This window comes from Microcaecilia unicolor, chromosome 8, assembly GCF_901765095.1.
Source record: "Microcaecilia unicolor chromosome 8, aMicUni1.1, whole genome shotgun sequence".
Taxonomy (NCBI): domain Eukaryota; kingdom Metazoa; phylum Chordata; class Amphibia; order Gymnophiona; family Siphonopidae; genus Microcaecilia; species Microcaecilia unicolor.
The window spans coordinates 70,237,185-70,753,779 of NC_044038.1; the positions used below are offsets into that span (position 1 = coordinate 70,237,185).

A 516,595-nucleotide genomic window follows, 5' to 3' on the forward strand; every position below is an offset into this window, starting at 1 on the left:
ATTTTAGATACACAAAAGGATTATTCTGTTTTTAGGCATGTTTCAGGGACAAGTGGTTTTATAAGTCAAAATAAAAATAAATATTTTGTTTCATGCAGATCTCTTTTGTATAAACATAACTAAATGGGCTATAAGCTCCTAATGCAGTCCATTGGTTTTCTTATATTGTACTCTTGTGATGACTTATACTGTGCCAAAACTGAAAACTCTTATCTCTTCTATCTGGTCAATAATAAAAGAAGCTCATTGTGAACACTATCAATCCTAAAATGTTGTTTTCTAGCTGTACATGAGGAATTGTGATATTGAATAAATAAGTGTATGTTTGTGTCCCTAGTCATGCATCCAAAGGTTATATAATCCTTTCAAGATAGCTAGTTAATCGTTTAACTTACTAGTGGAACATAACCACAGAGGCATGGTATGGTCGCATTTTCAGTGTGGTAATACTAGAGCCCAGGTAAGGAACAGGTTATTTTGATTTAGTCTTCACTGGACCAAACTTGCGTTCCATGTGTCATCAGCAACCAGCTGGATAGGCAGTGTCTAGTTGCGTTTTGAAAATATAAGTGCCATAAACTTATTTAAAAGTGAAGATAAATGTCAAAAATTATTTCAAGAATGAAGATAAAAGTTAAAGATATAAGTTGAAGATACAAGTCATGTTCAGCTAAATATGCTTGTCTTTCTTATGGAATTATCTTTCTCTGTGTAAGAAGGAATGAGACTGATCTTTTACTATTGATATCTGTCTAAATAAATTATGAAGAAAAAAAGGAGAAACTGTGTGTTCTAAGGTGAAATGGACAATGTTGGCACATTTAGACTACCTCTGGACAGAACTTCTGTATGAAGGAAGCCCCTACCTCATTATTCAATACATATCTGTGAAATAGTAGTAATAAAAAAAAAAAGCAAGTGCATTTTTATAATATACCACTTCATTACACAAAACAAAAAGGAGCAAGTTCCCATATGCCATCTTTTTCTTTTGATATAGGCACAGGAAAAATAAAGATGTTAACTGCTCCCAGTTTCAAACTATTTAATGTTTTTTTTAATTGTACTTATAAATAGTAAGTGTGATTGTTAAATACCAGATTCTCATAACATGATGTCTGTTTTGGTGGCCCTATACTAGGTGAAACCATCTCTGCACAAATACAGGGAGTCCCTATACCCAGCCCCTCCAAATGACACAATGATTTAAAATGTAGAACAAATTAGTACTCTAACCAATTAAACCAATGCTTCCTCTGTGTACATCTGTATGCTGCACAAGTCAGCATATTTGAAAATATAACTGAGATTAAATAAAAATGCTACCAACAATAAAGAATGACAATGAGGATGCAGCAGCTCATAGGTTTGCTTGCTTTGTTTTGAGTGTACTAGATGACGGGGAAGAGGAAACATAGACTAACCTAAGTGGCTTCAACTTTTTGATGTCATCCTGTCTCCTGTTTTCTTGAACCTCCTTGGAAGTAGATACTGCCAAGAAAGTTTAAATAAGACAGAAGCCAGCATGACCTCAAACATACCTGCCAAGTCTCCCGCATTCAGCAGGAGACTCCCGCTTTGGCGGGTCATCTCCTGCACTCCCGCCAAAGCGGGAAAGTCTCCCGCTCAATTCTGCTGCCACCACTTCTGTTGAGCAGCGGCAGGAACAAGCGCCATGCTGAGCCGGAGCCACTGCCACCGCTTCTTTCCACAGCTGGCCTAAGAACAAAAGAAGCGCGGGGCCGCAGCAGCCTTCAGGCATGCACTGTCGGCTCTGCTGTCCTCTGCCCCCACTGACGTCAATTTCCCTTTCCGGGGACAGAAGACCGGCAGAGCCGACAGCACATGCTTGACGGCTGCTGTGGCCCACACTTGTTTTTGTTCTTGTGTCAGCGCTGCGAGGGAGAGAGAAACATGGCTGGAAAGCATAGGGGAGTGAGGACACAGGAGGAGAGAGAGAGAGAGTGGAAAAGAGCAGGGGAGAGCCAGGGACATGAAAAAGAGCAGGGGAGAGCCAGAGAGATGGGGGATAGAAAGAGGGGGCATGGAAAAGAGCAGGGGAGAGCCAGAGAGATAGGGAGAGAAAGAGGGGACATGGAAAAGAGCAGGGGAGAGCCAGAGAGAGATGGGGGAGAGAAAGAGGGGACATGGAAAAGAGCACGGGAGAGCCAGAGAGAAGATGCTGGATGGAAAAGGGGTACACAAAGAGAGATGTGAATGGAAAGATTGGGAAAGAAAGAGGGGACATGGGCAGGAGAGAGAGAGAAGTTGCTGGGGAGAAACTGGGGAAGACCAAGCTGTCAGATTGAAAAATGTTGGATGAAAGGAAGGAGAAAGAGGGAAAATGCTGGAAGGAGGGGGTAGAAAGAGACGGAAGACGCTGGATGGAAGGGTAGGGAGGGAAAGAGGAAAGACACTGGAAGGATGGGGAGAGATAGGACATGCTGAATGGAAAAGGGTCGAGAGAACTGTCTAGAAGGAAGGGGAGATGGAGACAATGGACGGAAGGATTGGGAGAGGGTAATGGGTGGAAGGATGAAGAGAGAAAGAGGGATGACTGGATGGAAGGGTAGGAGAGAAAGAGGGGTAAGGTGCTGGATGGAAGGTTAGGGAGAGAGAGGAGAAGCTGGATGGAAGGATGCAGAGAGAGAGGGGGAGACACTGGAAGGATGGGGAGAGAAAGAAGGGAGATGCTGGATGGAAAGGGGGAGAGGATAGAGTTAGTGAAAGACTGGAGAATAAGAAGAAGGGGCATGGGGAGAACAAAAGTGAGGAAAAGATGAAAAGCCATAGGTAGATGAAGTAAAAAGAGTGAAAGCCATAGGTAGATTAAGTAAAAAGGGGGAAATTAAAGAATTGATAGTAAGAGTGGAGTGGAGGAGTGGCCTAGTGGTTAGGGTGGTGGACTTTGGTCCTGAGGAACTGAGTTTGATTCCCAGTACAGGCAGCTCCTTGTGACTCTGGGCAAGTCACTTAACCCTCCATTGCCCGCCACATTGAGCCTGCCATGAGTGGGAAAGTGCGGGGTACAAATGTAACAAAAATAAGAATGAATTAAATGTGGACAGAGAGCAAGGCAGAAAAATAAATTGAAGAAAACAAAGAAAAAGGAGAGGAATTGACAAATGGACAGGAAACCCTGGCAAGAGAGTTAAGAGAAGACAAAGGAATGCAGAATCAAGAGACTGGGACCAACACAATTAGAAAAAGTAAATGGCCAGACAACAAAGGTACAGAAAATAATTTTATTTTTAATTTAGGATAAAGCAATGTGGTAGCTGTGTTAAGGAAGGATAATAAATGCAAATAAAACACAAAATAGAAAATAAGGTGATACCTTCACTGATTTTTAAAACACTTTTGATTAGCCTTCAGAGACCAGCACTTCCTTCCTCAGGTCATACCATAACAGCATTATACTGTCTGACCTTACCTGAGGCAGGAGGTTTTGGCCTCTGAAAGCTAATTGAAAAGGATATTAGGCTATTAAATAAAATATTTTCTGAAATGGCTGTGGGATTGAGGTATGTCAGGGGGCAGAGCCATGTAGAGTGAGTGGGTGGAGTCAAGGCAGAATGGGGCTGGGGGCGTGTACTATAATCTCCCTCTCAAAAATTGGGACCCCTTGGCAGCTCTGGTCAAAAGGGTGAAACTGACCCCCCACTATGTGCAGCCACCATATTGGTCAGAACAAAACAATCAGCTGCTGTATCCATCAAGGAGGTTAGATAAAACAGGGACTGGGTGATATTAAAAGTTGAAGCCACTTATGTTAATCTCTGTTTCCCCTTTCCCATAATGAGGGAAGAGTAACCTTCATGCAGAAGTCCAGAGTCAAATGTGCCAGTTCTGTTATATATTTTTATTTCTACTTAAAGTCTGTTTGGATATAAATGCAAGCAGCACACTATTAGCTGCCAAGTTCATACAAAGTTAATTGTTTTCAATGGAAAATAAATCTGTTGGCTGCCTGCTATGTGATTATTCCACCACTGTTTCATTATTGCTACCAAGTATTACATATTTGGGGCATTTGCTTAAAACTTTGATGGTTTGAATTCATTTATCCAGACCTTACATGCACATGGTATTGCTTTTTAAACCCAAAGGCGAAACCTAAGGGTGGTTGAATAATTAGGTATACACTGTGTTCTTTCTGACCAATCCACCGATCCACGAATGCATGTTAGGAGGGACTTTAAGTAGAAATAAATATATACAACAGAACTGGCACATTTAGACTGACTCTGGACTTCTGCATGAAGGTAGTGCTTTCCTCATTATTCAATAACTCTCTTTTAAATAGTAGTAATAAAAAAAAATCAAGTGCATTTTTATAATATACCACTGCATTCCACAAAACAAAAGGAGCAAGTTCCCACATCTTTCTATTTTTATCCAGGCACAGAAAAAAAAGATTTTAAATATTCCCAGGTTTCAACCTAATTAAGGTTTAAAACAACTTAGGAATAGCCTATATAATGCCTCTATTTTCAAACGAAACATGATGCTGAATGAGAACGGTGACTGAGAGACTGTGAGCCGGGAGCTATAATGTACATTGATGATCAACGGTGAACAGCAATACAGCACTAATAAACATGCACTTTGTTTTTTTAGGTCCTCAGTGCATACACCCCTTGAAAAAGCCACAAGGAGTGAAATAGGCACCTGTCGGGGTAAGATCAGCACCTGGACAGACCGGAGGAAACGCGCGAGCATTCTCACAGATAAGTGCAGAGTGCAGACAGCCATTGTTTAGTACAGACGGCCATTATTGACGGTTAAGACGGCTATTGTTTGGGCGCAAAAAGTATGGCCACCCGAGCCGTGAATAATTAAGTTCAAAGTGAAGACGGCTATTGTTGAGTGTGGATGCCCATTGTAAGGGCGCGTAAAGCATTACTGCAATAACCTTGCATAATGACAAATACCGTTGACATTTTTTGGATCTATATGGGAGTAAACGAAAGTGGCATAGCAATTCCAGAGGATATAAAGCATATATATAAGTTGTGGAACAATTGAAAAAAGAAAAAATAAGTAATAATTGAAATAAGAAAAATTAATATAAAACAGATAAAAAAAAAAGTGGAAGGAGGGGGTCAGTCGATGATTACAACTGTCACAGAGGAAGGATACACCTGTGATTGGTGATATACATTGTCCTGGTGACCATATGAGAGTGTCCCTGAAGTAAATAAGAATATCTACGCATCCGATACTCTCACGATCACTTCTACTGGTGTATGTGTTTGTAGTTATTGGAAGTCACAGTAGAGTATTGCCACTATCTATTAACAGTATTTTTAGGATAAGCAGCATAAAATGTATTGTACTGTTTTGGGATCTTGCCAGGTACTTGTAACCTTGATTGGCCACTGTTGGAAACAGGTTGTTGGGCTTGATGGATCTTTGATCTGTCCCAGTATGGCAATACTTATGTACTTATGCCTTTCGCCATACTAGAAGGCTGATGCTCAAAGCTGGGCGCTAAAGCCCACGATGCAAAAGCCCATAGTGCAACAGCATAGAAAAATAGCTACGTGATGCTCAAGAGAAATCTTATACAACTGTTATGTGCGGTTAATTGGCGCTAACGATCCGAAAGCAAGGGGAGGATTGTGCCTAGCCCATGCGCAGAAAGGTCTTACAGTAAGCATGGCTCTTACGTGCATGCCTAGACAAACCTGGAAGTGCAAGCAGCCATCAGCACTGTTTGTCTGCACTTCAAATATGAGTCTTTCAAAAATTGTTTGCACTTTTTGAAAGGCTTATATTTAAGTGCGGAAAAACGGGCACCAATGCATGCTTTCACTTTTGGTTTTAGTCAGGCTTGTGCACACGCTGGGTTCTCATTAGCAATGCTCAAACTTGTATGGGCTTCCTACAGGCATGAATACTTGCCACAGATGCCAACACAGTCAGAGTGGACAATGCTGTGTTTTTTAAATGAAATTTATATATTACAGTATACGCTTGTACAGAAAAATGCTAAACATACAAACCATTATAAATGAAATTACATATGAATAAACAAATACCTCAATAGCATCTAGGAAAAAGGCCAGGAAAAAATAAATCAGCAATAAAGCAAACAGCAAAAAAGCACTGTATTTCAGGAGCATTTAGATTTACAACAGACACAAATCTTAAACAAGATCTACTACTACTACTACTATTAAACATTTCTATAGCGCTACTAGACTTACGCAGCGCTGTACAAATTAACACGAAAAGACAGTCCCTGCTCAACAGAGCTTTGTTGTAGGATTGTTGTAGGAGGTGGAAGGCCTCCAAATATTTAATATAGAGGTGGAAGGCCTCCAAATATTTAATATACAGAATTAATTTTCTCATATTGGACAGAGAGGAATGAAGGCTTCTCTCCTTCCAAATCATGAGAAACAGAGCTTGCTGGAATAGCAATTACACTTTACCTCCCCCCTCTTGCCAAGCCAGGAGAATTGTAAATCTGAATTGCCCCCAATCTCACCCATTAAGTGTGACCGGTCTCAGGGAAATTCAGGTGACAGAAGTCTTTTCCCATGCCCCTTTTAGAATATGGGGAAATACTAAGATAAAAGATCATCGGTTCTGAGAAATATATCCTTGTGTGAGAAAAGCTGTAAAGATGGACAAACAGACCAAATGTTTTCCTCAAAACAGATGCTATGTATTTCTTTATTGACGGGAGATCCTGACTGACTGTGGGATACTAATTGAGGAGGTGAGGGAAGCCCTCCCCTCTCTCTTGCTCTTTTGTACTGTAAGGGAAAGAAAGTTCTATATATTATGTCTTTGCCAGATAAGAAGTTGGTCAGTGTCTAGTGCACTCTGCCCCATGCCAGGGGATGGAGAGCCTGACCTGACCATTTCCATTGTCCTTTCATGTTTTTTCTCCTCTTTTCTATACTAGACTATACTTGAATATTTTCTTATTTTTTTATCCTAATCTCTGGATAATTAAATAAACCTGTGTTAACCCCAGGAAGCGCTTCCTTGGTCTCCTTTTGTCTTTGTTGCAGTCTAAATAGTGCTGCCAGTTGTCTGGTTCTTTTAAGGTGTCGGTCGAGGGGATTGCATTTGTGTGAGTAGTGCCCAGCCGTGATTAGAGACTCTGGAGGCGGCACGAAAAGCACAAACAGCTTACAATCTAAATTGGACAGACGAACAGACAGCTAGGGGTAGGGAAATTGCAGTGGTAGGGGTGATAAGTGAGGGTGTTGAGTAAGAGAGTCATGGTTAGGAGTCGAAAGCAGTAGCAAAGAGGTGGGCTTTAAGCCTAGACTTGAAGACAGCCAGAGACTGAGCCTGACGTACCGGCTCAGGGAGTCTATTCCAGGAATAGGGAGCAGTGAGATAGAAGGAACGGAGCCGGGAGTTAGCAGTGGGGGAGAAGGAGGACGACAGGAGACATTTACCCAGCGAACGGAGTTCACGGGGAGGAGTGTAGGGAGAGATGAGAGTGGAAAGGTACTGAGGAGCTGCGGAGTGGATGCACTTGTAGGTCAAAAGGAGAAGTTTGAACCATATGCGGAAGCGGATAGGGAGCCAGTGAAGCGACTTGAGGAGAGGGCTAACGTGAGTATAGCGACTCTGGCGGAATATAAGACGCGCAGCAGAGTTTTGGACAGATTGAAGAGGAGATAAATGAAATTACATATGAATAAACAAATACCTCAATAGCATCTAGGAAAAAGGCCAGGAAAAAAATAAATCAGCAATAAAGCAAACAGCAAAAAAGCACTGTATTTCAGGAGCATTTAGATTTACAACAGACATAAATCTTAAACAAGATCTACACTCAAAATTCCCTCTTACTATTAATAAAGGTGACTGGAGGTTTGAAAAATATATTTCAGAGAACCATATGCGACTATTCATTTCCATGGAAATGGACAATAGTTTTGACAGAAGTTTAAAGGATGTTCAGACTTACTTATATACAAAATCTCCTACCAAGTTACAGATTCTCATGGTACATCTGTCACCACTACAGTAAGGAGACAGATCAAGGACATGCTGGCTCTCTAGCTACTGCCACTCACCATTCAGCTCTACCGGCTTGTAGGAAGCTTTTGTACTTAGCCTCAGTTTGCTGTAGCTGATGTAACCGACACAGCATAGGCGGTCGGTGGTCCAATTGTTTGGGGAGGCTAAAGGGGGCGGGGTTAGGGGTGGGGCCAGGGGTGGAACTTACTTCCATAATTGTCTGACAACGCACAGAAAAAAAAATAAGTAAAAATAAAAGTCACAATTAATACTTTTTATTAAATTTAGATATTAGATATGTATCATATGTCAAAGAATAAAGTGGTTGCTCAAAGCATATACTAACCACAATCGCTCAACTGCAAAACACTATGCACAACTTTGTGCAAAAACACACTCAGAACCTTACTGTACCATAAATATTACACTGGGCAGACCCCAATACACCAATATACCACCTATACGGAAAATGCAGACCGTCAACAATATGATACAAGGGATTATAATATCATAATTCTCATGTAGAGCCATAAAACACCCTTTTAGGGTGGATAGTGTTCACAATGAGCTCCTTTTATTAACGACCATATGTAGATCCTTCAAGAGGTAGTGTGTCATGATTTAGGCTCGACACCCTTTCTGATGTTTTGGTGCCACCTCAGTAAGGCCAACACACAATCGCTCCACTGCAAAACACTATACACAAACTTGTGCAAAAACACACTCATAACCTTACCAAGCCATAACAGCACTAATTCCATGGACAGGACGAGCTACAACCTTATGCGTGGAAAGGCAGCACTATAATTACATCGGACTCTAAAACACCAGTACACAACCTAGTGAAACAAAAAAAAAAACCAAGAAGGGCTGCAAATACTACACACTAGCAGAATATTGCATCTTGATCACACATGAAAAGCACATGACACAACAGATATGAAGGCAAAATACTGAACTGGAAAGTTACCTCAAGAAGTCAGACTCGGCATGCAGCAATACTAGAAAAATTGAAACTTACATGCAAAATATCACAGATTCACATTTCCAAAAGCTGACATATTCCAATTAATAAATTCTGAATAAAATACTTTTTTCTACCTTTGTTGTCTGAGCATTTAGTTATTCTATTCGCTTTGGTCCCAATGTCTTCTGCTTTATGCAGTGTTTTCTTTCCATTTGATATTTTTTTCTCTCACCATGTCCACTATCCTCTTGTGTCCTTATGCGTCCTGTCTACCACCTGTAGCCCTGTCCCTATCCTTCCTCCAGTTTCAGCATCTGCCCTTAAAATGTTCCAATCCAGCCCTTAAATTCAGCAGTTTCCCATCTATGTCTTTGTCTTGCCTTGGCCTGCATTTCCCTCTCTTTTTCCCTATCCCCTGCTGTGATCAGTATTGCCCCTCTATGTCACTAACCCACCCCACTCCCCCCGTCCAGTGGTGCCCCTTTGTGTTCTTATCCCTTTCCCTCCATATCTCACATCTCTTGTTTCCCTGTCACTCTCCTCTCTCCTCCCTTCTTCCCTCACCCTGGGGCCAGGATGTCTCCCTCTTTCATCCCCCTTCCCCACAGTTCAGTATGTCTCCCTCCTAGGTCTCCAGGGTCTTTTCCCCCCTCTCTTTACCTAGTCAATCAGTCTTTCCCTTGCCCCCCACCCTCCAAGCTGATCCAGCATCTATGTATCCCTCTCAGCCTCTCCCTCTCCCTCCAGCACCTCTTCCTGTCTGTCTCTCCCTCTTCCCTCCCATTCCAGCAGAGCAGCACTTAGTTCTCCCTCCCTTTATCTCCCCCCCCCCCGAGGTTCCAGAGTCTCTCCCTCCATCGTACTCCCCGTGGTCCGATGGTGCTTGCTAAGCTGCCTCAATCGCAGCTGGCAGGGGCACTGCAGCATTGAAAGATGCTGCCTGGGTGCCTCGATCTTCCCTGTGATGTGTTCTGCCTTCTCTGATGCAATTTCCTGTTCCGCGTGGGCAGGACACGTCACAAGGAAGATTGAGGCACCCAGGCAGCTCCTTTCAATCGCTTCGGTGCCTCTGCCAGCAGCGATTGAGGTAGGTTAGCAAGCACTGTCGGACCGCAGAGAGCTGGAGGGAGAAAAGTTAGCAGCAGGCAGCCCAGGACAGTAGATGTCATTCTTGCCATTGGGGAGGCGGGACGGGGCGGCTATGACAGCGTACTCGCGGAGCTGCTGCTGCTTGCTGGTTCTCTCTCGGACTCTGACGCACACACTTCACGCTAGAGGGGGTGGGACTAAGGCCGGTGGGCGGCGGCAGAGAGAGGAGGAGCCTTTCAGCCTTGCAAAGTGCATGAGTGCAAGGCTCCACAGATGAACTGCACACTGCTTTTCCTTGGGCAGGAACGATGATGCAGGTAAGAGTAGCACTCACTCGCCCTCCCTCCCAAACTACGTCCTTGTGGGGAGGCTTAGCTCCCCAAGCCTCTTATACAGGGCGCCTATGCGACACAGGCTACATGTAGCCAGCTGGAATGAACAGAGCGCCTGCCTGCCTGAGAGGACATTGTATTTTAAGTTTGTAAATTCCTGTCTTGGTTCTTTTTTGTTCAGAATGCCTCATTCCTTTAAACAAAGTCAGGAATGAGTCAGACTCTGGCATCTCCACCTACCTTTTTTGTTCTGTGTATTTCAGAGCATTGTGGTGGTTTGCACTAAGAAAACCGGTTCCCAGGAGTTGCTGGCTTCAGATGTCTCAAGAAAACAATGCTATTATCTTAACATCTTTCACTGTGCACAGCAGCATCAACAGCAGTGTGGCTTGTACCTACTCATTCTGTATCATCAATTCCTGCCTGTTCAAGCTGAAAAGCGTACCAAGATTGAGGAAGGCTTTTTGCTGTCTACTATTCCTCTGCGCTGCGCTTTTCATCCTGATTGCTGGTAACATCTTATTTCAGCAATTCTATAATCTTAACATCTTTCACTGTTCATGGCAGCATCTCCGGAAGTGTGACTTGGCTGCACCCACTCTGTGTTATCACTTCCTGCCTGTTTAAGCTGAAAAGCGCACCAAGAATAAGGCATGCTGCATAAGGCGCACCGCCAAAGGGGCACATCAAAAGGGTGTGTACTGCCCCTTTGGAGGTAACTTGTTAGATGGTGACTTTTTTTCAGGAACTGGATCCCTTATTGGAAAATATGGGTTGAAAGATAATCTTTCCTGGTAAAAGAAGCCTCACTATCCAACTCTAGAAACTGCTTCCAAATGCATATTTGTGTGCAATTTTTAAGTTTGATTTTGTTTTTGGAATATGTTGCAGTAATGTTATGTAGGACTTTATTAACCAGATATTTTATTGTGGGCACTTCACTGAAGTCTGCAGGCTGGTAAGTTCCTTTTATTTTAAGTTTTTATTGTGATGAGATAATTTTGTGAGTTTATCATGGCCGCAAAGCTGAGATGGTTGGCATACTTTCTGTTTATCTTACTTGAGAAACAGCAATATCTGTTACGATCTTGGCTGCCAGATACTGACCATTTTATACTTCACTTAATCGTCCAAAAATACATCATGTATCTCACAGTCATAGTGCTTTACTCGACTGTGAGTTGGTTATGCCAAATTTAATTGAAGTAATATCATCATGATTTAACAAAGAAGAATCAATTTGACAGACTTTGTAAAACTTGAAATGTGGCTCTCTTGCATACCAGTTGATCAGAGTAGGGCATATACAAGAGGGTATTTCAACTTTTATGCCTATATTGGTTTATTATATTAACACCAGATCTGTAATAAACAAAGCAAGCACAATTGAGGATTGGATAGTGGAAGAACAACCAGGCCTGGTGGTCTTTTCAGAAACCTGGCTACAACTTTCTGATGATCCTGCAAAAAGCACATAAGATGATTCACCAATCCAGGGAAATGAGGAAGGCAGGGAGCATAGCATTAATCTATAGTCATTCCTCGATATTCAGAGGAAGCTGACTTTTATGTCATCTTCATTAGAGATGCCATTCTGTACTATTCAGGATGACTCTTTAGAAGATTCACTGTGCTGTATCCTATTTTATTATCTGCCAGGAAAATTACTCATGAGAACTTTATGGATTTTATTTCAACATGTAATATGGAATATGCCAATGCTATCTTACTAGGAGCCTTGAATCTATATGTAAGAACAAAGTACTGATTCTAAGGTCAAGACAGTAAATTCCTTTCTGAGCTCATTAAATATGATATTACAGTTGATCTCTTTGCATATAAAAGGAAAGAGGACTTGATATACCGCCTTTCTGAGGTTTTTGCAACTACATTCAAAGCGGTTTACAAAGTATATTCAGGTACTTATTTTGTATCAGGGGCACTGGAGGGTTAAGTGACTTGCCCAGAGTCACAAGGAGCTGCAGGGGGAATTGAACTCAGTTCCCCAGGATCAAAGTCCACTGCACTAACCACTAGGCTACTCCTCCACTTGACAATTTTTTGGTGTCAGGACATGTCATTTGGTCTGATCATTATAGACTATGAGGCTCATTTTCAAAAGAGAAAAACATCCAAAAAGTGTCATAAAGCACCATTTGGACGGATTTCTTCTCAAAATGTCTAAATTGATATTTTCGAAACCCGTTTTGCAGACGTTTATGTATTTCATCTTCAGTGCATCCATATCACAAGAGGGCAAGTTGGTGGCATTTCAAAAGCGGGATTAGGGCGGGTTTAGGGTCTAACTCTTGGACATTTTACAGCCATAATGGAACATAATGAAAATGTCTAGGGCAAAAACTTCAATGTTTTGGTCTAGACCTGTTTTTATAATGAATAAGACACAAAAAGGTTCCCTAAATGACCAGATGACCACTGGAGGGAATCAGGGATGACCCCCACTTACTCCCCCAGTGGTCACTGACCACTCCCCCCCCCCATAAATGTGAATAAAAATAGTATTCACCAGCCTCTATGACAGCCTCAGATTCTATAGGCAAATCCATTAGGGCAGCATGCAGGTCCCTGGAGTAGTGTAGTGGTGGGTGCAGTGCACTGTAGACAGGTGGACCCAGGCCCATACATCCCCCCTACATATTAGCCCTCCAAAACTCACCAGAAACCCGCTGTATCACATATAAGTGGATTCTTGGTGGATTTTGGAGGGCTCAGCCAGTGGCGTACCTAGGGTAGTTGACACCCGGGGCCGGTCATTTTTTAACCCCCCCCCCCCCCCCAAATCCAGTACTAGGCATGCCGAGAATACAAAACACTCAGGACCTATAGAGCAATTCTACCATACCATAAGCAGTCATTTCTACGAGTCACACAAAGAAAAGGAAAGCATCTTAAACACTACAGTGAGCACTAGAACATCAATTCACCTATTGTAAAACGAAACCAGACAGAATAGTACAGATCGTAGATCCTGCACAGTCAATGCCAACTGAAAGCCATGTCTTTTTCACAAACACAGATACACCCTAATCCACTATAGAATAAGTAATCATAAACTTTCTATTTAGACAAAAATTAAACTGAACCCCCAATGCCAGACTCTGCATACAATGCAACACCACAGAAACAGAAACTGTCCCCTAGTACTGTGCAAAATATAAAGACAGCAGATGTAAATTTGAAAAAAACTAACAAGTACGAATCACCACTTTACAAATTAACAAATAGAAATAAAACAAATATAGAAAGTAAAATAATACCATTTTATTGGACTAATACATTTAGCTTTTAGAGGCCAAAACCTCCGTCCTCGGGTCAGTACAGTATAGTACTGTTACAGTATCCTATCCTGACCTGAGGAAGGGGGTTTTGTTCTCCGAAAGTTAGTCAAAATGTATTAAAATTAGTCCAATAAAAAGATTACCTTATTTACATGTTCTATTATAAACATTTAACACATCTACAATACTTTATCCTAAAGCAAAAAAAATAAAAAAAATATATTTTATTTACAGTTTGTTGTCTCTGGTTTCTGCTTTCCTCATCTTCTTTTCACCGTCTTCCTTCCATCCAGCAAATGTCTTCACTCTCTCTCTCTCTCTCTGCCATCCAGTGTCTGCCCTCTCTGCCGTCCCTTCCATCCACTGCCTGCCCTTTCTCTCTGCCCCTTCAATCCACCATTTGCCCTCCCTCTCCCATCCATCCAGGGTCTGCCCTCCCTCTCGCTCCCCCTTCCACCTAGGATCTGTCCCCTCTCTCTCTCTGCCCCTTTTTTCAGCCCCCAGTTCCAGCCCCCTTCTCCCCTCTGAACACCCCCACCCCAGTCCCCTTCTCCCCTCCCCTTCTCCTGTCTGAGACCCCCACCACAGCCCCCTTCTCTCCTCTGAACACCCCCACCCCAGTCCCCTTCTCCCCTCTGAGATCACCACCCCAGTCCCCTTCTCCCCTCTCCCACCCCAGTCCCCTTCTCCCCTCCCCTGTCTGAGATCCCCACCCGTCCCCTTCTCCCCTCCCCTTTTCCCCTCTGAACACTCCCACCCCAGTCCCCTTCTCCCCTCTGAGATCCCCACCCCAGTCCCCTTCTCCCCTCCCCTGTCTGAGATCCCCACCCCAGTCCCCCCTCTGAACACCCCCACCCCAGTCCCCTTCTCCCCTCCCCTTCCCCCATCTGAGACCCCCACCCCAGTCCCCTTCTCCCCTCTGAACACCCCCACCCCAGTCCCCTTCTCCCCTCCCCTTCCCTTCTCCCCTCTGAGATTCCCACCCCAGTCCCCTTCTCCCCTCCCCTGTCTGATATCCCCACCCCAGTCCCCTTCTCCCCTCCCCTTTTCCCCTCTGAACACCCCCACCCCAGTCCCCTTCTCCCCTCTGAGATCCCCACCCCAGTCCCCTTCTCCCCTCCCCCTTTCCCCTCTGAACACCCCCACCCCAGTCCCCTTCTCCCCTCCCCTTCTCCCCTCTGAGATCCCCACCCCAGTCCCCTTCTCCCCTCCCCTGTCTGAGACCCCCACCCCAGTCCCCTTCTCCCCTCTGAACACCCCCACCCGAGTCCCTTTCGCCCCTCTCCTTCCCCACCTCAGTCCCGTTAAAACCGGCGAAGCAGCGTCGCAGGCAGCGCCTTGTGCCCTGCTTGTAAAAAAAAAAAAATCAAATCTCCTTCCTTCTCCTCGTCTTGATGTCGACTCGGGCCTTCCAATGAAAAAAAAAATGCACAGAGCACAAAACCTTGTTAGAAATGGTGTTTTTGAAATAAAAGAGACATTTTGTGGCTTTGAAAATGGTCATGTTTTCTATTCAGGTTTGGGACGTTTAGCACAAAACGTCCAAAGTCCGACTTAGACATCATATCGAAAAAGCCCCTCCACATTTTATAAGTCATTAAGAGGTAAAATTGATAATACTTTCTGGAGTAGGGTAGATCATAGTTTAGAACAGCAAGTTGATTTATTACTACTAAACTGGAATGATTTCAGCAGAAAAATCTTAGATGAAATAGCGCTACTGATTATGAAAAAGTGACCTGACAAAATGAGGTAAAATTGGTTTAATGAAGAGCTTTTGAAAATTAAGATTTTGTAGGAAACGAAAGAAAATGGACAAAGGTTTAGACAGAGGAAAACAGATTGTAATGGAAGGTAACAGTAAACAATTATAAATCTAAGGATAAGCAGGCTAAGTTATCCTACTTTGAGGGGCATAATTGAACGAAAACGCCTATCTCCATGGGCGTTTATCTCCAAGAACGGGTCCGTGAAGGGGCGGACCGAACCGTATTTTGGGAAAAAATAGACGCCCATGTTTTATTCAACAATGTGTGAGCTGGGCGTTTCTGTTTTTCAGCGATAATGGAAAATGAAAGCGCCCAGCTCAAAAACGAATACATCCAAGGCATTTGTTCTTGGGAGGGGCCAGGATTCGTAGTGCACTGGTCCCCCTCACATGCCAGGACACCAACCGGGCACCCTAGGGGGCACTTTTACAAAAAAAAAAAAAAAAGGTAAAAGAGCTCCCAGGTGCATAGCACCCTTCCCTTGTGTGTTGAGCCCCCCAAATCCCCCTCAAAACCCACTGCCCACAAGTCTACACCATTACTATAGCCCTAAGGGGTGAAGGGGGGCACCTACATGTGGGTACAGTGGGTTTGGGGGGGTTGGACGACTAATAAGCATTAAGCAGCACAATTGTAACAGGTAGGGGGGATGGGCCTGGGTCCACCTGCCTGAAGTCCACTGCACCCCCTAACAACTCCTCCAGTGACCTGCATACTGCTGTCAGGGAGCTGGGTATGACATTTGAGGGTGAAAATAAAAAGTTGAGAAACTTCATTTTTTGTGGTGGGAAGGGATTAGTGACCACTGGTGGAGTCAGGGGAGGTCATCCACGATTCCCTCCAGTGGTCATCTGGTCATTTAGGGCACTTTTTGGGGCCTTATTCGTGAAAAAACAGGGTCCAGGAAAAGTGTCCTAAATTCTAGCTAAAAACACATACTTTTTTCCCATTATCGGTGAAATGCGCCCATCTCTGTTCGGCAGATAACCACGCCCCAGTTCCGCCTTCACCACACCTCTGACACGCCCCCATCAACTTTGTCCGCATCCGCGACGGATTGCAGTTGAAAACGTCCAAAAATCGGCTTTCGATTATACCGCTTTATTTGTTTTTGTGAGATAAACGTCCATTTTTTAATCTACACTTCCCCAGCTGTAAAGGATTAAAATACAAACTAACACATGCGACAAGCTTTTCCTACATGAGCACGCAACTGTGGAATGCACTACCAACTAACGTGAAAACAATCAAAGAAATAACTAACTTTCGCAAATCTCTGAAAACCTATCTCTTCAACAAGGCCTACCACGAGAACCCATAGCTTAATTATAACACTTCACCAATCCACCCTTACTCTGAAATTCATATTTCTACAACTGTTTGCGTAGATCTTTCCTGTTATCCTTGATCTTTTTGTAACACCAATTGTATCTTTTACCCTGGAATGGCGATGCCATAACAGGACTTTGTAAGCCACATTGAGCCTGCAAATAGGTAGGAAAATGTGGGATACAAGTGCAATAAATAATAATAATAATAATAATCTCCCGATTTAGGTCGGAACTTGGGCGTTGTTCTCATTCGATTATAAGCAGGTTTATATCTTTGATTAGGAAGTAAGGTTTTGATGTAAAAAATTATCATATTGAATAACTTAACCAACTCATGAAAGTTATTATCCACTGATAGCTCTTCCCCTTCGGCTGAGGATCACGGCCTATTCTTTAAGGGTAAAACTGAAAAAAATTAGCCAAGCCCTTATTCCTTGTCCATTTGATTTAACAGATTTTGGTGATCTCTTCTGAAAATAATGAAGGCATGGAGGGGCATTTTCGAACGGGGATGCCTATCTCTAAGGGCGCCCATCTCTGAAGATGTCCCTGTGAAGGGGCGGAGCATTCTGAATTATCGAAACAAGATGGGCGTCCATCTTTCGTTTTGATGATACGGTCGGGGACGCCCAAATCTTAACATTTAGGTCGACCTAAGAGATGGTTGACCTAAATGTTGAGATGGTCGACCTTAGAGATGGACGACCTCGGTTTTCGATTATAATGGAAACCAAGGATGCCCATCTCAAAAATGATCAAATGCAAGCCCTTTGGTCGTGGGAGGAGCCAGCATTCATAGTGCACTGGACCCACTGACATGCCAGGATACCAACCAGGCATCCTAGGGGGCACAGCAGTGGACTTCACAAATTGCTTCCAGGTGCATAGCTCCCTTACCTTGTGTGCTGAGCCCCCCAACCCCCCCAACCCCCCCCCCAAAAACAAAAACCCACTCCCCACAACTGTACACCACTACCATAGCCCTAAGGGGTGAAGGGGGGCACCTACATGTGGGTACAGTGAGTTTTGGGTGGGTTTTGGAGGGCTAACATTTACCACCACAAGTGTAACAGCTAGGGGGGGATGGGCCTGGGTCCGCCTGCCTGAAGTGCGCTGCGCCCACTAAAAACTGCTCCAGGGACCTACATACTGCTGTGATGGAGCTGGGTATGACATTTGAAGCTGGCATAGAGGCTGAAAAAATGTTTTAAAAATGTTTTTAGGGTGGGAGGGGGTTGGTGACCACTGGGGGAGTAAGGGGAGGTCATCCCTAATTCCCTCCGGTGGTCAACTGATCAGTTCGGGCACCTTTTCAAGGCTTGGTCATGAAAAAAATTGGACCAAGTAAAGTCGGCCAAATGCTCGTCAGGGATGCCCTTCTTTTTTCCATTATCGGCCGAGGACGCCCATCTCTTAATCACGCCCCCGTCCTGCCTTCGGTACACTGCCGACACGCCCACGTGAACTTTGGTTGTCCCCGCGATGGAAAGCAGTTGAGGACGCCCAAAATTGGCTTTCGATTATGCCAATTTGGGCAACCATGAGAGAAGGACTCCTATCTCCCAATTTGTGTTGGAAGATGGGCGTCCTTTTCTTTCGATTATGCCGCTGATAGTGTCAGAATCTGGACCTCTTTTACCCCTCCTTCCCAAAATGTAGTTACCATATATTTGAAAAAATAATTCTTTTCTTGACTGTTCCTTGGACAACTGCCCAATATATCTAATAAGAAATGCCTCAAGAAGTTTTATTAAACAGCTAACCCACTGTCTGGTAGACATGCTTAACGTTGGTTCTTTTCCTTGCAGTATTGATCATATTATACTAATACCTATCAGTAAGAATTTCTCTTTAAAGACCAATGTTGTAAGTAACTATCAGTGCTTTTTTTGTGCCGGTGCAGCGTACCAGCACCTTTTTTGTGAGGTCCGGCTCACCTGCCCGCTCCCTTCCGTTCGTGCACCTGTGCTCCCTGCTTTGAAATCTTTTGTTTACCTGAAGTCGCGGCGAACCGGCAGTGAAAGCAGCAGGCAGGCTCACCTCCTCTTCGCTTCCCTTCCCTCTCAGCGCGTCCTGCCTTCCTCTGATATAATTTCCTTTCCGCGAGGGTGGGATGTGAAGAGGGGGCGAGCCTGCTTGCCTGCCTGCTGTCTTCACTGCCGGTTCGCTGCGACTTCGGGTAAACAGAAGATTGCAAGGCAGGGAGCACAGGTGCACGAACAGAAAGTTGGGGAGCTGAGGGCGGGCAGGTGGAGCTGGGGTTTGAATGATCTCAGGGGCAGGTGGAGGCTGGGGCGAGTCAGTGGACATGGAAGGGAGGGGGAAGATAGGGGGCAAAAGAGAATCGCTGGACATGGATGGGAGAGGAGGACGGGGAGAGAGGAGAATAGCTGGACATGGATATGAGGGAGGGCAGGGGAGAGAGGAGAATCGCTGGACATGGATTTGAGGGGGAGGCAGGGAAGAGAGAATTGCTGGACATGGATAGGAGGGGAGGGCATGGGAGTGAGGAGAATCACTGGACATGGATGGGAGGGGAGGGCACGGGAGAGAGGAGAATCGCTGGACATGGATTTGAGGGGGCGGCAGGGAAGAGAGAATTGCTGGACATGGATAGGATGGGAGGGCATGGGAGAGAGGAGAATCACTGGACATGGATGGGAGGGGAGGGCAGGGGAGAGAGGAAAATCACTGGACATGGATGGGAGGGGAGGGCAGGAGAGAGAGGAGAATCGCTGGACATGGATAGGAGGGTGGAGGAGAGAGGAGACATGCTGGACATGGATGGGAAGGGAGGGCAGGGAAGAGAGAATTGCTGGACATGGATGGGAGGGGAGGGCAGGGAAGAGAGGAGAATCACTGGACATGGATGGGAGGGGAGGTCAGCGAAGAGAGATTTGCTGGACATGGATGGAAGGGGAGGGCAGAGGAGAGAGGAGAATTATTGGACATGGATGAGAGGGGAGGGAAGGGGAGAGAGGAGAATCGCTGGACATGGATCACAGGGGAGGACAGGGGATAGAGGAGAATCGCTGGACATGGGAGGGGAGGGCAGGGAGAGAGGAGACATGCTGGACATGGATGGAGGGGAGGGGAGAGAGAATTATTGCTTTATATGGATACAGGGGAAGGAAGAGAGAGGAGAAATGCTGGACATGGATGGAGGGAAGGAGAGAGGAGAAGTGCTGGACATGGATGGAGGGGAGGAAAGAAAAAAGAAGAAGATGCACATGGATGGAGATGAGGGGAAGGGAAGATAGGAGAAAAACTACACATGGATGGAGAAAACAGGCAAAAGCTGGATCCACGTTATACCTCCTCCAGTCAATTCCATGGAGGAGGACCCAGCTTTTACTTATGGATGTAGGTCAAGAAATGAAGAAGAAAGGAGGAAAGTAAAGAAATAAATGGAAAGGAAGCCCTGGAAATGGTGTTAAGAGAACAGATAGAGAGCAGCAGAATCAGAAACTGGGACCAATAAGGATAGAAAAACAAAGTCACCAGACAACAAAGGTAGAAAAAATAATTTTATTTTCATTTTAGTGTTTGGAATATGTCCAATTTGAGAATTTACATCTACTGTCTTATTTTGCGCTGGGTATACTGGAGCTGTAACAGCTTACAGAAATTATTTATAATTTATAAAAATCACGTTATTTTTTTCTCCTATACTAGTATAATATTTTCAATGATGTCTGTTTATATGCGCCATGGCTGGTATAAGGGGTGTGGCTAATGTGGATGTGGCTATCATAAGGGTGGAGCCATATGTGGTGACCCCACCCATAATGAGTACCAGCACCTTTTTTTCTACAAAAAAAGCACTGGTAACTATAGACTGGTGGCATGCATATCTCTATTAACTAAAGTGATGGAAGGAATATTTAGAACCTTATAATATTCTATATAATAAAATGCACCCCCAACATTCTGAAGCCGAGAAAGTGAAGCCTTCAAGCCTTGAAGCATTCCTGCAACGTTCCCAAACTACGTGTCTTCAATTGAGGAGATGGAGCCTTACAGAGCGCACGAATGCTTCAAGGCTTGAAGGCTTCACTTTCGCACACTCAGACTCACACACACACACTCTGTCTCTCACATACACTCTCTTTCTCTCTGACACAAACACACATACACACTTTGTCTGTCTCTCTCTCTCTCTTTCTCACTCATTCTCTCTCACATACACACTCCATCTCTCACCCACACACTCTCTCTCTCAAACATTCACACTCCGAGGAAAGGGGGGCATGGAACATGCTGGGGAGGAGGGGGAGGGGGGATGGAACTCGGAGGGAAGGGGGGACCAAGAACTCGGAGGGGAGGAGAGGGAGGGAGGGAAGGAGGGGGTCATGGAACTCGGAGCCCCACACACACACTCTCACTCTGTCTCTTACACACTCTATCTCTCTCTCTCTCTCTCACACACACTCTATATCTCTCTCTCTCACACTCACACTCACTCTCACACACACATACACTCTGTCTCTCACACACACTCTCTCTCTCTCTGACACAAACACACACACACTCTGTCTCTCTCTCACTCACTCGCACACACACTCCATCTCTCACACACACTTTCTCTCTCACACAAACATACACACTCCGAGGAAAACCTTGCTAGCGCCCGTTTCATTTGTGTCAGAATCGGGCCTGTTTTACTAGTCCTACATAAATCTCAATCCAGTTTTAGATGTGGTTATAGCATGGAAACAGTTCTGGGGACCTTGCTATCGGAGTCTAGAGGAGAGATTAGTCATGGTAAAAAGGGTTCTTTTAATGCAATTTGATATGTCGAGTGCATTTGATTTGGTGGATCATGAAATCCTGTTGAACTTTATTAAGTCATTATGGTATACTTGATTTAGGAAGAGTGGTTCCAGGGTTTCCCGATGATTCATTCTTATCGGGTTCAAAATTAAGAAAGTTTGTTCTTTTTCCTGGGTCCTCACTTGTGCAGTTCCCCAAGGTTCCCCAATATCACCAATCCTGTTTAATATTCTTCTAGCCCCCTTTTATTTATGCAGGTGATATTATTTTTATTTATTTGGATTTTGCTCACACCTTTTTCAGTTGTAGTTCAAGGTGAGTTACATTCAGGCACACTGGGTATTTCTCTGTCACTGGAGGGTTTGTAGGGGGTGAGGTTGCACTAGTTGAACTTGAAGGACTTTTTATACTTGGACTTTGCATATACTTTTGTGTTTGAACCAAAGAATCAGAGTTTCTCTAATGAGCCTAAACTAAAACTTTACAGCTTGAACTTGTTAATAGTAAAACCTATTTGTTAACCAGCAGCTAGATAACAATTTGTAGTAGTCAGCAATTCAGGTTTGTAAGGGAGACAGCTAGCTCTGTCAGCGCAGTCTCGTGATCAATACACAGAGGCTGTATTATGTGGATGTGCTGAAACAATATAATAAGTTACATTTTCTTACAAAGTAACGTTTTCTGTGAAACTGACATATTCTTTCTCTGTGAGAACTACAGAACTACTAAACTGTACTGCGCATGTGCCTGTACTGCGCATGTGCTTGTGTGATGTATGGTATGTGTTATGCGCATGATCACTAATGATGTATAAGAATGAGTGTCAGGTGACACTCGGGGCGCAGTATCCTGAGTCTGAACTTAGTACTGTGTCAGCTAGCTAATAAAAGTTGCATTGCTTTGGAAGTCAGCATCTCAGCCTCCTGATTTACTTGCTGAACAGTCCGGTTACATTTGGCGAGCCAGCCAGGAGGCGGGGCCAAGGACGAGGATATTTCCTCCCCTCCCTGATAGTGGCACGGCTGAGCCGAGACTGACGGTTCTCTCCAGCTGACCGGAGAGTGCGCACCGCTGAGTTCAGCATCTGGCCGCTGTGAGAGAGCTGCGCAGGGCTGGGTAGCCTGCACAAGGGGTGCACGATCCTAGCAGGACAACTTTTTGGGTCTCCGGAGACTTTTGAATCCTGCAGTAGAATCAGGCGAGTATACTCGGGGTAGCAGCTGACCGACCCGGTAAAGGGTCGAAGAGGGGCTTGATCACCCCCTTTGCCAGTGCCGAGTAGGGACTAGGTCCCGAAACCCACTAGGCTCTGGGCGGAAATGGGAGGACGGGTTTCCTGTAAGTGTGAAAGCAGAGTGATTGGCCCTGCGGTTTCAAGCCGTGCGACCGTGTCTTGGCCAGGGCGAGTGTTGAACCTTTTGTGTGTGGTGGAGTGGGACCCCTTACCCCTCTGCTATCCTTTACCCTCCTTCTGTCTATCTACTATCCTTTGGCACCGTCGGATAGGATGGGCGGGGGTGGGTCTACACCTTTGGATTTAATGACTGAGCACTTTAGCGAAGTGTTCGACCAGAAACAATGTTCCAGGGCAGGGATGATACAGCGCTGTCAGTTTATGTGGCCTGGGTTAGGTCGGTCTGTCGACTGGCTGCCAGAGGGCACCTTTGCCTATGAAAAAGTTGCCGCTGTTCAGAACATTGTTATAGTTGATGGTAACCCCGGCTGTCCGGAGGATATCCCGTACATAGAGGGGTGGGCGGATGTGGTTCGGAACCCGCCAATATGGGCCCAAAGGAAGGTGGAGAAGGCACCCTTAATGGTGGTGGCCCAGAGAAGAAGCCAGAGGCCCAAGTTGAAATCCAGATCCCAGCCCCTACCTACGGTAGTTAGGGGGTTGCTGATGGTCGCTGTGATGTTAGGCCCACCAGTTCAAAGAAGGTAGTCCCCGTCTTAGAGAAACCAGAGGAGGAGGATCCCATGCCCAGTCCGGCACCACCTCCTTATAGCCCAATCTATCCGGACCTTACTGAATTAAGAAAGGGGGGAGGGGACACTGGGCCTAAATCCCAGGAAGTGAATTCAGACAGCCCACCTTCACCAGATCAGACAGAGTTCCCAGTAGACCAAAAGCCCTCTAGGAAAAGTCAGAGAGTTCTCAAGGAACCCACCCGCTACCCTGCCACGAGTCCAGTTATAGTTTCATTGGACTGCCGAACCGCGGCCGACTTGTATCCCATCAGAGAGGCCATAGTACAATTACCAAATCCCGAGGATCCAGACCATCTGATTGAGTCAGTTGTCTATAATCATGTTCCTTTCTCGAGTTTGGACCTCCTGAATTGGAAAAATCATGGGCCTACATATGAACAGAAACCTGAGCAGCTTATCGAATTAGTGGAGGGCATAATATTTAGCCACAATCCGACCTGGTCTGACTTGAGGCAACTGAGTTCCCATATGTTAACTACTGAAGAACGCCGACAGTTACAACAGAATATGGAAGAGGCAGTTCGGCAGGCACATCCGAATGAACCAGATTTGGCCAATCGTGTCGCTGCCCTGGTGCCCACTACCCAGCCTGAATGGAATCACCGAACTCCAGCAGGCTGAGAGTCCTTACGTCAATATCAGCAGGCCTATTTGGCAGCCTTGAAGAAGGGAAAGCGGAAAATTACCAATATGGGAAAGATTCATGACATAATACAAAAGAAGCATGAAAGCCCAGCCAACCGTTCGATGATAGTAATGAGTTTTGTTACCCAAGCAGCCCCAGACATTAGAAAGAAGTTGCAGAAGACCGAGGGGTTTGAGGGCATGAATATAAGTCAATTGAAGGTGATGGCCAATCGTGTTTTTGGATATCGAGACCAGGAGGAGAAAAGTGAGGCCCGAAGAGAAGCAAGCAGACAGATGCGTGAGAATGCTACTTTGTTAGCTGCTGCACTGGAAGAACACCGGGGACAAAGTAGAGGAGCGGCCGCACCGGAAGAATGCAGGGGACAGTACAGGGGCAGGGGTCGGAGATTTCCCCTAGGTAGGAACCAGTGTGCATACTGCAGGCAAGAAGGCCATTGGAAAGCGGAGTGTGGAGAAAGAGGGCGAGGCCGGGGACGCTCGGAGCAGCAGGAGTGGCAGATGGCAGTGGATGCTGTTCAGGCCCATACAGCATGAAGACACCGGGAGGGGAGAGTCCTCACTGACCCTCTGGTGGAAATTCGAGTGGGGACGCAACAAATGAGAGCCCTGTTAGACACAGGGGCCCAAAGATCTGTCATCACTACAGCAATAGCCCCCGAGACCAAGAAAACCATATCGATAGTGGGGACTTCAGGGAAATCCCTTACTGCGCCTCTGTTGAAGGAACGTCAAGTCCAGATTGGAGGGAAAACAGTCTCTTACCAGTTCATACATATACCTGGGTGTCCCGTTCCTCTTATTGGACGGGACCTGCTATGTAAATTGCAGGCCACTCTGAAATTTAAACCCACCAGGGAAGTTGAGGCCACTTTTGAAGAGCAGCCAGTATCCCTTATTTGTCCCATCCAGGAAGAGTGGCGATTACATGCTCCTCTGGTTGTTACCGCCGCTGCCAGTCAATACACAGAAGATACTGCATTTGCACAGCAGAGGAGGACTCTTATGGCGGGAGTACCTGGGGTCTGGGCAGAATTGAATCCCGGAGGACTGGCTGTAAACGCCACCCCTATCTGGATCGAATTAAAACCCAGTGCTCAAATTGTTAACCAGGGCCAATACAGTATACCTTATGCTGCTCGACATAGTATGCAATCGCATTTGCAGAAACTCCTCCAACAGGGAGTCTTGAAACCTACCAGATCAGCCTGGAATACCCCATTAGTGCCAGTCAAGAAGCTGGGGACCCCTGAGTACCGACCAGTTCAGGACCTGAGGAAAGTCAATAACCAAGTTGTGGAAATAGTTGCCCTTGTACCTAACCCTTACTCCATTCTAGCCCAAGTGCCAGCCCAAACCAGGTGGTACAGTGTAATAGACTTAAAGGATGCTTTCTTCGGGGGTCACGTGATGCTGTAAGCAACGGTGGACGTGGGTCTCATCGTCAGCTCCGGAGCTCACCCTTAAAATCACCTTTGCAGTGGCTTATAGTCCTTCAAAAGTCAACATAAACAGCGATAAAGGAGCAGGAGTGCATGGACAAATTTTTAGTTCAAGCAGGGATGTCAACAACTGCAAAAACCTCTAAAAGAAAAGAAGATAAACTTCGAGGAGCGGAAAACAAAATGGCGCCGACGTCGCCGTCTGCTTTACTGCCGCAGAAGCCTACAGATGCATTAGTGGTGGAACTTACGGAGTCAGTAGTACATGCGCTAGACTCTCGTTTCACCCAACTAGCGGAACAAATTGCTGGAATTACGGCAATTACCTCAGAGTTATCTCGCCGTACAGGTGAATTGGAAACGCGAGTCTCGGAGGTAGAAGACGTCCAGAACAACTATGCGGAAAGTATAGCAAACCTGGAAAAAGCAACCAGAGAATATCAAGAAAAACTGGACGAGCTAGAAAACCGGGCTAGAAGAGAGAACCTGAGATTTGTAGGGTTTCCTGAAACATTGGCTGACAAGGATATAAAAACCACGCTGGAAACATGGCTGCAAGCGAGATTTCCTGAAGCTAATGAAGGACATGGAATTCACCTGGACAGAGCACATAGAACAGGCCAGAAACAAACGAGGAGTACTAGGCCAAGAGTGATTATCGCTAAATTTCATCGATACTCCCAGAAAGCTACAATACTTAGTTTGTACAAAAGCAACAAAGAAGAGGCGAAATTCGAAGGAGGCGCCATTAAAATATTTCAAGATTATTCAGCTACAATGGCGGCGCGACGCCGAGCATTTACGCCAGCCTGCTCTAAACTAGTGGAAAAGAAACAAAGATTTACGCTTCAATATCCTGCGATTTTGAGGATACAAACGAGCAACGGGTGGAAAGCCTTTGAAACAGCAGAAGCTGCCATGAGCTGGATAAACTCAACAGAAGAAGGAACATGATTCTCTACTCAATATTTGAAAGGGACCTGACGCATAAAGGGAATTACAAAGAATAGAAGATCAGATTCTGAACTGTGCCAGTAGTAATGGACAAAAGTTTATTTTTCAGATAAGTATAATTAAAATGTTAATTGTTACAAGATCTGTTAAAGTTCAAAGGAATATAAGAATATTTAAATATATACTTTGGGGGAAGGGGTGAAGCTCCGGGAGCATCAAGCGGACCCGTGTGTAAGACAACAAACACGCTAGAAAAGGGACAACAAGAAGGAAGGGATAATAAGATAGGGGGGGGGGAGATTAAAAAAAAAGGGGGAGGGAAGGGAGGGACAATTTAAGCCAAGGTTCCTAAAGTACCATATAAGGTATCGATCCGCACATGAAGTGGAAATCAGGTTGGAAGGTGAAAGGTCCAGGCTGGGGGACCCGGAGCCTTGGAAATGGTTAAGAGTATATCTGCACACACTTATTTATAAAGGTAATGGCTAAGCCAGCAAATGTACGCTTAGTGTCCTGGAACGTGTCGGGGATAACCTCTCCAATAAAACGATCTAAGATCTTGACCCACCTAAAGAAACACAAGGCAACAATAGCATGTTTACAAGAAACCAAACTCTCTGATTCTGAACACCAAAAATTGAAGCAACAATGGGTGGGAGATTGTTATTACTCGTCTGCGGGGGGTCGCAAAGGGGGTGTGGCCATACTTATAAAAAGAGGCATCCCCGGCATGTCCAGGCTGGTAGAAAAAGACACAGATGGAAGATACATATTGATCCACTTAAATTATTTGGGGTATGACTATTATATCTGTGGAATATATGGACCAAATACAAGAGATCCGAAATTCTTACATACCTTGGTGCAACTAGGACTCAAATATGACAATGCACCATGGATACTAATGGGTGACTTTAATCAAGTCTTAGATCCTAGCATGGATCGATCAGTGGCGATGACCTGGGGAGCGATGAGAAAGGGCAAGGGAATGGACTATTTGTGCAAGATGTTAGAAATAGTGGATCCCTGGCGTCTCTTACACCCGACACAGCGAGACTACACACATCTCTCTAAAGTACACAAGACTTGGTCACGGATAGATTACATCTTGATAAGCAATACCTTATTTCCCATGGTGCTTGAAGCGGAGGTGGGCCCGATGGCAATATCAGACCACACGTTAATTTGGGTGGAACTAGCAATGGGACCTCCAGTGGAACAATATAGGCGCTGGAGATTTCCAGCCTATTTACTAAACAATCCTGATTTTCGAACATTCTTAGAGAAGAAATGGGAAACATATACAGAGACGAATAAACAACACCAAGATACACCGGGATTATTTTGGGAAGCATCGAAGGCAGTTATCCGGGGGGATATCATCAGCTATGTGGCGGGTAGAAACAAAAGAATAGCACAAGGAATCATACAATTAGAACGCCAATATCTGCGCTCCAAAAGAAATCACCAAAATAATCCAACTGAAACACATTATGAACAAATGATGGCAGATCTGGCGGGACTAAACACGTTAATTCACGAGAAGACACAAAAATTATTGATACATAGACGATTCCATTATTATAAATTTGGGAATCGAAGTGGAAAGCTATTAGCAAGACTAACAAAGGTATGGACGGGACAGACCTTCATTCACACGTTAAAAACTATAGATGGTACCAGGAAGCATAAACCAACAGAGATATTGCAATTGTTCCAAGACTATTTCTCGGGAATGTATAAAGCGGAGTCGGAGGTGGAGGGTTCAGTGATCCAAGACTATCTGGAAGACTCAGGGATGCCACAGTTGTCACTAGAGATGAGAGCCCAGCTAAATGCCCCACTAAGTTTACAGGAAGTAAAAAAAGTAATTACAACCCTCTCAGGGGGAACAAGCCCAGGGATTGATGGGTTCTCAACAGAATATTATAAAATGTTGGCTCATAGAATAATGATACCATTAACAAAATATTTTGAGGAGGCCATAGAGCAGGGAAACCTATTCCCAAAAACGAATGATGCGCTTATAACTCTAATTCCGAAACCAGGGAAGTCACCAGAAGATCTAGAAGCATACAGGCCAATATCTTTACTAAACGTAGATTTGAAAATATTAGCTAAAATACTGGCGGATCGGTTAGCACAACATCTCCCACAACTTGTGGATGACCATCAAGTGGGCTTTGTAAGGGGAAGACACCCAGGCCTCAATGTTCGCAGGGCGCTATTGGCGTTGGCGCATGGTAAGATTTCGAAAGAGCCATTGTTGCTGGTAAGCTTGGATGCAGCTAAGGCATTTGACAAAGTGCGATGGGGCTATTTATTTGAAGTTTTGAAATATATGGGCATGGATGGCTGGTATTTTAGAGCAGTGTCTACCCTCTATGCTGAGCCAACAGCACATATATTAGCGAATGGTATGGCATCCCCGGCATTCCCAATACGGAGGGGCACGAGGCAGGGATGCCCCCTGTCGCCTCTGCTCTTCTTGTTGTATATTGAACCCTTTTTGAGAACAGTGGGAAGGAATGCCGAGATTGCGGGAGTGGCAATACCGGAATTGCCAACTAAAATATTAGCCTTTGCTGATGACATATTACTTACATTGACGGACCCACAAAATTCTTTACCTAATCTATTAGAAGCAGTGGAGGAATTTAGTTATATCTCTGGGTTTGAATTAAACACACAAAAATCGGTGGCACTACCGACCAAAAAAGAAATAAAAACACGATGGGTAGGGATATTCCCATTACAATGGAGAATGGAAAAAATCAAATATTTGGGAATCTATCTATCCCCACACTTAGAATACATACATAAAATCAACTTAGAACCTTTGTGGGAGATGACAAGAACAACCTTAATGATGTGGCAAAAACTTACCCTTTCACTCTTTGGTAGAATTGCAATATACAATATGATTATAGTGCCGAGATGGACGTATATAGTGCAAGTGTTATCGTTATTTATGACCCGTAAAGAAGAACTAGACCTATATAAACTGTTAAAGCAATTTTTATGGAATGGGAAACGAGCTCGAGTCAGTATGCAACAAACATATTTGACGAGAGCAAAAGGAGGATTGGGAGCACTCAATATTAAATGGATCTCAGTAGCGGGGTGCATGAGGCATATTGCAGATTGGTTTAGAGGAACGTCACATTTCACATACCCAGAAGCAGAGTGTAAGATGCTTCAGGAGGTACATTTTAGTTTTTGGTTGCACGCAGGACCAAGTAAGGTGACAACACCAACATATCTTAAACCATTGTTTCTTCCACTTCAGAAAGCATGGGTATGGTTAAGTAAACTCCTTGGTCTTAATGGGAAAGTTACGCCCTTCCTACCGATTGGAGGGAATCTAGATTTCCCAGTGGGGAGCTCTTCTTTAACATTTTGTAAATGGAGGGCAGCAGGCATTTTCTTTCTGTTTCAAGTTTTGCGGAGGGATGGAACATTAAAGTCCCAAGAGGAATTACAGGGCGGCCAGGGGATGGAGATAAGAGATTTCTTGGCATATGAGCAATTAAAACATTATATTCGGTCCCTCCCAGGGTCATCGTTACAAACTACAGTGCGAGAACAAATAACAGAGGTTTATGACTTGGAGGCCCAGAAATCAGTACCATTAAAGTATTATCACTTACAGATACGAGAGGCTATGTCTATGACACATTACACAAAATTAACACAGAAGTGGGAACAAGAACTGGGTTGCACCATAGGGAGCACTACAATACAGACCTGTTTGCAGTTATGTTATAAGCAGTTTGGATCTATTGAAATCAGAGAAATGCAATACAAATTCTTGATGAGACTTTATATATCGCCACACAGAGCATTTAAAGCAACTTTGAGGCCACAAGATGATTGTCCAAAATGTGAGAGGCAGGGAGCACATATGGGACATATGTTCTGGCATTGTCCGCCAGTATTGAGATTCTGGTCTCAGATATGTCTACATGTATCAAAGATGTGGGGGATTAATTGGAAGAGCCATCCAAGGTTGTTATTTGAACAATTTACAAACCAAGGGTCCAGTAAGGTTGGCCTCCGACACTTCCAGAGACGATCAGTGATGATGGGTAAAAAGACAATACTTAAATTGTGGTTGCAGAAAGAAACACCATCCACTCAACATTGGAGAGCAAATATGATCTCGCTTAGTGCAATGGAAAGAAAGGAAGCATTAGATCTGGCATCACAAAGAGGTGAACAGTATCTTCAATGTTGGATGCCCTTTCTAAACACACTAACTCCACGGGCACGTAGTAGAGTACTTAATGGATAATAATTGTTGAATTGAAGTTGAACATGGGAGGGAAGGGGGGAAAGAAGGGAAGGGAAGGGGAAATAAAATGTGATAAAATGTATGATGATGACTGGAAAACGAAGAGTTAATGTATTAAGATTGGTGGACTTATATATTTCAATGTAATCTGCATCATGTTGGATGTTATTATGACTTGTTCAATTTTTCTTATCGGTCATCAATAAATATATATATAAAAAAAAAAAAAAAAGGATGCTTTCTTCTCCATACCTCTTGCTGAGGAGAGTCAGCAGTTCTTTGCATTCACATGGGAGGACCTACAGACCGGAACTAAACAACAATTTACCTGGACCCGATTACCGCAAGGTTTCAAGAATTCGCCCACTCTTTTCGGGGAACAACTCGCCCATGATTTGAAAACATATCAGACTGAGTATGGGCCTGTTGTCCAATATGTGGACGATCTGCTGATAGCCAGGGATTCATACACTGATTGTGCAGTGGCAACCTTTAATCTTCTGAAAACTCTGGAAGCGCAAGGATACCGAGCTAGTCGGAAAAAGTGCAACTGTGTGAAATTGAGGTTGAGTACTTGGGATTTCGCCTCTGGGAAGGTACCCGGAGGCTCGGTACGCCCCGTACTCAAGCTATTTGTAACCAGCCCATACCAACAAACAAGAAGGAACTGCGGGCATTGTTGGGAGCAGCAGTTTACTGCCGAATATGGATCCTCAATTTCGCTGTTTTGACCCAAGACCTGTATGCCAAACTGAAAGGACCTGAACCCGAGGCCCAACCCTTCCAGTGGGAAAAACACGAATTGAAGGCTCTAGCAGATTTGAAGAAGGCCCTTGTATCCCCCCCAGCACTTGGACTCCCAGATGTAACGAAGCCTTTCCACCTGTTTGTAGATGAGAAGAAAGGCCTGGCACTTGGAGTACTAACGCAAACAGTCAATACTTGGCAACGACCAGTAGCATACCTTTCTAAAGGCATGGACAATGTAGCAAAAGGTTGGCCGGGATGTCTACGGAGCATAGCTGCTGCTTGTTTGCTGATCAGAGAAGCCCATAAGCTCACCTTTGGCCAAACGCTACTCGTAACCGCCCCACATACCATCCGGGGCCTATTAGAAAGCCATGGACCCCGTTGGATGACTAACTCCCGGTTAGTCAAGTATCAGGCCCTATTGTGTGAGAACCCAGAGGTGCAGATTCAAGATACCACCAACTTAAACCCTGCCACTCTCTTACCAGCTCCCGAACCCAGGCTATACGATTGTGAAGAAGTGATGGGCACTGTCCATTCCAGCAGACCTGACCTTAAAGACCAGCCGTGGCAAGGGGGAATTACACTATTTACAGACGGGAGTAGTCAGGTGACAGCAGGGGTTCGACGAGCAGGATATGCTGTTGTGTCAGAGGGCCATGTAATAGAGGCAATGGCCTTACCACCCGGAACCTCTGCTCAGAAGGCTGAATTGATTGCCCTAACCAGAGCCCTTCAGTGGGCAGAAGGAAAGGTGGTTAACATTTAAACTGACTCCAAATATGCTTTCTTAACCCTTCAGGTACACGGGGCATTGTATAAGGAAAGGGGGTTCCTAACTGCAGAAGGAAAGGGACTTGCATATGCTACCGAAATCTGTCGGTTGCTTGAAGCGGTATGGAGGCCAAAGAAAGTGGCGGTGATGCACTGTATAGCCCATACCAGCAGAATGGACCCCATTGCCAGGGGCAACCAGCGAGCAGATGATGCAGCAAAAAAGGCGAGCCAACTTCCTTATTCTTCTGATTCTGGGATGCTACTCCTAATCCATTTACCAACCAAGACACCAACTTATGCTTCATCAGAGGAAGAATGGGCTCGACAGGAGGCACTAGAACTGCGTAATGGATGGTGGGTGCTGCCAGATGGCCGAATATGAATACCTGAGACGTTGGCTTGGACTGTGGTCAAGGGAGCCCATGACCAGACCCACTTCGGCCGAGACGCCCTAGGTCGATTACTTGGAAAAACCTACTATATCAACAACCTGTTTCATTGGACCAAGAACGCTTCTAGTCAATGTGTTACTTGTGCCCGGAATAACCCACGGACGGGGCCGGGCCCAGTTCCTGGTAACATCTTACAGGGCACCAGTCCTTTCCAAGTCTGCCAAATTGATTTCACGCACATGCCCCCAGCCAAGGGATATAGAGCTATCCTTGTAGCAGTATGTACGTATACTGGATGGATTGAGGCCATACCTACATGGACTGAAATGGCTAAAGAAGTCACCTCTTTACTTCTCCATCATCTTCTTCCAAGGTATGGGTTCCCCAAGCAGATCAACTTTGATAATGGTCCTGCCTTTACTAGCGAAGTAACTCAACAACTCAGCACGAGATTAGGCCTCGATTGGAAGTTGCATTGCGCGTGGAGACCGCAGAGTAGTGGGGCGGTAGAGAGGGCAAATAGATCCCTGAAGAATCAGTTAGCCAAGCTCTGTCAGAAGGCTAAAGCCAAGTGGCCTGATCTTTTGCCACTAGCCTTGTTACATCTCTGGTGTCTGCCCAGAACCACCGGTCTCACTCCTTATGAAATGATGTATGCTAGACCTCCGCCCATACCCTCATGTCCCATATCATTGAAAGTCCAAGGTGAGGGTACCCTTATGCGGCAAATGAAAGGGTTACGGGAGGTAGTGCAGGAAATTCAGCAGTACACTGAGAGTGTAAGTCCACTAGTTTTGACCACCCCTGTACATCAGTTTCAGGTAGGGGATGAAGTATGGGTAAAGGAATGGGATGATGCTGATTGTTTAAAACCCAAGTGGAGGGGGCCTTCCCTCGTCATTCTAACCACCCCCACTGCTGTTAAAATTGCAGGAACTCCTGTCTGGATACATTGGACCAGAGTGAAACCTGCTGCTGCATCGTCACCACAGGGAAAGTGGACTGCCCATTCGAACCCGACTCACCCTCTGCGGCTGACTCTAAAAAGGAGTCGATAGTTGTGCTCCACACATATGTCCAGAAATACAGCAGGCACCGTATAGGGCTGATTCTAGAATAAGGAGAGTAACCCTGTAAATCATATTTCCCTCCATCTCTTCCCTGTCATCAGATGATAGTCACCCAATACCTAATATGGGGGGGTCTTCCTCTATAGCTACCCCTGTCCTTCAGTAGTCCACACCCAGACATGTCAGAGTTGTACATCCCCAGTTCGGAGTGGACCACATACAGGGGGTATTATGTTTGTCGCCCATACTTCCATTCACAAAGACTGTTGGTTCGCCCCCCCTACTTCCTGCATAGAGGACAACAAGAAATAATGGATGGGTGATCTTAAGCCCCACGCATATAGGTTTGGTTCAGTGTGTTCAGGGGCGTGTCATACCTGTCCTAAAGGCAGAAAGAGGATTTGTGCCACTTATGCTGGACAGTGGAGACTGTCTGACGGGGGAGGTTAACAGGACATGGTACAGGAATTATTAGTGAAGAAAGCAATTGCGCGGGTAACCCGACCTGTCCTGCCCCTTGCTAAGGGAACCAATAGTAGTACTACTTTATATGACTCTGTCGTCCACCTCACTTCTGATTTTGATGATGTTTTTAAGCAAGGGAAAAATTTGTTTATTGATCTGACTTCCCGAATAGGCCAGGCACTTAATGTTACCAACTGTTGGATTTGTGGGGGAGCCCTGATGGGAGAATCCTGGCCCTGGCGAGGTTCCCCAATGACTCCGGAACAATTAGCGGCCTGGAATTGGACTAGACGCCCTTCATATGCACAGCGAACAGGACAATGGACTCTTAGCTCCTTGATGATAGGCCATGAATGTATTTCCCGATATCCTGATGACAATTTCACTAGCCCTGTGGGAGACACTCCATGTATATCCCTCCTTACTGTTAATGGTTCCCAGGTACAATACTGGCCGGCAGCTGTCACATGGTACCCCAGTTCTGTAGCCAACAAATCATGTTCACCTTATAACTTTACAAGTACTATACAACTCTTTAATTGTTCTGGACCTAACCCCTTTCAAGGAGTATCTCAGTTGAGAGGACGCTGGAATAACCCAGGTCTCCGGGGTGCTCGACATTGGCAAGCACCCGATGGGTTATTCTGGATATGTGGGTACAATGCGTATGCCCGATTGCCAGGTACCTGGTCAGGCTCTTGCACTATTGGGTTAATCTATCCAGGTTTCTTCTTATTGCCTCACTCTGCAGCTGCAGATTTAGGTACACCATTGTATGATGATTTGAGTCATCACTCCCGTAGATCTTTCCCCATAGGAGGGGAGCAGAAGTGGGGATCTGATGAGTGGCCTCCAGAGCGGATCATAGAGACGTATGGACCCGCAACGTGGGCCCAGGATGGGTCCTGGGGGTATCGCACCCCTATTTATATGTTGAACCGTATCATACGTTTACAGCAGTAGTAGAAGTCATTACCAAGCATACAGCTGAAGCTCTTGAACTCATTGCTAAGCAACAAACCCAAATGCAAACTGCAATATATCAGAATCGTCTGGCATTAGATTACCTTCTTGCGGAAGAAGGTGGGGTTTGTGGGAAATGGAATACTTCCAATTGTTGCTTGAAAATTGATGATACTGGAGCTGCAGTAATGAATATAGCTCAGGGGCGTAGCTACGGGTGGGCCTGGCTGGGCCCAGGCCCACCCAATTTCAGCCCAGGCCCGCCCAGCGCCAGCCCCAGCACCCATCGCCGGCCACTGCTGCTTTTCCTGTTGAGCAGCAGGGCCGGCGCTACAAAAAGAAGAAGCGCTAACGGCGCTAAGGATGAAAAATGTTTAAAAAAAAAAAAGCGCGGCACCGGCAGGCACTGTCTAGGCAGCCTTGAGGCATTGGCTGCTGGCTCGCAGGATCCTCCCGTCTCCTATGTCACTGCAGTGACGTAGGAGACGGGAGGAGCCTGCGAGCCAGCAGCCAATGCCTCAAGGCTGCCTAGACAGTGCCTGCCGGTGCGGCGCTTTTTTTTTTTTTTAAACATTTTTCATCCTTAGCGCCGTTAGCGCTTCTTCTTTTTGTAGCGCCGGCCCTGCTGCTCGACAGGAAAAGCAGTAGTGGCCGGCGATGGGAGCTGGGGCTGGCTGGTGCTGGCATGCAGGGTGGGCCTCGTCAAAGAAAAGAGGGAAAACATGGAAGAATGGGGAGAAAAAGAGGGAAAACAGATGGAAGGATGGGGAGAAAAAGAGGGAAAACAGATAGAAGGATGGCAGAGAATGAGGGAAAACATGGAAGGATGGGGAGAAAGAGGGAAAACATGGAAGGATGGGGAGAAAAGAGGGAAAACAGATGGAAGGATGGCAGAGAATGAGGGAAAACATGGAAGGATGGGGAGAAAGAGGGAAAACATGGAAGGATGGGGAGAAAAGAGGGAAAACGGAAGGATGGCAGAGAAAGAGGGAAAACATGGAAGGATGGCAGAGAAAGAGGGGAAACATGGAAGGATGGGGAGAAAGAGGGAAAATAGATGGAAGGATGGGGAGAAAAGATAGAAAACAGATGGAAGGATGACAGAGAAAGAGGGAAAACAGATGGAAGGATGGGGAGAGAAAGAGGGAAAACTGATGGATGGGGAGAGAGACTGGATGGAAGGATGGGGAGAGACTGGAAGGATGCAGAGAGAAAGGGGAGATACTGGAAGGATGTGGAGAGAGAAGGGACACTGAACAGAAAAGGGTAGAGATACAGAGACACTGGTTAGAAAGAGGGAGAGAGAGACATTAGATGGAAGGATCAGGAGAAAGGGTAGATGGATGGAAGGATGGGAAGAGAAAGAGGGAAGACGCTGGATGGAAGGGTAGGGAGAAAGAGGTGACACTGGACGGAAGGATGCAGAAAGAAAGAGGGGAGACTACTGGAAGGATGGGGCGAGAGAGGGGAGACTGGAAGGATGGGGAGAGAAAGAAGAGAGCTGCTGGATGGAAAAGGAGAGTAGTGAAAGACTGGAGAATAAGAGGAAGGGGCATGGGGAGAACAAGGGAGAGAAAAAGATGAAAAGCCATAAGTAGATGAAGGAAATTAAAGAATGGATAGTAAGAATGAATTAAATCAGGACAGAGAGAGAGAGAGAGGCAGAAAAATATTGAAGAAAGCAAAGAAAAAGGAGAGAAAAATGAGAAATGGCCAGGAAACCGTGGCAGAAGAGTTAAGTGAAAACGAAGGAAAGCAGAATCTAGAGACTGGGAGCGACACAATGAGAAAAAGTAAATGGCCATACAAGAAAGGTAAAGAAAATAATTTTATTTTTAATTTAGGATAAAGTAATATGGTACCTGTGTTAATGAAGTTTCAGAGACCAATACTTCCTTCCTTAGGTCAGGCGAGGATACCGTAACAGCATTATACTGACCTGAGGCAGGAGGTTTTGGCCTCTGAAAGCTCACTGAAAAGGGTGTTAGGCTATTAAATACATTTTCTGAAATCTGATGCACTGAAAAGCAGCACTTTACCCTGTGTGACAAATGCATCTGATTAGCGTGACTAAATTTTGCTGGGGGAGGGGGGTAGAGAGAAAATTTTGTGCCCACCCACTTTGGGTTCAGGCCCATCCAAAATTGGCAGTCTGGCTACGCCACTGATATAGCTACTGACATTCGAAAGCTTGCACGTGTTCCCGTCCAACGATGGACATCTATGCTGGGTGATAGTTGGTGGGACTCCATGTTTGGGGGTACTTGGTGGAAGAAATTAATATTTTTCGGGGTATGTCTGTTTGGGGGACTCGTCTTTTTACCTTGTTTAATACCCTGCTTTTTGTTCTTTGCCCGCCGAGCAATGGAGCGTATTGCTGACCAAAGAGCAGCACTACAAATTATGTCCTTACAGATGTATACTCCCTTACCTTCAGCAGATTTCGATCCTGAATCATATGTGGATGACCCATAAATTAAGTTTCAAGTACTAACTTCTCTGTCTCATTACAGGTGCCTCATATAACCATCCTGGGACCAAGCAGAGCACCTCTTGTCTTCATTGTATCTACTGACTCTGGGCCAACTACACCTTTCCTGGCAAAGACCGGCTACAAAGAGGGGACAGTCCAATAGGGGCCCTTTCGTCTCAACCCCAGTGAAGACCTCAATGGCCAAGGGAGGAGTTTTAGGGCCACACATTCTTGAACTTAACCCTCACTCGCAACTATCTGTCCTTTGGGACATTCGGACCTCTGGACTTCAATCCTTTACCTTTCTCCACACTAACCATCTTGGACTTGGGTGTGATACTTTTCACTTGTACAATTGATAAAGTATCAAAGGGGGGATTGTAGGGGGTGAGGTTGCACTAGTTGAACTTGAAGGACTTTTTATACTTGGACTTTGCATATACTTTTGTGTTTGAACCAAAGAATCAGAGTTTCTCTTATGAGCCTAAACTAAAACTTTACAGCTTGAACTTGTTAATAATAAAACCTATTTGTTAACCAGCAGCTAGATAACAATTTGTAAATTCAGGTTTGTAAGGGAGACAGCTAGCTCTGTCAGCGCAGTCTCGTGATCAATACACAGAGGCTGTATTATGTGGATGTGCTGAAACAATATAATAAGTTACATTTTCTTGCAAAGTAACATTTTCTGTGAAACTGACGTATTCTTTCTCTGTGAGAACTACAGAACTACTAAACTGTACTGCGCATTTGCCTGTACTGCGCATGTGCTTGTGTGATGTATGGTATGTGTTATGCGCATGATCACTAATGATGTATAAGAATGAGTGTCAGGTGACACTCGGGGCGCAGTATCCTGAGTCTGAAGTTCTGAACTTAGTACTGTGTCAGCTAGCTAATAAAAGTTGCATTGCTTTGGAAGTCAGTGTCTCGGCCTCCTGATTTACTTGCTGAACAGTCCGGTTACAGGTTCACAATCTAAGTTTGTACCTGAGGCAATGGAGGGTTAAGTGACTTGCCCAAGTTCACAAGGAACAGCAGTGGGATTTGAACCGGCCACCTCTGTGCTCTAACCACTAGGCCACTCCTCCACTCCATAATATAGGTATCGCGTTTATGGGAGATTTTCAAAGATCAATACCTGATATCAAACGTGGATTAGACATTTTAGAGTCTTGGGCATCAGTGCTCAAATTAAATAAAGCCAAGACTACATTTATAGTTTTTAGTAACATGTTTAATCTCATTCCAGAAAAACATCGCACAGTTAATAGTATCAACTATACTTTGGATCCCCAACTCAAGATAATGGGGGTAATTTTTAATAACTTTCTTACTTTCGATCACCAATACTCAAAGCGTTTAGATTGATTTGGAAACTTAGGAGGGTTAGGTCCAATTCTGATCTGGAATCTTTTCAGATAATCACCCAATCAATGATCTTAGCTCATATTGATTATTGCAATATAATTTGTGTAGTTTGCAAACAAGCCACTTAGAGGCTACAAACACTGTTCTTCTGTGGCTTTCCTCACATCCGGGTAAATCCATATCTTATGTCCATAAAATAAAGTGGTGTTGATTACAGAAATAAAGTTTCATAACAGTATTTAGGTCTTTCTTGTTCAAAAACAAATGAGGCAACCAAAGTAAGTCTCTGTGATGATTCAGATATAGATTCCGCTAAGATGTCTGACATGTTATTCAAATCCACCTTTTGATCCTGGTTACCCACAGAAACTACCTGGCCCTGAGCGTTTTGTGCAGGGATATTAATTAAAAAAAAAATACCTTGTTTAAAACAAAAAACTTTTATAGACTTCTGTTCAGTCTATGTTGAGTACCACTCCTCAGTTTTACTTCGAACTTCTTTCATTTATTTTATCTGTAGAAAGGAAACTTTTATCTTCCCTTCATATTACACACAACTCTCCTCCTGTCCTGTGATCTGAGCTGGATCTGTATTTACATCTATCCCTCCTCCTGGACAACAAAAGAAAAAGCCTATAGCAACCTGCCTACAACTGGACCATCCGAGGATATCAGAACCAGAAACTAGAAAGTACATAACTACAATTTCTGAGTTGAAATTTGTATTTTAACCATTTTGAATACTCTGATTCTGTTAAAACTAAAGTTCACCATCAATCCCCTCTGCATAGACAGGCCGATGCTCAAAACTCCAGCGCTGTTCCGAACAGTGGCGTAAAAATACCACCAGAACAGCGCCAAATAACAACTCTCTAATGCTCAATGCTAATAAGGTGCAAATATAGGTGTGCTCATAACATTGAGCATTAGGAGTTTAGCGGGAGGATTGTTGGGTGTTATTAAGAAGGGTATGGAGTCCAGGTGTGCGGATGTTATAATGCCGTTGTATCGCTCCATGGTGCGACCGCACCTGGAGTATTGTGTTCAGTACTGGTCTCCATATCTCAAAAAAGATATAGTAGAATTGGAAAAGGTACAGCGAAGGGCGACGAAAATGATAGTGGGGATGGGACGACTTTCCTATGAAGAGAGGCTGAGAAGGCTAGGGCTTTTCAGCTTGGAGAAGAGACGGCTGAGGGGAGATATGATAGAAGTGTATAAAATAATGAGTGGAATGGATCGGGTGGATGTGAAGCGACTGTTCACGCTATCCAAAAATACTAGGACTAGAGGGCATGAGTTGAAGCTACAGTGTGGTAAATTTAAAACGAATCGGAGAAAATTTTTCTTCACCCAACGTGTAATTAGACTCTGGAATTCATTGCCGGAGAACGTGGTACGGGCGGTTAGCTTGACGGAGTTTAAAAAGGGGTTAGATAGATTCCTAAAGGACAAGTCCATAGACCGCTATTAAATGGACTGGAAAAATTCCTCATTTTTAGGTATAACTTGTCTGGAATGTTTTTACGTTTGGGGAGCGTGCCAGGTGCCCTTGACCTGGATTGGCCACTGTCGGTGACAGGATGCTGGGCTAGATGGACCTTTGGTCTTTCCCAGTATGGCACTACTTATGTACTTATGTACTTATGTTGGTGCATTTGCAGAGGAGTTCCATGGTAAGCTCTGCTCCTTTGCAATTGTGCCTGGCAAATCCCAGATGTCAAGCACACATTGGTGTCTGTTTTCTATTACCTTAATATAGGCATTTGTAATTAATTTTTTTTTTTTTTTTTTTTTGCTTTAACGCTAATATTTAAATGCAGGATTCTATTTGGGTCTGCTGTGACTTGCACATATTAATTTCTCATGACCAACACTTAAGGGCTTGCAGGGTTTTCTTCTGCTTCCAAAAGCAACCAAAACTGGCAGATTTTGAAGAAAGAATCATGAGAAATCCTCTCTTCCATCTGCTCGGAACTGGTGTTATTTTTTTGCAGCAGTAAAGCAGTTTTGTTTTGGGCCTCTAGCGCCATTTGCTTTTGAGCATCTGGGTCTAAGGGCCAGATGCAGTAAACTTAACAAGCCAGCAACGTGGTTTTTAAACTGGTTCTAGCCAGTTTAGCGCGCAAGTAGTAAACTGGGACATGCACAAAAGGGTTCTCCGAGCCATTTTCCTTTCACAGTAGCAGCTGACGAAAACGGAATGCAAATGAGCTAATTTTTATTATAATGTGAATGCGATGCGATGCACTACCATTTCCGACCCCATGCACAAAAGCAGTCCCTACCTTTACTGTGGGAAATCTACCGTGGACACCAGGAAGTTCGGATCCAATCAGTTCACAGCTCTAAAGTGATGTCATCAGGGAAGTCGAGTTGGGACAGCAGTCAGCCAATGAGAGTCCATCTTCAGGGAGATGGGTGTTCTAGGATGTTAGCCAGCCAATAGAAGGAAGCAACAGGAACAGCTGGGGGTGGAATCAAGCCATGATGCAGCAGCAGAGCGAGGTTTTTCTCACTTTTTCCCAGCAGCTAGAGGCAGGGAGCTGCAATAAAGGTATGCCCATCAAAAAAAAAAGCGCTTTTGTGTCTGCCAACAAAAAATAAAGGGTAAATCTACTGCTATCATAGAAGCAGCTTGTCTGTGTGTATGAGAGCCGTCTGTAGCATGCACAGAGCAGCCACGCATAGCGATTGACTGTTCTGCGCATGCTCAGCTCACCGACTTGCTTCCCCCATATCGCATGCAAATGAGCTGGGTCGCAAAAGCAACGAGCAGCTCATTTGCATGCGATTTTCTTAGTGAATCCCTCTGTGTTTCTAAATCGGTAAATTTTTACCGATTTGGAAACGCAGATGGATCCTTAATGGGACCTTTGTGCATTTGGCTCTGAGTCTCCAAAGAAATTCACACAGAAATGCAAAGTACAGCCCTTTGTTTCTCTCTTACTTGAAGCCTTTGATCTCCCAGGCCTGGTCTGAATTTACAACTTTAAAAGGTCTGTTGACTTAAAGCCTTTAATCCTACAACTAATAAGATTGCTGATCAACAGAGGCCTCGATGCTCAGAAGCAAATGCAGGCACTAGAAGCCATTTGCACCGGAATAGCACCCACATTTGCTAGCAAGGTGCATAGAAGGGCGGCAAAAATGATAAAGGGGATGGGATGACTTCCCTATGAGCAAAGGCTAAAGCGGCTAGGGATCTTCAGCTTGAAGAAAAGACGGCTGAGGGGAGATATGACAGAGGCCTATAAAATAATGAGTGGAGTGGAGTGGAAAGGGTATACGTGAAATGTCTGTTTACTCTTTCCAAAAGTACGATGAAGCTACAAAGTAGTAAATGATTGGAGCTGGCATTAGGGTGTCTGGGGTAAGTATATTAAATATTATCTGTTTTTTCCCCATCCTTTTCTTTGCAATTTGAATGATAACATTTTAGAATTTAAGCGTTTGATTACTCTTGGAACTCACCATTTGAATGGCATTTTTGAGGATCAAATGATATCCTCCCATTGTAAAGTGTATATTTTCTATTGGGAGCAGACATTGTAATTTTTTGTTGCGTTGAGTCATTTTATGGAAACTGTGGAAAACAATTGTTAGAGGAGGTTATACCTTCCAAACCCACACCTCTTCCTCTCCCCCCTCCTTTGGCATCTTCCTTCCCTCCTCCCCCTCTGGTATTCTGGGCATGCATAACTCTTGAGCACATGTGCCCCACTGAACTCTCTAATGCTCAATGCCGTGAGCGCACCTATATTTGCATCTCATTAGCATTAAGCATTAGGGAGTTGTTCTGGGGTGCTGTTTTGGTGCTATTTCTCTGGCACTGTACTGAACAGTGACAGAGTTTTGAGCATCAGGGCCAGAGTCTTTTAGGACTCTAGTGCCACCCAGTGAAATTGCCTAAGGAGCTTTTGACACAAAGAATGTGTTGGCCTAGTAAACTAAGAAACCTCGGGGATCCCAGTGGTGTGTGAGAGAGGAAACCATGATCCCCACCAACCAAAGTTTAAGTGGTAAAACACCTACATAACAGTACTTAAAAGATCACCTCACTGCCATACCAAAGCTACCCCCAGCACCCCAGACCACCCTTTGGAACTATAGGACTAGTGAATGCCGGTTCAGCTGCTAAGAAATCCTCAATGATCCATGATCTCATCTACGAACAGCATCTTGACATTTTAGGAATAAGTGAAACCTGGCTAGATGAAAATGGGGGTTTACCACTGGCTGAACTATGTCCAATAGGTTTCAACATCCAACATCAACCAAGACCAGGAAGACGGGGTAGAGGGGTTGCAGTCCTGATTCAGGATGCAATCAAACTGCACAGAATTGCCATTCCCCAACTAAATGAATCAGAATCTCTTTTAGTCCTGCTAGAAGAGAAGAAACCAATCTGGCTGTTCATGGTATACCAAGCACCGCATAACAACACATCATCTGTGCAAGAACTCCTTGATCTGATTACACACGTGACCCTGAATCTACACATTGAAACCCAAGATACCATCACCACAACTGTCTTCCTGGACACAATGACAGCACTAGGATTCACTCAGGTGATCAATTTTCCAACCCATGAAAAGGGGTCACATATTAGACTTGGTATTCTACAAAGGGGTTGACATCCAAGCATTCCAAGATAGCAGCATTGAAATAACACCCCTATCATGGACAGACAATTTTCTAATTAAGTTCTCTCTAAGTGACCACCTGAAACAAATGGTACCTCCCAGAGTTTGGAAGGAGATCAGAGACGAGAAAAAGCTGACTGCCGCCAATTTCCTACAGGCCTTGGACTGTCCACTTGTGGATAAAAAGACAGCTGCATGAAGACGCCGGGGGAGCGGACGCTCACCTCGACAGGTTCCGCATCTTATGATGCAGACCGCAGCGTTGAAGGAGTGTCTTTGAGCCCTCCCTCAATCACAGCTCCTCTGCGACCTGGAAGCAGGCTTACAACAAACGGGGATGCCCAGAACGGGTCTGCTCTCGTTTGCAGAGAGAGGAGGTCCTGCCTGCCCTTTAGTCCCGGGGAGAATATCAGCAGAGGAAATGCAGATGGTTCAGCTTTCCTCTTCTCCCATTCAGGGCTCTGCATCCAGGAGGAACGAAGGTTCGATAAGACCAGCTGTGGTGATGATGGAATCGATCTGGGATGCAATCCAAGGTTTGAACTTAACTCTTTCTACACTATCTAGCTCCCTTAAGGAAGAGATTGCAGAACTTAAGCAGTTGAATTAGAATCTGACAATGTTCATGACCAAGGGAAAAAAAACTGAGGAATTAGAAAGGGAAGTTGTACAATTGCAAAGTGTTGCCTCTACGCTTATAAAAGACAGAGATATTCAAACTCGTAAGATGGAATATCTGGAAAACCAAGGACGGAGAAACAATTTGAGACTTCTGAATTTTTCAAAATCACCTTTAATACTTGCATTAGATATGCTTAAGAAGTACTTTGGGGAAATATTACGGATTCCAGCTGAGGGCTATCCACCCTTAGTTAGGACCCAATGAGGGGCATAATCGAACGTGAACACCCATCTCAATGGGTGTCTATCTCCAAGAACGGGTACGTGAAGGGGCGGGACAAACCGTATTTTCAAAAAAATGGGCGTCCATCTTTTTTCTGATAATACGGTTTGTACCAGCCAAATGCATCGGATTTGTGCGGATTTGAGCTGGGTGGTTTTGTTTTTCAGCGATAATGGAAATCAAAGGCACCCAGCTCAAAAACGATCAAATCCAAGGCATTGGGTTGTGGGAGGGGCCAGGATTCGTAGTGCACTGGTCCCCCTCACATGTCAGGACACCAACCGGGCACCCTAGGGGGCACTTGTAACAATTAAAAAACAAAGCAAACTACCTCTGAAGTCCATAGCTCCCTTTCCTTGGGTGCTGAGCCCCCCAAATCCCCCCAAAACCCACTCCCCAACACTCTACACCATTACCATAGCACTTATGGCTGAAGGGGGGCACCTAGATGTGGGTACAGTGGGTTTTGGGGGCGGTTTGGAGCGCTCCCATTTACCACCACAAGTGTAACAGGTAGGGGGGTGGGCCTGGGTCCAGCTGCCTGAAGTCCACTGCACCCACTAACAACTGCTCCAGGGACCTGCATACTGCTGTGATGGAGCTGGGTATGACATTTGAAGCTGGCATACAGGCTGTAAAAAAAAGTTTTTAAAGTTGTTTTTTTTTTGGGGTGGGAGGGGGTTAGTGACCACTGGGGGAGTCAGGGGTGGTCATCCCTGATTCCCTCCGGTGGTCATCTGGTCATTTAGGGCACTTTTTTGGGACTTATTCGTGAAAAAAAAGGGTCCATAAAAAGTGACCCAAATTCCTGCTAAAAACGCCTTTCTTTTTTCGATTATCGGCCGAGGACGCTCATCTCTCCTCGGCCGATAAACACGCTCAGTCCCGCCTTCACCACGCCTCCGACATGCCCACATCAACTTTGGCCGTTTCCATGACAGATTGCAGTTGAAGACGCCCAAAATCGGCTTTCGATTATACCGATTTGGACACCCACGGGAGAAAGATGCCCATCTCCCGATTTGGGTCGAAATAGCTGGAATATATATCAGGGACTTCAAGATCTTCAAATGAACAACCACAGGTGGATATGAATTTAACTGATTTTCTGAAAAGTTCTTAAGATGTCGTAACGGAAAGAACTACTCTCTTAGTCACTTTTGCCTTAGAGCCGGACAGAAACAGTATTTTGTGTTCTTATTTTCATCATATTAAAGTGAGCTATTTTTGGGGTCTAAAATTCGAATTTTTCCTGACCTAGCAAGGGATACACAAAAAAGAAGGTGAGAATTCTTGGAATATAAACCAAGAGTTCTCAACTTAGGTGGTTTGTTTGAGTTAAAATTTCCTTGCAGGTGTCTTGTGTCTCTTGAAATGATTAATTATGTTTTCTTTAATCCCCCAAAATTGCTAGAATTTATTACCTCTAAAGAAAGGGCAAAGGTTCCCATGGAAGCATCAACTAGTTAACTACACTGTATAATCGGCTGTGAGTTTTAGTCAGCTCCCAACCGCTCAAATGATTAAAAAAAAAATTTTCTTGTATTGTAAGATTTTTTATTTTCCTAGTACTTGGACCATATATTGTGGACTAAATTAAGGGGAAAATTTCCAGAATAATTTTGTATCAGTTTCCTGTAAGTATTTTCTTATATTTCCAACATTTATGTCATAATATAAATGTAAAAATTAATAAAAGAGATTAAAAGTAAAAAAAAAAAACAACAACTACAGTGTCAGAACAGGTTGATATCTGGAATACACACTTAGCTAATAAGACCTTAGAGCAGTGGTTCCCAAACTTGGTCCTGGAGGCAACCCAGTCAGTCAGGTTTTCAGGATATCCACAATGAATATTCATGAGAGAGATTTGCATGCATTGAAGGCATGAAGATTCATTGTGGATATCCTGAAAACCTGACTGGCTGAGGTGCCTCCAGGACCAGGTTTGGGAACCTCTACCTAAGAGAAAACGGCACCACTAAAAAAGGTTTACGCCCCACTCACAAATACTTACCTTGGTTTTCTTCAGAACTTCAGACTCTTAAGCACGAAGGACAGAAACTGGAAAAAAGATGGCATAAATCTCATCTGGATGGAGACAGGCTAAACTGTAGGAAACATATGACACAGTATTGCCAAGCCTTAAGAGCCATCAAAAACCCCCCAATATTTTTCTCAGTGCATTGATCAGGCTGCCAGTTCAACCAAGCACCTGTTCAACATAGTGAACAGCCTACTGCAACCCCCACAACACAACCATCCTGCCCAGTCAAAGCTGAACCGCAATGATTTTGCTGCATACTTGGCCAACAAAATTAAAAGTCTCTGCCAGGCTTTACAGGCAGGCCCACCCAGTCTCCAGTCAGCTAATCAGGAGAGCACAAACTTGACCATTCCTGACACAGATGTGTGGGACTCTTTTAAACCAATAACAGAGGAGGGCCTTGACAAAATCCTAAGAGACCTTCGACCAACTATCTGCTTCCTTGACCCCTTCCCATCAAAAATAGTGCAGCAGGCAAGTAGGGGTCTCATAGAATGTACTACAAAAATCATGAACTCCTCTCTTTCTAATGGGTAACTATTAACAGCATTAAAAAGGGTAGTGGTGTGTCCTTTGCTAAAGAAGAACAACCTTGACCAGGACAAAGTTACTGACCAGTATCTAATATCCCATTTCTAGGAAAACTTATAGAACAAACCATCTGGCTAGAAGAGAGAAACTGGCTAGATCCAAGCCAATCTGGATTCAGACCTGCTTATGGAATAGAAACGGTCCTCGTATCCCTACTAGTAGATCTTCACAGAAACAGAGACAGGGGATTTGCCTCGGTGTTAGTTCTGCTAGCGTTCTCAGCAGCTTTTGACACTGTGCATCATGATATCATGCTAGCATGACTAGCAGAAACAGGTATCAATGGAGCAGTACTTGCTTGGTTCAGATCCTATCTATCAGACAGGCAACAGTCCATACTGTTTGGCAGTACCTCATCGCCACCATGGGCATTGACCTGTGGGGTACCACAAGGATTGATACTGTCACCTATTCTGTTCAACATCTACCTCAAGCCACTAGCCGAGCTGATTCGATCGATGGACATTCAGTTCTATATCTATGCGGATGATATGCAACTACTCATACCCATTGAACCTGACTTATCCACATCCCTGAATAACTGACTACCTGTTTAACATCAATTCAAGAATGGGCTAATAACAACAAACTCTGCCTAAATCCAAGTAAAACCGAGCTTCTATGAGTCCCTAATACAAATGGACACATACCTGACATCAAAATCTCTTGTAGGAAATATGAACTCCCCCTCAAATCACAAGTCAGGAACCTTGGAATACAGTTGATCCCCCAAATCCAAGCATCCTTCAAGAGCTGCTTCTACCATCTCCGACAACTACGCTGCCTCTCTCCTTACATTGAGAAGGCAAATCTTGTCTCAGTTGTACATGCCACGATAACATCAAGACTGGATTACTGTAATGCACTCTACAATGGTCTGACTACAAAGGGTCTGCACCAGCTCTAATTGATTCAGAATTCAGTTGTAAGCGATGTAACCACATCACACTATTTTTGCAAAACCTTCACTGGCTACCAGTACAATAACTGTCTACATTTAAAACTGTCTGATCTTCAAGGCCTTTGAAGAAAACAACCCAGAATACTTGAAGAGCAGGATCATCTCTACACACTTCCAAGGTCACTAAGGCCTTCCCAAGGAGTATCCCTAACCATACCCTCGCCAAAGGACATCACATGATGTGATACCCACCAGCAAGCCTTCTCCGGAGTAGCCCCCACACTTTGGAATGCACTCCCTGAAAGACTTTGCTTAACACAAAAGACTATCTCTATTTCAGGAAGCAGGTGAAAGCTCAGCTCTTCAACCAGGCCTTTAATGGAAGAAGTAACTAACTTGCTAGTCACACACACAAGGAACGACACTGGCTGCACATACTATAGCCAGACACGTTTATCCACTCCTACCCTAGCTAACATTCAATCACCTTTCTGACCTCATGTGCAGCTTTCTTAAATTAATCCCCCTATCTTCTTACTCTTGGTACTCTATCTTACCTATCTATATTTCCATCTTTGCTTATACCCTATGCTGCCTATTAAAATGTTCTATTATGTATTGTGTTGACACTGGAAGTAATATACTATGCCATACATTATATTGTTATTTGAATATTTTTGCTGCTGTAATTGTCTGTTGTTTATGTTTGACTTATTCTTGCTGTACACCACCTTGACTGAATTCCTTCAAAAAGACAAGAAATAAATCCTATACATAAATAATAAATAAAGGAAAGAAAACCTACCCTCTTTTCTCTGTTCATAATAGGAAGGTATTGGGGAGCTCTGTTGAGATACAGATTTGAAAATTTTATAGTGATATCCTGCAGTAGAAACCATAGAGTTAAAAATGTGACTTATTTTTTTCTGTGCTTCTGTCTCTGTTTTTCTCTCCCTCTCCTGCTGATGCAATACCGTGTCTGTGTTTTATTTCTCTGCTTTAATAGCAAGACCCTTTCAAGCTAGCCTTGCCGTCTCCAAGATCATAGGTCACCCTGGACGCCTGTCACTGACTGACTGACTGACAGAAACAGAGAGAACACTGTTTCCATGGTAACCAAATACCCCAGACATTTCATTATTACAAAATGATTGTTTCTTCTTTATCGATGGGGTTTACAGGCCAAGCAAGTGAGCAATGATGGAGAAAGACTTAGAAACCCCAGTCTTGAAAATCTGTCCTTTCCCCCTGCCTTTCTCTTTGTGTGAGCCCCTTTACCAAAACCATCACCTTTCTAGAGATTAAATTCTCCACTCTTTAATTACATAGCTAGATTTTAATTTTAGGGTGGAGAATGGTCCCTGAATTTTTGTTATGCAACGGTAACATGTCTTGATTGTTTTGCTCTCGCTCTCTCGCACTCGAAAAATATCACACCATCCATCAGAAGCAACAATTGGTTTTATAGATATAAAATAATTAGCAGTTTAGTGCTCTGTGTGATAGATGAGATGTGTCTGATGGCCCTGAGAGATGATGGTGTTAATTGATACATCTTTGATGACCATGTGGTTATGGGATGGATGCCAGTGACACATGATAAATCTCTGAAAACTGGGGCCCCATAGCTATGGCAAGGATGACAACTATATGTGACACATTTCTTACTATATGTGAAATATCTGTCTTTAAGGGCCTGTAGTCCGGTACCCAGGACTGGCTTCATTATTAGGCAGACTAGGCAGTTGCCTAGGATAGTGGTTCTCAACTCAATCCTCTGGAGACAATTAGCCAGCCAGATTTTCAGGCTATCCACAATGAATATGCATAAAACAGATTTGCATACCAAGCAGACAGTGTGTGTGTATCTATCTCATGCATATTCAATGTGGACATCCTGAAATCCTGACAGGCTGGGTGTGCCCAAAGTACTGGATCGAGAAGCACTGGCCTAGGATAACAACTAGGGACAGAAAAAACAGCTGCAATCAAATGAAAACTATAGGTCCTGACAGCAACACAAATTCAAAGAATTATCAGCACTGCTTTTGCCCAAGAAGGTGAGGCAATTTTCAAAAAGCTCATTTACTCAGATAAACAGTTCCTCTAAATTGCTCTCATTGTATGGAGGCGCTGGAGGCAAAAACACATAGTAAAAAATTTTTTAGGTATATTAAAAGCAAGAAGCTGGCAAAAGAATCGGTTGGACCGCTAGATGACTGAGGGGTAAAAGGGGCACTCAGGGAAGACAAAGCCATAGCGGAGAGATTAAATTAATTCTTTGCTTCGGTGTTCACCAAGGAAGATTTGGGAGAGATACTGGTACCAGAAATGGCATTCAAAGCTAATGAATCAGAGAAACAATGAAATCTCTATAAACCTGGAGGATGTAATGGCACAATTGGACAAATTGAAGAATAGCAAATCTCCTGGACCAGATGGTATTCATCCCAGAGTATTGATAGAATTGAAAAGAACTTGTGGAACTATTGTTAGTAATATGTAATTTAAAATCAAGCATGGTACAGGAAGATAGGAGGGTGGCCAATGTAACGCCGACTTTTTAAAAAGGTTCCCCGAGGATTATGAAAAATTACAAGAGGACCTTACGAGACTGGGAGACTGTGCATCTAAATGGCAGATGACATTTAATGTGAGCAAGTGCAAAGTGATACATGTGAGAAAGAGGAACCTGAATTATAGCTATGTAATGCAAGGTTCCACATTAGCAATCACCGACTAGGAAAGAGATCTAGGCATCATCATTGATGATACGTTGAAACAGTGGTGTAGGAAGGGGGGGCGGTCTGCCCCGGGTGCACGCCGCTGGGGGGGTGTCGGCTCCGCGCTGGTGCACTGCCCTCTCTACCCCGGAACAGGTTACTTCCTGTTCCGGGACAGAGAGAGCAGTGAACCAGCACGGAGCCGACACACCCCAGCAACGTGCAGTCGGGGCGGATCGGCCCTCCCGCCCGTCCCTCGCCGCAGGTATGCGCTCGGGGGGGGGGGAGGTATGCGCTCCAGGGGGGGGTGCGCCGTGCTGCACCCGGGGGGGTGCGCAGCGGCGACCCGCCCCGGGTGTCAGCTCCCCTCGCTACGGCTCTGCGTTGAAACCCTCTGCTCAGTGTGCGGCGGCGGCTAAGCAAGCAAATAGAAACATAGAAACATGATGGCAGATAAAGGCCATATGACCCATCCAGTCTGCCCATCCTCTATAACCCCCAATTCTTCCTGTTCCTAAGTGATCCCACATGCTTATCCCAAGCCTTTTTAAATTCTGGAACAGTCCTCGACTCCACCACCTCCACCGGGAGGCCATTCCACGCCTCCACCACCCTTTCTGTGAAATAATACTTCCTTAGGTTACTCCTAAGCCTATTCCCTCTTAACTTTGTTGTATGCCCCCTCATTCCAGAGCTCTCCTTCATTTGAAAAAGACTCTCTTCCTGTATATAAATGCCCTTGAGATATTTAAAAGTTTCTATCATGTCTCCTCTCTCCCTCTTCTCTTCCAGCGTATACATGTTGAGGTTCATAAGCCTGTCCCTATAATTTTTGCATTCAAGACCGCTTACTAATTTCATAGCCGCCCTCTGGACCGACTCCATCCTGTTTATATCTTTCCGTTGGTGCGGTCTCCAGAACTGCATGCAGTACTCCAAATGGGGCCTCGCCAGAGACTTATACAATGGCACTATCACCTCCTTTTTCCTGCTGGTCATGCCTCTCTTTATGCACACAAGCATCCTTCTGGCTTTGTCCGTCGCTTTTTCTACCTGTTTGAAAGCTTTAAGGTCGTCAGACACAATCATCCCTAAGTCCCGCTTTTCCTTCACACACTGAAGCACTACACCCCCTATACTGTACCGCAGTGGCGTAGCTAGGGTAGTTGACACCCGGGGCTGGTCATTTTTTAACACCCCCCTCCAAAATCCAGTACTAGGCATACCGAGAATACAAAACACTCAGGATCTGTAGAGCAATTTTACCATACCATAAGCAGTAATTTCTACGAGTCACATAAGGAAAAGGAAAGCATCTTAAACACTACAGTGAGCACTAGAACATCAATTCGCCTATTGTAAAACGTAACCAGACAGAATAGTACAGATCGTCGATCCTGCACAGTCAATGCCAACTGAAAGCGGTGTCTTTTCACAAACACAGATAAACCCTAAACCACTATAGAATAAGTAATCAAACTTTCTATTTAGACAAAAATTAAACTGAACCCCCAAGAGGCCAGACTGAGCATACAATGCAACACCACAGAAACAGAAAATAAAATACCACCATTTTATTGGACTAATACAGTTAGCTTTCAGAGACCAAAACCTCCTTCCTCAGATCAGATCAGTACAGTATAGTGATTTTACAATATCCTATCCTGGCCTGAGGAAGGGGGTTTTGTTCTCCGAAAGTTAATCAAAATATATTAAAATTAGTCCAATAAAGATTACCTTATTTCCATGTTCTATTTATTAACACAGCTACAATACTACTTTATCCTAAAGCAAAAAAATAAAAATATATATTTTACTTGCAGTTTGTTGTCTCTGGTTTCTGCTTTCCTCATCTTCTTTTCACTGTCTTCCTTCCATCCAGCATCTGCCTTCTCTCTCTCTCCCTGCCATCCAGTGTCTGCCCTCTCTCTCCTGTCCCCTCCATCCAAAGTCTGCCCTCTCTCCCTGCCCCTTCCATCTAGGATCTGCCCTCTCTTCATGTGCATCTCCTTCCTTTGTCTTTCCTTCCCTCCATCCTTATCCAACATTTCTCCTCTCTTCTCTCTTCCATCCATGTGCATTTCCTTCCTGACTTTCCTCCCCTCCATCCATGTCCAACAACTCTCCATTCTCCCCTGCCGTCTCCTCCATCCACCCATATCATTCAAATTTCCTCTCTCCCCTGCCCCCATTCATTCATCCATGTCCAGCAATTCTCCTTTCCTCTGCCCCTCCATCCATCCATCCATATCCAGCAAATTTCCTCTCTCCTCTGCCCCCTCCATCCATCCACAAGCAATTCTCCTCTCGCCCCTGCCCTCCCCTCCTCTCCAGTGATCTCTTCTCTCCCCATGCCCTCCCCTCCATGTCCAGCGATTCTCCCTGCCCTCCCTCAGCTCCCCCACAGCCCTCCTCTCCGTTCCTTCCTGCCCTCCCCTCCATCCATCCACCCACATCCAGCAATTCTCCTCCCCTGCCCTCCCCTCCAGCGATCTCTTCTCTCCCCCATGCCCTCCCCTCCAGTGACCTCTTCTCTCCCCCATGCCCTCCCCTTCTCTCCCCCATGTCCAGCAATCTGTTCTCTCCCCCTACTCTCCCCTCCTATCCATGTCCAGCATTCGCCTCTCTCCCCTGCCCTCTCCGTTCCTTCCTTCCCGCCCATGGCAGCCCTCCTCCTCCTCCTCTCTGCCCCCCCCGTATCATAACCTTTTACTTCCCGTGGTGGCAGCGGCGTCAGTTCCGTTACGAAGAAGGCACTGCAGGTTCCCCTCCGGCTTCAGCTTCTCCCTTCGCTCTTCACACAGTGAGTGTCCCGCCTTCGCGGAAACAGGAAATGAGTCATCGCGAAGGCAGGACACTCACTGTGTGAAGAGCGAAGGGAGAAGCTGAAGCCAGAGGGGAGCCTGCAGTCTTCTTCGTAAGTAACTGACGTCGCTGCCACTACGGGAAGTAAAAGGTTATGATACGGAGGGGGGGGGGGGGCGGAGAGGAGGAGGAGGGCTGCCGAGGGCGGGAGGGAAGGAGGAGGAGGGTTCTACGAGGCGCCCATGGGGGGGGGGCGGATTTTGGGTGCGGGGGGGGGGGGTGCCTGGAAGCAGCGGGAGCGGCGGAGCACCCCCCCCTTGTGCTGACACCCGGGGCGGACCGCCCCCTCCGCCCCCCCTTGCTACGCCACTGCTGTACCGTTCCCTCAGATTTTTGTGACCCAAGTGCATGACCTTGCATTTTTTGGGATTAAACCTTAGTTGCCAAATATCGGTCCATTCCTCTAGCTTCGCTAGGTCCTTCCTCATGTCATTCACACCCTCCAGGGTGTCCACCCTGTTGCAGAGTTTAGTATCATCCGCAAAGAGACAAACCTTACCAGACAGCCCTTCCGCAATATCGCTCACAAAGACGTTAAAAAGAGCCGGCCCTAGGACCGATCCCTGCGGTACTCCACTGACGATCTCCTTTTTTTCAGAGCAAGCTTCATTTACCACCACCCTCTGTCTCCTACCATTCAACCAATTTTTTACCCAACCAGCTACTCTAGGTCCCGCACCGAGGGAACTCAATTTATTTATCAGTCACCTGTGCGGAACCGTGTCAAAAGCTTTGCTGAAATCCAAGTATACCACATCAAGCGCCCCTCCCACATCCAACTGTTTGGTCACCCAGTCGAAGAAGACAGTCAGATTTGTCTGACACGACCTGCCACTAGTGAAGCCATGCTGCCTCGGTTCTCGCATTCCATGTAGTTTAAGAAATGTCACAATCCTCCTTTTCAGAAGCGTTTCCATTAGCTTACTCACCACCGAGGTCAGACTTACAGGTCTGTAATTCCCAACCTCTTTCTTACTTCTGCTCTTGTGCAAAGGAACCACATCTGCCCTTCTCCAGTCCACCGGAACCACTTCAGTTTCTAAGGAAGTATTGAAGAGGTCCGTCAGCGGAGCCAACAGAACTTCTCTGAGTTCCTTAAGCTCCCTCGAGTGTATCCCATCAGGCCCCATCACTCTGTCTACTTTTAGTTTGGCAAGCTCCTCACGAACACAGTCCTCCGTAAACGGTCTTGGTCTACCATACATCCATCCCCTTTAGCCTTTGTTTTCTGCAGCCCTACCCCCGGTCTTTCATTTGTGAACACAGAGCTAAAATAATCGTTAAGCAGTTCAGCTTTGTCTTTATCATCTTCCACATTTTTATTTTATTTTTATTTATTGCATTTGTATCCCACATTTTCCCACCTATTTGCAGTCTCAATGTGGCTTACATAGTATTGTTAACATCTTCCACATATTTCTCTCCCTTAGCTTTGAGCCTCACAATGTTATTATGGCACTTCCTCTTGTCACTTACATATCTGAAAAAGGTCTTGTCCCCCAATTTTACCATATTAGCTATCTTTTCCTCCATTTGCCGCTTCACTTTCCTGATAGCTTTTCCAGCTTCGCTTCGCTTATTTAGGTATTCTCTCCTGTCTTCATCTTTCTGAGTCGTCTTATAATATACAAAGGCTAGTCTCCCTTCCCTTATCTTTTCAGCTACTACATTTGAGTACCAGAGAGGCCGTCTTTTCCTCTTACTTTTATGTAATTTTCTAGCATAAAGGTTAGTCACCTTTAATCTAGCTCCTTTCAGACTTGTCCATTGCTGTTCTACATCCTTCAGCTGTTCCCATCCCGCTAACTGTTCCTTGAGAAATTTCCCCATCTTGGCAAAGTTAGTTCCTTTGAAATCCAGGACTTTCAATCTCGAGTGAGCCCTCTCTTCTGTTTTAATAGTGAACCATACCATACGATGATCACTAGATGCCAAATGATCCGCCACCTTGACGTCAGAAACATACTCTCCATTCATAAGCACCAGGTCCAGAACAGCTTCATCCCACGTCGGTTCCGATACCCACTGCCAGAACAATTCTTCCTGTAGGGAATCTAAGATCTCTTTGCTTCTAGACGACCCCGCAGCCGGGACACCCCAATCAACATCCGGCATATTGAAGTCACCTATCAATAGTACTTCCCCTTTCCTAACTATCTTGCGGACGTCTTCCATTAAGTCTCTGACCATTTCCTCCGACTGTGAGGGAGGTCTGTATATCAATCCAAGATAGATACATTTTCCTTTCCCTCTTTCCAGTTTAATCCACAGCGCTTCTTCCCTACTCCCCATGTCCTGCAGTTCTGTCACTTGGATATCATTCTTAGCATATAATGCCACACCTCCACCCTTTTTTCCTACTCTGTCCTTCCTGAATAGATTATAACCAGGTATAGCAACATCCCAGTCATGGTTTTCCATAAACCACGTCTCCGTGACCGCCACTAAATCCAAGTCCGCTTCCATCATTGTAGCCTCAAGTTCTAGAAGTTTGTTTCCCATACTACGGGCATTGGTATACAAGGCTCTCCAGATTTTACTCTTTTTATTCCCTTCTATAGAGGCATTAGATGTGCTACCTTCCTTGGGGTTAATTATGGCTTCGTGGCCTTTTATACCCATGCCCATCAATTTTAGTTTAACGCTCTCTTTAGTACTTTAGCCAGCCTGTTGCTGAAGATACTCCTTCCCTTCCTTGACAGATGGACACCATCACTGCTCAGTGCCTCTTGGAAAATCATCCCATGGTCTATGACACCAAAGTCCTCTCGTCGGCACCAACTACGCAGCCACGCATTTATCTCCAAGATGCGAGCTTCTCTCATTCGACCTTTACCTTCAACAGGGAGGATCGATGAGAACACCGCCTGCACACCTAGATGCTTCACCCTCTGACCCAAAGCCTCGAAGTCTCGTATGATACGTTCAGTAGGATACGCTGTATCATTTATGCCAACATGGATGAGTAGCATAGGAGCGTGGTCCATAGGCTTGATGAGTCTAGGCAATCTTTCCACAATATCGCAAGCTTGGCACCCAGCAGACAGCACACCTCTCTGGACAACATATCTGGCTGGTAGATGGGCGCTTTGGTACCCATGAGAAGTGAATCTCCAACCACCACTACCTTTCGCTTTCTTTGGGCCAATTGTCCGACAGTGATGGCATTTTTGATCATTGTTTCCTCCTGTTTTTTTTAGATATTTCTAGCTCTTCTACCTCCAGGGCTGTGAACCGATTCTTTAGCTGAATAGAAGGTGGAGTTGGAGGATTGATCTTGTGGGACTTGGTGACCTTCTTCCAGTTGTGCTCTGTCTACCCAAGATCTTCTCTCCCTTTGCTGGAAGTCCTCAATGTTTTGACCTGCAACTCTGGGTCAAATTTCTGGTTGTCCCAGATGTTTCTTAGTCTTACCACTTCTTCTCTTAGTTCTTGTACTTCTTTCACATGGGACTCAATGTATATACATTTATCACATGAAACCAGAATCTTGTCTTGGTCCAAGGGTTTGGTCTTGACAGTGGTAGAAGCTGTACTGAAAACAGTAGCTTTAGGGGTTCTTTCTTTACCATAGTTCCAAATGTAGGGGCTGCTGTACTTGTGATAATGAAATATGCCTGTCACACAACTACCTGTTATTTCTCCTACTCCTGTTCTATGGGATATAGGGGGTAAGTAGTTAATGTGTAGTTTTAGGGTAAGAACTGAGAATCTTAACAGGTTCTAAGATTTACTATGTGGGTGGAATTCAATGTATGTATCTGACTATTTGAAATTCAGTGATTGAGCTTTTTCCTTCAGGGCATTTTTACTGGTTGGTTGTAGACCTAATTCAATAGATTAATCTTGTAAAGCAAGACCTAGCATAAATCTGATCCTGATCTATGGGTATAGCTGATTAACAATGATTTTTTTATTATACTGCCAAAACGGTACTGCCAACAGTGAGAGAAGCTTGATGAACAAGTTTAAGGAAGAGAAGGTAGATTGGTATCCTATGTGAAATATAATGAAAATAGCAACTAATGGATATGTTAACAGAGGTCCTTTTTATCTAGAGCAGGAAGCCCTTGATGCTGAGTAGAAGGCTGGTGATATACTGTGATAATGATTGGTTTACTTTTCAGAAGCAGTTGTAATTTGGGTGGAGTTAATTAGTGATAAGTAGTGTATTTAGGAAAGCTATAGGAAAGCTAATGTTAGGTATTATTAGGAAAGGAATGGAAAACAAAAATGAGGACTTTATAATTCCTTTGTATTGCTCCATGGTGCGACCGCACCTCAAATATTGTGTGCAATTCTGGTTGCTGCATCTCAAAAAAAGATATAGTGGAATTAGAAAAAGTCCAGAGAAGGGCAACAAAAACGATAAAAGGGATGGGACGACTTCCCTATGAGGAAAGACTAAAGCGGCTAGGGCTCTTCAGCTTAGAGAAGAGACGGCTGAGAGGACATATGATAGAGGTCTATAAAATAATGAGTGGAATGGAATGGGTAGACGTGAATCGTTTGTTTACTCTTTCCAGAAATACTAGGACTAGGGGGAACGCAATGAAGCTACAAGGTAGTAAATTTAAAATGAATCGGAGAAAATATTTCTTCACTCAACATGTAATTAAACTCTGGAATTCGTTGCCAGAGCATGTAGTAAAAGCTTAGTGGGGTTTAAAAAAGGTATGGATGGCTTCCTAAAGGAAAAGTCCATAGACCATTATTAAAATGGACTTGAGGAAAATCCACTGCTTATTTTAGGATAAGCAGCATAAATGTATTGCTCTGTTTTGGGATCTTGCCGGATACTTGTGACCTGGATTGGCCACTGTTGGAAACAGGATGCTGGGCTTGATGGACCTTCGGTCTGTCCCAGTATGGCAATTCTTATGTACTTATGTGTATGTAATAGATAAGCTGTGTGTGTGTGCTTAATGTTTAAAGGTATGCATGTTCAAATGGATGTGGAATTTGCAGATTATGCATGGATGTGGAATGCTGAGCTTGGCCTGGCCATCTGTGCTGAACAGTTACAGAACTGAGTCTTGAGCAGTTGGGCCACTGACATGAACCACTGGAAGACCAGTTATAAATTTCTCTTCCGGATGTACATTGCGCCTGGCGGGCATTCTGTGCAAGGTTTGTACCTAGGGGATCCTGTCCCAAATGTCCATGCTCACGGGCTACCTTGACTCATATGATTTGGACCTGTCCACGGATCAGCCATTTTTGTGCATATAGAATATATGTGGAAGGTGTGCTGGCATTATAATGCTTATAGTTCATTTTGGATTTTTGATGTCTCATCCTATTCCCAGGTGTTGAAGTATTTTTTGAAGCGTGCAATTCTACTGAGCCTCAAGCAGATATTGACCAATTGGCTTGCCTTGGATTGTCTTGTTTTGTTGCACTGGCGCTCAGGTATGATTCAGCTGCTGCTTACGGAGCGGATGGACATTGAAGACTGGGCATTGCTTCCTGGTTGCCTTTTAACCATGATTTGGGAACCCTTTTGGACCATGCTTCCCCACAGTGTGTTTTTTCTAGCACAAAAGGTGCTGGTACTCAAATGCCAGGCCACACTTCAGGGTTGGGGTGACCACTAAGGAACCCACCCCACAATAGTCAGGCCTCCTGCAACCAGTCACAGAATCTATGACAAGGCAGAATTTGTGTGTATGGCCTGAGCTCTTTCATTAAAACATGGGGACCATGGGTCAATTTTAGCAGACAATGAAAAAGGTGCCGGTACTCAGTACCCCCAAGTACCCCCTCAAAAAAAGCCCTGCTTTCCCATGTGGCCCGTAGTCGAGTACTGAATGGTTAATCTTAATGGCACCCTGTAGAACTGGCTGGAACAGATGGGGGGGGGGGGGGGGGGGTTGGGGTGGATGATGGGGGGACAAGGTGGGGTTGTTGTACCTGTCCTATTGTGCTTTTCCTTGCATTTCAATGTTTTTCTGTTTTCTGTATAATTCATAAATAAAGTTTTTAAACAAAGAAAAGTATTCATTTTCACAGTTTTTTTCTTGGAAGGTTGATATTGGAGTAATCATGATTGTTGACTTAAATTATCAAAATTTCAGGGGGTGAGAAGGTCTGAAACATAATTGACTTGGGGAAGAGAGTGGGCAAGGCTGAAGGTTTGCCTAAGGCATTTAATACCCTTGAACCAGCCCTGCCCATACCTATGGGATGAATAACAATAATATTATAGATGATACATATCATAAGTACATAAGTATTGCCATACTGGGACAGATCAAAGGTCCATCAAGCCCAGCATCCTGTTTCCAACAGTGGCCAATCCAGGTCACAAATACCTAGCAAGATCCCAAAAAAGTACAAAACATTTTATGCCGCTTATTCCAGAAATAGTGAGTTTTCCCCAAGTCCAATTTAATAACGGTCTATGGACTTTTCTTTTAGGAAGCCGTCCAAACCTTTTTAAAACTCTGCTAAGCTAACCGCCTTTACCAAATTCTCTGGCAACGAATTCCAGAGTTTAATTACACGTTCAGTGAAGAAACATTTTCTCTGATTCATTTTAAATTTACTACTTTGTAGCTTCAATGCATGCCCCCTTGTCCTAGAATTTTTGGAAAGCGTAAACAGACACTTCACGTCTACCCATTCCACTTCACTCATTATTTTATAGACCTCTATCATATCTCCCATCAGCCATCTTTTCTTCAAGCTGAAAAGCCCTAGCCGCTTTAGCCTTTCCTCATAGGGAAGTCATCCCATCCCCTTTATCATTGTTGTCGCCCTTCTCTGCACCTTTTCTAATTCCACTATATCTTTTTCGAAATGCGACGACCAGAATTGCACACAATATTTGAGGTGCAGTCGCACCATGGAGCAATACAAAGGCATTTTAATGGCCTCATTTTTGCTTTCCATTCCTTTCCTAATAATACCTAACATTCTATTTGCTTTCTTAGCTGCAGCAGCACACTGAGCAGAAGGTTTTAACTGAGAGTCTGGCCTTGTTGCTATGAAACAGATGATAGTGATATGTTACATATTACTCAGGATCCCATTGCTATAGTAGGAATGACAGTGTAGTATGCTCTTCCTCCCTAGTATTCAAATCAACAGCAATGAAGACAGCCCAGCAGATGGCGACAGAAAGCACGCATTCCCAGTTTCTCTTTGCTCCTTCTCCCTTTTCTGGTGTTTCCTGCTTACATAGGAAGTGCACATCCGTGTGAAAAGAACAACTAAGAGGCAAGAAGAACAATAAGATTTGACTAAATTATCTGAGGAAGAATGAAAAATAACACTACCACATTTGCATTTCATTTAGGGCCCCTTTTACTAAACTGTGCTAATGATTCCCGGTGCGGCAATTGTGACAAAGCCCATTTCAAATTGAATGGGCTTCATCGCATATGCCAAGCTGGGAATCGCTAGTGCAGTTTAGTAAAAGGAGCTCTTTCTCTGGCACTCATGATTCGCTTAGTCAGCAAGCCAGTACAAGATGGGTTAATCTTCACCAAGTAATACAGCTCAAAAGCCTTAAAAATGTAAACATTATAAAAAATGTTCCTAAAGATTTCACTTCAGAAGGAAGGCTATGATAAAAATAAGGACATTTAGCTAAAAGGAGCAGTTTTGAGGACTAAAAGTCTACAAGAGGCGTATGGATAGTATAAAAATAGCAACTTGGAAGACTAAGGGCCTCTTTTACCAAACCGCACTAGCGATTCCCGCACAGCAATGCCGACGAAACCCAATCAAAGTGAATAGGCTTTCTTGGCATTGCTGCATCGGGAATCGCTAGCACGGTTTAGTAAAAGGGGACCTAAATAACATCTTTAACTTTTGGAAGGAATACAGGTCTAAAGTATGTGCTCCCATTTTTCTCATAGCCAAAGAAATCATCCCTTTTGTGTTAGATAAAAACTTAAAGACCATACTACTACTACTTATCATTTCTATAGTGCTATTAGATGTATGCAGTGCTGTACACTAAACATACACGAGACAGTCCTTGCTTGACAGCAGGGGCAGACTGACCATTCGGGCAACCGGGCAGTGCTCGAGGGCCTAGAGGCTCTGCCCGGATGCCCGCTGCACACTCCAGTAGGCATGTTGCTGGTGATCTAGTGGCCTCTGCGGGGGGAAATATCTTCTTTCCTGACTGTTGTGCTGCTGCTATTCCCCCTGTCGGCACCATCGTACTTTAAAAATGGCGGCCGAGACTCCCTGCGGAAGTCTCGCAAGACTGTCGAGACTTCAAGACTACTGCGGGAAGTCTCAAATGCCATTTTGAAAACACGGTGGTGCCGGCAGCGGGAGAATAGCGGCAGTGCAGCAGGCAGGAAAGAAGATATTTCCCCCCGCAGCGGCCCTGCAGCGGTAGGGGGTGTGTCAGGCAGTGGCTGAGCGGGGGGCCTAGACCACTCTCAGTCCACCCCTGCTTGACAGAGGTTACAATCTAATCGAGACAAACAGGACAAATAAGCGATTAGAGAATTCATTATGGTGGGAATGATTAAAACAGACATGGGTATTGAACAAGTGAATAGCAGTTAGGAGTTAAAAGCTGTGTCATTTCTATGGCGCTACTAGATGTATGCAGTGCTGTATATTAAACACGTATGAGACAGTGCCTGCTGGGGCTGCGCTTTATTGTAAATTATCTGTTACTTGTGGTATCAAACTACTTCTATATGGATTAGAGAAAGGGTGAAGAAAAAATAGAAAACAATTTAATATGATATTTATAACTTCAATAATAAACGGATTCTGTTTAAGGATGTACTACCACTAGCTATATGTAGGAGTAGCATTTGTTGAGTTATTTTTCATCTCTCATAGAGACCTTCTGTTATGAACAGCACAGTTAATGCACATTTCAATGCAGTGCCAAGCTTTAAGATGCAGAATGGTTCAGTGCTCGAAAGCCTGTTAGTGTGTCAGTGAGGTTAGTGTTTGTAATAGGCAGGTAGTGTGTGCTAATGCTGACTGCGATGTCAGATAGCAAAAGGGACCAAAGGGTTGACTATGCTGACTCATCTCCGTGTATTCCTTGGTTTGTCTGCTGATACTCAACCACTGCAAGACAGATAGATGGACATGATCTCTCCATTATGTGTCCTTCCTTCACATTGAACAAATGTCTCAAAAGGTCAAAAGCACCACGGGCCTTTAAAATGGAACAAAGTTCTTTAATGAATGAGCCTTGACCCGACACGGGCCGTGTTTCGGTGACTAGCACCTGCGTCAGGGGTCCCCACGTCTCATGTAGTAAAAGCTACAAAGCACCAAGGCACTTTCACTTTCTGTATCAAAATGATCCATTTTGATACAGAAAGTGAAAGTGCCTTGGTGCTTTGTAGCTTTTACTACATGAGACGTGGGGACCCCTGACGCAGGTGCTAGTCACCGAAACACGGCCCGTGTCGGGTCAAGGCTCATTCATTAAAGAACTTTGTTCCATTTTAAAGGCCCGTGGTGCTGTTTTTTTGTTTGGACTTTAGTTTGTACTTTGTTCCCTCTCTTTTGTTATATATCAAAAGGTCAAAAGAACACAAAACAGCCAGCATGGCTAAATATGACGTGAAGAAGGCCAAAAGGCATTCCTGTATTGCTCTAAAATGTACATCACTACAGACTGCTCAGAAAATAAATTACTGCAGATTCTTTTGGATTCATATTGGGTAAATGAGACTTTTTATTAGAGATAGATTCACTTCAAAGTGGAGAGTGTATAAGTCATTATTGTCTGAGATGCACAATGATTAAGACATATACACAATAGTTAAGTTATATACACAATGATTAAGCTATATAACTGAAGAGAACTGAAAAGAAATAATAATACCTATCTATAGTTGAAAAGAAACAATCATTACATCTCTGGTCCCTACATCCAAGCAAAGCAAGGAGTCTCTTGACCAGGAAAAGCAATAATTATTACATCACTGATCATGAATTACCACATTCAGGCTCTTGTCATCAACTGGGAAGCCCTGAAATTCAGTGAAAACCTGAAGTCTCGTGATCAGAAGCGATCTTTCTATGCGATACGTCTATCCATAGATGAGCTTCTGGCTTTACTGTTCAAAGATCCCCTATTAGTTTTTTTCAGAGCCATGGAAAATTACAAAGATGTGCAAGAGAATGTAGTCACATGCTCTTGGTTTCAAGTAAACAAGCCACTGGCCAGATGGCTTATCTCTTGACCCTTAAACATGCTCCATTTCCCTTTTGCACCAAATAAATCAGAGACATGACTTCATCTTATTTTGCAAGAAAAAATTAGTTTCGGTCAGAAAACAGGAACTTTAAAGTAGACTGTCGGTTAGAGCAAAGTTGAGTTCCATTACATTCGGACAGACTTCTATGGTTTATTTCCCAGAACCACTAAAGAAAGATTTGTGATAAAGTATATAATATTACATTCATTGATAATTTAATCATGAATTGATAATGAGTGTGACTGTTGGGCAGACTGGATGGACAGTTCAGGTCTTTATCTGCCGTTGTGATGAAACAGTGGGCTTCTAAGCCTGTGAACTGAATTATTTCCTGATGTGAATTTCTCCTAGTTGGCAAGGAGATGGTGATTGTTTCGTGTTTTAAAGCTGTTGCAGGGTGAAGAGCCTGAGCTTTTAGTTTTGCTTACCTTTTCCAGTTTAAGCTTGTGGAAAGACAATTTGCAGTACCATCGGACAGATACTTTCAAAGTTGGTGCTCAAAGTTGGTGCTCTGGGCTTTGATTGGCCCTGGAGTTCAAATCTAGCCAGGAAGTACTGGATTTTCCCCAATCTCAGCCAGGGAGTGGAGAGAGAAAGATCTCTCTACTGAGAACCTGTGAGCAGTTATATTTTATAACCTGTGAGCAGCTACATTTCCTGAACTCCCCAGGTACTACTCAGGTAGTAAACAAATGTTTAGATAGTTTTATAATTGATTCATATTCAGTTACCTGTTATTGTTTGCTGATTTCATCTTTTTCTGTTCACTGTTCAAGTTCTGTGATAATAAACCTGTAGTTTATTAGCTCACTGTCCTGGACTAAGAATCCTGGTGGTTTGTGTTTTGGGTCTGTGAATGCTTTCTGGGAAATGTGGGATCCCTGGGAGTGTGATCCCAGTGTCCTAGAAATCACCAGGGAATACCTTGTGGGTGTGAGACTCACCAGAGGCAAGGGGAACCTAGTGCATGGGGTGGAGGGTTGGCTAGTATAGAACATGTGCCCAGCTGCAGGTGGGCCTAAGCAGTGCTGGGGATAGACCCTCTAGGTGGCCGCAGGGTTAACCCCAAGTGGGTGCTAGGCATTTCATGACAGCCGTCATTTACTAGGTTACTATCTTCCCCATGTTGTTTAGCTGATCTCCTCAATACTGTTCCTGCTAGCACCCTCTGAGTGTAAATTTACCTGGTAAGCTGGTTCTGTTCATAAAAAGGTATGGTCTCAGTTGCCTTGGAGTTGAACTTCTGGAGTGGGATCATGATGCTACTGATCCCCCTCCTGTTCAGTCAATGCAGCCTGTGGGCCCACCGATTTTGATGGGGTGGATATGTTGCTACCATATCCCTCCTGCGCGGTGTAAGCCCTGTGTGTTCTGAGGAAGAAGTGGCATTTGTTGAGATATTTTTCATCTCTCATAGAGACCTTCTGTTGCTAGAAGCCTAAAAAATATGATGGGAGAGTTAGAATGTATAGCACAAAATGAAGAGGTAGATATAATAGGAATCTCTGAGACCTGGTGGAAGGAGGACAATCAGTGGGATACTACTGTGTTATCAGAGTACAAGTTATATCGCAATGATAGAGTGGATTGAACTGGAGGGGGGTGTTGTGCTATATGTTAAAGATAGAATTGAGTCAAACAAAATACACTTTCTGCAGCGTGGAATCCTTATAGATAGAAATTCCATGTATGAGAAAGAAAGGCATAGCGGACCTGGCTTCTAAAAGGGGAGATGTCTTTTGTAAGACATGGTCTCCATTTTGGGACACTCTCACTCCAGTGGCTAGAAGTAGAATCCTTAACTGTTAGAAGTTGGAGGGGGTGAGGGGTTGATTTTGGGGGGGGGGGGGGGGGGGGGGGGAGTTAAGGTAGGCAATAAAAGGAAGAAAATGTTAGAAACATCTTGATGTATCAAGTTTTTTGTGGATTGTAACATGTCAGTGTTCTGAGAAGTTAATAAACAAGATTAATAAAAAAAAAAGAAATTCCATGTGTGAAAGGAAAGAGTATATTGGTAGGGCTATACTACCATCTGCCAGGATAGAACGAACAGACAGATGAAGATATGTTAACAGAAATTAGGAAAACTGGCAAATTGGGCATCAGTATAATAATGGGTGATTTTCAAGTACCACCTTAAAAGCGTAGCAGTGGCGACATGAACTTACCAAAATGGGGAGAAAAAAAGACCTTGGTAAAAAAGAAACTGACAGTTTTTAGGCAAAGCTGTATTTAAGTCAGTTCACTATAATCATTGGTCAAAAAAACTCCATAAAAATTGTTCAACACAAAACAAAAAGCATGTCACCAAACATTTCACCTTGCATTAGTTGCTACAGCTGGGAGCTCTGGAGCCTGTCCCTCATCAAGAAGAGGGTGCCCTCCGCTCCCACCCACCCCCCTCACTCTCTCCTCAATCACTGGCTGACTACTTCCGCGACAAGGTGCAGAAGATCAACCTCGAATTCACCACCAAACCATCTCCTCCTCTTCACCCTATAACCCACTCCCTCAACCAACCAACCCAGGCCTCCTTCTCCTCTTTTCCTGATATCACCAAAGAGGAAACCGCCCATCTTCTTTCCTCCTCGAAATGCACCACCTGTTCCTCAGACCCCATCCCCACCAACTTACTTAACACCATCTCTCCTACTGTCACCCCCCCCCCCCATCTGTCATATCCTCAACCTCTCTCTCTCCACTGCAACTGTCCCTGACACCTTCAAGCATGCTGTAGTCACACCACTCCTCAAAAAACCATCACTTGACCCTACCTGTCCCTCCAACTACAGCCCCATTTCCCTCCTACCCTTCCTCTCCAAGATACTTGAACGCGCCGTTCACAGCTGTTGCCTTGATTTTCTCTCCTCTCATGCCATCCTCGATCTGCTTCAATCCGGCTTTCGCCCCCTACACTCGACAGAAACGGCACTATCTAAAGTCTGCAATGACCTGTTCCTTGCCAAATCCGAAGGTCACTATTCCATCCTCATCCTCCTCGACCTAACCGCCGCTTTTGACACTGTCAATCACAATTTACTTCTTGCCACACTGTCCTCACTTGGGTTCCAGGGCTCTGTCCTCTCCTGGTTCTCCTCTTATCTCTCCCACCGTACCTTCAGAGTACATTCTCATGGCTCTTCCTCCACCCCCATCCCGCTCTCTGTTGGAGTTCCTCAGGGATCTGTCCTTGGACCCCTTCTTTTTTCAATCTACACCTCTTACCTGGGCTCCCTGATCTCATCTCATGGCTTCCAATATCATCTTTATGCCGATGACACCCAGCTTTATCTCTCCACACCAGACATCACTGCGGAAACCCAGGCCAAAGTATCGGCCTGCTTATCCGACATTGCTGCCTGGATGTCCAACCGCCACCTAAAACTGAACATGGCCAAGCCCGAGCTTATTGTCTTCCCACCCAAACCCACTTCTCCTCTCCCTCCACTCTCTATCTCAGTTGATAACACCCTCATCGCCCCCATCTCATCTGCCCGCAACCTCGGAGTCATCTTCAACTCCTCCCTCTCCTTCTCTGCGCATATCCAGCAGATAGCCAAGACCTGTCGTTTCTTCCTCTATAACATTAGCAAAATTTGCCCTTTCCTCTCTGAACACACCACCTGAACTCTCATCCACTCTCTCATTACCTCTCGCCTTGACTACTGCAACCTACTCCTCACTGGCCTCCCACTTTGCCATCTATCCCCCCTTCAGTCCGTTCAGAACTCTGCTGCACGTCTTATCTTCCACCTAGACCGATATACTCATATCACCCCTCTCCTCAAATCACTTCACTGGCTTCCGATCAGGTACCGCATACAGTTCAAGCTTCTCCTACTTACCTACAAATGCACTCGATCTGCAGCCCCCCCTTACCTCTCTACCCTCATCTCCCCTTACGTTCCTACCCGTAACCTCCGCTCTCAAGACAAATCCCTCCTTTCAGTACCCTTCTCCACCACCGCCAACTCCAGGCCCGCCCTTTCTGCCTCACCTCACCCCATGCTTGGAATAATCTCCCTGAGCCCATACGCCAGGCCCTCTCCCTGCCAATCTTCAAATCCTTACTCAAAGCCCACCTCTTCAATGTCGCCTTCGGCACCTAACCACTATACCTCTATTCAAGAAATTTAGACTGCACCAACTTGACATTTCGTCCTTTAGATTATTTTCTTTTCCATGTTTTATTTTGTTTGATTTCTATTGATAACCTTTAAGAGTGGACTAACACGGCTACCACACCTCTGTCCTTTAGATTGTAAGCTCCTTTGAGCAGGGACTGTCCTTTTTGTTAAATTGTACAGCGCTGCGTAACCCTAGTAGCGCTTTAGAAATGTTAAGTAGTAGTAGTAGTAGTAGTACTCCATCTATTTCATGGTCCCCAAGAAGAGTGGCTCTGAAAGGCCCATCCTTGATCTTCAGGGGGCAGTGCCTCCCTGTGAGCCCCACATTTCTGAATGGAAACCCTACAATCATTGATTGCATCAGTTCAGACAGGTGAATTTTTTTACCTCCCTGGATCTCTTGAAGGCTTATCTACACATTGCCAGCCTTGGGGCTAAATGATTGGCTGATCAGAGCTGACTCAGTGGCGGACTCAAGGGCAGTGATCCAGCTCCTCAGACAACTGGGATGGGTAGTTAATTATGCCAAAAGTCAGTCGTTCTCCACTCAAAAGCTGGAGTTCCACAGAGTATGCTTCGACACCAGACAGAGAGCTGTGTTCCTTCCTGAGGAATACTTCCACAAGCTGCGGACCCAGAAGCTAGTGCTGTGTGCGTAGGTGGCTCTGTAGCCCTTGTACTACTTGCAATTTCTCAGCTCCATGGCAACAACTCTAGAAGTAATGCCATGGGTGAGAGCTTACATGCACCCACTTCAGAGGGCACTGCTCTCCCATTGGAACCCTTGGTCCTAGGTGTTTGATGTACATCTTCTCATCTCAGAGGCTCTGTAAAGAAAAATAGTATGGTGGGACAATTTGCACCATCTGTTCAAAGGGGGGTGTAGGGGGATCTCCAGTTGTTCTGTCTGTTTGCCTGTCCTATTTAGATTGTGAGCTCTTTGAGCAGGGACTGTCTTTTCATGTATGGTGTACAGCGCTGCGTATGCCTTGTAGTGCTATAGAAGTGATAAGTATTAGTAGTAGACATGGATGGGATGGAAGGACAGTCATAGGCGCCCTGTATAAGAGGCTTGGGGAGGCTTAACCATGACCTTCCCCTGGCTGCTGCCCCCCCAAATGCAGGGCTGTCTGGCGCAGCAGCGCTGCAGCCAGGCAGCTCTCGGATAGTCCCTCCGCTCCTTGCCGCCCTCAGCTCCCCGATCGACAACAGTCCTCTCCGTTACTCCCCCACTTGCGCATTTTTAACCCTTTTACTTTCAAGCACAGCGACGGCAGTGAAGAGGACAACACAGCGGGCTCGCCTCCAGCTTCTCCCTTCCCTCACACAGTGTCCCACCTTCTGCGATGATGCATTTCCTGTTTCCGTGAGGGCGGGACACTGTGTGAGAGAAGGGAGAAGCTGTGTTGTCTTCTTCACTGCCGTCACTGCACCTGAAAGTAAAAGGGTTAAACATGTGGGGGGGGGGGGGGAAGGAACAGAGAGGAGGGCTGTCATGGAGCTAAGGGAGGGCATGGAGAATTGCTGGACATGGATGGGAGGGCAGGGGTAGAGAAGAAATGGCTGGAATTGGAGAGGAGGGCAGGGGGAGAGAAGAGCGCTGGACAGGAGAGGAGGGGAGGGCAGGGCAGGGCAGGGGAGAGAGGAGAATTGCTGGACATGGATGGATGGAGGGGGCAGGGGAGAGAGCAAATTTGCTGGATATGCATGAATGGAGGAGAGGGCAGAGGAGAATGGAGAGTTCCTGGAAATAAATGGAAGGCAGGGGAGAGAGGAGAATTGCTGAACACGGATGGATGAATGGGAACAGGGGAGAGAGGAAATTTGCTGGATATGGGTGGATGGAGGAGAGGGCAGGGGAGAATGGAGAGTTCCTGGAAATAAATGGAAGGCAGGGGAGAGAGGAGAATTGCTGAACACGGATGGATGAATGGAGGGGGCAGGGGAGAGAGGAAATTTGCTGGATACGGGTGGATGGAGGCTTGCTGGACATGGATAGATGGAGAGGTGGGAAGTCAGGAAGGAGATGCACATGGATGGAGGGGAGGGAAGAGAGGAGAAATGCTGGACATGGATTGAGTCTACGTACTCTTTATCTTTAAAAAAAATACTATAAATAAAAATCACACAAAAAAAGAAAGATTAAAACAAACAAACAAAAAAACATAGATAAAACAATCCATATCTCATACCCCTGGAGCATATTACTCATTATACACCCTTCCCAATTATTACTTATGACAGAACATTTCTCCTAACTGTTCCCTTAAAAACATAATCGCCATCATAGGCGCTGACTTAGTGGGTGCTGTGGGTGCTCGAGCACGCCCAATATTTCACCCACCGGAAGTTCGTTCCCTCCCTCCCTCCTCCCTTTGAGTTCCAGGCCCCCTCCATCCAAATTTTAAAAGTCATCTTACCTCGTCGGGGACGGGGTTACAGCGGCAGCAGCGGTGAAAAGCGTGCAGGCTCGGCGCTTAGTTTAGTCTTCCCTTCTCTCTCTCTCTCAGCTCTGGTCCTGCCCTCATTTCCTGTTTCCACAAGGGCGGGACCAGAGCTGAGAGAGAGAGAAGGGAAGACTGAACTAAGTGCCAAGTCTGCACGCTTTTCACCGCTGCTGCCGCCGTAACCCTGTTCCCGACGAGGTAAGATGACTTTTAAAATTCGGAGGGAGGGGGCCTGGAACTTGGAGGGAGGAAGGGAGGAGGGGGGCCCTGGAACTCGGAGGGGGGAGGGGGACCCTGGAACTCGGAGGGAGGGGGGCCTTCGATCTCAGAGGGAGAGAGGCCTGGAACTCAGAGGGAGGGAGGCCTAGAACTCAGAGGGAGGTGGAGGGGGGATGAGGGAGGGGGGACAGGGGAGAGGGAATGCACCACCTGTAAAAAAAAAAAAAAAAAAAATTCAGCACCCCCAATCATTTTGAAAAGTTGGCTCCTATGATCGCCATTACATGATCACCTTGCTAGCGCCCGTTTCATTTGTGTGAGAAACGGGCCTTTTTTACTAGTCTATTGATAAACAATAGACACAAGGCTCAGATGTTATTTAAAAAATAGAAAGCTTGGCATCAGGTAGAATAGTGGAAAAGTGACATCCCAGGAAAGCAATAGGGTATCCTTGGGGGCACTGCAGTGGACTTTATAAAATGCTCCCAGGTACACATCTCACCTTTGCTCCCTTGTCTGCTGAGCCCCCAAAACCCACTACCCCCCAACTGTACACCACTACCATAGCCCTTACAGGTGAAGGGAGCACCAATATGTAGGTACGGTGGGTTTCTGGTGGGTTTGGAGGGCTCATAGTTTCCGCCACAAGTGTAGCAAGTAGGGGGAGGTAGAAGCTTGGGTCCACCTGTCTGCAGTGCACTACACCACTACTCCAGGGACCTGCATGCTAGTCTAATGGACCTGAGTATAACATCTGAGGCTGGCAAGTAATATTTTTAATCACATTTCTTTGGGGTGGGAGGGGGATAGTGACCACTGGGAGAGTAAGGGGAGGTGATCCTCGATTCCCTCCAGTGGTCATCTGGTCATTTGGGGCACCTCTTGTGTGATGTAGAGGAGTAGCCTAGTGGTTGGTGCAGCAGACCTTGCTCCTGGGGAAGTGGGCTCAATTCCCACTGCAGCTACTTTTTTTTTTTTTTTTTTTTTAATAAAAACAGGTCTAGCTCAAAACGTCTAAGTTTTAGTCCTGGACATTTTTGTTTTGTTCCATTATGGCTGAAAAATGTCTGAGTTTTAGGAATATAAGTACATAAGTACATAAGCACTGCCACACTGGGAAAAGACCAAAGGTCCATCAAGCCCAGCACTCTGTCTCCGACAGCGGCCAATCCAAGCCCCAAGAACCTGGCAAAAACCCAAAATTTAATAACGATCAATGGACTTTTCCTTCAGGAATCTGTCCAGACCCCCTTTAAACTCAGCAAGGCCCAAGTCCCACCTTGAACACGCCCCTGACACACCCCCTTGAGATTTGGAAGTACTTCAGATGGACTTCAGAAAAAACGTCTAAAAAGAGGTTTTGAAAATACTGATGTGGACGTTTTTGTGAGATAATCGTCCACATGCAGACTTATGTCACTTTTTGGACTTTTTTCTCTTTTGAAAATGAGCCTGATAGTAGCATATGGAACTTTGTAAGTCTAAGTGCTTTAAAAATGAGCCCCAAAGTCTGCCAAAAAACAAGGACTCCTTGGCAAAATCAGAACATGTGCTCCAGAGTGTGACAAGGCTACTGCCAGGGTGGCTAGGATGAAGCATTTAGACCCTGAAATACAAGTACCAGAAGCCATTGCAAGGAGGGAGGCAAAGAGTAATCTGGAAACAAGGGAATGGATTCCCAGCTCCAGCAGAGGGAGCCAGGGGGATAGCCAGGCTGAGCCTATAATTTCGTCCCCCACTAGGGGGAGGTGGAGGGAAGAAGCTCAGTTCCCCTGGATACGCAATCAATATACCATGTGGCCCAGCTGGAATAGAGAGGGGCCCATGGAGAGGAAAGAAGATGATTGGATGGATTATATGAAAGGAAGGGTAGATCAGAGGGGAGAGGAATCCTAGGAAGGGGGAGAAGCCTCTATGGAGTGGGAGAGTTCCAAGGCAGGGATGGCCAGCGCCTGAGCGTTTGGAAGGGTGTTGGAGGTGATAGAAACCTGCTTTATTGAAAGCCTGCTTTATTTACCTGCTTTACTGGAAACCTATATGGTTGGAACCTGTTTGTTTGGGGATATCCTATGCACTGAAGTGTGTGACAGCTGTTATTGGCTTGATAATAAAAATCGTTTGACCTACCCACTGGCTGCAATTGTGGTGAGATCTGGAAAACGGCTGGTGGACAGCTTCACCTTGCTGGGAAGCAGTGGACCCTTTTCACAAGAGACACTCCAGGGTGCACACATTTGGGGCAAGCATCCAGTGCTGTGATACCCGCCCGGAAGGCCCGGCGGGGGGAAATGTGCAAGCACATAATAGTGTTGCTCCCATAATTACACAGCGGACATGATTTTGTGGATACCCAGCAAACAGTTTCGCACATAGGTCTCATCAAGCTCAACTGCCAAATCTGTATTACACAAAACGGTGAGATGGGCATAGTCAATGTCTGGAGTAGTATCCAGAAGAAAGTGATAATGATAAGAGAAGGACTGTCTGTTGTGTTGCCAAGCAACACACATCAGATAGGGTTTCCTGTACATTCTTACAGAGCTGCTCCCAAGGCAAAGTGCAAACATAGTGCTTGAGTTAAAGATAAGCAAATTGGTCCTGAGCCATCAAGTGATACTGGGCTTGCAAGTCTGCAAAAGGACAAAGATGGCTTTCATGTGTGAGGACATGAAACAAGAAGTGGAGTGGATGTCATTAGATTGCCAGTCCTAAAATGATTTAGTCACTACTTGGAGGAAAGTCAGGCTCACTGGTCTATAATTTCCTGGATCAGCTCTGGAACCTTTTAAAAAAATTGGTGTTACATTGGCCACCCTCCAATCTTCCGGTACCATGCTTGATTTTAAAGATAAATGACATATTACTAACAATGGTTCCACAAGTAAATTTTTTAGTTCTATCAGTACTCTGGGATGAATACCATCCGGTCCAGATGATTTGCTACTCTTCAATTTATCAAATTGCGCCATTAAATCCTCCAGGTTTAATGAGATTTCACTCAGTTTCTCTGACTCATCAGCTTTGAGTACCATTGCTGACACCGGTATCTCTCCCAAATTTTCCTTGGTGAAGACTGAAGTAAAGAATTCATTTACTACTACTACTACTACTACTATTTAGCATTTCTATAGCGCTACAAGGCATACGCAGCGCTGCACAAACACAGAAGAAAGACAGTCCCTGCTCAAAGAGCTTACAATCTAATAGACAAAAAATAAATAAAGTAAACAAATCAAATCAATTAATGTGAACGGGAAGGAAGAGAGGAGGGTAGGTGGAGGCGAGTGGTTACAAGTGGTTACTAGTCAAAAGCAATGTTAAAGAGGTGGGCTTTCAGTCTAGATTTAAAGGTGGCCAAGGATGGGGCAAGACATAGGGGCTCAGGAAGTTTATTCCAGGCGTAGGGTGCAGCGAGACAGAAGGCGCGAAGTCTGGAGTTGGCAGTAGTGGAGAAGGGAACAGATAAGAAGGATTTATCCATGGAGCGGAGTGCACGGGAAGGGGTGTAGGGAAGGACGAGTGTGGAGAGATACTGGGGAGCAGCAGAGTGAATACATTTATAGGTTAGTAGAAGAAGTTTGAACAGGATGCGAAAACGGATAGGGAGCCAGTGAAGGGTCTTGAGGAGAGGGGTAGTATGAGTAAAGCGACCCTGGCGGAAGATGAGACGGGCAGCAGAGTTTTGAACCGACTGGAGAGGGGAGAGGTGACTAAGTGGGAGGCCAGCAAGAAGCAGATTGCAGTAGTCTAAACGAGAGGTGACAAGGGTGTGGATGAGGGTTTTGGTAGAGTGCTCGGAAAGAAAGGGGCGGATTTTACGGATGTTGTAAAGAAAGAAACGACAGGTCTTGGCGGGCTGCTGGATATGAGCAGAGAAGGAGAGAGAAGAGTCAAAGATGACCCCAAGGTTTCGAGCTGAGGAGACAGGGAGAATGAGAGAGCCATCAACAGAAATAGAAAACGGGGGGAGCGGGGAGGTGGGTTTGGGGGGGAAAATGAGAAGCTCGGTTTTGGTCATATTTAATTTTAGGTGGCGTTGAGACATCCAGACAGCAATGTCAGACAAGCACGCTGAAACTTTGGTTTGGATGCAAGGTGAGATATCAGGGGTAGAAAGGTAGATTTGGGAGTCATCAGCATAGAGATGGTAGGAAAAGCCATGGGATGAGATTAATGAACCAAGGGAAGAAGTGTAGATAGAAAAGAGGAGGGGACCAAGAACAGAACCCTGAGGTACGCCGACAGGCAGAGGGATAGAAGTAGAAGAGGATCCACCAGAGTGAACACTAAAGGTGCGGAGGGAGAGGTAGGAAGAGAACCAGGAAAGGACAGAGCCCTGGAATCCAAGTGAGGACAGGGTATCGAGAAGTATGCTTTGATCGACAGTGTCAAAAGCAGCGGAAAGATCAAGAAGAATGAGGATGGAATATTGACCTCTGGATTTAGCCAGTAATAGGTCATTGGAGACTTTAGTAAGCGCAGTTTCGGTTGAGTGGAGAGGGCGAAAACCAGATTGTAATGGGTCAAGAATAGCATGGCTTTGTCTTCCCTGAGTGCCCCTTTTACCCCTCGGTCATCTAGTGGTTCAACAATTCTTTTGCTGGCTTCTTGCTTTTAATATACCTTTAAAAAAATTTACTTTATGTTTCTGCCTCCAACGCAATCTTTTTTTTCAAAGCTTTTTTTCCTTTCTTATCAGCGCTTTGCATTTGACTTGCCATTCCTTATGCTGTTTCTTATTATTTTCAGTCAGGTCCTTCTTACATTTTCTGAAAGATTTGCTTTTAGATCTAATAGCTTCCTTCACCTCACTTTTTAACCATGCCAACTGTCGTTTGGTCTTCCTGCCTCCTTTTTTAATACACGGAATATTTTTGAACAAAATCCATGCCTGATGTAAATTTTTGACCTTTGTAGCTGCTCCTCTAATTTTTTTTTCCACCATTCTTCTCATTTTATCATAGTCTTCTTTTTGAAAAGTTAAATGCTAACATATTGGATTTCCTGTGTGTACTTACTCCAAAGCCGATATCAAATCTGATCATTTTATGATCACTTATCAAGCGGCCACATCCCCTACTACTAATTTCTAAAGCGCTACTAGACATATGCAGTGCTGTACACTTGAACATGAAGAGGCAGTCCCTGCTCGACAGAGCTTACAATCTAATTAGGAATCTAATTAGGACAAACATCCATTACCTCCTGCATCCATGCACTCCACTAAGGACTAGGTCTAGAATTTTTCCTCCTGTTGTTGGCTCCTGTACCAGCTGCTTCATAAAGCAGTCCTTGATTTCATCAAGGAATTTTACCTTCCTAGCATGCCCTGATGTTACATTTACCCAGTCAATATTGGGGTAATTGAAATCACCCATTATTATTGTGTTGCCCAGTTAGTTAGCTTGCCTAATTTCTGATAAGATTTCTACATCCTGGCCAGGCGGACTGTAGTACACTCCTATCACTATCCTTTTCCCCTTTACATATAGAATTTCAATCCATAGGGATTCCAAGATGTATTTTGTTTCCTGCAGAATTTTCAATCTATATGATTCAAGGCCCTCCTTAACATACAGTGCTACCCCTCCACCAATTTGATTCACCCTATCACTGTGATATAATTTGTACTCTGGTATGACTGTGTCCCCCTGGTTATCCTCCTTCCACCAGGTCTCAGAAATGCCTAATACATCTAATTTTTCATTTAGTGCAATATATTCTAACTCTCCCATCTTATTTCTTAGGCTTCTGGCATTCACATATAGACATTTCAAACTATGTTTGTTGTTCCTATTTACATCTTGCTCAGCAGCTGACAGTTAATTTGCAATCTTTTGTCTTTTTTTTATTTAAAGACACTTGCGGGCTCATTTTCAAAAGGGAAAAATGTCTAAAAAGTGGCATAAAGCAGCGTTTGGACTTTTTTCTCACAAAAACGTCCAAATCAGTATTTTCGAAACCTATTTTTAGACGTTTTTCTATGAAGTCTTTCAGAAGTATGTCCAAATCTCAAGGGGGCATTTAAGGGCGTGTTCAGGGCAGGACTTCGGCATTCCTAAGATTTAGACGTTTTCCAGCCATAATGGAACAAAACAAAAACGTCCAGGACTAAAACTAAGACGTTTTGAGCTAGACCTGTTTTTATAATGAGTAAGGCACAAAAAGGTTCCCTAACTAAGCAGATGACCACTGGAGGGAATCAAGGGTGACCTCCCCTTATTCCCCCAGTGGACACTAACCCCCTTCCACCCCCAAAAAATGTGATGAAAAACATTACTTGCCAGCCTCTATGCCAACCTCAGATGTTATACTCAGGTCCATTAGAATAGCATGCAGGTCTCTGGAGTAGTTTAGTAGTGGTGCAGTGCAGGGCAGACAGTGGACCCCAGGCTCCTACCTCCCCGTACCTGTTAAGCTTGTGGAGGAAACTGTGAGCTCTACAAAACTCACCAGAAACCCACTGTACTCACATATAGGTGCCCTGTTCACCTGTAAAGGCTATGGTAGGCTATGGTTTTGGGGGCTCAGCAGACAAGGTAAGGAAGCAATGGTGAGATGTCTACCTGGGAGCTTTTTATGAAGTCCACTGCAGTGCCCCCTAGGGTGGCCTACTGCTGTCTTGGGATGTCAGGGGGACCAGTCTACTAAAAATGCTGGCTCCTACATCCAAACAGCTTGATTTTGTGTGTTTTGCACTTTGGCGTTATTTTTTTCGAAAATGGACCAACCCCCCCCCCCCCACCAAAAAAAACACGTCCAAATCACAAAACAGTTTGACAAAAAAACAAAAGATAAACGTTTTTCTTTTTCAAACATGACCTTCTTTCCTATTTAGATTTTGGACATTTTTTGCAAAACGTCCAAAGTCAGACTTTGACATCATATCAAAAATGTCCCTCTTGGTCAACTATGGTCTCTATTGCAACCTTTCTATTGGGATACCCTATCTTCCCTGTTTTGGTGATATCTTTGAAAGATACCTTGTTCAGAACCATGCGTTTTTCAAAAACTGTCGGCCTTCCCCCGGGTTCTAGTTTAAAAGCTGCTCTATCCTTTTTAAATGCTGATGCCAGCAGCCCAGTCCCACCCTAGTTAAGGTGGAGCTCATTTTATTTTTTTTTGTTACATTTGTACCCCGCGCTTTCCCACTCATGGCAGGCTCAATGCGGCAGGCAGTGGATGGTTAAGTGACTTGCCCAGAGTCACAAGGAGCTGCCTGTGCCGGGAATTGAACTCAGTTCCTCAGTTCCCCAGGACCAAAGTCCACCACCCTAACCACTAGGCCACTCCTCCACTCCAAGAGACAGGCAGATCATTTCGGAAAGAGAGAGAGATATTTAAAAAAGACAGTAAAATAAAATTTGGGTTTCCCCTTCCCCAGAATGTTAACCAGTTCCTTACAAATCTAAGACCCTCCTCCCTGCACCATTGCCTCTGCCATGCATTGAGACTCGAGCTCTGCCTGTCTCTTGGGCCCTGCGCATGGAATGGGAAGCACTTCAGAAAATGGTACCCTAGAGGTTCTGGATTTGAGCTTTCCACCTAAGAGCCTAAATTTGGCTTCCAGAATCTCCCACATTTTCCTGTCATTGGTACCCACATGTACCAAGACAGCCGGCTCCTCCCCAGTACTATCTAAAATCATATCTAGGTGACGCGTGAGGTCCGCCACCTTTGCTAGATGGGGGAACGAGATGGAAAGCTGTAGATAAATACAGTTTAAAAGAGGAAGGCTGAGGACTGAATGGCGAGGGGGAGGGGTTGAAATATGGGAGGATACAGAAGCAGATACATAATAGAAGAAAGCTGAAAGTGAAAACAGTTTGGGATATAGGAGAGATACAGTGAAGACAGGAGTACAGAAATGTCAAATGGACGGGAGATTCTGGGAAAAGAGTTAAGACAGAGGAAAGCAGAGAATGAGAAACAGAAAATAAAATTAGAAAAACATAGACAGCAAAGGTAGAAAAATATTTTAAAATTTAATGATTGGAATGTCAATTTTTGGAATATACATCTGCTATCATTTATATTTTGTACAATACAGGTCAGGGTTGAAATGCATTGCAGTCTCTGTTTCTCTGGTGTTGCATGCAGAATTTGGCTTCTTGGGTTTCAGTAATTTTTTTTGTCTATATTATAACCAGGTACCTCTCTTGTGCAGCCAAGGATAGAACAATCTCCTCCAGCCACAGGCTCCCGGCACAATGAAGAAATAGATGTCCACCAGTAACTTCAATCTTAAGGACTTTTATTCCATGCAGGTTTCTAGTACACAGTTCCAACAGCATCATAGTACATACCAGGATTCAATACAGGCTTACAGGCTCCAGTCTGGGCTCTTTATCCAGTGCACAATGAACAGTAATTCAGTTCCTAAGACAAACAGTTCTTTCAGTTCATCACCACAGTTCAGTCACCAAGCAGCAGTTTCTACCTTCTATCCTCTTTACCTTCAGGAGAGTTCAATATTTTAGGGACTCCTTCTACCCAAGGGTTTTCCCCTGCATCAGCTTCACAGTGAATTCAATACTTTTGGGACTTCCTCTCACCCAAGGAATCTCAGCCTGCTTCAGTACTTTAGGGACCTCCCTGCCCAAGGATTCTCAGCCTGTAACTGCCAGTACTTTAGGGACCTCCTTGCCCAAGGGTTTTCAGCCTGCAACTGCTTCTCTCCGTTCTTGCTGCTCTCCCTGAACTGAACTGCCAAGACTCCTTCCCACCTGCCTAATCAATCCCTGGCTTCTGCCTTCACAACCAATCATTCTCCACTCATTAGCTTCTCTACACACCCATACCAGCTGAGTTGAGCATGAGCCTAATGAGGAGCTCCTGCACACAGGGTTTCCTAGCTTTCTTTCCCCCTAGTGGCAGCCAATCTACACCTCCTGTTAGCTTACACCCATGTCCTCCCTTAGTGCAGCTAGGAGTCCAGTCTGGGTTTTCCATCTCACCCCCTGGCTCCTTGCCTGCAATGCCTTCTGGGACTTGTAGTTCAGACTGAAGCTGCCTTAACCCAACTATCCTGGATGTGACTTTATCACAATATATTTATTCTGTTCTTGGTGAGGGTTTATCTATGTTCATGACCCAAGGTCCGATATTGTTACTGTGGTGTCTCTATTGCTGCCCTTTTCTGGATAGGCTTCTTCTTATGTGAGTTCTGGTTTTCAGTGATTTTAATAGGGGTTTTGTATTAGTTCATAATATATTGAGATGAACCCAAATGGGCATTTTTTTTATTTGTATTGTGAATTCTATGGGGAAAATTACCTGTCCTGCTCAGCTTCTTTGGCTGGGTTAGGGGTGCAGCTGTGGCTACCGAGTATGTGTTTTACAATAAACACCTGATGATCCACTGTGCAGGGTTAGGAATAAGTATGTTTGTACACTAGAATCTTTCTCTTATCTTACTTCTCTCACCATTCCATATTCTCTGGCTCATACTTTGCCCTCTCTCAATTACCATTGTTTAGTTTTGCCTGGTCCTTGGCTGGCTAAAACATGAGAAAGCTAGGAAGAGTGCCTTTTACTTTCTCACCCCAATGCTATGGAATAGTCTCCCTGCTATTTGATCTGAACTATCCCTTCCCAAGTTTACAACAGCTATTAAGACTTGGCTCTTTTGGCAAGCCTTTGGTGATTAGTCAGGTACCACTATGTCCTTTCATCATTTTCTTTTAGCTCGCCCTTCTCTCTTTCTCACCCTCCCCTAAAACCAATGTTACTTGCTACTAGTTGATGGTTGTGCTTTCCTATCCACACATTATAAGTAGTAGTAGTAGCTCTTTTCCAACTTTTTCTCTTAGTCTGTAAATTGTTTAGATCTGTGTTCAGTTGTAGCGGTACAGCAAATGTAAAAAATAAATCAGGAGAGTTTTCAGTTTGTTGTTATATAGCCTGGAAATGTAAGTTGATTCTTTTTTCTTGAGGCAGTAGCCCGAGCGAGAGGAATCTTAATTTTGGGTCCCTTGAAAGAGGGAGGGGGCGGCAACCTTTTCTTCAGACAATGTTTGAGCTACCCTGAAGTGGAGGAGGGGGCACAGTGCTGAAGGTTCATCTCGGGGGCCAGACTCCTGAGTAAACCTAAGTCCCATACCCTCTAATGGTAAAAGTAGAATGTCATTGTAAGTAATATTTCTGTTGCTTGAGCAGTAAAATATAAGACTTGCTGTACTGGGTCAGAGCTAGGTCCACCTAGCCCAGTATCTTGTTTCTAATAGTGGCCAGCCAAGGTCACAAATACCTGGTAGAGTCTGAAAAAGCCATGTTAAGTCAATGTTACTTAACCTCAGGGATAAGCCGTGGCTTTTCCCCTTAATAATAGTCTTCCATTCAGTGTTTATCAGTGGCGTACCAAGGGGGGGGGGCGGTGGGGGCGGTCCGCCCTGGGTGTCAGCGGGTGGGGGGTGCTCCGCGAGAGCCGACAGCTTTTTTTTTTTTTTTAATCCATGCAGTGATCGCCGATGCAGGCAGCGCCTCGCGTCTGCCCTGCATGAACTGAAAAGAGGAAATCGCTTTGCTGACGTCAGGCCTTCCCTCGCTTGTTGTCCCGCCCTCTTTTGAGGTAACTTCCTATTTCCTCGAGGGCGGGACAACAAGCGAGGGAAGGCCCGACGTCAGCAAAGCGATTTCCTCTTTTCAGTTCATGCAGGGCAGATGCGAGGCGCTGCCTGCATCGCTGCACGGATTAAAAAAAAAAAAAAAAGCAGGGTGGTGGCTTTAGGGTGAAGAGGGCTCAGGCCTCTCGATGGAGGGGGGGTCAGATGGGAGAGGGGGGGCTCAGAGGGGAGAAGGGGATTGGTGAGGGTGCTCAGGGGAAGAAGGGGATTGGGGAGGGTGGGGGTGCTCATAGGGGAGAAGGGGATTGGGGAGGGTGGGGGAGCTCAGAGGGGAGAAGGGGATTGGTGAGGGTGCTCAGGGGAAGAAGGGGATTGGGGAGGGTGGGGGTGCTCATAGGGGAGAAGGGGATTGGGGAGGGTGGGGCAGCTCAGAGGGGAGAAGGGGATTGGGGAGGGTGGTCATAGGGGAGAAGGGGATTGGGGAGGGTGGGGGTGCTCATAGGGGAGAAGGGGATTGGGGAGCTCAGAGGGGAGAAGGGGATTGGGGAGGGTGAGGGTGCTCAGAGGGAAGAAGGGGATTGGGGAGGGTGGGGTGGTCATAGGGGAGAAGGGGATTGGGGAGGGGAGTGCTCAGATGGGAGAAGGGGTCTGGGGGTCTGACAAGGGGGCAGGTGGGAGAATGGGTCTGGGGCTGAAAAGGGGGGATGCAAGGCATGTGGTGGATGAAGGGGGCTGGAACTGGGGGCTGAAAAGGAGGGTATTTGGGATAAGGGGGCTAGTACTGGAACTGGGGGCTGAAACGGGGCAGGGGCTGAAACTGGGGGCTTTAAAGGGGACAGGGAGAACTGGCTGGGGCTGAAGCTCAGGACTGATGGGAGAAAAGGGCTGGGGACTGGTGGGATAGTGGGGCTGAAAAGGGGGGCAGGTGGGAGATGTGGGCTGGGGCTGGAACTAGGGGCAGGTGGAATAAGGGGGCTGAAAAGAGGAGACAGACCCTGGATGGAAGTGGGGAGCATGAGGGAGGGCAGACCTTGGATGGATGGGAGAGGGAGGGCAGACGGATTGAAGGGGCAGAGAGAAAGGGCAGATGGTGGGTGGAAGGGGGAGAGAGAAAGAGGGCAGACTGGGGTACATGGTGGATGGAAGGGGCAGAGGGCAGATGTGGATGGAAGGAAGAGAGAGAGAGATGGCAGACTGGGGCAGATGGTGGATGGAAGGGGCAGAAATAGAGGGCAGATGTGGATGGAAGGAAGAGAGAGGGCAGACAGTGGATGGAAGGGGCAGAGAGAGAGGGAAGACACTGGATGGAAGGGACATTAGAGAGGGCAGACACTGGATGGCAGAGAGTGAGCGAAGACATGCTGGATGGAAGGAAGACAGTGAAAAGAAGATGAGGAAAGCAGAAACCAGAGACAACAAACTGTAAATATATATTTTAATTATTTTGCTTTAGGATATAGTATTGTAGCTGTGTTAATAAATGTTTATCTTTCAATGATTTTTATTAAGGACGTAACCAATACAAATGTGAATTGAACAGACATTTTCAGAGAAAGAGTATAAAACCACAGTACAATGAGTTCTTCCACATTGTTCCCCCAAACATTATTATCAACTTTTCATTTTATATCCCACCTCCCCTCATACTGGAGTCTGTTTTATTCAGATAAGTTATCATATCTAACATCTGCAGCATATCTCAAACAAAGGTACTTAAACATCAATGAACTATCCAGCCTCTGTGTAGAAAGCAGTACTTTATAAATTTCTCTCCTACGTTACCAAACCTCTATTAACTAACCTAATTGCTACTAAAACGGTATTAATAAATGTTTATAAGTAGAACATGTAAATAAGGTCATCTTTTTATTGGACTAATTTTAATACATTTTGACTTAACTTTCAGAGAACAAAACCCCCTTCCTCAGGTCAGGATAGGATAATGTAACAGCACTATACTGTATTGACCTGAGGAAGGAGATTTTGGCCTCTGAAAGCTAAATGTGTTAGTCCAATAAAATGATATTATTTGTTTTATTTCTATTTGTTAATTTGTAAAGTGGTGATTGGTATTTGTTAGTTTTTTCAAATTTACATCTGCTGTCTTTATATTTTGCACAGTACTAGGGGACGTTTTCTGTTTCTGTGGTGTTGTATTGTATGCAGAGTCTGTGATCTTGGGGGTTCAGTTTAATTTTTGTCTAAATAGAAAGTTTAAATATTACTACTTATTCTATAGTGGATTAGGGTATATCTGTGTTTGTGAAAAAGACATGGCTTTCAGTTGGCATTGACTGTGCAGGATCGACGATCTGTATTATTCTGTCTGGTTTCGTTTTACAATAGGTGAATTGATGTTCTAGTGCTCACTGTAGTGTTTAAGATGCTTTCCTTTTCCTTGTGTGACTCATAGAAATTACTGCTTATGGTATGGTAGAATCGCTCTATAGGTCCTGATGTTTTGTATTCTCGGTATGCCTAGTACTGGATTTGGGGGGGGGGGTGTTAAAAAATGACCGGCCCCGGGTGTCAACTATCCTAGGTACGCCACTGGTGTTTATACTGGAGTCCATGGTCCCCTCTGCTAACTACCTAGTCTCAGGGAAGGGCTATAATATATGGGAATTCCTTCTCTGATATATTTCTACTTACCATAAGAAATATACCATTTGAACCTATGGGACAAATAGGGTTTCTGCCTCCTTACACCCACCCCAAACTACAGTGGACAGAGGAAACAGAGAAGACAGAGAAAGCAGAGAGGACAGAGACTATGTTCCTTCGAAGGGGAAAGTCTTTATTACTTACCAAACTAGGTAATAACAAAGCAATCAGTAACAAATAACAATTTGTTATGAGAGGGAGGGAGACCACTGTGGTATCGAGTCACTCAGTTGGTCATCTCAGCCTCTGTCTAAATACCACACAGCAGCCACTTATATACTCTTGCACAATGGAAATTCCCTCACAAATCATATAATTTTGCAATTTCAGCTAATTACTGTCTTACTTTATTGTTTACATAAAATGGAAAACACTATCTGCATGTTATGGAAATGTTTATGAAAAACAGAAGTCCAAGGTTTCTTTCAGAGAAGATTGCAGTCGCCACTTTGCTACAGGAATCTTTCCAAAACCAAGGTCTTATCTCTATTTTGTCTAGCCATCTCAAAAACATCTTCGCTTCCAAACAGTAAATACATTCTCAGCGTCCTTATCTGAGTCAGTCAACTCTGTCAGGGGAAGGGAAGAGCGCTCCTTGCTAGTTCAGCATGACCTTGTATTCACAGCTTTCAACAGAAAGTACAGAGAGCACAGAAAGATGCAGCTTTCAGGCATTTTAAGTTTGAGCCAGTTCATGGGTCATAACTGACTTGTCAGTAGTCAGAAAAGTGCAAATCAATTCATCAGTCATCTTTATTGGCAGACTCAAAAGTTAAAAAAGGGAGAGAGAGTTATTTTAAAAAACGACAGCAAAATAAAATTATACGGTGAGGTCAAAAACAAGAACAGCTCAATAGCCCATCTTACAGTATTAATTGGAAAGATGTAGTATATTTTTTCATCGCAACCTCATAGCTTAGTCCAACCATTCTAAGCACAAAACTCATAGCTCTATGCCGGTAACCTGTCTTTGTTTCTACCTCTCGTCAACGAAAGAGCTCGAGCACCTCCCCAAGTAATCTTTGGCTAAGATCCAACCCACCCAGTCACGCAGCCCGGGCCCCGGCCCTGGCCCTCCGTAGTGAGGACAGGGTACAACGTGAGTAGTCACCCCACCCTTAATGCGCAGGTGCCCTAACATTAGGTGATGTAGCTGAGGACGGCGCGCACGCGTAGTAGCGAAGTTACTGTCTGTAGCCTGGCCCTGGGCCACTGTGACGTGTCAGTGGCGAGAGGAGGTGCGCGAGCGCGGTGTGACAGTCGATGAGCGTATGCGCAGTTGCGCACCAGCGTAGAAGCTACCAGAAGCTCGAGAGAGTCGGACGGTAGCTGTGGTTGCGGGTGAAAGCGGCCGTTAATAGCAACCCTTACCTTAGCAGTTTTAAGGTTTATTAGCGACAGAAGCAGTGTGGTATGTTTTCTTTTGTTGTTTTGAACCAGTGTTTCGCAGAAGTGGGAATTCCCGACGGGTGGGGCGACTGCGCGACGGTTATGTGGTATTACTACTAACTCAGAATTTAGAGGAGTGGGCAGAAGTATTGTGGACGTTAGGGTGGCTTTGATGTACCGTTAGAGCCGACTGGAATTTTCTGCTCGTGAGAACTGGCATTGAGAGAACGAAAGCGTTGAGCTTTTGCGGTAACTTCGTTAACGTAGTCCCTCAAATATTAGCAATCATCTTCATATGTCGAAATTTAAGTAATAAGCGTAAAACGTCAAAATGTTTTGGAAAACCAGATTAATAGGATTCTAAGAGTTCATGTCATAAAGGAAGGCTGAGCTAGTTCTAGTGTTAAGCACCTCCCTCAATTCGCTTCCATTTTGTTTGTCTTGTCTTCTGCTTTTCTTGGGAGAAGGTAAAGTGAAACTAGCTATGATTCTATATAACGTGGCGTTCAGTTCTCAACAGGTGGGGCAGGCATTTGGGGACCATTCTCATAATAATATGAAGTAAATAACGGGCACACCGAGTTCCACAAATGGCGTTAGCAAGATTAGTACTAAAAGACTGGGCATGGAATCTGCTGCCATAAACCTAGGTAGATATTAGATGCCGATTTAAAAGCAGTTGTAAAGGTGGGATAACTGTGGTTGTACAGGTATCGCTCGTTGACAGTATCCAGGAAATAGTTGGGGTTTAATTATAATGAAGCAGTTGTTAAGCAGTGTGTCATAACTAGTGGAACAGGAATCGTCAGATTCTTCATAATCGGGTTCAGAAGAAGATGTTTTTCCGTGGCAGCTGATCATTACATGTATCGCAATTCAGCTGGTTCATGAATGGTCAGATTGTGAATGGTGTGATGAAATGGTTGAAGCACTTTTTCTTCCTTGAACTGGTAGTGTGATTTTAGTTGTGATGGTCAGTAAGTTGTAATAGTAGTATGTTATGGAAAGAGTAGTCACGGATTGACATAATTTATAGCTGTTAAGTGTTACTTTTTCCCGTGCCATGTTATCTATATGAAACTGGAACTGTTGGGTATGGCGCTTAAATTCACACATTTTCAGAGTCAATATTTGACAGTGGTATTGCTTATTCTAGAGAAAAAGCAAAGTATTGTGAAGTCCTTGTATTAATCTAGAAACATGAACTGTACTGCCTTTTCTTGTAAAAGTCCCTGGCCTAACCCACTTCTCTGGTCTGAGGGAACTAACAGTTTGTTGTATTTAACTGGCTAGTCTGAATCTTTCATATTTATGGACTGATTCACATGGCACTGGTAAATATGAGTGCTGCTGGAAAAATGACTGGGTCCCAAACAGTGACCAGTGCACAAAGGGATTGCGTGCAAATGAAATGCATGGATCCTCTTTCATGTATCTGATTGCTATTTGTGACTGGAAGCTGTTAAATGCATTTTGACACTGCTGTCAAATGCATTTTGACAGCTTGCACCAAATTCCCTGGTGGTCCAGTGGACTAACCCCCCCCCCCCCCCCCAAGATCTAAAAAATTCCCTGGTGGTCAGTGGACCTGGACTCCCAAGCATAAAAACCCTGGTCTGGTGGACCTGACCCAGTATATGGTGCTTAGCCCTGTCCAGGGCATCCCAGAATGCACGAGACGGAGGTGGGTGCTGCCATTTTGTTCCGGGCAGGCCCAGAGGTGGGAGGGAGGAAGTGTTGCTTCTGCCTCCAACTTTTTAAGGAACAGGGAGGGCAGGTCACTGGGCCACCAGGTAGATCTTTGCTTGGGGGGAGGTTGGATCCACTGGACCACCACGGTGACTTGGGGGGGGGGGGCAGGAGGGGATTTGTGGTGGGAGGTGTCTGGGGTCCACTGGACTAACAGAGGATCTTTAAAAGATTCAGTCCCCCCTCCCCTGGGAAGGGAGCAATGGGGAGCACAAGCAGGCAGTCTTTGAAGCTGCCTGTTTGTGTTTCCCTCCTCTCTGACAGCAAGGCAGATCAAAAGGAGAACAGGAGAGGAGTGGTAGCCTATTAGAGCAGCAGGCTGAGAACCAAGGAAGCCTGGTTCAAATTTTATTATGGATCCTTGTGCTCTTGGGCAAGACACTTAACCCTTCATTGACCCAGGTACAAGTTTGGACTATAAACTTTCCAGAGGCAGGAAAATACCTACTTGTACCCTAATCTAACTTAGCTCACGCCTTTTCTGTTGTAGCTCCAGACAAATCCAAAATCCATTATTCTCTTACTCTCCAGAGATTACAAATTAGGTTATAACAGGCTACAGATTTGAAACAACTAGGGGCTCGATACAAAGCTTACCGTACTGTTAATGTTTGCTTTAGACTAGTTGCTTTTCCAGTGTTGGCGCCTTTAGCAAAGTTGCTCCTGGATGACTTCATGCAGCTGTTGTGATAGGCCTTGGTAGAACTGAATCCCAAGCTCTGCCCCAGGAATATTGTTTGTGCCTTTCCTTTTTTTTGTTCCCAGGGCCTTGTATTATGCTTTTGTTTTCCCTTATTATTTTTGCCCATCTGTCCAGGTGTGTGGGTGCTTTTAACTTGGCCTTGTATAAGAGTGATGGCATAGGTACTGATTTGGAAACAGTTTATTTTTTTAAATAGTGCTGAGTGTTCTTGTACACTTTAATGCTAGTATTTAAAGGGCACAGTTGAGTTGCTTTATTAATGTGTGTGTTGTGAGGGGAAGAATGTGTAAAGGATCTTTCTGTTAAAGTTGGATTGTTTCTTTGTGTATGTCTTAAGATGATGATAGTTTAAATCGTGCAGATTCTTTTCAGCCCGGGAGAGATGGTGGTATTGGATTTGTGTTAATGTTTATAAAACCACAGTATTTGACTAAGGGGGTTGTTTACTAAAGCTTAGCTCAAGAGCTATCTGCAGCAGGGCCCATTTTATGCCTATGGGTCCTGCTGCAGATAACTCTTGAGCTAAGCTTTAGTAAACAACCCCCTAAATGTGTGCAGTATATCTACAGACAGAAGGAAAATAACTTATATTTTTTGTGTACACATTTAAATGGGTTTCTCAGAAACCAGAAATAATCACCAGTGGAGTCAGTTGTGATTAATGGACGTTAAGGAGATTGGTTTGCTTTTATAGATCATTAAGTATTCCATTCACAGCATAGTAAATCTTTTTACACATTTTACCTTTGAAATACAGGGCCCAGAGCACTGAAGATTTTCCACACAGACCTTAATACATTTCTTGATTAGCTTTCGAAGGTTGCCCTTCTTCGTCAGATCGGAAATAAGCAAATGTGCTAGCTGACAGTGTATATAAGTGAAAACATTCAAGCATTACTATGACAGTCTGACAGGGTGGGAGGATGGGGGTGGGTCGAAAGCTAATCAAGAAATGTATTAAGTTATGTCCAGTAAAAAAGGTATCATCTTATTTTCTTTTCCATGTTTTATTTTGTTTGATTTCTATTGATAACCTTAAGAGTGGACTAACACGACTACCACACTCCTCCACACAGACCTTGAATTCACTGTTAATGTTTTCGCTAGTTTTTGTGCTGCTTACTGATGAAGTAAATATTTAAAAAAAATCTTAATGTCCTGTTATATTTCTAGTTGCCTGTCATGTAGAGGTTTCTTTTATTGTATTTGTATACATTTCATATGTTTTTTTTCTCGCAACATCCAAGTTTTTCTTTATAGTTAGGTTATATAAAGAACTCCTCCTCATGGCACTTCTCAAAAATGCATGTCTAATTGACTTAAAGATTTTGTCAGAGGTGGCTGTAACCCAAGGTATATGAGGGAGATAAATGGAACAGAATATACTAGATGAGGGCAACTAGATATAATTTATTGTTAGGGCAAATACTTTTAATTTATCCTTAGGAAAAAAAAGAATACTCATGAAACGGTAATCCTTTGGGGTTGAACCACATGCCTTTTTATGCTTAGTCCTGGTTCTTTGTTTTTCAGAAACTGAGCAGTGACTGACTTGAAAGGTGTGTGAATCATCACTGCAGTCTTGGCACACAAACCACTGACTGACTGTGCTCTTGGCAGCTCTGTTTAGTCTTTTTACCTCTTTGAATTCCGTAACCATGGCTGGAGTGCGAAGGCCACTGCTGATTCAGTCTTGGGAGGAAGATGAGTGCCTAGAATATTATGGGATGTTCTCTCTTCACCAGATGTTTGATGTGATTGGTTCTCAGTTAACTGAGAATGATATTGAGGTACTGTCCTTTCTGTTAGACGAGACTTGCCCATGGATGCACCCTTTAGACCCTTCTCTCTGGGAGATTGTAGAAGACAATGAGCACATCAATGAAGACAGGTCTTCTAGAGAAAGTAGAGCGCAGCATGGACAGCTACTTGCCAGATGGCATAGACGGAATCGCTGGAGGGGCCAAGGACAGAGTGCTTGTGAGGATCAGAGTTTAGACACAAACAATGTCCACAGACCTAAAAATGGGTTGGAGCTGCTGTTTGAGCTTGAAAGGCGAGGCAGATGTGATGAAACCAATTTCCGACGTCTCCTGCAGTTACTTCGAGTCCTTTCCAGGCATGACCTGCTTCCATATGTGTCGCAGAAGAGGCCAAGAACAGGTATTGTGAGCAGACACAAACAGGTCTGTTTCTCTTTTTATTTGAGCCTCTTGTGAAGGTATTCATAGTGCTGCTGTGGCTAATGGCATAGATTTTACTTTGTAAGGATTAAATTGTAAGTGAGCCTTATGAAATGCCGTGCCCTTTATACTGAAGCTAGTGAATTGTGATCTGGTGCCTATGATACTTGTTGGCTAGGTTTAATTTAAAAAGTATTTGTTCTGATAAACATGAACAAACTAGCCCACAGTACGTGTTTATGACTGACGGTTAATTCAAAACATAGTAGATGACGACAGTTAAAGACCTGTATGGTCCATCCAGTCTGCCCAACAAGATAAATTCATATGTGCTACTTTATATGTATACCTGACCTTGATTTATCCTTTTCATTTTCGGGGCATAAACCCTAGAAGTCTGCCCAGGATTTGCCCCGCCTCCCAACCACCGGTGCTGTCACCCAATCTCTGCTAAACTTCTGAGGATCCATTCCTTCTGAACAGGATTCCTTTATGTTTATCCCACGCATTTTTGAATTCCATTACAGTTTTCATCTCCTCCCGCGGGAGGGCATTTCAAGTATCCACCACTCTCTGTGAAAAAATACTTCCTGACATTTTTCTTGAGTCTGCCCCCCATAAACCTCATTTGATGTCCTCTAGTTCTACCGCTTTCCTATCTCCAGAAAAGATTTGTTTGCGGATTAATACCTTTCAAATATTTGAATGTCTGTATCATCACCCCAGTTTCTCCTTTCTTTCAGGGTATACATGTTCAGGTCAGCAAGTCTCTCTTTATATGTCTTGTAACGCACATTCCATACCATTTTTGTAGCTTTTCTTTGCACTGCCTCAATTCTTTTTACATCCTTAGCAAGATATGGCCTCCAAAACAACACAATATTCCAAGTGGGGCCTCACCAACGACTTGTACAGGGGCATCAACACCTCCTTTCTCTGCTGGCCACATCTCTGTCTATACAGCCTAGCATCCTTCTGGCCGCCTAACACATACATCTCCCGTGGATTTCTACTCCCTAAGTGCATCACTTTGCATTGAATTTTAATTGCCAAACATTAGACCATTCTTCTAGCTTCTGCAGATCCTTTTTCATGCTTTTTATTTTTATTTTTGTTACATTTGTACCCCGCGCTTTCCCACTCATGGCAGGCTCAATGCGGCTTACATATTGTATTCAGGTACTTATTTGTACCTTGGGCAATGGAGGGTTAAGTGACTTGCCCAGAGTCACAAGGAGCTGCCTGTGCCTGTAGTGGGAATTGAACTCAGTTCCTCAGTTCCCCAGGACCAAAGTCCACCACCCTAACCACTAGGCCACTCCTCCACTCCCTCCGGAGTGTCCACTCTGCAGGGCCAGTCTTAGCAAGTGCGGGGCCCTATGCAGACCAATTTGGTGGGGCCCTATCCTAGCCCCGCCCCACCCATTGATAAGATTATTCAATTTTTAGAAAATTTTTTATTTATGAAATTTCAAATAAAGACAAATGAAGCTAAACTTGTACAGAAAAACTGATTGAAATAATAAGCACAATGCTATCATGAAACCCCCCCTCCCAAGAAATTATTCAGTTCAAGTCCACAATTAGTAGTTCCAATTCTCATAACCCCGGGGGGGGGGGGGGGGTCAGAGGTGCGGACACACAATCTCTCCACTGCAAAACACTATACACAAACTTGTGCAAAAACACAGTCAGAACCTTACCAAACCATAACAGCACTAATTCCAAGGACAGGACGAGCTACAACCTTATGCATGGAAAGGCAGAACTATAATTACACCAGGCTCTAAAACACCAATACACTACCTTGTGAAAAAAAAAAGGGCTGCAAATACTACACACTAGCAGGATACTGTACCTTGATCACACATGAAAAACATATGACACAACAAATATGAAGGCAAAATACTGAATGGAAAGTTACCTCAAGAAGTCAGACTCAGCATGCAGCAATACTAGAAAAATTGAAACATGCAAAATATCACAGATGCACATTTCTAAAAGCTGACATATTCCAATTAATAAATTCTGAATAAAATACTTTTTTTCTACCTTTGTTGTCTGATCATTTAGTTTTTCTATTCGCTTTGGTCCCAGTGTCTTCTGTTTTATGCAGTGTCTTCTTTCCATTTGATATTTTTTCTCTCACCATGTCCACCATCCTCCTGTGTCCTTATGTGTTCTGTCTACCATCTGTAGCCCCCTGTCCCTATCCTTTCTCCAGTTTCAGCATCTGCCTTCAAAGTGTTCCGATCCAGCCCTTAAATTCAACAATTTTCCCTCCATCCACATCCAGCATTTCTCCTCTCTCCCCTCCACTCCGTTTCCAGCAATTTCTCCTCTCTCTGGGCCCTGCCATCCCATCCAAGTCCATCCTTGGCCCTCTCTGCCCTTCCCTCCTCCATCCACATCCAGCAATTCTCCTCTCTCCTCTCCCCTCCATTTCCAGCAATTTCTCTCCCTAGGCCCTGCCATCCCATCAAGTCCTTCCTTGGCCCTCTCTGCCCTTCCCTCCTCCATCCACATCCAGTAATTCTCCCCTCTCCCTTCCCCTCCATTTCCAGCACTTTCTCCTCTCCATGGGCCCTGTCATCCCATCCAAGTCCATCCTTGGCCCTCTCTGCCCTTCCCTTCTCCATCCACATCCAGCAATTCTCCTCTCCCCCCTCCCCTCCATTTCCAGCAATTTCTCCTCTCCCTGGGCCCTGCCATCCCATCCAAGTCCATCCTTGGCCCTCTCTGCCCTTCCCTCCTCCATCCACATTCAGTAATTCTCCCCTCTCCCTTCCCCTCCATTTCCAGCAATTTCTCCTCTCCCTGGGCCCTGCCCTCCCATCTGTTCCTCTCTCCCCTGCCCCCCTCCATTCACCCATGTATCCAGCAATTCCCCTCTCTCCCTGAGCCCTGCCATCCCATCCATGTCCCTCTTTCCCCTGCCCGCCCTCTTCTCTCCCCCATGATTGATCCCTTTCCTTTTTTTTCTTTTAAATTTACCTCCAGTCCGGCAGCGTCAGTGAAAGCGCTCCCAGTAAAAGCGCTTCTCTTCGCTCAGTGACCCGCCTTCTTCTGACGTCATGACGTCAGAAGAAGGCGGGACACAGCGAAGAGAAGCGCTTTTACTGGGAGCGCTTTCACTGACGCTGCCGGACTGGAGGTAAATTTAAAAGAAAAAAAAGGAAAGGGATCGATCGTGGGGGAGAGAAGAGGGCGGGCAGTTGGGATGAGCGGCGGCGATCCCCGGGCGGGCGGAACTAGGTCAAGGCTGACTGAGGCGCGGGGCCCTATGTGGTCGCCTCGGCCTAAGACCGGCCCTGCCACTCTGTTACAAATCTTGGTGGTATCCGCAAAGAGGCAAACTTTTCGCCTTCTAACCCTTTGGCAATGTCGCTCACAAATATATTGAACAGAATTGGCCCTAGCACCGATCCCTGAGGCATTCCGCTACTCACCTTTCCGTCATCCGAGCGAATTCCATTAACCATCACCCTCTGGCGTCTGTCCGTCAACCAGTTCCTAATCCAGTTCACCATGTCGGGTCCTATCTTCAGCCTGTCAAGTTTATTCAAGAGCCTCCTGTGAGGAACCGTGTCAAAGGCTTTGCTGAAATCTAAGTAGATTACATCTATCGTATGTCCTTGATTCAATTCCCTGGTCACCCAGTCAAAGAATTCAATGAGATTCGTTTGGCACGATTTACCTTTGGTAAAACCATGTTGCCTCGGGTCTTGCAACTTATTGCATTCCAGGAAATTCACTATCCTTTCCTTCAGCATCGCTTCCATTACTTTTCTAGTAACTGAAGTGAGGCATACCGGCCTCCCTACTACAAATTAATTTACTGACCTATTGGTGCTGTGTCTGGTTGATGTCATTGACAAAAGGCCCAGCATCGTACACACACCTCTGTGCATCATAAAAAGCTGACATTTGGGTATTTGCTAGTGGCCTGCTGTGAGGAAAAGTGTAGGTTAGATTTATTTTTCTTAGGCTGTCCAATGTGTTTAGATTATGAGCATAGCTGCAAAAACATAAAAAAATACCAGCTAGATTTTTTTTTCTGACAAAATAGATGGTGCAGTTTTTTTTGTGTTGGAGAATAAACACCTTTTTTGGGACAAGTTCAGAAGGGGTCCGCCTCCCTGGAACGATGGGGGGAGGGAGGTTATACTTGGTCTCTAGTGCGGGCAAAAGCAACTAGCCTGGCCCACCTTTTTTTTTTTTTTGTCCACCCTAGCTCTGTAGGCTGATTTCCTTGTAAAGAATTAAAAAAAAAGTGTTTAGCTCATGAACAAACAGGGCTGTTCAGATCGTATAACTGGTTATGGAGTTACGTTTTTATTTTTAGAATTCATACTCGTATGATTTTAAATGAGGCTCTTGGTCCTTTTCAGAAGTTACTTATGATTACTGGCTATAAAAATGTTTTGGAATAGAACTTAATATGGGCTTTTTTCTCATTGAGTCTTTGTTCTTCTTTTGGTTTAGTTTCTCCAGAGAGATACACGTATGGTCCTTCCGTGATGTATTCTGAAAAGCAGATGGACAACTGCCTTGCTTCCTCAGCAGCAGACACCAGGGAACAGACCTGGGAAACAGGTAATGTAAATTTCCTCAGCAACCCTCGAGATGGGTCAAGATGCTTGGGTTATTCACCAGCAGAGGGAGACAGAATACCTGAATTTGACTATAGTTTCTCCGAGGACAAGCAGGCTGCTTGTTCTCACAATTGGGTCGACGTCTGTGGCGGCCCAGGAATCGGCATAAATTTTGCAAGCAAAATAAAAGTCTTTCTGGAGAGTTCCCTCGCGTGAGCAACGTGAGCCGCGCATGCACGAATGCCTTCCTGCCTGCGCGAGTGTGCCTCTCTAGTTTCTTTTTCTCCGCGGTGAGGTACGGTTCGTTTTTCGCTTCACTCCTCTCTTAGGCCCAGGAAAAAGTTCTGTGAGACTCATTTTGTTTGTTTGTTTTTTTTCTTTCAAATATTAAAAAAAAAAAAAAAGAAAGATTTAGTTCCCGTACTTCTTTTACAGTTTTTCCCTGTTAAAGTTTCCTTTCTTTTTCAACGCGGCTGGCCTTTTGGCCACGCAGTCAGGTTTTCCCCCTTTTTTTGTGCTTTTGTTTTTTGGCACAATCGCGTTTTTTTGATTTAGCCGAGGCCGTGTTTTCTTCCATGTCATCAGACACCCAGCGGCTTCAAACATTGTACTTGGTGCAGCCGGACCATCTCAGGTACCAATACCCACGTTTGGTGTATCCAGTGCATTGGGCCCGACCATAGCTCAGCTGCTTGTAGTCTGTGTCTTCGTATGAAGAAACGGACCCAAGCATCTCGAGAAGCCCAACGGGAAAAGCTTTTTGGGGCTCAGTCTGGACCTTCGACATCGGTACCGAGGTCGGCGGCGTCACATCGACAGGAGCATCGACGTCGGGGAGCAAGGTAATGGCTGCTGAGAGACCAACTTGCGCTGGGAGCAGTGAGACGTCGAGTGGATCTCCACCTGTCTCGAGGCCTCCTGTTATGCAAGCCCCCCCCCGGGACTGACCGTCAGACCTGGCCCCGAGGAGACATGAGGATTCCACGTCTTCCTTTTCGGTACTGAGGCTAAGAAGCACCGTCATCGTTCTCCTTTGACGCACGGTACTGGGAGCTCCGGGGCGTCAAGAGAGTTGGAACCCGAGAAGCGTCGGCGCCTAGAGGACCGCTCCACTTCAGTGCAGGAGGTGCCGATGCGTCTGTCTCTTGGCAGTTCTGTACCTACTCCCGAGCCTCCACGGATTCTGACACCGCCTGCTCCACTGGCCCCACAGCCTTCTCCAGTGGTGGCTCTTGACGAGTGTATCCGGGCCTTGTTTCCAGAACTTCTGGAAGGCTTACTGAGTCAATCAGCTTCGGTGTCGGGGGTGCTTGCGCCCTCTGTGTCGTCTGCTGTAGCGGTGCCTGGTCCTTCACCTGTGGTGAGGTCTCCGACTGCGGTGCCGCCTGGGCATCAGTGTCTGCTGCCACCCAGGTCGACTCCCCTTCAACGTCGGTGGAGGGAGTTTCGCGCAGTCGGATAGGGTGTCGACCTCGACAACGCCACAGAGGATATCATTCGTCGGCGTCGAGACAGGTCCAGTGGAGAGTACCTTAACACAGGTAGTGTCTGACACTGAGCAGGGAGTGCTCGTGGTAATCAGAGGAAGATCCCAGGTACTTCTCTTCCGATGAGTCTTTTGGGATTCCCTCTGACCCTTCTCCGCTGTAAAGAAGGCTATCTCCACCGGAAAGACTGGCTTTTTCCTCTTTTGTCTGGGAAATGGCTACAGCTATTCCTTTCCCTGTAGAGATTAAGGATGAGCCCAGGTCTGACATGCTGGAAGTCCTGGATTATTCTTCTCCACCTAAAGAGGCTGTGACAGTCCCTCTCCATAAGGTACTGAAGGAAGACCTTATGAGAAACTGGTCCGCCCCTGTTTGGCCCCGTGGTTCCCAAGAAAGCTGAGTCCCAATACTGAATCCATGGTGAACCTGGATTGATGAGGTCCCAGTTACCCCACAATTCCATGGTGGTGGATTCCGCTCTCAAGAGAGCTAGGAGTACTAGAGACCATGCTTCGGCGCCCTCCCCCCCCCCCCCCCCCCCCGGCAGAGAAACTAGGACTGTTGACTTTTGAGAGAAAGACGTATCTGGCTGCTATGCTCGCTGCCAAGATCCAGTCATACCAGCTCTTCACGAGCGTACACTTGCGGGACTCGATATGTCAACTGTCCTGCTTGGTTGATGCACTCCCTGCGGAATTGGCTGAGCCTTTTCGCCAGGTGGTCAGGCAGCAGAAGGCGTGTTGCAAGTTCCTGGCCAGGGGTACTTTTGACGTGACATCTAGGATCGCTGCTCAGGGTATAGTGATACGCAGACTCTCATGGCTGCGTGTTTCTGACCTGGATTATTTGGTCCAATGGTGGATGTTCCTTGCCGGGGGGACAACCTTTTTGGAGAGAAAGTAGAGGATCTCGTTAATCAGATTAAGAAGCATAATGATGCTATGGATTCTCTTTTCCACCGGGCGCCTTCTGCTACAGCCTCCTCATCTAGGAGGTTTTTTGGAGGGACGAGAAGTGCTCCCTATTCCTACTCTAGACGTAGGTACACTCCTGCTTCTCGGCAGCCTACCCAGGCTCAGTCCCAGCGCACTTATTCTCGTCAACAGCATGCGCCTAAGGCCCCTGCGGCTCCCCAGCAAAAGCAAGGGATGGGCTTTTGACTGGTTCCAGTTCAGCATAGCCACAGTAAAAGTGTCCGTTCCGGACAACTTACCGGTTGGGGGGAGGTTAATATTTTTTCACCAAAGGTGGCCTCTTACAACCTCCGATCTGTGGGTTCTTCAAATAGTCCGGTTAGGATACACTCTCAATCTGGACTCCAAGCCTCCAAATTGTCCACCAGGAGTTCATTCTTACAGCTCCCAGCACAAGCAGGTACTTGCAGAGGAACTCTCAGCCCTTCTAAAGGCCAGTGCGGTGAAACCCGTTCCACTAGGGGAAGAAGGGCTGGGATTCTATTCAAGGTACTTCCTTGTGCAAAAGAAAACAGGGGGGATGCGTCCCATCCTAGACCTAAGGGCCCTGAACAAATTCTTAGTCCGAGAAAAATTCAGGATGGTTTCCCTTGGCACCCTTCTTCCCATGATTCAGGAAAACGATTGGCTATGCTCTCTGGACTTAAAGGATGCCTATACTCCCATCTCACAGGAAGTATCTTTGATTTCGGTTGGGAACTCGGCACTTTCAATACTGTGTACTGCCCTTTGGCCTTGAGTCTGTGCCCAGGGTTTTCACAAACTGGGAGTGCATGTATTCCCTTATCTCGACGATTGACTGGTGAAGAGCACCTCGGAGGCAGGCGCTGTGCAGTCCATGCGGATGACTATTCAAGTGCTAGAGCTACTGGGGTTCGTGATCAATTATCCCAAGTCCCATCTTGTCCCGGTTCAAAAATTGGAGTTCATTGGAGCTCTGTTGGACACACGGACGTCTCAAGCTTATCTTCCCCAGGCAAGGGCAGACAATCTCTTGGCCCTCATGTCCATGGCTCGAGCGTCTCAACAGATCACAGCTCGGCAGATATTGAGACTCTTAGGACACATGGAGGCATATTTTCAAAGCACTTAGCCTTCCAAAGTTCCATAGAAACATATGGAACTTTGGAAGGCTAAGTGCTTTGAAAATATGCCTCATGGCCTCCACAGTTCATATAACTTCCATAGCACGCCTGCGTATGAGATCAGCTCAATGGACCCTAGCTTCCCAGTGGTGCCAGGCCACAGGGGATCTAGAGGATGTGATCCATCTCTCCGACTTTTGCAGTTCACTTCAGTGGTAGACCATTCGATCCAATTTGACCTTGGGACGTCCTTTCCAAATTCTTCAACCACAAAAAGTGTTGACGACAGACGCATCCCTCCTAGGGTGGGGAGCTCATGTAGATGGGCTTCACACTCAAGGAGCTTGGTATTTTCCAGAAAAGGGTCTTCAGATCAACCTCCTGGAATTACGAGCGATCTGGAACGCTCTCAAGGCTTTCAGAGATCGGCTGTCCAACCAAATCATTCTGATTCAGACAGAGAATCAAGCAGGGGGGTACTGGATCTCGCCCTCTGTGTCAGGAAACCGTCCAGATGTGGCTTTGGGCTCGCCGTCACGGCATGTTTCTCCAAGCCACGTATCTGGCAGGCGTAAACAGTCTGGCCGACAGGTTGAGCAGGATCATGCAACCTCATGAGTGGTCGCTAAACATGGGCGTTGTCCACCAGATCTTCCGAGTGTGGGGCACCCCCTCGGTGGATCTTTTTGCCACTTAGATCAATCACAAAGTCCCTCAATTCTGTTCCAGACTTCAGGCCCATGACAAACTAGCGTCCGATGCCTTTCTCCTTCATTGGGGGACAGGTCTCCTGTATGCGTATCCTCTCATACCTCTAGTAGGGAAGACTTTGCTGAAACTCAAGACCACAGAACAATGATCCTGGTTGCTCCCTTCTGGCCTCGTCAGATCTGGTTCCCTCTTCTGGAGTTGTCCTCCGAAGAACCGTGGAGATTGGAGTGTTTTCTGACCCTCATCACCCAGAACGAGGGGTTGCTTCTACATCCCAACCTCCAGTATCTGGCTGTCATGGCCTGGATGTTGAGAGCTTAGAAATGGCTTCTTTAGGTCTTTCAGAGGGTGTCTCCCGAGTCTTGCTTGCTTCCAGGAAAGATTCCACGAAAAGTTATTCTTTTAAATGGAGGAGGTTTGCCGTCTGGTGTGACAGCAAGGCCCTAGATCCTTTTTCTTGTCCTACATAGACCCTGCTTGAATACCTTCTACACTTATCAGAGTCTGGTCTGAAGATCAACTCTGTAAGGGTTCACCTTAGTGTAATTAGTGCTTATCCTCAACGTGTAGCGGGTAAGCCTATCTCTGGACAGCCTTTAGTTGTTCGCTTCATGGGATGTTTGCTTTTGTCAAAGCCCCCTGTCAAACCTCCACCAGTGTGATGGGATCAATGTCGTTCTCACCCAGCTGATGAAAGCTCCTTTTGAGCCACTGAATTCCTGCCTTCTGAAGTACTTGACCTGGAAGGTATTTTCTTGGTGGCTGTTCAGCTCGTAGAGTCAGTGAGCTCCAAGCCCTGGTAGTGCATGCACCTTATATCGAGTTTCATCACAACAGAGTAGTCGTCCGCACTCACCCTAAGTTCCTGCCGTAGGTGGTGTCTGAGTTCTATCTGAACCAGTCAATTGTCTTGCCAACATTCTTTCCCCGTCCTCATACCACCCCCCCACCCCCGGCGAAAGCAGATTACATAACTTGGACTGCAAGAGAGCATTGGCCTTTTACGTGGAACGGACAAAGCCCTTCAGACAGTCCGCCCAGTTGTTTGTTTCTTTCGACCCCAACATGAGGGGAGTCGCCATCGGAAAACGCACAATTTCTAATTGGCTAGCAGACTGCATTTCCTTCATTTCCTTCACTTATGCCCAAGCTTGGCTGACTGTACAGAGTCATGTCACTGCACTTAATTTTAGAGCCATGGCTGCGTCAGTGGCCCACTTAAAAGTTGTCCTCCATTGAAGAGATTTGCAAGACTGCAACGTGGTCATCAGTCCACACATTCACATCTCACTACTGCCTTCAGCAAGATACCCAACGCGACAGTCGGTTTGGGCAGGCGGTGCTGCAGAATCTGTTTGGGGTTTAGAATCCAACTCCACCCCCCTAGACCCATTTTGATTCTGTTCCAGGCTGCACTCTCTTAGTTGATTTTGGTTTCAGGTCAATCTATGTTACGTCCTCCCCTTTGGAGTTGTTGTTGTTCTTGTGTTTATACTTTTTGATTAAACTTGAGAGGCGGGCGGGAAGACGTTCGCACATGCGCGGTTTGCATTGGGCACGCGAGGGAACTCTCCAGAAAGACTGTGTTTTATTTTGCTTGCAAAATTTTTGCCGATTCCTGGGCCGCCGCGGACCTCAACCCAATTTTGAGAACAATCAGCCTGCTGCCCTCGGAGAATACTTGCTACAGGTAAGTATCTTTGCTATATTTGTCCTGTGCAAATCCCAACCAGCCAGTATTTCTCAGTCTCCAGCAGAGGGTAGACGTGCAGCCTGACCAGTCTGGTAGACCCAGGGGGGTCATTTGGTTCCTTGGTTTCTTCCTACTCCTTTGTGGGGTTCTTGGGATTAATAAACCCAGTTTGCGTTCCCTGTATCTGTGTGCAGGTGTTCTTCTGGGGGTGTGGTTCTAGTGGAGCCCCATTTTCCCCCTTGGGGTGTTAACACCTGGGTGGCCGGGTACCTCCCCCTCCTCTGCCCTCCATTTGGAGTGGTCAGTACTGTGCCTTGGCTGCTATGTGTGCACAGGAGCCTTGAAAGCCCTTGAACAGCCTGCAGCAACTTAAAAAAAAAACCAACACAAAAGAAATTTCCATGCTGGATTTGGCTGTGTGGGGGACAGAGGAGCTGTTTGAAAAGCTGCAGGTACCAGTCTGAGGGTCTGTACTCTGCCTTCCCACCTGTTCCTCTCCAGTCTGTTTGGGGCTCCGTGGTGATATCTGCTGCACGGTTATTGCGCTGCTGCTCGTGATTGAAGCAAGGAGTAGAGGTGCACAGTGCCAGAGCCGAAATATTCGCTGGTGGTGGCACAGGAGTTGTTCCGCTTGTCGGGTCTGCGTCTGTGGAGCAGGCGGGCTTTTCGGTGGAGTTCCCTCTTTTGGTGTAAACTGCCACCATCTTGGATTCCTCCTGCACTTCAGATCCGCCACAGCTTGTTCCTGAGGCTCTCCCTCCCAGCCGTGTTCCCACTGATGAGCACTTTGGGGCGATGAGGTTTCCCCCAGAGTTTGGTCATTGTTTCAAGCCTGGAAAGCTGGTGGCTCAGTTCTTGAGGATACCTCCTGGATGGGGGGAGTTGCCCGGTGGTGGCTGGACTGAGGTTGTTGAGGGGGCCTCCCTTCATTTTTCAAATGAGGTTTCAGTGACTTGGAGGTTGAAGATCCAGTGGAGCAGGAAAGGGAAGCCCTAATGCCTGGAGAGGATCCTTCTACTTTTAAATTTGAGCCCGCTGAGGCCCCTGCTGGTGAGGCCAAGCAGGTGGATCCTCTGGTGAAGGGGATCAGGTGTCTGTTTTGGTCTTTTCCTATGAATAATGATCTTCTTGACATGATTCTGGCGGAGTGGAATTCTCTGGGTGCACCTTCTAAGGTCTCTGTGGCCATTGCTGGTCTATATCCGATTCCTCTGGTGGATAGGGAATCACTGGCCTCATACTGTGGGCTCAGTGGTGACGTCGGTGACTAAGAAGACTTCCATATTGGATGGTGGCGCAGCCCTTAGGGATTCCCAGGATTGGAATATGAAACTCTATAAGTGTTGTTTTGGTTTGTCAGCACTGGCCTTACAGGCGTTCATATGTGGGGGTCTGGTGGATCAAGCGTGCTTTCACTGGGCGAAAAAAAGTGTTGGACAGGGCAGTTCTGGTGCAGTAGTGACCAGGCTGGAGATGGGCTCCTTATTCTTGGCCAGTGCCCTTTATGATCTGTTGTGTGCTTCAGCTAAGAGTGTGTCCCTGGTAGTGGCTACTCGTCGAGGCCTTTTGCTTTGGGGATGGGCCGCAGATGAAGCTTCCAAGTCTAAGTAGCGCTTCCTTCCCTTTCGAGGCTCCATGCTCATTGATGGAGTTGGATGTTGCTCGGAGAAGCTACGGTTTTTTGGCTTCTGGACAAGGGGGTATGGTCATTTTGGGGAGGCTCACAGTTAACAGCCTGGCAGATCTGGGGGAGCCTCCAGGGATTGTTTTTCCAGTGGATGCAGCCCTTTCGGAGCAAATGTCATGGAGGTCGAGACTCCGATTTGGGAGCCCCCAGACCGATGCGTAATTCTCAGTGAAGGTGTGGGGGTCCATCCTCTGGTGCAAGTGGGTGCTCGGTTGTGGGAGTTTTACCAGAGGTGGTCCCAGATTATGTCGGACCAGTGAGTCTTCGATCTGGTGTTAGACGGGTGCGATTCAGGGCACATGTCGTCTCGTATGTCTAGGGGTGGTGGTGGTGCCAGTTCCCAAGGGAGAACAAAAGATGGCCTGTTCATTTCGTGGTTCCCAAGAAGGACTCTTATTGACCCATTTTGGACCTCAAATGGGTCAGTGGGGCTCTCACGGCTTGTTCCTTTTGCATGGAAACGTTGCGATCTGTTGTCGTCGTGGTTCAGCGTGGCAAGTTCCTTATATCTCTAGATCTTAGAGGTGTATCTGCACATTCCTATTCGTGCATCTCACCAGTGGTTCTTTCGGTTTGCTGCCTTAGGGAAGCATTTTCAGTTTTGTACGCTTCCATTCAGGCTCGCAACGGCCCCTCGGATGTTTTCCAAGCTGATGGTGGTAGTGGCAGCAGCCCTACAAAAACAGGACATCTTGGTTCATCCTTATGTGGACGATTAGTTGGTTCAGGCAAAGTTCCATCTGGAGAGCAACTGGTCTGGTGGTGAGCTTTTCTGGAGTCTCTGGGATGGGTAATGAACTCATCCAGAAGTCATCTTCAGCCTTCTCAATCCCTAGAATAGTTGGGAGTTCACGCTTGCGGGGCATGTATTTTTGCCAAAGGCTTGACTTCGAGCTTCAGGGTGCTCTTGTTGGAATGAGCTCGGCCCAATACTATCTTCAGGTCCTGCGTTTGATGGCGGCGACATTGGAAGTGGTGCCTTGGGCCAGGGCTCACGTGAGGTTGCTGCAGCACTCGCTTCTGTCCTATTGGTCTCCTTAGTGGTAGGATTTGAATGTGCGGCCTCCTCTTCAGGGGGGCGCCATGGAGCAGTGGTGGCTTTGCATTGCTCATCTACAGAAGGGCACACCTCTAGATTCTCAAGAGTGGATAGTTGTCAACACGGACACCAGGCTGGGGGGCCCATTGTCTCAGGCAGGTGGCTCAGGACCATTGGTCAATGGAGTCTTGCAGGCCGATCAGTCAGCTAGAGACTTGGTCAATAAGGTTGGTGCTGGAGTGCTTCAAACTTGTTGGCAGAGTCATACAGGTTCTCTCAGACAGTGTGATGGCCGTGGCCTATGTCAATCGTCAGGGCGGCACGAAGAGTCGTGCGGTGGTGGAGGAGACAGTTGCTGATGAGCTGGACAGAGTAACTTCTACAGGATCTCTTTCTGGTACACATGGCCAGTGTGGATACATGCGGGCAGATCTTTTCAGCAGGCACATGTTTGATCCCAGCAAGTGGTCACTTCACTGGTTTGTGTTTGAGCGCGTTGTGCAGAAGGGGGGAAATGCCTCACGTGGACATTGTGGCAGTGTCTGGCAGTGCTCAGGTGCCTCGCTTTTTCAGTCGTTGGAAAGATCCTTGTTCAGAAGGGATTGATGCCTTGGTTCTTCCATGGCTTATTTGCGTTCTTCTGTACATGTTTCCGCCTTGGCCCTTAGTGGGTTGGGTCATCCAATGGCTAGAGCAGTGATTCTGGTCTCTCTAGATTGGCTGTGCTATGCTTGGTACAGAGACTTGATCCGTCTGATTGTGCAGGATCCCCTACCACTTCAAGGGACGGTCGACTTGTTGCATCAGGGTCCAATATTGATCCCCTATCCAACTCCGCCCTTGAGAGGGCTTGACTGAGGAAGGGCTGTTTCTCCAAGATAATTTCTATACTTGTGCAGTTACGTAAGCGGTAGACTTCCTTGACGTATGTTAATGTGGAGTGTTTTTGAGAACTGATGCCAGGATAAGTCTTATCGGCCTCTGCATGCTTCTGTTATGGAGACTTTGGAATTTCTGCAAGATGTTCTGGGCAGGGCTTGGTCTTGTCTTCCTTGAAGGTGCATGTGGCTGCCGTGGCCTGTTTTTTTGGGGAAAGCTCAAGGGAAATGGTGTCTTCCCTGGATGTAATCTGTTTTCTTCGCAGTGTGAAGCTCCTTCGGCCTCCCTTTGTGTACCTCATTTTAAATGGTTCTCCTTTTAAGTGCTGGAATCGAGCACCTGCAAAGATCTTACTTTAAAGGCAGTGTTTTTGGTGGAAAGAAGGATTTCAGAGTTGTAGGCTTTGTCCTGTAGGCAACCATTCCTTAGTGTCCCTCCGGACTGGCCCAGAGCTTGACTGATGGATTGTGCACGCCTTCCAGCAGGTGGAGACGAGAATTCTGACTCATCCAAGATAGCCAATAACAGCCCTTGCTAGGCTGAGAAGAATCCAGTATTCTCAGTTTCCAGCAGGTGGAAGGCGGAGAGTCCTATCAGTCTCGCTTTTCTTTCTCATTTATTTCTCTGACTTAAAAAAATAATAATAAAGGCTAGGTTTAATCTGTGCACCTACTGGGGGAACCTTGTTAGAGGCAGAGGTCCATAGGGGCCTTTTGTTGCTTCGGGGGTGTTACACCCAGAAGGCTGGGTCCTTCCCTGTTTTCTGACTCGTTCTTTGGGTCCCATATCATCTCAGCCTCTTCAGGGGAATAGATCCTGAGCCTGGAAGAGACAGCCGGTTTTTATTCTTGAATAGGAAAAAAAAAAGGCTCCTCAATTTTTAAAGTACTGGGCCTGTGGTCAGTCTCAGTGCCTGTAAGGTTTCCCTGCTGCCGGCACAGTTAAAATTAAATTTAAAAAGACGCTGCAAGGGTAAGCAGGGAGTCAGAGGTGCGTTGGAGCTGTCCTGCCGGCATGGCAGAGAAACTTCAGCGCTGCGCGGTTTGTCGGCGCCATGGCGTTGGCAGTACCGACCACTGTAAATTTTGCACTGTCTTGGAGGGACCGTTGGAACCGGGTCCCTCCACCGCGCCTTTGCTGACCTCGGAGGGTTTTCCCTTGGCGACCCATGCTGACACTCCGGCAGTTCCCGTTGTGGCAGGAATCGCCGCCATCTTGTCTTCAGCTGAGCAGCTGATTTCTAGATCCCTTCTCTTTGGGCAGCCTCAAGTTAGCGATTTGTCTCTCCTCCCAGCGAGCTCTGAGGGTGGTTTTCCCCCAGAGTAAGTCGTGCAGCTGTACAAGGCCTTTTTATTGCAAAAGTCTGCTTCTAGTTCCTCTGCAGGTAATCTGGGGCAGGTGCTAGCAGCTAAGAGACCTAGGAGGTCCTTGCATCTAGAGGACTGTGAGTCAGACCCAGAGCTTCATATGCCCTACCTTGCAGATCAGGACCTTTCTCAGGGGGATTTCTTGGAGAAAGGCTCGGGACAGTAGGGTCTGAGGTGGATTCTCTCATGCCGGGGGAGGATCCTTCTGTTCTGTGCATTTTTCATAAGGAGACCTTCAGGAGACCTTCAGGAGTTAATTTCCTCGGTCTCTTCCATTTTATGTTTTGAGGAGGAAGAACCTCTGGCCTCTGAGCCTTGCAAGGTAGACCTCTTCTTAAAGGGTGTCCATAAGCCAGGTAAGATGTTTCCCATGCATCAGGATATCAGGAATGTTACTCACTCGTTGGGATGCCCCGGACGCAGCATTCAGGCCTGCTAAGTCCATGGTCCGTGTCTATCCAGTCCCAGATGCTGACAAACTTTTCTTAAAGCTGCCTATAGTGGATGCTCTAGTTTCCACTGTCACGAAGCGCAATACTGTGCCTGTAGATGGGGGTACAGCGCTTAAGGACATGCAATATCGTCGGTTGGAGGTGTTACTCAAGTAGATTAATGTTTCAGCCTTAGCTGTGCAGGTGGCTATTTGTGGTTCCTTGGTGGCTAGAGCTTGTTTCCGGTGGTCTGAGAGGGTGCTTGATAAGTCCTCTGATGACTTGTGCTCTATAAATGCGGAGGTGTCTAAGCTGGAGATGGGTTCAGCGTTTTTGGTGGACGCCTTCTACGACCTGTTGCGCGCATTGGCGGCCAGGAGATCTCTGTGGCTAAGAGGTTGGTCTGCGGACACAGCGTCTTAAGTCTAAGCTCAGCAAATTTCCTTTTAGGGGCTCTCTTTTATTTGGAGAAGATTTGGACAAGTTGGTTCGTAGTCTAGGAGAAACCAAGGGTCCGGGACTTCCGGAAGATCGGCCTAAGTCTTCAGGTTGAGGCCTGGGATTGGATCGTGGGCGTGATTTTCGGCGCGTCTGTTCGGCTAAGCTGGCCCTGGCGTGACGGTCTCATTTCTTCCAATGGACGCAGTCCTTTCGGGGTGCCCACAAAGGAGGTAAGGATTCCGGAACATCTTTCTAGTCTCACACTCGTCCCTCTCAATGAAGGTGTCTGGGCCCAGCCTCTGGTTCCTACAGGAGTGCGTCTGGTGCAGTTTTACCAGAGGTGGGCCCAAATCACCACCGATCAGTGGGCCTTGGAGGTTATCTGAGAAGGGTACGCCTTAGAATTTGCGCATTCATTGCCCAATGTTTTTCTGGAATCTCCCTGCCGATCTCTTGTCAAGGCGGCTGTAGTCAGGGATACTGTACAGTGGCTTCTCAGCCTTCTCGCCATTTGTCTAGTCCCTACGGCGGAGCTCAGATAGGGTCGCTACTGTATTTATTTTGTCGTTCCCAAAAAAGAAGGCTCTCTCCGACTGATTCTGGATCTCAAAAGCTGTAAACCGGTCCCTCAGAGTTCTCTCCTTTCGTGTGGAGACTCACTATTCGGTTATTGTGGCTGTCAGACCAGGAGAGTTTTTTGACAGCACTAGATCTGACAGAAGCCTATCTCCATATCCCGATCCGTCCGGAACACCAGTGCTTCCTGCGCTTCGCCATCCTAGGTCAACACTACCAATTTCGGGCATTACCTTTTGGTCTCACGACTGCCCCCCAGACTTTTACCAAGGTGATGGTGGTAGTGGCGGCAGCCCTCAGGAAGGAAGGCATTTTAGTTCATCCTTACCTAGACGATTGGCGCTTCACCATCCTAGGTCAACACTACCAATTTCAGGCATTACCTTTTGGTCTCACGACTGCCCCCCAGACTTTTACCAAGGTGATGGTGGTAGTGGCTTCAGCCCTCAGGAAGGAAGGCATTTTAGTTCATCCTTACCTAGACGATTGGCTCATCAGGGCCAAGTCTGTTTGCAAGAGCTGGTAGGTCACTGAGCAAGTGGTCCAGTTTTTACAGTCCCTGGGTTGGGTAGTGAACTTGTAGAAGAGTTGCCTGCAGCCCACTCGGCACCTAGATTACCTGGGGGTGTGCTTCAACACTAAAAGGTTTCGGTATTTTTGATGGAAGCCTGCATTCTTAAGTTGCGGACTCTAATTTGGCAATTCCTCAAGGTCACTTGACCTTCAGTGAAAGACTATCTGCAGGTCCTGGGATCCATGACGGCGACGATAGAAGCGGTTGCCTGGGCCAGGGACCACATGAGAATGCTGCAGAGGTCCCTGCTCTCCAGGTGGTCTCAGAGGGATCCACTTTGGATGAAACTTCTGCACTTGGTGCAGGAGCGGGGCAGCCTCCTTGGTGGTTTTGGACGACCAACCTCTCCAGGGGAATGCCTCTGGTTCCCCCCAGTGGATCATAGTTATGACGGATGCCAGTCTGAAGGGCTGGGGAGCCCATCGTCTGAGACAGTATGCGCAAGGGCTTTGGTCATCAGAGGAGGCAAACAGTTCCATCAATCTCTTGGAGACGAGAGCAATATTCTTAGCGCTGCGAGCATTCTGTCCATTCCTGAAAGGACGCTCAGTACGCATGTTGTCTGACAATGCCACAGCAGGGAGTGTATGTCAATCGACAAGGAGGAACCAAAAGTTCTCAGAGCAAGAAACTGCACGGCTAATGAGCTGGGCGGAGGTTCATCGGCAGCTCATGTGGCAGGGGTAGAAAACGTGCAAGCGGATTTTCTCAGTCGCACCACTCTGAATCCCGGAGAATGGACCCTCAGCAATGACGCGTTTCAACAGGTGGTGCATTGCTGGGGACTTCCAACCATGGATCTGTTCACCCCGGCGCACGATGCGAAGGTGCCAAGGTACTTCAGCTGCCGGAGGGACTCGAAGGCTCAAGGGATCAATGCAGTTCTACAACCATGGCCGGAGGGCCTCTTGAATACCTTTCCTCCGTGGCCTCTCGAGTCGTCTGATCCAAAAGATAGAGGGTTACAGGGGTCAGATGATCGTCATTGCTCTGGACTGGCCTCAAAGACCCTGGTATGCCGACCTTCAGAGTCTCCTCGTCGGATCCCTTCTCAAATTGCCGGACCATCCAGGGCTGTTGGTCCAGGGGCCAGTAAATTATCCGGACCCCCGGTCGATTTTGTCTTATGGCTTGGCTCTTGAGAGGGCAAGATTGACTAAGAGAGTTTACTCAGCAGTAGTGGTGGCTACCCATGCTAAAGTCACGGCGTCGTTCCATTTCCCTTAATTATATTAGGACATGGAGAGTGTTCGAGGAGTGGTGTGGCGAGAAGTTTTTCTCCTTTTCGGGCGTCTGTTGCACACATTCTGGATTTACTAGTAAAAAAGCCCCGTTTCTGATGCAAATGAAATGGGGGCTAGCAAGGTTTTCTTCTGTGTGCATGTGGGAGTGTGCTGTCTGTCCCCTCAGCTCTCTGTCCCCTCCCCCCTCGGAGTTGAGTCCTTCTGTGTTACGTTTCCTGCTGTGTTTGTGTTACAGAGATAGTGAGGGCTTTTGCCCTCTCTCCCCTCCCCCCTCTGAGTCCTTCACTGTTAGAGAGAGGTTGATTTCGTGCTTTGCTGTGTTTTCCTTCACTGTTTGTGTTAGAGAGAGCGAGGGCGGGGCAGACACTCATGGGGAAACCGGATATCTCTCCCCCTTCACACTTCCGGCTGGAGGCTTCATTTAGAACGTTGGTGGTGCCTTTTATATATAGAGATTGCAGGGGGGGATCTTGAAAAGGGGGTTGGCGCTGTCCTCCCTTAAAGTTCAGATTGCACTGTTACCTTGTTTCAAAGGTCAAGTTCAGGGTAAGTCCCTGGCTGCTCATCCAGATGTGCTTCGTTTTTTGAGAGGTGCGGGTCTTGTGTGGCCTTGTGTGTGGGCTGTTTTTCTCTTGTGGGGTCTAAATTTGGTTCTCTCGGAGCTGTCTCGACTTCCTTTTGAGCCTTTTTCCTCCTGTTCTTTGAAGGATTTGTCTCAAGGTGGTTTTTCTGGTGGCTATTGCTTCTGCTAGGAGTGTTTCAGAGTTACAGGATCTTTCTTGTCGATCGCCGTTTTTGGAGTTTGCTAAGGACTGTGTGGTCTTGAGACCAGTTCCGTCCTTTATTCCTAAGGTTTTGTCGCGTTTTCACGTTTCTCAATCTGTGGTTTATCCTAGGGTTGCCGGCAGGTTCGGAAGAGCAAAGTCATCTCAAGTGCCTTGATGTCAGGAGAGCTCTCAAATTTTATTTGAAGCGTACAGAGGAGTTCCCGGCAGACGATTGCTCGTTTGTCCTCATCGGAGGAGTTCAGAAGGGACTGGCGGCTTCTAAGCCTACTATTTCTTGTTGGCTCCAGGAGATGATTGCGCTACTTACCTTTTGGCAGGCAAACTAGCTCCTGCGGGAGTGAAGGCCCACTCTGCTAGGGGTCAGGCAGCGTCCTGGAATGAACGGTGTTTAGTTCTTCCATTGGAAATTTGCAGGGCGATGACTTGGTCCTCTTTACATTCCTTTTCCAAACATTACAAATTGGACGTGCAGAGTTGTCGGGATACTGTGTTCGGGGTGCAGGTTCTCACAGTGGGTTTGCTGGGGTCCTGCTCATGACGTCACTGCTTTATTTCCCATCAGTCAAGCTAAGGAAGGAGAAATTAGGCCTTACCTGCTAATTTGCTTTCCTTTAGTCCCTCCGGACCTTCCCAGATACCTCCCATTCAGTGATGTATATGAATATTCTTTCTTTCCTAGGTTCCTCTCTGTTCTGGTTGTTTCCTTCAGTGCGAAGTATAAAACTACATGCATTAATATTAAAATTTTTTTTTTCGTTTCATGCCTTGTAGCATTCTTATGCTGTACTAGTGTGCCTAGGAGAGGCGAGGCACTTTAGTCATGTGCCACAGGCTTATAAATAGTCTGGTGTTTTTGGCTGCTCAGGTTCCCAGGTGCACAGATTTAGCGCGCTCTATCTTTCTGCTTTTACTGTATACTGAATTCTTCTCAGCCTAGCAAGGGCTCTTATTGGCTATCTTGGATGAGTCACAATTTTCAGTCTCCATCTCATGGAAGGCATGCACAACCCATCAGTCAAGCTCTGGGCCGGTCCAAGGGACTAAAGCAAAGCAAATTAGTAGGTAAGGCCTAATTTCTCCTTCTTGCTTTTTTCCAGGGAAAAGGTTTCTTTGAAGCTGGTTCCATCCTTTTTGCCTGAGGTAGCTTCAGACTTCCATGTGAATCAGGTTATCTCTTTACTGGTACTGGGAGATAGGAGAGATAAGGTTCAGTGTCATCTGGCGAAATTGGATGTGAAGAGGGTATTGCAGCATTATCTGAAGAGGACAGAGGAGTTTCGTGTCTCGGTTTGATTGTTCTTCTTCTATGGAGGGCAGAAGGAGGTGGCAGCTTCCAAGGCAATTGTAGCTCAGTGGTTGAAGGATGCAATTGCACTGGTGTATTTGCTCAAAGGTTGCATTGTTCCTTCGGCACTTAAAGCACATTCCACTCGGTGGGGGGGGGGGGGGGGGGGTAGCCTCCTGGACAGAGAGCAGTTTTATTCCTCCGCAGGATATCTGCAGGGTGGCTGTGTGGTCTTCATTGCATTCCTTCATGAGCATTATAGGATTGACGTGCATGCGAAAGTGGATGCCGGTTTTGGGGCAGCTGTTGGGTCCTTCAGTTTGGAGGTACTGCTTTGGTTCTTCCCAAGCATCTTGACCGGTCTGGAGGGTTGCTGAGGAAGGAGAAATTAGGCCTTTACCTTCTCTTTTCTTTCCTTTAGACCCTCCAGATCAGTCGAGCCCTCCCGGCTTTTTGTGTGGTGGTCTCCTGGTGTGTTTTGTTTTGGGGGTTGCTGCGGGTCTGTTTACTAGTACCAGTGTTTAAGAGAGAAAAAAAAAAAGCATGGATTTCTCGCATAGTGCATGTCAGTATGCTAGTTGCAGTCTGTCTGTGGAAGCATAGTGTCTTTTTCTTGGTCAGAGTACGGGGTGCTGGGGTTGTTCTTTCTCTGCTTTATCTAAATACTGGCTGGTTGGGATTTGCACAGGATAGATATACTATGGTCAGTCAGGTATTCTCAGCCTCCGCGTGCATAATCCAAGCGTCATGACTGGTCTGGAGGGTCTAAAGGAAAGAAAATTAGCAGGTAAGGTCTAAGTTCTCTATACTTTATTTGACTTGTATAATATGTTTTCTCTAAAGATGTGCCCAGAACATCTGAGGGGCAAATAATTTTAAATAGTATACAGCTGGATATCTTTATGAAAAGAACTGTCATGCTGAGACAGTAATAGTGCTACGCTTAGGGTGTGACATTAGTTCATAGTAATATGTTACTGCTTCTCTTCATTCTTAATGATCTTATTCACAGGCTCTGCTTCCAACAAGAGGAAACGTGTGACCCGAAGGAAGGCATGTCGCAACAAAAGAAGAGGGTGTAAAAAGGTGGCGCCTCCCCAGCAGGAGCAGACAAGCCACAGCAAAGTGACTTGTGGTAGGTATCCTTGCATTTGACTCGTGTCATGGAGTAGCACTGCAGCCTTCCTTTGCAGCAATACTTTTCCAAACCTGCCACAGTTTTACTACAAACCACAAGAAATTGCACCGATTCTTTCTGTATCCACAGTAAAGTTATTAGCACATAGCCATCCCCAGTTCTGTCTTAAAGCGTACAGTACATTGATTAAGGCAAACCAGCATCGGCGAGCAAGGGTGTATAGCTATGGATTTGGATTTTAGATGACTTCTGAACCCTTCCAAACCTTGAATGCATGGTGAGTTATAATTGGGTAAATACCTCCATGTCCCAGAAGTCATATATAGTCCATCTTATACTTGAGGCAGTATAACAACTTAACCCATGGTCACAGGGGAGCTGGGAAATGCAAGATTCTGAACCCTGGCTTCCAGCCTACTGCTTTAACCATTAAGCTGCTCCTTTACTGGAGGGACGCACCGAGAGCCATATCTGAGCCTGATGCATCCAACTTCTGGGGCAGAGTTAAGCCTGGGAAGTTTAGTTTTGATATTTGGGCTTTTTGGCACGTTGTGTCCCACTGTCTGTCGACGTGAGATCTTTAAAAGAAGAAATCTTAAAATGAAGGGAAGCAGTAGAACCAGGAAATGCACTTGGCGTTAGATGCATCTCACACATATTTTGACTTGAAGAACTGTTAAGGCATTTTCAGGTAATTGCATAACAGCTGCAGCATTTGTCTGAGAACGCATTCTGTTGTCCCTGTGCACTTCTGTGAGAATTGTTATAAGGCAAGCTGCTTGTTCTCCTTCAGACGAAGGTACTTTTGCATTAGCCCCTAATGGAGTCCCAAAGTCTTGCACCTGTGAGCATAGTTCTTTTGTATGCCTGGGATGACAGATTGTAAGCTCTTTGAGCAGGGACTGTCTTTCTTCTGTTTGTGCAGCGCTGCGTATGCCTTGTAGCGCTATAGAAATGCTAAATAGTAGTAGTAGTAGAAGTCAGAGTTTTCTATTCTGGATTAGTTTCCCTAAACACAAAACAGTGGGCTGAGCTCTCCATCTGTGAGCACAAATGCTGCATTAGACAATGGAATCTACATTCTTGGAGAGGGGTTCATTTTCCCTTTGGAGAAGAGCAAGCCTGTTATTAACAAGTGGGATAGATAAGAGCATGATAACAGGAGGGCCCAGCTTGGGATCAAAGGTTATTTGCTGTACTTTAAACCTTCAGGAGATGGCAGGGTTCTGAGTATACTAGAATGGAAAGTATATATGACTAAGGATAAAGACTAGCACCAAAAAACATATTTCTGGATACCACTTCATCTGATGCATTGTTTATACTATGGGCCACTGACACATTGACAAATTGTGATTTACATCACCCCCCTCTTCAAAGGGGTAAGTGTTCCATCACCCCCTTTTTGAAGGGTTAAGTGTTCCTGTTACCTTTTCGCAATATTGCTGCATACTTATGGTCTGTACTTCCATTCAAGAAGACATTTTTATACTTTGTACAAATTTAAGTCTCAGCAGTGTAGGAAGACACAGTAGGATGATACTAAGTAACCTAATTTAAGGCAGTTTGTGCCTTTTTGACAGTGGCTCTTTTGGAAGTGGTTTCTCATGTGCTTTTCTTACAAACAATAACCTCGTCTGATTAGTCCAGAGACTCTGAAAATCTGCAGTCTTTGTACAGTGTTTACTATGGTGCAGTGCTTATGTCTCTATCTTGTTCATTTGTTTACTTTTTTGCTCTTAGCCTCAGAATTGTAAAAGATTATTGGTTAAGAGTAAACTTGGGTTGACAGCCCAGTGTTCCTTGGCCAACCCAGAGATGAAAGTTGCAGATCTATGCTTGTCTTTGAGGCATCAATTTACACTTCATGGCAAAACACAGGGTGTGCTATAGCATACATTTTAAAACACTTGGGGAAAATATACTCTTGTTACGAACAGTTGGTAATGGTTAACGGACCTGTTCAGCTGAAATATACACTTGTTACAAACAGTTGGTAATGGTTAACGGAACTGTTCAGCTGAAATATACACTTGTTACAAACAGTTGGTAATGGTTAACGGACCTGTTCAGCTGAAACAGTTTTTGACTTTATAAGCTTTTCTGTTTCTTATTCTTTCTGAATAGATCTTATGCTGCTTGTCACATAATGCCTTAGTGTTACCTCTAGCTTGAACCTAGGGTTAACTCTGTGGCCACCTGAAGGGTCTGGCCTAGCACTGCCCGGGCCCACCTGGATTTTTGCATGTGCCCCTACACTGGCATCCCTCCATCGCTACTGGGTCCCGCTTGACTCTGAACAAGTTCTCCCATCCGCAAGTTATTTCCCCGGTGGTTTCTAGGGACACTGGGGCCATAATCCCAGGGGTCCCACAGTTCCTAGAAAATATCCACAGACTGAGAATTCAAACTGCCAGGATTCTTAGTCCAGGACAACAGAGCTAACAATGTTTATTAAAAAGTAGAACAAACAGGAACAGGTAAAATAACAAGGATTTGGTGTTTAGCGGAACACTTTTTACTACCTTAATACCTGGGGAGGTCAGGAAAAAGAAACTGCTCATAGGAATTGAACAGGGCCTTGGTACAGAGGTCCACGCCCTCCACACTTCCAATGAGACTGAGAAGTTCTAGCATATTCTGTGCTAGGTCTTTGGCTTCAGGGTCAATCAGGGCACAGAGCACTGAGGATGTTTGACCAATGACATTGCAGGTTACTTTTCCCTTTTGGGGAATGTAGCTAAAAAGAAAACAGACCTCTGTTACAGCTATAATGAAGAGGTCAAACACCACCTGCTGGCCAACCAAGGGAAATACCCTGAAGGGAGAAAGTGTCAGGGCAGCAATACAAATCACAAAGCATGGGAACTGCCTGTTCCGCCACACTACGCTATTGACTAGAAAGGATGATCTGAAGGTTTGCTAAATACCTGAGGAGCTGACTGGTGGAGTAGGCTTTTTTGGTTGTCTGAATGTACTGAATTTTCATGTTTGAAGCTGCCTTTCCCTTTCCTTTCCCCTTCCTCAGTGGGAGCCAGACATAACACTCAATAGCTTGCAGAGAACATCTGGTTTCTGGAGATGCTAATGAACAGCTAACCACATTATCCAGCCCTTTCAAGCACTTGCATCATCATGGCATCTGATTTTTGTGGACCATATGTTGAAACTTCAGATCCTTGACTTCTTTTGAGTTACTGTACCTTTTCAGGTGTTAATGTCTGTTACGTCAGAAGTACTTATTTTTTTCATTTTGGCCCTACCAGTTGCACAGTCATAGGGAGAAATGTGTATAGCTTTGATAGTAATATTTCCTTTTTTAGCAACTGCAGCAGATGAAACCCAGACCCTTGTGGGTTGTGACCATCTACCAGTAGGTGGAGAAAGAGAGCACTGAACTCTGTCCTATAGGATGGTATGCACCTTGGTTAGTGTGTCTTATCTCCAGCAGGCAATGGATGATCTGTCACAAGCTCCTGGTTTCATCAGTGTTGTGGCTCCTGTTATGGGTTTCCTGGTTCAGTTGAGCCTTGGACTCTTAGGCTAAGGCATGCCAGCTTCAGGGGTACACATGATGGTGCCAGGTCGGTCCCCCCCCCCCCCCCCCCCCCATATCCAGCCACATTCTCCTTCCTCACAGAGTTTTAAAAAAAGAGGGGGAAAAGGATTACAGCAACTTTGCGTGCTTATGTGGCTATTTAGGTGTTGGATGGGGTTGACTACTGTAACCAGTATATCCTGGGCCAAAATGGTGAGTCAGAACTTGTTCCTAGAGATTTGGTCAGTAGTCCTTTACATTTTTCTCCCTCTTCAGGCTTACTTGTGGTTTGACTCACTTTTTCTTTGTAATGGCTGCAGAGCCTTGTCAGTGCTGCTCAAAGCAGAGATCAGCAGTGGGGAAATGTCAGTGGGGTGTTCCGAGTGCATTTTGGCAGAGCAACTTTTTGGTGAGCAAACCATGTTCCCGCACTATGTAAACACGCCACGTTTCTCCAACATGGTTTTTCATGCTCCTGCTGCCATTTTAAATTTATTTATTTATATTTTGCTCACACCTTTTTCAGTAGTAGCTGAAAGTGAGTTACATTCAGGTACACTGGGTATTTCTGTCCCTGGAGTGCTCACAATCTAAGTTCATACCTGAGGCAGTGGAGGGTTAAGTGACTTGCCCAGGATCACAAGGAGCAGCAATGGGATTTGAACTGGCCACCTCTGGATGTCAAGACCAGTGCTTTAACCACTGGGCCACTCCTCCACTTCAATTGCCATGATTTGGCTCCTGTGGCTATGTGATCCATGTTGCCTTTTCAAGCTGGGCATATTTCTGGACCTTATACATGTGCTGGTAAGATTTCTGATTGTATTGTGATTTCTGGGCCTCTGGTGCTTTCCCCCCCTCCCCCCCCCCCCCCCCCCCCCCCCCCCCCCCCCCACTGCGTTCTTTCAGTGGAAAAAAAAGCCAATATTTTGCAGAGATCTCCTTAGCATACACATTCTTCTACCTGTCTCAGCGGGAGTTGAAGGTTTCTGGGTTCTTTGTAAGCTTCTTAGCCTCTGCACGTGGATTCTGTGAGTGAAGGGAGACATTTGGAACCTCTTTCTGTGGCAGATTCTTGGCTCCTCCATCTTCCCCTCAGTCCAAATCATGCTTGGCAGCAGCTTCTTTTATCTTCTGTTTTTCTGAAGGAATTGAGGAGGGAGAGATTCTGGCTGATGAGGAAGATGTTCAGCCGTTAACATTTTTTTTTCTCCGAGGAGGAATTAACTTCCTTTTATAGCTAAGGCTCTGCAGGCTCTGAATGTTCATGGTTCAGAATTCACAAAAACCCTCACTCTCTACTCCTGGAATGGCTAGTGCACTGGAAGACACCTAAAGCGTTCCCTGTATATGAGGCTATGCACAAGCTCATTTCAGCTTGGTGGACCATCCAGCTTCCAGTCCCAGGGTGTCCTGGGCCACAACTCTCCTTATTTATTTTAGATTTTGCTCACACCTTTTTTAGTAGTAGCTCAAGGTGAGTTACATTCAGGTACACTGGATATTTCTCTGTCCCAGGAGGGCTCACAATCTAAGTTTGTACCTGAGGCAATGGAGGGTTAAGTGACTCCTTATATTGCTGAGAGCGAGTTTAGGAGGCTTACATTACCTTAAGTTGATTCTTTGGTGGCTGCAGGCACACCCAAAAAAAAAGACCACCCTGCCGGTGGTGGGTGGCATAACTGTGCAGGATGGGATATTGGGGTCTTCTTGACATGCTCCTGTCCCTGGCCTAGCTCCCTGCTCTGCTGACCGTGTCTGCACAGTGTGGTCGAGCCCAACGGCCGCTCCCAGATCAGTCTCGGGATCATACCTGGTTGAACTCAGAGGTTGGCTTCACAGCCACTGTATGCGGCTCTTGCTCTGATCCTGCGAGGCCTTGTCTGAGGAGTGTGGGTCCCCCCCCCCCCCCCCCCCCCCCCCTTTGCCTGTTCACCCTGTTTGGATGTATTCCCCACTGGCTTCCCCTGCAGCTCAGGCTTTCTAAAAGTGCTCCATTTGTCAGCACATAATATCAAATAATATTTCATGCCCTTTGTCAGGGGCTAATGTCATTGTAAAGTACCAAGTAGGAAATTTCCCTCTAGACACACCCAGAGGGCTGGGGACAGCTGAGATACTGGAGCCCTGGGCCAGGGTAGACTGGGTAAGTCAGACAGGCCAACATGTCTGCCATGGGGTAGGGCATGCTGACGGCACACGCTGTGCGGCCTTCAGAGCCAGAAGCTGAGCCAGGGGTAGTGGATTATTTTTCTAGTGTATCAATATAGCTCATTCAATCTGTCTGCCTTTCTGTCAGGGAGCATTTTACAGGTGCTGTTCCCTTCCCCTCCCCTCCCCCAACACAAAAAATGAATATATTTGCTCTCACACACTGTTCCTGCCAGGACAAATTGGCAGTTAGAGTCCTCTCAATTCACTCCAGAAAAAAAGAAAAATTCCCTACGTGGTAGGAAGGCATAACACCCAGCCCTCACTGGAGTAGGCCCCGACCTCTGGGTAACGAAACCAGATCTTCCCCTAGTGAACCGGTCCTTGGAGTGGTGCCACCGGGAGTGTATCTATCGGTGCTGGACCTCAAGAAGGTGTACTTGCCTGTTGCTCTTTAGCCCTTGCACTGGTGTCTTCTTTGCCTTGCAAGTCTGGGGCATCTCAGTTTCAAGCTATGCTGTTTGGTTTAGCTACAGTGCCCAGAACCTTTCCCAAGGTTGTAGTGGTGGTAGCTGTCTTCCTGAGAAAAGAGGGAATCGGAGTGCATCCCTGTCTGGATGACTGGCTGATCAGGGCCTTGTCTGAGCAGGTGAGTTGTCAAGTGACTACCCAGGTCATGGCACTTTTGCAGTCTCAGGGTTGAGTTGTCAAATGACTACCCAGGTCGTGGCACTTTTGCAGTCTCAAGGTTGGTTTATCAATCTGCACAAGAGTCATCTGGTCCCTACACAGACTGTGGAATATGTGGCAGTGTGACTCAGGGCAGGTGTCTTTCCCAGAATGGAGAAGACTTGCAAGCTTTGAGAATAAACTTGCAGCTGCTTGTGAATTCCGAATGCCAGAGCTTGGGATTATGTTCAGGTGCTGGGCTCTACAGCAGTGTCCTTGGTGGTGGTGTCTTGGCCTGGAGCTCCCATGCATCTGCTCCAGCAATCTTTCTTGTCTTGGTGGTCACTGGTTTCTCAGAACTACATTTAGTGCCTCATGTGGAGACGTCTGGCGAAGCACAGTATATTGGAGTGGCTTCAACTGATCGAGCTCCTCCAAGGTGCGTCTCTGGCATATCCTTTTTAAATAACTGGAATCACAGGTACCAGCCAGACAGGATGAGGAGCCCATCGTCTTCAACACTCTGTGCTCGAGATCTATGGAGCCGCTTGGCAATGCTCGGTCTCCCTTCAAGCCTTTCAATCTCTTCTGGAGGGCAAACCAGCTTGGGTTCTATCAACAGGCAGGGCGGCACACAATGTTTTCCTTTGGCAACAGAAGTGTGCCTTCTGTTTCATTGGGCAGAAAGGCATTTGCAGCAGTTTTCAGCCACCCACCTAGTGGAAACTCTCAATGGGCAAGCGGGTTTGTGCAGCAGTAACTCCCTGGACCCAACAGAATGGGAGCTGACGCTGGACACCTTTCAGCTGGTAACTCTGAGGTGGAGCACTCCTCTAATAGATCTCATGGTGACACATCACATCTCATGGTCACACATCACACTGTCAGAGTTTTCAGGTTCTTCGGTTGGTTCAGAAGGCATAGATGCTCTTCAGTCTTGGCTGGAGTGAGCCCAGCTGTGTGTTCCCACCGTGGCCTCTAATAGGATGAGGACTTCAGAGTCCTTTTTCATCGGGGATTGGTCATTTGGTTTGGCCCAGGAGGTCAGGGTATGTGGGCTTGATTCATTGTCTGATAGGCAAACTGTTTGGTGTCCTTTGAGTCACTGACTTCTCTGTCAGGGTCCCGTTTGGTCTTACAACCTGGCTCTTGAGAGGCTGAAATGGAGAAGAAAAGGATATGCTGGCAATATCATTGCAACTTTCTGGCAAGAAAACGCTCAATTTTAGCCATGTATGCTCGTGTCTGACAAGTTTTGAAATGTGCTCCGAATGGGCGTGGCCTCTGTTTTGGGCCTTTGCAAGGATGGCCTTTAGAAAGGTCTCGCTTACAACTCTTTAAGGTTTAAGTGGTGGCTCTTGCCTGTTATCGAGGTTGCATTCTGGATTCCTCATTCACTTCTCATCCAGCTGTGGTTAGGGCCTGATTGTCTTAGACTTCTTTGTTGTCCTTGTCTTGATTGGAACCTTCTGCCCTCTTTTAAGGAAGGGGATTGCAGGACAGATTTTCACTTGCTCCATTGCTTTGATGTTTGTCGAGTGCTTCTTTGGTATTTGCAAGCTACCAATGTTCTCAGGCGGTTCAAACATTTGTTTTGTTGTTATTTTTTGGGGCTGAGTCGTGGGACCTGCAGCATTTAAGGCGACTATTTCTCACACGATTAAGGAGGCTATTTCTTCATACCTTCTTTCTGGCAAGCAGCTGCCAGCTTGAGCACATTGTGCTAGGTCCTAGTGATTTCTTGGGCAGAATTGGGAGAGTTTTTCCCCTCAAAGGCATATGTAAAGCAGTTACTTGGTCTTCATTGCAGACTCTTCTTTCAGCCGTTCGGTGTTCTCTACAGGAGTTTCAGATTCCCACCCTACATGAGGACTGCTTTGCTACATTCCACAAGTCTCTGGATTCATCTGCTGCAGGTGCTAAGGAAGGAGAAATTATGACTTACATTATAATTTTCTTTCCTTTAATCGCAGGAGATGAAACTAGAAACCCACCCCCTTCAGTGTTCTGTTCTCATGGTTTAATTTCTGTTTAGGGTAATGACTCATTTTGGTGTTTTTTTTGCTGTTTTCTACTATTCAGGCTTCTCTGTGAGGAAGGGGATCTATTATGCCTCTTTTATTCTTTCTGCTTGTTATGAGAAATATTGACTAATGAAGGAGCATATTGTCCTAAAGACAGAGTTCAATGTTCTCTATCTGCACCTGCTGGTAGATGATCACAACCCACGTCTCTGGATTCATCTGCTGTGGTTAAAGGAAAGAAAATTATCAGGTAAGTCATTTCTCCTTTGAGCTACATTTGCTGCCTCAAAGACCAGTGTTATCTGCTATTTTAGATGAGGGCTTCCTTGTGCATTTCAAAAATGAAAGTATAGATGTTCCAAGCACCCATTTCATGCAAGAATGGCACAAAAAACTGTGCTGGTGACACGCTCTGTAATAACCTGGTATTGTCTGACTGATGCTTATGTTAAAGAAAACTTCTCCTCTCAACAATTTGCAGGCAAATGAGCTCTAAAGAAGAATCTCTTTCAGATGTTCAAAAAAATATTATTATTCTGAGTGTCAAATACTCCTCCAAAACAGCCTCTGGTAGGTTCAAAGACACAGTAAGAACATTTTACCTCCAATGTAACTTTTATTTTCCATTTTCCCATTAGCTGAAGTAGTATCTCCAGCTGTTTTTGTTGCAAAGTAAAATATCAATAGTTCTCTTTCACAAACCTACTAAAATTTTGAAACTTTTGAGTTTGGTACATTCTCAAGCCACTGAAACTTGTTGATCATTGATGTTGCTGTTGACCTTGTCTCTCAAACCAGCATTTAAATTCCAGGTGTACTGGAGCAAAGGTTGATGATTATTGAGACAAAGTCTCACAAAGACTCTTACAGAACATTCTCACACGAGCGTAATCGAAAAGGTAAATGTATGCGTTACAAAACAGTCTGAGAGCATAGTGTTACATGGAGCTGGGGAGGGGCAAGAGCAGTGCCAGAAGTCTGTTGCATGTTGGGCCAAGTACTAATGGGCGTGTCTAACAGGACAGAGCAGGGTATTTAACTACTTGAGAGACCCTGCAAACCTATTCAGACAGTGCTCTAGATGGTTGCAGCGCAAGCTGCAGTCAGAGCAAAGTTTGAGGAAGCCTGCCTAATTAAAGGGCCTTGTTTGTTTGGCTACTGAATCCAGGCAGCCAGATTAATCTTGAGGCTGAAGTTTATTTCCTGACTAGAGACTAAAACCCTCTAGAATGCCTGTTTAAAGGTTGGCGTGTGCTTTCTGCAGCATTGAATCTACTTCTTGATAATGATGGTGCTTAAATATTTCCATATTTAATATGTAAGGAAGAATTTCTTAGTGCTGCAGATATTAGAAATCATATCACAATCCGTGTGTTTGCAGTATGCCTTTAGTTGCTACTGTGCCAAAAATCCCTGTATTTTTGCACATATAATACAGAATAAACTCAATGTGTGCTGTACCAGTTTTATTTTTCTAAAGCACTCTAATTGCAAAATAACAGTCTAAGGGCTTTTCGTTTTAGGTTTTCACATGTATTGTATGAAGCCTGCAAAAGCCCTAAAACGAAAAGTCCTTAGCAATTGTGTTAATTTTGCACTTAGCATGTCTTAGTAAAAATACACTGGTATAAGCATGCTCATGCATATAACTTGTAGGGGGGTAGGTGCAGTTTGTAAAAAAAATGTATATAACGCGTGCATTTATATACGTAAAAGTATGGTATTCATTTCCCCCTTCTTTCCCTACTTGCATGGAGCCTTTAGACCAGTACCTGGGTTCTTGTAAAATTGTGCTGCACAGTAAGCAGTTTCCAAGTGCCATTAAGATTATCTTAAGCTCCTGTCATGATTTAAATGTAGGACTTAAGCTTTCCAACAGCTATGCAATTCAAGTTAATGGGAATCTTGAATTTTGTTCATATTTGTCGGTTCTATATATCTAAATTTTGGTTTTCTTAAGGCTATTTCCATACTAAAAAGATAGAAATGGATACAGAATAATTGAAAATGTGACTTACACATTTAGCATTGAGAAACAGTGCACAGACCCAAAGCTTTTGGTTTGTGCCTCAACTTGTTTGTAAGGAATTTGCTCTGTTTTGTTAAACAGCTTGATGTGAAGATCGCATTAATTGGTTATTGTACTTAACCACACCACGTTGAAAGATAAAAGAAAATTCTAGTATCTCTTCAGAATGAGTACACTATTCAATGCCCTCCACACAAAAATCAATCTCCTTGAATCCTTTCTCCTTCACAGTGCTGCCCGCCCCATTCCTCCTTCACATGCTGCCTTCCCTCCTCTTGTCATTTCTGTAAATTTCTGATATCTGCAGCATTTCAGAGAGGCCTTGCCTATTTTTGTTTCATCCATTGAAAGGAAATGTTCTTTGATTTTTTTTTTTTTTGTTTTTTTTTTTAAGTCCTTTATTGTTCAGTATCAGTGATTTTTATTTTGCTGCTGCGAAATGTACTGTGTGCTAAAAGTTCAACCTGTTTCTCTCGGTCCACAGTTAAGATCGACAATGGAAAAAAGCATAAGTAGCCGCACAGACAAGCTGTTGCAGTAACAGACACTGGTAAACTTGGGATTATAAAAACACAAGGTTGTTCTTTTATTTTTGTGTCTGCATCCCTTATTTGAAAGTTGCTCTTTGGGGGCGGGGGGGGGATGGAAACAAACACCAGAAAGTAGTGCTACCTTGCCATCTTAGTATAAAGTGAAAAGAGAGGCCCTGTTTATTGGGCTTCCTCTCGGCTCTGGCTGTTGCACTGCCAGAGCAGCTTTCTTCAAGTAATAACTGGGAATAGGCACTGCAGGCCTTCACAAAACCATAAAATTTCCAAGAGAAGCATGTCAAGTGAAAGCAGCAGTACTAGCAAAAGGCAAATTAGTTGCCAATTAAAGCAAGCAAAGTTACAATAAATTGCCTGACTTCTATTTGAATACCTAATTTTTATTCCTGGGGTGGGCTAAGTGTTTGCAAGGTGTGGCAGCTGCCACTGAAGAATGTCTGTAAAATCTGGGTATGGCTGTGCTAATCTTCAGCAACCCCATGTTGATCTTACATGCAAAGTATACATTTAGTGCAAAAAGGTTAATGACCTGACCTGGAAGGGGAAGGGGGGATGTTTCAAAAAGTATAAGGGATACATCAGACCAAATTGGACAGGCCCAGAGGAAAAAGCAAAAATGTTGCCATGTTAAACAATGTAACTAGTACAACTGCTTTACCTGATCAATCTGATTCTGCTGCTCCTTGACTGGAAACAAGAACTAATATGCTACATATATGGTCTAGGTCACTTTATAATCTGTGCACTGTTGTGAGGGAGCTCCCATCTGTGCTTGGATTGATGGTGTTCTGTTGTAAGATTTAGAGGGGTGAAAAAGGTGTGACATATTTATTTGAGGCATTCTGTACTAGCTCTGTAATGGGATAATTCCTCCCCAAATTTGGTTCTGTGGCTTATTCTTTGGAGTCTTATTGCTATTTTGATTTAACTTTCAAGAATGCGGGAGGCATGTGTCAGTGCTTCCCAGGGCAAATTTACATATTAATATCGTACAAATTTTTGGTTTCCCGGTGGAGACTTAAATGGATTGTGTATCTATCCTATTTGGATCACAGACTTTTAAGCCTTTTAAGATTTAAATTTACTCTTTTCAACCTAAATAATGCTCAAAGTCAATTCAAAACCATCGGTGCAAAGGGGTTAGTGCCTGGATTATGTATCTGAAAGTGTTAAACTGTAAATGCAGGAGTTATGGTTTCTCTCCTTTTTCTAGGAGAAGAGTTGTATGATACATACTCCTGCTCTAAATGTGGAAGGATGAGAGCAATCTCCCAGCATTTCTGGCTTATGGTGTTCTAATAGACTGTAAAAATTCAGTCATGAGCCAGGCTTCACAGTGACTATAGGAAACTTGATTGTAATCTGGGGAAAAAATTTCTAACTGATTCACCTGCATTCCTAAATGTGTCTGAGATGGTGTCTGCTATCTTAGAGTTAATGGGATGAGCATTTCTTTGCTATGATAAATGAAACACCATTGTTCTGAAAAGTTTATGCCTTTTGTAATTGACCTGTGCATTTGGGGGGAGGAGTGCAGACCAGGGCTGGATGCTGATCATGATAGAGTGATGTGGAGAATATGTGATGGCCCTTGGAGTCCAAAAGGCTGGTTTTCCAGAAATGAGGCTAAGCTGTCTTCATTCTCCTCTTGTTGCTTCTTTTTCTCCACTGTATCCTCCAACTGAAAAACTGTTCAGTTGCAGGAAGCAGATGTTTCATAGTGCCTTAAGGAGAGGAGAAGAGATGGCCGAGTTGTATTTTCCAGTTTATCCATATCACATCAGTGCTTTGCTTCATGGAAGCCAGAAAACAGGACCAAGTTGGAAGTCCATTTTGCAAGGTCATGACTGAGTTGTCTACACTCCATACATGAGTCATTTGTTCTCCTAAAACATTGACTGAAAACTGTTTGCCTTCTTGGTTGGAGGAGGAGGGGTGGAGATTAGATTTTCTTCCTCCAGTCCTTGATCCTTCAACCACAGAACATGTGACAGATTACATTTACTGTTAGAGTAATTTTGGCTGGTAGCATCATACATAAAAACAAAGAAAAACTTCACCCTTTTTTTTATGTGGTAGTGGGAAGAATGTTTTAACTTGCATCCTAAAACAATATTCATGGGTTGGAGTTGTTTCAATGTATGCAAGTTAGAACATACATAGAACAGAGCCTCAAAACAGGATTGATATGTATGTAATATGACTATTAAGTGCAAGAGCACATTCTCCTCCAGAGCCTTGTTTGATATGGGGAGGGATGGGGGGCAGGGATATGATTGCACTCTAAGTTGATGCTTCCACAGGTCGATGATCCACAAGAAAAGAAAGAAATAAAGAGGAAAAGTTCTTGACCATTATTAAGCGTATGTAACATATCAAATCACATCTTTTGTTTTATAATATAAATGTATAGTTAGAAAAATCATATAGGTCAGGGTCCACTAGTTTTCTTTCTTTGTAAAATAATGACATCTTAACTGGTGAGATGGAAGAGGGCTCATAGTGCAGATTTTTCTTTGTGCAGTACATATTTTCAAATAATGCTGCTCTGGATTATTCCGTAGCACTTTCTGTGGGCCTTGGATTTTTCCTTTTCAGCCTAGGAGCACAAATGCTTCCCCTCTAAAGCCTGCACTGTACTAATTGGCATATAAGCCTGGGGCATTATTTCTAACATAACTATTAAAAGTTCACTGAAGGATAATTAGAAATTATTTTCATATTTGTAGACAACCTCTTCCTAGAGGACTACAAAGTGGTGAACACTGAAGCTTCATACACACTGTTAAAACATCTTTCAAACAGAATCTCTCGTATATTTAATATAAAAGAGGGATATCTGTTGTAAAATGCATGACCAGGTCTGTTTAATTTCTGTTGCGTAACATTTGAAGATTTTTTTTATTAATGCTTTAATCTTTTTTTCTTCCCCCCTCTTTTTTTTTTTTTTCTTGTTCCCTCTTCCTCTTCCCTTCCCTTTCTCTTCATCAGGTATTCGGCTGCGAGTCCGGGCAGAATACTGCGAGCATGAGCCAGTACTGCGTCGGTTTGTGCTTTCCACCAAGCAGAATGCATTAGAGAAGCAGTTTGATGTGTTCAGCCAGTCCACTACCATGCTGAAGTCTCGGGACCTGGGTTCCATCATCTGTGACATTAAGTTCTCTGAGCTGTCCTATTTGGATGCTTTCTGGAATGACTATATGAATGGCTCGCTGTTGGAAGCCCTAAAGGGTGTCTTCATCACAGACTCCCTGAAGGAGGCTGTAGGACAGGAGGCTATTCGGCTCTTGGTCAATGTGGATGAAGATGATTACGAGGAAGGAAGGAAGCTGCTTCTGGAAAACATACCTCTGTGAGGAGCATCTGGAAGATGTACATACCCCAGGCTGGTGTAAGAAAATGTTCAGTGCATTATGTCATATTATGTTAAAAACACAATTTCAGTTGCAAAACCTTTGGCTCTTGTGTCCTATTAACACTGAGTCCCTGAGTTCCATACTTTGACAGGAAAAGTGATAGTGGCAACTACTTTTCCCTAACAGTTTTGTGAGGACAAGCAGGACTGACTGATAACACCTCTCTCATGGGTGGTGTTGCAGACAGAGCCCAGCATGAAAAGTACTACTCTAGCAACCTTCCATTTGCTTTTGAGCAGGCCTACTATGCATGCATTTGTTTTACCTTCTGCCATTGCATAGGACCTCCTAAGTGTCTCATGCGGAGCTGATTAGACTTTTTTTTTTGTTTGTTTTTTTTGAGTTGGTTGCCTTGGCACTCAAATCATGCAATTTTAGCCATTTTTGTCCGTAAGTCCTGTTGGTGTTGTGTGGCTTTACCTTTTTCATGTCTCCTTGTTTCCTCGGGGTTTGTGAAGTTTTTTTTTTTTTTTTTTTTACCTTTATTTGACTTTTTTCCTTTTATGCTAGCTTGTTCCAGGCTGCTTATACACCTTAATCTCCTGGCTGGGGAATCTTTTGTCACCATCAAGTGAAGATCCCCAGCAGCTTCAAGGGGTGTTCAGTACAACAGGATCATATCCATCACAGATACAATTGTAACAGCTGCAGTGCTTGGGACCAGAGCATGATCCCTCTGTGTATCTTTTCACAGATGTCACAGGGATTCATGGCAGAGAAAAGCAGCGTGAAAAGCTTTTCATCAGCGAGACTGGTCCATTGACATGACATTGGAAGCACCAGCCTCCTTGAGTTCAGGAGCTCCATCTGATGCTGGGGTTGCATTGACATCAAGAGTGTCTCAATCACCCTTGACATTGAGCATCTGTAGAGCCTATTGAGAGCAGTCATCATCCAGTCCTTGTCCAAAGGAGAGGAAGGATTTGTCCTCCATTGGTACTGAGAGTACAGTGTAGGACATTGGGTTGAAGCTGAGAGGTCTTGACATACCTCTATCAAGCACCCTTAGGATGAGGGTGTGACAGGGCCCTGGTTCAGATAAGTGATTAGGACAGATGTTGACACTCCTGCTGTAATGCCCTTACCTTTGTCAATGGCAGCAATTTGAGGTGTGGATAGAGGGCTTGCTTAGCATGATGCTGCAAGCTTCATTGTCAACGTCGAAGAAAGATGCAGTCCAGTTGATACTCGAGACCCATGCTTTTCCTGAAAGACACTTTGATACTGGGGGCTCAGAGTTGGTCTGCTATATCTTTGTCCATTTCCAGTGCTTTGGGAAACTTAGCATCAGGAATCTTTGGTCTCTTGATAACCGTTTGAAGGCCTGATCCAACAGTTGGTAGTGCAAGACAGTTGGAGAGGCAGATATCACTAACTCTTTCTTCTGTGAGTCTGAGCGAGAGAGCACTCTTAGAATTCTGATGAATGAGAAGCCTTCTCAGAGAAGGTGGTCCACAGGTCTCTCTTCAGAACCCTCCTCACTGTATAAGAGAGAGATACCCCACCGGAGGAGCTCTTTCATTGATTTTTGTTTGGGAAATGGCTCTCATGTCCCATTTCATTTAGAGACAGAGGAGGAAAAACATCAGAGATTCTACAATTCCATGACCCTCATTCCCAGAAGCTGTGACAATGCCTGAAGGTTGTACAGATGTAAGCCGCATTGAGCCTGCCATGAGTGGGAAAGCGCGGGGTACAAATGCAACAAAAAAAAAAAATGTGGGAAACCTTCCACACAGTATCTTATTAATAGAGGTTGACTTATATAGAGTGTCCAGGAGACTCTGGGATTTGAGAAGCAACAGCTTCCTCACTGTTCTTTGGTGGTCAGATTCACTCTTTAAGAGCCAAAAATTCGAAAAATCACTCCTTGATGCCCTCTCAGAGGGAGGCTTGGACATTGGAATTTTTTTTTTTTGTGGGGGGGGGGGGGGAACTTTCATAATGCTATGCTTGTCATGCATGGCATTCTGGGAGCACTTTATGGGCATGTACTTGAAGAACATTGTTCACAGTGTTGCGGAATTCATTGACACACTCTAGGGAGAAGGCCAAAGAACTCCACTTGCTAAGTAACCAAGGAAAAGGTGGAAAATGAGACCTAGCTTTCAATACAGCATCAAGAAACTTCAATTGTGGGTATAGGCACCTGCAGATGCCTGGCTGATGGCCTTAGACCTAAGACTAGGTATGCAAGAAAAGCTCGCTGATGTGTCATGGAATCTCTTTGGAGACATGGTGCAGGAGATTTACTCTCTTAGGCTTAAATATTCTCCGCCCTTTCACTCTAGACAAGGTTCTTGATCTCATCCAAGACAGGGCCCAAAAGTCCCAGCCTGCCATGCAGCCAAAACAGAGATGAAGTTTTGATTGGTTCCACAAGAAATAGCTTTAAAAAAAAAAAACAAAAAACCTTGAGTACCTTTATTCATTCCAGATTACTTTGTCTGTGGATTGGGGGCTAAACTTTTTTTGCAGAAGGAATGGTACCATATAATCTCAGATAAGTGAGTTCTGAAAATTATCTGGATGGGATGCTGCCTTCAATAGTGGACCAACCTTCAGATTGCCCACTGAGTGCATTTGAGATTATGCTCTCAGGATCAGAAAGTATTTAGAAAGGAATGCTGCCGCCTCACAGGCCAGTGTGGAAAGGGCTCAACCACCGCAGGAAGGAGGCGGGGATTTTCTTTCTTTCAAAATAAAAAATAAACTTTATTAAATGTAGCAACAAACCAAAGGCATGAAACATCATACAAAAGCAAGCAAATAAAGCATTTGGATAAATTTCTAATTTTACAATTTTTCACTTTTCTCCTCCCAAATAAGAACACAACCCCTTCCCTCCAACAACAAACTCCACCCTTCCCCAAAAAGCCAGATGAAAGACCCCAGTCATCCCAGAAAGGTCAGGATACGCATTCCTCTTCCGTTTTCTAACACACACCTTCAGCAGTCAACTTTTCCATTTTATAGATATGATGATACAATTTAAGATGCCACAGACGAATAGATGGTATCCCAGAGTCCTTCCATGCAGCAGCCAAAGTCAACTTACACGCCTGTAAAAAAAAAAAAAAAAATTACGTTAGTCTAAACTTAAAATAGGCATGGAATGGTCCTGTAAAGTAAAAATATGCCAGGGTCCCAGGGAATCTTCAACCCAGTAATTCTCTTCAAAATGTAACAGCCGTCGGACAGGACTACCAAATGTGACCCATAGTTCCAGGAGAGCCACCACACAGCCACTGGTATGCTAATGCCAGTCCTCTGTTGGCATAGTCTTACTGGAGTTAGATACATCTATGTAAACTTTTTACATTTTTTTTTTACATTAGATACGATAGCCACAGTAGCAAGCCTATTCCATAAAATCCCATTCCTCTGAATCATTTCACCCCCAAGTTCCCACTTGGGCCTGTGAGAAAGATCTGGAGACCCAAGGTCCCTGAGGTAAGCATAGTATACTCACCAAAAACTTTGTGGATCTTGCACATCCTCCAAAAAAGTAAAATTGCCCACCAATCAAGACATATATTTTTTTACTGGACAAAAATGTGCCAACTGTAAATAAGCATAGTGGTGAGACTTTGGGAGATTAGTCTCTGGCCATAGCAGAAAAAAAAAATCATCATAAAGCTGGCCCCATTACAGTAAAGACAAGACAACATCAATAAAAAGACTCACTTCGTAGTCTATGCCACCCACTCCTATAACCTTGATATCAGGATTCCCCCGAATAGAAAAAGCCAGAGGCTCCATCACCAAGGCAAATAGCAAAGGTGATAAAGGGCAGCCCTTCCAAGTACTACTAGTCAAGACAAACATCTGAGAATTACTCCCATTCACCCTATTTACACTAACACAAGTTCTTGGAAAAGAATAAAGTAGTGAGACCCAGTTACAAAAAGGGGTTTTATTTCTAAGTGTTTCCTAGTCATAGGATGGGAGGATTCTGGCCCTGAACAAACATCTCTCCAAATAAAAGTTCAGAATTGTTTCCTTAGGCTTTCTCATGCCACTTCTTCAGAGGGTATTGGCAGTATTCCTTGGATACAGATAGATTTTGGTCATAGGAAAAGACCACTACCAGTACTGCATTCTGCCTTTTTGACCTGTGATGTTAGGTAAAACACTTTTGTAGCAGGGTATCTATACAGACTGAGATGTGGCTGTGTTTTCCTATTTGGATGATTGACTGATAAAGCATGCAGCTTGAGAAGGAGTGGAAAGCTAAGTTCACTCAACCATTTGAGTGCCAGAGTTGTTAGGGTTAATCCATATTGAAACCAATTGGGGGATGGAATTCAGGAAAGTCAGCAGGCATCACTTGGACAAATGTTACATTAAATGGCCCAGCAGTTCATGCTGATTTGATGGTAGGCTCAATGGATCTTTATATTGGACCACAGGAAATTTCCAGGATGTGATATCTGATGGCACTCGCTGTCTTGGTGAATTAATTGTTCCACTGTGGCAAAAAGAATTGCCTTCTAAAATCTGCAAATTCAAGTAATTCTAAGACAGGCATCCAAACTGGGCTGAGGGACTCATCTGGAAGGGCACCACACCAAAGGTTAATGGGTTTTCTCAAGAAATAAATTTCCTAGAGCTAAGAGCAGTATGGCATGCTCTAAAAGTTTTCAGAGTTCAATTATCTAACAATCTTATGCTAGTGCAAACAGACAACCAGGTTGTACAACGTATTACATAATCAAGCAGGAAAGGAAAAGGTACTTTTGTTGTTGTTGGGAGACTGTCAGTGTGGAAATGAACCACTTTGCATAGGATGTTTTTCAGGGCCACACCTGACTGCAAGGACAATATCCTTTCAACAGGAAAGTTCTCTGTTTTGCTCCAAGATAGGGGCACATGGCAAAGTAGCCTTGGATGCCTACCTTCATTTTAGGGGGGGGGGGGGGGGGGGGAGAGAATCATCTGTACGTGCTGCCTCCTATTTCTCTCATAGTGAAGACCATTCTGAAACTCTGGCAAGACTGTGGAGCCCTGATTCTCATAGCCCCCCTATTGGCTGAAGCAGATATAGTTCCTAATTCTGTTTGATCTATCCATTGAAGTTCTATAAGGCAGGAGTATGTTTGCCAGTGCTGATCACATAAGGGCAGGGCATTTTGTTGCATCCCAACATTGAGACCCCCTAGCTCTCGCAGCTTGGATGTTGAGAGGTTAATGTTTGGCCTCCCTGAATTTACCTGCCAGAGACTCGCAGGCTGCCAGAAAGGATTCCACTAAGAGCATATAGATTCAGATGGATGAGGTTTGCTGTCTGGTGTGTGAGTAGAGCCCTAGATCCTTTTACTTAACCCACACAATACCTGTTTGCATACTGTCTACATCAGTTGGAGGCAGGTCTCAAGGCCAGCATTTGTTCGCGTTCATCTTAGTGTGATTGGAGCTTATCGCATAAGAAGTAAACCCATTTCTGTGCAGTCTTTAACACTTGCTTCTATTGAAGCCTCCCATTATATTTACCCAGCTGATAAAGCTCCATTTGAGCCACTAGATGCCTGCTTATTTGAAGTACCTGACCTGGAAGGTCTTAGTTTTGATGGTGGCCCCTTCATTGTGACCCAGTCTAATGAATTTTAGGCCCTAGTGACTAATCCACTTTTTAAGCTTTAGGCCTTAGTGACTAATCCATCTTTTACTAATTCTAATGAGTGGTACTGGGTATCCATCTGAATTTCCTTCCCAAGGTTATGTTGGAGTTCACCTTGACTGGAAATACTATTGACTAGGTTTTTGTTTTCTTCAAAACCTCATGCCCACAAAGGTTTTAAGTACACAGTACATTTTGGATTGCAAGATAGCCTTAGCCGTTTATCTGGAGCGGACGGGTGAACTTTCTGTGGGCTTCAGTCTGCTTTGTTTATTTTGACCCAAATAGGATGGAGGCTATTGGCATATGTACACTTTCCAGTTGGATAGAAGATTGCATTTCCTTCATTTAGGCTGGGCTGACTCTAAAGAGTCATGTCATGATTTCCATTTGAGGTCAAACTCCATAGAAGAGAATTGCAAAGTTGCACCATTCTTTGATGTGACAGGTTTGTCCAGACAGTCCTTCAAAATCTGTTTGGGGTTTATAAGCCAATTCCATTCCCTTTAGGCCCTTCATTTTCAGTTCCAGGCTGCCTTCTTTGGAAAATAAATGAGAATAAATTGGTACAGGTGGTCACAAAACAGTCTGTTAGTGTTGGTTGTCAACGTTGTTCCCCCGACCATTTTTTTTTGTAACACCCTGTAACAAGGGAGTCCCCATGAGTGAGGATTTATATGTCCTGCTTGTCCTTGAAGAAAACATAAGTTACTTTACTGGAGTAGGTGTTCTTTGAGGATAGCAGGACGTAAATCCTTGCAACCCTCCCACCTCCTAAGATGTTTTCCTCTAGCGCATAATGAACTGTGGAGGATCCAAATGATGGCAGCAAGTGTGCACACGCAGGCCTGCTCTAAAGCTTCTGAAAAAGTTGCTGGAGTAATGCTTCCTTTGCCGGGCTCTGCCTGCATCCACCCATAAGTGAGGATTTATGCTCTGCCGTCCTTGACCATCTGCTACAGATAAGTTACTTTGTTTCCATAGCACCCTATCAGACCAGTCTAGACCAATGGGTTGTGTCCCTCTATCAGCAGATGAAGGCAGAGGAAGGTGAAATTAGGTCTTACCTGCTAATTTTCTTTCCTCTAGACCCTCCAGACCGGTCAAGACGCTTGGGTTATGCACGCCTACCAGCAGAGGGAGGCTGAGAACACTAAAACTTAAACCAGTATAAGCTACCCTGTTTCCCCGAAAGTAAGACATCCCCCGAAAATAAGACCTAGTAGAGGTTTTCCTGAATTGATAGATATAAGGCCTCCCCCGAAAGTAAGACCTAGCAAATTTTTATTTGAAAGCAGGGCCGCCGAGAGCTGGACAAGGCCGCCCCCGGGCCGGCCCCCCCCCCCCCACCCGAGGTCGCCGGGCCCCCCCTCCACCCACCCTCCGTCGCTCCCGGAACTAATCTTAAACGCCTCCTTTCACCTTCGCAGCAAGCAGCAGCAGGGCAGACCTCTCCTTCCTTCCGTGCCCCGCCCTTGCGGACGTTACGTCAGGCGAGGGCTGAACACGGAAGGAAGGAGTGGCCTGCCCTGCTGCTGCTTGCTGCGAAGGTGAAAGGAGGCATTTAAGGTTAGTTCCGGGAGCGACGGAGGGCGGGCGGGCCAACCCCCGATCCAACTCCGATGTTTCCCCGAAAAATAAGACAGCCCCTGAAAATAAGACCTAGCGCATTTTTGGGGGCAAAAATTAATATAAGACAGTGTCTTATTTTCGGGGAAACACGGTAGCAGCCAACCCCCAAGCAGCCAGTAAATCCTTAACAAAGCAGAAAACAAATGAAACCAAGAAACAATTACAACCCCGAAAGGTCAAAGAACCCTGTACTCAGAAACAAAAAACATGAAACACGTGCTTCAACTGACCGAACGCCACAGCGCTACGGTCCCTCTCTGAAATGCAGAGGAAATATATGTATAGCAAGACTTGAACTTTAGATACCTTTCAGCCATAGCAACATAGACCATAAGAACACCAGAACTCTGCCAATCATACTCACCACAAAGAAACATGTACACAGCGGGAGGGTTCTTGACCGGTCTGGAGGGTCTAGAGGAAAGAAAATTAGCAGGTAAGACCTAATTTCACCTTCCTCAGCGACCCTCCAGACCGGTCAAGACGCTTGGGAAGTACCAAAGCAGTACAACTCCTAAGGGCGGGAACCTTGCATCCCAGAAGTCAACACTGCCGCACCAAAACTGGCATCCTCCCTAGCCTGCACATCCAGGCTATAATGTTTCACAAAAGAATGCAACGAGACCGCCGCCCTGCAAATATCTTGAGGCGGAACCAGACCACTCTCCGCCCAGGAGGAAGCTACTCCCCTGGTCGAATGCGCCTTCAGTTGGTCAGGCACTCTACGTCCCTTGATCAAATATGCCGAGGAAACCGCCTCCTTCAACCATCTGGAAATAGTTGCCTTAGAAGCTGCAGCTCCCTTCTTTGGACCGCCGTACAACACAAACAACCTATCTGAAGACCGAAACTCCCGAGTCCTGGATAAATAAACCCTCAAGACTCGCCAAATATCCAGCTTGGCTAAACGGCGCTGAGACACATCTCCCAACTTATCTCCCAGCACTGGCAAAGAAATGTCCTGATTTACGTGGAAAGACGACACTACCTTGGGTAAAAACGCTGGAACAGGCTTCAAAGAGACCTTTTTCTTTGAGAAAGCCAGGAAAGGCGCACGACAAGACAAAGCCTGCAACTCCAAAACTCACCGCGCCGAAGTAATAGCCACCAAAAACACCGACTTCAAAGTAAGATCTTTAAGAGTACTCGACCCCAAAGGCTCAAAGGGAGGCCCTACCAAGACTTCCAACACCAAGTTCAAATCCGACAGCGGTACAACCGGCCGCCGAGGAGGACGAATCAGCTTTACAGCACGTAAAAACCGAACCACCTCCAGGGAAGACGCCAAGGAGACTCCCCGTATCCTTCCCCGAAAACAGGACAGAGCCGCAATCTGCACCTTCAAAGAGGAAAGAGCAAGACCTCTGTCTACACCATCCTGTAAAAACTCTAACACCTCCGGAATGGAAGCGGTCCAAGGCGAACAAGAACGATCGTTACACTAACCTTCAAAGATCCGCCACACGCTAACATAAGCAAAGGACGTGGAACGTTTACGGGACTGCAACATAGTATCAATCACCTTAGTTGAAAAACCTTTCTTCAGCCTGTCCCTTTTAAGAGCCAGGCCGTAGGCGAGAACGGAGACAGGTCTGGCATCACGATCGGACCTTGCACCAACACCACTGACTCTGCCAGCGCGAGTGGCCTGCCTATCACCAGACATACTAGATCGGCAAACCAAGGCCGATGAGGCCAATTTGGAGCCACAAGAATTACTGTCCCGGCATACCGCTCTATTCTTTGAACTATCCGTCCTATCAAGGGCCAAGGAGGAAACACGTACAACAGCTGGTGAGGGGGCCATGCGAGCACCAGAGCATCGATCCCCTTGGATCTCGCCGCCGGCTGAAAAACCTGGGTACTTGAGCATTGTCTGACGAGGCCATGAGATCTTATCAACGGCAGACCCCCGCTCCTTCACTAGGCAACGGAACAATGGACGATGTAGCGATCACTCTCCTGGATCCAACGTGTGCCTGCTCAGAAAATCTGCACTGACGTCTACTCCGGCTACATGACTTGCCGAGAGACTCTGAAGATGAAGTTCTACCCAACGCATTAACTCCGCCGTCTCCTCTGACACCTCTCGACTCTTGGTACCCCCCTGATGATTTACGTACGCCACCGCCGTGGCATTGTCGGACAGTACTCGAACTGCCTTGCCTTCGAGAAGATACTGAAGAGACTGCAGTGCCAACCTTATCGCCCGAGTTTCCAACCGATTTATGGACCACAAGGCCTCCTCCTCCGACCAGCGACCCTGAGCTACCTCTCCGAGACAATGCGCCCCAACCTACTAGACTGGCATCCGTCGTTAGCACCGTCCACTCCGGAGGATCCAAGGGCATGCCTTTTTCCAGATTCGGCGTGTGAAGCCACCATCGCAGGCTGAGACGAACCGGATCCGGCAAGCGCAGTCTTTTCTCCAAGCTCTGAGTCTGAGGAGACCACCGCTCCAACAGTGCCACCTGCAGCCACCTCATGTGAGCCCTGGCCCAGGGCACTACCTCTATCGATGCCGCCATGAGTCCCAAAATCTGAAGGTAAGAGTGAGCAGACGGGAACCGTTTGGCACAAAACTGGCGAATCAATAACTGCATCTTGGCAATTCGAACTGCCGGTAAAAACACCCGGCCCTTCACCGTATCGAAGCAAACCCCCAGATATTCCAGGAATTGAGTTGGTTCCAGGTGACTCTTGACCAAGTTCACCACCCAGCCAAGCGACTCCAAGAAAGCTACCACCTTCGCCGTCGCATCCACACTCTCCTGAAGGGACTTGGCGCGAATGAGCCGATCGTCGAGATACGGGTGTACCAACACTCCTTGTTTCTTCAAAGCCGCCGCCACGACCACCATAACCTTGGAAAAGGTACGAGGCGCCGTAGCCAGACTGAACGGCAGCGCACAGAATTGAAAATGCTGTCCCAGAACCGCAAAACGGAGAAACCGATGATGCGCCGCCCGAATGGGAATATGAAGATAGGCTTCTGACAGATCCAAAGATGTGAGAAACTCCCCCTTCTGCACCGCTACTGTGACCGAACGCAACGTTTCCATGTGAAAGGAGGGAACTTTCAAAGTCTCATTGACCCTTTTGAGATCTAGAATAGGCCGAGAGGAACCTTCCTTTTTGGGGACCACAAAATAAATCAAATAACAACCTGTCCCCCTTTCTGAAACCGGCACGGGAACGACCGCCCCCAGATCTATCAGCCGACGAAGCGTCTGCCGAATCGCCCGGGCCTTGACCCGAGAGCAGCACGGAGAGGCGAGGAAAAAATCTGGAAGGAAAGTCTCGAATTCTAGTGCGTACCCATCTTGTACCACCTCAAGTACCCCCTGATCTGACGTGATATGGGTCCACCTCTGATAGAATTGACTTAAACGAGCCCCTACCCTTACCAGAGGCTGGACCCACACACCTTCATTGTGAAGCACGCCCGGAGGACAGACCTCCCCCCCGGCGCGTCTCGGCCTCCTTGCCAACCTCCACGAAAGGGCTGAGTATGCTGAAAAAATCGAACCAACTTATCCAACTCTTCTCCAAACAGCAAGGTCCCCTTGAAGGGGAGTGAACATAACTTGGACTCAGACGCCGCATCCGCCGTCCAACCACGAAGCCAAAGAGCCCGACGAGCTCCAACCGCCAATGTCATATTCTTAGCAGAAGCTCTCAGCAGATCATAACTAGAATCTGCCAAAAAGGAAGAGCCCATCTCTAACTTGGCTAGCTCTTGCACCAAGGAAGAGCCATCCAAAAGACTTTCAGCCCAACGGAAACACGCCCTGGCTACTAGGCCCCCGCACAGAGCGGCCTGAAGTGACAATGCTGAGAGATCAAAATTGCGTCGAATGAAAGACTCTAAACTCCTATCCTGCGGATCTTTGAGAGCAGACCCCATCAACCGGAATAGCCGTAGCCTTGGTAACCACGGTCACCACCGCATCCACTGTCGGCGACTTAAAGGAGTCCTTATCCCCTTGCGAATAGAGTACAGTCTCCCCATAGCTCTGCTCACCCTACAAGGAGAATCTGGGGAGGACCACTCCTGGACGATCATATCTCTGAGATCCGAATTCATGTGAAAAGTATGCACTGCCCGCCGAATTCCCTTAACTAAAGGATCAAGCTGCTTAGCGTCCGCTACCACCGGCTCAGGCGAATCAAACCTAAGCGTGGACACTACCTGCTCAATCAGCTCAGGAAGCTCATCCCTAGGGAAAATGCGCACCACCAAGGGGTCTTCACCTGGCAAAGGCCCCTCCTCCTCAGAAACCTTGTCCCCTAGGAACTCATCCCCCAGCAGACTACCCTCGTCGTCTGAGGGAGGCAAGGAAAACAAATCTGGCTCTTCAGACCAATCTAAACGCTGTCACTTAGCAACCAGAGGCCCTGCTCCCTTCAGAGGCTCTAACTGATTAGGGCTTGACTGCCAGGCCTGAAACATGGCCCAAATAAAATCCGGAAGAAACCTCATGGCCCCCGCACCTTCCGGAGGGCTGGAAGCACTCTGCCCCGACCTTCCAACAGCGAGTGAGCAGCCACCCCCGTGGCGCCCGAATCCAAGATGGCGGCGGTTCCTGCCAAAATCGGAACCGCCGCTACGGGCCCAGAGGACAAGTCAGAGCCGGGCAAACCTTTACCGCTACCTGAACCCTCCGCAGCTAGTACCGGAGGCGAAGAATCAGGCTGCTTAGGCTCCCCATAACCTGCATTGAGCTCCTGGCGCATCTATCCCCCTTCGCGCACAAGAACGGCAGCGCGGCGGCCTTCCCGCCAACATCGCAAATTTAAAGCGGTACACCCTAACGTCCTAGCTCTCTCAAAGTTGCTCAAAATCCCCAGGCCTCTCTGTGAGCTTTCCAAACAACACAGTCAAGCACTGTCAAGCAGCCAAACACTGTTTCTTTTTCTTTCTTTTTTTTTTTTTACACTCACAACAAAAGCCCAGTTGCTAAGAGCTGACAGGGACTAAGCACTCAAGGTTCCTGCTGTAGCAGGAGCCGAGGCAAAAGGCAGAAAGTTCAGAAAGAGGATTTCAAAGCTACAAACTGCCAGAAGTTATGGCTCTCAAGGTTCCTGTCACAACAGGAGCCGAGGCACATGGCTGCCTAACCAAATCCAGCAGGGGAATAATACAAACTGCCAGAAGTTATGGCTCTCAAGGTTCCTGTCACAACAGGAGCCGAGGCACATGGCTGCCTAACCAAAGGCCAGCCGGGGAATAAGCCACACACCGGCTAAATTCCACAGAGAAAAGTGAATCCCACTGGACCTGCTTTTCTTGAAGTACTCAACCAAAAATAATTCCAAGTACAGGGTGTAGTTAAGAAAATCTAATCCTACCAGACCAGACTGACTGCTCAGGCTGCATGCCTACCCTCTGCTGGAGACTGAGATTTACTGGCTGCTTGGGGGTTGGCTGCTAGCTTATACTGGTTTAAGTTTTAGTGTTCTCAGTCTCCCTCTGCTGGTAGGCGTGCATAACCCAAGCGTCTTGACCGGTCTGGAGGGTCACTGAGGAAGAAAACAGTTCTTGTGACTCGCTCCTTAAGGGTTTTATACAGTGTAGAATGTTCAGTATTTCCTCTGTCTTTCAAGTGGCTAGATGATTGCCTAACAGCCCTTCTCCTGACTTGGTTTATAACTAGTTTCAGTAGAGCTTTAACTATCCTTTTAGGGTTTTCCGTTCCTCAGCCAGTTTTACACTGATACTAGGTTGAGTATGGGTGTGTCTATTTGGCTTGTTCTCCTGAACTAGCTTCTCATCTGTGTTCTAGTTGAAATGGGGGTGCCCTCCTGGGCTGACCCAGTTTAATGCCTGGGGTTCAGTTGAGTTGGGGTGCCTTCTTTGGCATAGGCGCAGGTAAAAAAAAAAAAAAAAAAGGCAGCTGTTCTATGGAGCTGAGGTATATCTTGGAGATCCCTACCACCCTTCCCCACCCACCACACACACCCTAGACCATTGGACCACCAACATCTATGGAAGTCATCCGGTATTGGGTGAGCCGGTTCTGATTTATTTGTTATTTCAGTGCTCAGGTGTTTGTCTCTGTTCCTTTTTAAGCTCTCATTGGTATTTGGCTTGACCTTTTCTGAAAAATAGGGATCACTGACAGGAATCTTTGTTCTTCCAGTTTATATAGTCGGTGAATATTTCTTTGACTCTTATGTGGAGGATATCTTTTATGCAATTTTGCAATATAATCCAAATATAAACACTTGTACAGACATATTAGAAAATCCAAAACGGAAGTACTTCAGAAAATAAACAGATCAACTTTGGGGGAACCCCCCCCCCCCCCCCCCCCCCCCCCCCCCAAACTATTAAAGTCCACAAAATAGTGGAGGGAGAATCTCAATAGAAAATTATAGGAAAAAAGATGATAAAAATCAGCATATCAGCAATTATGGAGATTAAATGGTGAGAGTCCAACAAATATCATACTTATGCTTCCACTTGGGCAGGTGAACTAGATAGAAACAGTCTTACTGCTAATGAAAGACGAAAGTTGAGAGGGCTCAAAGAATATATATTTAACAGAGCTATACAATGCATTTATGTGGATTTTTAAGGAAAAACAAGGCCCCCAATTGCAGGACCCCTTGTTTTTCTCCTCTTTTGGGTCTCTTTAGTTATATCAGGAAACATCCTGATGTGAGATCCTTGAGAGGAGTATCTCGATCTGAGGATAATGCAGAACCAGTGATTAAGGTTGCAGATGTCTGAAGTCTCAATAATATCTGGAACATTGAGAACATCCACATCTGCACCCAAGTCTTTGTGAAGGGATTAGTTCCTTTTTTGCAGCAGGCAAATAGTAGATATGTTGGAAAGGTGGAAATTTTAATCTAGTATCTGCAAACCTTTTTTTAGATATCACTTAAACATGTCTTTCTTTAATATATTGTGCCTTTGGAAGATTAATCACTTGAAGATTAGTACACCTAACTTGAGTTCTCCAGGTTCTCAATTTTTCAACGGAGTACTTTATTCTCAGTCATTAGTGCAGTATTAACCTGTTGAACACTCTTTATCTGAACTCGATGGTCTTCCATAGATACTTTTTTTTTTTTTTTTTTTTTGCACAATGCAAGACAGAACCAAATAATCATCGACCTAAGCTGGATAAAGTTTTACATAAGTGTCTATCTACAATACCCCTTACTCCCCCTATCATCTCTTCCTTCCACACCCCCCCCCCCCCCCCAATACCCTCCCTCTACCCCACCCAAACCTCCCCAAACCCTTGAAACGTAACAGTTCAAGAATTTACTTCTGGCTACTGGAGTGAGAGTATCCCAAAATGGGGGCCAGGATTTACAAAATATATCACCTCTCTTGGAGGCTAGGTCACTGATTCCCCTCTTTTCTAATGAACAGCACTGAATCATGGCCATCCTCCAATGTGCCACACTTGGTCCTTCGGTCTCCAACCACAGCTGGAGAATGGTACGCTTTGCCATAAAGGTGGTAAATTTCAAGAATGTTTTGTACCCTGGTGGTATCGGTTGCTGCATCTTGAAGATGTCAAACAATAAATCCGGAGCTGGACTTGCAGGACCATATCCATGAGACATGTATACAGAGCGACTTCCAAAAAGCTTGAATTTGTGGGCACCATAGATATCTTTTATACTGTTAGTTTGAGACTGTAAACACAGAGTCCTTATTAACAGTTGGTGGATGACAGAAATCTAATCTGATAATCCCTTCCCCAAATCAGAGACTGTGATCCAAATCGATCCTAAAGTAAGTCAGGCCATGCTAGGGAGAATTCAGGGGTACTTGAAACCATCATTGATTCAAGTTGTCTATCCACAGAATCAGACCCCAGCTCTGGAATGAGCGGCATACCTCCCACTGCTGCTGACACTCACTGACCTGGAGGGGAATCCATACACACCTCCACTGCTCCAGAAGCCTTCCCCCGAGCCGAGGACAGGCTCTGCGATTTCCGCTGGGCCTCCTCAGCAGGTTTCACTGGGCTCACTACAAAGGACTGAGTGGGGGGGAATCGCATGTCGGGAGTCAAAGATAACTCCACGCTGAGGTCTGACGCCACTCCTGGCTGTGGAAAATCCAGCGACTCACAGCCGGTGATTTCACCGAAGCTTGTGGAAGACTGGCCCTCGCACTGAACAAATGCATCCATTGGACCCTGAATGGAAACTGGAGGAGCAGACTGGAGGTTCAGAGGGGGTAAACCTGCAGTTTACCCCTTTTTCACCATTGCTGTAACAGAAAGCCAGAGCAGTTCTACACCACAACTGCAATCTTGACTCCTCCCCCTTATGTGCAGGATTAACTACTTCTGTTTTTGTGACATTAAATTTTCCTCAGTTTTCCAGATTTTTCCCGCCAAAATACTAGCTCTCCAAGTTTAAATAAAAATGAAAAAAATTACCCCTTACTAGGTCATACACTCCTATTCTTTGGTTTATTGTTGTATGCTGCATTTGATTTAATTTTGTAATTTCTTGTGCAGTAACCTTAATGGTTACAGTAGATATAGATTCTATTACTGTTCTCTCAGCCTTATTGATATTCAAGTTGTCTGTTTTTGTGTGCAGCAGTCGGTCATTAATTGTAGTTAACTGTGTTTTTCCTGTATGGAGTTCCAAAGAACTAATTGTTCTTCAACCAGCTGGCTATATTTTGGCATACATAGCCAAAATTGCTCTCCCACCCCCCCACCCCCCAAACCACCAGTATTCTTAACAAAAAAAAAATCCTATCGTAAATTTGATAGGTACACTCTGTTCAACATGTTACTCATCTGGCTTGGCGGATTCAGGATAGTTGCGTTAGTTTTTTCAGTTGCGGAAATAGTGCAGCCGAAGATGTTTGGTAGCCACTGATGTTTCAGAGCTGGCCAAATTGCACAGTTTTTCTATTCATCTCAACATATAGTGCTCAGTTCTTTGTATATCTTCTTGGTCTTCTCAGCCCCTGTGTAGTCGTCCACCTGGGTTGCAAATTGCACCAGCCACCTAGGTTGTACAGTTGCTCAGTGGCACTGGTATTACACAGTGGTGACATCCAGCTGTGTTGCACGAGAGTGACAAGTGCCTGGGTTACACATGAAGATGGCACTTCTCTGTAGTTGCAACAGTCCCTGTTTGCTTACCTGCAATAATTGGCTGATTCCATAGTTGCAATCAGCACTTCTGCTACTCAGTTTAAGCAGCCACTTACTTTCTATGTCTGCAGTAACCACATGGGATGCACAGCACTCTTATTTCATAGATAAGACATCTGTCTTATACTATTGCACGATCAGCTGTGCTTTGTGGCTGAAATAGCCAGGTCTCTTCTTTATCTTCAGCAGTCGCTTAATGTCCTAGTGTTCCAAGTCAATTATATAGTACTGCTCTAGTAGCCAGCTCTGTTGCGCGCATATATATACATATACATACACACATAACTGCTGTTGCTGCAGCAGCAGCAGGTATGGCATCAGCTGCTTGTATAGCACAGTTCCAGCAATTGTCTATATGGCCCAGTTATGGAAGTCACATGCATGGCACAGTTTCAAACCTGCCTATGTGGCATCATATGTTACAGCTGTCTGTGGTACATTGGCTGGACATTTATGTGGCATCCCAGTCAGCAGCTGACTGCATGTCACTGGCTGTGGTAACATAAGTAGGGCATCTGTCAGCATCCACACATATATCAGTTATGGCAAGTGTATGTAATATTGCATGCAACATTGGCAGATATGACTTCAGTTGCAGCATGCAAGCATATGGCTTCAGAGCAGCCATCTGTGTGTTGCTAATTACCACACCTGCCTATATGGCACCAGCCACTGTTGCTGCCTGCTTTAGCGAAAGCCTGGATGTCTTCAGTTTTGGCTGCCACATCTATAGCTCTAGCTACTGCGGTTACACGTATAACATTTCTTGATGCATTTACTTATGGTGCATGGCTGTTTCAGTAGACTGTCTTAGCTGGTTTTGCTGTCTTATTAAGTTCCTCATCTACACTGCACAACTATTTAGTACAGTTTCGCTGGTCATTTATATGACTCGGGCTATACAAGCCACTTAGTTTGTGTGGTTCTATAGTCTAGCTGATTTGCACAGCTAATTTGATAGCACTGGCATTAACCACCACTGTTATACAACTTCAGGAATGCTCTAATATTGTGTGTGTGTGTGGGGGGGGGGGGGGTTTCCACAGACTAATAGGGTTCCATCATGGGTTGTCTTATCTGAGTTCCTCATATCTCAGGGTCCCTGTGCCCTCTTCTTGCTCTTACAATGACATTTGGGTTTCATGTTGAGTAGAGCACTCTTTGACACCAATAGCTATTCTCATTGGTTCCCTCCCATTTTTACACTCTGGAAAGGGTGCTTCTTAATTTTCCTTGATTGTCATAGATCTAGACGAGTAAGCACAGTAGTTTTTCATCCCTTGATTTCTTTCTTCCTTTCCTTCTCTGGCTTTTCAGCTCTCTAGGGCTTCTATTGTAGTTGCAATTAGAGAGATGCTTGGGGACAGAAATCTAGCTCATCCCTGCTACAAGTAATCCCCATCCCAGCTCCCAGCTCGCCCAGCCCTTACTGTGCCGCAGTCACCTTGATCCCTCCCCCCCCCCCCCCCCCAAGACAGCCAGATTCTATAAGCAGTAGAAATACTAGTAAAAGTAACGTAAATCATTTTCTTCCGTACTCTGCCAAGACAGCAGATGCACTGATCAGCACAGGACCTAAAGCAGTCCAAACTCAAAATAAGTCGGAAACAATACAGTTTATACCTAATTGTTCAGCCACTTTTAGGATTCACCTTTGGGTTTAAAATGCAAAACCATGTGCATGTATGCACTGGATAAATGAATTAAAAACGTTTAAAGCAAATGCCTTTAATATGTAATACTTGGTAGCAATAATGAAATGGTGATGGAATATTCACATAGCAAGCAGCTGAGGCAATAGATTTATTTTCTACAGAACATAATTAACTTTCTGTTAACTTGGCTGCTAATATTGTGCTGAAGTGGACAATATTGGCACATTTAGACTGCGCTGGACAGCACTGCATGAAGGAAGCCCTTTCCTAATTATTCAGTACCTCTCTGTGAAAAAATAGTAGTAAAAAAAAAGGCAGGTGCAGTTTTATGATTTATCACTGCAATCCACAAAACAAAAGGAGCAAGTTCCCACATGCCATCTTTTTTTCGTAGTTTCTTCTTTTATGTCCATTTTTTAAGTTTCCTGTTCGTTTTCGACGCAGCCAACCTTTAGGCCATGTGGTTTGGTTCTCCCCTTTTTGTGCCCTTCCTTTTTGGCACAATTGCGTCGGTTGATTTTGCTGAGGCTGTGTTTTCTTCCATGTCATCGAAGACACCCAGCAGCTTCAAACTTTGTACTTGGTGCAACCGGACCATCTCAGGTACCGATACCCACGCTTGGTGTCCATAATCCAGCCGCTTGAAGTCTGTGTCCTCGTATGAAGAAATGGACCCAAGCGTCTCGAGAAGCTCAACGAGAAAAGCTTTTTGGAGCCGGATTCGGTCCTTCGACATAGACAGGAGCATCGACGTCGGGGAGCAAGGTAATGGCTGCTGAGAGACCAACTCACGCTGGGAGAAAAAGTAGAGGATCTCGTTAATCAGATTAAAAAGCATAATGATGCTATGGATTCTCTCTCCCACCGGGCGCCTTCTGCTACAGCCTTCTCATCTAGGAGGTTTTTTGGAGGGAAGAGAAGTGCTCCCTATTCCTATTCTAGGTGTAGGTACACTCCTGCTTCTCGGCAGCTGCCCAGGCTCAGCTCCAGCGCGCTCATTCTCATCAACAGCGTGCGTCTAAGGCCCATTCTGCTCACCAGCAAAAGCAAGGGACACGCTTTTGACTGGCTCCAGTTCAGCATAGCCTCTGTCAAAGTGTCCTTGCCGGACAACTTGCTGGTAGGGGGGAGGTTAATGCCTCTCATAACCTCCGACCTGTGGGTTCTTCAAATAGTCCGGTTAGGCATGTACTTGCAGAGGAACTCTCCGCCCTTCTAAAGGCCAATGCGGTCGAACCCGTTCCACCAGGGGAAGAAGAGCTGGGATTGTATTCCAGGTACTTCCTTGTGCAAAAGAAAACGGGGGATGCGTCCCATCCTAGACCTAAGGGGCCTGAACAATTATCTAGTCCGAGAAAAATTCAGGATGGTTTCCCTTGGCACCCTTCTTCCCATGATTCAGGAAAACGATTGGCTATGCTCTCTGGACTTAAAGGACTTATACCCATATCTCGATGCTCACAGGAAGTATCGTCGGTTTCGACTAGGAACGCAGCACTTTCAGTACTGTAGTCTGGCGTCTGCGCCTAGAGTGTTTACTAAGTGCCTGGCTGTAGTTGCAGCATCGCTACGCAGACTGGGAGTGCATGTCTTCCCTTATCTCGATGATTGGCTGGTGAAGAGCACATCGGAGGTGGGTGCTTTGCAGTCCATGCGAATGACTATTCAGGTGCTAGAACTACTGGGGTTCATGATCAATTATACCAAGTCCCATCTCACCCCAGTTTAGAAATTGGAGTTCATTGGAGCACTGTTGGAACACACAGCTCGAGCTTTTCTCCCCAAGGCGAGGGGCAGACAATCTCCTGTCCCTAGTGTCTGTGGTTCGAGCGTCTCAACAGATCACGGCTCGGCAGATGTTGAGACTTCTGGGTCACATGGCCTCCACAGTTCACATAACTCCCATGGCATGTCTACACATGAGATCAGCTCAATGGACCCTAGCTTCCCAGTGGTATCAAGGTGCGGGCAGTCTAGAGGATGTGATCCAACTGTCCACCAACTTTCGGAATTCCTTGCAGTGGTGGATGGTTTGGCCCAATTTGACCTTGGGACGTCCATTCCAATTTCCTCAGCCACAAAAAGTGCTGACGGATGCATCCCTCCTGGGGTGGGAGCTCATGTAGATGGGCTTCACACTCAAGGAGCTTGGTCCTTTCAGGAAAAAGGTCTCCAGATCATTCTCCTGGAGTTAAGAGCGATCTGGAATGCTCTTCAACCAAGTAATCTTAATTCAGACAGACAACCAGGTTGCCATGTATTACACCAACAAGCAGGGGGGCACCAGATCTCACCCTCTGTGTCAGGAAGCCGTCCAGATGTGACTTTGGGCACGCCTTCATGGCAGGTTTCTTCAAGCCACTTATCTGGCAGACGTAAACAACAGTCTGGCCGACAGGCTGAGCAGAATAATGCAACCTCACGAGTGGTCACTGAACATGGGCGTAGCCCGAAAGATCTTCCGAGCATGGGGCACTCCCCCCTTGGTGGATCTTTTTGCCACTCGGATCAATCACAAAGTCCCTTAGTTCTGTTCCAGGCTCCAGGCCCACGACAGACTAGCATCAGATGCCTTTCTCCTGCATTGGGGAACAGTCCTTCTGTATGTGTATCCTCCCATACCTCTAGTTGGGAAAACTTTGCTGAAACTCAAGCAAGACTGTGGAAGCATGATTCTGATAGCTCCCTTTTGGCCGCGCCAGATTTGGTTTCCTCCTCTTCTGGAGTTGTCCAAGGAACCGTGGAGGTTGGAATGTTTTCCAACCCTCATCACCCAGAACGAGGGGTTGCTTCTGCATCCCAACCTCCAGTCTCTGGCTCTCACAGCCTGGATGTTGAGAGCTTAGAATTCACCTCCTTGGGTCTTTCAGAGGGTGTCTTTCGAGTATTGCTTGCTTCCAGGAAAGATTCTACTTGTTACTCTTTCAAATGGAGGAGGTTTGCCGTCTGGTGTGACAGCAAGGCCCTAGATCCTCTTTCTTGTCCTACACAGACCCTGCTTGAATGCCTCCTACACTTGTCAGAGCCTGGTCTCAAAACCAACTCCATAAGAGTTCACGTTATTGCGATTAGTGCCTATCATCGCCGTGTAGAGAGGCTAAGCCTATCTCTGGACAGCCTTTAGTTGTTTGCTTCATGAGAGGTTTGCTTTTATCAAAGCCCCCAGTTAAACCTCCACCAGTGTCATGGGATCTCAACGTCGTTCTCACCCAGCTGATGAAAGCTCTTTTTGAGCCACTGAATTCCTGCCATCTGAAGTACTTGACCTGGAAGGTCATTTTCTTGGTGGCTGTTACTTCAGCTCGTAGAGTCAGTGAGCTTCAGGCCTTGGTAGTTTATGCACCTTATATCAAATTTCAACACAATAGAGTAGTTCTCCGCACTCACCCTAAGTTCCTGCCAAAGGTGGTGTCGGAGTTCCACCTGAACCAGTCAGTTGTCTTGCCAACATTTTTTCCCCGTCCTCATACCCATCCTGGTGAAAGCAGTTTGCATATCCTGGACTGCAAGAGAGCATTGGCCTTTTATGTGGAGTGGACGAAGCCCTTCAGACAGTCCACCCAGTGTTCCTTTCTTTCAATCCCAACATGAGGGGAGTTGCCATCAGAAAACGCACAATCTCCAATTGGCTAGCAGATTGCATTTCTTTCACTTATGCCCAAGTTGGGCTGACCTTACAGGGTCACGTCACGTCTCATAATGTTAGAGCCATGGCTGTGTCAGTGGCCCACTTAAAAGTCGGCCTCCATTGAAGAGATTTGCAAGGCTGCGACGTGGTCATCGGTCCACACATTCACATCTGACTACTTCCTTCAGCAGGATACCTGACGCGACAGTCGGTTTGGGCAGGTGGTGCTGCAGAATCTGTTCGGGGTTTAGAATCCAACTCCACCCCCCTAGGCCCATTATGATTCTGTTCCAGGCTGCACTCAGTTCATTTTGGTTTCAGGTCAATCTTTATGTCCTCGCCATTGCGAGGCCCAATTGACCAATGTTCATTGTTTTGAGTGAGCCTGGATGCTAGGGATACCCAATTGTGAGGACAGCAGGTTGATTGTTCTGACAAACCCGCCCTCCTCCCCTTTGGAGGAGTTGTTATTGTTGTTTCTTGTTTATATGCTTTTTTATTAAACTAAGGAGACGCGCTCGTGCGGTGGGCAGGAAGTGATTTGCGCATGAGCGGTCTGTCCTGCTTGCATGACGGAACTTTCCCGAAAGTTTTTATTTTTGCTGGCAAAATTTCTTTCCGGTTCCTGGGGCGCCGTGGACGACAACCGAATTGTGAGAACAATCAATCAGCCTGCTGTCCTCGGAGAATACTTGTTACAGGTAAGTATCTTCGCTACTCTGAATGTTGAGCACCTGATTCTCATAAGATGTCTGTTTTAGTGGCCCTTTATCAGGAGAAAAATCTCTGCATGAATACAACAGTGCTAGGGTGTACCTATAACCAGCCCCTCCAAATGACTTACTGATTCCGATTTATAACAAATTACTTATTCTACCTATGAAAAGTTATTGTTATACTTCCTCTGTGTACATTGTATGCTGCACAAGCCGGCATGTTTGAAAATAAGTGAGATTAAATAAAAATGGCACCAATAATCAAGAACAGCAGCATGGATTCAGCACAGCTCGTAGATGGGTTTGCTTGCTTTATTTTGAGTGTACATCTGACAGCTACATGAGAAATGGAAAACAGAGACTCATCTAAATGGCTTAAACTTGTTATCATCCCAACTCCATCCATCCAGCAGTGGGTTCGCAAGATTTCCATTTTTTTAAAAACGGAGAGGATCAATGCCATGTCAGTGGACAGGAAAGTGGGGATCTTTCCTGCCCCGAGGAAGCCACTTGATCAGGGTGCCTTGAGGTATGTGCCGGGAGGGCACCCTGTGCTCGGGTAAGCGAAGGCACTTGGGGCCCAGGTCCATCCCCGTGGGATTCCCCTGGTACCTGCAGGAATCCTGCTATCCCCTCTCCCGTGCAGCTCTCTAGTTGCTATATTACCTTCATAGATGTACCTTAGTCTTGGACTGTTGCCTTCAAAGACTCTTTCAAGGAAAACATCAGTTTGGTTCTTGGTCTGTGCATGTCTTCCATGGTGTGTCAGTGCTATATTCTGTTATTCGTTCTTATCCTGGGAATTGCATCCTTCTCCTCTTCCTTACATTTTCTCTTCCAGATCCCTTCTATTTGCTCTTGGTTCTCTCTACTAGGTAGAGAGGATATGTTAACAGCGGTTAGTGCATCTGGGTTTGAAAAAGGTTTGGACAAATTCTTGGGGGAAAAGTCCATAGTGTGCTATTGAGACAGACATGGGAAGCAACTATAATTCAAATGTGCATGGGATAAACACAAAGGAATCCTGTTTAGAAGGAATGGATCCACGGAATCTTAGCGGAGATTAGGTGGCGATGCTGGTAATTGGGAAGCAAAACCGGTGCTGGGCAGACTTCTACGGTCTATGCCCTGATTGTGACTAAATAGATATGGATGGGCTGGAGTATAAATATTAAGGGGTTTTGACGTTAGCTTCAGAACTTAGTACACGAACGGTGCTGGGCAGACTTCTACGGTCTATGCCTTGATCGTGACTAAATAGATATGGATGGGCTGGAGTATAAATATTAAGGGGTTTTGGCGTTAGCTTCAGAACTTAGTACACGAACAGTGCTGTCCAGACTTCTACGGTCTGTGCCCCGAGAATGGCAAGGACAAATCAAACTCAGATATAAAGTATCACATACCATGTAAAATGAGTTTATCTTGTTGGGCAGACTGGATGAACTGTACAGGTCAAAATTCTTTCTCTTTGAGTGTTTAGATCTTTTAGTCCCACCTTATGTTGGGGACACTGCTTTACTACATCCCATTGGTCTGTTCTGATAGGCTGCTATGGAAGGAAAAGTTATCTTACCTGATAACATTCTTTCCTTTAGTCCTATCAGACCAGTTCAGAATCTCTCCCTGGTTGATTAATTTTATTTTGTTTGTAAGCTGTATTTTTCAGATAGGATGGATTCTACTTGTATGTTTTTCCTAACCTATTTTATGTTGCACATCTCCTGACTCTGTGAAATATCTACAGGTTAGTAGAGTATATGCCTCACTAGCTGGTAAGGTTTACCTGATTGAATTACTTAGTCTTGAAGTTTCTATATTGGCCATCAGACAGATTTTGACTACCATTGCTTGGCTATTCTAAATACCAAGCATTCTGTGCTGCATAATACCCTTGAGAGTCACAAGAACTATTTTCTTCCTGTCTCTATCCACTGGTATGAGGACACAACCCATTGGTCTGATAGGACTAAAGGAAAGAAAGTTATCAAGCAAGACATAACTTTTTCCTTTAATTGCATTTGAACAAGTTGATCCTGTTTATCATCCTACTAGACTAGATGAGTGAGTTGTTTCCCAACTAACATCTGAAAGAGTGTTCTCTGCCGCCATCTCTAACAGTATAAGGATTGGTGCAGTCCAGGAACTTGCAAGTATTCTGTTCCTACAGCGGATTGTTGCAGCTTGTGTGTGGCCTGGGTCCCTAGAGCACAAGTTGAGAGGACTGTTCCCTAAGGTTGAGCCTACAGCTTAGTTGATGCATCTGGGAGAGAACCAGAGAGGTAGAGAGGAATTCCTAGTCCAAGGATTGGACCTACTACTACTACTACTAGGTCTTTGGCCTACAGAGACAAAATAACTCAGTCAGCATGGGGCTGTGACCAAGAGGGGGGAGGTTGACTGCTAGCACTCTGCCCTTCCCTCAATTTTTGTATTTCCCCTAGTACAGGCCTCACCAAATTTTCATTAAATCTAGGAGGGTAGCTCAAGAACTTAGGAGACTCTTGCTGCTTCTCTACCCCTCCAATATTGTCCACAGCAAATTTTATTTTATAAGGAGTCTGAAAATGTTTGAAGTTCCTCTGTAATAAAAGGATGGGGTTTGAAGTTTGGAATGTTGTATTACAAATTTTTACTTCAACAGAATTAATTTGTTTCTGGTGACTTTAGTCACCTTTTTCTAGAGATGGTCGCACATAACTATGATAAGTGTTGGCCCACCTAAGTTTCTTTATGGAAGAAATCTGCAAGGCTGTGATTATTTGTATTGCATTACTGTTGGGAAGGGATTCCCAGGGTCATGATGTGTTGGCTCAGCCTGTCCTATGAAATTTCTCATTGAGGTTTTAGAATCCAGCTCTTTGCCCTGGGGCCTACTTAGTTTCAAGTGTAAAATCTTTTTTATTAATATAAAAACCAGGATTACCTGTTAGTGTTCCTGTCCTTCCCCCCTCCCTTTTTTTTTTTCTTAAAAGCAGCTGTAGCGCATGCTTCTCATTTCGAAGGGCTAAATATCCTGCTTGTCCTTGGAAGAAATGATGCTGCTTACCAGAAGCAGGTGCTCTTTGACAAAAGTAGGGTATTAGTCCTCAAAAATTCAAGCTCTTTCATCTGTGAGCTGACCGTTCCTAATTTTAAAACATTATATGGAATTGAGATGTTCTACATATGTAAGGTGCATCATTCTAGAAAGCTTTGGCCGCCTAGAGAACATTGTTTAATTTCTCTATCCATGTTGAATGTCACTTGCGATAGGGAAGATGCAGGCATGCTTTTGGTAACATTATCCATGATGGATCCATTGTTGTGGAGCTCTCCAACTCAAGAGAAGCTTCAGGCTTCTGAGCACGTTCCTCCCCTTCCCATGCTGGCAGAGGTCAATCCAGTTCTCAGTTTAATTTTGTCTGTACTCCACGTGCTTTGTGTGCGCCTCTCCCTACCTGGTACAGGAGCGAACAAGAGGAGGAAAAATTCTAGACCACATATATTCTGTATATTAAAGGAGGAAGGAAAACCAACTGAGAGCCGGCATGGATAAAAAGTGAGGTGAAGGAAACTATTACAGCTAAAAGAAAGTCCTTCAGAAAATGGGAGAAGGATCTGACAGAAAACAATAAGAAACAGCATAAGGAATGTCAAGTCAAATGCAAAGCACTGATAAGGAAGGCAAAGAGGGACTTTGAAAAAAAGGTTGTGTTGGAGGCAAAAAAACACAAAGTACTTTTTTTTTTTTTTAAGGTATATTAAAAACAAGAAGCCGGCAAAAGAATTGGTTGGACTGCTAGGTGACCGAGGAGTAAAAGGGGCACGCAGGGAAGACAAAGCCATAGCGGAGAGATTTGCTTTGGTCTTCACTGAGGAAGATTTGGGAGAGATACCGGTGCCAGAAAAGATATTCAAAGCTGACGAGTCAGAGAAACTGAATGAAATCTCTATAAACCTGGAAGATGTAATGGGGCGCAGTTTGACAAATTGAAGAGTAGCAAATCACCTGAACTGGATAGTATTCATCCCAGAGTACTGATAGAATTGAAAAATTAACTTGCAGAACTGTTAGTAAAATGTAATTTATCTTTAAAATCAAACATGGCACGTACCGGGAGATTGGAGGGTGGCCAATGTAACGCTGATTTTTAAAACAGGTTCCAGAGGTGGTCCGGGGAATTGTAGACCGGTGAGCCTGACTTTGGTGCTGGGCAAAATAGTAGAGACTGTTTTATAAAGAGCAAAATTACAGAGCATATTCAAAAGCATGGATTAATGAGAGAAAGCCAACATGGATTTAGTGAAGGGAAATCTTGCCTCACCAATCTATTATATTTCTTTGAAAGGGGTGAACGAACATGTGGCTAAAGGTGAGCCGGTCGATATTATAGATCTAGATTTTCAAAAGGCATTTGACAAAGTACCTCATGAAAGACTCCAGAGAAAATTGGAGAGTCATGGAATAGGAGGTAGTATACTGTTGTGAATTAAAAACTTGGTTACAAGATAGAAAACAGAGAGTAGGGTTAAATGGTCCCTATTCTCAATGGAAAAGGGTAGATAGTGGAGTTCCTCAGGGGTCTGTGCTTAGACTGTTGCTTTTTAACATATGTATAAATGATCTAGAGATGGGAGTAACTAGTGAGGTAATTAAATTTGCTGACAACACAAAGTTATTCAAAGTTGTTAAATTGCAAGAGGATTGTGAAAAAATTACAAGAGGACCTTAACGAGACTGGGAGACTGGGTATCCAAATGGCAGGTGACATTTAATGTGAGCAAGTGCAAAGGGATGCATGTGGGAAAGAGGAAACCGAACTATAGCTACGTAATGCAAGGTTCCACATTAGGAGTTGGCCACCAGGAAAGGGATGTAGGTATGGAACCCTCTGCTCAGTGTGTGGCGACGGCTAAGAAAGCAAATAGAATGTTAGGTATTATTAGGAATGGAAAACAAAAATGAGAACGTTGTGCCTTTGTATCGCTCAATGGTGCGACCGCACTTCAAATATTGTGTTCAGTTCTGGTCACTACATCTCAAAATAGATATAGTGGAATTAGACAAGGTACAGAGAATGGTGATGAAAATGATAAAGGGGATGGGACGGCTTCCCTGTGAGGAAAGGGTAAAGCATCTAGGGCTCTTCAGCTTGGAGAAGAGATGGCTGAGGGTAGTATGCGGGTAGACATGAATCGCTTGTTTACTCTTTCCAAATATACTAGGACTATGGGGCACGCAATGAAGCTACAAAGTAGTAAATTTAAAACGAATCGGAGAAAATATTTCTTCACTGAACGTGTAATTAAACTCTGGAATTCGTTGCTAGAGAATGTAGTGAAAGCAGTTAGTGGGGTTTAAAAAAGGTTTTGAAAGCTTCCTAAAAAAAAAAGGCCATAATTGGGGAACATCCACTGCCTATTTCTAGGATAAGCAGCATAAAATGTATTGTACTGTTTTGGGATCTTGCCAGGTACTTGTGATCTGGATTGGCCACTGTTGGAAACAGGATGCTGGGCTTGATGGACCTTCGGTCTATCCCAATATGGCAATACATATATACTTATGTTCCTCCTTCAGCTGTCTATTACAACCTCCTCTAGTGTGTACGCTTCCAAACACAGCTGTGTGCTTTGGACTGCATGGCTACCATGACCCCCTCCCCTCACCCCTTTTTCAGTCCGTTCTCCATCAATGGATGGCAGGCTATGCAGCATCTAGTACCCCTCCTGCCCAAATAGCAGTAGTTTCTTCTCTGCAGGTGGGAGATTCAGTGTCTGCTCAAAGGCTTGCACCTGCTGAGCTGCTGCTCTATCCCCACACTGCCCTTGTGTCTGATGGTCAGCAAGGAACATGCAGGGTGACTGCTGCGGCTCATATTCTCAAGCTGGAAAAAGTGCCAACAGCACTCCGCTTCCCCAGAGTAGTTTGCATGTGGTTAAAACTGAAGGACAAATCTTGTCTTTCATTGGGGCAAAAAGGCCCCCCCCCCCCCCCCCCCCCGAAGAGTGCTCATTCCATGCTTCTCCTCACCCTGGAGCCAGCTATTGCAGCCCCCTCGTCTATCACAGGCTACTGCTGGAGCCTTCCTTACTCTATTATAGCTTTTGTACAGGACACCATGGCATTTCAAGACCCACCCACCTCAGCTATCTTCTCAGCCTCTTTCTCATCAAGGCCATCATAGAGTATCCAGATTAGGCGTGTCTTGTGTATCCTTAGCAACCCTCATCCCCTCTCATTTCTGAGGCTCCCTCACCCTCCCTACCAACATCTGTGCTTATTTTTCCCTTGCCATGTCAGTGCATGATGACAGCTTGTCTTGGGGTCTGACTAGGGTCTTCCTTCCAGGGGAAGCTGCTTATGATCCTCTCCCAGCATCAACAGCACAGGGCAACTTGCAGGATGATGACTTTGTAGGAGTAATCATCCTTACCCCTGCCTTCTTCAGAAGATTCCCAAAGCCTTGGATCTGGCCCCCTACTCAGGATTGTTGGAGAAGTGGACTTTCTCTCCATTCTTCAGTCCAATGCAAAAAGAAATCCTTGTCTTCCCTTTCTGTCAGGATCTGCAGCGAAGCCTGTGGAAGATACCTTCCACCAATTCTACCTCCCTGACATTTGGCACTTACAAGACAGGGTATACAGAGCCCTGGGCTATCACCACATGCGACTGTCCACCATTCCATGGTGTATGAATCCGTTGTCAAGCACAGTAGATCATCCAAGTCCCATTTCTCTGTGCTGCTGTGGAAAGATCCCAAAACTCATTGTACACCAGCTACAGATTATTCACTACCAGCAGTCCCATCTGCAGCAGCTAGAGGGTGTGCTGTACTCCACTCCAGTGTCCCTTACCCAGCATGCCAGGGCGTCATGTTCCCATCCTTGTTGCAGAACTGAAGACCCTACTACACAACAAAGCAGAGGTGGAGCTTCCTCAGACCATCAGGAGACTGGCTTCTACTCCAGATTCTTCCTTATCCTGAAAAAAAGAGGGGAGGGAGGCCTCCACCTCATTTTCGACGTTAGAGAGAACTTGACTTTTTTTCTTAAGAAAGAGAAATTCTGTGATAAACTCCCTTGTGATGTTTGTGCTTAGCGTTGGTCCAAAATAGTTGGCTGGTGTCAGTGGACCTCAAGGATATTTTCACCCACAGCACTGGCGCTTCATACGTTTTTGATTCCTTGATTCCATGTCCTATACATAGTCCTTCTCTTTGCCTTGCCTCCTCATCCAGAGTCTTAAGTGTCGAGAAGTCGTTGCCACTCACTTCCATAGGGACAGGCACTTCCATCTTTCTATACAATGACAACTGGCTCCTTGTTGCATCATCGGATCATGGAAATCCTTCACACATTGCAAGCAACCATGGCTTTACTTCATTTGCTGGGACTTCTCGAAATTGATGAGCCCACCTCACCCTAACCCAGTCTACTCTTCATCATAGTACTCATAAATCACGATGATGATACGTTGAAATCTTCTGCTCAGTGTGCTGCTGTGGCTAAGAAGGCAAATAGAATGTTAGGTATTATTAGGAAAGGGATGGAGAACAAAAATGAGGATATTATAATGCCACTATATCGGTCCATGGTGCGACCTCACCTAGAGTATTGTATTCATTTCTGGTCACCGCACCTCAAAAAAGATATAGTGGAATTAGAAAAGGTGCAGAGAAGGGCGACAGAGATGATTAAGGGAATGGGATGACTTTCATATGAGGACAGGCTAAAGCGGCTGGGGCTCTATAGCTTGGAGAAAAGGCGGCTGAGGGGCGATATGATAGAGTTATATAAAATAATGATTGGAGTGGAAAAGATAGATATGGAGCGTCTGTTTACGCTTTCCAAAAATACTAGGACAAGGGGGCATGCAATAAAGCTGGAGTGCAGAAAGTTTAAAACCAAAACTTTTTCTTTACTCAGTGCGTAATTCGACTCTGGAATTCGTTGCCAGAGAATGTGGTTAAGGCGGTTAGCTTAGCAGAGTTTAAGAAAGGTTTGGACAGCTTCCTAAAGGAACAGGCCATAGAATGTTATTAAATGGACATAGGGAAAAATCCACTATTCCTTGGACAAGCAGTACAAAATGCTTTGCTCCGTGGATCTTGTCATGTGATTGTGACTTGGATTGGCCACTGTTGGAGACAGGGTGCTGGGCTAGATGGACTTTTGGTCTGTCCCAGTGTGGCGATGCTTATGTCTTAAGTGAGAGCATTTCCTACCTGCGGGGATGCATCTGTGATGCACCGCACCTTGGCAAGCAACATTCTGTATGTCCTCAACTATATGGCATTTGCTGTTTGTCATCTCACATGCACGGGTCCACATGTGACCCCTTCATTGGCATCTCAAGATGTATTGGACCCAGAGCCACCAATTTCTCTCTAAGCAAGTTCTTCTCATGGCTCTCAAACACTCTCCGTGGTAGCGCTCCCTACACAACCTCGGCGCTGGCTGCCCTTTCCAGTCTCCACAGGCTCAGCTTACCCTCACAACCAATGCCTTGCTGTACAGCTGGGGGGGCCCATCTGCCACACCTCAGGACCCAAGGCCAATGATCTTTCCAAGAGCAGAAACTACAAATCAGTCAGTTGGAGCTCCGAGCCATTCTCTATGCCTTCTGGGTCTACCAACCCTGGGTAGTGCACAAAATTGTTTGATTATATGTTTTCTGGAATCTGCCTTGGATAAAGACAGAATAAAAATTAAACAAAACAAGGAGGCTTGGATTTCTGCACTCTCTGAATTAAGGCCTAGTGCATTTGGACACTCATTCTTACCGTCCCTACCTGCATTCAGACCACCTACCTGCCAAGGGAACTTGATCACCTTGCGGACACCCTAAGCAGAAAGCTCAGTCCCCATGAGTGGTCTTCAGCTCGGCTATTGCTTCCACCCTCTTCGAGCACTGGAGACACCCGGGATATGGACCTCTCTGCCACCATGGAGAACATGAAGTATGCCGCCTTTTAGTTCTTTCCTCATGCCCACCACAGAGGCTGTTTTTGATGCCTTCTCCATTTCATGGACTTGGAGACTCCTATATGCATACCCTCAACTCCTCTCATCTTCCAGGTTCTACAGAAGACTGTTTGGGACCAGGCTTAACTTATCTTGGCAGAACCCACATGACCCAGACAACTCTGGTTTCCTCCACCTGCTTTCTCTTCTGCCTTGCCATCAGTTGAGCTTACTCTCCCATAAACACAGCCACCACCTCCATCTCCTTAAACTTCCTGGAGGCTGAGCAGGACAATCTCTGAGCTATATGTTTAATCTGATTGACCTTCCCACCAGAAACAAATCTGTAACTTCACGCACTTACCTCAATCTACATTACCCCAATTGCAGTAGCCAACTCTGGAATGCCCTCCCAAGAACTATCAGATCAATCAGTGGCTATCTACCCTTCCGGAAATCACTAAAAACCCATCTGTTCAAGCAAGCCTATCCTAATGACCCAACTAATTCTATGAATCCTACTACCCATCACATATCCAAGAGACAATGCCCTTGGCTATCTTTCCAACCAAAATTCCATTTGCTTATCCTGTACCCATCCCCCTCCTGCCTCTTCTACCCTTGCTCACACCTCTCCTACTCCTTCACCCCTCTCCCTCTTTACCTACCTTTCACTTTTGTTATTCTGTTATATTTTTTATTTTCTCATCAATATCCTGTAATCCCTATTACTATGTAAGCCGCATTGAACCTGCTTTGAGTGGGAAAGCGTGGGGTACAAATGTAGTAATAATAATATCCAAACAAGCTGCTCCCCTCTCACAGGACATCAAACACACTGTCCTAGGCGCCAAAAACCCTGCTGCCAGGAAATCATATCATGAGCACAGTCAGACAGCATGGGTAAGGGTAATGGGATTTGATATTCTACCTCTCTCTGGTACCATCAAAGTGGTTTACAATTATTATATGCAGGTAAAACTACATCAGTTGACAAGTAAACAATGCTAGAAATGAGCCAGGCTCCAAGCAAGTCTGTTCACATCCCTGTCATTTTTATCTGTGGAGATTGCAGACATATTACAAATTGTGAATAGAGTGAAATTTTCTAAACTAAAACCTTTTACATAGGTTTATTTATCTGGATAATAGAGTTTTTAGAAACTGCATACCTGGATGCTCAAATGACAAGACTTCAACTTTCATACTTTGGATACATCATGAAGAGAGAGAACCTTAGAAAAAGACATTATGCTTGACAAGTTTGAAGATCAGCAAAAAACAAGGAGACCAGCAATGCAATGAATTAGTACAAACGTCAGCAGTTAACAGATGCCATGAGGTGACACTGACTTGACAGCACTTAATACTTTGTATGTAAGAAAAAAGCAGATATGTTTCCACACGTGCTTTTACCTATATTTTCACAGAGCTGATTGGCATAGGATTAGGCAAGGCAACAAACACCACAGCTGTTTATCATTTTCAAAACTAGGCACAAGGTTTTGACCAGGGAAAACCTGCTGAAAGCGTGAACAAATACCAGTTTTCACCTATACTGAAACTGCAGGCAATGTACTTTACACGATATCAACTAGTTCTTTTTTTTGTTGAACAATTTTCAGAGAAGCCATGGCCCCTAGAAAATTGGTGCAGAATCTATTTGTGGCCTTAGCAACTGTCACAGTTTTGAAAGCAAGCCTCCAAAACATAATGGATTATGTTTACATTCTTTTAATTAAAAAAAAAAGTTTTGACACACACCTACCCCTACAGTTTCCACAGATGCATGCTAGGGCTGTAGCATCAATGAACTTGGATACCTTGGTATGGCAGAACACGCAAGTGTTTTGACCTACCTCCTGCCTCAAAACCACCTCCATCCATGCTCTCCTGGCACCAATCGCAGCCTACCATGCCCCTGTAGATGACTAGCAGGTCTCCACCCATCTACTGGTCTCCAGGTTTTTATGAAAGGATTCATGAATCTCCACCTGCTGCTCTGCCCATCTTTCCTGGGACCTCAACCTTGGACTTGCCCAACTCCTGGGATAGCCCTTCCCGTCCAGCATCTTACCTGGAAGACAGTGTTTCTGATTGCTATTTGTCTGCCAGACACATTAGCAGGCTTCAGGCTTTGGTCACTTTTCTGCCCTGTGTTCAGTTTCTACCTAACAGAATTCTACAACGCACTAATTCCAGATTCTTTCCAAAGGTTGTGATTTCCACCTTAATCTATCACGCTGCCCTCCTTTTCCCCTGCCCCTCATGCATCACCAGTGGAGCAAGCCCTCCACACTTTGGACTGCAGGAGGGCCCTCTTGTTTTACCTCCAAGTTACACAGAATTTGTCAGACTTAGCAGTTCTTTATCACCTACAGCCCCAATAATCCTGGCTTCTAAGCATACCATCTCCAGTTGGGTATCTGTTACTGTCAAGCCAAGGAGGTTCTCTGCTGCAACACCCTTATATTCTCCACACCACCACAGCCTCAATGGCTCCCTTTCACTCTGCACCTATTTATGGACATTGGCATAGCCGCCACATGGTCCTTCATCCACATGTGCACCAAGCATACTGCCTGGATGCAGCTTGCACTTGGCTAGGGAGTCACCACAAGTGTGTGCATATTCCCTGCTTTTCTGTGGAGAAAGTGGAGTTGCTTATCTATGAGTTCTCCATAGACAGCGTGGAAATGCAGCCACACTTACCCTCTAACCCCTCGACTTTCCAATGATCATCTCGTATGTATACTGTGGAGCTGACTTAGCGGGGGAGGATGGGGAGGACATGCTCAAGAGAAGCCTAAAGCTCATCTTGAGCTGGAAGAAAACCACAGTGGAGCCATCACAGATGATGTCACCCCTCTGTTACAGGTAAGCAACTCTGGTTTCTTGATTAGGTAAGCAAATTTGTTGCATCTGTCTGTATTCCAGGCACTATTGTACATGGAACTTTGACTTTTCTTAATAGACAGATACACAAGTTTTCCTAATTCCTTGTATACAGACCTACCTGAACAGTGAGAGGTACAGATCTGGCTGGTTCTGGTATTTACAGGGGTTAGAAGATAAATATAAATGGAACTTGGTAAATAGCGTACCTAGGGGAAGTATTCATGACCTGGAACTTGTTGAATCAGCCCATTTTGATGTCTTTTCGGAAGTGGAGAAATCTGTTATCACCCCTGCTAGTGTGATTTAGATCAAAGATAAGACTTTGGAAATAAAAGTTTATCCTGAGAAGTGGTAATATATGTTTTCTTATTACAGAAGTAGTGACCATGTCTAACTACAAGGTAGAAAGGAAGGGGTTTATAGTTTGAAGGTACCATTACAGTGTTGTGAGACAGGAAATGGTTTTTGGTGACCTTGGTTGTAACTGTTTCCCTTTCCTCCATTTCACAGGCATTATGCTTTCACTTCGTAAAGAGCTCTACAGCTCATCCATAAGGATGAAGAACTTAAGTTTATTAAAGAACACGTTTGTGCAAACACTGTACAAAAACATGACAGTCTCTTTCCCCATAAGCTGGAACAATGATGGAAATTATGGATGAAGATGGTCTTCAGAATTTCAACAGATTTTGTCACTGGGAACTGAATTAAAATGAGATGGGAAAAACTTTGAACATGAATGACAGGAATGTCATTTAACAAAGATGGGTATTGAGTTCTGAGTATTGTCTTACTATTGAAGGCGTATACTAATAGAGAACTCGGCTAGGAATCTTGCCTAGTGCAGGTTTCTGTTGAGCTTGGTTTTAACCAACAGTTTCACTGGGCTCAAACATGGCCATTTGTAGGAGATTGATTTTCCATTTTAAAATTTGTAGTAGACTAGCAACCAAAAAAATTGAATTAAGTAATTTAAAAAGAAACAGGCAGTTTAAGGAAAGAGCATTTCAGAATTAACTGGTGATTTACCTAATGCATTTGTATGCCATGTATAAGAGGAACTCAAGAAATCACTAGTGGAAAAGAAAAGCATACTTCCAGTTACTGGATATACTGCCTTTGAGGCCCTTGATTCTTAAACTAGGTTGAATACTAGCTTGTCAGAGTATAATTAGCCATGAGTAAGCTTCAGCTTCACCTTCTGACATGTAAGGGATGTCATCCACAGCTTTTTGTGAAAAGTACAGAGATCAACTGTAATACAGTTCACTTTTTTTTGTAAATAACAGCTTTTCTTTTGTGACCTGAAAAGGGGGGGGGGGAATGGTTTTATTCTGTATTGAATTTTGGGTAAGTAATTAATTTAGACTGAGGAAAAACATTTGTTCTTCCTAGAATCTGTATGTGGATGTTCATTTTTTTTTTTTTTTTTTTTTTTTTAAATTGAGGTTCACTTGTTTTGTCAATAAGAGTTATGGGGATACTAAATGTAAGTGAGCTTTCTGAGAAAGCTTTAAAGTGTACAGTTTTTTTTTCTGTAAAAGACATTTTTCATTGTCACTTGTACTTGAAATAAAAGATATCTTTTGTGTTCTGTATCTTTGAAGTAGAATATGGGATTATGCAAAATTACTCGCATCTAAAGTAGAAGAGAAGGCATCTAAAAGGAATATGTAGGTGGCTGTAGGTATCTGAGTACAGTTCCCTCACAAGCAGTTGTATAAACATCTGTGTTACATTATATGGTGCTGCTGACCTGTTCAGGAGTTTTCCTGCATTAGATTTGATAGTAATTAGTTGGTGTCCCTGCTCTCTTATTGATTATAGTGATATCACAGGTTTTAGACCTGAACTATAATGGTTATATATCAATACATTGCAAACTATTTGCACCTTACTGGATTCATTTCACAACAGGTATTTTCAATACATGTAGAGACATATTCCAGCCACTCTGATTATTGTTGGCTATAAAAGGCTGTAGCTCTTTTTTTTTCTTCTCTGCCTTGAATTTGACATCAGGTAGGGTGCTCCACCATGTCCACTGATGAAGCTGAGCGAACCCTGCCTTTTGCCCCATTTAATGTATGGACTTAGTGATTTTTTTTAAACATATAAGACTATGCAGTGGGACAAAATTAAGTCTGTCCCAGCCAGTGCATTACATCTTGATGACCACACTTGTGAGTTAGCTCCTCTAGTCAAGGACGTAAGGACACCAGTCCCCATACTGTCTCCCAGGGCAGCAGTTTTGAGGTTGCTGTCCTTGTGAAGTGAAATCCTTTCTTTGAGCTGGGGAGTCTGGCAGTAGTGCTATTCTGTTGTTGTTTTGTTTATTTATTTATTTATTTATTTTTTTTGGGGGGGGGGGGGGGGGCTGAGATGTTAGCCTCTGGTCTGTAGCTGAACCTAAAGGAAGCCAGACAGGAAGCCATGTACCTGTGCATGGCATCCTTCCCCCCCCCCCCCCCCCCCCCCCCCCCCATCCCTCTTCAGTTTTCCTTGTCAGCAGTAGATGCTAAATTAAAAAAAGGAAATAACTTAAAAGGTTAATGTAGCTTTAGAAGTTTTCTGCAAATGTGCCGATAAGACTTATGCTTGTTGGTGGCAGCTGCTGGGATTCAACACAAGTAGCAGTACAGAGCTTAGGCTGAGGGGAAGAGAAACAGCTTGGATGGGAATTGACTGGAGCAGGTAAATCATTTGTGCCTGTGTTGGGAGGGAGGGGCTGAAGCTGCAGTCATTTTGATGGGGACCACATGTTTTTCCCAGAATGCCCTACAGGACTACAGGTATCCAGCAGGTTGGGTCTCTGGGTCTTCTAGTCTTCACAGCAGAGAGGGGGTGGCTCCCAAAGGAAGATCTGAGGCTCTTGCTTGTCCCAGGGTTTTTCTGGAGTTACGGTAATACAGAAGCTTGGCATCGATACAGTGCTTTCCCTCATGGGAACAATCTGGCAGGAGAGGGCCCTGGCCCCTAAATAGATGAAGATTAAAAGGGATGAGCTTGATTGGATTGGTTGGCTCCATTGACTCGGGGGTGGGTTTCTTCAAATAGTTGGAGGATGCCCCCCCCCCCCCCTTCTGGGTTCTCTAGAGGAAGGCAAGCTGTCCTTGGACAAGAAAGGGTCCTCTGTTCTACACCTCTTTTGTAAAGAGGAGCTGTGGGTGCCTTCATTTTTCACATCTTGGAGTCACTGCAGATTTTGGAGCCAGCTGGTCAGAAACCAGTGGAAGGCAGTCCTAGTCTAGAGGGTCTTTGCAAACCAACCAAAGCTTTGCCATTGTGTGAGGAGTGGCCTAGTGGTTAGAGCACTGGTTTTGCAATCCAGAGGTGGCCAGTTCAAATCCCACTGCTGCTCCTTGTGATCTTGGGCAAGTCACTTAACCCTCCATTGCCTTGGGTACAAACTTAGATTGTGAGCCCTCCTGGGACAGAGAACTATCCAGAGTACCTGAATGTAACACCTTGAGCTACTACTGAAAAAGGTGTGAGCAAAATATAAATAAATAAAAAGGTGCGTTGGTCTATGATGTTGGCCAAGTGGGATACATACCTTGACCTCAAAAATACTAAGGTGCTGGCTAGACTCTACCAGCTTCTGGCTCTGGAGAGTGACCTTTTTTCAGGTCCTCCAGGTAGTTGCCCTAGTGGCTGTGGTAACTTGCAGACTACCATCCTGGTGGAGGGTGGTGTACCGATGGACTTGCAGGACCATTAAAAAAAAAAAAAAACACTCAAAACAGGCCTTCGTTCAGTGTGGGTGATTCAGATGGTCTATGGGGAATATATGGCCCATGTGCTAGATTTGGAATCAACAGCTTCAGAAAAGGGGGGGAGGAGGAGGAGGAGGAGGTGGTTTTCTGGCTGGGGTCATGATTTGGTCCAGTGCTCTACCCAGTCAGTGGCTTTGGCAATGATAGCATGGCAGTTTCTCTAATTCTGGCATTGGGCACCTGACGCTACCTCTAAGGCATGTCTTGAGTAAGCTTTGCTTTAGAGGTCATTGCCTCTTTGGCGATGAGTTGAAAAAGCTGATCACTTGAGAGTCTAAGGATGCTGGAGGATCGACCTTGCTTCTCTTTGCAGGCCCACAGGAGCTACACTAGCTTTAAGGAGGCCAGACACTTCTGGCTGGAAGTCTGCCTCGGTTCTCTCGCTCTTCTTCTCAGGGGTGGCCCTTTTGGATTTCTAGGAGGTCAAAACCCAGTGGGTCCAGACCCTCCCAATTAAGGTTATCCTGGTACCTTCTAAGGTGGTGGTGGGGGGGGGGGGGGGGGGGGGGGGATAACACTAGCACTTCTATCCAGTATGGACCTGTGGGGTTTTCCATCCCTGGAGGGTTCCAAGTGCCTTTTGTGTATGTGTTCAGGGGTTTGGAAAATGAAGAAAAACAGGCAGATATGGAGGACATTATAGCAGTGGTGTAGCCACCGGTGGGCTAGGGCCCACATACTTTGGGCTCAGGCCATCCATAATTGGTGTTCCTCTAGTGTGGCTGGCACAGATGCCCAAGCCCTGCTAGCCTAAAAACTTCTCAGTTGGAAGACTTGCAGTCTACAAAGCTGACAGCATCATCTCTGAGCAATCATAGCTGGCACATCTGCCCCCCCCCCCCACCCCCAGTGCATGCTGTGTTGTGTGAGGGTCAGCAGTGGCAGTAGTTCAAAGACACTACCACCAGCTGTCCGGGTTCAAGTATTCTTGCCAGGAAGAGGTCTTCAGCTGATGGGGCTTGGGGACCCCCTACCAGCTCAGATATTGCCTTTTTTTTAGTTTTGCAGGGTGGTAGGGTAGGGGGCAGGAGCAGAGATAAAACTATGGGTTTGCCCACCTTAAGTCAACCACCTGGCATTGCACTGCATCTAGTCACTATTGACTTTGGATGCTATGTCCTGGTACCTCAAAACAAGTGGAGAACCAATCGGAATTCTGTGTACTTTGTGGTTCCTGAATAGGATGGTTCCACCTGATTTTGGATTTTAAAGGGGTCAATCAGCACGTTTGGATGTCCTTCAGGTCAGTTATGGTCAGAAAAAGGAAGCTCTCTCGGGCATATATGGTCGCCCGCATTTTTGCATTCTACAGGCATTCCCAGTTTCAGCCTTTGCCTTCAGACTGTCCATGATTCATTGAATATTCTTGAGACTCACTAATAATGGTGGCCTTCTTGTGGTAAGGGAGAATTCTGGCACATCCTTATCTAGACAATTAGTTAATTCAGGAAATATCTCTCTAGGAGTTGAACTCGGCAATGGACAGGAGTGCCAAGTACCTGGAGAGCTTGAGCTGGGTTGTGAACTATAAGAAGAGCAATCCTGTCACCTTGCATGTTCTGAAGTACTTGGGGGCTTCAATCTTCATGGCTCTGAGAACAATTGTCAAGATCTTATCCCACTTTCTGCATTGTCTTTGTGCCTGAGATTATCTACAAGTACTGGGATCCATGGTAGCTACGTTGAAGCTCCATGGGCCAGGGCTCACATGCATCTGTTCCAGCAGGTATTACAGTCTTTGTGGTCTCCCCAGTCCCAGGATCTTATGGTTTGTCTGTTGTCAGCCTTAGCAAGGTCAAGCCTTGTCTTGTAGCTGTCAAGCAAGAATCTGGCATAAGGGGTAGCCTTAGGCCCTCTAGACTGGGCATGGGTAGGGCTGACAACTGATGTGAGCCTTCAAGATGGGGGGGGGGGGGGCTCAATGTTGCAGTCAGATAAGTCAGCCAGTGGGCTTGTGACAGGTCCAGTGGTCATCAACAGGCTTGAGACAAGCAGTCAGGCTCACTGTTCTCATTGGGGCCAAGCAGTCTGGATGCTGTCTGACAACTCTACTGTTGTGCATGCAAAAAAAAAAAAACAACAACAGGGAGGAATGAAGTATTTCAGTAGTTTGAGAAGGGGAGATGATGTGCTGAGCAGAGAAGAATCTAGCTCAGCTATTGGATGCCCACAATCAGTCTCCATGGGTCCAGAAGCTGCTTCAGACATGGGGGATGAATTGACATTGAGAGTGGATCAGTGATCTTTGACATCTCTTATTAATAGAGTCTATTGGGGTTGAGCATCCTTCAATTTCCCTCCTGAAGAGGAAGGATTTGTCCTAATTTATATTGATACCAAAGGCTTGCAGTAACAACCATCAGGTAGAGGCTGGGGTATACTGACTGTGTGCCTCATTGGCATGTGTTGTCAAGAACATTAAGGTATGAATTTCGCTAGTGTCCTCAAAGCATCTTCTATGTGAAGATCTCTCATCTTTCTTGATAACTGGAGGGGACATGGCCTCCAGTACTCCACAGGTAGTGGTGTCTCTGGACAGAAATACTTGAGATGACAACAAGGAGGAAAACCAGCTATTTGCGGGGGGAGGGGGGGGCAAGTGAAAGTTACATTTCTGCCTACCATCAAATCACAACCCTATCCTTTCATTTAAATCAGCTCTAAAAGGCCCAGGGGTCTTCTGTACCTAAAGCACCCTACCAACTAGTGTCAGCCACCCGGTAACACTACCACTGTGACTAATTCTTCTAGATGGAAGCAATGCAAAGCACAGATGCAGAGGGATGTGATCAAATTTAGAAACTCCACCTCACAAATGTACTACTGAATTTACAGCAGCCTGTAATAACACGTTAAACTAGAAGACACAAACACGGAATTACTAAAATCAAGATTGCTCAAAATCAGACTCAGAAAAACTCCAGAAATCTGAAAAATTAACCAGAGGCTTCAACTCACTTAACATCCTCATCTTAAAACACAAAGTCTTTACTACTTCATGAATCTGTGGCTTAAAAGTTAATGTAGAATCTAACATGCCCAAAATGCACACATGAAATTAAAGTCACACAAAGAATTACAGAGTGAAATCTGAAAATGTCTATCAGAAAACACAGTTTGACTTATTAACATTGTTTCAGTTTTTGACACCTTCAGAACAAGCTTATTTACTGCCATCCAATCTGAAATAGTAACAAGCATCTCTTGCAGTTAAAGTGCCTCAGACAAAAAAAACTTTGACTGTAATGAAGAATTTAATGTTATCTGCAATGTATCCATAAACAACATCTAAGGACCTTAATCCCTCACAAAGTGCAAACAAATATAGATTGAAAGAACAACAAACAGGAGCAATCCCTACAGCATTTTCATAACTAGAGGTTGAGCAGTGGAGGTAGTTTTACCCATCTAAACTTCCTGTTTTCTCCCTTTTAAACAGGAAATAAACCAATTCAATATGGATTTAGAACTACCAAAAGACTGCAATCATATTAAAATTTCATGATTAACTATGTCAAATGCCATGGAGAGATCCAACTCAACATATAAATTACTACCATGTTGCTCCAATCCTCTCCACAGTATTTCCATAATCGATGCAAGCAAAGACTGCATTATGAGCTTTTTGGAGACCATACTGAAAATCATCCAATGTACCAACCATAGTCAAATTAATATCTAATTGAGCCAATACCACTTTTTCAATTAGTTTGGCGAACAAAGGTCATGACAAAACAGGCCTAAAATAAGTTGGAACATCAGGGTCCAAGTCAAGCCACTTTAATAAAAGAGAAACAGTTGCTGCTTTCAATGAATGAGGTAATTTGCCCTCCTGCAGAAAAGCATTCCCCTTGGAAGTTAGAGTGGGCACAGCAAGAGAATTTATCTGCTGAAGCAGGTACAGATAAATTGATCCTGAGAAGAAATACTTGACCTAAGAATCTTTAAAATAGACAAAATCTCTATCTCCAGAAGTTGACCAGGACCAAAGTATGGCTATTTTTTTAATTCTTTAAGTCTTTAATCGGATATTCTTTAATCAATAGAGAGATGTATCTTTTCAGTTCTGGGGCAATCATATATGATTTGTAACCAACTATCTAACAATAGGGAATTTATTCAAAACCAGAGTCAGTTTAAACAAATAGCTACATAAGACTCCAGAACATATCAAAAACCTTTTTTTTATTGATAATGTCAATCAACCATACAAAACAACATGAAATACACACTTACTTCACTCAAACACATGCATACTCCAGCCACCCATCAGTATTCATGATAATAGTACACAGCGCTATACAAATCTCACAAGGTGCAGGAAATTATTGCCAACAAATACATTATAAACATGTCAACTTAACCGGCTCTACTGTTTGGCCAACCCCAGCTGTGGCAGCCACTGGCGAGGGGCTTTACAGCATTCGTAGCAAGAACTGTGATAGTTGGCAAACAGATTATCCTAACGGAGTGGTTGGCTACTAAAGCGCCCTCCCTCCAACAATGGCGGTTGAAAATGTTGTTAATGATGCGGATAGAGAGGGTGGAGATTGTTGACTTTGAATCACGGGCGGGGGAAAAATTTCAGCAATTGTGGGCACCTTTCTGGAATACATTAACTCCATCAGCACAAAGTTATTTATTGAATGTATGAATAAAGTGATATTAATACAAGGGAGGGGGAAGGGGGGGTGGAGAAGGGGGGGAAGGGGAGAAATGTAAAAACTCCATTTCTGTAACAAAAATAGTTCTGTTACTGTGTATTTGGTTTGAATAAATATAATTTAAACATAAACATGTCAACTTAAAACTTGTCGACTTGATCAAAGAGTCCACAATTCACGCTGGTTCTATAAATTTGAACCTGCGTGTGCTCTGTATCAGTTGTCCTGTAGTTGACTAAAACGAGCTTAACACAATGTTGCACCATGTGCGTATACTGTATGAATATTCTTCAGGCTGTAATAATGTTCCAAATTGATAAAAAATATCGCTGAGAATACCCAAAATTGGGTTGGCTGGGGACATGCATCCGTAATTGTAAACATCAAACCGCCAAAAGGCTAGCTCCCAATATACAGAGACTTCCACTATTGCCTTCCAAAATTATAATTATCTACCCAGAGACTCGTGTACATCACTGAATATATCACTTACATTTTTTTAACTTGTCTGTTCATTCCAGCTGTTTATATTATATTTCATAACCAACCAATACGATCACATTTCAAGCCACTAACAGCTCTGTGTCAGGGTTTCAACAAGCATTCATTCATTCTGCAATACAAAAAGCACTCATTTGGAAAGTACAAATACAATAACTTAAAAATATAGTTCTACTAGTAAAAAAAAGGCCTGTTTCAGAAAGCAATGAAACGGGCACTAGCAAGGTTTTCCTCTGAGTGTGTGTGTTTTACAGAGTGTGTGTGAGAGTGAGTGTGTGATAGAGAGTGAATGTGTGAGTGTGTGTGACAGAGATTGTGAGACTGGGTGCAAGAGTGTGTGTGAGAATGAGAGTGTGTGCCAGGGCCTCCCCTCCCCTCCCTCCCCCCCCCCCCCCCCCCCCCCAGTTTGAGTGTTTTTTCTCACCCTTCCTCCCTCCCTTCTTCCCAGTTCCAGGGCCCTCTCCCTCCCTCCCTCCCAGTTCAAGGGTTTGGGGTCCCAGTTTGAGGGTTTCCCTCCCACCCAGTTCCAGAGTCCTCACCCCCCTCCCACCCAGTTCCAGGGTCCTCTACTTCCCTCCCACCCAGTTCCAGGGTCCTCACGTCCCCTCCCATCTCCTCCCCTCCCCCCCTGGGAGCATTCAGTTCCGGTATCCGAGGCCTGCTCCCAGCCCCCACGTGCTGCAGCGCGCGCACCTACCTGCACCATGATGGCCAGTTGCAGCAAGTCCTTCGCGATGGTGTGCCCGCATTTGTTGTAGGAACCTTGGCTGCTCTTGCCGTACTCAGCCCAGTAGAGCTTCTCGCCTGCCTATAATGTTCCATGTTATCGGCTGCAGGAGAGGAGGACGCAGATCATTGGCCCTCGCTGGCACTCTGTTTGGATTCCTGGGTAGGGGGAGGAGTAGGGAAACACACTCGTGGCTCCTCCGCTCTCCCTGACGTTTCCCTACTCCACCTCCACATTGGACACTTGCGGCTCCTCCCCTCTCCCTGACGTCATGATTATCTACTACATTATCCAGACCACCACCGGAAGCCACAGTCCCAGGCAGCCTCAGAACATTGGAGGTGAGCTTTATTATATAGGAAATCCCTTCCATACATATGCAGAGTTAAAAACACTTACCCATTGGTCTGACCCAGTATGGCTATTCTTATGTTCTTTTTTTTTTTAAGTGATATGAAAATATTGGTGATACTTACTGGAAGTGGTTTTTGAAGAATATTATTTACATTAATGCTTCCTTTTGGATGTTTGGTGTGGCCTTATAAAACAGGCACATCATATATGACTAAGAGTGGTGGATGCTTGGAATGTCTCCCACGGGAGGTGGTGGAGAGGAAAACGGTAACAGAATTCAAACATGCATGGGATAAACATAAAGGAATCCTGTTCCGAGGGAATGGATCCTCAGAAGCTTAGCCGAGATTGGGTGGCAGAGCCGGTGGTGGGAGGCGGGGCTGGTGGTTGGGAGGCGGGGATAGTGCTGGGCAGACTTATACGGTCTGTGCCAGAGCCGGTGGTTGGGAGGCAGGGATAGTGCTGGGCAGACTTATACGGTCTGTGCCCTGAAAATGACAGATAAAAATCAAGGTAAGGTATACAGAAAGTAACACATATGAGTTTATCTTGTTGGGCAGACTGGATGGACCGTGCAGGTCTTTTTCTGCCATCATCTACTATGTTACTATGTAAGTTCCTTCCTTGCCTAGGTGCCCTGTTATAACATTACCTTTGTTACATTTACAGTACACAGGTGGGACACTAAGATTCAGGTGCCTAAGCCATTATAGAAAACCAGTGCAAATCCACAATGTTGTGCCAAACTATAGGTGCGTCTACTTACGATAGGACTATGGCTGGTGTAAGTTGGCAGGTAAAGTGCAACACATGTAACTGATAGTATTCTGTAAGTTGTATGCATAGCTTGGCAACATCCCCGTGGCCAGCTATGCTCTGCCCCGGGGACGGACTGACAGTGATCTGATCTCCTGGACATTAAGGTCATGGGTCCCTAACCACCTATCAAAAGTGAAGGAGTGGCCTAATGCTTAGTGCAGTGGGTTGTGGACCTGGGGAACTGGATTTGATTCCCACTGCTGCCTGATGGTTGGCAATAGGTTGAGATCCTGGGGAGCCAGGTTCAATTCTCTCTGCAGCTCTGTATGACCCTGGGCAAGTCACTTCACCCTCCATTGCCCCAGGTACAACAGTAGTACAATGTAGTAGTTAGATTGTTAGCCCACTAGCGATAGACCCAGTACCTGTAAAATGAAACTGTTAACTACTTAGGTCTAAGCGGTATATAAATACCGAAAATGAATGAAATTACTGATATAAATTATTTATTATTTATTTATTTGTTACATTTGTACCCCACATTTTCCCACCTATTTGCAGGCTCAATGTGGCTTACATAGTACCGTAATGGCATTCGCCATGTCGGTTGATAACAAATGCAAGGTTATATTGTGGTCAAATGAGATAGGTGTGTGTCAGGCACCATGAGGGTCGAGGGGGAAGAAGATTGTCTATTGTCTTTACGATCATTGGTTATGTGGTGTTGCTGATTGTGGGGGATTATGGTGGGTCGGTTGGGTAAGCCTTCTTGAAGAGGTTGGTTTTTAGTGATTTCTTGAAATTTAGGTGGTCGTGGATTGTTTTCACAGCTTTTGGGAGTCCATTCCATGGTTGTGCGCTTATGTAGGCGAAGCAGAATGCATGAGTTGTTTTGTATTTAAGGCCTTTGCAGTTAGGGTAATGTAGGTTTAGGTATGATCGTGATGATCTGGATTCTGTTTCTGGTTGGTAGATCTATAAGTTCTATCATGTAGCCTGGGACTATGCCGTAGATAATTTTGTGGACCAAAGTGCAGATTTTAAAGATGATCCGTTCTTTGATTGGGAGACAATGCAGCTTTTCTTGGAAGGGTTTAGCACTTTTGAATCATGTTTACCAAATATCAGTCTGGCTGCTGTGTTTTGGGCAGTCTGTAGTTTTTTTGTGAGTAGTTCTTTGCATCCTGCATAGATTCTGTTGCAGTAGTCTGCATGGCTTAGGACCATTGATTGTATTAAATTTCTAAAAATTTCTCTCGGGAAGAAGGGTTTTACTCGTTTAAGTTTCCACATTGAGTAGAACATTTTCTTTATTACGGAGTTTACTTGGCTCTCAAGGGTAAGGTTGCGGTCGATTGTGACGCCGAGTATTATTAGGCTGTCTGAGGTAGGTAAGGTGTGTCCTGGGGTGTTTATGGTTGTGGGTTTGTACTTGTTATGTTGAGATGAGAGGATGAGGCTTTGTGTTTTTTCAGTGTTCAGTTGGAATGAATTTGCCCAAGAGTCCATAATGTTTAGGCCATCATTATTCTCATTGGTTATTTCTGTTAAGTCTGTGAAGTCTGTGAGGATAGGCTGGCTTTCATTCCAGTTACTGGGCGGTCTGTAAAACAGGACGCAGTTCAGATGATCGATCAGGGATTTGTTATGGGTTCTGAATGAAGCAATTTCTAATTGGGGTGTAATGGATTCGGCAATAGTTTCGGTGGTGAACTGGGTTCGATAGATTAGTGCTATGCCTCCATCTCTCTTTTCCAATCTGGTCCAGTGAGTGATTTTGTAACCTGGAGGGCATAGTTCAAGGATTATGGGGTCCTTTTGATCGTGTATCCATGTTTCAGTGATAACGATAAGGTTGAGGTTTTCTGAGCTGATCCAATCTGATATTGTTGTTGTTTTGTTAACTACAGACCTAGCATTAATGTAGCCCACTTGGATATTTTGGTATGGGGTTGCTAGGTTTGATAATATGTGCATTTTTGTTAGTTGTCTTTCCTTGGGTGGTGTGTGTTTGTTGTGGACTTTCCTTCCGTATTGTTGGTGTTGTCCGTGTTTGGATAATCTTCCTTTAATTTGGTGGGTGTCAGTTTGGTGGAGTGTGGAGTGATTGATGATTTTGTAGGATGGGTATGATATTGTTTTCTGCAAGTGGGATGGATAGTGTTAAGTGAATCAGTGAGAGGGAGTAGATTGCTATGAATATTTTGACCGTGTTCATGTTGGTGTTAGTTGGGGATAGATAGATAGATAGATAGATAGATAGATAGATAGATAGATAGATAGAATACTCACAGTCAGGCGCTTCAACAGACTGTTGGATGTTGAGGAGTGTTGCCCCAAGGTGCAGGGCTCAGTGGTTCTGAGAGCTGTGTTGTTGGTTGGAGGTGGGAAGCTGATGAGGGACAGCTGTGTTGCAGATGAGAGTAGGTAGTCTGCAGGTGGAAGTCGTTCGTGAGATCTGCAGCTGCGGTCATCATCCAGGTGGCTGGAGGGAGGAATCAGGGCAAGTAGCAGTCTTGGTGTTCTGGATGTTCTGTTCGGGAGTGCTGATCAGGATGATGAGGTTCCACAGCTCTGTAGGTGTTTCTTATTTGGATTTGGGTGATAGGCAGCGATTTGGGCAGATGACTAGCGGAGTTAATCTATTGTGATGCGTCTGTTCTTTTCGTTGCTGCCGCTGCTCCGTTCTTTTAAGCCACGTAGTAACCATTGGTCTGGCTCACGTCGGCTCCGATTTGCTCTCACGGGACTCACTTGCGTCTTGTCAGTCTCCACCTTTCGAAGCATCCACGCTGGGTCCGGCTCCCCGGTTTCCGCTGCTTTTTCACGAGCGGCAGGCGGATAGAGAATTGGCAGCGCTGGGTGTGGGCTGGGATCGCCTCTCATTGTGTCGGACGGGAAGTGTGAGGAGGCTCGGACGCCTCTTGTTATGCGGTGGGGTGGGAGGCAGATGGACGGGAGGTAATGCTGGGCGTGTGGGCCTCCTTGGGGAGAGTTGTAGCTTCTCTAACTGCTGTCACATTTTCAAAAGCAGGAACTAGGTTTGTGAGCCCTTGGGCCACTGCCGAGGAGCGGCAGTGGCAGGCAAAACCATCCCACACAGGGATAAGGCAGAACTCTGACAGGGCCAGCTAGACTTCACCTGCACTTGACCACCGTTCCTCAGGAGTTGAGCCCCTGGGTGCAGGTGGTCGGCAGGACTTGCCGGACAGGGCCGGAACTGGATACCAGCAGGATACACTCAGGGACTAGAGCACACAGGGAGGCTAGGCAGAATACTAGACTAGGACTCTCAGACAGACAAGGGACAGAACTGAAAGCTGCAAGCAGCCACTGAAACAGGGAAAAAACACTGATAGATAAGAGACAGAACTGAAAGCTGCCAGGCAGCCACTGAGCAAGAAACACAGACAACCTAGAACTAGACAAAGACATACAAACAAGAAACAAGACTGGGAAACAAGCAATAAAGTACAAGAAGCTACACAAAGACTAAACTAGAATCAGGCAAGAATACAGACTATAAACTGGACTAGGCAGAAGTGCAGCAAGCACCAACAAACCAGGGCCTTAGGCGATGCAAAGACAAAGCAGAGAGTTTCCAAATGGCTAATAAGCCCAGCAGCAGCTGAGATTCACTGCAGCAATCACCCGGCAGCTACGGATGCTGAGTAGGCTCAAACAAGATAAGCAAGTCTGGCAGGCCGGACAATCCAATGCAGCCACCAGGTCTGGCCACCAGAGGGCAAGAGGAACACAAACCAAAACACAAGCAGAAGGCATACAAAAGCACAGAGAGGCTTAACACACACAGGTGCAGTATAGTGGAGAAATCAGAGCCATGCTGGAAGCAGCCAGCACACAGAGACAGAGACAGCGCTAACTTAGAAAGACCAGACAGAAGCCAGCTTAGAAGCTGACCGCCAGAAATAAGGTAAGCCTGAGGGGGGTCATGACCACAGACGTGACACCTGCTTCGGGGGCTGTGACGGTTTTTTTGCCTCCTCCGCTTGCTTCGATCACCGTTCCCGTTACCGCTTCCCTCCATTTACCCCTCTCTTCCCGGTTCACATTAGCGGCTCCTGCGACCTGGCCTGCAGTTTGCAATCTGGCCTGCGATCCCACCGGTGAGGATGGCCACGAGGTCACTCGGTTATTCAGCCGAGACCATCAGCTAGATCCAGCAGTGATCAGCTGTCGCTCCATTGGTCTGTCTGGGTCGGATTCCCATTCCCAGCTGGCCTTATAGTTAATTTATTGGCCGGGGTCTACGGAGCCAGCTGCTCCATGACCATTAGGTAGCGGCCATCCTGGTGCCCTGGGTGGGGAGACTTACTTCACAAAGCACATACTGCTGGATTCTATATAGTGTTCCCAGAGATCTGAGCTGAAAGCCAGGCTTATTCTGTAACAGTACATGTATATTTAACAGCACTTAACAAGCAATAATGAGCAATAATTAGAATTTATAAGCATAACTTGCTAAGCGGATTCTGTAATGAACTTCACCTAAATTCTAAAGCGCACAGTTCAAAAAGGGCATGGCTATGGGCAGGGAAATGGGCATTTTGTGGACATTCCAAAATGTAAGCACATTGTTATAAAATATGGCCCTGTACTCGTGTAAATCTATGTGCAGAGATTTACGCCACATTTTTATTGGTGTAAATGGACGCACGTAGTTTCAAGTACTAGGATATCAACTAAGTGTATCCTATATACTGCGCCTAAATCTAGGCATTGCTTATAGAATTCACTTAGGCGGAAATGTTTACTGCACGGAGATTTTAGGCGCCATATATAGAATCTGGCCCATAGTGCCTTGTTAAATATTTGATAGGTTAGAATAAGTTCCACTTGAGCAGAGGGCCCTGGGAGTTTGGGTTGAGAGAATGGGTAGGAAGGGAGGGGCAGGGGAAAAGTGGGTGGGGAGACTAGCTCGTTTTGTTAGAAAGATTAATCTGGCAATTGAGAAGGAATAGCCTGCAGTTGCTGTTTTTGTGTAAATTGTAGAGCCTTTAGGTTACTTTTGCTGGAAAATTCACCATTATATTAGAATGTTCTGTTACAGCCAAGTGTTACTTGTATGTTAATATGTGTTGGTCTTACTTACATATGTGCTATGTAATTGTTTTGTGGTGTTAATAAAGAGTATTTTTTTAAAAAGTGATTAAATTAAAAGGATGCTAGGTGAGAGCGGGCCACCTATTTCTGTGGGCCCTTGGGCATTGCCCTATCGTTCCAATGGTCAGTTTGCCCCTGCTCTGCCCACGTGTACACTCCCCTTGAAGTTATGTGCTAGCCCCAAGATTCTACATATGGGAGGGGCGTAGCCAGACACCCAATTTGGGGTGGGCCTGGGCCCAAGATGGGTGGGCAGAAGAATCCCGCCCCATTCTACAGGTAATTTGGTCTCTCCTTCACTCACCTGCATGCCATATGGTCTCTCAAACATCCCCCCTCTCCTGAATATCTTTTAAATAGCAGATTTTCACTGGCAGCCAGCAGCAACTAATACACACTGCTCATGTTGGCCCCACAGCCTTCCCACTGATGCAACTTCCTATTTCCACATAGGCAGGAATACGTCAGAGGGAAAGCTATGGGGCCGGTGCGAGCAGTATGTATCAGTTGCTGCTTGCTGTAGGCGAAGGTCTGCTATTTACAAGGTATGCAGGAGAGACAGTCATTGGGAGTTTTCAGCTGGTGGGGCATGGGAATCCCTGCTAGCCACACAGTGTGCTGCTACTGGATGGGCCTGAGCCCAAAGTAGGTGGGCCTGGGCCCACTCGGGCCCACCCTTGGCTACGCCACTGACATATGGTGCTGAAAGTTGCACATGGATCAAAGATCTGTTTGCAAATTAATTAGCTTATGAGTTAATTAATTTGCGCACACATGTCTCTATGGCCTATTCTATAATCTCATGTGCCTAAATCCTCTAGTGCATAACTCAAAATCTTGTTGGGGGGTGGGGGAGTCCTTGGATCTTAAAAGGTAATTGAGGGAGCCCAAAGTGGGGAGGGGCACAAAAATTTGCCCTGTCCTGCCCCTGCTCTTCTTGTCCCCCATGACCCCCGAGTTGGCAGGGATCCCCAAGCTCCACTAGCAAAACATGCCTTCCACCAGCAGCCTAGCAATTGGCAGCTCTTTCCAAGGGCTGCTGCTATGCTGCCTCCCCTTCTGGGGGAGAGGAGGAGGAAAGTGCTCAGCACAGTGGTGGAAAGTGCCACCGACTGCCAGGTCACCAGTGGAGGACCTCTTCTGCTGATGGGGTTTGGGGATCCCTGCCAGTGCTGCAATTTTGGGGATCCTGAACTCAAAGTGTGTGTGGGGTTCCAGTCCCCCTGCACCAGCAGTGGCTACAGCACTGGTTGCACGGCTGAAGGTTTGTGTAGAATGCCTAATGCCCTTGTACTAGTCCTGTAAATGTAGAGATGCCAAATCTTGCTCATTAGGAAGTGTCACACTCATTTGAAGGCTCTCTCAATCTCTTTTTGAGTCCCTTCTCACACTCGTCAGAACCTCAGTGCAGTGCACCGATCCTCATCACTGCTTTCATCAGAGGTAAGCCTAAAGAAAAGCCAAGTGGCCCTACCAGTTGGAAGAAATCTGATCACAACTTCTTGCAGTGGCGTAATCAGGAATTTTTAACAGGGGGGTGCATCCCCTGCCCCCCATACCTTAAAATCATTACCAGTCTTCACCCGGGCAGCAGCAGCGGCATGCATAAGCCGCCTGCATACTGCACCCTACACCGGGACTTTCTCTCTGAACTCACCCTTCCGAAAACAGGAAGTTGCATCAGAACCATCCCATAGTAATATAATATAGTAACATAGTGGATGACGGAAGATAAAGACCTGTACAGTCCATCCAGTCTGACCACAAGATAAACTCATTACATATGGTATGTAATACTTCATATGTATACCTGAAATTAGTTTGTCCTTGCCATTTTCAGGGCATAGACTGTAGAAGTCTGACCAGCATTGTCTTTGTTCTAAAATTCCTGAAGTTAACATTGAAGTCCCTGAAAAGCTCCACTTCAGCCCATCCAAATCTATTCAGCCACTATCAGGGCACAGACCATAGAAGTCTGCCCAGCACTGGCCTTCTTGTCCAACTTCTGAAGTTGAATCTGTCCAGCCACAATCAGGGCACAGACCGTAGAAATCTGCCCAGCACTGGCTTTGCTTCCCAATTACCGGTGTTGCCACCTAATCTCCGCTAAGCTTCTGTGGATCTATTCCTTTTAAACAGGATTCCTTTGTGTTTATCTCACACATTTTTGAATTCCATTACCATTTTTATCTCTACCACCTCCCACGGGAGGGTATTCCAGATATCTACCACCATCTCCATGAAAAAAAAATACTTCCTGGCATTATTCTTGAGTCTGCCCCCTTTCAACCTCAATCCACGTCCTCTAGTTCTACCGCTTTCCCGTCTCCGAAAAAGGTTTGTTTGCAGATTAATACCTTTGAAACATTTGAACGTCTGTATCATATCACCCTTGTTTCTTCTTTCCTCCAGGGTATACATGTTCAGGTCATCAGTCTCTCCGGTATGTTTTGCAATGCAAATCCCATACCATATTCGTTATTTTTCTTTGAACTGCTTCAAGTATTTTTACATCCTTAGTAAGATACAGCCTTGAAAACTAAACACAATACTCCAAGTGGGGCCTCACTAACGACTTGTAGAGGGGCATCAACACTTCCTTTCTTCTGCAGGTTATACCCCTCTCTATGCAGCCTAGCATCTTTCTGGCCATGGCCACCGCCTTGTCATGTTGTTTTGTCACCTTCAGATCCTTGGACACTATCACCCAAAAGGTCCCTCTCCTGAGTTTACCAATATCTCCCCTCCTATCCAGTATATATGTCTTTTGGATTTCTGCACCCCATGTGCATCACTCTGCACCAGGGGCATAGCCAGACTTCGGCGGGAGGGGGGTCCAGAGCCGGAGGTGAGGGAGCAGATTTTAGCCCCCCCCCTGGTGCCGCCGACCCCCCCCCACCATTTTTAACCCCCCCAGCACCAACCCTTTTGACCCCCTCTTCCTGCCGCTGCCAACCCTCCATCACCGCTGCTGTCGGGTACCTTTGCTGGCAGGGTCCCCAACACTCACCAGCCAAAGTCCTCTGGCACAGCTGCGTTGCTGATCTGTAAGGGCAGGCTTCTGATTCACAGAAACAGAAGCCTGCACTTGCAGATCAGCAATGCGGCTGCGCTGGAGAAGAGGACTGGCTGGAGCAAAGGTACCCTATGGCAGCAGCGGGGGAGGGTTGGCAGCAGGAGGGGCCAGGGCCAAATCTACAGGAGCCCATGCCCCCGTGGCCCCATGTAGCTACGCCCCTGCTCTGCACTTCTTAGCATTATATTTTAACTATCTGTAAACACCGGGCAATATTGCTTTATATCAGAGTACTAAATATATACACCTTATACAGCAAATGTACTCTGATTATGAATATACAAAAACTTTTAATGTCAACACTCATACATATACATACATACATTGCAAAACTTGTGGTGATTTATAATGTATGTATATGTATGAGTGTTGACATTAAAAAGTTTTTGTATATTTATTTATTTTATTGCATTTGTATCCCACATTTTCCCACCTCTTTGCGGGCTCAGTGTGGCTTACAATACATTGTTAATGATGGAAATACAATTTGTTACAGTACTGTTATGGTTACATAGTGAGGAGTTATGTGAAGGCAAAGTGAAAATCAAAATATCATTTGGGGAAATAGAACAGTGGAATGTATCAATGGGGAAATGATAGGGCGATAGAATGTAATTTTGGAAGTAGAACAGTGGAATGTATCAATGGACAAAATATCATTTGTGGATAGAACAATGCAGTGTATCGATGGGGAAATGATAGGGCGATAGAACAATAGCAAGAGAGCATTAGGGTATAGCAATTTTATCTGAGGGTAGAGTTTTAGGTGTGGTGAAAGTACGGGGAAGAGAATTCAGAAGAGAGTGTATTGATGCATTTTTATTAGTGTGTATGGAATTCATGTGTTCTGATCCTTGCAATAGATTTTTTCGAAGAGATGAGTCTTCAGTAGTTTGCGGAAGTCGGTTAGTTCGTAGGTCATTTTCAGGTTGCGTGGTAGTGTATTCCAGTAGTGCGTGTTCATATAAGGGAAGGTTGATGCATGCAGTACTTTGTATTTTATACCTTTGCACTTCGGGAAGTGGAGATTGAGGAAAGTTCGGGATGATCTTTTAGCGTTTCTGGGTGGTAGGTCTATTAAGTCAGACATGTATGCAGGGGCTTCACCGTGAATGATTTTGTGAACCAAGGTGCATACTTTAAAGGTGATGCATTCCTTGAGTGGCAGCCAGTGTAGTTTCTCACGTAAGGGTTTTGCACTTTCGTATTTTGGCTTTCCGAAGATGAGTCTGGCTGCTGTGTTCTGGGCAGTCTGAAGTTTCCTCAGTATTTGCTCTTTGCAGCCTGCATATAGTGAATTGCAGTAGTCCAGGTGGCTGAGTACGAGTGATTGCACTAGGCTGCGGAAGACAGATCTTGGGAAGAATGGTCTTAGTCTTTTCAGTTTCCACATGGAGTAGAACATCTTTTTGGTTGTGTTGTTCGCATGAGTCTCAAGCGTTAGGTGGCGGTCAATAGTGACTCCAAGGATTTTTAAAGTTTCTGAGATTGGTAGATTTAGTTTAGGTGTGTTAATAGCGGTGAATTTATTTGTGTTGTATTGGGAGGTAAGTATGAGGCATTGAGTTTTTTCTGCATTCAGTTTCAATCGGAATGCATCTGCCCAGGTGTTCATGATGTGTAGACTTTGGTTGATTTCGTTGGAGATTTCATTAATGTCTTGTTTGAATGGAATATATATTGTTACATCATTGGCATATATGTATGGGTTAAGGTTATGATTCGATAGAAGTTTTGCCAAGGGAATCATCATTAGGTTGAAAATGGTTGGTGAGAGGGGGGATCCCTGCGGTACTCCACATTCAGGTGTCCATGCAGCAGACGTAGTTGAGTTTGATGTGACCTGATATGAGCTCTGGGTTAGGAACCCCTTGAACCAGTTTAGGACATTGCCTCCAATGCCAAAATAATCAAGTATGTGTAGTAGGATTCTGTGATCAACCATATCAAAGGCACTTGACATGTCAAATTGTAAGAGGAGTATGTTGGAGCCGGTTGCAATCATTTGCTTAAATTTGGTCATTAGGGTAATTAGTACTGTTTCTGTGCTGTGGTTTGACCGGAATCCTGATTGGGCATCATGCAGTATTGAGAACTTGTTGAGATAGTTTGTGAGTTGTTTGGTTACTATCCCTTCGGTTATTTTGGTTATTAATGGTATGGATGCAACTGGTCTGTAGTTAGTTATTTCGCTTGCGTTTTTCTTTGTGTCTTTGGGTATTGGGGTGAGTAGAATTTTTCCTTTATCCTTTGGGAAAAGTCCATTTTGCAGCATGAAGTTCACGTGGTTTGTTAGGTCTATTATGAATTGTTGAGGAGCTGATTTCATGAGGTTGTTTGGGCAGATATCTAGTTTGCAGTGGGATTTGGCGAATCTTCTGAGCGTTTTGGAGATGAGGTCCTCTGACAGTGATTCAAATTCGGTCCAGGTTCTGTCTGCTGGATATATTCTGTCTTCTGGGTCTTGACAGTTTAGGAGTGTGGCATATTCGGTGGGGCTGGTGGGTATTTTAAGTCGTAATTGTATGATTTTTTCCTTGAAGTATTTTGCAAGGTCGTCGACCCCTGGAGTATCTTTGCTGTTGTTTGTAACTGGTGTGGTGTCCAGCAGTTTTTTTTACAAGGTAGAAGAGTTTGTGTGTGTCTTTGTAGTTAGGTCCAATCATTGTTTTGTAGTGTAGTCTTTTGGTCTGTTTTATGGTATATTTGTATTTCCTCCGAAGTGATTTCCAGGCATTTAGTGTGTGTTCATCTTTCTTTTTGTTCCATGCGCGTTCTAGTTTTCTGACTTGTGTTTTGAGTTCTTTCAGCTCTTCGGTGAACCATGGATTTGATTTTTTCCTGTGTGATGTTCTGGTTTGGATTGGGGCAATTGTGTCTAATGTTGTTTTACATATGTCATCCCATTCTTGGAGGAATTGAATGGTGTCTGTGTTTGTTGACCATTCATTTTGGTAGACTTGTTGCCAGAATGTTGTGGGGTCTATTTTTCCTCTCGTGGTGTATGTTGTTCGTTCGTGTTTGTTGACTGCATTTTTATGTATTTTTCGCCAGTGGATAGAGACATATGCTTTATGGTGGTCTGTCCATGGTGTGGGTGTCCATCTTGTGTCTGTAAGTAGGAGAGTTGAGTCTGGGTCGAATTTGTATGTAATTATGTCTAGTGTGTGTCCTTTTTCGTGTGTTGGTTGAGTATTAGGTGCGTGTAAATCCCAGAGTTTTAAGAATTCTTTGCATTCTTGTGTGCTTGTTGAGGTGTCGTCTTCGAGGTGTAGGTTGATATCTCCTATTATGAGGATGTTTGAGGCAGAGACACATGTGTTCGAGATGAAGTCCATGAGTTGCGTTTGGGAGTCTTTCCATTTTCCTGGTGGTCTGTAGAATAGGATTGCGTTGAGTTGTCCTTGTAGGTTCGGGTGGGTGATTCTTGTCGAGGCGATTTCGAGTTGTGGTGAGGTGGATTCGCCAGTGGTTGTGATGGTGAACTCGGATTTGTAAATTATGGCTATTCCGCCACCTCTTTTTCCATTTCTTGTCCAGTGGGTGATTTTGTATTCTGGTGGGCATGTCTCTATGATGGCGGGGTCTGTAGGGCTGTGGAACCATGTTTCCGTGATGAACAGAAGATCTAGATTCTCTGCGGTAATCCAGTCTAGTATGTCTACTGAGTTGCTTACTGCTGATCTAGCGTTGATGTATCCTATTCGGATTGAGTGGTATAGTTCTGTTGGGAGGTTAGATGTGTTTATTTTTATTAGTTGTCTGCTTCCTCGGTGGTTGAATTTGTCGTTTTTTCTTTTCTCTTTTTGCTGGTGGTGTTCGTGTGTGGAGATTTTTCCTTTTGGTTGGTTATTATATTTTTGGTCTGGTGAGTTGTTGATATGTTGTGCATAGAGCTGGTGAATTGTGATTGGGTTGTTGTTGATATTGGGGGTGGTCCATGCGTGGTAGATTATGGGAATGAGATAGATTATTATCAGTAGCTTGTTAGTGTTCATGTTGGATTTTGTGAACGGTGTTTGTGAGAGTGTTGGGTGTTGTTGGTGAATCAGTGGTTTTTGTGGGCAGTGCTTGTGGGAGTGTTGAGCGGTGTTAGTGTTGTCTGTAGTGCATTAACAGTCTTAACAATTGGTCCGTAGCAGTAGTTGGATCAGCAAAATATGGCGGTGCGTAATACTAGCCGTGCTTAACCTGGATTTAGCAGTGGATTGTAATGCAGGCATTTAAAGCATTTAGAAGAAAGGTGGCTGGAAGCAGGCTTAGAAGCAAAACAATATGAGAGGTTTTTAGCATGTGTTCGGAGTACATTTGCTGTATAAGGATTATATTTTAACTGTCAGAACCTTGACCATTTTTCTAACATTTGGAGGTTTTCTTCTACTCCCTCCTGCGTATCCACTCTATTGACTATCTTCATGTCATCTGCAAAAAGGCAAACGTTTCCTTCTAATCCTTCAGCAATGTCTCTCACAAATATATTTAACAGAATTGGCCCCAGCACCAACCCCTGAGGCCACTACTCACCTTCCTTTCCTCTGAGCAGATTCCATTTACCACCGCCCTCTGTTGCCTATCGGTCAACCAATTTCCTATCAAGTTCACTACTTTGGGTCCTAAATTCAGCCCTCTCAGCTTATTCATGAGTCTTCTGTGAGGGTCTGTATCAAAGGCTTTGCTGAAATCCAAGTAGTTTACATCTAGAACATGTCCTTCATCTAGTTTTTTGATCACCCAGACAAAGAAGTCAGTAGATTCATTTGGCAGGTTTACAAAAAAGGCCCCAGTGCAGGCCACAAGCAGCCTATGAGTGTTGTGTACCCCAGGCAGTAATTCTGAATTTGGCACATGTTGAAAACAAACAGTAGAAAATATTTTATATTTTTTACCATGTGGCGCTTACCTGGTGGTAAATGGCAGTGTACGTACGCTGCACCCTACCACCCAGGTAGTGCATGAGACCTTACCGCCAGGGGCGTATCTCCGTGGGGCCACAGGGGCCTGGGCCCCCGCAGATTTCGCCCTGGACCCCCCTACCGCCGCCAACACCTACCTTTGCTGGCGGGGGACCCCAACCCCTGCCAGCCGAGGTCCGCTTCCTCTAAAAATATTCCTTGAGCTGAGGTATTTTAAGTTGTTTGTCCTCGCTCCCACTCCTCCATGCTGCTGTTCAAACTCTGCAGAATCCAGTTTCGGAGTCTGTCTGACGTCGCAGCACGTTGTACGTCGTCCTGCACGTGGTGACAGCGGCAGGGGGGTGGCAATGGTGGGGGGAGGGGTGTGTGTGGTGGCAATGGTGGCAGGGGGTGGCAATGGCGGAGGGGGGGGGGGCTATAATGTGCCCCCCCACTCTGGCTCTGGCCCCCCTACTGCCGAACCCCAGATACGCCCCTGCTTACCACTAAGTTAATGGGTGGCTGGCTCCTTAAAACATAGGCCCCTTTTCCAGGACGCAGCAAAAACTGGCCCAGCGTGCTGCAGACCACTTTTGTTCCTTGGCTTAGTAAAAGGGCCCCTAAAAACGCTAGTGCTCCTTTGTAAAAAGGGCCCAAAATATGATGCCCAACACTTAGCGCACGTTAAGCTTTTGTAAAAGGGCCCCTTAGCTTATAAGTGCATTCACTCTGCAGCTCCTCAGTACCTCTCCACTCTCATCTCTCCCTACATTCCTCCCCAGGAACTCTGTTCACTGGGTAAATCTCTCTTATCTGCACCCTTCTCCTCCACCGCTAACTCCAGACTCTGTTCCTTTTATCTTGCTACACCATATGCCTGGAATAGACTTCCTGAGCCGGTAAGTCAAGCTCCATCTCTGGCCGTCTTCAAATCTAAGCTAAAAGCCCACCTTTTTGAGGCTGCTTTTAACTCCTAACCAGTGGTGTGCTGGAGCAGGCTCTCACAGGCTCGCAAGAGCCGGTTGTTAAGTTTTTAAGAATTTTGGGAGCCGGTTGTTAAAGTAGGGCCCTCCATGGCTACTTTAACAACTGGCTCCCAAAATGTGGGCTTGGGCCCCCTGCTGAATTATCTTTTACTTTGCTGGTGGGGATGCTGAGCCCTGCCAGCAAGTAAATAGACTACTGCTGCTCTCCACTCCTTGTTTCCAGCTCTGGGCAGCAGGCTGGGACTTCTCAGCATGTGAGAGAAGTTCCAGCATGCTGCTCACAGCAAGACGTTGGGAGTGGTGGCAGCCTAGCATGCCCGCATGAAGGAGGGAGGAGAGAGAGTCAAGTGTTGCTCCCCCCCCCCCCCCCCCCCCCCCCCGCCACCCCTGGCCCTTCCAACTGCAGAGCTGGCTACATTCGGAGAAAGAGCCTGTTGTTAAAAATTTACCAGCACACCCCTGCTCCTAACCCTTATTCACTTGTTCAGAACCCTAATTTTGTCATCCTCACTTTAATATTCCCTTATCTCTTGTTTGTCCTGTTTGTCTGTCCTAATTAGATTGTAAGCTCTGTCGAGCAGGGCCTGTCTCTTCATGTTCAAGTGTACAGCGCTGCGTACATCTAGTAGCGCTATAGAAATGATAAGTAGTAGTAGTAGTAGCTTGTAAGCTCTCGGAAGCTGGGATTCAATACATTATAGTTGCGGTTCCACGTCTCACCGCCGTACTGCCTCCACGAAACCGGCAGATGGTGCTAGCGTGTACCTTTAACTGAGCACAATCGGACACGCGCTCCGGAGCTCCCCCCATTTTAGGCCCGAGAAGTCCCGTCTCCATAGCGACGCGCGCCTAGGTGGGAGGGAGGAGGAGGCTCGGCCTAGGTCGCGCGCTGCTCCCTCCTACTACTCCTTTGGCCGGGCCCACCTCGCGCGCGCATGGCGGAGTCAGCAGCGGCGCCCACCGATGGAAGTAGGGGTAAGGTGCACTCTTTTCTCCTTCCTCTCTCTCCATTTAAAAAATCTTTAAAACTTTGCATATTAATATCTGCGCTTTGCATAATCTCACCCGCGCTTTATTGATTGCAAAATGCTTAATGCAGCAGCCGCCGGCCTGTAGCAGGAGCGCTTCAGCTCTTCCTCGGCTGTTACAACCGCAAAATGTGAGGTTTCTTTACCCTAGAAAAGAAGCGAGAAAGGAGAGAGAGACAGAAAAAAAAGAAAATAAATGGAACTAGGATACGTTATAAAAAGGCGAAGGCTGCAAACAGAGAGATAGAGAGAGAGAGCGAGCAATTCCTTTGCAATGTCCTGCTTTGTTCCGAAACCGAAGGGGGGGGGGGGGGGGGGGCTGCCTTTAGAAAACTGAGCTTTCCTGTTCAGGCGGGCGTGCGAGGGGCAATTTAGATATTTGCCCGTGGGAGAAAAAGGGGGCAAGGATTTATTTGTGCGTGGACAGATGGAATTTATTCTTAATAATAATAATGAGTGAAAATGTTTTGAATTTAGGGATTTATCGTCGCGGCTGGGAAGAGAGAGGCTGATGTGGGAGGGAAGGAGACCGGGGCAGAGTTGCCCCCCGAGGCCGGGCGATCTCGGAGGACGGCCGAGCGCTTCTCCTCCTCCGTCCGGTAATGCGGAAGTGGGATCAGAGCCCGGGGGAGGGGGCAGAAAGAAAGAATGAATGGAGAGGAGGAAGGATGAGAACTAGTCAGGACGGAGTGAATGAATATCTGAAGGACAGGAGAAGAAAAAGCATGATTAGCAAGAAAGGACGAGAGAGAATGAGTGACAGGAGGAATAAAATGCATGAATGCGAGAAGTACGAAATGAAGTGTAGAGGGAAACAGAAAGGAAATGATTGATGGAGGGAAAGATGGAAGAGAATGAAAGAGTAAGGGAGACAAGAAGGGTGAAAAAAAGGATGGAAAGAGAGAGGAGCCGGCACCTCGTATCCTGCCCGGGACAGTGCTCAGGCCCAGGCACACTTTTTCTTTCTGCTTCTTTCCCTTTGCATTCATTTCTTATCGTTAAGTACTTTCTTTTCCAATTAATTTTATTGTTTATTATTACTTTAATTTTTTCCTTAATGACTTCTTACCGTCTTTTAATCATTTTGTTTTTATTTTTAAATCACTTTATTGGCCCTTTAACTCTTCGCTTTTCGTTTAACTCTTTCAGACATTTATATTTCATCATTTATTTCGTTTATTCTGTTTTATTTCATCAAAGTGTCTTCCTAATCTTTTATTTTCTAGTTTTTTTTCCTCTTTTTCTCACCACTTGCTCAATCCTCTCTTCTCGTTCCTGTCCCCCTCTTCTGCTTTTTTTTTTTTTTGCGTCAGGGAAATCGATGCAAAGCCGAATTAATTATTAAAAATCAATTAAAAGGAGGAGAAGGAGCAAGAGAGGGGCCGGCGGAGGAGGAGGCAGCAGCCGCGGCTTATAAACCGCAGCAGCCGGGCACGAGCTTAAGAGCTGCTCCGGGAGAGAAGGAAGGCGAGAGGGAAGCCGGCACTGGCTGCAGGTGTAGCCTGGATGGATGATCGCTGGAGTCAGGATCTGAATGAGGAGCCGCCTTTGGTCCACGGGGTCAGGATCGGAATTCGGAGTCGCTGTTGGTCCGGGGGGGGGGGGGGGGGCGGGGGGAGTCGGGTCAGGATCTGAATTCGGAGCTGCCACTGATACCCTGTTCTCGAATTCCTGGAGCCGCCGCCGCTTCTTTTTGATCTCGTCGTGCTGGGATTTGTCCCGGGAGTCTCTGCAGTCATCCCCGATCTCCCCTTCCTTTTAGTTTCGGTTCTCATTTGCAGTTTTATTTTCCCTTTCTCCATTTATGTACCTATACCTCCTCGCTTATCTCCTAACCCTGGTTTCTCTTTTCCCCGATCCTCTTTATGTCTTTCCCTTCTCCTGTTTTCCCTCTTCTCCGATCTCTCTCTTCCTTCTTCATCTGCCACTATAATTGTTTTGTTCTCTTATAGTAACTTCTCGGCTGCATTTCTAAGATTTCCATAGCTTTTTACCCATTTTAAACCCTATTAATTTCCATCAGTTCATCAATGAATGCATTTATTCCTTTCTGTATCCTTGTGAATTTCACAGTTTGGGTTTAAAGGGGGGGAGGGGGGGACCGTGAACTGCTGGAAGACAAGAAAATATATACCTGTATTGATCTAAGCTTTTTCCTTCCAATTAAACACAAAGGCTTCAGCCGTGGAAGATTGGGGGCGGGGGAGTAACTCCCTGTGGTTGGGGGATAAGAAGTAGTCTGCTGCAGGAAAGCGGCCAGGAGAACCCCCAGATAAACCGGTGGCTTCTTTCATCCTACCGTGACACTGTACATAAGTCAGAGGTGGATTCCCTTCCAAGGCCCTTGGAGTTTTGTAACCAAATCTTTTTGTTTTTTGTTTCAGTTCCCGGCTTCTCCACGACAGTGCAAAATAAGTCATGTACATTTAATTACCATTTCAATAGTGAAACATTGCTGATCATTGGCAGGAACATGTTTCTTAGGTTAATTGGATATTGACAAGCATGTAATTACACTACTTAACTGCTGGTGTGATGAGGTTAGTTCAGAATGGCTTTCCTTTAACTTCTCTCCCTGCTTTTGGCAGAGGAAGAAAGGTTGCATAGCTTTTCACATACTAGTGAAATGCAATTTTCTAATACATACACTGTCTTCATCCTTCACCTGTTCACATTCATCCACTTGGAGGGAATAATGTAGAAGGCAGATCATTAAAACATGCCTCCTTTTAAACAGGCACATAAGTACACTAATGTACTCTCCCACTAAAGAGGAAATGATTTCTGCATCTTTTCAAGATGGCTGTTGATTGGGCTGCTATCTGGGTGTTTGTCATTGGTAAAGCTACCTGGGGCAGTGTTCCAGAATTTAGAATTCATTTTGGTCAGAGCTTTATTTAGAACCATTTTGGTCATTTGTTTCCCTTTAATTCCATTATTAATATACAAATTAGTGGTCTAATGTTGAGATGAGCCCTTGATTGCTGTTTACCAGGGTGAGTCACAGAATAGGTCTTCGTGTTGAGGTTCTGGGGCTGAGCTTTGACCTTTGGTTTTGCTGCACAAGTGTTTTTGGTTTGTGATGTGTAATGTGTGACTGGTTCTTCCTTAGGGTGAGTTTCTGGGGTGAGGCTTCGTAGGTGGTTGTTGGCTTTTTTTTAAAAATTGCATTCTGTGGTGGGCTTAACCTGGAGCTTTGCAAAGAAGGGATTAAAGGGGGACACATTATCAGTGTGACAGCACCTTAGCTGTCACACTGATAACGTGTGGTATTGGTAGAACAGGGCCCAAACTCTTGTATTAAGAGCCCACCCCCTTATGGGAGGGCTATGCTAGTCTCTCTCATAAGATGTGCTATACTGAGCCCCAGTATTCCTCTCGGTGGCTAAGCCAGGACACTGGCAGGATCCCAAGAACCAGGCTGATGCTTTCTTATTCATACCCAGAGATAAGCAGTGATTGTGCCAAGACTACAATGCGTTATGGCCTTTTTCTGCTGGAATGTAACCAAGCCCTTTAAACTTCACTATGCCACTTGCATTGGCCATATCTTGTGGCAACAAATGCCACAGTGTAATTTTAGGTTGAGTGGGGGAAAATACTTTCTCCAACTTATTTTGTGTGTGCTACCTATTAGTTTCATAGTACCAGGGATGCCAAGTAACTTTGTTCCGGGCTGAAGATTGTGAGAGTCCTGAATTTGTGACCACCCCTTCATCTTGGTGATTTATGGGATTGGCAGCACTGATATCAAGGGGCGGAATTGGGCACTACAAATCCCACACTGGTTTGGGATGTAAGTTCCAAACCAGGACTGGCCAAAAATCTCCAGCTTGGAACTGAGCAGCTTGGCATCTCTATAGTACTGACTGAAATGGAGCAGAAGTTACACCGTGGGACACTTCCCGGACTTTGGCTTTTCCAAGGAATGTGACATAATAGCAAATGTCCAGAAAACAAACTGGTACACACTTCTGATAGCATGTTTGAGTATATATAACTCTTTCTGTATGTTTGTGTCTGCAGTTTGATCCGTAGGCAGGAAGCAGCATTATAATGGAATTGCAGGGGCTCAGTATTACTGGAGGAGAGCAAAGATGCAGCAGTGGCTTGGGTCTTTGGCAGAAGTGTGTATTACTGTTTGTGTCAGGCTGCTTCCCTCTGTTGTTCAGGGTGGCTTTATAGTCCTTGTACAGACTTGCTCCTGAAGTGTTTGTAAGTCTTGACAAAGAGCTACGATTTCTGCAGTGAATGTTTCCTCTGCTTTTTACTTACGGGCACACAATGTATTTTAATCACACTTTTGGAGACTAGGATGCCAGTTTTATGGACCAGACACAAGCTGGTTTACTAGCATTGTGTTTAAATTACAAATTTAAATCAAATTCTCCTCACATTTTTAATTTATGTTTAAATCTGTTTATTGACGACAATACAGTCAATCAAAAAATATAAGCAAATGTATATCCTACAAAGGAAAATATCAGAAAACGAACACAATTATAAATAGAAATATAATAGTCAAAGGATTTTCACTTTTTTCCCCCCAACACCTTATCTAACCCCCCCTTATCCCTCCCAATCTCTACCCCTAACCTATACCCCAAATTACTGTCTCATATTATGAGAACTCACTTGAACACCCCCTGTCAAACCCACCCCAACTGAACAATATCCAAAACCATACAAGAAATATAATAAAGCCACATAGCCCCAATTTCAAACCCGACAGTCCCCAGCCCCTCCCCCTCAAAAGGCTTCAGCCCCTTCAAACTAATGTAACATAGCAAAAGTAAGAAAAATAAGTCCATCTTCCAATGAGGCTGAAGTAACACCTTCAACAGTTAAAAAAAAAAAAAATCACCAGAAGCAAGGGATCAAAAATCAACAAAGTTCCAAACAATGGTTAGCGCTGATAAATCCATCCCCTCACATTTTAATTTCTGCAGTTGGTGGAAGGGAACATCATACCACAGAAAAAAGTGAAAAAGTTCCATAGCGCTTCTTGCACAAAGTTTGTTTGACCTATTTTTTTTTTCTGTGGAACATTTGTATTATGGCCTGACTTCTTTCTGCTTCTTTCGGTTTATAGTTGAATTAGACCCGGCATTTGAGGCTATGTTGACATGAGCATTCTTGAGCAACTCTCGGACATTTTTTTCCTTATTCATTGCTCTTTGCTTTGCAATCCAGCCACTACAGCAAGCGTTCTTTGACTCAGAGGCACAGACTGCCCTTCCCTTCAGAATGTGGCACATGTACATGCTTAGCCTGTCAGTAGGTGTCACTGTTGTACAATGGCTGGGATTCCCCCTCCCCCCATTACCTAGGGCAGAGCTGCTGTGAATACTGCTGGCTTCAGCATCACCAGCTGGCCCTAGGAATAGAAGCCAAGCTCTGACATGAAACTCATGTCTCCCACTTGACAGTGATCAGTTCCTGTGCCACAGGGTTGGCTTTTCATGGAATTTTTAAAAAATGCTACTCTGCAGGTGGAATACAGTGATGCAACATACGATCTGAGTGATGTCATACAGGGCATCTTCTGCAGCTATAAATGATATTGGTGATGTAGCCCTTAAACCCTGACAGCTCCATTAGGAGTTCATTTAACATGATTTAAAGCCAGATACCTTCATTTGTGGTTCCTGTGCCCACTGCTCACTTGTGTTGAGAGAGGCTTCCATAATGAGACATTAAGGACTTACTAAGCTTTTCTGCCTTAGACACACAAGCAGACTCCCAGTGACTTCTGTGGAAGGAACTGGTTTGATCCTAGTTGTGACTTTGGAATAATCTATGGTAAAGGACAAAGTCCTGGTCATTATAAAAATAGCCATACTGGTTCAGACCAATGGTCCATCTAGCCCAGTATCCTGCTTCCAACAGTGGCCACTCCAGGTCACAAATACCTGGCAGAAAATCACAACGTTCCAGGCTTTCCTATGTCTGTCTCAATAGCAGACTATGGACTTTCCCTCCAGGAACGTATTCAGATACGCTAACTGTTGTTACTACATCCTCCGGCAAAGAGTTCCAGAGCTTAACTATTAGCTGAGTGAAAAGGTATTTCCTCCTAATTGTTTTAAAAGTATTTCCATGTAACTTCCTTGAGTGTCCTCTAGTCTTTGTACTTTTGGAAGTAGTAAAAATTGATTCACTTCTGCTCATTCTACACCACTCAAGATTTTGTAGACCTCAATTATATCTCTCCTCATCTTTCTTTTCCTTTTTAAAAATCGGCGTCACATTGGCCAGTCTTCTGGTACTATGGACGATTTTGACGATAGGTTATAGATAAATAGCAGCAGATCAGCAATTTCATGTTTGAGTTCTTTCAATATGCCAGCTGGTCCAGGTGATTTATCGTTCTTTAACTTGTCAATTTGGCTCAGTACATCTTCCAAATTTACAGATATTTCTTTCAGTTCCTCTTCATTGACACCCCTGTAAACCATTTCTGGTATAGGTAGCTCTTATCTTCTTCCATGAAGACCGAATCAAGGAATTCATTCAATCTCTCTGCTATGGGCTTGTCCTGCCTGAGTGCACCTTTTGCTCCTTTCTGATTTTATGGTCCCACAGATTCCTTCGCAAGCTTCCTGAAAAAAGTGCAACTGAGTTTTCATCTCCGTGGCAAGTTTTTCTTTATACTCTTTTCTAGCCTTCTTTATCAATGCTTTGCACCTGGTTTGACAGTTCTTATGTTGCTTCTTATTTTCTTCATTTAGATCCTTTTTCCATATTTTGAAGGATGTTCTTTTGGCTCTAATAGCTTCTTTCACCTCACCTTCTAACTATGCTGCTGTCGTTAGCTCTTTTTTTCCACCTTTTATTAATATGTGGAATACATCTAGTCTGGGCTTCCATGATGGTATTTTTAAACAACGTCCTAACCTTTGTGGCCAATCCTTTCAGCTTCTTTTTAATCATTTTCCTCATTTTGTCATAGTCACCCTTTTGAAAATTAAAAGCTGCTACAGTACATTTCCTTAGTGACTTATATCAGTTCAAATTTGATCATGTTATGATCACTGTTTCGCATCAAATCCATCACTGTTACCTCTCGTACTATGCCCCACATTCCACTAAGGATTGGATCCAAAATAGCTCCCCCTCTCATTGGTTCCTGGACCAGTTGCTCCAAGAAGCATTCATATATTACATCTAAAAATTTTACTTCCCTTGCACTCACTCATGTAACATTTATCCAGTCAATATTAGGATAATTGAAATAACTCATTATTATAATGTTTCCCAGTTTGCAAACTTTCCTAATTTCTGTAAACACATTTTCATCTGTCCATTCTGTTCTGGTGGACAGTAGTTAAGACCTACCAGTATATTTCTTCCCTTCATACCTGGAATTTCTATTCATAATGATTCCACGCTGCTATCTGTTTCATGTAGAATGTTTATTTTGTTTGACTCAATTCCCTCTTTTCCTCCTCCAATTTGATCCACTCTGTCATTGCGATATAATTTGTAACCTGCTAACCAATGTCTCATTGATTGCTCTCCTTCCACCAGGTCTCTGAAATGCCTATTATATATACCTCTTCATTTAGTGCTATATACTCCAGTTCTCCTATCTTATTTTTAAGGCTTCTAGCATTTGTAAATATAAGTACATAAGTATTGCCATACTGGGACAGACAAAAAGTCCATCAAGGTCAGCATCCTGTTTCCAACAGTGGCCAATCCAGGTCACAAATACCTGGCAAGATCCCCCAAAAATACAACACAGTTTATGCTGCTTATCCTAGAAATAAGCAGTGGATCTTCCTCAAGTCCATTTTAATAATTGCTTATGGACTTTTCTTTTAGGAAGCTATCCAAATATTTTTTAAACCCCAGTAAGCTAACTGCTTTTACTACCCTTTCTGGCAACGAATTCCAGAGTTTAATTACACATTGAATGAAGAAATATTTTCTCTGATTTGTTTTAAATTTACTACTTTGTAGCTTCATTGCGTGCTCCCTAGTCCTAGTATTTTTGGAAAGAGAAAACAATTGATTCATGTCTACCCGTTCCATTCCACTCATTTTATAGTCCTCTATCATATCTCCCCTCAGCCGTCTCTTCTCCAAGCTGAAGAGCCCTAGCCACTTTAGCCTTTCCTCATAGGGAAGTCGTCCCATCCTCTTTATCATTTTTGTTGTCCTTCTCTGTACCTTTTCTAATTCCACAGTATCTTTTTTGAGGTGCGGTGACCAGAACTGCATACAATATTTGAGGTGCGGTCACACTGTGGAGTGATACAAAGGCATTATAACGTCCTCATTTCTGTTTTCCATTCCTTTCCTAATAATATCTAACACATTTGCTTTCTTAGCTGCTGCCGCACACTGAACAGAGGGTTTCATCAACGATGACACCTAGATCCCTTTCCTGGTTGGTGACTCCTAATGTGGAACCTTGCATTATGTTGCTATAGTTCGGGTTCCTCTTTCCCACATGCATCACTTTGCATTTGCTCACATTAAACGCTGTCTGCCATTTAGATGCCCAGTCTCGTAAGGTCCTCTTGTAATTTTTAACAATCCTCTTGCGATTTAACAACTTTGAATAACTTTGTGTCAGCAAATTTAATTACCTCACTAGTTACTGTCATCTCTAGATTATTTCTAAATATGTTAAAAAGTAACAGTCCCAGCACAGACCCCTGGGGAACCCCACTTTCTACCCTTCTACATTGAGAGTACTGACCATTTAGTCCTACTCTCTGTTTTCTATCTTTTAACTAGTTTTTAATCCACAGTGGTACTCTGCCTCCTATCCCATGACTCTCCAATTTCCTCTGGAGTCTTTCATGAGGTACTTTGTGAAATGCTTTTTGAAAATCCAGATAACACAATATTGACTGGCTCACATTTTTGTTCACTCCTTCAAAGAAATGGAATAGATTGGTGAGGCAAGATTTCCCTTCACTAAATCCATGTTTGATTAATCCATGCTTTTGAATATGCTCTGTAATTTTAAATGCTTCAAAATTGTCTTTTTTTCCCCTTGCATCTACAGGCTGCTTTGAAGTTAATGGGGATAATTTGGATCCTTTACCCTGTTCTCCCATTGAACTCTCTTAGCTTTCTTTCACCATTATTGAAACCTCTCTATTGGGATTCCCTAATGATCCTGTTTCAAGGATAGTCCACACTGAACGATGTGCTCTTGGGCGATTGCTTCCCCCCAAAAGCTGCTCTGTCTCAGTTTTAAATGTTAGAACCAGCAGCCTGGTTCCATCCCATTTAAGGTGGAGCTTATCAGGCTTACCCTTCCCCGAAATGTTGCCCAGTTCCTAACAAATCTAAATCCCTCATTCCTGCACCATTGTCTCAACCATGCATGGAGTCTTTGGAGCGCTGCCTGCCTCTTGGGTCCTGCTTGTGGAACGGGGAGCATTTCTGAAAATTCCTTAATGGAGGATCTAGATTTCAGCTTTCTATCTAGGGGCCTAAATTTGACTTCCAGAAGCTCCCTCCCACATTTTCCTATGACATTGGTACCCGAGTGTGTGTGGTGGCATGCCTGCTCCTGCTCTGTCTCTTGGCGACCCTGATGGGCTGCACCAGTGGATGGAGCATACGCGTTTTCCCTAACATAGAGGACCTCTTATGGAATAGTACAGATGTGCACATCAGCACACCAGCTTCTACCTGGCTTAAGCTGTCACACCTAAGTTTCAGCACACCAGAGTGGCTTTGCGCTACTATTCTATAATGGATTAGGCACACCTTAATGGTACTAAGCGTGATTCTTTGTTGCACTTACATTTAGGGGCCCCTTAGTAAATCCAGGTTTTAAGTTTGCAGACACTCTTCCTACTCATAGCTACCCTGTATCTAGCACAGGTAACAACTGTGTGTAGGTACTTTATTGTTGATGTAAATCATGCCTTGGGAGGTGGAGACAAACATCACAAGCTGCGGAGGGAGCCCGTCTTTGGAATCTTTGGAATAAGAAGGTTTTTGTAGAGAGGAAGTGGACCACTGATTCTATACCAGGAGGTTTGCATTCAGTTTAGCTTGGTGTGGTAATGCCGGACTGGAGCCACTCCAGTAATGCTTTTCATTTTATGCAATACAGTTTCGTGCATTCTATGCGTAGAGGACTTGTGTGGTGGTTCCTTGGCTTGGGGTACATAAGTATTGCCATACTGGGAAAGATCAAAGGTCCATCAAGCCCATCATCCTGTTTCTAACAGTGGCAAATCCAGGTCACAAATACCTGGCAAGATCCCAAAAAAGTACAAAACATTTTATACTGCTTATCCCAGAAATAGTGAATTTTCCCCACGTCCATTTAATAATGGTCTATGGACTTTTCCTTTAGGAAGCCGTCCAAACCTTTTAAAAACTCCGCTAAGTTAACTGCCTTTACCACATTCTCTGGCAATGAATTCCAGAGTTTATGCATTGTGGATTCCTCTCAAGCTCATACGTCTCCTATGAACAGTGCTTCTGCCCACCTACACACGTACCTCACTTATCACTAGGCCACAGGGTGCAGGGATTGGGCTGTGTCTGTGGTAGTCTTGCACTTTCAGATCAGTGACTGGCTTTAGCAGAGGCAGGAGTCTGCATGTTGTCTAAGCAGCCACTCAGCTGCAGTCTGGATCCTGGGGTTCTCTCTTTTTGTTTACACCCTATAAACTGCGCTTTCTGCTCATCCCATGGCTTCTCCTTTCTATAGATAAGGGTTAGATCACATCTCCTTACAAAAAAATTAGCAACAAGAAATCTGCCCTCTGAGCCAGTATTTGCAATGAGATTCTTTCAGTCCAGACTGTTAGGAGGGAGGGAGAGTTTTAATTGGGGTTGGTTCTTGCTTCTTTTAGCATGCATAAAATGGATCTTGAAGTTGTATTGGTCTTGTAGAAAACTGAGTTGTTTGCAAGTTGTGATACAGTGCAAAAATTCTTCAAAGATCAGGGGGCAGGTGAGATTTCAAGACCATACAGGTTCTTTCTTAAGCTGTATGCAAATTTTTTTCCCTCTTTATCTGTTTCCAAAGTATTGAGGTATGTTCACCTTCCTGCATCACTGGAAGCAGCATACCAGCTCTGTTTGTTTTCACTTCCGTTGCTTCCAAAATTGTGATCAGTGATGAAGATGGTGGTGTGTGTCTGCCTGTGTGTACATGCGTTTGTATGTCGGTGGGGGTGGGGATAGTCATGTCCTAAAGCACAGCCTTGATTTAAAGTCCCTGGATGTGTGCAGGCCACACAGCCTGCATCTGCCATGGGCAGAGAAGACCTCATTCCTCAGCCCTGACCTTTCCCATTAATGCCTCTGCCTGTAACCCTTGCAGTGCCGCACTGCCCCTGCACCTTCCCTCTCCCCCTATTGCACTGCAGCATGGATGTGTAATGTTTGCACAGTTGGACATGTCAGTGGGGGCTCTTCCCTCCGTCCAAGAGATGCTATAGCTTGGTTATAGGTTGAACTTTGCATGGCCAGTGGTGTCTTGGTTCCCTTTCCTGTGCTTCTGTCGCTTGGAGCTTAGTGATAGCGCACTGCAGGGACCCCTCTTGCTCCCCTCACGTCTCTTGTTCCCCCTCCTCTTTCTCTAGCTCTTTCTATTTCTTTTAATTGGAAATTGCCATTGAGCCAGCTTTTTTCCACCTATAGATTTGTGATTCTGGTGCTGTTTGTTTTTTTTTCATGGTCCTAGAGGATCTTTTCTTTCCTCCTATTTACCTTTTGACTTTTCTTCGCCGTGATGTTTGTGGATTTTCGAAGTATAATTTCTATAAATATTATATCAATATATTTATATACATATGCTTAAATATTCTTGTTCTTCACTATATTTATACATTTTTCTCCCTCTTGTCATGATTTTTTTGTAGCTGTTGAAATCCTTGCATGTAATCTGGTCTTCTTTTGTCATTTTCTGTTCTAAATCCCTTTTAATTCATTTTAGTATCCCTTGTTGTTATGTGTTTCAATTTAATTTCTGTTAACTCACTAAAGGAATAAAGAATGTTAGTATTAACCTGTAATTGGATTAAAAAAATAAAGCTATTAAACACATGTAAGTGTTATTATTTTTTAAAAATGCTGATTAATTTGTTTATTCAAATCTGTTGACCAGAAAATCCAGCTAAGATAAAGTCTTCTTTCCAGTTGAATCCTTGGATGATTTTCTTGCTAAACCTGCACATATATGTGCGTAACATGCCCACATGACATTCATGCATGCAGATACCTGTCCATGCATGGAGCTGGCTGAGGCTTAAACCCCTTGTTAGTGTGTGAGCGACAGTTTCCTGTGGCTGGGAGCCCTTTAGATCAGGGGCATACAATTCGGCTGTTTGCAAAGAGTGGGGACCAGAGCTTAGGACTCTTTGCTTCTCGTGGGTTCTGTTTTAGGATTTACTGTCCTGAGTCTGAGGGTCCTGCAGCAGAACTGCCAGCCCTATCCTGGATTTTTGTATTGTCTGTGGCTCATGTTCTGAATTATTTCACATTAATATAGACTGTGGGTTTTTTTTTTTTTTGGCTGTTGCTGGGTTGTGCCTATGTATTAGTATATACCAGGTTTGAGAAGAGCAGTTTGTATTAATTCAGTATGTTTGCCTTAGTCACCCATCTGCATTTTCAAAAAATTAAGCTGAACTACCACTCTCACTGCCTAAAGGGCAATTGCCACATTTCTGTAGGTGACAAGTGTGATCTGGGGAAGACAGGAGAATTCAGGTGAAGGTTCTGGAAATTCAGGCACCATGTGTGAAATACTTCTGTGCTGCAGTGGTAAAAACTGGAGCCCTTCAGGCTGTGGAACCAGTGTAAAAATTCTCCAAATCTGTTGCTGGTCTTGAGGTTTCCTTTTCTTTAGATATAACAGACTATTTCCTTTATGTAGCCCTTAAAATCCTCTGGTTCTCAGACCTTATTCTGTTTTATTGAATACTGATAGATTCCTTTTTTCCTCCTTCATTTTTTTTTTACAGTAGGTGTTAAAAGCAACCATCTGCATTTTTGGTATCAAACCCCAAATAATAAAAGGAGAAAAATAAGAAAATTATATAAAACATTGAAAGTGGCAAATATGCCATTTCCTTTCTAAAAAAATAAAAATAGTAATTGTATGCATTGCACAGTAGCCTTTGTAGACAGTTGATAATATTTGATTTTCCTTTTTGTTTAATTTTGTAGAGAATATTTTTAATTTTATAGAGAGGGAGCTGCAGAGAGATAGGAAAGGTATTGAATATTGGATATCACAGAAGCCCTCTGTACCTTATCAGAAGTTCATCACCAAATAGCTTTTATGTATCACCTGCTGCCGTCTCCTCCCCCCCCCCCCCCCCCCCCCCCCCCCCCACGTTGCCTCTTGTTCCAGTAGGCAGGATGGTATACTACTGGAGGTAAATTAAGAAAATAAAATTCCAACTAGTTTTGGCTAGTGCTGCCTAATCTTCAAAGATTTTGACCAAAGCATAGCAGGGGAGGAGAATCCTCTCTTCTGCCCTGATACCCTAGTAAGGATTCTCCCCCCCTCCCCAGTACATCCTACAGGACTTGCATTTTTTTTCCTTACAAATGTAAAACCATTTCATTTTTCCCCCAAAATCTGGCACAAAGAGCACTTGTGAGGGAGTTTTTTTTTAAGGAAGAACGCAGAGGGGTACAGTAGAACTAGCTGTAGACTACAGGAAATCTTTTCAGGGCTATGATTGTTCTTCCTATGCAGCCAGATTGACAGATGCTGCTTGTCTGTGTGTTTCAGTATGAAATCAGATAAATACAAATGGGAGATAGCAAAGTAGCCAGGATTTAGTGCTAGAGGAACTTAAATCTGTTATCCAGTTTTTCCATTTTTTCCAAAATGAAAACCTATACAGTATCCTTAACTAAGAGGCTGGACATCTAAATGCACATAGGGAAAAATAATCCCAACTCCAGGTACAAAATGCTGAATTCTGAGTTAGGAGTCACCATCCAAGAAACAGATCTTGAGTTACTGTGGGTGAGTTGAAAATTTTAGCCCAGTGTATAATAGGGACTATCCAAAAACGGGATGGCGAACAAAACTGAGGATATCATCATGCGTCTGTCTCGATCACTGGCATGTCCACACCTTGAGTATTTTGTGCAGTTCTGGTTTTTCCATCCTAAAAAGGATATCGCGCAACTGGAAAAGATTCAGAGAAGGACAACAAAAATGGTAAAGGGAGTAGGACACCTCTTTTATGAAGAAAAGTCCTGAGCTGTTTTCCCTTTCAGCTTGGAGAAAAGATGACTGAGAAGGGGATATGATAGAAGTTTTATAACATTGAGTGGAGTGGAATGATTAAATACAGACAGTTATTGTTTAGCGCAGTGGTTCCCAAACCTGGTCCTGGAGGTACCCCAGCCGGTTGGGTTTTCAGGATACTCACAATGACTATTCATGAGAGATTTGCATGCACTTCCACTGCATGCAAATCTAGCTCATGAATATTCATTGTGAAAACTTGACTGGCTGGGCTGCCTCCAGGACCAGATTTGGTAACCACTGTTTTAGCCTGTCGGACAACACAAAAATGAGAGGACACTATCCCTCATATTCTATGTAGGTTGCCAAAATTTGGATGCAGATCTTAGATCTATGAGCCATTAACAATCAGTATTTGGTATTAATTGGCACTCATTTATTTATGCATGGATCTGCCCTGCACCCTAGTCTATGAAATGCATGCCTAAATTTTATAACTTGGCCATGGGAGGGGTATTTGTGTCTCAGGGGTGTTCCTAGAAATTAGGTGTGATGTGGTAGATTATGACCCAACTGCTATTAGTTGTGTGCCAGCATTTATACCAGGTTTCAGCAGGCTTAAATGCCACACCCAAATTTACAAAACTGTGGTAAAAAGGACAGTACGGCGGCAGCTGTTTTTGCCGCAGCAGGTAAAAAGCCCAAACCCCCCCCATGTGGCCATGCGGTAAGCTTGCACTTGCCGAGTGGCCATTCGGGAGGGGGGGAGCACTTACCTCCACCCATTGAAGTGGTGGTAAGGGCTCCTGCGCTACCCCAGCGGTGTATATATACATTTTTTTAAATCCAGCAGCACCAGAAAAAGCACGTGCTGGAGGTGTGGAACTACTGCTGGCAGCCACATTGGGCCAGCAGTAGTTCCAGGTAGCCGCGCAGCAACCTCTTAGTAAAAGGGCCCCAAAGTTAGGTGCAAGATTCATGCTGAACTAATATTCTATGAAGGACGCTCCACGCAGAGTGCCTTTTGCAAAATACTATTTATAAAAATCCCCCCCCCTTTGAAACTGTTGACCATCAGATTTAAAATAAACTAAAATCTGTTGCTTGAGGATGTGGGCAAGGCAGGCAATATAATGGGATCCCAAAGAGGACTGGACAAGTTCCTGGAGGAAATGTCATAAAAATTGTTACTGCACACACAAATTATACTGCTGTCAATTCTTATTCTACCCACTTTGGATAAAAGGTTTTGTCGGACCATCAGAGGTGGTTTTCCTCCTATGAGTTAGATGTAAATTTACCCACCTTTTTTTTTTTGTAATCGGTCCTATTAGTTCTTATTTCTCTTAATGTTAATTCTTAATATTTCCAGTGCTCATTTCATTTTCATACTTTTAATGTTTAATAAACACATCTTAAAACATGATGGTGCGAGAGGACTTTGTGCCGACACATGCTTCGCCTACTGCTGTTTCAAGGCAAGCCCCCTTCCATGTCTTCCCAACTATTTAATGAAATGAAGAACACTGAAAATATTAAGAGAAATAAGAATTAACATTAAGGGGCCCTTTTCATAAGCTGCTGTAAGAAGTGGCCTGCGCATGAAATTGGTGTATGCTGGGCCATTTTTTTTGACTGCAGCTGGGAAACAGGTCTTTTTTTTAATGGTGCAGTAAAGGGCTGTTTGCTAACATGAAAAGCAAGGTGTGCCTATTTACTGCCTGAGTCTTTAATGCCACATTTGCTTGGCGGAAAGGGCTCATGCGCTACTCATGCGGTAATCGGGCAGCGTGCACCAATGTGGGCCGTGCTACCGATTAATCCCCCCCCCCCCCCCCGTGGGAAAGGGTGCATGCCAACTTCGGAATTACCACTGGGCACCTGTGCTACTCCAGTGGTACTGTCGATTTGGCGTGCACTACCTGTGCGGTAGCCCTACTGTGGCTTATTAAAAGGGCCCAAAAGAGAAATAAGAACTAATAGGACTGTTGATGAAAAAAGGTGGATAAATTTACATCAAACTGTTACGAGGAAAATCACATCTGATAGTCTGACAAAACCTTTTATGCAAAGTGTGCAAAATAAGAATTGACAGCAGTATAATTTGTATGTGCAGTATATATACATGTCGTTGAGAATACCGATGGGATTGGGATAGAGGATAGATGAGCCTATCTAGTTACATAAAAAATTATTAGCCAGGTAGGCTTGGGAAAGCCATTGATTATCCCTGGAAATGAGCTGTGGGAAACAGATCTACCTTTTGGATTTCTGGGTACTTGTGACCAAGACTGGCCAGTGTTTGAGACAATACTGGGCTTGGTGGACCCTGGGCTGATTCAGCATGGCTTTTCTTATGAACTTAACCTGCTCTGAATGTCTACCAGAAGAATACATTTATGGTGTACAAATACTAGACAATGGTATGCTATCAAATAATCATGCTAAATAGTAGTAGTAGTAGTAAATAATCTATTCATAAATCAATTTTTGTCCCTTAATTTGTTCAGAGATTTTTTTTTCTGTTATCCATCACACATTTGCTGGAAATCAATGTGTGCTATATATTGTAAGATATTTCAGGGTTCATTTGCAAATAGATCAATTTTAATTTTTGTAAGAATTTAGTTTTTATGAATGTGTACTGTATAGTTATAGGCTACACTGCACCTCCTCCTGTCTTTGACACGAGTCACACTATATACTTTTCTATATTAAGGTATAGTACATTTATTTCTCTTGGTATATATGATCTAGTTATATAACTATAAATACTTTTGTCATGATCCTCCTTACATAAGTTATCCTGTATGTTATCGAGTCAATCCTCTGTATAAATATGTTTTGAAAAAAGTGCTCTCAAGTAGAGGCAGGGGGAGGGGCCAAACAAGCCATCTTTGGCCCTGGCCCCCGAGCTCTCTGGTTGATGTTGTGTTGGGCAACCATTCTGCTGCATATGGCATGAGTTATACATCTTCACTGTACATTAAAAAGCTGCCTCTCTGCACTGGGTGATTTTTCTCAGAGAAATGGGGAGAAAACACTGACAGCAGAGTAAGCAAAATGCTTGTGAATCTTTCCATAACAGCTGTTCACAATTGCTTGCACATCGCTGTTTCTTTTCATTGTGGCTCTGTGACATTGGCCTTTGTATCTGAAAGGGACTTACAACGATGCTAAGCTATAGTTTCTTATGAGAGAGTAAAAATCCCACAATTCTGAAAATGAACTTAAAATCACTCAGAAGGAAAGGATGATCTCTCCCCTCTCTTGTCCCTATGTGTTATGGAAAGCTACCGAGACCTGAGGTGAGGATGGAAGAGGGGAGGGGGAATGATAAATCCACAAAGGAAAAGGGTGGTGGTGGACTTCCTCTGCCATAGCCACAATCCTTAGCATTACCACAATCTAATTCCAGGTCTGTGTACTGTTTTTATTTTTGGGTGAGCAGTTTTCAGCTCATTTGGAACTAGGACTGAGATTCTGGTGCTGTGTGACTATTCAAAACTCCCTTGGGATTTTTTTCCCATTGGTTTAAATAGGTCTTCTCCCTCCATTCTTCCCTTTTTTATTTCCAGTTTTAAAAATTTATATCTATAAGCAGAGAGAGAAGGGATCAAAGGAGCCATTTTACTAAGTTGCATTAGGTGGTAATGTGTACCTAAATGCAGCTTAAAATGGCGTACCACAGGACGTGCTTAGGTGTCCTGCAGTAACTGCCAAACTAACCTGCACTAACTGTGCAGTATAACATTTTTAATTTGTTGTTTTGAAGGGGTGTGTCAGGGAGGCGCAGGAATACCACAGGAGCCTTTACCACCTACAGAATGGGCGGCAGTGCTCACACAGTAACATTTTTTTAATGGCCTTTAGTTAATGGCAACATGAGATGTATAATACTACTCTCAACACAGTGGGCCGTTGAGAGGGGAGTGCAGGGGGGACCAACTTCCTGGGCCCAGCGCCAGCAAACTTCTTTCTGCCTGCTTCCGGGTCTGTCTTCTTTTGCAGCCCAGGACCTGGATGATTACGTTAACACGATATTGCATTAATGCAATCATCCGGGTTCCAATTCCAGGCACACTGGAGCAGGAGAGGTCAGAGCGAGGGAGTGTGCAGCAGTGTCTCAGAGACAGGTGCGGAGGCGGGTGGGCAGCAGTGGCCCCAAGGGTCACGCATGCGCGTGGCGGTCCAGTCCTGCCCCAGGCCTGGCTGTGTCTCTCGGTGGCTCTGCCAACACACCCACTGTTCCCACTGTTTATTTATTTAACTAGGACCATCAGAAATGCAATATTTTGCTTATGTGGATTTCACTTTAAGTCATCATCAGTCCATGTTAAGCTTCATAATGTAAACTTATTGATTTCTTCCTTTTTTATAATATATTTAACTTATTATCCACAATTTCACGGCGTTAATGCTTCCAGCTTATATTCAGTACTTGCCTCAAAAATCTGGGGAACTCTGTTAAATATGTTATAAAAATCAAAAAAGGGAGAAATCAATCAAGTTTACATTATGAAGATTAATGTGGTCCAATGACGACTTAAAGTGGTATAATCCAGTTTGGGATCAGTTTCCACATAAACAAAACATTGTGTTTCTGATGGTCCTTTATCTTATATGAGTGAAATATAAGGGTGGGAACAGCGGGTGTGTTGAGAGTAGTATATTTGAATGTCTCTGCTGTTAAAATAATTTGATTACTAGCCATTGTACTTTTGATATAACATTAGCATGTGGCCATTAACACAACAATTATAAAAAGGCCATTTTTATTTTTTACTGCTGCGGAAAAATGGCCTTAGCACATGGGAAAAATCTGTGTAAGGGCATGCTAAGGCCTCTTTTTAGCGCAGCTTTGTAAAAGGACCTCAAAGAAATTAATAGAAATCATTCATGTTTACAATTCTGTTAGCCCATATCACGAGGAGTCTGAGTATAACTAAAACACGAAAGAACATTGAAGGAATCATATAGACCTTCTGGTCACACTATTACCTGGTTGCAACTTTTCATCACCAAATCACTATTCCCATTACCTTACTCTGACCCTTTTTAAAGAGAAACTTCTCCATGTGGGCCGGGTCCACAAACAGATATGAAGCTCCCTGATAATGCAGAATACTTTCAAGGGAACCTTTAAAAAAAAACTTTGGATTTTAATTGAAGAAAATACTTCCTTCCCATCTGGGTAGCTCAAGAAATATCAGGAAATACTATCACCCTCCCTCCCTCCACAAAAGAGAATATTTTTCACTTTGAAATAAAATTTGAGAACCAATAGTTTATCTATTTTTGAGGAAAACAAACTAGAAGTGTGGATCTGGTGCTGATGTCCTGTGAATCCTCTAGAAAACCTGTAATGTCTAGGATCTCAAAGGGTTCTAATCGAACAAGACCACCACTCTCAATATTCTAGGAACATCATAACACGAGTGAATCACTATTTTCTCAGAAATAAATTTCTTAATAAAGATTTCAGGCGCTATCAAATGAATTTTAGGAAAATTAAAAAAAAAAAACTCAGGTTTATGGCTCTTAGGGTTCCTTTTACCAAGCTGCGGGGAAAAGGGCCCTGCGCTGGTGCTGGGGGGCATTTTTCCTGTGCGCCTGGGCCCTTTTTTTACTGCAGTGGGTAAAAAAGCCCCCAGGACACATGGCCATGTGGTGAGAGAACTCTTACCGCATGGCCATGTGACGGGGAGCCCTTACCACCACCCATTAAGGTGGCGATAAGGGCTCCCACGCTAACCAGGTGGTAAGTGGGCAGTGCGTGGCGAAGCCCGATTTACCGCTATGTTACTGCTGCACAAGCCATTTCCGGGAGTTTTATTTTTTCCCCCGGAAATGGCGCACATTCGGGGCAGAACTACTGCTGGCGACCGTGTTGGGCCGGTGGCAGTCCCGAAAGAGCAAGCGGTAAGCCTGCATTGGGCTTACTGCCGCTCGGTAAAAGGGCCACTAAATGATCTCCGAGGACAAGCAGGCTGCTTGTTCTCACATGTGGGTCGACATCCGCCTCGGTTGACCCACATGTGAGAACAATCAGCCTGCTGTCCTCAGAGAATACCTACTACAGGTAAGTATCTTCACTTTCTCCATGATTTAGCATGTACATTGAGACGGTTTTTAATACCAGAAGTCCCAATTGCTTCAGCCTGAACCTGAAGTCTCACTTCCTGAAAATCCTTCTGTAAGGAAACAAAAAGTCCTGAATTATTATTTTTTTTTCAGCATCTGAAGTAAAATCACACAAATGCGAAACTGTTCCCCATAGAAGCCCTTCTATTCTTGTAACAACATTTCAAATGTTCAAAAGACAGAGCCAATTATTAGCTGCTGATAGAATTTTAATTTTCAAGTTAAATGTTCTAGGAGGGCACTATAGTGATTTGCCCTCACTCTTGCTTAAGTGGGGGCAGATCGTCTAAAGAATCAGAAGGAACTGTAGACATGGTTAGTGGAAGGGGAGGCATCCTGCTGCCTGAACTCAGGAAAATCCTTTCAGTCAGAGAGGAGGAAGGGTTAGGAGTAGGAGTCTCCAACTGGACTGGCACTACATGTTTTCCCCTCAGGTCCTCGGCCACAATTGTCGAGGCAGAGGAAGGTTTGGCTTTAATTTTCTTTTGACCCATTGTGATGCCAATAATGAATGTAATAGTGGAAAAAGTCTTGTCTCCAAAGTTCTCCGAAGGGGAATATCCAAAGTGGTGTCCCTTGGAAGTCCCTTAGCACTGTCTTGATCTTGTAAGAGTGCTGCTGTGATGTCAGTGCCTTGCACTACCCTGGACTCCACTGAGACTCCTTCTGCTCTTCGGTTGTGGCCTCAGGGACACACACCCGGTCTCCCCACTCTTCCTTAACTGGAGCCTTGCACCAGGGCTGCTTCCAAAACATTCTATCATACCTTCTAAATGTTTCTTGCAGGTGTCTTCCTTTTTTTCTTTTTTATTTCAGATTTTTAATGTTACAAGAACATTAAAGAAACGTGCAAGAAAAACATACAAAATAAACATTATTACATGCAAGTCCGATTCAAGAGAGAAAATAACCACAGGCATGAAGAAATAAACATCTGACTCTGTCAAGACACCTGCTTAAATCTAATTATAGAAACATCATTTCACATTATGAACAGTAGATTTATCTGTTATGTTATTCCGGTTCTTGTATTCCGCCTATACCTGTTCAGTTCAGGACAGATTACAATACATAAGTACATAAGTAATGCCACACTGGGAAAAGACCACGGGTCCATCGAGCCCAGCATCCTGTCCACGACAGCGGCCAATCCAGGCCAAGGGCACCTGGTGAGCTTCCCAAACGTACAAACATTCTATACATGTTATTCGTGGAATTGTGGAGCTGGACCAATCAGACTAGGGACTGCAAACGGTTAAAAGAAAATATTACACTTTTTAAAAATTCCACCTTAACAAACCATAGACTAAACAGATAAATCTGCCTTAGAAAAGCTTTTAGATACTTTCTGGATTGAAGATAATGGGTACAAGACCTCAAAGACGTCGGAAGTTGATTCCAGAAGTTAGCTAACTGATATTGGATAGACAAAGTAAGATGCTTGATAGATTTTAAATTCTTATACATTGGAAATCTAAGTTGAAAAAGATTCTGAGTTATATATCTAGAGGAAGATACTTGTAACAATGATACTAAATTCAACATATAATCAGAAATTTCCCCAGTAAGAATTTTAAAAGTAGTAATACCCAATTTGAACTGTATTCTCTCAGTAACTGGCAACCAATGAAGCTTAGAAAAATAAGATTGAAGTGACTCAAATTGAGATAATCCAAAAATCAATCTAACAGCAGAATTTTGTACCAGCTGTAATCAATGGATCAATGATTTAGAACAAACAGCCAACGTTAGACTAACATAATCTAATCTAGAAAGAATTAAAGATTGAACCAAAATTCTAAAAGCCACTAGGCAAAAGATGCAGGTGTCTTCCTTAACTATGGCCATGATTACACCACCTTGCCCTCCCCAAATTTGTGGATGTCTCCAGCCAACTAGGATGCTGTGTGCCTGATCAAAGAATCCAGCTGGGGACCCACCACATGGCGCATGGCAGTGTACAATGCTGCCCCTGAGCTACTGGCCTGGCCTGTCTGCATGCTATTTTGATGGGGTTCTGGTTTCCTAACTTCAGGCTTTACATAGATGCCAGAAATGGCTCCTGGTCAGGGCTAACCACTGATTTTCAGAGACACTTAGTTTAGTGCTGCTGAAAATAACCAGTTAGTGATGAACTGAAAACCAGCTATTTTGGAGGCACTTTGGGGGCGGAGTCAGACAGGTTAACTGCATAAATAGGACCATATAAAATTCAGTCCCATCTTTATGTAGTAAGCCTTAGCCTGTTAAGTACTGAAATTCACACTTTACCGGCTATGTGTTAGCCAGCTCTTGGAAACCCGGAAATTCAATTCTTGTGCCCGGACATGGCCCGGCATTGAATTTCGGGACATAATGCTGGTGGCAGTCAGCAAAACACTGACTGCCACCAGTTGAATACTGGGCCCTAATTTTCCAAATCCAGCCCTGAAGTGCACATTTATACCTGCTCCAAAGAAGGTATATTGTTTTGTGTGAACTCTTTGTGCATTTAAAAAAATACATGCTTACATCATAGCACTGCCCAAACTGGGAACCCTACATAGAGAGGATATAAAAATAGGTGTACACTTTCCATGCACATACTTTTTAAATGTGCTTGCAGTCATACAATTGTAAAACAGGCTTCTACATAATTATTCCCTTTAATTCTAACATATCCTGCTAGAGAGTAAAACCTAAAGTTCTTTAAAATGGGTCTCAGAAAGCAGGGGTTACTCTTCCATTTCATTCTGACATATTACTGCTCGGAACAGGGGCGGAGGGGACCATGATGTGACTCTACTTTCCGGCATAGACTTGGGCCTTAACCTTAAGTTTTATATATTATCGAAATGTCATCTTCATTCTTCCTCCAACTTTTGCCTGTCTCACCCCGCTGCTTTCTTTTTGTATTTTCCTATCTTTTATGTTTTTTATATTTTCTTTCATCCGAGGCTTAGTTTTTTCTCACTCTTAAATCTTTCCTTAATCCCTCTCACCCTCTTTATCCAGCCTTCCTTTACTCTCCCTTATTGGTCTACTTTGATTACGGTGCCTCTGAGGGTATGGTTGATTGCTGATTTGGGGGCCTAGCGTAGGTAGAAGGCCTATTATGTAGGGGAGGAGTGGGTAGGATGGATCTACTATTAATAACATTACTCATTGACTTCAGCACTGGGCGCTGGCACTTTCCTGATGATATGTAGTGCCTGATAAATGAGTTTTATAATATATAGTGCTTCTGAATTATGCGTGTGTGTTGCAGGTGGACATGGACATTCACACTTTCACACCCACATTAATCAGGTAATGGATTCAAAGGCCCCCTCGCTTCATTATCTTCTGTTGATGCCTGCTTCTTCCTTTTTGCTCTGTTATGACTCCCTCCCCCCCCCCCCCCTTTCTTGAGGAGGTGGTGCTATGTGCTGGGTGTGATCTCCTGTAGGGATGGAGGTGATACTGTATGATCTGCAATGGGATGGAGGCAGTAGTGTGTGATGGGTGAAGTCTCTTGTGGAGATGGTATGGCCACCTGGTGTTACACTGTAGTTTTTCTTAGCCTTCGCTAATTCATGTGTACTTATTAGAATCCTAGTTATAAATTGTATACATAAATCTTTCTGGATAAATCTATGCTTCTAATGTGATCTATAAATCTGGAAGGATGAGTCTCCTGGGGGCAGTCTGCTCTGTTAAAGATGTGTATTCCTTCATTGTATGTGTCTTCCCTCGTGCTGCCTCTCCTCTTACTTCCTCCTATCCATCTCTCATCAGGGAGACATCATTCATATACCCTTTCTCTCTCTCTTCTTGTGGCCATTATGCCTTTTGATCATGGAACCATCATGCACACCTTCTCTCCTTACCTTTCTTCATCTGGTTCTTATCAGGGAGTTGTCATGCATAGCCGTTCTACTTATACCAGTCCATGTGGTTCTCTTGTACAGCCTGTCTGGAGCTTTCTTCAGGAGGTCAGGGTGCAAAGCTGAATTCCTTCTGTTAAGCTCTCATTATGGAGACCAGAATTTCTCCTGTTATGTTTCGTATTGCCTTCTGCATTCAAGGTGCACTGCAGTGCGCTGTTATGATGTTACTGTCTGAGCAGCCTTTAGCTGCCACTGGAAGAACCAGTTCAAGGGACAGGAATCTAGGCTGGGCATGGAGCCAGGTCTTCTGCTTACTAGAACAGAAGTTGGAGAGCAGGCACCAGAGATAGGAATGGAACCCAGGTATTCTACTTTGGATGGTAGAGGAGCAGGTGCCAGAGCTGGAAGTGAAACCCAAGTCTCCTACATGGTAGTGGAGACAAGTACCAGGAATTAAATTTAATTATTGGAGAACAATAAACACTGGGACTTTGGGGCTGATTCCATGGAAATAGTTTTATTTTGATAATTTTTTTTTGTAGCAAATGGCTTCCTTTATTACTGAGCACCTAGTTGTGTTCTGTATCATTATATGTGTGTGCGTGTGCTGAAAAATCTGTCTCTGTCTGAATCTGCTTTGTGTGTGCGTATGAGAGGTTTTGAGCAATGCTTTTGAAGTTGATTTGGGGATATTTCTTTCTTTTTGCTCCTGCTTCATGTTCCCTAGCAATCTGCAAAGACACAGGTCAGTGTGTTATCCCCAAGAATCTGGTGAGGGGGGGGGGGGGGGGAGGGAGAGCGAGGAAAGAAAAGGAGAGAGAGAGAGCTGAACCAGCCCCTCCCCCAGCTTTGTGACCTTTCTGAGGGCAGTTTTCAATACATATTTATGTGTTCCATTGCTGATAAGATCCCTTCCCCCAGCTCTCCACCCTCAGGGCCAGGGAGCAAATTCAACCCCACCATCTGATAAATTAACCCCGTGACACATGGGGATGGGCAGTGTGCCTTACAATGTGAACAAAGTGAAACAAACACACATACAGAGTGTGTAAACAGCACACACTGTCTATTTAAGTGCACAATTTTATAGAGAGATACACTGTGCATTTAGATAGATATGCCCAACCAGACTCTCATAAAGTGCTGCATTATAAATGTGTATACTGTATACAGACCTAAATGCTTTATAGTCACTGGCAGGGGCCAGATTACTAAATGACTTGGAAACACACATCCCCCTTCTCTACAAATGCACACACTGGGGTATAAACAGATTTACTGTGTACAGAAAAGCACACATTGTATGTAAATAAAATATACATACACCTTTTCCCATCACAGGCCCTGACTGCAAATATTTGTACAAGATTCCTATTGCATCTGGAGTTTCAGTGATTTGCTCAAGAGCTGAGATACATTTAGCCCTCACTGTTGTGTTTGGTTAATATAAAAATTTGCACAGGTCATTTTGACAGTGAAACCATAGCATTGGGCAATGCCCTAAGCTGACTGCTGTGCTTTTATAATTGTTGTGTCTTTTTGTGTATGGTGTAAAGCGCTGCGTATGCCTTGTAGTGCTATAGAAGTGATAAGTAGTAGTAGTTGTCTGTGTGTACTACAGCTGCATGGTGATGTCATCAGCCCTTGTGTAAAGTACTAGATTGCCATTGGCTGGCTGCTTTGTGATATCATGAGCCAGTGTCGCTGTGTCCTAGTTGGTGGGCTGTCTTGTGACAGTGAGCGCTATAAAAGCTACACCGTGTCCAGCAGGTGGCAGTGCACTTTCTCATAAGTCTGGGTTACCAGTGTTTTAAGGTTTACAGAAAAGCACTTGTGTGAATATTGGATACATGATAGCGTATGCACCAAGGGGTTAAAGTAGCACGAGTTTCAAATTTGGAGCAATGGCATCAGTAGTCGGTGCCTCAGCATTTGTGCATCTCACTTGTACATTCATGATTCAATTACCTTAGAAATGCAAACAAGTGGAGGAGTGGCCCAGTGGTTAGAGCACCAGTCTTGACATCCAGAGGTGGCCGGTTCAAATTCCACTGCTACTCCTTGTGATCTTGGGCAGGTCACTTAACCCTCCATTGTCTTGGGTATAAAATTAGATTGTGAGCTCTCCACGGACAGAGAAATACCCAGTGTACCCGAATGTAACTCACCTTGAGCTACTACTGAAAATGGTGTGAGCAAAATCTAAATAAATAATTAAAAGTAAAGCTTCCATTCATTGGCTTCATGCTTAGAACACTTATTGATTTAAGCATGAGGTGAATGAGTGGAAGATTTACTTTTCATAGATTTATTTAATATTCTTTAAAGATTGTTGAATTGTGAATGGGTGCGAGGGTGTGTGAATAGACAATACCTGAAGCTGAGGTCTTAACAACTGGGGCTGCAGCTCACACAGTGCAGACTTGCAGGGGCATTTTCGAAAGAGAAGGGCACCCATCTTCAGACACAAATCGGGAGATGGGCGTCCTTCTCTCAGGGTCTCCCAAATCGGCATAATCGAAAGCCGATTTTGGGTGTCCTCAACTGCAGCCCGTCGCGGGGATGACCAATGTTTACGGGGGCGTGTTTGAGGCATAACGAAGGCGGGGCTGGGGCGTGCTTAAGAGATGGGCGTCCTCGGCCGATAATGGAAAAAAGAAGGACGTCCCTGACGAGCATTTGGTTGACTTGGTCCATTTTATTTCACGACCAAGCCTCAAAAGGTTGCCCAAACTGTCCAGATGACCACCGGAGGGAATCAGGGATGACCTCCCCTTACTGCCCCAGTGGTCACCAACCCCCTCCCACCCTAAAAAAATTAAAAAAAAATTTTTTTTTTGCTTGCCTCAAATGTCATACCCAGCTCCCTGGCAGCAGCATGCAGGTCCCTGGAGCAGTTTTAGTGGGTGCAGTGCACTTCAGGCAGGCGGACCCAGGCCCATCCCCCCACTACCTGTTACACTTGTGCTGGTAAATGTGAGCCCTTCAAAACCCACCCAAAACCCACTGTACCCACATGTAGGTGCCCCCCTTCACCCCTTAGGGCTATGGTAGTGGTGTACAGTTTTGGGGAGTGGGTTTTGGAGGGCTCTGGGGGGCTCAGCACCCAAGGTAAGGGAGCTATGCACCTGGGAGCAATTTGTGAAGTCCACTGCAGTGCCCCCTAGGATGCCTGGTTGGTGTCCTGGCATGTGAGGGGGACCAGTGCACTAACAATGCTGGCTCCTCCCACAACCAAATGCCTTGGATTTGTTCGTTTTTGAGATGGGCGTTCTCGGTTTCCATTATCGCCGAAAACCGGGGACGACTATCTCTAAGGACGACCATCTCTTAAGTTCGACCTAAATGTTGAGATTTGGGCGTCACCGACCGTATTATCGAAACGAAAGATGAACGCCCATCTTGTTTCGATAATACGGGTTTCCCCACCCCTTCGCCGGGACATCCTTAGAGATGGGCGCCCTTAGAGATGGTCGTCCCCGTTCGATTATGCCCCTCTTGGACTCACTCACTCCTTTCATTCCTAGGTTTTTCATGTTCTGCTAAAGCTATATTTTTAGCACAGTTAGAGGGTAATTTTATAACAGGGCTTCTGGTTTAAGAGGGCAGATAGGTGTCTACTTAAACACTGTTTTATAAATACTGGTCTACGCCTAGATTATTCAAGTGTGCACATAATTAGCATAATCTACATGTGTACTTACATAGTAAATGTTGGCAGAGAAAGACTTGCACAGCCAATGTAGTCTGTGCAACTTATGAATTCTGCCTGTGCTCACAGGCAAAGGAAGCACCATCATGTCGTCCTATGTACTTTTTATGCCGGTTTCTCTTTTAGAAGAGGCCATTTATGTACAAACATGACTTCTAAAGTGTGTTGGACAGAGTACCCACGTTAAGCTGATACATTGCACAGAGTGATTTGGGAACACGAGGTCCTGAAAAGATGCTTTTCAGACACTGGCTCTTGGGATGTGGGGCCTAAAGGTTTGAATGGAAAGAAGGAACTATGGGTCTAGTGTCTCCATGCTGCTGACTGTGGACTTCCCATTGTGTGTGTGTGTGTGGGGGGGGGGGGGGACACGACACCAAGGAACTCGCTCATCAGTTAGAGTGCTGCTAAGCCACAAAGTGCCACTGTAGACCATAAGTGTGCAAGCCTTTTTGGTTTTCTTAATCTGTCAGCAGAACAGTTCTACGTTCGCTCTATAAATTAGTAATTTTATCTCTGTCATTTCTATTATTGCTTTCCTGTGTTTCCCCTTCCCTTTTCTCCTCCCTTCCACTAAATTCTTCCCCTACCCCCCCCCCCCCCTCCACTAAACAGATTGCCTGGGAGATGCTGAATACTGCGAGGCTTCTCATCCTCCACCTTTTTGTGTTTTGTGTTTTTTTTTTAATTTTTATTTTTCCTGGTCTCTTTCTTTCTCTCTTCTCCCTCCTTTGTTTTCATTCTTCTTCTTTCCTTTTTGGTGTTTCTCTCTGTTTTATCATCTGTTCTGCATTTCCTATTCCAGCTGACAGTTCTTGGATTAGGGCCAGCACTAGCACTAGGATGTGAGGGCTGGGAGGGAGCGAGGAGCAGGGAATATGAGATAGATGGAATGATACACTCCTAGGTAAAGTGTAACATCACAAGTGATGATCAGGGAGAGTGAGAGAGGCTGGTGACAGATAGGGAAATCAGTGGTCAGCCTTCACCTCTCCTCCATAGGCTGCCTCTTTGTCTGGAAGGACAAGTATGAGTTTGTAGTTCAGAGAAGTGGCCATGAGAGGGAGTTAGGAAGACATCTTATGCCGCCCAGGGAGAGATCCTAGGAGCTGTCAGGAACTGAATCTCTCCCTGTGGATGCAGAAATAAAGCTGTCTGTCATTCCCAGGCTGTAGAAGTCAAAGGGCCTTAGCAAGAATGGAGGTTTTTACAGTGAGCCTTAAGCAAAGAGTATTTCAGGGCCTCTCCAACTTTTTCTTTCTTTGATACAAGTGCATGCCAGTAAGATTGCATAGGGCCATGGCTGCACACCAACATATACACATAAGAATATGTAGTGTTTGCATGTTAGTATGTTTACATATGGGAGAAAGTTTAAGACCATGTCCTACAACGGTGTGTGCTCTTGCATTAGAATACACAGAGCTAAATCCACATTCTGTCTTGTACACTCTGTAGTGGGGTCTTGTTGCATGCCTAACAGAGTGATTGGAAGAAGGATTCTATCCTTGAGTTCAGCTTTTGTACTGCTAATTATTTGTTTGTGAAAATCCAGTGGAAGGGGACAATTCCTTGAAGGTTTCAACCTCATTTTGTTTACCAGGACAACATTCATTTCGGACTCTAGGAAGATAAATGTTTGGATTGACTATAGGGATTTTTTTTTTGTTACGTAACCTGCAGTATGTGGTGATGGCTAGGGCCTCCAAAGTCATTTTAAAGATGTTTCCTGATGCGGTTGTGTTTTGTAAGTATCTGACCTGAAGACATGTTTGATAGTACATGTGCATGGGCTTTCCTTCCCAGTGTGACAGGTTGGCTTGCAAGAAGTCTTTGCTGAAAAAGCTTGGTTTTCCTCTTCTCTCTGAGTGAACAAAGTTTTTTCCTATCCTGCTTTGCTGCTTCCAGCTGTCTCTGGGTCTTGTCATTCTAGGCTTTCTAGCTTATCGATAGGTTAAGCATCTGAGGTCAGGGTTATTGACCATTTGATTAGGTCCTTGTCAGATAAATTCGTAGTTAATTTTTCCCTCCCTCCCTCCTGTCCCAGTCGGGGAAGCATACACTCCTTGGGCATTGATTTCTCTGTGCCTCTAGCACATTGCGGATCTAACATCTCCCTCTGACCTGCATGCTGACACATTGATCCGCCCGATCCCTGCAGCAGTTCTTCACTTTCCTGCCAGGCCTATGGAAGCCTCTTGGGAAGGGAGAGAGAGTGTGTGTATGTATGTATGTGTGTGTGTGTGTGTGCGCGCTTGTGTGTGTTGGGGAGGCAGAATTATGTCATTAGCAGTAATATCCTTCTTCCATTTTGCATTCGGGTAAGCAAAACTTAGTTGAACCTGCAGTAGGAGCCTGGCCCAAGCATTGTAGGTGTGGAACTATCCCTCTCTACAACGATGTACTAACCAGAAAGCTACTCCACAGTGCTCACCTCAGTAGTCCACCACCCAGACTTTGGGCAGACTGATTTGGCCATGTTTCTAAGTGAGGCACTGGAGCTGGGAACTGTCAATGCTGCCTTTTCAATGGGCAGCAGCTGGATTCAGAGGCAAAGATACAGAAGGACGTCTAGTATGTGGATCCCAGCACCAGGATTACACTGACCATGCTGGAAATAACTTGGGGGGGGGGGGGGTCTATAATAATAGAAATATCCTTAGATGGCTGCAAACAGTGGTTCTTTGTTACAGAACAAGAGTGGCTCATTCTAAACAAGGTGTAAGGAGAAGAACTACAAGGCCACCCCCCATTCCCAATAAAACAGCCTCTGGCATTCTACAAGGCTTTATTTCTTAAATATCTATTCAGATAAAACCTGTCACACTAAAATGCGAGTAGGATTACTCGGATCTTTTTTTCTTTAGCGGTTACCATAAAAGACTAGGTAATGCAGGCAGTGCTGAACATTACCATGCAAGTATTGCCTGTATACTTTTTGTCTCAACAATTCTGTCCACTGTAGTCAGAACTTGGGATCTGGTGCCAGGAACCTTCATTTGCACAACCTAGGGCATTCCTCATGCTCCCTGTTTTGTATTTCCCCCAGTCCCAAATTTACTTGGTTGAATCCAAGTTTATTTGAAATACACTATCTTGCTATATGGAAAACCTTCAGTGCGGCTTACATTCTAAAACATGAAAAATAAGTGTAATATAATAGAGCATGTGATCATGATATAAAATATAAAGGTAAGGGGGGTAGAACTACAACCTAGCTTCCTTTTGAACCATGCCCTGACTTACACCACAACCCCTCCCCCACCTGAGGGGCTACGGATGCTACCTTTGCAACATCCCCAGTCCCTGCCACCCTCAAGACTGGAAGTCATAATCTGAGAATTGATCCGGGTGACCACTTGCATGGTAATGCTCAGCACATCAAGGGGGTCTTAGCGTGCTAAACGCTAGAGATGCCCATAGGAATACATTGGCATCTCTAGCGTTTAGCGCGTACCTATTTTTAGTGTGCGCTAAAAACACCAGTGCATCTTAGTAAAAGACCCCCCAAATTAGGCAACATGGGCATGAAATAGTCTCACTTCAGAAAACATCCAAAAAGATAAAACGTGAGGAGAAAAATCCAGATGGTATCAATACTGTAAAATTATTGTGTCAATATATTTAATTATTAATGAATTATAGTTCAGATTATTTTCTATTATATTAATGGCATCACTTAGACAGTCTTAGGATTTGTTCCTGCTTCAAGTCCTATTTAGTGTCCAGACCGTCCTGCTCCATCTGCCCCTTCTTTTTGCATATGTTTTAAAATAGTGTAAAAATTAATATGAAAATCCCTCATGTGCTCTCAACCAGAAACAATATCAAAGCTCAAATATGCACTCAAAAAAATCAACGACCACTTATCTGAGAGAGCGCTGCCCCAGGGTTCCAATTTATAGCACCTGACGCCAACCACAGTTCAATCCTCCAAAAAGAAATCATGCCCCAAAGGCGAATCCAAAAATGATCACAGTTGCAGTGGCATTTCAGTGGGATATCGCCTCCTTCAATGGATGGTGGTCTTCAAAAAGTCGCCATTCTTCAGTTGCACTTAAAGGGGTAGATTTTACAAAGGGAATCAAAACATAATGCCAGAAATATGGGTGCTAAGCACCAATTCTGTAATGGCAATTGCACATGAAATGTCCCGATTTTGAATAGGGCGTAAATTTTCAAGCATATGTCTAACTTTAGGCGTGAGAGCTTATGCCATGGTGAAGGCTGGCGTAAATGCTGATGCCTAAAGTTGGCAGTTATGTGCATAGTGATTAGTATTCTGTAACTGATGCACACCCCCTTTGTATAGGAGTGGTCTAGCGGTTAGAGCACCAGTCTTGCAATCCAGAGGTGGCCAGTTTAAATCCCGCTGCTGCTCCTTGTGATCTTGGGCAAGTCACTTAACCCTCCATTGCCTCAGGTACAAACTTAGATTGTGAGTCCTCTTGGGACAGAGAAATATCCCGTGTACCTGAATGTAACTCACCTTGAGCTACTACTGAAAAAGGTGTGAGCAAGATGTAAATAAATAAATTTAGGCACTATCTGGCTGATAGTACTATTTAAGCAGCCAGGAATGGCTCCTAGCTGGTTAAATGGCGCTAAACCAGCTAAGCACTAATATTCAGTGCAAGATAGCCGACATCTTCGGTTAATATTGGCGTTTAGCACATATTGAATAACCGGCTAGCCACAAATATTCAGCACTTGGCTGGCTAAGTTTGGTGGCAAAATTGGGCCACCCAGTTAGCAGGCCTATCTTTGGCCACTATAAATGTAACCAGCCAGTGCTGAATATTGACTTGGCTGGTTAAGTTTAAGCCGGCCAAAAACTCTGGATATTCAGTGCCAGTCACCGGAAACAGCCTGGCATTGAATATCCGGGCTCAGCAACGATCACGGCACTTAGCCGGTCCAACTCTATGGGCTGAATATTGACTGGTATGTTTGTAGAATGGCGCCTAAGTAACTACCAATTAATGTCACTTAAGAACTATTATTGGTACTTAACGCCAATTTTGGCATCTAATTGAACAATTGAGTTACACACAACTGGCACTGTTCGCATGCTGGTCAGAAATGTGGGTGTCCAACTTTAGAGAATGTGGGGAAGTGCCTACAAAATCTTCAGTGGCTGAACTCTTGGTGAACTTTGAAAATATGGGGCCTCACTCCTGGGCTAGCCACAGTTGTGTTGAGAGATTGCTGCAGAGATGTGTTGGGGGGGGGGGGGGTGGTTTGTGCTGTGCTTTACTTTTGCTTTGATTGTGTTGTTATTTTCTTACTAAGCTGCTGCTATGCTGTCTGGCTGTTTCTCTGCAGCTATTTTGTGGTGCTGCTGTCTGTATGGTAGTTGTGCAGTCACTTCTGCTTATATACAGCGATATAAAATGATCCTTTCAATCTGCTGTCCAGTGTTATTTTGCTGTGTGTATGAAACTTGTGTTGTGCTCTTTTGTGTATGGTGTGTTTCTATACTGTGTGTGTGGTTGTATTGAGACCCTCTCGTATGCTGTCCCCCTGCCTCCACAGCTGTGCTGTGGGATAAAGTTTGCAGCTGATGGAGTCAGCATTGGTTTTAATGCAATCCCAGGAAACACCCCCCTCCTCTAAATGGCTCCCATCACTTACACAAATATTGACGCTAATGCCGTGTAGGTACGATGTCGAGCATTTCTCGCTTCTAATTGTTTTGACTCTGAATCGGCAAGGCGATTAAACACCATTGATTTTCTCATACTAACTGCATTGATTTTTAAATTTCGTATTGATTCTCGTGCTAAATCTCTTTAAACAAGACTTCACTCCACAGATGACATCCACTGATTAGCTGGAGTAACCACATGGGCGTTAAACTTTGAAAAGCGAGTCTGTTAATATGCCCCTTCATAGGGGTTGGGGGGGGGACCTCTGTACCGTCCTTGTCCCAGTTTCTCAGAGCCCCCCGAACCTGGATTTAACCAGGCCTCTGGAAAGGAAATGCCGATAACCAGAGAAAATCTGGAGCATCTTTAGCTGCTGCTGATTGGGGAACACTACTGCAGCTGCAGAACTGTTTACATTGTGGAGTGGTATGGCAGGTTGGGGTGCCCTCCTTCCCCCAAACAGGGGAGAATTAAAGAGATAAATGTGCATTATAATCTGCATGCATATACTGCCTGATTTAGGTGTTTTTCAGTTGGAAGTATCTTTATGTTCATCTGTATTAATCTGAATAAGTGCACCGCTGTATTTCGGACTCTATAGGGATGTGTGTATGTATAACCATGACCAAGGCTTCTGTGTGTGTGGGTACATGTTTGTATGCTTGTGAGTGAAGCTTTATGCATCTGTGCCTATGCACATACATTATGTATGTTTGCCTACATATGTATGTTTGCCTACATATGTATGTTTGCATGTCTGTCTGCTTGTGAGTATATCTTCTTCATCTAGGTGTTTTTACATAAATTGTTTAATTATGAAGATTATAGAGATCCTTTCTTTTACAGGGTGCAGATTTCACTGGTTTGAATGTTGCTTCCCATCCCACGCTGTGTGTAAGGTAAGTTCTCCTTTTATGGCCCTACATCTCTCTGGCCACTCTTAAATGGCATGATTCATGGTGTAGAGCTATTTTCTGACTGTTTTCTATTTTGGTGCTTCCCAGATGCTTGAAAGGTGGTTGTAGAGTTGGGCACATGTTATACCAATCCAGGGGTGAGGAAAAAACTGTGGAATAGTCTAGGTTATGCTTGGATTATGTTAACTTTGGTTCAGGACCATAGAGAGCTCCCTTTGTGCTGCTTCTCTGACTCTCTCTTGTATTGGGATCATGAGGAGAAGCTGCCAGTTCTGTTCCACTTTCTTCCCATAACCTACAGCAGTGGTTTTCAACCCAGTCCTCAGGAACCACCTGGCCAGTTGGGTTTTCAGGATATCCACAATGAATCTGCATGAGATGTATTAGAATGCAGTTTTCTCCATTGCATGCAAATATCTCATGTAATGGAGAGAACCACTGACCTACATAATTATGAGACCGTTAAGGCATATAGCATGCAGCATTATATTCTGTTCTCCTCTCTCATGTTCAGAGATAGGGGGGAAGCTGCTGGGTCATCCTGCTGTATGTGAAGTGTCATGCCGGGAAGAAATGGACTGGATTGGCAAGCAGTAGGGGAGGGGCACACACAGTATCACCATCTACACCCATTATTTTTGATGGGCCTGTTCAGAACCAAGTTGTGATACCCTTTTATTGAATTAATATATTTTTAACTAATTGTACATTGTGTTGACCTTTTATTGCTGCTTAATATAGAAGGAAAGATAGAGTGGGAAATGGATAACATCTCTTCACAGATAAACCAAGAACACCCAAGCATTGAAAAAACACTCTTTGTTGATAGTAATTAAAGGCTGAACACAGCACTGTGTTTTGGCTGAACGTGCCTGCCTCAGGAATCTAATGCTAATGATGTCTTGCAGATATCGAGTGTTTATGATTTGGTGTGCCAAAAATTTCTGCAGTTAGCTGGTCTTTATAAAGACCTTTAAAAGATGTCTTCTACGATATTCAAATGAATGCAGTGTCAGCAACATGTGGATTTTGTGCTGCTTAATATAGAAGTCATACTACTATGGAATTGATTAAAAAAAACAGAGTTCCATGTGCGCAACAGATATCACTATCTTATGAGTCTGGTGTGTAGTGATAGCAGAGTCAAAGCTTCAACCATAACTATTATCCATAAATGTATCTTTCATACATATTCATTATTCAAGTATTATCTTAAAGTCACTCACAGCATGCATGGGTCAGAAGAAGCTTGGGAAAAAAATAATACCAATGAAGAAACAAGTATGTGGAAGAATGTAATTGAGAGGGTGGAGGCTAGGAGAGAGGCACAATAGTTTTTAAAGTGGGTAGCTGGGATGCTGACTACAGATTAGGGTTAAAATCACAAAAATATACCAAGGATCATACATTACCAATGATCCTGCTTCAGTGATTTTTCTATATACATTTCAATAAATTGTTTAATTTTGGGGGCTTTTAGATTGTCCAATTTAATTAAAAGCACTTCTAGCACTCTTGTAGACTAATGAGGCATTAATGTACAGGAGGTAAACCTTTTTTTTAAATGAAGGAAAACTCTGGAATGAGAGGGCATAGGGTGAACTTAAGAGGAAATAGGCTTAGGAGGAATCTAAGAAAATACTTTTTCACAGAGGTATGGTGATTAGGTGCTGAAGGCAACATTGAAGAGATGGGCTTTGAGTAAGGATTTGAAGATGGGCAGGGAGGGGGCCTGGCGAATGTCAGAATTTAAGAAAGCATGGCCCAGGTACGTGGCATCTCTTAGGAGAAGGAGGAGTTAGTGGTTACTGATGATTGGCAGACTAGATAGGCTATTTGGCCGTTATCTGCCATCATGTTTCTATGTTTCTAGCACTGAGGGGATCCATTGCCTAGAATCTATAAAAACAGTATTCTTGGCACATATACAAAATTTTCCTAATTGTAATCCCACAAAGCGGTGTGCATATATTAGATATGTGGTGATTTGTTTTGTCATGTGTCCAGTAAATATGCAGATACTATTATCTTGATCTGAAACGGATATATTTCTTTATACTTCATACCCTCATAAATAAGACTAGATCCAGGACCATGGAGAGTTCTAGTTATGATGCACCTGGCACTGTAGCACGGATCAGGACCATGGAGAGTTCCATGTGTGCTTCATCCTCTACTTTTTTTTTTAATCAGGAGTTTTCAGATAGTGCCAGGCCTTACATAACATTTTTCTTTCTTTCTTATACAATTTTAACTTATAATGTTTGTCCAGGGCTTTTAACTTGTAGTTGATGATTCATCTATTTTCCCAATTACAGGCAGCTGACACTGTCGCCTCCCTCAGCTTTTTTTTTCCCCCAATCCCAAAACTCCTATAGTGTGGGCATTAACTGCTATTGACTGCCCTGACTAAAGGAGTGAGCTTATTGCTTCACTGTTTACAGAACACTGCTGGTTTGCCATACTGAACCAAGAGAAAGAGAAGCAGAGAAAAAGATGTAGGTAGGTAGGTAGGCTTATTTCAAATGTTGTTATAGTGCCTTGAAATTGCATCTGCCAAAGCAGTTCACAAATTAAAAATATACAGTAAAAAAGTAAGAGACAACTTGTAAATTTGAGTTACAGTAAAAAAAAAAGAAGAAAAATATAACAAAATAGCAAATCAATAAAATACATATAGCACTAAAGATACAAATTCAAATGATAGTTGGTGGGGCACCACTCGATGGACTGACAATGGAAGTGGCTGTGGATAGCAATGGATGACTTGCTGAAAAGATGTGTTATGTGCTGTAAAGCAGGTTTTAAGCACCTCAGTCAAGATTACTTGGTGCCAGTTTCTAGTGCATCCGAAGCCCCCCCCCCCCCCCCCCCCATATCATAGGAATACCCATATAGAAGAGCAGAAATGTGTGGTCAGTGATAAATAAGTACAGTGAAACCTCAGTTTTCGCTGCCGTCGGTTTTTGTCGGTTTCAGATTTCGTTGATTTTTTTGACTAGAAATTTGTCTCAGTTTTCGTCGGTTGCCTCGGATTTCGTCAAAAAAGAAGGACATCCATCTCTCAATTTGTATTGGAAGATGGACGTCCTTCTCCTTATTTTGGCCTTCCTCATTAATTGCCTTGGTTTTCGTTGGTTTCAGATTTCGTCGATTGTTTTTGGATGGATTATCGACAAAAACCGAGGTTTCACTGTATTCTGTAGAAAAGTGAAAAGTAAGGCATGGCAATAACTGGAAGGAAAGTGATAGATGAGAAGGGTTAAAAAATGGAAACAGGAACAGAAGGGTTGATAAAGGATCAGATATATTTCTGAGAATAAATGCAGTGTCTACAAGTTTTAAGCAGTAAACAGTTTGCTTCAGGAATTAATTTCTTACAGCTTTTGAAAGGAAAGAAATTCCACCAAAATATCCATATGAACAAAATTTTGAGACTGTTGGCCAATCCTTAAATTCAGTTCTTAGGAGCAATTTGTTTGCAAATGTTCTTGCTTGCAGATTCTTTTCCTTTCTGACACTAAAGAACTGTAAATCATTGGGCATTTTCAAAATTATGCAGTAATGCTGCCTTTTTGCATTGTATTTACCCTGATTTTTGCCCCATGCTTGAACGTAAGACTAGCCATACTGGGTCAGACCAATGGTGTATCTAGCCCAGTATCCTGCTTCGAGCAGTGGCCAATCCAGGTCACAAGTACCTGGCAGAAACTCAGTTAGTAGCACCATTCCATGCTACCAATCCCAAGGCAAACAGTGGCTTCCCCCATGTTCGTTTCAATAACAGACCAATGGAAGTTTCCTCCAGGAACATGTCCAAAACTTTTTTTTTAACCCAGATACAATAACTGCATTACCACATCCTCTGACAACAAGCTCCAGAGCTTAACTATTCTTGGAGTGAAAAAATATTTCCTCTTATTTGCTTTAAAAGTATTTCCATGTAATTTCATTGAGTGTCCCCTGGTCTTGGTACTTTTTAAATGAGTGAAAAATTGATTCACTGCCACCCGTTCCACACCAATCAGGATTTTGTAGACCTCAATCAGCTGTCTCTTTTCCCAGCTGAAGAGTCCTCACCTCTTTAGCCTTTTCTCATATGGGAGCAGTTCCATCCCCTCTATTATTTTGGTCTCTCTTTGAACCTTTTCTAATTCTGCTTTATCTTTTATTTATTTATTGCATTTGTATCCCACATTTTCCCACCTTTTTGCAGGCTCAGTGTGGCTTACATTATGCCATAATGGCGATCGCCATTTCTGGAATGAGAAATACAAAGTGGTAATTGCATTAAAGTTCATAAATGATAGAGTAAATTATAGATTAAATTAGGTAATCAGTTCATTTCCGGCGTGAGAAATAAAGTGGTAGTGCATTAACGTTCATTGATGACAGAATGAAGCAGTCAGGTATAGAGAGTTCGGTTTTGTCTGGTTCTGGTAGAGTTTCGTTGTCTGGTATTTAGGATGGGTCATTGTGGTATGTCTTTTTGAACAGGTTGGTCTTTAGTAATTTTTGGAAGGTTGTTAGGTCATGCATTGTTTTTATGACATTTGGTAGTGCATTCTGTAGTTGCGTGCTAATGTAGGAGAAGCTGGATGCATATGTTGATTTATATTTAAGTCCTTTGCAACTGGGATAGTGGAGATTCAAGAATGTACGTGCTGACCTTTTTGTGTTCCTGGTTGGTAAGTCTATGAGGTCTGACATATATGCCGGGGCCTCGCCGTGGATGATTTTATGGACCAGGGTACAGATTTTGAACGCAAGTCGTTCTTTTAGTGGTAGCCAGTGTAGTTTTCTCATAGGGGTTTGGCGCTCTCGTATTTCACTTTTCCAAATATGAGTATGGCTGCTGTGTTTTGGGCAGTTTGGAGTTTCTTAATGATTTGTTCTTTACATCCGGCGTAGATGGCATCACAGTAATCTAGGTGGCTTAGCACCATTGATTGTACCAGGCTGCAGAATATTTCTCTTGGGAAGAAAGGTTTTACTCTTTTGAGTTTCCACGTTGGCTGAAACATTTTCTTTGTTGTATTTTGAGATACAGCGATCAGAATTGAACACAATACTCAAGGTGAGGTTGCACCATGGAGTGATACAGAGGCATTATAATATTTTTTATCTTATTATGCATCCCTCTCCTAATAATTCCTAGCACCCTGTTTGCTTTTTCGGCCACCGCCGCACACTAGGAAGAAGTCAATCCAAATAAAATGTGAAGGAAAAGGAATAGTGTACAGGGCAGGAAAAACATGTCATCTTACAAATACAGGAGCACGAAAAAGAATAAAGTGAAAACATGCACCTCTGTTCCAAAAACCTCTATCCCTAGATGTTTCAAACTTCCAATTGAATGTTGTTTCATGGAGCCTTTGATAGAGTGATCAGTGGCAGTCCGACCATCATCCTTTGCATAATTTCTTGTCTTCCTTCTGAATAGGTTTTAGTTGGAAACGTGAACATTTTGAAAGGGGGTATGATGTGAAGTGGTATGTGTGGTCACTTGGGCTGCGAGCCCACTAGGAACAGAGAAAATACCTGTATATAATATGTAAACCACTTTGGTTATACCGCAGAAAGATGGTATATTAAATGCATGACCCTTACTCATATGCATACTACCGGCCCTGGATTCTCCCTTCTTTTTTTTTTTTTTTTGGTATTTTTCCCTCTCTCTCACACAGATTTGCAGGAAGTTGTAGCACAATCTCAACAAGTGTGTGCAAGGCCCTAGAGAGGATTTTACTTTAATTCCTATACAGCCTGCTGTTAATAGCTATTACTGCTGAAGAACTCCAGGAGGGTTTAGTGAGGATCAGAGGAATAATTAATAGCATTAAGAAGGCAGAAGTAAAACTGCCAGTAGCATAAGAATACGATGATACAACTGGCATAGCCATAGACATGTACAGATAAAGAGAAATGTTTATTAAAGGATTTTCCCCCTTTAACTGTAGGAAAAAAAATTATAAATACTTTTTGAGGCATTCAAACAATAGGAGATTCAAGCACTGGATATAATTTCTGGTGTGTGGACTGAAAGTGTGGTATATGCTTTCCTGTATATAGAGTAGTATATGTTATAATTTCCTGTGTATTTATATAGAAAATAATTCCTGGTGTGCTTTTGTAAACTAAGCCTGGGACATAAAGTACCAGGATGCCAAAGAATAAGTTGTGTTGTTTTGGGGGGGGGGGGGGGGGGGGGAGCAGGGTGCACCTTAGGTTGTGCAGGACACTCACCACATGGCAGGATTACAGGGATTAAATGAGTGTCTATGCTATACCTGCCAGCACATGGTGGGGAATGTAACACCTCAAGTTCTGCTCTTTGGCTTTTTTAATGTTCTTTCAGCTGCTCCTTCTTTTCTTCTTCCTAGGGGAGGGCTCTAACTACAAGAGGGGGAATTTCCCATGGGAGTGGGCAGGGTGCAGGCTGTGCCTTTGTCAAACACACAATTGATGTTCAAAGAAAATGATAACAAGAAATTAAAAAAAAGAATCCATCTTGTTTAGTTTCTGAAGATTGTCTAGTGGCCCTGCCGGACCTCAGCTTTCCAGCTTCTGAAACCTGCTTTTGCTCTACACTAGAAACCCAGGATTTAGTGCCCTGTTAAAATGTGAAAGTGGGGAATGCTTGTTTACAGGGGGGAGGGGCTTTAGGGGCAAAGAGAGAATTTTCCTTTCTCACCAGTGAAGAGTCTCTCTTGTGGTTCCAGTGTCGGAAGGGAAGGGGATGAGAAGTTAAGTGCTTTTGCCTCATTCTGTTGATTCCATGGAGTCAGGTGCCGGGTGACCTATGGTTGTGTTTCTGAGCTCTATACACCCCTGTTCTAAACCCCTGCAGTTCTCTCACCAAAGACGTATGAGGGCTTTGCAGAGCTGTGCCGAGAAGGCTACAGTATCTCTCTCCTTTCCTGAGGTGCCACAGGAGCGTGAGGTGTCCAGGAGACGGAATGTCTCTGCAGTGCAGATGGAAACCACATATCTGTGCTTACTTGTAGTGTAGTCAGTGCACTATGTATTGATAATGTCTGTTCTATAATTTGTAAATATAAGAATAGTCAAATATCTAGCAAGGAAACCTAATACACTATCTACAGTATACTAATCTCTCATATCTGTATATTTCTGAATCCATAACTATACATTCATTTATAAGTGTATATATTTGCACACTACCTATGAAAATTATTTAAAAACTTCTGTGGGTGTATATTTCTAAGACATTTACCGTGTGCAACATCCTAAATGGAAGGAAAACTTGGAGAACTTATTGGAGAAATGTGGTATAACTACCTTGATAAATATTTTATATTTTGTTTGGTTTTCTTTTTATTAAAAAAACATATAGGGTGTCTATTGCACCCATACACTTAATATAGAAATGTACATGTCCGCAAATAAGATATTAGATATATAATATGCTGTTTGCAAACACCCTTCTACATTAATATATTTATAGGTGCAATGGACAACTTATAAATCACACTGCACAAGAAGTAAATAATTAAGGGGATAATTTTTTGGTCACTTCACTTCTTTAATAGTTTCTGTATTTTCTTGTTAAATGGCTTCCAATTTGAGACACTGAAGGCAGCAGGTCACAAACACACATATAACCGACATGCATGCACACACCTATAGAAAAGAAAATCAATTTTTTCTGAAGAATTTTTTCTATGTGCAAAAATTGTTGGGCTACTGGCAGCTGCAAATTCTTCTTGCAAACCAAATCCCAATTCTGCTCCCTCTCTTTGTGATTAGAACATATGTGTAAGTTTTTTTAAAAATAAGACACATAAGTGCGTTTTTTTGTTTTTGTTAGCTTTTTTTTTTCTTCACAGCGTGTGAAAATATTCCATTGCATTTCTCTTCCATATTTTTTGATTCTCCACTTGATTAAAAAAAAATATTATATATATCCGTGTGTATCTGTCTATAAAAATATGGGTTTAAAAAACAAGATATTCCATAAAACAACAATTTGTTTTCTCTGTGTTAGGGGGTGAAGGGGCAGCTAGCTTATTTTTTGGGTTGCGTTGGGTTCCAACATTTTACTTTTTTTAAATGATCTAATATTTTTAAAATGTGCAATCTTTCCTTGAGTGTCTGAATGTTACCCACACATTTCCTTGAGCTACCTGTACAAATGGAAATCCTGATTACATACTAGTGTAGGCTTGGGTCTCCAGCTAAGGCTGTGGTTTAACTACTGTATTCAGTTTCCCTATCTGTCCCTATCTGTCCATTTTTAAAAATATCTCCAACAAAAGATGAACTGTAGTGGTAGAGATGCCCCTCAAATATCCCAGTAGGTGCACTAATGCCATCTCTTTTTTTTTTTTTGTGTGGATTTGTGCTAGTGCAGAAAAAAAAAGTTAAATGTATCTGTGTACATATACATGCACTCATAAAAATATTATACAAGAATTTTAAAGAATAAAATGGAAACTGTTAGAAAATGGTGATATATTCTCATGTCTCTTTATTCTACTTTAAAAATAAGAGCACTTATTGAAAATAAGTTTAAAAACAAAATACCCAAGAAATCTCCTGAATAAACAGTTATTTTTAGGGGCATACAGATACACCTTTTTAATGTGGTGGGGGGGGGGGGTATGTGTGTATATTTTTCTTTCTCATAAAGACACTGTCTTGTCTTTAACACGTTTTCACTCAGAAATCTAGAAATAAGTAAATGCAGCTGAAGGAGAGCTCTGAAACTGGATTGTTCATGTCCTCTTGGGAATGGGGTGTGGAATTGGAGAGAGGGGTTTTTATAAAGGGCTGTGCATCCAAAGAAAAATGACTGGGGGGGGGGGGAGGGTGTGAGGATTAGATGTCAGAAGGGACAATTACTGAGGGTCACAGGGGGCGGATAAAGGGGAACTGACCCCCAGGTTCCTGGTCACCATGCAGGGACAGAAGGGAAAGCCAGTGGTAGGTTAACACACAACCTGCTGGGCTGGCCTCTTTCGGCTTACTGCCCTAGCATAGGCCACTGATAAATACATACATACATATATATGTTTATGTGTGTGTTAAATCTCAAAAGAGCAAGATAAAAGAAAAGCACTTTGTATAAAAACAAAAGGTGCTTGTTCCTTTTATTCTGTATTTCAGTAATGTTTGTCCCAGTATTCTGTATTTCAGAAAGTAGAAGGAGACTTTATTGCTCAGAAAATTCAAACTTAGTCTAAAGGGTCATCTTTACTCAACTGGTTTGGTATGCCTTTTTTTAAAAAACTAATTTCATTTTTCGTTCTTATAGCTGTCACGTCGTTTTCCCTCTCTCCTTCTTTTGCGTCTTTGGTCCTATTTTACCGGGCGGTTCTTATTCCAAATTTTGCTGAAAGCAGCAGCTTCCTTACCTTGGATGTTCATTAACAGGGTTTCAGTGGAAGGACCGCACCGCTCGGACAGGGCAGCTGTCACGTGAGGCCCTAATGGGAGACGTGCGACCCCAGCTTCCCGAGACCATTTCGGCCCTTGGGCTTGTAAACCCCGAGAAGAAAAATTAGAAGGAGCTGCCAGCTGGTTTGCAATTAGGACATGTGATTTTCCTTTTCGTGGGATTCATTTATGTTTTCACAGTTCTCTCTGTCTCTTTTTTTTTTAATTGCCTGGACTATTCTGAAGCAATTAAAAAAAAAAAAAAAGCAAGAAAGAAACAAATAGAAAAATGCTAAAAGGAAAACAGAAAAAAAAATAGCAGTGATAAAACTAAAAGGAAAATATAAAACAGAGAAAGGAAGACATGTACTTGTTATATTATATATTTAAAAAAGGAGATAGGATATAATAAAAATGTGAGAGGTTATTAAAAAAGGAGTAAAATGTTGAAAGATCAGAGTTAACAGAGAAAATATTAACATAGGAATGTTAATGCGGACACAAACTACTATGTGTAAGAAAAAAAGGGCGAGAAAGAATCGCTCTAGATCCGAGGAACGGAGAAGTTGGGTCAACCCTAAATGTTAGGTGTCCAGCGTAGTAACCCGGACTCTAAAAAAAAAAAAATGCCAGTCGAAGTTAATTTTTGCTTTTCTTATTTAGTGATGCTAATCTGGGAGAAATTGAGAAATACAGAGAGACAGTCGGTGTTTTTCTTATTATATAATCGTCTTTTCTTTGGGTTCTGTTTTGGTTTTTAACCTCAACTGGTTTCTTATTGTGGGTGACAGAAGCTGCTTCCCGTTGTGGCTCCCGTGTAATCGAAATTCATCGGGGTAATAAAAATGATATTCAGTTGTTTAGCTGACATGGAGTTTGTAGCCACCTAGAATGGCTTTAAAATCTACTTTGTCGCCGGTCACTCCGTGCAAGTTGTCAATTGCGGCTTTCTTCCTTGTCTCTCTCTCTCTTTTTTTAAACTATAGATATCAGATTCTGAGTGGATAGAAAATGACAGAGAGTGGGGAAAGGGTGGAAGAAAAGTGTTGAGAAAGGAAGACTGGGGGATGGGGCACTGAGGTGCAGACTGCGTTTCTCAGCTGCCTTTTCCTAGGGATTTTGCAGGTGGGGAAACGCACACAGCGCCAGGTGCCTCACCTACGTTTTAGGGTTAGAAAGGGAAATGTTTGAAGAAGTCCCCTTTATGTGATTATTTTGTTCTAATTTTGTTTCAACATTTCCTGGTATGAGGTCTTCTCTACCTCGCAGTCAGCATTAGTGGTTTGGGGGAAAGGGGAGGGGGCGAGAGTAATTTTGTCATTATTTTTCTATAGGGAGAGGTGTTTAGAACCAGGAGTTGTTAATCTTTTTTTTGTTTCTTCCTTTTTTCCCCCCCTTTTCTTGTACCTACTCTATTCTACCTAAGAAATGATTGCTTTTGTCTGGGTGGACTGGACTTGTGTTGAGGGTCTGTTGGGGGGGGGGGGGGGGAGGGCAGGCTGTTAGGGAACTGAAAGGAAACCAGGGGGGACTGTGAGGGACGGAGTGGTTGGTTCAGCGCGGCTGGATGTCATCTGTCAGACGTGAAGGGAGAAGCAGGGAGAGAGAGAAGGAGGGAAAGATAAGAGGGGAGACAATAAAGTGGAGATCAGAGTGAGCACGGGGAGGGGGAGGAGGGGGCTAAGGGGGACGATGCATTGTTAAGAACAGGCTTGGGAGAAAGCCGAGAGCCATTAATATTCCGCTATGAAATAGCCGCGCTCACACGAGGAAGCAGCGCTGGTGTTCCCACACATCCATATAGACCTAGAGATACATTGTATATTATATACACACACATGCAAGCCCTTGCACACGCATACACGCGTACACACACACACTCTCTCTTAGAAGAGAGATGCTTGCCAAAATATATATTTTTTTTCCGTGCTCCTGTAACTGATAAACCATGAAAGCAAGAGCCATCCACCTTTTGTGGTGAAGCTTTAGTGCACACTTTTTTTTTTTTTTCCGTGAGCTTGTGTGTGTGTTTGTGCGTTTGTGCATGGCTGCATGTGTGCACATGTTGCCCCGGTCCCCAGGCTGTAGGTTCTGATCCTGAGCTCCTCTTTTCTATGTCTTTTATCTCCACGTCGTGGCCGCCTCGCCGTCTGCTGCAGCTGCTCCTCCGGGTGCTGCGAGGCTGCCAGACGCCACCACCGCCATCACCACCATGTTCATCCCGCTGCCTTTGCCCTTCGTGTTCCAGCGTTCGGGCTCGGAGCCGGGCTGGTGCCTGAAGTCTGCGGCCGGACTGCGGGCCGCGGCGCACGGTAAGCGGGGCGGAGGGAGGAGGAGGAGGGTGTGTGTTTGTGCGCCGTGCCTAGGCGGCGAGTGAGGAGCGGCCGGCTGCTCCGCTTCTTTTTATTCAGCTCGTATCGATTCGCGGCTGTCACAGCCGGAGCCCGAGCCAGCTCCTGCGGTCGATCGATGGGGGGAAAGGCGGCAGAGCGGCGGGGATTAGAGGTCCTGGGAGGAGGGGGGGGGGGGGGCGAGGAGAGATTTCATAGGAACAATAGGCGGCGATCGGGATTAAACCGGCAATAATTGCTATTCCTGGGCGTTGTTGAGACAGGGTGGTGGAGAATTGTTGGGGCTGCTCCTCTCTCTGAGCTTTAACCCAAGTGAGGGAATGTGCCAGGGAGAAGGGGGCATTTTGTAAACTGATCACCCCTTCTGTTACTCCCCTGTTTTAGGGTGCATCATCAGGGTACACCTCTCTCACTGCCCTAACTTAGGGGTGTACTACTACTTCCTCATTGTCCTATGGGATAGTATTTTGTATCAGGATGCTGCCCCTTAAACCCACAAAGATATTTTCCTGCTCTAGGTTACATTTCTCCTTTTCCCAGAACACTTCACATGTAGCACTCCCCCCCCCCCACCCCTCCATCCCCATCGTAGGATACTAGCACTTTCTCCCTTTCCTTCCTTAGCATTCATCTCTTTCCCTTTCTATACATCTTGGGATACACCTCTCCTCCTCTGTTTAAAGGTGATTTTTTTTCCTTTCCCAGGCACAGTTTTCTCCTTTGGTTGATTTAATTAAAGTAAAAATAAACAAAAAGGCTGAAGGGAGGGAACATATTTTATGGAGGTTCATGAATTATGCAGTGGGGTACTCATGAATAATTCAGCAGTTGGGGGGGATATATAAAATATATGAGCCCTTGTACTCCTAAGTGATTTCCCTGCTCTGGCTGTGGGAGGGCTGAAGATGAATCTCATTTCCAACCCGAACCCAAGCTTGCTGTGCTGTTCACTGTCCTGTTGGATGTTATTGTTTCTGTATCTCTGTTAGTGGCATATTTAACTGTTAAGTAACACTTTTAACCTCTCCTTTCAGGGAGTCTCAAATATTTCTTATTTTGCATGTCTGTCTTTCTTTCTCTCTCACCATATTTCCATTGTGGTGGTATCCTTGGCATTTTTGCTGAGGTTGAACTTGCCTTTGGCCTGGGATAGTTGAAGAAGATGCTGTGGCTGATATTATTCCCTGTTTCTGTGTTTGTTGCCTGGGGCACCTAAAGATAATGGGAAACACCCCATATAAGATGATGTTTCCCTGTTTGAAAGCCAAATCCAGAATGCTTGCAAGATCCATTTCTGTCAATTAAAAGCCTCACAATGCATTTATAATTAAGCTAGACTTATTTTTACAGGTGCCGTTAGACTTTTTGTCACTGGGGCAGATAACTAAGGGGGGGGGGGGGAGTTTAGCAAATCAAGCCAGTAGTGTATCCCATCTTTGGTAAAATTGAGACCCCTGCTTTCTAGGTCTGAAGGGAAGGAGGGCACAAAGAGAGAATCTACAACCTTTGAATGTGTTCAAATCAACAAGTGACCTTATTCCTGGTCAGTCATAGCTTTGTAGCAATCCCCTGCTACATCTTCATCACCGTAGTGTCTGTTTTATGTATTTTTGGCCCACTTTGTTCCTCTTGCTTATTTGGGCCTCTAGCTCAAATGGTGTATCCTGTATCAGGCTACAGAGCCACAAGCTTTCATTTGCCACTACCTACCCCATTTTGTAACTCATCCCACACCTAGCTGAACTGCTGCAGTGATGGTCCTTGGCCAGCTCACTAAATGTCAGCAGTGTCTGAAACTCTCTCCATTCCTTTCTGGAGCTGCATATCCAACTCCAGTGACCTGGAGAACATAAGCAGGTTTAGGAAGGAAACCCATGTGTTCTGCATGGCCGTGCAGAGCAGTACTGCTAAGCCACCAGTCAGCTCAGAGGCCAATGCAGTAAAGTGCACGGCTTTGCACACAACCTAGCTCAGCTCTTGCTTACTATGTAGAAATGCATTTTCTGCAAGGCCTTGGTTAGACATCGGCACACAGCACATTTAAATCTATGCTAATGAAGCAATTAGTTATTATGTGCGGATACAGAAAAGTGCAAGGCTGAGCGCAGTGCCGGGGCTGTAGTTGCAAGGTCTGAGGAAGAGTAAAAGGTCTGCGTTACTGAGGATTTCATTCCTGTTCATGCTCGCAGGAAAGGAATAAGAACCTGTAACTTTTGTTTCTGCCTTCCATGAAGAGCCTGGATAAAAGAAAGAAAGGTGTTATGGACAAAGAGTAAAGTGCTGGACTGATGACATTCTTTATAGGTGCCAGCTTTTCAAAATGTTTATGGGTGCTAAATAGTTACCCCTCCGTGGAAAATGAAGGCACTTGGTCAGTACTGAGATTGCTCAGCACCTGTTGCACCCACAGAGCTGGCATCTGTGCATCGAATTGCATGCGCACCCATCAGTGCTGGAATGCAACTATTTCGCTGAAAAATACAGGTGTTTTTATCATGTGTATGGATGTATGTGCATGCAATCTGATGAGTGCCAATACAAGTGAGCAAGACAGTTGTCACTAGCACAGACTTGTGTACACGTTCGTCTGGTGTGCTCTCACGTGTTAGTGCACATTTTTGGCACTAGGCCTATTTTCTTACGCCTTGAGGAACAATTTTTTTTGGTTAGATTGAATTAGGAAACTGTGCTGAGTTTTGTGTTTCTTTTCAATTTAATATAGCCCATTGTTCTAACCTAACGAACTACACTGTCCTCCCCCCACACCCTGTGCTTATTGTCAAATGAAACTTGCAGAGACTACATATACTACAGAGCACTAGACTCTAGGGGCCCTATTTACTAAGCCATGCTGTAGGTGTGCTAATGTTTTTAGTGAGCGCTAATGCTAGAGACACCCATAGGAATATATTTGCAGGCTTATTTTCAAAAGAGAAGGGTGCCCATCTTCCGACACAAATCAGGAGATGGGTGTCCTTCTCTCAGGGTCGCCCAAATCGGCATAATCGAAAGCCGATTTTGAGCGTCCTCAACTGCTTTCTGTCACGGGGACAACCAAAGGTCACTGGGTCGTGTCGGCACCGTAGCGAAGGCGGGACTGGGGCGTGATTAAGAGATGGGCGTCCTCGACCGATAATGGAAAAAAGAAGGGTGTCCCTGATGAGCACTTGGCTGACTTTACTTGGTCCATTTTTTCTTGCGACCAAGCCTCATAAAGGTGCTCGAACTGTCCAGATGACCACTGGAGGGAATTGGGGATGACGTCCCCTTTCTCCCCCAGTGGTCACCAACCCCCTCCCATCCTAAAAAAGAAACCTTAAAAAATTTTTTTTGCCAGCCTCTATGCCAGCCTCAAATGTCATTCCCAGCTCCATGACAGCAGTATGCAGGTCCCTGGAGCAGTTTTAGTGGGTGCAGTGCACTTCAGCCAGGCAGGCGGGCCCAGGCCCATCCCCCCTACCTGTTACACTTGTGGTGGTAAATGTGAGCCCTCCAAAACCCACCCGAAACCCACTGTACCCACATGTAGGTGCCCCCCTTCACCCCTTAGGGCTATGCTAGTGGTGTACAGTTGTGGGAAGTGGGTTTTGGGGGGCTCAGCACCCAAGGTAAGGGAGCTGTGCACCTGGGAGCAATTTGTGAAGTCCACTGCAGTGCCCCCTAGGGTGCCCGTTTGGTATCCTGGCATGTGAGGGGGACCAGTGCACTATGAATTCTGGCTCCTCCCACGACCAAAGGGCTTGGATTTGGTTGTTTTTGAGATGGACGTCCTCGGTTTCCATTATGGCCAAAAACCGGGGATGGCCATCTCTAAGGTCGACCTAAATGTTGAGATTTGGGCGTCCCCGACCGTATTATCGAAACGAAAGATGGACGCCCATCTTGTTTCGATAATACGGGTTTCCCCGCCCCTTCGCGGGGCCGTCCTACGAGGATGCCATCATGAAAACTTGGGCGCCCCATTCGATTATGCCCCTCCATGTGTCTCTAGCATTAGCGCCCCTTTTACTAAACTGTGCTAGCGATTCCCGATGTGGCAGTGCGACAAAGCCCATTCACTTTGAATGGGCTTCTTCGGCATTGTTGCACAGTTTGGTAAAAGAGGCCCTAGGTTTGAAAAATAAGGGATCAGTTAAGTTTTCGTCCAGGAACTGGTTCACTTGGCACCATTTAAGTGTGTATATATAATAATAATAATAATATCATGCACAGGCAGTGGAATGGGGTGAGCCACTGAGGCCATGACCCTGACAATATTTTACCCAACACAGCTTCAGCAATTAGCATGGGGTGCAGGACTGGAGATTGGTTTGTTTGGCCCCTCCAACCAAAAAGGTATTCTGTCTGCTACCCCTATATTTATGTATATATAATAATATATATGTGTGGTGAGTTCAATATTCAAAAGATTTATCTGGGTAACTTCAGGAATTATCCAGTTAGATCTTAGTTCTTGAAAATTGCAGCCTGTCGACTGGTCAAATTACAGACAAAATTTAACCAACTAAATACGAGAGGGGAGGAAGGTGTAAAGCTGATATTCAGTGTTATCAGGTTTAGTCAGCCCACATGAATAGCTGTCCTGAAGATATGTGATTAACTGTAACCGACTCTGTTCAGCAGCATGACTTAACTGGAGTTCTTTGAATATCCAGTTAGATAATCTGACATCCTGCCACTGATATGGCCCTGTATGTGTGTGTATCTGCATATATAGAGCATATTTAGCTGTATTTTGCAATATTATGGGATCTTGAATGGAGAAATTAGGAGATCTATGTATTTTAGCATTTGTCTAAAACAAAATAGCCCATTTTATCAATCTAGGTCAGTGGTTACCAAACCTGATCCAGGAGGCACCCCAGCCAGTCAGGTTTTCAGGTTATTCACAATGAATATTCATGAGAGAGATTTGCATGAGGTGGAGGCAATGTATGCAGATCTTTCTCATGAATATTCATTGTGGATATCTCAAAATCCTGACTGGCTTGGGGGTATCTGCAGGACCAGGTTTGGGAACCATTGATCTTGGGCTGTTAACAGTATCACATACACAATTTAAATTGGGCATAGGGCTGTTTATTCCCTGAAATAAAATCTGTACCCACTTCTATGGTACTGGAGTCTGCCTGCATTGATGTTTATGTATTTTGTAGGTAGTGGACTTGTATTGTGTTTCCATGGGCAGTGGGTTGTGTGTATTTTCTTGGCATGAGGGTTCTTATCCTTGTGCTGTGTTTATCTCATGTGGCCTGCTTCCCACCTCTATATCAGTACAGAGAGGGTACAAAGTACAAAAAAGTCCAAAATACAACAAAAGCACCAGGAGCCTTCAAAAATGGGACACAGTTCCTTTAGTGGTCAAAATCAATATACCAGTGTAGACCTGACATGGGCCGTGTTTCGGCGCACAGCACCTGTGTCAGGGGTCAAATGCTGCAAACAGGTTTAAAATGAGTATATTGACCAAACTTCTTCTTTATCATATAAAAGGAGCGCAATATGCTGTGCAAAAAAAAAAAACCATGATAGGAACGATGAGTCCCTTCGTTTCTTGATAATGGAACAAATGAAGGGACTCATCGTTCCTATCACATTTTTTGCACAGCATATTGCGCTCCATATCTTGGGCATCAAATATTTGTAATATTACAGAACTGTTAATCAGGGACCAGCTGTTGATGTGATCCATGTTTCACCAAACTGCATCAAAGAAGTTGGTCCACTTAGGGGCTCATTTTCAAAAGAGAAAAACCAACAAAAAGTGTCGTAAAGCAGCATTTGGACGAATGTCTTCTCAAAACATCCAAATTGGTATTTTCAAAACCTATTTTGCAGACATCTGTCTATGCAATTCGTCTGTAGTGCGTCCAAATCACAAGAGGGTGTGTCGGGAGCGTTTTGGGGATGGGATTTAGGGCAGGCTTAGGGCGCTTCTAACACTTGGATGTTTTATAGCCATAATGGAACAAAACGAAAATGTCTAAGGTTGAAACGTCAACGTTTTGGTCTGGACTTGTTTTGGGAACAAATAAGGCATAAAAAGGTGCCCTAAATGACCAGAAGTTCACTGGAGGAAATTAGGGATGACCCCTCGCCCTTCCTTCCCCAGTGGTCACTGACCCCCCACCACCACCCAAAAATGTGAATAAATATATTACTTAACAGCCTCTATGACAGCCTCAGATGTTATAGGCAGGTCTATTAGAGCAGCATGCAGGTCCCTGGAGTAGTCCAATAGTTGGTGCAGTGCACTGTAGGCAGGTGGACTCAGGCCCATACCTCTCCCTACCTGTTACACTTGTGGTGGAAACTGTGCGCCCTCCAAAACTGACCAGAAATCCACTGTACCCACACATAGGTGCCCCCTTCACCCATAAGGGCTATTGTAGTAGTGTACAGTTGGGGGTGGTGGGTTTTGGAGAGCTCAACAGACAAGATAAGGGGGCAACGGTGAGATGTGTACCTTAGAGCATTTATATGACGTCCATAGCAGTGCCCCCTAGGGTGCCCCATTGCTCTCCTGGGATGTCCGGGGTGGGGGGGAACAGTCTATTAAAAATGCTGGCCCTTCCTATATCCCAGTGACTTGATTTTCTACATTTTTCACTTGTATGTTTTTTTTTTTCAAAAATGGCTTGAAAAGATAAATGCACAAACCACAGAAAGATGTTACAAATGATGTTTAAAAAAAAAAAAAGGACGTTTTGCTTTTTCAAAAATGACTATATTTCCTATTTGGATTTGGGACATTTAGCGCAAAATGTTCAAAGTCCAACTTAGACATCATATAGAAAATGCCCCTCTGTGTGTGCTGTATAATTTCTTAACTCTGCCCATTTTAAAATTTTTGCCTCAAAGGTTGTTTTTTTTTTAAAGTGGCTTCGCTAGTTAATTGGCTCCATTTACATACAGTGGGGGAAATAAGTATTTGATCCCTTGCTGATTTTGTAAGTTTGCCCACTGACAAAGACGTGAGCCCATAATTGAAGGGTAGGTTATTGGTAACAGTGAGAGATAGCACATCACAAATTAAATCCGGAAAATCACATTGTGGAAAGTATATGAATTTATTTGCATTCTGCAGAGGGAAATAAGTATTTGATCCCCCACCAACCAGTAAGAGATCTGGCCCCTACAGACCAGGTAGATGCTCCAAATCAACTCGTTACCTGCATGACAGACAGCTGTCGGCAATGGTCACCTGTATGAAAGACACCTGTCCACAGACTCAGTGAATCAGTCAGACTCTAACCTCTACAAAATGGCCAAGAGCAAGGAGCTGTCTAAGGATGTCAGGGACAAGATCATACACCTGCACAAGGCTGGAATGGGCTACAAAACCATCAGTAAGACGCTGGGCGAGAAGGAGACAACTGTTGGTGCCATAGTAAGAAAATGGAAGAAGTACAAAATGACTGTCAATCGACAAAGATCTGGGGCTCCACGCAAAATCTCACCTCGTGGGGTATCCTTGATCATGAGGAAGGTTAGAAATCAGCCTACAACTACAAGGGGGGAACTTGTCAATGATCTCAAGGCAGCTGGGACCACTGTCACCACGAAAACCATTGGTAACACATTACGACATAACGGATTGCAATCCTGCAGTGCCCGCAAGGTCCCCCTGCTCCGGAAGGCACATGTGACGGCCCGTCTGAAGTTTGCCAGTGAACACCTGGATGATGCCGAGAGTGATTGGGAGAAGGTGCTGTGGTCAGATGAGACAAAAATTGAGCTCTTTGGCATGAACTCAACTCGCCGTGTTTGGAGGAAGAGAAATGCTGCCTATGACCCAAAGAACACCGTCCCCACTGTCAAGCATGGAGGTGGAAATGTTATGTTTTGGGGGTGTTTCTCTGCTAAGGGCACAGGACTACTTCACCGCATCAATGGGAGAATGGATGGGGCCATGTACCGTACAATTCTGAGTGACAACCTCCTTCCCTCCGCCAGGGCCTTAAAAATGGGTCGTGGCTGGGTCTTCCAGCACGACAATGACCCAAAACATACAGCCAAGGCAACAAAGGAGTGGCTCAGGAAGAAGCACATTAGGGTCATGGAGTGGCCTAGCCAGTCACCAGACCTTAATCCCATTGAAAACTTATGGAGGGAGCTGAAGCTGCGAGTTGCCAAGCGACAGCCCAGAACTCTTAATGATTTAGAGATGATCTGCAAAGAGGAGTGGACCAAAATTCCTCCTGACATGTGTGCAAACCTCATCATCAACTACAGAAGACGTCTGACCGCTGTGCTTGCCAACAAGGGTTTTGCCACCAAGTATTAGGTCTTGTTTGCCAGAGGGATTAAATACTTATTTCCCTCTGCAGAATGCAAATAAATTCATATACTTTCCACAATGTGATTTTCCGGATTTAATTTGTGATGTGCTATCTCTCACTGTTACCAATAACCTACCCTTCAATTATGGGCTGCTCATGTCTTTGTCAGTGGGCAAACTTACAAAATCAGCAAGGGATCAAATACTTATTTCCCCCACTGTATATATGCCCTAGTTCTATAAACTTGTGTATCATTTTTGCACATAGGGGGAGATTCTATATATGGTGCCTGGAAAATCCACGCAGAAATAATTTTTGCTGAAGAGTATTCTATAAGATTTAGGCACGGTATATAGAATATGCTTAGTTGATATCCCAGCGCCTAAAACTGCGCTCATCCATTTACACCAACGAAAACGTGGTGTAAATCCCTGCATGTATATTTACATGCATTGGGTCATATTCTATAACAAACACATGTAAACTTGAGAATGTCCATGAAATGCCCATTTCCATGCCCATAGCAACACCCCTTTTGAACCGCGCACTTTAGAATTTAGGCGCAGTTCATTATAGCATATGCTAAGGGAGTTATGCACGTAAATTCTAATTAGTGCCTATTAGTGCCTATTAGTGCCTATTAGTGCCTATTAGTGCCTATTAGTGCTCATTATTGCTTGTTAAGTGCTGTTAACAATGCTGATTGGCAGGGCTGTGCCAACACGGTAAGCGAGGTAAGCACGGCAGGAGGGTGCCGTCCTCTGGGGGGGCGCCCCGCCGCACCATGCTTACCTCGCCCTCACGCTCCCATGTCCCAAATGCCCACCCTCTTCTCCCCCCCAACAAGATCCCTTTTAAATTTACCTCTGTCCGGCAGCGAAGCGTCAGTGAAGGAGGTGGCGCTCCTGACATCTCTACTAGTCTTCCCTTCGCTCAGAGTTCCGCCTTCTTCTAACATCAAGGAAATGACGTCAGAAGAAGGCGGGTCATTGAGTGAAGGGAAGACTAGTAGAGACGTCGGGAGCACCGCCTCCTTCACTGACGCTGCGCCTTCGCTGCTGGACAGAGGTAAATTTAAAAGGGATCTTGGGGGGAGGTAGAAGAGGGCGGGCAGTTGCGACATGGGAGCGGGAGGGCAGGGGAGAGAGGAGCATGGATGGGAGGGCAGCGATCATTTTCATGGGGGGAGGGGGCACGCGCGTGCCAGCTGTTCGTCTGTGGGGGGGTGCTGGGGGCGCCAACTGATCTTCTGAAGGGGGGCAGCACAGACCCTTGGCACGGCCCTGCTGATTGGCCTGTTAAGCCAGTTAAGTTGCGTGCATTATGGAATATGCTTAGATTTAGGTGTGGAACACTAGGTGCGATATAGAGAATCCGGCAGATAATGTGTAGCATTGCGTGTTCCGATTATAGAATGCTGCCAGATACATGCGCTGTTAAACTGGACACTAATTGACGTTAATTGGCTATAACGAGTTGGTGCTCGCAACTGCACTTATTTGGAATTCTGTACTCTTAGGGCCAGATTCTTTAAATGGCATGAAAAAAAAATTAGGTGCATCCAAAAATAGTGCTTATTGCCCCGATCGGACCGACCGTTCACTTGTCTATTAGATTGTAAGCTCTTTGAGCAGGGACTGTCTCTCTTTGTTAAATTGTACAGCGCTGCGTAACCCTAGTAGCGCTCTAGAAATGTTAAGTAGTAGTAGTAGTAGTAGTAGTATTCTATAAACCATGCCTAAAGTTAGGCACGGTTTATAGAATAGCACATAGGACCAGGGAACACATCTACATTTAGGCACAGCAGTTTACGCCACTGAAAACCTGGTGTAAATATGCATGCCTAAATTAGGCATGGTTCCCCGAATTCTATAACCACATGTGTAAATTTGAGGAACGCTTCTGACTCGCCTACACTCCTCTCATGGCCACACCCTCTTTTCAGTTACACACGTAATTTACGCATGCTTCCCTCCCCCCCCAAAAAATAATGTTTATTAACATACCGAAGGTAAGCAGGAAGACCATGGGAAATGAGAACCATCAAAAGCCAATAACATTAAAGAATTACAGCATAAGTTTTTAGGTTTTTAAATTAGAACCCCTCCCTCTCAACCCACCGCAACCTCCAGAAACCAAAACTACCACCTGGCTACGTATTCAAAATCCTGCTCTGTGCTACCAGAGTCAGAGTATCTCAAAAGAGTGCCCAAGTCTTTAGAAGACAAATCTGGAATCCCCTTACTTACGCTCCAGAGAGCAGAACAAAATCATGGCAGATCTCCACTGAGCAAGTGAGGTAGTGTCTGGTGAGAGCCAACACTACAAGATTACTTTCTTCCCCCATCAACACCCAAGCGTTTGAGAAAAGCTTGCATGCCTAGCGGGGTCCTGGTCTCAGATCAGAAAGAGATCAAACAGCTAACCTGGGGTGGGGACCACTGGACCTTCCAAAACTGAGACACATGTTCACAGAGATGAGTCCAAAAACGTTGTATGGAGGTGCACGTCCAGAACATGTATCCTAAGTGGGATCCACTCAGTCGACTTTTAGCGCACGCAACTCTTCGCACCTTATATAGAATCTTGGGGTTAGTGTATACCTTTGCGTGCACCTGCTAGGGGGTGTGGATGTGGGAGGAGCATGGCCGGTTATGGGCGTGCCTAATACTCGTTTGCTAAGCTTATAGAATATTAGTTATGTGCTAACTGCAAAAATGGTTTATGGCTTATTGTACTTAATATACCGCCCTTCATAAAATTACAATAGAGGTGTTTATATTTTTAGTCGCGAGCATGCACACCAGCTATTGAGTGCCTAAATAAATAAAATAAACAGTATCCCATTGATTGCCCTTCTTCCACCAGGTATCTGAAATGCCTATTATAAATACCTCTTCATTTAGTGCTATATACTCCAATTCTGCTATTTAGGCTTCTAGCATTTCTATATAGACACTTCAAATTGTCTTTTTCCTTGCATCTACAAGTTGCTTTGAAGTTAATGTGGATAATTTACATCCTTTACTCTGTTCTCCCATTGAACACTCCTGGCTTTCTTTCATCATTATTGAAACCTCTTTATCAGGATTCCCTAAAAATTCTGTTTCATGGTATCCTTCAAGGATATTCCACATCGAACTATGCACTCCTAGGCAACTGTTGGCTTCTGCTTCATTTTAGTTTAAAAGCTGCTGTATTTCCTTTTTAAACGTTAGCGATAGCAGCCTGGTTCCATCCTGGTTAAGTTGGAGTCCACCCTTTCGGAAACAGGCTCCCCCTTCCCCAGAATGTTGCCTAGTTCCTAACAAATCTAAATCCCTCATCCCTGCACCATTGTCTCAACCACTCATGAGACTTCAGAGCTCTGCCTACCTCTTGGGTCCTGCGCATGGAGTTGGAAGCATTTTGGAAAATGCTACCCTGGAGAATCTGGATTTCAGGTTTTTACCTAGGAGCCTAAATTTGGCTTCCAGAACCTCCCTCCCACATTTTCCTATGTCATTGGTTCCCACATGTACCAAGACAGCCGTCTGCTCCCCAACACTATCTAAAATCGTAGCTAGGTGATGTGTGAGGTCTGTCACCTTCACACCAGGCAATCCTCGCGTCCACCAGCCACCCAGCTATCTACATGCCTAATAATCGAATCATCAACTACAACAGCTGTCCTAACCCTCCCTTCCTGGGCAGAATCTCCTGGAGACACATCCTCGGTGCGAGAGGATATTGTATCCCCTGTTGGGCTGGTCTACAGGATTACTTTCAACTTCACCATGATGTTGCTGTCCTTTTAGGAGACCTCCCTCCTCCAAGGCAGCTCAGGGGCTACCAGACTGGAGGTGGAACTTTCTACAACATTCCTATAGGCCTCCTCTATGCACCTCTGTCTCCCTCAGCTCCTCCAAGTCTGCTATTCTAGTCTCAAGAGAACAGACTCGTTCTTTGAGAGCTAGGAGCTCTTTGTATCGAGCACACACATAACCACTTACCAACTGGGAGATAATTAAACATTTGACACTCAGTGCAAAAGGCTGGATAGCATCCCTCTGACTACTGGACTGCTGTCTGCATCTTATATCTTTTATTATTTATTTATTTGTTACATTTGTACCCCACATTTTCCCACCTATTTGCAGGCTCAATACATAAGTACATAAGTACTGCCATACTGGGAAAAGACCAAGGGTCCATCAAGCCCAGCAATCCTGTCTCTGACAGCGGCCAATCCAGGCTTTAAGAACCCGGCAACCCCCCCCCCCCCCCTCAAAAAAAAAATGTAATAATGTTCAATGGACTTTTCCCTCAGGAATCTGTCCAAACCCCCTTTAAATTCCGTAAGGCCAGCTGCTGTCACTACATTCTCTGGCAACGAGTTCCAGAGTCTAACTACACGCTGAGTAAAGACTTTCTCCTATTTCTCCTATTTGTTTTAAATCTACCATATTCTAGCTTCATCTTGTGTCCCCTGGTTTTCTTGTTGTTTGAAAGTGTAAATAAACGCTTCACATCTGTCCGCTCTAATCCGCTCATTATCTTGTATACTTCTAGAATATCACCCCTCAGCTGCCTTTTCTCCAAGCTGAAGAGCCCTAACCTTCTCAGCCTTTCCTGATAGGGAAGTCGTTCCATTCCCTTTATCATTTTTGTCGCCCTTCTCTGCACCTTCTCTAATTCCTTTATATCTTTTTTTGAGATGCGGCGACCAGAATTGTACACAATACTCAAGGTGCGGTCGCACCATGGAGCGATACAGCATTGTTTGTTTTCCATCCCTTTCCTAATAATACTCAACATTCTGTGCGCTTTCTTAGCCGCCGCAGCACACTGAGCAGAAGTTTTTAACGTCTTATCTACGATGACTCCCAGATCCCTTTCTAGGTCCATGACTCCTAACGCGGAACCTTGCATGACATAGCTGTAATTCGGGTTCTTCTTACCCACATGCATCACTTTGCACTTGTCAACATTGAACTTCATCTGCCACTTGCACGCCCAATCCCCCAGTCTCACAAGGTCCTTCTGTAATCTTTCACACTCCTCCTGCGACTCGACGACCCTGAATAACTTTGTGTCATCTGCAAATTTAATTACCTCACTAGTTACTCCCATCTCTAGGTCATTTATAAATATGTTAAAAAGCAGCAGTCCCAGCACAGACTCCTGCGGGACCCCACTAACTACCCTTCTCCACTGAGAATACTGACCATTCAACCTTACTCTTTGCTTCCTATCTTTCAACCAGTTCTTAATCCATAGTAATACCCTACCTCCGATCCCACGACTCTCCAGTTTCCTCAGGATTCTTTCGTGAGGCACTTTGTCAAACGCCTTTTGAAAATCCAAATACACAATATCCACTGGCTCCCCGTTGTCCACATGCTTGTTCACCCCCTCAAAAAAATGCAGTAGATTGGTGAGGCAAGACTTCCCTTCACTAAACCCATACTGACTTTGTCTCATCAGCCCATGTTTTTGTATGTGCTCTGTAATTTTATTCTTAATATAATAGCCTCTACCATTTTGCCCTGTATCGACGTCAGGCTCACCGGTCTATAATTTCCTGGATCTCCTCTGGAACTTTTTTAAAAAATCGGCATAACATTGGCTACCCTGCAGTCTTCTGGTACCACACATGATTTTAGGGATAGATTGCATATTACTAACAGTAGCTTTACAAGTTCATTTTTCAGTTCTATTAATACTCTGGGATGAATACCATCAGGTCCTGGTGATTTACTACTCTTCAGTTTGCAGAACTGACCCATGTGGCTTACATAATACCGTAGAGGCGTTCGCCAGTTGGTTGATAACAAATACAAGGTTGTATTGTGGTCAAATGAGGTAGGTGTATGTCAGGCACCATGAAGATCGAAGGGAATAAAGATTGTATATTGTCCAGTATGATCATTGGTTCTGCTGTGTTGCTGGGTGTGGGGATTTACGTTGGATTGGTGGGGTAAGCCTTTTTGAAGAGGTTGGTTTTTAGTGATTTTCTGAAGTTTAGATGGTCATGGATTATTTTTACAGCTTTGGGAGTCCATTCCATAGTTGTGCGCTTACGTAGGAGAAGCTGGATGCGTAAGTTGTTTTGTATTTAAGTCCTTTGCAATTTGGGTAATGTAAGTTTAGGTATAGAGTTGTTTAATTAAAACTTCTTAAGGTACTAGGGATATTAGAGTAATATAAAGAGCTTTAAGATTATATGATTAATGTATTTAGTGTTTGCTTCTCAGAAACTAATTAAATGTAATTAAAACTCTAATGACGACTTTCCTCTTGCTACCCTAATTAGAATAATTGACTATAAATGAAGAGATGTGCTAGGGGTGGGTGGGAGCCGGGGAGGGGGTGGGAATGAAGATTGAACTAGGCCCTGCTGTGCCTTCTAGAGGCTATCTGTAATGCTGTGGCAGAAAGTTCAAGTTTCAAAACTATAGGAAAAGGGTATGGAGACAAGTAAGTTTGCTTTTTGTTTTTTTTAAATTCTAACCGACTTTATCAATAACCTACAATTTATCTTTTAAACCCCAATCTTTAAGTTACCAAAGCACAGAGCAAAATAATGTTCTTACCCTGAGAAATGTCCTCTTCTCTCAGAACTTCTTAGAACAGGAAATTGATGTCACCTGCTCAGTGCACCCCCTTACTGCTTGCACCCAGCATAGACAACATCCACCACCCTGCCCTCGGTACGCAACTGGACTGGAATTCCATGTATACTTGAATATAAATCCATCCAAATGGTAAACCAAGATAACATAGGGGAAAGATGTTAACTTGTATATAAACCAAGGGTTTATATTCAAACTAGCCGTTGAGCCCTTTTTGAATGGGGGGGAGGGGTTCAGAGCCTCCCCCCCCCCGGAGTCGCTGCCTCCGCCACCCCTCCACCCGGCCCGAGCAGCACTGTAAACTTACATCAGCACGCAGCAGCAGGCACATCAGCAAAGCTGCCGTCGGGGCGGGCTTCCTTCTCTGCCTGTGTCCCGCCCTCGTGTGACGTAACGTCGGCGAGGGCGGGACAAAGGCAGAGAAGGAAGCCCAATGGCAGCTTTGCTGATGTGCCTGCTGCTGCGTGCTGATGTAAGTTCACAGTGCTTGGGCCAGATGGAGGGGCGGCGGCGACTCTGGAGGAGGGGGAGCAGTTCCGACGTCTGCAGCATGCCAGTAGAGACTTCCCTCTCTGCCCGCCCCCATCATCACGTATTGAAGCGGGGGCGGGGCAGAGAGGGAAGTCTCTACTGCGCATTTGCGAGTGAGTACGGTTACTCGCTGTTTATATGTTTGATATTCCTCTCTCTCTCTCTCCTTCCTCTCCTGTGGCATCTGGCATTCCTTCTGTTCCTTCCCTTCCCTAATGTGTCCTCTCCACCTCCGTGAACCGGAAACTCCACTTCTTCCCTTCCTTCTGCCATGCAGCTAAAGTCTACTGTCCCAGACCCACTATAGGCCCTTCCCTGGGCCTACATTATAGCTGTGGTGGTCCAGTGGCGAGCTGGGGCAGGAACAATTTCTCTCCCCCCCCCCCCACTACTTATGTCTATGAGGTCTCCGTAAGAAAAAAGTCTGCCACAAGTTCCAACAGCAGTCTCGTGGAAGCCATTTTGGGATTGGAGGCAGCCCAGACAGGAGTAAGGCTATATGGTGGGAGGGAAGAAGTAGGAGTTTCCAATTTGGGAGTGGGGAATAGAGGGAACAAGAGGAATGCCAGATGCCACTGGGGAGAGGAAGTAGGCTCAAATATAAACCGAGATTTAATTTGAGATGCCTTTTTTTGGCCAAAATATGTTTATATTTGAGTATATATAGTACATTTTCTTGGTGTTCCAAAATATAGAGGGGTCAAGATGTTTCATGTTTTTTAAACCAAAAACAGCAGGAACCCGCCCCCCCCCCCCCCCCCCCCCCCAGAAAATGTTAGTGTTTTTTTTTTTCTTGTATCATCATTAGAGTGCCCTGTTGCTCAATAGGCTCCCTATAATAGCATAATACAATTGACAACATTGTTTCCAAAATGGAGAAAAACAAAACAAAAAAAATTAAAAATTCCATAAATGACACAAGAAACTAACCCATGTTTCTTCTTCTTCTTCTTCTTCTGTATTATCTCCATACCCGTCTTTTTGTGGACTTTTAAGTATTATGGATAAGGTTTAGCTGTTTTTCAATAGCAATATTTTCCTTTTGTATTTTGTATATTGTTGAAATACCTAACAAACCATAAGGCCTTAAGGTAAAAATCATTGCATTTCACTCAGTAACGTTAAGCTGCTCAAGCTATTGAAATTTGCTTGAAAAAGGATAAAAATAAGTTGTATTACTGTACTTTTGCATCTAACATTAATCTGATGATTTATTTGGATAAAGTAACCCCCCCTTGGTGACTATTACCTAAAAGATGAAGGGAATTAGTTTGTGCTGGCTGCTGTAGAGAATCCTGCTGACAATTTTTGGCTGTTTTTAAACTTGGGCTAAGCGATGACATGATTTCTAAGTTGCTAGCCTATGGGGGTTGGTTTCATTTTGTGTCACCATGGAGTTTAATGGGAGCAGTCTATTGTGGCTTCCCTGGCTGAGTTTGGAACTTCTGTGTGCTCATAGGTAGGGATAGATTAAGGGTGCTTTGGTCTCTGTATGGTAGCCCAGCTGTGGGTTCCCACAACTCCTATTACGCCCTAGGCTTGGACCCTGCATGACTGCTCTGGCTGTCACCCTTTAATCCATCACTGTTCATATGGATACTTCATGCCCTTTGCGATAGGGAAGGCACTGGGAACCAAAGGCACTTTCATTTCCAGAGGACAAACTGAGGGACCAGTTGGATGATTATTTGATGATTGCAGTTGAGACCGTTTCCATCTTATTTTTGGACTTGGTCCTCATCGAGTCTCAGTAACTCACTCACTGTTTGGGATTCTGAAAAGAAAATTTACTGGACATAGGAAATAGAATAAGGCAACTGATAAATGCCCCAAGGCTTATGTAGTCCATTTTCTGTGTGCATTTATTTATCCAAGTCTGCATCATATATATGTGATCATGTGTAGGTGTTTGTTTATGATATGTGTGCATATGTGTTTCTGAAACTTGCTTATTTACCTTTTTTGCATTGCAGGGTGTTTATATAGGCTTACAGAATGTTATAGGTGTAGCCTGGGGTGGACATTGGGGGCATATGCCCGCCCCAAATGTTGCAGGTTTAAATGCTGAATAGGTCTTCAGCCCCCATTGACAATATGGCTTCTTGCATTTTGCCATCCCCCCTCCCCCAAATAAGTGGGTAAACTATATCTGTGCACAAAGTAGAAGAGGCCTTAGCTAGCTATTAAAAACAAGGCTCATACTTTTAATCAAACCAAAAATTTAATGTAACAATAATTTTCTCCAAACCTATTCATAAACTTCTTTATAAGAGAGCATATTGTCATGATGTTAGTGAAATGTAGTTCTGGGTGATGTTTTATATAGAGAGGGTAGCACCACTGTGATGCTATTAATAAAAGTGGAGCTACTTTCCTGCTATTAGCTTAGTAATCATTGTGATGTCATTGGTTATTGTGACATCTGCTTTTCTGCTATTAGCCATGGACCATTGTGATGTCATTGGCTTTTGTGACATCTGCTTTTCTGCTATTAGCCATGGACCATTGTGATGTCATTGGCTATTGTGACACATATATTCTTCAAGCAGACCTATTTATTCTCGCAAGTGGGTGACACCGACCTGCATCGTCTGGTCCAGGACTTATGACTAGCACAAGTAGAGCTTTGTGGAGCACAAGACACGCTCAACCACATATGTGCGAGTGCCTTCCTGCCTGCCGCGAGAGCGCAGTCTCCTCAGCCCTTTTTCTACTGTGGTGAGGAAGAGGGTGTGTTTTGTCTTCTCATTTCACTCTGTCCAAAGAACTTTTTTTGTGCCTTTTGGCAAATTTTTGTTTATTTTTTGTCCTTTTTTGTGTTCCCGTTTGTGAAACTCCCCTATTTTTTCCTGTTTCCTTTATTTCGTAGTTTATTTTGCTCAGTTTTAATTTCTTTTTCTTTTCTGTTGCCATCTGGCTGTTTTTAGGCCTTGACTTCTGCAGGGTTTTTGCCCTTCCTTTTTTCGGTGCTTTGCCCCCTTTTCAGACTATTGCTTTGTTTAATTTAGCAGAGGAAGTTTTTCTTTCCATGTCCATGAAGGTGCCCAGTGGCTTTAAGCACTGTACCTAGTGCTATTGGACGATCTCTGGAAAAGACATCCATTATTGGTGTCTTCAGTGTCTTGGGCCTGACCATAGTCTGGCTAACTGTGTACTCTTCCTTCCTATGAAGAAGAGGACCCAGGTTTCCAGAGAGGCTCAATGAGAGAGGATTTTTGGAGCCAAGTCTGATTCCTCAACGTTGGCATTGAGGTTGAGCATTGGGAGTGTCTGTAAACATGGCTGCTGCTGGACCCTCAGACACTGGGAGCAGTGAAGCATCAAGTGGGTCTCTAGGACTCCTACTGTGCAGGGTCCCCAGGACGGTCCATTGTAGGACCCAACCCCAAGGCAACATGTGGATTTGACGTTCTTGTCGGCACCGAGGAGCCTTGATGACAAACTTTGGGCAAAGGCCAAGAAACATTGGCATCAATTGCCCTCGGCACAGGGTGCCGGGAGCTCTGGGGCATCAAAGGATTCAGCAGCCGAGAAGCGTTGGTGCCAGGAGAACCATTCCTCCTCCATACAGGAGGTACTGAAGCGTCGGTCTCACAACAGCTAAGACCCAGCTCCTGCATTGACCCCAACAGCTCTGCAACCTGTGCCTGAACCAGCACCCCAGCCGGTGTCAGGCTTGCGGGACTCAGTGCTTAAGACTTAGTGGACTCTTTCCCACCAGAGCAGGCTTAAGTCACTTTGCTAGTTGGCCAAGCAGCAGAAGGCGTGCCAAAAGTTCTTGGCCAGAGGCGCTTACGACACTTTTGATGTGGCATCCAGGATCTCTGACCAGTGCACAGACTCTCATGGCTGTGTGTTTCTGATTTGGAACAGTTGGTTCAGCAGACATTTGCGGATTCCTCATGCTGGGGGATAACCTTTTTTGGAGAGAAGGTTGAAGAGGTCGCAGACCAGATCAAGAAACATACTGATACCATCTCTTCTACCTCCCACTGGATGCCTTCTGCATCTGCCTCCATATCTAGGAGATCTTTTGGCAAGTTGAGGAGGGGTCCTTATTTCTCTGAGGTGTAGGTACGCCTCTTCTTCTCACCAGCCTGTTCAGGCTCAACTCCAGTGTGCTCATTCTCGTCAACAGCATGCGCCCAAGGCCCCTGCTGCTCCCCAGTCAAAGCAGGGGACTGGTTTTTGACTGGCTCCAGTACCAGTGTCCTGGTTGACTTGCCGGTTGGGGGAAGGCTGAATGTTTTTCACAAAAGGCCCCTTGTAACCTCTGACCAGTGGGTTCTCCAAATAGTTCATCTCAGATACATCCTCTGTCTCAGAAACCACCAAATTGCCCACTGAGAGCTCTTTCCTTCAGTTGTCTACACAAGCAGGTACTTGCAGAAGAACTCTCAGCCATTCTGAAGGCCCATACAGTTGAACCTGTTCCACCAGGGGAAGAAGGGCAGGGATTCTATTCTAGGTACGTCCTTGTGCAGAAGAAAACAGGGGGGATGTGTCCTATGCTAGACCTAAGGGCCCTGAACAAATTCCTGGTCAAAGAAAAGTTCAGGATAGTTTCCCTGGGCACCCTTCTCCCCATGATTCAGAAAAATGATTGGCTATGCTCTCTGGACAAAGGGTGCTTATACTCAGGATTACATCCTGATACTTCCAGCCCACCTGAAGTATCTACGATTTCAGTTGGGAACGCATCACTACCAGTACCACGTGCTGCCTTTTGACCTTGTGTTGGCTCAATTAATTAGATCTGCCTCTCCCATTTGGGCAGCGGAAGCCAGGGGCTCTCTTTAGTAAATAATTTTACTGTAGCAAATGCTGAAGTAAGTTCTCAGAGAGCTGACAGAGGGTGGAGGGAATCTACTCTGTAGATAATGAGGAGACTGGCACCTACAAGACGTCATGAGCAAGAGTTGCTATGGTTATGTAGAGATAGTACTGGGTCAGCTGCACCCCGGGTGAGAACATCCAAAGGAGGGGGCTAGGGGAGAGTTTGGGGAACATGCAAAGTCATCTAATAAGATGCGCTCTGAGCATATCTTGTTTATACTTAGAGCTTGATAGTATGTGAAGTCATTTTGATCAAACTGATGAGGGCCAAGAATCCTGGTGACAAAACTGGGGTCCATTGAAATGAATAGGGTGAAAATAGTATAAAAATGGGAGTCAGAAGGGTATTAGATCAGAAGACTCCAGAAGGTCAGAGAGAGAGAGGACGTGTTGTGGACTGCTGTTCAAACCATACGAATACCTGATTTGCCTGTACTGCTATTGGTAAGATTGAAATAAACTATCTTCTTATATCCCAGCGAGTCCTTCTGATTATGGAGTTCATTAATTCCTGGACTGTGTAAGAGCAGTCTGGGGGAGTATGAGATCAGAATAGGTGGTGGGAACACGCAAATTAAATACAGCTCCCAGGGTTTTCACCTAATGTCTAGTGATAGTTGCAGCGTCATTATGCAGAATAGGATTCCATGTGTTTCCCTGTCTCTATGATTGGCTGCTGAAGAGCACATTGGAGGACGGTGCTCAAGAGTCCATGTAGAGGACTATTCAGGTGCTAGAGCTACAGGGGTTCATTTTAAACTACCCAAAGTCCCACCCCCTCAGTGGATCTCTTTGCCATTCAATCACAAAGTCCCTTGGTTCTGTTACTGGTTTTAGGCCCAGACTAGTGTCAGGTGCTTTTCTTCTCCATTGGGGGACACGTCTGCTGTATGCATATCTTCCCATACCTCTTGTGGGGAAGACTTTGCTGAAACTCAAGCAAGACCGAGGAACCATGATTCTGATCACGCCATACTGGCCTCAGCAGATCTGGTACCCTCTTCATCTGGTGTTATCCTCTGAATAACTGTGGAGACTGGAGTGTTTTCTGACCCTCATAACTCAGAACAAGTGATCTCTGGCTTTCACAGCCTGGATATTGAGAGCATAGAATTTGCTTCCTTGGGTCTTTCAGAGGGTGTCTCTTGAGTCTTGCTGGCTTCTAAGAAGATGCCAGTAAAAGGTGTTATTCTTTCAAATAGAGGAGGTTTGCCTTCTGGTGTGAGCTCAAGGCCCTAGATCCCCTTACCTGCCCTACAGAGCCCCTGTTTGAACACCTTCTACAATGATCTGAGTCTGGTCTTAAGACCAAATCTGTAAGGGTTCACCTCAGAGCAGTTAGTGCTTATGATCGTGTAGAAGGTAAACCCACCCTGGACAGCCTCTAATTGTTCAATTTATGAGAGATTTACTTTTGTCAAACCTCCACCAGTGTCATGGGACCTCATCATCGTTCTCACCCAGCTGATGAAAGCTCCTTTCGAGACACTGGACTCCTTCCATCTGAAGTATTGAACCTGGGAGGTCATTTTCTTGGTGGCTGTTACTTCAACTCATAGAGTCGGTGAGCTTCAGGCCTTAGTAGTGGATGCACCTTATACTAAGTACCATCATAACAGAGTAATCCTCTGCACACACCCTAAGTTCCTGCCAAAGGTGGTATCTTGAGTTCCATCTGAACCAATCGATTGTCTTGCCAACATTCTTTCCCTGACCTCATGCCCATCCTGGTGAGTACACTTTGCACACCTTAGATTGCAAGAGAGCATTGGCCTATTACATGGAGAGGACCAGGCCCCATAGACAGTCCGCCCAGCTTTTTATTTCTTTTGATCCCAACAGGATGGGGGTCACCATTGGGGAAATGCACCATCTCAAACTGGCTGACAGATTGCATTTCCTTCACTTATGCCCATGTTGGGCTGACTCTAGAGAGTCATGTTATGGCTCATAACTAGTGGCCTTGTGGTTAGGGTGGTGGACTTTGGTCCTGGGGAACTGAGGAACTGAGTTCGATTCCCACTTCAGGCACAGGCAGCTCCTTGTGACTCTGGGCAAGTCACTTAACTCTCCATTGCCCCATGTAAGCCGCATTGAGCCTGCCATGAGTGGGAAAGCACGGGGTACAAATGTAACAAAAATAAAAAAAAATAATGCCAGAGCCATGGCTGCATCAGTAGCCCACTTGTGGTCAGCCTTCATTGAAGAAAATTACAAAGCTGCGATGTGGTCTTCAGTCTACACATTTATGTCTCAATACTGCTTGGGAGAAAATCCACCAAACAAGCGGAGAACTCAAACACCCCACGGTAAAGACAAAGTCACAAAAAAAAGTGGGAGAGCGACCAAGGATGCCAGAAACTGGAGGATGTTGAAACGATAAATAATTTTATTGATAAATTTGAAGTCTTCAAATTTATCAATAAAATTATTTATCGTTTCAACATCCTCCAGTTTCTGGCATCCTTGGTCCCTCATTACTGCTTGGAGCAGAATACCCATGTGACAGTCGGTTCAGGCAGACAGTGTTGCAGAATCTGGGGTCTAGAATCCAACTCTACCACCCTAGGCCAGTTTTATTCTGTTCCAGGCTGCACGCTCACTCAGTTTATATATAGTAGAGACTATTATAAGGAACAAAATTACAGAGCATATTCAAAAGCATGGATTAATGAGACAAAGTCAACATGGATTTAGTGAAGGGAAATCTTGTCTCACCAATCTATTACATTTCTTTGAAGGGGTGAACAAACGTGGATAAAGGTGAGCCAGTGGATATTGTGTATCTGGATTTTCAAAAGGCGTTTGACAAAGTACCTCATGAAAGACTCCAGAGGAAATTGGAGAGTCATGGGATAGGAGGTAGTGTCTTCTGTTAAAAGATAGAAAACAGAGAGTAGGGTTAAATAGTCAGTATTCTCAATGGAGAAGGATAGATAGTGGGGTTCCCCAGGGGTCTGTGCTGGGTCCACTGCTTTTTAACATATTTATAAATTATCTAGGGATGGGAGTAACTAGTGAGGTAATTAAATTTGCTGATGACACAAAGTTATTCAAAGTTGTTAAATCGCTAGAGGGTTGTGAAAAATTACGAGACTGGGCATCTAAATGACAGATGACGTTTAATGTGAGCAAGTGCAAAGTAATGCATGTGGGAAAGAGGAACCCGAATTATAGTTACGTGATGCAAGGTTCCACGTTAGGAGTCACCGACCAGGAAAGGGATCTAGGCATCATTGTTGATGATACGGTGAAACCCTCTGCTCAGTGTGTGGTGGCAACTAAGAAGGCAAATAGAATGTTAGGTATTATTAGGAAAGGAATGAAAAACAAAAATGAGAACCGTTATAATGCCTTTGTATTGCTCCATTGTGCAACTGCACCTCGAATATTGTGTTCAATTCTTGTCACCGCATCTCAAAAAAGACATAGTAGAATTAGAAAAGGTACAGAGAAGGATGACAAAAATGATAAAGTAGATGGGATGATTTCCCTATTAGGAAAGGCTAAAGTGGCTAGGGCTCTTCAACTTGGAGAAAAGATGGCTGAGGAGTCATATGATAGAGGTCTATAAAATAATGAGTGGAGTAGAACGGGTAGATGTGAATCACTTGTTTACTCTTTCCAAAAATACTAGGACTAGGGGCCTGCAATGAAGCTACAAAGTAGTAAATTTAAAACGAATTGGAGAAAATATTTCTTCGCTCAACGTATAATTAAACTCTGAAATTTGTTGCTGGAGAATGTAGTAAAAGCAGTTAGCTTAGCGGGGTTTAAAAAACGTTTGGATGACTTCCTAAAGGAAAATTCCATAGACCATTATTAAAATGGACTTGGGAAAAATCCACTACTTATTTCTAGGATAATCAGCATAAAATGTATCGTACTATTTTGGGATCTTGCCAGGTACTTGTGACCTGGATTGGCCACTGTTGGAAACAAGATGCTGGGCTTGATGGACCTTCGGTCTGTCCCAGTATGGCAATACTTATGTACATATGTCCTTGCTGTTGCGATGCCCAGTTCACCAATGTTTGTTGTTTTTGGCGATTCTGGGTACTAGGGATTCACCACCTGTGAGAATAAATAGGCCTGCTTGTCCTTGGAGAAAGCGAAGATACTTACCTGTAACAGGTATTCTTCAAGGACAGCAGGTCTTATATTCTCACAGTTCCTCCCACCTCCCCTTGGATTTGTCTCCTTTTTTTATTTTTACTTTTTTGCTGTAATTTATAACTGAGGAGACCATGCTCTCGCAGCGGGTGGGAAAGTTGCTCGCGCAAGCGCAGTGGAGCTTGTCTCGTGCTCCACAAAGTTCTGCTTATGCTAGTCTTAAGTCCCGGACCAGGCGATACGTGTCGGTGTCACCCACTTATGAGAATATAAGGCCTGCTGTCCTTGGAGAATACCTGCTTCAGGAAAGTATCTTAGCTCTCTCTCCCTTAGCGATAAATAACTCACTTTCTTATTGAGAAGTTTATATTTGAAGAAATGTATTTTATACATTGCTGAAAACAGAATTTGATAATTCCAAATAGTATAATTTAGGACTTAATGTCCCGCTTTGTCCCCCGTCTTCTTTCTGTTTTGTTTCTCCCTCTCTCCCTGCTCCCAGCCCAATTTCTGTCCTCTAAGAAGTAGTAGTTACTCTTCAGCCCTTCCACCACCACCTCCTGCTCTGATGACACAGAGGAGTGGGAAAAGAGGGTGCCACTCATTACAAACCCAAATCAATTTGTCTTCGGCATCTGCAGACCTGCTGCTACCCCTGTTCTCCCCCGCCTTGTGTTATAACATTTTATTCCCATCAGACTTCTTACAATAATGAAACTCAGCTTCCAGGAAGCAAACCTGGTTTAGACACAAGGATCGATTCTCCACACCGTATTACACTTCCCAGGCTGTTATTTGCTCTGGAGTGTGCACGCATGCATAAGTGTTGTGTGTCTGCGCTGGGTTGCTCTGTATGAATGTGTTATGCTCTTCTGTTTGTCAGTGTGTTTGCACTTAGGCTTGCATGTACATCAATGAATATTTGTGTGCAAGTATGTCTGTTATGTATGCCTGTGTTTGAGAGAGAGTGTTAATTTACACTTTAAATCTCCAGCGGTATCCTCTATTCCGACAGCTCCAAGGACAACGTCTCTCTTTCAATTGAAATACTCCAGTGAGGAAGCCCTGTTAGTTGCAGAAAGATCCCTTAAATATAAGTAGAACTCCAGTTAGGTCTTTATTGGAAAACCTTTCTGTAATGAAGGAAACTCATCTTTATAATCATAGGTGACTTTGGCATATGTATGACTAGGGGGAACAAGTAGAAGCTGGAATCTGCATAGTGAGAGAGCTGTTCTCCCAGTGTCAGTTGAACATGCTAACTGGGTTTAAACCTAACATTGACTGTTGTTGGATGGGACAGGGAAGAAATCAAAATTATTTGATTGCATGTCTTAGTAGAATTGGACTTTCGTGGGCCCAATAGTCAGGGACTCTGTAACCATTGTCTTTTGGCCTGGCAGTTTCTTCTTCCTGCCTTTGGCTGCCAGTTAAATGGGAACCGAACCCTACTATGCCAGAGTACTGTGAGCTTTCATTTGCAACTATCTAGGGTTTTACCGCCTTTAAAACCCTCTACTGCTTTATCTAATCATTGCAGCCACAGTTTGTGACTTCCTCTAAAACCTGATATGTGTATAGCCTGATTGAGGTTGCTGGATGTTATTGTTGTAGAACAGCTGGGACTCCTTCCCTTACACCTATACAGCCCCTGTTGCATCACTGGCCCCTGCCAACCAGACTTGGTAGTTGAACCCATCTCCCATATTGCAATAGAGTGAATTTCCATCCAATGATTTCCTGTGTGATTATAAGAGAAGTGTGGGGCCTACTCTTCTGTGACTATCGAAGGTCTGTGACACTGTGGTCTCTGTATATCGCACCCTCATCTCTTCCTAGGTCTCTCCCAACCCAGTAGTCCCAGGGATGAGAAATGTGTCGAGGTGACCCTGCTGCCTGACCTCTCGCCATGCTCTAATTTGCTTGCTTTGCCAGTGAATGGCTACCTCACGCTGGTTCCCTGCTGGACCTCTTCAGCCCTTCTGCCGCTCTCTCCTTCCTCTTCTCTTGCCCTTTCTTCCTCTCTTTTGCTGTTTCTGGCAGTTGGGATGAGGTACAGATGTAGACATCTGGGTTTCCACCTCTCGCTGCCTTGTTGGTCCCTGACCCATGAGAAATTGCTCCTTTTATTATAACAAGTGGTAGCGATGGGAGCTTTCCGTCCACTCTGTTTATATTCTTCTGTCATTTATCTGTCAGATAGTGGATCAGTTTATAATACATATATATCTATAATTATTTATAAAGTGCCATCAGTGTGCACAGCACTGTACAGTTGTAGAGCAGTGACTATTTATAAGGCCTTTTCAGTATACCTAGGGGTATACAGTCACTAACCAGTGAATATTGTAAATATATACACATGTAACATATCTAGATCTGTATTTATGCACACAAATATTATTCAAAGTCATTAAAATGATATAGGATTGTGAAGATTTCCAGAAGGATCTTATGATACTAGAAGACTGAGGTCCTTTTAAATAGCAAAACACAAAGAAGCGCAAAGTACATAAGAATAGCAATACTGGAGCAGACCGATGGTCCATCTAGCCCAGTATCTTGCTTCCAACAGTGGCCAATCCTGGTCACAAGTACCTGGCAGAAACCAAAATAGTAACAAGATTCCATGCTACCAATCTAGGGAAAGCAGTGACTTTCTCCATTTCTGTTTCAATAGCAGTGATGCAAATCGAGAAGAATAATCCCAACCATAGGTACAAAATGTTGGGTTCTGAGTTAAGAATCACCAGCCAAGAGAGAGATCTCAGAGTCGTTGACATTTTAGCCCACTGTGCCACGGCTGTTAAAATATGGAATAGGATGTTGGATTATCTAATTAAAAAAAGAAATGTAGATCAAAACTCAATATAGATATGTGGTGTGGCTGTACCTTGAGTATCGTGTGCAGTTCTAGTCACCCCATTTCAAAAAAGAATCTAGCAGAACTAGAAAAGGAAAAGAGAATGGTGACAAAAATGATATAGGACTGGAACACACCCTTTATGAAGAGAGTAGCTAGGTTAGGACTTTGCAGCTTGCAGATAAGATGATTGAGAAGAGGATATGATAGGAATTTATATGATCCTGAGTGATGTGGACTGTTAAATAGGAAATGGTTATTTAATTTTTCAAACAGCCCTAGAATGAGAGGACACTCCATAGAACTAATGGACAGCAAGTAGAAGGTTCCCCCCCCCCCCCCCCCACCATGGATGATCAAGTTGTGTAGATGTGGGGAAAGCCTTTGCTCATTCTTGAAATGAACTGTGAGAAATAGATCTACTTTTTGGGATCTGCTAGGTACTTGTGACTTGACAGGGTTGGTGGAACGTGGTAAACAGGGTATGCATGGCAGGGGGGCACCAACACTCGAGGGGCACCAGAAACTGCCATGCTTACCCTTACACTACGCTCCACTGGCTTCTGCTGCCGCACATTACAGCCCTCCCAAGACCTACCTTGATCCTTGAAGGCCGCCCTGGTGGTGTAGTGGCCTCTGGTGGTGTAGTGGCCTCTGTGACTATGGGGGCCTTCTGCTGCTACTTCATCTCTGCTTTGCTCTTCTGTGCAGCGGGCGGTGCCACCGCCATATTTAAAAAATGACTGCTGAGGCTTCCAGCGGCAGTCTTGCCACCTGTTTTGAAAACACGGCGGCACAAAGTAGAGGCCACTACACCACCAGGGTGGGCGGGTCCTTCAAGGTAGGACTGTAGTGTGCGGGAGAAGGGGGTTGTAGTATGCTGGATGGGGATGGCGGCATTACTGCAGTGGTGGTGGTGGGGGGGCAGTAAGTCATCACAAGGACAAAATATAAGAAAACTAATGGACTGCATTAGGGGCTTATAGCCTATTTAGTGATGTTTAAGCAAATGAGAGATCTGCATGAAAGAAAATATTTATTTTCATTATTTTGACTTTTGAAAACCCCTTGTCACTGAAACATGCTCAAAACAGAATAATCCATTTGTACCAAAGAGATGAGGTGAAGATGTCATTCTATGTGTCCCAGTGAAAGAGTTTAATTTTATTTCCAATCTTTATAACACCAGGCTTCTCAAGGCAGATTATAACAACAGTTAAGACGAACCCATCAGTAAATAGGATATTCTCACTGAAATTTGGCCATGTATTACTGTATTGTATACAGTGTAGAAAAAGGAGCACAAAGTATAGCCTTTATTAGTACTGTTTCCACCAGCTACAATAATTTTAAAGCAGTTTTAGTGATATTCAGTTTTATTTCATGATATTTATATCTACATATGGGAAGCTTTTGTTCTTTACCTTTTAAGGCACTGGGCTGAAAAGGGGTGGGGTGGAAGAAGAAAGAGGGAGAAGAGAGGAAGGTTTCCAACTGACAGTTTGCAGGAGGGCACCAGAGACCCTAGCACCAGCCCTTTGACTTGGACTGGCAAATGTTGGCGATAGGATGCTGAGCTTGATGGACTTTGGTCTGACTCCACATAGCTTTTTGAATGTGTCATATGCTTAAAAAAAATAGAGCAGTGCTTAATTTCTGTATTATTTTTTTTTTCTTGGTAGGGTGGGAGTTTCCAGTATTATAATTCAGTAAAACAATCATGAGTGTTTGTTGCCTCTGATCAAAAGCATGTTTATTACAGTACCCACATGATTGAAAATGACAGAATGTCAGTGTGCCTTTGTTAGGGATGTAATGAAGAATCAATGGGAAGCAGTACAGGATGATACTGTGGGCTTTCCTGCATTGTCAATTCCAGAGGCATGGTTTGCTCTACACCCCTTTCCTCTAAAGAAGGGGTAGGGGTAAATGTCCTGTGTCGACTGTATCCTGCCCTAAAACACCCCACTGATATCCCCATTCCTTGTACATGCCACACATTTCTTTGTTACTAGCTCCCCTCTCCCAGTTTTCTGTATCCTTTATCTGATAATCCCACCTCCCCCATCCTTGTTCCTTTCCCCTCTCTCTATTAGCTTGAGATCTTTAGATTCAAGAAACTTAAATGTTGCCAAACTAATATTTAAAATGGTTAAAGGATGTAGCCTGATGTCTTGGACTGGCTGAGGTCTGCAAATTCAGCAACTTGAGTACTCTTTACAAAATCTCGAGCCATACACAAAGGGGTGAAAAAGGAAGAAAAGACAATTCTAGTGTTCTGGTGATAATCAGCATTATGTTTTGTCTGGGTTATATTTCTGACCTGGTAGCAGAAGATGACGGCTTTTGCTACTGTGGCTGCTGTTTTTCCCATTGTCCAAGGATTATACAGTTTTTCCTGCTCTTTTTTTTTGTGGGAATTCTTTTATTCTCTCTCTCAGCTTTGGGAAATATGTAGCTCTGATATCTTTGTATTTTGCACAATACAGAGGAAAGCATTTCTGATCCTATTTTGTCAGTATTGCACTTTTATGCAGAGTCTGTCTGCAGGGGGGAGTCCCCATTCAAGTGTGTGTCTGCACATTTCAGTGTTTAATTTTTAGTTACTTTATATTTGGTGAGGATCTGTTTGGTTTCTGTCTGTGTGTGATTGAGGCAAAGTATTCTGTTCATGTCTAGTTTCTATGTAGGGATCTGTAGCAATCCAATTTTGTTTTCCAGTGTGCAGCTGTATTGGTGTTCTAAGACTCTCTCTAATATTTCCATTGTTTCATAGGTAGGGGTTTTCTAGCAGTAAGGAAGGTTTGCTATTTAGGTGCTGAGGTTTCTGTTCCCCCCCCCCCCCCCCCCCCCCCCACAGTGCTTTGTGTTATTTCATAAAGTGCCCGGTAATGGGTGTTTGTGTTGCTGTTGCTACGGTGATACCAGAATTCGAATATTTTTGTGTATGGTGAGTTGTAAGGGGAAAGGCCTAGTTTTGCTCTGTACCCATTGTTGGGGAGGTTTCTTTGAATGTGGAAGTGAAGATGCAGGATTTCTATGGGGTTCTTACCCATTCTGTATAGTTTTGGGTTCATGAAGGACCTTAGATTTCACTCCTGTTGTCAGAGAGTTGGTTGGATAATGCAGAAAGATACCTGTAATAATTGTAATGGGGAAGGGGCCCTAGGGAAAGAGGAAGAGAGAAAGTGGCCAGGAAGAGGCGTAGAAGTGTAGATGATACCTCAAGTCTGAAAGTACAACTCTCAAAGTTCAATAACTTGGCGTCACCTACAACACATTGACCCTTTTACTACATACTCAGGTGGACTAGCACAGCAATCATAATATTGTTACTTAGAGGAGGTGGACAGGCTAGAGGAGTGCATGGAGCCTGCCTGCCTACACTTCCTTTCATTTCCACTTGCACATGTGCATTGCTTCCAGGGCTGGCCTCTGGGGAAGGGGAAGAGTGTTTGGCAGCAACTGATTGCCACCATGGGCACCAACCTGTGGTGTACCACAAGGATTGATACTGTCACCTATTCTTTTCAATGTCTACCTCAAACCAATAGCTGAGCTGATTCGGTCAATGGACACTCAGTTCTACATCTACTTGGATGATATGCAGCTACTCCTACCCATTGAACCTGACTTACCTACAGCCCTGAATAAACTGATTACCTGTCTAACATCAATTCAAGAATGGGCTAAACACACAAACATTGCCTGAACCCAATTAAAACCGAGCTTCTCTGGGTCCCTAACACAAGTGGATGCATACCTGACATCAAAATCTCTTTTGGGAAGTACAAACTCCCCCTCAAATCACAAGTCAGAAACCTTGGAATACAGTTTGATTCAACACTTACTCTGATTCCCCAAATCCAAGCAACCTTCAACAGCTGCCTCTACTATTTGCGACAGCTACGCTGCCTCTCTCCTTACATTGAGAAGGTAAATCTTATCCCAGTTATGCATGCCATGATGACATCAAGACTGGATGTCTTATTTTATTTATTTATTTATTATTAGGATTTATTTACCACCTTTGAAGGAATTCACTCAAGGCGGTGTACAGTAGGAGTGAATCAAGTATGAGCAATAGACAATTACAGCAGTAAAAATATTCAAAAACAATACAAAGTATGGCATGGTATACTACTTACAATGTCAACACAATACGTAATTGAACATTATAGGTGATAGCGAAGGGTAAAGCAAAGATATAACATATAGAAGGGTAAGAAAGTAAGGTGATTGATTTAAAGAAAGTTGCACATGAGGTCAGAGAAATGGTTAAATGTTATCTCAGCTAGAGTAGGAGTGGATAAACTTGTCCATTACTGTAATGCACTCTACAGTGGTCTGACTACAAAGAGCCTGTACCAGCTCCAATTGATTCGGAATGCTGCAGCAAGACTAATAGAAGGTTGCAAGCGATATGAACACATCACAACATTTTTGTAAAAACTTCATTAGCTACCAGTACAATACAGGGCTAAATTTATGTGTGATCTTCAAGGCCTTTAAAGGAAATGGCCCCAAGTACCTGAAGAATAGGATGATCCTCTATACACCTCCCAAGGACACTAAGGTTCTCCCAAAAACTATCACTAGCCACACCCTCTCCAAAAGACATTACATGATGTGATACCCACAAGCGAGTCTTCTGTGGAGTAGCCCCCACAGTCTGGAATACACTCCCTGAAAGGCTCCGCTTAACACAAGACTATCTCTACTTCAGGAAGCAGGTGAAAGCTTGGCTCTTCAACCAGGCCTTTAATAGAAGAAGTAACTAACTTGTTAGTCTCACTCACACTCACAAGGAGTGACTCGGGCTGCAGTGACATGTTTATCCACTCCTACCCTAGCTGAGATGATAATTAACCATTTCTCTGATCTCATGTGCAACTTTCTTTAAATTAGTCACCTTACTTTCTAACCCCTACTACTACTACTACTTATCATCATTTCTTATTCTCTTACCTATCTATATGTTCCATCTTTCCTTATGCTCTACACTGTCAATTAAAATGTTCTATTACGTATTGTGTTCATTGTAAGTAGTATACTATGCCATACTTTGTATTGTTATTTGAATATTTTTACTGCTGTAATTGTCTATTGCTCGTGTTTGATTTATTCTTATTGTACACTGCCTTGAGTAAATTCCTTCAAAAAGGTGGTAAATCCAAATACATAAATAAAGAAGTATGTGGATCACAGTATGAAGCAGAATGGATGTGTATATGAGAGAGGGGGCTAGTGGATGAATGGGTGGATGCTGGTTGGGAAGAGAGAAAGCCATCACTGCTACCATTGAAAAAGGCACAATGCCAGAGGTGCAACCACTGAAGGGGGGGGGGGGAATCATTTCAGTTTCTTCACAGCAGGGGCATAGCTAGACCTCATGGTGGGAGGGGGCTAGAGACTGAGGTGGGGGGCACATTTTAGTCTGCCACCCCACCACCTCCTCCTCCCCCACTGCCTCACCTCCTTGCTGCTTCCCCTCACCACTCATCGCTCCCCCGCCGCACCCCAAAGTAGCAAATACCTTTGCTGGCGGGGGTCCCCAACCCCCGTCAGCCGAAGCCTTCTTCAGCACCAGTCTCCGGCGCCGCCGCATTTGCTTCCCTGCTCTTTCTTCTTGCTGATGTCCTGTGTACACTCCTTTAAGTGAAACTGAGCATGCGCAGTTTCACTTAAAGAAACGTGCAGGACGTCAGCAGGAAGAAAGAGCACAGGGCAGGGAATGCAGTGTGCCAGAGACTGGCGCTGAAGAAGGCTTCAGCTGGCGGGGTTAGGGACCCCTGCCAGCAAAACCAGGGGTCCGGATGAAATGTTTGGGGGGGGGGGGCCCAGGCCCCCATGGCCCCACCTAGCTACGCCACTGCTTCACAGGGTGCTGCTTGATTTACAGCTGGCCCTGATTTCTTTTTGTTTTCAGCCAGTATTGAGCAAATCTTTCAGGAGAACAGTACTCTGAATTGTCTATGCTTATTTAATATTAAATGATTATTGGACTGTTAACTAAGCTAAGGCAGGTTCATTAAAGAACAATTGATTCTGGTTAGAATACCAACTGGTTTAAGTCTATTAGATTTTAATTAACTGATTCATTTGTTAAATGTCAATTAAATGCTCAATGGAAGCACTTAAGTGATTGCAGCTTGTTCTCTTTCTCTGCCTTTGTTTTCCTCTCCCTCTCTCCCAATTCCTAACATTTCTTTTCCTCATTGCCAGCTTTGTCTCTCACCACCTCTTTTCCTCTTGCTTTATTTATTACATCTTTTAAATCGCCTGTCCCCTGCTCCAGGCAATGAACAGCAGACAAAATACAATAAGAACATTCCTACAAATCAGAAATACAATTACAATTATACAAAGAACATAGCATAAAATAAACATTTAAACAAAGTAAAAATCAACAGTTGATACAGTTTCATTCTTCTAATACAGTGTTACCCAAAGTCAATCTTTTCAAGCTTAAATCTACACCTGCATTTACACAAACTTTGTGTGGCACATCAGCCTCCATTAGAGCAGGACACGGGAGAGGACTGATGTGGCCGAAAGAAAAGCTAGGGATGAGCTGAAAGCCGCTGCAGAGGCTGGAAGAAATCAAAGGAAGCGGGAGATGGGAAGGGGGTGTTGTATGCAGTATGAGGGCCCCACAAATTAGAGCCTGCCTATCAGCTCTCTTAATTCTCCACACCGTTTCTAAGGAGTTTCTTCAGGTTTAAGGGTCACCGTTGATGTGTTTTGGTGCTGCAAGGCTCTGAGAACAGAGCTCATATGCTGGTCTAGACCTGAGCATGCAGTGATGACCTTTTCCAAGGCCCACCTGATGAGATTTGGAGGCACACTGGCCTAATACTAGTTCTCCCAACACAAGAAAAATATCCTGGCAAAATTGACTACACCAAATAAAATACACTTTCAGGAGCCACCGAAACTATAAGTAGCTTTCTTTTCCACCTCCATTCCTTTCCTTAGTAAGGCACGCATCTGGCTGTTTACTGCTGGGTAAGCACCACATGGTAGAAAATAAAATATTTTCTATCACGTGTTTTTGGCGCATGCCAAATTCAGAATTACCACCGGGGCACGCGGTAGCTGGGTAGTAATGCTGATTTGGCATGCACCGGACATGCATAAACCCTTATGCCCCTTTGTAAAAGGGTCCTTTAGTGTGTAACTGCAAAGGGAGTACACATGGGTGGGGCTCATGCATAACTTATAGAATACTGTATTTATTTATTTAGATTTTGCTCACACCTTTTTCAGTAGTAGCTCAAGGTGAGTTACATTCAGGTACACTGGATGTTTCTCTGTCCCAGGAGGGCTCACAATCTAAGTTTGTACCTGAGGCAATGAAGGGTTAAGTGAGTTGCCCAAGATCACAAGGAGCAGCAGCGAGATTTGAACCGGCCGCCTCTGGATTGCAAGACCGGTGCACTAACCACTGGGCCACTCCTCCACTCCACTAAGGGGCCCTTTTACAAGGGTGTGTAAGGGGTTTATGCATGTCCAATGCATGCCAAATCGGCATTACTGCTCAGCTATCTCGTGCCTGGGTGGTAATTCTGAATGGTTGTGCGCTGAAAACACGTGGTAGAAAATAATTTCTACCGCGGGGCACTTACCTGCATGCTTATTTCCCAGGTAGTGCTTGAGATCTTACCACGAAGTCAGTGGGGGACGGTAAGGTCTGAGGCCGAGAATGGACATGTGCTGGTTTTCATTTTGCCGCAGTAAAAATTGGCCTGGTGCGCACTGAAAAGACACACTTGCACTGTCGCAGGACACGTTTTGCTGCAGCTTAGTAAAAAGGGCCCCTAAAGTATTGCTTTTAGGTGTTAACATTCACTCCTGCCATAGCCTGGCGTAGATATATTCCATAATGACATCTTGATACAAGATGCCATTGTAAAACTGGCGCTCAACACATGGCTGTGCACCAACATGGCTGTAGTCCTACCGCCCTTTAAGTAAAAGGGCCCCTTAATTAGCTATGGATTAGCCGGCTCCGGAAACCTGGAAATTCAGTGCTGGATCCTGTTCATGGCTCGGTATAGAATTTCTGGACATAATACCGGAGCAGGCAGTAAAGTGCCGAGTGCTGCTGGCTGAATATTAACCCCTCAGTGATTATTAATAATTTTTATTATTAACAATGGAGACAGGGTTGAGATGTATGTATTTTATAGACTACATGTGTTATACACAGAATAAATAAACACGTTTACATCAGCTTCACAGCAGTTGTAAACTTGCATTAGTCTTTCTGTGCTAGATCTGGGAGTCTGTTTTATAAAGCCACATAGGCACCAGGTGTCTTCATAAAACAAATGCTTTTTGGCATCCTGTTACAGAATTAAGCCCAAAATGGTAAAACAAAAGAATTAGAAAGTACACAAAAGACATAGAGGCATATTTTCAAAGCACTTTGGGAGGCTAAGTGCTTTGAAAATGAGCTTGATGATGATCGTTCCAAAATATAAACGATGATCCGTTTTAGATCCTACCACCAGGCAAGGAAATTCATCAACGCAGAATACACCATTTTGCTGCTTTTGCTTTATACAGAATTTTTCCTGCTCATTTATTGTGGTGAGCCTTTGATTTTCTCTCCTGTGTTGGGAAATGAGTGCCTCTTCTCTTTGTATTTTGCACAGTAAAAATTTGTCAGTACATTTCTGCTTCCTGTTTGTACTTGCTTATTCTGTATTTTTTTCTTGTTACATTTGTACCCCGTGCTTTCCCACTCATGGCAGGCTCAATGCAGCGGGCAATGGAGGATTAAGTGACTTGCCCAGAGTCACAAGGAGCTGCCTGTGCCGGGAATCGAACTCAGTTCCTCAGGACCAAAGTCCACCACCCTAACCACTAGGCCACATAAGAATAGATATACTGGATTAGACCAATGGTCCATCTAGCCCAGTATCCTGCTTCCAGCAGTGGCCAATCCAAGTAAGTACCTGGCAGAAACCCAAATAGTAGCAACATTCCATGCTACTAATCCCAAGGCAAACAGAGGCTTCCCAGGGTCTGTCTCAATAACAGACTATGGACCTTTCCTCCAGGAACTTGTCCAAACCTTTTTTAATCCCAGATATGCTAATAGCTGTTTCTACGTCCTCTGGCAAAGAATTCCAGAGATTAACTATTTGTTGAGTGAAAAAAATATTTGATGATGATTTATCCATCTTCTATGTGTGTAACTGAGGAAAGAGATTTTGCTAGCTTGCAAGTTCTTTATAGGGATTTTCTAGGAATTCAGCTTTTTTTTGTTTGTTTCATTTTCCATCTGTACCTCCCAAAGAAGGTGTATTAATGTTCTAGCACCCACTGTAGTAGTCTCAGTGTTGGATTTTCACAAGTAGAGTTGTTGCATGCTCTCTCTGCCTTGGGTGATGTGATCTGTGATATGCCAGCCCCTATCTTGACACTGCACATGTTGCCAACATTTAGATCCGGTGCTGCTGAATTCTTTGCCCATCATTAGATATGATATCAGCCACTGCCAAAGATGCCAGCCTCTGCTTCTTTATAACAAGTCAGGTACGCAGATAACCTGGGTGCGGCTTGTGCGATGCTATCAGAGCTCAGCTAAGGAGCTGGATTTACTGCATGTAGCCTGCTGTGTTCTGGCTCTTGTTCTTCATCCTTATTACATGCCTCTTCTTTTGAAATGTTTTTTACTTATGCAAATTATTAGGTACATTTCAAGAAATCACTTCTTGAATATAAGGAAATATATAACCCATTACTCAAGGAAAAAAACCCCTCTACAAACGAATAAAGAAATTACACAAGGAAGTAACTCTTTAAAAAAAAAAAAAAAAAAGGACTGTAAAAGACAACCCCAAAAGGAAAGGGCTATTCACAGGAAATAAGAAATAAAGATCAACCAAAGAAATATACCAAGAAGCAAGGCAGATCATAAAGTCTTTTACCCCTTTCCCCTCAAATAATTCCAGGAGTAGAGCAGACAGGTGCAATTCTCTTCTGTCCTTTCTCTACCTCTCGCTATGTATTTCTCATGCCTCCATCCTCCTCACATTCTTCCTGATGGAGATGGCTGTGGCATAGGAGCCAACTTTTCAAAATTATTGGGGGTGCTAAGCCCAATGAAAATAACCCCTCCCTGGACACATACAAGGAATTTTCTCAATATTGGGGAACTCTGCATTTGTCTCTCCCCCTGTCTTGTACCTCTGTGGCACTAGGGTTACTGGTGATTTGCCTCTGCCTCTTCCCCTTCCTGTTACCTTGTATCTCTTCCTTCCTGTAGTCTGAGTGGAGCAGATATGGAGATTTAGCCTTTCCCCTGTCCTGGGCTGTAGCCTTTTTTTTAAAGTTCAAATATGTTTTATTAAATTTTTTAAAAATTAAAGTAACAAAAATAAATGATACAAAATGATGTTTCATCAGAGAAATACATTACATGCTCAGAAGAATAGAACTGCAAAAACAATTATGGAACAAATACTAAAATAAAAAAAAAAAATAAAGGGAGATGCTATATAGAGACATAATAAACTGGTAGTTTTCTGTGAATATCAAAGGTTATGAGTAGATGTGAGACACTGGTTGCCTTGAGCCTTTATATATCGAAACATAGAATGTCAGTGTGATTACAAATCTTGTTTTAAATATGTATCCAAATGTTTCCATGTCCGAAGAATGGCCTTGTCCCTTCCTTCCCCTGTATTAAGTAAGCTGTGGTTTTGGTTCTGTCCTTTCATCCCCAGGATAGAGTGGACTGTGCTGATAGCACCCCCCACCCTTCTCATGGTGTTGTATTTTCCAGATAGTACAGCTGTAGTGATCTACGTCTCCCTTGCCTCTGGCCTGTGTTTTGCCCCTCCATCCTGGACAGAGTAGCAGTAGTAATTCTGCCTGTGCTCTACCTCTGGCCTTCTCTCCACTTTTTTCACCCCCCTTCCCCAACCTGGGATGGAGTGAAGTGTGTTGATCCTGCCTCTCTCTGCTCTTCTCCTTTGTTGTGAAGAGGAGGGCAGTGTGACCTTCTCTGACCTCACTCTCAGCCCCCTGATGTTCAAAATGACACTGAGCGTTCCTGTTTCACAGCTTGTATCCCTCTGCCAGACCAGAGTGACAGACAGCTCTCCCAATCGCTCAAATTACGCAGTGAAGAAGGAGGGGGGGGGGGGGGGGAGGGAGGGAAGGAGAAAAGAGAGGGAGAGGTGAGGGGCACAGAGATAGAAGAGGGGAAGAGGAATCAGAGGACATGGAAGGAGGGAAGAGACACATAGGGATGGAGGAGAAGATAGGAAGTGGGAGGAGAGAAGCGGAGGTAAAGCAGAGGGAGTGAGTGATGAGGGAGGAAAAAGAAAGGGAAAATTAAGGACTAGGGATAAGAGAGACAGAGATAATGGGATTTAGGGACCAAATTGAAGAGAAACAAAGTGCAGAGCTAGGGCTTGGCTAGGCCCTTTGTATTAAAATTCTATTGTTTGATCATTTTGAAAATGTTCCTGGACAGTAGAAACTGTTTCCTGGGTTGAGGTGTCTGAGGAGGGGGAGGCAGGGCTCTGGCAACTTCTTTTCCCAGCTCTTTTTATGACTGGCCCGGGGCAGAACGAGCTGGAGAGGAGTCTGGGATCTCAGGGCTGTGGTTGGAGAGCTTGGAGGACCAGGTGGCTGATCTTAAGAGCAAATTTTCGTATTTTAATCTGTGCAGTTCTTTTCCTAGACATTTTTGCACAACAACAAATGTTTGTTAGGTCAACTTGCGCTGTTTTAGGGCTGCACAGGCTAGATGATTTGCAGATGGTGAAGAGCTACAGAGGGATCTCAGAAAACTGAGCCAGAGCAGTAATGTAGCAGATGAGCCTCAGCCTAGAGAAATGTAAAAAAAATGCACATGGGGAAAACAAAAACTTCTTGTACATATAGATGGGGCTCTAGTTTGGTCCCTAGCACTTGAGAAAGGATTCTTGGAGTGTCTGCGAACAGATCCAGGGACTTTAGACAGAATTATCTGCAGCACATCTCATATGTGCACATGGCTGCCTTAGGGGATGTGCCTTGTGTCCTGAGATGTCTTTTGAATATCTGGTAGCCAGATACCCTGATGGGTTTTATCATGATTTACATGCACCACTCACTGTCAACATTATGGGCTGTAATAGTGCTCATCTCTGTGCGATTCTTTAATTACTTCTGTACAAGCTGAGTAATGTACCTTTGAACAAACCAGGGCTGTGGAATCGATACACCAAACCTTCAACTCGGACTCCTCTAGTTTTCTACTGTCTGATTCCGACTTGACTCCAGCTCCTACTGATATTAGGCTTTAAATATTTTATTCTGGATCGAAAGTACTGGTAAATATAACTTGTATGTACCAGTACTTTAAATCAGGACAAAAATAGATATATACTTTATAACATTTTTATTGATGACACTCATACAAATTAACATTACAAAACTCAGCTTCATAACTTCACAACAACATAACCAGAATAGTTCCACAAAGCATATCATCAGTCATCACATTTCTCCATTAATACCTTTCCATACCTACAAAGGTTAGGAATTAGTTATAGCCAAACACTATTGTCATATTCACTTCCATCCCCAACCTATAAAGATCCTACCCATATCCCTACCTCCCTAACACTCCCGCCCCCCCCCTATTTAGTAACCCCCGTCCCCCCTCCCCCCCCTTTTATTATCCATTCCAGGTGGTCTCCAGCATACCAATGATTGAATTGAAAAATAATAGCTTTCAGACAGAACCCATAGCTAGCTTCCCGGGCTCCAAGCTCAGCTTGTTGATAATGGAGCTACGAGCTTTAGGGGCTAGGGTATTAATATAAGGCTCCCACACTAGATAGAAAATACGCTGCTTTTTAGGTTTGTAAGAAGAGTCTCTCAATTCCATCAAGAGCAGCGCGTGCCACCTGTTGCGCCATTGCCAAAACAACGGTGCCTTTAATTGTGTCCAATTCACCAAAATGCACTTTATCCCCACCACAAGAGATTCTGATGGACAGCACCGGCCCCTTGCAACAAATTAGCACCCAAAAGTGATGTCTCTGGAGTCAAGATCACATTCTTACCCATAAGTCTCCCCAAGAACAGCGCTATGCTCGACCAGTATTCCTGGATCACCATACAGGCCCACATAGCATGAAAATAAGTGTAGTGGGGGTCACCGCATCTATTACAAAGGGACACTGCTGCTCTGCCCATTTTATATAATCGTGACAGTGAGGTATACGCTCTATATATACTTCTAGCTTGGCACTCCCTCAGTTCCGCGCTGTCAATCCTGTGAGCTATCTATCTCAAGCTACCCAACAAGAAGTTTGCAGTAATCCGTTTCCGTATATCTACCGACCACCTCTGGGCCATTTTTTCTAGGCTCTGCGAGGACCTAATGTGGAGAAGCCGTCTATGCAGCACCGAAATAGAGGCCGGGTCTGTCGTTGGCGTATCATACAAATCTCTGATTTTGGAGGCCACATCAACTGCCAATGAATGCGGAGGCAGGGTGTTAATGTAATGGGATATCTGTGTAAATGCATATTTATCAGCCCACTCTAGTGAGCCCAAGTTCAGTGAGTTCAGGGCCCGAAGGCGCCCTCCGGTATCCACAAAATCATCCACCAGATGAAATCCCTTGTCTGTCCAGCTGCGAATGTGCTTGTTCTCCAAAAATAGATATACAAGTATAAAATGTAACTTTACCATATCTTATAATGTTGGAAGTCTTTATTTCAAATCTGCAATCAGAGTTGGTACATTTTTACTGACTCCAACTCCACAGCCCTGGATCAAACTTTCTTTTGCTTTCCTGTATTTCTCTTTTTCTCCCAATGTGACTTAAGTTTTAGCTGTTTCTCCCACTTTCCTCTGCTGCTTCTTTTACCTCTCCCCTCTATTGCTTCCTTTCAAATTTTTCTTTTACAGTTCTTCTCTTGCACTCTTTCCCAAATTTATTTCCTTCCTTTGTCTCGTTCTTCTCTCCACCCCTCTTTCAAGGTCCTCCTGCTAAATATTACAATGACATTGAGCTCTATACCAACAGAAAGTGGAGAGGCTGTAGCACACATGGCATTTCCCAGAGAGCACCGAGGAACTAGTCGCATATAGCAAAAGAGCCATAGAAACAGCAGGGCCAGTTTGAGTGTGTGCTCTGGTATTTCAGCAGATTCACTAAGGTTAAGTTTGCAAACTGGTTCCAGATTTTCAAGGTTGATCCAGTCCTGCTTTAAACCATTGCATGCAGGGTCTTGGTTCAGATTTTTGTATTGCATTCTCAAAGGAAAGCAGCACTCAGACCCACATATGCAGTGGGGTAAAAAAACCAGGACTGGATAAACGTGTCTTGAGTATCTGGAGCCATTTGGCAACCTTTACTATGGTCCACAGCACAAACTGACATTCTGTGTAGCGCTGCCGCCTGCTGTTCCAAGTTTCTTATTTCTAGTTCCATTTATGGCTGGGCTCAGACACTCATTGAATACTGTGATAAAATCAGTCCCTTTACGGGACCTAGTCAGTTGAGGTGTTAATTTTATTTATTTATTCGTGCTTGTATCCCACAATTGTCCAAAAATGAGTTTTGGTTCAATGTGGCTTACAGTTAGCAGTTATGGAAGATTACATTGATGCATAGTGGATGCTAACATATAGGGGTTACAGATTTAAGTTGTATAGGACAGTGTTCTTGTGTAATGATGGGTTATTAATTTTTTTTGTTTGTTTGTTACATTTGTACCCCGCGCTTTCCCACTCACGGCAGGCTCAATGCGGCTTACATGGGGCAATGGAGGGTTAAGTGACTTGCCCAGAGTCACAAGGAGCTGCCTGTGCCTGAAGTGGGAATCAAACTCAGTTCCCCAGGACCAAAGTCCACCACCCTAACCACTAGGCCACTCCTCCACTCTGTGGTGTGCCCATTAAATTAATCAGTCAAATCATTTTGTATGACTTGATTGTTTATCTTCTCTGTTGAAAAGCTGGTGGGTGATGGTCATCTGATGGTGGTGGGATGGAGCAGTTCTCTTGGAGATCAGAAAGTGAAGTTATTCACCTGTAACAAATGTTTTCTGAGAACAGCAGGCCATGGATTTGTACAAGTGGGAATGATGTCCCCTGATGGAGCTCTAGTGCAGACGCTATCCAGCATTCCCAGAATCTTAAAGAAGCCTTTGGTAGGGCCCACACCTCAAATGCATGAGTGCCTTCCCACTTGCCCGAGTTGCGCAGTACCTGCAGTTGGATCAAAAAATCAAAAAGAATGCATTGGATGGAGAGGTGGGAGTGATTGTGAGAATCCTTGGCCTGCTTGTCCTCAGAGAACACCTGCTACAGGTGAGTATCTTTGCTTTCTCTGAGATATAGGTTTCTCACAAGTGGGGAATCACTAGCCACCAGGCTTACTGAAAATAACAAACCGGTCAATAGGGACTTGCAATGGCAAGGCCAACCAGAATCAATTATGTTAACAATAAAAATAGTCCTATTGTGAAGGTGCAGCTTGGAACAGAAAACAATGGGCCTAGGATGGTGGAGTTGGATTCTAGACCCCAAACAAATTCTGTAGAACTGTCTGTTCAAACTGGTTATTGCATTGGGTATTCTGCTCCAGGCAGTAGTGAGAGATGAATTAGAGAGTTGCCCTGTCCCTGCTGCACAGTCACCTTGAATCTCCCCCCCCCCCCCCCCCCAAGAAAGCCAGATTCTATAAGCAGTGAAAATACTGGTAAAAGTAACACAAATGCATTGTCTTCCAAACTTTGCTAAATACAAAATTAAAACTGATGTACATTTTCAGAAAAAGCAAACATCCATGAGCAGCATGTCCCCCTTTCCTTTCCCTCCCATCCATGAGCAACATGTTCTCTCCATCCCTTTCTATCCTATATGTTCTATTTCCCCCTTTCCCCTCCCCTCCTCCATGCACGTCCCCCTTACTTACCTTTTTTCCCACCCTCTACCTCCCTGCACCCACACTCCATCCACCCTTTTTACAGTTCCATCCCACCCATGACTCCATCTATCCACCTCCCCTCCCCTCTTCCACTTCCCTTCCCCTCTTCCACCTCCCCTCCCCTCGAGCACTGAGTCAGGGTTCCCTCCCTGAATGTACCTTAATGTACCCTGGTGGTCTAGTGGCCTCTTCAGAAAGTCTTGGCAGCCATTTTGATGAAGCGGTGGCAGTGAGCGGACTGTTGGTGATCTTTCCTGTTCCGAAGAGGCCACTAGACCACCAGGGTGCATTGAGGTACATTCATGAAGCGCGCCCTGAGGCTTGAGGGAGGGGGAAGGGAAGGCTTGCCTACACTTCCGCAGGAACACTGCAGGATCTGGGTCCATTCCTGTAGATCTGGAGGGGATCCTCGCTAACCCCGTTCCTGTGCAGCTGTCTAATATGAATGTGTGGATTGAAGACCACACCACAGCTCGGCAAATTTCCTCAATGGAGGCTAATCTTAAGTGGGCTGATGTTGTGTGACATGACCAGTGTTTCCTCTAAGGAGTGGCCTGGTATGTTCAAATCTTTTATTCATGTGAGCAACAAGTTTTAAAAACTAACATTTTTTAAGCACCAGTATAAGCAATGCATTTCTGTATATAGTACAAAAAAATAGTTTTGTGGGCTACGATGTAATATTTGTGAGCAGTGCTCCTAAAATCTATGAGTAATCGCTCATGCGCTCCGCTTAGAGGGAACATTGGACGTAACCCAGCCTAGCCTGGTCATAAGTGGAGGAAATGCAGTCTGCTAACCAAATTGGACAAAGTGCATTTTCCGACAGCTGCCCCCATCCTGTTTGGGACAAGGAAACAAAAAGCTGGGTGGTCTGCCTTTGGGCTTAAGTCTGCTCCAGATAGAAGGCCAAGGCTTGCAGTCCAATGCAGTTTTGCCAGGATGGACATGAGTGTTTTTGGAAAAATGTTGGCAGGACAGTTGACTAGTTAAGATGGAACTCCGACACTTATCATAGTAAGGAACTTAGATGAGTGTGGAGGACTATTCTGTTATGATGGAACTTTTTGTAAGTTCTAAGGCTACTGGGGCCTGCAGCTCACTGAATCTGCAAGCTGAAGTGACTGCTACCAAAAATAAGACCTTCCAGGTCAGTTACTTCAGATGACAGGAGAGTGGTTCAAAAGGAGCTTTCATCAAGTGGGTAAGGACGACATGGAGATCCCATGACCAGTTGAAGGTTTCAGGGGGGCTTTGCCAAAAGCAAACCTCACATAAATCAAACTATTAGAGGCTGTACAGAGAAGGCCTTATGTTCTACACGAATAGTGGTAAGCACTGTTCGCATTAAGGTGAACCCTTACAGAGTTGGTCTTTAGACTAGATTCAGAAAGGTGCAGAAAGGATTCAAGCAGGTTTTGTGTAGGGCAAGAGAGAGGATCTAGGGCCTTGCCCTTACACCAGATAGCAAACCTCCTCCACTTAAAAGTGTAACATCTCTTAGTGGACTATTTCCTGGAAGCCAGCAGAATCCTAGAGACACCCTCAAGTAGTCGACAGGAAGCAGATTCTATGCTCTCAGCATCCAAGCCGTGAGGGCTAGAGACTGGAGGTTGGGTTTCAGAAGAGATCCTTTGTTCTGCATGATGAGGATCAGAAAACAATCCAGTCTCCATGATTCTTTGGAGGACAACTCCAGAAGTACAGAGAACCATATCTGCCTCAGCCAGTATGGTGCTATGAGGATCATGGTTCCCCGATACTGCTAGAGTTTCAGCAGACTCTTCCCTATGAGAGTTATTGGAGGATACTCATATAGAAGCTCATCCCTCCAATTGAGGAAGAAGGTATCAGATGTTAGCCTGCTGTGGGACCTGAGTCTGGAGCAGAACTGATGAACTTTGTTGCTTAAGTGAGTGGCAAAGAGATCCACCAAGAGGGTGCCCCATTCTTGGAAAATTTTGCGGGCAGTGGCCATGTTGAGAGACCATTCATGCAGTTGCATTATCCCGCTCAGCCTGTTGCCAGACAGTTGTCTTTCCCTGCCAGTATGTGGCCCTGAGTACCATGCTGTGGCTGGTGGCCCAGTTCCACATCCTGACTACTTCTGACACAAGGGGTAGGATCCTGTATCCCCCTGCTTGTTGACGTAGTGCATTGCAACCTGATCGTCCATCTAAATTAGCACAATTTGGTTCAATAGCTGATCCATGAAATCCTTTAGCACATTCCAGATTGCTTGGAGCTTCAAGAGGTTGATTTGAAGATCGATTTCTTGAGCGGACCAGAGTCCCTGGGTATGAAGCTGATCTACATGGGCTCCCCATCTCAGACTGGATGCATCCATGGTTTGAACTTTCTGGGGCAGAGGAATTTGGAATGGGAGTCCCAGAGAAAGGACTAGGCCAACTTTGGTGTAACTGTGATGACATCCACAAGGTTCCCTATGGCTTGTGACACAACTGGAAAGCAAGAGTTCATTGGGCAGGCCACAAATGGAGGCAAGCCATGGGAATAACATGCACTGTGTGGTGGCCCATCAACCTCAACATCTGCCAAGCTGTGATCTGCTGGTTGTATGGAACCTGAGCGACGATGATGAGAGCATCCGCCCCTACCTGAAGCAAGTAGGCTCGAGCCTGAACCATTTCTAGAGGGCTCCAGTGTACTTCAGTTGCTGTACTTGGGAGTAGATGGGACTTGGGGTAGCTCATAACGAACCCTAGTAGCTCTAACACCCAAATAGTCCTCTGCATAGATACTTGAGCTCCTACCTTTGATGCGCTCTTGACCAGCCAGTCATCCAAGTAGAGAAACACATGAATTCCCACTCTGTGTAGTGACAGTGCTACTATGGCTAGATCACTTTGTGAACTCTGGGGGGCGGACGTGAGGAAAAACGGCAGGATGCAATACTGGTAGTGGTGTTTCCCTACTTGAAATCTATCAATTAATCTAGGTATCACACAATTTTCAATATACTTACACTTAATACATAAGAATATCTTAAATAACTATAGTGTAACTTAAAAAGAATATACCATAATTACAAAAATACATATAAAAACTGCACCTTTATTGACCAAATTCAAAAAGCTAAATTCTATCTCCTCAAATATTTCAACTTTTATATATCAATTTGTATATATCAGAAATATACAGCGACTATTCTGTATATCCATACATTTTTCTAACACTCTGGAATAAGAACATTAGCCTATACAATACCAATTAGTTCATATCCCTGTTATCTCTAAGAAAGTCCAAATGTGCTTCAACAACAGCAGCATTCAGCGCTACAAAAATCAGGAAATGATGAAATAAGCTAAGTCAATCTTATTCTCTGTGGTGACCTTTCACATTGTCTCATTTTCATCAGTTCAGCCAGATATGTTCCAGATGCTGTCAAACTCAAGAACACTTGCAGTTTCCAATTGTAGATATCTCTATAATACAACAGCATATATACAACTCTTGACTGTGTGAGCTCTATAATAAGTAATTTAGGCCTGACATTGTCCCATGTTTTGCTATGTAGCATCGTCAGAGGACAAATTTATTGCTTATAAACCTGTTCTTGGCTGTGTTTCCACTGTGGAATATCCTCACAGGACTTGTTCCTTCAAAATGGCAAGGGAATTGCACTATGGGAGACAAGTCAGCACCAACCTCCCTCTACAGCTTCAGCGCTGAACCTTCAATGCAGAGGTGAGAAGGCATTTTGGCACAGACTCTCCATGCTGAAGTTTTAGTGCAGTAAAGCTTAGCACAGAAGAGGTTTCAGTGCAGGCGTGCCTCACTAAAATTTGGACATGAATAAAGAATCCTGAGTTCTTGGTGCAGATACCATACTAATCAATTGCCCATAGATGTACGAGGGAGATGGACACACAGAGAGTGATGCAGACAGACTTAAGAAAAATCAAGATGTTACAATAAGTAGACCTCTTCTTTCCAAGGATCTCGGATGCCCAGCTTCGATCTACCCTCTCACCACGATATAGTTTGTACCCCGTTATGACAGTGTCCCACTGGTTATCCTCCTTCCACCAGGTCTCAAAGATGCCTATTATATCTATTTTTTCATTTAGTGCAATATGTTCTAACTCTCCCATCTTATTTCTTATACTCCTGTATATAGACATTCCTCCCCAGGAACTCCGTTCACTGGGTAAATCTCTCTTATCAGCACCCTTCTCCTCCACTGCTAACTCCAGACTCCCTTCCTTTTATCTTGCTGCACCATATGCCTGGAATAGACTTCCTGAGCCAGTATGTCAAGCTCCATCTCTGGCCGTCTTCAAATCTAAGCTAAAAGCCCACCTTTTTGATGCTGCTTTTAACGCCTAACTCTTATTCACTTGTTCAGACCCTTATTTTATCATCCTCACTCTAATATTCCCTTATCTCTTGTTTGTCCTGTTTGTCTGTCCTAATTAGATTGTAAACTCTGTCAAGCAGGGACTGTCTCTTCATGTTCAAGTGTACAGCGCTATCGGCTCAAACCAGCATGATCTCTATTTTCAAAGAAATTTTGTCACTCTGCCACAAATAGGCACAAGCTAAAGATACCTTGGGTAGACTGGATAGGCCTATGGATCTTTATCTGCTGTAGACCATATGGCGTATTCTGGATGAGGGGAAATATGATAGAGGTCTATAAAATAATGAGTGGAGTGGAACAGGTAGACATGAATCGCTTGTTTACGCTTTCCAAAAATACTAGGACTAGGGGGCACGCAATGAAGCTACAAAGTAGTAAATTTAAAACGAATCTGATAAAATATTTCTTCACTCAGCGTGTAATTAAACTCTGGAATTTGTTGCTAGAGAATGTAGTAAAAGCAGTTAGCTTAGCGGGGTTTAAAAAAGGTTTGGATAGCTTTCTACAAGAAAAGTCCATAAGCCATTATTAAAATGGACTTGGGGAACATCCACTGCTTATTTTTAGGATAAGCAGCATAAAATGTACTGTTTTGGGATCTTGCCAAATACTTGTAACCTGGATTGGCCACTGTTGGAAACAGGATGCTGGGCTTGATGGACCTTTGGTTTTTCCCAGTAAGGCAAAATTTATGTACTATGTACTTATATAATAGAAGAAACCAACTTTTTTCTCTCTATATAGATTACTGGCTAGTAGCTGCAACTACCAAATCAGGCGTAATGCATGCCACTCAAGTAACTGGGTTTCTTGTAAATTACAAGACATCCAACCACATTAAGCCGCCTTACCATACAGATGAATAAAGGACCTGCTAGGTTAATGGAAATGCACTAATGCTACTAATGTGATGGCAAGATTGTATATGAAAATGCTTGGTCACAGGACATCAATAGGCAAGATTGTATGTGAAAATGCTTGGTCACAGGGCATCAATAGGGCATGTAGTTTCATATGATCATCTTTAGAAGACTTTAGGAGCAGCAAAGGCAGTGGAATCGAGCTATATTTTGTTTGTGCTCATCTGTTCCATTGGTGAACTGTTCAATCTAGTTTTTGAAAGAGCATGAGGTGGGAGCACACCTCAATTCAAGATGAACTCAGGACATAAAGGAGAAGTAACTTCACATGAATCTACTGGAGTTAAGGACAATATACAACATTCCCAACACATTTATAGTACATCTCCAAAGGAAGACTCTGTTGATTCAGATTGCCACTTGTCTATCTTCTAACAAGTAAGGAGGAACTGGTTCCCTTTCAAGGGACAGGCAGAAGTCGGGGCCCAGCAATAGTCAGGGAGGCCTTTTTAAGAGCAGTTTATATACTAGAAGACCAGAATTGCTTGGTAGACAGGCTCAGTCATTGTACTGCAGCCTCAGGAATGATCCCTGAATAATGCTGTATTAACCAACCTCCCCCAAAAATGGGGAATGTTTTAAGTGGGTCTGTTCTTTTCCAAGCTTCAACAACAAACTTCCTGTTTTCTGCTCCAAGACTCCAGCAAACCCCCCCCCCCCCCCCCAAAAAAAAAAGCCCACAATACATTAATCAGACTGTGGAATTGTGATTTCCTTGTTCGTGATCTCCAATACTGTTATAACCTCTTTTTAAAAACCATATTGGTCTTTTTTTCTTACTTCCTTTCAAAGATTTGCTCCTACAGTGGCTCTTTTTTAGTAATCTCTAATACTGTAGCCAAAATGTTTTTTCGAACACAATGGCTAAATGATCCTAATAGCTCCTTAATGTCTAAGGCAGGTATGATTTCTGCTTTTTTAGGAATGTTCCAAGCAGAAGCTCCTACAGTTGGAGTTATTCTCAGAATTGATCATCCTAAACCATGAAACAATACTTCACCCAAGTTTGTGGAGTTTGACTCTGGTGGTGGGGATGGTGAGCATAGCATGATAGTATTGTAGGGGTATATTCTGGAGGACAAACTCCTAATATATATCCCGAGGTACTTGGCTGACAGAACATTACTAAATAGCAATGATTCTGGACACGTTTCTAGGGGAAGCGTACCTCTTTGGCCCTATGGCTAGCTAGCTGTACTAATGAAAGGAACAATGCCACAGATGGAATATATATTATTTATTAGGTAAAGAAATATATATATATATATATATATATATATATATATATATATATATATATATATATATATAGTTCTGAAGCAAAATGCAAAGCAAAATATAAAATAACTTGCTATAAAAATAGATTAGTCACCAAAATATATATAATGATATATGATTGTTCAAACAGACTAAATGAGTGATTACACAACCAATCACAATACTGATATCCTAATGATTATTATGAGAACTTACACCACACGTCTTATGCAGAATACACAGTTAGCAGCTAAATTCACAGACCATAAGTCCTAACATAAAACTAAACTGTCTCAGACAAAAAGCCAAGAGCTAACTATCCCCTAACTGTTAGGTAGCAAACCCCGTTATATCACCCTGCAGTCCATGGCAGACTTCCAATGGTAAAGAAGCAGATTCCTCCCCTGAGACTCAAGCTGACGCCTCAGCCAGTCCCTCAGTCCAGGAATAAAGTCCAAGGTCTGTATTCTGGATACAGATGGCACAGTCTTTAGGTAAGGCCGTATATTGTAGCTGATCTAACCTTGTTATTACAAGGTCTGCAGTTCACTGGTGTTTTAGGTTATCAATAGAAATCAAACAAAATAAAACATGGAAAAGAAAATAAGATGATACCTTTTTTATTAGACATAACTTAATACATTTCTTGATTAGCTTTCGAAGGTTGCCCTTCTTCGAAAGCTAATCAAGAAATGTATTATGTCTAATAAAAAAGGTATCATCTTATTTTCTTTTCCATGTTTTATTTTGTTTGATTTCTATTGATAACCTTTAAGAGTGGACTAACACGGCTACCACACCTCTCTACTGGTGTTTTAGGAAATCAGTCTCTTGCTCTCTCAGAGCCTTCTATCCTCCAGCAAGTCTTCTGGTCTTCTTTCTTCTGTTTTCCTTCTTCAGTCCAACATTGGCATCCATTGGTCAGATGATACCTGTGGATCAATCACAGACGGTGTAATAATGTCCAGCCAGCTTCATGGTCATGAAGAGAGGCCTTTGTTATAGCAATGAAACTGTTATCGATGGCATGCAAACCTCCCTGTCAGATCCCATACTCCTGGAGCCATCTGTGTCTCTCTCCTCCATTCTTCCCAGGAGATAACTGGGCTAGTTTCAACAAATAATATGTCCTTGGATGAAGTCGTCATGGTATGCTCAGCAGTAATTTTCCTTTTGTAGAAAAGCTGGTTCCTGATGGTTACAGATGTATGCAGGCTAGAGGCAGAAGTATCCATATTGTTATAACAGAATGGTTTGGCTTGTATAGGCCAAGACCAGCAAAGGTGAGATTGCGGGTAAATACTCCTACAGTATCTCTCAACTTGCCTGCTCAGATTCACCATTTGGAGTTGGCAAGCAAATATTTGATTAAAAGAGCTTGTGCTAATAGCAGTTATATTGTGAGAATCAAGCCTCACCCACCTTACGTGCAGTTCCTCTTAAACAAAGTTAGAAACCATCCCTAAATTTCTTCTAAAGGTGGTATCACCTTTTCATCTTAATCAGTCAATAAACTTGTCTTCTATCCTTAACTTTATTCTCATCCAAGAGAAAAGGCTCTTCATATCTTACATTACAAAAGGAGTCTTGCATTTTAATGTTACAGAGATTTGTAGGAAATCCACGCAAATCTCTATATCCCATGACCCAAATCGGTGGGCATTCCATCTCAGGGAAGCATCTCTTCTTAAATGTCCCATATGGTCATAAATGGAGGCATGGTCATGCATAACAGTTCAGGATACTGAGGTAGGAGGGACCAAAAGGCCTGTTGCATACTCCCTTTTAGCCAGATACTATCATAAGCTGTGTTTGCCTCAGTGAAGCGTCTTTTACTTATCCATCTGTGTTTTCAGAACATCATACTAGTTGTGTGCACTGATGTGCTAAGAAGAGGTTTGAGGATAGTAAGGGCAATGAGTTTTGTTTGAAAATAGATACAGTGGCAATGTAATTTTGGTAACCTTTTTGAGTACAGAAGTCATTACTTAGTCCTTACTGACAAAGATTTATTTGCTTTACATGTTGCTATAAGTCATTTAAAAAAAAATAATCCCTTTTATAATGCAGTGCTTAAACTCAAATTGTGGTAACCTTGAGTGAGACATGTATTCAAAGAGGGACTTTATAAGCATGAGATAATCTTTGCATGTATGTATAAAATAGATGCCTTGGAATTTTCTTCAATTTATTACAGGCTTTCTTACCAAAAGGACTTTTCCACTTTCTGTGCCAAAAGAAATTTTTATTAACACCTTAACTATTGGATTAGAATGGTCCTTTTCACCGATAAGTGGCTCTTTGCAATATTAGTTTGCCCACTTAGCGGAAGTTAATAATGATCTTCCACCATTGAGCAGTTTCATTTCCAGCTATGTGAGGTTTAATATTTTTTTTTTTGGGGGGGGGGGGGGGGGCAGTGTCTGCCAATTGGGTTGGTTTTGTGCATACATGACATTAATGAACATCACTCCTAAGGGTATGTGGACTGATCTGTCTCTCAAATTTACTGATAACGCTCATCATAGTAATTGCATCATGCCAAAGAGAGCTTCCTTCTGGAATTTGAGATGTAATGTAAAATCAACTTTTAATGAAGCCTGTGGCATCCAATATGATGAGGAATAGTTCTGTATCTTTTTGCCACATTTCTTGGTCTCTGACTACATTGGTTGGTACTTAGAGATCTTTGTCCACTCAATGCATAGAATGACGACTTGGTACTGACATTTCTTGAAGTTTCTGGTGATGTTTCTTGTTAAATAGCTATTGATATTCTTGCACGTTCTTGACAGCAGGTGAGCTATATTTCCTTTCGAGCATGTTTGTTTCATTTCCTGTTGAGCACTTGATGTGATTGTTCAGTTTCTTCCCAAGATTATATTGAGATAGTTGGGATTCCTGTTGAGTTGATGCTGTTTGTTTTAATTTATTGTAACAGTTTGAGCTGATTTAGGTTTGTTGTGTTTTTTTTTTTTGTCGGGTTTTGGTTGTGTTAGTCTATATGCAGTTGAGCTTGACCTAGTGTTTTCTATTTTAGTGTATATTAAGATTGTTGTGTTTCATTTAAATTCATTTTGGGATTGTTTTTCTCAGATCTGTGTTCTTTCGTGTTGAGATTACATTTTCTGGGGCAGTACCTGTGAGGTACTGCCCCAGAAAATGTAATCTCAACACGAAAGAACACAGATCTGAGAAAAACAATCCCAGATAGCGACGCCTTTACCCTTGCGCCCAGACGGCGGTGCCCAAAAGTTCTGTTTGGCTAGATATAATGTCCTGAATTTCAAGGTCTTTGACATGATTCTGCTTAGGTGACTTATGACCAGAGCACCAAAGTGGGTGACTAGTGGTAAATGGAGTTCACTCTGAAGTTAGGGCCATTACCAGTGATGTGCCATAAGGACTGATCCTTGGTCAGGTAGTTTTCAATATTCCTATAGACAATATCATGAGAAAAATCACCTTTTGTGGATAATACCAAAATTTGCAACAGGGTAGACATCATGGAAGGTGCAGAAAGCATTAGGAGGAATCTAGTGAAGCTTGAGAAATGGTATAGAGTTTGGCAGCTATAGCTAGATAATAAAAAAAAAGTAAGGTCATGCATTTGGGTTGCAAATCCTGAGGAATTTAAAGGAGGTGAAGTTCTGTGCAGAAAACAGCAGGATTTTGGATGGATCGCATCAGATGATGACAAGGTGGTCTAACAGGTAGGGTAGGATGCTTGGATGCATAGGGAGAGGAATGGCCATAAGGAAAAAAAGGTAATCGTTCCTCTGTATTGGAGTACTGTGTTCAGTTCTGGAGACTGCGCCTTGAAAAGAATATAAATTGGATGGAGTCCTGCCAGAGGGCAGCTTCCAGAATTGTGATTTGTCGTCATAAAGCATATGGAGACACACTAAAGACTTAAATGTATATATCGTGGAGGAGAGGTGGGATGATGAGAGATACAGACTTTTAAAGGCCTCTAAGGTATACATACAACCTTCAGTTGTGTGCCCTGTGTAATGCTGACTCAGTTTCAAAGATTAGGGATAGGTGGTACTGTGCTGAATTGGTTCTGCTCTTACCTGATAAATAGATGGCAGGAGGTGTGGAATGGTGCCATCTGTTCTTGCTGGGTTGAGATGTGTGTAGGAATGTCCCAAGGTTCTTGTTTATCTTCTTTCCTTTTTAATCTTTATTTGAGGTCTCTAATGTTTTTTTTTTTTGGTCCTTTGATTCCACCCCCCCCCCCCTGCCAATATTTATGCAGATGACATAAACTTACTACATGTTTTCGAGCATTGAGAGACTGGTCAAGTGCACAGGATTTCATATACCATTAGTATTAGGAAAACTGAGGCTCTTGGAGGTTCTGTTAGAGAAGTTGTGGGGCTTTATAGCTTTACCTTTTCAGATGTAGTGATTCCTGTTAAGATTGAGGTAAAATATTTGGATGTTATCTTAGATCGATTCCTAACATTAGCATATTTGGGATTGGTGAAGACCTTGTTTATAAACTATGTATGTTACAACAGGTTCGCCCCTTTAATGATTTTAGGATGATCTTGCAAGCATTTCTTTTCCCCTGTTTTAATTCTGCAAATGTGGTCATGGTTGGGTTATCAGAAGCTACCTTAAAAGCATTGCAGGTGGTACAAAATTTGACAGCCAGGGTATTGTTGGAAATGAAGGCTCTTATTGAGCTTCATTGGTTGCCTATTTGCCTCTTTATAATGAATAAAGTTTTAATAATGCTTTTTACATTGGTGAAGGATATAGGTGTCCCCTACATTAGTATCTGCTAATGTGATATTCTTCTGTTTATGTCATTCTTATCTTGAATTTGAAAGGCCATGTCTCACACTAGAACGATTTCAATGTATGCTCCCCCACCCCTGAATTTCAAAATAGTTATATTTATAGTAATATAATATAATACTTATATTTTAGGGAAACTTCAAATTTAGATTCCTTTTGCAAGCATGGTAAGACTTCTTTTTTTAATTTGAGCTGTCTATTGGGAATTTTAACCGAAAGTACATGATTTTTTTGTATCTCTCTCTTTTAAGCTGTTGGGTTTTTGTAATCCACTTAGAACATTGTGAATGGGCTGGATATAAAGGCTGTAAATAAATAAATAAATGCACAGATCTCTTCTAATGGAAAAGAAGCTCTAAAATCATCATGGGATGAGAGTGAAAAAATATAATGTATGGAAATATTTCTTCATGGAAAAGGGTAAATGTATGGAAGAGCCTCCTAGTCGTGGTGGTGGAGACAAGGATGCTTTCAAAATTCAAGAAATTCATGGAATAAGAACAGAGGGTCCACTATAGAAGGGATATGCAGTACAGGGAAGTGAGAGGAAGGATCGAAGAACTAAGTGGCTGGCATGGATGTGCGTCTTGGACAGGCTATATCACCTTTATCTGCCATCATGTTTTCTGTTTCTATGATTGTTTGCAATAGGTTTGTTTAAATTCCTGTTGAGCCTGTATTTAACATACTGGAGTTGCCTGTTCATCCTTGACTGGTGGTTGTTTTCTGGCCCTGACATTGTCTGTGAGCATTTCTTATTGCTGTTTAATTGACCCTAACAGCTATTGTTCTTACGGTGTTTCCTGTTGACGGTGGTTGTCATGGCTTACACACAGGGTGACACTGGAATTGTTAATATGACCGAGGAATAGCATTGTTACATAAGCCATTGCATGATGATTCATATTCCATTTTTGATGTCTTAAATTTGCCCCACTCAATGCTGCATTCCAATTAATTCTATCATTCCAGAATTCAAATAACATCCATTGTGAATGAACACTGCAGGAAGCTGAAGCTCAAAGAGCAGAGGGAGGGAAAGAGACAATAGACTGAGAGGATGAGTAAGCATGAACAAAATGTGAGAATGAGAAAGATGGATGAAAGACAAAGATGGAAAGATGCAGAAAGGAACAGAAAATGGAGACATGAGGGAACAAGGGCCTTTAACGCCTAACCCCTGTTCACTTATACAGTACCCTTGTATGTTTTATCCTTACCAGTTACCCTATCCTTTATTTGTCCTTTTTGTCTGTCCTGATTAAATTGTAAGCTTTTTTGAGTAGGTACTGTCTCTTCATGTTCAAGCGTACAGCGCTGCGCGCGTCTAGTAGCACTATAGAAATATTAAGTAGTAGTAGTAAAAAGTGTGTGTGTGGGGGGGGGGGGGGGGGAGAATGAGAGGAAAAAGTTGATAGGAAGAGAGACTGAGTTAGAGGTGCAGAGATTTGGAGGGATGGAGCAAGTAAGAAGATGAGATGAAACCAAAGGGCTGAGGTGCAAATGGGGAAATGAGTGAATGAAGATGGAATTTCACAGCAAGGCGTTCCTGGTTTTTGTTCAGGTGCTTGCTGACAAATATGAATAAACGTAGAGCATCGTGTTTAGAGTTTGGTGGGGGCATCTGGTAGAAGAAATGAGAGGGATGTGCTCAGGGCTGTTGTAGAGGGTGATGATGGGAGCAGTGCTGAGGGATTCAGGCAGTGGGAATTTCTGTGCTTATCTCCCCAGAGATATGTCTGAAATGTCGGGCAGACTGAGCCGATCTTTATCTGCCACTATTTACTATGTTCTGTTAAGAGAAGGGATTTCATATACCACCTTTCTGTGGTTAGAGTCAAAGCAGTTTACATATTATATGCAATTACTTATTTTGTACTTGGGGCAATGGAGGGTTAAGTGACTTGCCCAGAGTTACAAGGAGCTGCAGTGGGAATCGAACCCAGTTCTCCTGCTTCTCAGGCCACTGCATTAACCATTGGGTTACTCCTGCACTCCATTATGAAACTGATATCTGGGCGTCTGAGTGAGTTCTGGCAAGGAAGGGGACAGTGGAGGGATGGAAGGTTCTGGATGTGGTTGATGATTTTAATAGCATGAGTCCTGAATTGGCTTGTAATTTGTCTGCTGTGCTAATGCCAGGAGCTAGAAGCTTATGCTCTGGCATGTGTACCTCTGCCAGCAGACTTGGAGCGCTGAAGATGGGTGACGATGACTCATCCTACTTTTAGCAGAAGAGATTCTGTAGATCTTGTGGCAGCCCTTTTCCTGGTGTATTTTTCCTCATGCCTTTAGGTGCCACGTTTTTCATATTTATTTTTGCTGCTTACCTCCTAACTGTCTCATTGCCTTTTTGTTTTTGTTTGTGGTTTTTGAGGACAAATTTTGAAGCAGAAACTGTGTATGAAAACTGAAACCTCTCAGGAGACTGGATGACTCAGGAAAGGAGTGTAAGGATACAGAGCTGCTCGTTTATAATCCCCAACAGTCAGGATTTCTGGGGAGCGTCATTGAGATCAGCATTTTAAAACTGGAAATTTCAGAATAGCACTTTTCTGTTCTGTTGCCGCTTCCCACCCAGTTTTTGACTAGTCTCTGTCAGGGATGGGCAGCAGAGTTCTGCTTCTGGAATCCTAAAAAAAAGAGAGAAAAAAAGATTACTGCAGCTGTTGAAGGCTTATCCATATTCAGCATCTGGACAGAGCTCTGATGCTGTACATGGTGGAAACGGGGCATCTCCATTCAGGCTTCCCATGGCCGTCATCTTGGCAGATGAACATGTGGTGGGGCCCCATGGATACCACATTAGAACTGAGTTTTTCAAATAGGCCTAGATTTTTATGTGTTTTTGCCATTTGAATCCTGGGCTGCAAGGCAGTGCCTCTTGTGTCAGGTTCTTTAAGGTCAAGAACAATTGTATAAGAAGTGAATTGTTTTTTTCACAATTAAATATGGAATACATTTTTTTTTAATTTGCAGGTTAAGCTGTGTATTAGAGCAGGTCTATCCCTGGGACCTGAGTCAGTCTTCCAGTTTGGCTTCACCCCATTCTTTTCCCTCAATTTACGAGCCTAGTGCTGAAAATCAGTCCCGAGCTCCTAAAACTCTTTTCTCTGCTCTAAATCTGCCCCTGCTGCCATCTTCTTCTTAAACTGCTAAATTTAGGAGTTTAGTGATACTTTGAGTATAAATTTAGGCAGTCAGTTCTATAAAGTTTTCAGAGGCCAATTTGGGAACGTAACTCTGCTAGAAACCTAGATCCTTTGAATATTGGGCTCTTTGTAATTTTGTACAGAGATCTGTATTTTATGATGTGTCATTTCTTTAGCTGTGATAAGCTGCTTAGGCCAGTCCTTAGAGATTGTTACAGATAAATGTAATAATAATAAATGGCTTCATTAATATAACTTGCACACTGCAAGCATGCTTGGTTTGAATGTAATTACTTGCTTGGTTCCCTGTCCCAGGGGGCTTATAATTTATATAATGCAGCTACCCAATATTCTGTTGTGATGACCAGCATTTATTTTAAATATACCTGGATATTCAGCTGTCCTAAGTTGTGTGGATGGTTATGTGGATGGTAGCTGAATATCACTGGTCTCTGGGTAACGTCTGGCTCCAACCAGGTGCTATCTGAATAGCGCCGGGACAGTCTGTAGAGATTTTGAATCGCACTCTCTGGATAATAGTAATATAGTAAATGACCTGCATGGTCCATCCACTTTGCCTAACAAGGTGGCCGGCACTCTGAACAGGTTTCACTTCTTCAAGATTAAACACTGGCATCATAAACAGGACGTTAGGCAACTTGCCATCCTCTATAGGCAGTTAATATGATATAATTTTGGAACATACTACAATATAGTTGCTTTGAAGCCTAAGAATGTCTCTCCCTCCCTTACCTCCCTTGGTATCATTTATTTGCTAATACCAAGGTTGATTCTACCCCTGCCCCTTAGAAATACGCAGCACCAGCAATCATATCATATATACTTTGAATGTGACATAATAATGTATATTTAATCCTCTCTCTCTTCCAATTTTGGGGCACAAACCATACATAAGAACTTAAGAATAGCCATACTGGGTCAGATTGATGGTTCATCTATCCCAGTATCCTGCTTCCAACAGTAGCCAGTCCAGGTCACAAGTACCTGGTGGAATCTCAGACTAGTAAGATTCCATGGGGTTGATTATTAATGTGATTTAAGTGGCCAGGAGAGACTCCTGGTCACTTAAATCACCTGTCCAGGGTTATCTGGGGATATTCAGTGGCACTTAAGTGGACAGTGCTGCAGAATAGCTCCCTGACTTCCCATGCCAAAACCGGCTAGTTTGCAGGTTGTGGGGAGGCGGAGTTAGGGCGGTACAGAAAGCTAGCAAGTTAGCAGAGATTTTCAATCTGCCAGCCGTCTAAGCAACCACATAAAATTAGGGCAGAAAAAGACTGTCCTAACTTTGTGGTGAAGGCAATCAGGTACCAGTCTGAATATTGGCTGGTACTCAGTTACTTTCTGGCTAGCGGGTCTGGTAGGCCCTCATCCCAACCTCCCCCCCTTCCACTCACCCTTGAAGATAAGGGAAGGTAGGCCTGGGGCCTACCTGATAGCCCAGGTGGTCCTAGTGGGGTCGATGGGTTTAGGAACAAAGCCCACTTGCTCCTGTCTCTTGTGGCTGCCCAAGGAAAATGGCTGCTGTAAGAGATTAGGGGGGAGGGGTCAAAATGGCAACAGGCTGGAGGGGGCAATAGGGGGGGCCTTTTTCAAAGGCAAAATAATTATCTTATGTGGTACCCGGCTGAATATTGGCTGGGTCCCGCATAAGCTCCCGTGGCCAGCATCGGGCAAATTAGCCCTGGTAGACGTAGCCTGGCACTGAATATCCGGGACCAATTTAGCCAGAACAGTTTAAAAAATAATAAAATCAAAGTAAATGCTGACTGCCACCGGATGAATACTGACCAACATGCTACTGATCCAAGAGATAAGTAATGCTTTTCCCCATGTTTGTCTTAATAGCTGAAGTTTGCCCTGCGCTGGTCCTATATCCCAGCTACTGGAGCTGCCATTGAAGCCCACTCAGCCTTGATCCTGATCTGTCTTTGCCATTTACAGGACCCAGACTATAGAAGTCTGTCTGGCCCTGATCTTACTTCCCAACATCTGGAGTCGCTGTCAAAGCTCCAGCTATGAGGTCATAATTTATTGGGATTTATTAACCATCTTTATGAAGAGACTCACCCAAGGTGGTGTACAGCACATACAGTTGAGTGGAGGAGTGGCCTAGTGGTTAGAGTGGTGGACTTTGGTCCTGGGGAACTGAGTTCGATTCCCACTGCAGGCACAGGCAGCTCCTTGACTCTGGACAAGTCATTAACCCTCCATTGGCCCAGGTACAAATAAGTACCTGTATATAATATGTAAACCGCATTGAACCTGCTATGAGTGGGAAAAGCGCGGGGTACAAATGTAATAAAAATACAGTTAAACATAAAATGTATAATTTTGTTAACAGCATAACAAAGTAAAATAACCAAGAGTAAACATGAATACAACAAATGAGGTAAACTTGAAAAAATAAATTGAAACCTAAAAATAATGCCACTAAGAATTCAGGTATGGCCCCAGTCAGTGGCAGATGCTGCTACCTGGATAAATTGCCACTAAATATTAGCTCATATTTGAGGCAACAGAGGCTGAAGTGACATACCCAAGGTCACAAGGAACCTCAGTAGGAGAAGTGGGATTTGAACCCTCATTTTTCTGATTCTTGGCCCACAGTTCTAACCACTAGGCTATTTCTCTCTGTAGATGTGACAAATCATGTGTGATGTCTGAGTGCCTCTCTTTCAGATCTCAAAGCTCAGGGGAATGGGAGGAGCCGGGGACTTTCTAAAGAGGTTTTTTTTTATTCGTTGCTTCCGTTGTGCTGACTGCCATAAATATAAATATACTGACAACAAAAACTCTTCTGGTTATTAATGCCACAGTGTGTGTGTTTATGGTGGAGTCAAAAGGTGCCAAAAAACCCCATCTTGTCACGGCTTCTCTTTCACTGTCTCATTATGGAGGAAAGCCTGTGGAGGAAGTTAGCTGTGGGTGCACCTTTGTTCCCTTTGGTTACAAGGGCAAAAGACAGTCCGATTCCAGGTCTCTGCGATCCATGCAGGAGAGGCAAACGGTCGCTTAAGCAGTACAGACCATTACTGTAAGATGATTGTTTAGCTCATGTTAGCAGATGTATCCTATATTGATGTATCGTTCCTTAATTGGATAACACGAGTCATGTGGTTACAGTAGATAAGTGAGTTCCTTACTCAAAGAGCTGATAGGAGTAAGTGGGGAGAACCAGGGGGGCTAGCAGCTTAGAAATGATTAGCAGTGGTAAACAAGAGAGATGTGGCAGGGTACAGGACTGGTGTGATGGGGGTCATTTGAGAAGAGAGTGGGATATAAGTAGAATAATAGTATTGGAAACTAAAGGACGAGAGACCCAAGAATTCTGTAAAACCTTTTGGAATAGGTCTAACAGAGAGAGAGAGAGCAGTGCAGAGCAGTAGATGCAGGGTTGTAGCTGTAAATATCGAAAGAGTGGGAGGGAGCGTGACTGGGGGGCAATAACTGAGTTTTTTTGTTAGATCATGTGTTCTTGTCTGAAGGATTTGATATAACTCTGAGGTGCCAAATATATATCTATAAAAAAGATGGTGAAGGGACAGATATGGGTGATTAAATCATACAATGATCTTGGAGAGGGAATGGTTTATGGTTAGCACCAGGCTAGTAGCAGAGAGGATAAACTTTTGCTGGTACTTGGTGCCCTGCTCTCTACATATAATACTTAAGGTGGAGATTCCTTTATTATGCTTAGATGAACTGGTTCTTGTTTCCCGGTACAACACAGTATAATACAGAGGGGTGTATGTCACACAGTCTCAGCCCTGGAGCCTGTTACACTATTTCTGCATTTTAGAACCTCATTTAATTGTACTCGGTGGAGGTTGCTGAAGGGTGGGAAAAAAGGACTTACAGACCTACATGGAACCTACGCAGTGAGCTGATTTTTTGGAGTGAGTCATTGCAGGTTTTAATGTTTGTCTCTCTCACGTGCAGGGCAGTCTAGACACAAGTAAATGTAGTTGGTTTTTTATTTCCTAAATGTAATGCTGAGGATAATAAACCGTATTAGTTTTGCCACACAGGGAGAGGAACGTCCTCAAATATGTTTTTTATTTCTGTAATAGTCTCAAGAAATTTTGGACGGTAGTTTGAGGATATTCAGCATAGGTTTTCTTTTCAAATTGCTGTTTGCAGATCAGTTGCAAGAACGGAAGATATTTCTGCTGGAAATGAGAAATAAATAAGGATTTCACGTTCTTGGCCTTAAAACTCTCCTTTTATAACTGGAAAGAGTTCCTTCCTAGAGGTCATTGCTGGCCTCTGAGGCAGCTGCTGATCTGGTGCCCCCCTTCCCTTGCCAGCATTGGCTCTACTTTGTACTGTAGGGAGAGCATGTTGCTTTGCTCTCACTGTTGCGCTGTCCTCCATGTTTGGCTGCCGGCACTGCCCAAGGTTTAAACAACAGAACAGGAGGAAGCACCTGTTCTCACCTTTAAACCTGCAGTGGTGCTGGTGGCCATGCAGAGAGGAGAACACAGCGGTGAGTGTAAAACACGCTCTTGCTGATGTGCTGGAGGCATTTGATCTTGTATACAGTACAGTCTCGATTATCCGACCTTTGCTGATCTGATCTTCCGGCATATCTGACAGATTCCTGGTGACGTCACGCGGCTTCTCTTACTGTTTTCTGAATTCAGGACCCTTCTTTTACCACTGTTGTGAGCTGAGACCCTGCTTTTACTGAATTTGTTCTTTCATTGTTTTCTGGGGGCCTGGGCCCCCCAAATTGGCTCTGGGGCCCCTGGTTTGGCTGGCGGGGGTCCCCAACCCCCACCAGCTGAAGCATTTGTCCTACGCTGGTCTCACATTGCCTGGCGCCCTGTCCTGTTTTCAGTCGCTGTGTACGCTCGTTTTAATGAAACTGCACCAGCGCGGGACAAACGCTTTAGCTGGTGGGGGTTGGGGACCCCCGCCAGCCTAGGTACCTTCACAGTGGCGGTGGGGAGGCAGTGGTGGGGAGGCAGGCCAAAATGTGCCCCCCCCCCCCACCTTGGTTTGTGGTCCCCCTCCCTGGTTTGTCAGACAAATATGAAGCTGTTATAACCAGAAGTATAATTGACTTAGAAAAGTTCAGGAACTCTGGAAACTTGGAGATTATTCTGTTCTGTCATTAAATAAAACACAGACAATATGATCATAGCCACCAGCAGAACAGTTAACATTATGTTCACCAAATAGCGATTGTATATAAAAAGTTTTGCAACTATAATAAAAAGAAGAAACACTTATCCACTTACATAGTCCTTCCTTGATGTGGTCATCTTCTGAACGCAGGAAAAGGAATATTTTGAAAGATACTTGTTTTGATTCGGTGCACATCCTGGCATGGGCTCCTTTGTGTATACGAGAGCGTGTGTTGAGCAGTTTTGGGCGTGAGAAATAAATGTTTTTGATGCCAGTTTTAAAAGAATTCATAGGAGAAAAGCTATGGAGAAGAGGGCTGCTTAGGCTTGCCAACTTGCCCTAGCTGGACTGAACAGGCTGATCTGGTCCTGGTTCAGTTCATTCAATCAACTCTGAGAGAGAGAGCTGGCCACCCTGCTAGTAGAGCTGTAGTGTGCCATTTTGAGGGCTGCTGCAGTGCAGGTTTACAACACATGATTTGTGGAGCCTCCAGTGTGCATGGTGTGAAAATTCTCCATTTTGTCTTACCTCTGTTTCCTGTCTGTGCTAATAAAGAATGTGGCCTGTTTATGTGACACTCAGGATACTTTCTGTTGCAGTACACACATGATTGAGGTATATTTGATGAGAGTAAAGGTTATAGTATGCAAAATAATTAGGGGCTTTTTTTTATTTGCTTATTTATAAAGTGACAGTGATGTAGAAATAGGAACACAATTGGGATGGTGACATGGTTTTTACAATAGCTTCTCTATAAATGGCAGATAACTGGTGTACAATCCTCTGTTATGTGTTCAGTGCAAATGCACTGGAGGTTCTTCTCTTCCTGGTTATCATAGGTAGAAAGTGAGTAGGTGAAGAACCAGCGATGATAGACCTGTGAGCCTGACATTGGTGCCAGACACTATTATAAAGAACAAAATTACTGAGCATATACATAGGCATGGATTAATGAAACCCAAGAATAGCCATACTGGGTCAGACCAATGGTCCATTTAGCCCAGTATCCTTTTTCCAATAATGTCCAATCCAGGTCATAAGTACCTGGCAGAAACCCAATTAGCAGCAACAAACCAGGCTACCCATCCCGGGGTAAGTAGTGGCTTCCCCTTGTCTATCTCAATAGCAGACTAAATCCAAGGAAAGCCCCATGGCATTATCAGACCTCAATGTCCTCCTTGGATGGTACACATTTAAAACTTGTTTAAAATAGAGAGGAACTTTGTAATACTGCTATGCGGGAAAATGTGGGATACAATTGTAATAAATAAATACATAAATAATAAAGATTCTGGTGCAGAGTTGTCAAAAACATGAATTTGTTGAATTACCGATAACCAGTATAAATGTTTAAGAATTGGCATTATGTGAGCAAATTTAGTCGCACCAGCAATCTGCAGAGCAGCTGTATTCTGGACTACCTGCAATGTCTTGAGCCTTGAAGAAGCGATACCAAGATACAAGGCATCGCAGTAGTCCAGCTGTGACAATACCATGCTCTGAACTACATTTCTAAAATCATAAATTAGACAGCATAGATTTCAGTTAAAGCAAAAGATGCAAATTTCTATAGGTTGCTTGAAGTAGCTTACAAATGTCGACTATCCAGTGTCACCCTTTTTTCTGGGATAGACATATCTCCAAAGCAAACCACTTCAGGCCACTCATCCAAATCTTCTCTTCCCACAATCACCTTGGTTTTAGAAACATTTAGCACTAAACCATTTGCAATCATCCAGTGCCTCACTTTTTCCATGTAGCCACCCAACTGAAAAGCCAACCCCTTCCCCCATGAATCTATAGGGAAACCTGACCCAACAAAACTAAATTAATGTTAAATAATAATGCAGATAATGCTGATCCTTGCAGCGCACCACAATCCAACATAACTGCAGCAAAAGTCTGAGAACCACTTTGCACAACCATAGATCTTTCCAGCAGATAAGATTGAAACCACCCAATTATTTCAATTTGACAAATAAGAAATTTACATCAACCAAATCAAAGGTTCCAGACACATCTAGGGAGACTAAGCAAAAACAGGTGGTTATCCATTTTTCTCTTGATCAAATCCACTATGGAAATTAATAAAATCTCAACACTGTGCATGTCTAAAACCAAATTGATAAGGGTCCAATACCCCATTACTCTCAAACTTTTCAAGTTGTTTCAGAACTACCTTTTCAATGATTTCACCCAAAAAATGAACAGTAGAAATGAGTCGATAATTGCCCAACTCTGCTACATCCAATCCTGTTTTCTTTAACAATGTCTTAACAGTAGCCTGTTTACAAGACTTGGAAAACATGCCTTCTCTTAAAGATACGTGTCCATCCAGGAAAAGAAATGACTCCTGAGGATAATAGAAAGTAATGGGATAGGAGGCAGTGTTAAAAGAACTGGTTAAAAGATAGAAAGCAGAGAGTAGGGTTAATTGGTTAAAATTCTCAGTGGAGAAGGGTAGATAGTGGGGTTCCCCAGGGGTCTGTGCTAAGACCACGGCTGTTTAACATTTCTATAAATGATCTAGAAATGGGAATAACGAGTGAGGTGATTAAATTTGCCGATAACACAAAGTTATTCAAAGTTGTTAAATTGCAAGAGGATTGTGGAAAAATTGTAAGAGGACCTTATGAGACTGGAAGATTGGGCATCCAAATGGCAGATGACATTTAATGTGAGCAAGTGCAAAGTGATGCATGTGGGAAAGAGGAACCCAAATTATAGGTACGTGATTCAAGGTTCCACATTAGGAGTCACCACCCAGGAAAAGGATCTAGGTGTCATCGTTGATGATACGTTGAAGCCCTCTGTTCAGTGTGCAGCGGCAGCTAAGAAAGCAGATAGAACATTAGAAATTATTAGAAAAGGAATAGAAAACAAAAATGAGATTGTTGTAATGCCTTTGTATTGCTACATGTTACGACCGCATCTTGAATACAGTGTGCAATTCTGGTTACCGCATCTCAAAAAAGGTATAGCAGAATTAGATAAGGTATAGAGAAAGTCGAAGAAAATGATAAAGATAATGGGATGGGACACCTTCCCTATGAGGAAAGGTTAAATAGACTAATGCTTTGAGTTTGCAGAATAGATGGCTGAGGGGAGGTATGATAGAGATCTATACAATACTGAGTGGAGTGGAACCAGGTAATAGTGAATGGTTTGTTTACTCTTTCCAAAAATACAAGGACTAGGAGGCATGTAATGTACTTACTGAGCAGTAAATTTAAAACAAACCAGAGAAAATATTTCTTCACTCAATGTATAATTAAACTCTGAAATTCATTGCCAGAGAATGTGGTTAAAGGCCGTTAGCTTAGCAGGGTTTAAACAAGATTTGGATAGCTTCTAAAAGAAAAGTTCATAAGCCAATATTAAGATGGACTTGGGAAAATCCACTGCTTATTTCTAGGACAAGAAGCATAAAATCTGTTTTTGGGATCTTGACAGGTGCTTGTGACCTGGATTGGCTGCAGTTGGAAACAGGATACTGGGCTTGATGGACCTTCAGTCTGTTCTAGTATGGCAACGCTTATGTTCTTATGCTTATTTTCTTATGTTTCTCTTATGGCAGAAGAGTAGAAAAACAGTGTAAAAAAGGTGAAATTTTAAAAACTATTCACATTTTTAATAAGCATGCAATTGTAAAGTTTTTAAAAATTGTTAATTTCTCTATTTATCTGTGTCTACAGACTGCATACTTTTTAGTCAATATTGCGTGAAATAAAGATTCCCAAACTGTGGGTCGGGACCCCAAATGGAGTGACGTCATCAGTGGATGGGGTCAGAAATAAAGCTGCTCCCCCTCCCCCTGGATGCCCCTTGTGACCTGTACCCAGCACTTCCATACCAAGGGCTTGTGAGCTGAGCAGTGCAAAAGTAGCCCACGGTCTCCTCTCAATGACCGTGACAGGGCAGGAGCAGTCATTGGGCAAACCGCACAGGGCACAGCTATAACTCATGTCCAGTACTGTGATTCAGCAAGGAGTCAGAGAGTACCTGAATATTCATGGTATCCTGCTTCCTTCTTGGTGGCTTCCTGTTAGACTGGATCCCCATGCAGTATACTGGGGTCTGCAGGCGCATACTGACTCCCAGGCCCTGCGTCTTCCTGCTTTGGATGAGTGGGGGGAGGAGAAGTGATGACAGAGGGGAGGCAGAGTAAAGACTTGCTATTTTGCTTTCATCGTGACCTGGGGTTGTGTGAATTTTCAGTTATTAAAATTAGATTTTCATTTTGAGGCTAATTTAATCACTCCCCTGTCAGACTCCCAACTCCTCTCTGGAAGGATGGTTCAGGAAATTTGTATGTTTGGTGCCAAAGTAACGCATAGTAGTTTAAAAAATTGAAAAATAATAAAAATTAAATTAAAATACAGAGCAGACAATAACAGATCAGTTCCCAGGTTTTGGTACTGGTTCGTATTGTCTGGTCGTGTTATGGTCTAGTGAAAGGATTCAGCGTATTTTGCTGCTGACACCTTTTTCTTCCATCATTATGTTCTTTTTTTTCCTCTTCATTCTTTTGTGGTAAGTCTTTTATTTTCTTTGGCAGCTTTGGGAAATGTGCATCTCTTCAGCATTTCTGTTGTCTTTTCCAGTGTTGCACTGCTTCTGGGGGTTTCTGAGTCAGTTTTTGGAAGGAAGCGCTACATACTGCTGTCTTGGCTGTTCTCCTGCACAGTGCGTAGCAGCAAGACAGAGAGGTTCCTTGCTGTCTGGTAACAACCTCTATAATTAGTTGGCTAAAATTTGATGCCATTGGTTCTGTGGCATCAGATGCAAGGTAAAGATCATCTCCTTCCTCAGAGAGTCTCACTGAACTTATACATACAGAGGAAGAGGAGATCTTTGTATGGACAGATGCATCAGTGACAGGGGGAAAGAATGAAGTATGGATTGATGGAAAGAGATTAATGAGCTAACTGATAAATGGATATACAGAAAACCTGGGCAACAGCCAAATGGTTTGAGGAAGCAGAAAATCTTTTTTCCTTGTTTTGTTTTTAGTCCTTTTTTGTGCTTATTTTTTAAATCTTTTTTTTTTTTTTTGCTTTTGTATTTTTTATTCTACTTTTGATATTGCATTTCTTTTCTCACTCGTTTCCCTAGCATTTTTCTCTGCTTTCAGCCATTTCTACTCCTTTTCTCCTTCTAACCCCATCTTCCTATACCTTCAGGTACTCTTCCTCACTAGAGACTGGTCTTGTCGAACAAATCTGATTAATTTCTTTGACTGGATGATCGAGGGAGAGCACTGGATATGGTGCATTTAGATTTTAGCAAAGCCTTTAACACAGTTCCACATAGATGACTAATAAATAAACTGAGTGCCATCAATATGGGCCCTAAAGTGACCGACTAGGTTAGGAACTGGTTGAGGGGAAGGTGATAAAGGGTAGTGGTAGATGGAGCTCACTTTGAGGAAAGGAACATTACCAGTGGTGTGCCACAAGGTTCGGTTCTTGGACTGGTTCTATTTAATATTTTTGTAATCGATTGCTGAAGGGCTGTCTAAGGTTTTTCTCCTTGTGGATGATGCAAAAATCTGCAATAGGGTAGACACTCCTGATGTTTTGGATAACATGAAGAATGGTTCAAGATTTAATGGTAAAAAAATTCAGGATCATTGATTTGCAAAAACTCAGGGGAATGGTACGGTTTAGGGAGTGAAGAACTTTTGTGCAAAAAAGAGGAGTGGGACCTGGATGTGATTATATGTGATAATCTCAAGGTGACCAAACGGGTAGAAATGGCGATGACAAAACCTTAAGGATGCTTGGGTGTATAAGGAGAGGAATGGCCAGTAGGTAAAATGAGGTGATGATGTCTCTCTATAAGACTGTGGTGAGGACATAATGTAGAATATTGTATACAATTCTGGAGACCTCATTTTCAAAAAGATATAAACAGGATGAACTTGGATCAGAGGGCAGCTACTAAAATGGTCAGGGTTCTTCATCATAAAGCGTATGGGGACAGACTTAAAGATCTCAATATGTATACTTTGGAAGAAAGGTGGGAGAGAAGAGACATGATAGAGACATTTAAATAGCTACGAGGCGAGTCTTTTTTTAATTGAAAGGAAGTTCTGGAATGAGGATACATAGGATAAAGATGAAAGGGGACAGGAATAACCTGAGGAAATACTTCTTCATGGAAAGGATGGTCAATTCATAGTACGGCCTCCCAGTGCAGGTGGTGGAGACAAAAAGTGTACCTGAATTCAAGAAAGCTTGGGACAGTACATAGGATCTCTAAGGGAGTGAAAGGCAGAATAGATGGTATGGATGGGCAGACTGGATAGGCTTATGATCATTATCTCCCTTCATGTTTGTGTTGTGTTTCTTCCCCTGCATTCCCTTGCAGTTTCTTACATCCAGCCTCTCTTCCCTCCCTTCCCCTCCCCTTCCCCATGCCTCTCTATATATTTATGTGGTTCGTGGAAGGGACAGCCCTGGCCATAGAATCTATTTTCAGACCCAGGCCAGCTGCAGAAGGAGTGGTAGTGACTCTCCTTAGGAAGGGAGTGGGTCAAGGCCTTCTGTAGTTGGTATTTGATTGGGCTAGGGCCAGTGCAGCATCAGCGGAAGGGTCTCTCCTTGGACCAGCTGCAGGGTGCCAGCTTTGTGGGTGCAATGGATGCTGATCACCTCCAGTAACAAGCATGCTCCTTTATTGCATTCAGGGAGGGCTAACTTGTGTTGTGTTGTGCTTAGTACCTCCAATCATTTTGAAAAGTTGGAGCCTATGAATGATAATGAGGCATATTTTCAAAGCACTTTGGGAGGCTAAGGAACTTTGGGAGGCTAAGTGCTTTGAAAATGAGCCTCAGTGTCATCTATCTCTGGGTTCAGTCTGCATCAAGTACAGAATTGTAGACAGAAGGGAAGGAGTAAAGGTCCTCACAGAAATACCCTTGTACAGATGAAGGAAAGACAATGGTTGAAAACCAAGGAGTAGAATTATTATCGTAGAACCTTTTTGCTCTGAACTGTTGCACACACCACATTTGTCTTAAGAAGAGTAGAACCTAGGAGTTTCCTATGATCTTCTGTATTTCACAGGGTGTGGACCCCTGACGCAGGTAGTTTATGCTGAAACGCATCCATGTCGGATCATCGTGAGAGCCTGTGCTTTTCGACTATGCCATACTCAAACCCTGGTGGACTCCTGAGTTGGTTGTTTGTCATTCCTCCTCATGGTCATCACCACTGTCTTTCCTTTGTAGTGAAATTTTAGACACCTAAAGAACCTGGTGCCTGGGATTTTTTTTTTTCTAAATTGCCTAAATGGATGGTTTGCAAAAAAAAAAAAATAAAATAAAACATTTAAAAAGTGTGTATATTTGGGTAACTGATGGAAAAATGGATAACTAGATAAATGTAGGTGTGGAAGTTAGGGGTATGAAATGGGGTTCTGGGAGTCAGGTCATGACTAGGGTTGCTGAGTGTTAGCTGTATGATGTGTGTTGAGTGTTACATGCAGGTTTTGGGGAGTCGGGTGCACAATAGTGGGTATTGGTTGCAGGTGCAGAACTAGGGTTTAAATGGAAGCTACATGCTTCTCTCCAAACCCTACAGCACACATCTAAGAGTCCTCCTCTTGGAAAGAAAAAGCTGTCAGAGCCAGACATGCTGCTTTCCATATCAGGCCGTCTGTCTCCCCTAGCAATGGTATCTAGGCAGCCCTTCCACGGCCCGCGGTGCTGGCGTGATGTCACGCATGCATAACACAGCAGCCCTGTTACCAGCTAGCAAGTCCTGTCTCTGCTTGCCTTTTACATTCCTGGACTGGCTGTCTCAGGGGAGGGAGGAAGGTCAGGAGGAGACCCTGAACTTGGCAGAGGGTCTGCATCTTAAACAGCTCGGCAGACTGACTGGGTAGTGGCAAACAAGACCCCCAAACAAAGACTTCTTTGTAGCCCCCCCCTCAAACCATGTAAACTGGTGGGACTGAATAGGAGCTCAGCAGGAGGTCTATTTTGGCTCCTCATAATGATAAAGAAGTGAATGTGCCTGGGAGGCTAAGGGGAGGTGAGGAATGAGAAGTTTCTGAGGAATGAGTATGGAGAGAGTGGGCACGTGCCTGAGGGGTGAAGAAGGAAAGGCCTGACGTGTGCCTGGGCTGGGGTGAAGGCGGGGCAGGGACATGCCTGAGAGATGAGGGATGACATACATCCTTGAGTGGATGAGGCCAAAATGAGGCATGCATGAGTTAGGAAGGAGAGAGTGCACACAAAGACCATGAGAATAGAAAAGGCACATATGTGCCTGGGGGGGGGGAGTGGGTGAGGAGGGAGAGTGGTGACTTTTACATGAAGGAGAAGGGGCACATGCCCTGGGTTTGGGGGAGTGGCAGAGCAAATGAGGAAAGAGAAGGGCAGGTGTCTGCACAGGTGAATGGGTGCCCTGATCGTGACTGAATAGATATGGATGGGCTGGAGAGTAAATTTTAAGGGGCTTCGATGTTGGCTTCAGAACTTTTAGTACAGGAACAGTGCTGGGCGGACTTTTACGGTCTGTGCCCTGAGAAAGGCAAGGACAAATCGAACTCTGGTATACATATAAAGTATTACATACCATGTAAAATGAGTTTATCTTGTTGGGCAGACTGGATGGACCGTTCAGGTCTTTATCTGCCGTCATTTACTATGTTACTATGAGTACAGCCGGCATGCATGCTGAAATGAGAGAGAAGAGATATGTCTGGACCTAAAGCAGAACACACATTCTCAAGGGAAGGTGGGGTATGTGGATGTGTGCTAGAGAGAAGTAAAATGGATGGGAGAAAACCTAGTGGAGAGAATGAAAATAAGTGGATCAAAATAGAAATCAGGAGCAGATTATGAAAGAGAAGCAAAGAAAAGCCTTACAGAGAGGAAGCGAAAAGAGACTATGGAAAAAGAGATTTAAAAAAAACAACCCAAACTTTGAGAAGTAGAGGGAGAGACAAGTTTTTCCAGTTATAAAATGTAGGTGTAAGTAGTATGGAGGCAGTAATATTGCTTACTCTGAATTCCTCTTCTCAGTGGCATAGTCTGAAAACTCTGCAGTTACTCAAAAAGAAATATTCCTGGTTGTATTCTCACAGCTGTAGTCTCCTCCCTTTCCTGCCCCTTTTGCCCCTGACCTTTCAAGATAATGAATCAAGCTTGTTCAAGCTCATACAAAATACTAAGTCAGGCAGCCATAATCTTCCTCATTCCATCCCACCCACCTTACAAGTCCTCTTACCTCAAACAATCCAAATAATGTTTTGATATAACAGGACCACAGCTTATCTATCTCTGTCTATCTATCAACGTGTGACATCCTGTGCCTGAGCCGATCCCAGTCTCCCCACTTTTGCTGTCCCCAGCTGCCATCTAGGGCCAGCCAGGCACCCCATCTCCATTGCTTTCCAGTCATTAGGCTGGGCAGTTCCACATCTCCAGCCAGATGTCCACATCATGATCTTCCATCTTAATGTTGTATGTCATTCCTTATTAAATGCCCGACTGACCAGGGGTATAAGCAGTGACTCTGTTTGTTTTATATCGAACCCATATCTCCTTTGATCAATGAGTCCAAACATCATCTTACCAGTCATCCCTTTCTACCACGTGGATGTGCTCCGAAAACCTTGTGACCAAACTGAAAAAAATACTCTCACCTGTATTGTCACCTCTGTCTATCATTGCACTTCCTCATTTAACCAGTGAGGAAATGCGATGATAGAGAGAGGTATAGGTGAGTTTTTTTTTCCACTTTGATCACGAGGTACTCTGAGCGCATTCACTTACAAATTTAAAAACTTATATGTGATATCCTGGGAAATAGATTTTTTGATTTGTTTTGTATTCCTGGGTATTTTGGAAAGAAAAATGGAATTGACAACAGTGAAATCCTAGTTTTGATTTAATTTCTGTCGTGTGGGGTTCACTGCACAGGGCAGTCCTTTGCTGTCCAAAGGCATGGCTAATGACATTCCTGCCCTACTGATTTTGTTTGTCCTCTGTTCAAGGACATGCAGATGTGCCATTTTGCTGTGCCTCACCTCCCTTTCTTCTTTACATGAACACTTCCAGATGTAAGACTGGTGAAGTGTGTTCCACAGACCTGGCTCCTTGCTTTCTTGCCAGTCCAGGCTGAGTAGTGATCTGTCATCCGCAAGGGGAGCATCTGGGCATCGTCTGTGCTTTGGAAGCAAATTAGAATGGACATTAGTGCCAATGTAAGCAGGAGCCCCCATCCACGAGACACTGAACTCCATATGTCATATGAGGAGAACCCCCAAGTTTGCTGCTTCCAGTTTGTTCCCGACACAAGAAGACGGCATCCTCAGGTATTTGGGTCTGTTACTATGGTTCACTAAGAATCAGAACTTAGTGAGAAGCTGTGTCTCTGCCATTCCCTTTTTAAGAACATAAGAGTAGCCATACTGGGTCAGACCAATGGTCCATCTAGCCCAGAATCCTGCTTCTAACAGTGGTCAATCCAGTCACAAGTACTTGGCAGAAACCTAAATAGAAACAGCATTCCTTGCTACCAATCCCAGGGTAAGCAGTGGCTTCCTCATCTCTATCTCAATAATAGACTGTGGCCTTCTCCTCCAGGACTTGTCCAAACATTCCTTGCTACCAATCCCAGGGTATGCAGTGGCTTAGAACATAAAAACATAAGAGTAGCCATACTGGGTCAGACCAATGGTCCATCTAGCCCAGTATCCTGTTTTCCAAACAGTGGCCAAGCCAGATCACAAGAACCTGGCAGAAATCCAAATCGTGGCAACACTCCATACTACAAATCCCAGGGCAAGCAGTTGCTTCCCATGTCTGTCTCAATAGCAGACTATGAACTTTTCCTCCAGGATCTTGTCCAAACCTTTTTTGAAACCCAGATACGCTAACTGCTGTTACCACCTCTTCCGGCAAAGAGTTTCAGAGCTTAACTATTCTTTGAGTGAAAAAAAAATTCCTCCTATTTGTTTTGGAAGTATTTCCATGTAACTTCCTCGAGTGTCCCCTAGCCTTTGTATTTTTGGAACAAGTAAAAAATCGATTTACTTCTATTCATTCTATACCACTCAGGATTTTGTAGACCTAAATCATATCTCCCCTTATCTGTCTCTTTTCCATGCTGAAGAGCCCTAACCTCTTTAGCCCTTCCTCATAGAAGAGGAGTTCCATCCGCTTTATCATTTTAGTTGCTCTTCTTTGAACCTTATCTAATTCCGCTATATCTTTTTTGAGATATGGCGACCAGAACTGAACACAATACTCAAAATGCGGATGCACTATGGAGCGATACAAAGGCATTAGTTTTTTCGGTCTTATTCACCACCCCTTTCTTAATAATTCCTAGCATCCTGTTTGCTTTTTTGACCGCTGCCACACACTGAGCAGAAGATTTCAGTTCATTATCCACAACAACACCCAGATCTTTTTCTTGAGTGCAGACTCCTAAGGTGGACCTTAGCATCAGGTGACTATAATTCAGATTATTCTTCCCAGTGTGCATTACTTTGCATTGGTCCACATTAAATTTCATCTGCCATTTGGATGCCCAGTCTTCCAGTTTCCTACGGTCTTCCTGCAGTTTTTCACAGTCTGGATGTGTTTTGACAACTTTAATAGTTTTGTGTCATCTGGAAACTTAATCACCTCACTCATCGTTTCGATTTCCAGATCATTTATAAATATGTTAAATAGCTCCCCTTGCGGATGATAGATCACTACTCAGCCTGGACTGGCAAGAAAGCAAGGAGTACAGATCCCTGTGGCACTCCGGTATTCACCCAGCGATGCATCTACCGACTCTGCAAACCTGGAAATTCAGTGCTGGTGCCCAAACATAGACTGGCATTGAATTTCTGGGTTTAACAAAGGCGGCAGTAAGCAAATGCTGATTGCTGCTGGCTGAATATCAGGGCCCTTGCTATTCATTCTCTGCTTTCAAACCTTGGAATGACAGACCACCAATGATAAATAAATTCTTTTTCATATGGGGGTAATTCTATGAAGAAGGCACCTGGAGTGTGCATAAATGACCAGAATACCAGTGTAGTGAAACGTGTAAACATAAATCGCTTGTTTATTTGTTGCAAAAATACTAGGACTAGGGGGCACACAATGAAGCTACTATGTAGCAAATTTCTTCACTTGATGTGTAATTAAACTCTGGAATTCGTTGCCAGAGAATGTCGTAAAAGAAGTTAGTTTAGCAGGGTTTTAAAAAGGTTTGAATAATTTTCTAAAAGAAAATTCCATAAGCCATTATTAAGATGGATTTGGGGAAAATCCGCTGCTTATTTTTAGGATAAGTACTACTACTACTACTACTTATCACTTCTATAGCGCTACAAGGCATATGCAGTGCTGTACACCTTACATGAAAAGACAGTCCCTGCTCAAAGAGCTTACAATCTAAATAGGACAGGCAAACTGACAGAACAACTAAGAGGTAAGGGAATTAAAGAGGTGGGGATAAAAGGGTACAGGGCAAGTGAGTAGTGGTTAGGAGTCAAAAGCAGTGTTAAAGAGGCGGGCTTTTAGCCTGGATTTGAAAACGGCCAAAGACGGGTCTAGACGTACAGCATAAAATAGCATAAAATCTATTTTACTGTTTTGGGATCTTGCCAGGTACTTGTGGCCTGACTTGGTCACTGTTGGAAACAGGTTACTGGGCTTGATGCACCTTCGGTCTGTCCCAGTATAGCAACGCTTATGTACTTATGAGAAAAATGGCCATTTAATCCTACCCTCTATCTGTCCAGTAGCCAATTCCTAATCCACAGAAGAACATTGCTTCCTATCCCATGACTTTTAAAATTTTTCTCAGGAGTCTCTCATGAGGAACTTTGTCAAAAGCTTTCTAAAAATCTAGGTACACTGCATCAACCGGCTGACCTTTATCTACATGTTTATTCATGCCTTCAAAGAAATGAAGCACATTGGTGAGGCAAGACTTCCTTTGGCTGAACCCATGCTGACTGTCCCATTAAACCATGTTTGTCTATGTGTTCCGTAATTTTATTCTTTATAATAGTTTCCACTATTTTGCCTGGCACTGAAGTCAGGCTTACTGGTCTGTAATTTCCCGAATCACCATTGGAACCCTTTTTATAAGTCAGTGTTACACTGGCCACCCTCCAATCTTCAGGTACTATGTACGACTTTAACGACAGATTACAGATCACTAACAGCAGATCAGCAATTCATGTTTAAGTTCTTTCAGTACCCCAGGGTGTATACATAAGCACATAAGCACTGCCACGCTGGGAAAAGACCAAAGGTCCATCAAGCCCAGCACTCTGTCTCCGACAGCGGCCAATCCAGGCCCCAAGAACCTGGCAAAAAAAACTAAAATAACGATCAATGGACTTTTCCTTCAGAAATTTGTCCAGACCCCCTTTAAACTCAGCAAGGCCAGCTGCCGTCACTACCTTCTCCGGCAATGAGTTCCAGAGTCTAACTACGCGCTGAGTAAAGAAAAACTTTCTCCAATTTGTTTTAAACCTATCACATTCTAATTTCATCTTGTGTCCCCTGGTTCTATTATTGTTAGCGTAAACAAACGCTTCACATCTATCCGCTCTATCCCGCTCATTATTTTGTAAACCTCTATCATATCACCTCTCAGCCTCCTTCTCTCCAGGCTAAAGAGTCCTAGCCGTCTTAACCTCTCCTCATAGGGTAGTCGTCCCATCCCTTTTATCATTTTTGTCGCCCTTCTCTGCACCTTCTCCAATTCCTTTATATCTTTTTTGAGATGAGGCGACCAGAACTGAACACAATACTCCAGGTGCGGTCGCACCATGGAGCGATATAACGGCATTATAACATCCTCATGCTTGGTTTCCATCCCTTTTCTAATAATACTCAACATTCTGTTCGCCTTCTTAGCCTCCACCATTTTTCCCGGCACCGACGTCAGACTCACTGGTCTATAATTTCCCAGATCGCCTCTGGAACCCTTTTTAAAAATCGGCGTTACATTGGCCACCCTCGAATCTTCCGGTACCACACCTGTTTTTAGGGATAAATTGCATATTACTAACAGTAGCTCCACAAGTTCATTTTTCAGCTCTATTAATACTCTGGGATGAATACCATCCGGTCCCGGTGATTTACTACTTTTCAGTTTGCAGAACTGCCCCATTACATCCTCCAAGTTTACAGTGAAATCATTTAGTCTTTCTGACTCGTCCGCTTCAAATACCTTTTCCGGCACTGGTATCCCTCCCAAATCCTCCTCGGTGAAGACCGAAGCAAAGAATTTATTCAATTTCTCCGCTATGGCTTTGTCTTCCCTGATCGCCCCTTTAACACCACAGTCGTCCAGCGGCCCTACCAATTCTTTAGCCGGCTTCCTGCTTTTAATATACCTAAAACAAATTTTGCTATGTGTTTTTGCTTCTAACACTAACTTTTTTTCAAAGTCCTTCTTAGCCCTCAATATCTCCTTTTTGCATTCGGTTTGATATTCCTTATGTTTTATCTTATTGTCTTCAGTCTGTTCCCTTCTCCATTTTCTGAAGGATTGTTTTTTGGCTCTAATAGCTTCCTTTACCTTACCGTTTAGCCACGCCGGCTGACGTTTGGTCTTTTTTTCCTCTTTTTCTAATACGCGGAATATATTTGTCCTGTACTTCTAGGATGGTGTTTTTGAACAGCATCCACGCCTGATTCAAGTTTTTTACCCTTTCAGCTGCTCCCTTCAGTCTTTTTTTCACCGTTCTTCTCATTTTATCATAATCTACTTTTCTAAAGTTAAACACTAGTGTATTTGATTTCCTGAGTTCACTTACTTCGCAGCCAATATCAAAACCGATCATATTATGATCACTGTTATAAAGCGGCCCTCGCACCGTTACCCCCTGCACCAGATCATGAGCTCCACTAATGATTAAGTCTAGTATTTTTCCTTCTCTTGTCGGCTCCTGAACCAGCTTTTCCATGAAGCCGTCCTTGATTTCATCAAGAAATTTTACCTCCCTTGCATGTACCGATGTTTCATTCACCCAGTCTATATCCGGATAATTGAAGTCACCCATTAATATTACATTTCCCTTTTTATTCGCTTCCCTAATTTCCCTTGTCATTGCTGCGTCCATCTGCTTGTTTTGGCCATCTGGTCCAGGTGATTTATCACTCTTTAACTTGTTGATTTGGCTCCAGGTTCACTGAGATTTCTTTCAGTTCCTCCGCATCTTCACCCTTGAAAACCATTTCTGGTACAGGTAGATCTCTTCCATCTTCTTCTGTAAAGACCAAAGCACAGAATTCATTCAGTCTTTCCACTGTGGCCTTTTCCTCCCTGAGTGCCTCTTTTGCTCCTTCCTCAACTTATATATAAACTTATATATACTTATATGTGCAGGTTTGTTAGGAAAGGTTTGTATGAAATTTTGATTTAAAAAAAATGCAGCTTCCTTGTGCATCAGTGAGATGTGTAATTATGTACCGTATAAATAATTGGTTGGACAAAGTGGTCTAGGAAGTAAACTATCACAGCCACTGTGTGCTCTGGACAGCAGGATTTGCTGGGACCTGTGCATTTTAAGCTGCAAGCTGTCCCCATGCCCCAGTGTTATCTTTGTCATTCTGTTACCCACTGAAACTCATAGCACAAAGAGAATGTCAAAGCAAGGCTGATCTGTAAGTGCTACTCAGAATGATGGATAGATCTGTTGTCCAGTGTGCCTCCAGTCAACCTTTGCCTTATGGCCCGCATGGATCTAGCACACCCCTTGAGGAGTCTTGCTAAAGACAAGTTCCAGGGGTCAACCCAGCCCAGAACCTGCGACATGAGTAAACCACTAAATACTGCTGTGGTGTTGGACTATTCTGCTATGCTCTTGCTTTTAGGAGCTCACCATGGGGCTTATCATGTTACAAGGGTACCACTCAACTTAGGAGATTCCATACTGAATTGCTGTAAAGCACCCCACACTCTTTGATAACTTGTATTCCCTCCAGGTCTGTCCCAGCTCCAACATCTTGGAAAAAGACCACTTGAGAGAGAGGTCGACAATATCATTCCTTGAGACCAAATACTTTACAGACTGTCCTAGTAAGGCTCAAAAAATGCAACACCACTCTTCAATCAGCTTGGTGACCAAAACTGCTTTTGGTTAACTCCATGCTGATCACATCAGCTATCCCCAAATTAGAAGCCACATGCTTCTCTCCAAACTCTACAGGTCCCATGAGAGAATACCTTCTTATTTCCATTGCACCATCCTGAAATACCGAAAGTCTATCAGTGCTGTAGTTGCCTTAACCTGCTCCTGTATTTCAGTTTCTGGGAGGGTACACTTGGCATGAGAGAGACAATCTGTGGTATTTTGTCAGACTGCAAAATGCACCACTTCTGTGAACAGTGTTTTCAAATGCCTTGAATACAGAAACATCAGACATGGCAGCCAATTAAGATCCTAAAGCCCATCTGGCTTGCTCATCAGCTCCTGCTTAGATTTTAAATTCCTCATTCTCTCAGAGGTCCCTTGCTTTTCCCATGCCTTCTCATATCCTGATACTGCTCTTAGTTCCATTCCATCCACTGGAAGGCTACACCCGCTCTTCCTGAAGAAATATGGACTTAGAGCCTGATAAAGCATTTATTTGGACAGCAAGTGCTGTTATGAGGAGAAGTTCTGCTGACTGGAGCCATCTATTGATCTTCAGCAGCACTAGCTGGATATTGCTGGGGTGGTGCATGGGTGGGGCTTGAAAATCCTCTTATAGTAGTGATATTCAGGGCAATTATGTGGATATCTCTCCAGCTAACAGGATGGAATAATTGGTGCCCTAGTTTATCCAGATAATGGCCATCATTGAATATCTGGGAATGTTAGCCCATTTTTCAAGGTTTAGTAAATCCCTCCTCCTTCCACGTCCTTTATGGGGCTTACCCTGTTGTGGATTTGGTGGTATCTGTAGCCTTCTGCTGTATTGCTTATGAAAATGTTGAGCAAAACCAGACCAATGACCCATTCTTGTGTCACACCACTGATTACCCTTTCCACAGAGTGACTCCATTTACCACCATCCTTTTACCTTCCACTTACCCAGTTGCTAACCTCACTACCTAACAGCCTGCATACCTAGTGTGCTGAGGTTGTTTAGCAGTTGCTTATTTGGAACTGTATGAAGGCCTTGAAATCTAAGAATGCTATTGCTCGTCCCAGATTTAACCCTCTCGTAACCCTGTCAGAGAGGTTGATTTGTCTGCCATGCTTGTCTCTGGTAAAACCCTGCTTCTTCAGATCCTGTAATCCCTTAAATTACAGAAGCTGTGCCATCCCATGTTTTAGAAGAAGCAATTCCATTAATTTACTTATTCAGTTTCCATGGACCAGCCTGACACTTCCTTGCTTCAATTTTTATACCAGAGTCACATCTGCCTGTCTTCTGGTCCTCATGACCTCTTCCAGGTCTTCTTCTGTTGATGCTGCCTGAGAAGCCCAGACAAAGACGTGGAAGAACAAGCCTTCACAGTCAGAAGAGACACACAGACACAGCGAAGGAGACAAGAAAGACGATGCTTTAAAAGATTCAAGTGTTTGTTACATCCAAGACTCGACACGGCTTTCATTGGTTGCTAGTAGCTTTGCTGAGAGAAGTTTCCTTAGCTAGTGTTTCATTGTTGGAGAATCCTGTTTCTCAACACCAGTGGGATTTTACCAGCTTTTTACTTGTGAGAATCAGCATCTTGCCGAAGTCCTCAATTTTATGTTGTGAAACCACATAAGCTGTTCCATGTACATCCTATTGAGACTCCTGATGCAGGCCAAGAGGCTGAAACATGGCCCGTGTCGAGTCTTCAGTCTTTTAAAGCATCATCTGAACATTTTTCTTGTCTCCTTCGCTATGTCTGAGAAGCCCAGCCAGATTAATGGCACCTACCTGGGCACTTGGACTTGCCTACAGCAGGGCCAAAAAGAGGGGAGCAGCCAGATTTAAGGCAACAACTATCTCCAAGCATGAGTGAAGAACGTGGGCTTGGGGCCAGCTCAGCTGGAAAAAAAAGAGGAGTGTCTGGGTTTCTTTCCTCCCTTCTCTGGCCCCACCCACTTCCAGAAACATGCTTCAAATCTGCAATTGTTAAATTTGTAAAGCTGCTTGAGTGTGAAGGAAGCTATGTACATGTGCAGGGAACAGTTTTTTATTTTATTTTATTTTTTAAACACTTTTATTGAGTATTCAAAGCAATACAACAGCGATGCAAACTCCTATCTCGCAAATTCAGCCCATTCCACCCCATCCACACTGTAAACGTAGTCCACACAATTGCTGATAATTGTATTAAGTGCACTACATCAACTAATCTGAAAACTGTAACCGTTTTTCTTGAAATATGTAAGTCACATTGAACCTACCAATGGGTGGGAAAATGTGGGATACAAATGCAATAAATAAATAAATACAAAAGCCAGTGTGTGATATCAAAGAATGAAGGAACTTTTTGCTCTCAGTGCGCTGAGTAACCATTTTATAGAGCGGACGGAATTCCTTTTATTTCATAAGGAAGAAATTTGGTTGCTGCACACAGTATTCATTTCATATTAGATCATATTTGACCCCTGACGCAGGCACTGTGCGCCGAAACATGGCCAGTGTCGAGTCCACATTGGAAAATCGATTTTTATAATTAAAGGGACTGTATTCTGTTTCTGACGGTTTTTGATGCTTTTTGCTGTATCTTGGCATTTTATTTCATTAACATTTTCCATATTCAACTAACAAAGTTGAAGCAGAGCAAATAAAATGCATAAAACAGCAACAGATTCATTTACAAACATTTAGAAACAAAACTATAAAGACTTCACATTTTTTTTCTCACACTGCTGCCCAAGCAAAACTTTCAGCATTTAAAGGAAACACATATATTCTGTGCTGGTATCTAGATGGGCAGTGGTTTTTCTGCGGCAGCGATATGAATAGTGGTGAAGTTCAGGTGTGTACTTGTGTGATTTAAGTTAGGATAGCATGTCTTCTGAACATAGGCTGTATAGATGGATGAAATCCCTGCTCTCTCCCAGCACTGTATGGATAGCGCTGGAACGGTCCAAGGAAATGCGAAGTGGCACTATGGATACAGTCCAGCTGAAAATTCATGGAGCGGGGACCAGTCTATATAGTGGCTGCCTCTATAGGGATAAGTCCTTTAGAATATTGAATATACGTTATCTATCTTATCTGTACGCACATTTATATTCTGATCTCAGTTACGTAGTTTGGCTAGCCATCATCCTACCAGAGGAGAGGGTGGGATCTTCCCACATATGGCCATTGCTACGGGTATGTAGGATGGGGCAGCAGAGCCCTTGGGGTTGGAAGACTAATAGACTTACAAGCATGTGCTGGTGGCTAATGAAAAATCAGAAAGAGTAAAAAAAAAATGTTTTTATCTTATATAAGTACATAAGTGTTGCCATACTGGGACAGACCAAAGGTTCATCAAGCCCAGCATCCTGTTTCCAACAGTGACCAATCCAGGTCACAAGTACCTGGCAAGATCCCAATAAAGTATAATACATTTTATGCTGCTTATCCTAGAAATAAGCAGTGGATTTTCCCCAAGTTCATCTTAATATTGGCTTATGGACCTTTCTTTTTAGAAAGCTATCCAAACCTTTTTTAAACCCCGCTAAACTAACTGCTTTTACCATATTCTCTGGCAATGAATTCTAGAGGTTAATTACACGTTGGAAAGAAGAGAGGGAAGGAGATATGCACTCTAGATATCCAGTGCTGGGTTGTGTCTGGGCACTGGCATTAAATTGTGTGGCCGGCTATTCCTTATGTGATTAAGTGCCAGTGACATCACAGGCTCAGGCATTGGCACCCATTATCTCTGACGCCCTGGGCCACAGCCTCACCTTGTCCATAGGTTAAGCCGGCCCTCCATGTGGTGTCTCTTAAGTGTGTAACTTTACCTACACTGAGCAGATGCATATTTGAGTGGCAAGGTTTTACACACCCAATTTTGAAAAGCTTGCGAGCGTTTTTCCTCAGGAAAATGATTTGCCCAAATATAGCAGGTGTAAATATGCTTGAGTTGTTTTCCTGGGACAGTTTTCAAAGTGGAAGTACATGTATAGTTACAAATTGAAAATTAGTGTACTGTCCGTGGGTAAAAGGTACTAGCAGACATTTTGCAAATACAGGCGGTTCCAAACTTGCCCATAAATTTATTTCTACAAGTGTGACATGTGCTGCTTTCAAAAGCCATTAACACAGGTAGCACAGCCCCTCGTCGAGAGCATCGCAAGCCGCAAATACACCCTGTACGATGCACCCACAAGTGCTCCTGTCACGCTCCCATCTCACCCACTCTTGTGTTGTCATCAAGGGAAACCAATGGATGAGTCACTGTTTTGGTGCTGTCCCTCGTGCCCGGTATGGCTGCACCAACTGCACATAAGTAGCTATGGCCCTGCCATTGGTTTTCTGCCTCAGATTTTTCAAGATTCTGTGGCAAAGTTTTAAAAGTTCTGTAAACATTTGGTGGTATATTTGCATATTAAATTATGGGATATTTAAGTTTTTAAAAAAAATAATATATTGTTCTTTTTTTGTATTGGTTGTGCCTACTTTATCATGGGCAATAGGAATCGGGGGCACTTTTACTAAAGCTTAACCTTAACTAACGGAATTAGTGCACACTAAATGCTAAGAAACCCATTTTATACTCGGGCTTCTTACGCTATGCTGGGAAGGGAGGATAAGAGAGAGAGAGCAAGGGAAGGAGATGGGGTGGGGGAGGGATCTCTGTAGAGGAAGAGTGGATCTCAAGGAAGAGAGGAAGGAGAGAGAGAGGGGGATCTGGGATCAGGAGAAAGAAGGATATTCCACTCACACCCTTCCTCCCTACACCAATCCCTTATCTTATTCATTTGCCCCCTACTTCTCCCCCCCTTCTAGTACCCTTACCCTCTCACTCTCCTTTGAGCCCCTCACCTTACACACACTGTCTCCTGGCCTCTTGTCCCCCTCCAAATCTCACTCATTCTTCTTGGGGCCCCCACCTGTCACTCTTCCCTGGCCTCTTTCCCCTCCCCCACCTATCTCTCTCTCCTCTTGCCCCTCCCTTTCTTATTCTAATTTGGCAGCAAATGGATGCTACCATCAGCTGCAGAAGGGGGCATGACCCCAGCCGCTTCCAAGTATAGCAGGTGTGTTGATTTAGGTAGTATCCTTACTTGCTAATTTCATGTGCGCGAATGCATTGGGATGGATCAGTGACGAAGGATGTGACTTGAAGTACAGTGCCCCCTTGTGTACTCGGAAGCTGCTGGGATCATGGGGACAGGGGGAGATGCAGCAGCCACCACTGGTGCTGAACTGATGCTCCAGCCCTGAGTCTCCTGTGGCAGTTCTGGATTATGTGGTCATTCCCTCAGCTGCAGAATTGTGGGAGGCCAGAGACCCCGGATAAAAGTATGTATGGTGGTCCACAGCACCATATACTTTTACCCACTTTGAGTGGAAGAATTCTGGGGTGAGGATTAGGCAACAATGAGTGTTGTGTTTGCGCTTTCAGAACGCCATGTGTTGTTGTGAAGGAAAAACATATCTTTAGTAAAACAGGTACAGCCCTCTGTGGGTACTTTTTCTGTGAGTTTTTCAAAGGGAAGGTATGTACACAGGGTCAGCTCTGTCACTTGGTGCCTGCCTATGACAGCAGGATTTGGTGAGGTGGTATGATGGTTCCGGTGTGCACTTGAGTCACCGACCAAGGAAGGGATCTAGGCGTCGTCGTTGTGATACGCTGAAACCCTCTGCTCAGTATGCTTGTTAGGAATTATTTGGAAAGGAATGGAAAACAAAAATGATGCCTTTGTATCGGTCCATGGTGTGACTGCACCTCGAATATTGTGTTCAATTCTGGTCACTACATCTCAAAAAAGATATAGTGGAATTAGAAAAAGTACAGAGGTGGTCAACAAAAATGATAAAGGGGATGGGACGACTTCCCTATGAGGAAAGGCTAAAGCGGCTAGGGCTCTTCAGCTTGAAGAAAAGACGGCTATGATAGAGGTCTATAAAATAATGCGTGGAGTGGAACGGGTAGACGTGAATAGTTTGTTTACTCTTTCCAAAAATACTAGGACTGGGGGTCATTTAATGAAGCTACAAAGTAGTAAATTTAAAACGAATCTGAGAAAATGTTTCTTCACTCAATGTGTAATTAAACTCTGGAATTCGTTGCCAGATAATGTGATAAAGGTGGTCAGCTTAGCAGAGCTTAAAAAAGGTTTGGACGGCTTCCTAAAGGAAAAGTCCATAGACCATTATTAAATTGGACTTGGGGAAAATCCACTATTTCTGGGATAAGCAGTATAAAATGTTTAGTACTTTTTGGGGATCTTGCCAGGTATTTGTGACCTGGATTAGCCACTGTTCGAAACAGGATGCTGGACTTGATGGACCTTTGCTCTGTCCCAGTGTGGCAATACTTATGTAGGGTCTTCCCCACTGTCAGGCTACCATTGCTACTTCTCGCCCCCTCTAGTCTCCTATGCCGGCCCAACCTTAAAAGAAGATTGAGTGCAGCACAGGACCTGTAGCACACCTGTACTGGTACGCTGCCTTGCTTTGCCTCCCTCTGAGGCAGATGTCCTGTCGGAGATGGGCGGTACATGGCAGTGGGTCTGTGCTTATAGGGCCTGCACTGTGATCATTCTTCTTTCAGCTCGGGGCCAGCATGGGAGAAATAGTGGGGACAGAAGTCTGGAAGAAGGTAAGGAGATGCTGGAAATGGGGTGGAGGTAGGGAACTGGAGATGCTTGTAACCTGTGTGTGTGTGGGGGGGGGGGGGGGTACAGAGGGGAAAAGGAGATGCTGGCTATGGAGAAGGGGGGTGATGGTAGAGCCTTGAGCTGACTAAGGGGAGGGCGAGAAACAGTTGAAGGTTCACTCAGGATGTCTGATACTCTTGGATTTTGCAACTGCTCATGTGGTTTTGAAATGTACCCCCCCAAATGTGTCAGCCCATACTAAATGCAGAGGGTATACGTACAGAGGCTAGCTTATAACCCTTTTGCTTGTACAGCAAATTATATATGTGTAAAAGAGGTCTTATAGGTGTTCCTAGGGGTGAAGTTTGGGTGGTGTATAAAGTACACTTATACATGCAAAGAGAACACAACAAATTTACCTCTGTTTTGTAGAAGGTATAAATTTATATGAGATCATTTGCACCCTGATGGTGCTGGTTCTGTTAAAAGCATAAAGGCTTTTTTGACATTTTACTTAGGTGCCCCATTGTAGAAACCAGTCCCACACTGTGTGCACCTCTGTTACCTGAGCTCACCCTGATATATGCATATACATATAGTAACTTAGAAAATTGTGGTAGATGAATACCAAAATGGTTATCCAGTCCACCCCGCAAGGTATTTAGGGTTGTAACTGCTGCCTTGTGCAGGTTAATCCCCTGTGCCATTCTGTTTAGGACTGTATCCACAGCTCCATGTAGGTTACCCTCCAGAAGTGCCTGGGGATAGGCTTTATTCCCCACACCAAACGGCAGAAGGAACGTAAATGCCTGGAGATGGCCTTTATTTCTTTCTGCCTCTGATAGAGTGAGATAGCAGGGATAGAAATAGAATATTGGGAATATTATTCAGAAAAGAGTGGAGAATAAAACTGAGAATATCATGATGCCTCTGTGTAAATTCGTGGTGTGGCTGCACCTTGAGTCTTGTGTGCAGTTCTGTTCACCCCCTTCTCAAAAAAAAGATATAGCAGACCTAGAAAAGGTTCAGAGAAGGGCAAAAAAATTGATGAAGGGGATGGGACAACTGAAGGCTGAACAGGTTAGGGCTCTTCGGTTAGGAGAAGAGATGACTAAGAGGGGATGTGATAGAGGTCTATGAAATCATGATTGGGGTGAAACAGGCTAATAGGGGACGGTTATTTACTCTTTCATGTAGTACTAGGGGACACTCCATGAAACCAACTGCTAGCAGATTTAAAACAAATTTAAGAAAGTAATTTTTCAGTCAATGCACAGTTAAGCTGTGGAACTGGTCATTGAAGGATGTATTCAAGGCTACTAGTCTAACTGGGTTTTTAAAAAAGGTTTGGATGTTTTTTTGTTTTCCACTTCTAATAAAAGCCGTTTGCTGGGTAGGCATGGGGAATGCCACCTCTTACTTGCCAATACCTGGCACTGGACAACAGGAAATGAATCTCAACATAAAACCCCAGATGATCCAGGGGGCTGTATTTGATGGATCATTGGTCTAGCTCGGTATAACATTTTGTATGTTCTTATGTTATCTTTTATATTCTTTTTCCCAGACAAATCAGAGTGGATTACAATTTTTAAAAAATGTAAATACAAGTTACAAATCTATTTAAATAAGTTTGCAGTACATATCAATTATAATCCCAATACATACCCACCCTTAAATCCACAAAACACATCCAGCCCTAAAACAATAAGGGCATAAATTGGGAGTATCAAATAATGATAAAAACAAAACATTTATTTTTCAAAAATATTTTGAATACTGATTTAGAATGTCAAAATACCAGATAAAATCTAATACCTCTACTGCTAAGGAATTCCATTTTAAAGCTGCCTGATGTGAAAATAAGTTATCCAGTATACATTTAAACTGAACCCTTTTTACTATCATATAAACCAAGGTAAATCGTTCACTAGAATTTAATAATCTGTTACTGTATTAGGGAATTCCACCAATTTTAACCTTGTTCTCTGTGGTGTGATACAGTAAGTTAAAAGGGATAGAAATGCCTCTGGGTATGGGTCTTTATTCCCTGTGGTATGATACTGTGACGAAGGGGGTGTAAAATTTGGTGGATGGTGTTTACCTAAAGTAGGGTTTTGCTTAAGGTTTCTGATTTTTAATTGATAAAACACTTCTGATGCAAAATAATGAAAATAGGAGTTTGTTGGATAAATGTTAGAAAAACATCACTCCTCTAGTACGCTTTCCTCTTCCTTGTATTGTCTGGTATCTTTCACTCAGTTTTTCTATGTTTGCAATCTCGTAAATGATACAAACGTACATATTTGATTCCACCGGGAAAAATACCCAACAGTAGCCCCCATGGCTTGGAAACACTGATAACGTCTGCTCTCTGTATCACCTATATTTACAATTTATAAAACACCTAGGAATAGATGCTCTAGTTATGCTGTATTTGAGGAGTGTTTTTTATGTCTCTGGTATAAATATTTATGTGGTGTATGTTGGACTCGTGCTCTCTAAACACACATACGTGTACAGCTACAGACCAGCAGTGAGAGATCCACTGAATTGGTGCAGGTATGTATGTAGCAGTAGAGGACAGACATTGTACTGGAGTGCTGGGGTTGACCATTTGTGTCATGGGACCACTGGTGCATGCTGGTGGTGGGGGAAGTTTAAAAAGTAACAATTAAGTTTCAGTAGAGCGTGTCCGGGTGCAAGCTGTCATCAGGTGACGTCATTATTCTGTGTGCCTGCATGCCCTGCTGTACATGGAGAAATGATTAGTAAAGCAAGAAATAACTCTGGGCAGAAGGAGAGGAGAGAAGGTGGGGGGGGGAGGCTACAGTTGATGGGGAATAAGGGTGGAAAGGAGAGGAGGGCCTGGGTGCAGGGGCAAGGAGGAGAAAAGTGTGTGGGGGAGGGGGGGTGAGAAGTAGATGAGGATGAGAGTGGAAGGGGAAAAAGGGAAGAACAATGTGGGTGAGGGTAAGAGCAAGAGCGTGGAAGAGAAAGGGAAAAAGGTGTGGAGTGAGAGCAAAAAATTGGAGGGAGAAGAGGAGATGGTGTAGAAGGGGTTAGAAAGATGGGGATGGAGCAGTGGGTGAGAAGGGTTGAGGGGACGAAGAGAGCAAGAGGGGAGAAGGACGAGGGGGGGAGTAAGGAGAGAGAAGGAATATAAAGTGCATGGAGGTATATAAAGAGGGAAAGGAGCTGAGGGTTAGGAAAGAAGAGAAGGGTTGATGCTGAGTGTCAGGGATAGAGAGAGAGAAGAGAATGAGGTAGTACAAACCAAAGCCAAGAAGAGTCAATGTTTTCAGGGTTGTCGCTGGGATTGTGCAGTAGAGAGAGTAACTGGAGCCCCCCTGATGGCCCCCCACAAACCGATCGATCGAAAGTCTAAGCAATAAAGCATTTTCATTGTCAGCTGCCCTGAATGCCAAATATGGTGTGAGCTCTGCGCGCACCCCCCCTGGCCCCCACCCCCTCAACAAATCTGAGCACTGCAGCCATGGCCTGTCACCAGCATCCCAAGCACACCCCTTTCCCCTCCCCTCCCCCACACCCTTTTATTTCAACCTCTTCAATAATTTACAGCCTTCACCTTCTTAGACTTTAGATATATCTTTTCCCCTTCTGGACTCCTGCGACTGAGGCTGTCTTCAGCTGCCAAACCCACAGTGCTGTTCTTCCTCCCCTCTTTCTTCCTCACTTGCTCATTTCTTCTTTTTCTCTCTTCTGTTTTTTTCTCTCTTTATACCCCTGGAATCTTCCCCCCCCCCCCTCCTTTGTGTCCTCCTGTCCACTTTCATTATTGTTTCTCTTCTTTTTCACTTTTTCATCCTCTCTATTCTCACCTCTTTCTTCTTTGTGTCTCTTTCTGTCTTTTTCCTCAACTCACCCTCTTTCTTGGCCATTAGCGCCTTTTCTCCTCTCAGATTTAAAGAGTAGCCATTCAATTTTGTAGTGAATTTTTTTTAAATGCATTTTTTAAAATCCTGATATTTATTTTTGGTTTTAAGTGTGTCTATTTATTTATTTATTTATTACAGTACCGAAGATAAAGATAAGAAGGATAAGAGATTAGGTTCTACAATATATTTCTAAATCCTCATAGACAAGTGCCCAGCTCTCCCTAAGAAAGAGAGACGTTCCTTTACTGACCCCCAATATGATTCTGTTTCCAGAGTCACCGTCATGGGTCACAGTGCAATGAATGCATCATGTCACTTCTCTTAAGAGCCTTCAAACACAAGCATACATGTTCAAGCTTCAGCATGCACAAAGACACAAATAACGCATACTGTGTCGCATGCACACACACACACACGGACACAACATGTGGGTAGACCAGAAGGGTGTGTAATCAAAATAGTAACAATTTGGGGTCCCATAATGCATAAGAAGGAGAAGCCTCAAACCTCAGTTGCAGGGCTGTGGCAAAATATTCTATTATATTGAGTTCTGTTTAATGCAACTTCGTTGCTTCTGATCCATTTTCCATTGGTTTCTTATATTGTATATTTTTAGTAAGATGTCCTCAACAGAGTACCATATACAAACCCGAATTACTAAGCCTACCCGCTATAGCCAGGCATTAGCACCGGGGCATAAAGGGAAAGTAATGTATTTGCTGTCAAACCTTGCAGGATGCCCCATTCCTCTGTCTGGTAATGCTGCTGTCTCTGTTACCTGGAAGACCCTTTTGGCAGTCACTTTACTAGTCTCTAGGACCCATTCTTTGGTCCCGGAAGCCCTTCACTTTGCCAATGTGCTAGAGCCCAACTCCTGTTCTCAGCATGGTGGGGCGTATGAAGTCAGTACCCCCTGCTGCTGGTGACCTGCTGGACTTGTGATATCGGAGGACCTCTAAGCTGCACTTGGTACTGAGTTTCCATTCATTGCTGTTGGGGGTTAATGATGGAGCCTGGTCATTTGAGGAGATTTCTTGGTCTAGGGTTGACTTTGGGAGATCATCTGATATTGTCTTCTGCCCCAGATGTGGAAAAGGAGGGAAGAGGGCTTTAGCGCTAATAGCTATGGAGGACCTGAGGTCAGGGCTCACCTCTCACTGATCCTCCATGACTTTAAAGGAATCAATTTGGAGAGACTACAGAAAAGATTAGAGATACAGATAGGAATGAGAGAAGAGGACAGATCCAGTGAATCAAGGAAGGGGAAAGGGGAAGTGAGAAAGGGGGGAGGGAAGGATGGGAGAGACAGTGAGAGAGAGAGAGGAGGGAAGGAAAAAGTGGTAGGAAGGGGTGAAGAAACAGTGAGAGAAGGGGAGGGTGGGTGAAGAGGTAGAGAGAAAAGGTCCGTCCAGTATACGGTACTGCAAGGCAGCTGAATACTTTTTCTGCCTGGAATTTGGTGCACTCCTACCCCTGCTGACTCTTTCCCTCCTTCCCCTCCCTCCCTCAGTCTGACTCCCCTTGGGGAGAGCACTCTAATAATGTATTTGATCGACTCCTGGTCCGCGTACAAGCGATTATTGTCTTGTAGGGAGTCAAAAGTATTGATCCAGAGAGAAATATGAGTGTGGAAAGTGGAGCCCGTGTGTCACTTACAATAACCGCAGACTCGGGGGAGCGGCAGGCACCGACACAAGCAGTCTCCTTTAATTACCACTTCCCCGTGATCTGTCTTACGCAGCCGTTGCCATCGCTGTGGTGTAAAGAGCCCCAGCCCCCCCCCCCCGCACCTCTTTTCCTGGGACTGGACACCCCCCCCTCCCATTAATCCCAACCTTTTCTTACCATGGCATCTTGTACTACCTGCCTTTGGGGGAGGGGAAAGTCTCAGTACCCCCCAAAAGTCAGAGTGTTGAAATCATAGTTGAAAGTCTTGTGGGGAGGGCAAGTATTGGTAATACCATTTCACTCTATTTATGGTTTTTCCCTCCATGCTGTATGTCTGTCTTTCACTGTTTTATCTCTTCCTCTCTCTGTCTGTCCCCCACTGTGCATCTCTCACTGGGTCAGAGAGATGGAGGGAAGGAGGGATGTGTATAGCAGGGGAGAAATAAGAGGGAAAGCCCCCAGGCTAACTCAAGCTTTCCTTGCTTGCTCTGAGCCTAGCATGGATGGCAGCATCCTCTAGTGTTCAGAACCGGAATTGTACAGGGAGAGTTAAAACAGGTTATTAGCATGGGGGAGAGTCACAGCACAGACTGGAATGAAGAGTCAAAGGACCAGCTCTTAGCAAAGTCTGGAGACACCAAGCAGGCTAAAGTCAACCCTGCAGGGCAGTGTCATAGGACAGTCTGTGCACATAAGGGAGAAAGAGAGTGGGTGGTGAGTGTTTGTATTATGAAAGAACTGAAAAGCGCACATGTGTGAGATGGAAGAGGTTAGGAATTCTGTGTGCGTTGGGAGGGAGGTGGGGAGGTTTTCTGTCTATGCACCTCAGAAGAATGGCGTGGGAAATGTGAACTTTGGACATGTTATATATGTGTGCCTTCAAGGACATAGGAAGGGTGGGGAGCTTGTCTGAGTGTGGTTGGGGAAAGGAGGAGTGTGTTCGCATGTGCCTATACTATGGACAGACAGTGCTGGATTTTAATCTTAAGTGCTCATATGCATGGGGTTAGGGTTGCCGACTGGCTCTGGATTCGCCTGACAAGGTTGATCCAGGTTTTACCCTATTGCATGCATGGGCTTGTAGCTGATTTTCAAACTGGATTCCCTATGAGATGCAAGACTACAAATCTCTGCATGCAGTGGGGTAAAACCTGGACTGGATCAGTCCTATGGGGCAAATCTGGAGCCAGCTTACATGGGGTGGGGCAGAGAGGGATCTCCCCCTTCCTGTCACCGCTACTGCTCCTGCTGCCCCTGTCCCTTCACGCCTTGCCTTATCTTTCTCAGTGCTGCCGTGGTGAGTGTAGCAGAGTGCTCAAAGTGAAACTTGAGTGCAGGGTCTTTGCACTGTTAACAGACCTTGCCTTGCCTTCCCTCTGCATTGGTTTCTATTGAATTCAAAAATTGCATGGGATAAACATAAAATATCCCTTTATATTATTATTTATAGCATTTGTATCCCACATTTTCCCACCGATTTGCAGGCTCAATGTGGCTTACGTTTGCCGTAATGGCTGTTGCCATTTCCGGGTAACAGAGTACAAAAGTCGTTGCATTAAGGTGCATTCATACATGGTAAAGAAGAATGCATTGTGGTAGTGCATATTGATTCCCACGTGATAGATAGGATTGTAGCATACATTAGGTCAAATTTTAAAAACTTAAACTGTCCTCCTGGCTGGAGTGGGCTTTGATGGTAACTCCAGTAATTTGGAAGTAAGACCACTGCTGGGCAGACTTCTACAGCCTTTGTCCTGAAAATGACAGACAGATCAGGATCGAGTGTGCATATTTTATATTGCATTCATGTCATATGCCTTGGGTGCAGGTGCTGTGTATCTCAGTGGGGGAAGGGACCGCGGCATAAGTTCAATACTAGCGAGTAACATGTTAGCAATATTGCATTATTGTATTGCAATAGCATGCGTGACTATGCTGCAGTAATAATAATAAAACCACCGTTTCAATTATTAGCGCGGTATTATGGAATTATGTTCCAAGATTGCATCATATATGGGCCTATATAGGGTTGGCATGGTGGCAAATTGTCAACTGCCCTGTTTCTGATGCCAGTGTTTAAACTTGAAGAACAGTAACCTGCACGGAGTGTCAGATTCAGCTCTGACTGCCTTTTCAGGCAGACTGGATGAACCAAACAGGTCTTTATCTGCCATCATTCGCTATATTTATTTATTGGGATATATTAACTGCAGCCAAGGCAGTGTATGGCAGGTACAGGTTGACACCAGGGGCGTAGCTAGGTGGGGGCATGGGCCCCCACAGATTAAGCCCTGGCCCCCTCTACTTTGGACCTTCAGTGCCGGTCCCGGCGCCTTCGCTGATGATCCGTTTCTGACTCCTGACGTCCTGCGTGCACGTCCTGTATGTAGCCCCGTGCAGACGTGCACGCAGAATGTGAGGTGTCAGAAACAGATCATCAGCGAAGGCGCCAGAGTCGACCAGTGCTGAAGAAGACTTTGGCTGGCGGGGGTTGAGGACCCCCGCAAGCAGAGGTACCTGGCGGCGGCAGGGGGGGGGGTCCAAAGTGTCGGGGGGGGGGGGGGGGTCGGCAGCTGGGGGAGGCGAGCTAAAATGTGCCCCCCACACCTCGGGCTCTGGACCCCCCTCCCGCCAAGGTCTGGCTACGCCCCTGGTTGACACAAAGCTTAGCAAAATTGTAACAGCACAACAATAGTAAAATTATCAAATATAAGCATAAATAGTTAATGAGGTGAACTTGGAGATGCTGGATTGAACCGTGGAAACTCATGCGAGAGGTGGGGGTGCTACATGTCTTGTCATAGTGCAAAGGCCCCGCACTGAAGCTGCATTTTGGGCTCTCTGCTAGGTTCGCTGGGGCAGCTGTGGGAAAGCAAAGGGCAGTCTTGGATGGATATACGATTAAAATTTGGTGCTGAAGGTGATTTGCCTATGCTACCTATGCCTTCGGTCTGGGCCTGGAGACAAGGCATGATTAACCCTTTCATGGGCCCTAGACAAACAAAGATGTTGGGTCCCCCATTGTAGTATAAATGCATCTTAAAACCCCCACAAACGGTTCTGATTGCAGAGGAGGAAGCAGCAGGTAAGAAGTTGTGTGAAATGAATTGCTTTTCCCCTGGCATGATGCACTTGGGCTGGGGCTTAGTTTTGTAGCTTGCCTGCAGGTAGCTTCCCCCTTATTTAGTTATTTTTTGTTACATTTGTACCCCGCACTTTCCCACTCATGGCAGGCTCAATGCGGCTTACATGGGGCAATGGAGGTTATTGGGTTTAGTGATCTTTCCTATTGTTTCCTATTTTCCCTGTAAGGTAGCCTAGCAGCGTATTGAATATGTATTGTAACTTTTACCCTCAGTTTTGTTTCCCTATGTTGTTGTGCTTGTCGTCTTCCATTTGGTTTATTGCTTTGTAAACCACTTAGATGATTTTTGAGTTTGCGGTATATCAAATAGTTGATAATGACGATAATTGGAGAGAGCAGAGACCCCTCTGTGGGAAGTGGTGGCTGTGGTTCTCCCCTCCCCCCCCTTGGTATCCCCACTCTTCATCTGCCAGCAATTGATCTGGTAAAAATTTGCCATTGAAGCCATTGAATTAGCACTTCTAAGAAGGCTTCTAAACATTTGGGCCCTAGGCACACACCTAGTTTGCCTATGACTTAATAATCCTGCCTCAAGTATGGAGTGAGAGTTTCAGGAGGGGAGACAGTGGAGGGGTAGCCTAACGGTTAGTGCAGCAGGCTTTGAGCCTGGTGACCTGGGTTCGATTCCCACTGCAGCTCCTTGTGACCTTGGGCAAGTTACTTCAGCCTCCATTGCCCCAGGTACAAAACTTAGATTGTGAGCCCTCTAGGGACAGAGAAAGTATCTGCATGTAGGGGGGAGATTCTGTATATGATGCCTAAAAGATCGGCGCAGAAATCAGTGCCAACTAAGTGTATTCTATAAGCCGCGCCTACAGTTAGGTGGGGTATATAGAATACACTTAGTTGGCATCCTAGCGCCTGTTTAAAAAGGCATACCCTACCAATCCAACATAAATGCCTGATCTCTGCAACACAACAAAACTAAAGTATGTAATGGACATAACACAACGCTTCCGTTGTACGATTCCCTAATGTGGCTGTGCCACGTGAACATTATCTTACCACAATATCACTTTGTATTTGTTTACACCGGAGTCTGCAAACGCCTCTCCGGTATTATGTAAGCCACATTGAGCCTACAAATAGGTGGGAAAATGTGGGATACAAATGTAACAAATAAATCCTATATAATAATTCTCACCATCAGCGTTCTAAAGTAGCTGCCTGTGCCCGTGGCTCCTGAGCTAGGCTCCATAGCCAGGCTGATATCACTCTCAGCTGATTTCCAGGCAGGGGGAAGAGTACTGCCTGGGAATCAGCTGTGAGTGCGCCGCTCCCTGCAACACGACAAGCGCGGTACCGCAGGCAAACCCCCCCCCTTGGTGCATCACCCAAGCCCCTCCCCCCAAACACATCAACACCCCCCCCGGGCACTACCGAAGCCCTCCCCCCCCCCAAGCACATCAACACCCCCCCTCGGGCACATCAGCCACCCGCAGCTGCCAGTTCAAGACCCCAACTCCTGCCCTCCGATTTGCAAAGACCCCCTCCCTCCAATTTCCAGACCCCCCCCTCGGAGTTCCTGACCCCTGGACTCCCCTGCCGCGACCCTCTCGAGCCCCCTTCCCACCGCCAACCCTCCCCCGCCGCAGTCGCGTACCTTTGCTGGCGGGGGACCCCAACCCCCACCAGCTGAAGTCCTCTTGGCTGCGCGGCGTGGACGAATGACGTGATCAAGTTGGAATCTGTTTGTGTGCGTGCAAATTCACTCTCTCTCTCTCTCACACAGTCACTCTCACATACACTCTCTCAAACATACACACTCCGAGGAAAACCTTGCTAGCTCCCATTTCATTTGTGTCCGAAACGGGCCTTTTCTACTAGTAAATAAATAAAACTATGCGCATCCATTTGCAACAATGAAAATGTGGCATAACTCCTGGCACGTAGATTTAGGCGCACTGGGCCTTATTCTATAACTACATGTGTAAACATCGGAATGCCCATGAAATGCCCATTTCCCTGCCTATAACATGTCCTTTTTTGCCTGCACTGCATTACAGAATACGCTTAGCGAGTTGTGCACACAAATTCTAATTAGTGCCAATTAGTGCTCATTATTGCTCGCTAAGTGCTGTTAACACTGATCAGCTTATTAAGCCAATTAAGTTATGCTCGTTGTTATGGAATATGCTTGGATTTTGGCGTGGATCTCTAGTGTGCTATATAGAATCCGGGGGGATAATGTGTACAGTGCTGTGTACATCTTGCAGCACTATAGAAATGATTAGTAGTAGTAGTAGTAGTAATTCTATATAGTGCACCAAGTTAGGTGCAACGGAAGTTAACAGAAGTTAAGCAGTAAAATGGAGTGAAATGGCAGTTAGGTATCTCAGTGCACTTATGCATCAATTTATAGAATAGGACCTAAGTTTTCTAGCACATAACTGCACATGGGAATGACTGTATAAGCATGAGCTTTATTGAATACTATCAAGTGCCTAACTGCCATATTTAGGTGCTCACATTTACACCTGCCATAGAGCAAGCTTAACTGATGGTACCTATTTATTTATTTCCAAAACTTTCTATACCACTCTGACGAGCAGAGCACAGTCTAAAACAAAGAAAATAGGAAAGGAACTCCATTAAAAGAAAGGAAAGCATAACAACCACACCAGGAGTTAAACTAAAGGGAAGGGGAAAAGCAGGAATAGGTTAGTGTGGGTAGCGTATAAACATTTAATCCAAATTATCTAGAAAGCAAGGTGGATTAGAAATAGGTAGCTAGTGCTAGCAGTCAGTCTCTCCAAATGCTTGCTTAAAAAAGCCAGGTTTCTAGTTCAGTCTTAAAGTTCTTGAAAGAAGTGTTACCACGAAGAGAAAGGAGGAGATTATTCCAGATGTGTGGTGAAATAAAAAAGCGCTATGTCACGAAGATTCCAGATGAGTTAAGCTTGGACTTGAGTAAAACCAGGCGATGATCGTTAGGCTAGTATTGTATTACAGATTAGAGAGGTCAAACAAAATAAAACATGGAAAAGAAAATAATTGTTTGATTTCTATTGATAACCTTTAAGAGTGGAGTAACACGGCTACCACACCTCTCTAGATTAGAGAGACAAATTTTGCCATTATAAAATCCTAGGTGGGTGCCTAACTTTGTGTCCTTTATAGAATTGTCATCTAGGGGGTAAATTCTGTAAGTGGCGCCTAAAAATCGGCACTGAAAATTTTACGCGCTGAGTGCTATTCCTCTATAAAGGGTAAAATGGGGTTTGCAACATATAAACTGTGCCTAACTTTACAGCATTTAAACCGCGCCTAACTTTAATGCTGGTAATTAGGCAAGGTTTGTCTGAATTCTGTATTTACGTGTGTAAAATTTTGGAATGACCCCTAGCCATGCCCCCCCCAATTTAACGCACGGGTCATTATAAAATTTGGTCTGCACGCAAATCCTAGTTAAGGCCAATTAACGCCAGTAATTGGTCATTAGCCAATTACTGGCGCTGATTGGCTTGTTAAACAATTAGGCTTCATGTACAAATCGCTTACATGTGCTAATTTGTGTGCACATCTCTAGTTGCCGTTTATAAAATCCGGAGGGAATATGTGTGTTGGGGATATAGGCAAAGTGTGTGGAGGAGGGTGCTAAGGAGTGAGTTTGAGGAAGGGAGAAAAGTATATGTGAGCTTTGGAAAGATAGGAGCTTCGTGTTACAAAAACCCATGGGACAGGTACGATATAGATGGTGACATACTTCTGGGCATGAAAGAAGAGGTGGGACTTAGGGGTGATTGTACCTGATCATCTTAAGTGATTAAACGGGTAGAAAAAGTGTCAGCAAAAGCCAGCAGGATGCTCTGATGAATAGCCAGTAGGAAAAAGGAACTGATAATGTCCTTGTATAAGAACTTGACACGACCTCATTTAGAATGTTGTGTACTGTTCTGGAGATCTTACCGTCAAAAGTTTTCATCATAGAGTATTGGAACACATGTGAAATTCTCAATATGTATACTTTGGAATAAAAGCAGGAGAAGCGAGATACGATAAAGACATTTAAATACCTCCGTGGCATACATGCACAGGAGGTGAGTTTCTTTCAATTGAAAGAAAGCACTGGAATGAAGGGAATGGGATGAAAATGAAAGGGGACAGACTCAGGGCTTATCTAAGGAAATAGTTCTTTACAGAAATGGTGGTGGATGCATGGAAGAGCCTCCCAGTGGAGATAGGGGAGACAAAAACTGTATCTGAATTCAAGAAAGCGTGAGACCAGCACGTAAGATCTCTAAGGGAGAAGGGATAGTGGACAGTAGGGATGGGCAGACTTGATAGGCCATAAGGTTTTTATCTGCCATCATTTTCTCTGTCTTTATGTTTCTCTGTGTGTTGGAGGCAGTGTATGTGTGTTAGGGGAGATAAGCATGTATACATGTGTGTATGTGTTAAGGGAGGGAGATAGTGTGTATAAATCTGGTAGGGATGAGCCTGCCCTCACAGTATTTATTGGTTGTCTTTGTGCGTTAGTATTAGCTTGCTTTAATGGGAGCCATCTCACCAATATTAACACCATAAAACATTAATACGAATCCCTGACAAGAGCACCAGGGATCCTCTGGGAGCTTCTCCAGCTCATAGCTACATATTAACTCCCATTAATCCTGGAGGGAGCTGCTGCCGGCCCCTGCAATAGGGAGGGGCGTAGTGTGGGTTAGTTGGGGGTGTTTGGTTATTTTATAGCAGTGAGTGCTGAGTCACTGAAAGGAGGGCAATCTCACCTTACACCTAACTCAGCCTGTGATGGGTTAAGGATGCTACCGGCTCTGCTTACATCACTCTTTCACCCAAGACTGTCTTTAGTGTGGTGCAGTGCCAGGGGTGCTAATAAAATGCAGCGCTTTCATAGGGCACTGACCTTGCTTTCCCAGAAGAGAGGAGCTGTGTGTTTAATTCGGACTCCTCTTCTACTACCAGCTCTGTTCATTGTGATAATTACGGTGCCTTGCAAGGGTGCAACTTTTACACCTGCCTGGCTAGCCACCGGCTCCCCTTCACCGTGTGCTCCATCCTGTCTCATCACCTCTCTCTCTTTCTATATCTCTTCTTTTCCTGTTGGTCTTCTTTTGTTCTCCCTTCTCTGTCTGCCCATTCTTTGCTCTTGCCTTACCTGTAGAAAACCCAAGTGCTATGGGATAGCCTGAGGTATACCAGGCTAGTTCTAAAACCCAGGACAGCAGAAAGAGAGAGAGAAAAAGGGAGGAAGAAAAAAAAGATAGCTATATAAGCATTTTCCTTTTAATTTGTTGTTATCTGTGTTTGTGTGTACACACACACACACACACACGTTTGTCTCTTTGCCTGTGAGTTTACTGTTTTCACGAGTGTACTGAGGGAAGGTAGCGCTCTGAGTATCAGAGGTGTTAACCGGAGGTTGGGTAGCAGTCTGACACACATACAGAAGTCAATGCTGCCCTCATGTGGGCTAAAACCAAGATTTCACCACATGTTTGTGCATTAAGGACACTTAAGTGAGTAGTCCAAAAAGGTGCTTGTTTTAGAAAAGCATCCTGGGTGCCTAAAATAGGCCCCAGGAACCAGCCCCAATGAAGGCCAGATGCTACTGCACAAATTTGCACCTGCTCTAATCAAAAGAAAAAAAAGCTGTTGTGTGTTTGTACTCTGTACATGTGATTTTATAAAATGTGTGTGTACGTTGCAACTCTACCTTGTTCTACCCAAATTACACCCCTGAGGACGCCCACACCCAAACTGCATAAACGTAAGCGCACACTTTCTATGCATGTAATTTTTACATGCATAGGTAGGTGGTTGCACATTTTTATGAAAGCCTTTTCTGACGTCAGACAGGATTTATGTGTGGGAAAAAAATTTATAAAATTATCCTCTAAGGAGACAATTCTTAGACTATCCACTATGGGGGTAATTCTCAAAAGGTCTCCTAAAGTGTGTGCTAAGTACAAATTCGTATCGTGACAATTCTTTGCACAATGGCCATTATAGAGAACTATTAGAACTTTATATCTTCAGATCATATCATATAGATTTCCCCAGAACCTCAGTGATGTCAATCGCTATCTGTTTTGGTCTTTAGCGATATATAGAACATCAACATCTTCACCAGTTCTTTATATATAGCTGATGATTAACTTTTGTTGAGCTGGCGCTGAGAAGACTACAGGGGAATGTCCTTGAGACAGCCCATGTTTGGGCGAAACGTGCATGTCGGGCAGCTGATCCCCCTGGGTCCAACAAATAAAACAAGCTTGAAAAAGATAAGTTAAATTAAAAAGTTTTGCTAACTATAAGAGAAAGCTATATATAAAGAACCGGTGAAGATGTTTAAAGTATGCACATTAGTTCACAAAATCATCCACGGCGAAGCCCCAGCCTACATGTCTGAGCTAATAGACTTACCACCCAGAAACACCAAAAGATCATCCCGAACCTTCCTCAACCTCCACTTCCCCAATTGCAAGGGCTTGAAATACAAGACGCTACACGCGTCAACCTTTTCTCACATGAGTACGCAGTTCTGGAATACACTGCCGCGCAACTTAAGAACAATCCACGAGCAAGCTTCCTTCCGCAGATCATTGAAGACCCATCTTTTTGAAAAAATCTACGGAAAGAGCCAAAATACATAAAATCCACACTTACTGTCTAGTAATGCAATATAAATCCACTTCTGATCTCTCATCCCCCGTAATCCCACATCACCCATACCCTTACTCACAGAAATATGTATACCATATGTCTTTACGCCTTATTATTGCCCCTCAAGCTCCCATTGTCTCCTTCCAATGTTCAATGTTTGTGTTCCACTGTTGCACTCCTTAACGACACTTCGATTGTCTCGCATAATTCTGCACAATGTAATCCATAACCAATTTGTAACAAATTGTACTTCCATCACCCATTTCTTATTGTAAGCCACACTGAACCCGCAAAAAGGTGGGAAAATGTGGGATACAAATGCAATAAATAAATAAAAATAAATAAATAAATAAATGTTCTATATATTGCTAAAGACCGAAACTGATAGTGATTGACATCACTGAGGTTCTGGGGAAATCTATATGATATGATCTGAAGATATAAAGTTCTAAATGTTTTGACCGGGTGTGATAAGAAGTTTGATTATGTGTTAACTGAATTGTGACTGGAGTACTCCAGGAACTTGCATGCTGCTCTAATGGACTTGGCTATAACATCTGAGGCTGTCATAGAGGCTGCATGAAACAGGGACCAGATCAGATGTCTTCGGCCTGCTAAGAGCCCCTGACGCAGCCCTAGTGGCCGAAACACAGTCTGTGTCGGGCGTTGTTTTAGAATAAAGTTGTGCACTACACCTTGATTGATCCGCTTCTGTTTGCTTCCACGTTGGATTCTGTGGATCATCTGCCTTCTTGTTTTCTTGGACCAAATTCAGCATATGACTGGATATGTACGCGCAACTTAATTCATCCTATATAGAATCCAAGGGTAAGTGTGAAAATGGGTGGACAAAATTATACAAGTTGCGGGAATTGGAAGAAAGCAGAAGTTTTTTACCTGTAGATTTTGAACCAGTTTTCAAAGAGAGAGTATCCACCTTGTACCTTACCTTTAAAACATACCATTGGTACAAAGTACCTGCAGACACTTGCACCTAATTTTTGTGCAGATATTACTTTTTACCCTGGAAAATAACAAACATAATTTGAAAATGTGATTTCCATATCATGTTCTCCATGAACTAAACCTGCTCTCAGACATGCTGCCTTCTAATTGTAGTTAAAAGCATGTGCATTTTGGAATACTGTACAAATTTCTAGCACCACTATTTTCAAACAGCCAATCTAGGAATGTAAATTTGTGTAAATTGCTTTTGAAAATTGCTCGCCTCATGATTAAGTGTTACAAGCACATTTTGGCCTTCATTAAATTTGCCCTCCTGTGTCCTCCATTAATGCTCCTAACAAGAACTAAACTAGGAGAGAAGTGTTGTAGGTATAATGCCTTGTAAAAAGTCTTCACACCTTTGTATGTTTTTCACATTCTGCAGTCTAAAAAATACAATTCAGAATGCATTGTAGGAATTTGTTTCCTGGATTTACACTACAGACTTTCAATGTTAAAGGAACAATTAAAGAAATATTCAAAAAGTAATTAAGAAACCAAAAAGTCTTGATTGCATAAATCTTCACATCCTTTATATCAAACTCAGGTTATCTTAATTTCCCAAAATTGTCTCAACAAAGTTCATAATAAATTTAATAAAGTCTGTCTCTGTGCAGTCACATTAAGTGAGCTGCTTTGAATACATCTGAATGAAAAAATAAACTATTTCTGTTGGATGAAGTGAATTTGAAGCAAAGGTCTAAACATGCTGAACACAGAGCTGCCAAAAGAAATCCAAGATTGTATTATTCAGAGGTAGAGATTGGGGGAAGACTATAAAGAAATTTCAATGAGCTGAAGTATTCGTTAGAGCACTGTGAGGTCCATCATTGTAAAGTGGAAACAGTTTAGCAACATTAGCACACTGACTTAATCAGCCTATGGGTTAAGGAAACTGCTGAGGAAGGTCATTGTCATTACTTTAAAATAACTGCTGAGGATCTGGCTGACGCTGGGGAAAATGTTGACTGTTCAACAATTTCAAGATTACTCCACAAGCATGGTATGTACGGGAAGATGGCAAGAAGGAAGCCACTGGTAAAGAAAAGCCATAGGATGTGCCACATAGTGTTTGAAAAGAAACACTGCATGTATGTGGGAGAAGCTTTTGTGGCCTAATGAGACCACAGTGGTCCCAGTGCTAAACATATGTGTAGCATAGAACAAATACAGTACATCCCCTTGCTGACACCATCCCTACAGTAAACATGATGGTGAGAGCATTATCTTTTGGGGATGTGGTGTATAAGCAGGGGCAGGAAGGCTTGTGAAGATAGAGGGATTGGTGGCTGGTGCAAAGTGTAGGTAGATCCTAGAGGAAAGCCTGTTCACATGAGACTGAGGAGAAGGTTTACTACACCCTCTCCAAAAGACATTACACGATGTGATACCCACAAGCGAGCCTTCTCCGGAGTAGCCCCCCACAGTCTGGAATGCACTGCCTGAAAGGCTCCGCTTAACACAAGACAATCTCTACTTCAGGAAGCAGGTGAAAGCTTGGCTCTTCAACCAAGCCTTTAATGGAAGAAGTAACTAACTCTCCCTCACACACACAAGGAGTGACTCGGGCTGCACATACTGCAGCGGGACATGTTTATCCACTCCTCCATGTGCAACTTTCTTCAAATCAGTCACCTTACTTTCTAATTCTTCCTACTTTCTTACCCATCTATATGTTACAACTTTGCCTTACCCTTCACTACCAATTATAATGTTCTATTATGTATTGTGTTGACATTGCTAGTATACCATTCCATACTTTGTATTGTTTTTGAATATTTTTACTGCTGTAATTGCCTATTGCTCATATTTGATCTATTCTTAATGTACACCGCCTTGAGTGAAATCCTTCAAAAAGGTGGTAAATAAATCCTAATAAATAAGGTTTGCTTTACAGCAGGACAATGGTTCTAAGCAACAATGGAGGGACTCAGGAAAGTGAATGTCCCTGTTTGCCCAGTCAAAGCCCAGATCTCAAGCCTATAGAACAACTTCACAGACAATCCCCAGCCAACTTGAAAGTTTAAGCTATTGTACTAGGAAGAATGGGGAAAAAAACTGCACCATCCCACTGTGCAAAGCAGGGAGAAACATCCTAAATGATTCGTAGAAACATAGAACCTGATGGCAAAAAAAGGCCATAAGGTCTATCTGGTCTGCCCTTTCTAACCGACAGCCCAGTCTCTACAATCTATCAGAAATCCTTGTGCTTATCCCTTGCTTTCTTGAATTAATTTTCACTACTTCCATTGGGAGGCTATTCCACACCCAAGTAGTACGTTTAGGCAACGGGGGACAGTCTAGCGCTGGAATGTTACCAAACAGCAACACCTAAACATCACGTACTCCTCTGAGCATGTCCTGCAGTCTTATGGGGAGTCCCCATTGATTTGCAAAGAAAGGGACTCCGCCCTCTTGGGGGTCTTCCTGTGCCTCCTCCCCAGACTCCTGTTTGTCTTGCTGCTGTGCCACTCCTTTGCCGCTCTGACAGTCCCCTTATCAGCCACTTCCGACCCTTTAAGTGTGACGGGGGACAGTGTGCATGTGTGCTGGCAAAATGCAAGGAGAACTGCGGGGAGATGGCCCCGCACTGTCCCTGTCCTGGAGAGCGGCAGGCTCTCAGCTGTGATTAGATTAGCTCTGCTTTGGCCCTCTGTGTCAGAGCCACTAATCCTTCCTCCCTGACTGCTCTCTGCTATGGGTTGTGGTGAGCCTCCAGCAGGGAGTGCATTTGCCAGCAGTAGCAGCGGAGATGACAAGGGGGCTGTCGGAGAGCGGCGAAGAGGTAGAACAGAAAGATGAGCAGGGGCTGGGAGAGGAGGCAGAGGAAGACCTCCAAGATGGCGGAGTCCCCTTTTTTATGAATGTGCTTGGGACATGTTTATTTATTTATTTGTAACATTTATACCCCGCACTTTCCCACTCACTAGCAGGTTCAATGCGGCTCACATAGTATGTTAACAAAGTGTTATAAAATGGATGCAGCTATAGTATTATAAGTAGAGAGGTAATCATTTATGTGTGGATAGGTAAGATGGGCATAAAGGAGGAAGGAAGAGTTGGGAATTAACATGTAGTTCAGTAAGTGAAAATGTAGGGAGGGATAGGGAGGGGGAGTATTAAATTGTGTAGGTTATTTGTGTAGGCTTGCTTGAAGAGGTAAGTTTTTTTTTAGTAGTTTTCGGAAAGGTAAAAGGTCATTGACTAATCGAATCAGAGGGGTATATGACATTTTAGCTGCCTAAGTGGCGATGTATAAATGGTGGCTTCTAAATAGCAGTGCCTAAATGTCATGAGGTCAATATTCAAAGTAATTGATTTAACCGGCCAGAAATAGCCGCTGACTTGTTAAATCACTTGTTCTGGGCTAACCCTTAATTTTCAGTGGCACTTAACCGGTTAGCGCCTAAGTGAAAACCAGCTATTTTGTGGGCGTTCTGGGTGTGAAGTCAGTACTTAACCGGCCAGGTTAACTGCATAAAAGTCAGTCCTATCTTTATATGGTAACCCATAGCCATTTAAGTGCTGAATATCAACTTAACTGGCTATGCGTTAACCGACTCTGCTAAAACTGGATATTCAGTGCTAAAGAAAATGCCGGCGGCTGCATATTTACCACAATGTTTCCATTTCACACATCTATCATTTCTGTAAATAAATAATTCCTTAGATAACTCTCGTCTTCCTCTTTTCCATTGAAAAAGGCCTGACTCCCATGTATTTGTGTCTTAGAAGTATATAAATGTGTGTCTAATATTTATCCTTTCCTGCTACTCCTTCAGGGTGTACATATATAGATCTTTGTCTGTCCCTGTATGTTTTATGCTGAAGACAGTTAACCTTTCTAGTACCTGACCCCTGGACTGACTCCATTCAGTTTGTCCCTTTGTAGGTGGCATCTCTAGAATTACCCAAAGTACTCCAAATGAGGACTTCAAGTCAAGGTGGCCCAAGGCAATCTGCTGCTCAAGGCAGGGATGAGATGCTGCCTGCCCCTGTGCCCGATCTAGCATCTCCCCCCCCTTCCCCACGTTTACCTTCTGTTTTTTTTTCCCCAAAAGGTGGCAGTGATTCCAATAGGCTGCCCTGCTGCCAGCACCAGCCTCCAGCCTCTTCGCTACTGCTTCCTGCCTCTGAGAAAACAAGAGCTTACGTTAAAAGGTGGGCCACAGTGAGAGAAGAGGCCGGTGCCAGCGGCAGGGCAGTCTGTGGGAATTGTTGCCATTGTCTCCTTTTGGAAAAGAAGCAAATAAGGTAAAGGGATGAGGAGGGAGGAGAGAGTGCCGCTCCTGGAGCGTGCTGCCTAAGGCCTCTGCCTCAGGCCTAATGGTAGGGCCACCACTGCTTCAAGTGACCTTTTTCCTGCTGGCCATACCTCTCCCTATACACTCAAACATCAGCTACTGGTGTACAAGCCATTTCGTCTTTCAATATTAGGAAGATGTTAAAAACTTCTTTTTTAAAGAATTTTTTTGCTAGTTCAGATTGAGTTTATTTGTTTTTAATTTTTCATCAAGAGGTTATCTTGATTTTTAGTCTTACTGTAAACCGCTTTGAACTTTTGATGTTAACGGTATATAAACTGTAAACTGTAGTTTTTTGCCATCACTTTTTCTACCTGGTTGGCCACCTTAAGATCGTGAAATATGATCATCCCCAGGTCTCGTCTTTTTTCATGCAGAGAAGTACTTCACCCCCTATACTGAAACTGAACAGAATGACTCCGCATAATTCTAAAAGCCAACTGCCAGACTCTAAACCTCTCCTCAAGCTTTGCTAGATCCCTCCTGACATATCCGCATTTTAGGTTGTCTACCCTATTGCAGATTTTGATATCATCCATAAAATGGCAGACCTTTCCTGACAGCCCCTCTACAATGTCACTTAAATATTGAAAGAACCAGGCCAAGGACTAATTCCTTGGCGTGAACATAATTTACTGCTACTCTTTGTCACCTTCGACTCATCAGATTTCTAATTCAGTCATTTACGTTTGGATCTATACCAAAGCTACTCACAGCTGAAAGAATTGAAATCCTACTTTAACCAAGACACCTTTGCTTTATTAGTTCAAATGTTAATTTTACCACAGCTAGGTTATTGAAATGTTCTCTATTTTGGCTTATACTCTAAATTGATGAGGGAACTACAACTCATACAGAATATTTCAGTGAGGTTGATTTTTAGACTTAGTTTAGCGGTGTATCTTCTTACACTGCTAAACTTCATTGGCTTCCAATTTATGAAAGAATTTTATTTGAAACGTCCTATTTGCTTTTTCAGATTTTGAACTTCAGAACTATTGATAAATGTAGTTTCCGTCATTATGCCAAGATTGTCACGCTAATTAAGCAATCAGTTGATACTTTGTCCTTCCTTTTTTCGGAATGTGCAATTTTAAATTTTTTAGAGTTGTTAATTCAATTTTTTTCAGTTATGGGGATTTCTGTTTGAAACTGTTTTCCTTCCTGTATTAGAACTGAATTAAATTATCTCCAGAAGAAGGTTAAAACCTTTTTGTTTGACGAACTATAAGATATAATTATGGCTCAAGTACAGGTTAAATGATCTTCTCTTATATTAATTTTATGTACTGAAAGATGATTTTGTATTTGTTATTGTACACCACATTGAACTCTTTTTAGGGAAATTAGTGTTTTATAAGAACTATATTGATATTGATGTCATTATTCAAATGCTATGTCTGTGTATGTTGTAAACGATGGCCACAGTGTTCAAATCTATTCTCTGTGTTCAGTACTGCTAACCAGGGCCGGTCTTAGGGCGAGGCGGCCGCATAGGGCCCCGCGCTCAAGGGGGCCCCGCGCGGCACGCCTGGGGTCGCCCCGCCTGCTGCTCCCACCCCCGACGATCGATCGCTGTAATGTAATAAAATTGAGAAGCGCAGAGTAGCAGGCAGAGCCTTGCGTCTGCCCTGCTAAAAATCTCCTGCACGTCGTCGGGCCGGCCTTCCCGCATTAAGTCCCGCCCTCCTTTGAGGTAATAGCCTATTACCTCAGAGGAGGGCGGGACTTAATGCGGGAAGAGCCTATTACCTCAGAGGAGGGCGGGGCTTAATGCAGGAAGGCCGGCCCGACGACATGCAGGAGATTTTTAGCAGGGCAGACGCGAGGCTCTGCCTGCTACTCGGCGCTTCTCAAGTTTTTTTTTAAGTTAGTGGGTGCAGCAGGGGAAAAGAGTTGGTAGGTGGGTCGGGTCAGGGGGGGGGGACTCAGATGTGAGAAGGGTGTGGGATGGGGGTTCTCAGTTGGGGGGAGGGGGTAAGGGGGACTCAGATATGAGAAGGGTGTGGGATGGGGGTTCTCAGTTGGGGGAAGGGGGTAAGGGGGACTCAGATGGGAGAAGGGTGTGGGATGGGGGTTCTCATTTGGGGGGAGGGGGTAAGGGGGACTCAGGTGGGAGAAGGGTGTGGGATGGGGGTTCTCAGATGGGAGAAGGGGGCTGGAACTGGGGTTTGAGAAGGGGCCATATGGGAAATGGGGGCCATGCATGGGGCTGGTGGGAAAATGGGGCATGCGTGGGTCAGGTGGGAGAATGGTTCTGGGGCTGAAAAGGGGGGGGGCTCTAATACAAGACATGTGGATGAAGGGGGCTGGAACTGGGGGCTGAAAAGGAGGGTAGGTGGGATAAGGGGTCTAGTACTGGGACGATGCTGAAAAGGGGCAGGGGCTGAAACTGTGGGTACTGGGGGCTGAAAAGGAGATAGGGAGAAGTGGCTGGGGCTGAAGCTTGGACTGGTGAGAGAAAAGGGCTGGGGAGGTGTTGAAACTGGGGGCTGAAAAGGGGACAGGGAGGAGTGGCTGGGGGCTGAAGCTCGGGACTGGTGGGAGAAAAGGGCTGGGGCTGAAACGGGGGACTGGTGGGATAGTGGGGCTGGAACTGGGGGCTGAAAAAAAGGGGCAGAGAGAGGGGCAGATCCTGGATGGAAGGGGGAGCGAGAGGGAGGGCAGACCCGGATGGATGGGAAAGGGAGGGTAAATGGTGGATTGAAGGGGCAGAGAGAAAGGGCAGACAGTGGATGGAAGGGATAGAAAGGGCAGACAGTGAATGGAAGGGGCAGAGATAGATGTGCACGGAAGGGGCAGGGAGAGAGGGCAGACATTGGATGAAGGGGACAGCAGAGAGGGCAGACACTGGATGGCAGAGAGAGAGCGAAGACAGATGCTGGATGGAAGGAAGACAGTGAAAAGAAGATGAGGAAAGCAGAAACCAGAGACGACAAACTGTAAATAAAATATATATTTTTATTTTTTTGCTTTAGGGTATAGTATTGTAGCTGTGCTAATAAATGTTTATAATAGAACATGTAAATAAGGTAATCTTTTTATTGGACTAATTTTAATACATTTTGACAAACTTTCAGAGAACAAAGCCCCCTTCCTCAGGTCAGGATAGGATACTGTAACAGCTCTATACTGTATTGACCTGAGGACGGAGGTTTTGGCCTCTGAAAGCTAAATGTATTAGTCCAATAAAATGCTATTATTTTATTTTCTATATTTGTTTTATTTCTATTTGTTAATTTGTAAAGTGGTGATTGGTATTTGTTAGGTTTTGTTTCAAATTTACATCTGTTGTCTTTATATTTTGCACAGTACTAGGGCACATTTTCTGTTTCTGTGGTGTTGTATTGTATGCAGAGTCTGACATCTTGGGGGTTCAGTTTAATTTTTGTCTAAATAGAAAGTTTAAATATTACTACTTATTCTATAGTGGATTAGGGTGTATCTGTGTTTGTGAAAAAGACATGGTTTTCAGTTGGCATTGACTGTGTAGGATCGACAAGCCCTGGAGCTGGGGGCCTTGGAGCTCGGAGGGAGGGGTGGCCGGCTCTGGAGCTAGGGTGGGGGTGGAGCTAGGGTGGGGCGGAGTTAGGGTGGGGCAGGGCTAGGGTGGGGCCCTGTCAAATTGGTCTGCATAGGGCCCCGCACTTGCTAAGACCGGCCCTGCTGCTAACTATATTTACATGGTGAGCAGTGACATTCAAGGTTGTCTTTATTTGATGAAATGCTTAGGGCAGTGCCATCAAAGCGATTTACATATTAAATATTCAATACATAGTACAGATAGATTACAAGTTAAGTATAAAACAAACCAGAGATAAAATAAAAATAACAATGAAGACAATAATTGTTTTTAGTAGATTGGCACCCACTACATCTCTTAGGATCTTAGGCTAAAGTGGTCCAACAGAGCAATCACAATAAATAAAAAGTATTAGCTATCGAGCAATCAAAATAAATTAAAAAAAATTTAGCTATCAATCAAAAGTAGACTGAAACAAGTCTGAAACTAGTGTGTTTTAAGTAAGATTTTAAATGAGGAAAGAGAGGATTCTGTATGTAGAGGTAAAGATAAATTATTCCATAGTGTAGGTCCCACTATGTTAAACATTACTTTCTGAAATGCGGAGGGCAGAAGTACGCGCAATAATGGAACAGACAGTAGGGATTGTTGACTAGAACATAAAGATTGTAAATGATGCGACAGAAATTTGGGCAGTCTTGAGTGAAAGATTTTGATCACCAAAAGTAACACTTTGTAGATGATATGATATTCTGCTGGCAACCAGTGTTCGGCCTTTCAACAATGGGGTCGCATGGTCATATTTTTTAGCGTGAAAAAGTAGTTTCACAGCTGTATTTTTGTATCAGTTGTAAGCACCTGATTTCCTTCTGGCCAGTGCCCCTGAGGAGCACATTGCAGTAATCAATACATTGCATAACTAAAGCATGAATTATTATATGTAATGCTTTTTTATCGAACAGGTGTTGAACTGAACATATCTGACAAAAACATGCTTTAACAACCGCTGAAGTCACCGAGGAGGCAGCAGAGGTTTCTCGTGATTTGGGAGGCCTACCTGAACAAAATCTCACCAATGGCTCAAAGTCAAATTTTGAATAGATTTTCACCGGGCTACTGAGGGTGGCTGGACAGGATGGGATCAGGCATCACAGGGAAGGGATAGGGTGGTAGGACACAGGTGGATAGGGTAGTTCTCAAAATGGGTAGATTGGACCTATACCCTTCCGGTCCCAATCTACAGCGCAGAATCTATGAACTATGTTGTGATGAGGGAATGGCTGGGACAGGGTACAAAATTGTTCAACTAGTTGAAGGTAATGTTTAAGTAAGGTTTAGATTTTTGAAGGGAGTGGGGAGCGGGGGTGGGTGGGTGGAGGGGTCAGGGGAGAAAATTTGATGATGCAAAACAATCAGTGTATCTCCTGGGTAAAGCTTGACATTCTCATTTTGAACCTTGCTGATGTATGTTCTTTGGAATTATATAAGAGCATTTTCTTATTAGATCTTGTATTGTCATCAATAAAAATTGTTTCAAGTTAACAACCGCTGAAATATAGTCCTTGAAAGAGAGGGCAGAATCAGCCGCTATCCATATAGCTGTGCAGTTTAAGTTGGCTTTTTGCTGGCCTAAGTTTACCCACATAATTATATGAATAGTGGCTAAATATTATTGACTATCAAGAGTTGGGCAGCAGGCCATGCTCTGCTCTCACTCCACCCTGGCACTATGAAACCAAATCAAATACTAACTTGTTGACTGCTAGTATCCCCACTTCAGGGCTTAATGCAGTGTACAAAGTACATGATGAAGTACAAAATTGGTTCAAATTACAAACATAGCCAAAACAAAAACCCAAATCCTACTAATTAGCATTTTTTTAGGAAATAAAAAGGTTTTCACCTTCTTAAAAGTAGCATAGTTATATTCAGTCCTAATATAAGAAGGAAGAGAATTCTACAATGATACTCCCAATACTGAAAATATGGAATTTACTATTTTCAAAAACCTGGCATTTTTGTTTACAAAAGTGGGCATAAAATCAATTGATCTTGAAGACGCAGAGCATGTCCAATGATGACTGAAGTAAATTTAATGAATAATTCTGAAGTGGACCCATATAAATTTTGAAAAAACTAAATGAACTGCTTTAAACTTAATTCTCTCATTAACAGAGAGCCAATATGATTTCCCAATATATGCTGTAATACTACTATATCTGTTAAGGTTAAAAATTTGTCTTATCGCTATATTCTGTATCAACTGCAGTTTTTCAAGATTTTTAGAAAGCCATCCAAAAAACTGGACATTGCAATAGTATAAGCATTTGAACTAACAACATAAGTACGCTGGTAAAAGAAAGACCTTACTAAATGTACCTGCTTCATTTTAAAGACTTGTCTGTCAAAGTTGATTAATATTTATTTATTTGGATTTCGCTCACACCTTTTTCAGTAGTAGCTCAAGGTGAGTTACATTCAGGTACTCTGGATATTTCTCTGTCCCAGGAGGGCTCACAATCTAAGTTTGTACCTGAGGCAATGGAGGGTTAAGTGACTTCCCAAGATCACAAGGAGCAGCAATAGGATTTGAACCGGGCACCTCCTGGATGTCAAGACCAGTGCTCTAACCACTAGGCCACTCCTCCACTCCAGTTAGCAGCTACTTTGTCAATTAAGTTATGCACATAACTGTAGGTACTTTATAACTTGTATGCTATGCACAAAATTGTGTGCACAAGATTATAGAATGAGGGGCTAGGTTCTTAAATATAGCCCCGCTGTTATAGAATTACCAGAGACATAGCTAGGTGGGGCACCAGGGGAGTGATCGCTTATTTTTTAGGCGTTGCATTGCACCTTCGCGTGCATGCCTCTCTGTTCTCCTTGGCGTCACAATCTGGCTATGCTTCTCAGAATTACCCCCATTGTACCCCTGAATATTGGAGGATAGTGGCTACTGCTATACAGATATGGACTCTTAAATATCTGGGTCTCAGGTTATTATTAACTATGAGGAACCATGTTAAAAGCCTTGCTGAAATAAGTACACCACATCTAGCACTCTCTCCAGTTCCACTCAGTTAAAGGGACTGATCAGATTCATCTGACAAGATCTACCTCTGGTAATACCATCAGCAGCTTCAGCTGACTTCTGGCTGTTATTGCTGCAAATGGGTCTTTCACCAAGTATCGTCAAGGGATATGTAGACTTAATACAAATAAGACTCTTTGGTTTCTTCTCAATCCCATTTTGTATGTTTCTATACAGGTAATTCTTTCATGTTGAAAGTGTAGCTATGTGTGATGTAGATCATTGAAAGGAACTTCTACTTCAATGCATTTTGAATTATATTTCTTTAGATAGCAAAATGTGAAAAATGTACAGGGGGTGTGAGAGGACTTTTACAAGGTATTGTGTTTACTTAGGTAGTGGGGTACCCCATGGCACAAAATGAGAGCTACTGGGAAAGATAAAGCAGGGAAGTACATCCACCCCATGAGAGACGTCCGTGCCTTACAGAATGTCAATTGAGCAATTAGACTTCTGGCCAGAGCTGGATATGGTAGGGTTCAGGCCTTAAATAAGTGTGCAACTTCCCAAGTCATGAATCTTTTCTCTCCTTGTTCCCTACCCCTTGGTCTCCCAGTGTCTGAACATCTGGACAGCATCCATTCGGTCCCTTCTAGCTGTCATTTAGGTGACATCATAGACAATATGTAGAAATTTTCTGTTGAGTGTGTGGCAGTGGCCAAAAATGCAAAGGCAAAGAATGTTATAATTCTTCTGTATCGCTGTATAGTGTGACTTCACTTTGAGTACTTTCTGCAAGTCTGGTCAACATATCTCAGAAAAGATATAGTTGAATTAAAAGTTCAAAGAAGGGCAACCAAAAGTAAAGGGATGTAACTCTTCTTATATAAGGAAAGGCTTAAGTTAGGGAGAAGAGATGGCTGACAGGGGGGGGATATGATAGAGATCTACAAAATCCTGAGGGGGGTTGAACAGGTAAACGTGATTTGATTGTTTACTCTTTCAAAAAGTACAAAGACTAGGCAAGGCCGGCTGAAGGCATGGACCAGTGAGCACTGGCTCAGGGTACCAAAAGACAGCTTCACCTGGTCCACTACAGTGGCAGATACCCTCCTCTGCCATCTTTCTCTCCTAACCACCCCTTCCATGCCCTGCTCTAAAGCACCTTTCCAATCCAGCAGCTCTTTCCCCCCACCCCATATAATCTAGAAGCTCCCTCCATGTAGCTTACAACATGGGTTTCCCCTTTTTCGGCAGCATTTCAGATTAAGCTGCTTGTGTCGGTTCCGGCATCTTCCCTCTGACACACCCCTGTGGAAATAGGAAGTTACATCAAAGGGGTGGGGCAGGGCAGAGGGAAAATGCCAGGGCTGACACAGGCAGCTTAATGTGAAACACTGCCACGAAGGGGAAACCCACGTTGTAAGCTACACAGAGGGATCTGCTGGATCAGGGAGGTGCTTAGAGTATGGTGCAGAGGGGAGGAAAGAGACTCGCTAGACAGTAGAGGAGAGGGAATGGAGAGATGCTGGAAATTGGGAGGGAGGGACAAAAGAGAGAGGGAGAAATGTTGGATCATGGGAGGGAAGGAGGGGAGAGAAAAATGTTAGACCAGATCATGGGTGGAGGGATGGAAAGGGAGAGATGTCAGACCGTGAGGTGGGGTGGGAGGAAAAAGAGAGGGTCAGGTGTCAGACCATGGGGTGGAGTGGAGAGAGGGAGAAGTGTTGGATCATGGGGTGATGAGAGGAGAGGGAAGGAAGAGAGAGGGGAAAATGTTGGATCAGGGGGTGGAGTGAGGGAAGGGAAGGAAGAGAGAGAGAGAGAGAGATTTCAGACCATGGGGAGAGAGGGAGGGAAGAGAAAGGGTCAGATGTTGGACCATAGTCTTGAAGGCAGGGAGGGAAGATGCTGATCATGGGGGGGGGGGGGGGGAACATAGTGAGACCAAAGAGAAATGTTGGACATGGGTGGAGGGCACAGAAGGTAGATGCTGGATCAAGGAGAGGTTGTAAAATGAGATTTTGGACACGATGAGGACATAGGGAGATGGAGGGGAAACGTTGGACACAGAGAGGGAAATGGGGAGAAGCTGGATATGGGAAGAGAGTGTAGATTCTGGATATGGGGAACTATCAGGAGAGAGAGAAGATAGTGGACATACAGGAGGTGGGAATTGGGAGATAGAGAAGAAATTCTGGAAGGACAATATAGGGAGATGGAAGATGTGGAACATGGAAGGTGTATGAAGATGGAGGGTTGATGCTGGACTTGAGGGAGGCATAGGGGGATATTGAACACAGTAAGAAAGAGATGGGGCACATAGATTGAGGGGAGATGTTAAACACAGGAGAGCATATGGATACGGGGGATGCAAGGAAATAAAGGATACATGGCTGAACATAGAGGGAAATGGAGAAATGAGGGGGAATTGTTGGACATTGAGATATAGGAAAATGGACAGGATATGCTGGACATTGGGGAGGGGGGGTAGGGAAAGAGTGCATATGCTGGACATGGGAGGTGGGAATCGAGAGACACAAAGAATGATTGTTGCGGTTGTCCTGGTCTTGCCACTTCTGAGTAAGTAGAACTGATGTTTCAGCCAAATATCAATTCCACTTAGATGTGGTAGGACCCAGACAATGGCAACAATCATGACACCAGCTGCGGAAGCCTAACAACAGATAGAGAAGATGTTGGATACAGGAGGAGAGCAAGAGGAGGGCACATGCTAGACACAGGGAAGGGATAGCAAGAGAGACAGGAATGCTGGGCACTGGGGAGGGGGAGAATAAGGAGAGACATAAAAAGAGGGAAGATTTTGAACAGAGGGGAAAAGATGCTGGTTACAGGGGAAGAGGAAGTTACTGAAAGGCAGAGGAAAAAGATGGGATGGTGAATGGTGGTTAGGATGAGGGAATGAGATGAAAAGCTATAGGTAAATGCAGTAAAAGAGGGAGACTGAGGAGTGAAATCTTAGAGGAGAGAGAGAGAATTAAGTGGAAGTAAGCTGAGAGGTAGAGATCAATGTCTTAGATGGATATAGAAGAGAAAGAAGTGTCAGATGGACTGGAGACCATGGAAGGAGCATTAAGAGAAGACAGAGAACAAAAGAAACCAGAGACAGACCAGCATGATTAGACAAATGAAATTGCCAGACATCAAAAGTAGAAAATTTTCTTTTCAATTTGGTTATTTGAATATGTTGCTTTTTGGAATTTAAATCTGCTAATTTTATAGTTTGCACCGAACAGGGAGAGTTGAAGCTCCTATTTCTTTGGTGGTGTTCTGCATGTGGCTTCTTGGAGATTTGATTTAATTTCTGTATATATTTCTATTTTTAATTTATGGTCACTTATTCTGTAGTCTCTGATGGTTTAACTATGTTCTAAGTATGTGATTGAGACCAGGTATTCTCTTAGCATGGAAATTCTATGTAGGGATTTTAGTAATCTGACTTGTTTAGTTTTCCCAGTAGGTGTATTGATGCTCTAATCTAGAGCAGAATGATGCTGCTGACCCCTAGCAACAGTCTTGAAATGCTTCTACTGGGGGTTCAAGCTGGCATATATGGACTTTTTCTGTTATATGGCAGATTGAACCCATTAGTGGTGCCATTTTGAAGAAGGTAGCCACCAGGGCAAGAACAACTGGGGATGATCCTGCCCCTATAACCCATGGGCTGAGTCGAGGTTGTGCAGGTGGGCTGACTGGCTAGAAAGGAACTGATGTGAGCGGGGAGGGATACATACTAATGCGGAGGAGAGGGGTGCTGATGCAGAAGAGGGCACCAAGCCAAAAGTTGACTTGGGGACGCCACAGTCCCTTGAGCTGGCCCTGAGACTAGGGGATACTCCATGAAGTTACATGGTAATACTTTAAAAACAAAATAGCAGAAAACACTTTTTCACTCAACAAATAGTTAAGCTCTGGAATTTGTTGCCAGAGGATATGATAACAGCAGTTAATGTATCTGGGTTAAAAAAAGGTTTGAACAAGTTCCTGGAGGAAAAGTCCATTGCTATTAAGATAGACATGGGGAAAGCCACTACTTATTCCTGGGATTGGTAACATGGAATCTTGCTACTCTTTGGTATTCTGTCAGGTAGTTATGACCTGGTTTGGCCACTGTTGGACTATTGGTCTGACCCCAGTATGGCTTTTCTTATGTTCTTATCTGTATGTCCATGTCATTTTCCGCCTCCACATCCAGTACTGCCCTTATCATATCAGGGGCTCCTGTTAAGTAGTGTCATAACTCAATAATCATCTGAGGGTATGATTCATGAGGCTATTGGTTCTTGAATGGTTTATACTGTGAAATTGGTCCTACACTAGCAATTAACTTGGGAAAAGTACACACACAGACATGCACCTGCAGTTTGTGTGGATAATTTTTTTGTTGTTTATTTATTTATTTGTTGCATTTGTATCCCACATTTTCCCACCTATTTGCAGGCTCAATGTGGCTTACATAGTACCGTAAAGGTGTTCGCCAGTTCCGGTATAAACAGTTACACAGTGATGTTATGGTAGAATAAGGTTCATGTGGAACAAACATATTAGGGACTCGTATAGAGGAAGAGTTAAGTTATATCCATTACATTCTTTGGTTTCATAGTGTTGCAGGGTTCAGGTATTTAAGTAGGGTCGGTAAGGTATGGCTTTTTGAACAAGCAGGTTTTTAGTGATTTCCGGAAGTTTAGGTGGTTATAGGTTGTTTTCACGGCTTTTGGTAGTGCATTCCGTAGTTGTGTGCTTATGTAGGAAAAGCTGGATGCATAAGTTGATTTGTATTTGAGTCCTTTGCAGCTTGGGTAGTGGAAGTTTAGATATGTTCGTGTTGAAAACCTATGCATGTACTTTATGGAAATTAAAAAGTATGTGTTTGAGGTCATGTTTTGCCCAACCCTGCCAGTGAAAATGCCTCCCTGATACCCATGTTACATGCAGGACAGTTCGCAAAAGCCCTATTTACTGGATGTAAAATGTTCTTTAATGCTCAGAAATGCTGCTGAAAATTGCCCCCTTAGAAAATATGCATTCAAAGAAGGAGAGAGTTATGGGGGCAAAAGTAAAATATCTTGACAAGGTGGAAGAAATGGCATGATAAGGAAACATTTTTGAGGTTGGATGGATGAAGCTAAAGGTCAATAATGGGGAAAAATTGTATAAGTTTGGTTAGGAACCCCCCACCCCCTCCTTCCCCCTTATATAAAAAGGGAAGAGATTACTGACCCAGTTTGTGTCAGCAGTGCTAACCCTGTGTCCTCTTCCCACCCCTTTCTCTTCCCGCACAGAGGGTGGAAGTAGCAGCTAAGAATAAGTGAACATTTTTTTGTATTTGTTTCCAGCAGACTTCAGACTTTTTTTTTTTTAACCACAGCTTAGCAAAGAGTCTAACACCCAAAATGAAGAGACTTCCATGGTGGGTGCTCAGAGGCTGAATCTCCTGTACCGTTTTAAAAATGTTTCATGGGAAAGGAAGGTCTAGAATAATGAGCTATGTTATGAAGTTCTGAGGGGTTAGGCTGAGGAACAACGTCAGGAAATCATTTTTCACATAGAAGTTTGTGGCAGCATGAAATACCCTCCTAACGCAGGAGTAGCACAGAGGATCTTTAGCTGCTAAAAAAGCAGAGAGTAGATAGTAGGACCTGGTGACACATGTTTGAGAATTCGTACACTGGGTTTGGTGCTGGACGTTGGGACTGCCAGAATAAATTGGAAGAGGACAATATACAATCTTCATCCCTTCCATCCTCATGGTGCCTGATACACACCTACCTCACTTCGACCACAATATAACCTGTATTTGTTATCAACCGACTGGCGAATGCCTGTACGGTACTACGTAAGCCACATTGAGCCTGCAAATAGGTGGGAAAATGTGGGGTACAAATGTAACAAATAATAATAATGAAATATTAAAATTCCTAGTGGTAGCACAGGCATCCACATAGCTAGGTTTTCTGACAGGCTGCTCTAGTGAACTGAACAGCAGCCGGGCCTCTCTGGCAGGTTGAATGTTCAGTAATAGATTGAAGCCCTCATGGAAATGCAGATTTTGACTGCCAGGCTGTTCAGAGAACCTGGGAGGCCAGATGTTATAGCAGCAGGGATCATTTCTGTAGGTGATTTCTATGCTAATATTGCCGGCTGTGGGTGCTGGAGGGAACTAGGTGAGGATCTTGTATGCTTGTCTGACCGAAATGGAGGAGTTCAAAGGGGGGAAAGTGAAAATGATTATCAGGGATAAAGAGAAATCGTGCAGGTGGTCACATGCTGTTCCTGGCACCTGGGATATAGCTGTGCGGACAGAATAATTGGGCAGACAGCATTGGCCAGATGCTCTTTTTCTGTCCTCATTTACTGTGTTACTATATTATATTATAGACAAGATCACGAGGTGAGAGCATGTGTCGGAGCAACCTCTTAACTTATCCAGGGCCCAGCTCAGAAATCAGACATTTACACGCAAGCCACAAGAGAACCAAAGCAGCAGCCTTAGAAATGTGAAAGCACGGGGTATATCTCTAAGCCTTGAGTAGAGCAGTGGTTTTCAACCCAGTCCTCATGGACCACATGGCCAGTCGGGTTTTCAAGATGTCCACAATGAATATGCATGAGAGAGATTTGCATACCAAGAAAGCAGTGCATGCAAATCTCTCATGCATATTCATTGTGAATATCCTGAAAACCTGATTGGCCAGGAGGTTCCTGGGGACTAGGTTGAAAACCACTGGTCTAGAGTGTGGCAGCTAAGATTTAGTGATAATGCAGAGCCACACATTTAAGTTGCCTAAAGTTTTTTCTGTGTATGCCACTAGAGTGGGACTTGGAGGTGATCATGTCTGATGATCTTAAGGTGGCCAACAGAGAAAGTGATGGCAAAAGCCAGAAGGTTGCTTCAGCGCACAGGAAGCGGAATAGCTCACAGGAAAAAGGAAGTGACGGCGCCCCTGTATAATCTCTGGTTAGAACCCATTTGAAGTAATGTGTGAGCAAGATTTCAATGCACAGGTTATGGGGCCTCTTTCAACACACAGATTCTGGAATGAGGGTCACAGAAGGAAGATGAAAGGGGGCAGATTCAAGTGTAATCTAAGGAAATAATTTCTTCATAGGAAGGGAAGTGGATGTGTGGAGGTGGTAGAGACAAGGAAAGTATCGGAATTCAAGACAGCATAAGACAAGCACAGAGGAAGAAGAGATTGTAAAGATGAATATTTGGTATAGATGGTGGGTAGACTGTTTCGGCTATATGGGCTTTATCTGCTATCATCATATTCTATATTTACAGGTGTTTTGGCTGTAGATGCTTTAGGTATATTATCTATATGACAATATGCCTTATTTGTTCAGACAGTATTGGTACATCTTATCTATACTCATAAGTATATTTGACAGCACGTTTTTGTGTTTTAGCCGTGCAGACAGAACCATCTTCTGTTGGGCTGTGGCAGCATTTTGCACATAATTCCACCCTGCCCCCATTTAACTCTGCTATTGCAGTGGCTTTGTCTGGAGCCAGGGGCCTCAGTTTCTTTAGGAACCCAGTATAGGTTCATTCCAAGCCTGACCACTAGGTGTCACCATTGCACGATAGTTGGGGGTCTTGCCCCTCCGCCCCCCCCCCCCCCCCCCCCCCCCCCCCCCCCCCAGGAGTTGTCAATGACCCCTCCACAGCATCTCCGGTTAGCTCGAACAACAGAAATAGGGCTTTGGAATCAAACTTAAATCTTCTACATGGAAGTGCACACAAAGTATTTAGGTATGTTCTAGCTCTATATTCACAACCCTAGAGGCATTCCATTCACACATGCTTTCTATTGTGTACATAGGTATTATGAAGTACTACAGATGTGTGCTATCTGTATGATTACTACAGATGCTATAGGTGGGTCTTTATAGTCACTGTACAGGACCTGCTTCTCCTGCATGGTATTTGAATGTGCTGTAATATTGCAGAAGAAGAAAGGGAGGGCAGATATTTCATTGATCATAGCTTTGGTTGTGTAACAGCAAGGTGGTAGTGAAAAGAGGGATACGAGTCAAGCATGCAGTGAAAGATGTTTTGTGAACACTTTGAACTTTGTTGCATTAGACTTCCAATATAGTTTTCCAAGCAGGTTCCTGTCGTCAGCTTCTCAGTCTGAGAGGCAATGTGTATGTTTTTCTGTTTTACTGTATATGTGCATGCCTCTCACAGTGTGTCAGTGTGCCTGTATATATGTTAGTCCTACTGTTTGTGTTTCTGTGGTATCATCTGAATGTCTATTTTTGTGTGTGTCATTTTGTGCCTGTGTGCATTTGTATTACAATGGGTCTCCATGTGTGTGCATATTTTGTGTGTGTTTGTTTTAGATCTCTGGCTGTATTGCTATGGGTGTGTGTGAGAAAATGGGGCAATGGAACCTTAAACCTGTCTCTGAAGCACTTCTGAGGCTTCCCTCCCTCCCAGGATGAGCTACTGTTGCTGCTGAAGGACAGTGAGGAGGGAGGGAGGGCTGGGGTTGCAATTGACAGGTAGTTTGGGAGCCAGAATTATAATTCTTCCTCCCTCCCTTTTATTCTTCATGTCTTCGAGTTTTTGGTGTGATGTAACTGTTCTCACACTGCTTACTTGGAAGCTACAGCAAGCTGTCCTCTCCTGACCCTTCCACCTTTAGTGTAACATCTGCATGCAAGTGGGGGGGAGGACCATGGTATACTCCAGCATATGGCCAACAGGTAGGAAACAAATTTAACTCTTTAAGGAACGATCTCTCAGAATTCAGGCATGTCATACCTTCTCTGGGTGGCTGCTGAGCTCAGCATTCTTAATCTGTATGTGATAGATATTTGTAGGTGATTTCTATGAGTCAATGCTGAGACAATTGCCAATGTAAAGTAGAGAGACATTTAGGCATATTTTCAAAGCACTTAACCTTCCAAAGTTCCATAGGTTTCTATGGAACTTTGGAAGGCTAAGTGCTTTGAAAATATGCCTCATTGTGTAATGGAGGTTTTATCTTCTTTCATGGTGTGAAACTGAAATGGGATACCTTTTTTTCTAGGTTACATTACTCGTTTCAGTCAGTTAACTGTGTGTAGATGCATATCTGTATTGTGATGTCATCAGCCATTGTTAGAGCAGCTGTACTTCTACTGTGATGTCATCAACCATTATTAGAACAGCTCTGCTTTTACTGTGTCATCAACCATTATTAGAACAGCTCTGCTTTTACTGTGATGTCATCAGCCATTGTTAGAGCAGCTGTACTTCTACTGTGATGTCATCAACCATTATTAGAACAGCTCTGCTTTTACTGTGTCATCAACCATTATTAGAACAGCTCTGCTTTTACTGTGTCATCAACCATTATTAGAACAGCTCTGCTTTTACTGTGATGTCATCAACCATTATTAGAACAGCTCTGCTTTTACTGTGATGTCATCAACCATTATTAGCTCTGCTTCTACTGTGATGTCATCAGCCACTGTTAGCAGCTGTGCTGTCACTTACTAAAACAATCAGGGCTGCAAAAGTTTTGCTGCCCTGCTAGATGACCTAGATGAGGGAAGCTGTGCGTGGGAGGGTTCCTTCCCCATCACACCCCTTTTTCCCTTGCAGAATCTGGGTTCCCCCTCAGCTCAGGCAGACTTTAGAGTCCAGTCAGCTGGTGCTGTTTGTGGCTTTTCTAATGTCTATATATAGGTGGGATTTCAGTAAATTTTGTTTGTAATGAGCTCTGGAGCTGTAAAGGAAGAGAATTAGAGAAGTGAAAGTGCCACTGAGAGCTATAGTGGGGACTGCGCGCATGCCTGGCAGGCCCTGCACATTGCAGTGAGACCTCTGATGCATCTGTACACTGTGTAACCGTGTGTGACTCCTCCTGTCCTGGGTCCAGCAACACGGCACCCTTGATATCATGCTGGGGTTTTGAATAATGGTGGGTGTCCTGTGTATAAAGGACTGTGTCTTCAGCAGCACCCTCCATAACACCATTTGTGGTTATGGTGCATGTCCTGAATATAAAGGACAGTGCCTTTAGGAGCACAGCACCTAGCACCATTCTTGGTTGTTGAAATGCAGTACATGCCCCATCTCTCATCATTTACCCCTATACTTTATTATTCTGCATTTGCCTTGCTTTGGCCATGGAATATCAGGGGGATCTCCCCCCCCCCCCCCTTTTAGTGGTTGAACTGTTCTCACTGGGTACCAGTTATTGCGCAGGGGTTGCACTTGTGAGAAGGGAATCCTGTCCTATGGGACCAAGCCTCCGACATACAACTTGGAGTGGGACTTCCATTTTTGCAGTGAGTGGACATCTCCAGGGTCTCTCACCCTCTCTGTTCCTCCACCCACCACTTAATGTTTTTGCTGATCTCAGTCTTCTGAATTTTCTTCAGTAGCAGATAAATGGAGGTAAGAGAGAGGCATCTTTAGGAGGGAAAAATAGGTATAGTGTGAGAAGGTATACGAGAAGCAGAGTATTTTACTTTTCTGCATTTTATTATGTAGATATATTTTTACTTGATATGTATTTGAGTGTGTGCAGTAAGGTGAGCCAAAATTTAATAAGTAAAACAAAAGTTTAAAGAAAGAGGGGAGGAGGAAGAGCATAGTTTTGGGAATGCTTTTAAATGTAGATTAGTAGAAAGTATAGATGTGGGGGAGGATTTATGATAGGGCGGTGTTTTGTGTGTGTGAGGGGGGGGGGGGGGAATGGAGAACATGGATATTTAGTTAACATTATAATTGATCCATAATTCAGCTACCTGTTATTGTTTGCTGATTACACATTTTGTTTTTGTTCATTGTTCCAGTATGACAATAAACCTGTTTGGTTTGTTGATTCTGCCTGTTTGGACTGATAAAGAATCCAGGTGGTTTGTGTTTTGGGTCTGTGAGGTGACTCCAATAACCTAGAGCGAGAGACTTGCCCAGAGGCAGTTGTGACCCAGTCTGTGGGAGGAGGGTGCTAGTGTAGAGTACAAGCGACAGGTGCAAGTGGACCTGAGCTGTGCTGGGGATAGATCCTCTAAGTGGGCGCAGGCCATATGGCTCCAGAAAAAGGAGGACAGATTGAGCCAGTCTGCGTTTTACTTCCATTGCTCTCATTCCATTACCCTAGAGGGGTAACCCCAGGCGGGTGACTAGGCATTTTGTGACAGGTATGTGAAAGATTAGAGGTAGGTTGTTGTGTGGTGTTTGCTGTATGTGGGGCTCTCTATATGGGTGATGTGTGTGCCTGAAGGTATATGTGTAGGGGGGTATAGGGCTATGCACAGGAGATGGATGTGTGTGAGCTGTGTTTTTGAATGGCTAGGTGGTGATTGTGTAAAGGGTTGTGAGTAAATAATAATGATGGAATTGTGTTTTGGAGGCTGTGCTTGAATGTTTGGTGCTGAGTGTGGTTGTGATGGACTTTGTGTTTGGAGAGTATTAGAGAATAGAGGTGTGAGGGATGAGTGTGTACATGAGGGGTGAGAGTAAATATGTATGTTTGGTTTTGTGTGTGGGTAATATATAGTACATTTATGTTAAGAGTGGGGGGGGGGGAGGGGGGATGTAGTCAGAGCAGGTGTGTATATGCAGCTTTGTGGGTTCCTTGTGGATGGTGGTTTGGGTGCGGTGTGTGTGTTTGGAAGAGACGGTGTGGATTGTAATTGTAAGGGTGTGTATGTGTATATCTGGGTGAGTGGAAGGGTACATGCAAGCATGTGTGGATCCATAGTGTGGGGTAGAGGTGGTGTGTGGCTGAACTGGCATGCCTTTCATTGGACTTTTCATCCTTTTTCGCTTTTCCTGTTTTCCTAGCCTCAAATTATTGTCCTCTTTTCTGGGCTACCAAGTTACCCAGTTTGAACTTGCATTCCAGAACAGCATGGTATTTGCAGTTCCTAACTGTACCCATAATGCATGTGAGTGAGGTTCAGAAAAATAGATCTGGCCTAATATCCCACACTGGAAATGGAAAATGTGGCAGCTCTACTACCCACCCAATCCTACCCTCCCTCTGGCTGAGAGGGGAAGAAGGAGAGCAACACTTCTTGCTGCTTGACCCACACTTGCAGTTTGAATTGTGAAGGACACACCACAAGCAGTGGCGTAGCCAGACTGCCAATTTTGGGTGGGCCTGAACCCAAAGTGGGTGGGCACAAACTTTTCTCTGTACCCCACCCCCCCTAGCAAAATTTAGTCACACTTAGATGCATTTGTCACACAGGGTAAAGTGCTGCTTTTCAGTGCATCCGATTTCAGACAATTTATTTAATAGCCTAATCCTTTTCAGTGAGCTTTCAGAGACCAAAACCTCCTGCCTCAGGTCAGTATAATGCTGTTACGGTATCCTCTCCTGACCTAAGGAAGGAAGTATTGGTCTCTGAAACTTTATTAACACCATATTACTTTATCCTAAATTAAAAATAAAATTATTTCCTTTACCTTTGTTGTATGGCCATTTACTTTTTCTCATTGTGTCTCTAGATTCTGCTTTCCTTCATTTTCGCTTAACTCTTCTGCCAGGGTTTCCTGGCCATTTGTCACTTTTCTCTCCTTTTTCTTTGCTTTCTTCAATATTTTTCTGCCTCTCTCTGTGTCCAGATTTAATTCATTCTTACTATCCATTCTTTAATTTCCTTCATCTACTTATGGCTTTTCATCTTTTTCTCACCCTTGTTCTCCCCATGCCCCTTCCTCTTATTCTCCAATCTTTCACTACTCCCCCTTTCCATGCAGCAGCTCTCCTCTTTCTCTCCCCATCCTTCCAGTGTCTCCCCTCTCTCTCCCCATCCTTCCAGTAGTCTCCCCTCTTTCTTTCTGCATCCTTCCATCGTGTCACCTCTTTCTCCCTACCCTTCCATCCAGCATCTTCCCTCTTTCTCTCCCCATCCTTCTACCCATCTACCCTCTCTCCTGATCCTTCCATCTAATGTCTCTCTCCCTCCTTCTAACCAGTGTCTATCTCTCTACCCTTTTCTGTTTAGTGTCCCTTCTCTCTCCACATCCTTCCAGTCTCTCCCCTTTCTCTCTGCATCCTTTCATCCATCTCCCCTCTTTCTCTCTCCATCCTTCAATCCAATGTCTCTCTCCCCATCCATCCGTTTTCCCTCTTTCTCTGCCATCCTTCCATCTGTTTTCTCTCTTTCTCTGCCATCCTTCCATCTTCTTCCATCTCTGTACCTCTATCTTCCTCCATGTTTAGTATCTCCTTTTCTCTGTGTCCCTATATTACTCTGTCCATCTTCTCCCCTCTCTTTGTCCCCAGTGCCAATATATCTCTACCCTCTCTGACCCTACCCCATCCAGCTTCTCTCCCTCTCACTCCCTCCTCTTTCCAGCATCTGGTTTGGTTGCTTGATTTCCTGCCTCCCTCCCTCAAGCTTGTAGGTTTAATATTCCCTTTTCCTTCATTGGTCTGGTATCTCTGTTTTCCTTCCCTCCCTCATTGTGCTGTACCAGCAGTTCTCTCCCTTCCCTCCAGTTCTCCTCCCACATCCAGCAGCTCTCTCCCTTCCACCCAGATCCCCTCCTCCTCTTCCTTCAGCAGCTCTCTCCCTTCCATCGTCCCCTCCTTCTCGTCCTACCATGTCCAGCAGCTCTTTCCGTTCCCTCCAGTCCCTTCCTCCTCTTCCTCCCTTGTCCAGCAGCTTTCCAACCCCTTCCTCCTCTCCCTCCCATGTCCAGCAGCTCTCTCCCTTCCATCCAGTCCCCTCCTCCTCTTCCTCCCATGTCCAGGAGCTCTCCCCCTTTCCTCCAGTCCCTTCTTCCTCTTCCTAGCTTGTCCAGCAGCTCTCCAGCCCCTTCCTCCTCTCCCTCCCATGTCCAGCAGCTCTCTCCCTTCCATTCAGTCCCCTCCTCCTCTTCCTCCCATGTCCAGCAGCTCTCTCCCTTCCCTCCCTCTTCCTCCCTTGTCCAGAACCTCTCCAGCCCCTTCCTCCCATGTCCAGCAGCTCTCTCCCTTCTATCCTGATCCCCTCCTCCTTTTCCTCCCACCTCCAGCAGCTCTCTTCCTTCCCAGTTCCCTCTAATCCCCTTCCTCCTACAAGTCTGACCCTGGCAAAAGTATCCCTTCCCTTTCCTCTCTCTCCCCCCCCCCCCCCCCCCAACCAACCACATATCAAGCACTTACTCTTCTAGGCCTGCCCATCCAAATCCTTCATCGCTGTCGCTGCCTTTTCTCCCGCGGCTCGGGGGAACGGCCGTCCGGGAGGCAGCGATCAGCGTTGCCTGTCAGTGCCTGCTTTGAAATTGTCCTTCTCTTCTCCCCAGGCTTCGCCCCATTCTTTTCTTCGCTCGTCGCGCAGCACTGCGCTGCTATTCAAACAGGCAGCTCCGCTCCTCTCTGCCGCATCCATCCGGCCCTACTAAACAAGAAGTGCATCAGAGGGCCGGATGGACGCGGCAGAGAGGAGCAGAGCTGCCTGTTTGAATAGCAGCGCAGTGCTGCGCGACGAGCGAAGAAAAGAACGGGGCGAAGCCTGGGGAGAAGAGAAGGACAATTTCAAAGCAGGCACTGACAGGCAACGCTGATCGCTGCCTCCCGGACGGCCGTTCCCCCGAGCCGCGGGAGAAAAGACAGCGATGAAGGATTTGGATGGGTGGGCCTGGAGGGAAAGTGGGTGGGCCTGGGCCCGTCCAGGCCCACCCGTGGCTATGCCCCTGACCACAAGTATATGTAGTCCTGCACAGTTAAAACTATGATCCTGAGCTGAGTGGCAGATGTGTTATCATCTGCTGTGTGAGTGGGAAGTAGAGAATGACACAGGGACAAAATTTGTTCCCTGCTTCATCCCCGTGGGTTCTGTCTCCATCCCCACAGTTTCTGTCTCCATCTCTGCCCCGTCCCCGCAGGTCCTATTTCCATCTCTGCAGGTTCTGCCCCGTCCCTTCTCTGTCCCCATGGGCTCTGTCCTCATCTGCAGAAGCCTCAAACAATTATGATTTTATATTTAAATCTTTTTATTAAAGTATAAAAAGGAACAATATGCTGTGCAATTGTTGTGTATAAATTAAAAAATAGAAAACAGTGAGCAGCTATAATAACCCTCCTCATCACCACCCTCTACCTTTCCGGCCCCAACAATAGCTGATTTTTACTACCCCAAGGAATCCTAATCCACCATGTTAAAATGTCCAGGGGTACAAAATATAACCCGTTCTTTATTACCTAGAGGGGAGAAATATGCCCTATGAAGCACTGTTATGATTTTTTAATCTGTGGATGAATAAGAAGTCATCAACAGTCTCAGGATTCAGTCTGGCTCTCCTGTCTTCCACAGTCCTTCCTGCAATAGAAGATGTCTTCTTAGAAGATGTGCTGGTAGCAGGATGTACAGGATCCCCCATGCAAATTTTGCTAGTTGTGGCCAGCATGTTTGCTTGTTTTTCCAAAAAATCAAAATATTGTTGTCTGCATCACTCAAACATAAATAACAGTCCAGTTCTTTAACAGGCTTCAAAGTAGAAAATGACATGGGGACAAAGTTTGTCCCTGTTCCTGTGGGCTCTGTCCCCATCCCCGCAAGCTCTGTCTCCATCCCCATCCCCACGGTTACTGCGGGTCCCCGTTCCTGTGTCATTCTCTAGTGGGAAGAAGGGTAGGATCTGCTGGCACAGAGAAAAGGGTGAATGAGCCTGTGCCCTGTTCTCTCCTGCAGCTGGCCCCATAATTTGCTGATTTCCTGTGATTGTGCAGGAATGTGGACCAGGTTTTGTGACCTTTGCTGTGTCTGTGGAATCATGGGAAACCAGGAACCAGATCTAGGCATTACTGCAGGAACTTTTAGCCTGTGCCATTCATTCTCAATAACTGGATATGCTAAAATAATAGCTCAGCTGCCTGCAAGGAGGAGAGCAGGGATATCCTTCACTTTCTCTCACGTTGGGGTGGTGGTACAACATGTCATCTTGTGGTCTGCCAGTGAATCTGGTTCTTGCCTTCTGCAAACCATGCTGTGGCCCACTGGCATGACTGCACGAGGATCTCTGTGCTGTCTTCCTCTTTCCCCTGCATGCAGACTCAACATTTTGACTCCCCACCCACAACTAGCAGCAGTGTTCTAATAACTTGAGCAGGCTCTGCTGCATGCACATCTCCTATACCCGACCTTTCCTGCTCGCAGACTTATCCCTCTTACCCTGGGCTGTCCCCTCTGATATATCTTAACCTTTTCTGCCTGTATTTAGCTCTCTCTCACCCCCTGTGCCTTTTATGTGCTTCTCCTACTGACCCTTTCTATCGACCCACTGACACAGTTTAATTTTCAGCCCCCAGGTGGTATGGGAAGGGAGGTGGATTCTTTGCTGGGTTGTGACTGACCTTGGGTGCTAGAAGATTTTGCAAGCCTGTTGGAAGAATCAGGGGGCAAAACCTTGATGCTGCTGGCGATTCTTTGAGTTCAGTATAGGTCACCTGTTCTGAGTCCAATGCTGGCCGACAGCTGTAGGATGCAGGAAACAGGGGGGTCCAGTCTGGTGTCAAAGAGCTTGGATAGGACTTAGGGTGTATAAGTCTGCTGCTGTTCCTCACACAGGTTAGGAGAACCTGGCTCCCTCATCACCTCACCTCACCCACCCACCCAGTGCAAGGTCTGAGAACCCCTTTCCAGTGTACAGCTGCATGGGGCTCAGACCTGCTTGTCAGCTTCTCCACTGACTCACCAATATATGCAAATGAGGCTAGAAGATGCAAATGAAGTTTGAGAAGACTTTTTTTTTTTTTTTCGTCCTGTGAAAGGCCCAGTGTTACAGTGGCGAGGATGCTAACTGGAGGAAGCTGAGCAATTCTACCCATGAAAATCGCCCCACTGGCATGGGTCCCAGGGCTGCGGTAAATGCAGGGTGGGTGGTACAGGACTGGCCTGAAGCTGGAGGGGTTCAGGGGTAAGTAATTGAAGGTGTCTGCTGCTCACTGGAGCAAATTGAGCAGATATTGAAAAAGGTGACAGCTGTGCTTAGTGAGGTAAATGCCAGAAGAAGAGGTGAAAGCTTCCCACCTCTAGTAGAAAACCGGACATATTTTGATTTTGGTCGTGCCTTTTTCAGTTATAGCTCAAAGAGAGTTACATTTAGATACAGGTGTTTATCTGTCCATGGAGGGCTCACAAGCTTAAGTTTGTACCTGAGGCAATGGAGGGTTAAATGACTTGCCCAAGATCAGAAGGCTCTGCAGTGAGATTTGACCACTGCTCTAACGGTAAGTCTTCTCCTCTAGCATTTATATATGCTGGTGTATTAGCTTGTGTGTGTATTGGCTAATTAGTCTGCATCAGCTTGGGTGTGTATATATCTGAGTGCACATTTGTATGTGTGTGTGTGTGTATATATATATATATATATATATATATGTGTGTGTGTGTGTGTTTGCGTCTGAGTATGCCTGAATGTACACATGTATATCTACTACTACTACTATTTAGCATTTCTATAGCGCTACAAAGCGTACGCAGCGCTGTTTCCATTATTCTTGTGTGTGTGTATAAAATGGCAGTTGAAGATTTAAATTAGGAAGGGACATCCCCCAAAAAATGGACATGACAATAATAAAGCACACATCTTCTCATATCAGTATATTGTAAAAAGGGAAAGGAGACCTAGGAATAATACTGTGAAGCAATGGAGCTGAGAAACAGATGGCATTTGTGCATGAAGTTTACGTTGTTTCTAAAGCTGCTGGTACAGTCTCAGTGGTTCATTCTTGCCTTTAGCATTTTAATGTTCTGAAGAGCAAAAGATCTGCGTGGTTCCATGGAAGTAGGCGCTTTCGATGAGGCCCTGGTACTGTTTATTGCACCAGCAGCCAGGGGTGTGACCTGTGTATTTGGCACTGCTGTTTCAGGGTTGTGGTAGTGGTTTTGAAGGGACACTGCTGACCGCGGCATATGGTGGAATCCTCTGACCATGGAGGGCATTGTTACTGGTGTCTGCAGAGGGCAAAATTTCCATTAAAGTTGGTCCTGCCCACTTCAAAATGATCCAGACAGCATGCTTTATTGCAAGCTCTCGAGACAGTTTTTTATGCTATCACACCATTGGCGAGTTCTGACTGTGTTTTAAGTTAAGACGTACCAGAGTGCTTCATGAGTCCAGCTAGCTCCAGGGTACATAAGGATGGTAGAACTCTGTTCTGATTAGATCCTTGTTCCTCTTACTCTCCCCAATGCACAAGTTTGTGCTGTATAATTTTTATTTAAAACAATAGGGCCAATATCCAAATTGATTTAACCGGCCAGAAATGGCTCCTAGCCGGTTAAATCGCTTGCTTGGGCCTAGTTAGTGCCACAGACAGCTAAACTCAAAGCCAGCTATTTTGCGGGTGGTGGTGGACTCGGCACTTAACTGGTTAAATGCCAATATTCAGCATTTAACCACCTAAGTTTAGTGGTTAAATATCGTACTTAACTGCATAAAAGAGTTGGCTTCATAAACCTGCATATTCAATGCTGGTGCCTTGCAGGGTCAACTTGGTCTGTGTCCGGTCAATTTCCATCTTTTTCAGCCTAAACAGGTTCAGGCTACTTCAAGGATTCAACTTATAACCTGAAGCCCTTCTTAACAACATTTCATGGACCATTTTAGTCTCTTTTACCCTTTCCCTATTTTCTTTTTACTCTTTTTCTTTTATCTTCTCTAATTTAATTGTAATTGTATAACCACTGGTCTGGCGATAGCCTAATGCAGTACATTGTAAGCCACTTTGAGTCTGCACAATGTGGGAAAAAGTGGGGTATAAATGTGCTACATAAATAAATTAAAAAAACATGGCTGGCGGCATTGAAAATCTGGAAAGAATATTGGTGGCAGCTAAAAAATGTTCACTGCCATCGGCTAAATATCGACCCCCAACATATCTGCTTCCCTTACTGTCCCCAATACACAAGTCACTTTGGGGCCCTTTTACTAAGTCACGTAGGCGCCTACGTGCACCCAACGTGCGTCGGTTTTGAGTTACCACCCGGGTACCATGTGGCCCTTGCATTAATTTCATTTTTGACGCATGTCCGCCACGCATGCCCGGGCGGTAATTGGCATTTTACACATGTAGACCATTACCGGCCGTTTACTGCATGAGACTTTACTGCTAGGTCAATGGCTGGCGGTAAGGTCTCAGACCCAAAATGGATACTCGGCAATTTTCACTTTGCCGCACGTCCATTTTCGGCAAAAATTTTAAAAAGGCATTTTTTTACAGGTGCACTGAAAAATAAATCTGCGCACGCCCAAAACAAGCGTCTACACTACCGCAGGCCATTTTCAGCGCGTCTTTGTAAAAGGGCCCCTTTATGTTGAGGATAAAATGTCTACGTTCCTCGCCCTTTATGAATGTTGCCGGAGAACGTGGTGAAGGCGGTTAACTTAGCAGAGTTTAAAAAGGGGTTAGACGGTTTCCTAAAGGACAAGTCCATGAACTGCTACTAAATGGACTTGGGAAAAATCCACATTTCCAGGAATAACATGTATAGAATGTTTGTACATTTGGGAAGCTTTCCAGGTGCCCTTGGCCTGGATTGGCCGCTGTCGTGGACAGGATGCTGGGCTCGATGGACCCTTGGTCTTTTCCCAGTGTGGCATTACTTATGTACTTATGTAATTTTGAAAGACGTACAGTCAGTAGTAGGGTGGAATTAGAACTGAAATACAGAGAGAGTTCCCTTCAGTGCTGGAGTCTGGGATGCTTAGAATTGGTGGTTTAGAGAGATGCACTTTCTGCTCCTTTAGTGAGACGTTTCCTCAGCAGATCTGTGCCATCAGCAACGTATGAGGAAAAAAGAAAATCTGCTGATCTGTTTCCGAGCTTATCAGCACCTGATGAGTACAAATTAAACAATGTGTGAGTAAACCTGATCTGTAGGTTGGAGAGGTGGTGGGTTGTTGGGGCTGTCAGGGGGACAGGTTTTAAATTGCTGCCTGAATGCAGTTACACTAGGTTACACTGGAGAAGAGGGACATACTGATAACACGGATGGTATATGTGCATGCTTTGGGTAGTATGTGTTCATATGTGTGCTTCTTTGATTACATATATGTTATTTATATCCATGTACAAATGTTATGTATCTGTCTTTTCTTGTATGTGGGACTGTTGATGTATTTTTTATTTATTTTTGTTACATTTGTACCCCGCGCTTTCCCACTCATGGCAGGCTCAATGTGGCTTACATGGGGCAGTGGAGGGTTAAGTGACTTGCCCAGAGTCACAAGGAGCTGCCTGTGCCTGAGGTGGGAATCGAACTCAGTTCCTCAGTTCCCCAGGACCAAAGTCCACCACCCTAATCACTAGGCCACTCCTCATGTAAGTAGAATGAGTCATGGATTTGATGCACTACTTTTCTGTAGCACTACCAAAGTGGTTTACATTTGTATTCTATGCAGGTACTTTGTCTGTCCTTAGCAGACTCTCAAACTAAGTCTTGTATCTGGGGCAATGGATGCTTAAGTGACTTGCCCAGGGTCACAAGGAGCTACAGAGGAAAACAAGCCCAGTTTCCAGTTCTTAGCCCACTGCTCTAATCGTTAGGTTACTCCAGTGCATGTATGTATATGATTTCTGGTTTGTGTGTTCATCTATTTGTCTACTATGTATGAGTGTTAGCAACTATTTCCTAGTCTGCCTGCTTGTGTATGTGCTAACGTGTATCTGTGTGTTTTTTTCCATCTACATCTGCCATTGTTTATCTCTGGTACTGATAACTTTTTTCCATGGCTCATGATGTATAGAGAAGTTTCACCAGCTGTTATCGCTGCCCATGGCTTGGTGCGAAAGGCCACTTTCTCACACACGGCTTCCTCCTAGTGTTGGGGGGACAGCAGCAGGTGCCAGAGGGAGAAGGTGCGTTGATGTATAGTGTGACAGCTACGCGGTCAGAAGTGCACAGTGTGAGTTCATGTAGTGCAGTTACAGCACAAATAAGTACAATATGATTATCGAGCTATGCGTAATGAGAGGGGGACTGCAGTGGGTTATTTGCAGTGCACTCAGTGAAATTGGCAGGCAGTGGGGTTATCCTGCACGGTACATAGTGAAACCAGAACAAAGGTGGTTATCACACCATGTACATGGTGAGATCTTACATGGTACAAAATGAAACATCACAAAACACCTAAGAAGTTTGAGAATATCTTTGTATCTCACCCTCCTGCGACCTTCGGATTTCAACCAGGAAATTCCTAGTGGATTTTAAACAAATGGAACCTCAAAAACCTCCTGATAGGGAAGATACCAACAGTATACAATATCTGCTATCAATATTGGGAGTGAGGTACTATCATAGGTCCCTACCTGGAAAAAAGAATCATCTGCAAAAATTCGTGCTTTAGAGAAAATCATTTGATTTAAAAAAAAACTTTTTTCCACAAAAGAGGGACAGGTAAGAAACATGTCATTTACTCTAATAATAGCATTAAAATATATTTAATAAGTGCTCTGGTACAGCTTTAGGTTTCATTCCTAAGAACCAGACTACTTCCTTGTCCTATTAAATTTTAAGGTTTCAGTGTATGTCTGAGACATGCAAGCTCTAAAATGAAAAAGTTGCTGCTTTCTCTAGACCAGAGGCTTATTACGTGATAGGACAAGACCTCAGCAGACCTGGATCACGTCTGCCTGGGGCAAGTAATCCTAGCGAACCAGTACTCAGACTTGTACTCTTTCGGTTATTGGGCCTGTCTGCTGGATGATTCAATCTGATTGTCTTGTGGAAGTGTCTAGAAATCTCCCAACATTGCAGCTATGTCAGCCCTTCGTTTCTAAGAGAAAATATTAGTTTCAATTTCTTTATACTAGGAAACCTTTTTTAGGAATCCTTTTACTAAGGTGCTCTAATGATTAGCATGTACTAAATGATGTGAAGCCCATTATAGTCCTATGAGCTTCTTATTATTTAGCGTTCACTAAATCTGTTAGCGCACTTTAGTAAAAGGACCCCTTAGTTTGGTAGGACCATCATATAAGGGGTAGCGAGTCATGATGCAGGAACTTCACTTAAGGGTCCTTTTACTAAGCTAGCGTTGGCGTGTTTTTGATGTGCTCTCAGCCCCCCTTTTACCACAGCGGGTAAAAGAATGTCTTTTTCTGAGGACAACAAATGGTCGCGTGGTAAGTGGACCACTTGCTGTGCGGCCATTTTGGGGGATGGGAGCACTTAATGCCACCCATTGAGGTGGCGGTAAGGGCTCCCCCGCTAACCCGGTATTAACTGGGCAGCTTACCGCCAGGTCCAGCACTACAAAAATAGAAACTACCGCATCCAATTCAAGCTTCTCCTCCTTACTTACAAATGCACTCACTCTGCTGCTCCACCCTACCTCTCTACCCTCATCTCCCCCTACGTTCCTGCCCGTAACCTCCGCTCACATGACAAATCCCTCCTCTCAGTACCCTTCTCCACCATTGCCAACTCCAGGCTCCGCTCATTTTCCCTTGCCTCACCCTATGCCTGGAACAGTCTTCCTGAATCCCTACGCCAAGCCCCCTCCCTACCCATCTTCAAATCCTTGCTTAAAGCTCACCTCTTCAATGCTGCTTTCGGAACCTAACCTTTCGAACACATAGGTTGCCCCAATCTGTCTGACCTATCTGATTAACTGTACATTTGTCTTTTTAGATTGTAAGCTCTTCGAGCAGGGACTGTCCTTCCATGTTAAATTGTACAACGCTGCGTAACCCTAGTAGCGCTTTAGAAATGTTAAGTGGTAGTAGTAGCACCAGATATGGCACGCACAGGGGGTGGAAGCGATTGCAAAGCTCCTGCAGTAGTTCTGAAATAGCAAGTAGTAAGCCTGCGTTGAACTTACCAATTCTCGTAAGAAGAGCCCCTTAGTGCGGAGCAGTGTTTCTAAATATTTGAAACAATCGTGGATCGTTTATCCTCCAAAATAGGCATAAAATTGGATGCCTTTTTGGACATTTCACATAGATGCCTTGTTATAAAAATACCCCCAGTAAGTGTTTGAAGATGCAAGTTAATTTTTCTGAAATGGCCATAATGGAACTGAGGGATTCTGCAGGTTAGAAGGTTCTGTATTGGAAGTTTATTCCAATAAGTTAGCCTTCATCAATATCCTGCTCAGTAGAGCACTTTATTGGTTTCTGTGCCCATGCTGTTATGATTAATCCATAAATTGATGGAATACTGTAATTAATCTATAAATTAATGGAATACTGTAGAGAAGAAGTGGGAAACTACAGGCCGGTAAGCCTCACGTCGGTGGTAGGAAAAATAATGGCATCAATGCTAAAGGAAAGGATAGTGTACTTTCTAAAAGCCAATGGGTTACAAGATCCAAGGCAACACGGCTTTACCAAAGGAAAATCCTGCCAAACGAATCTGATTGACTTCTTTGACTCGATGACCAAAGAACTGGATAAAGGACGTGCGATAGATGTAATCTACTTGGATTTCAGCAAAGCCTTTGGTATGGTCCCTCACAGAAGACTTGTGAATAAGCTGAGAAGGCTGAACTTAGGACCCAAAGTGGTGAACTGGATTGGAAACTGGTTGACCGACAGGCAGCAGAAGGTGGTGGTAAATGGAATCCGCTTGGAAGAAAGGAAGGTGAGTAGTGGAGTGCCTCAGGGGTCGGTGCTGGGGCCGATTCTGTTTAATGTATTTTTGTGAGACATTGCTGAAGGGTTGGAAGGAAAAGTTTGCCATTTTGCGGATGACATGAAGATAGCCAATAGAGTGGATACCCTGGAGGGAGTAGAAACCATGAGAAGGGATCTCCAAACGTTAGAAGAATGGTCGAGGATCTAGCAATTAAAATTGTTGTGGAGGACATTTGCGAGCAAAGCAGGAAGCTGTTCCCAACTGTAGATGGAACCAAGGAAGTTTAATAGACAGCGACGGGCACTACAGAAACAGTAGAGATGGCGTGGAGTGACTGCTTGAGTAGGCCACCTACATTGGTATTCTCGGATGGCTTTTCTTCGTACTAGAGGTTCACCACTCAAGGCTTGACAGCACAAAGCGCATCCTTCTGATGAAGCAATTTGCGAAACGCCTCATGAGTCAAGGAATGACGTTTTTTGCAGTTTTAACACTTTCGACTGTACAAGTGTAAGGTTAGAGAGATGTTTGTATTGACTACATGAGTGCACCTGTACCATTTAGCGGGAATAGAATTTCGGTGGTTGCTTAAGTAACCTGGATGTGAAAGTTTCTGATTGCCAGTGAGGAATTGGTGACAGTTTCAGCAGTGGTCACACTTATTTGCCATCTGTTTCGTCTGCATCTTGAATGAGGACATTAATCAATATATTTATACTTCAGAATCAGGAGAAGAGATCCATTTGGTACATGGACATAAGACTGGTGTTATGAACTATTTGTTAATTTGTAGGTGTAATCTGTTAGTTGGGCAAAAAAATAGTGTATACCAATCACTGTGTTAGCTATTGAAATATGATGTTAGTTCACTAAAGACGTGTTTTAAATGAAGAGTGTTTATCTCATATAAATTTTGATGGATTTCAAATTAAAACTGTGGTTATTGTGCTGTATTTGGTGAAGATTTTTTATATAGGGCACAAATTATTTGATTAGGTTTCTGGTAGTAGTGTTTAATTAAAATGTAATGCCAAGAAGTGCAGAGTAATGCACTAGTGTGCAGAAATACAAAAGAGATGTACTGGATAGGAAGGGAGAGATTGGTAAGCTCAGCTCAGGAGAGGAACCTTGAGGTGATGGTGTCTGAAGATCTCAAGGTGACGGAAACAGTGCAACAAAGCGGTGTCTGTGGTCAGACGGATGCTAGGCTGCATAGAGAGGGGTACAACTAGCAAAAGAAAGGATGTGTTGATGTCCCTGTGCAAGTCATTGGTGAGGCTCCACTTGGAGTATTGTGTTCAGTTCTGGAAGCCTTATCTTTCTAGGGATGTAAAAAGAAGCGATTGAGAGAAAAGCAATGAAAATGGTAGGGGGTTTAGACAGCAAGATGTACATGGAGAGAATTGCTGACCTAAACATGTATACACTGAAGGAAAGGAGTAACAGGGATGATATGATGACATTCAAATATTTGAAAGTTATTAATTTGCAAACAAACCTTGTCCAGAGACAGGAAAGTGGTAGAACTAGAGGGCATGAATTGAGAGTGAAAGAGGGTAGTAGAGGGCATGAATTGAGATTGAAAGAGGGTAGACTCAGGAATAATATCAGGAAATATTTCTTCATGGAGAGGGTGGTAGATACCTGGAATGCCCTCCCACGGGAGGTGGTGGAGATGAAAACGGTAACAGAATTAAAAAATGCGTGGAACAAACACAAAGGAATCCTGTTTAGAAGGATCGGATCCAAAGAAGCTTAGGGGAGATTAGGTAGGAAAACCAGTGCTGGGCTGACTTCTACGGTCTATGCCCTGATGGAGGCTGAGTAGATATGGATGGGCTGGAGTGGAGCTTTTCAGGTGCTGTGATAATAGAAATTTTAGAACAAGTCCAGTGCTGGGCAGACTTCTACAGTCTATGCTCTAAAAGTGGCAAGGATAAATCAAGAACAGGTATACACATGATGTAACACTTCATACCATATGTAATGAGTTTATATTGTTGGGCAGACTGGATAGACCTTACAGGTCTTTATCTGCCGCTGTTATGTTAATTTCAAGGTACATTTTCATGATTTGTCAGCGACGACATTGTGCAGCTTGTGGGAACTTAACGATGGGCCACCTTTTTTCACTGTGTCAGAAGGATTTATTTCAAGCTAATTATCCAAATATTTTGACACACATCTCGGTGAATCTTAGGCAGAGGGTTAACTTGCAAAGCCAGCTGGTAGAGTTACCTTGGTATGAGGGCCGTCATTATTTCATTAAGACTTCTCTGCCTTGTCACCCAGCTACAGTAAAGAACACCTAATTGGTTCATTTCTTAAATTTTATGTATGTTAATTTGGAAATTGTATCAAGATTTAACATCTCATGTAAACAACCTTCACAATTGTATTGCAACTGTAAGATAACACAATACAACCATCTAGTCACTCTCCCTTGCCCATGGTTCTGTAAAATCTTAATGCTAGTGCATCTAGATATATCCAGGTGTGCTTTAGAATGGCTTCCTTTTGATGTTTTAAGATTTTAGACAACTTCATACTACTTCCAGAGGTCATGTATCTCCCCACTAACGTTTGTGCAAAATGTGATTTAATTCTGGTGCATCTTGAAGAGAGAATTAAGAATGTGAGTTGATTCTTTTTTTCATGTTTTCCCATTCTCTTGATACCCTTTTTGTTCTACTCTTAAGACGGTTTTCATGCCCTCCCCAGACCAAAACCAAAATTATGCATTAAAGAGGTGACCTTGAAAAACCAGGATCGAGTTATGGGTTGGCACATTGATTCTGGGCATGTGTATACCCCCACAACATATATGGCAGAGCTGGTCTCAAGATTGGCAAAAGAGTAATGGGACTATTTCTTACCTGTTTGAGTACAGTGCTGCACACACCTAGTAGCGCTATAGAAATGAGTAGTAGTAGTAGTGGAATGTCTGGTAAGCCATTAATAAAGCTGTCTATAACAGGGGTGGGCAACCATGGTCCTCAAGGGCCACAATGAATATGCATGAGATCTATGTTCATACAATAGAAGCAGTACATGCAACTCAATCTCATGCCATATTCATTGTGGAAATCGTGAAAACCCGACTGGCTCGTGACCCTTGAGGACTGTGGTTGCCCATCCCTGGTCTATAAGCTTTAGTTCAGGGCCTGCGACATGCCAGTGAGACAACATCCACAAGTGGGATATGGTCTAATCTGTATTTATTTTGCACATTTGTTATACCGCCATGTGAACAAGCTTCATTGCGGCTTATATCAAACCCGAATTTAATAAAAACATGAAGACAGCAAGACCAACTAGGGACAAAAGACCATAAACAAAAACTGGAAGGGAAAGGGAGGGAGATTTGAATTAGAGAGCTGCATGGGGTTAGCGGGGATCCCCTCCAGATCCACAGGACTCCTGCTAGGGTCCCCTCTAGGTCCGCGGGGATGGACGCAGGTCCTACGGGGTTCCCGCAGAAGTGTAGTTATGTGGGGGAGAGGGGATTCAACAAAGAAGACAACAAAAGCAGTAAAAGAGCAAAGTGCAAGAAACAGCTCCCCCGTTTCAGCAGCTGCTCAAGTTTGAGCGAGTGCCTCATCCAGTCCCAGGCAGGAAATTTGCGCTCGTCCTCCCGTCACCTGCACTCATGGCTTCCCTCCCTCCGCTTCTTGACGATCATGGCCATGATTCATGACTGGGGAGAGGTGGGTTTTACCCACACACACACAAAAAAAGTGCTTGTCTGCACTTAGGTGAGTCACAAGACTCGAGTCATGTGATGAGCCAGGGTTCTGTGACTCGGCCAAAGGAAACTCTTCTTAAAGGTGCAGTGCACCTGCTGCAGTAGCAAAGCAACCTCGCCAGGGGGGGGGGGTGGTGGAGAGGGGAGAGCACAAAAGGGCATCCGACCCTACCCTGCTCTGCCCTCTGGATACCTGACCACCTCAGGCAGGTGCCGACTCTTCTGCTTAATGAGAAATGCAGACTTGCTAAATGGTCTGATATGTTTGGATGCATCTTTTGTGATCTGGGTATCACAATATAGTGCCGGATCATCCACTTCAGACGTGATGCTTGCAATTCTGCTTGAAGAATATTGTCACTTTGTATGCTTTTCACAAGAGTGTTTTCATTAACACTCAATAAAAATAAATAAATAAACTTTCAGAAGTTATTTTTTATTTATTGCATTTGTGTCCCACATTTTCACACCTCGTTGCAGGCTCAATGTGGCTTACAATACATCATGAATAGTGGTAATATATTAGAAAATACATATTTAGTGTTATAGGAGGGTCTTGGTCAACATGATAATGATAAAATATGATGATAGTATTACAAGAAGATATTGTAAGACAGTCCTGAATATCAGTGGAGGAGTTGAGTGTATTCACATTGGTTGATCTTTGTGGTATGCCTTGTTAAAGAGATGGCTCTTCAGTAGTTTGCAGAAGCTCGTTAGTTCGTGGATCGTTTTTAAGTTGCGTGGCAATGCGTTCCATAACTGTGTGCTCAAGTAGGTAAAGTTTGACGTGTGCATTAGTTTGTATTTTAGACCTTTGCAGTTAGGAAAGTGCAGATTGAGGAATGTGCAGGATGGTCTTTTGGCATTCCTGAGTGGTAAGTCTATCAGATCTGCCATGTAGGCTGGTGCATCTCCGTGAATGATTTTGTGAACTAGGGAGCATATTTTGAACGTGATGCGTTCTTTAAGTGGGAGCCAGTGTAGTTTTTCTCGTAGGGGTTTAGCACTTTCATATTTTGTTTTACCGAATATGAGTCTAGCTTCAGTGTTCTGGGCTGTCTGAAGTTTCTTGATTATTTGCTCTTTACAGCCGGCGTAGAGTGCGTTGCAATAGTCTAGATGACTGAGCACCATTGATTGTATGGGTACAGGCGGAGATGGAGAAGATTACTTGCTGGGACAGGTTAGATTTCTGTCCCCATTGAACTGGATAGCACTTTACATAATATCACCAGAAAACAAAGTAACCCAAGCGAGTGGAGGGATGACAAAAGGCAGGGAGATATGAAAACCTAAAAGTGAATCGTGAAAACCATGGGCAGAGGCAAGATTAGCAAGAACAGTTATAAGGGATGTATAAAAATGAGCGAGCAAAGAGCCACATTTTAAAAGCAGCCTTAAATAATGGAAAAAAAATGTGGTGAGGTGGGAGCTTATTTTTGAATGTGGGAGAATGGTACCATAGCTTGGGTTTGTTGGAATATGGTCTCCAGAAATACGTAGAGATGTTAATTGGATTTTGCCCATGATCGTAAAATCCACCTGCTCAACCTGTGGCCTAAGGATCTGTGGACCTTGGCTACAGTAAACCTTCCGGTACACAAGAATAACGCTGAAAGCAGCCACAACTCTTAATAAATGGATCTGTAAAGTCTTGGAAACCACTGCCCCTGGAGCTGCTCATTCCTTAACAAAGAGAGATACAGAATATATGCACTGTGGATGCTTCAGATATAAATATAGTCCTTCTGCTGCTCCTTGTGATCTTGGGCAAATCACTTATCCCTCCATGGCCTCAGGTACAAACTTAGATTGTGAGCCTTCCAGGGACACGGAAATACCCAGTGTACCTGAATGTAACTCGTCTTGAACTACTAATAAAAATGGTGTGAGCTAAATCCAAATAAATAAGATAGATGTGTCATACTGTCGGATCATAGGTCCATCAAGGCCAGCGTCCTATCTCTGACAGTGGCCAGTCGAGGTCACAAGTACCTGGCAGGATCCCAAAGACTATTTATTTTATTTATTAGGATTTATTTACTGCCGTTTTGAAGAAATTCACCCGGCAGTGTACAGCAGATCATTCCTTTTTGCTCACTCACAGGCATAAGCCTTGGTTTTCCCTGGTCTTCCTGGCTGCTGCTGATCAAAAGGACACCTAAATTTATCCGCGAGTCACGCACACTAACTTATAGAATAGGCACATGCATTAATAACATCACAAATTGGCATTTATGGGCATCTGTGTTAGGCGTGATGTGCTAGTCTCAAGGCGCGAAACAGCAGATGGGCTGTACCAGTGAGTGGAGCATGGCGTGTTATGAGCGTTCTGCCTAGCGATAGCATGTGCACATTGCAAGGTGCACATCGACGTGCCAGCTTATGCCTGCCATTGACCTGGCATAAGCTGCCGCACCTAAGTTTTGGGACACCAGAATTTTGTTGCATTGCTATTCTGTAATGGATTAGGCATACCGTAACACCCCTATGGAACTGGTGTCAAGTGCAATTCTTTGTCGTGCCTGGATTTAGATGCCACTTTATAGAATTGCCCCTTATAGATTTTCTTCCAGAAACTTGTCAAAACCCTTTTTAAACCTAGCTGTTCCAACTGTCTGGACTACATCCTTCTGCAACAAACTCTACTGCTACCTAAAATTTCCTGGAGTATTTCCCTTAGTATTAATTGAAAGGGTAAATAACTGATCTTCTTTACCCATTCCACCCCACGTAGACATAAAAATAGCCATGCTGGGTCAGACCAATGGTCCATCTAGCCCAGTATTCTGCTTCCAATAGTGGCCAATCCAGGTCACAAGTCTCTATCAAAAATCCAATTAGTAGTACCATTCCATGCTACCAATCCTGGGAATAACAATACCTTCCCCCATGTCCATCTCAATAACAGACTATGGACCATGGCCAAACCTTTTTTAAACCCAGATATGCTAACTGCTGTTACCACATCCTCTGGCAACGATTTCCAGAACTTAACTGTTCTTTGAGTGAAAAAATGTTTCCTCCTATTTATTTTAACAATATTTCCATGCAATTTCATTGAGTGTTCCCTGGTCTTTGTTGTTTCACTTTTACCCGTTCTACACCACTCAGCATTCTAGAGACCTCAATCATCCCCCATCTGCGATCTCTTTTACAAGCAGAAGAGCCTTAACCTCTTTAGTCTTTCCTCATATGGGAAGAGTACCATCCCTTTTCTCATTTTGGTTGCTCTTCTTTGAACCTTTTCTAATTCCGCTATATCTTTTTTGAGATACGGTGAGCAGATCTGAAAGCAATACTCAAGGTGAGGTCTCACCATGGAGTGATACAGAGGCATTATTTATTTATTTGTTGCATTTGCATCCCACATTTTCCCACCTATTTGCAGGCTCAATGTGGCTTACATTGTTCCGCCATGGCTGACGCCATACCAGAGTACATAAGTACATAAGTAGTGCCATACTGGGAAAGACCAAAGGTCCATCTAGCCCAGCATCCTGTCACCGACAGTGGCCAATCCAGGTCAAGGGCACCTGGCACGCTCCCCAAACGTAAAAACATTCCAGACAAGTTATACCTAAAAATGCGGAATTTTTCCAAGTCCATTTAATAGCGGTCTATGGACTTGTCCTTTAGGAATCTATCTAACCCCTTTTTAAACTCCGTCAAGCTAACCGCCCGTACCACGTTCTCCGGCAACGAATTCCAGAGTCTAATTACACGTTGGGTGAAGAAAAATTTTCTCCGATTCGTTTTAAAGTAAAAGATACAAGATACTATAATATTCTTGGTCTTATTTTGCATCCCTTTCCCAATAATTCCTAGCATCCTGTTTGCTTTTTTGGCCGTTGCCATGGCAGAAGATTATAGCGTATTGTCTACAATGACACCTAGATCGTTTTCTTGAGTTCTGACTCCTAAGGTGGACCCTAACATCAGGTAACTATGATTCGGATTATTCGTCCCAAAGTGCATCACTTTGCATTTGTCCACATTAAATTTCATCTGCCATTTGGATGCCCAATCTTCCAGTTTCCTAAGGTCTTCCTGCAATTTTTCACAATCCGCATGTGGTTTGACAACTCTATATAGTTTTGTGTCATCTGCAAATGTAATCACCTCACTCGTCTCCCCATTTTCCAGATCATTTATAAATATGTTAAATAGCACCGGTCCCAGTACAGATCCCTGCGACACTCCACTATTACCTTCTTCCATTGAGAAAAATGACCATTTAACCCTACCCTCTGTTTTCTGGCCAATAACCAGTTCCTAATCCACAGAAGGACATTGCCTTCTATCCCATGACTTTTTCATTTTCTCAGGAGACTCTCATGAGGAACTTTGTCAAAAGCTTTCTGAAAATCTAGATACACTACATCAACCGGCTCACCTTTACCCACATGTTTTATGCCTTCAAAAATATGAAGCAAATTGGTGAGGCAAGACTTCCCTCGGCTGAAGCCATGCTGACTCTGTCCCATTAAACCATGTGTTTATTTATTTATTGCTACATTTGTACACCACATTTTTCCAATAATAACTTGGTTCAAAGTAGCTTACATAGAATATTCTGTCAAAGAGTGTTTAGGTTCATATCATTCTTATTGATTGAATGGGATGGACGTGGCCGGAGCTACCCTGCTGCTTTGAAGAAGGATTTTCTGAAGAATAATGGTTTAAGGTGTTTTCAAAAGTTAATGTAGTTATTTATGCATTTTAGGCTTTTTGGAAGCATGTTCTATTTCTTGGTGCATAAATAGGTGAAACTTGTTGCATGTGTTGTATGGTACTTTATACCTTGGGGGTTGGTAAAGTGAAGGTTTAAATAGTTTCTTGTGCTTGTGATGGCGTTTCGAACTGGTAGTACTAGAAGATCACTCACATATTCTGGGGTAGACCAAAGATAATTCTGTAAGCCCAGGTGCATAGTTTGAAGGCTATTCATAACTTGACGGGGAGCCAGTGTGTAGGCTTTGTAGTAGTGGTTTGGCACTTTCGAACCTTTACTTCCCATATATGTCTGGCAGCGGTGTTTTGCAATTTCTTCAGTGTTCTTTGCACCCTGCATAGATTCCATTACAGTAGTCAGTGTGAGCTAGAACCATGGTGTGTGGAACATTTTCTTGGTGACGGTTGCTACTTGGTTGTTGAAAGTTAAGCGGCGGTCCATGGTGACATCTAGAATCTTTGTTTTCCATTATTGGGAGCGGGATTCTTTTTACTTCAATTCTAGGGAAGGTTGTGTATGGGGAGGTGATTACCATGCAGTGTGTTTTCTCCCTGCTCAGTTTTAATTTCAATGCTGATGCCCAGGATTCCAGTGTGTTCATTCCATTGGTGATTTTGGTCATGATTTCTGATATATTTTTGTTGAAAGGGACAAAGATGGAGACATTGTCCGCATATATGAAGGGATCGAGTCCCTGCTCGTCCAGGGATCTGGCTAGGAGTATCATCCTCAGTGTGTTTCTTCGAGCAAAAAAGGTGCTGGTACTCAAATGCCAGGCCGCCCTTCAGGGGTGGGGTGATCACTGAGGGACTCACCCCACAATAGACAGGACCCCTGCAACCAGTCACAGAATCTATGACAAAGCAGTATTGGTACCCCCAAGTACCCCCTCAAAAAAAGCCCTGATCATCCTGATGTTGAACAAAATGGGTGAGATGGGAGAACCTTGTGGTACTTGCATTCTGTTTTCCATGGCAGGGATGTCAATGATCCCATCTTCACTTAGTAATATCTGGATGTGAGAAAGCCGGTGACCCAATTAAGCACCCCCCCCCCCCCCATGCCAATGTGATTGAGCAATCTTAGCAGGATTGGATGGTCAACCATGTGAAAGGCACTTAACATGTAGAAGCAGAATGTTTTGGCCTTTGTTGATTACTTTTTTGAAATTGGCTATTAGTGTGGTCAGTACTGTTTCTGTGCTGAAGTGGGGTCTGAATCCTGACTGGGACTCATGTAAGATGTTGAATTGGATTAGGTAATTTTCCAGCTGGGTAGCTACTATTCCCTCCATCATCTTGGTTACGAGGGGCATGGAAGCCACTGGTCTGTAGTTTGTGAATTCCTTTCGGCTTTTTTTGTCGTCCTTTGGAATTGGTATCAGAAGTATGCTACTTTTTTCCATCTGGAACCGTCCTGTCAAGAACATGAAACTTAAGTGGTCTTTGAGTTGTTTGATGAACTAGTCTGGGGCAGCTCTCATGATATAATTTGGACACTTGTCCAGCATGCAGTATGCAGTTGACAATTTATTTAATGAGTGGGCGGCTATTTCTGTTGTTGGTAATTTAAACATCGTCCATGATCTGTTTGCTGGTGCTGCTTCCAGAGTTTTATCAAGTTCATCTATGAAGTGCTCCAGGTATGTGGGAGGCTCTCTCTTAATTTGATAATTTTTTCTTCGAAGTGGGTGGCAGAGCCAGTGGTGGGGGCGGGGCTGGTGGTTGGGAGGCAGGACTAGTGCTGGGCAGACTTCTACAGTCTGTGCCGTGAGGATACTAATCAAGGTCAGGTATACATAAAAGGTAGCACATATGAGTTTATCTTGTTGGGCAGACTGGATGGACCGTGCAGGTCTTTCTCTGCCATCATCTACTATGTTGCTATGTGTCTGGCTATTTTGTTTACTTTTGGGGGGACATCATTTGTTGTTGCTAGATGTTTGGTGTCTAGTAGGTTGTTCAGATCCCTGTAGCCTGATCCTATTTGTTTCTCATAAAATATCTTTTTGGCTCTTCTTATTTTGATTTTGTAGTTTTTTAGTGCTTCCTTCCATGAAGTTTTATTTGCTTTGGTTTTGTTTTTCTGCCATGATCGTTCTCTTCACCTGCAAGGTCTTTTTTGTTCACTATGTTCTTAATTTGAACCATGGTGTGAATGTATGTCTGCATCTTGACTTTTGTTTTAGGGGAGCTATCTCATCAATGACCTGCTCAACTTTTTCATCCCATTCCGACAAGAAGTTTTCTGCGCCTGTAGTAGGGATCCATTGCTTGATGCATGTGATGGACCAAAACTCGTCTGCGTTGATCTTACCTCGTGATTCAAGTGGTCTTCGTTTAATTGTATTCTGGGGCCTGTTTTCTCTCCATCTTGGTGTCATGCGCAGTTTATAGTGGTATGATGAGAGTCTGTACGCCACCAGGTATACGGCATGCCCTTTTGTGTATGTTGCAATGGGTCATGGTCTCTGGAAGTCCCATATCTGCAGGAATTCCTCGCATTCCTTGGTGTTTTCTGTTTCTAGGTCCTCAAGGTGAAGATTAATGTCTCCTATCAGCAGTACATTCGATTGAGCTGCGCAGTTATCAGAGACAAAATCCATGAAGGTTGTGAGGGCCAATTTCCAATTTCCTGGAGGTCTGTAAAAGAGAATGCAGCGCAATTGATTCCGGAGGGAGCTGTCTTGGATCTTAATAGATGCTATTTCCAGTTGTGGAGTTATGGAGTCTGCTATGCCTCCTCCTCCTCTTTTATGGTCTTATAGCCTGGGGGACATACTTCGTTAATGACTGGGTCCCACTGTTATGGATCCAAGTTTCACTGATAAACTACAGACAGGTCTTCATCAATTATCTAGTCCTTTATGGTTTCTGTTTTGTTGATTACAGATCTTACATTGATGTATCCCAAGGGAATCGGTACATGGGTGTCTTCTGTTGGTGTGGGTATGGTGACTTCAATGACCTGGCATTTGATGTGGTTCTTTGATTTGCTGTGTCCTTTCTGAGGAGCCTCTCCCTACTAGGAACCTCCAACCCTTCAGGGTGGCATGCCTGTGGGATTGACCTTGATTGGGTTAGTATGGGTATCACATTTCTGTCTCTATTTGTCAGTGCTGTGGCACTAGTGGCGGTAAGTAACAGAACCGTTTTTACCCCAATTGTTAGTTTTTTTGCATACATTATCTCTCAGATTGTAAACTAATAAGGAAGAGAAATGTATGCTAGATTAGTTCTTTCGCTTCAGCTTTTTTCTGCTTTTATTCTGTGTTTCTTTGTCGCTTCTGACAAAAATAGAAAATTTGTGTTGCACTTAGTCCGAAGCTCATGAAACCACCATGGTGGTGACCCATTGCTCCCCCTTATCCTGTGCCCAATCTGATGCCATTTTTTGCATTGATTCTGAGGTCTGTCGTGGCTCCATGGCAGGAGCTTGTATCCTCTCCTGTTTTCTGCCTGATTGAATACCTCGCGTCCAGGCAGTCCACTTCTGCATGCTCCTCTTCGGCTAAAACCTGCCAGTTCCCTAGGGTAGGGCAGGTCTCCCAGTTCAGCAAGGTCTGTCCCGGTTTCCTCACATGTGGTTGCATTCACCCCTCAGCTAGGGGCTCGCTATACCTCTGATCCCACCACTAGCAGTGAGCAAATTTCCGATGCGGGGCTGGAAACAGTCACCCAGAGTTCCCGCAAAACAGCTTCAGCGCTTAGACGCTCCCCTGCTTGCCTCCCTGTTGGGTTGAGCCACAAAACAAAGAAAGAGTGGAATCCACAAATATATATCAGAACCAAAGGACTTTTTATTGCCAGCATCCAGTTAAGACCCGACAAAACTGTGTTTCGGCATAAGGGATATGCCTGTGTCAGGGGTCACAAGATGAACCCGAGAAATGTCCTCCTCTCAGAATTTCTGTGTTCTTTAATTTTATTCTTTATAGTCGTTTCCACTATTTTCCCCAGCACTGAAGTCAGGCTTACCAGTTTGTCATTTCCTGGATCACTCTTGGAACCCTTTTTAAAAATTGGAGTTACATTGGCCATCTCTATCACATCTCCTCTTAGCTATCTCTTCTCCAAGTTGAAGAGCCCTAACCTGTTTAACACTTCTTCATAGGGAAGCTGTTTCATCCCCTTTATCATTTTGGTTGCTCTTTTCTGTACGTTTTCTAGTTTGATGTATTTTTTTTTGGGGGGGGGGGGGATGGTGAGACCACAACTGCTCTTAGGACTCAATGTGCAGTCACACTATAAATTGATACAGAGGCATTATAATAATCTCCGTTTTATTCTCCATTCCTTTCTCAATAATTTCTAACATTCTATTTGTGTGTGCGATGGCCGGCTCACACTGAGCAGAGAATTTCCTGGGTGGCTTATAGCCTCATACTTGTCCAAGTTAAGCTTAAGCCTGGAGAAATTCAAAGGAAGCAAACATGTCCAAGAGTTATGGCAAAGATACCCTAGGATTGATCAAATGTACTAGAATGCCATCTACAAAGGTCTCCAGCTTAAATTCTCATCCTTCTACTAGACTGCCCTTAATGTGCCCATCTTTTGCTTTTAATGTATTTATGGTGGTGTGTATTTCTTTTGATGTTGGATTGGAGGAGTAGCCTAGTGAACTGAGATCCTGGGGAACTGGGTTTGATTCACACTGCAGCTCTTTGTGACCATGGGCAAGTCGCTTAACACTCCATTGCCCAAATAACAACTTAGATTATGAGCCTACTAGGGACGGAAAAAAAAAGTACTTGCATAAAATGTATACAACACTGTGTTTGTCTAGTCTGCTATAGAAATAATTAGTGGAAGTAGTTTAATTCTTTTTTGTGAAATGTATCATTTGTTTTTATTTGGGTTTATTTTTTAATGCGATATGTATATGATTATATAAGTGCTGTTGAAACTGCATAGAATCACAGAAAGATTGTGGGTTATAAATTTTTAAAATAAATAAATATGCAGCCCAGCACTGTAGGGTTATCCCTACTACTACTACTTCTAGTAACATAGTAACATAGTAGATGACGGCAGAGAAAGACCTGCACGGTCCATCCAGTCTGCCCAATAAGATAAACTCATATGTGCTACTTTATATGTACTTGTGCTACTTATTTCTGTAGCGCTATTAGACGTACGCAGCACTGTACCCTTGAACATGAAGAGACAGTCTCTGCTCGACAGAGCTTACAATCTAATTAGGACAGACAAACAGGACAAACAAGAGATAAGGGAATATTAAAGTGAGGATGATAAAATAAGGGTTCTGAACAAGTGAATAAGGGTTAGGAGTTAAAAGCAGCATCAAAAAGGTGGGCTTTTAGCTTAGATTTGAAGACGGCCAGAGATGGAGCTTGACGTATCGGCTCAGGAAGTCTATTCCAGGCATATGGTGCAGCAAGATAAAAGGAACTGAGTCTGGAGTTAGCGGTGGAGGGAGGAGGGTGCAGATAAGAGAGATTTACCCAGTGAACGGAGTTCCCGGGGAGGAGTGTAGGAAGAGATGAGAGTGGAGAGGTACTGAGGAGCTGCAGAGTGAATGCACTTATAGGTCAATAAGAGGAGTTTGAACTGTATGCAGAAACGGATAGGGAGCCAGTGAAGTGACATGAGGAGAGGGCTAATATGAGCATAACAACACTGGCAGAATATTAGTGGTGCAGCACAATTTTGAACAGGTTGAAGAGGAGAGCGTAGGCAGTCGGTGGCCCAACTGTTTGGGGAGGCTAAAAGGGCGGGGTTAGGGGTGGGGCCAGGGGTGGAGCTTAAATCCATAATTGTCTGATAACACACAGAAAAAATAAATAAAAATAAAAGTCACAATTAATTCCTTTTATTAAATTTAGATATTAGATATGTATCATATGTCAAAGAATAAAGTGGTTGCTCAAAGCATATACTAACCACAATCGCTCAATTACAAAACACTATGCACAACTTTGTGCAAAAACACACTCAGAACCTTACTGTACCATAAATATTACACTGGGCAAAACCTAATACACCAATATACCACCCATACGGAAAATGCAGACCGTCAACAATATGAAACAAAGATCATAATATCACAATTCTCATGTAGAGCCACAAAACATCCTAATTCATGTTTAATGTGGGATAAAATGCCATACATAAGTAAATAACTATAAACATTTAATGTTGAGCACCTGATTCTCAAAGTGGACATATTCCAAACACTATAATGAAAATAAGTACATAAGTACATAAGTAGTGCCATACTGGGAAAGACCAAAGGTCCATCTAGCCCAGCATCCTGTCACCGACAGTGGCCAATCCAGGTCAAGGGCACCTGGCACGCTCCCCAAATGTAAAAACATTCCAGACAAGTTATACCTAAAAATGCGGAATTTTTCCAAGTCCATTTAATAGCGGTCTATGGACTTGTCCTTTAGGAATCTATCTAACCCCTTTTCTACCTTTGTTGTCTGGTGACTTTGTTTTTCTGATCATGCTGGCTCAGTATCCGATTCTGCTGCTACCTACTACTACTACTACTACTATTTATCATTTCTATAGCGCTACAAGGCATACACAGCGCTGTACACCATACACAAAAAAGACAGTCCCTGCTCAAAGAGCTTACAATCTAGATAAGACAGGTAAACAGACAGAACAATTAAGGCTAAGGGAATAAAGAGGTGAGGATAAAAGGACAGGGCAAGTGAGTAGTTGTTAGGAGTCAAAAGCAGTGGTAAAGAGGTGGGCTTTAAGTTTGGACTTGAAAACGGCCAAAGACGGGGCTAGACGCACAGGCTCGGGAAGTCTACCTGTCCTCTTAACTCCATTTCCAGGGCTTCCTTTCCATTTATTTCTTTACTTTCTGCCTTTCTTCTTCATTTCTTGTCCTCGCTCCCCTGCCCTCCTCCAGCCATCCATACCCACCCATTGATTCTCTCCTCTCCTGTCTGTTCCCGGGCAGATTTTCTAACAGGAGCTGCTCATCCAATCAGAGAGCTCTATTTGAATGCAGATTAACATACAGACACTCTAATGGGAATTTTTAGTCAAAAACACTAGCTAAACTCTTCGTTTTTGGATCAAAGTTCACATTTTTGATTAGAGCCATGCCCTAACATTAAGGCTGTAAACATTTCCAACCATTTTTACCCATAAATATGCAACTGAGAACCTCCCAAAAACGGACTAATTTGCATATGGCTTGAGCAAATTTGAGTACATAGCATACCAATCCCACTTCCTAGCACCTAAATTCTGCAATTAGATTTAATGCAAATACTTTTAAAACTTATTTTTAGCACTTTTAAAATTTCAGGGATCAGTGCAAGTCTCTTTGGTGTGAACTGCTCATGTGCAGGAATTCATGATCCTAGTTAAATATCTCCCTGGCAACCCAGGACACCTCTAGCCAACCCCCCTCCTCTGCTCTCCCAGCAGTAAGATAATCAAATTACAACTGGTTATATACAAGGCTAGAGACGGCTTTCACTGCTGCTATTTAACCCCCCCCCCCCCCCCCCCCCCCCCCAGAGCAGCAGGACTCGCAGGAGAACTACTACTAATACTATTTAGCATTTCTATAGAAACAGCTGATCCATCCTGCTGTGGCTGGGGAGGCATAGCCTCCCCAAGCCTCTTATACCGGGTGCCTATGGAGGAGAGAGATGGCTAAGTGGGAGACCTATGAGAAGCAAGTTGCAATAGTCTAAGCGAGAGGTGATAAGAGTGTGGATGAGGGTTCTGGTAGTGTGCTCAGAAAGGAAAGGGCGAATTTTGCTGATATTATAGAGAAAGAAATGACAGGTTTTAGCAGTCTGCTGAATATGTGCAGAGAAGGAGAGGGAGGAGTTGAAGATGACCCCATGGTTACGAGCTGATGAGACAGGAAGGATGAGAGTGTTATCCACAGAAATTGAGAATGGGGGAAGAGGAGAGGTTGGTTTAGGTGGAAAGATAAGAAGCTCAGTCTTGGTCATGTTTAGTTTCAGATGGTGGTGAGACATCCAGGCAGCAATGTCAGACAGGCAGGCTGATACTTTGGCCTGGATTCCTGCTGATATTTCTGGTGTGGAGAGGTAGATCTGGTAGTCGTCAGCATAAAGATGATACTGAAAACCATGGGATGAGATCAGAGTACCAAGGGAAGAAGTATAGATGGAGAAAAGAAGAGGTCCCAGGACAGATCCCTGAGGTACACCACCTGACAGTGGGATAGAAGTAGAGGAGGATCCACTAGAGTATACACTAAAGGTACACTGGGAGAGATAAGAAGAAAACCAGGAAAGAACAGAGCCCTGAAGTGAGGACAGCGTATCAAGGAGTAGGCTGTGATCAACAGTGTCAAAAGCAGCAGATAGATCGAGAAGGTTGAGGATAGAATAGAGCCCTTTGGATCTGGCCAGGAACAGGTCATTGGAGACTTTAGCAAGCGCTGTTTCGGTTGAATGAAGGGGGCGAAAGCCAGATTGAAGTGGATCAAGAATAGCTTGAGATGAAAGAAAGTCAAGGCAATGTCGGTGAACAGCATGTATTTATTTATTTATTTTATTTTTGTTACATTTGTATCCCACACTTTCCCACTCATGGCAGGCTCAATGCGGCTTACATGGGGCAATGGAGGGTTAAGTGACTTGCCCAGAGTCACAAGGAGCTGCCTGTGCCTGAAGTGGGAATCGAACTCAGTTCCTGAGTTCCCCAGGACCAAAGTCCACCACCCTAACCACTAGGCCACTCCTCCACTCAGTGGTTAGAGCACCAGTCTTGCAGTCCAGAGGTGGCCGGTTCAAATCCCACTGCTGCGCCTTGTGATCTTGGGTAAGTCACTTAACCCTCCATTGCTTCGGGTTCAAACTTAGATTGTGAGCCCTCCTGGGACAGAGAAATATCCAGAGTACCTGAATGTAACTCACCTTGAGCTACTACTGAAAAAGGTGTGAGCAAAATCTAAATAAATAAATGTTCAAGTATCTTGGATAGGAAAGTGAGGAGGGAGATGGGGCGATAGTTGGAAGGACAGGTAGGGTCCAATGAAGGTTTTTTTTAAAGAGTGGTGTGACTACGGCATGTTTGAAGGCATCAGGAACAGTCGCAGTGGAAAGTGAAAGATTGAGGATATGACAGATAATAGGGATGATAATAGGAGAGATAGTGTTAAGTAGATGGGTGGGAATAGGATCAGAGGAACAGGTAGTTAGTTTCGTGGAGGAAAGAAGATGTGTAGTTTCCTGTTCAGTGATTTCAGAAAAGGAAGAAAAGGATGCAGGGGTTGGAGGGTTGAGAGAATGGACTAAGGAAAGGAGAGGTGGGAGGTGACCTGGTTGAGAATTCAAGTTTAATCTTGTGAACCTTATCATGAAAGTACTCAGCCAGAGTCTGGGGAGAAAGTGAAGGGGGGGTTGGAGGTGAAGGCACTTTGAGGAGAGAGTTCAGTGTGGCAAAGAGACGTCGAGGGTTTGAGCAAAGAGAATTTGTCAACTGGATGTAATAGTCCTGTTTGGCAAGTAAAAGAGCAGACTGGAAGGAGGTCAGCAAGAATTTGAAATCCCCCCCCCCCCCCCTTTGTTTTCTTGCTCTAACATAAATGTGCCTTGTGGTGGTTACATGAGCTACCATTATGCTGAGTGAATATAGAGGGTCCCTAAGTTCTTGCAACATGTTTTCTGTTTTACTGGTGTCTTCTCTTCATTCTGAACATTTTTGTCCATTATACTGCTCTCGTATACTTTGTGCGATATCCATCTTATATGTAAACAGTGAAAACAAAACATGACGAAACTGTATAACATAAACATTCCAAACACTAAATATTTATAATAAACTCTTTGGGCATCAAAAAATCATGTATTCTAAAATATGACCAGCAGTTATTCATTTTTAATCAATTCTAATCTGATTTCTGGCCTTTCCACTGAGATAGCTCTTGACAAAGTTTCTGTTATATCTGTGTTCTGATCTTTTCTTTCACACATTTAGTTTATATTCCTTCACTGTTATCCCTTTATTAGTAGGTGCCCCTTGAGACTCGCTCCTCTTCTGTCTACATCCAAAAACTTGGGGCTAGATTTACTGAAGTGCACTGCCACTGTTAGTAAAAAGGTCCCATTGCATTAAAAAAAAAAAAACTAGCTATGGTGTGGTAGTGCCTTTTAGTAAATTTATCATCTTGTTCTTTTTCAAAAAATACTGTTTCAAACAAGGTTTTGTGCTTTGGACATTTTTGTTTTTTTTATCACTTGGAGAGGCATTTTCGATATGACGTCTAAGTTTTCCGTGGAGGGGGATGCCAATGTTCCTGCCTGCCTAGATTTGCTGGAGGAGGTTTCAGTTGCCCTTCTCTGGATGCACTTGCACAGGTGCTCCCATGCCTGCATGGATCGAGCTTGGCTCGACTCACGGTTCCAAGGGGCAGGAGTGGTTCTGCAGGTCTGGGCAGGTCCCACCATGAAGTCACCAGCCAGGCCCCCTCCCTGAGCTGGGAGAAAGCAGCAGGGGGCAGCACAGCAGATCGAGCCGGGACTAGACGTAGAAGGTGAAGGTTGGGGGTATCACCTCCAGTGAAATAAAAACAGTGCATGCTCTGATGGTCCCCTCCAGCTGTGAAGGCGAGTTCTGTTTTCCGGAGAGGTGGTTATGATCTACACGCGGCTTTTATACACACACATAACTTGTTGCATGTATGAAAGCCATGTGTAGTGAAACTGTGCTGGGCATGCACATAGCAGCCATGCTTACCAGTTGACTGCTATGCATGTCTGGTGCTTTCCCTACCGAATTGCATGGTAAAAGTCCATGCAGTTAATTTGCATGCGATTTTGTTTTGAGAATTGCTTGCTATTTCCACCACTGTAATTTTTATCGTGGTGGAAATAGCGAATGTTTTTTTCCGGGGACTTTAGTACATCGGGCCCTCAGTTGTGTACAGAGTGAGGGGGCAGCAGGGGGCTCGGCAGCATGTGATAAGGGGTATCAATTGCATACAGAATGAGGGGACGGCAAGGGTATCAGCTGTGTACAAAGTGAGGGGGTAGCATGTGACTGGATATCAACTGTGAACAGAGGGAGGAGGGGAGGAGGCATCGATTTGGGAAGCTGCGGAGCCATTTTGATTTTTATGATGCCGTTGAAGCAAACAATTTGAGCTATTTTGAATGAACCATTGGTTTGTCAGTGAATGCACATGAATGTTAGTTGTCATAAATCTGTCCCCTGCGGAAGCTTAAGTGCGAAATGGCACGCCACCGTAGGGACATGAGGATACAATATATGATATCTCGAGACAACCAAGGACAAGATAAGTGTTTCCTTGATTTAGCCAATATGGCGTTAGAGTTCAATTTTAATTGCAATTATGAAAAAGTTACAAAATAGTGGAGGTTTTTTTGACCTGGGGATGATAAAGGAGTCGTTATTGAGCCACCATATAATTGGCTAAGATTTGTAGTCTAAGATGGCGGGCCTATGATTGCTGAGGCCTTTTCCTCCAGTTTAAGTGCAAAGATTGTTTTGACTCACTCATTTTTTCAAACCATATTGTGTGATGTGCTTGAGCAGTTTTTTGGTTTGAAATATATTTATTCTCATTTGATGGATTTTTAGCCTGCTGGAAGGTCAGTACTAAGATATTTCACAGAAATTCACTTAACTTTTTTAGACTCCCCTTGTATTCAGTCCCAGTTGGGTTGAAGCTCAAGCAGCCATCTAAGTCTACTGATCCATGCAGCTCATCAGCATCTTCTTTCTCTTGTTTCTCCAGAAATAAGAATGTCTAAACAGCTAGAGCTGGAGAAACCCCGTACGGACTCGCAGCTGGAGCACACAGGTAGGAGACACAAATGCAGACAAATTGCCTTTCTTAATCTCTGAGACAGAACTTACACTATTGCAGGCGGAGGGCGTCCCACTCCCCTGAGTGGACCACGCAGGCGGAGGGCATCCCACTCCCCTGAGTGGACCGCGCAGGCGGAGGGCGTCCCTCTCTCTGGGTGGACTGCGCAGGCGGAGGACGTCCCTCTTTCTGGGTGGACCGCGCAGGCAGAGAGCGTCCCTCTCCCTGGGTGGATCATGCAGGCGTCCTGCATCCCGCTGCCCCAGGTGGACTACGCAGGCGGAGGGTGTCCTGCGTCCCGCTACCCGGGTGGGACCGTGCAGGCGGAGGGCGTCCCGCTCCCCCGGGTGGGACCGCGCAGGCAGAGGGCGTCCCGCTCCCCCGGGTGGGACCGGGCAGGCGGAGGGCGTCCCGCTCCCCCGGGTGGGACCGCGCAGGCAGAGGGCGTCCCACTCCCCTGAGTGGACCGCGCAGGCGGAGGGCGTCCCTCTCTCTGGGTGGACTGCGCAGGCGGAGGACGTCCCTCTTTCTGGGTGGACCGCGCAGGCGGAGGGCGTCCCTCTCCCTGGGTGGATCGTGCAGGCGTCCTGCATCCCCCTGCCCCAGGTGGACTACGCAAGCGGAGGGCGTCCTGCGTCCCGCTACCTGGGTGGGACCGCGCAGGCAGTGGGCATCCCGCTTCCCCGGGTGGGACCGTGCAGGCGGAGGGCGTCCCGCTCCCCCGGGTGGGACCGTGCAGGCGGAGGGCGTCCCGCTCCCCCGGGTGGGACCGTGCAGGCGGAGGGCGTCCCGCTCCCCCGGGTGGGCTGCATAGGCAGAGGGCGCTCTGCTCCCTGGCACTAATATATAATGCTCTTTTTGCAGATGGTGAGAGGAATGGGCCTGAGACTAATCATCAGGTGAGCCATATTCAGACATTGCTGTGTTAGTGCTGGGTAAGGGTTGGGGATTCAGGACCTCTTACCTTTTCATTCTTTATCCTCTGCAGAAGCAACAGAATAAAGGAGCTCACTTTCCATCCCCGTCTCCCACTGGTCCCAGTCCCAAGGTAAAAGTCCTGGCATCTGTTTTTAGAGGGCAATGTTTATCATGGCACTGTTCAGTGTTTTTCCTGTGCTGTCTGTGCTTTCAAACAGAAGAGTGGATTACTGTGTTATAATATGAATACAGATGCTTACACTTTCCCAGGATGGCTGCACTGTAGAATAGAACTGTGCATTTTTCTTCCTTCTTACCCACTTCCTCCCTTTGGGCTTCCAGCTCAGTTAGAACCAGGGCTGAGGGCTGATGCCATGAGCAGGCCTTGGCTAATTTTCTTTGGATATATGAATCAAAAAAACCTCCTAAGAAATTTTTATTTTGCACAACAATTTTTGTAATTTTTGTTTTTAACTTTGCTCAGTAATCAAAATCTTATCCGTCCCAAAACCATATACTAAGGAAAGTAAAGGACTTTTATGAAAATAATGAGGCGTTCGCGTGAATTTAGGCTGGAAAACGGTTGCTCCCCTGCAAGGTGTTTTCTCCTGACTTGCAGGGGAGCATCCATTTTCCAGCAGCATTATAGCCACCACCAATGGGTTTCCTGATGAAGCCTATTGCGAAACGGGTCCGTCGGGACCACACTGATTTGAGCTTTAAAGCTGGGGTTGAGCCTAAAATCACACGAATGACTCATTATTCAGATAAGTCCTTTGTTTTCCTTAGTATATGGTTTTGGGACAGTGTTTGATAAGATTTTGATCACTGAGCAAAGATAAAAACAAAAAAAGCAAAAATTGTGCAAAATAAAAACTTTTTAGGTGGTTTTTTTGATCTGTGATTACTTTTTAACTGTGTGCTGTAAAGAAACCGGGAAAAGCACGGTGTGTTTTCATTGCTACAGTATGATGTGGTCTTTTTCCTCCGTCAACTAAGAGTGTGTTGCATTTTCTTCACTTTTTGTTTATTGTGTTGTCTTGTATCACCAGTGAAGCAGATCTTAGTGAGTTTTTACTTTGGATATATGAGCCAGCACAAAAACTTTGGAGCCAGCAGCTGAGACTTTTCCAAACCCAGAGGAGTGGGAATCTCTTCCAAGTTTTATTATAGCTCCTTTAGAGCTTCACTTACTGTTTTTCCATTCTGTATCCAAGGAAAAAGAGAGCTTAGTAAAACACATATAATGCACTTATGCAGGCCACTGGCAGAAATATACTGCTAGTCTCTTCCACCAACCCTGTCATCACCCTGTCTTTCTCCCTCCTCCCCCCAACCCGGTTCATCACTCTTTTATTTTCTCTTTCTCTCTCCCTACCCCAGATTTGTTACCCAGTCTCTCTCTCTCTCTCCCCCCCCCCCCCCAGCCCTGTCATTTTTTTTTGTTACATTTGTACCCTGCGCTTTCCCACTCATGGTAGGCTCAATGCGGCTTACATGGGGCAATGGAGGGTTAAGTGACTTGCCCAGAGTCACAAGGAGCTGCCTGTGCCTGAAGTGGGAATCAAACTCAGTTCCTCAGTTCCCCAGGACCAAAGTCCACCAGGCCACTCCTCTTTCACTCTTTCTCTCTTCCTCCCATCACCCAAGTTTCTCGTTTAGTCCATCTTTTTCCACTATCCCACCATTTCTCTCCTCCCTTTAAATCAACCCCACACTAGCTAGCCGACCCCCACCCTGCAAGCCAGTCAGCCATCTCCACCAGGCCCTATCCCTAGTCCAGCAAAGCAGTCAGTCCTTCCCCTCCCCTGGTAGCCCTCCCGTACCCTGCTGTGGCTGCCCCTGGGAGGAGGAGCTACTTGGTCCATGCACCCTGCAGCTCTGTGTGAATCTGAGCCACATGGTGCAGGAAGTCTTGCGAGACTTGAGACCAGCGAAAGAGTTCCTGCACCACACAGCTTAGTCTTGTACAGAGCTGTGCAGTCCACAGAGAAGGAAGTTCCTGCTCCGGTGGCAGTTGCAACAGAGGCCGCACACAAAGAAAAAGAAGAAAGCTTTAAAAAAAATGGACATCAGAGATAAATTTCTAGTTGCCATGATGACCTGGTACCTAGGAGCTGTTAAGCCGTAGCTTTGAGTCTTCTTTTGCAACTTTTTGGGTTTTTTTGGTCCCTCCCAAGTTACTTAGCCTAATCACTGAGGGGCTGAGGCAGAAAGCTTTGCGGTAGAGCCGCAGCTGTACCTCAGAATTAGTTCTCCAAAACTTCCATGGCATGCTGTAAGCAATAAGGATGCAAATTACTGCCGTGTTAAAATCACAGCTGTAATTCGCAGCCCATTGCTAAGTATCACCCTTCGTGTCAGTGTCTGAGTGGTAATTGGCTTATTTATCCACAAGAAGGGTGACATTTAAAAAAAACAGCATATACACAAGCTGCCGGCATCTGCATTGATCCCCCTCCCTGAACTGAACCCCAAATCCATGGTGTCTAGTGCCACCCTCTGTTTCCCTCCCCCAGCTTAATAGTGGCAGTCCTTGGCTGGTGGCCCTTACGGAAACCTGCCATCTTTGTCCCCTGTGTGTGGCCTCTAGATGTCACCATTGTGTGATGACCGTGACTTCCTCCCAACCCACCCAAGGGGCTATGAGTACTGTCTCTCCATCATCCCCAGCACGATTTGATCTAGGGAGCAGAAGACCTGAAGCAGAAATGAAACCCAGGTATCTCTGCAGGATCGTGCCAACTAAGCCACCGGACCAGCCCAGTTCATTATTCTCTTCCAGGCTGCAGGCTCCTTGTTCCCTCTGTGGCTCTCCCTGGCCACTGCCGAGTTTGTGTCCCAGTGATATTGGTCCTTTTCTATTTCTTTGCAGTAGGGTTGCTGTCTTGCTATTGATCTCTTGAGCTGCCTGTGGTGATGAGTCAGGGCTCAGCTCTTTGATCTGCCCTGCTAGGGCTGTAGCTGGGGAAATCCCAGGGCCAGCCAGCAGCGTTGGGGTAATCTGGCAAACAGGAAGCACACTATGAGAACAGTTACTGGCGTGAAACAAAGCAAGTGTGCGAATGAAAAATGGGCCTCTTGCATGCTCCCACATCAGATGAAGATACTGTTCTCTGATCCTCTAACCCCTCCTTCTCTCCGGGGAGCTCTGTGTCTTTCCGTTCTCCCCTCTTGTGGCACTGGAGGAAGCACTGTGTGTGGGGTAGAGTTGAGGAAGTGCCTAACCTCAGGTAGAGTGACAGTATGTCCTCCTGGAAGGCAGGAATTAACACTCTCTTCCACCGCAGCTCTGAGGCAAGACCATAGAATTCATTCTTTCCGTCCCCGAGCTCAGCCTGTGCCACAACTCTTTGTAGGAGGGGGGAGTAGGAGGCGAGGGATACAGAAGATGAAACGTTTTATGTGACTCTAAAAATAACGTGTCCTTCTAAGCCCGACTTTGTGGGGGCTGTAACTCCGTTCACGGCACCGGAGGTGAGCATATCCTAATACCACGCTGAGGTGCAGTAGATGGGCGATGTTGTTTATGAAGGAAGCAGCACCTTCAGCAGTACAGTAACTTTTAATGTTATGCTGGGTTTTAGGAGGTAGAGCCTGTCCTGGTTATGAAAGAGAGCATCTCCAGCAGCACGGCTCCCCCTAACAGTCTGCTGGAGCGTTAGGAAAAGGAATATATCCCTGTTATAAAGGAAAGCGTCTCCAGCAACACAACTCCCCCTAGCGGTGTGTTGAGGTATTGAGAAATGGAACGTGTCCTGGTTATAAAGGGGAGCACCTGCAGCACAGCTGCCCCCATCCCCCAGTAGTGTGCTGGAGTGTTGGTAAATGGAATGTGGCCTGGTTATAAAAGACTACATCTCTGGCAGCACAGCAGCTCCTAACAGTGTACTAGGGTGCGATTAAACAGGTGGTTTTCTTTCTGGAAGAAGGAATCTGGATTTATACTCACACCATGCATCTTTGTGCTTGCCACAGGTCAAGGCAGAAGATTCTGGGGACTTGCCCCCTACTCCAGTTCCTCAGCCACAGCCCCACCTTCCCCAGGCTCAGCTCATGCTAGCAGGAGGGCAGCTTGCTGGGGTAAGTCACCACCTTTTTTTGCAGAAATTCTTCAGTTGGTTCTCCTGTCTTCTACAATATCTTACAGGGCTGGTGCAACCATTAGGCAAACTATGCTTAGAGGGGTCAAGAAAGCTGCAGACAAAGCAAAACAACAGGTCCTGACAGCCTTACAGAATCTAGATCCATCAACATGTACTTTTACCTACAGAGAGGCTGGGCACTTGTCAGATATCCTATTTGCCTGGCTAGATGGCTTTTGGAAATTACTCTTTATGTATATACATGTGAAATAAAAGTTTAGTGTTTTAAAATATGTTCAGTTTTACGTTTTTATAAGACCATTCTGGGAATGGTGATATTGGGGTAATCATATTAAGTTTAATTATCAAAATATAAAGACCTGATAGATAATTATGGGGAGGGGAGAAGAGGAGGAATTGAGGGGCACTAGGCTGAAGGTTTATCTAGGATGCCTAATACCCTTGCATCCCAAGACGCCACAGGTTGCTTCTTCAGTGGCATAGATAAGCCGACAACTTGTCTTGATTTAAAGAAGGTAGCTGCAGACGAGACAGAATTTAAGCGTCTGCGGGCTCTTCTCACTTTCATAGTGCCCCTGCAAGTAAAATCAAAGGTAGCACCCCCTGCAGGTGAGGCAGAGTGGAACTGCTCACCTCCAGGGGTAGGGCCGCAGCTGGGCAGCTTGCCCCATAAGGGGGAGGGGGCAAAGAAGAGCACCTGTAAGTTCTCCTTGTGGTCACAATGCCCCCTACAGGTGGGAGCAGTTTGCAAGCGCTTCTCTCCATTTTAGGAAATGTTCCATGAGTTAGATGACTTGCTGTTGCTCAGAACAAGCAAACCTTACTTGCTGCTGCCTATGTATGCCTGTCTGCTTGCATGCCATTGTGTGTATGTGTGTTTGGTGGGGTATAATTGTGTGTCTAGTTTACACTGTCCGTGTGTGGGGCAGTGAATCTGTCTCCTCCTGCCATGTTATATTTTCGGTGCATGTGTGTGTTGGTGAACTTTTGTGGGTTTGTTTGTGCACATGTGATACATTGCATCTGTGTGTGTTTGGCCTTGTGTATATATCATTGTGTGTTGCAATGTTTGTCTAAATTTTTGAGGGGTTGTGTCTATGTATTACTGTCTCTTTCCTATGCTGTGTGTTATGTTGTGCATATGTATATCACGGGTACATTGCTTAAAGTTGCCGGTATTTACAAGCTGCCTCTGCTCATGTCTGTCTCTCCTCCCTCCCCGTTGCTTTTTTCCTTCCCGTATTTGCTGCAGCTTACTGCCCTAATGCCAGCTCAGCAGCAACTGCTCCTCCAACAAGCTCAAGCCCAGCTACTGGCTGCTGCGGTTCAGCAGTCTAATGCCGCCGCTGCCGCCTCTCAGCAGTCTGGCCCAGACACCCAGCAGAACCCCAGCCAGCCCCAGCTTGCTTTGTCTCAGCCTATCCATCTGACAGCACAGGTAAGGCCATGGTCCCTGCCACTGCACAGAATCCTATGCCCTCTTTTAAATCTTACTCCTGGGTTCTTTTCTTTTTTTTTGCTATAATATAGGAATAAATAAGTTGTGTGTTCTTATTTTTTTTTAATTTATTTATTTAGGACAGGGCAGTACTTTTCATTAATAACCATGACCTGCTTTTTTAAAAATCTTCCTGAAATTAATGTCAACTGACCAAGCTATATGTGGTCATTTCTCGGGAAAAGATGAGGAAAAATTCCAGAAACAAACAAAAAAAAGAGCTTCTAATGAATTCTGTTAGAAGGAACAATTTGTAATACAAAGTCTACTACTACTACTTAACATTTCTAGAGCTCTACTAGGGTTACGCAGCACTGTACAGTTTAACAAAGAAGGGACAGTCCCTGCTCGAAGGAGCTTACAATCTAAAGGACGAAATGTCAAGTTGGGGCAGTCAAGATTTCCTGAATAGAGGTGTAGTGGTTAGGCGCCGAAGGCGACATTGAAGAGGTGGGCTTTGAGCAAGGATTTGAAGATGGGCAGGGAGGGGGCTTGGCGTATGGGCTCAGGGAGTTTATTCCAAGCATAGGGTGAGGCGAGGCAGAAAGGGTGGAGCCTGGAGTTGGCGGTGGTGGAGAAGGGTACTGAGAGGAGGGATTTGTCTTGAGAGCGGAGGTTACAGGTAGGAACGTAAGGGGAGATGAGGGTAGAGAAGTAAGGAGGGGCTGCAGATCGAGTGCATTTGTAGGTTAGTAGGAGAAGCTTGAACTGTATGCGGTACCTGATCGGAAGCCAGTGAAGTGACTTGAGGAGAGGGGTGATATGAGCATATCGGTCCAGTCGGAAGATAAGACGTGCAGCCGAGTTCTGAACAGACTGAAGGGGGGATAGATGGCTAAGTGGGAGGCCAGTGAGGAGTAGGTTGCAGTAGTCAAGGCGAGAGGTAATGAGAGAGTGGATGAGAATTCAGGTGGTGTGCTCAGAGAGGAAAGGGCGAATTTTGCTAATGTTATAGAGGAAGAAGCGACAGGTCTTGGCTATCTGCTGGATATGTGCGGAGAGGGAGGAGTCAAAGATGACTCCGAGGTTGCGGGCAGATGAGACGGGGATGATTAGGGTGTTATCAACTGAGATAGAGAGTGGAGGGAGAGGGGAAGTGGGTTTGAGTGGGAAGACAATAAGCTCGGTCTTGGCCATGTTCAGTTTCAGGTGGTGGTTGGACATCCAGGCAGCAATGTCGGATAAGCAGGCCAATACTTTGGCCTGGGTTTCGGCAGTGATGTCTGGCGTGGAGAGATAAAGCTGGGTGTCGTCAGCATAAAGATGATATTGGAAACCATGAGATGAGATCAGGGAGCCCAGGGAAGAGGTGTAGATTGAAAAAAGAATGGGGTCCAAGGAGAGATCCCTGAGGAACTCCAACAGAGAGCGGGATGGGGGTAGAGGAAGAACCATGAGAATGTACTCTGAAGGTACGGTGGGAGAGATAAGAGGAGAACCAGGAGAGGACAGAGCCCTGGAACCCAAATGAGGACAGTGTGGCAAGAAGTAAATTGTGATTGACAGTGTCAAAAGCGGCAGATAGGTCGAGGAGGATGAGGATGGAGTAGTGACCTTTGGATTTGGCAAGGAACAGGTCATTGCAGACTTTAGATAGTGCCGTTTCTGTCGAGTGTAGGGGGCGAAAGCCGGTTTGAAGCGGATCGAGGATGGCATGAGAGGAGAGAAAATCAAGGCAACGTCTGTGAACGGCGCGTTCAAGTATGTTGGAGAGGAAGGGTAGGAGGGAAATGGGGCGGTAGTTGGAGGGACAGGTAGGGTCCAAACCCCATCCTTTTATGTGAAAAAATAAAGTTGAAGAAGATCAAATGTTTAACTTTTTCAGACTGTTTATGCATCCATGTGTGAAAAATCAGCTATTCTCAACATTTTGGATCTGCTGCTTTAGTCGTCTTTCCCTAGACATGATCACATATTCCTACAGACATACCTTGTATGTGTGACACCTGCATGAGGTTCTGATGGGAGATCTGCTTTTCAGCTTTCCGTGCTGTGTTCTTACTGTTTGAGTGACACCTTCTTGAGGCTCTGTTGGAGGATCCACTTTTCAACTTTCTGTGCTGAATTTGTGGTTTACATGGTCAGTGTGATGTTTGTATGGGATCTGCAGCTCAATGCCCACATTGTCCCACAGTGGTGCCCACATGCACCGTCGGGACAAGCAGAAGGGAGTCCTGACTGGGGTGTGTGTGTGGGGGGTAGTATAGTGAGTTGGCATTCTTTCACCATGTTCCTGTAAGCACCAATGAAACTGCTGTTCTTTCTTTATTAACAATTTTTATATACCACATACTGGCATCAGTACTATTGCTCGGTGTGATTCACAGTACCACATACACAATAAAACAAAAATAAAACCGAACAGACAAAGCGTACATCCCATAAACCTGTTACTCAGATGTTCAGGACCCCTGCGTCATCACACAACAGAGGGTGACTCTTCCACTATTGGGCCCACAATTATTACACAATATGCTAATGAGATGACGTAGCTGTGTCTAACCATTTATGAAATTTTTTTTTATCAATAAATGTTTATTAAAGTTTTAGAAAAGTTATATCCATACAAAGATATCGAACAATTGACAACATTCCAAAACCAAACCTCTTCAGAACAGACTCGGTGCTGAGCAACCATGACTCCCGTTCCAACCTTTCCCTCCCCCCCCAACCCTCTGTACCCCTCCCCTCAACCCTCCCTGTCCCCTTACCCCTTTAAACCATACTCAATAAACGATCCAGATGATTCCACTCATCTGCCTCAGAATCAAATTTCCTCAATCGACGATCAGTCAATTTTTCCAGTTCCCCCAACAAGTGAACTTTTAATAACCAGGTGGCCATAGTAGGACCACCACTCTGCTTCCAATGAGCCGCAAGAACTGACTTTGCTGCAGCAAAACAAAGCCGCTTTAGCCTTTTTTGCCACCTCTCCGATTCCCCCACCCAAGCATTTAGGATCATTTATGAAATCTTTTATAATCCATCTCCATCCTCGTACTCCTTGGCATCTTGTTCCACCACTTGGACACCATTACAGAAAACATTCTGTTATGGTATATCGCCCCCTCGTTTCTTTTACAATTGGAACAGACAACAAATTGTCTTCACCTGAACTTAAAACATCAGTTAGGCATGTACCTCACCAGTCTGTCTGTTAGAAATTCTTTGGTTTTCCATCTCTCAAAACTTGAAAATCAAGTGCTACAGTCTTAAATTTTAACCCTTTACTCAATGGGAAGCCAATGTAGGAATGAGGTGGATATTTATTGGAATTTATTAACCACAGTTATGAAGAGATTCAACCAGAGTGGTGTACAGCAGGTACAGTTTAGCATAAACCTTACAATTTTCTTAATATAAAACAATAGCAAAATGACCAAATATAAGCATAAATAGAATCAACGAGGTAAACTTTGAAATGGCAGATTGAAACCTAGCAATAGGACTAACATGAGAGTATCGGAAATATACACATTGAAAAGCACTGTAGAACAAGCATGAAACCATAATAGACAGCATAGAAAAATGTTCAAATAACATAGACCTAATACGATGTAAGCATGGTATCAAGTGAGTTCCCACCAAGCACTCCCCCCGCCCGGGCATTTCCCACCCTTTCGAGCTTGTAGCTTCTTTCTTGTATTGGGTCCTATAAGTCCTGGCGGTGCTTAATAGCATCTGAAACGAGGTTAGAGCAGCATACAGATGTCCACAGAGGAGTATAATAATAGAATAAGTTTTCATAGGTAGAGTAGTAATTTGTTATAAATTGTAATCAGTGTGACATTATGAGGGACTGAACTAGGTTGAAACCTAGTTTGGGGATGTGTGTAGGGAAGCATTGCCCCCTCCCCCATAAACTGCACTTTGCATTTATCTATGTATTTATTTAATTATTTATGACATTTGTATCCCAGATTAAATGTGAATTAGGTTCAAGCCTAGTGTGTGTGTGTGTGGGGGGGGGGGGGGGGGGGTTGAGGGTGTACTGGCTCCCCAAACGATACGAAAGAGAAAAGGGAGGGAGATTATTTGTCCTAGTGTGTTTTGGGGGTTATGGGTGGGAATTGTCCTCCCTGGTGTGGTGGGAATTGTCCAGATGGGAATGGTGGATGGTAACTGTCCAGGTGGGACCTGACCTAGAACCATCAGTATAATATCAAAGAAACATCTAAAAATCAAGCATTAGAACATGCGAATAACAGACATGATGCTCATGTTATTCCAAAAAACAATGAAACATCTTACTGTGTAACCAGAGGGCTATGAGCAAATATATAGATGGGTACAAGATGGGTAGTACAGTGTCAATTGTGATAAAGAGATGGGTGGCTAAACTGAAGGCAAATTATGTGCAGAGTTAGACCTGTTTTTCATATCTTATTTAAGTTAGAGGGTGTGCTGCATAGGCAGTCACTGACCTTGCTGTTTGGGTAGACTAAAGTGAGATGGGGCTAAGGTGACAGGTGGGGTGGAATGGAACAACACCTTTGTCAGCAGTAAAGGGGACAGTGGGGCACCTTTGAACACAGCAAGAAAGGAGTCCTTCACTGTGTGGTTCTGGTGCAACTACACTAGCTGACATCCCCCTTCCCCTCCCCCCCCCCAATATACCTCTTGCTTATGGTATCATCTACACTGAATACAGTCCCAGAAGTATGTGCCAAAAAATCAAACTAATGTACTAAATAGAACAGTATTTGCAGTATTCTGGAAATATATGCTGGTATTTTAACATTTGTCTCCCAGTCAGTCCCAGCATTCCAGTCTAGCATCTTTCTGTTGGCTATGTGGCCAGAAGCACTGTAACAGAAATCTTGTGTTTAATGGAAGTCTAAAAAGATTTGCCTATCTGTTTTTTTTTTTTTTTTTTTGGTGGGACACCTAATAATGGTTCAAATTTAAGCAAGGAAAAAAAAAGAACCATTACATAAGAAAACATGTAATATTCAAAATAAATAAAAATGAAATGAAAATGGTTCTCAAAAACAGAATTGTGATATCTCATGACTAACACTACCACCTGGCAATCACTAGTTCAGTCATTGTACCATATAACCCTACCAAGTAAACAGTCCAAAGTTATGAAAAATTCAAGAAAAAAACGTATCTGTAACAGATGAAGCAGACTCCAAAAGATCGCAGGCAGGGAGGTGTTAGCTCGCCAGACCAAAGTGTTCAAATAATAATCCAGTGCACAGAACTAGCAATTAATATACAAACCAGTACATTCTCCTTCTGTACTCCTCATCATGATCATGTTTCACAAAAACACTTCATCATGAGGGTAGATACAAGATTAACAAAATCAAGCTCATCGGCAAGTCAAAAAAATGTATTTACTCCAATAAAAATATATCGCCTTAATTTGTTTTCTTTTCGTTTTATTTATTAACCTTTAATAAATATTTTTCTATTTTTGTAATTCCTGATGTTTTGTATCAGTATCTAGTTCTATTTTATGTAACTCGCCTTGAATCCCAAATGAGAGAGCTGGGGAGAGATAATCAAAGTTTAGCTAAATTATAAAAGGAGGACTAAAGGGCTTCAGTGATGCCTGTCATGTCTCAGGACCAATGACTACTAACTTCTTCATTAACCCTAAAAAACCTACCTCTAATATTTTATCTAACCATTTTTATTATCTTTTCTTTTGCTATCTTTTTTCATATTAATTTATTAGTATCCGGTACTTATCGATTTTAAGTTCTGCCTCTCTCTACAGCGCGTCACCGTTTCACAGAGGCTTCTTCAGGAGCATTTACAAATGCAGCAACCATAGTACCCTTTCCTTTCAGTTTAAAGATTTTTCAGTCTTAAAGCACAACTTTTGTGCACATGCGCCAGGCACCATTCTCCCCTTAATGCCCCCAAAACTCCCTTATGCTCAATGCTGTGACCGTGCTTAAATTTGCATCTCATTAGCGTTGAGCATGAGGGAGTTGTTTTTCTGCACTGATCCAGCGGTAAAACTCCGGCTCTGTTTGGAAAAGCACCAGCATTTTGAGCATCAGGGCATCAGAGAGGCATATGGAGAAGAAATTACATGATTCTGATGAAAAAATGTTTATAGTATGAGATTCAGTATCATTTGCTTTAATTACTTGTAATTTAACTATTGTAGTAATTTATGTATTATTTTGTTTAGTTATTTTAGTCAATGTTTCATGACTGTTGAATATAGTTGCTTGGCTTAATAATGGTTTTTTTCTTTTAAGTCTGTAGTTTTCTAAGCTGCCAAGAGTGGCATATTGTGTGGCATATACATTTATAAATATTTTAAAAAATGCTTTGTGTATTATTGTGATGTTTGCAGAGGGCTCTGATGGAGATCTACTCTTTTGCTGTGGCTGTGCTGTATTCATGCTTTGTGAATCAGTGTGATGTGTGCAGAGGGGGCTCTATTGAAATCTCTTCAGTTGTCTGTGCTGTATTCATGTTTTGTGTATCAGTGTGATGCCTGCAGAGGCTCTGATGGAGATCTGCTCTTTTGCTGGGTCTGTGCTGTATTCATGCGTTACATGTTTTAAGGTGACACTTGCATAAGGAGAAGAGGTGTGGGGGAAGGGCTGAAAATGGCACAGTAATGCTAACGAATTAGGTTCATAAATATAGGAGTGTAACCTTTCAGGAATTTTACATACTTATATTGTTGCTCATCAATTAGAAACAAATCAGTGAGAAACTGTGTTTATATTTTCACTTTTGACAGAATTAAAAGAGAGATTCTGCTCAAGAATTGCTGGCTTGTTTCTGTTGCTAGGTTGACATCTGGTGGATATTTTGAAGAATTGCAGGCACATGCTTTTCACAAGAAATACATTTTTAAAATGTCAGTCACTAAGCCCTAAATAGACAAAGAATGGGGGGAAGAAAGCCTTTGTAAACCAGGTTGGTAGGAACAGCCAAACACATTCACAGCTACTTTTATGTTAAAAATATTACCTCAGTTTTCAATATTAAAAATGTACAGGGTGAGAGGCGGGGCTGGTGGTTGGGAGGCGGGGCAAGTGCAGGGCAAACTTCTACGTCTGTGCCCTGAAAAAGACAGATACAAATCAAGGTAAGGTATACACAAAAAGTAGCACATATGAGTTATATTGTTGGGCAAACTGGATGGACCGTGCAGGTCTTTTTCTGCCGTCATCTACTATGTTACAGTATAAGGTAGCCAGCCTCTGAATGCCTGAGGAACATCAGACTCTGACATTTTGAGCTGATTGAATGAAACTGATGGAGGGAGATGTTTCACTTAAACTGAAATGTCTAGAAACTCCTCCCCAAAATTTGGAGGGTTCTTCTGATGTTTCTCCTTTTCTCATTCCTTTTTTTTATACTAGGATATCCAGCAGCTGCTTCAGCTCCAACAACTGGTCTTGGTGCCAGGACACCATCTCCAGTCACCTGCTCAGTTCCTGCTGCCTCAGGCACAGCAAGGACAGCAAGGTAAGCTCCAGAGGGGGAATATGGTAAGGGACTATATGTGTGTGTTGAGGGAGGGGGGTGATGGCGGAGGGGAGTGTTTTGCATTGGTGAGCCTCTTGGGAATACATGGAAAAGGTGCATATGAGGAGTGCACATGTTAGGGGTCTCTTCTTCTCTTCTGAGTCGCCTTTCTTCCTCTCCTTGCTCTTCCCCTGTGTCCTCCATTCCTCCCCGTTACTTTTATGAGCCCCTTCTCTACCTATCCTCCCTGAAGCATTTTTGTGGTATGCTCTGTCTGTGCTGATCTGTGATGTACAAGATAAGCACAGGGAGGAAGTGCAGCTCTGCAAGGTTTGATAAAGATATCAGCACAAAGTGCAAAGCATAAGCAGAAGGTGGTGAGTTGAGGTGGTAAAGATGGAGAGGAAGGGGACAAGTGAAGGGAATGGATGAGGATAGGGCAGTTGTTCTCAACCCAGGGCACACCTAGCCAGTTAGGTTTTCAGGATATCCACAATGAATATGCAGGACATAAATTTGCATGCTCTGCCTCCATTGTATGCAGATCTATTTCATGCATATTTGTTGTGGATATTCTGAAAACCTGACTGGCTGGGTGTGTCCTGAGGAATGGGTTGAGAACCATTGATATAGAGAATTAGAGGCAACAGGGCTGGGGTACCAATAAACCAGGTCTTCTCAACCCAGTCCTCGGGACCCACCAAGCTAAGCTAGTTTTCAAGATATCCACAATGAATATGCAGGAGTTAAATTTACATGCGCTGCCTGCCATTTGTATGCAAATTTGTCTCGTGCATTAAACAGACTAGGTGGTCACCTGGGCCAGCAGTCTGAAGGGTAGGGAAGTCCTGCTCAGTGCATCCAAGGATGCACTAGGCCGGGCAGGGCCCCACCACTATCCATCACCCCACCCCACCCCACAGAAACTTGGCCCGATCACCCGCCCTCTCCCCCCCCCCCCCAGAGGACAGCGGGTGCTGCTGAGCTAGCCCCCCCAACCTGCTCAAAGGCCCTCCCCGGTCCTACCTTTAACTTCCCTGGAGTCCTAGTGGCCTCTTCAGGGCAGGAGCTATCCCAGTTGCTCCTGCCCCCACCGGTTCCTCTATTAAAATGGCTGTTGAGAGTTCCTGTGGCAGCCTGGTCTCACGAGGCTGCCACAGGAATTCTCGGCAGCCATTTTGATGGAGGAACCAGTGGGGGCGGGAGCAATTGGGATAGCTCCTGCCCAGCTTGGAGGCATTCACTGTCCTCCAGGGGGCAGGGCAGGTGGCTGGCCCAGCACAGCCCAATGAGGTTTAATTGGCAGGAGACAGTGGGAGCATGCTTCACCCATTATCTGACCTGAAGCCAGTAGGTGGAGCTTGCTGCCATATTAAGTCACTCAAAACAATATCAAACACTCCTTAGAAATAAGGACTTCCTATGTGAGGCTTGGTGTGGACCAATACTTTGCTCTGCTTTGAGTGTATCAAGATGGCAGCTACAGCTTCAGCCTTGTCACGTAATGCCATTCCTGTCAATTAAACCTCTTTGGCCTGGCCTGTCTGGGTCAAGTCTCTGTGTGTGTATGTGGGGAAAGGGAGAGGGGCGTGTACAGTGGCAGCAGCAGAAGCCTGGGGCTGGAGGACTCACTATGGTGGGAGTAAATTTTTGATGGAACTCAGATTTTGGGCTGGTTATGGGTCTGATATTTAACCTGAAGTTCGAGCGACCTCTATGGGGGCCATAGTCATGGCCTTTGCACATCAATAGCATTTAATAAGCAGGTGAGCAGATGTGCCACTTTCTGGGGGGGAGCTGCGGTCTCTGGCCTTTGGCTAAGGACAGTTGCTACACTGACTAAGATGGGAGTGAGAGCAGTTCATTATAAATAATTTTAGTTAAAGGGGAATCAGGGGATTGTGCTGCAACTTATCTGGGAGAACTAGCCTAATGGTTAGTGCAGCGGGCTTTGATCCTGGCAAGCTGGGTTCAATTCCCACTGCAGCTCCTTCTGACCTTCGATAAGTCACTTAACCCTCCAATGCCCCAGGTACCAAAAAAAAAAAAAATTAGACTTAGAGCCCTCTAGGGACAGAGAAAAATAACCTGCATATAATGTGTATAGTGCTGCGTATATCTAGTAGCACTATAGAAATGATTAGTAGTAGTACCTCTACAAAGCTATTGCACTGTAACTGATTGAATTTGATATTTCTTAGCAAATTGCTGTTCTTATGTTTATGTAAAAATTTAATAAGGAGAATTGGGGAAAAAAGGGGGGGAGACATTCACAGGGAGTTGTGAACGATGGTCCAAGGCACTGTAACCTCGTAGCTGAAAGCCCAAAAAATACCAGGCCAAAAAAAGCAGTGGAAGAGAGAAGAGTAGTGGTGAAAGGATGGAGAGGACTGTAAAAAGGTGTTGACAGGGAAAGGAGAGACTCTGGAGGCAAAGGGTGAGTAATGGAGGGATAAAGGAATGAGAAAGAAACTACTACTACTACTTATCATTTCTATAGCGCTACTAGATGTACGTAGCGCTGTACACTTGAAGATGAAGAGACAGTCCCTGCTCGACAGAGCTTGCAATCTAATTAGGACAGACAGGACAAACAAGAGATAAGGGAATATTAAAGTGAGGATGATAAAATAAGGGTTCTGAAAAAGTGAATAAGGGTTAAGAGTTAAAAGCAGCATCAAAAAGGTGGGCTTTTAGCTTAGATTTGAAGACGGCCAGAGATGGAGCTTGACGTACCGGCTCAGGAAGTCTATTCCAGGCATATGGTGCAGCAAGATAAAAGGAACGGAGTCTGGAGTTAGCAGTGGAGGAGAAGGGTGCAGATAAGAGAGATTTACCCAGTGAACGGAGTTCCCGGGGAGGAATGTAGGGAGAGATGAGAGTGGAGAGGTACTGAGACGCTGCAGAGTGAATGCACTTATAGGTCAATAAGAGGAGTTTGAACTTTATGCGGAAACGGATAGGAAGCCAGTGAAGTGACTTGAGGAGAGAGGGCTAATATGAGCATAACGACACTGGCAGAATATTAGTTGTGCAGCAGAATTTTGAACAGATTGAAGAGGAGAGAGATGGCTAAGTGGGAGACCTGTGAGAAGCAAGTTGCAATAGTCTAAGCGAGAGGTGATAAGAGTGTGGATGAGGGTTCTAGTGTGCTCAGAAAGGAAAGGGCGAATTTTGGTGATATTATAGAGAGAGAAACAAAGAGGTAGAGAGGAAGGTGGAGGACTGGGAAACCAATGAAAGTGATAGGAAGAGCTGCAGAAGATTCAGTGAAACAAAGAGGGAGAAGACAAAAGGAAAGGAGCACAAGAAGGAATTGGAAGAAGATAAAACAACAGCAAAGACCAGGAATAATGCACCATAAAGCACTTCAAACAAGAAATGAGGTAGAAGAAAGCCACAGGTTTTGACTTAGTGGCCTACGACAATGAAACATCTTAACTTTATAAACCTTTTTCATGTGTGTAATACCTCTTATAGAATTAGATCATGCCTAAAGATACTTGAGGTGCAAACAGGCTTAGAGTAAACTTTCTCGGGTGGAGTTTGGGCAGAGTCATGATTTACATACACATTTTATAAAATTGTGCTAATGTTTATTTCTGCTCCCAAGCAGTGTCCACAGTCTAGTGTTATTTCTGCAGGATTTTATAGACATACAGATGTGATTCTGTTCACAATTCCGGGACTTTCTGGAAGATGATGGTCTGGGTCCGTTGTCTGTTTCCTGGTTCTATAAACTTTTGTGGCAATGTCTCCCTGCTTTATTATACACTTCTTTATAGGAAGCTTGGTCCAGAGAACTGGGTCTTCCCCTGGGAACCTTGATAACTCTCTCCTGGTTTACCTCCAGTCCTACATTAGTTTACCAAGCAAATTTGCAGGAATGCCACTATCGTGTATTTCATCGGGCTTATTGTTTGCAGAGTAGAACCTTTAGGGCTGGTTGTGCGGTCTCCGCGTGTTGCTTGAAGTGTGGGGAACAAACAAACCAATTTACACATAGTCTGTGGTCATACTGGAAGATAAAAGCTTTTTGGAAGGCTATTCTCACATATCTTCATCGTATTTTGGGGCATCCCATGCCTTTATCTATGGAAGGCATCTTGTTTGATAGAGTTTCACTCCTGGGCTCCTGAGAGAAAGGGAAGAATTACTTTTTGGGGAAAGCTTATATTTTGGGGATGAAATGTATCCTAAATCACTGGTTGCAAGTTGCGCCTCCTATGTTTTGGTACCTGGTGCAATAAACTGCATGCGCTAATGATTTGGGAGTCCTGGATGGCTAGTCACCACCTAAAGAGACAGAACAGAAATGTGCTGCTAATCTCCATCTGTGGATCTGGAGTTCCTGTTAATCTAAGAAAACAGAGGTATGAAGTTGTGCATCCAGACAGTAAAACCAGGACTTGGGTTAGACTGTTCAGAGCCATCTGGCCACAATATGAAAATAAATGTGTTTTTTTTCTAGCTCACTTTTTCTTAAGATAGTAAGTTCAGAGCAAGTGAATGGAGTTGTTTTGTTACCTGCAATTGTCCTTCAAAATAACTTGTTAAAACTTTGTTTCCCAGAATTCTGCCTATATATTGATATGAAGGGATCTTTGATTCCCAAGTCATCACTTTTTCTCCCCTTCAGGTTTGCTATCGACACCAAATCTATTTCAGCTACCTCAGCAAAATCAAGGGAGCCTCCTACCAGCTCAGCCCAGGGCAGGGCTCCCAGCACAGGTCAGTGAGCTAAGAAAGTCCCAGTTTTGTTTTGATTCCGATCTTTGCATATAGAAATCCTTCATGCATTTTTGAATTCTGTTACCGTTTTTGTCTTCACCACCTCCCATGGGAGGGCATTGCAGGCATCCACCACTGTCTCTGTGGAAAAAGTACTTCCTGACATTACTCCTATTTCGACCTCCCAACCCCCCTCTGCCCGCCCGCAACCTCAGTTCATGTCCTCTAGTTCTACTGCTGCCCCTTCTCTGGAAAAGATTTGTTTATGTGCTGCAGTGGCACCAAGAAACAGAAACTGTCTCCTTGCCCCACCCCCCCCTCTACCACCACCATCTTCCTGTTCCCTCACCCTCCACCTCCCTGACTCTGTGGCTGCACGCTGCAAGCAAATCAAAACTAGGCGAAGGGCCAGAGCCTTATGTGCGCCACTGGCGACTCTTGTCATTCTTACCCCCTATGTAACTTCCTATTTTGAAGGGCCAGGACTGACCAGAGTCACCAGCGGAGTGCACAAGGCTATGGCCCTGCACCTCATTTCGGTTTGCTTGCAGCATGCAGCCATAGAGTCAGGGAGGCAGCGGGCGAAGGAACGGATAGGTGGCAGGGAGGGGAAGGAGGCAGTTTCTATTTCCTGTTACTGCTGCAGACACAGGAAATCAGCGGCCTTGCAGGTGAGCAAGTGACAGCAGGAAGAGGAAGACAGCAGTTGGGCACTGAGTGTTGGGTAACCCCTGCTCATGTCTTGCGTACCATGTGTTGGAAACCTGTGGTCTATAGCAGTGGTTCTCAACCTTCCTTCTGTTGTGATACACCTGATAGATAATGTTCATGTGTGTGACATGCTGAATAGTACAAGTTGCAGCTGAAGAAAGACAAAACCATACATATTATCTCCTTTTGCTATTAATAATGCAAAGAAAATATAGAACACCGGGATTTGTATGATGCCAGGGTGGCGGAGAGGGATGGTCCAGAGACCAGCAACATTTCCAATTGGGGCTGGTGATCGAACTAGGGACAAGTAATGGAGATTTCTAGTACCCAACTTCCTTGTTCTCAGCTCTCTCAACCTGCAACACACAGGATTGTTAAAGAAGGCACAAACGAGATATGTGACACACTGATTGAGAACAACTGGTCTATAGCAATCAACTATACTATCCATTTTCTCCTGCTACTGTTTTTCAGCCCCTCAAAGCCAAAACTCATCCAGATAGAACCCCCCCATCCACCCCCACACAAGTTATTTTACTGCCCCTCAACACTGCTACCCTCCTGTTTCTCTCTTTTCAATTGTCTGGCTGGGACGTTAGTTTTGGGAGATGGGAAGAACTTTGACTGGAGTGCTGTAGGATAAAACAAGGTTTTGTTTTGGGGCTGGGCTGCTGAGACCCTTTGCTCTGGTTCATGACTGCAGGTGGTAACCAGACCAGGGCTCCCTGAATCTCACCTCTCCCACTCCCAGCCGACCAAGTGCTTGGACACAGCCTCTCACCCTGAGGAACCCAGTGACCTGGAGGAGCTTGAGCAGTTTGCCCGAACATTCAAGCAGCGCAGAATCAAGCTAGGATTCACGCAGGTAAAGAGGGATGGGGGGGATGCAGGTAACTGAAAGCTTGGTTTCACACAGAAAAGGAGGTATATGGGGTTCACAGGTCCTCCTGAGCTTGATGTGGCTCGGCAAAGGGGACAGGACTTCTTAGTATCATAGGACTGAATAGGATAGGTGGATAGGGAGGCATGTAGTGGGATCTCAGAGCTCATGTAAAATGGTGGGCAGCACAGGGAAATGCAGACTCCTCTTCACTCTGGTAAATGAACCAATTGAGGCTGAGGGAGAGACCTTGAGTTCAGCTTCAATAAATGTGGGAGCAGGAACCCCTACATGAAATTTCATCCAAGAAAGAGAGCAGGTGATGGACACTAGGGAGGAAGAGTATCCCAGAGCTCATCTTCATTCAGATAAGGAGGAATGCGACTGAAGTTGCTTCTTTTCCCCCTCCTTTCAGGGTGATGTGGGGCTGGCCATGGGGAAGTTGTACGGGAATGATTTCAGCCAGACGACCATCTCTCGCTTTGAGGCGCTAAACCTGAGCTTCAAAAACATGTGCAAGCTAAAACCATTGCTGGAGAAGTGGCTGAATGATGCAGGTGAGCTGAGGGGGACCTAAATCTTCCTGAGATGAGGCTGATGTGTGAATCTAAGAGAGCTGTTTTTCTCTGAGATGGGGAATATGTTTAGAGATTAATGGATTCCTGCAGTACTGGTAGGAATTGTGTGAGATGTCCGTTAATGTCTCCATCTCTTTCCCTTTTCTTCTTCCCTCTGGGATGACCACAGAGACCATGTCAGTAGATACTACTCTGCCCAGTCCCAATCAGCTGAGCAGCCCCAACCTGGGGTTTGATGGGATGCCAGGACGCCGGAGAAAGAAGCGCACCAGTATTGAGACCAATGTTAGATTCGCCCTGGAAAAGAGCTTCATCGCGGTGAGAGGTCACTGTCAGGCTCTGCAGGCCTGTGAGGGGGACTACGAACTTGTACTGTGGGGCCGGTGATATTATGTGCATTGCTTGTCTCTCTAATGGAATCATTAAAAAGTCAGAGGAAGGAAGGGATTGACAGCCAGGAACAGGAGGGAGAGGAGAGCAAAAACAGAAGAAAGAGAAGAAATGGACAGGAAAGAGAGAAAGGAGAGAGGAGGTGCTTTTTTGACTGGGGATTACTGAGTTGGGAGGGGGTTGGATGGAACACGGGTGGTGGGGGGAGAATGAGCTTTGAGTGAGATGATGGAGAGCCTGTGGGATGTGAAGGAGGGGTTATAAATGAGAGAAGAGAAGGGAGTGTTGATTATGAGTAGTGTGGAACAATAGGAAATGATTGTTTAATTTCAAATGGAACTAGAACTAGGGAACATGCCATAATACTGGCTAGGTATCAGATTTAAAGCAAAGGAAAGTGTTGTTGTTGTTGTTTTTTTTTTTTTAATTGAACAAAGAAGCAGTGGATATCTGTTTTTAGATGATATGGCCATTGTTTTTAGCAGAGCTGGGTTTAAAAGGCTTGGATGGGTTCATTAGCCAGGTAGATTGGGAGTCACCACTTCTACGGATGAGCAAGAGGGAGAGAAGAGATTTTCCCCATTAAGATGTACTGGGAATCTCCAAGGGGCCCTTTAACTAAGCCACGTAAGCACTTAAGTACACCCAACACGCACCAAATTTGGAGTTACCGCGTGGCCCTTGCGGTATTTTCAATTTTGGCACGCGTACGCAAAATATTTTTTATTTTCTGGTACGCAGCATCTACGCACGTCAAGTGTCATTTGACATGTGTAGACCATTACCGCCTGGTTACTGCGTAGGACCTTACCGTTAGGTCAATGGCTTGCGGTAAGGCCTCAGACCCAAAATGGACACACGGCAGTTTTCATTTTGCAGCAAGTCCATTTTCGGGGGGGGGGGGGGGGGGGGGAGCATTGGCCATTTTTCAACGCACCTTAGTAAAAGGACCCTCAAGTGACTTGGATGGACCACTGTTAGAGGATATTGAGCTTGATGGAGTATTGGTTTTTTCCAGCATGGTATGTCTCACGGACCTGACGAGATGGGCATCACTGCTCTGTAACCTGTCTCACAGCCCCCTCTCCTGGGAGAACTGGATCTCTCTAGGCACAGTGTACCATACAAGAATATCATCATTAATATTATTCTCCTCATAGTTGCTGCTTATCTGAGTATGGGCAAGCGGACCCAGGGCTTCTCCAGCACTGTGCAAAACTTTATAACTGTGCCTTTTCTGCTTTCTCCTGGGCCCCTCAGAATCAGAAACCTACTTCAGAGGAAATCCTGCTGATTGCCGAGCAGCTGAACATGGAGAAGGAGGTGATACGCGTCTGGTTCTGTAATCGTCGGCAGAAGGAGAAGAGGATTAACCCCTGCAGCAGTGCGCCACTGCTGCCCAGCCAGCCAAAGCCAGGCATCTACAGCTCCCACTTGGTATGTAGAGGTATCCTCTTCCTTGCAGTAATACCTTAACACCGTAAGCCCCAGCAGGTCCTTTATCTGAAGTTTTAGAAAGGATTCCATGTTTGGTGGAGGCCATGCACTTTGGCAGCTAGTTTCAGTTTCTCTTTCTTGTCCCTTGCTCGGCTGGCAGTCAGGATGCCTGAGTTCCAACACCAGCTCTGTCTGAAAATTCCTCTATGTGATCACTTTCTTGTGATTGGCTAGTAGATGCCTGTGCTAGATTTTTTGCAATTGTGCTGGAATTTGGAAGACTGCATTTGGAATGAAGTGTAAAATCTCATTTTCTTTTCATAAATCTATTCTATAGGTGACAAATCAAGGGACAGGAGTAACTCTAACAAACTCCCAGGCTTCCAGCAGTCTCAGCACAACAGGTCTGTCATGGTCTTCTCTGTTCAATCCTGTACTACTCCCCTCTCACCCCTGTACTGTAATACTAAAGGATATCCGTCACATCCCTGAGCCCTGTTCCACTCTCACCCCTGTATTGTAACACTAGAGGGTAAAGGATAAAGAGTCATGGATTTGATATATCACCTTTCTATGGGCACAATCAAAGCAGTTTACATATATTATATGCAGGTACTTGCTCTGTCCCTAGTGGGCTCACAATAAGTTTGATGTTTTTTTTTTTGTACCTTGGGCAATGGAGGTTAAGTGACTTGCCCAGGGTCACAAGGAGCTGGAGTGAGAATCAAGCCCAGTTCCCCAGGTTCTCAGCCCACTGCACTAACAATTAGGCTACTCCTCCAGAGTACTGTAGCTCTTTAAGCATTTCCTTTCTAGGGAGCAGCCATATTGGCTAGAATGTGAGGTGACGTCATTGAATGAAGCTCAATTTAGTTCTTGTTTCTTTTTTCATGCAGTTACTACCTTATCTTCAGCTATGGGGTCCATGGCTCCAAGCAGAACGGCAGGGGGAGGAGGTGGGATTCCTTTATTGAACTCCATCCCCTCAGTTACCCCACCCCCAAACAACAGCACAAACCCCAGTCCCCAGAGCAGCAACAGCAGCAGCAGCCACAGCAGCCAGAGCCACAGCCACTCAGCCATTGGCTTCTCAGGGCTGAATCCCAGCACGGGGTAAGTAGCAGAAGACATGTTTGCTTGTCTGGAATAGCAGTTCTGTCTGCTAAGATGCTTCATTCCTTTCTTTCAATCTGTCCAGAGCAGGATGTTCCTATGTGGGGTGGTAAACTGGATGACTTTTCTGCTTAAAAGTGTTTGTTTGTTTGTTTGTTTTTTTTTGGGGGGGGGGGGAGATGTTGGGTTATGAAACTGTTCATCTGAAAGGTCTGGGAAAAGAGGAGGAGCATTTTTGAGTATGCCTTCTTTAGGTAGGGTTGGGTGAATTGAAGAGGAGGAGTTCGAAGATTTGACCCTCGGCAGGGATGGGAGGGGGGACTTCCTTTGGGAGAATGGGGCATGTATTTTCTGCTATGCTTGCCTTTGTGTCCCCTCTCTAACTGCTGTTGCTTTCACTGCTTGGCTCTGATTGGTTTGTGGTATGGTTTTGATTTTTTCAGGGGCACAATGCTGGGGGTGAGCGCAGGGTTAAACCCCACTCTCATGGCTAAGAACCCACTGGCCACCATTCAAGGTTGGTGTGAAGACCTTGCCCCATCTGTCCTCCATCCCATGCACCCATGAGCCATTTCTGTGTGTGTGGGAGCTGGGAGTCAGGGCTGGGGCCTTCACTCATATCCTATGTCTGGAGCCCTTGACTTCCCTTTACCCTTCTCATTCATGCTTGTCTGACTCATCACTAGCAATAGGCAAGTAAAGCACAAATTGGACTTGCATTTCAGCCTCATAGGGACATTTTCAGTTCTTTGGGGGACTGGGGTAGAAGGATTCTGGGCAGTTCCATCTCCTCTTTAGAGGGAGAGGGTGACAAGAAGGTACCAGACTGTTCCACGTTGTTTACCTTGGAGGAACATAGCAATGATTCATTTTTTTTTGGGGGGGGGGGGGGGAGGGAATCAAAATTTTCCAGTTTGTGGTTTCCTTTGGAGGGATAGATTAAGGGTGAGGAGCTAGGCAGATTAAAAAAAACTTTTCAGAAAGAGTTTTCCCTGATAGTAACAAGGAGACTCCAGTCAAAAAGAGGAAGCACTTGGAATTAGGTCCTGATGGATTCTGGGATATATGACCTAGCCTTAGACTACAAGCTTATGATTCTTTTGGGGGGCAGGATGGAGAAAAGCTAGAAATATCCTGTAGAATTGAGTTGTTAGTTACAATCTCTCTCTTTTCTCCATCTTTCTCCCACCTTTTCCCTCTCAACCTCCCCATTGACTTTTCCCTTGTTCTCCCCTTTTTTTCCCTTTCTGTCTCTTGTCCCCTCTATTTCTTTATGCTTCCCAGCATTGGCCACTGGTGGGACCCTGCCCCTTACCAGCCTTGATGCCGGAGGGAGCCTGGTCTTGGGTACGGCCACCTGCAACGCTGGCACCCAGAGCATCGTCACTTCATCTCTCTTCCTGAACCAGGCGGGACTGCCTCTGATTGGCACCAGCCCTGGTGTTGGCCTTGTGTCCGCAGCTGTGGCAGCCTCTATCACCGCCAAGTCTCCGAGCCTCTCTTCCTCCTCCTCCTCCTCTTCTTCCTCTTCCTTCTCCTCCTCCTGTGAGGCAACGCCTGTCCCAGTGCAGGGCATCTTGGATGCAGGTACCAAACCTGAGTGAGCTCCGCCCTCCGTCCATCTCTCTCCAGGCGCAGTGGGAAGAGGAGGACACATGATGCCCGAAAAACAAGAAGAGAGGGTCATCATAAACAACAGAAAGAGAGGGAAAAACAAACCAAAAGGAAGGGACAACAGCAAAGAAGAAACACAAACTCCGTACCAAAAAAAAACCCAAATCAACCAAACTGGCACCAGAGCCAAGTATACTCCCTTCAAATTAAAAAAACGAACAAACATTGTATTCTCTGTTTATTCTCAGCAGAGGCATCAGAAAATGAGAAATAGAAGAAAAACCAAAAAGATCAAACCACAGACACAAATTTGGGTGCTAGAAGAGGTACCCAGTGCCAGAACTCCAAAGCTACATCCAAAGTTTCCAAACACACCCCACCAACACACAGACACCTCCACCTGTACACCCACAGACAGACACAAACACAAAAACAAAACTGACTTTTATATTTCCAGCTTTTATCTAAATGTTTCTTTCAAAGAGTTTTTTTTAACCCTTGCCTTCCCAGATGTTTTTATTATTATAATTATTATTCATTATTATTATTATTATTATTATTATATATTTGTATATATATTTTTTGTTGTTTCTGTTCAGGTATTTGGGGGATATGCTTTGGGTCTGACTCCACTTTATTATAAAATTTAACTTTCATTATGTATTTTTTTCTTAAAAAATCATTCTTTTATTTTATTTGAACAGATTTATTTTAATTTTGATTTAATTTGTATGAAAATGTGAAGGGACAGTGTAGTTATTTCTTTTAACTTTAATTTGTGTACATTCTCAGAAAAAAATTTATTTTTATATTTTTATTATCATGGGGCTTTTATTATAAATATTCTTTGGTTTAAATGTTTTTTTTTTAATTTTCGTATTTTTTTTTATTTCAAGTATTTTCAAATTTTTTTCTGCACACTTTGATCTAGTGCCTGTCAGTGGGAGTTATGAAAAAAAAAATGTAAGTTCCAAAATGAAAACCAAGAATATTACAAACCAAAACTTAGAAGAAAGTAAAACTAGGAAAGGAGAATTTAAAGGGACCTGCCACTGCAAGGAAGATGAGATTTCCATATGTTTATACAGTGGCAAAAGAGTATTTAACCAAAAAAAAGAAACTAAACCAAAACATATGAAGAAATAGGAACAAAGGAAAACCCAGCTCCAAACTCTGAAAGAAGAGTGTGTTTGATGTTCTTAGGGTGTAGATGTTGAGTTTTCTCTGCCTACAAAATACCTCATTAATAAGTTTTTTTCAGAAGACAATGAAGAAGAACCAAGCTATGAGGGAAGGGAAACCTTCTGAAAGAAAACCAAAAAGAAAGTCTAAAATATCCAACTGGCCCAGGAGTTTGCCCTTACCTCAAGTCTCGAAAGCTTTAAGTGGGCTGCTTGAAATGTTCTAATTTTTTTGTTTATTTTTAAATTTCTCTGTCTCACTTTCCTCTCCTCTCTCTCTCTCTATCTCTCTCTCTTTCTGAACCAAAGTCTTGCTTTTGCAGAGAAAGGATGCTTTAGCCATGGGAAAAATACAGAAAAACCCCTTAAAAATTGAACATCAAAAGTTAAGTGATGATGGGGAAGTTTGGGAGACCTTGAACTTTGACCTTTCTTAAAGGAATATTGACCTCATTTTAGCCTATTTGCTTAAATCGTGTTAGATTTTCAGGTGGTTGAGAGAATATACTGTGAAACTTAGATTTCAGGAAACGAAGAAAGAAAGAAGAAGAAAAAGAAGATTGCATTGCAGGTGGAAAGGACTTTTAAAGTTAGTTGTTCATTGGTTTGCTGTTACCTGACTGATGCTGTGTGCAAGTGTGGGAAAGAGGAATTAAGTAAAGAGGTATATAAAGGTGGAAGTCTTGAAATGGAGGCGGGTGGGAGTTGGGAGGGGGTGTATCTATATGTACATCATGCTCCTCCCTTCCCTCCCCAGCATGCACACAATTCCTGAATATATGGTTTAGAAGGAATGTTTTACCCTGTAGTGGTCCTTGATCGATAGGGAAAAGATGTCTCTATGTTCTGTATTTATTCCTTATTGTAAGAAAACAAAAAAAGACAAAAAAAATATATATAAAAACAAGAAAAAAATTTCAAGAACCAAAAAATAAAAAAGCTATTGATTCTAGACCAAAAATGAAACTATCTCTCCCTGGTAACCGCCTCGTGGTGGGTATGGCAGGGGGCTCTCTGTTGGGGAATCTTGCTGTGTTTCTAAACAGGGGGAGGGGTGCTTGGGAAATGGGCAGACAGAGAAGGGGCAAGCCAGCGGCTGTGTCATGTCTTAGGTCTCCTTCCTTGTTCTGGCCAGTGAGGAACGGAGGCTGAACATGTGTGTTCTCATTGTCTCTCATCTCCTCTTCCTCCCTGCCAGTGATGAAAGTTAACCAATCATTTTCACACAGTAGTTGCTTTGTAGCTCCTGACTCAAATCTGTATGATCTGCAAGCCAAGTTATAAAAATAAAATAATCAAAATTTAACATTTTTACATATCAAAGGAAATTGAATCTCAAGTCAGGGATGTTTCATTGCAATGTCGCAGGGGCAGGGATTGGGGAGATGTTCTTTACAAGTACGTTTGTTTTAGGGCAAACATAATAGAGATTATTTTAAAAGCTTTGCACAGCAATTCTGAATTTACACAAATAGATTGCACGTGTGTAATGATTTTAGATTGAGGCAGTTTACACACTGAATTGCTGCTGCAGGATGTGCAAGTTCAAAGTGATGTGGGCAATGCAAAAAAAAAAAATATATATATTTTTTTTTAAAGTTCCCCAATGGCATTTATATCTGCTTGGAGGCAAGTGCAAATAACCTGCTCTTTAGGGCCTTGGGGTTTCTGGTACAATTGTACCTGCCTTTGCAGTATGTAATGCCACCTCAAAAATTGGAAAAAAAAACGTTTTTCACTCAGCTCCTTAATTTTTTGGCTCCTATTTTATGTACACTCCTGTGCAATCTGGCACTGAATGAATATAAGTGCTGGGAAATACATGTATGTGTTGCAAAAGTGGCATTTGCACATGTAAAGCCCCATATCCTGCTGCTCTTTTTTTTTTTTTTTAAACATGTTTCTTTGTGAAGTCGATGCTCCCGCGATGTGTGCCTGAGAATACCTCTGTGTTTGCCGGCATCCTTGTACCTACTTTACAAAGGACTCTGTGTTCACCAGAGCTTTTATAAAATACTCTGGGAATTGTGAGCTTCCCAACCTGTTTTTTCATTTCCTGTTTCGAGGCCCTATGCGAAAATGGAACTTCACGTGTAGTAAGATCTCCCTCCTCATAAATCAATCCCTGACTGTGTGCAAAAGCCTCCAAAGGAAAATGAACAAAGCTGGTCCTACCTTTGCATTATTGCATCTGTGGGTTCGCAGTTGTGCTGTTTCAAACAACCTGTAGGTGAGATCTGTTCCCTAGACTAACTCTGCATTTGTGAGCAGCTCTCGGTGGGGGGGGGGGGGGGGGGGGTTCACTTCATGAAGTCAGTGATTTTTGCACTGATCAGATAAAAGGAGCATGGAACCTTTCTGTCCATTAAAACGGTCTCGCTTACCACTTATTTTTTTTAATCACCTTACTTAAACTGAGCAGATCTGAGCCAGGAGGTCAGAGCAGGCACCTCCTCTCCCAGCATATACACATTTTGACACTGCATGCACACAGCTGTCTGCATCTCAGACCCACACTTTTCTGTGATTAGAGAAAATAATCCTTCTCTGTCTGCCCTCCTACACCCTTCCAAAACCAATAATAATGAAAAGCTTTAACCAGCTGTAAAACCAAATATTAAAATACAGGCTCCTCTCGGGTGAGCCTGTGGGGGCTTGTCTTTGGGCTGACCAGGGACAGAGCCACAATCCCACCCCTTTAGGCTCTCATGCTGTTGCATTACAGACCCCACCACGAAGGTTCGGGGAGATAGTCCGTTTAAATACCTCAGACTTTAATGATTAAACCAAATACGAAAAAGAGGAATAAAATGCTTTAAGGGGACAAGTGTCAGCAGAATGGTCACAGTGGGGCCATCCTGGCAAGAACCAGGGTGGTGATTTAGTACCATTTCTCTGGCTGTACTGCAATTTACTAAACACCCCTCTCCCCAAGTACTGTTTTCATCAGATGGAAGCTAATGTGTAAAAATGGCAGAGCTTCAGGCTTGAGCTTGGGTTTGACATGTGGTGGGGTGGAAATAGTTCATGGCCAGTGTTGTCTCTGGGTACTGGGTGGATTAGCTATCCATTCCTGGTCACCTGATTCTGCTCCCACCTTCCAGTACATTCTGGGCACAGTCCTAGTTAAGTTATTTTTTGACTCCCAGCAGGGCACGTGGTGAGAAGAGCAGGACATCCCTTTCACCTGCGGGGCCCTCCCTTCCGTAAATTGTTTTCTCCTGAGGAGGAGGGAATAAACAAGATGGTGGACAAGATGCTTGACCACCCCCTACCCTGACAAACACAGAGCCAGTATACCACACTGTGCTGCTGTCTGATTCACTAGCCCCTGGGGGGAGCTGCTTGTGGTAGATGTGACAAGGATGGGTGAGGCTCCTCTCCCCCATTTTACTACCAATTCCTTTTCCACCATCCTTTTCCTTCCCCAGTGGCCTCTGTCTCTGAGTGGGGACCTCTGTTCCCTGTTAGTAATGCCAAAATTGTAGGAAACAAGCAGAGGTAGGTGGGGCACAGGGAGGGCTAGAGGATTGGAATTAGGGGTGTGGTGTGTAATGAGGGAGATGGGGAGAGAGGCACAGAAATGAAATAAGAAAAAAGTAGAATATTCTTGCCAAAGGTAGAGTCCTAGCTTTCTTCCTTACTCGTCGGAAACGGCTTTTGTTTTTCTTTTCTTTTGTTCCTTATTGCTGTTGTACTTTGATGTTGGAAGATTTTTGTTGTTGATGTTTGTTCATTTTGTACCGCAAACTTTAGAACCGACTGAAAATGTATTCTGTACAAACCACACGGTTCTCTTATCATGTCATTATTGTTTAAATACTGCAACCAAAGACGAGGCTGGAGGGAAAAATCCTGAATCTAGCATGTACCAACTCCATTCCCTGCCTGTACCCGCTCTCCTTCCCCCACTTCCCCTGCACCCATTTCTGTTCCACCTTCTTTCTCCCCCAGCCTTCTCTCTCGCACTCTTTCTCTCTCTCTCTCATGGAAATGAACTATTTCTCTTAGGTCTGTTCAGATTTTTTTTTAAGTCAGTTCATGGTGATGGAGACACTCACTCCTTGGAAATGAACATCACTCTGACCTTGTGGAAAACAGTTCTCTTAGCCCAAGCTCATAGTTCAGTTTAGGTATTTAAAATGCACTCACCATGGAGAGAAAATGGAATTCAAAGGCCTGGATGCATTTTTTGCAGCTAGTCATGTCGCACAGTAGCCCTAGCTGAGATCAGCTCCAGAAAGGAGCTTCCGATGACATTTTAATAGAGTGCACCAAAACAGTCCAGTAAACTGAGGGAGTCTTTTACTAAGGCGCGCTCACGATTTTAGCACACGCTGAAATTGTGGGCGCACTAAACGTTAGAGACGCCCATGGGAATGCATTGGCGTCTCTAATGTTTAGCGCACCCACAATTTTAGTGCGTGCGAAAAGCTTGAGTGTGCCTTAGTAAAAGACCCTCTGAGATTGTGAGTGTGGAGTCACAGAGAAAAGACAAGTGCATTGACCAAAGGTCCCATTGTCAGACACAGAGGTCAGCCACAGAAAGGACTGTCTGACATTTTAACAGAGGGCACCTGTGCACCAAAATAAAGTCCAATAAGCTGAGGTGGGTGTGAGTGTGGAGTCACAAGTGCATTGACCAATGATTGCAGGAGGGTTACAAGAACACACTCTGGATTGCAACTAGCCTGTGCCTTGATGACATTTTAGATGGTTAAAAGAATCACCACTTTTTAGGACAGAAGAAAAGAGGAGTGGTTGGAACTTGAACCCATTAGGGCTTTCTAGAGGAGAAAGCATGCAGGGGAGAGACCTGTATAAAGGATGAACCAAGGAACACAAGCAGACCTGGGGAGGGGGAGTGGTAAGAGAAAATTCAGAGGACTAGGGGAATGAAATACAAATCCAGAAAAGAGAGGAAGTGAGCCTAGTGTTTCTAGATGTACAGTAATGGCAGGAATCATGTTTAGGTGCTATTGCACCTGTCCTGCAGGTAAATGCATTAATCCCAATATGACATGTTATGCTACTGTCATGTGCACATGAAAAGGTTGAGTGAAGTCTCTCTTGTTGCCCAATATCTGCTAAAGTTCTCAGAGTGAGCAAGACCCATTAGGTTCCAGGTATGGATAGGGAATATTCTTGAGATGTTTAAAGCTGTGTTATCAGGACTGGTTAAACTGGAGGATTTCTTACGTTACAGTAGATTTCTGATGACCCAATGGAAACTTCCTGTAGAAGGGACCACTTTGTCCTAATTTCCTTAAGATAATTAAAAACAAGTTAAAATCAGGCCTGGATAGTTCAGCTGGTAACACTATGTGTTCACTTGGGGACTATGGTTACTAACAAGCTCTGTGTTGTAGGGAACAGAACCCAGTACTGGTTTTACTTCCTTTGCATCTTTGGGACTTGTTGTCTCGGACTTTCTTCAGGGAAATCAGAAGAACAAGTTCCATAGATGCAGTGGGGTAAAATTAGGACTGGCTCTGTCAATGCCCTATGACATGGAACTTGTTGGCAGCCCTGCTTAAAGCTTAATTTCTTCAACATTAAATTACATGACTCCATAAGCTAAGAGGTGGCTGAGTTGGTTTTATTCCCCATGGTATCTATGAATGTTAGTTTCCATTTTTCTAATGAAAGAAGTAGGTACAAATCTCAGAGATGCCATGGGGTAAACCAAGGATTAGCTCAAGCTCTTCCTTATAACATGGTCCAAAAAGAGAGAGAGAGACATCTAGAGCGGTCCTGCCCTTTCTCTTCCTTTCCCCAATCCCTCTCTCCGTCCCCCCCCCCCTCCCCACAACCTCTCTTCATGGCAAAAACAAAAACAAAACAAAAAAAACTGTAATCCTCCGGGAAAAAAATAAAAATAAAAAAATAAACAGCTGAAATCCAAAGCCGTTAGAAAAATGGAAAATACAAGAATTTCACAATGCTTGTATAAATATCGTAGGGAAACAAAAAGGAGAAAAAAAACCAAAGAGTGTTTCATTTACCAACAACAACAACAAAATAAAATAAACCTAGCAACTAGGCTACCTTCTCGAAGTCTTGAAATGCAGTTACCCGGCATGGTGACACATTGACCTCAGCAATCCAAAGTTTGAGAAAAATGTATATTTTTAAACTAACTTGTCATTAAGATTTTAGCTTCTGGTAATGATGATGATGATTATTATTTGTAACTGTAACTTGTTTCTTTTGTGCTGCCAGGTCTTAGATACAGGATAAAGTTTTTAGCAATTATAGGAGCATTTCCCCCTGTTATCCAACCCCTCTCCCTCCTCCTGACCAAGCTCCCCACTGTCTCTAAAAAATAATTTTTTTAATACATCTGTCATTGTCCCCCTCCATTTCTGTGTATCTGTGTAATGATGATGACTAAGAAGAAAAATATCCCATCACTTCCCCTGCCCCCCCCCCCCCCATCATTTACATCTCAAAATCCGAACATTTTTAATTTCTCTTTCTCTTTCCCTTAATTTCTTCCATCAGGGAAGACAAAAGAGGTGAAATGTATGAGAGGGCGCATCTTAAAATGTTCATGAAAATAGAGCACTCTTTAAAGAGGGTATTACATCTGGGTTTGAATTTGTTTTAATTTTTCCACTTTGTGTTTTCCATGTAGTCATGTGTTTTGCAACACACAACCAAAACTTCATTAGGGATCTTGTCCTGGGGAGGTTTGTACTTGCAAATTCCGGCTGGCAGCACCTCGCATAAGGGAGACTATTGACCCAGCCTAGACTGAGGGGCACCCATGTTTGAAAGATCCCTCCTGGTCAATAATTTTCCACTATTCAAATGACTGAGGTAGCCTGTCTTTGCTTGTGGACATTTCTTTAAAAAAAAATATAAAGATGGAAAAAGTTTGTCACCGTGCCAACTGATGCCCATATTATCTGGGCAGCTGTGCATTACTGTTGACTGCTTTTCTTCGGTCACATGATCTTTTTCTGCACCAACTGCAGGTGTGCTATTACAATTTAAGGCGTTATAAATGTGTATATTGCATTTTCATTGTGTTCCCCTGTGGGGGCGAGATCTGAAGGAATTCTTTAAAAAATCTACTTTCTTAAGGAAGGGGCTTGCTAGATTTCGTCTGCTATTTCGGAGGGGATTTCTTTAATAATGTTGAAACAAAACTATAAAGTCTTAGAAAAAGGCAAAAATGTTCTGCATCGCACTAACTGAAGAGGAATAATGATCAGGTTCTTTTTTTTTTTTTGGAGGGGGGGATGAAATTTCCCTCCTAAATAGGGGACAACTGGCAAACTTTAAAAAAATACAATTATTGTGATTGTGCCAAAGCCGATGGACAAATAATTACAAGCTACTTTTGTTGTAATTTGCTGCAGTATTTTAATTAAATATTTTATTGTGAGGGCTAAATGGGCATTTTATGGAAACTACAAGTTTATTGCCTGGGTCAACATTTATTAAAGCAGTTCATTAAAGAACAAAAACTGGGAGAAAAAAAATCCTCACTCTCTTTAGAGTAGCTTTGACTTTCTGGACCCAGTGCAGGGCTGGAGTTGGCTCTTTCTCTTGGAGGCTTATTCTCTGCAAAGGGACCTTACTTGTGGAAGTGTCATAGACACACACACACACAAAAGGCCCCACATCTAAGATCTGCTGACAACCTTGAAGCTAAAGTTTGCTCTTGGAAATGGCTGTTTCTGAAACTGAGTATTAGTTACTATCGCTTCTGTGGCGTGGAGGAGTAGCCTAGTGGTTAGTGCAGTGGACTTTGATCCTGGGGAACTGAATTCGATTCCCACTGCAGCGCCTTGTGACTCTGAGCATGGCCATGGGCAAGTCACTTAACCCTCCATTGCCCCTGGTACAAATAAGTACCTGAATATACTATGTAAACCGCTTTGAATGTAGTTGCAAAAACCACAGAAAGGCGGCATATCAAGTCCCATTTCCCTTTCCCTTTTCTGTCTAGACTTTCACAGAAGAAGTGGAATGAGAAAATGGATAGCAGCCTTTGAACTCACACTTCTCCTCTGCCGCCTACCTGCCTGCTCATTTTTTTTAACTGCTTGTTCGTTTTTTTTCTTTTTTTACCTGCCTAACCATTTTGCTAGTCATAAATCCATGTTAATTGTAGGTGCCATTCTTTTCAAAATATTCTTTTTGCCTCTGTTCTTGCTTTTGCCCTGCCTTGTCCTTTTCAGTTGTAGCAAACCCTCTGATTCAAAGCGTCTTTGTGCAGATTCAGAAATGGCATTTCCAGGAGAAACATTTTTCTTTTCAGTGAAGTTTTGAACATGTACAAAAATCTATTTTCTTCATTGAATCTGGCCATTGTTGTAAAAACATTAAAAATAATTTGTCAGCTTTATTTGCCTAAAATTGGGAAGTGTCATTAAAAATGTGGGGAAGGGGAGGAAATCTGTAATGCATATTTACCTCGCCATCCAAAAAGGTAAAAATAAAAGGGGAAAGAATGTACCCTGATAAGCCCTTAAGCAGAGAAGTTATAAGACCTCCAGATGGTCTCAGATTTTGTAGAATTATCCTTCAAAGACCCTCAGAAGGACAGTGGACAACAGGGGGCTCCTGAGTTGCACACTAGAGTGTATTCAGTCAAGCACCATTTCCCCCTCCCCCTTCTCCTCCTGATAATTTTCCAGGAGGGAAGGGCGAAGGGCGCAGTTTCCATTTTCTTCATCTGGAGGAGCACCTGTCCCAATTTCTTCAAATTGAATTTTGTTAATTTTATTTTTCCCGGGTTCCCCCTCTCCTTTTTTTGTAGTCATTCCTGAGTTATGTCTGTACTGAGGTTAGTGAGCCCCTTTTCTCTCCTTTCTCGTGGTAGCAAGGTTTAGCTTATCTGTGTATTTAAAATACAACCTGCTTGTTCATTGTACAATGTGCTTCTTTTAATGCCATTTTTGTAAACTTGAGTGTTTTCATCCATCGGGGAAAAAATTAAAGTGTACAGAGAAACAAACTTGATCGACTCCTGGGTCTTATTGCCTTTGGTAAAAAGTTGTCGGAAAATACTGTGAGTGTTTTTTTTTTTAACCAACTCTTTGTTTGGGGGAGCAGGGGGCTTCTGTGTTATGGATTTTTCATTGTCCTATAACTTACATATTGATATCTTGGGTGAATCTCTTCATAAAAATGGTTGATAAATCTGAGTGAATGCAAGAAATAGAGCAGCCCCAGACACTGCCAGGGACCCCCCTCCCCCATCCCCATTTCAGCTTTAGAAAGCTAGACATACACAAGACCAAAGGAGATGAGGTAGGTAAAGAGCAACTGACTCGCCCATTTTGGCCAGTTGTCTCCCTGGTTGGTTCTCTATCACTGATTCTCATACTTAAACTAACGCTTGCTCTTCTGTCCCCCAAATCTTATCTCTCAACTCTGTCTCTACCTCGGCCTGTTTCAGTTCTGTTGCACTGCTGGACCCCACGATTTCTGTTGGTAGGCAGTTTCAGGCATTGTTATCTTCCTGTTTGATTTTTACAAGTTCCAGACTTAATCCCCTTCCCCACCACTAATACCATAGAACCAAGTTAGACTTGTGTAGCATTTGTCCACCTTATGGTTATTAATATTAGGGTTGTAACTATGGTAAAAGTCCATGTAGCTCATTTGCATGCAATTTGTTTTGAGAATCACTTGCTGTTTCCACCAGTGTGATTTTTACCATGGTGGAAATAGCGCATGGTTCTTTCCAGGGACTTTAGTGCATCGGGCCCTGAATTTCCTTTTCTGTAGAGCAGTGATTCCCAAACCTATGCTGGGGGAATCCCAGCCAGTCAGGTTTTCAGGATATCCACAATGAATATTGATGAGATTGATTTGCATACACTGTCTCCTTGATATGCAAATTGATCGCATTCGTATTCATTGTGAATATCCTGAAAACCTGACTAGGAATACCTCAGGACAGGTTTGGGAACCATAGATCTATAGCAGCTTTTTTTTCAAGCCGTTCCTGGAATATCCCCAGGGCTTGTCCTACCACTAGGAAAACTAGGTGGCTACCTAGGGCAGCAGGCTTTAGGAAGTGGCAGCACAGCATTGGCAAAGTATCCTTTTTTTTTTTAAGCTGCGGACAGCGGCAGGCCTTGAACACACACACAGATCAAAGGCCCGTCACTACAGGCTATTTCCTGTTAATTTGTTAGATCAATTCTGATGGCAGTTTAGGTAGGTTGGCAATGGCAGTAGTGATGGAGAAGGGAAGAAGGAGAGATGCTAGACACCTTGGGGGAAAGGGAGAAAGATGCTGAACACTAGTGGGAGGGGAAGGAGGACATTGTGAGGGAGGAAGGAGGAAAGAAGAAATGCAAGACGCTAGGGGGGGGGGGGGAGGTGAGAAGGACAGAGATGCTGGAGACCTGGGGTGAAGAAAGAAGAGAAGGGGAGATACTGGAGACGGGGTGCTAGGGAATGGAAGAGGAGATGTACTACTACTACTTAGCATTTCTATAGCGCTACCAGGGTTACGCAGCGCTGTACAAGTTTAACATGGGGAAGGACCGTCCCTGCTCAAAAGAGCTTACAAGGTAGAGTTGGGAACACATGACTGATGCTTTTATTGTCAGATACCTTTGAGCCAGCCCTGAATATCCCCCTAACCAATCAGGTTTACAGGATATCCACAGTGAAAATGCATGAGGTAGATCTTGCATGTATTGTCTCTCTTGCATCCAAATCTATCGCATGCATATTCACTGTGGATATCCTGAAAACTAGACTGGCTGAGGGGTGCTCCTGGAATAGCTTGAGAAATGCTCATCCATATTGGAAGTGCTTTGCAAGTTCAGGACTTCAGAAACCCATCCTGGCATCCTACAGCCAGTCAAGTTGGAGGGATATCTACAATGGGGTAGATCTATAAATGGCGCTGAAATCTGGGTGCTGGAAAAGATAGACGCTAAGCATGATTCTGTAAAGGGCACATGGCTTCCTTAGCACTGATTTCTTCATCCAACTCTGAGCACCAGATTTATGCCTGCTGAAACGTGGTATAATTCCCAATGGCCAAGTTGGGCGTGGAAACCCCTTATTCCATTAACACTGTGCCAGTTTTCTCAGAACACGCCTGATCCACCCATACCCCTCCCCCTTTTGGGTTACGTGCTATGGGTTTTGGGCTCCCAGGGTTATGGAATAGCAAGCAGGCAGATGCAAATCCAGATTATTGCTGATGATTATTAGCATCATTAATTGATAATTACCTCATTAAACAATTTGATCCATGCTGAAATTTAGGTGCCATATATAGAATTTGGGGGATTGAATATGTATGAGAGAAATTTGCACACAGAATTATCTCACATATATTCATTGTGGATATCCTGAAAACTTGACTGGCTTTGGGTTCTCTAGGACTGGTTGGAGAAGCCGTGCCTAGTAGTTAAATGTGTAGTTAAAAGTTCAAATTTTGGTGAGGGAGCAGCTTGAGATTGATCATGCTCTCTAGAATGAGTGGGCGAGGAAGGGTTTTGAACCTTCCTGCTCCCTGAGAAGAGGCAAAAGTCTACTAATCCAGTGACCCACAAGAAGCGTCTGATAACTACGTTTTCTGAGAAATCTTCAATTGCAACTTTTGGAGGGCATCCATCCCAAGCAGAGGTAAGGAAGTAGAACCAAAGCAGTGTGGTGTTTGTAGTCCTTGATTCTATCCATTAAAGTCAATGCTGCAGGTCCCATAATGTGTCAGGATAGAGTTGCCTGACATCCAGAGCTGGCCTAGAATCTCTGGAATTGGGTAACTTGGCACAGGGGTGTAGCCAGACACCCAATTTTGGGTGGGCCTGGGCCCAGGATGGGTGGGCAGAACCTCCCTGATCCACAAGTGATTTGGTCTCACCCTTTCTCGCCTGCATGCCATAGGGTCTCTCAAACATACCCCCTCCCCGGCCACATACCTTTTAAATAGCAGATTTTCACCAGCAGCGAGCAGCAATTAATACACACTGCTCATGTTGGCCCCACAGCCTTCCCACTGATGCAACTTCCTGTTTCTGCATAGGCAGGAATACGTCAGCGGGAAGGCTGTGGGGCCAGTGCGAGCAGTATGTATCAGTCTCTGCTTGCTGCAGGCAAAGATCTGCTATTTACAAGGTATACAGGAAGGACAGTTGTTGGGACTTTTCGACTGATGGGGCTTGGGGATCCCTGCCAGCTACATCATAGGTGTGCTGCTAATGGGTGGGCCTGAACACAAAGTGGGTGGGCCAGGGCCCACCCGGGCCCACCCTTGGCTACGCCACTGACTTGGCAGCTCTGTTGAATGTATTGCTGGTTTTTTATTTGTACGGGGCTGTAATTCTGAAAAAGACTAATTTTTCTGTCATTGTAACTGATTTCTACATTTGCATCAGTTAAACTTTTGTTCACTTTTGTTTAATTGACTGTACTGATCCTCGGTAGCCTACAAGCACTTCACCCCTCCTCACAATCGAGCATTTGTGAATGTGGTATATTTTGTCTGGCCTCAGCAGTACCAACAAGTATATCTCTTAAGGGAAGATCTGACAAGCTACATAAACAATATTTATTTGTTACATTTGTATCCCACATTTTCCCACCTATTTGTAGGCTCAATGTGGCTTACATAGTACTGGAGAGGCCTTTGCAGGCTCCGGTGGAACAAATACAGGGTAATCGTTGTGGTAAGATCAAGTTCATGTCATTTGCTAGTATGGACTCTTTAATAAAGTGTTGTACATAGCACATGCCTCCCCTGCCCAAACAGCCAAGAGAATGAGCCAGGCCCTGGGCAGGGCTGTGCCCCCCCCCCCCCCGCCACAACGCCAAATACCTTGGCTGGTGGGGAGCCTGAGTCCCCACCAGCAGAAGAAGTCTTCCTCCAGCGCTGCTCATCACTTCGCCACATTGCCTGCCTTGCCCTTCGGCTGCTTTTTCTCTCACATCGCGCATTCTCAATTTCAAAACCAAGCTTGCGTGGTCTGAGGGGAAACGCAGCCACTTGGCAGGCAATGCGGCAGAGTGAAGAGCAGCGCTGGAGGAAGGCCTCTTCTGGTGGGGCCCGGGGAGGGGTACCCCTGTCAGCCAAGCCAGAAGCCCTACTGTGTCTGCTCCACCCTAGCCTACAAGAAGGGCCTGGCACTGGTGTTTTCTCTCTCCTGCTCCTGTCAGGACGCTATCAGCCAGGTCCTGTCAGGAGCAGGAGAAAGAGAGAGACCCTGGCACTGGACCCCCCCCCCCCCCCCTTGGAGGCTGGGCCCGGGGAATTTTGCCCCCACTCTTGGAGGCCCTGCCCTTCTCCTTCTTTTCTGTGTGATTGGTGTGCTGTCCTATTGATACTGTAGTTTCTTTTCTCTTATTGTTTTTATATTTAGCCTGTACACTTCTGAGCTCTGCTCGTCAGTTACAGCGGTATAGTAAGTTTAGTAAAACTATATGTCAAAGATATAGAATGACAAAAATATTACATTTGCAGGATAAGTTGGCTGTACTTGTAAGCATAGCTGTAAATTAGAAGATATGGGCAGAGGTGAGCAGATACAGGGGAAGTGAACTATCGTTTCCTCCTGCCAGTTCATTAGACATCCTAAGTGAACCTTCTCCTAGGCCTGCCCATCATTGAGATTTTGATAATTAAACTCAACAATCATGATCTCCCCAACACCACCCCTCCCAGAACAAACCAGTAAAAATGCATAATTGGACTTCATACTTTTAGTATTAAACTTTATTTCACATATATATCCATAATGAGGGCAATTTCCAAAATCAATTTACATATAGAAATTGAGGGCAAATAAAGACCATATGTGGTTAGAGCACCAATCTTGACATCCAGAGGTGGCCAGTTCAAATCCCACTGCTGCTGCTTGTGATCTTGGGCAAGTCACTTAACCCTCCATTGCCTCAGGTACAAAATTAAATTGTGTGCCCTCCATGGACAGAGAACTACCCAATGTGCCTGAATATAACTCACCTTGAGCTACTACTGAAAAAGGTGTGAGCAAATCCCCAATAAATAAAAATAAAATATGGCCTATCCAGTCTGCCCATCCATACCACTCAATATGTATTTCCTCTCCTTTACAGATTCTGTACCATTCCCTTTTATATTCATCTCCCTTAGAGATCCTGTGTGTTTATCCCATACTCTTTTGGTCTACATCACCTTCACCATCCTTTCTGTAAAGAAGTAGATTACTTCTGTCCATAGGTGTAGTTTTTTTTTTTTTTTTTTGGGGGGGGGGGGGGTAACAAGCGGGGCAGTGCCCTTCCAAACGGCTTGCTACCTCCTGACCCAAGTGTTAAGGCATCTCTCTCTCTCCTTCCATCCCCTTCCCTGCAGGTTCTGGAAATAGCACTCCCTCTCCTCTTCCCTACCCCTCCTCCGGTCTGCAGTCTTCAAGGTGTCTGGACCAATTCAGGGCTGCTGGCAGCGTTAGCATTGTAAGCCCGCTGCCTTCAGCCTGCTCCGGAAGCCTTCTCTCTTGCAGCATCCTGCCTACGCGGAACAGGAATTTGATGCAGAGAGAAGGCTTCCGGGCAGGCTGAAGGTAGCATGCTTACATTGCTAACTCTGCCGGTGGCCCTGAACTGGTCCGGACACCTTAAAGACTGCAGACCAGAGGAGGAGTAGGGGAGAGGACCGGAGAGCGACACTGGCTCACACTGGGAGGGAGGAGGGGAACACTGGATCATACTGAGTTGGGGGGAGGAAGCAGGAGATGGATGAGGCTAGGGGTGTGGAGAAGGGGATAGGGAAGAAGCAGGAGATGGATGCGGCTAGGGTATGGGGAGGGGAGAAGCAGGAGATGGATAGGACTGGGGGGTATGGGTAGAGGAGACAGGAACAGAGCAGAAGATGGATGGGGCTAGGAGGTCTGGATGGAGGGGAGAGGAAGAGGAACAGAGTAGGGAATTAAGGATCAGAGAGATGGAGTGGGAATTTGAGGGGCTAATGAATACTTGGCAGTTCTAGATATGTGGGGATATTGATAGGTTGGGATAATGAGTGAGGATGTGAAATGAGGGATGAGAAAAGATGGACAAGAAAAGGGGATGATGTTGAGCAAAGGTTGAGACATAATGTCAATGACCTGGAAGACTGGAGAGAGAATGAGAGGCATTGAAAAGGGATGGGGGGTACTGGGGAAGGGAGACAGGGATGAGGTAGATGAGAAGTGAAACGGAGACTAAGGACTAAAGGGTGAAAGAAAAGTGTGAAAAAAAAAACATTAAATGAAAGATATGTAGAGAAGGAAAGGAAGAAGACAAGAGGAGAGAAGAAATGGAAAAGCCAACTTGGAAAAGAATTTAGGAGATGACTGACACATGGAAAGTGGAAAAGAGACTGGAACCAGCCCAATTAGAAAAATAAAATGCTCAGACAACAAAGGTAGAAAAGAAAACATTTTTATGTAATGCTTTTTAAGGACTAAGATGTTCCTGCTTTGTGAAATGTACGTTTTATTTCTATTTTTGTATTTTGCAGTGTGCAGGAAAAATACATTTCTGTTTCTCTTTTACCAGTATTTGCACTGCTTAAAGAGTCTGACATTCTTGAGGGAATCTCTATTTTAGTTTTTGTGGGCCCCTCCTATTTTGTATCATGTGAGGGTCTGTCTATGTGTCTAATGTGTGTGTTTTTAATAACCATAATGAATATTTATGAGATGTATGTATGCAAATGAATATGCTAATGTGCCAAACCACACCCTTTGCCTTCCCCCCAAATGAAATGGTCAAACTATGCCCATGCTTCGCGCCTCTTTCACCTTCAGCTCATGCCCTCGTTCCTGAGCTTCTGTTCAGTTGAAAGAATTTAGCTAAGTAAATGGGCTATTTGAAATTGCCTAACTTCCTGGTGGTCAAAAGGATGTGTTGATGGGCCTTTGACTTAGTATGTTATTGTTTTACCTTCCCTATAACTGCTGTATGGGACCTCCCAGAAACTGCCACCCTAGGCAACAAGCTAGTTTGCCTAATGGTTAAGCCAGCTTTTCCTTATGCTCCTATGGGTTTCCAGGGCTATCAGAATCAGGGTTGGGGTAGGTATTTGTTTCTTATCTTTCTTCATCCAGTGATTGTAATGGCAGTTCTTGGCTGGGGCACTGGAGTTCCTCCTGGATTTTCACAAACATGAGCCCTTAAATCCAGCGACTAGGTGCTGCTGCTGCACAGTGACCATGCAGCAGCTCTAGCTGTGGCCAAGCTAGGAAGAAAAGACCTGACCTGACCTAAGCCACAAATCAAACCCAGGTTTCTCTGCTCAGCAGTGCACAGCACAGCATAGCCACTGGCCTGCCTACACATTTAGTTTTTATAATACAGTATTCCCTAGATTCACACCCAAGAAGGCATCTCTGAAGGGCCAATGATCAATTTCTTTGTGCTGTTCCGAACAGCAAATGTTTAAAAAAAATTTGTCACATTTTGCATGGGTTTTGTTACATTGGTAGAGACACCAAGGGTAGCCCATCCCAATGCAGGAGATTTACCACCACAATGCTAGAGACTGAAGACCAATGAGTGAGGTTTTTCTCACAGGCCCCAGCAGTGGCGTAGCCAGAAGGCAATTTTTGGGTGGGCCAACAGGTTGGATGGGTGGGCACTACAACTTTTTTGAAGGAGAAAAAACATTAACCTGATGCACCCATGCTCTGTTCCTACCCCATTCCATGCTCGACCTCTACCTCACTCCCCATAACTTCAATGAGGGTTGCAGTGCAGGCTTCAGTGGTTGCCCAATTGAGAGCTAAGGGAAGTACAATAGACTCCACTTCCGCCCCATTGAAGCCAAACACATTCTGCATCCAGAGAACCTCCTGGCCCTCTACCAGCAATGGATACAGAGCACAGCAAGGACATTTCCCCATAAAATTCATCATACAAAGAAATTTTGGTTTCTAATCTCAATAACAGACATAAATGTTTTTTTTTAATCTATAAAACAAAGATCACTCAGAACCCACAGCAAATCTACCACGCCAACACTAACTTCCAAAAACAAGGATCCTACCTATGAAAAGGAAGTGCCTTAAATATTATGGTGGAGCCCTAAAATACAAATACATTTATCAGGAAAGCTGGACAAGCCAAATTACTACAGAATGCTACATAGAAACTTCATGCTAACAGAATACCTCAGTCACACACAGAGAACACAAATGCCAAATACAGAATAAGTTACCACAAACTCTAGAAATATAAATTAAACAGAAACCCCAAGAAACCAGACCTTGCATGTAGTACAAAATCAGAGAAACAAGAAAGAAAGACATTTCCTCCTGTGCAAAATATAAAGATGGCACATGCCAGGGATGGTTTTAGGGGTTGCAACTAGGGCAATTGTGCTTGGTTCTCTGGCCAGAGAAAGCCCACCTGCTGGAAGCTGGGGTCCTTTCCTAGATTTCTGTCCTGGACCCCAACCATGTTTAAAATCAACTCTGGCAAGATGTACATTCCAAATCCAACATATTATATTCACAACATTGAAAATAAAATAATATTTTTTGTACCTTTTTGTTGTCTGGTTATTTTATTTTTCAGATCATATTGGTCCCAGTCTCTGTCTGCTTCCCTCTGTCTTCTCTTAACTCACTTGCCAGAGTCTCCTGTCTAGTTGACATTTCATCTTTCTCCATGTCCATCATCCATCTCCCATCTCTGTTTTCCTATATTTCCTTGTCCAGTATCTCAATATCCCCTCATCCATCATCGTTACTCTGTGCACCTATGTACCCCATGCCCAGCATATCCCTTCTGTGTTCCTATTCTCCCCCTTGTCTGGTATCTCTCCCCCCCCCATGTCCATATACCCCCCTCTCCAGTGTCCAGCATTGTATCTCTTATTCCATATCCCCCTTCACTCCCCCCTTGTCAGGCATTGCCCTTCTGTGCCCATATGCCATCCCCATACAGCATCTCACATTTGTGCCCCTGTCCCCATGCTCCCACTTAATGTCCATCATCTCCCTTCTGTATCTGTACTCCTCCCTATGTCCCCTTTCTCCCTCTCCTCTCTGATCCCCCCCCTCCCAACCAGGTTCTCTTCCGCTCTCTTTCCTTCCCCTTATGCATCTGGCTGTTTCTCCCACTGTGGGTTCAGCATTTGACCCCCCCTTCCTTTATCCCCTTGTCCTGCATCTCTCTCCCTTCCCTCTAACCCCTCCCATAGGTCCAGTACCTTTCTCTCTTTGCTCCAGCCCTCCTTGCAGGTCCACATCTCCCTTCAGCCATCCCCTGCATATCCAGCACCTCTCCTCCAGCCCCCCTACATGTCCAGCACCTCTCCCCATCATTTCAACCGTCTGAATATCCAGCATATCTCCCCTTCCCTCCAACCCCCCCCTGCAAATCCAGCACCTCTCCCCTTCCCTCCAACCTCCCCCCTGCAAGTCCAGTACCTCTCTCCCTTCCATTCTCTCCAACCCCCTGCCACTCGCAAGGCTAGCATCTTTCTCTTCCCTTCAGGTGCTTCCCCTTGCAAGGCCAGCACCTCCACATCTTCCTTAACCCCCCCCCCCCAAAATGTCCAGCACCTCTCCCTTCCCTTCAGCCCACTCCACTTGTAGGGCCAGCACCCCATTGTCTTCCTTACCCACCCTCCGCAAGTCCAACACCTTCCCCTTCCCTTCAGCCCCCTCCCCTTGCAGCGCCAGCATCCCACTGTCTTCCTCACCCTCTCCCACCCCCGCCACAGCGCTTGCATTTAATGATATCGATGCTACCTCCTCCTGCACCTCACAGTCTCCGTCTCCCACCCCAGTGGCAGCGCTTGCAATTTGCTGTCGGCGCTGCCTGACAGCAACTCACAGACGCAGCACCGACGTCATGCTCCGGGACCTTCCCTCTGCCATGTGTGTCCCGCCCTGCATAAACAGGAAGTTGCATCATCACGGCAGAGGGAAGACCTCGGAGCAGGACGTTGCGCCGCATCTGTCAGCTGTCAGGCAGCGCCAATAGCAAATTGCAAGTGCTGCCGTGGGGGTGGGAGACAGAGACTGTGAGGTGCAGAAGGAGGCAGCACCGATAGCATTAAATGCAAGCGCTACGGCGGGGGTGGGAGAGGGTGAGGAGACATGGAGGTGTTGGGACTCTGGGTGGGCCTGCGACCAAACTGGGCAGGCCTGGGCCCATCCAGACCCGCCTGTAGCTACGCTCCTGGCCCCAGATATATCTAAAACTAGTTCTGACAGATGCACATTTCAAAAACTGACATGTTCCAATCAATAAATAGAAAATAAAATTATGTTTACTATCTTTGTTGTCTGGTCATTTCATTTCTCTTATTGTGCTGGTCCTAGTCTCTGGTTTCTATTTTCTTTTCTTCTGTCTTTTCTTGCCAGTGTAACCTGTCCATTTGACATTTATTCTTTCTCCATATATATCATCCATATTCCCTGTATCCTTATCCTCTACCTATGTTCAGCATCTCCCCTCTCTGTGTCTGTATCCTCCCTATGTATACCTATCCCCACCTCCCGTATCCATCACCGCTCCTCTGTGGCCCTGATTGATCCTGTTTCCTTATCCTCCTATGTCCAACATTGCCCCTTTGTGTCCTATTCCTCCCAATGTCTAACATCACTGATGTACCTGTTCATATCCCCTCTCTGCATCCAGCATTGTCCTTCTGCATACCCACTCCATCCAAAATTACCCATCTGTGTCTGTAAAATAATAATATAATATTCTATTCTCCACCAATTAAATATAATGTAATATAAGAATATGTAAGTAAAGAGGGAATTAAATAATATATTTGTTGAATTACATTAACCTGCACTGTAAGGTTTAAGGACGTGCTCAGAACATAAAGACCATATATTTAACTTTAAAATGTTTATTTACAAAACAGGTAATGTAATAATGTTACAAGAGAGGCAGTTTTTCAGAGATTTTTCACAAGGGGAATGTGCTTTCAAGATAGCAAGTCTGAATTATAAATTAGGCTGGATTAATGGTAACTCACTTTGATGGAGGCTGCTGGTTGGATGATGAAGGAGATCTTGCTGGAAAAGAAGTCTTTTTGTTGCAGAGTTGTTGCTGGAGCCTGGAGAGTCTTATTTTAGACTAGTAAAAAAGGCCCGTTTCTGTTAGAAATGAAACGGGCGCTAGCAAGGTTTTCCTTGGAGTGTATGTTTCAGAAAGAGCGTGTGTGAGAGATGGCGCGTGTGTGTCAGAGAGAGAATGTGAGAGAGAGAGAGATAGAGTGTATGTGTTTGTGTGAGAGAGAGAGAGAGAGTGTGTGAGAGACAGTGTTTGTGTTTCTGTGTGACACTGTGTGAGAGAGAGGGACAAAGACAGTGAGTGTGTGAGTGAGAGTGTATGTGGCAGACAGAGAATGAGTGACTGCTTGTGTGGTGTGAGGAACCCCCTCACCCCTTCCCTCTCCCCTGCCCCCTTGCAGCCAGGCATGTGCAGCGACCCTCCTCTCCCTGTGTTCCCCCTGCAGCCACCCATGTCCAGCATCCCCCTGCAGCCACCAATGCCCATCAACCCTCCTCTCCCCCTGCTGCGTCCTTCCTGTCTCCCCTGCTCCCCCTGCAGCCACCCATGTGGTCTCAGGCCCCCCCCCTCACCATCCCTCCTGTCCCCCTGCAGGCACGCATGTGCAGTGTCCCTCCTCTCTCCCCTGTCCCCCCTGCAGCCAGCCATGTCCAGCAACCCTTCTGTCCCCCTGCCCCCCCTGCAGCTACCCATGTCCAGCGACCCTCCTCTCCTGTGCAGCCACCCATGTCTGAGGACACTCCTCTCCTTTTTCCTGTTCCTCCCCTGTGGCCAGCCATGTCCATCGACCCACCTGTCCCCCCTGATGACCACCAACCCTTCTGTCCCCCTGCCCGCCCTGCAGTGTCCGTCCTGTAGCCCCTGTCCCCCTTGCAGGCACCCATGTGGTGTGTGGAGCCCCATCCCTATCTCCCTGTTCCCTGCCCCCCCTGCAGCCACCCATGTGCAGCGACCCTCCCCTCCCTCTACTTCCTTCCAGCCACCCATGTCCAGCGAGACCCCCACTTCCCCCCCCCCAGCCGGCGCAGCACCCAAAGTAAGCCCCTTGTCCCCCCCCTTCGCACATCACCCGACCCCCCCCCACCATGGCACATCACCAAGCCCCTCCCCCCTCATCAACCCCCTCGCCACCCGCAACCGCTAATACAAACTGTGTCCGGCTGCTGCTGAATAGAAGCAGCAGCAGCCGCCGGACAGAGTTTGTATTAGCGGTGGCGAGGTGGTCGATGTGGGGGGGGGCTTGGTAAAGCGGCGGGGGAGGGGTTGGGTGATGCGGCGAGGAGGGAAGGGGGGTAGGGGCATTCTGATGCCCCGTTGCACGGGTTGTTGTGGCGATGCGGCGGGGGGGCACTTAGAGGTGCACCGTCAAGGCTGTTTGTGTTTCTGTGTGTGTGTTTGTGTGTGTTTGTGTGTGTGTGTTTATGTGTGTGTGTGTTGTGTGTGTGTGTTTGCGTGTGTGTGTGTGTGTGTGTGTGTGTTTGTGTGTGTGTGTGTGTGTGTTTGCGTGTGTGTGTTTGCGTGTGTGTGTTTATGTGTGTGTGTGTGTGTGTGTGTGTTTGCGTGTGTGTGTTTATGTGTGTGTGTGTGCGTTTGTGTGCGCGTTTGAGTTTGCGTGTGTTATGTGTGTGTGTGTGTTTGCGTGTGTGTATGTTTGTGTTTGTGTGTGTGTTTATGTGTGTTTGCGTTTGTGTGTTTGTGTGTGTGTGTTTGCGTTTGTGTGTATTTGTGTGTGGTGTGTGTGTGTGTTTGCGTGTGTGTGTGTTTATGTGTGTGGTGTGTGTGTGTGTGTTTGCGTTTGTGTGTGTTTGCGTGTGTGTGTTTGCGTGTGTGTGTTTATGTGTGTGTGTGTTTGCGTGTGTGTGTTTGCGTGTGTGTGTGTGTTTGCGTGTGTGTGTTTATGTGTGTGTGTGTTTGTGTGTGTGTTTGTGTGTGTGTTTATGTGTGTGTTTGCATGTGTGTGTTTGCGTGTGTGTATGTGTGTGTGTTTGTGTGTGTTTGCGTGTGTGTGTGTATGTGTGTGTGTTTGTGTGTGTTTGCGTGTGTGTGTTTGCGTGTGTGTGTGTTTGTGTGTGTGTTTATGTGTGTGTGTTTGCGTGTGTGTGTTTGCGTGTGTGTGTGTTTGTGTGTGTGTTTATGTGTGTGTGTTTGTGTGTGTTTGCGTGTGTGTGTGTTTGTGTGTGTGTTTATGTGTGTGTGTTTGTGTGTGTGTGTGTTTGCGTGTGTTTGTGTGTGTGTTTATGTGTGTGTGTTTGTGTGTGTTTGCGTGTGTGTGTGTTTGTGTGTGTGTTTATGTGTGTGTGTTTGTGTTTGCGTGTGTTTTTATGTGTGTGTGTGTGTGTTTGTGTGTGTGTTTATGTGTGTGTGTGTTTGTGTGTGTTTGCATGTGTGTGTGTTTGTGTGTGTGTGTGTGTGTTTGCGTGTGTGTGTTTATGTGTGTGTTTGTATGTGTGTGTGTGTGTGTGTTTGCGTGTGTGTGTTTGTGTTTGTGTGTGTGCATTTGTGTGTGTGTGTGTGTGTATGTTTTTTTGTGTGTGTTTGTGTTTGCGTGTGTGTGTTTGTGTGTGTGTGTTTATGTGTGTTTGCGTGTGTGTGTGTTTGCGTGTTTGCGTGTGTGTTTGCGTGTGTGTGTTTCTGTGTTTGTGTGCGTGTTTGCGTGTGTGTTTGCGTGTGTGTGTTTGCGTTTGTGTTTGTGTGTGTGTGTATGTGTGTGTTTGTGTGTGTGTGTTTGCGTTTGTGTGTGTTTATGTGTGTGTTTGTGTGTGTTTATGTGTGTGTGTGTGTATGTGTTTGCGTTTGTGTGTGTGTGTGTGTTTGTGGGGGGGGGGGGGTTGCGGGTGGCTTGTGGTGGTGTGGTTGGGGTGTTTGGGTCATTGTTTGTTGGAGGGGGTTGCCGGTTGGTAAGGGTGCCTTTATGGATCCCTTTACTCTCTGTGTTCCGCCCTCGAGGGCGGGGCAGAGAGACATGGTGAGTTGGATGGCTTCACCACCATGAACTTACGAACTGTTTAGGGATTTTGCAGATGGCTTCAGCAGGTTGTCTTCAGAATGTTGAGGTAGCGTTTTATGTACAGATGGGGCGTGGCTGAGGGCGGGTCTATGAGTGAGGGTGACTGGTCCTAGCCTATGAAGACTACAGGATTTTTGTGCTTCTCTGCCTTGGAGTGAGCTTCTCTGCCTTGGAGTGAGCTTCAGAACGTTCAAGGTGGGCTTTATTAATATAGATGTGTGTGAAGTCTAGCAAGGTCCATGGAGATGCAGACCAGGAATCGAGGAGCCAAGAGAGAAGAGAGTGAACTGAAAATGTTCCAGGTTTTTTATAATCTCTTGTTGGACCATAGGCTGAAGTCAGGTGAGGTGTACTTGATCCAATGAAAACTCAGGGATAGCTGAAAACTAGTTTCATCTAGTTTTGAGATGGAGCATGGTAACTGGTCACATGTTTTTTTGACATCATAAGACTTTCTATCTGGACATCTGCTGTGATATACATCCAGAAGGCATCTGACAGGATTAAAAGAGTCTTGTCTGAGAGTAAATGGGCTTATTTTGTCAGATTAGATAGGTAGTCATTGTCTGAGACTAGGTGGAGTTTCACTGTCTTTGTTAACTCCAGTCTCTGTGATTGCTGTCCATCTTCAGATTTTTGTTCTTTGGAGATGTGTTGATGGACTTAGGTATCCACACAGCTAGTTTTTGTTACATGGGAGGGTGATGGTCAGAGCAATTTATCTGATACTGTTCCAATAAGTCTTTGCAGCTGTATTTTTTTTATATATATACATTTGTATCTGATCCAGCAAAATCAATAATCTGACAAACTCATATCATGCTACATGTCCATGTCTCAATGCTCAGCATCTCCTTTCTGTATCCCTGTCCCTTCTCCCCACTCTCTATCCTTCCTGCCCTACATGGTCTCTCTCTGGCCTATGTCACCCACTCCACTCCCATGTGCTTCAGCATCTCTCTGACCCAGCCTAGCATCTCTTCCAACTATTCCCCACAGGCTGGAATTTCTTACTGTCTCCTTCCACCCCAGGCCAGCATCTCCCCCCTCTCTTACCTGTTCCCTAACCTATAGTTCAGCTCCTCCCCCACAGGTCCAGAACCTCAACCTCTCCCCTGTTGGTGAGTCCAGCACTCTACCCCTACCAGTGAGTCCAGCACAACTTCCTCCACCCCCACAGTCCACCACCAATCCTTCAATCCCCCTGTGACTCCAGGTCATTTCCCTTCTGACCCCTACAGGTGCAGCTCTCTTCCCTCAGTGACCCTTGTCCTCAGGCTTCAAGCCTTTCTGCTTTGCCAGTAAAAGGCAATGAAAATGCAGCCTTGGCCAGCACCGGTTTCTTCCCTCTACCACGGCCCGCCCAAGCATAAATAGGAAGTTGCCTCAGACAGGTGGGCTGCGGCAGAGGGAAGAAGCTGGGCCTGGCCCAGGTTGTCTTTTACCGGCAAAACAGAAAACTTTAAAGTCTAAGGATGAGGGTCCCTGGAGGAGGGCTGCACACGTGGGGGTCAGAAGGGAAGAAGCTCTAGAGTCAAGAGAGGAGAGAAACGTCGGAAGTCTGTGGCAGATGAGCAAAGAAGAATAGGGAAGGAAAGAAAAGAGAGAGAAAGTTGCATTGGGCGGCGGTGGGGGGGGGGGGGGGGGGGGAGCATAGATGTCAATGCGTGAGATTAGGCCCCTTAAGCAGATGAGCTGGAGAAGGGGCCTGCTTGCATGTGTCACACGTTGAATGCATGTGACTTAGTATGTCTACATTGGGAGGAAGTCCTTGTTCTGCTAATTTGCTTGCCGGCTGCTGTTTCCTTTAATGTGGTCTTTACCATGATGTTTTCTGTGCTAAAAGTAGTTAAGTGTGGGAAAATCCAAAGTAAACCTACTGCTCTAAAGGATAGTGCCACTTATATTGGCCCCTAGGCCAGAGCTTCCCCAACTGTGGGTTGGGACCCCAAACATGGTCACAAAACTCACACTTAGGGTCATGACTTGGGTGGGCCTTCCTAAAATAGATCATTATTCTGCATCTCAAAGGGGGGTCACAGCCACAAAATAATTGACAAGCACTGTTAGGTATTCCTTCCAAACTGTGATCTTGGGATAAGTTATAAATTCATGTACAGTTCTTTGCCAAAGGGTAAGTGATTTACCTAAGATCACAAGAAGCCTCAACCTCCACACCCACATGTATACATTTGCAGAAGATTGCAAAGAATTCCCTGAGCCATACTCTGCATCTTTTCCCCACTTTGTTTACTTTGTGTACAAAGATACAACTAATAACCTCACAAATATTCACTAACATCAGATGAACTATTCACATGGAGGAAAAAGCCTCAGCAAATCCACACCACATTTCAGTATGGTTTATATTGGGCTTAGTTGCAATCATGGGCATAAAAAGTCTCCAGTGGCACGGCATTAGCTCTTAATCTTCATATTTCACATTTTTAAATAATGAAAAAAAAACAGCTTCTACAGCAATGCCCATCTTCATGGCAACATTAATAACACAGGATCCACCTCCGATGATAGCCAGCATTTTGAAAAAACTGCATCAGAGATTAGTGGAATCTTCTGTGAAGCACCTTCAAAAAAACCAATATAGATTAAAATCACCTCTGGAAAACACTCTTAATCTGTGACTAAAGTGCCCATCTACTGGCTCTACCAGTACCAGCCTTCCTTACAAGTCTCCACTTGTTTTCTAACTCCAATATGGCCACCTGTCTCGTTTTCACTAATTGTGTTGTCATCTATAAGCACACGTATATATTTACATTTCCCCTTTCAACATTCATAACCAATGCCCACCACTGTCTTAATTAGATGTCACCAGCAGGCTTAGTGTCAGTGTGATCTTTCTGATTGGTGTGGGGGTCATGGCCTTTGACTGTAGCTCAGGTTTGTCGGCATGCATATATGAGAATGGCAGCAGAGGCAGGTGGTGTCAGAACTAGAGGTGAGGACTGGGCATTGGGTGGTCAAACTTACCCTATCTGGGTATATCGTCCCTAGTTTTAAAGGCTGCACCATTACGATCACCAGGAACAGGTTGAACTCAGCCTGGTTTTATCCTCAATGTCATGGTTTTCATCACAGAAACGTCAGAAGCTTACAGAAGTAGTTGGGGTTAAACCAGACTCTGCCTGAAAATACTTGGCATCACATTGGACTGCAACCTTACGCTAGAGAGTCAAGTAAAATCAACAACAAAGAAAATGTTCTACTCAATGTGGAAACTCAAACGTGTGAAACAATTCTTCCTTAGGGCAACCTTTCGCAACCTGATACAATCAATGGTATTAAGCCACTCAGACTATTGCAACGGAATCTACGCGGGCTGCAAAGAACAAACCTTAGAAACTTCAGACCGCGCAAAACACAGCAGTAAGACTCATCTTCGGAAAGACATGATTCGAAAGCGCAAAACCCCTCTGCGAAAAACTTCACTGGCTTCCAATCAAAGAACGCATTGCCTTCAAAATATGCACTATGATTCACAAAATTATCTACGGTGAAGCACCGGGATACATGACAGAACTAATTGACCTTCCATCCAGAAATACATCCAAATCAACACATTCATACTTAAATCTACACTACCCATGATGCAACGGACTCAAATATAAATCACCCTATGCATCCAGTTTCTCTTACATCAATGCACAAATATGGAACGCACTGCCAAAAGCCCTGAAAACTACTTACGACCACCTACAATTCAGAAAAACGCTAAAAACTCACATGTTTAGTTTTAAACAGTTTTTTATTGAACAATCAATAAAACATTACAATCTTGAAGTTGTGTGTCATGTTCATTTTTTCCCCATTACATAGTGTCTCGTCTCTTTTTGCAAATACAATGCCATTTCTCCAAATACATTGATCTCCTCCACTAGTCCCAAACACCAGAACATTAATATAACAAAATAATGATGGAAATAGACCGGCCTCACAATCCTGTCCCCAACTACTTCCATAGGCTCACATGAGCCGTATTCTGCAAGTATTATTAACATCTCTTCAACAATTAAACGAGAGTTCTTACTTCTAATGTTATCCATCCTTCAAGTGTCATTGATCAATCACAATCTTAAAATTGTCAATTTCTTCCCCCCTCTCTCCTATGAACCCTACCCTCCCCTCCCTCCCCCCTTCCCTAAGGTCAGTTCTCTAAAAGCTGGACATGACTGTCACCAGATGCAATAAGTTACACTCTATCAAAAGCCCCCTAATTGGTTGAGAACTGCACTGCGTGCTCTTGGGGCCAAAACTTGTATATAACATTTCCATATTAAGTAGAACTCCTTTTGTCTCTTAACTTTCCATTGCACTTCTCGCAGCTCCATTAGCAATAACTCATGGATTTTATTGCGCCACTGCCAATATGTGGGAGCCTCTTTTTGAACCCAATTGGCCAGAATACATTTTTTACCTATTTGAAACGCTCTATACAGCAGTAAATTATGATATACAGCACCATAACCCCCCAGCGACTCCTCCCCCAGCAACACACTCTCTGGTCTCATTGGTATGTGTTTATTCAGTATGTATTCCATAAAAGTACCCACCCTTATCCAAAAGCGCTTTATCTCTGGGCAGTCCCACATGGCATGAAAGTATGTACATTGTGGCCCTCCGCACTTGCCACATTGTGGTGATTCCACCCCTCCCATTTTATATAATCGAAATGTAGAGGTATATGCTCGGAATAGCACTCTGCCTTGACATTCCCTAAGGTCCGCATTGCTTAGTCTCCTTGGTATCTGCCGCATACTTCTCAATAATCTTTGTGTAGTGATTTCTTTTTGTAAATCCTCTGACCACTTCCCCACCAAATGTGTCAGCGTTCTATGTGTAGCATTGTGCATTAGCCTCTTATGTAGTAGTGAGATAGAGATTGCCTCCTCATTGGGCATTTCAAATAAGTTTTCTAGCATGGTAAGCACGTCTATAACAAGTGATTGATGTGGGATACTGGCAATATAATGTGAAATCTGGTGGTATGCAAATTTGTCCATCCACATTAAATCTCCCAGTCCCAAAGAATCCAAATTTATGATATTCCCTTCAGAATCCACTATGTCTTGTAAAAGAATGATCCCTTTTTGTGACCATCGTTTGAATCTTGGGCTTTCTATCCCTGGTAGAAACTCTCCATTCCCTGTTATTGGTAAAAGTCTGCTATAGTGTTCATCAAACAGCCAAAACCGACTCAGTTCTTTCCATACCATTCTAAGGGGTCTGATCACTATATTCCTACGTAGGTATGCTGGTAGTGCGGTTAACCGTGCCTGTAATACATATTGTAGTTTCAAGGGATGGACCCAATCTTCTTCCGTTTTCCTCGGAGTATAATATGAGGTTCCCAACATCCAATCCCCTATATGTCTTAGCAAACGTGCTTTATTATATTGCCGTAAATCCAAGACCCCAAATCCCCCCCTATCCCATGAGTCCATCAAATTTTGCCAGCCTATCTGTGGTCGTCTTTTATGCCAAAAAAAGTTTGAAAGGAGGCCCATCAACTTTTTCCAGTCCCGTTTAGTCAGATAAATTGGCAAAATCTGAAAACAGTAAAGCCACCTTGGGAAAGTATCATATTGAACAACGAAATCCTCCCAGATAATGAAATTGGTAAATTATCCCATTTCTCTAACATTTGTTTCGTGTATGCAAATAATCGGGTCACATTTAGCTGATATAAGTGTACTGGATCTCCCGGTAACTGCACTCCAAGGTACAAAAACGAGCGATCCGTTCTCCTAAAAGGACAGTTTAATCGTGTCCACTCTTCATTTGACATCCACAATGATTGGACTTCAGATTTATCTAAATTCAGACAAAATCCTGAGAAATCCCCATATTCTTTAAATATTTCCAAAATAGCTGGCATCGACTCTTTGGGTTCTGAAGGATGACCAAAAGATCATCCGCAAAGGCTGAGATTTTAAATTGTTCAGTTCCTAAACAGACTCCCTGTACAGTCTCGATGCTCGTGATGTCCCGGATTAAAGGGTCCAACACCAGTACAAACAATAAAGGGGATAGGGGGCATCCCTGTCTTGTTCCTCTAGCTATTGGAAATTGGCCGGAAGTCTCCCCATTCACCGACACCTCAGCCACCGGATTCTTATATATTGTATGTATGGCCCTCTTAAAAAATCCTCCAATTCCGTAGGTCTCCAAGACTGCAAACATGAAGTCCCACCTCACTCTATCAAACGCTTTATGCGCATCAAAGCTGATAAGTAGTGAGGGGGTACTCCCATAATTTGCCTGTTCCAACGCTAGCAGTATTTTTCTTAGATTCTTTGCCACTGAGCGTTCTCGGATAAATCCCACCTGTGGGTCTAGCACCAATTGTGGAAGAAACCTAGCCAGCCTATTAGCTAAGATCTTTGCAAATAATTTAGCCTCAAATGATAATAAAGATATAGGCCTATATGATTCTGCTCGGCTCGGATCTTTTCCTGGCTTTAGTAACACAATTATCTGCGCTGTCCTCAATGAGCTCGGCATTTCTCCTCTGTGCACATGTGAATTAAATACCCTGGCCATACAAGGTGCAATATCCTCCACTAGAATTTTATACCACTCTGCTGTATATCCATCCACCCCAGGTGATTTATATAGGGAACTAGCTCTTATGTTCCAACTGACTTCATCTTCAGTAATATCCGCTTCCAATATCTCCTGTTGTTGTCTGTTAAGTTGTGGAAGCTTTTGTCCCTCTAGATATGCTTTCGCCTCTAAACCCTCCTCTGGGGGAGGAGCATACAATTGGGTGTAGAAAGTTTCAAAAACCTTGTTAATGTCTGTATTCGTATGTTGGCTCTTTCCCTGTGTGTCTTGGATTTGTGTCACCCATCTTCTGCCCCCTACTTGATGAACCAATCGCGCCAATAATTTCCCCTGCTTGTTAGCATGCTTATACATCTGGTACTTATAATATATTTGAGACTGCTGCGTTCGAGTGTGGATCAAGTGATTTAGCTCCATTTGTGTCTCCATATACAATTTCCTGTGTGTAGCGGAGTGTGTCTGCCCATAAATTTGTCTCAGTCTCCGTACCCTTGCCTCCAATCGCAGCATTTCAGCTTCTCTAGCTTTCTTTTTATGGACCGAGTATGAGATATGTCCCCGCAACACAGCTTTGGCTGCTTCCCAGAAAAGTATAGGGTCCCGCTGATAGCTTTCCCTGTTTAATTCCGCATAGTCCTTCCACTTTTCCCGTATAAAGAAATGAAATGTTGTGTCATGGTATAATGCCCTCGGGAATCTCCAGCAAAATGGGCGTTTTTGGTCAATACCCCAGTCTAGTGTAATCCAAATTATAGCGTGATCTGACACTTGTGTGGGGCCTATCTCCGCCTGTGTTAAATATGTTGCTGTGTTCTGAGATGTTAACAAATAATCTATCCGGGATTGTGTCCCATGGGCCCTAGATAAATGAGTATAATCCCTTTCTCCTGGGTGAAGTAACCTCCAGGCATCTACCAAATCCAAACAGGAGCATACCCATGGCACTCCTCTATTGTAATTCACTGGCTTAACTCTTGAAGGACCCGTGCTGTCCAGCAACGGATCAAAAACCATATTGAAGTCTCCTCCCATGATTATTGGAGTTTGTTCAAAACTCTGCACCTGTCTGGTAAGAGTCTGGAAAACTTTTTTATCATATTGGTTAGGGGCGTATACATTAACCAACAGAAGTGGTTTATTTTGTATCATGATGTGCTGTATTATATAGCGGCCATGTGAATCAATAATCCTACGGTTCAACACACACTGCAGTCCTTTGCGGATCAGAATAGCCACCCCTGCTTTCTTGTTCATTGCTGGACTATGCACCACCTCTCCAACCCACCACCGACACAACTTCCCATGTTCTAATGCATTTAGATGTGTTTCCTGCAACAGGGCTATTTGCGCTTTGTGTCTGTTCAATGTCTGTAGAATCTTAGAGCGTTTAATGGGGGAGTTCACCCCTCCCACATTCCAAGAAACAATTTTTACCATGGTTCTTCCTTAAGCCTCTCCGCTATCAAGATCGCTTGCAGATTGTCTCCTGTTTTCAAGAGAGAGGTATCCCAGCTTACCCCTCTCCCGGGTCTTCCCTTGTGACAGTCTAATCCCTCTACTTAAATATGATTCTCTCCCAATCTTGACCTTATGGTGTCTCCCACCCTCCCTCTCCTCCCTCTTCCCTTCTGCCCTTCCCTCCCTAGCCCTCCCTGAACCCTCCCCCCCTCCTCCCTCTCCCCCCCTCCCCAAGCCCACTTCCTTGAGTTCTCTAATAGAACCCATCACGTATAGGTGCCCCCAGTCCCCACAACAGTGATCTTATCATTCTATCATGTTTATGCCAACAATATCAGTAAATACATCTCTCCCCCTCCCCTCTATTTATTTATGCCCCCCTCATTCAGCCAGGCACATCTCGTCAATCAAACCTTATTTACTTATACATTTGTATGATCTTTCACTCCTAAAGCACACTTTGTGAATCCGTACCCTTAATCCAAAATAATTTTATATAGTTTGACGGTCCTGTCTTCTTTTGCCTTTTCACCTCAGTACTCATTTGCATTATCCCAATGTTCTTACACTTCAAGTAGCTTCCTCCTGCGATAGTCCATCCAGAAATTCCTGGGCAACTGCCGCCTCAGCAAAATATTTTTCCGCGCCCTCATGTTGGATTTTCAGTTTTGCAGGGTAAATCAAAGCAAAGCGAATTTTTTTCCGATGTAGCGCCGCACATATTGGCGCGAACTCCTTCCGAGCTGCCGCCACTCGCGCCGAATAATCCTGGAAACAAAGGATTTTCTGGCCCTCATGTTTCAATTCTCCTCCTGATCGGATTGCGTGTAAAATTGCTTGCTTGTGTCCATAGTGTAATATTTTTAGGATCACCGCACGTGGACGTGTTGCTCCCGGTCGCTTCGGGCCTAACCAGTGTGCCCGCTCGACCCTCAGCGGTCCCGGTAGGTTATTTAGTTGTAGTGCTCGTGGGAACCAGTTCTCCAAAAAGGCACCCAATTCAGCCTCCTTGATTTGTTCTGTCAAACCAATTAAACGTAGATTGTTGCGCCGCGATCTGTTTTCTAGATCGTCCAGCTTATTTTCTAATTCCACAACTCACTTCCGTAGGGCCTCCGTCGGTTGTTCAGACTCTACCATGCGGTCCTCTATGTCGCTGATGCGTTGTTGCATGTGATCCAAATCTAGGTGGAACCCATCCAGTCTCTCGTGTGCCGCCTCTGCTCAATCAAAAATTGCCTGCAGCTTTTTGTCTAAAGCAGCCTCCACCGCCGCTGTAACTTCCGCGGTGATTTCAGCAGTCCATGCTGAGCATACACTCGAGCTCGGCGATGGTTGGTCGGTCGCCATTTTAGGTTCCGCGATCTTACTTTTGTCTTTCTCTTTCCTCTGTAATTTTGCAGTCATCCTGTGCTGTTTCACTCAGATTTTTCAGCACTTCAGGGCCAAAGCTTCCCTTAATTGATTACTAAGGAGGAGGAGTAGTTGTATCCCACAAATTACTCGATAAGTGCGTTAGTTGAGGGGGACTGGCAGGAGCTCAGCTCACCCACGTCTTCACTCCTGCATTGCACCACGTGATCCAAAACTCACATGTTTAAAAAAGCATATCCTACCGACCCAACATAACCAACAAATTCCCCGCGGCACAACATCAATAAAGAACGTAATGGACATAACACAATTCTTCCGTTAAACGATCCCCTAATTTGGCAGTGCCACATGAACTTTATCTTTATTCTACCACAACATCACTTTGTATTTGTTTAACCCGGAGCTTGTAAACACCTCTCCGGCGCTATGTAAGCCACATTGAGCCTGCAAATAGGTGGGAAAATGTGGGATACAAATGTAACAAATAAATGAAACAAAGAAAGAGATCCCTGCAGGACAATGCTTTCAGCGCCAACACCCTACGAGCCAACAAAATTTCAACCAGAAAAACTGCTTTCAGTGTAAGATCCTTTAAAGCCACCTTCTTTAAAGCTCAAATGGAGCTTGCTGCAGAACCCAGGTTAAGGATCCAGTCCAGACAAGGAGGATGAAGGCAGATAGCTCCTTTCAAGAAATGCATTATATCTGGATGTGCTACTAACCAGAAATGAAGGAGGCTGGCCCGATAACAGACCAGAGTCACTCCCTGAACTCGAAGCAAATTACAGGCCAAACCCTTCTTCAGGCTGCCCTGCAGGAATGCCAAAATCTGTGGTATAGATGGTTTGAATGGGTCAAATGCTCTCTAGGAGCATAATGCCTCAAACACTCTCCAGATTCTCGAATACGCCGCTGAGGTAGTCTGTTTCTGGGCGTGAAGGAGTGTAATGATGTCTTCCACATAACCTTTTCTCCTTAATGGCATTCACTCAAGAGGTACTGTCTCCCATCACTTGGATGCCTTTTCCCAAAGCAGGGGAAGGAACTCTACCAGAGCCAATCTGACTGCTTGGGTCTCCAGACAGATGATGGACCAAGCAGACCCATGCAGGGACCAACGCCCCTTCATTACTCGACCCAAACAGCAAGCTCCCCAACCAAGAAGACTTCCATCAATGGTGATCACTATCCAATCCAATGGGTCAACAGGAACCCTCAGAAAATAGCTGGGACTGGCCTACCAGTCCAAACTGCACCACATCCTGGAAGGAAGTGGAAACTAGCAGTCAAAACACAAAAAAAGGTTGGCATCCAGCAGAGCAAAGACACTGATTGGAAGGGGGGAGGGAGTGCATATGAGAGTGCACCGAAGGCACCAGCTGTAGGGTCGTCACCATGGACCCATGTATCTGCAGGTAATCTCAGGTCTCATGTTCATACAGGCTGTGCTTCTGGTCCTGGAGATTAGCCATGTGCTTCTCTGGATAGAACATAGTTCTCTATGTCAGGTTGAACCAGACTCCCAGGAACTCCAGAACCTGGTGGGAGAGAGGTGCTCCAGAAACAGAAAGGGCCGCCCCTGTGAACATGCTGCAAATGCATTTAAATGGATGCAAATGTGGTCAGTTAGTATTCCTTCCCAATGCACAAACAAAAGTACTGTAATGCACCAAAGGAAATAATGGCCACTAATGCTGAAAATTCGCTGCCAGGTCAGGGTCAATGTAGAAGGTTTTCAGGAGAAGATTTGTCAATTTTTCATCATCTTTTGCAAGCTAAAGAAAGCTCATGCAAGTTTGAGCACTGCTAATAAGAACCAAGCATGTGCACAAGCCCAGCCATAACCAAAAGTGAAAGCACGCATGAGTGCCTGTTTTTCTGCACTTAAATATGAGCCTTTCAAAAATTTTAAGTGCAAACAATTTTTGAAAGACATATTTAAAAGCACAGACAAACAGCGCGGATGTGTGCTTGCACTTCCAGGTTTCTCTAGGCATGTACTCCCCTTGCTTTTAGTTTGTTAGCGTCAATTAACAGCACATATTTTTATAAGATTTCTTTTGAGCATCGCTTAGCTATTTTTCTGCACTGTTGCACTATGGGCTTTTGCATCACGGGCTTTAGCGCCCAGCTTTGAGCATCGGTGGCCTAGTGCGGTGAGAGGCAAACCGGAAGTAGACACTCAACAACTCAAACACAACACCCTCCCCCTCCTTCCCCATTTGGTATCTCTTCCTTTCTATTTCAAACCCAAATCCCCAGCTCCAGTACAGCACCTCTCCCTTATTCTCAAACTCCCCACCCCCACGACCCAACTTCCAACTAGAGAGCTGCACAGAGACAGAAATTTCACCCATCCCCTCCCTCCCCACAACCAATCTCCATCCTCATCTGTACCCATAACCTTCAGAAGTAGATATTTCATTTAATTATGTTACTGAAATATGTTAGATGCTCTGGCAGAGACCCATTTATGAAGTATGTATTCTTCCCAACTAATATTTCCAAATGAGCAAAAACCCTTTATTAATTTGCAAATATTAATTGGGAAGAATACATACTTAATAAACAGGTCTCTGCCAGATCCTCTAATGTGTTTTGTACATGTAAGAGTTCAATCTACTTCTCCCTGAAAAATTATGTTGCATTACTTTGAACCACATTTTTCATTTGTGTTCACTCTGACTGCATTTTTCACTACATCAAAATATAGAAGTCTTCATGCAAGCAAGTCAGATCATATATAAAAAGAAATAAAATTCAAAAGAGAAAAGTGGAAGAAACATTAAGTCATTACATAGTACAACTACTTAAGGAGAACACACCTGTACCGGAATGAACTACCAGAAAACTAAGCCCCCTGTTCACTAAGCTACATGCCTACGCCAACACAACCCATTCAAAGTGAATGGGCTGTGTCGGCATTAGCACCCAGCAGCCACTAGTGTGGCTTAGTAAACAGGGGGGTAAATCTTTGATCCTACAGGAAACTGGAGGAACAGCAGTTATGTCAAAATATATTGGATCCTGCCACCAGGCTAGAACTATAACCTGAGCAGGAACAATAACTACCACCAACAGAACCTGGCACTGTCTTTGCCTTTATAAATTCATTTTACTATTATTATTTTATAAGTTATTTCTTTCTGCATCACTAGCTCTTACCTTTATGCTTCTATTCAGTGGTTCCATTCATTTAGGGCCCCTTTCACCAAAATCAGTAAAAGGTGGCCCACAGTGGCATGGGCGTATGGGATCGCTGCTGCGGGTAAAAGTTTTTTTTAAAAAGGGGCAGTAAATGGCCATGCGCTACACAAAGGCATTGGCATGTGGCCATTTACTGTCTGATCTGCCTCCTATTTAAGAAGCAGCGAGGGCTCTGGTGGTAAATGGGCAGGGTGCCCGATTACCGCTGGGGACACCCCCAGCACTAGAAAATAAAATATTTTCTAGCATTGTTTCTGGGTGTGGCAGAAGCCAGAACTACCGCCAGGCTCCTGAGCGAGCCTGACGGTAGGGTCAACTTCCTGTGCACCAACCTGGAAGTAGCCTTACCACTGTTTAGTAAAAGGCCCCCTTAAATTGTTATGCTCATTATACACAGATAAAGTGGTGTGATTGCCGGTTAGCCTCTTTTAAAGCATGGAAACAGACATTAAAAAAATAAAAACAAACAAAAAGAATAAAGTGATATACTGCAACGCCTTGTACGCAGGCTGTAAAGAACAGACCATTAAAAAACTCCAGACAACCCAAAACACGGCAGCCAAGCTCATCTTTGGAAAACCTAAATATGAAAGCGCGAAGCCCCTAAGAGAGAAACTGCATTGGCTTCCGCTCAAGGAATGAATTGAATTCAAGATTTGCACAACTGTGCACAAAATCATTCACGCAGATGCCCCACTCTATATGCTAACCCTAGTGGACCTACCGCCCAGAAACGCCAAAAGATCGGCCCGCAAATTCCTAAACCTGAATTTCCCCAGCTGCAAAGGAGTGAAGTACAAACAAGCTTATGCTACGACCTTTGCATACAAAAGCACACAGTTTTGGAATGCGCTACCCAAAACCCTGAAAACCATGAACAATCTAACCAGCTTCCACAAAGCTCTGAAAACACACCTCTTTAACAAAGCTTACAGTATCCACCCTCAATGATACAATTCATCCCCCAAATCGCCCAAACACACCTAAGACATTTCTCATACAACCTACCCAACATCAGCCCACCTATCACCTCTCTCACCTCAGCTTATGATCAACTGTATTTAAATCATGTACTGACTTTATCATAACCTTACTCTGTAAGCCACATTGAGCCTGCAAAGAGATGGGATAATGTGGGGTACAAATGCAATAAATAAAAATAAAATGATCAGTAATTTTGTCACCATTCATGCATATAAGGTACAGTAGGTCCTTTTATTCAGTTGGCTTAAGATATATTCAAAGCAGTTTAACCCTAGAACGCATGATGTTAAAAATATACATATTAACGTCATGGGGGCCTTTTAGGCCCCCATGCACATAATGTAGAAAAACACACTTAAATAACTTTCACAAGTTTATTTCAAAATTGCTCAATAAAATATGAATAGTGGACAACATTTTAATTATAATTTTTCACAGAAAACACCAAAAAATCTTTTTTTTTCCCAAATTTCACGCAAAGACATGAAAACACACAAAAATGCATAGAAATCTATAGCAAACTAGCTGCAGCTACATTTTTATTCTAACTTTCTTTTCTATTATATTAGTCTTCCAAACAATTCTGACATGTTATTTTTTCAGAAGAGTGTTCTTTGCAAACAGTTTCCTTACAAGTGGAACAATATCGCTCAGTTTTCCTCTCTATGTTTCTTGGACACATGAAACAACGCTTTCGTTTTCTTTCTCCTGGCTCTGGAGTAATCTGAAACTGTACGCCACACCGTTTCATTGCTTCTTTAGTTTTCTTTGGCAAGCATTTCAAGTCACTTCGCTCTATCATGTGAGGTATTACAAGTTCATGACAAAGGTCCTTCAAGAATAAGCGTCTCCTGTCCTCCCTCTGTGCATGAAATTCAGGATGAGTTTCTGTATAAATAATGAATAAATTTAGGGCTGCTACATCAAGCATATTTGAAAATAGTACTACAGGCCATCGTTTTGTTTGCCTCTTACACGAATATTCTCCCACCATCTCATCCATTTTATCTACACCTCCTTTTGTTGCATTGTAATGCAGGATGATTTCTGGTTTCAATTTTTGGTTATTGCTGTCAACACTGCAATCGTGATGCATGGTACTGAGTAAAATTACAGATTTCTCCTTCTTTGCCTTGTAAGATACCAAAGTCGCTTTGTTATTGAATCCAAAGACACTCTCATAAAGTGCTCGCTGACGATTGTGTTTGAGTGCTGCTGGAATTTCTCGTCTGTTTTGCTTTATAGTACCAACAAGTGTAATAGCTTTTGCAAGCAGAAAATTGCCTAGTTCAACATTGGTGAAATAATTGTCCATGGTGATGTTTCTACCTGAATTGAATATTGGAACAGCAAGAGTTTTGACTATTTCAGACCCCAGATCCTTCTGTACTGGTGCACCAACCTCTTTGCCACAGTAGATTACGCCATTTATGCCATAATAATTTGCAGAATCACACATCCAGAAGATTTTTATACCGTACTTGGCTGGCTTGCTGGGCATGTATTGTATGAATTTGCAGCGTCCTCTGAACGGTACAAGTTGCTCATCTACAGTAACATTAGTACTAGGATTGTAAAGTTTTGTGCAATTTTTGATAAATATGTTCCAGATATAACTGATAGGGGCTAATTTGTCTGTTTCAAACCTCGCTGCACGAGTTCGCTTATCATCAAAGCGAATGATCCTTCTAATTTCCTCATATCTGCCCACTGACATTGTCGCCTTATAGTGTGGATCAGAAAGTGGGTCCAGAAATAATTCTCGTATTGGGACATCATACGATTTTTGACTCCCTGCCAGCAGGAAAAGTCCAATATATGCATAAAGTTCCTCTTTTGAGATATTTTTCCAGGACTTATTTTTTGCTGAAGCGATACGTCTTCCTTCTAGGTTTGAACATAATAGGACCTCTTCTGCAATATTGTCAGAAAAATAAGTACAGAATACATCTTTAGGGGTAAAGTAACTGGGACTTCCCACAGCTCCTTGAGCCTGTCTCACAATATTGTGTATTGGAGTACGTCCGACTAATGTAGGATTACTGTCCCAAAAAACATTCGTTTTGGATGTTCTACTTATCACTTCTTGAGGATCCACTAGATTCACTTCTTCATCATCAGAAGAATCACTGGATGAGGATGTTTGATTAGCTGGTGGCAGATATTCTTCATCAGACAAAGATAGTTCATTTTCATCATCGCTTTGAAACATAATCGCTTCAATCTCTTGGTCAGTCAGACACTTGGAGGAAGACTGTGCCATTGCTGACTAGATGTTAGAAAATGAAACAGATTTCCTCTCAACAGCTTATCTTATCACAGGTCCTTCAGCAATTAGCTCACAGTGTATACTGTCCTCAGTGTTCAGAGGACCTGAGGTGATGTCATGGCCTTATCACTCCCTCCAAAAATCACATGACATCCTCACATGTTATTATCCACACCCTGGCCCCTCCACCAGCATTACTGAGTACAAATAAAGTAACTTGAGACACAAACACTTCTGAGAACATGATAAAAACAGCGGGGGCCTAAAAGCCCCCAATTCGTACAGATGTAGTTTTCACCAAACAAGCATTGTTACACCATAATGCCTATGAAAAAAAATTATATGAACAACTGGATATTATCAACAATGACATACTTGAGTAATACCTTGAGTTTCAAAATTCTAACTAAAGTAATTTTGCAGATAATAGCAAAAATGTAAGCATGGGGGCCTAAAAGGCCCCCAATATGCGTTCTAGGGTTAATTTCATGCTCTATAATCTTTGCTGGTCCCCAGTCTGCCCTTAACTATTTATTAATTTGGATTTTGCTCACACCTTTTTCAGTAGTAGCTCAAGGTGAGTTACATTCAGGTACACTGGATATTTCTCTGTCCCAGGAGAGTTCACAATCTAAGTTTGTACCTGAGGCAATGGAGGGTTAAGTGACTTGCCCAAGATCATAAGATGTTTATGCATAAATTTGTAGAACTGACATGAATTTAAAAAAAAAGAAGAAAATAATTTCTGGTCAATTACTGAACACTTACCGCTTTGGTGGCAAACAGCACTGTGCAACAAGTCCTACAGGTCCTCACGTCATTAATTCAATGCAGCTGCACTTGCTCTCTCTGCCCAGCTTGTCTGATGCACGGACCAATGACATCAGACAAGGAAGTTTACATCAGAAGTCATCACCAGATCTACTGACATGTGAGTGTGGTGACCTCCATGTGTAGCGATCTGGCTGCAAGTGGAGATCGCCACATACAAGTGCCAGTAGATCAGGTGACCTCTAATGTTTCTGCCACATGGATTTGTCAAAGTGAACCAAGGAGGTTTAATGACAGGAGATGGCATGATGTAAAAAAGCTGAAGCCATCTCCCCCTAGAGCCGCAATACAGGTGGACACATCTGCTGCCCGCCACATCCTTGTTGGTACCATTTATATTAAACCTGAGTTGTATAAACATGCTGCTTGTGCAGCATACGGATGTACACAGAGAACCCGTCAGAATGGAATAACTTCTCATCCGTTAGAGTAGTAATTACTTCTAAATCATAATTAGTGTAATTTCGAGGGGCTTGTTCTAGGGACACCCTAGCTCGTGTTGTATTGTTGCTGAAATGTGTTCACCTAGTAAAGGGCTACCAAAACAGACGACATGTTATGAGAATCAGGTTCTCAATATTCACCCCCCACCCCCCCGTTTACTAAGCCACATTATTGGCTGATGGTGCGCTAATGCTGACACAGCCCATTCGCTTTGAATGGACTGTGTTGGTGTTGCACTGTGGCAACTGCTAGTGTGGCTTAGTAAACGGTGGGGGGGGGGGGGGGGGGAGGGTGTCAGAATGTTTATTTTTAACTTCAAAGGTTTTTTTTTTTTTTTTTAAAACCATGAGCATTTTTTCCCTGTGCCTAAGTCAAAAGAGAAAGATGGTATGTAGGAACTTGTTCCTTTTGTTTTATGGAATGCAGTGGTATATTATAAAAATGCACTTGATATTTTTTATTACTACTATTTAAAAAAAGAGACATATTGAATACAAACATGCAGGCTTGTGCAGCATATGGATGTACACAGAGGAACTATCAGAACGGAATAACCTTGCATAGGTTAGAGTTTTCTTTTTAAACATTAATCAGGTTCAAACCACGGAGCATTTAATGTCTTTTTTTTCTGTGGGTACATCAAAATAGAAAGATGGTATGTAGGAACTTTCTCCTTTTGTTTTGTGGAATGCAGTGGGATATTATAAAAATGCACTTGATATTTTTTATTACTATTATTTAAAAGACAGATATTGAATAACGAGGGAGGCACTATCTTCATGTAGAAGTCCAGACAGTCTAAATGTGCCAGTTCTGTTGTATATATTTATTTCTACTTAGTTTGTTTGGATGTAAATACAGGCAGCACACTATTAGCTGCCAAGTTCATACAAAGTTAATTATTTTCAGTGGAAAAATTTGTTGGCTGCCTGCTATGTGAATATTCCATCACTGGTTCATTATTGCTACCAAGTATTACATATTTGGGGCATTTGCTTAAAACTTTGATTGGCTGGACTGTACAGGTCTTTATCTGCGGTTATCTACTATGTTACTATGGTCTTAATTTGTTTATCCAGACCTTAGATGCACATGGTATTGCTTTTTAAACCCAAAGGCAAAACCTAAGGATGGTTGTAAAAATCAGGGGCGTAGCCAGACTTCGGCGGGAGGGGGGGTCCAGAGCTCGAGGTGAGGGGGCACATTTTAGCCCCCCTGGCGCTGCCAACACCCCTGCCATTTTTGACCCCCCGGCTGCTGCCACCACCTTTGACCCCCCCTGGCGCCAACCCTTTCGATCCCCCCTTCCCACCACCAACCCTTCACCGCCATCGGGTACCTTTGCTGGCGGGGGTCCCCAACCCCCGCCAGCCGAAGTCCTCTTCTCCGGCACGGCCACATTGCTGATCTGCAAGGCTTCTGTTTCTGTGAGTCTGACGTCCACGTCCTATGCAAGGTTATTCCGTTCTGATAGTTCCTCTGTGTACATCCATATGCTGCACAAGCCTGCATGTTTGTATTCAATACTTCTCTTTTTTTAAATAGTAGTAATAAAAAAATATCAAGTGCATTTTTATAATGACAAATCCACGTGCAGGACGTCAGACTCACAGAAACAGAAGCCTTGCAGATCAGCAACGCGGCCGCGCCAGAGAAGAGGACTTTGGCTGGCAGGGGTTGGGGACCCCTGACAGCAAAGGTACCCGACAGCGGTGGCGGGAGGGGGGGTCAAATGGGTTGGCGGCAGGGGGGCCAGGGCCAAATCTACAGGGGCCCATGCCCCCGTGGCCCCATGTAGCTAAGCCCCTGGTACAAATAGGTATAAACTGTGTTGTTTCTGACTTGTTTGGACTGCTTTGGATCCTATTGATCTGTACATCTGCTGTCTAGAATTTTGGAAGATTGAAATGAGGAAATAAAAATTGTTTGGGATGTACTCTGTAGTTGTTGTTTACTTTTGCGTGTGTGTATGGATGTCTGTTCTGGTGTGTGCATGTGATAATGTTTCAATAACTGTCTGAACTTAAATGCTTATGATTTCTGAATATGTGGTATCATTAAACGACAGACTTTTAAATGCCCAGTTGGGTATATATGCTAATCTCAACTTTGTTAAATGTTTCAGACACATCCACCTACTTGCTCCCATGATGTTGCTGAATTCTATTATTCTGTCTCACTGTAATTTCAAATGTAAGCCACATTGGACCCGAGTTTGCTTGGGATAATGGGATATACATGTAAAAAAACAAAACAAAAACAAACCACCCTCCTTTATCCTCCATCTTTTAAGGAACTGCCTATCCAACAGGGATGGTGATGGCACCAGGAAAGCAAGTTTGGTCCAGTGCAGAATGACTAACTTGAAATAACCTGTTCCTTAGCTGGGCTCTAGTATTACCATATTGAAAATGTGACCATACCATGCCTTTGTGGTTATGTTCCACTAATAAGTTAAACAATTAATTGGCATTCTTTAAAGGATTACATAACTGTTGGATGCTTCACTAAGAACAAAAACATACCCTTATTTATGCAATATCACAACAATTCTCATATACAGCCAGAAAACAACCTTTTAGGGTGGATAGTGTTCACATTGAGCTCCTTTTATTATCCACTAGAAAGAAGAGATGAGTTCTCAATTTTGGCAGAGTGTAAGTCAACACAAGAAAAAAAAATAAAGAAAATCAAAGGACTGCATTAGGGGCTTATAGCTCATTTACTTATGTTTAAACAAAGGCAAGATCTGCATGAAACAAAATATTTGTATTATTTTGATTTAAAAACACTTGTCCCTGAAACATACTCAAAACAGAATAATCCCATTTTGTATCTAAAATGAGATAAAGTGAATATATGATTCTGTGTGCCCTAATGAAAGGAGAGTTTAATTTTACTTTCACATTATATTCACCAAGCTAAGGGCCCTGTTTACTAAGGTGTGCTAGCATTTTTAGCGTGTGCACAAAATTAGCATGCACTGTGTAGGTGCCCATAGGCATATTGTGGGTGCCTACAGTTAGCACATGCTAATGGTTAGCGTGCACTAAAAGCACTAATGTGCCTCTAGTGTGGCTTAGTAAACAGGGCCCTAAGCTGTGGTAGCATTTTTAGCTTGCTATTGTTTTTATATAGAAATATGTTTTGTATCAGCATAAGCAAAAATAAAGGCATATAGTGTAGCACGCTTACTGCCAACTACAAATCAATGCAGCACTACAAATTACAATGCAAGCTCTGGAACATGCACAAATATATTTTGAATATAACCTCTTGAAAACTCCCCCCTCCCAACAGAGAGAATGCAAAACCAAGGAGGTTTAATGCTAGTCTCAGCTATACATGTTTTGCGTCCCTCACTATGGCGGCAAGCTCCGCCTACTGGCTTCAGCCCACTCAATGGTCCAGATAGGCTCTTGCCTTCTCCTGTCATTAAACCTCCTTGAGCTCGCTCTCCTTCGACGCAACTTCCTGTTTCCGGTAAGGCGGGATGCCTCAGAGGCAGAAGCTGTGTCATAGGGGATGGAGCACCGGAACAGGAAAACTGTGGGATTGTGTTGGTGGGCGACCTCAGGTATGATGAGTTTGATGACACGGGGTGAGTGTTTTGTGAGGGAGAGGTGCCGGATCTCGGACAAGGAGGAGAGTGGAAGACAGGGAGCGATGGTAGATCATAGGGAGGGGAGGCCGGTCCCCCGGCCCCAGAATGTGTGTGTGAGGAGGGGTGCGCGGAATGTGTTGTGAACAGCACCAGTGCGCGTGGCTCGGTATCTTTGGAGTAAGAGAACGACCTATCTAGTCTAGTCAGTTCAATTCTTGGGGTGTCTGTTGATTTGTTTTCGCCCTCGCTTCTTCTGTTTATTTCTCGAATTTTCTTACTGCTTTTGTTTTCACCATTGCCAGGGTTAGGTTGTTCTAACATTATCTGCCTTGTCCTTGAAAAATATTTCTTCATGTTATTCTTGAGTTTGTTCTTCTATGACCTTTCATTTTAGAATTTTCATATCACAGAAAAAGGGCTTGTTTCTTTTTTTATTAGTTCTACTTTTAAAGTATGTGCCTTTATATTGCTGCTGTAGTGCAGTGACTTTTCAGCCCAGTCTTCGGGCAGACCTACCTAGCCTGGTTTTCAGAATATTCCCAATGAGTATTTATGCATTGCATTACATGGAGACTGTGAATGTAAATCTGTATCTTGCCGTTTACTGTTAATGTTCAGAAATCCTGATGGCATCACCAGTGTTTCCCAAGTCAGTCCTGGAGTACCCCGTCACCAGTTAGGTTTTCAGGATATTCATATTATGCATATGCGTGAACTACGCAGATGACCTCCATTATATGCAGATTTATTCATGCATATTCATTGTGGATATTCTGAAAACCTGACTGGCAAAGGGTACTCCAGGACCGATGTGAGAAATACTGTCCGATTTGGATTGAGGATATAAATCAGTGGTATTCATACCCAATCCTGGAGGGCTGCAAACATGCCAACTTTTCAGAGTATCCCTAATATGCATGAGAGATTTGCATGTGTTGGAGGGGGTATTCATGCAAATCTCTCTCCTGAGTATTCATTATGGGTGTTCTGAAAACCCGGCCTGTAAGTGGCCCTCTGAGTGGGAGTGAATACTATTGGATTAGATACTTATGTCCTTAAGTTTCATCTCACAAGACTTCTATGGTGCAGTCCCTGCATTATTTTGATAGCCTTTCTATGACAGTAGTTCCCAAGTCTGTCCTTGAGTATCCCCTTGGCAGTCAGGTTTTCAGGATATCCACAATGAGTATGCTTGACATTGATTTGCATGCACTGCCTCCATTGTATGCAAATCTTTTATGCATATTCATTGTGGCTATCCTGAAAACCTGACTGGCAAAGGGATATTTTAGGATTGACTTGGGAAACACTGTTCTATGGAGTGCATCTGCTCTGTTTTCTTTTGGAGGCATTGCTTCCAGAAATGGACACAATATTTCAGGTAAGGGCTTAGCAATATCCTGTACAGAGGTATTTTTGCCTTCCTTTTTCTCTACAGGTTATGCTTCTCACTCCTCATCCTGGCATTTATGGCTCTTACTACCACCTTGTACTGTTTTTGCTACTCTGAGATCATCAAACATGATCATCTTGAGATGTCTCTTACTTAGGGGCCCTTTTACTAAAGGGTTGCCATGCGGTTGTAGTGCCGCCCCAGCACATGGCATTTCCAGCGCTACCGGAAATTCCAGAAAAATATTACATCAGGGGGTTACCTGGCATTAATCAAGCAGCACCGCATACTACCCGGTTACCGCTGGGTTAGTACAGGAGCCCTTGTGGCGGTGAGTGCTCCCACTAAAATGGCCGCGCGGGTAAGTGCAAACTTACCGCGTAGCTACTTCTTTTTTCGGACTTTATACCCACTGCGGTAAAAAGGACCTCAGCATTCGGCAAAACGTCTGCCACCGCTAGCGCAGGGCCCCTTTTACCGCAGCATAGTAAAAGGACCCCTTAAGGTAGATCAGTGTCTCTTCAATTCCCACTGCAGCTCCTTGAGACCTAGGGCAAGTCACTTGACCCTCTATTGCCCCAGGTACAAAAACTTAGATTGTGAGCCCTTTAGGGACAGAGAAAGTACCTGCATATAATGTGTACAGCGCTGTGTATGCCTAGTAGAGCTATAGAAATGATTAGTAGTAGTAGTAGTACTGAGCACATACCTTTTCTTTGGCTGTCTGTACCCCAAATTGTATGATTCTGTGCTCTTGTTTTGAAGCTTAGCTGCTGAGCACTTATTTGGGGGGGGGGGGGGGGGGGGATGTCTTAAATGTCTCCTCATTCTGTTTACTGCCAAAGAAGTGTTCATTGTTGCTGATCAGTGATGTTTGCACAAAGACCAAACTAGTCCTAATATTGCACAAAATTGGTCCCAGAACAGATCTACAGTTCTTTCTTTAGAAGAAGTTCTGTTTACCATAGCTTTCTGCCTGTTCCAAGGGAAAGGGGATGGAATTTGATACACTGCCTTTCTATGGTTAAAATCAAAATGGTTTACATATTATGTATAGGTACTTGTTTTGTATTTGGGGCAATGGAGGTTTAAGTGACTTACCCAGAGTCACAAGGAGCTGTAGTGGGAATCAGTCTTGGTTCCCCTGGATCTCAGGCCACTGCATGAACTTTAGGCTACTTCTTTCAGCAAGTTACTAATCCAATGAACCCAGTTTAAAGAAGGTAGCCAAAAAAAAGCAAATTGTGAATGAATGAAAATTTTGAGAGAGGAGAGAGTGAAATCAGTTCATTCTGTCATATATATATTTTTTTTAGTTACATTTGTACCCCGCGCTGTCCCACTCATGGCAGGCTCAAGCTGAAAAGATTATAAAACAGAACCAAATTAAGTGTACTGTCCTGACTGAGCATGTTTACAGTATAATATTTGCACTATGCTTGTAGAGATTTCCATAATCTTTTTTTGCTATTTTTTTTGTGTAAAGTATAACAAGAACACCTTATGGGGAGATCTGTCCCTCCTTCATCTATATATCTGTGACTTCATATTACAGGCAAAATGGCAATTTGTGCTTTGTAATTGTACTAATTACCACTGCTGATTTTCATGCTGGTCAGTCCTGTAAGTGCGGAGTCACAAGAATGCCACTTTTCACATAGTAGTTCTTAGTGGGAAGCTTCCGCCTTAAAGCATTTAATTTAGTGTTTTCTGTATTACGGATGTCTTAATTAAAAGGTTCCAAGGTTCTGAGCTGTAAATCTGCAATCTTAATTTTATTAAAGAAATTGAAGTGTGTATGTAGGAATATCTCCTCTTTATGTTGATAAATCTAGATAACTTCTATGATTTGCTTAATCTAAGATTTCAGAATAATCCTACTATGTTTGTCAACTCACTCATATCGTGTTCTTCTTTTTTTTTTTTTCTGAACAGCATTTGATCAGATCTAGAAAAGAGGTCCTGCCCCACTCCCAACCTGATAGTAACTAGAGACAAGAGGACAAAGCCCACTGAAAAATGGCGGAGGAAACTCTGTTTTATGTGGAACACCACTATGTGTGCTCAGAGTGTGGGCAAGTGTACTGCAGCCTGGAAGAGGTGTTGGTGCACCAGCAGAGCCATTTGCCTCAGCAGCAATATGAGGTGGTCGGGGTTACGGATCCTGTAGCTGTGGACAGTAGTGTGTACCGGGCATTGGCTGTGCAGGAGGGACAGTATCAGTGTCTGGAGTGTGGCCAACTGCTGCTATCTCCTGGGGAGCTCCTCGAGCATCAAGACCTTCATCTGAAGTTGCTGAGCCAGGAGCCCCAGGAAAGCCAGATTTCGAAGGCCAAGCCAGGGAGCAGCAGTGGGATCCAATTCGAGTGTGTAGACTGCAAGGCCCTCTTCAACACACAGGATATGTGGCTGAGCCACCGCCAGACCCACCTAACTCAACCCTCACAGCAAGTCGTCTTCCAGAGGGTGGAAGAGATGGAACCAGCTGCGTCAGAAACGGTGCAGAACTTGGAGCTTGTAAGCCTTACAGCGACCCAGGGCATACAGCTACCAGCTGATTCCCAGCTTTTGAACAACCACCAGTATTATCATGCTGGTAGCAGTCCCCATCAAGCCTTGGCACTGGTGGATCTGGAACATTCTTACAAAAAGAATGATGGGCAGAATGTGGATGCAGAACCAGAGTGCACTGTGGAACTGCTTCTGTACAAGTGTTCTGAGTGTACACAGCTCTTCCAGTCACCCAATGAGTTCCTGGAGCATCAGGCTACCCACTTCACTACCAGCATAGCCGCCTCAGACACTGCATCTTCAGGTAATCTTACTAACACTGCAGGACTGCAGAACTCTAGTTCAGCTTGTGCAGTGGACGCTGTGGAGCAGCAACCTGGAACTGAGATCTGTCCACCAGCAGAATCCAAAGAGCTGCCACTGCCCTTAGCGGAGGACTTGGAAACCACAACAAATGATCACAGCTATGAGCTGAAAGAAAATGCAGCAGGTGGTGGGGTGGAGTCCCTGGACATGAAAACAAAGACCGGGGAGGAACCAAGCCAGCAGTTTCATTGTGCTGAATGCAAGAAGAGCTTTGCTTTCAGCCACAAGTTACGGCTACATCTGCAGTCTCATCGTGAGGGCTCCTTCAAGTGTCCACTCTGCAGCAAAGCCTTCCCTTCACCGCAAGCACTGGAAGAGCACCTGGGGGCTGCACACAGTGATGAATCTCTTCACTTATGTGTGGAATGTGGTTTGGGCTTCAGCACTGAGCTCATCTTGTTCTCCCACCGCCACAGCCATTCCTCGGACCCCCTCCACACCTGTGACTGTGGCAAGACCTTCATCAACATGACCAAATTCCTATACCACCGTCGCAGCCACGCGGGGAAGGAGAAACTGGAGGCTGCAGCTGTTCTGGAAGTCCCTGCCCCCCTTCCTACCCACCCAGATCAGGATGCAGCGGCTAAAAGTGAGAACTCCACTGAGCGCAACTGTCCTGCTGAGGGAGCCTTCCGCTGTTCCCCTTGTGGGAAGGAGTTCCCTAGGCAGCTGCAACTGCTGCGGCATCAACACTTTGTGCACATTCTGGAGCGGCAGCACAAGTGTCAGCTGTGTGGCAAGATGTTCAAGAAGAAGTCACACCTGCACAATCACCAGCTGACTCACACTGGGGAGCGACCCTTCCATTGTAAAGTATGCAGCAAGACCTTCGCTTCCCAAGCTAACCTTCTGCGCCACCAGCTGACTCACACTGGTGAAAAGCCTTACCGGTGTGAATTGTGCAGCAAGGCCTTCACGCAGTCCTCCACGCTGCAGCAGCACCGCCTGATGCATGGACAGCACTATCGCTACAAGTGCCAAGAGTGCGGCGTCAGCTTCATGAGGCGCAACCGTCTCCTCATGCACTGCTACCACCACACTGGTGAATATCCCTACAAGTGCCAGCAGTGCCAGAAATCCTTCCTGTTGAAACGACTGCTGGAGGTGCACATGCTCAGTCACCAGGGCCTAGAGCCACTACGCTGCCCGCTTTGTGGAGCGGCTTTTGTCAGTGACCTCCGGCTCCAGGAGCACAAGTGCAGCCTGGATGGACGTAAGTTTGAGTGCATGACCTGCGGCAAGAAAATTGGCTCGGCTGCCCGGCTCAAAGCCCACGAGCAGCTGCACAGTGGAGAGAAGCAGACTACCTGTGGTAAGAGAAATAGGGATCTCCAGGCCCGCACTGCTGCTGGCCTGAAGAGCTTTGAATGTCCAGACTGCCACAAGATGTTCAGCACAGAAACCTCGCTGCATGTCCATCGCCGCATCCACACAGGGGAACGTCCATACCCCTGCCCAGACTGTGGCAAGGCCTTCCGCCAGTCTACACACCTAAAGGACCACCGGCGACTTCACACAGGTGAAAAACCTTTCAAATGTGAGATATGTGGCAAGGCCTTCACCATTGCCATGCGTTTGTCAGAGCACCGACGCATCCACACTGGGGAGCGGCCGTACATCTGTGCAGAGTGTGGCAAGGCCTACCGCTCTTTCTCCAATCTCTGGAAACACCGTAAGGTCCACCGTAGTCAGCTCCCAGCAGCCCAATACACCAACAATGTCGCCATCCTGGAGAGGGTGGAGACTCTGCCTGTGGTGGAAGCTATTGAGGTATACCCTGCAAACATCGATGTGCAGAGTATCCACTTTGAGAACATTCAAGTGGAGAACATGAAAGTGGAGAATCTGCAGCTGGGGGGCTTGTGACCTGCACTTTTTCCTTCCTGCTCATTACCACCTTTGATTTGACTTAGTTTTTTCTATTTGTCTGGCGCTGCCACACCTGTTGTAGCACTTCCCCCATAAGATGCTGAACTCCAGCTGTTCATCTCCCTGGACTGATACCTTGTTCCTTCTTTGTTCCCTTCCCTTCCTTTTCCTTCCACCTTTCCTGGTGTCTCCCTCACACCAGTTGTCAATAACAAACTGGAAAAAGCCACCTTATTGAGATGGAAAAGATATTTTGTTTATTTTATGATGGTTATTGAATCCCTTGTTTTAAAACAAATAAATGATGAGCTAAATAAAAATAGTAGTAGGAGTCCTGCTGTGAAATGTTTCCTGGAGGTTTCCCCGAAATTGTAAGCCCTTTGAGCCTTTGTAGATAAGCTTGGCTGTCTTCAGAGTGGAGTTCAGTTAAACATGTGCACTTGGATTCTTCCTTAAGGTGTGTGTGGGCGAGGGGTCTGAAGAAGAGGTTAAAGTCATGTCAGATAGCGACACGGCTCGGAAATCTATGAATAATGACTGTGAAAGAAAGATAAGGCAGATCCCATTATATGTTTAATGTTTTTACAAGGATTCTGGAGAGAATTTCCAAAGCTGTTTATGAGTGGTTAAAAGTTCTCTCTGGCTAGGACTCTGCATTTCCTGAGCTGTGCCTGCTGCAAGCATATTGATTTGCCTTTATTTAAAAAAAAAAAAAAAAATGTTCATCCTGCAGTATCCCATGATTCTTTCTAACGTTTAAAATTAGGTGTGCAGGAGTAGCCTAATGGTGCAGCAGGCTTGGATCCTTGTGACCTGGGTTCGATTCCCACTGCAGCCCCTTGTGACCTTGGGCAAAAACTTAGATTGTGAGCCATCTAGGGACAGAGAAAGTACCTGCATATAATGTGTACAGCACTGCGTACATCTAGTAGCGCTATAGAAATGAGTAGTTTTAGCAGTAAAATTAGGAGCATGGGGAGTGATAAACATGGGAAACGGAGTGTGTAATCCAATTGGTGAACTGTGGGAGAGAGTTCTGTAGCAGTATATATGAAGTGCACCAGATCACTTCATACTTTAATAGCCAGTAAGCACACATGTCAATATCTGGACTATGTCTTAAACAGCTGTCTCTTTGAGGGGCAGACTGGCAGATAAAAGATTATATGACAGATTACAAAGATTATATTAACAGTACAGTGAACTGAGATGCAAGGTCATACAGAGAGTCATTGAGGGGCCCTTTTACAGAGTGGCGGTAAGCCCAACGTGGACTTACCACTTGCTGTTTTTGGACTACTGCCGGCCCAATGCTGCCAGTGGTAGTCCCACCCTGAGCTTGCACCATTTCCGGGGGGGGGGGGGGGGGGGGGAAGAAAACCCTTGGAAATTGCTTGTGTGCCGATAACCCGGCAGTAATCGGGCATCGCCGTGCGTTGCCCAGTTAGCACAGGAGCCTTTATCACCACTTCAGTGGGTGGTGGTTAGGGCTCCCTGTCGCATGGCCATGTGTGCCTGGGGTCTTTTACCCGCTGCAGTAAAAAGAGCCCTGCCACATGGGAAAAGCAGCCCCTGCCGCCAGCTCAGAGCCCTTTTTCCCGCAGCTTGGTAAAAGCCTTGTTACCAGTGTTCCCAGTGGTAAGGGCTGTAAAATGCAACCCTGGACATAGATTTTCTCATTCTCTGCAGAATCACCACAGGAGGCAAGGGCTAGGTTGAACCAAAAGCATTGGTGGTGGCAATATTTCTTTCTGCTATTCATGGTCCATGTGGGCTTGGTGGCTGGAGAGGGAGAGCTGTAGGGCCCCTTTGCTTCTGCCTGGAGCTAGAAGAGAAAGCAACCTGAGAAGCTGCACTGTCATCTGCTCATTGAGCCCAAATCAGTAACGGTGAGTTCAAAGCAAGGGGCTTAAGCCTTGAGTGATGGAGAAGGGGGCCATGTTAGTGAGAGAGAGGAGTTTTTTTTTTTTTTTTTGGGGGGGGGGGGGAGTCAATCTGCCTGCCTTCCCTCTTTCTCTTAATCTGGGATCCCTTTCCCTCATTCTATATCCCTTTCCTTCTGTTTTCTCCTCCTGCTGTACCCCCTGAACTTGCTTCATCTTTTGTACTCTGAAATTCCTCGTCTTATTCTCTACCCCCCTCTTCTCTCTTCCCATTTACTGACACCAAGATCCTTTCCCCTCCCCCCCCAATAAAAAAACAAACAAAACAAATGATCCAAACACACAAGAATATGTTTAGAAAAGGCTTCATTCTTTACAAAGCAAAATACATATTTATATGGTTTAATATACAGTTGTGTTGAAGAATTTCAGAATCCTTGCTGCATAATTTTCTAACTCTTGTTGCAGAATGGTTCCTTGAGCTGCCGCAGTAAAGCAATAGCTGTGCTTATAACAATTTCAGGGAGATGGTGACTTATACCCAAGGTCATGAACACTGATCATAATAGATATGCTGCTGATTTCTCTAGGTAGCAGTATTACAGATGATGCATCGAGTGTGCATGCCATATGTTTATCCCGATGTAACCCTTATGGCATATCTGTACTCAAGATACCTGAGCTCTGTCTTCATTGCACTGTGGAGGCAGAAATTGGAAAGGGGTTGGGCACTGTTGTATCTTAAAATCCCACAGAGCCACACCTTCAGTGGAAGGGCAAGAGCTGTTTGGAATAGGTTTTAGCCCATCAGCAGAATGTGTGTCCTGGGAGATCTGGCTGAGATTGCTGGATCCCTTCTGGTATCTTCATTCCCTCTGTGTGTGTGTGTGATTGGAAGTTGTCTGTCTGTATTTATTTATTTATTTATTTAGTGTTTAGCTCACACCATTTCAGTGGTAGCTCAAGGCTAGTTACATTTGGGTGCAGTACATATTTCCCTATTCCTAGAGGGTTTACAATGTAGCTGTTCTGTGGAAGATGTAACAGGTAAGGTTCCGGAAGATATGAATGACCCAGAAGAAAGTGTGTCCTTCCTTTGCAATAAATAAGTCTGTTTAAGGAATACACAGAATAATATGCTCAACACTTTGAGAGGAGAAAGTTTGTAGTGCTGCTGCTGCTGCTACTGCTTCTCTTCACAGGACAGCATGCGAGTATGGGGTGTTTGCGCTGCTGCTGCCTGGTCTCAAGTGGGTCAGTGTGTGTGAGGGAAGCTTGCGCTGCTGCTGCATGTTCTGTGGTGGGACAGTGTATGTGTGTGTGTATATGAGAGAAGCTTGCACTGATGCTGCCTGTGCTGTGCCAGGGCTCTGTGTGTGGAAAGCTTGCCCTGCTGCTGCTGCTGCCTGTGTCTCTTCTGTGCTGGGACTGCCTGTGTGAGGGAAGCTTGCACTGCTGCTGCATGTTCTGTGGTGGGACAGTGTATGTATATGAGGGAAGCTTGCACTGATGCTGCCTGTGCTGTGCCAGGGCTCTGTGTGTGTGGAAAGCTTGCCCTTCTGCTGCCTGTGTCTCTTCTGTACTGGGACTGCCTGTGTGAGGGAAACTTGTGCTGCTGTGCCTGTTATGTGGTGGGGTAGTGTGTATAAGAGGGAAGCTTGCACTGCTGCTGCCTGTGCTGTAGCTATTTACTGTAGTAGTTTTTGGTGCCTGGGAGTATTCTCTAACTGTGTTAACTTTGTAGATATCACTACATTAAACCTCTAAACTGGGGTATGTGGATTTTGTATATGATCTGTGTGTCTCAAATTTACTGCTATTGATGTTAAGAGTAGTACATTAACTCCTTTTTATCTGCAGGGATCCATGTAACTATTTTTTATCTCAACTTTTTCATTTGTTTCTGTGGTTTATCTTCTGCTATGGCTGGTCTGCGAACAAGTTCATTAGGGTCTATAGCTGCACCAGGGTCACTATTTTTTTGAAGGTTTTTGCACTATTGCTACCACTTTTTAGCCTTAGTGTATAAGCTATAGACAGATACATTTTTTTAAATTTTGGGTGGTATGTGGCTCCTGTCTCCTACCATACTTCCGTTTATAGTAGTTAACTTGCTGAGATTTGGTGTAGATTTCCACCCTGTATAAAAGGTGAAGGTATTCAGTCAGACTGGGGTAGGGGGGACACACTGATCTCCCCCCTTTGGCCACTGTAGTGGGGCCTTTGTCATGATGCCGTTTCCTGGGTAAATATGGGTTGCAAAGCAGCCTATGTTAGGTACTATGGACACAATTGGTTCAATATTCATAGGGTAACCTTATAGTTCCGTGTCCAGAGGAGCAAACATCCAGTCCTGGTTTTAACCCATTTGCATCAAGATGTAGTTCTGTGGAGGAGTGCAGTGAGCTGAAAACATGGGGAATGGAGTTCGATTCTCACTTCACCTCCTTGTGGCCTGGGCAAGTCCCTCACCTGCCATTGGCCCAGGTACAAAACTTAGATTATGAGAGAGTACCACAGAAAGGTGGTATATCAAATCCATGACCACTTACCCATTTCTGATTTTTTTCTTTTCTTTAGAAACGACTTAAATGCAGGGCTGGCTTATCCTGTTTCTCTGCACATAGAACTTCATTGTCTCCCTATTTCAGAGCATCCCAAGCATGTCCTGGTGATTCCATTTACAGTTGGGTTTTCAGATATTTACAATGAATAAATACGAGCTAAATTTGACTATATAATATGTATCTAATATATGCAAATATCTCATACATATTCATGGTACACTTTACAGTTCAGATTTGATATACTGCCCATGATAACCATCTGAGCGGTTTACAGAAAAACAATTAAATTTTAATAAAATCAGAAGAGAGGATATAAAAAGTGACATCAATCAAGAGCAGAAAAGGACAATACAAAAAACAATAAGACAGTAAAAAGTGTTTTTAATAGATTACCTCAGAGTTGGCGCTATCCCTGATACTGAATGTTATAACCAGTCTAATTAATCAAAAGTAGGTTGAAAAGGAAATGTTTTTAGATCTTGTTTAAATTTTATCGGGGATGTTTCATGGCACAAATATTCTGGCAGGATGTTCCATAATGTTGGAGCTATCATTAGAAAAATCAATTTCTTATAGAATCAAAACAAATATACTGAAATGAGGGGGCTGCCTGAATACCTAAGCACTTTTGAAGGAGCATCTGAACTTGACATATGAGAGAAATAAAGGGGATGACATGACTAATTTTAAAAGTTAACACAGCTGGTTTTAAACCAGGTTCTAGAGGAAATAGGTAACCAATGTTCATGTTTTAATAAAGCTGTTCTGTGGTCAAATCTTTATCCGGTAAAGAGTTTCACAGCAACATTTTGGATAAAATAGCCGTACTGTGTCAGACTAATTGTCCATCTAGCCCAGTGTTCCCCAACTCAGTCCTGGAGTTACCCCCCTTGCTAGTCAGGTTTTCAGGATATCCACAATGAATATGCATGAACTTGATTTGCATACACTGCCTCAATTATATGCAAATATCTTTATGCATGTTCATTGTGGATATCCTGAAAACCTGACTGGCAAGGGGGTACTCTAGGACTGACTTGAAAAATGCTCATCTAGCCCAGTATCCTGCTTCCAACAGTGGCCAATTCAGGTCACAAGTACCTGACAGAATCCCAAATAATAGCAAGCTTCATTCTTCTGATCCCAGGAACAAGCAGTGGCTTTCCCCATGTCTGTCTCAGTAGCAGACTATGGACTATTTCTCCAGGAACTTGTCCAAACCTTTTTTTTTTTTAATCCAGATACACTAACTGCTGATACCACATCCTCTGGCAACAAGTTCCAGAGCTTAACTCTTCGTTGAGTGAAAAAATATTTCATCCTGTTTTGTTTTAAAAGTAGTACCATGTGACTTCCATGAGTGTCCCCTAGTCTTTGTACTTTTTGAAAAAGTAAAAAAATTGATGTAAGTTTAGTTGTTCTACACCACTCACTATTTTATAGATCTCTTATCATATCCGCCATCAGCTGTTTCTGTTCCAAGCTGAAGAGTCCTAACTTCTTCAGCCTTTTTTCATATGAGTTCCATCCCCTTAATTATTTTGGTTGCCCTTCTTTGAACCTTTTGCTATATCTCTTTTAAGATACGGCGACCAGGATTGCACACAATACTCCAGGTGTGGTCGCACCATGGAACAATACGGAGGTATTATTCTTTGTCTTATTTTCTATCCCTTCCCTAATAATTCCCGGCATTCTGTTTGCTTGTTTTTTGGCCACCGCTCACACTGGGCAGAAGATTTCAGCGTCCACAATGACACCTAGATCTTTTTCCTGGGTGCTGACTCTGGTATATCAAATAACTATGATTTGGATTATTCTTTCCAATGTGCATCACTTTGTACCTGTCCACATTAAATCTTCCAACTTCCTGTAATTTTTCACAATCTGCATACATTTTAACAACAAATTTATTCCCCTGTTTACTAAGCTGCACGCTAATGCCGACACAACCCATTCACTTTGAATGGGCTGTGTCGGCATTTCTGCATGGCTTAATAAACAGGGAGATTAATCCCCTCACTTGTTCCCATTTCCAGATCATTAATATGTTAAATAGCACTGGCCCCAGTATAGATCCCTGCGACACTCCACTATTCACCCTCCACTGAGAAAATTGGCTGCTTAAACCTACCCTCTGTTTTCTATCCATCTACCAGTTCCTAATCCACAACAGAACATTGCCTCCTATCCCATGGATTTTTAACTTTCTTAAGAATTTTCTCATAAGGGACTTTGACAAATGCTTTCTGAAAATCTAGATACACTACATCAACTGGCTCACCTTTATCCATGTGTTTATTCACACATTCAAAGAAATGAAGTAAATTGGTGAGACAAGACTTGGCTGAATCCGTGTTGGCTCTGTCCTATTAAATCATGTTTGTTGTTCAGTGATTTTATTCTTTATAATGGTTTCCATTAGTTTGCCTGACACTGATTTCAGACTTACTGGTTTGTAATTCCTGGATCTCTTTTTAAAATAGGTGTTACATTGTCCACCCTCCAATTTTCAGGTACTCTGGGCGATTTTAACGACAGGTTACAGATGACTAACAGCAGATCTGTCATTTCATATTTTAATTCTTTCAGTACCCTTTGGTGTATACCATCCAGTTCAGATGATTTACTACTCTTTAATTTGTTGATTTGGCTCAGTATATCTTCCAGGTTTGCTGAGAGTTTTCAGTTCCTCTGCATCATCACCTTTGAAAACTATCTCTGATATTCTTTTCATCTTCAGTAAATACCAAGGCAAATCATTCATTCAACCTCTCTGCTATGGCCTTTTCCTCCCTGAGTGCCCCATTTACTCCTTGATTATCTTACAGTCCCATGGATTCCCTCACAGACTTTCTGCTTCTGATGTACCTGAAAAAGTTTTTTGCTATAAGTTTTTTAGTATTACAAGTTTTTGCCTTTGAGGGAAGTTTTTCATACTCTATTTTGCCCTTCTTTATTAATGCTTTGGCTCTGCCAGTGCAGCTCGGAAGAGTAGGGCTACTGTTGAGTCATAGCAGGAGGCATCCTGTGATATTCATATTTGTGTACGATCATTCAGATAGCAGTGGACAAGGACACAAGCAAGTTGTGCAAAAGATTTTCCAAGGTGTCTGAGAAAGTTGCTGTTCTTTTATCAGGGAGCACAGATAGCCTAAGGCCTGATCTGTGTGCGTACAGGTCTACCTATATATCAAGCACCTGGACCATGGAGGTATATAGATGTGCCTATTTTATAAAGGTAATGTATGCATTATGTGCCTTTATATAAATGCCTATATACAAATGCCTGTCCCCACTCCACCCATCCTCAACCCTTGGGAATAACTTCTGCATACATCATATAAAAGTAGCATTATGTTTTCTAAGCACCAACTTTTATGGGTATATACGCTAGTGCAAGGTTGTCTAACCTTTGGTACTTGAGGGCTGCAATCCAGTCAGGTTTTCAGGATTTTCCCGGTGAATATACATTATATCTATATTTGCATGCATTTTGTATGCAAATAGATTTCATGCATATTCATAGTGGAAATCCTGACAACCTGATCTGGCAAGGGCCGAGGTTGGGCACTCCTGCTCTAGTGTATTTTTAAAATTGCTCTCAAAGTTACTCCCAATGTGTGATGTTTCTTAAAAATGAAACATTGTAGTAAACAGGGAATAAATAAATTCAGGGACTGGGAGCTTGGAGAATAAATGGGAAAGTAAGGGAAAAAGAATAGAAGTTGTAAATTAGGGCCTTGTCCTGGCTTTCACTAGGCTCTGGACCATGAGAGAATATATAATAAACTAGTAAAAAAAGGCCCGTTTCTGGAACGAATGAAGCGGGCGCTAGCAAGGTTTTCCTGGGAGTGTGTATGTTTGAGAGAGAGAGAGAGAGAGAGCCAGAGTGAATGTGCGGGTGTGTGACAAAGTGAGACTGTGTGACAGTGTGTGTGTGAGAATGAGAGTGTGTGACAGGGCCCCCTCCCCTGTTCCTAATGCCCCTCACCCCGTTCCCTCCCCTCCTTTTCCTCCTCCTTCCCACACTTTGGGTTCCTTAAGGCTTTCAAAAGTCTATGTACCCCCGTGGCCCTAACGCCCAGTTTCTCCGAGGACAAGCAGGCTGCTTGTTCTCACGACTGGGTTGACGTCCACGGCAGCCCCCACCAACCGGAACAAAACTTCACGGGTGGTCCCGCACGCAGGGCACGCCCACCGCGCATGCGCGGCCGTCTTCCCGCCCGTGTGTGACCGTTCCCGCTCAGTCTTTTCTTTTCCGCGCTGGAGAGAGCCGTGTTCGTCTCTCTCTCTGTCAGCCCCGGAAACCGGATCGCGCATTCGCCGCGAATTTTCTCTTTTTCTCTTTTCGTTCTCCGTTTTTTCTATTTAGTTAAAAAAAAAAACAAAAAAAACCACTGAACTTTGTTTTCCCTCGTCTCTTAGCGGGGGCGTCGCGTTGCGGCCTTGTGGCCGCGCGGTCGATTTATTTTCGAGGTGTGAATTTTACCACCACCATCGACGACTTTGACTTCGCCGACGCAATTTTTCCGTCGATGTCCTCGAAGGTCCCGAGTGGATTTAAAAAGTGTGGTCGGTGCGGCCGGCATATCTCGCAGACCGACACTCACGCTTGGTGCCTCCAGTGCCTCGGGCCGGAGCACGATACCAAGATGTGTACTTTGTGTCTCGGTCTCCGGAAACGGACACAGGTAGCGAGGCAAGTTCTTCGGGACCGTCTTTTTGGAACTTGTGCCGGCCCCTCGACGTCGACTTCGACGGCATCGGTATCGACGGCCGGTTCTTCGGTACCGGTATCGATGTCCATGAAATCGGCACCGATGGCATCGACCCCAGGAGCACAGGGCCCGCCGGTCCCCCGGTGAAGGCAGGGGTGAGAGGCCGCGTGGGCAATCGGCCCTGGTCACTCCCTCTACCCAGGGCCCTCGGGACCGAACCCTGTCGGACCCGATCCCTCGAGGCCGAGGGGGATCGACCTCCTCCTCCTCAGTTCCACCAAGCGCCGATGATGGGCACCGCAAAAAGGCGAAGAAGCACCGTCATCGGTCGCCCACGATGCATCCGGCTCCCGGCGCCGGGGATGAGTCGGCGCCGAGGAAGCGGCAGCGTCGAGAGGAGAGGTCCCCCTCTGTAGTAGAGGTACCGCCACGTCAGGGTGCCAGCACTTCGGTGCAGTCTCCTGGACCCGAACAGCTTCTTGCACCGACGCCTCTACCGGCCCCGCCTTTCCCGACAGCGGGCCTGGACGAGTGCCTCCGAACCATCCTTCCGGGGATTCTGGAAGGGCTGATGCGCCAGACTGTGCCGGCGCCGGGGGTGCTTGCGCCTTCCGCGCCGTTGACTGTGGCGCCGGCGTGCTCTAGCCCGGTGCCAAGGCCTTCGACGCCGACGCCGCTTGCGGCGCCGGTCTCGACCGCCACGCAGGTGGAGTCCCCGTCGACGTCGATGGAGGGAGCTTCATCCCCGCCGGCGCGGGAGTCCACCGCTCGACGATGCCACCGAGGCCTCGGTGCCTCGACGTCGAGCCGGGCCCGGTTGAGGACTGAGCTGCACGAGCTCATGTCCGACACCGAGGAAGAGGCCTCGTGGGGGGAGGAGGAGGACCCCAGATATTTCTCCTCAGAGGAGTCTGTGGGCCTTCCCTCCGACCCCACTTTTTCACCAGAAAGCTCTCGCCACCTGAGAGCCTCTCCTTTGCCTCCTTCGTCAGGGATATGTCTATTTGCATTCCCTTTCCCGTGGTCTCTGTGGATGAGCCGAGGGCTGAGATGCTCGAGGTCCTCGACTATCCATCACCACCTAGAGAGTCCTCCACGGTGCCGTTGCACAATGTCCTCAAAGAGACACTGCTTCGGAACTGGTTGAGACCACTATCTAATCCCACCATCCCCAAGAAAGCAGAGTCCCAATACAGAATCCACTCAGACCCAGAGTTAATGCGGCCCCAATTGCCTCATGACTCGGCGGTCGTGGACTCTGCTCTCAAGAGGGCACGGAGTTCGAGGGATACCGCCTCGGCGCCCCCGGGGCGGGAGTCTCGCACTCTGGACTCGTTTGGGAGGAAGGCCTACCAATCTTCCATGCTCGTGACCCGCATCCAGTCTTACCAGCTCTACACGAGCATACACATGCGGAATAATGTGAAGCAACTGGCGGACCTGGTTGACAAGCTCCTGCCGGAGCAGTCCAGGCCTTTTCAGGAGGTGGTCAGGCAGTTGAAGGCGTGCAGAAAGTTCCTGTCCAGGGGTATATATGACACCTGTGACGTGGCTTCTCGTGCTGCGGCCCAAGGGATAGTGATGCGCAGGCTCTCATGGCTGCATGCCTCTGACCTGGACAACCGCACCCAGCAGAGACTGGCCGACGTCCCTTGCCGGGGGGATAATATTTTTGGTGAAAAGGTCGAGCAGCTGGTGGACCAACTGCATCAGCGGGAAACCGCCCTCGACAAGCTCTCCCACCAGGTGCCTTCAGCATCCACCTCAGCAGGTGGACGTTTTTCCCGGGCCCGGCAGGCTGCGCCCTATGCCTTTAACAAGCATAGGTACACCCAGCCGGCCCGAAGGCCTCGTCAGGCACAGGGACAGTCCCAGCGCGCTCGTTCTCGTCAACAGCGTGCGCCTAAGCAGCCCCCTGCGCCTCCACAGCAAAAGCCGGGGACGGGCTTTTGACTGGATCCATGGGAACATAGCTGCCCTCAAAGTCTCCGTACCGGACGATCTGCCGGTCGGAGGGAGGTTAAAATTTTTTCATCAAAGGTGGCCTCTCATAACCTCCAACCAGTGGGTTCTCCAAATAGTGCGGTGCGGATACGCCCTGAATTTGGCTTCCCTTCCACCAAATTGTCCTTCGGGAGCTCAATCCTTCAGCTCCCATCACAAGCAGGTACTTGCAGAGGAACTCTCCGCCCTTCTCAGCGCCAATGCGGTCGAGCCCATACCACACAGGCAGGAAGGGCAGGGATTCTATTCCAGGTACTTCCTTGTGGAAAAGAAAACAGGGGGGATGCGTCCCATCCTAGACCTGAGAGGCCTGAACAAATTCCTGGTCAAAGAAAAGTTCAGGATGCTTTCCTTGGGCACCCTTCTGCCAATGATTCAGAAAAACGATTGGCTATGTTCCCTGGATTTAAAGGACGCATACACTCACATCCCGATACTGCCAGCTCACAGACAGTATCTCAGATTCCGCCTGGGCACACGGCACTTTCAGTATTGTGTGCTGCCCTTTGGGCTCGCCTCTGCCCCACGGGTGTTTACGAAGTGCCTCGTGGTGGTAGCGGCGTATCTACGCAAGCTGGGAGTGCACGTGTTCCCATATCTCGATGATTGGCTGGTCAAGAACACCTCGGAGGCAGGAGCTCTCCGGTCCATGCAGTGCACTATTCACCTCCTGGAGCTGCTGGGGTTTGTGATAAATTACCCAAAGTCCCATCTCCAGCCAGCCCAGTCTCTGGAATTCATAGGAGCTCTGCTGAATACTCAGACGGCTCAGGCCTTCCTTCCCGAAGCGAGGGCCAACAGCCTCCTGTCCCTGGCTTCCCAGACCAGAGCGTCCCAGCAGATCACAGCTCGGCAGATGTTGAGACTTCTGGGTCATATGGCCTCCACAGTTCATGTGACTCCCATGGCTCGTCTTCACATGAGATCTGCTCAATGGACCCTAGCTTCCCAGTGGTTTCAAGCCACTGGGAATCTAGAAGATGTCATCCGCCTCTCCACCAGTTGCCGCACTTCACTGCACTGGTGGACCATTCGGACCAATTTGACCCTGGGACGTCCATTCCAAATTCCACAGCCCACAAAAGTGCTGATGACGGATGCATCTCGCCTGGGGTGGGGAGCTCATGTCGATGGGCTTCACACCCAGGGACTGTGGTCCCTCCAGGAAAAGGATCTTCAGATCAACCTCCTGGAGCTCCGAGCGATCTGGAACGCACTGAAGGCTTTCAGAGATCGGCTGTCCTGTCAAATTATCCAAATTCGGACAGACAATCAGGTTGCAATGTATTACATCAACAAGCAGGGGGGCACCGGATCTCGCCCCCTGTGTCAGGAAGCCGTCGGGATGTGGCGTTGGGCTTGCCAGTTCGGCATGCTCCTCCAAGCCACATACCTGGCAGGCGTAAACAACAGTCTGGCCGACAGACTGAGCAGAGTCATGCAACCGCACGAGTGGTCGCTCCATTCCAGAGTGGTACGCAAGATCTTCCGAGAGTGGGGCACCCCCTCGGTGGACCTTTTCGCCTCTCGGACCAACCACAAGCTGCCTCTGTTCTGTTCCAGACTTCAGGCACACGGCAGGCTAGCGTCGGATGCCTTTCTCCTTCATTGGGGGACCGGCCTCCTGTATGCTTATCCTCCCATACCTTTGGTGGGGAAGACCTTACTGAAGCTCAAGCAAGACCGCGGCACCATGATTCTGATCGCGCCTTTTTGGCCCCGTCAGATCTGGTTCCCTCTTCTTCTGGAGTTGTCCTCCGAAGAACCGTGGAGATTGGAGTGTTTTCCGACTCTCATTTCGCAGAACGACGGAGCGTTGCTGCACCCCAACCTTCAGTCTCTGGCTCTCACGGCCTGGATGTTGAGGGCGTAGACTTCGCTTCGTTGGGTCTGTCTCGGGCCCTTGCTGATTTCTTACACTTTAAGTTCATGCTGACCTCCTTCCAATCTGCTCTTTTACGTGCCAAACAGGATTATTATATCCAACTGACCAACTCTCTTGGCTCTAATCCTCGACTTCTCTTCACCACATTGAACTCTCTCCTCAAGGTGCCCCCTCCCCCAACTCCCCCTTCATTATCTCCTCAGACCCTTGCTGAATTCTTTCACAACAAGGTTCAAAAGATAAACCTTGCTTTCTCTACTTCACCAGCTCTCCCTCCTCTAGTCCGTTCCCCTCTCTCTCCTTCCCCTCATTCCCTTTCCTCCTTTCCTGAAGTTACTATTGAGGAAACTACACTTCTCCTTTCTTCCTCAAAATGTACCACCTGTTCCTCTGATCCCATTCCCACCCACCTTCTTAATGCCATCTCTCCTACTCTTATTCCTTTTATCTGTCACATTCTCAACCTCTCACTTTCCACTGCGACTGTCCCTGCTGCCTTTAAACATGCTGTGGTCACACCTCTCCTTAAGAAGCCTTCACTTGACCCTACTTGTCCCTCTAATTACCGACCCATCTCCCTCCTTCCTTTTCTCTCCAAATTACTTGAGCGTGCTGTTCACCGCCGCTGCCTTGATTTTCTCTCCTCACATGCTATTCTTGACCCACTACAATCTGGTTTTCGCCCTCTCCACTCAACCGAAACTGCGCTTACTAAAGTCTCCAATGACCTATTACTGGCTAAATCCAGAGGTCAATATTCCATCCTCATTCTTCTTGATCTTTCCGCTGCTTTTGACACTGTAGATCACAGCATACTTCTCGATACCCTGTCCTCACTTGGATTCCAGGGCTCTGTCCTTTCCTGGTTCTCTTCCTACCTCTCCCTCCGCACCTTTAGTGTTCACTCTGGTGGATCCTCTTCTACTTCTATCCCTCTGCCTGTCGGCGTACCTCAGGGTTCTGTTCTTGGTCCCCTCCTCTTTTCCATCTACACTTCTTCCCTTGGTTCATTAATCTCATCCCATGGCTTTTCCTACCATCTCTATGCTGATGACTCCCAAATCTACCTTTCTACCCCTGATATCTCACCTTGCATCCAAACCAAAGTTTCAGCGTGCTTGTCTGACATTGCTGCCTGGATGTCTCAACGCCACCTGAAATTAAATATGACCAAAACCGAGCTTCTTATTTTCCCCCCCAAACACACCTCCCCGCTCCCCCCGTTTTCTATTTCTGTTGATGGCTCTTTCATTCCCCCTGTCTCCTCAGCTCGAAACCTTGGGGTCATCTTTGACTCTTCTCTCTCCTTCTCTGCTCATATCCAGCAGACTGCCAAGACCTGTTGTTTCTTTCTTTACAACATCCGTAAAATCCGCCCCTTTCTTTCCGAGCACTCTACCAAAACCCTCATCCACACCCTTGTCACCTCTCGTTTAGACTACTGCAATCTGCTTCTTGCTGGCCTCCCACTTAGTCACCTCTCCCCTCTCCAGTCGGTTCAAAACTCTGCTGCCCGTCTCATCTTCCGCCAGGGTCGCTTTACTCATACTACCCCTCTCCTCAAGACCCTTCACTGGCTCCCTATCCGTTTTCGCATCCTGTTCAAACTTCTTCTACTAACCTATAAATGTATTCACTCTGCTGCTCCCCAGTATCTCTCCACACTCGTCCTTCCCTACACCCCTTCCCGTGCACTCCGCTCCATGGATAAATCCTTCTTATCTGTTCCCTTCTCCACTACTGCCAACTCCAGACTTCGCGCCTTCTGTCTCGCTGCACCCTATGCCTGGAATAAACTTCCTGAGCCCCTACGTCTTGCCCCATCCTTGGCCACCTTTAAATCTAGACTGAAAGCCCACCTCTTTAACATTGCTTTCGACTCGTAACCACTTGTAACCACTCGCCTCCACCTACCCTCCTCTCTTCCTTCCCGTTCACATTAATTGATTTGATTTGCTTATTTTATTTATTTTTTTGTCTATTAGATTGTAAGCTCTTTGAGCAGGGACTGTCTTTTTTTCTATGTTTGTGCAGCGCTGCGTATGCCTTGTAGCGCTATAGAAATGCTAAATAGTAGTAGTAGTAGTAGTCTGTCTGAGGGTGTCTCCCGTGTCTTGCTTGCCTCTAGGAAGGATTCCACTAAAAAAAGTTACTTTTTCAAGTGGAGGAGGTTTGTCGTTTGGTGTGAGACCAAGGCCCTAGAACCTTGTTCTTGTCCTGCACAGAACCTGCTTGAATACCTTCTGCACTTATCGGAGTCTGGCCTCAAGACCAACTCAGTAAGGAATCACCTTAGTGCGATTAGTGCTTACCATTATCGTGTGGAGGGTAAAGCCATCTCTGGAGAGCCTTTAGTCGTTCGATTCATGAGAGGCTTGCTTTTGTCAAAGCCCCCTGTCAAGCCTCCTGCAGTGTCATGGGATCTCAACGTCGTCCTCACCCAGCTGATGAAACCTCCTTTTGAGCCACTGAATTCCTGCCATCTGAAGTACTTGACCTGGAAGGTCATTTTCTTGGTGGCAGTTACTTCAGCTCGTAGGGTCAGTGAGCTTCAAGCCCTGGTAGCTCATGCTCCATATACCAAATTTCATCACAACAGAGTAGTGCTCCGCACTCACCCAAAGTTCCTGCCGAAGGTGGTGTCGGAGTTCCATCTTAACCAGTCAATTGTCTTGCCAACATTCTTTCCCAGACCGCATACCCGCCCTGCTGAACGTCAGTTGCACATATTGGACTGCAAGAGAGCATTGGCCTTCTACTTGGAGCGGACACAGCCCCACAGACAGTCCGCCCAATTGTTTGTTTCTTTCGACCCTAACAGGATAGGGGTCGCTGTCGGGAAACGCACCATCACCAATTGGCTAGCAGATTGCATTTCCTTCACTTATGCCCAGGCTGGGCTGACTCTAGAGGGCCATGTCACGGCTCATAGTGTCAGAGCCATGGCAGCGTCGGTGGCTCACTTGAAGTCAGCCACTATTGAAGAGATTTGCAAGGCTGCGACATGGTCATCTGTCCACACATTCACATCACATTACTGCCTCCAGCAGGATACCCGACGCGACAGTCGGTTCGGGCAGTCGGTGCTGCAGAATCTGTTTGGGGTGTAAATCCAACTCCACCCTCCAGGACCCGAATTTATTCTGGTCAAGCTGCACTCTCAGTTAGTTGTTCTTCGTAGGTCAATTTTCTGTTGTACCCTCGCCGTTGCGAGGTTAAATTGACCTGGGTTCTTGTTTTGAGTGAGCCTGAGAGCTAGGGATACCCCAGTCGTGAAAACAAGCAGCCTGCTTGTCCTCGGAGAAAGTGAATGATACATACCTGTAGTAGGTGTTCTCCGAGGACAGCAGGCTGATTGTTCTCACCTACCCTCCCTCCTCCCCTTTGGAGTTGCGTTTTGATCATTTTTGCTTGTCATTCAACTGAGCGGGAACGGTCACGCACGGGCAGGAAGATGGCCGCGCATGCGCGGTGGGCGTGCCCTGTGTGTGGGACCGCCCGTGAAGTTTTGTTACGGTTGGTGGGGGCTGCCGTGGACGTCAACCCAGTCGTGAGAACAATCAGCCTGCTGTCCTCGGAGAACACCTGCTACAGGTATGTATCATTCACTATCCGGATACCTCACCGCTTTCCTCCTCACCCCTCCCCCAAGATGTAATACTTTCACGTCCTTCATTTTTTTTTTTAAAGTGTCCTATCTACCCTGTGTACAAATGCCCGGCATTCAGATTGTGTTCCTCTCGTAAATTTTCATTTCATTCAGTCAGAACTTGCCCCCCCCCCTGAACACTTTTTTGTTCCTTCAGTCTTTTAAAACTCTCCTATGTACCCTGTGTCCTAATGGCCAGCATTCAGATTGTTTTCCTTTCCCAAATGTTCGTCTTTCAATCGTTCAGAACTCCCCCCCTCCCCCCATTTAACACTTTTCGTTCCTTCAGTCTTTTAAAACTCTCCTATGTACCCTGTGTCCTAATGGCCAGCATTCAGATTGTTTTCCTTTCCCAAATGTTCGTCTTTCAGTCGTTCAGAACTCCCCCCTCCCCCCATTTAACACTTTTCGTTCCTTCAGTCTTTTAAAACTCTCCTATCAACCCTGTGTCCTAATGGCCAGCATTCAGATTGTTTTGCTTTGCCAAATTGTCTGTCACTGAGGTCAGTGCATGCCTGCCTAGCAGACCACTTCCGGCAGGAGGTGAGAATTATTATATAGGATGGTTAGACTGATTGGAGCTGTCCCTTGTACTGAAATGGCAGCAGCAACAAAAGAACAACACTGCCACACAGATGAAGAATACCAAACACAGTGAAGGTGATAAATTCACACAATTCATCAAGGTGTCAATAAACTCTTTATTAGTTGGCAAACAAAGACTCAACATGAGTTGTGTTTCGGCCACTCAACCCTCATCAGGAGTGAGTTTCAACTAACTATATATTTTGGCCGCTCTATGGTATAAAAGGACAGCAACTTACATCAAGTGCAGACACTGTAAGCAAATCAAGCACCAAAAAAATCAGTCATCAAAAGTACAGGAAGCAGGAATGTATAATGCTCACACACAAACTGTGATGAATTGGATGTTTACAGCCTCTGCAGTTGATGTGAGTTGCTGTCCTGTTATACCATAGAGCGGCCAAGATATATAGTTAGTTGAAACTCAGACTCCTGATGAAGGTCAAAACATGACTCTTGTTGAATCTTTTTTGACAACTACTACAGAGTTCATTGACACCTTGTTGAATTGTGTGGTACAAATTCGTCTGTCACTGAAATGAGCAGACCATTAGAGTATATATCCTGTGTATATGTTTAAGTACACAGGTATGCATTTCCATTCTTTGTGAGCATCTATTTTCTCAGTCTCTGCTTTATCATAGAAAATTGTGATGGTCCTTAATGAGTTCTAATTTTTCTTTCTGTTGATCTACTGTAGATCCAATTTGATCTCTGAATTTGCCTCTTGCTTCCCTCACTGTTCATGATCCTTTGTGTCTGCCCAGGCCTTATTCTCACTTCCTCATAACTGATGCTTATCCTCTGTGCTTATCCTAGGTTTTACACCTCACCGCTAGGGATCCTCTATGCCTGTCCCATGCTTCCTGGAATTCTGATATTGTCTTTATGTTCATCACACCTGCCTGGAAGTTGCTCCCTATATCCACTGCCTTATTTATTTATTAGGATTTATTTACCACCTTTTTAAAGGAATTCGCTCAAGGCAGTGTACAATAAGAATAAGTCAAGCATAAGCAATAGACAATTATAGCAGTAAAAATATTCAAATACAAGTATGGCATAGTATGTATCTGCTACATTACAATGTCAACACAATATGAAATACAACATTTTAAAAGCATAGGGTGTAAGCAAAGATGGAACATGTAGGGGGTTGTTTACTAAAGCTTAGCTCAAGTTATCTGCAGCAGGGCCCATAGGAATAAAATGGACCCTGCTGCAGATAACTCAATCTAAGTTTTGGTAAACGGGGGATAGGTACATAAGTAATGCCATACTGGGAAAAGACCAAGGGTCCATCGAGCCCAGCATCTTGTCCACGACAGCGGCCAATCCAGGCCAAGGGCATCTGGCAAGCTTCCCAAACATACAAACATTCTATACATATTATTCCTGGGATTTTGGATTTTTCCAAGTCCGTTTAGTAGCGGTTTATGGACTTGTCCTTTAGGAAACCGTCCAATCCCTTTTTAAACTCTGCTAAGCTAACCGCCTTCACCACATTTTCCGGCAATGAATTCCAGAGTTTAATTACACGTTGGGTGAAGAAAAATTTTCTCCGATTTGTTTTAAATTTACTACACTGTAGTTTAATCGCATGCCCCTTAGTCCTAGTATTTTTGGAAAGCGTGAACAGACGCTTCACATCCACCTGTTCCACTCCACTCATTATTTTATATACCTCTATCATGTCTCCCCTCAGCCGTCTCTTCTCCAAGCTGAATAGCCCTAGCCTCCTTAGTCTTTCTTCATAGGGAAGTCGTCCCATCCCCGCTATCATTTTAGTCGCCCTTCGCTGCACCTTTTCCAATTCTACTATATCTTTCTTGAGATGCGGTGACCAGAATTGAACACAATACTCAAGGTGCGGTCGCACCATGGAGCGATACAACGGCATTATAACATCCTCACACCTGTTTTCCATACCTTTCCTAATAATACCCAACATTCTATGAGGTAAATACGAGAGAGTAACAGGAGTAAGAAAATAAAGGGACTAATTTAAATAAAGTTGCCCATGAGATCAGAAAGGTGCTTAAATATTATTTTAGGTAGGGTAGGAGTGGATAAACATGTCCTGCAAAGTATGTGCAGCCAGTGTCACTCCTTGTGTGTGAGATTAGCAAGTTAGTTACTTCTTTTATTAAAGGCCTGGTTGAAGAGCCAAACTTTCACCTGCTTCCTGAAGTAGAGATAGTTTTGTGTTAATTGAAGCCTTTCTGGGAGTGCATTCCAGAGCATAGGTGCTACTACAGAGAAGGCTGTCTTGTGGGTATCACATTGTCTGATGTCCTTTGGAGAGGGTATGGTTGGGGATACTCCTTGGGGGAGGACCTTAGTGTCCTTGGAGGTGTATAGAAGGAGATCCTATTCTTAACTATGGGTCATTTCCTTTAAGGGCCTTGAGGATCAGATATATAGTTGTATATTTAGCCTTATCAGTGATGAAATGCTTTTGTTACTCTTGAGCAGCACTTATCAATCTTTCTGTGGCTGCAGTAGAGAGGTGTGGTAGCCATGTTAGTCCACTCTTAAAGGTTATCAATAGAAATCAAACAAAATAAAACATGGAAAAGAAAATAAGATGATACCTTTTTTATTGGACATAACTTAATACATTTCTTGATTAGCTTTTGAAGGTTGCCCTTCTTCGTCAAGATCGGAAATAAGCAAATGTGGTAGCAGATAGTGTATATATAAGAGAAACATCAAAGCATTACTTTGACAGTCTGACAGAGTGGGAGGGTGGGGGTATGCATGGGGACATCAAAGCATTTCATTGATATTCTAACAGGATGGTGTGGGAAGGTGAGAGGAGGGTGATAAACAGAGAAATAAACAAAGAAATACAACTTTATGGTTTATAATGGGCTAGTAAACCCAGATCTGTGGCTGCAGAAAGTACACGAGACTCTGGAAACACGGGCTAATGATGTCTTTACAGAGAGCCCATACCCTGCACACTTCTCATATTAGGTACTCTTTTCTAGTACTTTCTATAAGGGTGTCTCTTGTGCATTGCTTATAGCTTTGAAATATTTGAATGTCTCTATTCCGTCTCTGTCTCCCTTATCCTCTCCTGTAAGGAAGATATATTTAAGTCCTTATGTATTATTTCATACAGATTTCGGTGTTAACTCTTCACTGTTTTGGCAACTCTTCTCTGGATTGCCTCTACTTTGTATCTTCCCAGCAACTGTGGTCTCCAGAACTGAACCAATGATTTGTACCAAAGTATGTTATCACCAGTTGTTTTTATTGGTAAGACCTTTCACTTAGTACTCTAGCCTCCCTCGAACTCTTGACAATGCCTTCTCGCGTTTTGCATAGAAAGAGAGAAACATGACGGCGGCCTATCCAGTCTGCTCATCCACATCATCCACTATCTCCTCCTCTCCCTAACAATCCCATGTGCCTTTCCCATGCTTTCTTGAATTCAGATCCAGTCCTTGTCTCCACCACCTCCACCTGGAGGCTATTCCATGCATCCACCACCCTTTTCATAAAGAAGTATTTCCTTAGATTATTCCTGAATCATAACTTCATCTTATGCCCTCTCATTCCAGAGTTTTTCTTCATTTGAAAAAGGCTCACCTATGCATTTATTCCATGGAGATATTTAAACGTCTGAATCAAATTCCCTCTCTCCCGTTTTTCTTCTAGGATACATAAATATTGCCATACTGGGACAGACCGAAGGTCCATCAAGCCCAGCATCCTGTTTCCAATAGTGGCCAATCCAAGTCACAAGTACTTGGCAAGATCCCAAAACGGTACAGTACATTTTATGCTGCTTATCCTAGAAATAAGCAGTGGATGTTCCCCAAGCCCATTTTAATAACGATTTATGGACTTTTCCTTTAGGAAGCCATCCAACCCTTTTTTTTAAACCCCACTAAGCTAACTGCTTACATTCTCTGGCAACGAATTCCCGAGTTTAATTACACATTGAGTGAAGAAATATTTTCTCAGATTTGTTTTAAATGTATTACTTTGTAGCTCCATTGTGTGTCCCTTAGTCCTAGTATTTTTGGAAATAGTAAACAATCGATTCATGTCTACCTGTTCCACTTCACTCACTATTTTATAGACCTCTATCATATCTCCTCTCAGCCAGCTCTTCTCCAAGTTGAAGAGCCCTAGCTGCTTTAACCTTTCCTCATAGGGAAGTCGTCCCATCCCCTTTCTCATTTTCGTTGTCTTTCTCTGTACCTTTTCTAATTTCACTATATTTTTTTTGAGAGGCAGTGACCAGAATTGAACACAATATTTGAGGTGCGGTCGAAGTGGAGGAGTGGCCTAGTGGTTATGGTGGTGGACTTTGGTCTTGGGGTTACTGAGGAGCTGAGTTCGATTCCCGGCACAGGCAGCTCCTTTTGACTCTGGGCAAGTCACTTAACCCTCCATTGCCTACCGCATTGAGCCTGCCATGAGTGGGAAAGCGCGGGGTACAAATGTAACAAAACAAAAAACAAAACCATGGAGCGATACAAAGGCATTATAATGTCCTCATTTTTGTTTTCCATTTCTTTCCTACATATACATATTGGAGTCTGTAAGTCTGTCCCCATATGCTTTATGACGGAGACCATTGATCAGTTTTGTAGCTGCCCTCTGGACTGACTATCCTGTTTATATCTTTTTGAAGGTGCGTGCTCTATCACCTCTTTTTTTTCCCTGCTGGCCATTCCTCTCCCTATGCAACTAAACATCCTTCTGGCTTTGATCATAACCTTTTCTGTTTTCTACCTGTTTGTTCACCTTAAGATAATCAGATATGATCTCTGCTAAGTCCTGATCTTCTGTACACGGAACTACTTCACCCCTATACTATACCACTCCCTTGGATTTTTGCAACACAAGTGCATGACCCTGGCTTTTTTTTTTTTTTTTTTGCAGCCTTGAGTTCACAGCTCATTACTTTTTAAATACTGAATCTAACTTGCTATATTCGTGACCTTGGTTCTTAAATCACTATTTTATTTTCACCGTATTGAAAATCTTTTCCTACCAGGCCCTTTGTAAATTAACTGTTTGTTGTGATCTCTATGGATGTTTATATAGTTTTGTCTCTTTAGGTGTCTTCCTCACTCTTTCTGTCCTACAGTGTATCTATTTCTGTCTCACTCGCACTCATGTGTCGTCTTCATTTCAGCATTTCTTTCTTTGCACAAACCCATTGTTGCTAACCTCTGATGGACTGAGACTGATACACCGGAAGCTGAACAGACAGCTCTGCTTGCTCCCTGTCTGCACTCAGCCATGCCAGCATTAACAGTATTAATTGAATCTTTCCCCACTGCTTCTCATCACACCTGGGTCCCAGAGTCCAGCCTGACAGTAAATGTATCTGACTGTTTATATGGGGGAGGGGAACTTCAGCATCTTCATTCTTCTCTACCTCTGTATTATAGATTCATGGCCTGCAAATGCAGTATTAGTCAAACACTACACAAGGATACACATTTAGCTTGTGAGTGCAGTGGTATTCACACAATGCACATGTCAGGATTTGCACAACCTTCTGTTGTGAGATTCCCACACTGGCATACTAACATGAGAGCTCTCACACCTATCCTGTTTGTCAGTGCAATGCAATTCACACCTCAGTATTCTAGTGCCAGGATTCACACAATCTGTGACTATGTTTTCTCTGTGTCAGGTGTTCAGTGCTGCATGCGTCTGGTAGCGCTATACAAATAATAATGTTTACAAGAAAACCCTGCATCGGTTCACATCTCCGGGTGCATAGGCTGTGCGTGCCAGGATCCAGCAGAGGGATCATACTCCGGGACCACTGCCACCGGCCCGAGCACGGGCAGCAGCGTCAAATGCCACAGGATCTTTACAAGAAAACTGTATATTGGCTCACATTTCTGGGTGCATAGGCTGCATGATCCAGCAGAGGGAGTGTGCTTTGTTTGGGACTGTTGCCAATCCGAGTGTGGGGGCAAACCCCTCCCATTGGCAGCAGCATCAGATGTCACAGGATCTTTACTGCGGCACAAGTGATGTGCTACCACTCGGCATGCTGCGTAAGGTGCAAGCAGAAGGTCTTAGTGCACGGCTTTGCATGGCTGCTGGCATGGTGGTGGTACAGGTTTATCCACTAGTCTTCCTGATTTCATCAGTCCCAATCCACAGGATCCCACAGCTACCAGGAACAGATAGCCCTCTATAGGCCCTGTAGAGGGCTGCCTGACCATCCAATAATCCCACAATGAGGTGGATCAACTACCTTCTGCTGTTCCTGGTGAGTATGAATGGCTCAGGATTAGATCACAGGGACCTCATCAGTCAGCATATACCAGTTCTACACTCTAAATATCGGAAACCTTAAGAACCGGAGAGACGCTGAAGACAATGAATCTCGACTCAGATCACCCTGTTTGCTCAACTCCCAATGTACAGGTCACAAGCAACAGACCAAGAAAGACCAGACCCAAGTCAAATCACAAAAATCATACCAATCTTCTCCCTACACCATCTAATCGTGAAAATCCTATCGGGTTAGTAGAGATTCCGGTGCCTTGTATGTACGCCAATGTCAGATCTGTTAAGAAGAAACTTCTCATACTTAATGATTTAATCCAATCAGGCGATTTTGGCTTCATTTTCGAAGTTGAGACCTGGCTAAAAGAACAAAATAACTCTGAATTACCTCATCTATGTCCCCAAGGATTCAGTATCCTACATGCTTCTAGGTTGGAAAAACAGGGCGGTGGTCTGGCCATACTACACAAGAGTTTCTTTCACCTACTCTGATTGACTCGGACACAGCTCCTGGCCTGGTGTATATGCTCTGCAAATTCCAAGATGATTCCAACAAGCCTCACAGCATGCTTGGAGTCCTACTAATCTATAGACTCCCCTGGCTCTTGGCTCAATACCCAAAATAAACTACTTGAATTCCTTAGCCTATATTTTTCAAAATTCCCCAGACTAATAATCACAGGAGATTTGAATGTACCACTTGAATCAGAGAGTCATTCTAGGGCTAAATGCCTTAAAGAATTGCCAACATCCCTTGCCCTTACCCTTGGCTATAAAACCGCCACACATGCAAAAAGCCATACTCTCGGTCTGGTTACCTCCTACTCTTCATCTTTCCTTCCCAATGTTACCTGGTCTTCCATACCATTGGTCTTGACCACCTTTTAGCCCAATTCACCTTACACATCTGCATGACCCCCAACAACACCAAGAAAGACAAACTAGTCATAAAAACAAGAGGGGAAAATTGACTGTCAAGTTTTGGAATCTGGTCTCTGAAAAAAATTTGCATATTACCTAACAACCCGTTAACTATGAAGGCAGCATGGCATTCAATTACTGATGAATGCATGAACACTATAGCCCCTGAGAAACTCTGGAAGGTTGGGACCACCAAACCTAGCCCATGGTACACTGAACTCCTGAAGAAGCTAAAAAGGTCCTGCAGAGTCTGAAGCAAAAATAAAAGCACATACTACTACACACTAGTTGGCACTGAAACCCCTGATTCAAAGAAATTATTCACACTGGTGAAAGCTCTTCTCTCCCCTCCGAGCTTACATAATTCGAGTTCTAAGGCTCAACCGAATGCTCAAGATCTGGCAGATTTTTTCCATTCCAAAATTCAGAAGGTATGGGTCAATCTTATTAACAAGCAGGTACAATTACCAGATTCCCATTCCACTGCCTCCTGAACCTGACTCAATGAAAAATATTCCAGTGGACCAACTGTGGGACTCCTTCAAATCCATCACTGTCAAAGGACCTTCAACTACTACTTCCCAAACTATCATCCTGCCATTGCATTCTGGGTACCTTTCCCTCGACCCTGTTTGCCAACCCTCTCATGGCTCACACTATTTCAGAATAGCCTATTAACAACTGGGAAACTTCTTGAAGAGATGGGCAGCATCACCCTTACCCCTATTTCAAAAGCCTCAAATTTAGACCTGTTCATACCATCTAACTTCAGACCCATTGCTGTTATTCCCCTACTAACCAAACTGCTGGAAACCCTCATCTGTCAACAACTCTCAACACACATCATGAGATTCTCCTGCTACCACCCTATGCAATTCAGATTCCGATCCCAACACAGCACCCATTGAGAGGGAACAGCTGGCAAGAGACAAACAGACCATCCTACTTCAGTGTAACATTTCAGCTGCTTTTGATTCTAGATCATGAGTTGCTGATGACCAGACTCGATGATCTAGGGCTGTCGGGTCGAGTCTTGGGCTGGTTCAGTGATTTCCTGCAAAACTGTTCATACACTGTTTGGAAAAAGGGTACAATATCAAAAAGTTGGCACCTCCATGTAGAGTGCCTCAGAGTTCCCCACTATCCCCCTTGCTCTTTAAGCTATATATGAACACCCTTCCCCAATGTAAGGTGAAGGGGAGCACATTTTCTTGTACATCGATGACATTCTAATGCTAGTCCCTGTAGGAACTACACTAAAGGAAACTTCAGACAGGATCCTCCGTGCTGTGAACAAAGTCCACAAATGGGCCTTTGAACTGAAGAAAAGGATGCCGCCACTTTTGTAGAGAAGGCTAGACGATATTTAATATAAACAGTGTATTTACAATTTTTCTGCATAACTCAATGGGCTATTGCAGGAAGCATTTCTTGATAATCAATATACAAGCCAGAATGAATGATTAAAACAAAGCAATGTAAAGCAAAGAAATCAGGATGCTATATGCATAGAGAGAAATCTATATACAGACAAAGACAAATTCAAAATGCTTACTTATTTCTTTGTTCCCTCTCCTTATAATCTTCTCCTGATATCACGTGCTTGCAGGCTGTATGCAGGCAGGCTGTAACATACCATAAATCCTACAGCAGAACATATGCTGCATCTGGTTCCCATTATCCCACAGACTTTCTGGAGCCTGCCTTTGGCTGATGTGGGCCTCATGTCTCAGGAGATTTAGTTTAGTGTTGAAACAGCTTGTTCTGCATGATCTTTGAAGCTTTCCACTTCTATTATTTTATACTTTTATTCAACATTTTTATGCTTTTATTCAACATCCTCCCTTTGAGGACTGATATTCCAGGCCTCAACACATCTGTTTCAGCTCCAGTCTGTTTCCTTACCTCCCTTCTAAATCTCCTCCCCCTTGTTATTTATGATATGCTGTGCCTGCAAGCTCTGCCTTCTCATCATCTTTATACATCTTTCAATATTTTTGCTGACATATTAACGTTCTATTCATTCCTGATTTCAGTTACCATTATCATTTTAAAAGCATCCTGGCACATCTTTGCAAACATGCTAATACATGTTGCATTAAACAGATTCAATTGTACTAGGGTACAAAATTTATATTTCTTTTGAATACAGACAGTGAGTTTCATCAAAGGGAAATACACTGTCATTCTTATGTTTCATATAAGAACAATTATAAGGATAATGCCCAATTGCATTAGTTAATGTGGCATTAAAAATTACACAAATTAAAAGCATAACATTCATTGAATCAGTTGTTACAACATTCTGCATGTAAGTGCACTTTATCGGGGGAATGTGTTCAGTTGTCATACTATTAATCAGACACCAACATGATGTCTGTGGGTACTTGTCCATAAGCAAGGCTTGCTTATAAATAGTCTCATTTGTCCAATGAAGGTTTTCATCATCTCTTACACAGGTATTATTGGGATAACAGACATGATTTTATCATTGTAGTCCCATATATCATAGCTGGCAAGGACAAGGATGTGGGCACATATGATACAATCAGTCAGATTCAACATCTTGGCCGCTGCAACAAGTCTATTATCATATGTGTTCATTGTCCATTAACAAACAACAACATCCCAATACCATCATGTTTCGGGACATGTTTGTTTATTCTTTGTCCATTTCAATATTATTAGTTCGTCGAATATCTGATAAGTGTATCCAAGAAGTATGACCTTCCAGACAGGCAGCGGTCTGAGTAAGGGCCGTGATAGCAAAAGGCCCTACATACACAGGATCCTTCCATGTTTTATGTGTAAAGTTCTTTCGCAGTACTAGATCACCTACTTTAAAAGCACAAACATCATTAGTAGTTCCTGCCTGTGATGCTACATTTGTTCGGATCATATCACTTGTCAGGTTCAACATAGGTTGTAGCTTTTGCCAGTACTGAGCTGTGCTATCAGTACTTGCTGTCTGCATCGGGAAAAAATGACGTCCTGTCTGAATTTGGAATGGGGTCAATTTAGTACGCCCATTAGGTTGGGCCCTTATAACCATCAAAGCTAATGGTAACAAATCAAGCCAGGTATATGGTTTACCTGCTGTTTCCTTGTTTAAAGCCTTCAGTAATACTCTCAATTTAGTTTTTAAAATACCATTGTAGCGTTCCACCAAACCATTGGAGGTGGGGCGATACACTGATACCTTTCTGTGTGTTAAACCCATAATCGTTGCCATTTCTTTCAAAACACTGTTATTAAAATGTGTCCCGTTATCAGAAATTATTCTAGATGGACACCCATGTCTTGGCATAATATGAGTTACCAGGCATTGTACCACTTCATGTGCTGTCTCCCTTTTACATGGAAATGCTTCTACCCACCTTGAAAAAGCATCCACCCAAACTAACAAATACCTTTTTCCCTGCACTGGAACAATCATATCAGTAAAATCAATATACCATTCTTTTGCTGGGCCTTCTGGTATTGGAAGTGTCCCAGGCGATATTTTAGGACCTCTTTTAGGTATGTTAATATTGCATACCATGCAATTTTGCACAACCTGTTGAATCAGGTTATCAATTTTTAAAGTCCAAAACCTTTGTTCAAACTGTTGTCTCATTGTTTCCTTATTCCAATGCATGGTTGCATGCCAACCAGCCAATACCTTAATCGCCTGGCTCATTGGCATACAAGGTAATCCTTCTTCTGCATTAAACCATTCACTTCCCAATTTCATACATCCTCTCTTCAACCATTTTTCACTTTCCTGTCCCTCTGGCTGCCACATTTCAATCTTATCTACATTCGTAAGTGGCCCTTCCTGTGTCTGTCTAGTATTATACAAAATCTTTTCACTTTGCTTAACCACCTCCGTTGCTGCTGCATCAGCCATTGCATTACCTAGTGCTTCAAAGGTTGGCTTTTCAGTGTGGGCCGGGGTCCACACAACTGCAGTTTTTGTACCTTCACGTTCCCTTCTTGCCAAAATTTCAAACAGCAATTTCCAATATGTGTAATGTTGTAGATTTTTACCTGCACTGGTTATCATCCCCCTACGCTGCCATTTTAATATATGATACTGTAGTGAACTTGCAACGTAACCACTATCAGTATATATAGTGACATTTTGAGTCATATCAGTGTGTTGTAAGGCCGTAATAACGGCTAAAAGTTCAGCATGCTGTGCAGTATGATCAGGAGGGGTTTTATATTGTACTTGCATTATCTTTCTTAGATTCTCATCTACCTGCACGCAGGCAAAGCCTGCAACAGTCCTTTCACAAGCTCCATCTGTAAACCATATTAACCCATCAGATAAGGGTTCAAAAGTAAGACAGTGAAATGTAGGGATTTCTATAGTATCAATCTCACCCTCTTGATCAACAGGAAAAAGCAGATCTATCTTATTTCTCTGTTCTTTAGTTAATGGTATTATTCTTATATCTTGTCCTAAAAGTACTGCTTGATATTTTCCAAATCTAGTGGCTGTCAATGCCGTCTGGCTAGGGCTCAACAGCGTTTTAATCGTGTGGTTGGTATGTATTACAATAGGAACAAAAGGCATTTGTGCTCTCCATTTACCTACTGCAGCCACTATAGCTGTCAGTAACTTTGGTATTTCTTTCATTCCTTTTTCCACATGATTAAAAGAGCCTGACAAAAAAGCTACTGGTGCATTTACTTCATTGTTTTGATTAATCATAGCTGCCCAACTATTTCCCATGTCTTTTACCCACAAATGCACAGGTGATTGGATATCTATTACTGCTAACGGTCCTGGAGATAATAAATCCCTCACAATCTTAGCCAATACCATCTTATCCTGTTCTTCCAATACAATTAGTGTATTCTTTGGTGTGGCTGCGGGCAGTTTCAAATGTTTATAAAGTCTCATTACTTTTTGTGTATAATTTGGTATCCATTGTCTGCAGTAATTTAACATTCCCAAAACAGCACGTAACTGGGTAACTGTTTGCGGTACCGGGGTTTCATTTAAAATAGATATAACTTCCGGTATAATGACCTTATGTTCTGCTGAAACATTTTGTCCTAAAAAGGTAACAGTAGACTGAGCTATAACACATTTTTCCCTGTTACATTTATATCCTAACTCTCCTAATAACAAAAATAATTTTCTAGTCCACTCTAGGCATTCTGCTTCAGTCTCAGCAGACAGTAGAATATCATCTACATAGACAAACAATGACACCGTGTCAGGCAAGTGACTCCTGAAATCCTTTAAATCCATCATTAGTTGTTTTGAGAATACCGATGGACTATCAGTAAAGCCTTGAGGCATCCTAGTCCACCTATATGCCTCATTCTGTACTATAAATGACGTCAAATCCCTAGACTCTGGATGAAGAGGTATTGAAAAGAATGCATTAGACAAGTCAATAACAGTGTTATATGCATATATATTCTGGGTATGCAAAAGAGTAGCAGGATTTGCACAAATCGGAAATTGATTTTTTGTAACCTCATTTAGCTCTCTTAAATCATGTACTATCCTTACATTGTTTTCCCCTTTTGGGACAGGAAACAATGGGGTATTGTACGGGGATACTGAAGGTTCAATAATACCACATTTCAATAATTTATCAATGTGTTCCAAGGTTTTGGATACTAATTTAGGTCGTATGGGGTAAGGGTCTTGCTTCGGCCCCTTTGCCCCTTCTATTAATTCTATTTTATGGGGTTTTGCATTTATGGCTAGTCCATATGGTGAATCACTTGTACTCCAAATATGTTGTGGTAATTCTTCCATAACCCTTACTTTATTTTCATTATTCAACTGCTGGACCATGGTGAGCAAACTTGGTATTTCTTTATTTCCAAAATCTAAACACAATCCTAATTGAGACAACAAGTCTCTACCACACAAATTTACTGGGCAATCAGGTGCCACTAAGAAGGGTACCACAGCCTCCCTTGAACCGTGCGGTTGGCATTCCAAGCGCACCAGAGTGGGTTCTGTTAGCCTTTTTCTTTGTTCTATCCCCGTAAATCCCACTGTTGTTCTATACTGATTTGAAAGTTTAACTCCCTGTGGTTTTGCACACAACACAGAGGTACTCGCCCCTGTATCTATCAAAAATCTCACAGGAGTTACATATTTGCCAATTGTCAATGTAATAAAGGGTTCCCTTGTGTCTAATCTGAAAATCATTCCCTCTTCCTGACACTGGTCTGCTTCCAGTCAATAGCATTGGTCTGGAATATTCTGCCAAGTTGGAAAAGCATTTACAGTGCCTTGTCTCTGTACTGCAGCCCCTGGTCCCTGTGACTGCATCGCCGGCTGCTGTAAGGCAGTCTGCGGGGCACTCGCAGGTATCCCTACTACTTGTGGCATTAATCCTTGCTGCGTCTGCATTTGTACTTGGGGCATTCCTGCATTCTGATAACATTCTGAAGCATAGTAACCATATTGCTGACAAATCATATTGTTCAGATGTTATTAAAGATTTTAAATCACCTCTTTCCCCTATTAGCCCTACACACAGAACTAGCTAGGACTGTGACTAATTCAAGACAGATGATCTCTTAACACTGCAGGAATCTCACTTAAAAAAGAGTCAAACAAAGTTAAATTGCAAAGACATTCCACATAGAGAACTAGAAACAGAATAACACATATTTTAAAATAAACAGAGATCAGAATTCCCTATAAGACAAAGAACTTATTTAAATCTAATCTAAAACAATCTTTTAAAAGGAACAAAAAAAAATTTCAGTTCTTCCTGACCTTTTTAACCTTTAACAGCCAAACACCGAGAAATCAAAAACAGATGACATTCCTCAACCTTCAGGCTGCTTTTTTTTTTTCTACATCTGCATTCTAAGCTTTTCTTCTTCATTTTATTTTGTTGTAAGTATTCCAGGAGAGATAATAATTTTGGACGATCAAACGATCCATCCTGAGACCAGCTCAAAACAGAATCTTTTCCTTCATATTTGACCCATTTCTCATGTATTTTTTCAATCTGTTTTTTTTCTAATGGGAATAATTCTATGACATGCTGCAAAGGGGAGCATTTTTTTGAACTATCTAAATCTAAATACATAGCATATACAGGAGGCTTTTCTTTCTTATCTGCCCCTTTCCCTTTCATTTTATTCTGACTATTACAATTTCTCCTATAGAGCCACAACCTACAAAAATATACTACTGCACCTAAACCAAGAAAATATACAAAACAAAAAACTACAAAGCTAAACAAATATACCAGTAATAAGGCCACAGTGTAAGCTTACTCACGCGTCTTCTTATTTCTCTTTTTAGCAAGCCCAGGAGTTATCACCTGTATGTCCACGTCAGTAGTTTGATCAATCCCACATCAGTGGAGCACAGAAATCATCAGGTTTAAACAACGCTTGCTCTCTCTCAAAATCCTGTAAAAAAACTTCATTAACAACACACACTTATCGTCTCGCCTTCTCTTTTCCGTGTGCGGCCTACTCCTACTCCTACTCCTGGCTGGCTCGCCACTTTGAAGAAAAGGATGCCACCACTTTTGTAGAGAAGGCTAGACGATATTTAATATAAACAGTGTATTTACAATTTTTCTGCATAACTCAATGGGCTATTGCAGGAAGCATTTCTTGATAATCAATATACAAGCCAGAATGAATGATTAAAACAAAGCAATGTAAAGCAAAGAAATCAGGATGCTATATGCAGAGAGAGAAATCTATATACAGACAAAGACAAATTCAAAATGCTTACTTATTTCTTTGTTCCCTCTCCTTATAATCTTCTCCTGATATCACGTGCTTGCAGGCTGTATGCAGGCAGGCTGTAACATACCATAAATCCTACAGCAGAACATATGCTGCATCTGGTTCCCATTATCCCACAGACTTTCTGGAGCCTGCCTTTGGCTGATGTGGGCCTCATGTCTCAGGAGATTTAGTTTAGTGTTGAAACAGCTTGTTCTGCATGATCTTTGAAGCTTTCCACTTCTATTATTTTATACTTTTATTCAACATTTTTATGCTTTTATTCAACAGAACATATGTTCCAACTGAACCAGACTAAGATAAAACTACTATGGTTCTCCATCTCACCTGATGAAATTCCTCCTAATATAACCCTGCTCAATGGTATAAACCTTAGTGTAGCTAAAGAATCAATGGCCTTGGGAGTCATGCTAGACTCCTCACTAACCTTTGAAGCTGAGATCAGCCAAGTCTGGGAAAAATCCTTCCTCTTGCGCCAGCTGAGGCTGATCAGATCATACTTCCTAAGACCTCTTTTTTTCCATACTAGTCCAGACACTGGTTATATCCAACCTAGATTACTATAGCTCCCTATTCATGGGACTGACCAACAGACTGCAGACTAAACCAACTCATCCAAAACACAGCAGTCTGGTTGATCTTCCATTTAAGAAAGTTCAGAAGCGTCTCTGGTCACCTAAGAGAACTGCACTGGCTATGCGTCCGGGCATGGATCAAGTTCAAATCCATCTGTACTGCTTTTCAAGTACTGCATGTGCTCTCCTCCGAACTGCTGATCCAACTCTTCTCCCACTGTCATTACAACTCTATCAGACTCCGGGATGACATTCTACTGAATTTATCTATCATTAAGAACATAAAGTACAAACATAAGATCAATTCCATGTTCTCCTTTTGAGTCTTTGCCAAGTGGAACTCTCTTCTGGCTACAGTCCACTTAGAAACTGAACTACCTATGGCTGCACAAGAAATTAAAGACCCTATTATTCGACAAACCTTAACCTCACCTGTCAACTGAACCCATGTTTCAACACTGACATTCTATTTCTCTCTCTCTCTGTTCTTATGCCCCCTAACCCTCTCCATCCTTTACTCTGTAAACTGCCTTGAACCTCCTTCTGGGAATTGTGTGGTATACAAGCTGCAGATTAGATTTAAATGCCCAGTATGTGAGTGGAACATTATTCACACCAGCACATTACTGCAAGGACCCTCATACCAATGCACTAGTGCTAGAGCTTATATTCTCAGCTTCATTTTACATTATTTTTTTCTGATTTTGCAGGGTAAGTACCTGCTTCATTACTCAGGCTACTGCTGTTGCTGCCAATGAGATGCCCAGCTTTACCATACCGTGTTATAGAAGATGAAACAGTATTTAAAGACCTCCTGAATGCTGGATCAGTCTGAATTTGTGCGTGTGTCTCCCTCTCTCCTTTTTTTTCTTCTGTCTTGCACATTATAAACTGTAGTAAGCATCAGACACTTGAAGGTCTTTGGATTAATGTATTTCCTACCAAGAATGTGCAGTATATTGGAAAGAGTTAAAGACATTTTAGCAGAACTGAGATTAGACCTGTGTTCCAGTGCAGTGGTGACTTTCCCAAACACCATACTGCAGGCTCCTTGGCAGAGCAAAGGTCTGAACTTAGCCCTGGGCATTCTTCCAATCTGCTTTTTAGTGGAGCAAATGTCAGGTGTTATCTTCTTGCTCTAGTCACTGATGGCAGGTTGAATGTGATGCATCAAGTTGCTTTGAGTTTAATGTGCCAGATCAATAGGGGCATATAGATTGGGGGAGGGGGATTGCACTTCATGATTTTGGAGAATTGTGAGAAGAAAACAGACTACAGCAGTGGTTCTCAGCCTTTCTTCTGTTGTGACACACCTAACAGATAATGTTCACGTGCACGACACACTGCAATTCACTGCTGAAAAAAACCCTATATATCATTTCACTGTTGCTGACAATGATGCAAGAGCAATACAGATGCAATGATGGTGACTGCTGGAGTGGAGGACAGGGGTGCATTAGAGATCTGCAACATTTCCAGTTGGGGCTGCTGACAGAAGTAGGATCCAGTTATGGAAATTAAGTTCTTGACTTCCTGGTTCTCAACTCTCTCCAACCCGCCACACATATTAAGGAAAGCACAAGGGTACTCTCTATCGAATTTTTGGTGCCACACCAATGTGTCCCAAAACACGGCTGAGAACCACTAGACTACAGAGAACAAATATTTTCCTGTTTAATGAACTCCTATGGAGATGGAAAAACAGGAGGGAGTGGGCAGCACAGAGAGACAGGATGGGGAAAGGTGGGAGGAGGAAGAGAGTGTGATTCCTTTTTCCATCTTTGTTCCCCCTCATCTACTGCTCCTCTTCATGTCATTTACCCCTCCTTTAGTCCCTCCTTCAGATACACTCTCTTACCTTCTTTTCCATTCATCCTCATCCTCTTCCTACCTGCTTGTCTCTGCTTTGCTTCAGCCTGCAGTCTGCAGGGGTGCTGCAGAGTTATACTAGAAGACACTCAGAGAAACAGGCAATATGAGAGCAGATTAGCCTGCCAGCTTTAATTCTTGTTGCACTGCCTGTTTAAATCAAGATGTTACACCTTCATTGATGTGAGTTAAAGACTGGTAGTGAATTGGGTCTTGTTACAATGTTGGTTAGTTTCTTTCAATTTGTATGTCTATGTCCACAAAGCTTGTTAAGCAATGGGAAGACAAGTTGAACAATACAGGTAGTCCTCAGAATTAAGACACGGTTGCTTCCTGAAAACTACGTCTTAAGTTGAAATGTAACCACAAACCATCTGACCCAGAAGAACAGTGTTTTTCTCCCTCCAGGCCTCACCTCCAGGTTTCCAACTTGTGGTAGGTTGAAGTGAGAACTTGGAAGTTGGACCTGTTCTGAGAAAAAAAAAAACAATGAAGCTAGTCACACAGCAGGAGGGAGGTTCAGAGAAATGGCAGTGGGGTGAAGTACCCTAGCGGTGACTAACGTTTGATTATGCTGACATCAGTACTAGGTTGCCAATATACTGAGAGGTATCTGGATCTTCAAAGTAAGTGCTTGGCCACTGACATAGTAGATTGCAAGAGCAATATAAAGTTGAGTTTGTGATGTGTAATTAGGACTCTGATTCTAGGTGTTTGTCATTTGGAATTGGAAGTTTATTTATTAGGCAACTCGGTGCTTTCCCAAGGTCAGCGAAATAGGGGTTTACCAGTGTGTGGCATGAGAAAAAAGAATTCTGCGGCTTTTTGGGTGGCTTCCTTTCGATGAACCAAAGCACAGTTCTCTAGTACCATCCCCTTTTTCCACCCCCAGCATCAGCACCCCTTCTCTAAGCTCCCTCCCCTCTCGCATCAGCTCCAGCCCAAGACCTTCCACAGAATAGCAGGAGCTAGTGTGTTGGATCTCATGTCCATAGCAGTCAGCTCGCTGGGTGCTTGAGCACACTCCTTGCCAATGTCCAGGAAGGGGTAATTTCTATTGGACTTAGCACCTGCAATAATTTTGAAAAGTTGACTCCTATGTTTGTGGCTCTGTACTTTTGTGCTAGCTCAGCAGCAAGAGAGTTTACATTGCAAGAACATGTACTTCCTGTTTATTGCAAGAATACAAGAAATGGCTGTTCCCATGTTGTATACCTGCTTGCAGAGCTGGCGAAGCAGAAGACAGTGTATGGGAGCAGACACATAAGCTCCAGTTGCTGCTAAAGGACTCTGTGTTGGCCCACTCCAATAACAGCATCTGGTTGCAATGGCAGCTGCTGGATGCCTTATCTGATCCTCTTGGGGGGGGGGGGGGGGGGGGGGGAGGGATGATTTTGGGAGGTATATAAGTATTGCCATACTGGGACAGACCGAAGGTCCATCAAGCCCAGCATCCTGTTTTCAACAGTGGCCAGTCCAGGTCACAAATACCTAGCAAGATCCCAAGACAATACAACACATTTTATGCTACTTATCCTAGACATAAGCAGTGGATTTTCCCTAAGTCCATTTTAATAATGGCTTATGGACTTTTCTTTTAGGAAGCTAGCCAAATCTTTTTTTAACCCCGCTAAGCTAACCGCTTTTACTACATTCTCTGACAGTGAATTCAAGAGTTTAATTATACTTTGAGTGAAGAAATATTTTCTCTGATTCACTTTAAATTTATATTTTGTAGCTTCACTGCATGCCCCTGGTCCTAGTATTTTTGGAAAGAGTAAGCAAGTGATTCACGTCCACCCGTTCCATTCCATTAATTATTTTATAGACCTGTATCATATCTCTCCTCAGCCATCTTTTCTTTAAGCTGAAGAGCCCTAGCCGCTTTAACCTTTCCTCCTAGGGAACTCGTCCCATCCGCTTTATCATTTTCGTCGCCCTTCTCTGTACCTTTTCTAATTCCACCATATCTTTTTTTAGATGCAGTGACCATAACTACACACAGTATTTGAGATGCGTTCCCACCATGGAGCAATACAAAGGCATTATAACATCTTCATTTTTGTTTTCCATTACTTTCCTAATAATACCTAACATTCTATTTGCTTTCTTAGCCACCGCAGCACACTGAGCAGAGGGTTTCAATGTATCATCAGTGATGACACATAGATCCCTTTCCTGGTCGGTGACTTCTAATGTGGAACCTTGCATGATGTAGCTATAATTCGGGTTCCTCTTTCCCTCTTGCTCACATTAAACATCATCTGCCATTTAGATGCCCAGTCTCTTAAGGTCCTCTTGTAATTTTTCACAGTCTTCTTGCGATTTAATAACTTTGTGTCGTCAGCAAATTTAGGGCCCTGTTTACTAAGCCATGCTGCCATGCTGTAGACACACTAACTTTTTAATGTACGCTAACGATAGAGACACCCATAGGAATATAATGGGTTTCTCTATTGTTAGCATGCGCTAATTTTTAGTGCATGCTAAAATGTTAGCACACCTACAGTGCACCTTAGTAAACAGGGCTCCTAATTACCTCACTAGTTACTCCCATCACTAGTTAAAAAGCAATGGTCCCAGCACAGACCCCTGGGGAACCCCACTCTCTACCCTTATCCATTGAGAATACTCTCTGTTTTCTATCTTTTAACCAGTTTTTAATCCACAATAGTACACTACCTCCTATCCCATGACTCTCCAATTTCCTCTGGAGTCTTTCATGAGGTACTTTGTCAAATGCCTTTTGAAAATCCAGATACACAATATCGACTGGCTCACCTTTATCCACATGTGTCCAATCTATTGCAAGAAATGTAATAGATTGATGAGGGAAGACTTCCCTTTACTAAATCCATATTGGCTTTGTCTCATTCATTCATGCTTTTGAATATGCTCTCTAATTTTGTTCTTTATAATAGTCTCTACCATTTTGCCCGGCACTGACATCAGGCTCACTGGTCTATAATTTCCTGGATCACCTCTGGAGACTTTTTTTTTTTTAAATTGACGTTATATTGGCCACCCTCCAATCTTCTGGTACCATGCATGATTTTAAAGATAAATTACATATTACTAATAATAGTCCTGCAAGTTCATTTTTCAATTCTATATTACTAATAATAGTTCTGCAAGTTCATTTTTCAATTCTATCAGTACTCTGAGATGAATACCATCCGGTCCAGGTGATTTGCTACTCTTTAATTTGTCAAATTGCCCAATTACATCTTCCACATTGATAACTTCCCTCCTTAGTGTGAAGAGTTTCAGTCTCTGGTAACCAGAGCTGATATTGTGACATCATAATGCCTTATTCCACCAGTGCCTAAGGACTAGCCTCATCAGTGATGTCACAATGGCTTGATTGTTTACTTGGCTCAGGTTTATAGAGATTTAATTCAGTTTCTCTGTCTCATCAGCTTTGAATATCTTTTCTGGCATCGGTTTCTCTTCCGAATCTTCCTCGATGAAGACCGAAGCAATGAATTAATTTAATCTTTCTGCTACGGCTTTGCCTTCCCTGAGTGCCCCTTTTATCCCTCTGTCATCTAGCGGTCCAACTGATTCTTTTGCTGGCTTCTTGCTTTTAATATACCTAAAAGATTTTTTTACTATGTGTTTTTGCCTCCAATGCAATCTTTTTTTTTTTTTTACAGTTATAACTGAAAACTCTAATTTTCTCACATGATGGGGGGGAGGGGGTTGGTTATTTTGGTTTCCAGTTATAACAGTAAATAAGAAGCCCTATCTTTAATTACAATATGGATATGACATAAATGTGAAACTTATGAACACCAGTAATGTAAGTTCCAGGTCTAACATTGCAGTGCAGATGTGATGACCTAGTATAGCCCTGAATATAGTTGTACTTAACACTTGAAGGAACAGTACTACATATTTAAAAAATGGTGCAAGCTTTGCTCTAAAGCTAAACATTATTCTTTAAGAGGGTCTTTTACTAAGCTGTGGTAACGTTTTTAGCTCACGGTAGAAATCAGCTGGCGGTAAACGCCGAGACACTCATTATATTTCTATGGGTGTCCTGGCGTTTGCCACCAGCTGATTTCTACCTTGAGCTAAAAAAAAACGCTACAGTGGCTTAGTAAAAGACCCTGTAAATTTGTTAGGTACCTAAGGTACCTGAACCCACAGTGCTTCCTCCCCCATATCAAAGATGCTGCTGTCCTTTTGATGTAACCCTTTGATGTTTACTCATTTCCTGTTCCATTATTTTTCCTCTGGTCCTTGTCCTGTGTACCAATAAAGGTTATGAACTCAGCAGGAGCATCTCTTATTCTAAAGAAAAGAGCGACCTGTCTTATGGTGAAAATAAAATTGATTTAAGACAATACAGACTGGATGACTCACTCTGGTAAGGAAACTGTTAAAAAATGGCTGACAGAAAGTAAAGAGACAGTTTTGGTAGGTAAGAAAAGACACATGAAATTGGCTAATGATAGAGAATAGATGGAGCACAGGGTTACAGGTGGCTTATCAAAAACAGTATACATATCGTCAGTTCAGGGGTAAGAGTGATCAGATTATGTTTTGAAATCAGGTAATTCCTAATTTTTAAAATTTACTTTAACAATAATTATACCAATTAACAACTCATGAAGTATCTTGTCACAGAAATGAAACAATACACATTAAATACAAAGCAAAAATATTTCAAACAAGGGGAATAGGGTGGGACATTGAAATGTATGACTGCTCTGTTGAGCATAATTGTTGTTCCTTTATTAAATTTTAGAAAATATTTCAAAATAAACAGTTTAAAAAGCCCTTTAACCTGATAATTTACTTTCAACTGCTTCTCTAACCTCTACTTCTATTTCCAGACAACTTTCTACTGAAGATTTAGTTTCCTATTTCTTTCAAAAGATGGATATGATTCATCAGTCCTTATCTAGGAACTGTGATGCTTTTGATCCAGTTTTAGTAGCACCTGACATTTCTGATATCAATGTTGTGACCAACAGATTATGGTCACATATTTTTGTTGGAATGTAATTGTATTTTACATGCATTGCCTGTCACCTATTATTTCTCTGTGATTACTCTGTGACCTCTGATGTGAATTGCTTAGAGAGGTCACACAGCTATGCAACTTCCTGTGGGGGTTAGATGCAGCAGACACAGCAGATGCAGCACATGGAGCACATGGAGCTCATGATCTCTCCTAACCTGAGAGGATCTATGGTGGTGTGAGCATCCATTACCATCTGAGCACATGGAAGGAGCTGATAATACAAATGTATAGTAATATGTATATATAAGCCTGTCTGATTATAATCTAACTACAAACTGTGAGTAAACAGATGTTTTGTTACTTCAACTTTAAAGTGACTCAGCAGTGAATTATTCAGGGGTGAATGAGAGAGAGATGAAGAAAGAAATTAACATTTCTAAAGCTGAAGCTGTGTGTACTAAAATCTGCTAATTATTTACTACAAATAATCCAACAAAAGGGTTATGGGCCCAGGGCCAGGAATTGAAAAAGAAGAGAAATATTACCAGGCAGAAAAAAAGGCCACATTTTTCTCTTAAGTTTTAAAGGAAAGATTCAGTCTGTCTCTCTCTCCCCCCACACAGCAGACAGAAGGCTAAGAAAATGGCTGAGGGAAGAAATTCACCATTTTTCTATTCTCTCAAGGTGCCTAGATTAACTGAGTTTAATTATCAGCAGTGGGAATTAAGATTCATATGTTTCCTTCGAGCAAAAAGATTAGATATATGCTTAGACCAAGACAGAACAGCTGAAAATATGGCTGAATGGGACAATGCAAACTATTATGTGAAGTGCATGCTTTTGGAAGCTCTCTCAGAGAAACAAGCCATATTAGTGGAGGAAAAAGATACACCAAAGGACATTTTATATAAACTGAGAACTATGTATGCAACTACATATGCAAAGCAGCAACCAATTTGGCTGGCAGAGTTGAATGAAACCAAATTAAGGGATAAAAGTAAATGTAATGATCACATTATGCATCTTATGTCTTCATTTCAAAAGCTAGAACTTTCTGGAATTCCCATGTGTGATGCATTGAAAAGAGCATTTCTTTTTACCTCACTATCAAAGAAGTTTGATGTTTTTAGGTCTGTAAATGAGGCCATTGAAGGGCAATCTTTTGAACAGGCAACATCAAAACTAAGGCAGGAATGCATAATAAATGATTCTGAGGAGATGTGTTCTCAAAGCAAGTCAGAGAGAAATGAAACAAATTTCTTGGCAAAGAACAGAGGAAGGCGGAGCTATGGGAAAACTCCACCCAAGGGCAAGCTGATTTGCTACTCATGTGGAAAGGAGGGACATGTATCTAAATGGTGTAAGGAAACACAAAACACTCCCTCTAGCTCACCTAAGCCAATGGAACTAAAGAATTTTCAAACCAGGAAATGTATGAAGGACAAAGATAAACACAAGGGCTTTCTAATGGCAGAAAAATCTTTGACTATGGTAAATAATAATTCAAATGAAAGTACTTGGATTTTGGATTCAGGGAGCACATGCCATTTAACCAATTGTAAAGATTTCTTTCAGGAAATGTGTCCAGAAGAAGGTATTCTTAAAACTGCAAACGCAGGGACTGCTAAGATCCAAGCAAAAGGTATTGGATTCTTAAAATGCAAAGTGTCTAATGAAGTTAAAGAAATTCCTGTAAGTGATGTCTTGTATATTCCCCAAGCAGTTTGTAATATGCTTAGTGTATCTACATTAGATAAGAAGGGATTTGTGATTCATTTTGAAAACAGTAAGTGCACAATCTCTAAAAATGATGAAGTGTATGCTGAAGCTTTTATGCATAATGATGTTTATAAACTGAGCATTTCAGGTGAAGCCTCACATATGGCGCAAGTAAGGAAGAATGATGGTAAATGTAGTCTGGAAATCTGGCATCGCCGCCTGGGACATCGTGATTCTAAGGTGATCCAGGATCTTTACAGTAAGCAACTGGCCACCGGCATTCAGATAAGTGCAGATGCTGGTAAAATGGAGAAATGCATAGACTGTGTTACTCAAAAAGGTGTGAGACCCTCATTTCCTGCATACACAGGAAATAGGAGTAATAAAGTACTGGACTTAATACACAGTGACTTATGTGGACCGTTTAATATCCCATCATTGGGAAATAACAGATTTGTGCTAATATTCTTGGATGATTTCTCTAGATACTGTGTGGCCTATTTGCTGAAAGAAAAAAGTCAAGTCACAGACATGCTGAAGAAATACGTAGCCATGGTGAGCAATAAATTTGAAAGAAAACCAAAGGTTCTTCAGACCGACAATGGTGGTGAGTTCACTTCACAAAGCATGCGCACATTTCTAGAACAAGAAGGCATTCAGCATATCACAACAGTAGCTTATACACCAGAGCAAAATTCTGTTGCAGAGAGAAAATTTAGGTCACTTGTGGAAATGACCAGATGTATGCTGTCAGATAGCAATCTCCCTAAAAGACTATGGGGGGAAGCCATTCTCACAGCAGTGTACCTACAAAACAGAATGCCAACTAAAGGCGCTGAGCGCACACCACATGAGACATGGCATGGTAGGAAGCCAAACCTGTCACATATAAGAACATTTGGAAGTACAGCATATGCTCATGTACCAAAGCAAAGAAGGCATAAGCTGGATTCCACAACAGAAAGGGGCATTTTAGTTGGCTATGCTCCAGGACACAAAGGATATAGAATTTTGAATCTGAAAACTGGCATTGTTGGCATAAGACATGTTACATATTTTGATGAAAACAAAAGGGTTGATAAAGGCTGGATTATCCCAGATGAGCCTTATCATCCAGAATATGAAACTAGAACCATAATAGACATGCCAGTGTATATAAATGCCATACCAAGGCAGATGTCTGAAAGCAACTCACCTGTATCTAACGAGGAACAGACAGAGGAAGCAGACACAGAAAGGATCATTGAAGAAGACAGTACAGTTGGAGAAGGGGAATCAATTGGAGAAGAACTCTCAAATTTAGAGGATGCAGAAAGGTCGGACCAACCTGTTGTCAGACGCTCATCCAGGGAAAACAAAGGTGTTCCACCCCCAAGACTGTCTTACCTAACAAAGTCAGCAGAAGCTCAAGAGCCCTTAACATGGGATGAGATTGAGAAAATGCCAGCAGAAGAAGCTGCTGAATGGCATAAAGCTGCACAAGAAGAAATTGATGCATTGGATAAAAATAATACTTGGATTCTTACAAAATTACCTCCTGGCAAGAAAGCTATAGGATGCAAATGGGTATTCAAGTTAAAAAGGAATGCACAAGGAAAAGTGGAAAGGTATAAAGCCAGATTAGTCGCAAAGGGATATCTTCAAAAATATGGAGAAGATTTTGATGAAGTGTTTGCACCTGTAGTGAAACACACGACAATAAGAACACTTCTGAGCATTGCAGTCTCAAAAGGCATGCAAGTCAAACACATTGATGTGAAAACAGCGTTTCTTCACGGAGATATAACTGAAGACTTGTACATGGAACAGCCAACAGGTTTCATAAATACAAAACAAAGACAGCTAGTGTGTAAATTAAACAAAGGTCTTTATGGATTAAAGCAAAGTGCAAAATGTTGGAATGAAAAATTGCATGAAATATTGACAAATTTAGGATTTAAGCAAGGTGAAGCAGATAAATGCTTGTACACTAGGTGCAGAAATGGACAATATGCATACATTTTAGCTTTTGTTGATGATCTGCTCATTGCAAGCAAAAGTGAGCAAGAGTACAAGGACATTGTAAAGTGTTTAAACCACAATGTTGAGATAAAAGAACTTGGTAATGTGTCATACTATCTTGGTATAGAAATTGAGAAACAAAATGATGGTTCTTATCTTCTAAGCCAGAAGCAGAAAATAAATGAGCTTATTGAAAGTTTAGGTATGCAAGATGCCCAAGTTGTAAGCACTCCCATGATCACTGATTTTCTGAAGGATGAAACAGTAAGAGAACCTTTACCAGATAACATCCAATATAGATCAGCCATAGGTAAGCTTTTATATCTAGCTACCACATACAGGGCTGATATAGCAAATGCAGTAGGAATTTTGAGCAGAAGGGTCAGCTCACCTACCAAATCAGATTGGACTGCAGTTAAAAGGATGGTAAGGTATTTAAAGGGTACCATTGATTGTAAATTAAAGATTTCAGCCAATAGTAATCCAAAACTAATATGTTACTGTGATTCAGATTGGGCAGGGGATCATTCTGATTATAAATCCACAAGTGGATATGTGTTTATGTATGGAAATGTACAAATTTCATGGGCCAGTCATAAACAAAGTATTGTGAGTTTGTCTTCTACAGAAGCTGAATACGTGGCTGTATCGGAAGCGTGCAGAGAACTGATGTGGATTGAAAAACTTTTGCTGGATTTTGGAATAGCTGAAAAGAGACCAATCCAGATAATGGAAGATAATCAGAGCTGCATCCGACTGTCACAGAATGACAAGGTTCAGTCACGCACCAAGCACATCGCAACGAAATACCACAACGTGCGAGAGTTGGCGAAAGAAGGGGTCATCAGTCTACACTATTGTCACACCAGTGAGATGACAGCTGACATCATGACCAAACCGTTACCCAGAGAACATTTTGTGAATCTGCGTATAAAGCTTGGACTTTGTATGAATAAATAATTGCATGACAGTTATGCATGAGAAGGGGTTTGTTGGAATGTAATTGTATTTTACATGCATTGCCTGTCACCTATTATTTCTCTGTGATTACTCTGTGACCTCTGATGTGAATTGCTTAGAGAGGTCACACAGCTATGCAACTTCCTGTGGGGGTTAGATGCAGCAGACACAGCAGATGCAGCACATGGAGCACATGGAGCTCATGATCTCTCCTAACCTGAGAGGATCTATGGTGGTGTGAGCATCCATTACCATCTGAGCACATGGAAGGAGCTGATAATACAAATGTATAGTAATATGTATATATAAGCCTGTCTGATTATAATCTAACTACAAACTGTGAGTAAACAGATGTTTTGTTACTTCAACTTTAAAGTGACTCAGCAGTGAATTATTCAGGGGTGAATGAGAGAGAGATGAAGAAAGAAATTAACATTTCTAAAGCTGAAGCTGTGTGTACTAAAATCTGCTAATTATTTACTACAAATAATCCAACAATTTTTTCACCTCTGATAGTGCTCATCCCACATCACAGTTACAAGGTTTTCTACTTCTTGTTGTAGTCTACATTACTGTTTCTCAACCCAGTCCTTGGGATGCACTAACCAGTCAGGTTTTCAGGATATCCACAATGAATATGCATGAGAGAAATTTGCATACAATGGAGGTAGTCCATGCAAATTTATCTCATGCATATTCATTGTGGTTATCCTGAAAACCTGCCAGTCCTGAGGACTGGGTTGAGAACCCCTGCTCTCAATAATTGTCCTTCTAGAATTTTAGTAAACCCTCAGATGAAGTTAAGTACATAAGTAATGCCATACTGGGAAAAGACCAAGGGTCCATCGAGCCCAGCATCTTGTCCACGACAGCGGCCAATCCAGGCCAAGGGCACCTGGCAAGCTTCCCAAACGTACAAACATTCTATACATGTTATTCCTGGGATTTTGGATTTTTCCAAGTCCGTTTAGTAGCGGTTTATGGACTTGTCCTTTAGGAAACCGTCCAATCCCTTTTTAAACTCTGCTAAGCTAACCGCCTTCACCACATTTTCCGGCAATGAATTCCAGAGTTTAATTACACGTTGGGTGAAGAAACATTTTCTCCGATTTGTTTTAAATTTACTACACTGTAGTTTAATCGCATGCCCCCTAGTCCTAGTATTTTTGGAAAGCGTGAACAGACGCTTCACATCCACCTGTTCCACTCCACTCATTATTTTATATACCTCTATCATGTCTCCCCTCAGCCGTCTCTTCTCCAAGCTGAATAGCCCTAGCCTCCTTAGTCTTTCTTCATAGGGAAGTCGTCCCATCCCCGCTATCATTTTAGTCTCCCTTCGCTGCACCTTTTCCAATTCTACTATATCTTTCTTGAGATGCGGCGACCAGAATTGAACACAATACTCAAGGTGCGGTCGCACCATGGAGCGATACAAAGGCATTATAACATCCTCACACCTGTTTTCCATACCTTTCCTAATAATACCCAACATTCTATTCGCTTTCCTAGCCGCAGCAGCACACTGAGCAGAAGGTTTCAGTGTGCACAGTTATTTGGTGGATTACCTTACAGGTTAATAGGGCCTGATTGTCCAGTGAATTCCTTGCACTCCTGTCATATAATTCTGACTCCTATTCCTAAAGCAAAGGACTTAAATCTGGCTTTGCCTTCTAGCTTCAAACCTATTGCTACTATTCTGTTTATGGCTAAATGACTGGAAGGGATAGAGCCTCCTTTCAGTTTGCCTGTTACTAGGAAGATACAAAAGTCAACACTCTACCCAATCTGACTTCAGGCGCTTCTTTAGCACAGAAACACTGCTTATTTCTTTAATTTATGATGCTAAGAAATTTCTTAGATGGGGCAGTCAGGCAGGTCTTCTGCAATTTGATCTTTCTGCTGCATTTCACACCATCAATCATGCTTTGTTGCTGATGAGGCTCTGTGAACTGGGCATTTCAGGACTGGTATTGAACTGGTACAGAGAGTTTTTGTGGAATCGGTTATATAGAGTCAAGAAGAATGATACCTCATCATCCATATGGTTGAGTAACTGTGGAATATCTCAGGGGTCCTCCCTGTCCCCCTCCTCTGTATATGAGTTCATTTGGGAAGGGCATAAATGTTTGTTCTTATGCAAATGCTATACTCTCCTTTTGATACCAGTAGCAAATAATATCTTCCAGACTTCTGCAAAAATTAGTGGGTGTATACAGCTGACTAAAACCTGGGAGGATGCCCACCTATTAAAGTACAACAGCAAGAAGACCAATGTTTTGTGGTTTAGTAATTCTAAAACCGAGGTACCTACCAAGAAGCGTTCCCTCTACCTGTGCGGTATGCATGCACATACGGGTCAGAAGGGGCGTGGACATGCCTAGCAACTGCATGAACAAAATGCTTTGCTTCCTTATTGGGAACATAGGCTATACCGCACTCATTGAGTTGATGCTGAAGACTTACACACAAACCCCCCCGGATTCTATATAACGCATCTAGCGACTCATGCCAAAATCCAAGTGTATTCTATAACAGTGCACATAACTTAATTGGCTTAAGAAGCTGGAGTGGAGGAGTGGCCTAGTGGTTAGAGCACCAGTCTTGAAATTCAGAGGTGGCTGGTTCAAATCCCAGTGCTGCTCCTTGTGATCTTGGGCAAGTCACTTAACCCTCCATTGCCTCAGGAACAAACAGATTGTGAGCCCTCCTGGGACAGAAAAATAGCCGATCTACCTGAATGTAACAACTCACCTTGAGCTACTACTGAAAAAGGTGTGGGCAAAATCCAAATAAATAATAAAATAAATAATCAGCATTGATAACAGTACTTAACAAGCAATAATAAGCACTAATTGGTAATGATTAGAATTTACAGTACAACTCGCTAAACATATCCTGTAATGAACTGCACCTAAATTCTAATGTGCCCAGTTCAAAAGGAGTGGGGAAATGGGAGTTTCATGGGCATTCCAAACTTTACTCACGTAATTATAGAATATGGCCCAGAGTGCATAAATCTATACTCGGGGATTTACGCCATGTCTTTGTTGGTGTAAATGGAGATGCATAGTTATAGGCACTGAGATATCAGCTAAGCATATTCCATATACCACGCCTAAATCTAGGAGCCGCTTATAGAATACGCTTAGGCGGAAATATTTACAGCATGGATTTGTTCGTTGCCTTATATAGAATCGGACCCAAAATGTTTTCCGTGCCACGTTGGCCAGGAAAAATTAGACAGAACATTGTTACCAAGATTTCTTTATCAACTGGAACCTTCCTTTTAACTGTATTGGGAGTCATTAGATTCATCACTATCGTTAGATCCTCAGGTAGATTTGATTACTAAAGACCAGGGCTTTTTTTGAGGGGGTACTGAGTACTGGCACCTTTTCCACTGTCTGCTAAAATTGACCCATGGACCCCAAGTTTTAATGAAAGAGCTCAGGCTCTACACACCAATTCTGCCTTGTCATAGATTCTGTGACTGGTTGCAGGGGGCCTGGCTATTGTGGGATAGGTCCATCAGTGCTCACCTCACCCCTAAAGGGTGGCTTAGTATTTGAGTAACGGCACCTTTTTTGCTAATAAAAACACACTGCTAAAAACGTAAAAAAAACCTGTCAGTTTAGAGTTATTAGATCTTGTTTCTGTGAAGAAGCATTTCATTTATTGGTGTAACTATTAATTTTTTCTCATATTGACTATTGCAATTCTGTTTATTCTGCCATTTCCACAAAATCAATTCAAAATCTTCAATTATTACAAAATACTGCTCCCAGAAACATTATAGAGTGATCCCCATACTGGTTCATCTTATTGATTGCCCATGCAGACTTGTTTTTCTTTCTTTTCTTTTTAGTAAATTTAAACTGGATTACTTTCTTCACAAAATCCTTATGGGTTCAGTGCCAGAATATTTGACCAAGCATATTTTTCTTTGTTTAAAAATTACTATCGGTTATTGAACTCCAGTATAGGAAAAGCTAGGATGGATCTTTCTGTTTCCTGATGATAAGCATGTGGAATAGTTTACCTAGAAATCGACAACAACAGAAGAACAAAAGACCCTCTCACAGGTCAAGCAAGCAGGCAAGCATAACACAGCGAAGGTGACACAACAGATGATGTCAATGCAAAACGTCCAAAGGACTCAGTTCACATCAGAAGTTTTATTCAAAAGACGTAGTGGACTTGACGCAAATTGTGTTTCAGCCACAAAGGCCTGCCTCAGGATTGCCTATAGTGTAGAGGTATATAACTCCTCAGTACTCTATGATGTCTGAAAACACGCACCTAATCATGAAGGTAACAAAACTGGAGCGCACACATCAGAGTGCCCGCTATAGAAAATTGTATGACAAGGCAATACCCAGAGATTCCCCAGTGAAGCAGTTGAGCCCAGAACTACGGGTCCCAGAAGTCCTTGCAAGAATGAGAGAAGAGGGTAGTCCTAAAAAAATGGAATGGATTCCCAGCCCCAGCAGGGGGAGCAATGGCTCGAGGCAGGGTGAGCCTGTTACTCCCTTCCCCACTAGAGGGCGAGGGAATGATGAAGCTCAGTTTCCCTGGCTTCGCCATCAGTATATAATTCCCCCCACCTGTGAGAAGGGGGGGGGGGAGTAGATTTCCTGGAGGCTCTCAGTCACCAGGAGAGAGGGGAGATGAATGGAGAGAGAGATTCCATGGAGTATGTGGAGGAAGGAAGTAGCCTGCCACTAGAGCTGCCTAAGGGAGAGAAGCCAGCTACCATGGAGTGGGAGAATTCAAAGGTTGCCCTGCCCAGCACTTGAAGGCAGTGGAGGAGGCCACACCGGGCGTGGTGCTGAGAGGTGGGAGAAACTGCCAACCCTGCTCCTTACAGGGTTCCCTCTGTGCTGTGAAAAGGCAGGTGATTTGTGGTATTGGTTTGATGTGCAAAGACTGTCCATGAAGATTCGTTCTGAACTGTTGTGCTATATTGGAAGTGTGCTGCACTCTTACTAAACCCTTCTGAAGGAGGGGGAAGGGATAGCTAATGCCCTAATGGAAGAGCTGAGGTCTTGAGGAGCTGAGCGTTTGCTGAGGGATTTTGGGACCTGGGCTGTACCTTTTTTTTCTTTTGAAGATTATCTTATGAGGACTGTACCTTTTTCTTTTGAAGACTATATTAAGAGGGCTCTACCTTTGTTCTGAAGAATGTATTATGATTTTTGGTATGAAATTGCCTTGATAATAAAATACTTTGGCCCTGAGTCCCAGTATCAGCAGCATTCTGTCCTGGAACCCTGGGAGGCTTGCTGGCTCCACCCAAGAGGAAGCGGACCCCCCCCCTCCCTTTACAAGTGCTAAGTGCTGATTTTGGCACCCAACTTTGAGTGCTAGCACTTATGCCATCTGAAACTTGGTGTAAATGTCAGCACCCAACTCATGGCAGTTGGGTGTGTAAATGGTGCTATTCTATAGCACTGCATCCAAATATTTGGAAAGCCCTTGACTTGGCTTATGCCCACACCCCTTGAGTTGCACACTATCCCCCCGATATTCAAAAGCATTTAACCAGCCAGGATTGGCACCTGGCTGGTTAAATGCCTCATAACCAGCTATCCGGCGATATCTCCCATTGAATATCACCAGTTAGCGGCTAGAAGATAGCTGGTTATATTGGGCGATTGTCAGTTCTACTTTAGCAGCTAGATTTGGCCTTGTGGAAACATGGAATATCTTTGGCTGGTTTGAACATAACCAGCTAAGTCTGAATATTGACCTAGCTGGTTCTGTTCAAACCTGCCAAAAATAAACCGGATAGTCAATATTGCACCGGAAATCGCCTGGCATTGAATAGCCGGGTGTAGCGCTGACCGCTGGACTTAGCCAGGCTAACTCCCGTGGTCTGAATATCGGCCCCAATGTGATTTATGTACCTGATGTTATAGAATAACATGCAGGCAGATGCGTACACAAATTCTAATTACTTTATTGCCAATTCATGTCAATAATTGTTAACATAAATGGCTGATAGTTAATGGCTTGTTAACTAATTAGTTTGCATATACATTGTTAATCTGTGTCCAAATTTGGGCAACCTTTATAGAATCCAGGGGCTTATGTTCTTGTTAGACATCAGTTAAAAGCTTTTTTTTATTCAACAAATTTTTGAATGTTTATGTTTGCATTATTTCGCTTATATTTTTAAAGCAGTAATCTTATCATTATTTTAGGTGTCATGCTGTAATTTCTTTTTTTGCTACTCTGTAATCTGCTGTGAACCTTTATTAGAGGAGTTGGCGGAATATAAGTATTCTGCATTAAGTGAGGGACCTAGCACAGATCTTAGTAGGGATCAGGGCAACGGGGCAGAAGGCCAGAA

At 44.2% G+C, this 516,595-nt stretch overlaps 3 protein-coding genes across 5 annotated transcripts; all 3 read left to right on the forward strand.

Moving 5' to 3' along the window:
- Positions 1–85,310: 85,310 nt before the first annotated feature.
- Positions 85,311–162,221, forward strand: DEDD2 (death effector domain containing 2). 2 transcript variants are annotated; one of them, XM_030213602.1, is made up of 6 exons: positions 85,311–85,449; positions 89,413–90,042; positions 94,548–94,658; positions 111,931–112,053; positions 126,007–126,406; positions 161,189–162,221. In XM_030213602.1, the coding sequence occupies exons 2-5, from the start codon at positions 89,538–89,540 to the stop codon at positions 126,369–126,371; spliced, it is 1,104 nt and encodes a 367-aa protein (XP_030069462.1). In that variant the 5' UTR covers positions 85,311–85,449; positions 89,413–89,537; the 3' UTR covers positions 126,372–126,406; positions 161,189–162,221. The 2 variants fall into 2 exon arrangements, with proteins under 2 accessions (XP_030069462.1, XP_030069463.1); XM_030213603.1 differs by having other exon boundaries at positions 126,007–126,387.
- Positions 162,222–186,451: 24,230 nt separating this feature from the next.
- Positions 186,452–463,185, forward strand: POU2F2 (POU class 2 homeobox 2). Of its 2 annotated transcripts, none has more exons than XM_030211699.1 (16): positions 186,452–186,512; positions 220,967–221,019; positions 389,351–389,416; positions 390,287–390,321; positions 390,411–390,470; positions 394,319–394,423; positions 395,699–395,884; positions 403,288–403,393; positions 408,033–408,124; positions 409,542–409,703; positions 410,134–410,275; positions 410,466–410,614; positions 411,947–412,123; positions 412,461–412,527; positions 413,020–413,236; positions 463,106–463,185. In XM_030211699.1, the coding sequence occupies exons 3-16, from the start codon at positions 389,359–389,361 to the stop codon at positions 463,110–463,112; spliced, it is 1,563 nt and encodes a 520-aa protein (XP_030067559.1). In that variant the 5' UTR covers positions 186,452–186,512; positions 220,967–221,019; positions 389,351–389,358; the 3' UTR covers positions 463,113–463,185. The 2 variants fall into 2 exon arrangements, with proteins under 2 accessions (XP_030067559.1, XP_030067558.1); XM_030211698.1 differs by lacking the exon at positions 463,106–463,185 and adding an exon at positions 414,521–414,634.
- On the forward strand, positions 463,167–466,230 carry LOC115475740 (zinc finger protein 574-like). Its single transcript, XM_030211697.1, has one exon. The coding sequence runs from the start codon at positions 463,190–463,192 to the stop codon at positions 465,911–465,913; it is 2,724 nt and encodes a 907-aa protein (XP_030067557.1). The 5' UTR covers positions 463,167–463,189; the 3' UTR covers positions 465,914–466,230.
- The last annotated feature ends 50,365 nt before the right edge of the window (positions 466,231–516,595 follow it).

Coding starts and splice junctions, on each gene's coding strand:
- POU2F2 (XM_030211698.1), top strand. CDS start 389,359: ATGTCTAAACAGCTAGAGCTGGAGAAACCCCGTACGGACTCGCAGCTG. Junction 389,417..390,286: donor CTCGCAGCTGGAGCACACAG/GTAGGAGACACA, acceptor CTCTTTTTGCAG/ATGGTGAGAGGAATGGGCCT. Junction 394,424..395,698: donor CAGGAGGGCAGCTTGCTGGG/GTAAGTCACCAC, acceptor TATTTGCTGCAG/CTTACTGCCCTAATGCCAGC.
- DEDD2 (XM_030213602.1), top strand. CDS start 89,538: ATGGCTGGAGTGCGAAGGCCACTGCTGATTCAGTCTTGGGAGGAAGAT. Junction 90,043..94,547: donor GCAGAAGAGGCCAAGAACAG/GTATTGTGAGCA, acceptor CTTTTGGTTTAG/TTTCTCCAGAGAGATACACG. Junction 112,054..126,006: donor CCACAGCAAAGTGACTTGTG/GTAGGTATCCTT, acceptor TCTCTTCATCAG/GTATTCGGCTGCGAGTCCGG.
- LOC115475740 (XM_030211697.1), top strand. CDS start 463,190: ATGGCGGAGGAAACTCTGTTTTATGTGGAACACCACTATGTGTGCTCA.